Source organism: Erpetoichthys calabaricus, chromosome 16 (genome assembly GCF_900747795.2).
Source record: "Erpetoichthys calabaricus chromosome 16, fErpCal1.3, whole genome shotgun sequence".
In the NCBI taxonomy this organism is placed as follows: domain Eukaryota; kingdom Metazoa; phylum Chordata; class Cladistia; order Polypteriformes; family Polypteridae; genus Erpetoichthys; species Erpetoichthys calabaricus.
Genome location: NC_041409.2, coordinates 73,244,835 through 73,821,550, shown reverse-complemented (window position 1 = coordinate 73,821,550; position 576,716 = coordinate 73,244,835). Strand labels below are relative to the sequence as shown.

Below are 576,716 nucleotides of genomic sequence, written 5' to 3'. Positions count from 1 at the left end.
TTTCAATATCAAGCCTGGTAGAAGAGTACAAATGCTACAAAGCAAGGCTTGAAATAACCCTCACGGAATCCAGGGACCCCTTGGTCAGAGGTGCTGCTCCCACCTTGGTAACAGGGAGGAGGTGGAGGCCAGGAGCAGCAGTGGCACAGGCAAAGGCTGCCCTGAGACATCGGGACATAATGGGACAAGTCCAAAAAAGGAGAGGGGGCCTAGGCCTGTGTACAACACCTAAATGGCAGAAGGCTAACCCGCTAGAACGGGTGATAGAGGAGGTGCGCCACCAGGAGGAAGCGGGCAGATTTGCTAGGGCTGTGTCCCAAGCCAAGCAAGGCTGCTGGACGAAGTGGGAAGTGTGGAGAGGAGAAAGATCACCTGGAGCGAGCTGTGGAACATGGAGTCCAATATGCTGAGCTTTACCATCAGAGCCACATATGATGTCCTGCCCTCTCCAACAAACTTGCATCTTTGGTCTGGAGAGGATCCGGCCTGTCTCCAGTGTGCTGCCCCAGCAACTCTTAAACACATGTTGGTGGGTTGCAAGACGAGCCTTACCCAAGGCAGATACACCTGGTGCCACAACCAAGTTTTGAGGAGCTTGGCAACTGCACTGGAGATTAAGAGGGTAACCACCAACACCATACCCTTGGAGGCTGAGACTGCCTCTCGGCAACAAATATCTTTTGTTTGTGAGGGGGAGAAGCAGCCGGCCAAAAGAGCGTCTCTAGTCTCATGTCCACTGAATGCAGCCCGGGACAGGGAAATGCAAGTGGATCTAAATCAAAGACTCACATTCCCACGTGAAATCACAATAACAAACCTGCGGCCAGACCTGGTCCTTTGGTCTAAATCCTGTCGACACTTGTTCATTGTGGAGCTGACAGTCCCATGGGAGGAAGCCATCAATGAGGCATTCGAAAGGAAAAAGCTGCGATATACAAACTTGGCAGATGAAGCGGAGGACCGGGGCTGGAAAGTGTCTGTGCATCCAGTGGAGGTGGGCTGCAGGGGTTTTATAGTTAGTTCCACCATGAGGCTACTGAAGGAGGTAGGAATCAGTGGGCAGGCTCAGCGGAAGATCATAAAGGAACTGGCAGATACCGCCATAAGAAGCAGCCATTGGTTGTGGCTGAAGCGGAATGAGACCGTATGGGCTGCTCATGGAGCCTCCAGTGTGGCACACACCCAGGTCTGATCAGCCTGTGGTGGGCCATCCTCGGGCAAGAGTGTATTGTGATAAAGGCCGAAACACCCAATGACCCCGGGGTATACAACTGATGATGTGTCGTACTGGAGGCAGTAACACTGTCAGATGAAAATCTATGAGGACATCTCCAGTCCTACCTAAGAAATCAATGCTGTCCTGATTACAAAGGGATTAAAACACCTAGTCCTAGTACACATACATACAGTATGCTTTTTAACAATCAATTAATTTAATTTGTATAACTCTAAAGGCACTTCGTAGACTAGACAGTAGTGTAAATTATTATTTTGTGTGTATTTCATTAAGAAGGCCAGATGTTGGTCATGCAGCTATGGGGTTTAGGGTTTAATTTCAGTGCATTGGTGATTTCTAACGGGTTGCTATCGTACTGGTATACAGTTTGACATATCCTGTCAGATTGGTGGTACTGCACCTGAAGATTCTTGGCTGCATCTCCATTATGATGTCTCCTATTCAGGCCAATGGTGACCTGATGGGGCAGTTGATAGTCATGGGGCATTCTATCTGCATCACTTTATATGGGATGTCCTTAAACTCAAAAGGTAATTTCTCCAACACTTTAATGTCTTCAGCAGATACAAATGATAAAGACTAAGATGAAGATCTTGGGAGCTCTGTTTTTTTTCGTTGAATTTATTTTGGTAGGAGCAAGTTATTAATCATTTAGTTTGCAATCACAATACTGCTTATAGTATACTCCATGAGGAATAACTACATTGCACACCTTTGTTCACCTGCATGAGGAAAATTCATTAAAATGTAAATCAGTTTAATGTTGCACAGTTGATTATTGATTCCAGTTTGAGATGCTGTTGGATTATTTTCCCTATCAATATTATCCGGTACTGAAGTTATGCCTCAACTCAAAGACTCGCCACTCTACTAGATTAAGCTCTCACTCTTCAGGTCCAAGGACTCAAAATGGTCTAAAATTGGGTTGAAATTGTCCAATATCTTTTTAAACAATTGCAGTAACGGCAATACTTCTTTACTCATTTTGAAATTGGATTCCTGTAGATTTCCTACGTTATAAAAATGCCTTGTTCTAAAGTTTTGCCCTCTACACTATTGTTATGCGGTGAAACAAACAGCATGTGAACCAATGGATCAGTTGATCGATCAATTATTATTTTATGCAGATGATTGCACAGATAACATCGTCACCTGTTGATTTTCAAAGCATACAGGAATACAACGTGTGAGGCTGTTGTTTATGGACGTCAGCTCAACCTTCAATATAATTGTCCCCACCAGACTTCTCCCTATGCACATGGATCTTGGGCTTTCTGTCAGCCAGACCTGAAGTAGTCAGGGTGGAAAAACATACCTCCAGCTTCACTACCCTGAACTCTGGCAACCCCCAGGGATGTGTTCTTAGTCCATGATTGTGTAACCAGGTACAGCTGAAATATCATTGTAATGTTTGCTGATGACACAGCTGTGGTAGACCTCATCAGCAACAACAATAAGGAGCCCTACCTAGACAAAGTGTCTGTCCTGTCACTATGGTGGCAGTACAACAGTCTGTTCTTCAATGTCAGCAAAACAAAAGTACTCATAGTGGACTTCAGCAGGGAGAACAAGAAGCAAAAAATTAAGTACATGCCTCTATTCATTCATTAACAGTACTGCTGTAGAGAGGATTGAGTGTTTCAAGTACCTGGGAATGAACATCAGGAGTGATTTAACATGGCCCACACATGCAGACATTCTGGTAAGAAAGACAAGGGAGCACCTTGATTGTTTCAGGCAACTGAAGAAATTCTTACTGTCCAAAAAAGTCCTGAGGCACATCTACAATGCAGCCATTGAAAGCATACTGGCAAGACTCATCACTGCCTGGGATAAAAACGGCTTAAAAGAGATATGCACTCGACTGAGCGTGTCCTGGGGATATCACTACCATCCATCCCTATAGGGCGATATACAAAATGGTATATTACTAAGGTAGCCAGGAACATGATGGGCTTCTCTCACCCTTTCTACAGTCAGTTTAAGTGGTTAAGATTTGGAAGGTGCCTGCGTTACCTCAGATCAAGAACAGAAAGACTGAAATAGAGCTTAATTTCTAGGGGATAAAAATAAGTAACGGTCATCTTGACAGGCATCCCTCAAAATTGTAAAAATAGTCATCTGTTTTTGTATTAACTATTTTTATTATTGATAATTATTTAACAGTTATTAAAACTGTAACAAATGAGTTATTTTAAATCTATACCTTTTAATATTAAATTCTAACGTATACTTTCTAATTTTATTGCAAATACAGGCTGCTCACTGAGTTGTATTTCTCAGTGTACCCCTGTGTGTGTACATGTGACAAATAAAAATCACTTTATTTTCTTTGAAAATGGGTGTTGGCAAACTGGAATAAAAGACAAGCAACATACTTCAAACATCATAGTCCATTGAATCCTGGGCAAGTCACTGTCAATGTTGAGTTTCCACGATCCGCATGTATTTGTGTGAATGTTTTCTTGAGGCACTTCACTTTTTTCTCACCTCCAAAAGACATGCAGATCTTCCAAATCACCAACTATAAAGTCTTTAAGATGTTGCCCTGCATCTTACCCATGGCTGGCTTCTCTCTCATTTTTGATGTGGCACAGGACAGGTTATGCCTATCTGTGACCTTTCATGGACAAGCAATATCAGTCTCCCTCATAGCAGGTCAATTAACCAGTTTTCTGTCAAAAGTTAATATTCACCCCCACATTTCATTATTTCCTGACAGTCATTTCTCAGATGTGCAAGTGGCTAAAATTTCAAAAACTGAGTTTCAAGACTTAAAGAAGGGCAGAGTTGAAACTTGCACAGTGATTTAGCTTTAGCCATTATACTGATTATAATGGTACTTGTCATTTATAAACAAATGCTGAATGGCCATAGCCTTGAATACCTCTGTCATTTCACCATCTTGTCTTTACTAACAAAATTCTATTATTCACTTGCTAGATCCTCTCTGAGCTGCCCTATGATTTATCTTACTGTTCTTTTCAGTGAGAAACTAATGTAATAAGACTTTTTAAATATATTATTCCTTGGTTTCTGATAAGCACAATATTTAACATAACATACTGTAAAATTCCCAGTCTTGATTAATTCACAGTGGGCTGGAGTCTATCCTGGCATGACTGGCTGAAAGGCTGAAAACAGGGTGACGGTCCTTTTGTTAGTACTAGTCGTATGCACACACGCACACACATACACACAAACCCTTACTCACAATAATACAGAGTCCTACTTGTAGTCTCTGGCTAACCTAACAAACACGACTTAGGGGATGTAAGAAGAAAAGCAGAGGATTTAGAGGATAGTATTTAAATTATATGCAGACAATGACTGGCACAGGAGTTAGTCCCAGAAGGATGAGTTGGTGTGGTGACAGTACTCCACTGAGCTACCAAGCATAGCACATGATCCCCCAAATACAGCAGAAAAATTAATCCAATCAAATTTGTAAATGTTTGATTAATAATATCCTCTAAAATCAAAACATCAAGTTAATAAAATACGGAGGGTCTTAGTGAAGCAAATATCGTTTATACAGGAATGACTGGTTCATTTTTACAGTAGATAAGTCTTAGAAGATATTGTCTCTCTATTATGAAAAAAAACTTGGTGGAAGGGAGACCAGGGAGATGAGACGTGATCTTCTCGGAAGACACTTTAAAGACCCATGAGATGAAAGAGATTGGCCACGGAGTGTCTCGTGGGGACCTTAAACATGAGACTTAGTGCCAAGAGATTGCAATTTGACATCCCGCGAGAGACACTTAAACGTCACCTGAGACTGTCTTGTGAGACAACATTTAAAACAAGTTCACGGACATCTAACCAAGCAGTTGTTGGAATGCTTTTGGCAGACAGACATCATGTGCTCCCAGCTCTTAAAACAATGACAAGCGACAAGCAGAACACACAGCTTGCCAGCAGCAGCAGCAGGAAGCCAGCAGATGATCTGACTGCTTCTCCTTAGCATGTGTTTAGCCACCCTTACCCTTCACAACACGAGCGGCAGAGACGCAAAGTGGCAAAAGGACAGCTGCTGCACAGGCTTTTAAATGATCGACTCAAAGCGCAACAAGCAGAACATGCAACTACGCCAGCAGCAACAAGCCAGCAGATGATCTGACTGCAACTCTTTAGTGTGCATTCAGCCCCCCTTCACAACGCGAGCAGCGTTATACTCCTGCGAGAAAGAGATTTAACCATGCCCGGGGCTGGAAATAAAGGACTACAGTATTAATTTACAAAAGTTTTAAAGTAAAAGTGAAAATAATGCATATGTAACAATTCCCATGAAAATAACAATCTCTTTAAATTGTATATCCAGTACACCAAACCCGGGGGTGGGTGAGAGAAGCGAGCAGGGGGCAGAGCCCCCTAGTACATCTATAAATCAATTTTAATCAACAGCTACTTTACATAAATAATGCTTAAAAATTGATATTGCTCTGTCTTTTCTTTAGCTGTTGTAGGATAACAACAACAACAACAACATTTATTTATATAGCACATTTTCATACAAAAAGTAGCTCAAAGTGCTTTACATAATGAAGAGAAGAAAAATAAAAGACAAAATAAGAAATTAAAATAAGACAACATTAGTTAACATAGAAAGGAGTAAGGTCCGATGGCCAGGGTGGACAGAAAAAACAAAAAAAAAACTCCAGAAGGCTGGAGAAAAAAAATAAAATCTGTAGGGGTTCCAGGCCACGAGACCGCCCAGTCCCCTCTGGGCATTCTACCTAACATAAATGAAATAGTCCTCTTTGTAGTTCGGGTGTTTCACGGAGTCACTTGATGCTGATGGTCATACAGACTTCTGGCTTTTAATCCATCCATCATTGTTGGAACATCATGGTGCTTTGGGTAGATGGTGGTGGCGCACGCCACCACCAACAGGACACCGGAAAAGGAAACAGAAGAGAGAGTAGAGGTTAGTACAGATTTTGAATGAATAGTTATTATAATGAATTGGATATACAGAGTATCAGGATTAAATTACAGTGAAGTTATGAGAAGGCCATGTTAAAGTAATGTGTTTTCAGCAGTTTTTTAAAGTGCTCCACTGTATTAGCCTGGCGAATTCCTACTGGCAGGCTATTCCAGATTTTAGGTGCATAACAGCAGAAGGCCGCGTCACCACTTCTTTTAAGTTTTGCTCTTGGAATTCTAAGGAGACACTCAGTTGAGGATCTGAGGTTACGATTTGGAATATAAGGTGTCAGACATTCCGATATATAAGCCGGGGCGAGATTATTTAAAGCTTTATAAACCATAAGCAGAATTTTAAAGTCAATTCTGAATGACACAGGTAACCAGTGTAGTGACATCAAAACTGGAGAAATGTGTTCGGATTTTCTTTTCCTGGTAAGGATTCTAGCAGCTGCATTCTGCACTAATTGCAAACGATTGATGTCTTTTTTGGGTAGTCCTGAGAGGAGTGCGTTACAGTAATCTAGCCGACTGAAAACAAACGCATGAACTAATTTCTCTGCATCTTTCGATGATATAAGAGGTCTAACTTTTGCTATGTTTCTTAGGTGAAAAAATGCTGTCCTAGTGATCTGATTAATATGCGATTTAAAATTCAGATTACAATCAACGGTTACCCCTAAGCTTTTTACCTCCGATTTGACTTTTAATCCTAATGCATCCAGTTTATTTCTAATAGCCTCATTGTATCCATTATTGCCAATCACGAAGATTTCGGTTTTTTCTTTATTTAATTTGAGAACGTTACTATTTATCCATTCTGAGATACAGGTTAGACATTGTGTTAGCGAATCAAGAGATTTGGGGTCATCAGGTGCTATTGATAAATACAGCTGTGTGTCATCAGCATAGCTGTGGTAGCTCACGTTGTGCCCTGAGATAATCTGACCTAATGGAAGCATGTAGATTGAGAAGAGCAGCGGACCCAGGATAGAGCCTTGTGGAACACCATATAGGATATCATGTGTCTTTGAATTATAATTACCACAACTAACAAAGAATTTTCTCCCAGCCAAGTAGGATTCAAACCAATTTAAGACACTGCCAGAGAGGCCCACCCATTGACTAAGGCGATTCTTAAGAATATTATGATCAATGATGGATGGATCAAAGGATGGCATGACTTTTAGAGAGTAACAGGCAAACATGCGATCAGAGTAATGACAGTTAAATATAACACAGGTACAAAAAGAGGTTTATCAGAATATACAGTTTCTTGTACCTTGTCACAGATGTGATACAGCAATTAAAACTGTAGTTGTGGACAAAATGATGGAAATGGAACAATATCACCTAGTTTGATGCTGGATCCTTCTTATCCACACTAGTGAAAAGATTAGAATCTGATGAAAACTCCATGACTCCAGATTTATCATTGCAGGTTTTTTGTGACATACATTGGATTAACTGGTATAAGTAAAGAGACATCTGAAAGGTGCAGACTATCTGAACATCATTACAGAATTTTCAGCTAGATGATTCCAGGAACATGGCACAGAATTCAGCTCCATGCATTGACCGCCACTCTCATTAGATCACATACTATTTGAGTATCTAAGGGATGAGATTAGGCAAGCTGTTAAGAATCGAGACACACAGTCAGCTAATTTTAAAAAATGATAGGATATGCTAAAGATGATATACATTAACATTATACCAAATTTCTATTATGCCATAATAGTAACATCATTAGGTCATCTCTGTACAAGGCAAACAGTACACATAAGATAAAGATAAGCAGTAAGCCACAGGGAATAAAAACATAAACAATATGTAAGGAGTTGTGAGGTAATTTATTCAATTAAAACTTTAATAAAGCTGCAATTAACCAGCACTTAAAGTATGGATGATCTCTAATATTGTATTGTTGCAGTCTGCACTGTAAATGAAATGGACTATTTGAAATTATTATAGCTTAACAAAATCACAAATCATGACACATCTTAAACAAAAGGACACATGTAAAGGTAGAGGAAAGTTGGCAGTTTGTTTCAATACAACTCACCCTAATAAATTTACTTGTATTAGCCATCACATCAAAAATCTGTCTATTACATTACCACTATAGAGGTAATCACCCAGATGTTTAGATCCAATGCGTCCACATTTTTTCATGAAGCAGTATGTGAAAAACTGAAAAAGTCAACAATGTTAATCATCTGTGAGAGAACTTCATTGCATCTGTAGCCATCATCACACCAGATACGATTGAAAAGACATGACTGAACAATGCAGCACTGGTTTGATGTCTGCAGAACTACTATCCGTACTTATACAGAAATCTGAGAATATGGAGTAAAACTGTTGTCTTAATTCTTTTATTAACATTTTGTTTGATAATTATCATAAGGCCTTAATATTTTAAATAGATACCATTCCTTTAAGTGTGTGCAGTAGTTCATGCTGCAGTCTCATGGATTCAGCATCCTCTGGATTCTCTGGTTTTCTTCACATATCCTCAAATTTGCAAGTGTTAGGTGGACTAGAGATTCCAGACTAGGCCTGTGTGACTATGGTTGTGGTTGTGTATGTATCTGGGCCCACAATGGATTGGTGCTCTGTTAAGAACTATAGCATGCCTTATAGGAATAGATAAGGACTTATTGAATTGGATTAAGTAAATTCAAGAATATTATGCTATGTTACTAAACTTTTATGAGCTCCATATGCTTATAAAGATATGGATAGTATGCTCTTCTACAAAGTTTCCATTTACTTTTTAGTACAATACACCATACTAAACCAATTTCATTCTTTTTTTTACATACAGTATATTGTACTCTGTAAAAATAAACTCAATGGAAACGTAAAGGATAAGTGGCTTTCTAAAATTTGAAAAATATAAAAGTTATTGAGTGTCAAGCTGAAAGAGCAATTCCTGCTTGTCCCTTCATTAGACAGCGTTCAAATCCATGCAAAGAAGTTGTTTGAGTACATATTCAGTGGTTTGCTCCAAAACTTTAAATAGGAGTTTGATAGGTTTGTCTGTGATGATAAATTGGCCCGTGTGTGTATGAATTGGGGTCCTACATAGGAGTGCTGCCAGTCTGCAGTATAGTCTCTAGACCCCAGTGAACCTGAACTGGATTAATTGGGTTCATATATTTGATGGGTCAATGAAACTATAAACCCCCTTTAAGTATTTCTTTGTTAGTTAATTTCCTCACATGAGATACAAGTGTTCATATTATTTAAAAGATAGAAAATGGAAACTTACTGCATATGCTGGAATTGGTATTATAGTAAGTATGAGCTTACTCATAGTCAGTCAAGCTTCTGAAAGGCAATTTAGCAACATGGCCTTCTGTAATCCTACAGTTTCAGTAAGTCACCTTGCAAAGTTTTCCTGATGAAATCAGCACAAGGAAGCCTACTCCTGGATTCACAGGAGTGACCAGTTGGCAGTTTTCTGATTTTTGTGCCTTCTTCAGTTCTTTGTTTTTGATAATGTAAGCACACAAGGAAATTAACAAGCTAAGTGAAGTTTTTGTTGCGATATTGGCAAATAATGTTGGTATTCAGCCAGAGTTATGAGTAGAAGAAAACATGCATGGGGAGAGAGCACCCCCTACAGGATGCAGCTAGCTAATGGTCTGTACATTGCTTGAAATGAAAATGAAATTTCAGGTGATACATCCCTAGTAATGCAGTGTTCCTCACCAAGACTTGCCCTTTTCATCCCAAGGCTCCTGCTGGACATGCCCTAACAGATCAAACGTTTTGAGCTCTCTACTTATTAGGATTTAGATTTGGTGACCCTGTTCAGAGAGAAAGACAGAGTGAGGAGTCTGAGTGTTTGGGCTTGCGAGTGTCCTAATAAAAACCAAGATCCAGGCCTTTAATGATCTCTTGGGCATGGCCATCAGCAGTGTGTCTGGCTGCGGAGATAGTGTCGACCTTCTCAAGAGGTTTAATTACCTTGGCAGTGACTTTCATGTCTTTGGTGACTGTTCCTATGAAGTCAGCAGACAGACTGGGAGAGCATGGGGGGGTCATGAGGTCACTGGAAAGGGGTGTGTGGCACTCCCGATATCTATGCAAAAGGACGAAGGCCCAAGTCTTTAAAGTCCTGGTGCTTCCTGTCTTGCTATATGGTTGTGAGACATGGGTACTATCCAGTGACCTGAGACAAAGAATGGACTCCTTTGGTACTTTGTCTCTTTGGAGAATCCTTGGGTACCGCTGGTTTGACTTTGTGTCGAATGAGCGGTGGCTCATGGAGTCCCGAATGAGGCACGTTACCTTCATTGTGAGGGAGCGTCAGTTACGGCACTACGGCCATGTGGCGCAATTCCCTGAGGGTGATCCAGCTTGCAGGATCCTCATTTTTGAGGAATCAAGTGGCTGGACCAGGCCAAGAGGACGCCCACATAACACCTGGCTGTGGCAGATAGATGGTCATTTCTGAAGGGTGGGAATGGACCACGTGTCTGCATGGGGGGTTGTCAACCTGGATCCCAAGCTGTTTCATCATGTGATGGGTGCAGTAATGCACTGTACCAGTGCATGCTCCCCAACCTGACCTGATCTGACCTGTTAAATGGTTTATCTAATTCCATCCTCACTAAACTACAATACAGTTCCTTCTGGTGTCTATACTCCTACTGCATCATTTCCTTGTATGAAAAAGGTTAGTTTAAAATTAAATGAAAAGAGATGTCGTAATGTTCTGTGGAGGCCTCATCACCTTGAGTCCCTTTAATGTATTTTTGAAAGCTTTAGTTTTGGGAGTGTCTATGATTTGAGATTTGGAGAATGCTTTAAAATTTGGATTTTAAGCTTGTAACTCGGAGTTTGTTTCTTTAATATTTTATTCTAATGACTGTCCTTGATGTTACCAGCCATTTTGACGAATTAGCAAATTTTTTTACTTTATTATGTGTTTAATAAATGGTTGTAAAATTACCATTATTTCTAATTCAGTTATTATTATGTAGTGAATTTACTTTATTATGTTATAGGATAAATTCAATATTTTACAATTCAAAGTTATTTCTTCACAAACATAGTATATATGCAATTGCCATGCAAAATTACATTCTAAAGTTAAGTATTTTCTATAAATTGCCCTTACTGGAGCTTTACAATGGAGGCTACTGGGGCATCACGCTAAAAACAAATCCTAAAAACTTAGCGAATACATCCAACACATTTCTCAAGTATTGATCTGCGTCTTGGAATTACACACTGTCATGCATGTACATCGGAAGATAAGTTTATCAGAGGTAAGAGATACCACAATTTCGGTGAGAGGAACTGCTGCTCCTAACATTGTCATCTCCCTATTCACCCTTGACTCCGCCCCTTCCCAGCTGGAGTCCAATAAAAGAGCGGACACTCCAGAGAAAGACGTCTCATTTCGAACCTAAGGTGCCACCAGAACAGAGCTCCCAAGAAAAGACCTGCTCAATCGAGCTGCTGCCTTTAAAAGAAAAGTCACAAAGACAGCTTTTTGTTTCTGTTTAATTGTCATTATCACCATCTGGCGTTACGATTGTCCTTCCACTTGTCCACAACACACCTTGTAAAATAATTTATACACATCATTTTTGAACAAAGGGTGGCACGGTGGCGCAATAAGGAGACCTAGGTTTGCTTCCCGGGTCCTCCCTGCGTGGAGTTTGCATTTTCTCCCTGTGTCTGCGTGGGTGTCCTCCGGGTGTGTGTGTGTGTGCCCTGCGGTGAGCTGGCGTCCTGCCCGGGGTTTGTTTCCTGCCTTGCGCCCTGTGTTGGCTGGAATTAGCTCCAGCAGAACCCTGTGACCCTGTAGATAGGATATAACGGGTTGGATAATGGATGGATGGATTTTTCAACAAATAAACATCAATATTATGAGTTTCAGCCATTTTAAAAGAAGACCAGCTATGCACGAAATCTCAGTGTTTGTCTTCTGCCATATTCTTATACCCCCATTGGCATGGTTTCCTCTCAAAAAACCAAATCACAGTAAATTTTTCATGTTACATGGATGTTTAGTTTTGATTTTCTTCTATATGTGAGAACTCACACAAGCAAATAGAAAAGGCATTCTTTTCATAAGGAAAAGAGTACCTGAAATATGCAATAAAATTATTATTTCCATATCGCTTTTGTTGCCACAAACATGCGTCAAAAACACAGATGGGATGTTTACTTATATTGAAACTTTTGACAGTTCATCGGTAAGCTTTTAGGCTTTTTTTTTTCTAGTGGTGGCTCAATCCCCATTAACGTCCATTGTAAGAAGCCAGTGAGGGCAAGGTCCATCCATCCATTTTCCAACCCGCTGAATCCGAACACAGGGTCACGGGGGTCTGCTGGAGCCAATCCCAGCCAACACAGGGCACAAGGCAGGAAACAATCCTGGGCAGGGTGCCAACCCACCGCAGGACACACACAAACACACCCACACACCAAGCACACACTAGGGCCAATTTAGAATCACCAATCCACCTAACCTGCATGTCTTTGGACCGTGGGAGGAAACCGGAGCGCCCGGAGGAAACCCACGCAGACACGGGGAGAACATGCAAACTCCACACAGGGAGGACCCGGGAATCGAACCCAGGTCCCCAGATGTCCCAACTGCGAGGCAGCAGCGCTACCCACTGCGCCACCGTGCCGCCCTGAGGGCAAGGTATTTTTTCAAATTTAAAGAAAATGCTTATCTTTAGAACAACACTCACATGGCAAGTGCTTGTATAGGCATATTTACTAAGCCTATTGGTAAACCTTGAACAAGGAGAAAAGAAAACAGAGTGAAATCAGAGCTGCTTATCAACATAGACATTACAGGTTCATGAATATTGTAGCTGGTATTGCTAATTATGAAATATGTCTTGCTTTTCCACAATGTCATGAGTATGAGCAACTTTTAGTTTTAGTTACATTTTTAAATCATAGTTTAACTCTTGTGACCTGTAAGGGCGTGCAGCACACCAAAACCAGACACAACCACACAGACACAAGTCCTGAATTCAGATAAAAGGTTTACTACAACCAAGTACCTTACAAAGGCCTCTCAAAAGGTTGCACAGGCACAAATCTTCTTCTACTCTCTCTTTTTCCTTCCTCCACTTCTCTCGGTCATGCTTTGTTTTTTCTCCACTGCCGACTCCAACTTGCCTGGATGAGGCAGAGCACCTCCTTTTATCTGAGACCATGGAGTACTTCCGGTGGCAGGGCACTGCCTGAAGGAAGCACTTCTGTGTCAACCAGAAGTCCCATAATGTAAGGGTTATGAATTCCCACAACACCCCCTGGCAGCTGCTTCATGGAACTACAATTCCTAGCATATCCTGTGGATGTCTGAATGGGCACCGAAGCTCAGGGATGCTCCCTTTTAGCATACAAGGGGTGCAATAAGTCAGAGCAGATTTTCCCCAACCTGTCTCTCCATTATACTGGCCTTCCAGCTGGGTAAGGATCTTTGGTCAATCCCAGCCGGGTGCCAGCATACCCACTTTCACAAAGACATCTTTTGCCTGCCTCCTGGCCAAGGTAGGGTGTTCCTCTAGTCAGTTGGCCTCCCAGCCAGGTAAGGAGACTCAACCTGTCCCAGAAGAGGCACACATATATGCTCTGTACTGTAAGAATAATTTTGTTTGATCCAGTTAACCAATTACTGTTTAGTTAGATAATTAATTTAAACCACTTTTTAATTAATTTTATTTTAAACTTTTTACTTGATAATTTCTTTCTAATAGGATTTACAAACATTGAGAAATTACTACAAACTACTGTACTGTATAAAATGAAACATACTGTTATAAGTGGGATCACTAAGGCTTAGCTTACAGGGAAGTTAGTCAGCCACAAATGGATGAAGCCATAAAAGTGAGGTATCAATGCTGCTCCTGTCCTTCTGAAAGTTTTGTGCAACGTCAGTTATGGAGGGCCATGGTGGTTGCAGGTTGCTCACCCCTGATTTAGGACATTGTTCCAATGCTGACTGTCCCGGATAGAAAAGGGACAGATTTTTAAGAGAGCCCTAGAAAATAAAACATAGTAAATAAATACACTAGGATCACAACAAGAAAACCAGGCCACTCTTTCAGAAGAAACAAAAGTCAAACAGTAAGAGGAAAAAATCAGTAATAAAAAAGGAATAAAAACGCTGAGTAAACATAATTTGGCCTTTGGGAAATATCCACAAACTCAGATAGAAAATTTCAGTCAGAATGATCATTTTAACCACTTTTTGTAATTTCCGTTGGGGTCGTGACCTGTGTAACTATGCCCATAACAACCCAACTAGCATCATAATGATGAAGTCACAAAAAAGAGCATCAAAACAAAAGGTAAATATGAACATTGAAAAATACATTTCACAACATTAAGCTGAAGCCAAAAATATAAAACACCTACTGAATAATAAGCCTGGTAACCTTGAAACCCTTAAATGCCTTTGTAAAAGAGAAAGCATTAATTAATAAGACAAAGAAAAATTGAAGAACCAGGCCAATTCACAACATTTCCTTGGGTTCAGTCCTGAAGAGCTGCAGAGATGAATGTTTTCGTTCCAACCAATTTTTAAACCAGTGGGTTATTTTACTTTTACATGACCACATTGTTTTATTGTCCATCCTCTTGCTCCAACTCTCAGTAGCGAGACATTAACATCTATAACAAATGTAGAAGTATTTGCATTGTTGCCATGATTTCGAATTCTTAACACTCTTTAGTCAATTTGCTTTTAATTCATAATTAACATTTGTGGCTTTGTTTCTACTCTGATCTTAACAATTAACAAGCAGAATAGACACCAGAACAAAGCTGTTGAAAGGCCACCGTTACTTCAATGTCAAACATACTAGTGTGCTCATTAGTAAATAAAGGCTTAAATAACTGGAACACCTGGACAACCAGAGTGAAATGATGATGATGAAAATATTAAATAACATTAAAAATGAATATGTTCTCATGTAATACACATTAGTGCTCATAACATTCACAGTGAAAAATAGCAATTTTATAAGTTCTGGATTGACACCAAAACAACAAACTTTGTAAATAAGTTCACTTCACTGAGCTACAGTACAGTTTAAAACAGGAGATGGTTTGGACGAAACCCCGCAGTCGCAATGGGTCCCAAGACTGATGCCCTAGGACAGGAGTCTTCTAAATAAGTCCTGGAAGACCAGAGTGGCTACAAGTTTTTGCTCCAACCCAGTATCTCAATTAGAAGTCAATTATTGCTGTTGAAGCCCTTATAACTCAACCAACATTTTTATGCTTCATTTTCGTTGTCTGGCTTGTTACGATTCCTCGCCCTTATTTGCTTATTTTACTCTTAAAACAGTTCGTTCACTCTTTTTATTTGCTCCTTATTAGCAATAAGATGCAAATGACAAAGAAACCTACAGGCTACAAATCATTTGGATGACATTTCTGGAAGGGAAAAAAAACCTATGATGTAAGAATGACCTGACATGGCAGAATGAAAACATTAACAGCCATAAAATAAACTAAAATCTGTTATTGGTAATGATTGGTTTCTAATTAAGCAATCGGGTTGGAACAAGAACACATAGCCACTACGACCCTCTAGAACATGGGTGGGCAGATTCAGTCCTGGAGGGCCGCAGTGGTTGCAGGTTTTTGTTCCAACCCAGTTGCTTAATTAAAAACCAATCCTTGCCAATTATTTAATTTCATTGCTTGTTAGTGCTTTAACTCTGCTATATCAGGTAATACCTCATAACCTAGATTTTTTTTTCCTTTCTAAGGATATCATCCAAATGATTTGAAGTCCAAAACAGACAAGTTATTCTCAGTGCTTCACTTTTTTTCTCTTCACTTTCCTTCCAAGTATTTAATTAAACCTAATAGTGCATGATAAATGCACACAGGTGTAAATGGAAACAAGCTAAATGGAGAAATGCTGGTTTCTTTTGTAATTTGCATCTTATTGCTAATAAAGAGCAATTAAAAACCAAGACTACAGCTGTTTAAGACTAAAACAAGCAATAAGGGTTCAAAATCTTAACGAGCGAGACAACTAAAGTGAAGCAGAAGTGTTACTTGAGCAATAAGAGTTTCTTATTAAGCAATTGGGTTGGAGCAAAAACCTGCAGCCACTGCGGCCCTCCAGAACTGAATCTGCCCACCCCTGCTCTAGAACTACCTTTGCAGACCCCGACCTAGGATGAATAGCCACAAGCCAGGTACATTTTATAAGAAGGGTCCATACACATTTTATGAAAGTTGAGAAAATGATCCACAACAGAGAACGAGTCAGACAGAGAGTGAATGCATTTATACAAGAGGGCTGTTTTGAGATAATGGCCGATATAACACTGCCATCCTCGTTACTCTTTTCTAACCACATTTCAAAATGTACAGGGAGACTGAGGACCTCCCAGACTATTCTCAGCCATTGAGTGTGCTTCTATCAAAATACTAAACAGTACTAAAAAACTCATGTTGTGGCTGACTCAATTCCAGTCCACAACCACACCCTCCCTCCCATAACTCCTCAGTTCTTACAGGAATATAGCTACCCAGAAGGCCGAACAGTGTACAACAAGGACTAATGGAAATGATGGTTTTAGATGTGTAACTTTTGTTGCCATAGTAATAATAGATTTGATCATAATAGGAGTTCAAACCAGTGGAGACAAAAGAAAAAGTGTACAGATTTAATAAACCAAAAGGCCAAAAATGTAGTCAAAAAAAGCAAAAGACGAGTTTCACAGTGCAGATAAAAACATGGAATAAACTCACTAGGCTGACGCCAGACACAGGGTAAAAGTCAAAAATCAAACGAGATGAAAGCATTTTAAATCAAAGGCTAAACATGCAATAACTGAGCTGCATAGGGAAGAAAAGCAAAGCTTAAGTAAGGAATCTGGAGCAAACTGCCAAGTCGCATAACTGAAGCAGAATCCTTGACTTTTAAAAAGTGTCTGAATGAAATATTGGCACAACAAGCTATCTGCTAACCGAATGAGCTTGACAGACTGAATTGTCTCCTCCTAATAATCAAAACTCTTATGCTTTCATGTTCTTATACACAACCCTCTCTTCATGTCACAGCCAGGTAAGCAGTCAATTCATAAGAGGGGTAGAGCCAAAGGCAGAATGCGCATGGAGGGCAGAACCAGCTGAAGGCTGCACTTAAAGAAGAAGCCAGAGGCAGAAACAAAGGAGAATCCTGACAAAACTCCTGGGCTCTTTAATTTGGGGAAAAAGCACACTCTTGTTAAGCCTGCAGGCCATGCTCCTCAGTTATTTTGACATTGTGGTGGAGAACAATGGGAATGTCTACAAAATATTGCTTTTACTCATACATTCTACAGTGCCCAAGAAAGTGGCCAGAGCTTCCACTTTGGTGACTTTGGAGTTAAAACTGGTATTCCTAAATTTAATGGTCAAGTAAGATGATCTATGCTTACAGAATTATGTGTTTCTGCTTTTTGGAAGCAGAGGTTTCAGAAGATTGACGGGCTATTTGAAGGTATGCTTTGATCCACCAGTTAAATTGCCGTGTAATGGCCTATCAAATGACACACTGAACTTTGCCTGAGACAGAGTCCCTCGCAAAGGACAAGAGCTAGACAACAGCTGTGGTTTTGTGATATGTCTCATTGTAAAAAGTATATTAATTATTGAATTGTGTGTACAATGTAAAAAAATCTTACATTTATTCATCTGTTGTGAAATCTTTTTAATCTGGTCAGTGTTGCAGGAATTAAATTTCTTTTATTGGAAAAAAAGATTATACATTTGTAATTGTAATGCAGCTGGCCAAAATCAGTCATTAGCACAGCAGCAGTCCTAAGAAGATAATTTGTTTGTTATACAGTTCATTATATTAAAGGTGAGTTTATGCAATATCTGGTGGTAGAGAATAGGTTAGGAATTGGGTATTTATCATTGTGGTATCACTGATCTTGTTTTTTGTCTATTTCAGCTTCAAAGCGAGGTACTGCTGGCAACCTATTCAGGTTTCAGCACAAATCTCCAGTTATCTCACTGCCATCTCAACATGGGTGAGTAAACTGAACCTTCCAAAATCAATATCACTTCTCATTCTTCTTCTTCTTCTTCAAATTTGTCACTTAGCATTGCCCTTGAAGATGTCAACTTTTCACCATAGGTCACAGGTATTCTGCCGTAACTTCAGATGTTTCACTTTCATTCATTGAATATATTTCTTTGATAATCCAATATTGCCATTTCTTTCTTCATAATTTTCAGAGGATTTGATCCTTCCTCACTAATTATGTCACACAACGCCTTGCTCAGGCACTGGCTCTCTGTCAGCTGGACTACAGCAGCTCTCTCTTGGGTGGTTCTTCCCTCAACTGCTATCAGACCTGTTCAGCTCCTTCTGAATGCATCTCTTTGAATGGTGTTCCCTGTTCCTCGTTTCGCTGATATTACACCTTTGCTTCAGTACATCTACTTGACATTTGTTGTTGCAAGGATCCATTTCAAAACTCTCGTCTTGACATATGATTCTCTGAATGGTTCTGCTCCTCAATATATCCAGCCTTTAGTCTCTCTGCATGTCCCTTCATGATGTCTCCGTTCTGCGTTTGCCTGTCTACTGACCACCACTCCTCTTGGCAGACAATGTTTCTCTGGTCTTGCTCAAAAGCTGCGGAATGATCTTCCTTTGCTATTTGAATTACACCCAGTTTACTCATGTTTAGGTGTCTTTTGAAAATGCACATTTCATTAAATATTATGGAAATGCTGAGTTTATCTACGACTGAATAGCTGCTATTAAATTGACAAAGAAATTAGGATACTGATGTTTGTCTTAGTTTAGTTGTGGGTTAGTTTTTATAATAGAAGTAGTATTCCCTCCTACTATTTTTTTTATCTTGGTCTCTGTTAATTTTCATGTGTTCACTTTCTACTCATTCTTGTATGCATAATAATAATAATAACACTGCACAACAAAGTTTTTGCTTCTTGAACACTGTTGGGTGTTTCTTATAGATTTTTGGGTGCTGATCACGAAGAGAAATCTTCAGTTTTGTCATGATTTTTTTCTTATATTTGTATCCAAACATTTTCGCTCTCATAAGTGACTTAACAACAATGGTTTGTGCAGCCTGTCCATGTCCAGGCATGGAATCAGGCCAGGTTGGAAGCTGTTCCGTGGAAGTTGACATATTGTGCATGCATGGGCAGGTCTGAACGAGCTTGATGCTGTCTCAGCATGCTATAAAGGTAGCTTACATACATCGATCCTGCTCATTTGGTTAATATAGATAGTCAGTGTGTATGTATAGTATCAGTATAATAAAGTATAGTATCTGTAGCAATATAACAGTATGTAAGTTTGATGCTATAGATGTTTTGGTGTTGGGCGATATGTCTCGTGAATATCGTAACAGTCGCGATACATTCTGCTATATCTGTGGCGAATATACACTTGCGCCTCAGAGACGTTGGATGACTGCTCTTATGAAGAAAGCTTATCATCTGTATTTCAGCTGCAAAGCTGCTGATCAAGACAAGGAATGGGCACCTCACATTTGCTGTGCAACATGTGGTATCAGTCTGAGAGCCTGGCTCAGAGGCACTCGAAAGACGATGCCATTTGCTGTTCCGATAATATGGCAAGAACAGAAAGACCATGTGACGGATTGTTACTTCTGTTTGATTAATGTGTCTGGTTTCTCTGCCAAAAACAAGAAGTCAATTGAATATCCTAATCTGCCTTCAGCAATGAGACCCACATGCCACATGACAACAGTCTTCCAATTCTGAAACCACCAGAGGATTAGACCTTAGACAAACCAGATGAAGAAACTGCAATGCAGGGTACTGACAGTGACATTGAAACGGATTTTGAACCGTGCTCATCAGACGATCCACATCTGATAACACAGTCCGAATTGAACGATTTGGTCAGAGATTTGGGTCTGTCAAAAGCAAAAGCCAAGCTGCTGGGTCTGAGACTGCAGGAATGGTGTTTGCTGTCACCAGGTATGAAAATTTCTGTGTTTCGAGGCCAACATCATGATATAACCAAATTTTTTGCACAAGTCGACAGTCTTTGTTTCTGTTGTGACATTGAAGGATTGTTCTAGGCCTTGAGTTGTGATCTCAACCTGGAAGAGTGGCATCTCTGCATTGATTTGTCAAAGTTAAGCCTGAAAGCTGTTCTGCTACACAATGGCAACATTTATCCTTCAGTACCCGTTGGCTATGCAGCACACATGAAAGAAACATATGAGAATATGGAACTGTTGCTGAAGAACGTCCAGTATAGCAGGTACAGCTGGAATATCTGTGGAGATCTTAAAGTCGTTGCTCTGTCACTAGAACTGCATCTAAGCTATACAAAGTACTGTTGTTTCATCTGTGAATGGGACAGCCGTGCCAAAGAGCCGCACTATTCTTGACAGAACTGGCCACTCTTTAAAAAGTTAGTTCCAGGACAGAAAAATGTGGCACATGAATCGCTTGTCAACCCGACAAAGATATTTTTGCATCCTCTTCACATAAAACTGGGACTCATGAAGAATTTCGTGAAAGCGCTGAACAAGGAAGGTGAAGGTTTTCGTTATTTAAGACAGATGTTCCCAAAAATAACTGATGCCAAGATCAAAGGGCATTTTTGTTGGCCCCCAGATCAGACATGTTATGAGTGACAAGCAGTTTGAAGATCTGTTAGTTAGGCCGGAAAAAATTTTCTGGAAAGCCTTCAAAGACGTTGTTGACAATTTTCTGGGAAATTACAGAGCCCCAAACTACATTCAGCTGATAGACAAACTTCTCAAAGCATACAAGACAATGAAGTGCAACATGTCACTCAAGATTCATTTCCTCCACTCACACTTGGACTTCTTCCCTGCAATTCTCGGTGCTGTCAGTGACAAACATGGTGAAAGGTTTCACCAGGACATTGCTACGGTGGAGAAGTGATACCAGGGCAACTGGAATCCGTCAATGCTTGCTGACTACTGTTGGACACTACAACGTGATGCACCAGACATTGAATACAAAAGAAAATCTGGAGCAAAGCCCTTTTAATTCTGTTGAATTTAATAGCTTATGTGAAACATAAATGTGACTAAATACGTTATTGTCAGTAAACATATAAATGTCTATTTCCTACGTGATGCAGTAAAACCAAAACTATATTTGTGCATACCCAGTAGGTACCTATCACAATCAGCAAAAACTTTTCAGAAAGCAAGACTTTTCAAAAAAATTGTTGCGCAGTGTAATAATAGTAGTAGTAGTAATGATAGTAAAAATAAATTAACCAATTAGGTAGTGTGGCTTAGTGGTTAGAGAACTGAACTTAAAGGCAAAAGAGCAGCAAGTTTATCATTACTTCAAACTCACTGTGTGGCTCTTAGTAAGTCACCTAACCTGCCTGTGCTCCTAAAGAGTTGTAATTTATCCTGATCCTGTAAATCATCTTGCGTTAATCAATTATATATTAAATAATAATAATAATAACTTGTCAGTCTTTGGATTTTCCTGGGAGATACCCAAACTCTTCGCACTCTGTTGATCTTGCATAAATTAACACTTTAGGCCAGTGTTTCCCAACCTCGGTCCTGGGGGCCACTGTGGCTGCAGGTTTTTGTTCCAACCAGCTTCATAATCAGTGATAACACCTGATAACACTGATCTTATTTAATTAGCTGGTATTATTTTTCTTTTATTCTACATTAACAATTAACAACATTCGTTGTATCTTATTAATGACAATTAAAAATGAGCAGAGCAGACACACTGGCAAACAACACTGAATAATCAAAGGCTGCAACTACTTTAGCATCAGACCCACTAATTAGTAAATAATGGATTAATTAAACAATTAGAACACCTAGAAAAGTAGAATGAAAATAAAAATGAAAATATTGTTAAAAAGAAAAAAATACATTATTCCCATATAACTACATTTTAATATATCCATCCATCCATCATCTGACCCACTATATCCTAACTACAGGGTCACAGGGGTCTGCAGGAAACAAACCCCGGGCAGGGACCGAGCCCACCGCAGGACGCACACACAGACACACACCCACACACCAAGGACAATTTAGAATCGCCAATGCACCTAAACTGCATGTCTTTGGACTGTGGGAGGAAACCAAAGTATCCGGAGGAAACCTACAAAGACACGGGGAGAACATGCCAACTCCACACAGGGAGGAGCTGGGAAGCGAATGCAGGTCTCCTAATTGCAAGGCAGCAGCGCTACCACTGTGCCACCGTGCTGCCCATTTTAATATATATATTTACCAAACTTAGTTTTCTAATTTCTATATTGTTCCCAAAACACAGAACTTGGGAAATAACACATCACTTAATTAGCCCAGGAGTCCAATTAAACACAGAAGCTGGTTGGAACAAACACCTGAAGCCACAGTGTGCCCCCAGGACTGAGGTTGGGAAACACTGCTTTAGACAACCATTTCCCAGTTCTGCTCTTGATGACCGGCCATTGTCCATGCCTGGTTTTAGCTAAAAGAGCTCTCCTAACCGTATACATTTAAATATTATTTGTTAGTTCTCACTGGGAGTTGAAAAGAACGGATTTAGCACCATTCTAGTCAGGTCCAGTTCCAGAAAGGTCATGTAGGTGAGCTAAGTCCTTTATAAATATCATGTCATGCCCTCCATCTGTTACAATGTTATGTTATATTTAATTTTCTCTAGTCTTGCAAGGGGGTATTTTTTGAAGTACATGCACTCATTTTGGATTTTTGATCTTGGAGATGAAGTTTTCTACGTTGTTTTTTGTAATGGTACTTACTGATGATGCTTAAAAAAATTAAGTGCATCCCTTAAGATTTTTGCTTGTTCCTTTGATTTTTGATAATCTATTTTTTCTGATTAGCTGGTTGCGATGTTTTTTCCTGACTGATCCCTTATTTTCTCACTGCTGTCAGATAATTGGTCTGTTGGCTCACTTTGGATTCTATTATTTTTTAGCTTCTTATTTAGAAAAAAAAAACAATTAGGGGTTATGTTTAGGGAACAGAACAGGATTACAAATCTCAAAAAGCAATTCAGTTAAGATTAAGGCAAAGGAGCTTTATTCTACTAGCAGCACTAGTTAGTTACTAATTAAATAAAGAGCTAGAGTGAAAGCCTACCACCACCGAGGCCCTATGCAGGATCCGAGTTGACAATCCTACCCTATCTGGCACAGGTATTCCCTACAAGAACCCTCACTGCATGCCTAGTTGCATGTTAAGGGAATGTTCCATTACATTTTTTCCTTAATTCTTTTTGATATACTTTGTACATCCCCAAGGAGATTTTGTATTTTCACATGACCTATGGGGGTTAGACTGCAGGGTCAGAAAAACTGTATTGGAATGTACAAATAATAAAATACAATAAAGCAAAGCAAAACAGAGAATCCCAGTGCAAAATATCACTTCTGGGGTGGCTTAGTGTGGCCTGCTGAGCAAAACCACTGGACTGCACACCACAAGGCGCCTGAATCAAGTCACCTAACCTGCCTCTGCTATAGCTGCACAAAATACCAAATTCAATTTATTTTTTATCATACCACACTTAATATTGACTCGCTCTGAGTAATGTACACCTTTTAGATAAGAGTTAAGATAAAATAAAAAGTAAATTTAAATAAAAACAGAAAACACCATATAAACATTAACATTTTAAAACACACAGTGCCATAGTGGCTATTCACATCTATCAACATCTAGAGACGTGTTCACTCTTAAATGACTAGAGAAAGTACCATACTGCAAATGCGACTACACTGTAGTAGAACACTGAAACAAGACAAACACCTGGCACCTCACTAAGCCCTCTTGGACTGGCTTGGACCCTCGTCTGTCTGGTGGGTGGCTTGTTTGCTTGTTCATTTTGAAGCACCACTTTTAAGCAGTTCCCTCTTACCCCTTGTTGTCTGTCTCTTCTTCAGGTGACACATGCAGGACAGCACTGTCAACCTGTTCCTTCAGGAAGTTAATGAGCACTCTATGCATGTTGATACAGAGTATGTTCTAAACTTAGAGCACTAACTGTGTCAAATATCAGACCACAATTCACTTGTAGTTTGAGACAAATGTAGGACACGCTAATAAAGCTCACATCAATAAATTCCAGAATACAGCTTTTCTTTACAATTAATAAATAATACATCCATCCATCCATCCATTTTCCAACCCGCTGAATCCGAACACAAGGTCACGGGGGTCTGCTGGAGCCAATCCCAGCCAACACAGGGCACAAGGCAGGAACCAATCCCGGGCAGGGTGCCAACCCACCGCAGATAAATAATACACTTGCCAGAAAATGTGTTTCATTTGTGCTAGTAAAATAACTGACACCAATAATGAGAAGAAGTTGACACTCAGTGAATGAGTAGTTAAAATTCTTTGAAAAGAATAATATACATCAAGAATTGGCAAAGGTTGAGGATACTAAATGAAAATTTATAATTATCATGAAAAAAAAAAAAGAAAAAGTAAAATAAATCTAAACTAGACACCAAGAACTAGAAATCTGAGGCCAGACTAACTTTTCTATCTTAATGCTTAACTAAGATATAAACATTTGGCATATACTGCCATCTATTATACTTCTAGGTTATGACAAACATGTTTGGAGATTTTTAAGGTATAAAAAACAAAGGTTTCAAGGTAAGTATATTATACTCACAAATAATGGTGCCAGAGAGTGAGGACATGTTGCATACTGACTAGCACATAGAATTATGAATTTCACTGCACTTTGTACATATCACAGTAACGGCCTATTGAAACTACTGTATAACCTATAACATAATTTTCATCATTTTCAATTTAATTAAAAAGTTCTTGAGTGTCAAATTCAGACCTTGAGTGAACAACATGTCTTCATTCGGACTCCCCCACCTTCACCCCTTTAGGCTTCACTAACAATGATTCATCATTTCCACGTGCTGGACGGAGTTGTAGACTTTTTTTTATAGTTTCATGACTGTTCTTAAAAGTATTATAGCTATGTGTGTCTTTCAAATATCCAGTTTTATTCTCTATAATCTTCATAATTATTTTGTTTAAATTACTTAAACTGGAGTCATTTTAAATTAATCTCTGCATTTGCTCTCTATATTTTAAACATACATTCTAAAATGTTCTAATATTTCCTTTACACCACTTTATTGGCATTATTACCAATTCCTAATTTAATACAAATTTGTTTTACTTGGCAGTGATATATTCTTTCTGTATTTATAATAAATTGTTATCTCCTATAATGAAGATGATATTTAAACATATCTCAGGCCACTGTAACAAATGCCCTCCTTTCTGATTACTTTCCCACTGGGCTTGCCAATCATTCTGTCTATTCCATTATGCTTTTGACTTCAGTTTTACCTAATGGTATCTCAGTATCCTGCGGGGGTTTTATATAATGTCTGTTTTGCCAACATAATTGCCCAAATCACCACTCAGCTGTTGAGCTGGCCTCTATATCATTCATTGCATTAATCATCCAATGAGGTGTATGCAGGAGAGACCATCTACTTAGGGGATACCTTTACTACAAGACAAGGCTACACTCGGAGCAAGGTAATCCTTGTATTTCTCTAAGTCAGTTTCTCTGTTATCTGCTTAATACTGTAACAGCAAGTGCAAGAGATCGAGGAATGGAATACTGGTGGCAGTTAGCCCTGAAAAGGACCATTGCCAGCCCTGCTACTGCCTTCCTTGGCTGCTCCTCTGTGCCACACAGGTTTTCTGTAGCACCACATGCACCCAGCTGCTTTGTCCCATTGCCCGCACATGCACACTGTCCAGTTCTATCTCACTCACCGGGGGTCTGAGGTAACCAGTATATCACATTTTTCCCTGGCTCTGTGAGCCAACCCAAGGCCACCTGAGTCTCACTGGCAGCTAAACACCCAGGCCATTAAACTACACTAGCAAGGAGACATGCCTCAAGTGGTCTCTCCAAGTGCTTTCTCTATGCCCCCACCCGACATGTGTGGGAGCTGCTTTTATGGCCCCTCTTACCGTTTATGGACACCTGGGGAGTGTGTCCCTCTCAAGTCCGGACACACACAGCGATGTTACAATACCTATAAGTCAATGCTAAAATCCTGTAGTGAGTTCTCCAGACTCACTCAATCCCACCAATGTCTCAAGAGGGTAGCACAGTCCTAAAACAATTAAGGCTCCAGAATGCACTACTTGTATTACTCCTTTATCTCAAGATGGCAACATCCTATCAAAACCTGGCTACTAAACAATTTTTGCCATTTCTAAACTTAAGAAAATTAAACTAATTTTAGGTTACTTTACTTTTAAATTGTATAAACTCACTTGTCATGCTGCCAGAGTGTGAGGACTTTTACATGTTGATTAGAACAAGCAAGTAAGAAAGAATTTCACTGAACTCTGTATAGGCGACAATAATGACCCTATAAACCTGTAAAGTTCTCTATGTAATTTTAGAAGCAGAAAAGAAACATTATTATTATCTTTATGAGGTATTGCATTAATTCCAGAGATTGTTTCTTACATTTAGTACATTCTCACACTAGTGTTCCAGAATGTTCCAAATATGCTTCATTACAAATAGTTCTGAGGAAATCAGTCATTCCCAGGTGTATTCAGCCCTAGGTGGTCTGTCATTGTCTTTTTATAAAATAAAGCCAAGAAATCTGTCCAATCTTGAAACAGATGGATGGAAAAAGACTGACTGAAATTGAAGTTGCTACCCTAAAGTAAATAAAGCAGAAGGCAGGTAGAAACCAGAGAAAATTTCCTTCTGTTTAACTGTGGAGAGGTGGATTATAAAAGTTCCTCAATAATGGGTTGTTTTCTTGCTCAAACTTTTTTTTTTAAAACTCTCTTCGCTTGCTAACCCCCACCCCCCAGTGCCTGTGCTACACGCCAGCCACTCATATATGTGGATTTCACTTTCACCAAACAAATCTTTTAATTGTCACAGATACGCTTCTTATTGGGAAGAAACACTACTTTTCCCTGATGGAAACACGAATTAGACAATCTGCAAGTCTCTGGCTTAAAGTTTAAACCTGAACAATATATTCAATCTCTTTTCACTGTTCCGTTATTTCACCGAGTAATAATTTCTGTTTGTTTATCATTTTTTTGAGACTTTCGAATTTTAGTACTTTCATTACCTCTAACCTGCTCTGCATGTGTATCGCGCAAATGTTTTTGAATTTGAGTAACCCTAATTTACATGTTGCCTAACCTGAAATCAGAGAAATATTCTGTACTATGAAACTTACAGATTACTGTTTCAATTTTACATTGACAGAGGTCACCTCAATATTTTGTATTCAGTAATTTCCACTTTTGCATTTCAGATAGCCTCACTTGTTTAAAAGACAGCAAAGTCGCACATATGCATGTCCATGTCTTATGCTTGAAGGTTTCGCTTGTACAAACAATGGAGTGGCAGTCTAAACAAACCTCCACTGCACAATACATTACCATGACAAAATATTTAATATATAAAACTGTCTTTTTGATGAAGTAAATAAAAAATTAAAAGAGGTTTAACTTTTCATCAATGCATCCATTTTTTAAACCCATTTATGAAGGGCAGGGACGCAAGGAAACACATTGAGCAAAGACAGTAAGAATCACTGGACATGATGACAGTCCATCGCGGGCTAGTCTTACTGAAACTAGACTTATATATGTTTAAAGACAACCATGATTGAATATTGTTTAAAACAGGGTGGAGACAATTAGATGGTTCACTAAGTGTCACATTTCTAATCCAATCCAATGCTTCAAGAATGTGGCGCTCAAAGTAGGGGCAGTGATTTTGAACTTCAAAGATCAGAGGTGCTCTCATTAATCTGGTCCAACAGAGAACAAGCCTGTTTATGATGAACCATCTACAGTCAAAAAGTCTCCTACAAAACCCTATTAGACATATAAATATGGGTTACTTGTGTAGAGAGCTCACCTGTTTTAAAAATAAACATAACCAGATTATACATTGGCTTTTGACAGCATCAATGGATAAATGGTAAACGTGAACGATATGTTGTCACAGGTGCAGTGTGTGCTCTCTGTTGTTCAGCATTATGACAATAATGTAGGAGTCGATGTAAACTTGAGGGAATTGGCAGGTATATTCATGAAAACATGAACTGCAAAATACACATTTGAAGTAAACGGTGTTTCACACTCCATCAAAAAGGCTGCTGTAAAGAGAGATGATAACAAATAGCCACAGAAAGATATTGATTTTGTACTCAAAACACCCAAATCAACAAATCTGCCTAACAACACCAGTAGATGTACAGGTGAGGCTGCATAGCAGTCACCTTCTGACTGCATGTCTTACAAAATAACTGAAGAAAGTTAACATTACTGTCTAATTGGAAATGCAAACATGCCATCATGAAGTTTTAACATGCCGTATATCCATAGACTACAATGCTTATGTAAATTCTATTTGCTGTTGCTATGTCATTTAGTGATGCTGCAGTTAAAATGACAGAAAGATGTTGTAGCTGACTGAGGCACTTCTCAAACGTGTGGCACCCAAGAACTTTGGCTGTCTCAGTGTGTGTGTGTCTGTCTTTCTCCACTGTTGCAGTACTCATTACAACATATAAATTCATTATTCAGCTGTAGTTACCTTGTGCTTCTGAGCCCCTGAATGGATAACAGCATGGTTTTCAGGCTTCACGTGGAACAATTAGATGATGATGGTCATGTGGCCTTCTGGCCTTCAATCCATCAATGTAGGGACTGCACAGTGGTTTGATCAGCTGGTGGTTGTGCAGATCACCACCACAGAAAACCATAAAAAGTAGAGAAAGTAGGGGTTAGTACGGATTTCGGAGCCATGTAAAAATATGATAATTAAATGTGTAGACAGAATATGAGGGTTACACTAAAATGAAGCTATGAGAAAGCCATGTTAAAGTAATGGGTTTTTAGCAGTGTTTTAAAGAGCTCCAGCTCTATTAGCCTGGTGAATTTCTATCAGTAAGCTATTCCAGATTTTAGGAGCATAACAGCACAAGCCTGCCTCACCACTTCTTTTAAGTTTAGCTCTTGGAATTATAAGCAGACACTCATTTGAAGATCTAAGGTTACGATTTGGAGTTGTAAGGTGAGAGGCATTCTGAGATATAGGATGGAGCGAGATTATTTAAAGCTTTGTAACCCATAAGCAGTATTTTAAAGTCAGTCCTAAATGACACAGGTAACCAATGTAGTGACATCAAAATTAGAGACATGTGCTCGGATTTTCTTTTCCTAGTTAAGATTCTGGCAGCTGCATTCTGCACTAGTTTCAATTGATTTATGTCTTTTTTGGGTAGTCCTGAGAGGAGTGCTTTGCAGTAATCTAGTCGACTAAAAACAAAAGCGTGAACTAATTTTTCAGCATCTTACAAAATATAAGGGGTCTAATTTTTGCTATATTTCTTAAGTGAAAAAATGCTTTCGTCATGATGTGATTAAACTGTGATTAAAAATTTAGGTCAGAGTCAACAGTTACCCCTAAATTCTTTATCTCTGTCTTAACTTTTAAGCCCAATGGATCAAGTTTATTTCTAATTCCCTCATTATATACATTTTTGCCAAACACTAAGATTTCCAATTTCTCCTTTTTTAGTTTGATAAAATTACTACTCATCCATTCAGAAACACAAGTAAGACATTGTGTCAGTAAATCAAGAGAGTTGGGGTCATCAGGCGCTATTGATAAGTACAGTTGTGTGTCATCAGCATAGCTGTGGTAGCTCACGTTATGCCCCGAGATAATCTGACCCAATGGAAGCATGGAGATTGAAAGAGCTGCAGACCCAGGATAGATCCTTGTGGAACACCATATAGAATATCATGTGTAGAGAGATTAGGGGCAGGTATTTTAGGAAGAAAGCCCTGTGAATGTAACCTTTGCAGCCCAGGATTTTGCTCCTATTTACTATTTTTAATCAGGTGGTCTCCAGATGTGTATTCTCTTTTGAGAGTCATGTCTGGCCCCACAGGACTAATCATAGGGTGAACACGCATATATCAGGGCCAGATTAGCATCACCAACCCACCTAACCTGCATGTCTTTTCATAACAGTTTAACAAATCCCAGAGCATCTGAATATCACTTCAGGCATATATTTTCTAACTTTTTAAAAAAATAACAATGTGTTTATTTTGCCACAAGTACAATAAACAGACAAAAACTTTATCTGTCATTTCAGTATTTCAGTGGAACTTGTGTAGTGTTTCAGAATTTAAACTAAATATGCCCCCATAAAGCCTAAATGTTAAACTCAGCCCATGGCACCGTCACAGCTTTAACTGCTAGCTGGACTACACTCTGCACTACTGAAGAGGCACCCAAACTTTCACTTACCTTACAATTTTAAACAAAGCGAAAGAAAAAAAAAAACAATGTAGACCACATGTAGAATTCACAGTTGTACAGCAGTCCATCTGCTGCTTCAGCACATATTTGTCAGAATGAAGCGGAGCATGCTTGACTCTTAATGACAAGAATAAATATACAGTATTGTCAAATATTTTTGTTTGAACAAGTTTGACAGGTTTGTTTGGTTTTATGAGGGTTTCAGTGTATTTAGTTGGTATTTTCATCCAAAGAACTTATAAAGCCAGTTGACAGTACCATCCTAAAAGGGAGCACTGGCATGTTAAGTGAGCCACAAAGTACTGTAACCCCTATTTTTATCACTTACTATTTGGCTGAAACCTGTTTTCAAGACAACTTACAACATTTGACATACTATTGGTTACATTTCTTTTTCTTCAATTGGAGTACAGGCAGGAGAGGTAACTTATTCATGGTTGCACAGTGTCAGTAGCCAGAACTGAACCCACAACCTCAGGATTTGAAGTCCAAACCTTAACCATTTCTCCAGACACACACTACACTGCCTTTACTGAAAATTTAATTAAGTTTATAAAACATTGGGAAATACACTTACAAAGAAAGGTGCTTTCAAATTTTAACATAATAGCAATTTTGTAAATTGTAAATTTAGGTATTTTGTCTGTTATCAAAATTCACTTTGCCAGGTGCACAAATGATTGCATCAAATAAAGGTAAAGACCCCTGGATCCTTCTCTGTATTGTCTTAATTCTCTTCAGAGGAATATCAAAAACTGTCCAGATGAGGACACACCAAAGAAGCTCACATGAAATACCCAGTAGGTTGCCAATCCAAATAAAGTTATGAACAGAAAAGGAGTGGCCTCTTCTGGTCAGCTGACTCCAATATCTTATAAAACAAGTTCTTCTTCAAAGCCAGTCAGTTCACATCTGGCACTTAATTGGAGTAGAACTCTACCTTGACTATCTTAAGGACATACAACAAATGGATCCCTCACTCTGACAACTTAGGGACAGGTGTATGTGTGTGGGTTAAAGAAAAAAGTTCTGGACTCTCCACCTTTATTTCATGTAGCACTCTTCGGGGATAAATAATAGTGACAAAAACTCTGAGCAATGCGAGCAGATGTTAGTGCTTGCTTTGCCTTGTGCTTGTACTTATAATGTAATTAAAATTCAGGTGGTGGTTAAGTTCTGTTTTGTTAGTTTTTTTTTATGATTTTTTTTTCTTTCTAGTTTGTCTATGAAGTCATTTGTTGTATAAGTTCAAATTGACTGCAAGCAATTTTATTTTTTTGAAATAAAATTAATAAATTAAGAAAAAAAAATAAGGTAATGAAATGTATTTCTCTATTCTTGAAATGGAAAACTTAATTAAAGCTTTATTGTGCTGGCTGGTGGAGTGCCACCATGAGGCCACACACTGTAAACACATGCTCACTAAGTGAGGCTCTCTGCCATTTATTGATTATTGAATAAACCAGATTGTGTGGTTAAAAGTGAACCTTGACTAGGATTGGTGGTTTCTGAGTTGTGGTTTCCAACAATTTCTGGCCTTTAATAATGTTATTAACTTAATCATAAATCTCTAGTATGCACAAGTGGGTACTAATAAGAAACATCTAATGGTGTTGAAAACTCATGTAAGCAAATGTACTTTGGACAAGTGATAGCCTGCAATGCCAAAGGGAAAACTGGCTGCCAAAAGGAGAATGGTTTCTGGAAAAAATGATCAGGAAAGATGCAGTTTTATATAACAAGACAAAAATGGGCCGAAAGACATTATTGGAAGGCGATATAGCTGGCTACCAACACTAAACTAAATTTGTAGTTGGAAATAATGCTTCCAAAAGTTCAGACCGCTATGAGCAGGAAAGTTCCTAAAATAAAAGAAAATATAAATGAAACAATTTAATGTTCTTTGTATCCCAGTACTAGGATAGCAGGATCTGCACACCAGCATTCTAAAAGAATCGACAATATGTGACGCAGTGAATGACACCAATCACAAGAATGCTGCAAACAACATGTTTTTTTCCATTAAAGAAGTACAAAAGGAGGAATATGTGAAAAAAAATTAAGAAATAAATTATTTAAAAGCTGACAAAAATAAAAAACAGTTATGGACTATAAGACCCCAAGTTTTTTGCACACTTCCTCTATTAACTCCCCCGTGTTCTTAAGTTTGTCAAAGCTTACTGAAAGATTAGCATTATATAAAGTGACACATTTGGCCAAAATTTTTTCCAAAAATATATTTTAAGTGCATAGACAAATAAATAAATAAATAAGATTATTTTGATAATTACAATAAGTGCAGGGCGTGTTTTGGGGGGTGTTATCCCATATTGCATTAGTCATACTCCCTGAAATACTTTCATTTAAGTGCATGTCTAGACAGCTTGAGTTCCCCTTTATATAAATTTAAAAATCATTGAAGAATTGCAATACTGGAAACAATTAGGTTAATATCTAGTCTTTATTTTTTCCAACATCTAAACCTTTTAATCAATACACATGTTCTGTGAGTCATTTGACCCATATGTAATAAATTATATTTCAACATGTTTTTTTAAATGTCCGACAAATTTCTTGACTTGTTGGAACCATTGAAATAAGGTTTTTTCTTTTGTAACTCCATGCCGTACTCTACAGTACTGCTTTAAAGCTATTGGCATTAAGCTGAGGGAAGGACTTGAACAGCTCTTTCTGTGTTCAAATTTCGACTGATTTAGGCAATTTACTCCTGAGTGAATCATTACTCAATTGACAAAAAGTGAACTGGCTGGCCAGGATAATTGGCTGAGCTTTTGACAGTTTCCATGGTAGATAAAAGCACCAGGTGCCTGAATTTCTTCTCTCTGTGATAACACGCTTATCTCATGTGTGTTATTGCAAATAAAGGAAAAGAGGGTCTGTTGATCTGATGTGTTGCAAGCTTGTTTGGAAGTTGTTTTTTTTTTTAAGACGTTATTGACGTGAAAGTTCAAAGAGGAATTGTGTGGACCTGAAATTGAAAATCAAGAATTGAATGCAGCCTGTGTCCTCATTGTAATCATTGATTTCCATATTGTAAATGAACCCCATCGGTGTTCCTTCTTGTGTTGTAGGTTCAGATGGTAAAGTGTCTCATGCAGGAAGTTAAGCTCCAAAGTTCCAAACTCAACACAATACCCGTAGACAAACTCCTTCTTATTACTGCATTAAAGGCTCCATGAAGTTGATTAATCAGGTTATATAATAGCTGGGTAACCTCAAGTGAGATATTTATTTCTGTGGTTTATGGTATAGAGGAAAATGTACTGGCAGTGACAATGTCACTGTAAGCAGGTCACCACAAGGAGGCAGTATACCTTTTAGATATACTGGGTACGCTAGAATGGCAATATACATGGATCATGTACTATATACAGAAAAGAGAAAAAAATGTGGCCCAGGAAGAAAATTATAAGAGTCTAGGTGATGCAGCAGAGCTAGATGTGTCTGATGCTCTCATCTGAAAGTGAGTTAAGATCATAGAAAGCTAGCAACAAGCCAAAAGACCATTTGCCTAATATAGGAGAGTCAAAGGCCACTAGACAAAGGAGCTTGGGCTGAGTTACCCATTCAAAAGGGACCTGGCAGAAAATAGGATGAGGTTTCCCCTTTGCAGGAATGGGATGAGAGGCTGCCTAAAAGGCCTGGTCTTTTCAGAGCTACTGAAGTGTCAGGGTTGCAGGGACACCAGGAGTCGCTAATGGAAGCTCTAGTATAAATCATCATCAAGGGGTAAAAGGCTAAATGATGTGAAAGGTCACCTAGACTGTGTTGCTTGATTTTGTCATCTGCTGGCAGCAAAACTGTAAGACAGATAAAGTCCCACATCTTAAGTCGCTTGAAAGTTCCCATCATATATGGTAAGTACCAAACAGTTCCTAAAATTCTCACTAGGAGGCGAAATCCCATCAAAAAACCTGGCTAGTAACACAGAGGGCCACATAGAATATTTATAAAATAAAAAATCGGGAGTGGTCTCCCCTAGACTTTCTCGTATACTCAGATATGGGGATGAATATTTGAGAAGTACACCACAAAACAATGATTATATTTTTATATTATGTACATTAAAGAACCATCAACAACAAAATCAAATCAAATTAATCATATATTGAACAATTTTTATAAAAGTGAAGTTTAATAAATCAGAAGCTGCTGCTGCTTGAGTAAAAAATATCACTTTCTGTTAGTGGAAATAGCTCAAAAGTTGATAGAAATCTACGTTTTGTACCTAATACTTGTATACAAAATTTGGTTAACCTAAGTGAAAGCGTACACACACACACACACACATGCACACACGCACACACACACGCACACACACGCACACACACACACACACACACACACACACTATTATTCCAAAAATTGTATTTTCAGATTCAGAGAGGTCTAAAACATCGAGATTCATCAAAATCTCAAAATCGAATTTTTGGACAACTACAATACTTTCCCTAATGAGAACATAAATTGGACTCAAGGAGGTTTAAAATGTTAAGGTTCATCAAAATCTACAATATTTTCCCTATATGAAAAAGTAAAAATGCATTCTTAACATAAATACTGTGAAATAATATGAAGGTCTGTGGGGCACAAAAGGGGTTGCTAACAAAAAAAACCCTGGCAAACAAAATCCCAGGTGAAGGCTAAAACAGAGCAGAAGGTCAAAACTCCAGTGATCACAATGAGCAAAGAAAATGACGCAGTAAACACTTACTGACTCCCTGGTGCATTTGAGTGAATTGCCCGGAACTGTGGGAAACCCTTGCCTTTCTAGTGCTCAGGGCAATCCCTGGTGGTGATGGGCAGGTGGTCCCAGCTCTTGAGAAACACACACAAAACACATGGAGCATAACAAAAGATTTACAGATACACAGAAACTAACTAAATTATAATATTAACATAAATAAAGTAATCAAAATTGAACAAAATAAAAAAACATTAAAAAAGAATTTCAACCCCAAACAGGGGATGAATCCTGGCTGAAAAATAACATCACACTCTTCATGCATTCATTTTTCTTTAATATTAAATACAGAGTTTTACATCAAAAGAAACATTAGGCAGAAGATGTTTTGAATTGTTGGTGACTCTGATTCTGCACTGTCAGAAGAAAGTAACAAAGAGAGTACTGCCCTCAAAAGTTATGAAGACTAATATTACCATACAGAGATCATTGTTTGGGAACCCTCTTAGGTGCCAACTTTAAAAAAACACATTGGGCCCTGGTGGGCACTACATGACTATGCCAGCTGATCATTTCTCACAGCTTTGTGTTTTTTTCTGGAGAGTGCTTAAGAACTGATAACGGTGGAGAGAGATACACTGAACATTTTTGATTCTCCCTGTGAGTTATTTACACTTTCCCATTTTATCATTTTCCAGCCACCTATGAAAGCAAGAAGCACAAGCCAGACGTTGTAATCTGTTGCAACAGGCGGATAAAATGGAGTCAGCAGTGCAACAAATATTGCAAAAAAGCATGTATTGCCAGTGCATACAATTAGTTGTTTCGAATGGCATGTACATTTCAAAATGAGCATGTATGATGTTTTGCCTGCAGCAGAGTGATGCATATGTTCTGTTACTAGAGGGAGCAAGTGATGGAATGCGAACCTTAGATAGATAGATAGATAGATAGATAGATAGATAGATAGATAGATAGATAGATAGATAGATAGATAGATAGATAGATAGATAGATAGATAGATAGATAGATAGATAGATAGATAGATAGATAGATAGATAGATAGACTTTATTAATCCCAAGGGGAAATTCACATACTCCAGCAGCAGCATACTGATAAAAAACAATAGTAAATTAAAGAGTGATAAAAATGCAGGAATAACAGACAATAACTTTGTATGATGTTAATGTTTCCCCACTGTGCCTAATTGGAGATAAAGCAAACATCGTTGTGTAATCATGCAGATGAGGTAGTAGATCACGGCAATATATCCATAACAGAAATTGCACCGCACATTCAGAAACTATTAGATCTTTTACAGGCTGGGCTCACTGTTATAGTAGGTTTTGTTATTAACTTTAATGTCACTGTTCTCTGTGCCCACTGTTATGGACTCATTCATACAGGCAGACCAAGTATGGTACACAGGGGCACAGCATCTTCATTTAGAATTGCCGAGCCAAGCACAGGACTAGAGAGCCAAAGACAACTGGAGAATTGAATAGTCAGCCTAAAGACAGACTAGTATATTTCTGTCTTCTGTCAGCACACTTTCCTTGTTGGGAGAATGAGAACTGTATGTTGGCGTTGTGCTATTCCTGTATTTTTGAAGGTGGGATTTGAGTCCTTTCCTGTCCTTGTTTGGATCCAGAGAGGGAGTCTGCACATGGAGCAACCAGAATATAAGGATGGACCTACGGCCAACACTTTGAAGCTGCCAGGCGGAAGATTGTGTCTTCCGTCCAGTGAAAATCCTTTCAGCGTGGCAAACGAAAGATGGCAGACTGCATTGATCAAGACACCCACATGCTTGAGAGTCTGTCATAAGCTTCCCGTTTGTGATATCCGCGTGAAACCGTCAGTAAAGAGCTAGATTATCCTTTATGCTTCTCGTGTAATTGCATGAGGGGTGGGGATAATACCTTTTTTATTTTATAATTATTTAAATTCAGGTTAATTAAAATGACGCAATTCAAAAGAACACATTTCCAGAGAGCTAATGCCTCTTAAGGAAACACTCACTGAAACATTTGTTGCATCTGTCGTCAAAATGTGACTGAATGACCTGACTGGAGCGGGTGATCAGCTTTTATTTAACAGCTCTGATTACATCCAGCAGTGGGGTGCATCATTTGAGGGCACTGACAAACTTACATGTGACAAAAAACGCTCTAGAGTGAGGTGACATCCAGAGCCCCTTTTTTTTTTTTTCACCCTACAACTTCCACTCTAAAACAAACTGATAAAAACAGACTCTTTGAGAAGTGGACCAGTGCAAAAGAAATCACTGGGTGCTGCAACCCTGACAGGAACTCGAAGATCACTGAGAGGATGGTGGAGGTTTTCCATAAGATGGTCAATGGAAATGTGAACTATACAGAACTATGCCAAACCTGTGGAATTTGTTCTGTGTCTGCTTGGTTTTGCTGACGAATGCTGCATGGACAACAGAAAAAAACCCTTTTCAGTGTGTCTACCATGAACACAAAGCTGTTTCCTCGTTATTTTCGAATGGATTGCTTTTCTTCTTATGAGGAGTTGCTGAAGGAGAAAATCACAATGCAATAGAGTGTCTCAATTGAAAAATACGCCTCACAGGAAGCCACAGCTGCAAAGACCCCAATTCCAGCGAATTATATTTAATGGTGTTTTGTTTTTATGTAGACCTTGACCTTGTTTGAAATTATCTGCCTGTTTTTGTTGATGGCCGTGGTTGGCAGATGCGGTAGCGCTCCGTTTTTATTCACCACCAATCTGGAGGGCATACTGGAATTCGAGCCCAGTAATTGGGAGCTGTTCGCCAATGACCATTGTGCCACTTTTCAAGTAAACATTTTATGTAACTATTATTGTACTGTTATTATTAACAATAATAGTGGTGTAGAGGAATGTTCTCACCACCATATGTTGTAAAAAAGAAAACACGATAAATTTACTAAAAGTGATTGTGACCATGTCTCAATGCATGCTCAATAATCCAGGTAAGGACATTCTAGAAAGTTGATTCAGTTCATCTGGACATAGTTTTCTTTTCCAGGGAGATACGTTACATCACTCATCCAAGTGACTTCCTCAGTCTCGGTTGACTGCAGGTTTCTCCAACCTTATAAACAGTACCTTTGCATAATGACCGCAACTAGCATCATTGACTAACAATGGGCTGTGTGATCAATGATATGCAAGTTGTCCATTGATAAATGGCCATGAGTACCATTCACAGAGAGTTGGGGAATGGCTGCAATCACAGAACTGTAAGATGGTGAAAGATGTACCCTTAGGCCCCCTCCTTGGTTCAGAGATGGTTGTTCCCTTTTCCTAAATGGCCTCCTTGACTCCTCGCTCAAACCAGCGTTTCTCCCAGTCCAGGATGTGCACATCTTCTGTGTTGTGCCAAACGCTTCACCAGTGGTTGTTTGGTTTCCCCGATGTATAATTCACTGCAATCCTCTTGGCACTTAACTGCGTAAACTATATTACTCTGTCTGTGCCGGGGCACCCGATCCTTGGGGTGGACCAATATTTGCTGTAGCGTGTTTTGGGGTTTGAAAGCCACTGAGATCTGGTGTTTTGAAAAAATGAGCTGTTCCGATACTCCTGACACATAAGGGATCACCAAAGGTTTTCGCTTAGTCAGCGGTTGTCCTTCCTCTCTCCTGGATTGCTTACAGCTTTCTTTAGGTGTCTTCCATGCTTTGACAAAAGTCCAGCTGGGATAACCACATTTTCTCAGGGCCTTTTTGATATGATGTTCTTCTGCTTCCCTGGCCACTGTGTCTGTGGGTATGGTGTTTGCTCTGTGTTGTAGAGTCCTGATAACACCTATTTTGTGCTCTAGGGGATGGTGAGAGTCAAACCTTAAATACTGATCCGTATGCGTTGGTTTACGGTACACATCAACTTTCAAATGTCCCCAATTGCTGATAGCAATTTCACAATCTAAGAAAGCTAGTCTGTCATGTTTCATGTCCTCCCTGATGACCTGGATGTGTTTGTCCACTGAGTTGATGTAGTCAGTGAATTGTGGTAATTCCTGAGATTTGATTTTCACCCAGGTGTCGTCCACATACCTGAACCAATGGCTCGGTGGTGTTCCAGGATAGGATAATAGTGCCCTCTTTTCCACTTCTTCCATATACAGATTGGCCGCAATAGGTGAAACTGGGGAACCCATGGCGCACCCATGTTTCTGCCTTTGTACTGGCCTTTGTACTGTATATGAAATATGTGGATTGATTGTGACCATTATAATCCGCAGGGTGGCGCCATTTCTTCACATTCTGAATCACTTGACCGTCAGTCCCAGAGCTCTCTTCCTCAGTTCCTGTCGTAGTTGTGCCATACACAGCAATATACACACAACAGATTTCTGGAAACTCCACATTGCCGTCAAAGATTATCTAAATAAATCGCATAAAAGTGGTCTGATATTTTAATCCCGTTGATTCGTAGCTGTTCTTTCCCAATTATCATTGACAAACGCACTCCATCCACACACTTACGTTACGTTTGCTGAGATCTACCTGATGTAAACATATTTACCATAACTTTTTTGTTTGTTTTAAACTTTTGTTGAACAATGTATAACGGACAGTTTTCAAGTTATCGTTATATTTCAGAATGATTTAAGATCAATTAACCTCAGAAATGTAAACCGCCTTTCCTATAATGCATGAATCAAAGAAATAACGTTTCCCTTTTGATTCTCTCTTGAATTGGTGTCTTCTCTCCTTTATCCTTCCTTTTCTCCTCACTGACCACCCGACCCTTAATTCAATAATTTGGTTATTGTTATTCGTTGTTTCCACTTTACTACCATTTGCAAAGCACCTTTTGCACTGGAAGGCGCTATATAAATAAGTGCTGTAATGAAAAAGTTAGCGATTATAACTTTAAACTTTTGTGTGTTGTTAACAGGATGTTCTTATGGGATTAGACTGATTGATGACTTTAAATTGTGCTGGCACGAACGAACGTGCGTACCTCTGAGATTGCCCTGCAACGGTCTAACGTCAAATTAACGCATATACTGGAGTTACAATGTCTCCCTGTTACCCTGTAATGGAAAAATATATAAAAACCGGATTACCTGATGGATGAACTAGTTTAAATAAAGTGTAATTCAGAATGAGATGGCACGATTGTGCATTGCCCTGCGTTGCTGCAACTTAAGGGGTCTGTGTGACACTGTATCTGATTGTTTACCCGGTCTACACTCTTGAAAATGATGTTTTTAATGGCTCTTTACTGGGTTTTATGGTTCTAGAACCTTTTCTTGACAAAGAATCGTTTCATGTAAGCTGTTTGTGTATGAAATTGGTTCTTTGGGCCTTGCGGTTCCTAATAAAACATAAATCTTTAATGTGTAACAAGCTACCTAGCAAGATAATAACAGACTGTGTTAATATATGTAGCGAGTATCCTTTTAGAAATCACGAACTCAATGATATTTCGCAAATCTGTTATTTTCTAGTCATCATTATTAATGGGACCTGCTACCGATCTAAGTAAATAAAGGTTCTTTACGGAACCTTCATGTGGATGATTCTTGTAGGAAGCAAAAATGGTTTCCCTATGGCACTGCTGTGAAAAACTGGTATAGTTCTTATTATGTTTTGGAGTATGAACTTTCCTCGTATCTCTTTGTTGTTTTTTTTTTTTTTTTACCAAATAGTCCTGTTTCATACCGCAACCCTGAGACATTCGGATTGGCCAGGACTGATTGATTGACGACTTTAATTTGTGTCGGCGTGAGAGATGGTGTTTCAGAAATGCCGTTTTCCCTGCAGTGCACAGTCCGTTCAGGACTAATTCAAACTTTGTCCTTAAAGAGGTCCTATAATGCATAGGAGTTAATGACTAAGTCGTGTAATAAATAATTCCGAGATAACAGTTCATCAAGTTCCTTCATGCACCCATTAGTTTCGTAATGAATATATTGGTAACGTGGCATCAGTGTAAAAGTTACCCGGCGTTGAGGCTTGCATCAGGACATAATAAAATAACGGTCCACTTTATTAGCTTATTTCAGAAATCATCAAGCGATTTTTTGCGGATTTTTTCATCATGTTCAGTGTCGAATTACGAGTTTTGAAGAAGTTTTGCCTTTAAAAAGCTCTAGTCGTGCACTCCCGTTAGTCTTCTTCTTCTTCGGCTGCTCCCGTTAGGGGTCGCCACAACGGCTCATCTTCTTCCATATCTTCCTGTCCTCTGTCTCTTGCTCTGTTACACGCACCACCTGCATGTCCTCTCTCACCACATCCATAAACCTTCTCTTAGGTCTTCCTCTTTTCCTCTTACCTGACAGCTCTATCCTTAACACCCTTCTCCCAATATACCCAGCAGCTCTCCTCTGCACATGTCCAAACCAACACAATCTCACCTCTCTGACTTAGTCTCCCAAACGTCCAACCTGAGCTGACCCTCTAATGTACTCATTTCTAATTGCTGCTTTTTGGCTGAATAGTAGATGCCACTGAAAACCGACATTTGAATGGATTTAAAAAATAATAACCAAAGACCCGGGCGGGAAGATGGGGCAATGTATTTGCGGGTGAAGACCACAGCAGAAATGCTTTTAGTTTCTGTCAAAGGGAGGCTACGAGGAGATACTGCAGAGATCGCACATTCGTCAGGAGTAAGCAACTCTACAAACAAGCCTATTAACCAAACTCCATTGAACCCCTCCAAGACTCACACAGGCATAGAGACACAGACTACGAATTGCTAAATAGAGTCATTCCAAATGTTAATGTTACCCATCTGGGGTCGGGTAACAAGGCGCACCATGCAGGTATTTTTAAAAGCATGATAGATAGATAGATAGATAGATAGATAGATAGATAGATAGATAGATAGATAGATAGATAGATAGATAGATAGATAGATAGATAGATAGATAGATAGATAGATAGATAGATTTTTGTATTTTATAGCTTTTCAATACAATGTTTAACTGACAGAAGGATTGGCCCACAGTTGGGTTAATAAACCACCTTCACAGTTTCATATTTTTTTATTGTTGCTTTAAGATACAAAGCCCTGTTCCTAATCTAAAGCTGCATTGAAATTTGCGAGCATCGCTAGTTAAAAACAAATCCTCGCCATTGAGTTTCTCTAATCTAAAAGCGCAGACGTGCGTTAACCAGCAGACGGCGCTGTCAGCCTGCGATTGCTTCCACTTCCGCGGTTAAGCTCGGCTTTCGCTGCGTGGGCTCGCACTGTATCCATTCGCCTCGTAATTGCTCCCACCACACCTTAGCATGTTCTGTGACTCATCTTGTCCATCCTCGCATACCATCTGAGTAACAGTAAGAACAATTCTGCATCACATTATTCTTGGTTGGTCGATTTCATCCTCTGTTCTTTCATTTGCTTTTGCCTTTGCCAGAGGTCACTGATGTAATTGAAACCCTGCCTTTACTTTGTATTGGGTATTTCAATGAATAATTTAAAAGGATGCGAAAATGAAAATGACGTCTATTTTTTAAAACGATCTCTGTATTTTGGCCTATTTCACCTTGTACTACATGAGATAACCGCTTTATCAGAGAGGAAGGGTAAGCGTATGTGAGTAATGAAAAAGAAATGATGGCCTCATGCCCTTACACGGAGTGCTGCATCCATTAGACTTAAAAATGTGAATTCAAGCAGTAAGGCTATGAGAGTTTGGTGGCAATTCACTAATAAGTCAAAATTTATTAGGTGGCTTTGTATTTTTAGTGTACAGAGAACCGAGCCTGGAAAAATTGGAAACATTTAAAAAGGTTTATTCATATCTTCCCTAAACAATTGTCTTATGGCTTTTCATAATAAATTTCTAACCTGCTGTGACTTCTACATGTACCAGTGTGAACTGCAAATGCATTTCTATGTTCCAATAAAAATGAAGCTTTATCTTATCTATGCACAGCTCTTATTTTACCTTTGCTGGAGCTTGAAATGACTAGTTGATGGCAGACAACCCAAAATTAAAAATTAAAGGAATTAAATATTTATCATCTGTCACAAACAGTGAGAGAGAATTCAGTCAATCAGATTAGAAAGCTACTAGGAAAGGGGTCACGCCAAGCTCTAGGTTTTATAGTGTCAGTGAGGATCTTGGAAATGAATGAACAACAAATAAAACCATTTCTAAAGTTTTAAGTGTTCCCAGTAGCATAGTGGCCTTGACAATTGTGAAATGGGAGACATTTGGAACCACTAGGATTCTTCCTAGAGCTGGCCATCCAGCCAAACCAAGTAACTGGGCAAAAATGTCATTGGTCATTGAGGGAACCCAATTGTCACTCTTACAGAGATCAGATGTCCTCTACTGAAAGGAAGAACTTTTCGGATGGTCAACCATCTCAGTAGCACTCCATCAATCAGGCCAGATGGAAGCCACTGTTGAGTAACGGTTTTCTAAATTGCATTTAAAGGACTCTGAAATCATGAAGAAAACAATTGTCTAATCTGATAAGATGAAAACTCAACTCTTCAGGCAGAACTTCAAGCACTATATTTGGAGAAGACCAGGCACTGCTTATCAGCTGCCTAGCACCATCTCAACGGTGACATATGGTGGTAGCAGCATCGTGCTATAGTAGTGATTCTCAATGGCAGGAGCAGGGACACTGGTCAGAACTGAAGAAAGAATGAATGCAGCCAAACACAGAAAGTTCCTTAAAGAAAACCCGCTCAAGAGTGCACACAACCTCAGACTGGGACCAAAGCTCAGCTTTCAGCACGACAATGACCTAAAACATACAGGCAAGACAACACTGGAGTGGCTTCGGGACAAGTCTCTGACCATTCTTGAGTGGCCCAGCCAAAGCCTATAGTCTTAAATCTCATGGAACATCTGTGGAGAGACCTAAGGATTGCAGTTTCAAATTCTTCCCATCCAATCTAATGGAGCTTGAGAGGATCTGCCATCTAGGAAGAATGGAATAAACTCCCCAGTTCTGTGTGTGCAAACCTTGTGGCGATTTACCCAAAACGAACAGAATCTATAATTACTGCCAAATGCACTTGTACGTATTAAATGAAGGATCTGAATACTCACATGGATGAGAGATTTCAGGTTTTGATCCTTAATAAATATTCAAACCTTTTTGAAAACATGTTTTTATTTTGTCATTATGGGATATCGAGTGTAGACCAATGGGCACAATTGGCAAATGTTTACATTTAAAACTAAATCTACAGGAGAAAAAGGGTGCAGAAAGTGAAGGGGCCTGAATACTTGCTCAATCCACATTACTATTTTGACTTTAAAAGGCAAATTAAACAATTAAAAAACAAATTAAACTGTTGAAACTGGTAATTCAGAAGCTCTTAACGAATTAGCCTTAACAGTTTGAAGATATTTATACTGTCCTTTGGTCTTTTCTATATCAAACAGTAATGCAAACATGAGGGGAAAGGGAAGAATGACTTTGGCTGAAGTCTCGACATGAAGATTTAAGGGCTTTGAATTTGGTTAATAATTTGTGTTCAAAGATGAGGTCCTTTGGGGTTGTGGGCTACTGCCTGCAACTGTCCTCACCAAATCCAATTGGAAATCTCTAAAAAGAAAGCAGAACTGGGAGGCCCAGAGTGGGGGTGGAGGTTCCCGATAGACCACGTGTGATGTCATTAAATCCCGACTGTGTTACTTGATTCTGCCCCTTTGATCCTTTTCACTAAATTATGAGATTTTTATTAGGCTGCACCGCAGAGGCTCGCAGTCAGTCTGGCTGCAATACCTTGGAGTTCAGCAGTTGGACTGCTAGGTCAGTGTGTGGGAATTCTGGGGAGTTTTTCAGGCTTATAAATAAGTGTGTGTGTGTGTGTGTGTGTGTGTGTGTCTTCATTTGTACAGCTGTCTTCAGGTTTTGCATAGGCTTATCCAGGTTACCTTTTTATGAGATGTCGTTATAAAGGCTCCTCAGATTCAAAAGAAAGTCTACAGACAGTCTCTTACAGTTCACAAGCGCGTTTCTGTCTTTTGAGAAGTTAATAGCAAGGTGAAAGATTTATTTATTTATATGCAGACTACGTTACTGCTGAAGTTGATCGGGGTCACTCAGAAGTAACAGACACGCAATTAAATGCAAGTTCAGTTTCACGTGCTGGAAACCATGAGAAAACAGTGTTTGATTCACATTAAGTAAAAACAAATGCGTTACTACAAATCAAAAAAAAAATCATGAAATATTAATTGTAATTTATGTAGATGAATGAACCTGACGTCACCAAGCTCAGTAACAGCGTATTCTCGAAGACTTTCTATAGCTCCTCTGGATGGTCCGCTTACTTGAAGAATCTTCATAAAATAGAGTTAGTGGTCGAGGATCGGGCGGTCTGCGACCGTTTGAAGGAAAGACCACTATAAGCTGGGCCAAGACACCGTTTAGCTTTGAGTTGTCCAGATCGTCTGGTCAGCCCCAGGGGGACCGAGATCCGCTTAATCTCCTTAGTAGGAAATCCGTATAGTTGAGGTAAATGTCCATTAGCAATATTCGTATTGTTTTGCATAAGGATTTGACTAAAAACTTACTTACTGCTCATTTCGAAGGGAGCTAGCACGTGAACTTTTTACCTTTTTGGGTGAGTGAAGTAAAATAATTTTATGTTATCGTGTAGGTTGGCAGGAGATCAAAGGGAAATTACGAGCACAATAAAGCAATAAATGTGGAGCGTTTTCTAGTCGGTTTACATAGATCATACTTTAGGATTAATGTGCCAAATCAGCTCTTCGGGCTGTAATACGTGACTAATAAATATAAATAAACAAAGTTAATAATATGTCCAATGAAGTTAAACTATTGCAAATCGAGCAACTAATACTTAAGTATGACTGTAACAAATTACAGCTAAACACCAATAAAGCAATTAAAACCAAAGCAGTAGTGGCAAGTAATTGTATGGAGTAGCAAGGCGGTAGAAGCGGCACTGGTGTGCGGTTTGGATGTTCTCCTCATCCGCGCTGGCTCTTCTCCATGTAGCTTTGTTTCTTCCCATTACATTAAGTCTGGCGTGATAAGCTAATTGTTTGCTCTGAATTGGCCACTTATACGAAGTCATGTACAGTATGTGCCGTGGACACAGGCCTCGTGATGTTCCGTCCAGGGCTCATTCCTGCTAGGAACCGTCGGAGAGAGAGTCTCTCTTCGGGCTCTGAAAATTGATCATGGAAAGTAGGATATGCGAATTGAGCAATTTTTAATATATAAAATAATAACTATGGAAGTTACAATGATACAATTAAAGTATCCACGCTAATGATAATGGAGCAATTGTATTGTACTACCAGTGAACAAATACTGTATTTTAAGAGAATTAGCTGTCCACAATAGAACGAGCGTTATCAGTTCTTATCAGTCCTCTTGCAGGCTCTACCCAATCGACTAATTACTTCAGAGATTCGTTATCAGCGTTTTAAAGACTGATAACAATACATTGTCGTTTTGATTCCCATTTGTAAGGCGGGATACGCATATCCGAACTCGGGTTCAGCCTGAACGCATTTCTCAAATTTCCAGCATCTACAGAAAATGTGCATCAGGGAAAATTACATAAATACACAATCCGTAATCGATTTTTACAAATAGTATATACTGTACTTGAGAAAAACTAATTTCAGTAAAGGTCGCAAGCTCAGATTTCAATGAAGGAAATCTTCTTGCGCCAGATCCCGTCAACGTTGACTCCGCGGCCCTGTAATGGGTTCAAAAAGCTCGACGACTTGTAATTAAATGAATGATTTCCGTAATGACAACCAGTCACACGTGCGCACTGCTCTTAATGTTAAAGCGCATGTGCAGTGATTTTAATTAACCGCTAACAGTGCACTCTTTAAAATAACGTTTCTGGAGTGGTTCTTCTGAGCGATGCCTTATGGCAGATATTCCCAAACTCGATCCTGAAGTTCCAACCAACTTCAATTGGACTCCTAGCCTTATTAAGTTTTACTTTCCACTTTCTGTGTTTTGGGGTCAATGTAGAAATTACAAAACTAAGTTTGGTAATTTTGTACTAAAATGTACTATGAGGATATGTACATCTTAGTTTTCATTCTGCTTTCCTCAGTGTTTTGATTATTTAATGCATTATTCACTAATTAGTGGGTCTGACGCTGACGCAGTTCATCATTCAGTGTTGTTTGCCCGGGTGTCTGCTCTGCTTGTTTTTAATTGTCATTATTAGAATACAATGAAGAAAAAGCACAAAGTAATAGGAAAACAGCAAAAGAGAGTCAAGCATTTAAAGCCAAATATTTGTAAATGTCTTATAATTGTAAAAAATTCATACTGAGGTGCTTTCTGAAGAGAAGAGAAAAAACAGCTAATGAAATGATATCAATCATTATCAGTCAGAGAATCTGGTTTGAACAAAAACCTGCAGCCACAATGAGTCCCCAGGACTGAGTTTGGAAACCACTGTCATAGGGGGACCAGTTTGGCTTTCCAAAAGAACCATCCAAGTGAAGGTTCCAGAAAGAACCTTAGTTTATTTAGATTGTAACCAGCTCCATAAATAACCATGAACAGATGATAACAGATTTGTGAACACACGAATTGGCTTTTTAAAAAGGACTCTTACTGCATAGCACTGACTAAATTCAAGTTTCCCTAATGCCTTTTATCCAGTTATGTAGCCTACAATATACTGACCATTTTAGTTTTATCCCCATATTAGGAACCTTTTCCAAGCCTCAACAATCCATTTTATATTCACAGAACCCTCCTCAGAATGATTTGATTCTTTGTCAAGCAATTGTAATATGAGGAACCACAAAACTTATTAAACTACTATTAAGGGATCCATTGATTAAGATACCGGGATCTGTGCACTGGCTGATAGTGAAATGTCTGAAAAGTGAATTGGCAACAAAGTGATAGGGTGCTCATAAGCATAGGATAACATTCTCAAACTCTTTTATTCAGTTCGGGCTGAAGGATGAAATCAACAACAGTAGTAAAAAATGAAGTCAATATCATGAAAATTTTATAACAAGAGCAAAAATATACTGTATGCCAATTGTCAGTAATCACAATAAAATAATTATTGACCTGAAAGTGATAACTGTGTTGATAAAATTGATGATAACAGCAATAGCAGTAAAAAACACATTCATATTAGGTATTAGAATTCGTGTTTTAGTTTAGTTTTAGCTTTTGAGTGTATAAATAAAATCTTTAAAAAGTTATTTTTTATTGTTAGCAAAGTTTATTGCCAAACAAAAATGAATAGACTTTTTTTTCTGAATCAAACCTGGACAGAAAGCACAACCACCACAGGAAAAATATGTTCTCCTAAACATACTCCCTCACAGCAGACTAGCTTAGAGCTACCACTCAACTCGAATAATTCTGGACAAAAAAAATGTAATTTTAAATATTCAAGTTTAGAGCGTTTGAGAATTGGATACCAGTGCGGAATATTTTAAAGTGCTTTACTTGTACTGTACTTTAGGATTACATGTAGATAATTAAATCGTAGCTTTCAAAATTTTCAGAAGAGAAGAATGAGTGGTGGCCAAGCAACCACTAAACAAAGCAATGCAATGACAGGGAAGTTTTGGGTGCCTGAGAGAGGCTGATGACAGTAATTAATTGCTCGCTTAGGTCGAAGGGTGGAGGCGGGGGGAGCTGCTGATTTGACCAGGTGCTGACTGCATTGTTTGCTTCTCTGTTGACGCTGCAGCTTTTCATTAGGTCTCTTGCATTATTCAACGCTTTCCAGCTTAATAGGTAAAAACATTTCCTACCTGATGAAACACTTTTCACCCGCCTTGGGCAGAACTGCATGCTGAAAACCTCTGCTATCATTTGGATGGCTGTATCTCACTTCCTGGGTCATTATTTAGGTCGTACACTTGTTGGTAAGCATATCATTTCCATGAGGCTGTGATAAGGAAAAGTTTGCAAGGTACAGAATAAAGAATTATCAATAATCCAGAAGTCAGGTCTAACCCTAATTTTAAATCAATGCTGCTTGCATCTCAGACATATATTTTGTCTTCTCGTTTGCCCTCTGGAAATTAATAAAGCAGTAAAAATTTCACAAATAAAATTTCTGTAGACTGGTACTCTTGTAAAAATTCTAATTATTAATATTTCATCTCAATATTTCTGTGTGAGAAGAAGAGAACATGTGAGCATTCCATTGAACATCAATACAAATGACAATAAACTTAAGCAGTTTTCTTCATCCTAAAGAATCAACCTGAAGAAATAAGACAAGAAGCTTTAAGGTTCTGAATGCAAAAATATTTCTTTAGTTTTTTTTCACACACTTAATTGTTCCATATCACAAAGAGACCATTACATTCAGTTTCTAAGCTGTCCCAATATCTCATTCAGTTACCTCTTAAAGGTTATCAAGGTTTCTGATTCAACTGCATGTCTCAGTAGTTCATTCCAGAGTCCTACAACTCTTTATGTGAAGAAGTGCTTCCTGGCTTCAGTTTCAAATGCACTTCCCCATATAATTTTTCCACACAGCACAGATTTAGGGTGAACCTCCCCACCCCCCAAACATGTTGCATTCAAACCCCAAAGCCTTAGAATGTACAAATTCTATGAATTCATGATTTTGCTCTGAGTTGTGTGTTCTCCTTCAGTTTCTCATTATTGCTGTTCAATTGTTGTGCCTTCACTCCCATAGCTGACTTGGATGTTTATCTCTTGCTTAGACATTCCTGATCGAGGTTGAGTGACAAAATATTTCTAGGCTCAGGATACTCTTGAGTATGTTAGATAGATAGATAGATAGATAGATAGATAGATAGATAGATAGATAGATAGATAGATAGATAGATAGATAGATAGATAGATAGATAGATAGATAGATAGATAGATAGATAGATAGATAGATAGATAGATAGATAGATAGATTCATCCCTTCAAGGAAATTCAGGCATCCAGTAGCTCAAACACATGTGAAATATTGTTTAGAAGTTATTATAAAAGCAAGTAGAACAAAAATAAATAAATAGTAAAAGGTACAAATGGGTCAACTGTTATACTGTTGGAAGGCAGAATGGTGACCAAGTCATGAATCACTTGTATTGACAACAGCATTATAAAGTCTCATGGCAGTAGGAACAAATGCTCTTCTAAAGTGTTCTGTTCTACTGCACAGTGAGAGAAGACGACTGCTACGTTTATCTCTCTGATGTTAAGGGGAAGGTGACTGCTATTGTTAAGGAAGTCCTGTACCTTCATCCCCATACACCTTTCTACCAGAATATTTGCATGTTCAGGCAAATTTTTCTTGTCCCTCTAAGAAATATCAATAAAGACTTTCCAAGTGCCAAACAGTGTCCCTGTTGGTAATAATTAATTCAATTAAAATGCATATTTTTTCCAATGTTCCTGTATTTTTGAACATACAATATACTTTATATGACCAATGCCTCTTAAGGACCTTAAATGCAGCTATCCTTATTCATTTAGAGCACTAACTGTCCTTGTCTTAAGAAAAACAGTGCAGTCCCCAATGTCTTTGATGAATGGATGACAGGCTCTGCCACACTTACCGATGTCTTACTGTATAGATAATGCCACAGTTTGAGGCTTCATCTCTCAGTTTTTGCCAACTTGAGTTTTTATGGAAAGAAAGTCTTAGTTATATTAAAAATCCAGTGCATCAAAATTTTATGAGAATTTGGTACCCACACTGGCACCATTTTAAATTTAATGCCAGCTCTGTCCTAAAACACAACATACTGAACGCTGAAACTCTGGCACATGTATGTTACCAGGTCCCTTAGACATATAAATATAAATTGCACTTTCAAATAATTTCAGGCTCTGTGAGAAATACAATTTCCTAAAAAACAAATTATAGATTTTGTCCCTTCCCATATACGTACTTTTCCAAAATGATCTAATTTCACTACTATGGAGATACTGCTTTTAAGTAACCCAAACAGCAATAATTTCCACTTAATCACCACACCAGTTTCACACTTATGCCAATAATGAGCATATTTTATGAAGATGTAATGGAAAATTTCACAACGCCACATTTTTCCCCCAAATGAGATTTTTCACTTGTTCATTTAAAGAAGATCGATGTTCAGAAACCTCTTTTTAATTCTGGAAAAGGATGGCAGTTGTATGGTGCTATATATGCACTGTATGGTGGATGTTTTCTGTATTTTTATGATTTTTTGATAAAAATCTTCACCTTTATTTGTATTGTTTAGAAATGTGGCTGGCAAATTTAAATCTCTCAGCTTTAATTGCTACTGGGAGTGTGGACAAACCCACCTTGCACACATTTTCTGATATTCAAGAACAGTAATAATAGAATCCAGATGGTCTTGTGAAATGTCAGCACTGGAAGCAAATTTTTCTTTAGTTGACCTGACAGTTTTTTTTTAATCTGTCCATCATCCTGTTGTCCTGAACCTCATTTTCTGTGACAGGTCATCCATTTCACATATCAGCCTTTCCTTATTTACCATCTTTGAATTTGCTGACTGAGGGATACACAATGCTCAGGCCGATGTCAATTGACAGACTCCTTAAACAATCACTGCTCATTGCTTAAATCATACAGGCAAGTTCAGGACTGTAATGACATGGAGTCTCAAAGCACGTAGTACCAAAAACACTTCCAAAAATGCTCAATAGATGGAGGGGGTGTACTGTCAAACCCTGGCTGGATAAAAGGGCTGTATCTTTATAAAATAAAAATATTTCTTTTTCAAACATGCTCTTCAATAGCAGTGAAGCTCTGTGGAGCACAAAAAGCAAAGTAATTGACCAAAAACTCAAAAGCAATCCAATGCAAACAAAGTCCTAATACAGTAATCCAAGGCAAGGTCAAAAAACAGAGCAGAAGGTCAAAATCCAGTAACACACAAATCCTTAGAACATTTGAAATGAACTGTCAAGAACAGTGGGAGACCCTCCAGATTTATAGAGCAGAGGGCAGTTGAGTAGCAGTGTTTAGCAGGTGGTCCTGCCTCTTGGGGAACCACCCACAAAACACATTGAACATAATGCTAGCATAAACAACAAAGCAGATAATGAACAAATGTAGCATTGACATAAATAAATGACTGAAAAATGAACAAAAAGAATATAAAACAAGGAACTGAAGAGGTGAAACCCTGGCTGAGGTATAACAAGGACATATGTATTTCCATTTCACATACAACAGTAAAACTAACTTTCAGGAAGTTGACTTACCTACAAGGGCGGCACGGTGGCGCAGTGGGTAGCGCTGCTGCCTCGCAGTTAGGAGACTTGGGTTCGCTTCCCGGGTCCTCCCTGCGTGGAGTTTGCATGTTCTCCCTCCCTCCCTCCTCCGGGTACTCCGGTTTCCTCCCACAGTCCAAAGACATGCAGATTAGATGCATTGGCAAGTCTAAATTGTCCCTAGTGTGTGCTTGGTGTGTTTGTGTGTGTGTCCTGCAGTGGGCCTGCCTGGGGTTTGTTTCCTGCCTTGTGCCCTGTGTTGGCTGGGATTGGCTCCGGCAGACCCCTGTGACCCTGTAGTTAGGATATAGCGGGTTGGATAATGGATGGATGGGATGGACTTACCTACAACAGAGGTTATTCAGAGAAGCTACAGTTTACATGAAAACTTACAGTGCTGCCATCCATTGATTGGATATAAAGGTGAGGTCTTTACGCTTTAGTAAACTCACTGTACTGTCGTGTGTGTGTGTGAGTGTGTGTGTGTGTATGACATATGCACATCAGAGGGTCACCTTCCAGGTTCGTCAGAGGTAAGCACTACCACCCTGGGACAGGAGAGGAAGCAGTTGCAGTTGCTGACAGTATTATGTATTTTTCCACCAACAGCTCTGATAAGACTCCCAATGAGGGCAATTGATTCTGACCCTTCTGGTCCAGAGACTATAAATCCAAGAAGCTTTCATTTTAGGAAAGACCAGACAAAGCTCCAACCTAAAGTTTTATCATCTCACCCTTATTTTGAAGGTACTTCCAGGTACTTGTTTTTTTCTACTGTGTGTCTGTTTATTTTGCATGACCACACCTTTATTAAAAGGGGCAACCTGGTTGGTACCCCAGAATTTATTTTTTGCACTTGTGCAATTACACTATATATATATATGTTTATATGTGTATATATATATATATATATATATATATACTAGGTGGCTTCGCCCCCTGTTTAACCCTGCTCGCCTACCCCCTGGCCTGTGCTACGCGCCAGCCACTTCATGTCTCTTCCGCTCGTGTATGTGGATTTGACTTAAAATTTAAATCCGAACAATATATTCGATCTCTATTCGCTGTTCCGTTATTTCACTGAGTAATAATTTCCGTTTGTTTGCACTAATGTGATCTTTACTATCATTTTTTTTGAGACTTTCGAATTTTAGTACTTCCATTATTTTCTGCTCTGCATGTGTACCGCGCCAACATTTTTGAATTCTTTGCGACGTTCTACTTTGTCATCTGCTCTTTATCTTTTATTTCTGGCCCCAGGCATGGTTGAATCTCTTGGCACAAAGTCTCGTCTCATGGGACATGAAAGTATCTCCCTGAATAAGTCACGTCTCGTCCCAGAATTTATTTATTATAACACATATATATATATATATATATATATATATATATATATATATATATATATATATATATATATATATATATACAGTATGGAAGAGAAGGTCTGTGATACGGTTTGCATATTTGCAGCTGGAGATCCACAAAGGGAGAAAAAATTAATCACGTATCATAAAGTAGTTTTTATTCCTGAGCTTCCTGAGCTTATTTTATTCCTGTGCCAGAGAGCTGGCCGAATCTTGGCTATCAAATGAGAACGCCATCAACAGACACTTGGACATAAATCCAGCATATGCAAACTTAAGAAGAACATGTTCATAATAAATAAACTGTGCACCCAATACCCCCCCCCATCACACTGACTTAGCCCCCCCCCCCCCCCCCCCCACTGAATGTGTTGCTATATATTGCCTTTGATTCTTGGAATTCTAAGCATTATCCTCTGATGAAGACCCCTGGCAGGGGTTGAAAGCTCAGGAATAAAAACTACTTTATGATACGTGATTCATTTTTTCTCCCTTTGTGGATCTCCAGCTGCAAATATATACAGTATATATACTGTATATATACACTGTTTTAGTACAGTATTTCTGTATAGTAGTATAGTATAGTATTTCTACAGTAGTTTTCTGACAAACCATTCCAAGTTTGTACAATCAAATTTGTGATGATGGCATGCACTATTTAGAGAAATGGCAATAATGCTATTTTACTGGTTAACCACACACTTCCATCCTGTCCACTCCCTTAACTGTAAGGCCGTGACAAGAAAAATATTGAAAAGGAAACATCAGATGAACTAAATAAAATTTTACTCAAGTATTTATTAATGAAGAAACAAATGAAATGTCCCGTGCAAAAGTAAAAACAACCCGTGAGTTCATAGATTTTAAATTAGAAGAGTCAGCTATGTTTGAAACCCTGAGTACTTTGAAGGCTAGTAGAACCCATGGAAAGGATGGGATTTGACCAGTTGTATTGTAAGAAATTAAAAGCGTCATTTATAAACTTTTATTAGGCATATTTCAGCAGTCATTTCAGAGAAGAGGAATATCAGATAACTGGAAAACTGAAAGCATGACACCAATATACAAGAAGAGAGACAAAATGCATCCTGGGATTTACAGATCAACAAGTCTTACTTCTATAACATGCAAAATTATGGAAGCCATATAGGACAAAAACTAGAAAATTACCACAAGAAAAGTGCATACTAAATGAGAGTTAGCAAGGATTTATTTATTAGACAAAGGTCCTGCTCAACCAGTCTATTTGATTTTTTTCAGCAGGCTATGGGAATAGATTACAAAAGCAACAAATTTATGGCATCATTTACTTGGACATTAAAAATCTTTGATACAGTCCCACACTAAAAATTAATTCTGAAACTAGAAACTGCTGACATCAGAGGTAAACTAAAAAACTGGATCTGAAGTTGGTTAACCAGGAGGAGACAAAGAGTAGAGATAAGAGGAGAATGCTGCACATGGAGCGAGGTCATCAGTGCAGTGGAGTCCATTGTTGGTTTATCCTTGGGCCGTTACTATTCCTAATTTATATTAAATGCATCAATTTTGGTGTACTTAGTAAACTTGAGAAATTTGCTGATGACAGTAAAAATGGAGGTTATAGCAGACACTGAAGAGGCAGCAAAAAACTGTAAACTTTTGAAAAATACAGCGGTGCAGAGTAACTTAGTAAAGTTTAAAGTGATACTTGAGCACAAAAGGAACATCAATTACAAATACAAAATGGGAGACACTGTCCTACATGAAGCAACCTCTAAAAGGAGTCAGAGCTTTACATTGATAAAACGTTCTCATTATCACGGCAATGTGCAAAAATGATTAAATATATATAATGTACCAGTGAGACCACATCTGGAGTATTGTGTTCAGTTATGGTCACCACGCTACAAAAAAGACATAGCAGCACTTGAAGCTGTGCAAAGGAAAGCAACCAGGTGCTACCAAGGACTTAAGGACATGTCATGCTCAGACATACAGAGAATTAAACCTGTTTAGCCAAGATGAGACTGTTTGGGGACCTAATCCAAGCCTTCAAAATTCTCAAAGGCATAGATAAAGTAGATCCAGCTGAATTCTTTCAACTAAATGGCAATTCAGTGGAAGTTAAGGGGTAGTGCATTTAGGAGTGAAGCAAGGAGACACCACTTTGCTGAGAAAGTTGAGAGAAACTGGAACAAACTACAGAGTCATGCTGCTGAACCAGGAACCTTGACAGCCTTGATGTATCTGGATGAGATACTTGGACAGCTTAGCTATCAGTTAAATAAATGGGTTTGATGGACTAAATGGTCTCCTGTTGTTTGTCATATTTCTTATGTTCTTACTTCTATGTTTTTTTTATTGATTTCTAAGCATTTCTATAAATGGAAAAACTGATCCTACAAGGGCTTCAGTTCCAAAAAATATTTAAAGCCACTCTGTTGACACTCGAGAGCCCCAAAAGCACAGAAGACAGAAAAATACTTTCAACAGTTGTATTCTACAGGGGAATTACTGTCAAAACCCCAACTAGACACAAAAAGGCCCTAGAAGATTTTTTGTAAAATGAAAGATTTATTTTAACAAAGAGCTAAGAGCACAAAAGAATGTGCCCGAGAAGGCATGGCAATCTACAACAAACAAAATCCCAATACAGAATCCTAAGGCAAAGTCAAAAACAGAGCACAAGTTAAAAAAATCCAGGAATTCACAAATGCAAAAAAGTACCCCAAACACAAGTAACACTCCACTCCCTAGCACTTTCTGAATGAACTGCCAGGAACTACGGAAGGCCCTCCAACATACAGGGAGGAGTGCAGTTCCTGGCGGTGAGAACCAGGTTGCCTCGCCTCTTGTAGGGACCACCCACAAAACACATGGGACATAAGTAAGGCATATTCCAAAAAATGAACACAAAGACTAATGTATATAATAAACAAAAGAAACATTAATACAAATAAGTGAGACAATATTAGACAAAACAGACAAGAACAACAACTTTGATCCCCAGCCAGGGATCAAACACACTCTACCTCTACTAGAAACCTGTACTTTGTAGTTGCATAAGATAAAATCAATATCTAATAAACAAATATGTTGCAGGGATAGGTTCTGGTTTCCTGCAACCCTGAATGAGAGTAAGCAATTTCAGAAGTGATGGATTTTAAAATGTCAAAATTTTGATAGCAGATGTACTTTCAGACAAACAGCAACAAAACTGGTATCCGTTTATTAAAAAACAAAAAGTAGTAGATATGTGTTTATCCATCCAATATTAGTTCTGCTGTGTCCAGTTCATGCTTGAGGGAAAAAGAAGAAAAAGTATGAACCATGTTCTAGTAATAAATGCATTTGTGACTTATTTGTGCGTATTTTTGGCCTGAATTCTAAAGCTCACTTTCACACTTCCACTAAGTCAACTGATTTTGACTTAAATGCAGTTGCTGCAGCTTTTCTTTAGAGAGCAGCTCATTTCGATTGGTTAATTACCCAATTCAACTACTGACAAGTCCAGGGGGAGCTCATTTTTTAAAACTGTTTTATTCCTCTCTTTCTTTACCATACCTTGTAGTATGCACTTTCACTTGCTAAGCTGTTCAGTATAGCAGCAGAGCAGCTTTCTTGCTTTAGTGGTCATCTTGTTCAGACTAGCATTTCAGTTCACATCCCTTGATGTCCCAAGGGACTTTGATGACCTAAATGATTTGAAAAACCCACTCTAGTTGGCACTGCACCATTTGTGCCAGATCAAAGCACTGAGACCCATAATTTGAGTGCTTTCATAATCCAACACAAAGAAACGAAAAGGCAGAGCAAGAGTGAGAGTTGCACACCAATGGAGATCAGTCCCTGAGGAAGACTAAATTGAGTGATTCATCAAAGTAAGAATCTTTGCCAAATCTTCTTGCTCCCAGGATAGGAAAATGATATCTCTTTTGTTAATAAAGATAAATAAATCAAAATATTTTAAAGTTGTTCCTTTTTCTCTTGCTTTGTGTGGATGATTTATCTTTGAGACCAGAAAGTGCTTTTAAGAAATACTTGCTCACAATCACAAACATATGGACAACCACCTGCTGTATGTGCTCATAAGGAGTCCTATAGGATTGTATGATACACATGCATGTGCACTCAGTGGCACACACTCAGATATCTATACATTCACAAAGGAGCAAACATATTACATTAGCAGACTTACAGCCTTGTCTCAAGGTCCATCTAATGTTAGACATCTACAGTGTAGCCATACCCAAGAGTCAAGTATGATGCCAACAACTGAGCCCAATGCTGACCAATTGTGGAGTCATCTTCATCTATAGCACCACCGGTGACTGTCAGGACTGATTTTCAGACCATAGATAGCTGACACCATACACCAGCATTTGACCTTCATCCAGCTTTGCTCTTTCAGTAGGATAATAAAAATGGATGGAGACTGAGAGTTTTAACCAGCTATATGAAACATAATTGGCTAATGTTCTTATTAAATGTTAATTGAATGATACAATTTGGAGGTAGTTCAACAGGGTGGTGGGCAGGTAGATGAGTACACAGTAAAAGAAAAGCTAAAATGTGAACACAAAGTCCATGGCCGATAAGGAGGTGGATCATAAAGAAAAGGCTGACCAATAAAGGTTGAAGGCAGTTCCACCAACATAGTAGTATCTGAAGGTAACTGAATGTAGTCTAGAGAAATCAAGAGAATGAGCCCACAGTGCCTTTAAATCAGATTATGAGCAGCACAACAAAAGTATTAGGTGATGGCTGGCCAAATGGTGACATATAAAATGTGAAAGTGTGGCCAAAGGTGTGATAACAAACTTGTCTCGTGGTGTAGCATGGCACTGATGGTGAATGACAATTAAAATGAGGATTCGTCAGGCAGTCCCTGGCATACTGAGACGTGGACTTTAGTAGGCAAGAGTCATGACAAAGAACATGCATAATGTTAGAAAACAAGAGCTGGGCAAATTTAGCATTGAAAAGGCAAGCAAACCTGTTTAATGTATGATAGGAATTAGAATAATGAGGGAACATGAGAAGAGCTGCAACATAATACTAAACGATCACCCATAAGGGAACTATTTCAAACTCTCTTTATCCTGAGTAAGGTCACAGGGAAGCTGGAGCCTATCCCAACAAGCATCTGGTGCAAGGCAGGAACAATCCCTGGCCAGGGCACAAGTCCATCACAGGATGAAAACTCACATTCACCCACACTCTAGGGTCAACTTAGCATGAACTTGTTTAAATATTGTTTTTAAACAGCTAAAGGTCTGAGGAGGATAATAACCAAAAGACACCTACAGCCGTTGTGCATCTCACACTTCACCGTGAGTGTTCTTGCATTTAGACTTAATGGCTTAATGGCATAGGAAAGACATTATGATTTTATGGACATGAATGTTTTAATGGTTGGTCACTTCCTGTTCAGATTAATATTGTGTATTCAATATGTCAAAACTGATACAACATATCCAGTATGTTTGTACATGCTCACTTGTACACATTAATTCACAACCCATAAACGTTAGTGGCATGCACACAAACCCCTTGTCCCTGATCATGTTGAATACACAGACATCGGTGTGCCTCCACTCATCTATCAATCCATTTTCTAAATCCTCTAATTCTTGGTTAGGACTTTCAAAAGTTAGACTCACCCAGCAGTAACTGGCCTATGGCAGGAACCAGACGATGGTGTATCAGTTCATTGCAGGGCACACTCACTGACTTCTTTCCAGTTTATACTTTCAAATCTATGTAACTGTGTATTTTGTCTTGTGAAGAGAAAGCCATCTCCACACGGAAAGCATCCTAGATAGGAACTAGACCAATGTCCAAGCATTTTGAGAGAACTATTTTGTCATGAAGTTGAATCAACAACCTCAACATCTTTTAAAAAGTATTTGCCTGAGATACTACAAGAACTTAGCTATTGGCTAAGCAAATAAACTTAATGGAATGAATGATCTTTAATTTGTCATATCTGTTATGTTTTGTATGTCACAGTACATTTCTAGAAATATATCTGTTCGGATAGATGAGAAGGGTTGGCATCAGGAAAGGCATCTGGTGTAAAAATCACACCAGAATCTCTACTGGAGAAGTCTAAAAAAAAAGTGCCCCTATATGGAAATGGAAATAACTACAGAAGAAAATATGTTGCATTGTCCTCATGTGCCTGCAATGACACACCGAGTTCATGAAGATATTTTAAGACATTACTATGAATCTACTTTATAAATGAAACCATTTACCTTAGAGGTGGACTGTATAATAAACATTTCAGATTGGTTTACTGTATATTACCTAGATTGGGGTCCCCAACTCCGGTCCTGGATGACCACCGTGGCTGCAGGTTTTCATTCTAACCCTTTTTTAATGAGTGCCCTGTTTTTGCTGCTAATTAACTTCTTGTGAATTAATTTTAATTGAATTACTATTTTAAGATTTGTTCCCCTGAATTTCTTCATCATTCCACCGAATTGCTTCTTTTCTTTCCTTAAATGGCTTCTAAACAGAAATGAATTGTGAAGTGAGCGAGCCAACAGAAGAGCAACTAAGTCAGGGCCTCAAACTCCAACCAGCTGCTTAATTAGGGTCTGATTCTTGTCGTTAATTAAACCCGTTCTTTAATTCCATGGCTTGTTGCTGCTCTCATGGTGCATTAGCATACATTTTCAAAATTGTTGATTTTCTAAGAGTACGCTGTTAAAATGTTCTGAGGACCTGAGCAGATCAGAAATCCTGAGTCCTTCATCTTTTTTTATTTTCATATATTGTATGATGGTCACAGATTGATGGTCATGTTTTGGCTCATTTTGTATCTCATTATTGTTTGACTACTAATGAAGGCAAAAGAAACAATTAAGGGGTCTGAGTCTTCAAGAGCAAGTGAAATAAAATTAATTCAAAAGAAGTTAATTAGCAGCAAAAACAGGTCTCTAGTTAAGAAACAGGTTAGAATGAAAACCTGCAGCCCTCCAGGACCGGAGTTGGGGACCCCTGGCCTAGACTGTACTCTAATATGTATGACATTTTAGTCTTTAAATATGTCTGTTTTCTTGACATGTTGTTGTTCTTGATTCACATTCTTTTGGATGTGTCATTTGTATTACAATCATTGATTACTAATTTGGGAAGGCAGTCACCACTATATGAGGCACCATTGACTGGATAGGATGCTGTTGTTGTTGCTCCAATTATTTGGCTTTCCATTTTTTTTAAACAAAAAATGATAAATGATCAGATTCAGAGAGACCAGAATTACAGGATTTGATGACTATATTTAAGTGATGGTGTTTGACAGTTACTTTCTTTTCACACTCTATTTTTTGGATTTATTGGTTTTGGTGGATGTTCACCTTATAGTGTCTTCTTCTGGCTATGTTGGAATGCTGGTAATAGGCAACTTTGTCATTTTCTTACACTTTACTGTATGTATTAGAATTATAATTTGTGTTGTTGTCATAAATGATAATCTATTAGGGAGTGATTGCTGTGTGTGACTCCGGTTGGCAATGTTTAGAAAGAGGATGGCTGGTTTATGTGATTCCACATGGACTATGTTGTAGTTCTAACAGGGAATTTGACTGTTATTTATTCACATTCTGTTCATGGGAGTCATTTTTATGTGATCTCCTGCTGCCAGCTCTCAAGGTAGAGATTGGTTGTCTGGCCCAGCTATTTTCTTGACTGTTTTGGGGGCTTTGAAAGGGTGAATGCTTATTATTGGTGTCTGCTGCTGGCTATGCTGTATTTCTGGTTGTGGACCGTCCTCGTGCCCTGTTTATTAGGTTTACCCTTATAACAGATAATCAGTTAGATCATGACTATTATATGGCTACATTCTGAGAGCCAGAGGTTTGTGCTCTGTGAGTGCCTATCAACGGTGTCCACGCAGCCCTGTCTGTAAAACTACAGCTCTTGAAGCCCAAGAACCACTCTGCTGGTGTGAAGTTCCTCAGAAGCCAGACATGCTGAGAACACCATGTTCTGTCTTTTCAGCAAGTCAAATTGATTTGTTTTTTTCTTCTTCTTTGTTACCCTCCAGTGACTTTTTCTGGATTCACACGACTGAAGCCCAACAAAAGAAGACTGTCACCAAATGCCAAATGATAAGCTAAAAAATGAACTACTGCTTAATCTCGGCTCAAGCCCCTCTAGCACTGAGCTAGTGTGTGTGTGTGAACACAAGAGTTTGAAATTTTATTAAAAATGGAGGTCCTTTGTCCCATTATATATATATATATTTTTTCAGGTAGCTGCCCTAAAAGAGCTGCAAATTTCCTGCTTCTCAATCTGATCTCCATTTTCCCTCCATCATCTCCAGCCTGAAAATAATACGTGTGGATTCCTATGAGCCTTTGTGTTTGCTCGGGGAGATGTTGGCGCAAAAGGATCGCGTTACAACTTTCATTTCCTGAGATGTTTGAGGGAACATCCAGGTTTTATCCATACATCAGGCTGAAGAGTGAGCTCGGGTTTCAGTCTCTGCCATTCAGCTGTCACTAAACAAACGGACCTCTGAGAGCCGGGGCCTGAGAGCGCTACCTGCTATTCATGGCCCCTGAAACAGGTGATCACTCATGGGAAGACTGAGGAGGATTAATTAGGCTGTTCTTGTCCATTCTCTTTATTTCGACTGACTTTGGCCCTGTGGAAAGCCTGTCAGACTCAGCCGTTGCCTGTCCCCACCTTACTCTGGGGTAAGCCTAGCAGGTCACCTCCAAAAACAAATGTGACCCAAAAAAGAAATCACACTACGTCACTTTGTTACTTGTCATCATGCCAGTAATTCATGGTCCAGTTTCTGATCTGTGTAGTGGGGGAGTAGATTACTTTATTTGAAAGGAAGATCTTGCAGACCTCAGTAACAGTACATTTTCACCTCTTTCCTTATGTTTATCACCACCCCCTTCCTCCTTCCACTCTTCCACTGTGCTTATATTTCTCTTTATAAAATGTAAGTCCAAGCATCTGATGCATCCATGCTTAAAAGGAGATGCTGTATATCCTAACAGAAAAAAAAACATAGTGTTAACCACCATGCACTGGAGATGGCAATCGATCACAGAGCACACTCATGCATATGTTCACGCTTCATAATCATCAATTAAACTAACAATATATTTTTAGCATTAATAAAATGTGTAAAAATTATTTAAGTAATTTATTAAGAAATACATCTTATTCACAGCTCCTCATTTTCTGTTTCTTTCCTTGGTAGTAATATTGACCGCTCTTTAGCTTCACACGCTCTTTTACTTCTGGTTCTCACTTTCTGTATTCGTTGAGGATAGGGAACTGCCTCCCTTGAATTTTAGGAAGTATTCCTCTATTCTTCTCATATCAAACAAGAAGTACATCATTTTCTATACCCTTCTTTCTTGTAGTGAACTCTCTTCTCCTCTCTATGACCCCCTCACCTACCTGTGAGGACCCCCTTTGTGACTTTCTATCACCATACTCTGTGAGTCCCTTCACTTTTTATAAATTTCCATCTCACTCTCTTCTTATCTATCCTCTTCACATATTTTCCCTTCCTTTTTGTTATTTCTTTCTCCTTCATCTGTGTTAAGACAAACTGCTCTCTCTTTTCTGAATTCAGTTGACTGATCACATCCACGAAGTCATAAATGGTCAAGTTGTATAAGACAACTGCAGGGATCTAAAGCCAAACATCTAAATACGTGGAGCTCATGCTGCTCAACCTCTTTCAGTTGTGTGCTGCTCCTAAAGGCTGATTTATACTTCTTCATTAAGCCTGCGTCATAGGTACGGCATCACATGCATAGTCTACAGTGTACCTGAGGCATATTCTGATGTATACTTCTCTCAAAAATGCGACTTTGTGTCGCATCAAGATGAATCCTACGCTGAACCCTATGACTCTGATTTGCCAGTTTGGTATCTATATATTTCTTCAAATATATTTCTGTTCATTTTCCAGTTTTGAATTTGATGAATGTATGAATGTAGAGAAAAGCCAAGCAAAATGACACCGTTTATTGGCTAACTAAAAAGATTACAATATGCAAGCTTTCGAGGCAACTCAGCACCCTTCTTCAGGCAAGATGTAATGAGTTTACGGCCTGAGTTGCCTCGAAAGCTTGCATATTGTAATCTTTTTAGTTAGCCAATAAACGGTGTCATTTTGCTTGGCTTTTCTCTACATTCATAATGGCTAACACGGTACAACACCCTAGTACTATGAATGTATGAAAAAGTTGAAAAATATGACTGACAAATATGTTCACCTATAAAAGAAAATCTGTTGCAAGAGAAGCAGTGATTCTGGAGGGCAAAAACTGCCTGCATTGTAATGGATCACTCTCTTTTCTTGCATGCTACAAACACCACCAGCTAGTATTCTGGCATGTGTACCTGTAGCCCAGTGCAACACAATAGTATAAACTGCTTTCAACGGCATAGACTCCACACACAGCTCTGTTAAAGGCGCAATGCAGAAGTATAAATCAGCCATTAAAATCTCTCCTTCTGAACCATCATCCTCTAAAGCACAATGCAATACGTGTTATTGTGTACACCCAAATGCAGATAATCTCATTTTTACATTGTGATTCTGTATTACCTTTGACAATATTTGTATTTGACTTACTGGCACTCTCCTGTCCCCACTTTATTAACTCACAATGCCTGCTGGTTTGTTTTTCAGTTTCATAATTTTAGCCTGTGCCTTCCTGCATTTGATACTTTTGGCTTGTTTTCAGCCTGTAATATTGGACATTACCTATGCTGTGCATTTTACTTCTTTGGAAAAAAAACAAACACTTTTCTTGTCTTTACTTTAAATGTGCATGACTTATTTTGTTGCATTTTTTTCTTTTTTTTGTTCGCTTCTTCTTCTTCTTCTTCTTTCATCTGCTCCCATTATGGTTTGCCACAGCAGATCATCTTTTTCCAAATCTTCCTGTCCTCTGCATCTTGTTCTGTTACAGCCATCACCTGCATGTCCTCTCTCACTACATCCATAAACCTTCTCTTAGACCTTCCTCTTCTCCTCTTATCTGGCAACTCTATCCTTAACATCCTTTTCCCAATATACTCTGCATCTCTCCTCTGCACATGTCCAAACCAACACAATCTTGCCTCTCTGACTCTGTCTCCAAACCGTCCAACCTGAGTTGACCCTCTAATGTACTCATTTCCCAATTAGGGTACGCTTATTCATCTTAATAAAAGGACAAGTGTCCGTGTGTTCACCTGGTTGCTATGTTTCAGTCATTCCAACAGATGGCTAATGACAAATATTTGTAGTAATAAAATGTATTGCATTTGTCATTCCAATAAATGGCACATCACAAACATTAAAACTGGCTTTATGAACTCCATACCAAAATGTGTATAACAGAGACTTCCAACAATTCCAACAATAATTCCAACAATTATTTCACTGCAGTGGGCTGGCGCCCTGCCCGCGGTTTGTTCCTGCTTAGCACCCTGTGCTGGCTGGGATTGACTCCAGCAGACCCCCGTGACCCCTGTGGTAGGATATAGCGGGTTGGACAATGACTGACTGACTGACTGACAATTATTTCAAATGTTTGTGATGTGCCATCTGTTGGAATGACAAATGCAATGCATTTTATTACTACATGTATTACAAAAATACATTCCAATTGATAGTGCACTGAAAACATTAGCACTGAACTCTATATTTATTACTTACAGTTCATTTGAACCCGTCTTAGACAGGTAGCCAGCTAGTTTGCTAATATTCTTTAGCTGATACTTTAAAAATATGGTCTTTCACATTTTAATTGGCAGTCAATTAACAATAATCAAACACAGTTACAAAGACTATCCAGGTTATGAGCAGCAGTTGCTCCTAATTTAGTATCTGATTGAAATAAATGATTTTTGTTGTTTTCATTTTTTATGTTTGTTTTATGTTTTATTTTGTGAGTGGGGGGAGGGGGAGTGCAGCAAACTCAAAGACCACCCTGGATAACAAAACTGTAGCTAGACCACTGTGTGCCGCAGCACCCTCTAAACGTTCTAAATGTAACTGCTCCTCTTTTATCATGCAGATATTCTTTGATTATGACTATATTGCTAATTACTTCATACTGTCACTCGCATTTACTTAAAGCTTTTATGAAAAGATGATTTATGTATTCTTTTTTTTTTAGATCCATCCATTATGTAACATATATATTCAGTTCAGGGTCACTGAGCAATGTCCCAGCAGCACTGGACACACGACAGAAGCCAGGTTTGGACAGGTCACACACATACACACCTCAGGGGATTGTGAGTCAGTAAATAATTTAATCTTCATATTTGTGTGATTTTTGGAAGGAAAATTGCAGTATTTGTAGAAAAACACACAGACAAGGGGAGAACATTCATTCATGCGGGCAGTGACAATGCTTGAATGTGAACCAAAGATTTTAGATCTTGGAAGCAGGAGAGTTAACCAGTTTGTCATCTGTAACTTAAATATAGAAACCAATTACAATTAAAAATCTGCAGCTACAGGTCCACTCCAAAATTATGACTGAAAACCCCTAGCTGTATCAAATATAATTGCCTCTCTTCACACATTCACATAAGGTATCATTGTGGCTGTATCATAATTGCTTCACAATGTAGGTTTCAGCTACTTATCAAAGGCGCTATATATGTTAATATGCTCTAAACACGGACAACGACAAGTGGCCACTAACTGGAATTTGTGAGTTCCTCCTCATCCACTCTTTGAATGTACTCTTCTGTACTCAAAACCATGTGTTGCCTGGTTCCTTGTAAACTGTCATGGTCTATTCTTGATAGCTCTCCCTGAAAGTTCATTTTATAAATTGCATTTTGGTTGTTTGATTTCTATCATAACCCTGTGAGGCACCATCCCTCACCTTCACTTTCACCTTTCACATCTCCATTACTCTAACAGTGTCATCTTTTAGTGATAACTCTGCTCTTCTCTCTCTCTCATCCATCCTTCACTTGCTTGCCAACTGCACCTTGTACTTTGTAGCTGAATATGAGATTCTCAGGTTGCACTTATATGGGTCACACGGGTCACTTACAAAAGCCTTTGGCTCCTAATTTTAAGAAAACTGATTGAAATTAAAAGTAGCAGCTGCAGAATGGTCCCAGAAACGATTCTATTAATGAAATAAAAGTGATTATTACTGATTGAATATTGCTTGTCTCCTCCAGGACTACAAAGGTATTGAAAGCTTCATAAACTACTTAATGAAATGCAGTATGTATTTTCATATTGTCACAAGTAATTGAGTTCAAATTTTGCAAACAATAATAATGGGGAAAAAAAACAAACACAGATAGTCCTCAAAGTTCTGTGATTCCACACCCATACTATGCTAACGGTAAGTAATCTTCTTTGCATGTTGTTTGATTTCACTTAAAATGCATTGCTATTAATTGATTTTCATCTCTCATTTATGGTATAAGCATAAGTACATTATAGATATGACACAAATCTATAAAAATTTTATGCATCCTAGCAGACTCAGAATTCTTTGTCTGTGTGGACTAAGGAACAACAACCATGAATGAACCCCAGGTCTGAGTCGGAGACATTCCCCACATCAACCCCTGGAGTAGCTTGGTCCTTGTTAGAAATCCATTTTTCATACTTGCTCAGGATCATAGATCGCTCACTGCTTAGTTTTGAAACTGTAACTGCTGTTGAACTCTCTTTCAGTGGTTGATGCTCTATAAAGACTTATAATATTGCATTTTCTTCATTCCCTAGGTGGCCCCATCCTTCTTACACTTCCATCTTTTATACTTTTTATATTTTTTTACTTTTAATATTTTATAAGATGAGAGAGAAACAGTATTTCGATTATCCAGTATGTTCTGCACATATAGTGAATTAACAATAAAAGGCTATTTGATTTGATTTGATCTTTCCAAAGGTTCCATTACACTTTCAAGATCATCTCTTATGTGACAACCTGTCCTTGTTCTCCATTATCTAACTCATCTGCCTGAGGCCATGTAAACTCTCCCACCCCCACCTCCTTTTTGCTATTATTGACCATTCACAGCCCGTCTGTGCTTCCAACCCTGTGCAGCCGGGTGAGAGAGCTGAGCACCTGAGGCCTACAAGTGTTTCATACATCAATCCCAATTGCCAGCTTTGTCATCCTGCACTGCTTTATGAGTTAAATTCGGATTTCACAGCTAAGGCTGGTTTAATTTCTGTCCTTTTTTAAAATACAGGCCTACTACTAATGTAATCTGTAAATACTTAATACTGTATTTCAGCCAGCCGCCTATTACTAACATGAATGCATAGCTACAAAGAACAAAGTGTCTGACATTCGAGTAGCTAGTTTGGTTTCATGTACACCTGTGTGTGTCCACCTTAATCCTCAAAGCCTTTACATGTCCATGTGCAGTTTGCATATTCTCTTCATATTGTGACTGCTGCCACAGGGGGACAAACCCACTCTTAAACAGTTTTTAATGGAAAAGAAACACGCTTTTTCAGTACAGCTTTGCGGGAACTCTTTGTGCTCCAGCTTGCTGGCTTGCCGTGCAACGTACTCCTCACGCAGGGCTGTGAACATTTAAAAGATCGAGCCGCAGCCATCCTGAAGTCTCTCACTCTCCTGTCTCTCTGCCCCCAGACTCCCTCCGCTCCGGCCGCTGCTACTGGCCCACTGGATCCCCTTGATGAAGAAGACTTTGTGTTCTTATGAGCAGGAGTCAGGGCCGATGCATCAAGTTTGTTCCCTTGTGAGGCTGGATTGCCTCTGTAAGAAACTTGTGTTTGTAACTGGCAGATCAGCAATAAAGTTTCTACTCCTTGGATAACCTGCTGAACTCTCCTGTGCAACTATGTGACCCAAGCTTCACAATATCTGCAAGGGTTTTGGCTGAAACATGGCAATAGACATGTGAGATTCTAGACTGGTCACTGGTGAGTGCATTTGGAGGCCTTGAGACAGACTTACACCTTGTCCAGGACTGGTTCACATCTTATTCCCATGCTGCCAGGACTACCTTTGACCACCTCCATAACTCTGAAATTTGTGAACCTGATTTGATAAATGATGTTATATACAGTATATTGGCATAGTCTGTGTGGAGTTTGTGCATTGTCTCAATGTCTATGTGGGGTTTACTTTCCTACTTTTTCTAGTTTTCTTCTCACACTTCAAACATGAGTTTGTTAAGTTCATTGGTTGTTATAAACTGGCAAAGTATGGGTGAGATTGGGTATGTGAATGACTGTAGCCTGTTATGGGATGGCACACCACTCAGGATTGACTCCTCCTTCGATAGACCCTAGCAATCTATGAAACTGAACTAATAAGCAGGTTTGAAAACTGAATGTCCATAAGATTCATCCATTATTGAATGAAATTAGTTAAGAAGAGACAGAAACCAGCTTTTACAAGGTTTAAGTATAACATATAAAGAGTATGTATGTATTCATATATTACATGTGTGAGTTTATATAAAGAAAAGGTTAGCTCCAGTGTTTCAAAAACAAGTGTCTGAATTTCTGAAACTGGTGATTGACATTAGGAATTGTCTTCTGACTGATAACCTAGTTGGAACAGAAGCTAGCAGCTAGAGGTGAGTACTGGAGCAACAATGGATCTTACAGTACGTATTAACTCCTCTACATATGTGCAGGCCTTTGCTAATTCCTCCTAAACTTCCATCCATCCATTTTCCAACCCGCTGAATCCGAACACAGGGTCACGGGGGTCTGCTGGAGCCAATCCCAGCCAACACAGGGCACAAGGCAGGAACCAATCCCGGGCAGGGTGCCAACCCACCGCAGGACACACAAACACACCCACACACCAAGCACACACTAGGGCCAATTCAGAATTGCCAATCCACCTAACCAGCATGTCTTTGGACTGTGGGAGGAAACCCATGCAGACACGGGGAGAACATGCAAGCTCCACGCAGGGAGGACCCGGGAAGCGAACCCAGGTCCCCAGGTCTCCCAACTGCGAGGCAGCAGTGCTACCCACTGCGCCACCGTGCCGCCCTCCTCCTAAACTTGAATGTTCATAATAGTTTTACAGCTTAATGACTTAGAGTTCAAAATGGAAGACATTATATAAAATACAGATTCATACAATTCCCCTCCTCCTCTTCCACTTATACTTTATGCCCAGTCTTCATTTCACAGTCAACTCTAGCTCTCTGTGATTCTGTTGCTCTTGTTTCTGTCCTTCACCCATCCTTTCCTCATTTGCCAATTATATGATTTTGTTTGCACCACTCAAACATGAATTCATTTGCACGGGACACAGGAATGTATACAATGACTAAGAATGTTTTGAGATGTATTTAAGCTCATTATGGAATCTTATTTCCACTTCTCAAAAAAATTGTTATTTCACCTTCCTAGCTCTGCCAAGGTAAGTGGTACCACTCTGGGACGAGAGGACGTGCTCACAATGTCTCTCCTTTTCCACCCTGAGCTTCGAGTGAGGGAACTCCTTTCAGTCGGGGCTCTGTAAATCCAGACAGTCAGGGTGGCGTCTGCTATGGGACCTGGAACCCAAACTGGAGCAAGCTCCATCAAGTTGCTATAGCTTCTGTAAGCTTAAAGCAGTTCTCTTTATTTGGCTGAAAATGCCATCTTTTTTGTTGACGTCTTCATGCCTAGTTTTGTTTCATTTGACTTTATTAAACGGGGACACCCTTATGGTGCCTGACATTTTGAAGCAACTCGTTCATGTTTGTCTTCCAGTCAAATATGACATTAATCCTACATATCATGAGGGATAAATTTAATCCATCCAGTTTAGTGTCACAAGGAGCCTGCGATTATCGCTGCAGCACTGGTTATAAGGCAAGAATCAGTCATGGTGGTTGATACACCAGTTCTTTTCAGGCCACAATCATGCATTCAATCAGAAGAGAGTGTGCTGCATGTAATCCAGAAAGAAAAACCTATAAATAAAGTATTAGTTTCATTTTAATTCTGTTATTTTTCTATTGATATTATTTTGATCTGGTGGCACGATAGCTAGTGTTCACACCTTGAATCTTTAGCGGTTCAGGTTGGGGTTGATAGTTATTTTCACCACAGCACTTATAAATGAGAAATATCATTGCACACTACACATGAGCTTAATCTCTCGCTCAACAGCTGTCACTAGACAACTGAAGCACACACGTGCCCAGTGATGCCCACAGTAGCAACCAATATGTTTGTGATATATTTTTTAAATATCCAAAAACTTTTGCATAGTAACACTATTTTTTTTTTTGAGTGGCGAGAATACATTTCTAAAGATGAACATTTATTCGGTAGCTGTAATCAATTTCCAATTTCGTTGACTCCATCATTTATTGCACTTGCATTAAAGCCTTGAAAAAAGGCAGAGACAGGATTTTAGTGAAATGGAAGCCACCACTGATATTAGATTTTTTTTATTCTTGTCTTTAAGCGTATAATATACCATTAAAAAAAGCATTCCGGCATTCATCAGTGGGCGATATATATGGAGCAGCCCAGCTTGTCCCTCCCCACCACTAAGAGTCAGCCAGCAGAGCCCAGACGGCAGTCCGCTCCCTTAATGAGACTGAGAGACTTTTTGTGGCTGAGCCACTCAGCAACCCTCAGGGCAGCTTTTTCAACTGTGAAAGCACATCCTGGGAATGTGAGCCGGGCTTGTGGGGCAAACCCATTGAAAAGGCAGGCGGCTCACTTACCTTTGAGATCTGAGACCGACTGAGTCAGGGGAGACTTGTGATGACAGGAGAGTACACGACAGCCTGTTCTGGCTTTGTTTTCACCCTCCATTACTGAGGCGGTGTAGGGAGCTGTCCTACACCAATACAGGCTTAAGGAACGAGTGTATCAGACAGGCAATTCACGCGGTCTGCCCTTCTGTCACATCTCCTAACCCTGGTATGTGTTGGCAGTCTGAGGACCTTCACAAGAGCACAACCTGATATTCATCATTATGTGAAAAGTCCCTCCTGCAAAACAGAACATTCTGTTTCAAATAAAGATGGAGCTTTGTCCTCCAGTTTAACATATTGAAGAGATCATTTTACAGTGCAGGAAGCTGCACAGTGAAGCTCTGTCATTGTCATTTTCAAGACCTGAAGCTGTGGTCGTGACACTCTAGCTGAGTGTATCCAAATGTTAATCCCAGGGCCTGCAAGTCATCTGTTCCTGCCTTAAACTGAGTCCTCTGTTAAATATGAGGCCTGTTTTCCATGTTTGCAGTCATAAACAAACCCTTGGTGTGGCATAGCAGCTAAGGGAATGTCCTATAAAACCACATGGATGCCAGATCATTTGCTGTGTCGCCCTCACTGTGTGACACTGAGTGAGGTAGCCTTCTTTTGCTCCATCTATAAATATTTATATGTACGTTAATGTAATATAGCTTTATATATTAGTATGGTGTTCACTCCTGAAGGGCACAACATAAAATGAAAAGTATACTTTCACGCATGTGCGTCTGGGGGTCACCTTCCTAGCTCTGTGGAAGTAAACAGTACCATTCCATGACAAGAGGGGGCTCTGTCACTAACATTGTCTTAGTGAGTGCTTATAGCCCCAAAACAGCTCCACCCTTTCTGGTCTGGACACAATCAAAATGGGTGGTCCCCAGAAGATGGCGGTTCATTCTGGAACCAACTGGTGAAGGAGATGGAGTTCCCAATGACAAAGCCTATTGTGTTATCTTAAGTTGGCCTCTTTGGCTGTAGTCATTCTTGATTCTTGTGTGCGCAAAAGCACTGAAATAATTGTTTTGTTTATTTTTCTGTGGCTCAGCGCTGATGATTAAATGGAATAACCTTGCTTGGTGCTCCAGGTCTCCTTGTTGGCTTTCTCACAGTCTGCCCATGGGTCACTATATCTTATAAATATATATTTTTTACATTGTCATCTTTGTTGTAGCTTTTCCTACACTGCAGTCCCAACTGATGTATGCTTATTTAAAGAGTGTGCTACATTTGTTCTAGTTTCACTTAAAGATCAGGCACTGCTTATGAATGCTACAGTAGAGAAGCCTTCTACCTTGCAAATGCTTCAAAGTAAAATAAATCAAAACAAGCTATAATGCATAACATTGTGCTGGTCATTTTTGTATGTTCTCCCCTTGTGCATGTGGGTTCTTGGCAGACACTCGGGTTTCCATCTACAAACTAAAGAAATGCATTTTAGATGTTTTGGCCCGGGGCGGCACAGTGGCGCAGTGGGTAGCGCTGCTGCCTCACAGTTGGGAGACCTGGGTTCGCTTCCTGGGTCCTCCCTGCGTGGAGTTTGCAAAGACATGCAGGTTAGGTGGACTGACAATTGTAAATTGGCCCTAGTGTGTGCTTGGTGTGCGGGTGTGCTTGTGTGTGTCCTGCGGTGGGTTGGCACCCTGCCCAGGATTGGTTCCTGCCTTGTGCTCTGTGTTGGCTGGGATTGGCTCCAGCAGACCCCCGTGACCCTGTGTTTGGATTCAGCGGGTTGGAAAATGGATGGATGGATGTTTTGGCCCTGTTGATAGACTGACATCCAGTCCTGAGCTGCTCCCAGCTTTAATTCCTTTATTGCCAGAATAAGTTTCAGCTCCTTGTCACCCTGTATAGGAAAAGTAATGTTCAGAAAATGGACAGATGGACAACTGAAGAACAGCCTATCAAGCAACCTCAGGAAAACTGTTTCACTCCTGTATGATATGTCTCTGAAAAGTGAGCAAAGTTCTCTGTTTATCAGTTGGCACTGTTAATAAAGAAAAGAGGAAAGGATTCTAATTCAATGGTAAAATGAACTGTTGATTTGGAACTTCATTAGAAAAAAAGACAAAAGAGTTAGTGGTGGACTTCTGCCATGGTAAGGAGTCCTAAGACCAGTCACCACTCAGGGGGAGAGCTACAAGTATTTGGGGTCCATATGAAAACCAAACTGGACTAGTCTGACATCACAATGACACTGTATAAGAAGGGCTAAAGTAAATGGTACGTCCTGAGGAGACTCATATCTTTTGATTTGTGCAGCAAACTTCTGAAAATGCTTTAGAAGTCTGTTGTAGCCAGTGTGTTATTCCATGTGGTTGTCTCCTGAGGAAGCAACTTGAGTTCAGGAGATGCAAAATGCTTGAGCAAACTTATCAGTAAAGTTGCCTCCACCGCAGGACTGACTCTGGCCACTCTGGAAGCTGTTGTGGAACAGGGTACAGTGCTGAAATTGGATGCCATCGTGGACAATACTGTTAATCTCCTGCAGGGGGTGCTTTCTTGGAGTACTTGTAGCCATGGGCTCATTCATCCACAGTGTAATAAGAAACTCTTCTGGGGATCTATTGTGCCTGCTGCCATTAGGCACTTTAGTGCTTCCTCCCAATGTTCCTTCTTTCTCTCCAACCAGCAGCTATGGAAGAACTGCAGAAATTTCAATTTACTATGGTTATTTTTTAGCATAATATTTATTGTATTATGTGTTTTTAGTCTATTGTTTTATATTGTACAATATTTGTGTATGTTATGGTTCCATGATTTTTGTTTTGCTGCAATATGAAATTTCCCCTTGAGGATTGATAAAGTACAAGTATATCTAATCTAACCTAAAAGAACTGTGCAACCACATGTACTCATGATCAAATTTGGAAGTTCGTGCTTTAGTGTACCCACCCAGGCCCCATGATCAAGTCTTCTTCAGTCCACTAATCAAGTGCAATACACTCCATCAGCCACAAGGGCCACAAGTGAGGTAACTTTCATTTCTCCAACTTCAGTTGATTGAGACAAACACACATAGCTGTTAAAACCCACATATGTACACACCGTCACTTTCCAGATTCCATTTTTTTAAGCACAATTTACTTTGCAAAGTCAGAAGGAGACTACGTCACACAAAGAACTAGGCTGGAAACAACAGCAGTTCATCATACTCACGACCAATATAAATAGTTCTAGTGGAACTATTTGGGGAAACAGAAAACACACGTGTGCCCTACAGACACTCAAGAGTTTCTCACTGCAGTAATCAGGGTGTGCTTAGGGGCATTCATTGTTACAACTCCTACGGCTGAGCAGCATGCGGGCTTCAGCCTTACAACTTTATTAGACTAGGCTCAAGTTCTGACCAGGCCACTTTCTTTGTGTCTACTGCATCCCAAAGACATCTACGGTATGTTAGTTTGGCTGCTGCAAGGCCACTTTAAGACTACCATGTGCCCTTGGGTGTCGAAGCTCAAAAGGCACTTCTCACCTCACCTCACTCCACCAAAGACTCTTCAACTGCCTATCAAACATTATGAAAATCCATCCATCCATCCATCGTCCCTGTATTCTAACTAAGGGGTCTGTTGAAGCCAATCCCAGCCAACACAGGGCACAAGGCAGGAAACAAACCCTGGGCAGGGCGCCAGCCCACCGCAGGGCGTGCACACACACACCCACACACCAAGCACACACTAGGGACAATTTAGGATCACCAATGCACCTAACCTGCATGTCTTTGGACTGTGGGAGGAAACTGGAGCACCCGGAGGAAACCCACACAGACACGGGGAGAACATGCAAATTCCACGCAGGGAGGACACGGGAAGCGAACCCAGGTCTCCTTACAACGAGGCAGCAGCGCTACCACTGTGCCAACCATTATGAAAATCACACATGTAAAAAAATATCAGGTGCCTCAATTGACGCAGAAATATCTCCAAAGCTTTATTTAGGGTCAACTTCAACTTCCCTTTTTGTTCATTTCAGTATTGCAATGAATGTAACAAACAAATTGATGAGTGCAGGAAATCAATTTTCTTCTGATAGTGTATTAATGAACATCAATAAAACATTTTTAAAAGACCTGTTTCACTTTGTGGCAGAACGGTGATATGTAACTGAGCATTTTGGGGCCATAAAAAAATAAATCACTGGAAAGGGGATCCTTCATTCAGGTTGGGAGTTGTTTGGTGTGTTTTGTCTGATGTAGTGGTCTTGTTGTCTTCCATTTTGTAGTCCATGTCTATGTTGGCATCCATAGAATTGAACTGCATGTATGCTGAAGCTGCTAGAAGTGGTGATATCAGACCTCTCCTGGCTATCTGTGGGGTTGCTCTCATTAGTCTCAACTGCGATACTTAAGGCATGTTCAAAGTACTTGTTGAAATCTTTATGTATGTATGTATGTATGTATGTATGTATGTATGTATGTATGTATGTATGTATGTATGTATGTATGTATGTATGTATGTATGTATGTTAAGGATAGTGTTCAGCAAAACAACATATTTTGCTTTTAAATCTTTTCAAATTTTTCTCATTGCTGCACTACGGGGCTCTCATTTTGAATGACTATCCATGTGGGATTTTCTCTAACACGTCAAATGTTCAATCCCATAAAAGTGACCTATTAGATACCTGTTCTGATTGCGCACCACAAATATCAACCAACCAGGACTCTTTATTTTTTTAAACTTTTTATTTAGGTCTGGTTGAATATGTTTACAATCATGAGGTATGAAGTGGGGTAGAGGTGTGTGGCAGATGGTGATAATCTCCATGCCTTCAAAAGTCTTAAAGGCATTGATAAAGTAGATACACCTGAATTCTTTCAGCTAAATGGAGAATCAGTGGAAATGAATGGGTGGCACATTTAGAAATGAAGCCATGAAGCATTTCTTTGTTCAAAAAGTTGTGGGAATATGAAACAAGCTACCAAGCCATGTACTTGAAACAGAAACCTTGACAACCTTTATGAAGTGTCTGGATGATATTTTGGGACAGCTTTGCCATGTATTAGCTGAACAAACAATCCTGATGGACTGAATGGCCTCCTCTTGTTTGTCATATTTCTTATGTTCTTGTGTACTGTCGATGTACATTTGGACTTTTCCCATTATTAGGCATTTTTTCTCCCACATATGCGAAGACCCCTTTGTACGCATGACCCCAGCATGTGCACCCAATGGACTTGTGCCTCTAAACTCTTCCTTTATGAGTGAGAGACTGTGTCCTGTGATAAACGGGGATCCCATCCATGGTTGATTCTCACATTGTGCCTGCCAGATGATTCCCTCCAAACTGACCCCATGTTAAAATAAGTGGCAATGAAAGAACAAATTAATTTTCACATCTTAATTGGGGAGCTCAATAGGCCATGACATCTAATATGAAAAGAAATAATGGAATAACTCTACACTGTTTACCTTTCATACCTTTTTCCACAGACTTACTAAAGTGTATATATTTTTTAAAACTGCAGTTCAGAATTTTTCACAGATTAGTAATTTACTGTATATGATGTTTATAAAAGTAAGACTCAGCTGCAACAGGTCCTATGATCAATGTCTGTAAAGTAAGCAGAACATCTGCCTCTGTGTTGCTCCATCCCTTTCACGTTTTTTTCTACCTGATTACTCCTTTAGCTTTACCAGCTTACATTCACAAATTAATGAGAATAAAAGTTTCAAGCCAGTAGCTACTCATTTAAACCTCCTTGTCAATATATAGATAATGCAAAACAGAAGTGGGAGGCATTGGATTTGTTCAGAATGCAGCTCTCTGATGGTCTGCTTTCTCAGTCACAGAAGACAAAGGCCATCAAGGTGTTCGTTCCCAGGCATAGTCTACGATCAGGTTTTAGTTCACACTCATCTCTGTCAAGCTATATGACACGTAGGCCCCGAGTCAGTTCCCTTAGGATGCTTCCTGGGTAAAAACTTCAACAAGTCAACACATTCCCTTTGTTTCAGCTAATCTCTGCCTTGCTGCTAGTCAGGGATAGGATTGCTTTTAAAATTCTGTTTCTCAGCTCCCAAGCTGTCAGTGGCCTTGGGCCTTCTTATCTGCAGGAAGTTCTGTCACTCATCGCTTTCACATGGCTGCCTGCAGGGCGCTCGGGCTGGGCTTATTGCTAGCTAAGCCATTCCAACTGGAACGCTGTCGGCTCTCCAATTACCTTTTCCATAGAGGGACTGCATGAAACTTTCTCATGATTTCTTTACTTGAAGTTGCACAATTAGACAGTCCCTGGGAAGACATTTTCAAAATGCTACATACTGTGTCAATAAACATAGAGAGCTGTACCCTCTAACACCATACTTGTGCGTTATGCCATGTTCTTTTATCCAAAGTGTAAACACTCAGTTGAAGAGTTTACTGAACTGGTTTGTAGACTATAAACGCCATCCATGATTTACAAAACTCATTTGGTCAGATGTTAGCATGGTCATATTTATTTTCATCTGAATACATGGATACAGAATCTGAACTATTTTTACTATTAAGGTGAATAGCTTTAGTCAACTTGTGTATTTTGTGTGCATTTCTTAGTTTATGTACTGTACAGTACTATCATCTGCATTTCTATAATTGTATTATAAAAAGGAAAATTGTATTTAAACATGCTATACATGCACTTGATTATTTGAACTATAATGGAGAAGACTTCGGTGGCCTAAATTTTGTGTATTTTAGGTACATTTCTTTACTCACTCAGTCTGTACTAATGTAGTCCATTATTTATACGTATGTATACAGTAGCTGATTTTCACTATTTTTCCCTATTATATCTCTCTATTACATAAAAAAATCTTGGAATGAGACGAGATTTTTTCAGAGAGAGACGAGACGAGACATTTTCAGAGAGATAATTTCAAGTCCTGCAAGACGAGACTTTGTGCCAAGAGATGAATTGAAAACCTAATAGGTTCAAGTGGGGGCAGAATTTAAAGACAAACAGTAGCAGAAGATAAGACAAAGAGTAGAAGACAAAGTAGAACATCGTAAAGAGGTTCAAAAATGTCGGCACGATACATATGCAGAGCAGGTTAGAGATTATGAAAGTACTAAAATTCGAAAGTCTCAAAAAACTGATAATAAAGATCGCATTAGCACTAACAAACCACTCGGTGAAATAATGGAGAAGCGAAAAGAGATCGAATATATGGACATAGATGATATGACAGAAGTATGTAGATATTGTTTAAGTTGGAGACTTGTAGATCGTCTAATTTGTGTTGCCATCAGGGAAAAGTAGTGTTTCTTCCCAATGAAGAGGCGTATCCATGATAAAGATTTGTTATTTGGTGAAAGTGAAATCCACAAACACTACAGGCAAAATATCAGAATCTATAATAATCTGTTCGCGTTCACATCATTCAATGCTCAAAATGTAGATTTACACAATTCAGGACCATACACTATGAGAATCTGTGGTCCCGCAACAATTAAAGCTACTAAAAGTTTAATTTCAAAGAAATCACAATTCGGTCAGGTTTATATTTATGATCACAGAGAAGCAATGCAACATAGAATCGAAAGAGTAAAACGATCAGACGTATTAGAAATTCTACAGCCAATAATGGATACAAATCCATACGTCCAAAAGTGTCGCACTTTACATGAAATTTATCTGAAAAACACAGACAAAGAAGTTTCTTGGATTTCTATATGAATCCAAAAGATCACGCTCGCATATATAATAAACCAACATGTGACGAATTGTCAGCGATAATAGTTCCAAAAGACAGAGATATCAAAGACAGAGTTGATATTTGTGTATTTCCAAAAGCACAGCATGATTTGTCGCAAGCGGCAGATCCAGGAAATGACGAGTGCGTAGGGCCTGCACAGGGGTTGGTGAGCAAAGTGAGCAGGGGGCAGAGCCCCTAGTAAGTCTAAGATGTTATTTATTCATTTTATTTAGTTGTCCAAATACATTAATGAACTATAAAAGAAAATGATTTTTTAATGCAGTTTATGTACATTTAAGTACTCACTGAGACTATGCATTTGTAAGTTTTTTATTTGGTCAGAGTGTATACTTTAGTCTGAGCCTCCATGTTTCACAAATGGGGAACTTTATTTAGCAGGTTTGTAGCATGTGCTGTAGGTCTGTGTGCTTATACTGTGCTTAAGTCTGTGACACTCTAGAAAGTTCACAAAAATATTTGTCTTAAAGTTATTTTATATATTCTGGATTAGTTTGTCAATAGAAAAGAGCACATGTCCTCGAAGAAAGAAACTAGCATAGTAATGGACCACAGTGAAAAAACATGAGATCTTTGTAGGTAAGTAACCCAGTGCTTGATTAAGCAAAAATAACAATGATCTATAACAATAAACTAGTGATCAGTGATAACGTTTAGGTTGATCCAAAGTTATTATCTGATACAGAAATGGTTGTGTAGAGGGGATGAAAGGGAGTTGAGAAAACCATACCAAAAACGTGGTGAGGCCATTGTAGATGTGGTGGTTTAATCTGCAAATCTTACACCATGGCAAAAGAGAACATAGGAACAAAACACAAAATGGTCATTCAGCATCATCAAGGTCCCCCTCAAGCAAAAAATGGTTGGATAGATGTGCTGTCCGAGCTCTTCTGCAGAAACACAAGTAACAGGCAATGATGAGGACCACAAACACAGTGTCTGTCCATGAAAACTCAGTATGGCCAAAATCAAATTCATCAAACTTACTTCACTTTGAAACTAGAAGATGTCCAGTACTGCTACTAGCTCAGGACTAGCAAAAATCACTGGGACCCTGCTACACCCAAATACAGTTCAGAGAAGTCTTAACAGCTGCAAAAAAAAATTAATTCCTCTAACATGGAAATAAAGCCAAACGACACACCTCTGCATGAAAATGCAGGGACTGATGTGCAGAAAATTGGTACTGGACTGATGAGTCAAAATTTAAATTTTTGCGTATAACAGAAGGCAGTTTGTCTGCCAAAGGGCTGGAGAATGGCACATGGATGAATGTCTGTAAACAACAGTGAAGCACGGAGGAGGTTTTCTGTAGGCCTGGTGGTCACTTCCACAAACTGAGTTAGTGAGTTGATCAAAATTGATAGGCCTTCTCATTGCTGAGGCAGATTTTTTTCCATCATGCAGTATACCATTATGGAGACATCTAATCAATTCCAACTTCATTCTGCAACATGACAATGACCACAAACATACTACCAAATCATGAAAAAAATATCTGCAGCAACAGAGGATCCTGGAACAGACAGTATGGCACCCACAGAACCTCAACATCATCGAGCCAGTCTGGGATTACAAATAAAACAGCCATTTCTTTCATGTTGTTTTTTTTACTGCACTTTCTAGAAGGTTTAATTAATAAATATTATAATAAGTAATATATATATTTATATATATAAAACCAGCTCAATGAAAGGATTATTGTCTGTGTATCTGTATGTCCATCTGTTTTTTATGTATCTGTCATTCCAACAGATGGTGCATCACTAACATTAACACTGCTTTTATAAATCCCATATCAAATGTCATATAACAAAGATGGAAGATTTAATTTCAGATGTTAATTTCAGACATTTTAAGGCCTGGTGATATTTTTATTCACCATCGTTGTGTTTTGATGGGTACCTGATTTGCTTTATCTAATGAAAATATAGACATTTATAATATAGTTGCTCTACACTAGCAATTCAGTTTGTGAGGGCATAAAAACTACCATGTGTCTGTGTATTACCTGCTATGCACACATTTTATCTGAAAAGTTACCAAACAAAATCTCCTAAATCACCCAGGTACATTAGAGTTATAAAGAATAAAGCAATGACAAGGAGCAAAAGTTGGGTGTTGTGTGTGTTATTAAGCTCTTTTACATTCAAATATGAAAGCACTTTATGAATAAAGCCAACTATTATTAGTAGTCCAAGTACTAGGCTTTCACACGGTCAGTTTATACAGCTGCAGGACATTGTTCACCCTGAATATGAAGGATGGGGGTCTGTTTACTCATATTGTACAGGTGCGTCTGGATGTTTCTCTACATGGTTTTTATTTACTTATGCCATGCAGATGTACAGTAGGGCTTAATTTACTCAGAGAAAGCTAAATGATTCTGTTGAAAAATGCACTCTATAATGATGCATTTATTAGTCCCAAAAAAACACAAAGTTTACCAGAAATTTTTTGCTGTGCACAGAGGGTGAGTTTTCCACGCTAAGCACTCTTTTCAGGATCAGTTTGGCCTTCTTATTATTGTTTGTAAACTTGAGGCCTACTGTATATCACTCTGTATCCACATTTGAACTTTAGAATAACAAAATTGACATGGACGAATTTGGTTAAATGAAGGAGTAAAAGTTAAATTCACCTGTTTAAGACAAGATTGTCATTAGCTAAACAAAGTGAAAGAGCTTTGATGCTATTTGAAAAATGAAAAAAAATGCACAGTCTGTCAGATGTGTGCATTTAGGTAGAAGATGTGCAACTAATATTTATAGAACCAAATTGATGCTAAAGAAACTTTTATTCATTTGGGCAACAACTTTGGATTTGCTTTGTCTTGTCTTGATGTCAGTAAATCAATGAAAATGCATGTTTTAATTTTTAGCTTATTTATTATAAAGACATTCGATCTATTCAATGATTTTCCACTCTGATTATGGGATTCAGAGTCATGGGCACACAGAGCCTATTTATTCAGCACTTGGCATGAGGTAGGATGCCACCCTGAATCATAACAAAAACCCAGCAAGACAAATTCATAAGAAACTCTTTTATCACACCCTTGGGGTACATCTCTTGAACATGGTTTCCTCCTGTCTGTAGCTTCCAGTCTGTAGCTACTTGCAGTCAGCTTACTAATTGAAGGAGAGAGTAGTGTTTCTCTGTTCTAAGATTCACAATTTCAAAAATTCACCAATGCTTTCCAAAAAGGAGTTTTCCAAACTCAAGAATGTGCACCGTGTGCTCTGTTCAAACTATCTCAATGAAAATTGAGCTTTCCTAACAGATTTTCTTAATTGGTCCACTGGGATCCAAGTTATTTCATGATAATAGACAGACAGATAGACAGACGAGCCTTTAGTAGGTACTTCCATATTTTATATGAATGCAACTAAATAAAACAAGAGATTGTAGAATGCAGGGGGAATGGAAAGTACAAAATAAATAGAAGCAAAAGAGCCAACCCACCTCTTCTCTAGGCCCACCTTAAATGATTGTCATTCTCTTTCTGATTAGATTAGATTATTTATTTATGAGGGACATTCAAAAAGTTTCCGCACTTTTATATTTTTGTTGGAATATATTTGTTGTGTCTGAGATTGTCATGTGAGATTAGTTCTGTCTGGCAAGCCGGCTGCCCTTGCAGTTTAGTACAAGAGTTTTCACCCTGTGGTGAAGATGGCTGTGAAACATATAAATTGCACCAATGAAGAACAACATTCTGTCATACATTTTATGTGGGCAGAAGGTGTGCCAGGAGCACAAATTCATCTCCGCATGTGTGCTCAGTATGGGGATAAAGTTCTCTCTGATAGCATCATCTATGAGTGGATTGAAATGTTTGAAAATGGCCGCATTAGTGTGAAGGATGCAGAGTGCTCGGGACTTCCAGCTACAGCCACAACCACAAGGAATGAAGAAAGAACCCTGGAAATGATTCGTGAAAACAGAAGAATAACAGTTGAAGAGTTTGCAGGAGAGCTGAATGTGAGTGTTGGTATGACGCTGGGAAAATTGCATCACAAAGAAAGGTGACTATGTAGAAAAGTGATGTCATTTGTTTTTGAAATTCTTAACAAACAGAGTAAAAAAAAAGTGCAGAAACGTTTTGAACGTCCCTCGTATCAAAGCACATTTAAAACTGCAGAAGTTATGCCAAAGTGCTGTACAATGAAGCACTAAAATAAACACAATACAAACAATCATACAGAAGCGGATTCATAAATAATCCAATTAAAAAATCCCCAATAATCCCATCCTACACAGTGAAAGGTGAAAGAAAACAAATAGGTCTTAAACCGACTTTTAAAAACCTTGATAGAGGATGAAGATCTGATATGGAAAGGCAGGTCATTCCAAAGCCTAAGAGCAATAACTGAGAAAGCTCTGTCTCCACTAGACTTCAGCCGAGATCTTGGAATTACAAGGAGTAATTGTCCAGATGACCTCTGCTAGGTGGGGTGACTGCCCCACTTGCCCACTACTCCAATAACACAAGAGCTCTATTCCATAATCCTTGCTTCTCTCTTTTTCTCTCTTTTGTTCTGTCTGCTCTGTTTGGTACCTTCTGACTCTACATTCAATCGGTTTATGGTGATGAGGGAGCCTGTGCCTTCCTAAAGTTACTGAATTCCAAACTCTGCATATTACTTCTGGATTCAGGGCTTGTCCTACTTTTGATACTTTTCTATAAGGGACAGAAATCTAGTGAGTTTTCGTAACAATTCCCGATCTTTCACATCTCTACAGGCAGTCTCTATGCTATCTTCCTCAAAGAGTTAGTTTGCTTCCAATATTTCCAGTCCAGAACCATGTGCTGCCATGTACAGGACTGAGTGTTCCTGATTGGCCTTCTTTCAGTGTTAACACAGACATGGACTCATTCTTCTTGACATATAGCCATGTACACCCAATGTATCCTTAATCACACTCAGAGTTGAGGGTTACACATCCCTCTTGTCAGCTTGGTCTCCTGGTGTAGGATGGCATGCCTCTGCCCAGGTGCCATCTCTCTCCCTGTCTCTCTCTTTCTGTCTCGGTCACATATGTTCGGGCTGGTGTCCCTGCCTATTACAATTCTCTGGAACTGGTAGTTACACAGGACTTTTGTTAATTTATCAGCTCCTGTAGCTAACACATGGGTATGATGTTGTGGCCTCTATTTTCCTTTGCATTTGCCTTTCTGATTCCTATGCCTGTACCAGCCAGCTTCCAGCTGGGCAACCTTTCACATGATCAAATATCAAGACTTTATATTCTATATAGAGCACAGTGTCTTCAATCTCCTAACCAGGGACATTTGAATTATGTTTTGTGTCTACTGCTGCCTCATGTCCTCGACAAAAGAGCAATCAACAGAAGGAAGCTTGTATGAATATATATCTGCAGCCATGTGTGGACTCACTAGATATGCATGTTTTACTTTCTAGTTTGACAGCCATGATAGATCATTAGTTTCCGTTGTATGCCTGAAGGACAGAAACATATTGGAATATCTTAGAATTGAACTTGTGTGAAATTGTTTGGTCTTACAGAGCAGACTAAGGGAAACAGTTTCTGGAGGAAAAGGGCGCTCACCTTGGCATGAACAGAGGGGAGAGATCTTAACAAAAGGGCTTTTTTGTTTCAATATTTTTAATGCATCTACTTGGGTGAAATTCATAAATCATTTTTCTAAGGTGACAGGCAGCCTAACCAGAGGCATTGTTTGGTAATTGAAGAAATGCAATTTGAGAGCGGGAAGCTGCTGGAAAGTTTTTATGGAAAAAGTAATGAACACCTGGGACAATCTGCCAAGGCACGTTTGGGAGGCCCAGTTTCAGCAAGAGACTGGGCTTGTTATTGGGAGTGTCCTGTCCAATGGACCACCATTGGCGTGGGCAGACTAGAGGGCACTGATCTCGCCTCAGGCAGGTTGTACACAAGTCATCAAAATGTTTTTTTCTCTTCTTGTTCCACACAGCTACTCTTCTGTTTCAAATCAAAGCAGAATTTCCATAAATGATTATATTATAAATTCTAAACAGAGGCTAAACATATCTTATTAGCCAATACTCTATAATTTTTTATTAAAAATAGTGAAAGAAAAAGTATTTTTAAACTGTGAAGAGAAAACTTCCCTATCACTGATCCAACTACTTCACATTCGGAAGAAACAAGTACTTCAGTCAATCCCAACGTTGGCATTTGCAAGCCAACATCACTTCTGCTGGGATATCACTCTGACAGAAAGAAGTGCTTACAGGGCAGTGTAACAAGACCCACTCTGGAAATGTCTAGTGACTCCACTCTGCCTTCCTATAATTACCCTTTATATTTTCCAAGAACTCATTTTAATTTTCCTTTTTCTATAACATGCTGACATCTAATTGAGATGCTTCATTCCAGTAGTCCTCAAATGAAATATGTCCTTCTGAAATATTTTAAGTGGAATTATTTCACTTATTACGAGGGAATTTCAAAAACAAATTACATCACTTTTCTACATAGTCACCTTCCTTTGTGATGCAACTTTCCCAGCGTCATACCAACTTTTTCATGCCCAATTACTACTCCTCCCATCTGAACCATTTCCAACGAAAATATGAAAGTGCGGAAACTTTTTGAACGCCCCTCATATATTATATTAACTTCCATTCTTCCAGCATTTTCTGAATCCAGTTTGTACATTTCAGGGTCACGGGGGGCAAGGCCTCTCTCTGTTCAAAAATTCCAAAATATGCCAACAGCACAAGCAGAGCAAAAACACAATGAACTCTACAAACTGCAGAGCGCATTCACAAATAACTGCTAGGAACTGTGAAAGACCCAACGGATTTATAGGGCAGAGGGCAGTTCCTGGTGGTCTTTGGCAGCTGATGGTGTCATGTATTATAAATTTGTGTACCTTGTTATGTGTATGGATGGAACACCAAGAGAACTTTCAAGCAATTAGGCTTTCCGTCGATAAAGTTCAAGTTGCACTGGATATTTCATTCATTGTATCCTAATAACAGCCAGGTAAACAACACTGAATGATGAAAGGCTGCAATAAATTTAGCATCAGACCCACTAATTAGTAAATAATAAATTAAACAATCAGGACACCTGGAAAAGCAGAATGAAAATCAGGCTGAAAATTGTAAAAAAGTTTTAAAAAATCTATCCCCTTTGTCACACATGTGCGAGTAGGAGGCAGCTAAAGGGTCTGAGTAATTGTAATAAAACATCCGACCAGGGGGCGGCGGAGTGCGCTGACTGTCTCAGTTCCTTACAGACCTTTCCTGGGAAATCCTGCAAGGTTCCAGCGCCTCAGAAGACATCACTTCCGGAGCCGGCCCCTTTGCTGACGTCACTTCCAGTCCAGACGACATCACTTCTGGTTCCAGCCCTTTTTAGTGACATCAGTTCCTCTACGGGCCTTTAAAGCCTCCATCTTTGTCTGTTGTAATCAGTTCTGTTTTGGACTCTGTTCTATGCACATCATGCTACTTATTTCAACCTTTTGCATTCGGGAAAAACAATATACGGGTGGCTGCCCCAAACCTTTATGATGTCTTGGACTCTTACTTGTTACACCTTATAAGTGCTTAGTACATTTTAATAAACATTTACCAAACGTAGTTTTGTTATTTCTCCATTGACTTTAAAACATAGAAACTCAGAAATAACAGCTCACATAATTGGTCTAGGAGTCCAATTAGAAACAGAAGTTAGTTGGAACACCAATTTCAAACCTGGACCTAACCATCATGAGGATACTAGTCTATACTACTGTAGTCCAGTCTATTAGTCTTTTACACTCACCCACTTTCTTATAAATTAGCATCTTCAGTCAAACTGACTGGAATGATTTTCAGATGCTGGAGGAAAATTACAGTTCCCAGAAAAAACACACACACAAACAAGTTCAGGAACGCGACTGTGTTAAGGATGACACTGAAATGCAGTGAAAATAAATGCATTAAAGGGTCCATAGCAGTGTGAGATTTCCAAGTAAAAACAGTCTGGTTCAGGCTCTTTGGGTGCAGCGGCTGCTGTGGAGCTGAGTGGCCATGGGGTGTTCAGTGAGGAGGTGAGCTGGTTGCTTAATTAGCTCAGTTGTTTCATGGTGTCACTTCACTGTTTGTAATTATGGTGCCCCACCCACTTGAGTATAAAAGAGTCTGGGGAGAAAACGAGAATGAACAAAATGCGATGGCTATTTAAAACTAAATCATATACATATGCAAAGAAATAAAATATAAACATGATCAGTCAATGTAGTCATGACAGATTCGGCCAAGGATTTAAACTCAGGCCCCTAAGATTTTGAAGTCTACTATGAGACCTACCCACTGTGTCAGTGTACCATACCAGATTCAAAAGTATATGAAATCAGATTTAAATTTAATGGGAATTGTTTTTTCCCCACTTTTACTCGTATAAGGTCTGGTGTGAATATTTACTTTCTTAATTCTGTATGTTATCCAATCAAGCATTTATGCACATGCATAGCCATGAACAAAACTTTCTTTGTTCCAACATATGTTTTCAAGAGGCCTTTTATAAATTTCTGTAGAAGCCTGGTCATTTTGTACTATACTCCTCCAAAAGTGTTAATAAGTTTCTCTATGAAATATGAAGGTTTTCCGTTGTTACCTCATAATTGTCCTCTCAGATTGAGCTCCAATCATGGCCACCACAATATTCTGACGTCGCCTTCTTCTGTTAATCTCCTTCTGTTAATAATGGTTACTGTCATGATACCATGAGAAGATGTCTACTTTACACTATATTTTTAAGCCTGCTTGTAAGCCATTCTTTTCTTCTGATTGCTGAGAACTCCTGTAGCACTATTCAATAGTGGAAACAATTGACAAAAAAGTGAACAACAAGAGAAGAAAAGAAAAGAGAGTCATATACTGTACGTGTAAAAAGATCAAAGGAAATGATTGAGGAAAAAATACTCTGGTGAGGCTGAAACACAAAGTGCAGACTATGGTTGAAAAATCACAAGTGAATGTAGCAAGAAATTGAAAGGACATGGGTGACCCCATGACAGTTTGCCAAATGAGTACAAGGAGACCTTCTCAAATATATTTAGAATCATAGCAGAATGGACCACATGTGAAAGTGGAATAATTGTTGTCCATGATACTCATGTTGGTGTTGTTATTTAGTTATTTGTTATTCTGGCAGTAGAGGTGCCACTCTCCCATTGCAATAGTTTACGTCTTTTATCCATCCACACATACATCATGGTAGCACTGGGCAAAAAGTTGGAATCAATCAACAGTGCTAACTAGTGCAAAGTTTAACCATAACAAGTTTCCAAGTGTGCCCACAGGTTTTTGTTGAACTCAATTTGAGAGTAACAGTCTAGATCTGCTGAACTAATTCACTTCATAATTTAATTTAATTTTCAATACTTCAATCATGTCACCCCTTAATCTCTATTTGCTTAAACTGAATAGATTCTACTCTTTCAAACTTTCTTCATAAGTCATCAGTCCTGGAAACAGCCTAGTCACTCTTCTCTGGACTTTCTCTTTTTATGACCAGAAACCAGCACTGTACACAGTGCATCAGGTTAGACCACACCAGTGTGTTATAAAGCTTAAGCATAGCCTCCCTTGACTTGTACTCCATACATCATGCCATATACTGTAAACTAACATTCTGTTAGCCTTCTTAATGACTTCTGTTCACTGCCTGGATGCTAATAGTGATGGGTCTACTATGACTCCCAGGTTCTCCTCATAAGGGGTATTTTCAAGTTTCAGACCTCTCATTTTGCAATCAAATCTAACATTCTTCTTCCTACATGTAGTACTTTACATTTACATATAATACATTTTATCTGCCACAAATCTGCCCAATCTGGTATGCTGTCCTGTCCAAGTTCTTCTGTAATGATACAAAAGATTCTGGATTATTTGCCAATATCCTTATCTTGGTATCATCTGCAAACTTAAGCAGCATATTGTTTATATTCCTATCCAAGTCATTTGTTTAAATTAAAAATAAGCCAACCTCTCGTGTGGGACGATCGCAGGAAACCCCGACTTTATCATTCTTTGGCCAAGTAGCTCTCCTTAGAGTATTATATTCTTGTGAGTGTTAAGCCTTCCTGTATATTAAACAGAATCTAGTATAATTTTCCTTTGGGGTTATTGGTTTATTATTCTGTTTAGAATCACCGCTGTACCACTAAGGAAAGATATAAGATATATCCTTATATGTATTGTTTGCATTAGTAATGGCTGCAATCTCTAATGAACCTCTTCCCAGGGTGCATGTACCCCCTGCTGGATATAAGGACTTTGCCAAATGCTTTCTGAAAAATAATATAACATGCATGTCTATAGGATGTGGGATGGAAACCCATGGAGACACATACAACTCCAGGACGCTGTACTGTGGTAGCCACAGGCACATTATTAATCAGTGTTCCTTATTCTCATTTAAAATTCCTGTTTCCATTTTTGCTTCTTTTTTCTGAAGGCATCTTAGCTGGGTAGTGTTTTGCTTTGCTGCCTCATAGCTCCAAGTGATTGGGTTGGAATTCTTGCCTGATCATTCTCTATGAGGATTTCTTACATTTGCCATGTGTTTATGTGGGGTTGTCTTCAGTTTTCCTCATATCTCCCAAAGATATGTATTTTGCCCTATATGGAAACTCTAAATTGTCCCTGTAGGAGAGACTGTATGTACCCTGAGATGGACTTGCACCCAGACCAGGTTTGATCCCTGGCCCTCAGTCAGGGGTTAATTTCTGATTTCGGCAAGGGCAGGCTCTTGTTGTCTGTAAACTGGATTAAGCAGGGTCAGTAAATCAATATATTCTTCTTTTTGCCACAAGGAACACACTGTCCAAGTGCATGTGAGTACCTCTTTGGCTCTCTAGGTTGACATTTCCAAGCTGTATTCTGATCCACATGCAAGTGGCCTTTTTTACATAAATAAAATACATTCACCTATGTCCCTTATCTTCATAGAGATAGCACAGGAGTAGCTCGATAACAATAAAGCCTGTGTGTTTCTTCATGTACAAAGGCCAGGTTTCCATTTCCAAAATTCTTTTTCCATAATATTACTCCTTTCTGTAACACTGCTTCCTTTACCTTGTAAATATCAGCAGCATTCCATGTAAGTGGTTTGCTCTTTACTTACATTTTGGCAGCGACACAGCAAGTGGAGGACAACTCCCTGATAGTCTCACCAGGGGAGAACAGCTTCCATCAGCTGAAATCTGAGACCCACAGGCCAACCATAAAATGTCATGCTGTAGAGTCTTTTTGACAAACTGAACAGGTCAAAGGTTATTGACTATTGAACGCCCAGAGCTTTGACCTCCACTTAAAAGATCGCTTGAGTACTGCTGCATCTGCCAGACTTGAAGCTTTTGGTAGTTTGATCCCTTCTAAGTCTTCGGGATGCACTGCTGAGAACAAAGTGGGAAAGAGTAAGTAAACATAACTTAGAAAAATGTTTCCTGCTAAAAAGATTAGGAAAATTTGCCAAAATGGGGGTTTTGAATAAACCTTAACATAATAGTTGATCATCCTAGACAAGGTGCCAGCCAAGACTATGAGAAATCAATAACTGCTTTGTATGCTGCTGTTGGTCCAAGTGAAACTCAAAGTGTCAGTCACTCAGGTCTCCATAATAGACAAAGGCTCCATGAGTACTGCAAGTCCTAAACCTGAATGCTTTGTGAGAGAGGAGCTGGCAGTCAATGAAAGCACACTCAGCCAATCACCATTTCAAATTCTATCTCTGAGCAGTTTACACTTTTATAGATGTCCTAATACATGAAACCCTGTGGAATAACCCTGTGGTTATTACACTGTTGTGATTTTCACATTCTTGGGGTTATTATAGCATAAACGACTCAAAAAATGAAATTTTCAGTGTATGTATCCGTCAATCTGGAAAAGGGATGGCAGCTTATTAGCAGAGTCTGAGTTATAGGTTTGTTGAGATGTTACCTTCAGTTTTACCCAACTGTTCTTTATGGTTTGTATCGTATCCTTCTGGCTGACTGGACCATTGTATGTATCTTATGGACTAACTCATGGGTATCTCATCCTGGTCCCAGAGGACAGTAATGGATGCAAAATTTCAGTGACATCAAGCTCCTAAGTAAAGGCTGAGTCCTGATTTCAATGGAGAACAGATCTAGCATTCAGCTTCTAGTTTTCTATCTGTTCAGGTCAGTCAGGTCAGGTTAGTGAGCCTGCAGTGGTACAATGTGTTGCCGCACCCATCACATGATGAAACAGCTCGAGATCCTGATTGGCAACCCCCCAGGCAGACATACAGTCCAGCCCCAATCTCCAGAAATGACACTCTATCTGCAGCAGCCAGGTGTTAAATGGGCGTCCCCTTAGCCTGGTCCAGCCACTCGTCCTCAACAATGAGAATCCTGCGAGCTGGATCACCCTCGTAGAGTCGTGCGAAATGGCCGTAGTGCCGCAACTGACACTCCCTCACAATGCAGGTAATGTGCCTCATTCAGGAATCCATGAGCAACCGCTCACTCAGACACAAAGACAAACCAGTGGTACCAAAGGATCTTCCAAAGAGACACAGTACCAAAGGAGTCCAGTCCTCATCTCAGGTCACTGGATAGCGTCCATGCCTCGCAACCATATAGCAATGCAGGAAGCACCAGGGGCCTCATGTATAAACGGTGCATACGCACAAAAATGTTGCGTAATAACGTTTCAAATCGTGATGTATAAAACCTAAACTTGGCGTAAAGCCACATACATTTCCATGGTAGCTCATATCCTGTCGTATGCAAGTTCTCCGCTCTGTTTTGCAAACTGGCAGCACCCAGCGTCAAAGCAGTGCTACTGTTCCTGTGTGGTTACCCTTTCTTTTTTAGATCCACATCCCTGATGTGGCTTTATAAATACACTGAAATTAACCACATATTGTTTATTAGTTTAAGGCATCTGATTGTAATTAACCTGTAACAATATAGTGGTCCACAAAATGGTCAAACTATTCCAAATACCACAATTGCTTTAGCGTTGTTACTCTCACTGCACCTTCTTCTTCTTCTTTCAGCTGCTCCCGTTAGGTGTTGCCACAGCGGATCATCTTTTTCCATATTACTCTCACTGCACCACTCAGAGTATTTATATTACTGTATCTGAGTGTGAATCACAGATCTACAGCAGCTGATTGTAAAGAGAATTATCGGTATACAGCATCAAGCACATGCTGCCTCAGCCATGCTGCCTATTTGAACTGCTCTCATCTGACAAACGCTTCAGAGTCTTTCCTTTACTGACTTCACAAACAGTTTCATCCCAAGAACTCTAACCGCACTCAATCAGTCCATCAAGTGCTCCTTGTAGAACTGTTTGTACTTATAAGTACAATTACCTCACTGTAAACTTGCACTACAGTTATAATATTGCACAACCTGAGCCACTTTATAAAGCACATATTTACATATGATGGCGATATCATTTTTAAGATGAAATGCAGCAAAATATGTTTATTATATTATACAGATAAAACTTTAACTTTAAATACATGGTGCCGCAGCGCTAGCGAGGAGCTGGAGCTTCGTTCACGGATTGTTCCTGCCTCGCGCTGTATTCTTGCTGTGGTTGGCGCGACACTGGAAGGACAGATGGATAGAATAATTAAACATTACGAAGATATTTCAATGTTCCTTAAATGTTTTGAAGAATCGGCGTTCTAAGCTTACAGATGGCTTAACATCTATTACAGAGCTGATTGTGTGGCGATTGGGTATTTGGAGAAAGAAAAGTAAGGACAGGAATTGGGGGTTAGTACGTTTGAAAGAGACAGTACTTCTGTAATAAAGTATTTCATCGAAGGTTGCGCATGGCGCAGCAAGCATCTTGCGTGAGATATGAACAATCCCTGTGCCACCGTGTTCCCATGTTTAATAACATGCTTTAACTCCTATCATCATGAAGATTATATCACGTATACTTCCCAGCATTTTAATTTTTCAGAGAGCTGTGATATTACGAATGCAATGGATTCTGTGTCCTGTCGGAGGAAGAGAAAGCCCGGAAGCACGCAGTGATTCTCACACATAGAAGATCAAATACAAAACAAAGCATTTAATGTGCTACTTTAGTTACGATGGGATTTGAGAAACTAGTAAATTAACGACTTTGATATGAGACAACTTCTTTTTTATTTTGGGCACTGTGCGACTTTGTGAACTTGAGCTTTTGAGTTTCTCAGACACACTAGGTCACTCAATCAACTTCCTTTTGTTGTTTATACCACTGTTTAAACCAACAAATAGTAAGTTTTTCCTTGCCTCCACTTGATATTCGCTAAAATTTTTCTATTTTCCCTCGTACTTTTGCCATTGTCTTTTCACAGAAGGCTGAGCTTAAGGGCTATTTATATTGATTTGCATATTCAAAGAGGCGTAATTCTGGGAGGAGTTGGGGCAAGACAGCAGGCGTGTGCACATGCGTTAATTTTCACGCTGACCGGGATTTATGTAGCAGAAGAACATGGAAGTTGTCGTTCGCACAGATTTATTCATCTGGATTTTTTTGTGCATAAGCACATTTCCGCTTTTGTGCTTACACCATGTTATAGTGTGAATTCTACGTATGGCGTTATGCATGAGGCCCCAGGACTCTAAAGATTTGGACCTTGGTCATTTTGCATAGATATCGGGAGAACCACACACCCCTTTCCAGTGACCTCATGACCCCCTATGCTCTCCCAATCCGTCTACTGACTTCATAGGAAGAGTCACCAGAGACATGAATGTCACTTCCGAGGTATGGAAACCTCTCTATCTGCTCAACTTAGATTAATTTTTGCTTTCACAGAAATTTGAACAATATGTACCATTCCCTAAATATTTTTTTTAATTTATTAATGACTGAGAGGGTGGACCAAATAATGGAAACACCTAACAGTAAAAAGAATCAAATAAGGAGTTGGGCTACATTTGCCTATCTGTCCAGCTTCAGCCCTTCCAAGAATGCCGTCATAGAAGTCCTGAATTACTGTATACTGTATGTCATGAGATATTGCTCAATTGCTTAAAAAAAGTCTCCAGTTCTCTGAGGTGTGATGTAGGCAGATGTCTGCTTTACATTCTGTGCTCTTGAACTTCTCATAATGGCTCAATAATGTTTCAGTCTGGTGACTGGACAGTGTAACATATTAAAATTAATCCAGGTGTTGATGAGACCAAGCCTTGAATGTGTTTATCATCCTTGATTATCAAAAGGGAACAGTGTTTGCACCCAGCCCTATAAAATGTCCTTATTTTTCTTGGCCATTCTAAGATCATGCAGAACAATCATCAGACCTATTAACTTCCATAAGGGGGTTGACAGTATTATTGTGGATTTCCCACTGCTTTCAACAGCTGTAAACAGACATTCTTGGCTGAAGGCTTCCTTTGGCATTCTCCAAACACAAACCTGTCTAAATGTGGAAAATAGGGTGAAGAGTGACTCATTAGGCTACACTACTTTTTCCACTGCTCAGTGGTCCAGGTTTTGTGCTCCTTATGCCAGATTGTACTTGTTTGTGTGTTAGTCTTGGATACAAATTGTGTCTAAATGTCAAACTCATGATAATTTCCAGCTTTCCGAAACCTGAAACATACATTTCTTTTGGGGGCTGCAATACAGAGGAACTAATTCGATAATGTGGCCATTTTTAATCCTGAATGTTTGTGGTATTTAGTAATTATTTTGTGTCAGTCTGTCCCCCTCAGTGAGTTTTGACTTGTGACCACTGATTTTTTGCCAATGTAGTTTGTCCATGTTAGGAGTACAGCGTAATAATTTTTGAGACTGTTCCATTTGACACATGAAATTTCTGTTTGAAGTATGCCTACAATTCAGACACTAATTATTTGTCTTTTAGGTGCACCTTTAGTTGCTACATGTTGCATTAAAAACTCAAAGTGCTATTTCTCAGACCTTCTTTACAGTCAAGACAAAATGCTAATGGACAGTCAAATGGGTCCTTCAGCACTTGTTCTATCTTATACTCAGTTTGCAGAAGGTTCTCCAATGTAGGAAATATCCTGTGTAGTTCCAGTGTCAAAAAAGGGCATTAGAGTAATCCCAAGGACTTCAGAAGAGTTGCTCTTACTTCATACATCATGAAGACTTTTGAGAAGCTAGTCCTGAAACAGCTGCAACCACTGGATTCAGAACATCTTGATCCCCTTCAGTTTTCCTGTCAGACACATTTAGTTGTGTAGGATTCTCTGATTTACAGTACATGTTCCACAGAGCGTACTACTACTTGCTCAAAGCCGACACCACAGTCAGGATAAAGTTTTTTTGTTTTTTACACTGCCTTTTACATCTTTCTGCCTCATTGACTGTGGAAAAATCTCAAGGCTTTGTTTGTGAGGCTCTGGGACTGTGTGTCAGCAATGGAGGTGTGAAATACTGGAGCACCTCAGGGAACTGTCCTGTCTCCCTTCCTGCTTACTCTCACCACAACAAACTTCCAGTACAACACCAGAGCTTGCCACGTAGAGAAATTTTCAGATGACTCCTCCATCATTGGCTACATTAATAATGGAGATGAACTGAAGTACAGGAGGCTTGTGGAGGACTTCATCTTGTGGTTCAGAGAGAACCACTGCAGTTCAACATCAGCAAAGCAAAAGAGCTGGTGGTGGACTTCCAGGGTGTTAAACCAGTCACAATTCAGGGGAAGGATGTGGAAGTGGTGGGAGACTCAGGTCTTTTGGTGTATGCAGCTAGAGCAAGCTTCTGGAAGTGTAGCCAGTTTGTTGTTCTACACTGTGGTCTAATGGGGAAGCAACTTGAGCACTTAGGAAGTGAATGCTGGGGGCTGTCAAAAAAACAGGGCCTGTTAAGGCATATGCCAACATTTTTTGTGTGATTTTGGGATATACAAATTGATAAATTGATACTGTTGTTGTTGTTGAGCTCAAAACAAGCTCAATACCCAAATAAACTTATAAGGAAAGCTTGCTCCAACACAGGGATAACCCTGAACACACTGGAGGCTGTTATGGAAAAGCTGATGGTGGTAAAATTGGATGCCATCATGAAAATCCCCTGCATTCCCTCCAAGAGGTGCTGTCTTGGAGCACTTTTAGCCACAGGCTCATTGCTCCATGGTGTGCTAAGAAGCACCTCTGGTGATCTTTCTGCTCACTGCTATCAGGAAATTCAATCCTTCCTCCTGACATCCCAAACTAAATATTGATACTCTTTACATTCAATTTGCAATTTCAGCACAATACACATTTATTTATTTGATTAATTGATTGTATTATTTGCTATATGAATCTGTTTCTTTGTTTTTTATGTTTCTGCTGCTGTATACATCAAAATGTCCACTTGGTATGAATAAAGTTTATCTAATCTAATCTAATCTAATCTAATGAAATAACTTGATGAAACACCTTTGCAATGTTGTATGGCTACTTCAAAATTGAACAGCTTTGTCATCTTGCATTTCCATTATTTTGTGTACTCTCTGTGTATTACATGGAATATGGTTAAGTGGCTGAGATATTAGACTGTAAAAGTAAATTACACACCTAATGTGATGTGTGACTTCATGCAAATCATTTTTCTTATTGAAGCTTCCAGAGAAGAATCACTGAAACAATTGTACTTTGTAGTTGTAGCACGTGTAGCAAGACTTTCTGGCAAACAGGGACAGCTGAATCATTTGCTATATGTAAGATGTTTTGTTCACAAAGCTCTGTTTTATCACATAGATGTTCTCCATCCATTCTTTATCCAGGCAAGATTATCAAAGAAAAAGCATAGAGGGGATAATACAATTAGATGTCTAAAATGTATTAGCACCCATGTAAACACAAAGAGAGAACATGTACTAGAAGGTTGATAGAGTTGGGTGGAAGGGGAATTTTGGATGGATCTCCTAAAATCAACATTAAACACTGTATGATTCTGAGTCATGCAACATGCAACTTTGTGATATGAGAGGCCATCTGAATACTAGGAAAAATACGTACGTACATAGTGTAAGAAGTTGTAGACATGATCACACACAGATACTGACAATGACGCACCACCACTAACAGCTATGACGCTGCTATTCAGTGAAGGAATGTTTTTTTCCAACATATAAAGCAATAATGGATGACTTTCCCAAGCAAATTGATTTAGAATCCTGCAACTCAGGAAAGCAAGTAGTCGAACTGAGCAGGACTTAGTATCTTGTTGCAAGTCTAGATAATAACATTAAAAAGAAAATGGGGAAGAAAATTCTGAAGCTTGTCTCATTGTGTGTTTTCCACAGTTTCTTCAAACACAGCATAACACCTCCTTTAATCATTCGTATGTCGGTGTGGTCTGGCTGACGTATACTGTAACGTAGTGTAATACTGGTCTCCAAGGTGTGCCTAACATTCTCAGAGTACTACCCTGCAACTTGTACTCTTATGATTTTGAAGACAGAATAGCCCTGTTTTTTTATTATTATTTCAATAAGTTATTTCTTCCTTGTCCTCAGCTGCAGTTTATTAAACCTATGTATTCTCTGCATGCCACATTAGAAATTCTTCTTGTGGTGAAGACATAGCTCACAGAGGCCACAGGCAACACAGGAGACTCCCTACTCCTCTGTGGGCATGCACTCCTCTAGATGGACAGGGCGATGCACAAACAGAAAGGTTTACTGACAACAAAACACACTGAGATGATGTATTCTATAGCAAACATTTTGAACTCCTTGTCTGTCAGAGCCATCAACAATGTCTCTCATGATATTTTGCTAAAAGCTGAGGGTTTGTGCAGCATCCTCGCCTGAGGTTCATTTATCATTAGGATTACTGCTTGCACTGGACTTTGTTTATCACTTACTGATTAATTTCCCTAGATTCTAGTCTATCTGATAATTTCCAATTTCATTGTCTCTTTCTCTTGTGTTTTTAATCTCTATTTTATTATGACTTCATTTAAATCTTCCTTATGGATTCATTTTGTGCACTCATTGTATTGCCTCTCCACACCTTTTTAAAGGTGAATTAATCAGCAAGCCCAATTTTTCATTGAATGAGTTTGAGAGTGTGAATGAGTAAGACGGTGTCCCATCCTGGGCTATTTCCTGCCTTACATGTTCTGCATCATTTCTCATTTCAGTATTTTATATGTTCTTTGGTTTCTTCTCATGTTCCTTGTTATCCATTTCAGATCCTATTCTTAAAGCTCCCCAGGCATTGTTCCAAGTATTCAGTCAGGGTTTTTGCAGAGTATAATGAAGGTGGAAAGAGTGCTTTGGTAAAAACCTCATTTATTAGCATTAGAATGGCTTTATGTGCATGGAGAGAACAGCAGATTGGTTAAAATTTAAACCTGTAGGTTAAGTGGCCCAAATGAACCTAATCTGGACAACCCTCACCAAAGTCCTCCACACCCTCAATGCTAATAGTACGTGACCATCTGAGACAATAATATTTGATAGCATTATATCTCTTCCACCCACTAAAATATTTTATTCTGTAGTCAGGTAATGCTTTATTTCCAAATGATTCTGTGAATGAAGAAGCGGGCCCTTCCAAAGGCAAGGTCATCGCTATGTATTTAGGCAAGATAAACTAAACTGTAACCCTCTTTCAACCATAGATTCACGTTACTTTATTAGAATCCCGGGGTTTTTGAATGTTCAGCATGGTTTGAGATGTCATCCTTGAAGCATTTGTAGGATCAACTTCTTCATCTTGTGGGATACCTGACACTTTGCTTTGATAGAGAATGAGTAAACAACAACAAGGCAGTCAGACGACGGAAGAAGATCCTCCTAATGGTGATTGATCTCTGTCACCTGAGCCTACCACAAAGTGCTGTGGAAATGGGAGAGACTAACATGTTCATCTTTGTCATTTGATCACGTGACTTGAGAAACTGATCAAAATTGCATCAGGTTGGAAAAGTGGGCACAGAATGATGATGATGACAAACCAACTACTTAAAAATAATGGACCTATATTTTAATTTCCAGTCACCAATTGTCTTCAGGCATTAGAAGGCAAAAATGGATAGGAATACTATCATTGACCATGGAACCTATCTATCTATCTATCTATCTATCTATCTATCTATCTATCTATCTATCTATCTATCTATCTATCTATCTATCTATCTATCTATCTATCTATCTATCTATCTATCTATCTGTCTATCTATCTATCTATCTATCTATCTATCTATCTATCTATCTATCTATCTATCTAATTCAAAGTTCCTTCCTCAACTTTGTTCTTTGTCACCTTTTTTAAGGTTGCTTTGTCATCTTCTTCTCCTCTTCACTGGACCTCTCAATTTCTGTTCCTTTTAATTACTTACCTCTTTTTCTTTCAGGCTTTGAATTTCATTATACTTCCATTCCTTTTAAGTTTTTTTTCTCAGCCAAAGCCACTGTTAAACCTTAAAAAAATAATGAGTAAAAAGAATAAAAACTTGCATCTTTACAGGGATCTTATCGGTCCCCTAAATTGTCTTTTTACAGTGCAATCTATTAATAAGATTATTCAAACTTAAACAAAGAGCTTTTGCTTGAGTAGAACCCAGCAGTCAGTTTTGCCCTTGGTGGATAAACTCTAAATCATCTTCACTGGGTGACCTCAGAATTCAACCAGAATTTAACATCTGTAGGCCTCCAAACAAATGAGCTGATTTACATGTCAAGCAGAATGATTTGTTTAGCACCATGAACATGGCCTTGAGAATGTAAATGAGACATCTTTAGTTATGTTGCTACATACACCATATTGCTCAGTTAGTGTTTAGATTTTATAGCGCCTTTTCCAATGAGCAACTGTCCAAATTTCAAGAACCTTGTGTCACAACACAAATGAAGAGGAAAAGAAAAAATAAAATGACATAACTATACATTAACTTATTTATTATTATGATTATTGTTACTTACCTGAAGGTATTAATGATTGATGATGGCTTCATGGTGAAATCATATTTTTCTACATTTCTCATTGAGTATTAGATTATATTTTATATTTATGTGCAATTACAGTGAACTAATCCAGCATTGTGGCACAGTGATTAGCTCTGCTACCGTAAAGCTAGAGCAATCTGAGTTCAAACTCCTCACACAGTCACTGTCCCTGTAGAGTTTACATGATATCACAATGTTTTTATTAGCATTCTTCACATCTCACAAAGATGTACGTGTTTGTTTAACAGTGAGTCTAAATTTTTCCTGTGTAAGTATACAAGTAGTTGCAGTCTTCTTAGTGCACTGTTTACTGGTTTGCCACACCAACCAAGTATTTTCCTGACCCCCAATTAATGCCAAGATAGGTTCTTATTTATCATAAACCTGAATTAGGTTTAGCAAGTTTTGAATTGATAGTCCTAATTATAACTTAGTAATAATGAATGATAAATTGATGGACTAAATGTGTAACAAAACATTTTCTCTATCACTATATGAAATTTATTCTTTTCATGGCTTTTTTGGGTAATCCTCCCACTTGCTATATAGATGCATGATAGATGAACTGGTGAATCTAAATCAGTACAATAAGAGTTAGTGTAAGCGTGTTTTATGAACTGGATGAATTCATTAAAGAGTTCCATAGTGACGCAATGGTCAATGCTGCTCCTGACTTTGAATCCTGGCTTTGGTCCTCAATAAACCTAAAATTGATAAAGCAAGTACTGTCTATCTATCTATCTATCTATCTATCTATCTATCTATCTATCTATCTATCTATCTATCTATCTATCTATCTATCTATCTATCTATCTATCTATCTATCTATCTATCTATCTATCTATCTATCTATCTATCTATCCATCTTTAAATTCAGTTTATGTATTTATATATTAAGGGGATAACAGACAGCACAAAATTAATGAAACTTGCATTTGGTCAGATGTACATTTGGATGGCATCAAAACACTTTGCGTGCAGCTTTTTATTGGCATCAATTTCTGCCAAAACTCCGATGAGTGTGAAGAAAATGTCTGTATTGCGTTTACATGTCATTTACTTAACGTTCTGGAGGACCAGACATATCCCATGATTACATCATTTGCTTCAGCAGGCAATCAAAACTCAAAACTGACAGCCAACAGTATTTGAAGAACTTATGTGAAAATCGTTGTCTATCTTAATAGATTACACACACAATGTGAGGTCAGAGGGTGAACCCAGTAGCGGTGGCAATGTTTCCTCTGCCTACATCAATGTATCAGGATTTTTAACACAAGGAGGTCAAGGTTCAGGTCTAATAAAGACAACTGGTCCATATTTTGCAAATCCAATGAAGGATGAACCTCAAATCCCACAATTTAAAAACACTCTGGACTGTCTGATAACTGCCCCCCAAAGGTAAACCCACAAAATCTGAGATTCAGGTTGGCATTTACCAGAGGCAAACAAACGAGAATGTAATGTTACATTGAAGACAATTAAGTGCCACTACAATACACAACTTAAAGGCCTAGGTCACTCAGAGCACATTCATTTAACCAAGATTTGAACACTCGTGTGGCCAGGGCCTAATTTGTAGCTATGATTTGGATGAAAAACTCAAACAAACATAGTACGAAGTTCTCTCTCATATTTCTGGTTTGCAAACTTTTTGTTATCCCTCTGACTTTCATTTCTGATTAGTGATTAGGCTTTGGTGTATTAGGTTTCATCTTCTCAGTTTTGACTTGTTTCTGATTTTGACTACATTTCATCTCCTGGTCCTCTTCCAGCTTTTGGGCTGAATATTGTTTGGCAGGTGTGTACACAATCCAATGAGCCTAGACCTGAAAATATTGAAGGTCTGTCCTTTTATATGGATTTTCTTGTGGTCTACAGCCATTTCTGTGCTTTGTTGGGGCAGCATTTCATTACACAAGCACTAAAGCTGCTGTTTTACAACTGACCACTACTTGGCAGTAGTCTTTCCCTGCCGCAATATTTAAGGTTCCTAAATAGACTCCTGGGAAGTATAGTGTGTGTGAGAGAGTCTCTGTGGGAATGATGATGATCTAGTAGGCTGGAGTGGCACTGGAAACGTTCCTGGGAATAACTTTAAAAGCTCCTCCAACTCATCAGTCAGACAGGCTTGGAGTTAGGAGTGGAGCAAAGATAAAGTCTTGCCAGATGAGGAGAAAAAGGAGGTCAGTGTTTCTAAGAAGATGTACAGAGGGAAATACAAAGGAACAGTATTATTATATTCTCTAAAAGAAAGCCTGGGAATAAGAAGGCCCAGCGGGGCATAGTTTTGCTAATTTGCAATTTGTTTTTGTATTATTTTTCCTTTTGATTTTTTCCTCTTTTTATTATTTTGTTTGTTATTACCACACCAAACCTTAATCTGGTCTTCACTGGTGTCTATTCTTGGTACATGATTAGCTTGATAGCACTGTCATAATATATAAATATATCATGATTTGAATAATTAATGGGTGATATATTCATATGAATGAAGAATCTGGAATGTTTACTAGTGCAATACAAGTATATTTCAGGAATTATTTACCATCTAAGCTAGGCATAGCTATAAACACTAAATAAAGACGTTGAGCTAAAACAACAAGGTTTAACACGAAATCACCTGGTTCCCATGTACAAAACTCACATCCAACGAACGTTCAGTGAAATTAAAGGAAAGTGCTGGTGCTGCTGAGTCATCTATGCAATTGACAGGTGTGCAGACCACAATGCAAAGTGGCTAAATGACTTTATTAATGTCCCAGAAGCAAATACAACAACACAAAGGCTTATGAAAATCAGCAGTCCTTCAGGCAGTAACTTGCTCCTGATTTGTATTGCTTCTGAGAAGCACATTCACAGCTAGTCAAGCAAGTCCACACAGGGAGAGCACTAAACAGCCATTAAAATCGTTGTCATCAGTGTATTTGACCTCCTTCTTAAATTTGTAAACCTTTCTTGTTAGCATTGGAGGAATCTTAACACTATTCCAAGGAAAATTCAGTGATCTGACCATTTTTTGCCAACAATTTTAGACTTCAACATTTAGTTAGTGTTTCTGGTGTGTTCTTACAGCACATTTTTCTTTCACTCTTTAATCACTCATGCCTGTTCTGCCAATCTCTTAATGTGTTCATTACCTGGTTACAACCTTTCCAATCTCATTAAGATCATCACATATGTCTTGCTAAGCTCCACAGAAAACACTACAAGTGGTGCAGGCCATGCCTTGATGGCCTACTCATGAAACAGGTTTTAAAAAGTTAATATGACACATAATTTAAGACTGTGTTATGTTGTTTTAAAATTATAAAAGCAGTGTCCATCTGTTGTTGCAGATTTAATATTGTGTTTATTTTACTCTCTTTTTAAAATATATAAGAGTTATGATGCTCCTGTTAGCCATTGGAGACTCAAAGAAAGAAGAAATTCTGAGATTGGCCATTGTGCAAATAATCAGAGAATGCTGATAACTTGTCCTGACCTTTCATCTTCATGTCTTTCTTGAACAGAAATAGCAATTGTGTTGGGGAAAAGTGAACTTTGTGTTATGTTGTTCCCTGAGCGTTACTGACTTTCATTATCAGTTTTGAATTATATCTTTGTAACCATGATGTTGCCATTGTTTTCATAGACTCCAGCACCTTATTGACAGAAGGTGATTCAGGTTACATGTTGGCTAAACACCTGAAAATATGACATCATGAAACCATGCTTTAGAGTACAAATGGTATTAGCAGTAAGACTTTTTAAGGAGATGATCTGTATTAACCTGGCACTCAGCTAACTACAAAATCTTTGACATTGTTTACTTAAGACTTCCTTTATTTGGTTAGCAATTCAGTTTTAGTGAAAAGACGTTATAATGCTCCTTTTATTAGATCCAAGCATGAAACTTCCAAGAGCAAACTATCAAGTTTTGCACTCTGTCAGTTATTATCATCTATTTGTTTTCCAGTCTTCATAATTATGAAACCAGAATCTGAACAGACATTTGTCTATCACAGTCATTGTTGTGCTCCATAAAATGATGTGGTTAAAACTGTGGTTCCTTAAATACTTCATGAATCCTCTTATGCTTACACATCATAGTTCGTCTGGATTGTCATAGAATTTTCATCAACAACTAATGACTTCAAGATCTACTGTAGCTGCAAGATCTACTGTAGCTGCACATTATTGAAAACCAGAGCTCCTCATTGCCTTCACTATAGGAATGTGTTGAGGGGTTATCACTCCATCTCTGATTGTGCGTTTCAGGACTGTTATTGAAAAGTGTAAATGTAAAAGTAATAAAATTCTACATAAAAGTTACCTTCTCCAATCAATTGTAAAATTTTAAATGTAATCTTTAATGGTTCAGCTAAGAAATATAATCATGCTGATCAGCCATGTAACTGTGATACAATAATCAAATCTGTGAGGTATTGTTCATAAGCAGAACTGACTGTGAGAAGTTCATTTGAAAAATGACCTTAATTAACTAGTGTGTGGGGTAGGATACTCACTCGAATCAGGACTCCCCACTTAGGGCTCTATTTCCGGCTGCTCTGTTCACAACAGCGTGTCGACTAAACAAACAGATGTATCAGGAAGAGTTGCTTTGCACCATCACAAAGAGAACGAAGACCAGCAGGCACATGATCTTCTGTATTTTTTATTAAAAGATCATGCTGCAATAAAATAACAAGTTCAACAGTGTAGTAATCAGTGTCTGGACATTTTATCCTTTCAGTTATACGTATGAAAACACCAACAGTTGTAACTTAGTCATGAACAAATATAACATTTATATTTCTCCTTTAAATATAATATTGAATTGCAAAAACTGAACTTAACTCTGCCATAAAGGAATTAAAAGTAATTCTTCTTTAATATGCAGACCACGGTACCTTTGAGGTCAGTCATGTAATGCCCCAACATCACGAAACGCCCTCAACGTCAGTCACGAAACACTCATTGCATTAGACTATGGTTAACATTAGGACCCCGTTACACTATGGTTAAGATTAGGGTTGTGGGAGGGTTATCTGACTCAAAGGGCGTTTTGTGACTGATGTTGTAGGCATTACCTGACTTATGTCATAAGTATTGCAGGCTGCAGTTAGACTCTTCTCGATGCCACGCCCACTGCATCCACTTCCGCTGTATAAAAATTTGAATGGTTCTGCCTTTCTTACATAGTGCCATAAAGAATGCTTTGATACTCAGCTTAGGTTATAAATAATCAGACTGTGTGCTGATATAGAGTACAGGGAAGACAATTTCAAGTACCAACAAATATAGAGAATCTGTTAGCATCTTAGTGGAAATGAAACTTGCTTTTGTTGTTAAGACTAGTGATGAGCAAAACAGATGAGTTTCCTTTTGCATGCAGTTTTGCAAAATTGATGCTAAGGTTTGGGGGATTATTTGAAAATTAAAGCAAGCACTGTTTTTTCCACAGCTGAATAATGCAGGTAAGCCACTAAAATCAATTATATTTTGTGGCACACATTCATGTCACTACAGATAAACATTGCAAGTGCATTTTAGGTGCCTATAATGTTAGCTGGATGTCCCCAACAGTGATAGATGGTTTTTATCCCTAATCAGACATTATCATTCAATCACCCATTCCTCCACACATGCATCCATTCATACATCCATCCAAACACTCATATGTTTTTCTAACCAGGTATCCAGTTCATGGTCATGGTGAATCTGTGCAACATTTGCAATCAGGCAGGAACCAACTCTGAAAAGGTGAAGGAATTTGCTGGAGAAGACTACACTCAAGAATTTATAGCAAGTGTCGGATGGTTCAACATTCATAGTGTCAAGTGACTGGAGAAGCAATGAGTTTAGATGAAGAAGGAGCTCAAAAGTTTGTTAAAAGTGTGGATGATATAATTACAGAAGAAGGGTATTAACCATAGTAGCTTTTCAATGTGGATGAAACTGTACTATTTTGTAAAAGGATACCAGAATGCACCTACTTTAACAAAGAAGTCAAAAGCATGTCTGGTTTTAAGGCATTTAAAGATGGACTGACTTTGTTCCTTGGTGGGAGCATTGCGGGTTTTAAGCTGAAGCCTTTATTAAATTATCATTCTGAAAACCCGTTGTGGCTGGGTTTGTTGCCCGGCCGGGACGCCCAGGAGGAGCGGAGGAGGGCTTGTGCCTCCTCCAGGACACGAGGGGGCGCCCTCCCTGGTTGCCTTGGGGACCACGGGTACAGAGCTTGGAAGCTCAACCCTGTAGGGGCCCGTGGTCACTGCCAGGGAGCGCCCCAATGCCTTGGGAGCCCTGGACCTCAGTACTTCCGCCACACCCGGAAGTGCTGGGGGGAAGAGTATTGGGGACACCCGGAGGATTTCCGGATATGCCGACAGAGCTTCCGCCACACAGGGGTGTGGCTACAGAAGCCCTCAGGATGCACCTGGATCCTTCCGGGGTGAATAAAAGGGGCCACCTCCCTCCAGTCGTGGGCAAGAGTCGGGTAGAAGAGGACGAAGCTTGGTGGAGAGGAGTGGAGGCGGACCAGAGACTGAGAGAAGGCATTGTGCGTGTGGCCAAGGACTTGAGGTGTGATTGGTGCTGCGGCACTGGGATTGTGCTCACGATAAGTGTAAATAGTAGTTGTGAATAAACGTGTGTGGTTTAAACATCATGTCTACTTGTCTGTGTCTGGGCTGTTCCCCACACCGTGTACATTCAAGAATGAGAACAAGCACACACTGCCCATATCCTTCAGTTCAAGCCGAGAAGCCTGGATGACTCAAGCATTGTTTGAAGACTGGTTCCGAGAGAGGAATTCCTTTCAAACTTTTATTGATCTTAGATAATGTACCTGGCCATGCACCTCATCTAGACAACCTCCATCCAGATGTGAAAGTTGTTTATTTGCTGCAAAACACAGCTCCACTCATTCAGCCTATGGACCAAGGGGCGATTGATGTATGTAAGGCGTACTATCTCCAAACCACTTTCACCCAAGTTATAGCCATAACACACACAGACCCTGAACTACCTTTGCAAGAATTTTGAAACTAGTGCAATTTTTTTAATGTATTAAAAATATCACTACTGCATGGAAGGCTGTAAGAAGGAAATGCATCTTTGGGAATCTGGAAAAAGTGTATTTAGTATTATGTTAATACTTTTGATGAATTTGACAGTGAACATGAACTTGAAATGATTAGGGAAAACATAGTAACACTGGCAAAGGAACTTTCTTTGGAGTGTGAAATAGAAGATGTTGAGGAGCTGCTGGACTACGAAGAGAACTTAAGAATGAAAAACGTATCACTTTGGAAGAAGAAAGCATGAGTGAAGAAGAAAGGATGGAAGAAGAGAAGGAAGACAAGGAGGAACCATAAAGGAAATATACCACTAAGGGGTTATCTGAAGGTTTTTCTCAGCTACATAATGATTTACCTAAACCTATCACTGGTAAAAATAAGAAAAATAAAGCAGTAAAAATATCTAATAAAAACACCTTCACCATGTCTAAAGAAAGTTCATAAAAACATTGTAAAAATAGTCAGTCAGTCAGTTATTGTCCAACCCGCTATATCCTAACAGCACAGGGCGCAAGGCAGGAACAAACCCCAGGCAGGGTGCCAGCCCACCGCAGGGCACACACACACCAGGGACAATTTAGGATCACCAATGCACCTAACCTGCATGTCTTTGGACTGTGGGAGGAAACCCACGCAGACACGGGGAGAACATGCAAACTCCACATAGGGAGGACCCGGGAAGCGAACCCAGGTCTCCTTACTGCGAGGCAACAGCGCTACCACTGCGCCACTGTGCTGCCCTGTAACAATAGTTAACTAAGAAAATTATTGAATATCTATACGATATCTAGAGAAAGATGATAAAATGGGTATAACAAGTACTGTAGTGTAATGAACTATGAAAATGGTAATGAAAAGTTTATACTAAATGTAATTTACCAAAAATGATAGAAACTCTGCACAATGTGCTAAGAATGATGATAAAAAAGAATATAAAGCAAACAATATGACTTAAGAGACTTATTATACATTCCTCTACATATGGTCATATTTGAATAACTATACCGGCCATTCTTACGGATAGATCACCTTATAACCAGTCGGTCAGAACTGAACATGGTTGTAAGTTGATGACTGGCTGTACACTGTTGTTCATCCCTTCATGTGAAGTTCTAAATCTGGCCTGTACTAAACTCCACTCACCCTCCCTGATTCTCTATTTTGAACAATCCTCAACTAACCTACTCATATGCCTCCTCGATACATTGGTTCCCCTTCTATTCAAACGTAACCCATCACGGTGAAACTGGTCCCATCTGTTCCAATCCATGTCCCATTAACCTATGTTCCTCCACCCTACTCCAATATTTGAGCCACATGTTAGGTGTTCTAATCTCCTCAATCTTGGCTGGACTGGTGTGTGCCACAGGCAGAACTTCAGAGTAGACCAACTTGTCAGTTCTGCTCCTCAGCTTGGCACCTAACTCTTTATATTTAAATTACAGAACTGACAGCCTGCCCTTGTATATCTCATTTCTTCCAACATGGACAATGACAACTGGCTCCACCCCCACTCCAGCTAAGAACTTTACCACCCTTCCAGAGAGATCTCCTACCTATGAACCCTAAAGTCAGCACTCTGTATAAGACTCTATGTCCCCGGAGTATACCTGCAATTCAATTCTTCTAACGGTGGTGTTCCTCATTATCACAACCTCTCCCTTTCTTGGGACTGGTCTTGAGGTGACCGGTTGTGGCTCCCCATCCATACGTATCACCTCAGAGTTATTAGAATCACTGTCCAGCTTCTCAGGCTTCTTGGAAACTTCAGACTTTGAGGTTGATGCCCCAAGACAGTGTGCACCTCTTGCCTTGTACTTATGTCCAGCCATGACTCACCTTTGATCTTTGATCTGGTGTCTTCTCTCTCATCACTTTAGGGTTTTACTCTACCTACATTAAGAACATCTGGGCAAGATTTACCAGTTCTTTACTACACAACAGGCTAGCCACATCCTCCTCAAGTTCAGCCAGCACAAACTGCTGGATAAGCTGGTATCTCTCGCAGATGTATGAATTCTGGAAGTAGACTTTGTCAAAGACATTTTCCAAAAACTCTACCATCATATAGGACTTATGTTTCAAATGAGGTTCAAGCTGCAAGCATAACTGTTTGTGCAAATGTGTCTCTACATAGTTAAATTTAGGCATTATGATGTTTCGGTTACTGTAGTGAATTCAGCCCACTCAGTTTAATTATAACTGCTTTCTCTGCTACCTCATGTTGTTTTTTAATAAACTTCTTCATACATAAATCACCTGGCAGATCCGAAGTGCACTGCAGTTGTCTTCAGATGATGAATGAATAATGTTACATTTAATGGCAATTGATGCTGTTCCATTTTTTTTTCACAAATGTAATAAATGTCAGCAATAAATGTCACCTCACACAGACCTGGCACCTTTTAATATTATTGGGTATTAACTGCATTTGTGTCTGACAAAATACAGTAACCAATTTTAAATACAAATGATTGAATAAATGGAGTTTTACAAGTTTTAGGAAAACTGGCTCCTCAAGGGCTGCATATTTTAATTTTAATTAACCTTTAAGGGTTCCTACCTTTTCATAACACATTGTGCAGATGGTTTGTTTGGAATGAGAACACAAAGCAACTGTTAGCCATTAGAGATTTCTGTATACTCTGCCACCTTAGTGGGTTGCTAATATAGTTCCACACAAGCAGAAAACTCTGAGTAGAAAGCTTTACAGAACCTCTAAAAAGGAGTGAACTGCAATTTGCATATGAGGACACAGTGTCATATTCCTTACTGTATTACAGTTCCTTTACAGACAGCAGATCAAATTTTTGATTGAAGAATATGAAACCTGAAAACAATAATGGCAGTTTACCTTGAGGGGGATTTGGGTCACTTTTCTCTGTCTGGAAAGGGAATCGTCTGCTCGCCTTCCTAATCTCATAATTTGAAAGACTCTTTGTTTCAAAATTAGCCGCTGGTTATGAAATGCGTCTATAATGAGTAGACCTGGAAAAACAATACTACCTACATTTCTTCACAACAGAAAGAATACGTGATATGAATTTTGCTATAAAAAGATGATGTATCCTATATCAAAATTGACGCAACCTATCCTTCCCGTCTTTCAGCAGATGGTATCACATCAATCAGAATCGGATTTCAGCAATAAAGGCAACTGGCTTTTTCATTTGAGATGCATATTTATTTCTGAAATTCTTATGCTGAACAAAATGAGGAAAAACATTCACTAAAATTAATTAACTGTGGAACAGACTGTTGTATTGTCCTGGGTCAGGTTCTGAAGTTTCTTTCAGAAAACAAATTTCTGTTTTGAGGAATAAATATTTTAGTGTCTCCAGTGTACCCCTATAACTACTAAACTAAAACTAAACTAAAAAGGTAAAATTGTATATGTCTATTGCTATGGTGTAGTGCTAGAGATTTATGGGTGTGAAAAATGAGTGTGGACTTAAAGAGAGGCTATCCAGTCTGTAAGTCCATAAGGATGGCCTCTGTTGCAGTGATAATGGTATGGAGGTCAGAATGCAAGATAATAACATAAATAATATAAAGACTGTTTAAGTAGAAATCAGGTGCTAATTAAACATTAGCTCTTCAACAATAACATTGGACAACAGTTCAAATGTTGTTAAAGGTAAATGTTGCTGTAATTTTATAAAAGGTTTTCTTCAAACCCTGGACACATAGAACAAGGTACCATGGTAACATGACCAGGAGCAGAGCCAAAAACATTATTCTTAAACTAGCAGAGGTCAAAAGTCAAGATATTTAAGAAAAGCAACATCACCAAACTCCAAAATATCCATCCATCCATCCATTTTCCAACCCGCTGAATCCAAACACAGGGTCACGGGGGTCTGCTGGAGCCAATCCCAGCCAACACAGGGCACAAGGCAGGAACCAATCCTGGGCAGGGTGCCAACCCACCGCAGAACTCCAAAACATTAACCAAAAATCAAAATTAAAGGCAAAAGTAATTTATCCATGAATAAATTTGAATCACTAGCTAACACACCATAATTCCCTCACAGATTCCAAAAACTTGGACGTAGGGTATAGTGAACCATAATCTTAAACATGGTTGGTCTGATGCTGTCACATATTGGTCCTTACATTCTCCATGTGATAGCAACATGGCGCCATGATTAATAACAATGTGGCTACAGCTGTTCAAAAGTGTACCAAAGTTGCAGTGTCCAAAATTCAAAATGATAAACAAAATGGCAACATGGAAATATCACAATAAAAACTATACAAATTAATAACACTCTTAAAATGAACTTAGTAATATAAAACACATGCCAAAATGGATTACTCTCCTGTCAAGACATTTAAATCTTAAGACAATTGTTCTAATGAATCTATCATTCTCCCCTTGAAATTTTAAGAAGCCATTTACTTTACATGAGGACAGATTAAAAATCAATGAGACAGTTCCTGAGGGAGGCAGACATGAAGATGCTGTGCGGGTGTTTGTGAACAGCATACATCAACATGTGTGTGCCTGCAGTTGGACTGTTGTATTCTTCAGCATTCTGTTAAGTGAAAACACCTTGTACATGTCATCATGGAGAATGAAGAAGATGTTCCTGTGAGAGTACAGCAGAGGTGTGGGATTTAATTTTGTGTTAAGTTTGGGAAGAGCAGGAATGAAACTCTTGAAATGTTATGGCAAGTTTATGGTGATGAAACAATTAGCTGTGTTGCTGTGTTTTGTTGGTGGAACCAGTTTAAGGTCGGCAACAAGCGAGTGAAAGATGAAACATATTTGGGGAGGCCTCCACCATGGTTACATATCTCAGCATTGCCAAGGCTATTCAATCCAAAGAGTTATGTGGGCAAAAAACCTAAAGCACAGTAGACCTGTTGCATTTGTTGAAATATCCACAGAGTAAGCAGCATCAAGCTTGTTTATTTTACCACAGCCTAAGAAATTCTTGCCCAATTTTTTAAAACACCTTGGACTGTTCCTTAGAACAAAAATATGATCTTTTCTAATTTTAGTAGAAAATTTGCTCTTTGTCATTTTGTCTCTGAGTTATGGCAGGGGTGATAAAAAAAAACTAGAGAGCTGTGTGGTGTAAGATTATCACAATGAGTTTTTCATGACAAAGAAGTGTCCTCTCTTAGTCTACTCTGAATAATTCTATCTAACACAGGATTTGGAGTAATTGTTAATCCCAAATAGTCAGATAACTAAGATAATATTTTTTTCCAATATGGACTGTCTGTAGGTCATTCTCAGAACATGTGTCCTGTAGAGGTAGTGTATGCATTCAATAACACTGGTTGTAATACTTGGATATATTGTGGATAATCTTAGATAAGACAGATGTGTGGAGTGTGTCCGGTTTAACTGAAATAACAGTATGCTTTGCAAAAATGGATCATTTCTATGGCAAATTCCATTCATTACCTATGATTCCAATTAAAAGATCCCCTCCCCAATGTTGTTTCAGATAACCCACTTTCTGGAAATGCTGCCCATAGCTTCACCACCACTAGATAGAAAAGTTTTAGCAACAGATATTGATAGATGATGACGAATGATAAGTTCCTTATATGCACATAGTAAAAGTGGTGTACTAGTAGTAGATTGTATCTAAACATAACTGATGAAAGGATGAAAATGTCCCTAAAGATCTGGATACTAGATACTTCTATGAATTAAACATTATACGGTTAAGGATAGTTGGAATACATGATTATCCTGCACTGGACAACAATGAAAATAGCCTTTTGACTTTAAAGTATTTCCTACATTGGTTCAGTTTTTTGAGTAAGTATTGTACCACTGGATTACAGGAAAATTGGTAATAATTAGTAAGTGCAGAGGCACAGAGAAAAGCGTCACATGAAGAGCTTGAACGGATCTCCTTACCTTGGATATCAAAGCAGGAACAGTTTCATTACTTTCTGTTTCCTTCCACCATCTTAAAATTCATACTGTATGTTTACAACCCAATAATAAAACTGGAAATTAGGTAGCACCATGTTCCAGGTCTATATGTTTCTAGGTGGCAAAAGCTCCCTGAATACTAGGTTATTTCATAACAGGTCTAAAGCTAATGCAAAACATCCATACATGCCTCAAAATTGCAGAAGGAGGACACAATGTGCTAATGTCAGACATTTTACCTTAATCCTGATTTAATTTGTTAAGTTAGCATATCACACCATTAGACACTAAGAATAAGGTCAGTGTTTTGTCTGTCATTTAGTTTTCTTGGCTCATCTACCATGCCCAAACAACATAAGGTCCAAAGGCTGGATTTTTTGTTTCTTGAAGAAGCAATAGATAGCTTTCATTGGCCCTATTTAATCATTTCATTTAAAATACTGTTTACAGCATCTGTCCAATAAATCACATAATTGCATTTTTTCCCCCTCTTTCCACTCTTGCTTACAGCATTCAGAATACTATGGCAAATTATAGGCCTGCAGCTGTAATTTGTTTCTTTCTCTTTAGGTGTTTACATTTCAAAAGACTTTGTTCTGCTGTTATGGTGTGTACTGGCTAAATTAATATGGAAAGTATGGAAATATTAAGTTACAGTGACATGCTAATTATTGATTATACAGTATTTGCTGTACCTTGCAAAGTTTTAACAAAATGCTCTTTTTTATACATGGTAAATGAAGTAAGGTTATGTTTATAAATATATATATATGTGTGTGTGTGTGTGTGTGTGTGTGTGTGTGTGATTTTCTAACCCACTCAGCCCTGAAAAGGGTCACAGGGGGGCACAGGAGCCTATCCCAGATAGGATAGTGTGTAAGGCAGAAACAAACTGTAGACAGGGTGTCAATCCATCACTGGTTGAACACACACAAACACACATACACACACGCACATTTTCCAAATCTGTTAATCCTGAGCAGAGTCACAGGAGCCAATCCCAGCAAACACTGAGCACAAGGCACCAGCCTATCACAAGGTGAACATACACTTTGGCCAGTTTAGTAACATCAATTCAGCTAACCTGCATGTTTCTGGATTGTCGAAGGAAATCGGGACATCTGGAGGAAACCAACACAGAGATGGGGAGAACATACAAACTTCACATAGGGAGCACCCAGAACATAAGCCCTGCTCTTCTTGTTGTGAGGCAGTAGTGCTACCACCACTGTGGCCCACTTTATTAGGTACACCACTTCAACTGTTTGTTAATGCAAATATCTAATCAGCCAATCATATGGTAGCAACTCAATGCAATGCAACCTGCTGACATTCAAACTGAGCATCAGAATGGTGAAGAAAGGTGATTTAAGTGACTTTGAACATGGCATGGTTGTTGGTGTCAAACGGGCTGGTCTGAGCATTTCAGAAAATGCTGATCTGGGAATTTCATACACAACCATCTCTAGGGTTTACAGAGAATGGTCCGAAAAAGGGAAAATATTCAGTGAGCGGCAGTTCTCTGGGCGAAAATGCCTTGTTGATGCCAGAGGTCAGAGGAGAATGGCCAAACTGGTGTTATCTGATAGGAAGGCAACAGTCAAAAAACCAATCATTACAAATGAGGTATGTGGAAGAGCATCTCTGAATGCACAACATGTCGAACCTTGAAGCAGATGGGTTACAGCAGAAGGAGAACACACCAGGTGCCATGCCTGTCTGCTAACAACAGGCAACAAAGACTACACTTCACATGGGCTCACCAAAATTGGACAATAGAAGATTGGAAAAACATTACCTGGTCTTATGAGTCTCGATTTCTGCTGTGACATTCGGAAGGTAGGGTCAGAATTTATACATATACAGGTATATACATACAAATCAAACAATTCAGACATGATTAAAGTGCACATTGCAAAATGTAAGTTAGGGGTATTTGTATACATTTCGGTCTCACCATGAAGACTTTTTAAACATGGTCCCACAATTTCAGGGCACCATAATGTTTGGGACAATTGGAATCACAGGCGTTTGTGATTGTTCAGGTGTGTTTCATTACTTCATTAGTGCAGGTATAAGATGCCTAGGCTTGCTTCTACCTACAGACTACCTTTGCATCTGTGGTTTCCATTGTTCAATGTGAGGACAAGAGCTGTGCCAATGAAAGCCAAAGGAACCATTATGAGGCCAAAAAACAAGAACAAAACCATTTGAGACATCTGTATAATCTTAGGATTACCTAAATTAACTGTCTGGGAAATCAATAAGAAGAAAAAATGCTCTGGTGAGCTCAGTAATCACAAAGAGACTGGTAGGCCAAGGAAGACCTCTATTGATGAAAATACTGTATTCCATATTTTTCTATGATTTAGAAAAAAACCCAAACAACTGTCTGACAAATCATGAACAGTCTTCAGGAGGCAGATGTGCATGTGTCAGACATGACTATATGCAGAAGACTTGATGAACAGAAATGCAGAGTCCACAATGCAAGAACACTAGTTAGCCATGAAAACAAGATGGCTAGATTACAGTTTGTGAAAAAGTACCGTACTTAAAAGAACCTGCAGCATTCTGGAAAAAGGTCTTGTGGATAGATGAGACAAAGATGAACATGCATCAGAGTGATGGCAAGTATGGAGACAAAAAAGAACTGCCCAAGATCCAAAGCAGACCACCTCATCTGTTAAACTTGGTGCTGGGGGTGTTATGACTTGGGCATTGATTGCTGCAGTGCATTTATCTTCATTGATGATGTATCTGTAAATACTATGTATATACTGTACATTCTATCAGTTTGCAAAAACAAAATAGATGTTATTTTTTACTGTAACTAATTTGAGGCAATCAAAATAAAAATAATTCAGTGTAATCTGATATGCATTAGGAACAGTAGGCTATTACACAAATTAGATCTGATACAATAAACTCAATAGAGTTTGTCTAATAGTTTCAGTATATGTAGCCATAAAAAGCATGTGTCGATTATATAAAACACTATGTCAGTGCTTCTCAACCTGTGGGGTGGGCCCCTCTAGGAGGGCGCAAAGTAACAAAAAGGGGGGTGCAAAGATGTGAAAAAAGAAAACAAGAATCAAAAATATGAAAAATACATGTATTGAAACCAAAACAAATTAACTTAAACTACATTCTGATACTAGAAAAATAAATATAGAGTTAGATAAATGTTGATAAAAGTTAAGTAGGTATAATAAAATATGCATCTATAATATATCATTCATTTAAAAAGAACAAATTGGTATTAGTGGGCTCCTTTCAAAAAAACATTAGGGGGGCGCGATTAAAACTGTTATAAAAACTCAGGTCGCAAATACTTAAAAGTTGAGAAACACTGCACTATGTCATCAACATAAAATATTTTTTCTCACATTCTTGCCAAAATCATTGTTGATAAAGTACATCCTTGTCTACTTCCACATTTTAGAGTAAAATTATCAATGTATATTGTTTTTATGATAGCCAGTACAAAAACCAGCTTGTCAGAAGGTCTAATTGAAGGAAGAATTTGATCAGTAGAATATCCATGTCAAAATTAAATGTAATCTAACACATAAAATACATTGAAATGCAAAGCATATTAATGCAATAATTTCAATTTTGGTACAATTCTTTTGTGTCCTTTTTAAAAAGAATAAAATAAATGATTCATTACTCTTCAATATGGCCACACTATGGAATGCATTTGCATTTCCTTCCACAGCCACATGGTAATTATGCCAAAACTTAATGAAATCAAATGACCTATCAGCATCAAAACATAGGGCAAGGGACAGCAACAGTAGAGGCAAGAAGGCATACTCTTTAGGACTGTGTGTTCTCGATCAGCAACAACAGATACATAAATTTAAATAAGCAAATGTCTGAGATAAACATACTGTACATATACATTGTTTTACTCAAAACTAGTAAAATCCTTCCATTCTTTCAGAGGATTCCCCTAAAGGATTCCCTCCACTGTTGCCATTGGAAATCCCAGAGTTCCTGCTATTTAAAATCGACTGTGGAACATCCTCTGGGCAGCTCTCTTTTAGTACATTAGAACAATCTAGATGAGAACAGGTCATTCAGCTCAACAAAGCTCGCCAGTCCTATCCAAAACTTCAAGACTAGTTTTGAAAGTCCCTAAAGTCCAACTGTCTACTACGCTGCTTGGTAGCTTATTCCAAGATTCTATGGTTCCCTATGTAAAGAAAAACTTCCTAATATTTGTGCAAAATTTACCCTCAACAAGTTTCCAACTGCATCCCCGTGTTCTTGATGAACCCATTTTAAAATAGCAGTCTTGATCCACAGTACTAATTCCCTTCATAATTTTAAACACTTCAATTATGTCATATCTTAATCTTCTTTTACTTAAACTGAAAAGGCTCAGCTCTTTTAATCTTTCTTCATAATTCCTCCCCTTTAGCCCTGGAATCAGCCTAGTCACTCTTCTCTTCTTTTGCAGTCAATTAGGTAGCAGACTCCACCCATCAATGAGTAGTCTCATCATCTGGCTGCTATGCTGTCATCTCTTACCCTGCACTACAACTATATGTAAAAGATAGTCAACTCTTGATAAAATGGGACTACTGACTCCATACTGGCGAACTTATGCTGGCTTCATTTACTGCTGGAATACATTAAGTAAGTCAGCAACGTCACTCGTTTCCAGTTTACTTGTTCATGACCAGCCTCTGTAAAATGTCTGACAAAATGAAGGTGAATAAGAAATAAAAGCTTCATAATATCTGGCTATCACACTGGGGTGAGGATAAGAAAGAAAGGACAAAGCCAAGCTTGCTGATCACATTAACGCTGACAACTGTCTATGTTTGAAAAAAAATTAATTGCACTGATAATTAGCAAAAAACCACATTACACTACTTAACCTAAAAATAAATGCTTCTATGAAGAATTACAGATTCCTTCCCATAATTACACCTCTCACTCTTTTGTTCAGCATCGTCATCTATGGTAGAACATACTGTGTGGATTGTAGAGCCACCTCCAGTTGTTACATTTATACTTATTTCCATGACAGGAGTACCTCAGGACTATTTAGTAGCAGCCTGTGAAACTGCACAAGTGAATTGACCTTCAGCTTTTGAAGCATCTTGGACATGCAGACCTTCGAGGCATATTATCTTCCTGATAATGTTTTCTTAAACTTTAGCTGTACTGTATATGCCACTCAGTGAACTTTGCACTGTTGATATCACCTGAAGTGCAATGTTAAATCAATGACTAAGCTGTTTCTGGGCTGAACCCATCATGAGAAATGAATAAGAGAGGTGACAGGATTTCAATTCAAATTCTCGGTTGTGTTTGAATGGGTTCTGTTTTAGTTCACAAGAGTGTTTTGACATTTATCGAACAGTATAAATGTAAAAACACAAGTGTTTTGAGATGTTGTGACCATATGACTGGATGGTTTGACATGTGGATTATGTGACACGAGTAACAAGAGATTTTTTCATGGACTTTTAAAATTGTTTAGTGTTGGTCACCATAGTTGCCTATGCCTTTTCTGTCAGAAACTTTTATAATCTGTTTCTCGTCCATCACTACAAACTTCAAGAGGCTGAACCATATAAAAGCATTGTTTTTGGGTGGAGTATTTCCTTAAAAGGGGCGGCATGGTGGCACAGCGGTAGCATTGCTGCCTCATAGTAAGGAGACCTGGGTTCACTACCCGGGTCTTCCCTGCGTGGAATTTGCATGTTCTCCCCGTGTCTGCATGGGTTTCCTCCGGGTGCTCTGGTTTCCTCCCACAGACCAAAGACATGCAGGTTAGGTGTTTTGGTTATCCTAATTTATCCCTAGTGTGTGCTTGGTATGTGAGTGCGTGTGTGTGTGTGCCCTGTGGTGGGCTGGCACCCTGCCCATGGTTTGTTTCCTGCTTTGCGCCTTGTGTTGGCTGGAATTGGCTCCAGCAGACCACCGTGACCCTGTAGTTAGCATATAGCGGGTTGGATAATGGATGGATGGTATTTCCTTAAAATAAAACAATTAGAAATATTATTCATTGTATAGTATCAAAAAAAAAAAAAAAGCTCTTACCAAAGTTTACAATTGTTTCTATGAACAATGACTTCTGGAGTTGAGTGCAATAATTTAATCAATGCACATATTTAGGGCCAAAAGACAAATTTTCACAATACAGTGAACAGATACCTAAATTCAACACTATCAAAAGCTTTATGTGCCATTATATATAGGAAAACCTCTGCAGACCTCACACACTGTAGGGGTATACACTAAACAATAGTTAACAGTTTGATAAGAGATGTCTGCCTTTAACAAATGCATTTTGATCTTGTGATGTTATATAAGTGAGCATTGCCTTTGTTTCTTTTAGCTACATCTTTCTCTGGGATCTTTAAATTACTTTTCAGCAGGGAGATTGGCCTGGATGTACACTCTAATAGGTTTTTATTCTTTATTTTAAGAATTTAATGCCCAGCATACTGTTTTTGGTAATATATTATCTTCTCCAACCTTCTTAAACATAATTAGAATTAACTCCACTAAATGAACAGGTAGCTTTTTATAAAGTTCTGCTGGATAGCCATCTGGACCTGTGGTTTTTCCACTTTGTAAGTAATTAATAGCATCTTGGATTTCAGAGAGCCTCAGCAGTTTATTCATCTCCTCTATGTGCATTGTATCAACCCGTGGCATAATCTAACAAATCATCAGCATGCATCTCACTTTTATTTCCACTCTGATTTACATAACATTGTATATATCCTTTAAATAATTTACTTATTACTTTATGTTTGCTAACTTTTGCTCCTACTTCTATTCCATGTAATACTGTTGAGCTAAACCTTTATTAGCTTTTGTTTTTTGTTCATACAAAGAATAGCATAACATTAACATTGATTCTGCTTAAGGAAAAATATTTTTTAGAATACTGTATTCAGCAATCTTTTATAGAAATTACTAATTAGTCTTGACATCCTTCCAGCTTGTAATTTTACAAAACAAATTAAATGATTTTTTGACTCAAAAATGTTTTCTTACAGATATCTATAGTTTTATTTTTATTAAATGAATTTTATACATTTTTTAACAGCTCCCGAATCTTCTGTTGTACATTGTTATCAGTGTAGCTTAAAGATTACAGTTCCAAAATATGAGTATCTTGTACCTGCAAGATTTGAGAGCAACAGTAATTACCAGTACAAAGTTAGTAATGGTGGTGGAGAAACCTTCATGAGTTTGGCAAAGTGAGATCTTTGACAATATTTGAATTTAGTATAGTGGTTTTAGACAGTGTACTTGCAGTTATTGATTATCTAAATGAGGATTTTAAAACACAATTAATATCACCTGCCATGTTAAGTTTGTGACAATTGATACTGGGGATTAATGTGACAGCTTTTACCATTAGTTCTTTATAATCTAAACTTTGAATACAGCATTTCAGAAGGAATTTATTTTTACTCACTTACCTCACAATCATAATAGTGGTTATTTATATGCAGTACATTTGTTAAACTTGCTACTTCTGTTGTTTTATTGGTATTATTTACTTAGCAGTAATGGCGCACTGCACAATAACGGGCAGTGCATACACTTGACTTGAGCATTCCTAGTTTTCTGACTCTTTCTCTGTATGTTTAGCATTCGTTTGCTCAGATGTTTATGCACTTGCTGCTCCTGATCAGCTCTTCTTTTCTCCACCCTAGCAGCCCGCTTCTTCTCTTCTTTCGTCGGCATCTTTTCGCGTTAAAACTGATTAAGTCAGTGTTTGTGTTGCAATTACTTAGTACGTTTTCCTTAATTTTTCATTTAAGCTGGCACTTAAGTCTTCAATCTCCCTCAAGAATGATTTAAGATATGAAGAGGTAGGGGAAGTGATGGCGAAGGTGGTAGGGATGAGAACGGTGCCAGTACGCATGCACCACATGGCCGCCCTGCTGGCAGCTGCCGAGAGTTGATTCTACAATAAAATAAAATAAAAATAGGAATAAAAATCATCACCCCGAAAGCGAATAGTAGACGTCACGTAGTATATGTGTACCAAATTTCAGGTCAATAGGTCAAATGGTTTGCGAACTACAGATGATTTAAAATCCTGGACAGACAAATGAACAGCCGCGGTAGTGTATTATTTATAAAGATTTTCTGCCCAGAGTACCTGTCAAAGACAAATAATTTAAAAATATTTATTATCACTTGCCCTACATGTACTTTAGTGCCTTTTCTCTGTATTCACCTTGTGTCTAAAAGTCTCCATCAATGCTCTTTCTCTCAATCGCGCTCCCATAAAGCCTGCTTTCTCAAACTCTGTTATTATTTTCAAGGCACCTTTCTCACCTCCTGTCTGGTTTTATACTTCCCCGACTCTCAGCGTGCCTCCTACACCTTTATTCCTGCTCATGTGTCTAACACTCACAGTTCCTCTTTCATCTCATCACAAAAAGCCAAACTGACAAATCAGATTGCTCTTAAGGGACTAGACACTCAGATCTTAGTGTTTTCTTAGATAGACAGATTATTATCTATTCCCTTACCTATCATTTATTATTTTTGTATCTATTTATAGTAAAGTATCTTTACCTGTCTTGATTTGTCCTATATGTTTATTTATATGTTGCACTGCAGTCCTGGGTAATGTTACGTTATGCCACTGCATGCTGCATATGGTGTATGGATGATATGACAATGACTTGATTTAACTTAAAAAGTAGCTTTCATTATCCAGTATTATCTTAGTAGCTAAGGACGGACTAACATTGTATGAATCAAAATTCCCTCTTGAAGTTCTTTAAGGAAATGTTGCAACCATGAATTGGAGTAAGTGGGTTAGAAAACTCAAGAAATTCTCCTGATGGATTCTTACAGATAAAGAAAACAGTCCCGTCCATTCATACAAACATATTTTCTCTTATTCGTTTTTTTAGGGTCTTTGAGTAAATTGATCTATTCTATGCATGAGAATCAATATTAAGCATGCCTTCTAGAAATTACTGTTAAAAGGAAAATAAATAGATTTAACTACCTGTTGTAACAAAGTGCTAAAAAATCTGATTTGGGATCTTTTGGAAATAGAAAAATAATATGTTTCTGTATATGACAAATGCCTCATTAAGTAATTGCGTAATAACGTTAAAAATAATGTTGGTTTTGAGAAGTTCAAGCTGCTGGCAATTTTACAGTTACTGATAACTTCTCTACATGTTTATATTTTAACAAAATTCATTTAAATGCAAATTATCTGTCGTTTGTTCTTTTATAGCTAAGATTTCCCGTTTATCTGTCTTATTCAAAATGTCTGTTGCAGAAGACGGAGTGCGTGAAATCAGAACTGATTTCAAACCTTTCCAAGTAATCAGTGTATGTGTAACGTTATAGGTCCATGCCAATCTGTACGCTTCCTGAACTCGCTTTGAGCTTTTGTGAGGTAGCCGAAGGTTATAGCCCATCAGGCAGCATCAGATGCAAAGCAGGAACCAACCCTGATCTGGTCGAGGTACAGTAGAGGTGTTTGAAATATAACAGAAAAATACTTGCAAAAAAAAAAAGAACACGCAAATTACGTGGCCAGGCACAAGGATGATCGAATGCAGTCCGCCTCACGGCGCACTGACGCACACGCTTATTCTTATGTGTACAGAGCACGTTTAGAATTTGGGATAACGAGAAAACACACGGGAAGGCGAAGAGAAGTTTCAGATTTAATGTAATCCAGGCTGTGAGGTAACAGTCTAACCCTTGTGGTATACATTTGGTATGCTATTATCACTAAATATCTTCGTTTTTGCTTGGTCAATGACACGTTTTAATGCAAGAAACATGAAGTGTCAAGACCCCCTTCTCTAATATAGCCAGTCATTTTCAATTTAAAAAATAAATAAATAAATAAATACAGTAAATAAATAATGAAGCAGTGACCTGTATGTTGGGAATGCTACAGAAATAAAAACGGTGTGGTTAATTCAAATTATGATTCCTCATTACCTGTCAGTCCATCCATTATTTTTGGACGAATGAATGGTACTCAGACGCTCACATAATGTACTTCAGTTATTTAAAAGTTGTGTTTATTTCCAGGACAATTTGGACAAATGATAAATCAGTTTAAATCCGTACACCGTCATAATTGCTGCAAAGTTGTTGACTATTAAATCAATATAAATTAAGTTTAATAGGAAAGAAAAAAATCATCAGAATTCAGGAGGATATTTCGTTATAGTGCTGCTCCCTCACTGCTTCAGGGATTTCTCAAAGTCTCCTTTTGTGTTTTCTCTGCACAATCAAGTCCAGCTTTTACTCTAAAATGTCTCGGTCGTTGTTAGTGGGTTTCTGCCCGTGCGCTCTGGCACTCTATGAAGGGTGGTTTCCTCCCTTGCCCCCAATGCTGTGCGGGTTGGTGCCACACTACACTTAAGATCTTATGAATGGGAAGCAATATTCAGAAAAGTAGATAAATGTGGTGTATTTTAGTTTAGGTTCTGGCTGTCAAAGCAGTGAGATGAAACTGTTCTGCGTCCCCAATGTAAATCCATGTATTGGCACGAGAGTTCATAAAATGAATGAATAAATCCATAAACGTTATTTCGCGCTCTTTTCAAAACACATTATTTGGCAATTCTAAATAAATAATACCGGAAACGGAGAAGATAATACTGAGATCCAGTGAACCTCTGAGAATGACTAGCGACAATCCAAAAAACGCTTATAATATAACTGTATGAAAAGTATGTGCACATATAACTAATTTGTGGCAATTAAGTAAAGTCGGGGCATTGGCATAGTGTTGTCAGTTGATTTTGATCATTTCAAGTTTGTCTGGTTATTTCGGCAAATTTTAATTTTGTTAATTAATATATTGTATTTGTATAGCGGCTTTCCTGCGCTCAAAGTGCTTCGTTAGTGACGGAATTGCCTAATAAACTAATGTCATAGCTTAACGGAAGGGCAGTGGATGGATGACAGTTCCAGCCACCGATCCTGTTTATCAGTACGGTGGGCAGACACACGGGGCCAATTTTAAAGGTGCTCGCTAAACTAAGTCTTTAAAATGCTGAAAAATCCAAGCGCTCACGGTGGGATCATGCACACTCGGGTAGTGCCGGGCCGGGATTCGAATCCAAGATTCTGAAGTTGTTATTATACATACAAATAGACTTTCTTAGCCGTTACCCTTGTACTCTCCTATTTGACAGGGCAGCAATCAAACATATTTAGAAAACGAAGCCTGTAATTAAACCCCGCCTTTATCTGTTTATTCTGGATCATGACTGTGAAACAGAAAGTCCACAAGAACCCTCGAGCTGTAAATACTGACAGATTTCTTAATTAAAATCACACTACCATGGAAGTAATGCAAAGAATCGATTAGTGTCTAGCATGTTTACAAGATACTCATTCAGTGATCTTTTTTATAATTCGCAAAACTAAACACCGCCACCTCTCCAAAGTTTTCACTTTTGTTAAGTGATCTCGCACTTGTATATACACCTGTTTTGATTTTACTTTGGATGCCCCGATACGCAGCACCTGTTCGGACTCGACTTAAATCAGCCCCGTTATAATGTAGACACTCGCGCTAAATCCTAGTACAGTATATTAAATTGTAGTGTCTATATAATTCTCGGCTTCTATACAAAAATCTGTGATAAAAATGCATTGATTACGTAGTTCACATCGTGCATCTGTATTATAGTGCTCTCTTTGAAAATCGGTTTTATATTTTCATGTTCTCATAAAGAAACGAAGTATTTATTTCTGACATGCAGACTCGCGTTCTTATAGTAGTATTTAAATGTTTTGTTAACGCTTAAGGATAATAATTGGATTTTAAGCTGTTTTGTAAGCTAATTAACCGCTTAAAAGAGTGAAGGACGTTTTATTCTATGCGGTATTAAAGTATAAGTAATCACACAATAAAAGCAGAATAACACATACGCTGTAATTTTTCCGAAAGGTTACCATTTTCTGGTCATTTAATTAATATAAATCATTTATGACATATATAAAATTAATATTTAATAATTTAAAATAAAATATTTAACACGTATTTATCTAGAATTACGCCTGAATGCAAAACTAAATTATGGTCAAAATAAAAAAAAGTTAAATACATCACCAAAAACGTATGGCTTTTGAGTATCAGAAGTGATTCGTGATTCAGCGCGTTACTATCATTTATTTGTTGCAGACGTTATAGGGTACAAATTTGCAAAGAATTTAGGGGGATATTTTTCAAAAGTCCAAATTATTACTAAATTATATATGCATATGTATTTAAAAAATTAAGATGCTCTATCCCTTCATCCATTTTCTGAATGGGACATTCAGCTGCAGATTTTCGGTTTGCTTGTGTCAGTCCTGGCAACAAAAAGGCCCAAAGTAGAACCCTATCCAGGACGAGATGGCAGTCCATTTTAAACCTCTTCATACTGGGACAACTTGCAGTTGCCGGGTTGCCTAGAGATTAATCTGGGATGTAGAAGTAAAAAACAGACACAGACATGCAAGCTACAAAATGGCAGAAACCAGGCAAAATATGGCCTTCTTTCTTAAGACTGCTGTATACTTAGCTCGGTTTAGTCGACTCGCACATTCATGAAATTTAACATTTAACCCGTTATTTTTGACTTCTCTGTTTATTGTCACTTAAAATCAATAGACAAGTTGACAAATTCTAACATGTATAACTGGAGCCAAGTGCCAGAGCTTTCTTTCTTTCTTTCTTTCTTTCTTTCTTTCTTTCTTTCTTTCTTTCTTTCTTTCTTTCTTTCTTTCTCCAAATTGCAAGTGACCCTAATAAATTTAGAGTTAAAATGGGGGTTCACCTTTTAAAAAAATACGAGTGGTTCTCTTCTCTTTGTAAACGCGTCCTTCCATCCACTTCCTGAACTCGCTCACTCAGATTGGCGCCACTGGGAGCGCGAGTCCGTTCTGGCTTTGGCCGGCCGAAAATTAGGATCAGCACTGGGCTGGGAGCAGATCTGCTCAGGATCAAATTTGGAGCGAATTCGGAATCTGAATTTTTTGGGTAAAATATGTGTAATACAGCGGAGGATTCTAGTTTACTTAACCGTGAACCAGTTTTTTTTTTTAACACGAAATGACAATGTAGCTACAGTATAGCGTTTGGGAAGCAGCGTCATTAATAATATTTGTCACATTGTGAAACCTTGGCTTTAGAACATCTTTTTTTCTGAGCAGATGAGACTATTTAGTTTGATCAAAATGAATAAATGCAGTTGTAAAATTTCCAAAGCAAGACAGTTAAGAAGATCTGAACGTTTCAGATTAAATAGCTAACCCTTTACGGAATTCGTACATCATCGCGCACATAGCAACCTTTGAAGTTGACAAATGAAGAGTTGAGATTTGCTTATTTTTTAAAAATGCCGTTTACACTTCGAAAATACATTTAAACAAGGACATATCATACCGTCCACTTTAATCCATTTTAAGCAAAACCTAATGACTCTTTACCTTCTACAAAGTTTTAAAATCAGGAAGGGGGACAAAAAAAATCAAACATAAGCGTATACTTCGTGGCAGAAAAATAAACAATTACCTTTAGAAAAACGTCACTGTATAAACATCGACGAGGGTATCGAATGTTTCAAGTGCTGCTTCATCAGTTAAAAATGTTAATTTATTCACACCCTCACCCAGTGAGAATTGGCCTTATTAGAAAAATCAACAAGCAAATACATAAAGTCAATTACAACCCCGCTATCTGACACGTCTCAGTAGGCGACATTTCGCAGTTGCTGAATTAAGAAGGAGACCGTACACGGGCTAACTGGTCATACAACAGGCAACATATAAACACTGCTGCTTCTACCCATGACTTAAAATAGAAGAACTCTTGTGGTGAACTGGTTTAAATTATTATTATTTTTACGAAATAAATCAATGCATACATAAAACCCCTTCCGTTTAATGGATTCTAAAATTCAGTTAAAGGGTCAAAGATGCCTAGATGGCCTTATTGAGTGTAGAAGTAGAGTAATCCTCAGATTTTGGCAAGTGAATTTAACTAACAAGTCTAAATAAATTACTTAAAAATAACTAAAACTCTGGGATTGTTTAAGACTGTAAAATATTCTCGACATAATACACTATTCTGAGTAATTTTGCATTACGAATTAGACATTGTGGTAGTTATTAAATATGTACAACCGGAGCTGTTTAAGTACCTACATTTTGAGGTCTTAATAGTTAAAAAATATTTATTAAGTAAATAGAAATTAATTTCTCTAAAAAAATAATTTCCCTGACTGAAAAAACAATTATAATGCACAAAAAAGGGAACGTTTTAATGAAAAAAATTAGATACAACCGAAAAATAAAAAGCAGTTGCTCATAATTATCAATGCCATTTTGTTAGAATTTAAGGAATGTTTGAATTTCGAAAAATAAAGTGTGTTACATGTGTATAATATACTCTATTGCCTCTAAAGGCTTTGTAAAGAGATAAAAATGGCCTAATTAATAAAATTATCTCTTTGATAAAAATTAATTTTAACCACAGCAGTTTTTAATTTGAACCTGAAAGTATCGGCTATTCCAGGTCTTCCTGCTTTTGTCCCCTGAAAAGCTTTAAAATTGTGAAATATTGCTGGCGCAGCACTCGCGTGGACACGTATAAAGCAGGGGCTCGCGATCCAGGCGCACATCTCCTGGCAGTCCTGCAGGTGGTACCATTTCTCTGCGGTCTTCAGACCACAAAGCGAACGGCAGACGGAGCGCAAAAACGTGTCATAAACTGTATGATTATTAATATAAAAGAGTGAGCATTTTAGACACAGTCCTGGTGGGTGATTCGTTAGAGATCTACATGGTTAAAATAAGATGTTTGTTTACATGAAAGGTAAAAATATATACACTTTCGGTAGGTGCTTTCATTGTTTTTAACTACATTGCAGTAAAACGCAACAAAAATGAAGCTATAAGCGTAGTTTATAAATAGCCACTCATATGAAAGTAAGTTTTCAATTTAATTTAATCTTTGTGTTTCCTACCAAAGTGAAAATAATAAGCAGCTTCGTATTCACAACGCTTTTGGAGAAAATCGGTTACACTTAATCGGCAGCAGACAGAACGTTTTTCCTTTCCCATTTCTAGATAAGTCTAATTCTACTGACAATACCACCGTGCAAAATGTCATCTAGCTAGAAGCAAGATTAGGAAACTCTGAGTATAATTCTTTCAGGAAACATTTGCATCGCGCGCCATTTTTTTTTTTTTTTTGGTCACTTAATAAGTTAAGTAATTCCTGTACTAAGACGAGAATGTGCTTCATTTGCACTTGCTGTATTTGCTGGTTTACTGCACTCACTCATTTTCTGATTGCTAGCGGGTCGTTATAGCTACGGCAGGATTACTTATACACACTACAGAGGAACTGATCATTTTTACGAACAGACATATTATTAGTGGTTTTGCTTTAAGGAAAACTAAACGTTTCGCAAAAAAAAAAAAAGTTTAGGTAGGCGATGTTCCGGATGTCACACCTCAAGAAGCTCTTGGTCAACCTAAACTTCATGAAACGACTTTGCGTTTGAATACGGCGTTAACACACTGCACAGCCTCAGATTCCTTTACATTTTTGTCAGTTGTAAGATTAGGGTAATGTGGCATTAACACTTTTAAAACACAAGGATATGTTTCATCAATCTTAATTTGAGGAATGATATTTATAGTTGCCATAACTCTTATTTCATTCGATCCATAGGCCTTCTGGAGTTCTAAACTTGAGAGGTTCTATACACCATACAATATAAACGACATAAATGATAATAAATCCACACACATAAACACTCACCTCTATGTGTTCATATTTTATTGTAAACTATCTGGAACCTTAAACACTAAAACCGAATATGAAAATGTAAACTTCAAGGGGGTTCAAGTGATTATTTGTTTCCATGTTTCCTTTTTAAGGCTGTTTTATATGTTTATCTACCTGGAAAGACCAACATATCATAAATTAAGAAAAAAGAGTAAATTTAAAACCATTTTAATATGACAATGATCTTTTAAATGTAAATTATAGTGACAGTAATAAAGTATCAGCACTGTCTCTCTGGTGAGATGTCTGCATGTACTGTATATGTGAGGTGTATGTGCGCATACATACACATTTACCCTCAAAGAGGATATGCCAGTTTGTGAAGAAGAGCATTAAGGTAATTTATGAGAAGTCTCTCTTTTTTTTTATCCTGGTCTTCATATGAGAGTCATCAAAAGTGTCACTGTCTCTTATTGTACAAAAAGAAACATTTTAGTGGCTCTTTAGGAGCCGAGATCCACCAGACTGGATGTGAGGGGTCCAAGAAGAGAGTCCTGCAGCTGGTGTGGATGTCCTTGAAGGCTGCTCATTGGGTACGTGGAGCCCCCACTGTGATTCATGTTCCCCTGTAGCAGCAGGACCGAGTTCTGATCAGGGCTTTGCGGTGGAGAGAAGTCATCTTCAGAGCTTGACATCAGGGACTTGGCCCCATCCAGAGGGGACAGCTGGTTCTGTTTACTGCCTCCTGAATTATTGTTCTCACTGTTCTCCCTGTGTGTTGTGGAAAGAAAACAGACCGGGGTTGACCCCGGGAAACAGCCGTCAGACTTGGGGATAAGTTCAGCATACACAAAATGACCAGTATGTCTCCTCCGCTGCTAAAATAAGACAGCGAGACACTGGAAGTAAATTTAGCCATAAAGCCTGAAAAATAGGCATTCCCAAATATGATACACCCCAAAATAGACCATATGTGGCCCTGAAAAATGGATTTTTTAACATGTTAAATCATGATAGGATTCACAGATTTATTAGAGATGGTAAACCACATTCTTCCGTAATAACAGTAATATGTATGTGTGTACATGTGTAGAGCACTGATTTGATAAATGCAGTGCATATTATAAATCTAACATTAGTGATACAATTTGTAATTATAGAGTATGTGGCGATTATATAATTTTTCCTGTTAAGTTTCCAGCTGTTTAGACAGCACAATTACCTTGCAATTCTGTTCAATTTTATGCTGAAAGATAATTATATAAAATGCACCTTCCCAGAAGAATGAGTTGATCACAGTAATACAAGTTTTTCACAAGCTGTATATGTTTGACTGTCGCATTTCTAAGACGGTGAAGTGAAGCTGTCAGATGAGCACATTCATAAGACACCAAACCATATCATTGGAAATACAATTATGGCTACTAGAGAAATAACAAAATATAATCTATCATATGCAGTAATTGTAATTTAAAATCTCAAAATAATTAAGTGTAATTTTGATTATTAAAAATACATCTTGCATTTTTGATGCCCTTAGCAGAAGTTTTAACTATAATGAGGATATTTTGTTGTTTTAAACCTTTTATTTTTGTTAGTTGCAACTTGTAATTTAAAATAGGATATTTAAAAATATTACAAAATAATATTGTCACCTTAAATAGTGTTAATAAATTATCTGATTTAACACAAACTATAACCAAAATGTTCATTTTTAGGCTTTTGCCATTTGTCATTTCCTGTAATGTCCATTGCCCTAAAATCACCTTGTTATGATTTCATGTTTGCTAATATGACTTAATATATGATTACTGTTATTATTAATAGTAGTTGTAATGCCTGCATTGATCACCTTATTAATGTTATTAACACTTGCATTTTCTTTTTTGTTATTTTGGATGTTGTCATTAATTGTGATGAACGTATCGTCCTTTATAAATAAACACTTGACATTCATGATAGCACATGACTAGGTAGAGCAGATGTTTTGCTAGCAAATCAAAAATTAAAGGAAAAACAAGATTTTTAACTCTCAAATCGTGCTTATGACGCCAGACTTCTAAAGTTGATTCTACGAGGGCTATTTTTTGCTGCGTGACAGCTGGGGTATCCTGCCTTTCTGTTAAAACATTCTGTTACTTTTTGTAAATTATTTCTTCTCATTTCACGCACACGCTTAGAGAAGACGCCTGATAAACACTTTTATTAGAGTTAGAAAGTAATACGAACATTATTGAAATGTAATGAATTATGAATCGTCGTGAAATGAAGTTTGTTTAACGTGTACTACAGGGCCCTCTGACGGCATGTAAATTTCGCACTTCAACCAAAACATTTGCTTTATCGAGTCAGTTGTATCATTTGCGTGACCGCTATATCAGTGATTTGTTGTTGATGAAATTATTTATGTGCAGACATTTCTAAATGTTCACCAAATACATTACGTATCGCTCACTTCGGGAAACATTCCGTTACGCTTCTTCAGCTAACTTTGAAAACCTTGCGGCTGTTTCACACCATATAGTAAACCGCGCTTTCTTATAAATCCGGACAGCGGTGAAATTATCACGGGCATCCCTTTTGAATGGCATTAGCCTTACCGTTCTTTCGCCTCGGCGGCGCGATCTCGCTGCCTTCTGTTCTTGAACCAGTTGCTGACCTGCGTGGTTGTTAGTCCAGTGGCCTCGGCCAGTTCTCTCTTCTCCCGGGGCGAGGGGTACGGATTGTGGGTGTACCATTCCCTCAGAACCCCCCGGGACTTTTCCTTAAAGCAGTAACTCGTTTCCTCCCCGTCCCAAATGGTCCTGGGCAGCGGGAATTTTCTCCGCACTCTGTACTTGCCCACTGCACCCAAAGGTCTGCCTCGCAACTTTTCCGCCTCCACGTAGTGAGCCTTCAGCCAAAGCTGCTGGAGTTTGGGATGATTGTGCGGCGAAAACTGGTGACTCTCTAATATTTTGTAGAGCTCTCGGAAGTTTCCCCGGTGGAAAGCCACCACTGCCTTAGCTTTGAGAACACTCTCGTTCTTGTGCAGGTGATCGCATGCTGGCAGGGACCATAAAAAGCGACCCAGTCGTTCCAAATTGCCCCCCTGTTGAAGTACCTCACACACGCAGGCCACTTGCTCCTGGGTAAACCCAAACGAGGGAAGCATGGACATGATGTCAATGGGCGAAGCACCTTTAAACGAAAGAAACAGATCAAGAGAGCCAGATAAGAGTACCAAAGTATACCTCTGAAACAGAGGGGGTGCTCGAAAACGGGCCCTCGAATACCTTTCTTCTAAAGTTGTGTCTCGGTTCAATGTGGTGCTGATTAAAAAAAAAAAAAAAAAAAAAAAAAGGAAATCCGATTATTGGGGGAGTATTCCAGTGGCGATAGTCTCCGCGGTGTTAGATGTGATTGTTAGGACAATTTGTTCCTCTTCTGGTTATGTCAGCCTTAAAGAGTGCGCATGGAGACTCTGATTGGCTCGGAGCTCCTCCTATGCCCTCTCTTTGCAGCTCCATTTCCTCCGGAGAGAAACGTCAGGGCCCTGAAACTTGAACCCCTTCTCAAGTGTTACCTGAGGGAGCTGATCGTCTCTATACAAATCAATTATTACAGACCTTTTAAAACCCATTTTCATTGCAACAGACCCACTCATTTTTGGTGAGCTAATATTTAATTACGCTAATTCTAATGATGAATAAATAATGAATTGATCAATAGCCTGGAGGGTTATATATTTTTTTAAGAATACATTATTTATAATCTTGTCCAGTTGACTTGTCCACTTTTAGTGAGTGGTGACGTGAACACATCTATGAAGAAAGAAGTGATAACCTACCAAAAGAAAAGGGATGTCGTCTGATGATGTATCATTTTCCGCTTATCTATCTATCTATCTATCTATCTATCTATCTATCTATCTATCTATCTATCTATCTATCTATCTATCTAATACTTTATTAGTTTCACTTTTACATTTATATTACCACATAATACTTACTGTATTTGCAATAACCATTGCCGTACCCTTCTACACAGCAAAATAACAAGTACTGAGAGGTTTGTGACTTTTGGTGGGCGAAAGTGTAAAGACAGTATTATCACACACACACACACACACACATATGTGTGTGTATATATATATATATATATATATATATATATATATATATATATACACACACTATCACGGGGTTTAACCATTCCATTCCTAATTTTACTTTCACAGTGATATTACGTTTGGACACATTTTGTATGTCTTCACATTTCAAACTGTTTATTATCAGCTAAACCTGTTTCTTTAAATATTACATTGGGCATCTATAAAACACAATTTGCACGCCTGATTATTGACTGTTTCGATCAAGTAATTCACTAGTCATGAACGTATACGAAATAATATATTGTGTATGAACAAGGACAGTTATATTTCAATAAAAATAAGCTTATACACGTATACTATAAGGTGTAAGAATGTAAACAACACAGATGCACTGTTCGCTATCAAACTACATTTGTTTCTGATTATGCATTCCGAATTTGTCAGATTATAAGCACAGACAGGTGTGGCTGTTATGCATCTTTTACCAGGGTGGGTTATGCTGCGTAATTTTAATAAGTATCCGTCCATCCCAGTGTTTGAAAGTTTAGATAATTCTAAGACTCGTTGTGCTATTTTTATTTAAATGAATGGCGATTCGTCCCCAGCGACTGGTTTCGGTGCGCGGTAGCAAACACCTCTACACGTTTAGCTCAGAGGCAGAGAAAGTCCACATCTTGAAATAATCAGTTGCTGAGAGCCGTCCGTCCCCCCGGCTTCTCGGGTTAAAAGGGGAGGTCCGGGGAAATGTGGCAGAGCCATTACAGGAAACCTGATAGCCATTCATCAGGGAGTCCAATTGGCGTTGCATTAGTATTGATTAGAAGGCCTGAGTACCGTAATGATCAGAGCAAAAGGGACTAACATGTGGAAACTTAGAATGAAAAGGCTCGGGCATAGCGTCGATGCATAGAGAATATACAATACAACATTTATGAACTTTTCTGACATTGAAAATTTTAAATGTATAAAATACTGTTCACGGAATTAAATTATTTATTTTCAGGTTTTATGTTAAGTTGAAGCATTGCGGAATTATAAACGTTAGAACACAAATTTTTGTTTTGGCGAATTTACGGAAAGACTACATAAAATCATAACCGGATTATATATATATAATGTTCCTTTCTGAAAAACGAAATAAAAAAGCAAAAAATGTTTTATCTCCTTAATTGAAAACTCAAAAGCTGCAGCATGATCGTTATTAAAAATATTTTTTCTTCTTCCCTTGTTGGTTTAACAAATGCACCTATTTTATTCATAGGAATGCTGAAGTCTGCTCTATTATGTGTCAGAGGCAAGTGGGAACATTAGAGTTTAAGCAAACTCATGCAAATGATGACCTTCGTTTTTCGAAGCTGCAGTTCCAGTTTATTTAATGTCAATTTAGATTGCCGGTCTGCACGTGTCCTAAATGAGTGTCTGGGGTGAAAAAGAAAGAAAAAAAAAACATCGCCCACTGTAGGCGCCCTATGTGATAAGTGTGTGATACTTCAGACTTTCTGTTAGTCGCAAAACCCTTAAACAATCAACGATTTTGAGTTTTCTAAACCCTCTTAAGTGTTCTATTTATACACTGGACGCGCGTTTTAGGTTTGGTTTGACACTTCACTTTGCTTGCTTTGATCTCTTATATGTACTTCATGAGAATGTTCCTGAAATCTAATACGTTACTGAAGAAGTCTTCTATGAGAGCACGTTAGCTAGCGCTGCTGCTGTCTGTGTTGTTCCACGGCTATACCGATACACTCTTTCGTACGTTGGAAAAATAAGTTTTGTGACATTTTGAGCCCCATCAAAAAGACAAATGTCGCACGCCTGTCGAGTCTGATATATTCATACTCTTTAATTTATTTCATCGGCTGCAGGAATGTCTAAGTCTAAATCATCATTATATTATGTTATCAGAAAGAAGAAAGACTTTTTTCGGGATACTCCCTCGTTTTGCCCCCAGAGACGGAGTTCAACTTTGTTTTTCCAGGTGTCCTAAGCACCCACCCACCCTAATTAAAGATCTAGTGCATTCGATGGTCGGAACGACTAGTCATCGCTACAAATGGAGCTGCCATTCGTTATTTATTCACAGCGAGGCGTTCTGAAATTGGAAATAAAATTCTGCAAGTAACGGTTCTTTTGTGCTTTAGTGGAAGAGCAGCCGGGTGCTGAGAGCTCGGTGTCGCCTTGCAGATCTTACTGAAGATAAAGACATGCGATCCGACTCCTTGGAACTGCAGCCAATGGCCAAGTGGTTGAAAAGCACGAGGCTAATTTGCTAATGGACTAATGGACAGGCTTTGTAATTCTCTGTAAAATTATATATATATATATATATATATATATATATATATATATATATATATATATGAATGAATAAATAATAATAATGTACATTTATTATTATCCTTCTATTTACTAAATAGTACCACAGGTCATAAATTGCTAGGGAGAGAAATCGTCAGTGTCAAAATATGTGAAGATGCACTCATTGAGTGCAAAACATGTTTTATTGAATATAATAACTTTTTTATAAACCTGTTTAATATCGTATTAGGATCGCGGGGTGCTGGCCGAAGCCTGTCCTGGCAGCATCAGGTGCGAAGCAGGAATACACCTCCAATTATATCACAATATAACATAATATAATATTGATAAAGTCATAGTTTTTTTTTACAAAATATTACAAATGTTTGCGATAGACTGGCGCCCTGTCGAGGAATTGATCCTGCCTTGTGCCCAATTCTTGCTGCTATAGGCTCCGGCTTCCCGCAGCGTCCCTGCTCAGGATACGCCGGTTTTGAAAATGGATGGATCGATGGATATTTCAAACGTATAAGTGCTTCTACATAATCATCATTCTGTTGCCTTACTGTTTTTTCCCAAAAGTTATAAAACCGTACTATACTAATATATTGTCATATCATAAAAATACTGAATTTACCTCGTTAACACAGAGTATGGTGGAAAAACGTTGCGGCTGGCTGGTTTATGCATTAGCGTGGCCTGGCAAATTAGATAGGCTGTAGCAAGGCTGAAGACCTGCTCAGCATTTGTCCTTTAAGACTGTCGAAACCTTTTTTTGCCTTTTTGAGAAAATGTGTAATTAATTTGCTGGAGAAACATGATAAATCGATTTACTTTAAATCTTAACAAACACAAGATGTTCTTGTTATATATTTTTTGACTTTTTTAGTTTTGTTGCCATGGATACCCTGTTTTCTTAATAATATCATACTTGTGAATTTCTTATCTTAATATAAAAGTTTTATTTAATGTCCTGTTTTATTACAGATTTGATTTGTTTATAAAGAGGTTGTGTATTTTTTTATAGTTAGTTTATTGTGTATACGTCCGTCGGTCTATACTAAACCCGCTTAACTGAAGATTAGGTTTGGAGGGAGATGCGGTGGACATGGGAGGGGGATCTGGGAAGACAATCCCGGCAGTTTCAGGCGTAAGGTAGGAATTAAATCTAAACAGGGCGCCAGCCCACCGCAGGCTAAAAGTTTGATTTTATACAAACACAATAACAGTGAATCATAGATAATGGGCAACATATATCGTATACTACGGGGACATTTATTGTAAACGACTTTATTAAATGTCGACGCAGTCAAAAACATATACTAGGAGAGAGGCGAGAGGAGAGATGCTCCATATAGGCTATCATACATCATGTATCTATGAAACACCCCTTTTCTCTTGTTTAAAATACAGAAAGAAATTAACAGTTTATGTGTCGTTGAATAAAAAAGACTTTTATTCTCCGTTACTTGCATGTGTCTGACATGATATATTTTACATGTAGCACGCTGTACGTTTTTATTAATAATGTCAATAATTCCCGCATGTTCTGCCTTTGCTGCACCTTTTATTTTTGCGATTCACTCCCTCCATGAAATTCTCAATATCAATACATTAAAGAGTGACCCATCCAGTCTAACAGAGTACAGTAAGCCTAACATTATTTATGTGTTGTAATTACAGATAAAAGCCTCCATTCGTTTTGCATCTATAGTATAGGTCCATATACTTTTTTTTTTCAGTGTTCAAATAAATACACTCATGCCTGAAATGTTTCAAAACGGTTAAGCTATAAGGCCATGCAAGTCAACAGGAGATTTTAGATAACTGAATTTGACGAAATTCGAGACACTGTAAACTTATTAATATAATTTCCTGTCTTTTTAAAATTAGATCATGCATTTTGTTGGCGTTCGATCTTGTTCCATTAAAGAAAAAAAAAAGCTTTTAAGCTTTTTTAACATTCATAACTATTGATTGGAATATATCTACTCGCAATATTGTTGCTGAGTGACCGTTTTGAGTTTTTACATTGAAGAGATGTTTATTTCATGCTTCATAATTAAACAGCCCCATTCAGTTTGTTTAAACGTCGGTTTTAATAAATTCTTTATGCAAGTATGAATGAGCGTTATATATTTTTTAAAATGCCATTTGCAAAACTGGTACTTTACTATAAAGTCCATCCTTCCATCCATCCATCTCTCCAGCTATCCATCCAGTGTATGAACCTGCTTTGTATTATAAGTTTGGAAAGCAATACCCCACTGCAACAAACCTGTGGTAGGAACCAATTCTGGAAGGAACGCCAGTCACAGAAAGTCCATCATCTCAAAGAAATATTGCAACGGTTTTCCATTTTGTTCAAAGGGTGTCTCTTATCTTTAATTTATTTTCCCTTGAACCTGTTTATGATCATGTGGCTGTTTATTTATAGAACTGCAACGACTGTGTTCGTAATTGTGGACTTTATGTCAGATATCTGATTAAAATAATTTTGAAAGGGGAAGTTTTCATCTGCTATGTCTATAAAGCCACTAACAAGATTAAAACAGGCCTTCTAAAAATGACAGCGATGATACGCAATTTATTAACGATGACGACGATAATAGGTGCATCCATCACAAAATAATCAGAATATCGTCATCTTCATATTATGATTACTATACATTTTATTACTATTTACTATTACTATCACAAGAACTACAGTATATCGACTATTTAAACAAAACTCAAATTAATAACAATATTTTCTGATGTCATCTTTTCCATTACCGATTTAAAGGGAGTCGGATTTTTAAAATAACATCCATTAAAAAAACCCGCTCCCCTAAAACTGGGTACACATTAGAAAATGATCGGACGGATAACCTTTTAATAAAAACGCGCACCTCCACATACACATCCATTTTGACGACTATTGTTTGTACTGCACGCTTTCTGACGTTTCTATTTGCAAAATGCTCACACATTATTCCTAAAATAATCATTCGCGTTCATTGGATCGTTAGCATTTGTCCATCAAAACAAGAGAAGCGCTCAGAATACCGACACGATTTATTTTATACACGTCTGCAAAAATGCAGTCATTTAAATAAACTTTGTCATGTTTGAAACGATTTTAACGATCGCTTATTTCAGCAATACTTCATGGAACTCGTTGTCTTCAGTTACTAATTAAGTTAAAAAGAAATATTGTTTTGAATAATGCGGAAACGGCACTATTATTCTTCAACTGGTTGTTGCATCCTTCACAATGACAGAGAGAGGGCGCCAAAAACAATAATTTCCTAAAATTGTTTAAAACTAAGTACAGTATTCAGTTTATTTTGTATGAGAATACAAGCAACCTGTCATAAAATGATTTAATAAGAAATGATTGATATAACTTCCATTAGCTCCATTTGCTTATAATTATGATTATGAGGATGATACTCATTATTGATGATGATGATGATGATGATGATTACTACTACTACTACTACTACTATCAAACTGTTTCTCCACGCCTATTCATGCAGCTCTGCATTTGGACCCTTTCAACGCTCTCTTAATGACTTCTCACTTCTCTCTTGCATTTCAATGTACTTGACTGTAACTGTATTCTCCTTCAATTTTCTATAATCATTTTACTAATTCTGATTTTACTGTGTATTTTCTTAGACCATCCTTCATGTCCATAGTATTATTCAGGTGCTGTATATTTGCATACTTGTTTACTTGTATACACTTTTTGTCATTAACTGTAACGTGCTTATGCATACTATTGTATTTACTTTTCATTTTGAATTGTATGTATCTATAAATCTAAATATTAAAATTAAAAATTTGGAGAAAACAAATCAGTTATAATTGCAAATGTTAAAAGAAATCTGTAAGGTGTCAGAATGGCAATTTCTAACTTTTGTTTAGTTTTCTATGGTCCATTATTCTGAGCTTTGGCATTGAAGAAAAATAATCAATCTAACACATCACCCAGTGAAAGAGGTGTATTTCATCATGCCAGCTCTTATTTATGGAAGCTGCAGAATACATTTTTAAATACCACTTCACCCTTAGTGATTGTGAAGCGCTACTGTCTGTTTCTATGTTCACAGTAATACTTTAATAGGTTGTTGTAAAGTTAGCCAATAAAGAAGTGCAGCACCTTATGACAAACTTGTGTTATGGACAGGTGGCTTTTAGCACAAGGAAGAGGGCTGACAAGGTTCAGTGTCCCTAGACAATGAAAATGCAACAATGGCCATTTGAGAGTTTTGCTGGAGTATCGCTTTCTAGTAACAAAGTCAGGTTTAGTTCTGGGAAGTCCCATTTGTCCAGTATGTGATGTGAAGATGGAGAGGTGGTCTCCCAGCTGTCATATTTCTCCCATTACATGCACAGAGCAGCAGCCTGTGAGGCTCCAGGCTATCTTATCAGAGAAAGGCACATAGATAGACTCTACAATATAACTGTGCAGAACTGCTGAATTTTCTGGTCACACTTTATAATCCACGCTAAGCATTACAGAACATATGTTTCATTTTGCAGTTACTGGAGGCGAACCATTAAATTAGATGAGCACTCAGACATAGTTTTGAAACTTGAACACATGTTGAGGCAATTACCTGTGTTTATTTAAAAACCATAGCAGAACAGTTATGGTCCTTCATAACAAGAGTTGAGTTTATTTGTGTTTTCTAAAAGTTATTGTTCAATAGGATTATTAAAAGCTTTTCTTTTGCTAAGTTTTGATGCTATTATATACAGTTATACTGTAAAGTTTAAAAGGAACGTAATAGAAGCAATTGTGATTTTAGTATACCAAAAACAGACTAGCATGGTTGAAGAGTAGTGAGCACTGCTGCTGTACAGCTCCAGGGACCAGTGTTTTATTCCTGTCTCAGAAATGATCTTTTTATGAGTTTGCTCATTCTCCCTGCATTGATGTGGCATCTCCGTTATCGTAGATGTCCTAAAGACAGGAATGATAAGCTAATAGTTCACTGCAGATTAACCCAACATGATGAGTGTGGGTGTCCATAGGGCACAGTTGGTTTCTGCTCTGTTCCTGAAGCTATGGGATATGCAACTCTACACTGGAAAAATTAATTCAGAAAATGATAGAATCAATGCAGATTACAGTACATATTGTGAAGATGTTTGATTGCCAGGCAGTTCAATTATTTGTTTACAAAGTTTTATTTTTTTAACAGAATGCAGTATGTTTCTTAAAATTGTTAGCATTTTAAAACATGTTCATTCTTATTTGTCAAGTAATGTTTTATGACATCTATCAGATAATGCAGTGATAAGAAATTCTGCTTCACAGATCCAGAATCCTGAGATGAAATACTGTGTCCTGGTGTTGTTGCAGTCGAGTCTGCTTGATTTTCCATCAATACGGATTCATGTGGATTTTTCTCGTAGTGCTTCATTTTTCCTACAGATTGTCAAATATGCAATTAGCAACTTTAAACTGGATCACTGTGGGTGTGTGCAAGGGGGTCCTATGATGGAGTGATGACCTGTCTGTCCATCCTGAGTTGTGTCCAATGCACCCTGAATTGTATTAGGTGAGTTTGGGAATGTTGCAAGACTTATAAGGCTGTATTAAATTATTTGTGATGCTTCAGTCATGTGAAAATCAAAGAGGAAAAAGAAACAATAGAGAGAGTATAGGTAATTTTGCTTGTTTTTATAATATTGCATGCCTTATATGAGATCTTGAAGTAATCTGAAATAAAAAAGTAAAAGATAGAAAAGTAAATGGCAAATAAATTAATTCATGGTTTTATTAATGGAGATGTAATATAAACATTGAATAGTTTGGCTACTGTTGATACTCAAAATGTGTACATCAAGGAATATATAAATAATCTTACAATAAACATACATAAGTAATAGATACATCCACACAAGTGCCCATATATCAAGCAGTAAAGAAAGATTTTATAGATAACCCATTAGATCTTTTAAAGTTTCATTTTTAGCATTAAAAACTAAAAATGAAAGGAGCAAAAGCTGTTTTTAACAGATTGCATTATTTTATGAAAAGAACTACATGGAGCTACTGGTAGGTCCTTTGAACCTCTGAAAATCCAATGCCCTTTCACCCCTCATTAGAGATGGCAGGATTGTGGCTGCTGTGTATGGCTGAGGTCATATTACATATGGCAGTCTGTTACAACACATTCAGTGGCAGCTTTGAAATTTAAAAAGGCTGGAGGTTGCCTCTTTAAATAAGCTTTGTTCACTGGACGCCTGTCACTTGATTGTGCACTTTCTATTTAATAGTGAGTTCTCTTAATAGTGAGTTTCATTCATAACACTATCTTTATAAATGATACATGTGGTATATGAGTAAAGATATACACATACAGTATATATAAAAAATTGTTACAGTCTTGTTACATAAGACTAAATGAGTAATATTTGCATTTTTGCAGAACCTAAACTAAAGTGTTACTAATAGTTTTTGTTAAAATAAATCAATACTAATACTTTCAGTAGTTGCTTTACAAAACATGTATATGTCACTCATCATCAAGAAAGCCTATAGAAAATGATGAACCCTTTAAAACTTGCATTTGTGTGCCACAAATATAAGCTGTGTCCTAAGGGGAAAAATAAAATTATAGTAGAGGTCTCAAATGAGTTATAGGTTGATGTTCATGACACGTAGATACTTTGGTAGAGTATGGGTACATATGCTGCTGTGCCTGCAACTGCTCATTTCCTAGGTAGGGATTTTCCCAACTTTTGCAGAACAAAATATTTGCAAAGATTGGCTCACTTCAATCCCATAAAAGCAGCTTCAGAAAAATAAATGCATGATCCTCATCTACAGTATATGTCAACACATAAGGAAAGAAATATTAATTTTGCTTGACTGAATAAGCTATTTGCATTTCATCATCAAAGGTCCTTAAGTATAAGGAAGTCCTGAGATTAAACTCCAACTGAGTCCTTTCCTCTGTATTATATTGATGGGAGAAATGACCCTGAATTTGCTTGTAGGCTGCAAACTGTTAATGTAAATGGGAAAAGCTGCAAGTATAATGATGGCTTGAGCTTTTCTCTATCTTCTATTCTGAGAAAAGTTGTAATTATTAGCAGTCACTCTGGCTAAAGCAAAGTTCCTTTCAGTTCAGTTTTGTAAGCTACTAAATTTTTGTCAACAAAGAGCTGCGCATTGAATCCTTGCCAAGGCCCTATAGCTATGATACAGAAGGAGTTTGAGGAAAGGCTCTGTCAGCATACTGCATTTTTAAATAGGATAACAATAATGCAACACAGAAAAAGAATGGCACAATGCTTCAGCTGATCACACTATGTCAGGTGTGTTTAAAGGTACATCTATCTATCTATCTATCTATCTATCTATCTATCTATCTATCTATCTATCTATCTATCTATCTATCTATCTATCTATCTATCTATCTATCTATCTATCTATCTATCTATCTATCTATCTATCTATCTATCTATCTATGTCTGATGTGGTCCCAGAGACTATTATATACCACTTGCCATTTCCAGGAGGAAAATAAGTAGCTTTGTCTTTCACACTAAACTAAGGAAAATATTTGAATTAAAATAAACAGAATATGTGAACTCCTAAGGATCATGTGTATTATCAAGTAAGTGTACCAAGGAATAAGCAGGACTGATATGGAAGGAACTGCAGCGCAGCAATTTGTCTGAACTTACGTAGTTGAGATGTACCCTATGAGGTCTAGAATGTCTAAATTGTGAATTTCCCCTTGGCATTAATAAAGTATCTATCTATCTATCTATCTATCTATCTATCTATCTATCTATCTATCTATCTATCTATCTATCTATCTATCTATCTATCTATCTATCTATCTATCTAGTAATTATACAGTGTCTATCTATCTATCTATCTATCTATCTATCTATCTATCTATCTATCTATCTATCTATCTATCTATCTATCTATCTATCTATCTAGTAATTATACAGTGTCTATCTATCTATCTATCTATCTATCTATCTATCTATCTATCTATCTATCTATCTATCTATCTATCTATCTATCTATCTATCTATCTATCTATCTATCTATCTATCTATCTATCTATCTATCTATCTATCTATGTCTGATGTGGTCCCAGAGACTATTATATACCACTTGCCATTTCCAGGAGGAAAATCAGTAGCTTTGTCTTTCACACTAAACTAAGGAAAATATTTGAATTAAAATAAACAGAATATGTGAACTCCTAAGGATCATGTGTATTATCAAGTAAGTGTACCAAGGAATAAGCAGGACTGATATGGAAGGAACTGCAGCGCAGCCATTTGTCTGAACTTAACGTAGTTGAGATGTACCCTATGAGGTCTAGAATGCCTAAATTGTGAATTTCCCCTTGGGATTAATAAAGTATCTATCTATCTATCTATCTATCTATCTATCTATCTATCTATCTATCTATCTATCTATCTATCTATCTATCTATCTATCTATCTATCTATCTATCTATCTATCTATCTATTAATTATAGAGTGCCTATCTATCTATCTATCTATCTATCTATCTATCTATCTATCTATCTATCTATCTATCTATCTATCTATCTATCTATTTATCTATCTATCTATCTAGTAATTATACAGTGTCTATCTATCTATCTATCTATCTATCTATCTATCTATCTATCTATCTATCTATCTATCTATCTATCTATCTATCTATCTATCTATTAATTATAGAGTGCCTATCTATCTATCTATCTATCTATCTATCTATCTATCTATCTATCTATCTATCTATCTATCTATCTATCTATCTATCTATCTATCTAGTAATTATACAGTGTCTATCTATCTATCTATCTATCTATCTATCTATCTATCTATCTATCTATCTATCTATCTATCTATCTATCTATCTATTAATTATAGAGTGCCTATCTATCTATCTATCTATCTATCTATCTATCTATCTATCTATCTATCTATCTATCTATCTATCTATCTATCTATCTATCTATCTATCTAGTAATTATACAGTGTCTATCTATCTATCTATCTATCTATCTATCTATCTATCTATCTATCTATCTATCTATCTATCTATCTAGTAATTATACAGTGTCTATCTATCTATCTATCTATCTATCTATCTATCTATCTATCTATCTATCTATCTATCTATCTATCTATCTATCTATCTATCTATCTATCTATCTATCTATCTATCTATCTATATGCAAAAGCAAATACTAAGAAAAAGTCCCTCAAGTCTTTTTAAAACTTTATTGGTATTCTAAAAAATATAACCGAACAAAGTGTTTAGTTTTGTTAATTACTTTTCTATCGCTGCAGTAAATAAAACTATAAACACTACAGGTCTGCTTCAAAAAGCAGGTCAGTTGACAGCTGGTTTCATGCTTTGCTGTGTAAAATGGATTAGAGAAGAGAAAACCTAAACTGGAATGTTCCTTTTGCTTTCCCAGAATGTTTTTCCATCAAGATTCAAATGCTGTCATGCAGCTGAACAAATGTATTTAAAGGGATCTCCATTAGTGGTGTCTTGTTGAATGATGTGCACATCAGTCAAGTGCCAATAACCTGGTCTTCTGTTCTTGACTTAGAAATGTGAATTGTTTTCAGTAGTTGGTTGGGGGGATTGTGGTTGGGGGCGGGGGTCTGGGGGTACCTATCATCAAGTGCTGGGATTCTAAGTCATTATAATAGGTTTTGGAAAACTATGGTTCTTTAAAAAATATTTTTTATTTGATTATTTCAAGTTGCCAGTTAATATGATTGTGTGATTAGGGAAAACTGGAAACACTAGGGAAAAAAAGCATCTTGACAACTTCATAGAGACGGCGACAGGCGTCACGCTATGAACCACCATGCATTTTATAAAACAAAAAAGATAGACAATTGGTGAAGTCAGATGAAATCCTGATCAGAAAGTGGAATTAGCCATAGAATCATGAAAAGTGTTTAAAAAAGTCAGCTTTTTAAATACTCCGGATTTTGAAAAGGAACTCATATCTCATGTGGGAAAGTCCAACATATATGTTGGACCAGTAAGCAAAAAAGAAGTAGGTGTTAATGAAGAAACCAACAGGCATCATATGGAAGTGTCTGTCTGGTTTAAAACAAAGAGAGGAATTAAACTTCACCCACGGGTGGAAGTAGAGTTTCAGAAATGAGACACAGGGTCAAAAGGTGAATGTTCACTTTTACATGGTAGAGTCATCTGCTGGTGAAGATAGGAGTCCTAACCTGTGCATCTTGAAGAAAAGAACTGCACCTGATATTTGTACAGTATTCTATTAAATTTAAGAAGATGAATCACAAACACCCACAATGCCACTGTCTCCTAATATTTGGTGCATTGGCAAGTGGTATGATTCTCTTAGGGACAAACCAAACAGACTAAATCAGTAGCCATGGGTTTTACAGTATAACACTGCAACCATCCGTTACACTGTTAACAATAAAGGTGCCAGAGTGGGTCTTCAGAGCACTGCCATAGGGGAACCATCTTTGGTTCATAAAAAAGAACCATCCACATAAAAGGGCATTTGTTTTTTTAGATCCATAACAGGATCCATGAGTAGACAGTAACACATTTGTGAAATACCAGTAGGTTCCTGATTTTAAATGGGCTCTTGTTGCATAAAATAACACAGGCTAAGTTCAGGTTTACTTGATGTGTCATTATCCAGCTAGGATACAGTAAAGATTTCTGTTCTGTCAGGATTTTAGGAAGCATTTCATAGCCCTAAGAAACAATGTTATATGTAAAGAACCCTGACCAGATTGAAATGGTTCTTTGTCAAGCAATGGCTCTATGAGGAGCTGCATAACTCAGTAAAGTCCCATTTTAGAATAATTATTTTCAAGAGCCATACTGCAGCTTTATAAGTGGAAATCACTAAAAAGTTAAGCTTAATGAAAACGTTCAGTACAATAAGTGTTGGCTTTCCATACCAATTGAAAAACATGTTTCAAAATTCTCATCTCAAGAGTTCTCTGTGAATTGGAAAAATAGCTAAGTGAGTATTCTCACTTCAGTTTATTATCATTTAATCTTACAGTGCAACTGAAAATTTTGTATTTTTTGTATTTGTGTAGAGCATCCAGCAACAGTACAGTATAGTATTAGGTCACAACAAAACCACAAAAACAAATTACTAAACAACGCAATAACTAAATAAAACCGTCTCCTTTAGTGTGTTCATAAAGAATTACTTATGAATGCTTTGAAACCCCCACATATGATATACCATTTGATGCGTGTTGATGTCCAGTTATGCACAATGTCAAACGTTTTGGGCTTCATCCCTATATTTTTTTGTCTTCTAGAAGTGGAAAACCTTCCTTCCTTTATGGCGATATTTGGGTCACATTTTGTCCAGGAAATTACACCCTTATGTTAAAGATTAAAATAATAGGTGTATTCAACCTCTAATGGGATATGAGGTTTTCAGATTTACTTTTTGTCGCAAAAATTCAAAAAATCTTACTGGCGATCAGTAGTATATACTATTTCAAGATTGCTGATCATGAATGTGATAGCATTTTTGATAGTTGATTCATTGCTGGTGGTCCCAGCCCTCTAAGTGCAACTCCCATAAGGTTAAAAATGAGAAATTTCAAATATAAGCTTGAGGATTATCACTTTAGATTATTTCAAGGTGAATGATTACAAACATGATGCTATTTTTGATTTTTGATCTTTTACAAGGGATCTAGCCTTCTATAAAAGGGTTAAAAATGACACATTTCTATTACAATTGAGAACATTTAGACTTTAAACATAATTAAGTAAATCATTACATTTCTTATTAACACTCCAAATTAGGTCATCTTGTGCTAAATCAAATTTTTCAATTTATTTGCGTAGTAAATTTTATAGTGTGTCTGGAACGGTGGACATGATTTGGGCCATAGCCAAAAACTTGCAGTACTTCATGATGATGGCTGAATGCAACAGGCAGGCCTAATGCTCCAAATCATTCTATAGGTTTAGCCTTCTCAGCATCATAGTTACCTTATGTGTGGAAATTTGTGTACATGTGGAATTGTTTTCTTAGACAAAACACCTGTTGATAAAAATTTAGGAAGAACTGATGTAAAATGTGTTTCCTATTGCTTTACTTTGATATATTTTATGTTCTGTTTTGATAATGACTTTTTCTCATTCTGCAGTTCCATTGGCTAAAACTGCTATAACATGAGCGGGAAAAGAAGGATGGCAAAACAGGTGAGGACAGTAAAGTGTAAAATAACTGAGTAAACCTTAAAACTCAGACGTTATCTTCAATAATCAAGTACTTTCTGCTGGTTTTCCATTTTGTCATTACAAGACAAGTCTAGTTCCAGCCCTGTGTCCCATATGTTGCTGGCACTCTGCTGTACAGGACTGCATTAAAGTGGTTTAGTTAAATAATGAAAGGATTACATTTTATAAGGTTTTTTTTTTTGTTTTTTTTTTTTTAAAAAGGATGGTTTGACCCAAAAACCAAACGGTCCTCAGATACTTTTCTGGAAATCCCCTGTGGCTCTAGGTTTCTTTGCAGCCAAGATTTATTTCAGAAGATATTTCCTGCCCAAATTCCTTATTTAGTAAACTTGTTCAGCTCTTATATTCAGTCAAAGATGTGTCATCATGTGTGATTTATATTTCTGAGGATTAAGTAATATGTAATACTGAGAGGCAGCATAGTAACACAGAATAAAACTTAGTGCCCTCTCAGCCTTTTGACCCTAGTTTGATTCGTGCTCTTCAGTTTGTAGTTCCTCTCATATTGAACTGGCTTTGGTCAATGGTATTCAAAACAAAGGCTGATTGGAGAATGATTGGCAAGTTTTAATTGCTTGTGTGTGCAGTCGAGTTTACGTTGTGGTTGTGTAGTTCCCCCCTCCAGGATTGTCCTGTGTGAGCTGCTGATGAAAAGACTGCATTCCTTTAATGTATTTACTGGGGGCTGGGCTTCATTTAGGAAATGTGTGTATGTGTGTTTGGGTGTGGTTTCTGGGTGAGTTTTTGATTGGTGTTTTTTATTTTTTTTTATTTTCAAATTCTCTTTCTTGAGGCCTAGATACACTTCGGTCGTCCTAACATTTTGGTAGTGTAATGAGCATAACCTTTAAAGGACCTGTGTATATTGCACCAACCACTTTGACCACTTATTCATTCTACACATTTTGTTATTTCACATTTTAGAGACTAATTTCACTAAGTTCACCCTTATCCCCTTAAGCGCCTCGGTTCAGAAAGTGAAGCACTTCTACACTTATGATTTTATTTCCCTTTCAAAGTGTGAGGCAGAAATGCAGACTTCTTCCAAATATTGTGAAAATGAAAATCAAATTCCATCCCTTTGATTCCGACATTAAACCAAAAAAGTGCATTCAGAATATGATTTGTAGTCATCTGGCCCCATTAGAAGGAGCAGTAGACAAGGCTAAAGCCCTGAATCAATTTTTAATAGATGTTCCCTTTTATTGCCTCCTTCTTCCAATGACCAGTCCCCCACACCATCCTTGCTACACCAATAATGCCTACTACTTCAACTTGAATGGCCAGTGATGAGTCCACCTCTAAGTATAGGTTGTCCACAACTGATAACCAAGTGAGGAGACAGCTTCAAACAGGAAAAGCTGAAGGAACAGATTTAGTCAATCTTCAAGTTCTTAATGCCTATGCTGAACAACCTTGTGGTATCCTCTGTCACCTGTTTAGTCTGTCATCATGACTGCAAAAAGTGCAGCTGGTGTGGAAGATATCCTGCATTGTCCCAAAGAAGACACCCATCTCTTCACCTAATAACTATAGACCAGTGGCACTTTCATCTCACATCATGAAGACCTTTGCAAGGTGGGTCCTAGATTACATGCTTCCTCTTCGGAGAGACCACCTGAACCCACTGCAGTTTGTCAATCAGACAAATATGGAGAGGAGGATGCATGTATCTATCTGCTCCACAAGGGTTATTCTCACCTGGACATAGCTGGCAGCACTGTGAGGATAATGTTTTTTGGTTTCTCCAGCACCTTCAATACCATCCAGCTGTCCCTGTTAAGTGCTAAGCTCAGAGATATGCAGGTGGATGAGCCTGTGGTGTCCTTCATAATGGAGTATCTGTCATGCCGACCGCAGTTTGTGAGATTCAAGGACTATGTCTTTGATACGAATGTGAGCATCACTGGAGCACCACAAGGATCAGTCCTGTCTCCTTTTCTTCTGTACACTTCAGACTATAAATTTAACACCAGGTTAGGTCACTTGCCAAAATTTTCTAATGATTCTGCACCTATAGTAATTGATAATGAGAATGAGACCAAGTATAGGAGTCAGGGAGAGAACTTTGTTTTTTGGTGCAGAAAGAATTAACTGCAACTTAACATCAGCAAAACGGAGGAACTGGTTATTGACTTTCACCACACCAAAGAGCCTCAATCCCTGGTCACTATTCAGGTTGTGGATATTGAGGTGTTGCATTGCTGCAAGTACTTGGGGGTCCACATCAATGACAGGGTGGACTGGTCAAGTAACACAAAGGAACTATATAAGAAAGGGGAGAGCAGACTCTTTTTTGTAGGAGCCTGCATTCCTGCAATGTGGGTAGTGACATCCATCACGTCTTCTACAACTCTGTGATGGCCAGTGTGATGTTCTATGCTGTGGTGTGCTGGGCCAGTAACATCATTTCAAGAGAGTCCCACTGAATCACCAAGAGGGCAGGCTCAATTTTGGAACACACTCTTGACCCCCTGGAGGTCGAAGCAAAGGAGAGAATTAAAACAAAGCTGAGTGCCATTTTGAACAATGCAGCACTTCTTCTCTCTGACACCCTAGCATTGAGGACTTTCAGCTGACAAATTATTCAATGTCAATGTTATTTATAGAGCACATTTAAAACAACATTAGTAATACTGTAGCCAAAGTGCTCTACAATAAAAACATACAATATACATAAATAAAATAAACAGAATAAAATACAATACAAAATAAAACACAATACAACCAACAGTAAATTTAAACAAATGACTAAGAGGAGGGATACAATCAGTAACATTAAAGGTCACAGAAACCTAGAGAATAGAAATGAGTCTTCAATCTAGTTTGAAAGAGTTCAATTGATGGTAACTCCTTAATGTAATTAAGTAAAGAATTCCACAGATAAGGTGCAGCAGCTGCAAAAAAACCCTGTCTCCCTTAATTTTGCACTTAGTACAAGGGATAACAAGAGAGAAGTGAGCAGTAGATCTAAGCCCTCTGGATGGCTAGTGTATAACATGCAATTCAGATAAATAAGCAGGAGCATACCCATGTAGTGAATTAAAGCCCAGCAGCAAAATTTTAAAATCAGTTCTAAAACTAACTGGCATCCAGTGTAAAAAGGCTAAAATTGGAGATACAGAGGCAAACTTTTTTGCCACAACTAAAAAACGAGCAGCAGAATTCTGAACCAACTGCAGCCTGCATATTAGGGATTTACTGATCCCAGAAAACAATGAGTTACAGTAATCATGCTGAGTAAAGATAAAGGCATGAGTAAGTTTCTCAAGATCACTAGGAGATAAAAAAAGGCTTAACCTTGGCTAAAAGATGAAGCTGGAAAAAGCAAATCTTGAATACATAATTAATCTGTTTCTCAAAAGAAAGGTTACTGTCAAAAATAACCCCAAGATTCTGAACTTGAGGTTTGCAGAACCCCATGAAAGAGCCAAGACGTTCAACAAAAGTGTGTAAAGAAACGTTACTGGGGCTACTTTATACAAATAGCATTATGCCTGCATAATGCCTCACTGTGACCGTGATTACCAAATAAGAAGTTTATTTATTTTTAGTTTTCTTTATTTTTAGTCATTCTGGTGCTTATATGTATATTTATTTATTTACTGAGTATCTGTAAAAAGCTAAAGATATCAGACTTATCAGTCTTTAATTAGACTATATGCAGGTGCCTCTTTCTATACAAAGGATGCAAGACAGGAATCAACTTTGGAAGGAACACCAGTCTACCCCAGATCAAGCTCATGAACACAAACCCTGGTTTTTCAGAATGGGCCAATTTTCTGCCTACAATTACTTGTAGCATACATGATGCAGGAAGAAACTAAAGTTCCTCCAAGAAAACACAGGTGGACTGGCAACTGAACCCAAACATTTAAAGATAAACACTAAGTGTTTGCCTTGCTTCATTAATCTCATCTTCTCTGGAGGGCTGACGCCACCATTAAGGCGAATTAGGTTTTCACCTAGGGTGCACATCATAAGGGTGGGTAAAACCCAGACACACAGGTTAGCAACCAGTTGGTTGGTGCACTACTAAGCTTGGCCTAGGGCACAAAATAACCTAGCACTGCTTCTCTGTCATATATCCTACACACTTTGTAGAGTAACAGTGAAATATTATTGTTCATTGGTAATTTTTGAAATTGTGAACAGAGACAAGATAAGTAAAAAGAAATGACAATTTGTTTACAAAGCCACAATTACTGTATATCATGATTATGTGAAATTGATATTAATGAAATAAGCTCCAGCAAAGAGTCTCTGGGACCACATCAGACATACAGTAGATAGATAGATAGATAGATAGATAGATAGATAGATAGATAGATAGATAGATAGATAGATACTTTATTAATCCCAAGGGGATTTCCCAAAAGGAAATTCACAATTTAGGCATTCTAGACCTCATAGGGTACATCTCAACTACATAAGCTCAGACAAATTGCTGCGCTGCAGTTCCTTCCATATCAGTCCTGCTTATTCCTTGGTACACTTATTTGATAATACACATGATCCTTAGGAGTTCACATATTCTGTTTCTTTTAATTCAAATATTTTCCTTAGTTTAGTGTGAAAGACAAAGCTACTTATTTTCCTCCTGGAAATGGCAAGTGGTATATAAGCTGACCTAATGGCAAGATGAGATGTGGATGGAACAAAGCAGGGCTGCTACCATGGTATGAGCAAAGCCGTGTTCAAGGTGAGAAAGGATAAGAAATGTTTATCAGAAAGCATAGACATAGGCAAAGAACAACGCTGCTGTGCCCTTCAAATGAAATTGCATGGGCTTGACTCCTCATGAAAGGCACTGTTCAAGAACAATTTGAACATTGACCTTGAAATTCCTGCGGGCTTTGCGGGAGTAAGAGCTTTTACGAGAATGCATTACTACTCGCCGTTACACACTCATCAGGGCTATTGTTCACAAGCATCCTTAGACTACATGGAGAGAATACGGCATAAATTGGTTTTGGGTGTCAAATGAAGTAAGAGCAAGTCAAAAAATATATATATAAAAAAAAGCATGACAGAGAGACAAGGAAAGATGGGAAAGAATAAGAATGTTCATTTTTAAATTTGGTCCTAAGGTTTTCATAAGCCTACTGGGTTTCATTCCAACCAATTTATTATTTAAAAGCTGAATGCTGCTATTAGCTAACAGGTCATTAGGTTAAACATGTTGTTGCTGATGTCAGCCTCCAGCTCCAGAAAAAAGTCTACATTGAGAATTTTGTTTCAATTAAGGTGCTTGTGCTTATCATAGAAAAGAGTTGATAGGCTACCCTTGTTGTTTTCACTTATTTTTAAAAATATTTTGAAAATCCTAAAGACGTGTAAGGTATTAATGTTGAAGTATTAGCTGTGTTGGTCTGTGAATGATTGTGCCATAAAATAGACAGGAAGCACCTCCAGGGCTGGTTCCAGCCTTGTGCTCAAACCTGCCAGAGGTAGACATGGCCTCCCAACCACCTTGTAATTGTTAAAGCAGTTTGGTAACTAGACAACTTGATTTTTATTTTAAATATTTTAATAAGGATGTGCTAGCTCTTTCCTTATGAAGAAAATCCGATTTAAAAGCTCCCGAATAATCATCATTGCCTGTGATAGTGTACTCATAATTGACCACTGACTTAAAAAAGAGAGTGAAAAAAATTAAGAATACTTTGCAATTGAACAAAAAGCATACTTGTTTTCAGGAAAGTAGAACTCAGTACTACTAGAACTTTTTTAAACTGTAACTATCCACATATATATATCTTTAATTATAAAAAAAAATTCATGACTTACAATCTGCATGGAAAAACAGCAGTCACAGATAAACCAAGAATCATTTAGTAAGGCAGTTGAAGAAATGAGAGAGAAAGAGCAAGGAGCACTGAGGCCAGAGAGTTACAAGAGGAAAAGATGAAAAATGAAAGAAAGGATCAAAAGCAAACGAAAGTCAAAAATGGAGGCTACACTTGGATGGGAAAGTGTAATGTCTTAAAGAGTGAAAAAGGAAAAGCAAGCATTACTAAATGAAACAGAATAATGGAAGACAAAAAACAAATACTGGGTAAGGGGAGGAAAAAAAACTGAGAAACATGGAGTGAATAAAGAAAAATAGTGAAAGGAAGAACTGAGTTTTGAAATCCCTTGCATACTAGATAAAAATCTTAGAAGGAGTTAAATCAGCAATCACACTAAATAAAGAAAAACAAAAAAGAAAACATCATTATAAACAACACTTCAATTAATAAAGTAAATGCAATAAAAGCAGGTGGGTTGCTATGAAAGGGTTAACCATATAAATGTATTTGTTCATTCATTTTCTGATTGGGTTTTTTTCCAGTTTGGAATGGGATGGATGGCTTAAGCTTATTCTGATGGTATTAATTGCAAGTGTAGGAATAAACCCTTCATGAGATGCCAGTCTATTGCAGAATGTCTTCACTCATAGTGTAAAACCATACAAAATGAAAAAGACACAGACCTTTTTCCTAAATGCTCCACATTATCTTTAATGTTATATAGAAAAAAGTGATAAAGGAATCGAGAGAAGGGGAAATAGGACAGCTGGGGAAAATGAGAGTGAAAAGGTGAGAAGAAAGAATAGGGACAAAGGAAAATGAGTAGAAGACATCATTGTCATCACGGTCACACGTACAGGGTACAGTGAACTTGTTACTTGCATGTACTAATCAACATGAAACATCTCGCCAGTCTCTGGTGCTGTGACAAGTGATTGTAACTACCCACATCTTGAAAAACTTCTGTCCACCTTTTCTGAAATAACTGCCTTACCTTGAAACTTCAAACAGGGATAGAAAGAGTTGTACCTATTAACATTCATTTGAGAATTTGCAATTACTGCTCATGTTACTCTTTAAATATTCAGTCTTTTTTTTTTTGCTGAAGGTAGAGTCATGAACTGTAACATTCACTATTTTGACAGACCTTTTGGGTCCTTTGTAGTTTCTCAGAGCATTTCATTCGGATTCTGTTGCAGATTTGTTGAGATGCCTAATCTAGGGAAGACTGGTGAATGTTTTGAATGTTCTCCAGTTCTAAAACAGAACGTTGTTCCTCAAATAGTTTGGACAGAATTTGTACATCTTCCCAGCCTAATTAGCAGAAATAATTATATCTGATGTCACTCCAGATGTCTTTTATCATGTGGCATGGTGGCACAGTGTTAGTGCTGCTGCCAAGGTTCACATCCCAGGTCTTCCTCGTGCCCACATGGGTTTCCTCCCAAAGACATGCAGGTGAGGTGGAATGGGGGGAGGGGGGGGGTAAAATTGCCCCCTGTTGTGTGTGTTAGCTGTGCAGTGGGATGGCACCCTGTTCCAGAACTGCTTCTACCTTGATGTGATTTGGCCTGAATGTTCCAGATCATACTACAATTTTATTAGGGTGCCAGAATTTTATAATGATCACCTGGCTCAACCTGTCTTCTAAACCGATGAGGAAGCAGTAAAATCAGACAATCTGTAAACCGACTCCTTTTTGTTGACTTGATAATTAGACATTTAAACCCATTTTTAATGGTCAACTGAGGCCACATTTATCCAGTTTTAGGTGAACTACATGATTGTTACCTTTTTCTCAATACATAAACCATATAAATAATAGAGGATATACTTACTTTATCCCTTCTCTTTTCTGGCTTAAACACCTAACTTTTTGTGTAAGATGTAGGGAAGAATGCAACCAATTCAGCAATCATGCGATACGTATAAATATAAAGTTTTATTGAGTATAGTGTTTAGAAAAATAAGTTCACAACATTTCAGAATACAAACAAAAAAAAAAACTATCATTTCACTCATAAAATCTATTACAGTACATAACAAACAAATCTGTAGGAAACGGATCTTTGGTTTAACAGTTGAGCATGTGAAACTTTGCCTGACATACTCATTGTACCATCACCAAATAGTGCAGCATGATACTTGGGTTTCTACAAAAGTGGTCAAATGTATCACTTCATTTGTAAAGAGACATAAGGCACGTTAACTGGAGTACAGATGCATGAGTTGTTAAATTCAGGTAACCATGCACATAATAATAAAAAAAAAAAAAGAAACTACGCACTAAATGCAAAAAAAAAAAAAAAGATATTGAGAATATTAAAAAAAGAGGGATCAGTGCTCAACTAAAAAGGGTGGGATGGGGGAAGAGGATGTTGGGTGCAGATATCACTGAAGCTTTAGTGTTTACTTTCATCTTGTTTGCCCTGAAATCTTGCCGACAAGACTCTTTCCAAAGTGACATTTGCATGATGGGTAGAGCATACTGGTCAATTAACAAGCGAGGTGGGTATTGAAAAGTCAAATAAATAAGAGCCCCACTCCCCCCCCCCCCCCCCCCACTAGTTGCATATTATTGAGCTTTTTAAAGCGGTTTAAAGGCTAAGCATTAAAGAGGATGCACTATTACTGCCTCTGAAAGAGAGACCTTTAATGGCCAGTTCTGTCAATAATGTGATGTGTAAAAGGATATACGAAAATTGTCTTCACAGCCGTTAGAAGGTCAGCGCTATTACATTCTGCTGCATTAAAGCAGCTCTCCGAGTGCAAAGTTTGGATGTAGAGAAAGGCACCTACACAGGTTACACATAAAAATAAATAAATAAAAAGGGAATCCACTATGTACCCATCCTAACAATGCAGAATAACAATCCTTCAGCAGGTAAGAATATTCAAATTTTTTGTTTCACATTTCCCAATGTAAAAATAAACCCAGACAAAAATGCAAAACAAGAGTGCATTGGCGAGTCTCAGCAGCTAAAAGGGCTGCATGTGCGGTCTTATTATTTTTTTTTTTTCCAAGTTGTATTGCCATCCCAATGCACATGGATCACCAACTGTCTCTGCCAACAATTCCCATTCCTAATTCTTGCAGATGGAGAGTTTTATCTGTGGGCACCTTTCTATGTTGCCTCCCTACTCTTCCAAGTAAAAGACTGCCACTATACTCCCAGGTTTGTGAACTTAAATAAATAAAATCATGAATAATAATAAATATAAAAACAGTTCAAAAGAAAAGCAGCCCATAAAAAAAGTTAAAAAAAAAACTGTCCTCATGGTCGAAAAAAGCTAACTCATGTCTAAAGGATCCCTGGCACCAGAGCTAAGGAGAAGATGCTCCAGAAGGAGATGGTGCTGTAAGAAGCCTTTCAGTTTCCTTTATTCTCTCCCCACATTCTGCGACACTGGCACACTGTTAATGTGGATCCACCCTCCCTCCCTCCCTCCCTTTTTCCTTGTCCTGCTGATATATCAGGTTTTTTTTCTGTATGTTCTTTTTGTTTAAATATAATTAATGAACATCAAAGTCATCAAGGTTTTTTTAAGAATTGACAAAAAAAGAAATGCTCTTGGAAGCCATTCTTATTGCATTGGAAGACCCAAGGCTGTGGCTTGACCATTGCAGTCTGACTCGAAGTGTTTCCTCATGAATAATTTAGCATTTTCTAATGAAGGTTGATGTTCTACTCAATCCCCCCACCCCTCCCCATAAGTGTTATTATATCTCGCTAATGTCTTCTTCCATCTGCACATTCTGAAGTTTGGCCAGCTGCTTGTCCTCATTTTCCATTTGTCCACAGATGACCCTCACCATTTCACTAACTGCACATTTGGACTTGGACTCCAGAATTATCATGTCTTCACTGGACCTGCCCTCTGATATGGACAAGAAGTTCCCCTTCAAAGCTGGCAGTAGCTGTTGGATGGTGCTCTGCTGGTGGCTGTAGTCATGAGGAAGGTGCTGGTTTGTTCTGTCATCATCAGTTCCTCTTCCACTTTCTCTAGCCAATCCCTGCTGGGTGGAGAACACGGTAAACGTCCCCTGGCCAGCTGTGGTTGTCAATGGAGTGTCATGCAGAGCTGCATAACCATTGCTGTTGCCTGCTGCCTCGCTGGAGGGGCTGCTGTCTGCTGGAGACGTAGGCTGGCTACTTTGAGTAGAACACATGCTGCCTGAGCTGCTTGAGTTCAAAGAGCCAGACGAACCAAGTCCAGGAGTGGAGATGACCGAGAAGCTGGGACTCAGTGTGTCTATCGCCATCCCGGAAACATTCACAGAGGATGTGCTCACACTAATTTGGCCATTTTGGTCAACAGGCATTAGATGAGAGAAGGTGAAACCTCCCTCGGGTGGCTCCTGCTTAATGGATGCCACCATCTGTTGCATACTGGGCGGAGAGTACAGCACTGGGCTGGGCTGCAGAGGACTGAGGAGTAATTTTCCGTGCTGTAAATTTGGAGTGGATGACTGTCCGCTGGAGAAGGCCTCTGTCTGCTCAGGGTGTGTGGAGTTCATTAAAGGGTTACCTGAAAGACAAACAGTGACACAATTTACTGATCGGCTTCTTCCCTTCACATCCTACTATTGTGGATGGAGATAGATACTCAGACAAGTGAAAGCTTTAAATCAGAGAGGTTATGAGAGGAAGCAGAACTATGCAGACTGCATAAATTAATTAAATCACTCTGAACAAGTTAATTAACAAATTATATTAAACAAGTCAACAAGTTAGTGTATTTATATAATTACTGAGTCCACTTTCTTTATTACAGGTCCATGGGTAGTGACTCCCCTACAGACACCAAGAGAATGTAAAAACTCCACATGGACAGTACAAAGCACACTGAATCAAGATCTTCAGTTCTGTGAGGCAGCAGTCCTAACAACTTCACCACCATACCTCTCTTGTCCCATAGTGACACTGGCCTTAGAAATAATAATAATAATAATAATAATAATAATTAAATAAAATTCAATCATCATTTATTTCAAGGTTAACTGCAGTGGACATCACCAATGCTTCCACCCTTCCCCCATACAGGCCCAAACGTCACTTGCTACCAGTCAGAACAACAACTAGCACCTTCTCATCTGTTAGACTTTCTGTAGATGCTCGGCTTGAACGAGCTCACCTTGAAATGGTGCACTGCAGCAAGCTGCATAGGGTCTGCATCACAATGCACCGAACAGCCAAGCCTGGAGCAGAGAGACCATGCAGGAGCTGCTCAGTGATGGCATGGTGCCAGGATCAGCCAACACATATACGCATGCAATAAGGAGTCTGCATAGATATGCCATCTGTAATCTCACTTTTCTTCATAAGTCATTTAAAGTGGTCGGAGTAAACAGTTAGTATATTTTCCAAAGTATAAATTACCTGCATTGCTTTTCCTACAAGAAAAAGGTATGTCAGTTTTCCCTTACCAATATCTTAACCTTTAATGTATACTCAGGAAGGCAGGGGTTCAAATGCCACCTGTGAGTATCTATAAAAAACACTGTTCTTTTATATTTTTGAACATATCTTATTTCACAACTGCAGACTTTCCTTAATGTAAAAGAACAAAGCTTTCATAAATAATACAGGTATAAAAAATAAAATAAAGTATTTCAAAAAAGTGCATCATCTACCACTGACAAACTGAATAAAACATCTGCAGAATCAGTTCTTTTACACAAACATTGTAGATGAATACATGCAAATTAACACAAGGATACAAACATGAATTCTGTAACAATGAACAGTATGCAAAGGTCCAAGTCTGTTATTTGTAGCCATTTACATCTAACTTTTCCATTTTGAGAAACACAGAGCTGATCCTGGTAGTAACTAGGACAAGATATAAACCAACCCTGGATGGGAGGCCAGTCCAGCACAAGTCACACATAAGCACTCACACTCTCACTGTCATTGTCACTTGTTCCAGGCCAATTTGAATTCGCCAATTAAAGTTATGCACGCAGCATGTAAAAAATATAGAACTCTGGGAAAAGTCCTATGGATAAGATGAACACATGAAGAGGCCCCACTGCCAGTAACCAGACTGTGATTCAAGCCCACAGCAATGCAGCTATGAGATAGCAGAACCAAACACTTTGCCACCATACCTTCCCAATCTATTATACATATTAACAAATACATCATGTTATTAATACTGCAAAGACAAAACCTTTACAATATTATTAACGCACAAATCAAAACGGTTTTCTTAAATGTTTCTCCACATTTCACAATCTGGTAGAACACCAATCTGTTGGATGGGCCACTCACATACCCCTTGACACTAGGCCAATTTGGATTTCCTGAATGACTTGAAGAATTTTGTCTCTCTTGAAAGGCCAATAGTTAAAAACAGACATGAACACTAAGAGAAAATGCAAACTCCACACCGTATGGTTTGCAGCCCAGAATATAACAAGGGCCCAGAAAACTGAGATGGCAATGAAACCTTTTGAAGCCTTGTGCCACCTCTGTCATTTCTACATAAACAATGTTAAAGCAAGCTTTGCAGTTAAAAATAAAACAGACATTCAGGTAAAAATTAATAAACAGATTTAGTATTATCAAAAATGACTCCTGCAGAGGTACAGCCTAGTGCTTAAGGCTCTGGGTTGGATGCTGATTGAAGTCCCAGCTACTCATTGTGTTAACCTGCCAGAGAAACATAAAATCAAGTGCACTGTAGTAGGCAAGAGAAGAGCCTTCAGGTGGGGTGTACTGAAGAAAGGACTTCTACAAAATAAAGGTTTTGTATGTATGTTACACATATACAGTCTTGAGGAGACAGACGGAGAGATACACAAAGAGATGGTACAAAGCCAATAAAACAGATGATTTTGATGGTGTATAAGTGTTTTTTTTTATATAAACATGGTAGTCTTGTGTTCCCGTCCACTTAAACCTAAATTGCTCTTCAATTACCACTTGTGATTTAATGTAGAACTTGACTTGTACATAATGGAAGTGAAAGTAACAACGGCCAAGGTTGAATTAGGGCAAAACTGGAAATGTTGGAGACTTTGTTGAAATAATGAAGAGACCTAGGTGTCCTGTACTCCTATTTTTTTCCTTATTTTTGGATATTGTGAATAAGAACGCAAACACATAATAGTAAATGTGAGAATGCCACTGAGTACAATCATAAGGCTGACATTCTAATAGAACTAAATTCTGACAGGAAGAAATGAACCCATAGCTGCTTACAAAGATCAAGGCTAAACAGAACCTGGCTATCACAATCACAAGGCCTAGTGGAACGTTACACATTTGACAAACACCAATAAATAAATCAATAAATCCTCTCCCTTTGAAAGTATTGACTCTTAATACTCATAAAATGAAAAGTGACAAGGCAGCAGCATCCTGATTAAAGCTTCTCCAGTCCTCACATTGCAAAGAGTCAATGAAAGCAAGAATGCACAAATTGAAAGTCTGGCAGCGACTCAGGAAGAATCCAGGAAGCTGGAGGTTTAGAAAGCATGCAGCATTACCAAGTCCGGTAAAACAAGACCAGAGCATCACATGACTGCCCGCCCAGGGCTTGCGAGAACAAACAAGATATACCGGGTCACCAAAAAAGCGAAAATGAGGGAGGACACTCTGTGATTTATAGTGCACCGTGGAGGTACGGAGCAGACCCTTAGATAATTGTATCTCTTTATAATTTAGCTTATAATGTTATCTGTTCCAATGAACAGATTAAGGGATATCATTAAAACATATTTTACATGGCTAAAATGTGATCACTGCAGGATCATACTGGACGTTAGTGGCAGGAATTGAGTAAGAAACATTGTGGCTTTCAGTCCTTGTGCCTTAGCCACCAGGCTGTACTGCACTGCCAAGACAAAGATAAATATAGATTTACCTTTTGCAGCTCAAACTGTAAGGTTTGGTTAAATCTCTGGGAAGAATCACATTTGGCTATCCACAGTCATTGTTCTTTTTAAGGAATGAGGTTTGGACAAAACTGTGCGAGTATGACTGGGTGCATATGTGAGTGAGTTCTGTAATTAACTGCCTCCATGTTTAGAGCTGGTTCTTGCCTATTGCTGCGATAGGCTCCTGCCTCCATAATCTGGCTTGGGGAATGTAAATTCATACTGTGGAGTTTGTGTGCTCTCCTCTTGTCCACTTGGGTTATCTTGTATTCCACTTTCCAGCCACACCTCAGTGACATACACAGAAAATCTAAATAGGTCTGATGTTGTATACGAGTACAATTGTTGGGGTGAGTGTGTCTACCTAGTCATGGACTGGTGTGTCAATCAGAACACTAAATACAATTCCCTCTCATCATGGTCTTGTCATTAAAAAGCAAGTTGAAAAATTGGGAGGATGATTTTTTTTTTCCTTTTGTCAAATATTCTGATACAATCTGGTGCCTCTAAATGAATTTCTTTTTCTTTAAAATTCAAGTAGTTAAACAGTATTTGTGTTTCTGTAAACATCTGCTTCAGTGTTGAGGGGCCTAATTATCTTCAGTACTTTGCCTCATTCATTGGCAACTTGCTCTGATTCGAGCATAACCCATCCATGCAGTATATTACAGAACTGAATACACACAAGAAAAACACGCTAGTCATTTAGGCCTGGGCTGTTACATGGATATCTTCAAGTCACCAGAAGAGCCGTAATGGAGGACATGGCCATAACAGATATGTCAAAAGTTGGATGAACATATCCACTAATCTAGTCACAGTAACTGGGGGAGAATGGTAAGAGCAACCTGTATCTTCACCACCCTCACTACCATTTCTCCCATCTCTATTCTGTTTCTGAGTCTTTGATTTGGAAAATATTTTTTTAGGGAAATTAAGCTACTATACCTTGTGGAGGTGCTGTTGTGATAGATGGCATAAGAAAAGAAGGAAGTCCATTAACTTGCTGCCCATTTGTGTCACAGGTAGGAAGCTGCACCACACTGTACTGATTGACTTGAAGAGGCCCATTACATGTTGTAAAAGTAAGCACTGACGCCCCATCCTGAGATGATACAGTTTGTGTGCTTCCGATTTTAATCTCACTGGAGCTAACACTCACTGGAAAGGGGGCACCTGGCAAACTGACGTTGTAAGACATGATCGAATTCGGCCCGTGAATTTTCATGTCTTTGTCTTGTAGCACCAGCTCACCATTCTCTGCCCTGCTGTTTACAATTGGGTTGCTGTTTCTAAGGGGGTTTAGTGCCACAGCTTGTGTCCCTCCCATGTTCAGTCCATTGAAGAGAACATTCCCGGGGGTCTGAATATAAGAGCTGCCATTAAGGAATACAGTGGGTGTACTAGCCGTCACCAGACCCCCATTGAACATTGCACCAGGGGAGGTGGATGGCAGTTTTGCATCCCCAAGCTGTTGGATGATCAGGCCCTCCGAGTCACTTGATAGTTGGATGCTACTGTGACTGGCTAGCCCATCAGAAGAGCTAGACAAGGGCCGAGGAGAAGGATCATCTTGCCCCTTACTGGACTCATCTTCAGTGCTGTGGTTGCCATCAGATTCACTGAAATAAATAAAACAAAAAACAAGTAAATAAATACGTAGATAAGAATTTGAAAGAAAAGATGTCTAATTCTTTATATAGTGTCTTCCATAACAAATATTTTTATAACATTGTCTTATGATGTGATACAATTTGCAAGAAAAAGAAGGAAAGACTAAACACTAACCAAGGAGGATACCCAAAGGACAGCAAACAACAGCAGCATTGTACTGGCATGTACAACGTCAAGATACAAATGCAGAGTAAGCATTTCTATGGTCTCTGCAACTCATTACAGCACAAGCCTGCTCAAATCCACCGCAGCTTGTTCTTTAAGCTCCAGAACAAAGTCGACATAGCTTATTTAATACATGTTCCAGCTGGCAAACCAGCCTTTCCTGGCTAACAATTTTACCTATTTTTTTTTTGTTTTCCAAAGCCCCTGTCCAGGACCACAACACAGAGTCATCTTTACTAATATGACAATATAACATTGTTGATATCAGGCATATATTTATTGAACTAGATCCAAAGCAGCCTACAAAGAAAGTGAAGTTGTTGAGGTACCTCTGCAGCTGGAGCCTCTTGACGGTGAAGTGACTTGCTGAGTTTTCACAATAAGATAGGGCTGAGGTCTAATAGTCACACCATATACAAAGTGAAAACACTGAAACTAATGCTTTCCATCAATCAAATAATTGATATCTTCTTGGAGATATAAAACAAAAATGGAGGAGAGACTTTTGCATATGTCTACCAGATATAGCACCTGAAGTACTGCATTGTGTCGGCAGTATTGATACTGTACCTTTAAACCCACAAAATAGAGAAAAGGTAAATAAATAGGTCAAATAGCAAAAAAAAAAAAAATATCATCCAATTCCTATATTTAACACTGTCCAGTTGATTGTTTCTGGCATACAGTTAGGTATGCAATTTAATACAGAACCGGATTTCTTCTCTCACATTTTAACATTATTGTTAATATTGTGTAAGGCATATAGAGCATTTTTAGTTTAAGTTACTCCTGTCAGTGCAGATGTGTTATGTACATCTAGATACAGGCAATAGAGAGTGGTAAGACACCAATTAAATACCCCATCCTTGTCATATTGTGACCTAAAACTGGTAGAAAAAAAAAAAACACACAAACTACATGCTTCTTACTTTACAGAGCCACAAATTTTAAATCTGAATGCTTTCCAAAAAATGTATATAGTAATTTATACTTCCATTAGTAGTGCCTTAGTATAGCAATAACAAAAGTATATAAAGAAAAAAAAAAGAATTGGCTATTCAAGATTCTTATGTTATAACTGGAATGTCAAAATTAATTTTGATTTTTGAAGGATAGGGGAAATCGGTTTAAAGAATTTCAGCACATGTTGCCATTTTTACTGAAATTAAAAGAAATCTTAAACCGCACTTTGAGAAAAAATAAATACAGTATACACACTATATATATAGTGTATGTGTATTATATATATATATATATATATATATATATAAAATGTATGTGTGTGTATATATATATATATTTTTTTTTTTATTTAAGAGTAAATATCAGTGAAACAGGGTGGCATCCTGTTAAGTCACACATACAGATACCATGATGCCATGTCTGGGTGATACAGCAATGCTAGGTCGTTTTGGTTTTATTAAAAAAAAAAAAAAAGTTTTCAGATGCTCTTTTGTTTTGTTTAAAGTAATATTTTAATTAATCTCCAAATACATTACCCATGAAAAATCTCAAACTTTATTCTTGAAATACTTTAATGATAATGGGTTATTCCTACAATTGAGCTTAATACCTCCAATTGATATGTAATACTTTTTTACAATCTCAAAAAATAAAAAGACACTTTAAATATACACTGACATTAAATATATAGGCTCTGCAGAATTTTCGAAACTGTGTCCGATTACTCACTTAATTTGACTCATTTCTGGTAAGTAAATGAGTGCTTAGACAGAGTGAAAATCAGGAGACCAGAGGGGCACTCCAGGCAGTAAGTTTAAGACCCCTGCTTGGTATGATGAGATAATAAGTCATGCCCAGTGGAGGTAACGGGGGTGGGGTCTGAGTGCTTCGGAAATTAATTTTATACTCTTTATTTTACTGTGTCAAAATGACACCTTCTGCAATTTATAACTTAAGGACTTGTAACTTTTGTAGTATTTGTTTGTTTTTCTTTTGTTGGAATAGCAGAACTATTTGACAAAGAACAGTCAAATAATCCAAGTGATTAAAAAGTGAGTGTTCAATTTACTTCCCTCTGATTATTTTATATAAACTGTACTTGGACCAAATGCCTTTGCACCGCAGATGTGACTACATTCCTTAGTAATTATTAATAATGTAAACGCAAGCTCGCCTCACCTAGCGCCTAAATCCCAAGCTATACAAAAATGCATCCATATAACAAATAAAAAAAAAGTTCAAGTCGTGAGGCTTCAGCGAAGAGGGGGGCTACTTTAACGGGATTTTAAAAGGCAATAAATCTTTTTTTTTCTGCGACCATTTGGCGTAATAAAGAATTCCGCAGCAAATGGCACATCTGCGCCAAGTCACAAATGGTCGCCGACAATAGCCTCTCTGCGCAGTGTATTTCACTCATTTTAAAATTGGACATGGAATCTGTGAATCGTGCACAAAGTTCGGTGGTACAGTTCGTCATTACCCAGAGCAATCTGAAAGCGCAGACCCTTTACAATAATATGGGTGAAATAACAAAGTGTGCGCTTAGGATTTAAAGACGTTAAATTTAAAATACGTCTAATTGAACACATCATAAAAAAATTGTTAGCAAACAAATACAGCTAAATTCTCAACTAAAGACAAACACATGAACTGCAGACTTAGAAATGCCTATGAAAAGTGAAAAATCAGATGCATTGTACGCAATATTGTAATAAATTAGTTTTTTTAACTAAAGTGTTCTTAAAACATCCTTAACCAAATTTCAGTCTAAGACTATTCCTTTTTACCTTTACTAAAGGCAAACTGGTACAAATTGTAATATTACCTAATTTTATTTTTTAAAAATTACCTGAAATTATAATTATTGTGCATGCAACTATAAGAATGTCTTTTGAAGAGGTCTTTTGTACAGTGTAAAAGAATTGGACAAGGACACGGCCATTTGCTGCAGGGAGTGGAGCAGATGCGTTTCTAGTTCTACTGGAGAATAAAAACCAAAATATACAAAGAGATCTATTGAGGGGCTGGTAAAGTAGTTCAACAAACGGATACCCACCCCCAATTACACTTTTAAGTATGCCTGCAAAAGTTCTCTGCCCCCCACCACACACGAGAGCGCTCAATTATGGACTCCCAAATTTTACCGCTAATAACAAAATAAGTGACGGGAGCATATTGTGCTCAAACACACACACACACACGGGAGATTCACTTTAGGTTTCATTAAAGGGGAATTTTTGACTTTCCCATTCGTGAAGAGTTACGGGTGGCTACAAAAGCGTCCTCTTTACCCAAGAGGCCGGAGGCGATTTATGACATCAGCTTCGAAAAGAAAATGGATTCGGTCCCGCAGCAGAGGTCACCTCCACCAGGTGCTTGGTGACTGTGTGTGTGTGTTTTTTTTTTTTTTTTTGGAAGAGCAAATGAACCCAGGAATCGCACAATGGCGGGCGTTCTTTTAAGTAACCCTCGCCCCAGGACAGGGGCATTACGGACAACTTTACATGGGAAGAGAGAATATTCTGCGTCTCTTGTAACTGAAGTAAACAAAACTTTGTGGCTACGATGATTGCAGCCAAGTAGCCTACTTTTAGAATTAAGCTCCGTCTAGAGAATGGAAGAGGTATCTAAGCAATGAATCGACCGCTTCTTTACTTTCTGAAACAAACCCCGTTTTGCGCTTGTGGAATTTCAGTTTTATTGTCAAGAGGCAATCTTTAAATTGTATTTGACAGAGTAAAAGTTATCCTGTTGCCTGCTATCCCACTCACAAAAGTATTTTCGATGTTGCCATTTATCTAGGCGGGCACGAAGTAAGACGCTATTGCCGAATTCATTAATAACCAAATAGGTTCTTTTTATTTATGAAATTATAATTCCCATCAGCTGATTGGTTTTTTAAAATTTCAAACTGCACTGTAATCGTACGATAATTGTTAAAATGATAATAATGATAGTTATTAAACTTAATACTGCTCCTACGTAGCTCTGATAGCATAAAGCGGTTCAGTAAAGCCTGTTGCCTTCATCTATCCAGATTTATACTGAAATCCGATCTGAATGGGAACAGAATCAGGTTTCAAAACATAGCAGTGTCGTGGCTGCCATGCTTCTCCAGGGGTACATATTCGTAATCAATGATTAACTCTGTCAAAAAGTCCTACTGTTAACAAAAAGACAAAGTTTTGACCACCACTATGTCACGCCGAAACCGTAAATACGTACAGGGCACTGGATCTTTTTGATCCCTAACATGCATGGTATACTTATCCAGCTGTTTTTAATTTTAGTGACTACATGTGCTTCAACCCCCAGCTTACCTTTTGGACTGCGCTTCGGATGGGTTCCGGTCCCTCTGTCGCCTGTTCTTGAACCAGTTACTGACCTGGGTAAGAGACAGCCCCGTGATTTTGGCTAGGTTTCTCTTCTCGGCTGGGGACGGGTAACGGTTCTGTTTATACAGTTCCTTTAAAGCGTTTCTGGACCTCTCTTTAAAACAGTAGACAGTTTCCTCCCCGTCCCAGATCGTCCGGGGCAGCGGGTATTTTCTCCTCAGTCTGTACTTGTCCACGGCTCCAAGTGGTCTACCACGCGCTTTCTCCGCCTCTGTGTAACGAGCCTTGTACCACAGATCCTGAAGACATGAGTGGTTGCACGGGCTAAAGTTGTGGGTCTCCAAAATGCTGTAAAGCTCCGGGTACCGTCCCTGGTGAAAGGCAACTAAGGCTTGTGCCTTCAGGATGCTTTCATTGCCACGTAGGAGGTCGCTCTGGGGCAATGACCACAGAAACCTGGCCAAGCGGTCCAGGTTACCCCCCTGCTGCAGAGCTTCACACACACACGCCACTTGCTCAGGGGAAAAAGCCAAGGCGGAGGAAGCAGAGAGCAGGAGTTCAGTGTGCACCTGGTCGGCATGCTCCATAGGCAGCAGCGCAGAATTCAGCGCTAGCAGCTCCGGCTCCTCTCCCGAGGACACATTCTCTTTCTTGATTTCGCCTGCACTTCTGACTTCGTTTGAGGAAGAAGACATTTTTTCAATGCTTCCTGCTAGTCACTCCTCCTGGTTTCGACAGGCTTTAGCCGATCAGGTTTCCGTTCGCCATGCGAAAAAAAACACGCACATTCACCACTATCAGATGTCTTGTTGTTGCTGTAAAAGGATAGCGCTCTCCGCTGCTCCTCTGACTCAACGTGACTTCTACTTAGCAAACTGTAGCGGTGGGTGGTAGGCGGGCCCTGTTTCGGCTCGCGGATTCCTGATTAGTTCAAACAGGCAAGAGGGGCGGGGTGAAGGGATTGGAACGCGGGCAGATTCGCAGCAATCTGTCAATCACTCGTCGTTGAACAATGCCCCTACCTGCGCAAGGTGATAGCAGCTCGAAACTACCTGCGTGTCTTTACGTTGCTACTACAAGGAAGCATCTGCGCAGGCATTGTCGTTTGATCAACGAACCGCGAAGCGACAGTAAGCAAATCCAAAAAAAAAGAAAAAACCTGCATTACATACACACCAGGTGTATTCTGACTTTGTTATTCTTATCACAGCATTTACATCAGTATTAAAGCTTTCTTTTCGTGTACATATATATTTTCCAGGCTTGTAGCGATAGTTGGTTTATTCAGAATAACCCACGGCATTGTGTCAGTGCTCAGTTCGGAAAGTGCGACATAAAAATACAAATTGTTATTAGTTATAAATCCATACTCTAGAATTCCAGCAAAGAGCATGACGCCGGACTACCACAGGGCAAATTCACACGTACATACCCTGTGCCATTTTAATGTCTCCATCGGACTTCACTGTAAACAACATATCGTGGACTTATTTTGTGTTTATAGTACGTTTAATAATAATAAATATTTATTTTGTAAATCACCAGCAACAAAGTGACTACTTTCAAAGGTGTTATATAACACGAGGATCTCCATTCAATCATCCATCCATTTTTTGGTCCCTCCTTCTACAGCACACTGTTGCGGAGCAGATGCCTAACCCATCTGAGTCAAGCAGGATGCATTGTCCATGTTTAGATTGGATACCAAACCAGTATTGGTCACACAAATAGCTATACTTGGACAATTGACTGTTGCCAGTCAGCCTAGAAACATGGTTTTGCACTTTCAAACATTTCTAATTTTTTTCTAATATTTTCTGTGACCGTATTGTTTAATCACCATGATACACTATTTTGTGATGTGCCTTGTACAGTGCTAATACGAAAATGCAGACGTCTTTACTATTATAATAGAACATAGACATTACACTCAACATATTGTCTGCACTTAAAGTTCACTTGAGACTATACAGTATACACTGCAGGTTTTATGGGCTGAACAGTGACAGAGTGGTTACAGCCGCTGATTCACAGTTTCAGATTTTGATCCTGCGACACTCACTGTCTATGTTAGATTTACATATTTCTCCCATGCACTGCTGCTGCTGCTAGGTCAAGCTTATTAATGTGCCAGCCGACCGTTTGGTAGCTGACCCCTGTGGCTGGGTTTCTCCTGCTTATGATATGCGCCCTAGATGAATGCCTAATTCGCCTTAATGGTGGCGCCTGCCCCTATGTATGTTTAAGGTTTTCCCAGGCAATCAATTTTTTTTCTCACATCCTACAGAAGGGCAAGTATGGCTCATTGGCAACTCTAAATTGGCCTTGTACATGTGAGTGTAGGTGACTGAGGAGGCCTGCAGACTGACTTAGACATCCTCTGGCTCAGAAATAAAGAATGTTGTAAATGTCATTTAATCATGATATGCATTTGTTTGTGTCACCCTTTAATAAAGTACCATATTATATAAAAATTATTTGAAAATATTACTTAATGTAAATGAAACAGATTTGCTTTGATTAAATATTTTTCAAAATTACCAAAGGTGTGTATATTACAATTAAATACAGTGTCTTTAATTTTGCTTTTTGACCACGTTTAAGAAGGTGTTATATAAAATAAAAATTATTCAGTAATATACCCTAATGTAAATCAATCAATGCGACTTGATTAAATATATTGAAAAACTCCAATGCGTTTATTAAAATGAAGTATATGTCTCTAATTCTGCTACTATACGATTTGTGTACTGTATATGAAAAAGTATCTTTACAAAAAAGTACATTAAAAGAGTTTCATTGGAAAACTCAGCAGGCAGCCATTATTAAATTCACATAATCCACTTCAAGGCCATGGTGCTGAAGCCTATCCCAGCAACATCGAGTTCAAGGTAGGAAACACACACTTTTAAAAATCCTGGTTCTTCAATGGCAGTTTATGGTTCTTTACTGAGTTGCGTGGTTCCTCATTGAACTATTGCTTGACTAAGCACCATTTCATTCTGAGAAGAGTTCTGTGCATATGAAGTTGTTTGTTTTTGTCCTCTGTCCTAATATGTAGAAAGAAGCTAAAACCTTTAATGCAAGGAAGGCTACATAGCAGGACACAAACAGTTTAAGAAAACCTGGACTTAGATTGTGTTATTGTATGTAGGAAGCATCCTTTTTAAATTATAAGCCATTGGTATTTCACAAATCTATCACTACCTATCTACTGTGTGAAGCCTGTTACAAATCCAAATACATAAATGATTCTTTCTTAAACCTTCAAGTGGATGAAAATGGTTCCCCTGTGTCATCACTCTGAAGAACCATTCTGGCACCTTCATTTTTAAGTGTATACTCCTAAAAATCCTGTTTCTTTAATGGCACTTTATGGCTCTTTACAACCCTAACCCTTGGCCAACCACCATTTCATTCTGGGAAGTGTTCTTTGAATATGAAGATGGTTCTTTGTGCTTTGATTTACTCTGCAAGATGTAGAAAAAAAAGGAAATTTGTAATGTATTGTAGGCTACCTAACAGGACACTAACAAACTAAGAAAACCTGGACTTACAGTTTGTTATTCTATGCAGCAAGAGTCTTTTCAAATTCAGGACCCATTGGTATTTCACAAATCTGCTACCATCTATTCATAACAATGGAGCCTGCAGATCTACAGATCTTTGCTGTCTATGGTAGGTTTACATGTTTCTCCCATGTTCTTTTAAGGTTTCTGTGAGCAATTGAGCTGTCCTTTCCTTTCCTAAATAAATAAATAGTACTTTCTGGAACCTTCACGTGGATGAGTCTTTTGGAATCCAAATGTAGATCCCTTATGACCTCGCTCTGGAGAGCCATTCTAGCACGTTCATTTTTAAGAATGTAGCCTTGGAGAAGACAGTGGTCAAAACACAGTGCGTGCTCCTGCACACGCCACCACTCCTACAAGCCACTAATTAAAATAACACACAAGTCTTTGGGATTTGTGCAGAAATTCAGCATGCCTGGAGCAAAATTCATGCAGATGTAGCAAAACATATAAACTCCACAAGGACACTACACAGGTCAGTACTCAAACGCTGGATACTGTAGTTTTAAGTCAACAGTGCTAACCACTACATGCTACTTATTTTGAAAGCAATTATAAAATATTGTTTACAAGAAACACATTAATAAAATGCCTGAAAGGCAGCAACATTCTTCTTCATGTGCCTGCTTATCCAGTTCATAACTGCTGGAACTTGTGAGCCTAAAACAGTAGTTGGATTAAGGATATCAGCACATTGATGTTCACACAAAATAAATTAAATAGCATGTTTGCTGATTACTGAGATATAGAGAAAACTAGCATAGGCATATGGCAATGGGAGCAACGTAGGAGGAAAATTTATTAAATAATGTATTTCCTATGGGATAACCATAACTTAAACTAAAAATCATAAATGTTCCTGGTTTAGTCAACATAATTGATTCTGTGTCTAACTCTAGGCAAATCGTGATTGTCCTTCACTTGCAGAAAGAATGTGTATGTGTAACACTCTTTGGCATCCACATCCATCCATTTTTTTAACTCTTTTTTTCCATTACAGCTTTGGATTAAGATGGAGTCTTCTGGCTGAAAAACAGCAACCAACATTGGAAGAGACCTGAATCCCTTCCAGGACAAACTTCCATACACGTATATCAGTAATAACAGGAACATTTAAAATTCATCTATTAAACTTAACATGAACTGTATGTTTTTTGGGATGTGGGAATAAACAAAAATTCCTGGGAAAAGTCTTGCAGACACATGGTGAAACCCCAAATATTCAGTGACTGGAGCATGAATCGAACGCATGTTCTCAGAATTACAAAAAGTGCTAACCAAGTGATGTTTCATGGAAGGAACAATTAATTAACACAAGCTAGAAGCTATACATTCAAAAATATCAAAGCAGTAATGTACTGTTGCTGCTCCTGTATTTACCCAGCTTCTATCCTATTCTGTCCCTTAAACACAACACAAAATAATAAAAGGTGAAAAAATGTTTTGTTTACTCAGTGTATTGAACTCCCCAAACCATATACAGTTCATCAAACAATAGGATATCCTCTGTTCAGTATTGCCCTTCATGTACTTTTTTTCTTCAAAGGATCAACATCATATCTTTCCAAAGCAGGCCTAAAAGATGATTTACATTGGATGAATGCTGACCTCACCCCCCACCCTGTCATCTTCTTCCTCCTCCTCCTCTGATTGCATGCTCACAACTATTTCTTGCCACAAAATACCTTAATCTTCTATTTTGCCTGAACTAGCAATAAAAGGCCATTGTCTGTAGTGTTCACTCAGTGAAACACTAGTGATTAAGGTATACACTGCCCTATTCTCTCTAGATATAAGAACACATTTGTCATTGTAGTTCTTCCCACAAAGATACATTCATACACATCTGGAAGAAGCCCTTATAAAAAGTAGTTTCTAGTACTTGTATTGATGTTAATTCAGGGTGGGATTCTATATTCAGTTTATTTTTAATAAGACTCAATATGATGATTAAAACATAGAAATCTGAATTCAAAAAGAGTTCATCCACACTGACAGATCCAAAATAGATGTCTATAAAACAGGTAGTTTTTATGGCTGTTTACTTTATACAGTATATACTATTTTGGTGAACTATTTTTCATATACCATCGAAATTCATCATATTAGATTATAACATCTTAGAAATCTATAGCAATCGTGTATTATATCAAGATTTACATTTAGTGTGTGAATAGTTAAATTCACGTACTGAGTAATAGAAAAGAAGTATGCATCCAGGTGTTTAAACTCTTATTAACTCTGGTTCTTCTATTATGCACTTTTTTTTAGAACTGAGGCGGTGCATTTACATATGAAAGGAGCTGCTGCCTATCAATTTAGTGCCCGAGTTTCAGATCTCAGTCTAGGCACCATCTTTGAGGAGTTTCTAAGCTTTTCCGTTTCAGTAATTCCTGAATCTTCACGTTAGACCACTGGGTGACTGTAAATCTGCACTGTATGTGGTAGCACGTATTGCGATGTCCCAGTGCCTCAACTCATTGTTGTATTCCCTTTGCCCTTGTATGGTGCTGGGACAGGTATAGGTTGTGCAGGAAATTAATAAGCACTTTAGAAGGAGGGTGAATATGATATACATTATATATATATATATATATATATATATATATATATATATATATATATATATATATATATATATATGTCTAGTATGAGAGTGAGTGTGCCCCATATGAGGTCTGACTCCTGCTTAACATTACACGTGTACAGTACCTGTATACAGAAATGGTATTATCAACGGTAGTAATGGCACTATGTTGAATGGTTCAGTTGTTTGCCGCGTGGCTAAATAAGATTCCACATGTTTCAGTATTAATTATTACTGTCTGACGTTTATGCATTATAAACTATGTGAAGAGTGCTACTGTGACGCTCCGAGAGCACAGTTAAAAAACTACTGTACAGACAGGGCATCCACCCATCCATTTTTCTGAATTCCCTAATCCAAATTTGATGAGTGCGACAGAAATCAAAATGTACTTCATTTGCAAAGCACATTTCATGTGCTTTTTATTTCACATAGTATGCCATTGGCTCCTTCTTACCAACACCGTATCGATTTGCTTAAATTCACCATTTTTTTGCAGCCGCTTCGTTCAGTTTAGTATTGCGGAGAGGAGAAGACTGGCAACAGCACCGTATGCAAATCTGGAATCTGTCGTGTCTCTGAAATGTAAGAGAAGAACTGTACCACTTAAGACGAGATATTTAAAAAAAAATCAAAAACTGTGGGGACGCTCCATTAACCAAAGCGTCACTGCTCCGCCACGCAAACATAAGTACCTTGTAAAACAACTGAAAAGATGAAAAGTACAACTCGTTAAAAGGTTGTATTCCTAATCTACTTTTGAATTCATTCAGCGTAGAAGTAACATTTACTTTTTGCCATTTGTAGGTGTACGCTGAGGTACCCTGGCTAGCAATTCTTTGGCTGAATACGTGAATGCGTCTCATCCAATGCAGGCTTTAATCTTGTAATGAATCCACCCATGATAGACTGAGAGTCCCCTTGGAATAACCAATGAATGGACAGATTACAAAATTAATAAAATAAATGATAAAAAATCCACATAAAATGGACACAGTGGTTCATACAGTTGCCAGAATTAGCACGATACATTTTTACAGATCTTTACCCCTTCAAAAAAAAACAAAACTGAACGATACTGCTACTGAACCTTATTTTCGTGACTACTCCGGACACTTTCGTGTTCTGCTCATTTGTTGTTGCATCGGATCCATTTGAAGGTGACACGGTGTTATAAGTTTGGTTTGCCAAAGCGATTCTTTGGTGATTTATTAATACTCACGACCAAATACTAATTTGCACCATTCCAGAATGGACGAACAGAGCTGTCCTCGTTGCAAAACAACAAAATATAGAAACCCTTTCTTAAAGTTGATGGTAAATGTTTGTGGGCATACACTGTAAGTTGTCTTTATTAACGTTATATTTTGCAGTTTTATTGTGAACTATTTTATTGTGGATATGAAGTAAGTAATGCGGTAATAAAATATGCAGTACGGTTATTGTGCTATTTATATCTCTCTGGCGATAGATTTTTAAGCAAATGGTTTTATGTTGTTGTATAAAGGTTTTTATCAGTTCGTATGGGTTAAGAATGTATTTTTTTTTATCTCTTTTGTCCTAAGACGGTGTATGGTACACACTTGTTTATCTTTATGATTTCAGCAGCGGCCCTATAGGTTGTTTTTCGAGAACTGACATACAGCAGATAATCTTGATTGAGCCCACAGAACATATCCGTTAAAGCTGATGTTTAAATAAGCGCATCTTTTCTTGACGTTCATTCATTATAATAACGTGTGATAAAGTAATGATGCAGTCAGGCTTTATAAGGGTCTCTTACACCAGACACAATTCAAAGGCGTATCGTACATCCATGTTTGTCCAGGAGTAGTTTCGGCCAGGTTAAGCTACTGAGCCTGCAGTGGCAGTTGAGTTTTCAGTCTTGTGCTTACCAACGAACAGTTTTAGCCACATGGTTGAACGGCATCAGTAATTTATATGCTCTGCTGCAAATGCATTATAAAAGACTTGAATTGTTTCCAGAGTTGGGCAAGGTGTCTCAGAATGGGGCTTTGGACAAGCACTGCTGAGTCTCGGGGTTTGGACGTTTCAAATGGCTGTTGATTAGAAGGCTGGTTTCACTGGACTTTAATGGATTATATATATAAAACTATCCTCCAAAGCCCCAGACATATGCTGGGTAGCCTTTAGGTTTCCAAAACACATTCTTTGCCGTTATTGTTCTTAGTGTTGTTAAATTTTAATCCAAACTGAATCTTATGAAATTTGAAATTCTGTCATCTGGCTGTCACTTAGACCTACCCTCAAGTTGTGCTGAATTGCTGGCACTGATGCTTCCATCTATTTCTGGATTCCGGTTATTTCAAATTAGTACTGTAGACAGGAGTGGGAACAAGAAAGGAAGAAGTCCTGCATAGTTTACTAGCCAATTTCAAGGCACAAATACACACACTTGCACTTACTCATATCAGGCCAATTTATAGTCGCCTGTTAAATCTATTCTTCTTTGAATGTTGGGAGAGAAATAAAAAATACATGCAGACATGGGAAGAACATGTAGACTCCACACAGATAGCATCCAGGTTTAGATTCGGATCCAGTCTCTTTTTTCTGTGAGGTAGCGGCAGCAACATTCAAGAAAAATAAAAGTCCCATATAACAGCTCTAGTGGTCAAAGGCTTAAAGAGGACACAAAAGACACATTAATTAACTGCAGTTTCTTGACCACACCTGCAGAGATTGTCCACCCCTGATCTTATCTACTCACCTGTTGAAGAAGAGCAGTATTTAATTTACTCCAGAGCACCATGATGTTAAATGAACTCTTTTGTGTTGGCAGTTTTCTGTCCTTCCTTAACTGTTGAGGTAGTTAAAGAAACTGACAACCTAAATTTATGTTTAAAAACTGTATTTTAATAATGTAGTAGTGTTTGGGATACCTATAGCTTATTATAAGTTTACACTTTTGGCTTTTTGACATTTGAAGTTGTCATTTGTTTTTAATTATATCCCTAACATGGTCCCAGTACAAACACCCACCAAATCAATGAGTATGTATTCAATTTTAGAATTGAGTGAAGATATGAATTCAAAATTGGTATAGCTCAATCAGATCTACTCTTGTTTGCTTCTGTCACAATTCCCTTGTAGACGGATGTATTTCAGTTACAGTTTTAGAAGACTGAAGATCTCTTTGCAGTGAAAGTCTGTTCCAGTGGTGTATAAATTGCTGGACATGTGGTGCCCTATTTATGTTTGTGCCATTTCTCTGATTGTCACAAGTTGATGCTCTATTGTCATCTCATCAATTCTTTTATTTTCTTTATGTTGGGTGACCACTATGGGCCTGATCAGCAGTGTCTGTGTTGCCTACCCAACATCTGACACTGCTGGTGCCTATACAGAGATCTCTGTTAAGTGTGCTTAGTTTGCGTAAAACTGCATGTTTTTGTAAAATATTTCCTTGGCTGCCTTTGTCTTACATTGATGTCACTTTTCATTCAGATGTGAGGTGATAGATGAAGCTACATGTTACAGTACCACACATGCATTCTCAGAAATTTTTGAAAATTCCATTACATATATCATAATGTCCTTTTGAAATGTATCCAGTATTATTTAATAAAAAAAATAATTTTTAGATTTAAGTTTAGCGTACATCAGTGAAAACCATAGGTGCTGTGTGTTCCACTTTTTATTTTGGTGGGCATAACTCTTAACTGCAGACTAATCAAAATGGGCAAAGCAGATTTTTTACTTAAGAAACCTCCAATGGATGACTGTTTCCCAGAACAAAGCCTTTCGTGCTGGTCTGTTCTTATTCTGGGTGTTATATGCAAATTCTGCAATGCAGGGATTAAGGTGTTTTTTTTAATTCTACTTAAAATCGTAGTTGCTATTTCAGATAACGTGTTTTAGAAGGTTATGATGAAGTTAATATTTTATGGGGATTAACACTGCTACAAATGACTTAACCTGCTGTGGTCTGCCAGGTTTAGAGTTCCCTTCACTTGCTTAGTTATTTAGATAGATAGATACTTTATTAATCCCAAGGCGAAATTCACATTTAGTCTGATTAAACTGTTGAGAGGTGTTTGGATTTGGAAATCAAATGTTTTTAGAACTTGCATTTGATATTTCTGGTATAATATGCCAAACTGGCTCTAACTAATGTTTTATAATTAATATATTTTGTCCATTTCTGTCAGACAGAATATGGGTAATGTTATTGAATGTTAGCAATATGTAGAATCCCCAAATATTGCTTTGTTCAAAAACAACATTCCAGAGTTACTTATATACCTATGAGCACTTGTGCAGTGTCCTACTGTCTAATTATTAAATAATTGAAAGACCAATTTAATCTTAGCCTTGGGAGCTTACTTGAAAGCCTTTGTGAGGATGTATGTGATGAATCATTAGGGGGGCTTTATTAGGTGGTAAAGCAGAAGTGCTATTCTTTAGTTTGACAACCAAAAATATTTATAAATCACAAGCTTGAGATCATACTGTGAGTACTGAGTACAGCAGAAAGTTTTGCGACTTTGTTGTGGTTTGTCCTGAATCTAGATAAGGTTGGCAGCCCAGCTAGTTTTCCTTATTAAAAAATACAACTCCAATTCCAAAAAAGTTGGAGCGCTGTGTAAAATATAAATCAAAACTGAATGCAATGATTTGCAAATCACATAAAACCATATTTTATTCACAATAGAACAAAGGAAACATATCTAATGTTTCAACTGAGAAAATGTACCATTTTAAGAAAAGAATAAGGTCATTTTAAATTTGATTTGCAACACGTCTCAAAAAAGTTGGGACAGGGGCATATTTAACACTGTGTAGCATTCCCTCTTCTTTTAACAGCAGTCTGTAAACAACTAAGAACTGAGGAGACCAGTTCTGGACGTTTGTTAGGGGAATGTTGCCCCATTCTTGTCTGATACAGGATTCTAGCTGCTCAATAGTCCTGGGTCATCTTTGTCATATTTTTCGTTTCACGATGCAACAAATGTTTTCAGTTGGTGTAAGGTCTGGACTACAGGCAGGCCAGTTCAGCACCTGGACTCTTCTACAACGAAGCCATGCTATTGTAATAGATGTAGTAGGAAGTTTAACATTGTCTTGCTGCAATATGCAAGGCCTTCCCTGAAAAATATGTTGTCTGGGTGGGAGCATATGTTACTCTAAAACCTGTATGTACCTCTCAGCATTGATGGTTCCTTTCCAGATGTGCAAGCTACTAGTTTCATAGGCACTAATGCACCCCGATACCATCAGAGATGCAGACTTTTGAACTGAGCACTGATAACAAGCCAGATGGTCCCTGTCCTCTTTAGCACAGAAGACGTGGTATCCATGTTTTCCAAAAAAGAATTTCAAACTTTGATTTGTCTGACCACGGAACAGAACTGTGCCTCAGTCCATTTTGTAATGAGCTTTGGACCTGAGAAGACGGTGGTGTTTCTTTATCACTTTCACATATAGTTTCTTCTTTGCATGTTAGAGCTTAAACCTGTATTTGTAGATATCAATGATTTCTGGAAGTGTTCCTGAGCCCATGCAATTAATTCTATGACAGAATCATCCCTGTTTACAGGGTGGGCCATTTATATGGATACACCTTAATAAAATGGGAATGGTTGGTGATATTAACTTCCTGTTTGTGGCACATTAGTATATGTGAGGGGGAAAACTTTTCAAGATGGGTGGTGACCATGGTGGCCATTTTGAAGTCGGCCATTTTGGATCCAACTTTTGTTTTTTCAATAGGAAGAGGGTCATGTGACACATCAAACTTATTGGGAATTTCACAAGAAAAACAATGGTGTGCTTGGTTTTAACGTAACTTTATTCTTTCATGAGTTATTTACAAGTTTCTCTTTGTGTACAGCCATTGACATGTCGCAGAGGTTAACACGTGAGGAGCGGATAGAAATTGTGTTGATGTCTGGTGAACACAGTAACCGGGTCATTGCAGCAGATTTCAATGCAAGACACCCTACGAGACCACCCATCTCCCATGCTACAGTTAGCAAACTGCTTGCTAAGTTTTGTGAAACTGGTTCAGTGTTGGATTTGCCAAAATGTGGACGCATGAAAACTGTCACTAATGAAGAAACATCAGTGGCTGTCCTAGCTTCATTCAGCAAGAGCCCACAGCGTAGCACTCGCTGCATGTCACTGGAGAGTGGCATTAGTCGAACATCCCTTGGGCGGATATTAGCTACTCACAAATGGCACCCTTACAAACTCCAGCTACTGCAGCATCTCAACGAGGATGACCCAGATTGGCGCACTGAATTTGCAGAATGGGCAAAACAAAAATTGGAACAGGACCCTCAGTTTTTGCAGAAGATTTTGTTCAGTGATGAGGCAAACTTTTATGTGAATGGTGAAGTTAACAAACAAAACCACCGCTATTGGTCTGACACTAACCCACATTGGATAGATCCCTCCAAGACTGTTGGAACAAAAAAATTGATGGTATGGTGTGGTATATGGGGTACAAAGATAGTGGGGCCATTCTTCATCAATGGAAACCTCAAGGTCACTGGATATGCGAAATTGCTACATGATGATGTGTTTCCCTCTTTATGCACTGAAGCTGGCACGTTCCCTGAGTTTTTCCAGCAAGATGGTGCACCACCACATTATGGGTGTCAGGTCCGAGCATTCCTAGATGAACAGTTTCCTGGAAAGTGGATTGGTCGTCGTGGGCCAGTTGAATGGCCCCCAAGGTCTCCCGATCTGACCCCCTTAGACTTTTATCTTTGGGGTCATCTGAAGGCAATTGTCTATGCTGTGAAGATACGAGATGTGCAGCACCTGAAACTACGGATACTGGAAGCCTGTGCTAGCATTTCTCCTGCGGTGTTGCTATCAGTGTGTGAAGAGTGGGAGAAGAGGGTTGCATTGACAATCCAACACAATGGGCAGCACATTGAACACATTTTGTAAGTGGTCAGAAACTTGTAAATAACTCATGAAAGAATAAAGTTACGTTAAAACCAAGCACACCATTGTTTTTCTTGTGAAATTCCCAATAAGTTTGATGTGTCACATGACCCTCTTCCTATTGAAAAAACAAAAGTTGGATCCAAAATGGCCGACTTCAAAATGGCCACCATGGTCACCACCCATCTTGAAAAGTTTTCCCCCTCACATATACTAATGTGCCACAAACAGGAAGTTAATATCACCAACCATTCCCATTTTATTAAGGTGTATCCATGTATAATGCAGTGCCGTCTGAGGGCTTGAAAATCACGGGCATCCAATACTGATTTTTGGCCTTGTCCCTTGTGAGCAGAGATTTTGTCACATTTTTAGAATTTTTTGATATTTACTGTAGATGATAAGATATTCAAAGCCTTCGCAATCTTATATTGAGGAACATTATTTTGAAATTGTTGGATGTACATAACAATGGATTTGGATGGCTATTCCAATGTAAAGAACTCCACAGCACTGGGTGTTTTGTTTCAGTTGTAAAAATATCTTGGCCCCAAACCATTATATAGAACACACATAGTTTGGTAAGTTCAATGCCAGTTATAACAAATGTATTCTTTCATTTATTTAAAGTTTCTCAAAATATTTTAAGATGACCATGCCCTCTTCCACAGACCATTTGTTGTTTTACAGTGCTCTAAACGGATTCTACAACAAAAGTAAATTGATTTGATATTAATAATAAATATAATATGGAAGCAATCTGTTGGCTGTGGAAAATGGGAGTTTATTGTATTTGAAATAAGAATTGAATAGACGAGTTGTATTAGTGGCATGATTACAAAAATTTATAAAAGTTCATAAAGTAGAATATTTTATTATTCACAATAGGATTATTTATCTTTTTTGACTGAAGAATGCAGAGCATCTTGTCAAACCTCAGTTTGGAAATTATGAATGTGTACTGGGTTTGAGATTTTATTGATATTTTTTATTATATACTTATTTTACATAAATTTATGATAGTGATAAATTGGACATGCAGCCACATTTTCCTTTTAAAAACATAAGTCAAGCATTTTATTTTGTACACAAAATAATTTGTATCTTTTGGATGGTGCAATGACCTCTTGTTAGGAAAATTGCCTAAATTATGCTAAACATTTGTAGTGTGAGCTAGTTGGTTTGGTTAGTAGCCAACTGAGAAATCAAAAATTATTTGCAGTAACTCTTTTGTGCAAGGATTCTAAACAGATTTAAGAACTTGATTATTTCTTGTTGTTCATTGGGATTCTGAAAATGATCAAGGTAATATTTAATTTTCCTGTATTGTAAATGTGAGCCAAATATAATGCAGAAGACTTACTTGTAATTGTAATGCTTACTTGTAATTTTATAATGTTATTATATAGCCAAATATTTGTAATATGAAGCCTAAAAGTAATATTAATAAAACCTCTCAAATGAAATCAAGTGGCTAATAAGCTCCGTAGGATTCTCTTAATGTGCTACCAATAAATGTAGCAAATTACTGTTGAAATTCTTGAAGTGGGAGATTTAAAATCAGACCTGGGCATTGTACTCTGGATGCTGGTTTATGTTTCAGCAGATTTCTAAAATTCATTTGTCTTTAACCCTTATATAAGGAGACCGTTCCATCAACAATACTGTGTGTACAAGTGTGTGGTTTACTTTCTATGTTTGCTTAAACTCTGCAGGTCTTTTACATAGACTAGTGGATTATTTCTTTAGAATTAGCATTTTTTTTTCCTGTTAATCCTGATAGTCATGCATATCTGTTGTATGCTAAATGTGTTTGATATAAGAAAATTGTTAAAATAAATAAAAAAAACATACTTCTTCACTCCCATAATTGCTATCTCTTGTCCTACTGGCCTTTATTTTTTGTGTTTATTAATAACTGCAATAAAATGTGGAAATGTTCAGAGCAGAGTAAATTAATATGAATGTGGTTTGCTCTCTGGAGCATACATTATATAAAAGGAGCAGATCTATGCCATTAGGATCATTTAATAATACATAAGGGCATATGTTTTATTGTTTTTATGTTATTTGTTACTGTGATTCTTTAGGATATGAGTACTGGAGTTTATTCTAGAAATAAACTTTACTACAAACCAACATATATATCGGAACAAAAACAATAATTGAAATTGCTCAGCCTTTAGAAAATAGAACTCCACCTTTCATACTGATATTTTTTTGCAGTTGATGAAATTCTGAGCAGGTCCAAACTGTTAAGTATTTCTTTATCCCAGATATTTTTCCCCTCAATTTTTTTTTCTTTTTGGTGTAATTTTTTTCCTTCGTTTTGGATATCTCATTTGATTTCAAACTTTTTCTGAAGACATTGAAATTTAAAGCTTAGTGGCATATGTGCTTTAGTAGCTGTGAACAGAAAACCATTTTTTACCACTGAGCTGCATCTCTGCAGTTCCATAAAGATGCGTAAAGATACTTTGTCTTGTTCAGTAAACAGAAGAATGGTTTATAATTCTAAACTTAGATTTTTCTTGTTGTAGGGTATCTGCTTAAAATAAAATTTTACTACCAGCCAGTAATTTTCTTGCCTTCTTTATGGTTATTGAACCAAAGGCAAATGAGCGCAACCTTCAGCAAAACCGTTAGCCACGTAAACTGACAGTTGATGTGTTTCTTGAATTCATGCCCAGCTGGAAGGGAAAATGGAATGGCCATGTTCTAAAATTAAACTTGCAGTCCATTTCTTTTCACATTTATAGCTACATAGTTATTTATCACCATTATGTGAACATGCAAGGAGATGTCCTTTGCCATTTAATTTTATGGGATATAGATAATCAAAATGGCAATTTGTTTATCATTATTAGTATTATTAATAATATTATTATTATAAGACTCTAAAGGGATTTACTTACAGTTCAACCAAATGTCTTTTGATTGTTTACACATTTATAGTTTAATTACTCTAGGGTTGTGTACAGCAAAATCCGTCTTGAATTCTGCCCATATTCATAAACATCAAGTTTTTCCCTCATTTGGCTAAACTTTTATGATCATATTGTTTTTTTGTTTCATGGGTTTTAAGTACTTTATTATTTTTAGTAAAACGTTTGTGCAGGATTCCAGTGGTTTAAACAATATTCATATGGGCAAGCATAGGTTTAAAAAAGTTAGAATTTAGAAAAGTGCATTTCATGTTCACATTTTCATTGTTTTGTGACAAAGCTATTGTGCATGCCATCCCCTTTGTTATTTTTCAGACTAAATAGACTAACTCTGGTGATTATTAAAGGTGAACTAAGTATTTTTTGTAAATATTCAGAAATTTTGTATTAATATGATTAATATCTTTATCTAGTTTTGAGCGATATGGCAAAATTTCCATCTCACAGTATAATTAATAAACATTCTGATGGTTTTTGATGTATTAATATGTTTTTCAACCTCAAATTAACCTCTTGTCTGTCAAAATATTTTTAAACAGCCTCCTACTCAAAGGAATGTGATAGCAGGTGTTCACCTCTCTGGCTTGAACCAATAAAAGTGCAGCTTCTTTTTCACTTACTGGTACATGCACTGCTGACATGCAAATACAGTACAAAACAAGGCTTTTTCCTGCCCTTCCTCCCCGATTCAAATTGCTGTGATTTTAAAAATACAAACAATTCCACATAATCTAATTCCGAGTGCAGGGGGAGCGGAAGCAGGATCGACTCACCAATCAGGTGGTTGTTCTTAAATAGTATGCTCACTTACTAGATACGTTTAGAAACAAGTCTATGTTCAGTAACATTACCTTGAAGATGCTAATGCCCCAGAGAGCATGTTTTATGTTTAAACATGTTGCAAGATTTCTACAAATTTCTACCCTACCAGTAAAATATTTTTAGAAATCTGTACTGACAGAAAAATTGCATCTGATATATTAGATCAAACAACATATCACTCACTCCTACTTTATACATGTTTTGTTTGGTTTGCCAAGTCTTCTATCAGTGATGAACTTCCACTTTCATGTGTCAGGCTTTTCAAATGTGGCACAGTATGATTTGATTGGAAAGAGCATTAAGTTAAAATGCCCCATTATATAAAAAAAATGTTAAGTATATTGACATGTGCAGTGTCCGCTGATATCTTAGGCATGCAATTGGATTTTCTGTTTTTGTTAATCTTAATTGACAGGAGACTACATTTGTAGTGGAAATATAAAACATTTCCAAGACAGTTTGTTGTTTCTTACAATTAAAGTATTAGACACTATAGTTTCACTTTAATGTGAGTGTGATGTAAAAAAGTTTGGTGATTTGAAAAATTCTCTATAAAATATACAGAATATGTATTTTTTTTTCTCTGTTAGGTTAGGTCTGCCTGCTTTGTTTAGAAATCACTAGGATCATTTTCGGTGGGGTAGGGAAAATACCTGTACACACTCATATGAATCCCAAGAGAAGATGTTGGTTCACTCATCCCCAGTGTTCGCCTTAGAAATTATGATCAATTTTTGGTTATGCTCATTGTTCCAGGAACCTTGTTTTCCTTGGGTGGCTGAAGATAATAAATAGCGGTGTCGTCTGCAGCAGGGAAAAAATGGCTCCAGGATGCTCAACATAATACGCTCTTCTAGTCATCTACTGTCCAATGTCTGTGTTCTTTTGCATACTTTAATCTTTTTTTTTATTTGCCAGTTTCAGATATAGCTTTTTTTCTTTGAAACTCTGACTGTTAGGCCAACATCCCAGAGTTGTGTTTTCAATGTTGCAGATGACACTGGTATTTGCAATGTATTTAAAATTTATGTCATTTAAGGACCTGTAAGGCAGTTGTTTCTCAAACTTCAGACTCAGATATACAATGTCCTCCATAATGTTTGGGACAAAGACACATTTCCTTGGTTTACCCCTCTGCTCCACAGTTTAAGATTACAAGTCTTACATTTAGTTGTGATTACAGTGCAGATTGCACACTATTTGCATACATTTCAGTCACAACATGTAGAAACTACAACGCTTTTTATTCATGGTCCCCCCATTTCAGGGCACCATAATGTTTGAGACAATTGACGTTGCAGGTTTGTTATTACTCAGGTGTGTTTCATTACTGCATTAGTTCAGGGATAAGATACCATACCTAGGTATAATGACCCAAACATTATGGAGGGCACTGTACTTATCCTCGTATGTTGTTGTGCATCTAGTTCTTCCATTCATTTTTTCCATCCAGATTAGATCCAGTTTGCCCTTTTCTTGGCAGTCTGTCACATTGAGTAACCATGATTCTCTTTATAATATATATAAAAAAAAAAAAAGCTGAAATTTTTTTGGGAGAAAGCTGCTTCATTTTGTCCATTTTTGAACCAAGAACTAGGTTGAGCATTCACTATCTTGATTAACATTTGTTTTTAAAAAATATACATATTTAAGTAGATATACAGTAATATATATGCATACAGACACATGGGGCTGAAGTGAGCAGGGGGCGGAGCCTACTAGTCTTGATTAATAAAAGGTATCAATGTCTATCAAAAACATGAAAATGTCTGGGATGTCTTAACTTTTGACTGGTAGTGCATGCATGCATGCATGCATGCGTGTGTGTGTGTATGTATATGTATAATACCCTTCTTTTTCATCTCATTTAAATAAGGGATTGCTTTTTTTCATCTTCAAAATACTCTATATCTAGACTTTGTCCAGTTTTGAGAAAACATAGTACTGAAGTTTTTACCACACGTATAGGCTACTGTAATGTCATGTGTATCTGGCGTCGCTAAAAAACAAAATTCTACTTCCAAGATAATCACTTGTTCTAACTCCACTGAACATATTACACCTGTTCTTTTCCAACTTCATTGGCTCCCTGTCTACTACCGTATACAATATAAAATACCGCTCTTAATACTTAAAGCTCTCCATAGTCTTACTCGTCTGTATATTTGTGGTCTTTTACAGACTTATACCCCTTCCCGCACTCTCAGATCCTCATCTTTACTTTCTGTGCCACACGTTAAAACTTTGTTCTATGGGAGCCAGAGCTTTCTCTTTCAATGCTCCGCAACTCTGGAATTCTCTCCCTGCTCATATTCATCAGCTAGATTCAATTACAAAATTTAAAACTATTCTTAAGACACACTTCTTCATACTGGCATATCAAATATGATTTTATTATTTGTCAATTAATTTGTTGTTGAAGTTTACCTTTTTCTTGCTGTATTGCTGATAATTTTATTTTTATGTGGTTCCTGTTTATATTGTTTAATTCTTTGTAAGGTGACCTTGTGTGTTTAGAAAGGCACCCAATAAATAAAATGTATTATTATTTTTAACGTAATGTGGCGAGTATTTTTTTTTAGGGAAGAAGTTTATGACTATTAGTGTGTTTCCTTGGTTTAGTTTAGATACACACTTTCATAAAAATAAAGGATATATTTTTTTTTGTGATTTAACAAATACATATATGAATCACAGACAGTAATTAAAACTTTAGTGCTGAAATCAATATCTATTATCATATGTTCATTCGGTTACTGGAATACTTCAAAAATATGCGGTTTGCTTTGAGGGAGACTAAAAACAACCCAGCGAGTTCAATAAGAATATGAACCAGTGTGAATATTTGTTAAAAGATGAAAGCAAAAACCAAACTCTCATAAAACAAAGAGTCCAGTTAATCAAGAGATTTATTTTCAGATATAAATAAGCTTCTGCTCATGAGATATAATCATGGCCGTAACAAAAACCCTGCTAAACCTGCAGGATCGAGTTTCCCCACTTCTACATTAATAGCGTGTGAACATTTCTACAGTAGGTAACAATCAACAATGTTTTACATTATTGTTTACTGCTTCTTAGTATGCAGCTTGATGGAGGTCTTGTATGTCACCTGTAGTCTTTTTACTCACTTTCATTCTATGTGATTCACTTTCCATAGTTCTTGTAAAAATGTGTACATAAATATACGTAAATGTGTTATTGTTTAAAAACTGTTATGATTTTGATTTCCAAAAATGGCAAGGCCTCCAAAATGCTCCACAAAGTGCAGGCTAGAACCTTCACCAGCCAACGCAGAAAAGGCTCACCTCAGACCAGCTTGCTCCAAAAACCTACCAGGCAGGTTACAGCCTAAGCAGGCCCCAGAATGGTCAGCTGGCTTTTAAAGTTAAAAAAAAAAAAAAACAACTTTGTCTCAAAACATACAAAAATATCTTATAAGGGAGATTAGACTGTGAAAACTTTGGCTTGTAAAGTAAATCTCAGACTGCAGTTTTTATACATTGAGGTTTTATTTATAAAAACAGGAGAAGTAAGAAAAATGTTACACAGCATTGATGAAACACAGAGAAGAGAAATAATAAAATAGCTTTCCATCAGAAAATCTTTTGTTAGTTGGAGAATGCTTGTGTGCATTGATTGTCACAAATTGCACAAATGGTGCAGTTTAAGTCAGCTTGGTTCTGTCTTCACCCTTATATAAGAATACTAGCAAAATACCCGCGCTTCGCAGCGGAGAAGTAGTGTGTAAAAGAGGGAATGAAAAAAAAAGGAAACATTTTAAAAATAACGTAACATGATTGTCAATGTAATTGTGTTGTCATTGTTATGAGTGTTGCTGTGTTTTATATATATATAAAATACACACACACATATAAACATATATATACATATACATATACACATATATATATACATATCTACATATATATATATACATATACACATCCACATATCAACATATATATATATACACATATATACACACACACGCTTTATGGGTGATGATTGTTTTACTCTTTTTATCTTTATTTTATTTTATTGTAGAATCAACTCCTATCTGCGCACAGCAGGGCAGCCGTGGGCAGATGCGTATGGTGTATTCACTCCATGTTATCGTGCATTGCGCTGTCAGTGTTATTTTGATAAAAGAATTTGAACAACATATAAGAAGCGTATAAATTATTAAACAGTAAAACATTAACATTTAAGAAGTAAAGTTACATGAAGTACTACTGCAGTGCCTTTGGGTATACCTCATTTTTTGTTTGCCCATTACATGCTTAAATGTATACATTTTTTGGTGCACCTACCCGAGAACACGCGACATATAACCGAGCGTGGGAGAAGCATGGATTTTAAACACGCGTTGAGTTCATCTGCTGGTCTCCCTCGTGGAATAACTGGTAATGTTTGACTAAAATCTACAGCGAGTAAAACGACATTACCTCCTATTTTTTTTTTTACGATCTCTGAGATCTTGCTTTTTTTCAGTTCAAGGCTTCATAAGCTCTTTTATGTTGTATGGTGTACTTATCCCAAACCATCATCTTTGAATGTTGCAAGACTTTCGCCTTGTATGAAGATCGGGGTAATTACATTCATTGCATTCCTAGTCTGAATCACAATCTGATTGTATGGGTGGTTACCTGGCACTGTAGGGTTGCCACCCGTCCTTTAAAATACGGAATCGTGCCGCGTTTGAGAATGAAATTGCGCGTCCCGTTTTGAATCAATACTGGACGGGATTTATCCCGTATTTTTTTTATCATTTTTTTTTTAAAGCAGCGTCTCATGCAAATCATCCCACACGCATTTTATGAAGATGCCTCCTTTCCTACTTTGGATTGGGTAATACTTGATGTCATCGTTAGTTTGATTGGTGTTTTTAACTGTCCAGTGAGGAGGGCGTGTCTTTTAAGTATAGTCTGCAAAGTGTTGGCACTGAGATGTGGCGTCAGCGCCATAGTTGAAGCCCCTAACGTTGCGGTCAGCAAGTCGGCTAACATCCGCCATGTGCCATCTTTCAGTTGCGAGAAGCAGATCATAGAATGGTTGAAATTGTTGCCCCTAACGTTGCGCCATGGCGTGTGGTTAGTTTATACCTCGTGTCTTCTCATTAAACTTTTATCTCGCGAATATGTTATTGCAATCCGCAGCGGGAGCGTTTCTATAAACTTAATTGAAACTTACGTTTTACACCGTGCTTTGTTTCCCTTATGAACATGCTTGTATGCTTAACTCGCTCCGTTCTCAATTGTTTAATTAATTTTTTGCTCTTCGCTGTTTGCGGCTGTTCCTCCATTTCCCCCTACTTCGTTCTTTTATCTCGCGAATATGTTATTGCAATCCTTAACGGGAGCGTTTCAATAAACTGATTGGTTGAAACTGTTGCCCCTAACGTTGCGCCACGGCGTGTGGTTAGTTTATACCTCGTGTCTTCTCATTAAACTTTTATCTCGCGAATATGTTATTGCAATCCGCAGCGGGAGCGTTTCTATAAACTTAATTGAAACTTACGTTTTACACCGTGCTTTGTTTCCCTTATGAACATGCTTGTATGCTTAACTCGCTCCGTTCTCAATTGTTTAATTAATTTTTTGCTCTTCGCTGTTTGCGGCTGTTCCTCCATTTCCCCCTACTTCGTTCTTTTATCTCGCGAATATGTTATTGCAATCCTTAACGGGAGCGTTTCAATAAACTGATTGAAAATAGTTTTGCATTTACCTTTTTAGTAAAAGGCGAGCTTTTAAGCCTGAGAAATCACCCCGTAAATGCACACGTTTAATTGGACATGTGTTAATATGTATGGTTACACAGTATTAAAAGACAGTGAACAACGTCAGTTACCTTTCTTCCCGCGTTTGATAAAAGGTGAGCTTTTAAGCCTGAGAAATCACCCCGTAAATGCACACGTTTAATTGCACATGTGTTAATATGTATGCTTACACAGTATTAAAAGACAGTCAAAAATTAACGTCATTTACCTTTGTTCCCGCGTGTGACTCGTGCTGTAAATGTCTTCCTTGTTTTTAGTTCACGTGATTATGTAGGAGGCGTGATGACGCGATACGTGACTCCGCCTCCTCCATTACAGTGTATGGACAAAAAATATGTTCTAGTTATGACCATTACGCTTTGAATTTCGAAATGAAACCTGCCTAACTTTTGTAAGTAAGCTGTAAGGAATGAGCCTGCCAAATTTCAGCCTTCCACCTACACGGGAAGTTGGAGAATTAGTGATGAGTGAGTCAGTGAGTGAGTGAGTCAGTCAGTGAGGGCTTTGCCTTTTATTATTATAGATTCTTGTAATACAGTAGCACATAAATTTAGCTTTTTTATTATCATGGTGACAAATAAAACAATTTGTATTAACTTCTTAAAGACAAATTAGCCCTTTTCAAAATTTTGCATCCCCCCCACCCCCAAGAATGACCCACTAGTTACATTAGATAGATGGATAGATAGATAGATAGGTAGATACTTTATTAATCCCAAGGGGAAATTCACATACTCCAGCAGCAGCATACTGATAAAGAACAACATTAAATTAAAGAGTGATAAAAATGCAGGTATAACAGTCAGACAATAACTTTGTATAATTTTAACGTTTACCCCCCAGGTGGAATTGAAGAGTCGCATAGTGTGGGGGAGGAACGATCTCCACAGTCTGTCAGTGGAGCAGGACAGTGACAGCAGTCTGTCGCTGAAACTGCTCCTCTGTTTGGAGATGATACTGTTCAGTGGATGAAGTGGATTCTCCATTATTGACAGGAGCCTGCTCAGTGCCCGTCGCTCTGTCACGGATGTCAAACTGTCCAGCTCCTTGCCTACAATAGAGCCTGCCTTCCTCACCGGTTTGTCCAGGCGTGAGGTGTCCCTCTTCTTTATGCTGCCTCCCCAGCACACCACTGCGTAGAAGAGGGCGCTCGCCACAACCGTCTGATAGAACATCTGCAGCATCTTATTGCAGATGTTGAAGGATGCCAGCCTTCTAAGGAAGTATAGTCGGCTCTGTCCTTTCTTACACAGAGCATCAGTATTGGCAGTCCAGTCCAATTTATCATCCAGCTGCACTCCCAGGTATTTATAGGTCTGCACCCTCTGCACACAGTCACCTCTGATGATCATGGGGTCCATGAGGGGCCTGGTCCTCCTAAAATGCACCACCAGCTCCTTGGTTTTGCTGGTGTTCAGTTGTAGGTGGTTTGAGTCGCACCATTTAACAAAGTCCTTGATTAGGTTCCTATACTCCTCTTCCTGCCCACTCCTGATGCAGCCCACGATAGCAGTGTCGTCAGCGAACTTTTGCACGTGGCAGGACTCCGAGTTGTATTGGAAGTCCAATGTATAGAGGCTGAACAGGAACGGAGAAAGTACAGTCCCCTGCGGCGCTCCTGTGTTGCTGACCACAATGTTAGACCTGCAGTTCCTGAGACGCACATACTGAGGTCTGTCTGTAAGATAGTCCACTATTCATGCTACTAGGTATGAATCTACTCCCATCTCTGTCAGCTTGTCCCTAAGGAGCAGAGGTTGGATGGTGTTGAAGGCACTAGAGAAGTCCGAAAACATAATTCTTACAGCACCACTACTTCTGTCCAAGTGGGAGAGGGAATGGTGTAGCATATAGATGATGGCATCCTCTGCTCCCACCTTCTCCTGGTATGCGAACTGCAGAGGGTTGAGGGCGTGATGGACCTGTGGCCTTAGGTGGTGAAACAGCAGCCGCTCCATGGTCTTCATCGCATGTGATGTCAGAGCGACAGGCCGGAAGTTGTTCAGCTCACTAGGACGTGATACCTTTGGGACTGGGGTAATGCAAGATGTTTTCCAAAGCCTCGGGACTCTCCCCTGTTCCAGGCTCAGGTTGAAGATGTGCTGTAGAGGACTCCCCAGCTCCAATGCACAAGCATTCAGCAGTCATGGCGATACTCCATCTGGACCCACTGCTTTGCTGGCACAAAGTCTCCTCAGCTCTCTGCTTACATGGACTGCTATAATTGTGGGTTGGGGGAAACTCTCTCCTATGCTGGTATCAGCAGAAGGATGGGTGAAGGGTGCAGTACTCTGAGGTGAGAGTGAGAGTGGGTTAGGGTGGTCAAACCTGTTTAAGAAGTTGTTCATCTGGTTTGCTCTTTCCACGTCTCTCTCGATGGTGGCACCCCGTTTTGAGCTGCAGCCAGTGATGATCTTCATCCCATCCCACACTTCCTTCATGCTGTTATTCTGCAACTTCTGCTCCAGCTTTCTCCTGTTCTTCTCCTTTGCTGCCCTGAGCTGGACTCGGAGTTCCTTCTGCACACGCTTGAACTCATGCTGATCACCGCCTTTAAAAGCGCTTTTCTTCTGGTTCAGAAGGCCTTTGATTGCATTTCCCTGCCACATTAATTGTACGTATTGAGGTTCAGTCTAACTTTGCCACAAGAAAAACTACCTTCAGTTTGATTTGTCTGCTGTACATGTGCCACTAATGTTTGATTTAGTTTATGAACTGATCTAAGGGCAGCTTGTTCCCAACTTTGAGCTTCTCAAATCCTTTTTCACATTGTTATATTTTGAAGCACAGCACTTAATCTGTTCCAGTTTGTTTAATGTACATACACTTACCTCTGTCTGAATATTTTTTGTCACTTCATTGTTTTATGGAGGAAACATACAGTATAATTCTTAAACAATATCTCATTTTAGTGGTCTTCAGTGACAAGCAGTTGAATTGCAAAATGAATGCTAAATTAACAGTGAAAATATGTAAATCATTTTTTAAATATAACTGATCTCCTACCAAATATTTTATTTTTGTGTTGAATTTCAAACCATTTTTTTACTTTATTATTAATTTATGGTTTGAAGAAAACAATGGAGAAACACCATCTAGAAGTCTGGGCATGGATCTCCTAAAAAAGGCAGGAAATGTTTGCATCTTTAACAATTTTCCTTAATAAAAAGGGTTTAAGAATGGTTCGGTACCTAGACACACACAGGGAGTCCATAAACATTCTGTTACCCCACAGGTATTTTTTTAACAAACCAATTAACACTTCTAACACTTTCTGTCTTATGTAACTCATCTCTTGTCCTACTTTTTACTTTTAAATTATTCACAGTTGTATGTTCCATATGGCAGTTATTTTAGGTCCCCACTGTATTTAAGTTATTAGTGTCAGTCAGTCACTCTCAGTTGAAAAATGTAAAAGAATTGGTGTCTGGAATGTCTTGATCATTCAGTGATTCTTACAGTGTGGAAAACCAGACAGCTGTCCACATTTGCTGTTTGTTTTTTTGTAAGAAGAAAAGTGGAGTTGATGTTTACTAGAACTGATATTATAAGCTTCTTAATAGTTTGACAAATGTTTCTTTGAAATTTTGTGTATGTGTGTGTATATGTATGTATGTATGTATGTGTGTATATATATATTTATATTAATATAATATATACACACCAAGTGTGTATACTGTACTATAATTTATCAACAAGTGGTACTGCTTCAACGATGTTGCTCTACAAAGTGACAATGCAATGGGGACAACGTGACTCGCATTTGAATGAAAGTCCTATCGCATTACGAAGACTAAGAAGAGGCCAACAGAATAGAGCGTACTGCATGAACCCAAAGATGCTACTTGCTCATGTACTTCTCTGTATCTCTCCCTTTTTTGCTTCTCACAATGCAACAATTACCCTCGCAACCACAATGCCTGGCACCCACACTCGAAGTTTATAGTTTGTCGACAAACTTTCATCTTTCCACTTAGCTTGTGCTAACATCTTTCATTTGTATAAAACTGTAGCCCCATTTCTCAGTGTAATTCATTCTTAGCGCTGAGTTGAAAAAAAGGATAGGATAACGTGCCTAAGGATAGCCCACTTACTACAGTATTATTACTGACAAAATGTCAGTTCATTTTCTTTTTTTCTGCAACGACACCAAATTTCAATCAAATCAAAGTATTTTTGAGATTTTAGGGTATTTAGTTTTTATATCGGGGGGGGGCGGATTTTAATCCTAAATACTGATATGTCAAACTGTTCTAGCTTAGCAGATAACCTCTTGCTCTAGATGTACCATACTGCCAAATTTCAGCTTTTTAATTAACCAAGAAATAGTGTTTTTGTTGATAAGTGAGTGAGTCAACTTCATATTATATACAGTGAATCCTCGTTTATCACGGTTAATCCGTTCCAGACTCTACCGTGATAAATGAATTTTCTCGAAGTAGGATTCTTTATTTATAAATCGAATATTTTCACAGTTAGAGTATAGAAAACCTGTTTACGACCTTCTAAATATGTTTTTTAACATTATTAGAGCCCTCTAGACATGAAATAACACCCTTTAGTCACCATTACACTCGTATTACCCAATATATTAGACAAAATAAGAGAAAATAAGACATATTAGACGTTACAAATATCATTATTACTAGGCTCACCCGCCTTTTAAGGCAACCGACTTTTATCCTCAATTTGTGTGTGCTCCATGTGTACATCAGGCATGCAAGTGTGGGGAATGAGAACATCAAAGTGCACATTCATAACATCTTTCGAAAACCTAAGTTTTTTTTATCCCCTCGAGTGCCTGTCCAAAGTCGTACAGTGTCAGCCCGAATCTGTAAAGCTAAAGACGGAGTTTCATGCACTAAATAAGCTATAGATGAGAATAAGCAAGCACCATCTCCCCTGATATTTACTACGCGGTGAGGCATTTGTACTCCAACATTAATTATTTCCAGAGACATAATATTGTCTATTTTTCCAGCGCATCGCTCACAAAAGCAAGGGAAGAATGGGAGCACCAGAACTCTGCTCACATAGCGTCGCTTCGTACCACAAGCCGCAAGTAGTATGTCTGTGATAAGCGGAATACCGCAACGCTTTGCACTCACGGGACGGAAGGACAATCCCGACCGCTTTTATATAGTAGATTATTGTACTGTACATTTAATTACACACACACACACAGTTCTTACACACAACCACTAACCTATGAAGGCACGACCTCAGTAGGAGAGTCTTCAGGTGGTGCAGTATCTTCAGCAGGTGCGTCGTTGTCTTCTTCCGCTGAAGGAGTACTAGGAGTAGGCAGTGGGTGTCTCGGTGCGCGGCTGAAGAACATCTTGATAGGCAGTTGCTGGCGCTGTCTTTTCATATGCGTGAGGATGCTTTTGTAGGGTATTGCCATCTTTGATCATATCCAAGAGTTTCACCTTCTCCTGGATAGCAAGCATCTTCCTCCGGCGCTTAGTTTTATTGTTAGAAGGCTTAGAAAAAGCAGCACGTTTAGGAGCCATCGTGGGGCTTAGATAAAAGTTCTCAGAAAGCGCATGCGTAGTGACATAAGCGTGTATGAGAAAAAATCGTGATAGAGTGAAGCCGCGAAAGTCGAAGCGTGATATAGCGAGGGATCACTGTATACACATACAGTACATGCAGTTATGCAAAGAACTGGGTTGTCCCTTTGGAGGTTAAACTGTAATATGCTACTGTGCTTTTGATTCAAAAAGCAGAACATCAAATCCTGGATGGCAACAAAAGCCAGTAGAGATGGCATGCTTTGATTAGTTTAAACACTTGAGCAGCTTAGTAAAGAGGTCCCCCCCATAGACACAACATACAAGGGGGTGGGCATTCATGGTGTTCTTTCTTTTCACCTGTTATTTTCTGTACAATGCCTAAAATTGAAGAGAGGCATTTAATAGGCAAGGAACTTAAAGTTTGTTTGATGGCAATCCTGACTTTTTAAAGAATTGTGATAGTCAAGTTTTCAGCTTTTATGTGTTCAATTCATTACATGGGCCAATAAATTTGTAGTCTGTAAATGTCAATGGTGTATGAAATAAGTTCAAATAAATACACTATTCAGCGCAGAGTAACTTCTTTTGATGTAAGCTCTCCAGAACTTTGTAACATTACAAAATTGCATGTGAATGTGATCAAAACACCACATTCAAATCTGATTAAAGCTAACAATTTTACAAGATATGGTACAAAAGAAGTTGTATTTATACCAAAATTGACATTTTTCTTCCTAATTCCCAGTTTGAAAAAAAAACAAACAAATAAAGTTTCATGTGAAATTGTGTTTTCCAATGACTGCCAACAATAGCCATGGTCAGTCACAAGGAAAAGCGAGAATCCAGGAATATTTTACTCGTGGGCAATTGTTTGTCACATGTTCAGGAGTAATGAGTGAAGATGCTAATGATGGTGGTCAGTAAGAAGGGAGAACTTTGATACCTAACAAAAGCACTGCAGAAATAGAAATCTTGCACAAGAAAATAGTCTGGTCAAAAATGAAAGTCACAGATGTTTTCCACTTATGTTTTAAATGGGTAATAACTTGGAATGTCAAGCGCACTCTTTTTTTTTTTTTTTTTTTTTTTAAATATTGTTTAATTCTGTCAAGTGCATTTTGAAAACTAATACTTTGACATGTTAAACAGATCGGACATCTATCCATGTATGTTCTTTATTAGCTTTATTACTGTTGGCCTTACAGGAGTAGGCCCCTATCCTGGCAGCAATATGTACAAGACAGAAGCTGTCACTTGAATGGGCTTTAGACTGTACAGATTAATTGGTCCTGTGAGTATGCTGTTACAGTGGTTCAATGTCTTCTATTGATGATAAATGCAAGAATACATAAGGTCCATGAAAAACTGAAGTATGATAGTGTTTAGGAGGTCTCAACAAAAGTTCAGTCATTCATATTTGCATCTAAAAATTTAGTATTTTTTTAACTAGACTATATTTGTAATTAGTGTGTGCTGTTTTGAATTTATAGGTGAAAGGGTGCTATAGAAGAATAAAATTAATTGCACTGAATGTGTTTTGGTACACTTCGTTAAACATAAAGTTCACACATAGCTTTGTGGAGCCCATGCCTTCCACAACACAGCACTTAAAACATAGAGTTCAAAAATAGATTTCATAAAGTTTATCTTATTCTGTTTTTAAGTGATTCTGATTGCAGAAGCAATTTTTGGTAAATAAGCCCAAGAAGATACTGACAGTGAAACTTGACCTTTCCTAATTTTACTGTCCAACTCCTCTTTTTCAGATGTGAAAACTGTGTGGAAATGCTATTTGTTCGAGGCTCTGGAAACTGTCAGGAATGTGACACACCGCTCAGAAAAAGCAATTTTCGAATTCAACTTTTTGAAGATCCTACAATAGACAAAGAGGTTGAAATTCGGAAGAAGATTTTAAAAATGTAAGATTCAGTGGTATAAATAAAATATATAGTCTTATTCAGAGATCAATTATTATTTGTACTTCTTTTTATTTAAAGCAGTTTAAATACAGATGATCAGAGAAGAAAACTAAGAACACTGTAAGAACCCTCTCTCTTATCATAAAACAGCTTTTCCTTGAAAGATAAAAATAAACAAAAGACCAAATGTTCCTTTGATGTGACTGAAGAATGAATCACTTTCAGGCAAAGTAAATTACACTTTTTTTTAACATTTTTGTTCAGTTTTCATCAAATGGGGGTATGCATTTGCACTGATCACTTTTGTTATTCTGAAGAAATGCTGGCATGTAGTGAGTAGATTCTGACTGACAAATACTTACATGGAATAGCGTTATATCTCATACTTAACTCAAGACATTCATGAACAATGAATAATTTCTCATTGAAGATTTCATATGTTATGTATTGATATTTTATGATTCACTGTGGTCCAGAATAACATTAAAAGGTTAAAACAAAAAATTGACATTATAAAACAATGGAAAACCTTCAGTATGGTATGGACTAGGTAGACACAAGATGGAAAACAGCTGAATATATCTGCAGCTGTTAAACATGGCAGTGTAGTAGATATATAGTCTAATGTCCTTTAGGCATGTTTAATGGTTTTCATACATGAGCTTGTTATTGATAATGTCACATAGGACTGTCTAGATTATATTTAATATTTTGCCTTTGTATGTGTAAGACTTTACATTTATGTTAAATTTCATTGAGCAAGGCCCTTAACCAGCAATTGCTTCGTCCTGGGTATGACGTTAATTTGCATCCAGCCCTACCAGCAGGTCCTCCAACTTGCAAGGAAAACCAAGGGGTTGGTGGCAGGATTGGCACTCCAGCAACTGTTAAAAAAAAAAAAAAAAAAAAAAAAAATCTCACACTCTTCAGTGTGGTGTTGAGGTGTCACCTGTTGCACAGGTGTACTCGGATCTCAATCTGGGTGGTTTGTCGTGTGGTGGGTGATTGAATTAATTAAAGATCAATATTTGGCTAAATTACTTAAATTAAACTTAAGTTAAATGTAATGTTTTAAGTATTTAATTTAATATAAAGTACTGATAAACAATTTTATTTTATTTTTTTTGTTCTTTATTTCGCCTTATACAATTTCTTGTATTAGGAATTTGTTAGTTTTCGCATACACCTTGGGGTCAGAGCTCAGGGTCAGCCATTGTACAGCACCCCTGGAGCAATTACAGATTAAGGGTCTTGCTCAAGGGCCCAGCAGAGTAGGATCTCCTTTGGCAGTGACGGGGATTCGAACCAGCAACCTTCTGGACACCAGCACAGATCCTTAGCCTCAGAGCCACCACTCCGCCCCAATTACAATGTTCTTTTATTTATAGAGCCATTCATTAAAATATAGAAAAGTGTTTAGTGTTAGAATTTTATATTTTAGGAATATAATTTAAGAAAAACTAAATTAAGTGGATCAAGAATTTTAGAGAAAATGTATATAATACAATATACAATATATGTTAAAATATATAAGCAAAAACACTCCATAAAAGTAAATATGCAGTACATGCATGCATTTGTGTTAAATCATTTTTGTTTAACCATTATTTGTACTAGTTTTTTTTACTGTTAAAATATATAGTATTTTTAATTTAATACATTTCTACTTTTTTTTTCCTTCAGAGAACTAAATAGTCAATCCTCACACACGAGGTGGAATTATAAATGTGAATTATTTTAACTATGCAGTGCTTGTTTCTTTCCAGTCTCATGCAGTATGATACACATAGAGAAATAAAATACACAATATGCACCCTTTTTATTCCTTTTGGACAAAACTGCCCACTACTTTGTCAAAGCATATATTTTGAAGCTTTTTTGTTTGCTAAAATCTCAGAGCTTGTTAAATGTGTGTAAGTTACAATGAAACGTAAGTAGTTTTTGATTCTTTTACTGTGACTGCGCTGAACGACCCTTCACCAGTTGCATTTGATATAGGTAATGGACTGTCTCATGTGTTTTTATACTAAAAGATTAAGGGTTTAGCTTTTGAAGCTGCTTTTTGAAATTTGCTCATCAGTTGCTTAAAAACACTCGATTTGTTATGTACTCATCTCTTCTTAATTCGTTTTTCACTTTACAATGAACATTAATATTTCATGTTACATTTTTTCTGATGAATGTTTTAAGAAGAGTTAATGGGCTTTCTTAGCAGTGTACTGAATTGCAAACAGTCGAAAGTTTACTGACAGAACAGTACATTTGTATTCCTGAATCACCATGCGCTGAGCTGGGATTTAACTTTTCTACTGTGAACACCGTGTACATCTGCACAGTAATTACATGCAAGTGTGTAAGCTTAAAATCTGTTTCAGAATCACAGACAGTACAGGCCTAAAAGGTACATAAACAGCACTTTTTTTTTGGTAATTTTTAAGTTTGGAGAAGGTGATCTCTGTTCCGCGTGGACCCTACTTTTGGGCTTAATAGGAGTATTTAAAAATCTGCCTCTGCCCGAACAGCAGGAGAAGTGAGAAGGTACTACAGAGATTTGTGTGTTTCTCTCTTTCTCGTGGCTTTTAACTGATTTGTCTTGTAGATCATTATTGCTGCCTGGAGCAGCTGTCAGACGAGCAAAAGAGGGAAATATATAAAATGAAGTAACCTATCTCAAGATAAAGTTGAAACAGCAAACTAGTCTGTAATTAAAGTTGCACAGAATTTTCCTATGCTTTTAAAGAGGAGTTTGACAAATCCTAAATGCTTTTCAGTCTGAAAATCTGAAATTTCAAATGTTTGTACAGTGTGCTTTAATCGAGATACAGTATCTCAACGAAAATTGAACATTCTCCTGTGAATTTCCATGAAGAAGTGTGCCAGATTTCTCTAAAATCAGTCCCCTGGGAGTGGAGTTGTTTCACATGGATGGATTGATGAACAGACAGAAGGGACAACAACAGTAGGTGCTTATCGCATTATATGCAAATGCACCTAAAAAATGTAGCAGAAAAGATGAAATTATGTCATGTCTTTTTTTGTTCTTTTTTTTGTATGTTCAATGTTTCTCAATTCATGCATTCAAAAAATACAAGTAAATGTTGGTTTTCTGCTACACATTAACCCACATATAATTGTCCTTGAGGAAAGTATGTGTTCCTCAAGTCTGTTGCTGATGAATTTAATGTTTGACCCTAACCTTGCTTTATCCATCCATTATCCAACCCGCTGAATCCGAACACAGGGTCACAGGGGTCTGCTGGAGCCAATCCCAGCCAACACAGGGCACAAGGCAGGGACCAATCCTGGGCAGGGTGCCAACCCACCGCAGACCTTGCTTTATGTAATTTTTAAAACTTAATTTAATTAGGATTTACAGTCTTTTAAACTTGAAACTGAAACCAGTTGATATGAATTTGGCAATGTCTCACTTGTGTGATCCCACAGGATTTCCTTTTGGATTAGTAATTTTGCCAATCTTAATAGTCCGAAAGGCTACTAAAATATTCCATTGTAACATCTGTCAACAAATGTTCTGTGAAAATCTCAGCACTATAATTAAATATAGGCCCATTATGGTATTCTCTTTAAGAGTGTGAATCAATTTGATTGGTGGCAAGACAAAAGCATTCAAAAAAGGAGATAAGGCTTGTGATTTGGTTGTGCAGGCATGCCTAAAAATGTGATTCCAGATCTTTTTGGCAGTTATTTTTTCTCTTAATTTTTTTTTGTGTCTTCAGATTCATTTGTGAGCCCTGTTCCTCTTTTATAAATGCTGGCATTTTTAACTGTTTTTTCAGCAAGCTAATGAAGATTTTTCTTTTAAAAAAAAGTTATGGTGGCAATACTGTAATGTAGTCGTGAAAGTTTTTGGGAAGTTGACTTTTCATCTTCAAGCTATAGGTAAATAAAATGTAATTACTGTAATAAGTCCCTGAAAAATGTTTAAACATGGTCTTCACTGTTATTCATTTCATCTGTTGAGTTAAACAGTATTTGAATCGGCTTTCTGTTTTAGTGCTAGCATATTTGCTTGCAACTATGATACTTAACTGTTTCTCTTGTATGATGCTTGCATCTTTGAATATTTTTGCTTTCCCATGGACCATACAAGATGTATGCAGAAAAGAGACAGTGATTTTATTGTTAATTCTAAGCTGTGCAACAATATGTGTGTTTCTAAATACAAAATACAATTTTCGTTCACCTATCCTTAAGCTTGTGTTGAGTTTTTACGTTCCCCCTGTGTTTTTTTCACAGTTAATCTAGTTTTCACCATGCATTCCAGAGAATATGCACAATCTGTTAATTAGCAACTTTTCATTGGTGTGTTTTGTCTGCAGCAGACTGATTTCTTTTTCCAGATCTGATGCCCAAACTACAGCATATTCAGCAAAGATAGGCAGTGGCTGCCCATGAGCCTGAACTGGCTAATAAAGTTAGAAAGTGGAAGGATGAGTTGATATTTGTTTGATATTGTTGCATGTCAGCCAGGGAGTGTTTGGCCTTTTTAATATCTTCCTGGTCTATTTATAATTACTTTTAATATGTTAATTTTAATTATGCAATTTATATTAATAGTGTTCTATTTATTTATGTATTTATTACTTAATATCTATGTATAATGTGGTGTTTCCTAACGTCCATTGTGTTTTGTTGGGTGGTACCCTAAGAAGTGCAGCCACCTTGACATTTCCATTGTCGAAACTTACCCCTGGCTATTTAAGCCCAGGAAAAAAGGGAGCTCAGGAGTGGTGCATTGCATTTGAAACGAGTCTTTATAAGTGTTGCATTTTGTTGGGAATTCCAGGCTTTTCTGGCTATTTTTTGCTCTGTTTATTGGATTCTGCCTCAGGAGTGTGCTTTTGGAACTTAGTTGCTTTGGGTTGCCCTTTAAGCAAATCCTTGTGCTCTTTTCGAACATTTCTTGTTACTTTGTCTATTTTGTTTAATAAATCCTTTATTTATATAGATTTGGGTGACACTTGTCTTTATACAAGCCAGAGGTTTTCTTGCTTCTCAGTTTTAAGAACTTTGAGCTCTAAAGCCAGTTTTCCCCTTTTGAGGCTTAATCAGGCTGGAACTGTTAAGTAGTTGCTTGGGCAAGCTGGATTGGAGTGAGCCTTTCCTGGGCAGGTCAGGTAAGATCCTGGCATGCTTTTTGTGGTACTTATTGGAGGCCTCATGCCATTTTGACATCTTGGAGACTTTTTTCCACAACAGATATGTTTTAGAGATAGGACTGAACAGATTTGCCACAGTTAGTAATTTTTTTATGTAGCTATTCCTTCCTGCTGCCAGAAATTTGTTAAATTCTAGACCAGCAATGAGTATGATTAAAGTTTTGTTTGTTTAAAATACATATATCTCACTAAACAAAGTTACTTAAGTAAAATAAGTATAGAGAGTATTAGTCTTGTTCTATTATATAATAGTGAGACATTTAAATATTATATACTGTACATACAATATAATAGATTATGAACTTTTTATTTCAGCAACCCTGGAACATCCAAAGAGTTCAAAAATTCTTTTGGATATTGAATGGTCTATTTGTCACTTCCTGTTACAATATCGATTTAAATACATTCTCTTGAAACCTTTGGAAATTTTTTCCAGATTAGTTTAAATTGGTTATTTTATTAGGTGCATCTGTGTTTTAATGGGAATAGCCTTTTCCTCTAAAAGGCAGATCATGTGGCTATAATTTAGGTTATGCAGAATGTTAACATCTCTTCCTAAGGGTTAAATATTGGAACTGTTACTGTTGATCTCAAGAAATTTTAATATATTTAATCTTTAATTACAAATTCTGTAGATGAAATGGGTTAAACCATTCCTAACTTTGTAGCTTACATGTAGGATTTTGAATTGCAAGTATATATGTGATTTACACTCGGCAAAGAGTGTGAAGAAGAACCAGTGAACTGTAATTGTATAACAAATTCACATTCAAGATGAATTTATTCTTCTAAACATTCATCCACTTATATTTTGAACCCACCTTTTACATTTCAGCAGTACCTCTGAGTTATTTCTTATGTTTGTTCTCTTAGTATCAAATATAAGAGAAAATAAATATGAAAATCAACTTGCTGCCAACCTATACACATTGTTAGAAGCAACAAGAAACAAAGGAAAAGTATCTTACTGTGCAACCACACTTAAGTTAATAATAAGTTGTGAGTAAGTTTGACGTTTTAATTTCTGGTCTTTACTGAATATCAGTGAGCTTTACCTGTTCATGTCACTTACTGTTGTGGAAAGAAACTCTGAACCTTGTTCTGCAAGCCTTAATGTTGTGGTATAGTGTGAGAGTGACAACAGTTCTGTGATTTTTAAAGCAGGTATCACTGTCTTCTGGTAGCTTTTCAGTCTTACGTGATTGTGTTAATATTACACATACTATTGACACAGCCTATATACAGTACTTTAAACAAATTCAGTAGTATCTATTTTCTTTTCTTGCATTTCTTCATGGCTGTCAAAAGCAAAGCTTCTAAGCCATTTTCAATGTGAAGTGAATGTATGTCTATCCATTTTCTTGAAGATCTGTTCTCCATATTCATGTTATGGTTGTGGCTAATGCATTTTGGTTTAGCAAGTCTATGAGGGGAAGAGCCTAAATTTCAGCTGAACACACATTGTATCTGGAAAGGATTTGCACAACACCAGTGTGGCCAGGTAGGTAGGACGTTATTACCTGACAAAGAGGGCAATTTCGTGAGTTGTATAGTTTGTTATCCCCTCTGATTCTTAGTAGTGTAATTTGATATTTTCCGGCGATAAGATTACCAACTACAGTTATCAAGTTTGATATCCTCTTGACTAGATGTATAATGTGACTCCAGCTTAAGGGATTTTTTTAAGCAATTTTTTTTTTTTTTTTTAAAGAAGGTACTAAAATGCTTTAATAAAAATAGTAATAGTAGAGTGCAGTGAAATTCTTACTTGCATATCCGACTAGCAGGCAAAATGTTGTTAATCTGTAACACTGTTATAAACAAAAATGTTTCAAAATACATAACTTCATTTTAAAATTTAATTTTCCCAAAAGAAAAAGATCAATGAGCTTCTAGTATATCAATACTATGTGGAGAGATATTACATTACTAAACCATATAGATTTGTTCCTTCCACCTCAAATATGGAGTACATATTGTAGCGGATGGCTGGCGCACTTACCTGGTTGGGACGCCTATATATTGGAAGGATCGGGGGAGAGAGTGTGTACAGAGCGTTATCTTCCCGGAATGCTTAATATTAGCCTCCTTGGATAGCTGCAGTGCCATGGATTCCCTCAGGGCTTCATGGGACATGGCATCCTGCTATTAAGCCTTGTTAGATCCCATTGGTTAGGAGGCCTTCTTTGTTGGGCCGCCACCTCACCCAGAAGTGCTTCTGGACCACATAACAGGCCACTGGAAGTACTCCCAGGTGTTACATAAAAGGATCCTGCTGCCACAGTTCCAGGAGCCAGAGTTGTGAGGAAGGAGATGAAGCTTGCTGGAAGAAATGGAGGCAGAGAGGAAGAAAGATAAAGAAAAAGAAAAAAGGCTTTTATTGTGTTATTTGCTATACTGTGCTTTGGTGGTGGGAAACACTTAGGGAAGAGTTTCCCACAGGCAAAATAAAAGCCTGTGTGTGTCTGTGTTGGGGTTGGGGGGAGAGAGAGAGAGAGAGAATACTATTGAAATCATAAATATCATGCTTTGTCAAAGTAGTTCACTTTGTTGTTAAAATCTTTCTCTCTACTTCCTGAATCCGCCAATTCCATTGTAGAACTGAAATTCTGGATGACACTCCTAATCCATTTACATGAAACAATCATTAATATCTGTTCAGTGTAGAATCACCAGTTCAGCTAAAATTTAAATCTTTGGGAGCAAACTATAGTGCACTAAAAAATCTACTTCTGTGCAGTGAAAATGTTTAAGTGCCTCACAGTCCGTGTCTAGGCTGAAATTCAAACCTAGGTGTCTGCTTCTGTGAGACAACACAAATTGTACTGCATCACTAATTATTTTTTTTGTAAAGCAAATTGTAATAATGCATTAAACACACTTACTATGTGCTCCTATTTTAAGGTAGTACTTTAGTCCTCAGAATACTTTATAATCAGTGATGTATTTCTTTTTATGTAGTGCTGCACACTGGTTCGATGGCAATGTTTAAAGCAGGTCTTACAGTGACATTAAAAAGAATGAATTTAGCCAGCTTTTGTGTAAAAAAATATCTCCTATTCAAAAGAAAATAATTGACACAAACATATTTTTGTTTAAATCTCCATACTTCAGAATGCTACAAATGGTTTGAGCAAAATGCAGTTATAGATGCAGCTTTTTGTTTGAACAAATATTTTTCTTCCTGTTGCTCCCACCATAACAAAATGTATTTTGTATATATTGAATATATTGATCTTCTCAGTAGATTTTGAGGGTAAGAGTTAATGCCCATTTTGTAAAAATATTAGAAAAACCATTAAACCTGTTTTAACTTTTTTCCATTTAGAATTTCCAAAAGAATTAATCTAATAAGCACAATATTAGGTTTGACAGTTTTATCATGTTTAATATTGCTCTATATTGTAAATACTTATACCAATATTAAATTATATAATATTGTACACAGTTATAATTTCAGGATTATTTTGTGAATTTTTAGTTTAAGTATAAATGTATTTTTCATGGATTTGTCTATAACTGTAAAGTATAAAAATAAGATTGGAATGTTTTAATTAAATGTATTTACTTTTACTTAGATGTGAGTACATGAAGGATTCCATATACTTGTAAAATGCAGTTTTGTGCCGCTGAGTACTATTAATCAATATAGACTGGTAAAACAATTCCAAATGTTTACTTGCTGCACTCTAATTGAAAATAATATTTGTTATGATTAAATTATAGTGAGCATCTGGAAAATCAATTTGCTTTTGTTTTTAAAAGTGATCCCTTTATTTCACGCTTGTCTTAAAACTGTTCCTAAATTATTTATTTTTTTGATAAACTGTAGGTGCAATACATAATTTTGTAACTGTAGAAGAATAAGCTTCTAATTTCCAGGTTAGCTAAAAACATGTATTTATGTTTCTTTTTTGTATGAAGATATAATAAAAGAGAGCATGACTTCTCAAGTCTCAATGAGTACAACAATTATTTGGAGCAGATAGAAGAGATTGGTGAGTACCAGTTTTCGTCCTGTGTGATATAATGTTGATTTTAATATTGGTAAATGAAGGGTACGAATGCCATCTCCTTAAATGTGAGATGCCTTTGTACCTAAGTTCTCATTTTAACTTCTAAATACAAAACAGTAATGGAATAGGATAGAAAGAGTTAAGGTACCAAAGACAGAGGCAGGAATGTTTTAAGCCACAAACTAATAACAAATGTTGCTTCGAAATTGCACAAATAGAAACTTTTGAGTTTCTTTTTATTTTATTGAGTTTCAAGGAAAGCTCTTATGCTTTATCAAATCACTTTCTCAGATGAGCACAATCAGGCTGATCAAGATCAATAATAATATCCACATCCATCAGTATTTTAGATGACCTTTGCAAATTATCCAAGAAAGAGAGTCTCAGAAGCACCTTTACATAGTGGGTTCAGAATTCAGAGCAGGCAGGCTGATTAATTGGGTGGTTTTTGTTTAGTAGTTTAATTTTTTGGTATTTCTTTCTTTCTCTCTCTCTTTCTCTGTTTGGAGGAAGTCTAGGGGCGAGTAACACCAAGGTTGGTTAAAACTGCAGCCATTTGTCATGTCTAGTCTAGAAGATATGGAAAGGAGCTCTCGGGCAGAGTTTATTGGTGAGAGATAAAAAGACAATTAAATGGGAACTAGAAGGATACTTGAGAGAGAACAAAAGCTATGCTAACTCTAAGATACAAGGGGTATCCACTAGCATTTATATTATTAGGTATGCATAGTGCTCACATTTGCTTTAACATTGTATTTTTGTTTTGCTGCCTTGTTAATGTTTTTGCTAGCATGTTTACAAAATAGCTGCCTTCAGAAAGGCCTACCAGTATAAAGTGGAGGATTAAGTTATTTATTCCCTTTGCAGTTATTTCACTCACAGAAAGACATCTTTATTCTGTGAGTGTTTGGTGTTTTTATGATTAGTCATGCTTTTCTTAAGGGTTCCAAACCAATAATATTAAAGAGCATTGCTTCTTTGGTGGAGTCTAACTTATGAGCTTACAGATGTATCATTAATTGGGCTGTCTCTTGGCATATTTCAGTCTTATATGCAAGTCCCTAGTGACTTCCTGTAGACTTCACCATTTCTGTTTGCACATTGGCTTCTTTCCAGACATGTCAGTGCTTGAACCCTGAATACAATAATACGCCTTTTCCCGGTTTTAGCAGCAGGAAATATAATCAGGTAAAGTTTGCAGGTCCCAGTGTACATTTTATTTCAGTTTTTGTTCTATTATCTGCGCGAGTACTGGAGAGAAGTCATATTGTATTCATTGGAACAAAATAAATTGTTTGTGGAGCTGGATGTTTGTACAGGTTCCTTCAAGTTGATACATGAAGGATTTGTGGAGCAATGTCGCGTTGCAAATGCTCCTCTAAAACACACAATTCTGCATTTGGCACAAAGGTGACATACAGCTGGTTGTTTAAGCAATGCACTGAAGCCAATAAACCCTTCTATCCATGCTCAAGATGTTATTGGAGACATTGTGGATTGTATTAAATAAAAATCTAAAGTCCATGCAACTATTATGACAAAAGTTTCAGTAGTGATAAAGGCTAAGTTAATGTGTACTCCATGATTTGCAGGCTAATATTTTGTTCACCACCAGGTAGTTGCCTCGTGTTCAGCAAAGAATGCTCTGCCGTGAGATTGCATTGATGCCTTATCACTTATATAGCATCCTTGCAACATTTAGATGAGTTGCTTTTGTTTTTCAGTCTTCAATTTAACAAACAACTTTGATGTGGAGAAGACAAAGCAGATGATGGAGCAGTATCAGAAGGAGAACAAAGATCTCATTCAGAGGAACAAAATAAAACTGGTCAGTGTCTCTGTATTGTGTTTTGTATACTAATGAGAAATTTAGCTTGCTCTTCCACATTCCTCAAATATTTACTTTTTCACTGCAAACTGTAGAGGTAATAAATTGTATGTTATATGGTATTAGTCCTACAGTGAGCTTATTTGTTTGTTTTCCAATGTTCATTATATTAAATAATTTTTGATTATGACATTGAAAAACTCAATGTGAGCATTTTGTTTTTGTCTATAAATATTTACATGTATATGTACTGTATCTATATACAGTATAGTGTGAGTGTGTGGAAGTACTGGCTGTAGATTGCACAATAATTTGTCTTTCACATACAAATCACTATTTCTGAACAGCTTTTTATTGACCATAAGGTACTTACTACCTGTCTTATGAGAAATAGTTGTATACTATAGGCCAGAGGTTTCTAAACATTTTATTCTGAGAGCCCAAAAAGGATAATTGATACCATATGGGGACCCATAGCCTAGTTTTCATTTAACAGTTTAATGAACTGCATACAAAAGGTTGAGTCATGTAGTTAAATTATCCCTAAAAATATGTACAGTAATCCCTCGCTGTATCGCGCTTCGACTTTCGCGGCTTCTCTCTATCGCGGATTTTATATGTAAGCATATCTAAATATAGAACGCGGGTTTCTGTGGACAATGGGTCTTTTTACTTCTGGTACATGCTTCCTCAGTTGGTTTGCCCAGTTGATTTCTTACAAGGGACACTATTGGGGGATGGCTGAGAAGCTACCCAATCAGAGCACGCAGTTAAGTTCCTGTGTGCTGATTGGCTCGGCGACGGAGCGCCGAATTTGATTCCGCTGCAGTAACCAGGAAGTCTCGTCTCGCTCATTCAGCATCAACATGTTTCGCTGTGTAAAGAGTTAACTTTTGTGCTCTTTTTTTGTTTATCTTTGTGCATAGTCAAGCCCTTCGTTATGGCTCCAAAACGATCTGCTCCTGCTACTGCTTCAGGGGCCGTGCCCAAGCGCAAACAGAAGATGCTAACGATTGCCGAAAAGGTAAAAGTTTTGGATATGTTGAAGGCAGGGAACAGCTACACCGCTGTAGAACGCCATTACGGCATCAATGAGTCTACGATTCTTTTTATTTAAAAAGGAGGAAAAGCATATAAGATCTACGGCAGCAGTGTCCTTTAACCAGGGTTCAAAACGAGTTGTAAGTGGATGTAGTAAAGCAGTAATCCGGATGGAATCTGCTTTAGGGATTTGGATTGAAGACTGCCGGAAGAAGAACAACGGCGGTGCTACACAATCGCCTGAAGAGGCTCCTTTAGAAGAGCTGTAACGCTCTCCTTTGTTGTGCAGTAAAATGAAACTCATCGTTATCGGACAAGTCGTTGTGTCATTGTTGGTGAGTAACCATAATTAATTTTGTACATACAGTACTTATTACATGTACATAGTTTAGTGTCACTGTACACACATTTTACTGTATACAATTTTTCTTGCATTGTACGTATTTTTTGCTGGTAGTCTGTCTGTCGTAATGGCTGTAACATATATGATATCGGAGACGCTCGATATCTTTAAAATAATATTTAGGTTTTACTGTATATAAACAGTGTGTAGCGAATATTACCTAATATCTAAGAGAATACAAAGGGTTTATGCTGTGTAATTGTATGGGAAATGTTTATAATAGTGTGGGAGAGTTTGTAAGGGCTTAAAATATATAAAAATAACTATATGATCATATGGTTTTTTACTTCACGGATTTCCACCGATTGAGGAGGGATTACTGTACACTATTTGTGTTTTATATTGGTGACAGGATAAATCTTGATGAAGAGTTTAATGAGCAGTCCAGTTTGAAGTAATACTGTCAACTAACATGAGATTGAAGTATTTAATACTGTTGACTAACGTGCTGATTACAGAAGTCTGGTCTACAGTCTGACTCACCCGTTTGATATTTTCTGGTATTCTTACAAAGCATTTTCTGGTGTTCTTTCAGTTCTCAGTGGTCCAGCAACCACATCCTTCACATTACCAGTAGATGAAAGTTTATCAAACCACTTTTAAATAGTGTTAAAAGAAGGAATTGGTCTTCGATGATGTATGTTAATCTTAATATAAAGTGTTCTTTGCACATCTGTTACAGGTTTGTGTTCATTGTGTACTATAACGGCAAATGTGGTGAAACACTGAACAGTTGTATGTTTTAACAAAATACTGCCATGTTATTGTATAAAACCCCATCATACTGACAGCACCATGAATATAGTCACATCCTTGTGCCACACCAGTTATTCTAGACATTTCATGCTAGCACCTCTGTCCATCCCACACTCGTCTGTCATTTCTTTCTCTTTCCCCCTTTTTATTTGTGTCATTGCTTGTCAGTCATTTCAGTTTGACTCTTTCATGAGTTGATGTTGTGGGGAATTTTTAATAACATGCAATTCCTATAGAAATGAAAGTTCTTTGTGATACTACCAAAAATGCCATTGATGTATGTGACTTGCATCACACACTACTGTAATAATTAGTATGCTAAATAGAGGTTGGTATTTCACTCGCCCCTGTGCTCGGGCAAACTTGGCAAATTTTATAATACAATCATGTGGCAGCCCATCAGAAACAATACCCATAGTTTAAGACCAGCTAGATCATATTGTCCCTATAAAAATACTATGGTGGTGATTACATAATGCTATGGGAATGTAATCCACCAGTTAGAACAGGCAATGAAAATGAATAGGGCACAATATAAGGAAATATTGGATAAAATGAAATGCTTCTTTATCAGAAACTTGAAATTAGAGGATACATTTTTTGATTCCTTTGGAAAGGAAGCAAAAACAGAGCAACAATGCATTGTCCTAAAATGAAGAAAATGTTTGATTTTGGGTGGTCCAGTGAAAGCTTTGACCTAGTCTTATTAAAAATTGAAGATAAGATTTCCTTGCCTAAGTTAATACATGTAGAGGAATTTTGTAGAAACAATTCAAATACTGCTCTACCAGAATGTGCAAAATTAATGGAGAGTACCCAAAAAGATGTTCCGCTTATAAGTACAGTTTGGCTGTGTTCTGTATAATTACATTTATAAGTGTCTAAGGCAAGAAAAAAAATGGATGAGAGCCAAGTACTTTTTCCAAAGCATTGTATGTATGTCTTAAGCCTATCATATATTACATAGCAACTTAATGCATAGTTCATTACATTTCTTCCAAAGCCCCATTTTAGCACCTTTGCACCTTTACAGAAGATGATAGTTTTATGAATAACACTTTAAGCACTTTGTTGTATTTTAAAAAGAAGCCAGAGTATTTTGGTATCCTGCACTGCCATAAGAGATGCAGTAAGTACTCCAATTTCCATCACACAAATGTTGTGACTTGAATAGGTGTGTTACAGGTCATAAATCTTAATCATAATTGTAGAGGGACATGGTATTCTCTATTAGTGCCACCAGAATCTGGACTAAGGGGGTCAGTCATCTTTTCACATCTGCAGGGTTATCTACGGGTATGAATTTGTAAACCTTCAGTTTGTAATTTTGGTTTGAAACGTTTTAAAGTTAGCCATGATAATAATAAACTTTGTTCTTCTTATGTAACTTTTAATGAAGAATGTTGAAACAGAGAAGCAGAAAGCTGTTCTGAACAAAAGTTTCATTTAAAATTGCATGTAATTTGTGAATAAAACATTGGTTATGGGAACCTTGTTCGGCAAGTTTGGTTATTATTGAGGCTCGTCCTTTCTGAAATGCTGCCTTTGTAGTAAATGATGAACAGTTTATCGTTTAATGAGTTTTCTTGACATGATTATGCAATACATGGGAGAAAAAAAAAAAATGGTTTAAAGTACATTCTTAAAAATAAAGGTGTCAATGTTGTTTTTCATAGCAGTGCCATAGGAAGAAACATCCACATGAAGGTTCCAGGAAAAATCTTTATTTATATCTCCAGCAGGCTCCATATATAATGATTAATTGATAAAAGATTTGTGAAATATCAACACATTTATGGCTTTGAAAAGAGCAACAATATGGGCTAAGTTTGGGATTTCTTTAGTATCCTGCTATGGCCTACTATACAGCTGAAGTCAGAGGTTTCCACACATTTAGAGTGAATTTTTTAAAACTCGCTTTATATTCCCCCACAGATTTTACACTATGAAGCTATAAATTTGACATATCATTTAAGACTTTTATTTTGTGCAGGGCAACAGTAAATTTTCCAACAATGTTCACAGACAGATTATTTCACTTTTTGTTGACTATATCAAAATTCAGTTGGTCACAAGTTTAAATACACTTTAATATTTGGTAGCATTGCCTTTAAGTTGTTTAACTTGTGGCAAACTTTTTGCGTTGCCTTTCACAAGCTTTTTACAATGAGTTGCTGGAATCTTGGCCCATTCCTCCAGATGGAACTGATGTAACTGGGACAGGATCATAGGCCTCCTTGCTTGCACATTTTTTTTAGTTCTGCACACAAACTTTCGATTGGATGGAGGTTATCATTGAAGTGATTTTGCCACAACTTTTGAGGTATTCTTAGGTTAGTGTCCATTTGGAAGACTCACTTGCAACTAAGCTTCAACATCCTTGCTTAGGTCTTGAGACATTGCTTCCGTATATCTACATCGCTTTCCTTCCTCATAATGCCACTATTTTGTGAAGTGTACTAATCCCTCCTGCAGCAAAGCTGCCCCACAACATGATGCTCCAACCCCCATGCTTAACGTTTAGGATGGTGTTCTTTGGTTTGCAAGCCTCACCCTTTTACTTTAAAAATAGTGGTTATTATGGCCAAAAAGTGTGATCTTGGATTCATCAGACCAGAGGGCATTTCTCCAGAAGGTAAGATCTTTGTCCCCATGTGCCATTGCAAACCGCAGTCTGCCTTTTTTATGGCAGCTTTGGAGCAGTGGCTTCTTTCTTGCTGAGTAGCCTTTCAGGTTATGTCGCTATAGGACTTGTTTTACTGTGGATATAGATATTTGCCTACCCGTTTCCTCCAGCATCATTAATAAGGTCCTTTGTTATTGTTCTGGGATTGATTTGCACTTTTCATGCCAAAACATGTTTTTATCTAGGAGACAGAATGCATCTCCTTTCTGAGCAGTATGACTGCTGTGTGATCCCATGGTGTTTATACTTGTATATTATTGTTTGAACAGATAAACATGGAACCTTCAGGTGTTTGGAAATTGTTCCCAAGGATGAACCAGAGTTGTGGGGGTCCACAATTGACTGCTTAATTTTGATTTTCCCATTATGTCAAGCAAAGGCAGTGCGTTTGATTGTTGGCCTTAATGTGCAGCCACATGTTTACTCCAGTTAAGCTATTTGGCTATCAGTAGCTAATGGTCTTAATTTCGTAAAGGCTTGCCATCATTTTTGGAATTTTCCAAGCTTTCTAAAGGCACAGCTAACAAAATATATGTAAACATGGGACTCACTGGTATTGTGGTATAGTTAGTAAAAAAGTGAAATACAAAGGGTTTTAAAGAATTTGCTCTCGGTGTGTGTAAACCTCTGACTTCAACTGTATAGTAGGCTATAGCAGGATACTAAAGAATTCCTGAACTTAGCCTGTATTATTGTCCTTTTAAAAGCCATGAACCCATTGCTATTTCACAGATCATTTAGATTTTTTCACCCGAAGTTAATGTAAACTTCTGACTTTAACTATATATTAAAGATTTCCATTTCCGCTTATTCTGACCCTTTTTCTAAAAGAACCAATTTCATATGCAAAGTACCCCTGCTGGAACTTAACAGTTGTTTTTCAGGTAATGGCTCTACAAGGAACTACACAACCCAGTAAAGAAGACATTACAAAACATTTGCTCTTTTTAAAATAAAATAAAAAAAAAAAAACTCTTAAATGCTGTGATTATATTGTCATGGAAAACCCTTTTAGGGATACCTCTCCTCAAAATCCTATACCTTCTCTTGCCTTTGCAAATTATTTCTAATGTGGTCCCACAGTATCGTGCCTCTTTTCAAATCTTTTTTACACTGACCTTTAACAGCGCATTAGAGATATATATATATGCTCAGCAGTTTATTCTATATCATGGTACAGTAATCCCTCCTCCATCGTGGGGGTTGCGTGCCAGAACCCCCCGCGAAAGGTGAAAATCCGCGAAATAGAAACCATTAGTTTATATGGTTATTTTTATATTGTCATGCTTGAGTCACAGATTTGCACAGAAACACAGGAGGTTGTAGAGAGACAGGAACTTTATTCAAACACAGCAAACAAACATTTGTCTCTTTTTCAAAAGTTTAAACTGTGCTCCATGACAAGACAGAGATGACAGTTCCGGCTCACAATTAAAAGAATGCAAACATATCTTCCTCTTTAAAGGAGTGCGCGTCAGGAGCAGAGAATGTCAGAAAGAGAGAGAAAAACAAACAAATCAATAAGGCTGTTTGGCTTTTAAGTATGCGAAGCACCGCGGCACAAAGCTGTTGAAGGCGGCAGCTCACACCCCCTCCGTCAGGAGCAGAGAAAGAGAGAGAGAGAGAGAGAGAGAGACAGAGAAAAACAAACAATCAAAAATCAATACGTGCCCTTCGAGCTTTTAAGTATGCAAAGCACCGTGCAGCATGTCGCTTCACGAAGCAGCTGCACAGAAGGGAGCAACGTGAGGATAATCTTTCAGCATTTTTAGACGAGCCTCCGTATCGTCTAGGTGTGCGAACAGCCCCCCTGCTCAATCCCCCTACGTCAGGATCAGAGAATGTCAGCGCGAGAGAAAGAGAAAAGTAAGTTGGGTAGCTTCTCAGTCATCTGCCAATAGCGTCCCTTGTATGAAATCAACTGGGCAAACCAACTGAGGAAGCATGTACCAGAAATTAAAAGATCCATTGTCCGCAGAATTCCGTGAACCAGCAAAAAATCCGCGATATATGTTTAAATATGCTTACATATAAAATTCGCGATAGAGTGAAGCCGCGAAAGGCGAAGCGCGATATAGCGAGGGATTACTGTACTATATTAGTTTTAGACAGTCTGCACTTTATTCTGTATCAAGCTACTGTATTAATTCTATTGGATAGTCATTCTCACCTGCTGACCTAACTAATGCACTTTGTCCTCAGAAGCAGAGTGAATAGAAATGCAGTTCTCTTTTATGCTGACCTTTAAGAGCATTTAGGGTATAGGGCCCATATTTTATTCTGTATAATGCTAACATATCAATGCTATACAGCCCACACTATGTTTTCTATATCGTGCCATTGTATAGAACTCTATTGGGAGTGTCCTCTTACTCTCTTGCTGATTTAACTAATGCATTTAGTCAACGGAGGTAGAGTAACTAAAGATGCAAACCAGTGAAGCAGGAAGTTAATTCAGTTTGTTTATTATAAATATTTTGATTATTATAATGTTAATCTCATATATACACAGAAAGCAAAGAAAGATGTGGCAGTCCACACCATGCAACCTGATATTGCTAGATGTTTAATCTCTTGGGTGGCACTGTTCTTGCGCTGTAGCTGTGTCTTAAGCTCTTTTGCTTCAGTTTTTACTTCAGTCATGATGGTGATGAAGGACCCTTGAACAGCTTTTTACTAATCTTATTAAGACAATGTAAATACAGTGTGGTCCTTCTGCCCTGAATGACTCATAAATGATACCCTTACCTCCCTTATCTTCAGGGGACTCATAATGTTTGACATTTCCTTGTTTCTTGAGATTCAGTAGCTTATAAAACTAACTTTACGCTTCTCATGTCTGACATGAATTAGTAAAGTGTGCTTGTGTTGCTTTTCACTCAGAAGCAGTTCTTGTGAAACTGTGTCAGAAGCAGAGGCTTCACAACCAGAAGGCAGATGGTTGTAGTGAAACACTCTTTTAAAATCATAAACAAGATGTTATCTCTAACTAGCGCACAGCCAAACAACATTTCACATAGCAGCATTCCTAAAACTGTAGACTTACAATGCCGCATAATCCTTGATGCTTTTCACTTAAAATATTTATCATAATATTTAGACAGTTCTTATCTGAATAAAAAAAGCAAAGATAAGCTTGGTACATTTTGCCTATGCCTATAACAGTCTGTTTTAACATAGCAAAGTAAAGTATTTTTTGTGAATTCCTTAAGTTACATTTTAAGTGACTTCAAGAACATTTCTGCTCCAATTATTATAGTGCAGTATTTCCACTATATCAGTCCTTAAGTGATCATTTAATTTTTTTTTTTTTTTTGTCATCTTTCGACACTTTTGTCACTGTAAGTAACTGTAATTATAAAATAATAGCACTGACTGGTTACTAAATTAAGGGCATATTTTCATGTTCTAAAGAGACTGAAGTGATCTAAAATTAGACTGATAGCTAGTTCCTGCATTGAATGTTTAGGTCATGTGTGTCAAACTCATTTTCTGGATGATCATAGTAGCTGCAAGTTTTTTTTTAAGTAAACTAGGGGGCTCTGCCCCCTGCTCGCTTCACTTTCCAACCCCTGGGTTTGATTGACCGCATATACAATTTAAAGAGATTGTTATTTTCATGGGAATTGTTACATATGCATTATTTTCACTTTTACTTCAAAACTTTAGTTAAAACAATATTTGGAATTAACTTTTCTTCAAGATCGCATTGAATTTTGATTCCGTGTTTGGACTTACAGCGTGACAACGCAACATATAATTGCCCGCGAGTGAATATCATTTCTATCTCTCTAATAAATAAACCAACTTTTTCGAATGTTTGTCCCTGTGATTTTTTGTCATAGCAAAAGCTATTCTCACGGGATACTGTAAATGTTTTAATACGAATGGCATATCAAGATCTCCTTGTTAATCCTGGTTTGCTTTCGGATATACGTGAATATCAACTCTGTCTTTGATATTTCCGTCTTTCGAAACTATTATCTCTGACAATTTGTCACATGTTGGTTTATTATAAATGTGACTGTGATCTTTCAGATTCATATAGAAATCCAAGAAAATTTCTTTGTCTGTGTTTTGCAGATAAATTTAGTGTAAAGTGCGATACCTTTTTGACTTATGGATTTATATCCATTATTGGGTGTATAATTTCAAATACATCAAGTCATTTAACTCTTTTGATTCTATGTTGCATCGCTTCTCCGTGATCATAAATATATACATGACCGAATTGTGGTTTCTTCGAAATTAAACTTGTCGTAGCTTTAATAGTTGTGGGACCACAGATTCTCATAGTGTATGGTCCATTATTGTGTAAATATACGTTTTGATCATTGAATGATGTGAATGCGAACAGATTATTTTAGATTCGGATATTTTGCCTGTAGTGTTTGTGGATTTCACTTTCACCAAACAACAAATCTTTTAATTCTCGTGGATTCGATTCATCATTGAGAAGAAACACTACTTTTCCCTGATGGCAACATGAATTAGACGATCTACAAGTCTCCGACTTAAACTTTAAAGCCTCAATATCAACATACTTTCTGACATATCACCTATGTTTCTATATTCAACCTCTTTTTGCTGTTCCGTTATTTCACGGAATTATTATTTCCATTTGTTAGCGCAAATGCGATCTTTACTATCAGTTTTTTGATGCTTTTGAATTTTACTAATTTCATAATCTGTAACTTGCTCTGCATGTGTATTGCGGCAAGTTTTTTTTTTTTTTGAGACTCTTGAATTCCACTGCTTTCATAATCTAACCTGCTCTGCATGTGTTTCGCGCCAATGTTTTTGAACCTCTTTACGACGTTCTACTTTGTCTTCTACCCTTTGTCTTTTATTTCTGACCCCGCTTGGACCTGCTAGGTTTTCAATTCCACCTGGTCTGGAATGATTATTACTTTCCCTTATTTCACCGAGTAATAATTTCCATTTTTTATCGCTAATGTGATCTTTACTATCTTTTTTTGATACTTTCGAATTTTACTACTTTTATAATCTTTAACTTGCTCTGAATGTGTATCACGCCAATGTTTTTGAACGTCTTTATGAAGTTCTCCTTTGTTTTTTACTCTTTGTCTTTTATTTCTGACCCCGATTGGACCTGCAAGGTTTTCAATTCCACTTGGTCCGGGCTGATTATTACTTTCCTCATTTTCAGAATTTGCACATAGTTTATTATTGTTCTTTTTTGCATTCTTTTCTCTCCAAAGCTTTTGGGTCTCTTTTTGATGTGCTGCTCTTTCTTCTTCGCTTAGTCGTTGACGTGTCATCTAGAACGTATATGATTGTTGTCCTGATAAAATTTATAAGAGCTGAGAGCGTGAGAGTGCAGGAAGTGTGTTTGCCAAAAGAATTCACATGATTGAGAGGTTAGATCATCATGGTCTTGTTTGAAAATGGTTGTAAGTAGGGCGTGACTTGAAAGAATCTCATGTTAAAAGTCACTGTCTTGCGTTACGTGCTTCCAAAGGTTGTAAGTATGGCATGACTTGAAAGAATCTCATGTTAAAAGTCTCCATCTTGTGGGACTTCATTCCAAAAAGTCACTTCAAAAAGTCATGTCTCGTCCCAAGATTTTTTTTATTATAATAGAGAGGCTTCTTTATTAGATACCCCTTTTGCCTTTAATGTAATATACTGTTTAGTCATATAATTTGTGTTTCTACTTTTTTTTTCAGTATCAGTAATTTCTTGTTTTGTATGAGGGGTGATTAAAATATTTTTGCCCTGAATCTGAGATGTTTTATGGTGCTGATTTTGTGAGTTGGCAAATATTCGCTCCTGTGTGATTTTTATAGTATGCGTTATAAGTTTCCAGCATTTATGGTTTATAGTATGTGTTTCTTGTTTTAGAACCACGTCAAGATGGATCCCGAAAACCACAAGATCAAGTATCTTGCTTTTCATTGAGTTTCTAACACTAAAAAATTCATATGCTTTCAGAGATTCATTCTCTTGTGGTTCTGTCTCAGGAAAACATCCCTTTTATATGCCACAGTTGAGAGATTGACTTCAGAATTCTATCATTACAGGACATCTGTTGAAATTTACCCAAGGTTTGACAGGCCTTTGACATTGTTGGGTTAAGAAAATGTTGCCACCATGGACTGAATTGTAATGAAGACTGAAAGAGTGATGGTGCATAAGATAGCAGGCTGTAGGACTTAGTTATAGTTCACTTGAATCCATACTACAAGAATACTTAAACATGAGCAAGGCCAGTGCACATTGGTTGCTAGAATATTATCTCTTGAAATGAAGTAATACATAATCCAATATTCTATTAAGAATCTTTAGCCAATAAATTCATACTGTGGAAAATTTTAAGAAGCATTTTAAAATTGAGGAAAAAATCTTCATTTAATCACAATGACCTAGAGAAAAAAAAAAATCAAACACCAAGCCCAGTGATGGGACAATGTTGTGTACAAGTTGTAATGATAGTGAGGATGTACAGTAATCAGTATTGGTTATATGTCTTCAAAGGGCCACATAACTGGTGAACAATTATTCATAGTTTCTTTAGCCGTTACAGTAGTCAGTCAGAGAAAAGCATCATGGAAAGCTATTAACCATTCTACATTTGTTTTTCTGTGCTCGCGATGATCATGTTATATACAATCTACTCTGTGAACAGCAGTAGTACAGTATGTACCATTCTACTGCTGTAGGCAGTACATTATCTAAATTTTGTAATGCTACGGCACTTCCATTTTAAACAGTTGTTAAGTATAATGTAGGCGGCCAGTTTTAACCTTGAAAGATTTCTCGGACTTTAATGATGGATTATTACATGTCTTGCACAAATGTAAATACCTTGATAATGCACCATCTTGTTTTCCAATGTTCTATAACATGTCTTGTTCTATGGAAATTGTAGCCAGTCCAGTAAGCCTGTCCTGTGTTGTTATACTAATAGGAATGTTCACAGTTTCTTTACTTTGTAGCATTAGCTGCTGGTCTGTTTTTGTATGAGAAGAGTCAAACTGCAGCCCATTTAATACTATATTGATTCTGTTGTTGCTGTCCTTGGCAGAAGAACCTTTATGCCCACTGTTGGTTATAGTGAAGGAAAGTTTATGCTGGAATCAGTCGCTTAATAATAGCAAATTACCACCATCGCTGATTCTGAGGCAATATGCAGTCATCCTTCAATGTATTTCTGAAAAACTCCTCGTAAGGTGAACTCTTATGATTTCAAAAACTAAATTGCCATCATATTTAATTGCAAAATATGTGTTTCTCAGTCACAAAACAGACACCTGTTTTTCCCAAAATAACACCAAATCACTTTGAAAGTAAACATTCATGTTGTTTTTACCAAAACACTTTTGATTATGGATGTATTTTAACAAAAATTACAGATAAGAATACTAATTGATTTAATCATTTAACAGTAGAATTTACTATATTTCTCCGCATACTCCTGCTAATGGTAATTCAGTTTTAGCACTATTGATGACTACCCATCAATCCATCTTTCTCTATTTGCAATTCTCAAAATTTAACAGCTAGAAATCAAACCCTCCTTTTTTGAATCATGTAAATGGAGAGGGTTGGCATCAGGAATGGCACCTGGCCATAAAAACCTTGCCAAAACCTGTAAAACATTGACCCCATGTGGAAGTGGGAGAGGTGAAGGAGAAGAAGAAGACCACCAGCTATAAATCAAAGATAATATTCAATAGTGTGTCCTTCACCATGCAGATAAATAGAATAAGATTTACAAAGCATGTATTTAACAATGGAAAGGTAAACAAAATCATTAGTGGTGCAAGGACCTTTAGATTTGATGCTTTTATGTGTTTTCAGAATAAGTTTCAGTTCTGTTGAAAAATAAGTCACCAGTAAGTCAGTCACTAATGGATGATTCTGGAAATTCTGACTCGCTATTTTTTTTTTAACATTTCATAACCACAGCATTCTACTTTTGCACAAAAATCTTTCCATCTATGAATATCACTTTTTGCATATCATTTTCATTAGGAAAAGAGGCAAATCCCTACAGTTCCAACTCTAAAATCAAGAATCCTTTTATAGTAAAACACATGAATAGACATCATCAGCTTTCTGATAAACACCTTAGCCTCTTTTTTTTTATCTTCTCTAAAAACAAAAACATGGCCGCTAACATAAACACTAGTTTTTATATTTTGAATTTTAAAATTTAGAACAACTATACAAAGAGTGGGCAATTTAGCTTAATAGAGCTTGTCAGTCCTGTTCACCTAATTTCCCCAAAATGACATCAAGTGAAGTCTTGAAAGTCCCTAAAGTCTTATCTACTACATCGCTTGGTAAGTTATTCCATGTGTCTACAGTTGACCATGTAAAGAAGACGTTTGTAACTTCTGTGTAAAATTTCCATTTGTGTCCCCATGTTCTTGTTTAAGGATATTGTAAAATAACTCTGATCCACTTTGCTAATTTCCTTCAGAATTTTAAACATTTCAATAATACCACCTCCTAAACTTTTTTTGCTTAGGGCTAAAAAAGGTTCAACTTCTTAAGCCTTTTCCTTCTGCTTCTTACCTTGCAGTCCTTGAATCACCTTGAACTGCTTTTTAAATAAGCAAGTATACTTCTCGAAAATGCTCCAATGTCATTAAAATCCACAAAAAAAAAGATTAAACATCCTCTGGGAAATCAAAAACAAACATGGTGCCTGTCTCCCAACGTTACTTAGTTACATTACTTACAGGAAACGTAGCTAAATATATTTTATACAGTAGTCACTTATTATAAAATGTAATGCATTACAAATAGTGCATTACTTTTTTTTTTCTTTTGTATGTAAAACTCCACTTTTGACTGGCCAACATTTGTTATTAAATCCTAAGCCCATATATGAACTTTGATGTAAGTGAACAAATGCACAGCCAAATATGATCATTTTCTTGTGTTTTATAAATACGGTTAGTCGTTCATGTGCTGTGAAATAAATAACATCCACTCCCTTATTAGATCTTGAGACCCCACAGATTCGATGTATGGATGATGGCTGCTGCGTCACCTGTTCGCACTGTTCCAACATGTTGGTAGCAAATACTGTAGCTTGGTTAAAACTAAACTGACACTTTATTTATATATTTGTTTTGCTGGATTGCACTCGCACACTCTTTTCTGCTTGGTTGTTTGATTAAGTGCTGCAAGGGAGCGGCATAACTATATGTGTGCTTCTTGCTTTACAGCCAGTACTGCTGGGTTAATAATAACACAGGCATTTTTAATGCAGTAAAATAAGCATTGCATTAAGTTATTTGTTACTTTAAAAGGTAATCTGACTACATAATACATGTTGCTTTTAATGTGTTACCCACAACACTGCTCCCAAAATTATGCTGCTGAACTGAGCACTGTACATATGGCTTGTCCACATAAATTTTGCGATTTTTCTGAAATATTGAGACATATTATTTTAACCAGGAGAAGGTGTAATGTGATCACCTGGGCATTTGCCTAAGAAAATGTAATCTTTATGGCTGCTGGATGTGTGTGCGCAAAGCAAAGACTGGTGGCCTCAGACATGAGCAGACTGTAAAATCCTTAACTGCAACCTGGTTAAGGGTTTACAAGGCCGAATAACCAGGCTACTCATGGACAAATCTACTTGTTTTAACCTGGTTCCTCAGAGACCGATATCCTGGTTTCTCTAACCAGAATACAGATATATGTGGCATTTTAAAATCCTGGTTTCAGTGAATAACAGGGTTATTAACATGCATGCATGTAAACACAATGAGTGTGCCTTAATTCCTCCTCCTTTTAATTTGATCCCAAACCTTTCATGTGAAACCTTATCAGAAGCCTTCTGAAAATCTAGATTGATAATATAATATGCACCTCTAAAACCATATGTGTCTCCAGTTTTATCCTAGAATTCCTGTATATTAGTATTCTTGATGAAGCAGAATGGCCACATTTCAAAATTGCTTTCAATTTTCTGTTTTCTTATTTGTATGTTACTACATGTCTTTGCAGGAATATAATTCTGTTCTCAACTGACTGCTGCCTTATTAGCAAATGAACATAAACAATATAGTCATCCATGGAGGGTACAGTATTTTCATCTGTATCAGTAATCAAAATATGCGTACAAAATATTGAAGAAAACACAGATGAGAATCAAGGGAGTACTAATGTAATTAGGCCATGAGAATATTTATAATTTTTTTTCTAAGAAGTGTAAAATCTGCATATGTTGAAATTCTTGCAACTGACCTCTCAATGAAGAAAATGAAAAATTTAAAATAGGTGTGAGCAACAAAGTGTCTCATTGAAGATTTTTTCCAACTGTTTTTACAGAAACTTGTCATTTTTAACTTCTCCACAATTGGGAGGAGTGAAATTCAGACAATGCAGTGTTTTATTTGTTAAATAACAAAAATGACATACTCTGCATATATCCTGTATTTTCTTTAAATGGACTGAATTCATTCCAATTATTTTTGCTTGTGCAGTTTCTGCTTTCTTCAACTTATTTTCTTAAGTGTGCTGATGTCTTGTCTCCTGGTTTGCATGATAAATTGTTTTCTTGTCTATTTTAAGAGAGTGGATAATTGCCCCCTGAAAAAAATAGGGTGAACCTTCATTGTCATAAACAGGACTTTCCTATTTATTTCAGCATTTTTGATGGTGGGAACAAATGATTATGAAAATGTGATAATGGCTTTAGGTACACATTTTTCAGTGCAGATATTTTAAATTAAAATCTTTTCCTCCAGTTTTGTACTTTCTTTCACCACCTCCGCAATATTTTCCCAATAGTTTTTTTTTTAATTTTAAGCAGACATTTCCTGTCAATTATATATTACAATCTATGAGATATAACAATTTATGTCATAGCTCTTTCATAATTATACTGTATCTAATTCTTTCAGACACGAGAACAAGAGGAGCTGGAGGAGATCTTGGCAATAGAACAAAAGGAGGCAGAGGAGAGGAGGCTGCTGTTGCTAAAGGAGGAACAGAGGCAACTTATGGCAAAGAAGAAAAATAAACAAGCTCTACTAGATGAGCTGGTGTGTATTTTTTGTGTTTTTTTTTTTTTTTTAACAAATATTAAATAACTATTTTTATTGAAGGAGTCAACACAAAATAAAACATTACTCGAATCTTACTTTGAAATGGTGAGTGGTAGTCACTTTTGAAAAATATTATGATAGGGAGAAAGAACCCCTGTTTTTTGATTTTTGTAAATGGCTGTTGAAGTTGACAGAGATTATGTAGAAAAAAGTAGCAGAGTGCAGCAAATGCATCTAGTTAGTTTATGCAGATGTTCAAATGTTTTCCATATTACATTTCTAGCAATAAAAAAGTTTACCTGTATATAATGTGTGTGTATATAGTATGTACTGTAAGAGTGTTTATATTGGATTATGTATGTTTGTTATTTCTGTCCTTTCAAGATAACAATTTTTTGTGTCTCACAGTAGGGAATGCATTGGGTTAAGTAAGCTCAGGTAGAACAATATCCTTAGTGGATATGCTGAAGTGGGCTGTATGTTGTATAGTTGACTCATTGATGATGATAAGAATACCCATAAAATCAAAAAACAGTGGTTCTGCCATTTGGTGTATTTCTTAGTTCAGTAGTTCTCATTAAACTGAAATATGTTTTTCACTTTGCCACACTTTATCCAAAGGGATGTTCATGCCCATATTCATTTCTGTGGACCCCTGAAGTAGCGATCACAGCTAAGTAAATCCCTTGTGTTAATCGTTATTGTAAGCAATTTCTCTAGCTATTGACTTGGCTAAATACTTGTTAAAATATTCTCAAGTTCCATATTTATATTTTACTTTTTTATAGTATTTTAGGTCATTGTAAGTAAACTTGCTTGAAAAGACACACAAGAATCAGTTAGGCTTTAGTAATACCGTTTTATGAGTTTCTTTGAAGTTTACTAGTATATTACAAAGTGATGGCGTACAAAATGTAATAACTGTAACAAATAAAGGTGCACTAAACTGTTTACATATATCACAGATTATCCTTAAATTGGGATATATATCTGAGACGTCCTTTATCAGTTTTTTATTTTTATTTATTTTTTCATAATCTTGTAACTACTATAGAGATTTGTTTGTCATGCAGGCACACAGTGTTTTTGGGCAGATGGGGATTTATAGCAGTTGAAAGTTAGTGAACATACTGTTGTGTACAGTGTTATTCCCTACTTTAGCACAAACCAGATACATAAGTATGCACCAATAGTTCATTCTGAGGACATTTATAAAAATCCATAACAAGTAATAAACACATGAATGTCCATTTCCTTATCATGTACTCTAGCAGTGCAAAACCTTTAGTATATTTTGTTGGCATCTTTTGATTCATGATAGAAAGCTACCACTGTCATAAACCTATGTATGGAATGCTATAAATTTCTTACATGTGTTCAGACAATTAGAAATCATTTGTATATCATTTATATATCAGACCAGCAAAGAGTCAGTGTGGATAAAGGGAATTTCCATCATCGTGATCAGGGCCGTGGAGTCAGAAGCAATTATTGGGTTACTGGGGTTGGAGTCGGTAAAAATGCACCGACTTCAGACTCTAACTAAATGTAAATTGTTGTATAATGTGTTAAAATTCACAATTTCACACATACTGATTTGATTAATCTATTTTTTTTCTTCCAGACTTTTGATAAAAATATAGCTTCTTTTTTATTTTGTAAGTTTAGTGTAGTCTTTTAATGTTACTCAGTGTTTATAAGGCACAACAATGTTGTTACAGCCTTTAAACTTGAACTATAATGCTAAAAAGCAGCTTGATAATTCACCCTGGCAGTGAATGAAATACCTTGTATCTTGCATGTTGTGTGCTTTTATTCAACATAAAAAATATATTAATCGAATTACAAATAGAGGAGTTGGAGCTGATGGTACCAGAAACTGAGGAGTTGAAGTTAGAGTTGAAGGTTTTATGTACCGACTCCACAGCCCTGATCATGATGTGTACTAGAGTAACAAATCAACTCTGTATATTTCCCATTTCACAAACTAGCTTACACCTGTTTTTATTAATGTGTGAAAACATATCCAGTCAATATTGACCAGCTGTCATTCAGGCATAATTTGAACACTTCTATGCAATTATTCCTTCCATCTACGTATTTAGGCCAAGAATTTATGTTAATGAAAACTGTTCCAGTCACTTCATTATACCACTTTAATCAAATAAATTCAATAGTAAATTGTCTAACATTTATTCAATAAGTTATACGTTTGCATTTTTTATTAAGACATTCCAGATATACTGGTGAAGACTTAACTTTAAAACATGATAAAAAAGTTTCCTTTTTGCAGAATAACAAATTTTGACAGCTTGTTTTTCAACTCAAAAGGAGTTAAGTGTCAGATTATGTGCATTATGATGAAATTTATATAAAAAGAGCATTATCACATAATTGAAAATACATTTATTTGGATCATGTGTATCATGTAACCTTTTAACCTGTGCTAGTAAGTCATTAATTTTTCGTCAGGCCTCATGGCTCATTTTTTGACTTGTGACTTTCTGTTTTTGTATTAGTTTTTGTAACATTTTCTCCATTCATCTCAGTAACTTACTCCCATGTTTTTTCCCCTCACTTTTAAGCAATGAGTTAAGTTTTTTTTTAGACCATGTAGAAGTCCTGTGTCTTCAGACTTTTTTTAGTGAAAAAACACCATGATATCTGCCTTCTATCCACAAATAAAAATTGGAAGGATATAATAATAAGGGTCACTTTTTGCCTGCACTGACTGAAATCCAGGGGCATTTATAAACAAAACAGTGTATTTTGAAAAATACCTATAATAATGTTTTTTTACCTTATCAAAATAATAAAATTGGTAATTTAGTGTTATCAATAGCAAAAAAGATACAAGTAAGGAGTATGTAGTTTGTGACAATTTCCTTTTTACTGGGAAAAAATAAAACCTCACTAATGAGCAATATTTGGTCAATTCAACAAGAAAAAAAACATGTTTCATTAGCCAATAGTAGTACAAGTGTTTCAGGCCAAGAACCAACAGAAAAAAGAAGATTTTTTTTTATAGTCACTTGTTGATGTAGTTCTACATTTAAAATTAACACATTTATTTTAATAGAGATATTTTTTTGAAAAATACTCAAATTCCAATTTGGTGTTGCTGGATTTGCATTTCAAAGACCAGGATTTCAGCCAGTTATCTTCAATAAATGTTTAGCCATGAAAGTAGCATAATGATGAGCAGCCAGACCACACTGAAGCAGCAGAAGCCACATGTATCACTGGCCAAATGAAATTAAAGTATTGCAGTGGTCAGAGGTGTGGTCTTTCCAAGTTGATACCAAAGTGAATTTAAAAGAGATAGGTGGAACTGGAGAGATCAGGTTTAAAGATGTGTAGAGTGAGAGGTTGGTAACAATAAGCAAATGGAAGCTGAGTAGGAAGGAATGACATTACAGTGAAAGGTGTGCTGTATGGTAGTACTTTTAGACCCATTCATCACTGATCTAAGCTCATTTTATAGTGCAGATGTCAGTCAGGATTCTGGCTGTTCATACAGTGTTCTCCACATTATAAACTTTAAGGGTATTTTCATACATTTCAGTCACACCATGTAGAAATGACAACTTTTTTTCTACATGGTACCCCCATTTCAGGGCACCATAATGTTTGGGCCATAGCAATGACAGGTCTGTTAAAGCCGTTGCATTTAGTACTTTGTTGCATATACCTTGCATGCAATCACTGCTCAAAATCTATGATTCATAGACATTACCAGGTGCTGAGGATCTTCTTTGGTGATGCTCTGCCAAGTCTCTAATGCATTCATCTTCAGCTTCTGCTTGTTTTGAGGGCTTGTAACCCTAAATTTTAGCTTTGAAAAACTCCTGTGTTGCTTTCAAAATGGGTTTGGGATCATTATCTTTTTGTAGAATAAAGTGCCGTCTAATGAGTTTGGAAGAATTTTCTGGAAATTGAGCATATCAGATGTTTCTATACACCTCAGAATTAATTGTGCAGCTGCCATCAGCAGTTCCATCATCAATGAAGATAAGCGTGCCAGTACCTGTAGCAGCCATACTGTACATGCCATAACACCTCCTCCACCATGTTTAATGGATGAGGTGGCATGCTTTGGATCTTGGGCAGTTCCTCTATATCTCCACACTTTGATCTTGCCATCACTCTAATACAGGTTCATCTTTGTCTCGTCTGACCACAAGACCTTTTTCCAGTATTCTGCAGGCTCTTTTAAATACTTCTTTTGCAGACTGTAATCTGGCCATCCTGTTTTGTGGGTAGTGGTTTGCATCTTACAGTGTGACCTCTGTATTTCTGTTCATGAAGTCTTCTGCATTTAGTCGTTTCTGACACATACATATCTTCCTATTGAAGAATGTTTCTGATTTGTCGGACGGGAGTATGAGGCTTTTTCTTTACCATAGTGAGGAATCTTCTGTCATCAACAGTGGAGGTTTTACTTGGCCTACCAGTCCCTTTGCAGTTAGTGAGGTTACTAGTGTGTTTTTTTTTTTTTCCTTCTTAATGATATTCCAGACAGTTGATTTAGGTAATCCTAAGGTTATACTGATGTCTCTAATGGGTTTTATTCTTGTTTTTCAGACTCATAATGACTTATTTGACTTTCATTGGCATAGCTCCTTTCTTCCTGTTGAATAAGGAAAACTTCAGGCTTCAAAGGTAGTCTATATGTAGAAGCAAGACTAGTTATCTTATGCCTGCACTCATAAACACATGTGAAGGCAATTGTCCCAAATATTATGGTGCCATAAAATGGGACTGGGAGTTCATGTATAAAAAATGTCAATTCTACCTGGTGTGACCAAAATGTATGCAAATACCCGTAAATTAAAGTCTGCAATGTACTCTTTGTTACTAATATTATGTGGAGGTATTTTTTTTGCCCCTGGCCTTGTGTTTTAAGGGACAAAATGATTTAATTAGATTTCATCTATGCCCCTAATTATTTTCGAGGTTGATCTTATGCAACACACTGCAATACAGCAGAAAAGAAAATAAGTCACTCAGAAAATGAGCATGAGTAAAATTTCCAATCTAATTGCAAGTAAATTTGCTAATGTGCCCTTGAATTTGAGTTAAGTATAAAAAATATATCTGGTGAGGACTTAAATTTCCTTTTGGTTATGCAGTATATTTTGAAAATATAGTTCTTAGTAATTTTGATAAAATATAACATAAAGAAAAAGGGCAACATGTCCCAATAAAACTATTGTGCCACCATACATGCTGATTTCCCCTCACTTGATCGTTTTACATGTATCTCTTTTGCAAATCAAAGACATGCCTGAGATGTAAAATGTATAGCATGTTAAAGCAACATGTAAGTATCTCGTAATAGATACCATGGTATTGCATGTTAAAGTTTGGAAGAAATCTAAAACTCCTGAAACAAAATTATGTCCCTAGGCCATCAACTGAAATTACAAGTAAATATGATGATTTTTCTATTTTTATTTTATTGTTTAGTTGGTTCTAACTATACAAATGAAATCTGAAACTTTGATAAATAATCTGAATGATAAATACATTTTATGTAGTAATTGTCATGTCATGTCCTAAAACATTGGACATGAATCCTTAATAATGAAAAAAATGAAAGAGAAAACTATTAATTATTATGACTTGTGTTGTGTTGTTGAAGCTACTGCTTTTTCTCTATTCCACCGTTTTTAAATACACAAATAAATAAATGACTCAATGATATCCAGGGAGTTTTGGCGATTAAAAAAAGATAGAGACATAAATGGTAAACTGCCACCAAATGGTAAACTGCTTTAGTGTCAAGTCTGGTTTCTAAAAATGTTGTTCCTTGCATTTTTTAATAACTTTCCTGTAGTTAATGCTTTTGATCATCTCTCAAATTTTTGATTTATTCAGTTCAGTTATGTCTTCATTGTTGAATATAATTCATATGTGGTATTGCTCTGTGCTGTGTATGACTACATCTAATCCATTTGTTTTTGTTTATAATACGCAGCCAGCGTTTTGTGTTCTTTTATAAGAGAACTAAAAATAGATTTTAAGCATTGACTCTCCCAAGAAGGCCACCCATAACTGTATCCAAACAGTGTTATGATTATTGCCTGATGTAACATAAACTTGTTCTAGTAAGGTATCATGTCAATGCAGTAGAAGATGAATTAAGTTTCTTCTTTTTAATTTTTATTACGAGTGTGTTGTTTTTTTTTATTTCTTTTTGTAGTGAGTTCACTGCGTCATGGAAGACCTGCAGTTCTTCAGAGCTTCGAGGCTTAGACTGTATTATGGGATTCACTAGTATACTAACAGAATTAAAGACACAATCAGATCAAATATGACATTAACTCAGTTGATCCAGTCTTCATTTTTTTTTTTTGTTTCTAACTGTAGGTTTTCCATTATGCTGTTGAATTTCATGTTAGTTTTGTCTTATGAAGGTTTAAACATATGTTGGAATGTGGTTCTTTTCCCTCTGCACATTGTTTGACATCCTTTGGAGTACTGGGAATATTTCATCTATTTATTCTGTACTGTTTTGGTTAACTACAACATTGTTGCATTTGTATGTTCTTCCAGTGTGTGTGAGCTTCCCTCCAGGTACTCAGGTTTTCTATGCACTTCTGCAGGCATGTGCAGTTTGGATTATTTAGTGTGTGTGTGTGTGTGTGTGTGTATATGTATATAATTGAATTGGCCCTGTGATGAACTGTCAAGGATTGTTCCCTGGTTTGTGACTGTTGTTGCCGGGATAGGCTATGACCCTGAATTGGAACAAGAAGGCTTGTTACATATGGTTCATCTAAGAGTTACTTTAATAATCATTAATTATGTTTGTCTTTTTCAGATTTATTCCTGCTTAATTCATGGAAGTGTTTTGTCTACACTAGCAGTTTAAGACAGTCCTGTTATAATAGTTCTAAAAAAAAATTAGGGGATGTTTGAGCTGAAGAAAAAGCCATTTTATATTATTGTAATGTTCATAGGATGTGCATGTTTTATAACATTTTTGTAGATTAATGATATTTGCAAAATGTCAAAATTATATACTGTTTTTTTAAATTTTCACCCATGAAATCTTTCCCTTGATGTATGGTGCCAAACAACTATTAGAAGTATACAAAAAATGTATTGTTCTATCCTTTCTTTTGACCTTTAGTAACAGTTAAGTCATTGAAGAACTCAATTTGTGAATAAAGAAAGATGAGAAAATATCATGACAGTATAAAGGCAGAATATGATTAGACACATCAGCTTAATGCTGCAATTGAGCTGTGCCTGAAACAAAATGGGCTCCTCCATAAGCAATGGGTTTTTTGTTTGGACCCATTATAATGTATGTTGTTTCTAACACATGGTGTTCTGCATGTGATAAGTAATTGCATTAGAATGTAGCTATGTTATGTGAGGAGAAATATATATAATATGTGTGTTTAAAAATGTCTGTCTGTCTGTCCGCTTTTCATTAGAGAACTACTTAATGGATTTATATCAGGTTTTATCTATAATTTGCTTGAACATTCCGGCTGATTTTGTGAGTTCTCTCATCTTGTTAAGTATCATAGTTCACTTGCGGTACTGATTTATTTGCATGAATCTGAGAAAGATGCTGCGGGCCGAACGGAGGGGGCGGAGCCCTTCTCACTCACGTGCCAGCCTCCGTTTGAGCCGGTCTGCCTCTTGACACATGTTGGAGCGTACCTTGCCTCTGCTTACCTAGCGATACCTGTTTGTTCAACAGACATTATTATCTACTGTACAGATTTTTATGGAGTAACATTTGATATTTTTGAGAGAGAGAGAGAGATCAGAGCTAAGTGTGTTTTAGAGTGTAGCTGCTGATTGCCAGAGATATCATGATCAGTGATCGTGAGTCCTTTCTTCTGACGGCGAACAATCTGCGCACTGTCCTCTCTAATGCTAAAAACATGAAATCAACAGCAGAAACACGAAACGCAGTTTATAGCATTCCATGCAGTTCTTGCCTAGCAGTATACATAGGACAAACTTCAAAAAGAATCGCAACACGAATACATGAACATCGCAATGCCATCAGAAGAAAGGACTCATGATCACTGATCTACACGCATACTAAATCAACAGGCATGTGGAAGATTTTGCTGTGAACAGACAACCTGCGGTCAAAGGAGCTCTCCATGCAGGTGAAAGAAGCCATCTGCGAAAACAGAAAAAACCCATCCGAGAAATTGCTACAATATTACGAGTGGCAAAATCTACAGTTTGGTACATCCTGAGAAAAAAAGCAAGCACTGGTGAGCTCAGCAATGCAAAAAGACCTGGACGTCCTCGGAAGACAACAGTGGTGGATGATCGCAGAATCATTTCCATGGTGCGAGGGAGACCCCTTCACAACAGCCAACCAAGTGAACAACACTCTACAGGGGGTAGGCATATCGATATCCAAGTCTACCATAAAGAGAAAACTGCATGAAAGTAAATACAGAGTGTGCACTGCAAGGTGCAAGCCACTCATAAGCCTCAAGAATAGAAAAGCTAGATTGGACTTTGCTAAAGAACATCTAAAAAAGCCAGCACAGTTCTGGAAAAACATTCTTTGGACAGATGAAACCAAGATCAACCTCTACCAGAATGATGGCAAGAAAAAAGTATGGAGAAGGCGTGGAACAGCTCATTATCCAAAGCATACCACATCATCTGTAAAACACGGTGGAGGCAGTGTGATGGCTTGGGCGTACATGGCTGCCAGTGGCACTGGGACACTAGTGTTTATTGATGATGTGACACAGGACAGAAGCAGCCGAATGAATTCTGAGGTGTTCAGAGACATACTATCTGCTCAAATCCAGCTAAATGCAGTCAAATTGATTGGGTGGCGTTTCATGATACAAATGGACAATGACCCAAAACATACAGCCAAAGCAACCCAGGAGTTTATTAAAGCAAAGAAGTGGAAAATTCTTGAATGGCCAAGTCAGTCACCTGATCTTCACCCAATTGAGCATGCATTTCTCTTGTTGGAAGACTAAACTTCAGACAGAAAGGCCCACAAACAAACAGCAACTGAAAGCCGCTGCAGTAAAGGCCTGGCAGAGCATTAAAAAGGAGGAAACCCAGCATCTGGTGATGTCCATGAGTTCAAGACTTCAGGCTGTCATTGCCAGCACAGGGTTTTCAACTAAGTATTAGAAATTGACATTTTATTTCCAGTTATTTAATTTGTCCAATTACTTTTGAGCCCCTGAAATGAAGTGATTTTGTTAAAAAAAATGCTTTAGTTGCCTCACACTTTTATGCAATCGTTTTGTTCACCCCACTGAATTAAAGCTGAAAGTCTGCACTTCAACTGCATCTGAGTTGTTTCATTTAAAATTCATTGTGGTAATGTACAGAATCAAAATTAGAAAAAAGTTGTCTCTGTCCAAATATTTATGGACTTAACTGTGTATATATAGATATACATATATCTATATCTATATCTGTCTATATGTATAGATATAGATATAGATATGTATAGAGATATATACTGATACTGTATTTGGTCAGTTTTTGATGCCTTTTTATAAGTTAACTTAATATTTAGTCTTATGAAACATATTTTAAAAATACCACATAAAAATGTCTTATATGTGTTTATAGCTGCGTTTATCTAAAATTACAAGTTCTGCAGCTTTTAGTTCACTTCATAGGATGATTCAAGCACCAGTGTGACATGTTCAAATAGTTCCACATACCTAAAATCTTAGTTTTAAAGTTTTAGTAAAATTTCAAAGACAAACAGTTCACACAAAAAGAGAGAAAAAACTGATATTAAAGTTCTATTTAAGGCTTATATATCTTGTTTCATTTCACTAAGTTTGGTCATACAGTCATGGTTGCGGCACACTAAGCATATAAGCATGTTAAACACGGTCAGAAAACTGTATGCCATCTCATGTTTACAAACATATCTAATAGTCCATGCTCTATGAGTAAGACTATTTTCTAACTGGCTTAATTAGCACTCTGTTCCACAGGTGGTAAAAAGCAATACTGTACCATATTCTAGGTAGCTTATAGGCAGCTATATTCTATTACTGAAATTAAGCAAACACTATATGAATTTAACATCAAGCATTAATTTTGTAAGAATGGCTCACACTGTCTGAATCTGTGGAGCAACAAAATGTAATATGGGCTTTATTCACAGGCTTTTGAGGAATGTTTCCTACCTTATGTCCAATGCTGACAAGATACTCATTGACTTAGTCTCACCCTGAATTATTTACACTGGGTTGTAAATGGTTAGTTGGATGGAATGGCATCAGAAAGGTCTAATAATGTTTTTGTCAAAAAACCAATTCGTTTAGTTTTGTGCTGTAAATAGCAATTTAATATTATTTTTTTCCATCATTTTTTCAGCTATTTCATGGATCTTAAATCAGCTCAAATGTCCCAATGAACCATGGATTCCATCAGAGATTCATTCAGTGCAGATTAAATCTTGACAGGGTACATTTATACATGGTTAATTAGTAATCCATTAACATAATCGGCACATCTTTGGCAATGTGAGTTGAACACCAATGCAGACACAGTTTTCTTACAGTATGTAAGAGAAAAACACCTTTATTTAAATTCAAATTAATTTTTTTGTTTCATAGTCACTTGTTTAGAATGTTCTTTGAGGGGAAACTGACTTGGGGATGATGTTTATAGTTTGCTTTTGTTGATTTGTGTATTTTGACTTTTACTTTATTCCAGGTTTTAGATATTATGTATTTTATAATTCACTAGAGTTTCAGCTTTGTTGTTTCTTAATCTATTTTTAATTCTTGTATATTATAGGAAAACTCCAAGCTTCCAGCTGCTGTGTTGCTGGCTCAACACAAAGATCGTGCTGCTCAATTGGAGACTCAGATTGAAAAACAGAGCCAAGTATTGCAGCCTTCTAAATTTTCTACTGGAATCATAATGGCAAGTTTTGTGTTTTATGACCTCTTTTCCTTTGTTGTGTTCAAAGAATTCTTTTTAAGTGTGACTTGCTCATTATCTGGCTTACCTTATTTTGAAGTTTTAGTCATGAAGCATCTAATAATGTGATTTTTATACTAATTTCTATAATTAAATAATTAGTACTGTGTTGTAATGGATCATGATTCCAATGTTTGAATCCCACATCTGTCAGTCTGAGGTGCTCTTTCTCTGCAGCTGTTTCCTGGCTTGTGTCTAGTGCTGCTGGGTAGGCTTTTGCCCTTCACAACACTGAACTGGATATGAAAATGTTACATTAAATTTTAATATATAAATTCATTAATGCCTCAATATGTAGTGATTTTCTAACTCCAATGTGGGGGCTTCGATTCTCTTCAGAGTTTTTAGCATGTTTCAGTGGACCTAAACCTGAGTTGTACAATTTTTTTTTTATTTAAACTGACTTCTACAAAGCCCCATATGGTCAGCTTTTTATAGAATCCAAGAGATCCTTGTACAAAAAGTAATAATATCTAGTGCAACTTAATTGATACAATTTTTTAAAAAGTTGATGTTTCTAAAATATCCAACTTTCAAGCTATGATGAAAGACATTGACACTAAGTTGCCAATGCACTCCAGGAGCAACAAGATGAACAGTTATATGATATCTGATGTTTTTCGGAGGGAATTCAGTAGACATCTGAGTAAAGTATTGGTCATTAAGTACAATATTATATTCTTGGTGTATTTCAATACATTAATATTTTGTATTATACAGGTGTGCATTGGACACTTGTATATTGTATGCCTGATGGTACTGATAATTAGGATTATAGTAAAGCATTCTGCTTTAAATATCAGGAAACTTCTAGACAAGTTAAATGTTACTTGCATATTTTCAGTTTGTTTCCAGTAGTAGATCTGTGGTGATTAATGGAAATATGTTTGTACACTTGATAAAAAATCCTTTTTGAATATTCTGCATTTAATATGTTGTGATGAGGGATCTGGTTGGGACTTGTCACTCAGGGCAAGGGTTAGGTCATAATAAGACATCCTGACAAACATTCCTCTGGCACTGATTACATTGTTGGCCTTAATAATGGTTAAAAGGTGTTATCTCTTGGGTGAAGGTATGTCCCATAATTATGCAAGATGTCACACACTGTGTGGTATTTTTCACTTAACTTAATATTTAACATGATTGCCTGACCCTCTATTAGTGTGTTGTGTGTCATCAGAGGGAGGTTGTAGTAGATGGTTCCAGGCTAAGTTAGATGGAATGATTCAGGAGGATATAGTCATATTGGCCTGGAGCTCCCTCAACCCAATAAGTACAAGCAGGGTGCCACTGTATGATGTTCAAGACACCCTGCTACCTTTTGGATAGATTTTGCTTGGTCCTTTAATGGAGCTGCAGTGTTTAGAAGTTAAGGGACACCGGGAGTACCTATATGGACTTTAATAAAGCTATAATGGAGACCCCAGGAGAATTCTTGACCTCCAGAAGTTATCCCTGGCACATGCCAGGAAGTGAATCGTGACTAGTATTAATATAAGATAAGGGTTGAACTGGTGGTACGAAGAGAAGACAGAGGTAGGTGATGAGGTGTAAAATATGAGCAGGAGGAAACATGTTAAGTTGCCATTTCATTGTCCAAGTTGACTAGCATCTCTTCCTGACAGGTAGGCAACACCCTACGTTAGCAAGGCTCAATGCAGCTGTAGGTTTATTCTGCTATTTTGAAATTATTCTGTGCTGTTATTCCTACAACACCCAGTACACATATGTCATTATTATTTTTGTTATGATAATAAAAAAATTTATAATATGATTTCCTTAGCATTTTTTTTTGGTTTGATGCTGTTTCAGAAGCACATATTATTATCCTCAATGTATATTTTTTAATGATTCTGTTACTGTTCATCAAGAAGTGAAAATAAAAAAAAAAGCAAAGCTGCCACAATATCAAACAATTTGTGACTTCAAACTATTTGAGAAGCGGGAACACTTGTTCTATTATTTATTTTTTATCTCTAGAAACTAAATCAGTTTTGATACTTAAGACAAACTCTTCCAATTCCTGGTATGATTGTTTTCATACTGGAGGTTGTAGTTTCTTAAGAATAACTAATAAAGGTTACTGCCATAAAGGTCACATCTAGAGTATGTAATGCTTAAATGTCAATGGTTATCATAAGTAAAATGTATCTAAATGCAAAGCTGTAAAATCTTACATTGAACATACTTGAAAGAATAGAAATAGTGCTTGAAGCTTAATAAAAGGTTCACCTGTGTTTTACATACCCCATTCATCGCACAGAAATTGAGAACAGATATTTGGAAAGGGAATGGAGACATTTTAGTTTTGTTGTGATATGGTTCTCTTTTTTTCTGCTGTTTCCAGGACCCTTTCTTGGTAGATGTGTATTTTGTTTGGCATATTGGATGATGTAGAACCCAAATCTAATATTTAATTTTACTTTCAAAGTGTTTCTCGAGACGTTAAACTTAACTGGCATGCTTACAACAACAACATTTATTTATATAGCACATTTTCATACAATTAATGTAGCTCAAAGTGCTTTACATGATGAAGAAAGAGAAAAAAGACAGAGTAAGAATTAAAATAAGAGAACACTAATTAACATAGAATAAAAGAATGGTCCAATGGTCAGGGAGGACAGAAAAAACAAAAAAAAAAAAAAACTCCAGACGGCTGGAGAAAAAAATAAAATCTGCAGGGGTTCCAGGCCATGAGACCACCCAGCCCCCACTAGGCATTCTACCTAACATAAATGATCAGTCCTCATTGTATTCAGGGTTTTCATGGAAGGACTTGATGATGACGGTCACATGGACTTCTGGCCTTTAATCCATCAATATGGGGACATCATGGTGCTTTGATTAGGTGGTGGTGGCGGCGCAGGTCGCCACCACAGAAAACCGGAAAAAGAACAGAAGAGAAAGTAAGGGTTAGTACGGATTTTGGAGCTACCATGAATAGTAATGTAATTAATTGAATATGCAGAGCATCAGGATTAAATTAAAATGAAGTTATGAGAAAGCCATGTTAAAGTAATGTGTTTTTAGCAGTTTTTCCTGCAACACTATTATTGTTTTCTTATGTGTGCTGTGACATCGCCCACACAATGTATGAAGGTCAGTACTGGGCACTTCTGGTTATGCAACATTGCATAAATACACATACACTTGGTATGTGTATTTAGTGTTTCCTTGTTGTGTATTGATTCTCAGCTTTGTTAAGACCTGTGAACTTGGTTATCATTTTTTGTTTAAGTAAACCTTCAGTCGGTTAATTACAATTTTATTTTTCTGTAGTTTTTGCCAGTTTCTTATCCTGTGATCTCTTTTCAATATTACCTGTCCTTCTAACACATCAGGCAGAATACAAAATTTGTCTACTCAGAGGGACAAGTATCATAAAGAGGACTGTCTTTGATACTAGACAAGACTGCAGAACAGTGTCTCATAAAGATGAGATACTGTATGTGTGATGGTGTGTTGATCATTTGACTACAAACCCCAAAGGCATAGTGGTAATACACTGTCTGTCCAAAAAAAAAGTCACCACCAAAAAAAAAGGTCACACACTCTTAATATTTCGTTGGACCGCCTTTAGCTTTGATTACAGCACGCATTCGCTGTGGCATTGTTTCGATAAGCTTCTGCAATGTCACAAGATTTAGTTCCATCCAGTGTTGCATTCATTTTTCACCAAGATCTTGCATGATGGGTACATCACTTCTTCTGCCTCTCTTCTTACCCTGATGCGCCCATCACTCTGGAACAGGGTAAATCTAGACTCATCAGACCACATGACGTTCTTCCATTGCTTACGGCTATACAGCTGTTCAGTCCCAATCCCTTGAGTTCCTTTCGCATGGTGTGTGTAGAAATGCTCTTACTTTCACTATTAAACATAGACCTGAGTTCTACTGTTGTTTTTCTTCGATTTGATTTCACCAAACGTTTAAGTGATCGCCGATCACGATCATTCAGGATTTTTTTTCCGGCCACATTTCTTCCTCGAAGATGATGGGTCCCCACTATCCTTCCAGTTTTTAATAATGCATTGGACAGTTCTTAACCCAATTTTAGTAGTTTCTGCAATCTCCTTAGATGTTTTCTCTGCTTGATGCATGCCAATGATTTGACCCTTCTCAAACAGACTAACATCTTTTCCACGACCACGAGATGTGTCTTTCGACATGATTGTTTAAGAAATGAGAAGCAACTCATTGCACCAGTTGGGGTTAAATAACTTGTTGCCAGCTGAAAGATAATCGCCCATGCAGTAATTATCCAATAGGAGGCTCGTACCTATTTGCTTAGTTAAATCCAGGTGGCGACTTTTTTTTTTGGCCAGGCAGTGTAGAAAGGTACAGTATATGCCAACATCAGAACACAGGGCTGAAAAGTGAAGGCTATTTATTAAGACGATGAGGATGTAAAGATTGAAGGTAAAGGATTAAAACGTGCCATCAAAATAGATTGTCAAATGAGAAACTTAGCATGGCAGTTCTTTCTATTAATGACATCCAGACAGTGGACTTCAACAAATTAGTAGACATATTTGCTAAAGGTCAAAATAACAGAATATTAATCTTGATACAGTTGTATGATGGTTTTAAATGATACCCTTATGGCATTCTTTAAAATACGGTGCAAGTGTTACCATAGAAAATGGTGTTCATTGGGGATAATAGTGTTCCATAATATTATATACATTCTGTATGCAAGTTAAAACACATGCAGCAAAATTTTAATGCAATTTAGAAACACCTTCACTTACAGAGCATTTTGTTTCTGTTTGGGTGGAATATCAAGTTGGCACTTGTTATTTATATTACATTCAAGCATGATTATGTTCTATTCAGTGCAAGTGAAAAGTTTCTAGTTGTTCCATCCATTGCAAGAAAAGCTTATTAGAATTCATTCGTACACATTGGACTTTATTCTCTACAATGCAGACAAGAAGGCAGGGGTTAGTTGTGTTTGATGTAAACAAGCAATGCTTCCAAGATTCTTCTGTTCTAAGCAACTGGGCAAACATGGTTTTAATTCAATTTCTATCTGCTTCAGAATCCAGACAACTTGAAGAATTGTATCTGTCCATGGGGATAACCTAGAGATACTCATTATTAAGAAGTAACCGTGATAGATGCACTAAAAATTAAAGCAAATGAACAAAGAGATAGACCTGTCTTTAAAGTGTGTCGTGTTTATTGTAAAGGTTTCTGTTGCTATTTGTCAATGTGTCTGTTGCACAGTATATGGTTTACAATTCTATGAAGAAAGGAACTTAGCTAGTACAGGGATTAAGAGTAAAAAAAATAACCTTGGTTATATAGAATGTTTCATTATGAATTATGTTTTTAGCATGTATTATGTACCTGGTTATTTATTTATTTTTTTTGGTCTTCATGTTCCCTAGTAGCTAGATACTGTGCCTATATCGTGCCCTGGAAAGAAAAGAAAACTTGTGCCATTACTGTGGTTGGGGCATATTCTTAGGCATGATGGGCTACTAAGAGATATCATTGAACGGAGATTAGAAAGGTAAAGGTTTTGAGGAAGTCTGAAAATGTTTCAGCTGGATAATATTAAAGAGAATGCAACATGTGTGAAGAGGACAGTGCAAGACAGAAAAAGTTAGAATTGGCATTACATGACAAGGGCCTGTCTACAGACAGAACACTAATAAATGAATAGGCTGTTTACAATGTGTAATTACTTTGTCAATGCTGTAGTTTAATTGCTGTCTTATAAAGCAAATCAGCAATGTTAGCTGAGCAAGACACAGTCATTGGCTTTGGTAATTGAATGGCTGTTGTTTTAAGAGACAATTTTTTTTAATTTTTGTTTTTTGCTTGAAATCATTTTTATACAGGGTTACACAATAACTCATTGGTTTGCAGCACATTTACCTGTTAACTCTAGGGACCTGATTTTTATTCTCTGTACAGTTTATGTATCATATTAAGGGTTTACCAGGTATTTTAACCATATCTGCATGGATTTGACCAGTTTCTATCTATATCTCAGATTTGTGCATTTGAGGTTAATTGGAGACTATAACTTGACTTGAAACGAACGGTAGAGAGAATTTTTGTACCAGCAATTGGTATTTCCTACTTTGCTCTCAATGCTGCCAGCACTTCACGATAAATCCTGGAAAATGCAGGCTTGGCAAATGGACTGATAGGGGTTTATGGTGTTTTTTTTTGTATTGCTGTTTCTCTTTCTGAAAGGCACCTTGATAGGAAACATTTTGTATAAAATAAGCTCTGTGAATAATATGTCTCTTCTTCAGGATGTTGCTCTGTTAGTGTTCATGTTGTAGTACTAGGGTGTTGTACCGTGTTAGCCAATAAAAGGTGTCATTTTGCTTGACTTCTCACTACATTCATAATGGCTAACTAAAAGGATTACAATATGCAAGCTTTCGAGGCAACACAGGCCCCTTATTCAGGTAAGATGTAATACAGAAACTGGAGTTCCCTGTGTTTATATAGACACCAGGATAGATACAACATTGGAAAACCTTTAAGTGAGTTGAAACACATAATTTTAAATAAAATCTATTATTTGCATTGTTAATACAAACTGATTTATGTCAGCCTATTTACCGTAGATACTCGCGTATAAGTCGAAAAATTTATGCCTTAAAATTCATTCAAAAAAACAAAATCGACTTATCCGCGGGGCAACACAATTGTCCATAGAATTTGGGTACACTCAATTGTACACTCAATGCTTCACGGTGTTAAGTCACCGGTCATCTGCCGTTTCCCATGGTCTTTGAAATAATTATAAGCCAGCAATACTATTGCTAATTAGCTAGTTTTTTTCTAATTTCATTAAATAATTCTTTAAACTGTGAAATACTTGACTTTGAGCATTAGCTTTTGCAGGTTTTGGATAACAAACATACCATTAGCTGACACGTGCAACCAGATTTGGAATCAAAAGAACCAAGGCAATGCACGCTATAAATGCGATGCAAGTGCAGCCCGTGATTCAAAAAATTTCTCTGCCTACCTGTTTGTCTCGTCTGACAGTAGCTGAAAAGCACCATCAGGAGAGAGCAGCCTGAAGTAGTCCAGCAGTGTGTGATCTGTCGTGTCCAACAGTAAGCCATGCTGTCTTGTGAAGTCCGGTAGCCAGTTCGGCTCCCATGGATCAATGTTTGGGTATTCCTCACACGCGAACCTTGCCGTAGCTGCATCGGCTGCACAAATGTGTTCAGCTGGCATCCAATCAGCTGGCGCGGCATCGGCTGGTGTCCAATCAGCTGATGCCGGCTTCTCACTCTCTTGCTCGATTCCTGATCATTGTCAATAAAATCCGATTCTGAAAAATCAGTCTGACTCAGCAATAATGTGCAAAACATCGTCTGCCGAGTATTTTCTTTTCTGCACTCGCTTCGCTCCCTTGTGACATATCGACGCCATCTTGCCTTTGTTTACATTTCGCAACTCACGCACATGCAAGGGTTAGTTGCTGAGTCAACGAGTCTAGCATTCCTCCAAGCACAGAGGGAATGCCTGTGACGTGACAGTGAGTTTTGTCGCCATTAACAGCTGATTGTCGCCCTCTATCTCTGATAGCTGTCAAGTTTTACCCTCGACTTATACGCGGGTCATAACAAATTTTGTAATTTTCGGCTTAAACAATACACTCGACTAATCTGCGAGATTGACTAATACGCGAGTATCTACGGTAATACCTATCAAGAGACAACAGAAGAAGTGTTGAGATCGTATTTACTGTTAATATTGTGTATATGTTTTGAAGCAAGTTTATAAAGTCTTTTTTTTCCATGGTATTTGACTGCTTTTGTTTTGCTGACTGTATGTGACTAAGGTTGGTTTCTACAAAGGAAGAACAATTAATTTAATAAGTATTGTGAGAATTATAACTAACTTTAACTGGAATTGTAGGATCTACTCTAGTTTTCTCTTTGAGAAAGAATCCAACTTTCCCTTTTGCCGTTTGTTTTTTTTGTGCAATTGTCCATTTAGAAAACGTGTGAGTTTCTAGGTCTTGTTTGTGTACCACCAGTGCATTTTCTTCACTTACATGAAGATTGGCTGTTGAAAAAAACCTGACAGCTCCAAGCATTGAATTGTGAATTTCAATAAAGTATGAATCCAAGTTGCTTGTGCAGAAAATAAACCTACACAATATATTGCAACCTGAGATCAGAAGTTGTGTATTTTAAGCATTACTGGTAATAAGATATGCAACAAAGAATTCCAATGTACTTGTAATAAATAGTAATAAAATTTTGTGCTTTTATGTAGGTTATATGTTGATCTGGGGAATATTATGGTTTTTAAAGTATTGCACATATCATTATTGGGAAGTATTACAAGTAAAGCTATTTTTTTGTTTTTGAATGTTAATGTCACAGCAATGTGCATGTCAATATAATGAAAAAAGTAATTCAAAAAGAGGTTTAAAATTATTTTATCCTACATGTTTTCTGTTTTATCATAACCATAAATTCTGTTTATTGTCTATACAATAACATCCACAGTTCTTCATTTTCAAGTGTTGGTTGAATGATTTCAAATCCTGCCCGCCCTTAGTTATGAAAACAAAACCTTGCAGGAAATGGATTAGTGCAGTAATACTTTCTTGGCCTAGCAAAGTTAGTTTATATTTTCCATACGTCTGATACATGAATCATCAAGAGGATCGCTTTTTTATGTAAAATTCTTTTCTGTTGCTGCCAGGGATTTAGCATTTTCTTTTGCTGTCTCAGACTCAACTTTTTTTTTTTTCTGCAGAATGGAGTTATGAGGCATAATGGCTGGGATTTAGTTTGGCCTAGTATGTCTAGTGATATAAAAGAAGAAAAATAATCATATTAGGACAGCTGTTTTAAGTTTGCAGGTGTTTATGAAATAGAGAAACACTCTGCTTCTCCGAATAGCTGTTTCTCTAAAGAAAGATGATAGTTTAATAGCACCATGACAATAAGTGTTTTATAATAAATGAATTCATTGCAAATTTATTAAAAGGAAGGAAAAAAAACATCAAAAGACTGTTTTTTGGACTGTCCCTTAAAAGCACTGTGAAGCTCCTTAGAACTGTTATTTGACTAATTATTACAGAATGTGTAAACCCATAATTAACTTGCAGTTGATGGGACAGTTCAAATTGTAAACAAACTCAAACAACAAGATTATTAGTGGTATTGCTTATCATGTTATAAAAAATTTTTTTTCTTTTTAATTTCTTTCTGTGATTAGTATTCAGGTTTGTTTAACTTCAACCAATAACAGCATTTTTATATGTAAAAATGTTTACTATATGTTTTAATAATAATAATAATACATTTTATTTAATAGGTGTCTTTCTTAGTACTCAAGGTCACCTTACAATAAAATTAAACAACATTAGTAAAATAAAAAGAAGAGAATGATAAATCAAAAAGCAATAATTAGCAAACAAAGATAACATGCAGTAACAGTGCAAAATTCACAATTGGTATGCCAGTTTGAAAAGATAGGTTTTGAGGGTAGTTTTAAACTGTGCTATTGAATCGAGCTGACGTATATGAGAGGGAAGAGAATTCCAGAGTTGAGGAGCACTATGAGAGACGCTTGAGCTCCCATAGAACTGAGTTTGATGTGTGGTACAGAAAGTAGAGTTGCAGATGAGGATCTGAGTGAGCGAGAGGAGTGTAAGTCTGTAGGAGATCAGTGAGGTAGGGGGGAGCAAGGTTGTGGAGAGCTTTAAATGTTAATAGCAATATTTTCTATTGTATTCTGTAGTTAACAGGGAGCCAGTGAAGTTGAGAGAGAATAGGTGCAATATGTTCAGTGGATTTAGAACAGGTTATTATCCTGGCAGCAGAATTTTGAAGAAGTTGTAAGCAATGGATAAGTTTTTGTGGGATGCCAGATAGAATAGCATTACAGTAATCTATACGTGAGGTGACTAGAGCATTAACCAATACTTCAGTACTGTGTTGGGTAAGAATGTTTCGGAGATGGAAGAAGGCAGTCCGAGAAATGTTACTTACAGTGCATCCAGAAAGTATTCACAGCGCATCACTTTTACCACATTTTGTTATGTTACAGCCTTATTCCAAAATGGATTAAATTCATTTTTTTCCTCAGAATTCTACACACAACACCCCATAATGACAACGTGAAAAAAGTTTACTTGAGGTTTTTGCAAATTTATTAAAAATAAAAAAACTGAGAAAGCACATGTACATAAGTATTCACAGCCTTTGCCATGAAGCTCAAAATTGAGCTCAGGAGCATCCTGTTTCCCCTGATCATCCTTGAGATGTTTCTGCAGCTTAATTGGAGTCCACCTGTGGTACATTCAGTTGATTGGACATGATTTGGAAAGGCACACACCTGTCTATATAAGGTCCCACAGTTGACAGTTCATGTCAGAGCACAAACCAAACATGAAGTCAAAGGAATTGTCTGAAGACCTCCGAAACAGGATTGTCTCGAGGCATAAATCTGGGGAAAGGTTACAGAAACATTTCTGCTGCTTTGAAGGTCCCAATGAGCACAGTGGCCTCCATCATCTGTAAGTGGAAGAAGTTCGAAACCACCAGGACTCTTCCTAGAGCTGGACGGCCATCTAAACTGAGCGATCGGGGGAGGAGGGCCTTAGTCAGGGAGGTGACCAAGAACCCGATGGTCACTCTGTCAGAGCTCCAGAGGTCCTCTGTGGAGAGAGGAGAACCTTCCAGAAGGACAACCATCTCTGCAGCAATCCACCAATCAGGCCTGTATGGTAGAGTGGCCAGATGGAAGCCACTCCTTAGTAAAAGGCACATGGCAGCCCGCCTGGAGTTTGCCAAAAGGCACCTGAAGGACTCTCAGACCATGAGAAAGAAAATTCTCTGGTCTGATGAGACAAAGATTGAACTCTTTGATGTGAATGCCAGGCGTCACGTTTGGAGGAAACCAGGCACCGCTCATCACCCGGCCAATACCTTCCCTACAGTGAAGCATGGTGGTGGCAGCATCATGCTGTGGGGATGTTTTTCAGCTGCAGGGACTGGGAGACTAGTCAGGATAAAGGGAAAGATGACTGCAGCAATGTACAGAGACATCCTGGATGAAAATCTGCTCCAGAGCGCTCTTGACCTCAGACTGGGGCGACGGTTCATCTTTCAGCAGGACAACGACCCTCAGCACACAGCCAAGATATCAAAGGAGTGGCTTCAGGACAACTCTGTGAATGTCCTTGAGTGGTCCAGCCAGAGCCCAGACTTGAATCTGATTGAACATCTCTGGAGAGATCTTAAAATGGCTGTGCACCGACGCTTCCTATCCAACCTGATGGAGCTTGAGAGGTGCTGCAAAGAGGAATGGGCGAAACTGGCCAAGGATAGTGAATAGGCTGTGAATACTTACGTATATGTGATTTCTCAGTTTTTTTATTTTTAATAAATTTGCAAAAGCCTCAAGTAAACCTTTCTCACGTTGTCATTATGGGGTGTTGTGTGTAGAATTCTGAGGAAAAAAATGAATTTAATCCATTTTGGAATAAGGCTGTAACATAACAAAATGTGGTAAAAGTGATGCGTTGTGAATACTTTCCGGATGCACTGTATATGGGAGGAAAAAGAGAGAGTACTGTCTAGAATGATGCCCAGGCTCTTAACTTGGGAAGAGATATTTGTGTTAATATTGTTAATTAAAATAGAAGAATGGTTACCCTTCGCAAATGTAGATTTAGAGCCAAAGAGGAGCACCTCAGTTTTATTGCTATTTAGTTCGAGAAAATTGTGAGTCATCCATGTCTTTGTCTTTTAAACATGCTGTAAGAGTATCTGTAAGGAAAACAGAAGTGGATTTAGTGGATAGATATAGCTGCGTGTCATCAGCGTAACAATGAAATTTAATACCATGGTGCCAGAAGATATTACCTATTGGGAACATATAAATGAGAAAAAGAAGCGGCCCCAAAACAGAATGCTGAGGAACTCCCTGAGTAAAAACTGCATTCTCAGATTTAAAGCCTTTTATTTGAACAAATTGTTTCCTATCAGTGAGGTAGGAAGAAAACCACTGGAGGACAAGGTCACTGACTCCAAACTAGCTAGACGTTACAAAAGTATCTGATGGGATATGATGTCAAATGTGGAGCTGTGGTCAAGAAGCACAAGAATTGATAAAAGTCTCATATCAGCTGCCGGGAGAAGATCATTTGTGATTTTGACCAGGGCAGTTTCTGTGCTGTGTTTAGGACGAAACCCAGATTGAAACTGTTCAAAAGGGTTATTTTTGAAAGATGGGACTAGAGTTGGGAAGCAACTATCTTTTCGAGAACTTTAGATATAAATGGAACATTTGAGATAGGCCGATAATTGTTAGGGATATTTGGGTCTAAACAAGTTTTTTTCAGAATTGGAATATTTGAGACTGTTTTTAGTGAGAGGGGGACCGTACCTGTAGTAACGGAAGAGTTAACTATAGCAGTTATCATGAGGGAAATATGTGACAGGACTTAACAAAGCTTGTAGGTATTGGATCTAATTGGCATGTGGAAGAATTAGATTTTGTTATACAGTAAGCTCAGAGATATTATTTTCAGCTGGTAAACTGATATCTGAGAATACGGTAGTTGGTTAAGGGAATATGGGTGATAGTAGAGAGTATGTCATTTTCTGCAGAAATAGAGGAAGCAAGTTGCAGCTGGATTTTTTCAATTTTTTGAGTTGAAGAAATCCAAAAAAGTGCAGCAGTATTTAACATAGAGGCTATGGTAAGCGACATTTTCTGGTGGAGTAATTAGCCTTTTCATTGTAGAAAAAAGAGCTCTAGTATTATTCCCTCCTGTATTGATAATGTTAGAATAGTATACAGTTTTGGCAGCAGAGAGAGCATTTTTGTATTTTAACATATGATTTGAGTACATTTCCTTGTGTACAACAAGACCCGTCTTTTTAGCTAGGCGCTCCAACTGTCAGCCCATGGCTTTGAGCTGATGGAGTTCAGATGTAAACCAGGGAGCAGTGCGAATAAATGAAACAGTCCGTGTTTTTAAGGGGAGCTTGTGTATCAAAGGCAGAAGACAGAGTAGCATTGTAATAGTCTACTAATTCTGATGGTGTGGTAGTGAAAGGAGAAACAGGCTGGGATTGCAATAAATCTATAAGGGTCTCTGGGTTTACATGCTTGACATTACGAAATGAAATTACACGCTGAACCTTTGCTTTACTGAGAGGTAAGCTAACATCAAATATGATCATTTTGTGATCTGAGATAGGTAATTCAGTAGGAATAACTTTGTGAGGTTTGATACCAGAGCAGCAAACTAAGTCAAAAATATGGCCTTCATTATGAGTTGAAAAGTTGGCATATTGAATTAAATTAAAACAGTCAAGGATTTCATTAAAATCATTTGTCAGTGCACGTCAACGTGTATTTTAAAATCACCCATGAGGATGGCATTAGTAGACATTGCACACACAGTTGTTAAAATAGTAAAAAGATCTATAATAAAAACACTTGATAGTTTAGGAGCTCTCTATAAAACAGAAATTATAATAGGTGAAGGTCCGCAGAGTTTGCCAGCTAACACAGTTCAAAGCATGGATACGGTGGAAGAGGTATCGTTGATTATTTTAGGTGTTTGTGGTGTATTATTGAGAGACCGCCTCCCCTCCTCGAAGAAGTTTTAGAATTAGATATTCATTTTAAATGTGAAGCTGTGTGTTTTGCATTTTATGTATTCATCAGTAAGTCTTCTATAGTTATGACTTTAGTAAGACTTGGTCACCATACATCTTATAGCCCATGACTCCCACACAGAATAGTTGTAGGCTGAATTACTGTTCTACTCTGACAAGTACCAGAGTGCCTGTGGATGAAAAAAAATCCCCCTTTAATGCAGATTCAAAATGTTAAATGGTGTAAGAAAATGTATGTTTTCTATGGGTGCTACAAGGCCTGCTTTTCTTTTTGTTGCACTGTAGTAAATACTGGCAAAGCCTAAGTTTAAATTATGTAGTGTTCAATTCTGAAACATTCTGCAGTTTGGAAATGTCTCTTTTCAATGAGGCTGCTAACACGTTCATTCAAATGGGAGGAGGGCAGTGTCTTGCTGGCACATAATTTTAAAACTTTAACATGCATTTTATTTTAATATTAAACTACCCAAGTATTAAAACCTTCTTTGGACATTGGCCATCTTACAAGATATATATCATTTTATTTTCCTTTTTATAATTTTTTTTTTTTAGCAGTCGCTCACATTTTCTTTCTGAATTGTTCACATTAACAAAAAGAAAAACACTTTCAGGCTCAGTAGCTCAGTCAATGTTCTGTAGATTATAATATAAACGTTTGCTTAAATTTAACTAAAGTTGATATTTATAATCTGACAATTTCATTTCATCCATACATTCATCTATATTTTAGCCTGCTTACTGAAGTACAAATTTGCAGGGCAAAGGAAATGTACTGTGGCAGCCTGAGTGGTAAGCCTGGATGAGACCCCAGCCTTTCACTGAGCAGGCTTTCTCATACCAGTTGCCAGTTAACATATCTTCCTTGTCTTTGAGAGGTAGGATGAAACTAGAGAGTCATGACAGAGAAACTGAAAATATTTGCAAACACAACACCAACAGTGGCAGAATCAGGAATCTGACTTTCATTTCTGCAGCTTTAATGCAGTGGTAATATCTACAACTTTGCTTTCTCATTTTAATTCACTATAAATAACAATTTAATCATAAAGTGATTCCTTCTCCAAGCTATGCATGGTGTACTCTTGGAGTTAGGAATTTTCAAGGATATGTGCCAGAAGTAATATACTGTACATGATGAAACTACCAAGAAATGCTTGACAGTACTGAAATACACAAGATTGTAACTAAAATTCCATATATTATATCACTGTAAATACAAAAGTACTCTACTTTATGTATTCTTAGCTACAGTATGTGTGAGAAAATGGCTGACAAAGATGTATTGATTTCACAATGTAAGGTGATTGACTTTCTTGTGGTACAGGGAACTTACCTTGTTGAGATCTGCAAAGATTAAATTTAAGACCTCATCACAGAGAATCAGTGTGGGACAATTGGAGAATGGTAGTATAGACTGGAATGGAGCACTATGCATTCCATTAGAGGATTGTAAGATTGGGATGGTGGCAATTTGCATTGATTGGAATGAGAATTTTGTAGAAAATTTAATCAAGGTAAGCAAAATTGCTTGCCATCAAGTAATTTCTTATTAATATTTTTACTGAATTATCAAGTTGTTTTTCTCATTTTTTGTACAACTCTTATATGCGGATGTGTATATGTTCTTGCTGTCAACATGTCAGCAGTTCTCTCCAGCTCTCCTGAGACCCTTGCCTTCCTGGAGGGACAATGCATAACTGCCTGTATCACCAATTAAGGGACATTTTACACAATATAAAAAAAACTAAAGTATACTGTATGTTGCCTCAATATGAACTAATTTCTTAATTCTTTATCAATACATGTTTTTGCTCTGGCAAACTGATTTTCAGTTCCTGAAATAAATTTGCTCTTTCTTTTGTTACAAACTCTATATGGTATAAACAATGAGTTGAAAAATATACCTCACTATGTTTCGTAAGACTTTTTGGAATCATATTAAACATGTTTGTTTCAGACATTTCAGAAAGTAAAAAAAGAAATTGGTAGTTCCTACCGATTTATACCAGGACCTGTCATCTGACTCACAATTGAACATTACAAAATTGAAAGTTTAGACAATGAAATAGTTAAATGCAATCAAATTAATTTTCAAAATTAATTATTTCTGTTGCCTTCAAAACAGTTTAAACTTTCACTGGTCTTTTAATTTACTTGCACATTATAATTAATCTCTGAAGACTACTTTCTTTATTTTGTGTAAAGTACCATTATTTCACTTTCTCTTTTCCTGTTTTCAGCTAATTTTTTTTCTGTCTTTTTTCTGTGCACTTACTATGTTTAGAAAGTCCATGGAAAATGATTTTCAGATGGCAGTGAGCCTTATACCAAAGTTTATTTTACACCTTGATTTTCAATGTGACCACTTGCATCTGTCCAACAACTTTCCCTTAAACTATTTCAGATTTCTGTGCATTTTATTTTTCTTAACCTGTCAGACAAGAAATGTTTCTTCAGGGATTATGTTATTTCTCTTTTGGTTGATTGGCTTCATGGAGGAACCAAACAATCACTGTCCTGTATACTAGCTAATCTCTTATTTTTAAAATTCAATCACTGTAAAATCTCATAATTTTTGTTTTAGAGTTATATTTCTAAGATTCAAAGATTAATAGAAGAATGGTTATTAAAAAAACAGATCTTCTTTCAGACAGGTTTTAGGCAGCTTTGGTGAAATCATACAGTAGGTGTATTAAATATATTGGCTAAACATTCTTGAAGTTTGGATTTGTAAATTCAGCATTGAAAGTGAACTTTCTGAAATGAACATTAAGATTCATATGGGTACATAATTCAAAAGTTACTGGGAAATAAACAGTATACATGAATGACTGAAGATAAAGTTATTTTAGAAGTAGTGTTATGATTCCAGCTGATATAACGAAAACATTCATATGTATGTACTTGCAAGATGTGGGCTTTTATTCATTGAACCATGATGAAATATATCACAGTCAGTCTTTACGTGCAACCTCAGCTTTCTGGTTTTGAAGTGTGTTTTTTGATATATGAATGGCTCTCTTTCTTCTGTGTTTTGTTTAATTTGTATGGCTGTTGTCCAGTAAAGCATCACTTCCAAGATTAACCCACTGGAACATTGTCTTAATCAATTTGACATCTACTTGTGTAAACAAACTGGGCAAGGAATCCTGGGGCAAAAAGTTAGCAAGGTGGGGTTTGTCTAATAAAAAAGTAAAAAAAGCAGACCTGCTTAAACACATAAAATACTTTCACAGATTTAAATTATGTCCCTTCATTTGAGGGGAGGGGGTAATGTGCAAAAATTGCTTTGGTTACCACTTGCTGGACAGGTTTTACTGGCTAGTAGACCAGATTTATCTTGATAATCACTAGAACAACACAAGTTTTGAATACAAATAAAATTACAGCCATTGTCTTAATGACTTGCATTATCTGGAAGGAATTCTTTAGCTTTCTGCCAGTACCTCACTGCTGCCTTAGAAACCAGACGTCTCTGGTGACAACAGTAATGGGCAGTAAACAAATAAGAAACAAGCCTCTGATACTCTTTGCTGCAATGAATCAATGTATCTCGCAAATTAGAATTTTCTTTCAAGCCTCCCAGTGCAAGACTCTCTTTAAGGGTTATTAGAGCAAAATGTGATGGGTCAGGGAAGTTGATGCTTACATAGTTGTAGTTCAATGTTTTAAAAAATAAGCAGTAACATGAACAGGATGTTTTTGAGCTAATGGAAGTATAATCTTTAAAAATTATCCTAAATTATTTGGTACATTTCCTCAAATTGAGCAACAATAGAGGTACCGGAGAGTCAAACCACAAACTTTGCTATTTCTCATAGAATCGTTAATTGAGAATGTTAATGATTATCAGTAAAGAAATTATTACATAAAGCTATAATTTCATAAATTTGTAGGTAATACTCTTAGATTCAAAACTAAACTGTTATTATTTTGAATAAAATAAATGCAGAGCACCATTACAAGCCATCAGAGGTGTTCTTGGCCAGGTGAAAGAAATTCAGTAAAAACCAAACTGGTGTGTGTTTTTCCTTGTACACAAGATAATAGTTACTATGGATTTTTTCCTTAAGCACCTCTTTTAGTTACAGCTTATAGTAAATAGACTGTTGTTTCAAATCGTATTGTTGCTTTGCTTTCGAACTGTACCTTTTTATGTGTTTACACTGCATGGCATTAGCCCAGCCTATGCTTAAATGTATTTTGGCTATTATTGTTTAAGTATTTGCATGCAGCTGCATTTTTATGCTTGTAGCTATGTTATCTTTTAAAGAATATGTCCACCTTTTGTTCCACCATTTCATCACCTGCTTAAATAACGCATCCTTTTGTTATTGCATGGCTTATACATATTTTCATAGACATTTGCTAAAGTTGCTTTCATTGACAAGTGATTAGATGTCTCATTTTTATATCTAAGAGCAAGGAAGTGCATGACCTATACACTAGAAAGGATTTGATTAACTTCCATTTCTATGTGTACTTGTGATTTTTACTCACTTTTATAAAAGAGCTTTAAATTATTGAAAAAATGACCTGAGAATGATATCATTTACAGTATATAATTGCTTTTATAAAAGTTCTACTTAAGCAATAAAACTTGGCTCAGAATATCTGAAGGAGTTCATAGATAAACTGGCAGATGTTTATTTTTAGAATTAATCTGTCCAACCTTGCACACCTATACTGTACAACTTTTACCTGACTGCTTACACCTTTCCTTAAGAAGGTGCCTCAGCTGCCTCGAAAGCTTGCATGTTGTAATCTACTTAGTTAGCCACAAAAAGGTGTCATTTTGCTTCACTTTTGATTGTACATCACTCTACTACTATATACCTAAAACCAGTTTTTGATTTCATGTAACCCCAGAATTACCAATAAATAAATAAAAACAGCACTGTTCTTTTTGATCATGGTTTTGGAGCCTCAGTGGATGTTATTTGATTGGGGGAGAAAGGTATTGCTGTAATTTATGAAGCAACACCTTTTTATTGAAAAAAGTTAAATCGGTCTAAAGCTAAGGTTCCCAACAGAGGCGGTACCGGCCACCGGTGGGCGCTGAAGAAATCTAAGGGGGCATTTCTGGTTCAAGACATATTAAGGGGGCATTGAGGACTAGCCACCGCCCCCTTGGGCAATACTCACAAGAATGCACTGAAAAGTTTGATTACGGTAATACTAAAAATCATCGAACGCATGTTTCAACCAATTATTCTAAATATCCATTAAGAAAGACCCGTCCGTATTAAATAGTAGGCATTGGTACATTATATTTACAAGTTTGCACAAGTCATGCATTCTCAGATCATGCAAGTCCTTACAAGATTAACGCACGTGCAGAGGACCGAATCTATGCATGTTTTGACAGGTTCATTAAACATCTATATATATAATTCACTAAGCCAGAAGACAAGTAGCCAACCATGGAAAGCACGCCGGAAGGGGTGTGGATTCACTAAGCCGCCGACAAGTAAGACACCCATGGCGCACGCAGGAAGGAGCCACGCCCACCAACTCTAAGACCATTGGATGCGACGACAACTCGCAGAGCCACGCCCACCAACTCGGACGCGACGACACAGAAAAAACGGCGTCATTTATATTCGTCTGTCGTAGAGGCCACATGTACCTCCGAGCCACGTTGACTGTTCATAGAGGCATGTTTCTTGCGGATGTGAATCGCCATATGCAGCGTGTAAAACGGTTTGCGAGGGGTATCCCACGGGATCCTTAAAATAATCCTTTACAACTGAGGTTAAAACACAATGAAGTAAGCAGTCTTTAAAAACCAATACGCCCTGTGCCTCTGTTTCATTAGCGTCGGCTGTCCTCCAATTGTAAGTCACGGACAATTGTATGTTTTCCTCTCAAAACACAATGAAGGAAGCAGTCTTTAAAAATCAATAAGCCCTGTGCCTCTGTTTCATTAGCGTCTCACCTGCTTCATCCAATGGTCTTAAAGTTGGTGGCCAGGGCTCCGTGAGTTTCTCTTGCGAGCGGGCACATGACCAGGGGGTGTGTAAGCTTAGAGAACGAGGGTGGAGGGGGGAGGACCAGGTAAGAAGAGGCATGTTTGTCGCGGAACCGAATCGCTGAATGACCGTGTGACGACGGTCGGCTGGCAAAAACTGGCCGACAAAAGCGTGTGCATTATACTTACTGAAAGGAGCGTTACGGATTTTGCAAATGTTCATTTTTTTCCCTCCTTTTAGACAACTGTGTCTTTCCGGAAGTGTTCAGCAATCAATATATTATTTTTGCGGCGTTTGCCTGCAGGACCACGTGCAGCGAGCAAGAGAGAGAGCGACAGCGCACGTGGGAGAGAGAGCGAGCTGGACACATAGGAATAATAATACTTCGTTACATTGATATACCGATACTGATTCTCAGTATTCAAAGCACTATCCACACAGGAAGGAACCGGGAAGCGAACACACAATCTTCCAGAGTCTCCGTACTGCAAACCAACAACACTACTACAGCCCCACAAGGCAGTTAAAAAATACACCTGGCTTGAATTTGTTTTCACTTCTGTGCATAGCATGTTACTTTTCTTGGTGGCTTATTACATTACGGATGTTTCACATGTACATTGTTTCCCCTGTGCTTAAAAGACATTAAAAAAGTGTTTCTCAACTACGCCATGGTCTTAATGTTGGTGGGCGGGTCTCCGTGACTTGCTCTTGCAAGCGGACACATGACCAGGGGGTGTGTAAGCTTAGAGAACGAAGGTGGACGGGGGAGGACCAGGTAAGAAGAGGCATGTTTGTCTCGGAACTGAATCGCTGAATGAAATTAAACGTGTGTGCATTGTACTTACTGAAAGCACCGTTACGGATTTTGCAAATGTTCATTTTTTTCTCTCCTTTTAGACAACTGTGTCTTTCCAGAAGTGTTCAGCTATCAATATATTATTTTTGTGGCGTTTGCCTACAGGACCACATGCAGCGAGAGAGCGACAGCGTGTGACACACACACATACATACAGATGCGCGCACGCGACAGAGCGCGCTGGACACATAGGAATAATAATACTTCGTTACATTGATATAGCGGTGTTCTCAGTATTCAAAGCACTGTCCACACAGGAAGGAACCGGGAAGCGAACACACAATCTTCCAGAGTCTTCTTACTGCAAAGCAGCAACACTACTACAGCCCCACAAGGCAGTTAAAAAATACATGGGGCTCGAATTTGTTTTCACTTTTGTAGATAGCATTGTTGCAATTTTACTTTTCTTGGTGGCTTATTACATTACAGATGTTTCACATGTTCATTGTTTCCCCTGTGCTTAAAAGACATTAAAAAAGTGTTTCTCAACTGTGACTACAAGTACTGACAACTGTGTCGTTCAGGAAGTGGTCACCCATCAATACATAATTATGCGGCGTATGCTACGCCGCGGGTTGGCTAGTTACTATAAATACATGAGAAGTTTTTTATCAATACTAGATTGTTTTGGAATTCCTTCAGAGCAAGTGTAAACCTAAAATTACAGTGTAATACCTACAGATCACATTCAAAGGAAAACTTACGTGGATCTACTTATTAAAAACTAGGAGGCTTTGCCCCCTGCTCACTTCGCTCGCCAATCCCCCGGCCTGTGGTACGCGCCAGCCACTTCGTATCTCTGCCACTCGCATATGTGGATTTCATTTTCACCAAACAACAAATCTCGCGGATACGCCTCTTCATTAGGAAGAAACACTACTTTTCTCTGATGGCAACACGAATTAGACCATCCACAAGTCTCCCATCATCATATTTAGCCGAAAGGATTTAGCATGGTCAACAATCTATTAACAAAGAAAAGAAACAGATTGCCAATAGTGGAATGCGGCCATTTAAGATTGTTGATGACAATAATGGCACCAAACATCGAAAACACCAAATTCAGCCCTCTCACTAATAATATATTCATCTTTTTAATAATATATATTTTTTAATCATACTTTGAGCAATACACCAATATTGTTAATATCTTCTAATAAAAATCTGTGCTTGTTTTTCAATATATAGTATAGTGTAGTTCATCCAAGGGGGGTGCTATCGAATCACTCTTTGAAAAAGTGGGCTCTAACCCAAAAAAGGTTGGGAACCTATGGTCTAAAGTATTGTAACTGTGTTTCCACATTATAATTTTTAGTATTTTTAGTGTACAGGTATTCCTTTTTAATAACCATGGGTAACACATTTACTTCATTGCACCTTTATTTTTTAATTAGAAATACTTTTTTTTTTTTTTTTTTTTTTTTTTTAAAAGAGATAAGTCAAACTCTTACATGTAGGCATTAATTGTATGGGGGTTATTTGTGGCCCTATAAGACTAAGGTGAATGAACTGATGACCAATATCTGACCTGTATACAGTATCTTTTCTTTGACTTTGTTTTATTTCAGGTTGTACTGCTAGGATTGTGTTTTTTTTTTTTAATTCAATTCCATATACAGCTAATCTTGTAATGTTTTTATTAGCATGCTTTTTTTGACAAAACTGTTTTTAATAAAAAAAATGTTAATTTTTTTAAAATAAATTAGCATGTATTATACAGTATATCTGAATTTCTGTTACTTCTTTTGGTTCAGTCATTCCTTTGGTTAAATTTTTGTGAATATATTCATGAGTGAGCGCAGAGGATCAGTTAACTTAGTTTACAAAACTTGCATTATTGGTTTATGTAGATTTGTGACTTTGAATTAGTTAAGAATAGGGAATCCATTCCCGGGCTCCGGGATTCCTGGACATTTTTCATTCCCACATTCCCAGGAATGAAACTGCTGGAATTCCCGGGTGAACGGGAATGGCCAAGCTCGCATATATAGCATGTAAAAATCGATCAAGAAATAACTGAGTTATAGTTGAAAATAATTAAGGTGGTGCCATTGCATCAGCTTGCACTTCATCGGACAACAGCTTTGTACAGCAACTTGAAATTGCAATGCGTCAGTCTGTTGCATCCGCATTATCTGTGCCAAGAAACTTGCCATCACAGAATGATGACAAGAAACTGGATACATCAGTAAAAGCTGAAATGGTGTTGTTTAGAACAAGTATATCAGTATCTGATGACTGTGCCGCCTACTTCAGTGGAGGCAGAGCGTGCTTTCTCAGCTGCTGGCGTACTCTGCATGAAGGTGCGCTCTCGCCTGGACGACCGCATGCTGGACACGTGCTTTCTCTGCTCTTATTACTGCAACTAACTAGATACATGTACTTATATGACAGCATGAACTGCTTGTAGATAAGGTTAGTCTTTTATTGGTGTCAACATATTGCAGTAGTTTTATTAAAAATAAGTGGCGGTTGTTCTAAAACTGTTCACATGTGAGATGCCCGTGCACTGTGTCATCCCTGGGAGCCCAGGATTCCCGGGAATGACATGTGGGATTCCCGAATTCCCGGGAATGGATTCCCTAGTTAAGAATGTTATTTGTATTGCCATGTAGTGACTAGCACTGCTTTTACTACTGTGTTAGAATTCTAACCTGATCATTGTCTATGTGTGGAATCTCTCTCTCGCCATCCCTCCCAACCTCCCACCACCATGACCCTAAACTGTATTTAGCAGGTTTGAAAATCTTTATGTTTGACTGCATCCCAAAGAATGTATGGTTGATTGGCAGCTGTAAATTACCCTGGTGTGAGTACATTCAAATATGTGCCTGAATATGTCCAGTCTTGACAATGAATTGAGTTAAGTTGGTTTTAAAAATTGGTGTATAGATTTTGAAAAAGAGAGACAAAAGGGTATGGTCCAGTCACACTCATCCTACTCCTTGAAAAAGCCTTTTCTGACATATTGGAACAGGAACTCCGTCTGTTACATCTCAGATTCACAAAGTACAATGTAAATTTTGTCCTGGCTAAGTCTTTGTTCTTTCATGCATATCCCAGGGATCATCTGAGTTTGCCAATCCTATGTTTATTTGCTTTGTTAACTTAGAAAATTTTTTTGACTGTGAACCCAGGTGTATCTTATGTGTGGAACAAGAGTTGAGTTTATATAATTAGCACTGGGTGAAGTCCTTTCAGCATGACTGTTGGACACTGCTGAATGTGTGTTTTCTATCTCCTTTCCTGCTTAAAGTTTTCACAAATTAGATATTAGGTTCTCAAACTGAATAACCTCCCAAGAGTCAAATACACCCTAAGTGTTGAATCTTTGTTGTTTGCAGATGATAGTGTTCTCTTGGCCTTATCAAACTGTGGTGTTCAGTAGGCACAGTAACAGAATGCAGCTGAGTATGATGTGACTATGATGCGAATAACACTTTCAGATCTTAGGTTATAGTCCTCTCTCAGAAATCAGTGGCTTGTTCTCTGCAAATAAGGGATGAACAGCTGCCCCAGGTGGAGGAGATCGGGCATGTCAGGCTTCTAGTTCATTAGTGAGGGTAGAGGCTATAGTTAAAGTGACCAGCAAATCATTGCAGTATGCCAGACCACAGTGGTAAAACAAGCTAAGTCTGTAGATGAAGCTGTTTATTTATCAGTCAGTCTACACCTACATCCCTAGCCAATTATAATGAGCTCTTGGTAGTGAGTGGATGAGTGAGATCATAAACACAAGGGGCTGAAATGAGGTTCCCGTTCAGGGTTGCTGAGATCCATATACACGACAGTTTGAAGAACACAGCAATATGAGCAAAATTCAGCGTAGAACCCATGTTTCTCTAGATCAAGAGGAGTGAATTGATGTGGTTTTATCATAAAATTAGGATACCCCCGGAGTATTTTATTATAGCATGTTACTATCATAATACTCACCAGGGAAAATAGAATAAAAAGGATGATGAATATGTAGATGGTGATTGTTAGACAGTCAAAATTTTAGTCTCTGCATAATATTAGTGTGTTTTTGGTGAAGTTCATGCCTGGTGTACCATGTAAGATTCTAATCCACAGGATCATCTTTTGGGAAAATGCAACTACTTCTTGGTCATTAATGAGTTCTCTTTGCAGTCAGTTGTTCTCTTATCACCTCTGCTGTTTTAGTTGAAGATTTGCCAAAGTTTACATAATTGTGCCATTTTAATTGATACCAAAACTGTTTTTTCCTTGAGGCTTAGATAGATATATGCTAATGACACGAATATTATTCAGTGAAAAATACTTAGTGACATTTATGGCTCGTAGACTGCTCAGTTTGCCCTAGTTGTGATGAAATTGTTCTAAAAGTTTGGCTCAAGATAATATTTAAGTTTTATCCGTCACCCTTGTTCTTATTTCAGGTGTGCACAAGCCAGTGGTGTTACTTGAACTTGCATCCTGTTCCTATCTGTGAGAAGACTTGTTAAAACTGATGCACTTCTGCTGGTGGTTTTAAGTTCCCATTCATTCTAAACTTGAAAAAAAAAATGTACCACTTAGTTTAGGTTTTTCAGACAGACTTTTACCATCTGAAATGGGGGTGGGGGGAATTTATGCCTCGTCCACAGCTATTGCTGATGTCTATCTGAAGCCTGTTCAGCGATGGGGGCATAGTGCCAAACAGAACAGGTTCAACTTGTCTGTTAGGATTTATGCTGCACAGAAATGCACGGCTGCCTCTGTGGAGGTCACCGTAGAGGTCAACAGAACAGAAATATTACATGCGGCATGAAATAACATGTGGCAGCAATAGCCAAAGATTGTGCACTGGTGGATGAATAATTGTACAAGTATAGAGTGGAAAATCATTACTATCTTTAAGTGTCATTAGTCGTTATGGGCTTTTCTTTAATGCTTTATTAAAATAATTGATGTTTAGAAGCAATCCAAGAAGTAGTTGCTGTAAATGTAATAAAGTAGTTAGTTTGTAATCTCTTTTCTTTTTAATAGTGCTAAAAGATGTACTGGTATCAAAAATATAATGGATGAGTTAATTAAAAACTAATATAAAGCTGTAAGTGCAAACAATCGGAACACAAAATTATACATTTTGTTAGTTATGATGAAGCCTAACCAGTTCTGACACATAATATCTTAGAATAACTCCATTCCAAGTCTGTTCTAAATCCTAGCATGTTTTTGTTTCCATTTTATTAATATGCCTCTTATTTGAGTAAAAATGAGAATTGGGTGGAGCGATTTTTCTGACTGATGCCTAGAATGGATTTCATGGTGGTTTTCCCTGCTGAACGAGTGCTGACATAGTGGTTTTTCTCTCCTTCAAGTTTTGCATGCCTGAAGCACAGTGCTCTGTGTCTTCCTGAAGTAAGCATGCAGGCATTTGTGACTCAGATCTTCCAAAGATTAGATTTATGGATTTTTTTTTTGTCCTGCTAATATACTGTGCTTCATAGTGTTTCATAATCCTAAACCAGTAGCTTTAATCTTTATTTTATTATACTTTTCATAAAACAGTTGCACCATGTGCTTTTAGGGTTAGTTATTGTGCTTTACTCCTCTCGTCATTATGAAAAAAGAGAAACCGAACTTTGACCTTTTTGGCACCAGAAGGCTGAATGGCTGAGAGTATCTGCCTCTTTAAATAAAAAGTGATGAGCAGGGTGAAGCAGCAGAGAGCCATCTGCAATGGTGCGGTGAGAGGAGATTAACAGGGCGGCAGGCAAATGGTGCTGATTGGCATTAGCAAGTGTGCTGGCAGTTGTGTGGCTGCCACCTCCACGGGGAGGCGGAAAAGAGAGTCGTCAGCTTTATTGGCTTTTCAAATAGAGCAGCTGAGGCTCGTTCCTGAACCTCCTGAAGAACTAAATTTAACTCTGCTAGCATGACCGCATGTAATGGGCAGCGAGTGTTGGCAGCAATACCTGAAGTTTTCCTTTAATATTATATGTAGTTCTAATATGTCTTATTGAGGAACTGCATTCATCTGCTACAGAGACACCAACACGCGGTTATTTTATAGTTATGGCGATGAAGGGATGGGAAACAAGGTGGTACATATAGATGCTTCTTTTGCTAAAAAAAACCCCACATAATTGTTATATTTTTGCACATCCAATTTTTTGGTTCTTGTGTACTTTCTTAGATTATGCATAATTTAGAGAACAAGTATTTAAAGAAGATTTTAATATGAAGTTTATTGATATCAACCTTTACTTAATGCAAGAACACCATCATATACCATGGTGCTTTTCAATTAGTATATACAGATGTCTAGCATGCTCAAATGTACAAGTTTGATTTATTGCCCATAGTATGTATACTTACAAAGAATGTTTACTAAGTAGTGCAAAGTGTTCCTAATGAAACTGCAATTGTGGTAAATAAGAGAAAAAAGTCTCCCTGTAATGTTTTATACATCCCAGATATAAGCTACAGTATTATATCTTTAGAACACTGAAGATATTGATTTCTGAAATGGAAGTAGACACAACATTTTTGTAGTTATTAACTTTGTGGTGACAAATACAATGATGCTTTAGTTTAGACTGAGATTACTGAAGCAGAGGCAATCCTAGAGTGCATATATCATTTACCGCATTAAATAGATTTACATTTTACTTAGTAATGCAGATTGAGTTCACTTCATCTGTATTGCATGAGGTCTAAAATGGAGCTTTGGCAAAAAATGTTAATTTTAAGGATATTTAAGCTTTTGTGTCCACAAATTGGCTAAAATAATAAACTGATTTTAAGGTTTACAGATACTATACTTCATTATGTAGATATCCCAGTTTATCGGATCAGCAGCTGAAATGAGTTGGATATTGAAGGAATTGTTCTTTGAGTATATGTCATGAAGTGCCTGGTAATACACAAAAAAGACGTCACTGCAGCCAGTAGTTGTTAAGTGTTTCATGGTGACCTTTTGTTGCTTGAAGTATAAAAAATGTACAGTGGTAGTTCATGGTAATTTCTAGGTGTCAGAAACATCATGCATAGCAGATAGTATCTGCATAGCTGAAATTTTCATTTCTGCCAAATATTTGTTGAGGGTTCTGTGCAAATCAATAGGCACTATCTAACCTCTTTTCTAAAGTTTCAATCAATTACAACCACTTTCAAAGCTTAGCTTTCACTTTCTCTGATACATTGTGTCACTGACACATACTGTCACTCTTTTTTCAATTGCTAAAATTCATAAATTGTGAGGGGAATTTTGCAAGCATAAACCAGTCATAACCTTTTTCACACTTGTGTACTGTGGGATAACTCTAAGTTGGCTTGACTATTACTCTATTCCAAGGTAATCTTCAAATGTGTCTTTTCTGCTTGGTGTTATGTATTAGATTTACTGTTTTGTGTGACATTTGATTATTTGTTCCTTTGTTTCCTATTTTATTTTGTAAAATGATAATTTAAACATACCGTATTACAATTTATGAAGCTTATATAAATCAATTTTTCTGTATGAATAAGAACTTAAACTGAATATAAAACAAAAACTGTTGTCTTTTGAGGATATGATGTAATGGTGGAGATTAAAATATAGAATACATGAAATGTGCTTATGTGAGTCTCCAGGAATAATGAAGATTAATAAGTGCCAGCTGATGAATCGTTTACTGTAGTGAATGTTCAGATTTTTTTTTAATGTTCATTTTTCATCTATGTGCTATAGAATAGTGATGAGTTTCATGTTGTTTGGGCATAGAAGCAAGAATCTGACTGTGCTGTATACACTTGACACCACTACTACTACCACCAAATAATAATCAGTCAACAGATAAGGAGTTCCTACTATGTAATCTTCTCAGCAACCAGCAGAAGATGAAGACATACACACACCAGGGCAGTTTAGTAGCATCAAGTAACTCAACTGCATACTGGAAAAGTTAAGTTTGTACATGAAACTCATGTTGCATCAAGTTTGACTTATTGTCCACTGATAACTTCTTATTTTCATTTTTTATTTTAACTTTGAAAAATTTGGCAGAATTGAGTTACAATATTTTAACAATGCTAATTACAAATAATAGTTACTGAATTCATGCCAAAAAATGGTTAATGACTGAAAGTGGCTTAATTTACTGCAAATTCTTTCAAATGTGAAGTATGCACCTATATACTTGATTGATCTTAGGCTAGCATAACACCACGTGACTGAGTTGGAGATCATGTCACACTTAATAACTGCAGTTGCTGACTCTTGTCAATTTAAGGGTGTCAGATTAAGTCACCTACACACTACATGGCCTTTCCAGTGATTTTCATTGACATAATCAGCTGGGGCAGTTGTGTGACTTACACCAACAAAATCAAACAGTCACCCTCTTCAAATATTCAGTCGTGTAATCTAACATCTTAAAGATGGGAGAATCTACAGTTCAGTCATTACGTTTGACATTGTATGTGCCTAGAAGTTGTATAATGTGCTGGTTGCTTATGACTTGGAATCACTGGAAATGTTGGATTACACTAATGCCTCTTCAGCACTGTTTCATATTTCAAATGTATTGTGAGCTTGCTCGTTTTCACAGATAACTGATGTGCTGCCTGGCTTGAGTATCAATGTTGGCCTGTCTTTTTTCTTTTTCCATTCTGTCATGGTATGACAAACACAAGACATTGCACAGATAAGCCTCTTACTTATTTGTGTGACCCAAAACACACACCTCCCCTTTTTCCTTGTGACGGCATTTTATGAATTATACTTCTGACTTGACTGATCATTGGCTGTCAGCTCTTACATGCACGTGATCATTCCTCTGCAACTTTTATTTTTGTTTGTGTTTTGGTTGCATTGGCTCTTAAGGGAAAACACATAGTAATGCTGGATTTTGACTAACAATTTAGTGGTTATTCAAATAAATGTATCACATAAAAGAAATTAGCTTTAAACCCTTTTTTTTCAGCAGGGTTTTAACTAGGGATACTTCAATTAGGTTTTTTAAGGACTGCTACTGATCACCGATGTCATGTTACTAGAATTGGCCAAAACCAATTCTGGTTTTGTTTTCTTTATCCTTTTAATTTTTTTCCACTAAACTTCCTGCATAACCAGTGTCAAAGAACGACAAAAGAGACACAAAAAGGTTTGGGTCAGCCTCCTGTATACTTGAACCCGGCTGCAAAAAGTTGATAAATGGATTGTACAGATGTGTACAGACTGGAGTCCAAAAGTGACATCATTGGGCCTGGGATGGGAAGTGATGTCGTTGTGAGCAGAAGTGATGTCATCAGGGCCAGATGGAATTTCCTGTAACTTGTCTGCAGTGGAAAGAGAGAAAGGATTCCCGCAATCCTCCGCCCCCTGATCTGGAGTGGAATTACCCTCATTTCAGCCCTTTAGCTACCTCCCATGCGCATGTGTGTGACACCAGGCATGTAGAAGCTGAATGTTGTATATTAAAATGATATTTTTATAATTACTAGGGGGCTTCACCCCCTGCTCGCTTCACTCACCAACCCCCATTTTTGTTTTTCTGGATACACACGTTTAAGATTTTTTTTTTCTTTGAATTGTTGCTATTTCATTAGTTTCACTTTTATTTCTGAACTTCTGTAAAAACAATATTTGGAATCTTTCGAGTCCCAACGTGCTGAATGTTTTTAATGAGGTCCGTGAGGTGTGTTTAATGACTCTGTACCATAATTCAGGATAGGTTTCTCTGTTTGGAATTTCAGCACAGACAAAACGATCCACATCATCAGCAGTTAATAATTTTTTTTGCAATGTAACCAATAAATGCATGTGAGGTAAACTCCGTTTTTGAAATTCTCTTGACTTAAACTTCAAAGCCTTACAATATTTACATAGTTCTGACATATCACCTATGTCCATATATGTGATCTCTATTTGCCTTTTCATTATTTCTCTGAGTAATAATTTCTCTTTCTTTGCGCTATTGCGATGTTTACTTTCTTTGTTCTGACACTGTTGTTTTTTTCTGCTTTCATATTCTGTATCTTGCTCTGCACGTGTTTTGCGCCTACGTTTTTTTTGAGGCTTTTGAATTCCAGTTTTCATTATCTCTAACCTGCTCTGCATGTGTTTGGTCCCCTTGTTTTTTAACCTCTTTATGACGTTTTACTTTGTTTTCTACTCTGTCTTTTACTTCTGACCTCGCTTTATCTTGCTTTTCTTTCAATGACACCTGGTCTGTAGTGAGTATTTTCCCTTTTTCGAGTAATAATTTCCATTTGTTTTCGCTACTGCAATCTTAACTTTCTTTTTTTTATACTTTATAATTTTCCTACTTTCATATTCTTTAACTTTCTCCACATGTGTATCGCGCCAATGTTTTTTTTTTTTTTGAGCCTTTCGAATTCCAGAGGTAGCTCTAACCTGCTGTGCATGTGTATAGCGCCAACATCCGGATTGGACGTGCTTTTTTTTACAATTCCACTTGTTCTGAGCTGATAATTACTTTCCTTATTTTCTGAATTTGCACCTAGATTATTCTTTTTCTTTTTTGTCTCTCCAATGCTTTTGAGTCTCTTTTCTTCATGCTGCTTTCTTCTTCGCTTAGTCGTCTACATTTCATCTATAACGTATTGTCCTTATACACTTTATATGTGCTCAGAGCCCTGGATCTGTGTGTGCTCAAAGCCAAAACATGACGGAGAATTTTGGTGAACGTGCTCTTATTTGGTTGTAAGTAGGGTGTGTCTTGCAAGAATCTCATGTTCTATGTCATCGCGAGATGGTTCTGGGTCAATCTCTTGGCACAAAGTCTCATGTTTAAGGTCCCTGCGAGACGCTCCGTGGCCAGTCTCTTTAGTCTTGCAGGTCTTTTAAGTGTCTTCCGTGATCTTAACGTAAAGATCACGTCTCAACGCCCTACTGTTACTCTGCAGGATTTTTTTTTTATAATAGAGAGAAATGGCAGACCACATTTTTTATTACTAAAGTTAAATTCTGTAGGCTTATTGTTTTTAAACTAATAAAAGCATGTACAAAAATATTTACTCATAATACACATATAAAAGAAAATTAAAATTCTTGTCATAAATGCAAGCAACAACTCTATTGAAATGCTGTTGTAAGTTGTTTGCAAAGTATACAGCATACATTTGCAATTAAAAATAGAAATAAAAGAAGTAAGCATAAATGTGTATTAAATGTTTTTGGATTAAGTTTTCTTTATTATATAATATCTGGAATGTTTAAATTATTTTAGCAAACTTATGTTGTTTTTTTTAAAAACTTGAGTTTTTTATGTTTGCCCTTCAGAACCAGAAGATCTCACTACAGCCTGTGGCCAAGGTCGAAGAGGTTCTCTATGTTTATCAGCCTCTACACATTGAGTCTTATGGACCTCCAGTTCCAGACCTTGAAAATCTGGGACGGTTAGGGTAAGTTAAGACGTTTTTAACCGTTACTGTATATTAGCTGGAATTTCAGTGCTTTGCATGGGAAATTGTATGACAAATAGTTTTACAGATATGCTACAGTGCCAGCCAGTTTGGTATTTTACTATAGTGACATAGCCTGCAGATTGCTCATGTGTTCAAAGCTGACTATCATATAAAAATTGCCCTTAAGCACTGATAAAAATTAAAGACACCTGAAAGGTTGTTAAATCTGTGAGCATATGTAGGTTATCAGGAAATACATTTTAATGTGGTACTTTCTAGTAAACTAGTTTTTTGTTAAGTTTACAGATGAATAGTTCATTTGTCTACCTCACGCATACTACGTAAAACTGGCAGTATCAGAAGAATCTCAACTTAGTTTTTTTCAACCTTTGTCAAACGCTGACTGTGAACCTAATAATAGCAATAAATCACAGGAAACAAGTGATACTGAACTCGAGATTGGTAATTAGTTCTGTTGATGGAATTCTGGGGATATTTCAACCTTGTAACTTTGATTATTCCTGTATTAATGTTTAAAGAAAAATAGAAATACAAACAGTAAATCTAGTTGAGAACTCATGGAGTAATCTTTTCACAGCAAAGGTTAAACGATTAGCACCCTCCACCATTGGTTGTACCCTGAATGACTCCACTTAACTAACTAATCACCTAATAGCCACATTGCCTTTATGTTGCAAATATTTTATGTCTCTCTTTCTGTTTCATGATGAGAGATAAAAATATAGCCCATCTCCTATAAAAGCCCCTTCATTCTGAATAACATCTATCCAGCAGTAAGTAAGACTTAATTAATGGATAAAATATTAATGATTAAGGCAGATGTGTCGTACTCAGATCTTGTACGGCCCCAGAGACTGCAAGTTTTCATTCCGGACTCTTTCTTGATTAGTAACCAGTTACTTTAGCTAAGTAAGCATACATAATTGACATGCTTTTTTTCCCTTAACTGGTAGCCAAATAATAAAGAGATGCAGAGCAAGCCAAATGACCAACTAGCATAGGGATGTCAAGCAATCCAGTTTAGCTGTTAATGAACCATTACATGCTATGACTTGTTAGTGATGTCATTCTGCCACACCAGTCATTTCCAAAACTAATTTACTTTTTACCTTGTGGACTACAGCAGATAAATATTTCTCAGATTTTTAATTTTTTCTTTTCAGACATTTTATTGAGATTGATTTTATATGAAAGACAAAGGTGCAAATGAGATCTGCATCAGTCTGTTCTTCAGTTAGCATGGTTTACATCTCATTATTTTTGCTTGTTAAAGAAGTAATGAAACAGCTAAACTGCAAGTCAATTAAAATCAGGGCAACATTGTATGTGCCATTAACACTAGTGAATCAATAATGGAGAAAACGGCTGGAATGAAATCCTTCAAGCCACTACAGCCTTTTAGGATCAGAGTTTGACACCTCTGGATTAAAATATTGAGATGGCTATCTTAAATATTGCTTATAAACTCAAACAAAATGGATGTTCTCCTAGAAACACACTTTGTACTCTTATTTGTTTGTGTTGAAACTTGAACTCTTCGTGTACATTCTCTTACAGAAGCATTAGAGGATGTTGTTAAGGTTTTCTTACTCATTTCTTCCATTTTTCCTTATTCTCTCTTTAAGTAATAACAAGTCAAATTTTTCAATTGAATCTCTTATTCTTGTTTATTCAGAGTGCATTTGTTTTTAAAATCACTCAGCCATGAATGAAATGAGCTTGCCTACAATATTTCTGATGTGAGAAAGTGCCAATGAATGCATATATTTTTCATGGTAAGCATTACAGCAGAAAGTTAGGTTATTTAGAGAAAAGAGGTTCAGTTTTATTAATACCTAAAACAAGTAGTAAAACAAATTGTCAGTTGCAACTTCAGATTGCAGCTTAAACCTTTCAGGCTGATTTAATTTACAGCTGTGAAGATCATTAATACATGAATAATTCTGTATTTTAATTTGCCGGTTTACCAGCTGCTAAATATAAAGTATAATTCTTATCTGTAACTGTTACATGATTGCATTGTGACATGCCTTTGGATATATTTTTCCCCCCTGTATTTCCTTTACAGTATATAATTAGGGACATTAATTCAAAAATTGAAAATTTCAGTTTGAGCTTTTTTATGATTCATGCTTTGTTGCTTGTTTTGGTTCACAAAGAGAAAAGAATAACTGAATACCAGAATTATTTAAAACTTTGATGTAATTGAACCAAAAAAAACTCACTTATTCAAATTTGATTGTATTTATATTTACAGTATCTAGAAAGAAGTAAAGAAACAACACATTTTACAATACAATACAATAGCATTTATTTTTGTATAACCCAATGTCACACAAGGAGTGCTGCAATGGGCTTTAACAATCCCTGTTTTTTGACAGCCCCACAGCCTTGACTCTCTAAGAAGACAAAAAAAAAATCCCAAAAAACCCTTGTAGGGGAAAAAAATGGAAGAAATCTTAGGAAAGGCAATTCACAGAGAGACCCCTTTCCAGTTAGGCTGGGTGTGCAGTGGGTGTCAAAAACTGGGGTCAATACAATACATAGAATAGAATACAGGTATTCCTCAGTACAATTCACTAGTACAATAGTAATAGTACAAGTACAGATCAAAATGCAAGAGTAGATTATATCATATATGACGATTCCAATTTGTTCCAAGTCCTGAAGACCTTGGCCATCAAGCTACTTCCCCTCCTACTGGCCATTCCACAGCGGAGTCAGTGTTGGGTTGGCCAATCTGATGATGGGACCCTTGTACCCATTGATTCCAGTGCTCCTCCATCAGTGATGACTTTTCTTTAGGCAGGCAAACATCTTGGCATTAGGGTAGTGGCACCAAGTGCCACATTTGTGTACCAAGAAGAGAAACAGAATAGATAGTAACAAATTATAAATATCATATTAATTATTTTTTATTGCTAATGACTAACAACAGAGATGCAGTATGCATAGTTAATCAGCAGCTCTAGTCTGGGTATGCTAAACTGAAGTAGTGAGTCTTAAGTCAGGATTTGAAAGCTGAGACTAAAGCATCTCTTACAGTAGCAGGCAGACCATTCCTCAGCTTTGGGGCCATGTAACTAAAAGCTCAACCTCCCACTGTTATTTTATTAATCCTTAGAATCATAAGCAGACTGCCATCTTGAGATCTTACTGCATGCTCTGGTTTGTAGGTAATGATAAGTTCAGATAAGTAAGCAGGACTTTGGCCATTTAAGACTTTACAGTGGTGTGAAAAACTATTTGCCCCCTTCCTGATTTCTTATTCTTTTGCATGTTTGTCACACAAAATGTTTCTGATCATCAAACACATTTAACCATTAGTCAAATATAACACAAGTAAACACAAAATGCAGTTTGTAAATGGTGGTTTTTATTATTTAGGGAGAAAAAAAAATCCAAACCTACATGGCCCTGTGTGAAAAAGTAATTGCCCCCTGAACCTAATAACTGGTTGGGCCACCCTTAGCAGCAATAACTGCAATCAAGCGTTTGCGATAACTTGCAATGAGTCTTTTACAGCGCTCTGAAGGAATTTTGGCCCACTCATCTTTGCAAAATTGTTGTAATTCAGCTTTATTTGAGGGTTTTCTAGCATGAACCGCCTTTTTAAGGTCATGCCATAGCATCTCAATTGGATTCAGGTCAGGACTTTGACTAGGCCACTCCAAAGTCTTCATTTTGTTTTTCTTCAGCCATTCAGAGGTGGATTTGCTGGTGTGTTTTGGGTCATTGTCCTGTTGCAGCACCCAAGATCGCTTCAGCTTGAGTTGACGAACAGATGGCCGGACTTTCTCCTTCAGGATTTTTTGGTAGACAGTAGAATTCATGGTTCCATCTATCACAGCAAGCCTTCCAGGTCCTGAAGCAGCAAAACAACCCCAGACCATCACACTACCACTACCATATTTTACTGTTGGTATGATGTTCTTTTTCTGAAATGCTGTGTTCCTTTTACGCCAGATGTAACGGGACATTTGCCTTCCAAAAAGTTCAACTTTTGACTCATCAGTCCACAAGGTATTTTCCCAAAAGTCTTGGCAATCATTGAGATGTTTCTTAGCAAAATTGAGACGAGCCCTAATGTTCTTTTTGCTTAACAGTGGTTTGCGTCTTGGAAATCTGCCATGCAGGCCGTTTTTGCCCAGTCTCTTTCTTATGGTGGAGTCGTGAACACTGACCTTAATTGAGGCAAGTGAGGCCTGCAGTTCTTTAGACGTTGTCCTGGGGTCTTTTGTGACCTCTCTGATGAGTCGTCTCTGCGCTCTTGGGGTAATTTTGGTCGGCCGGCCACTCCTGGGAAGGTTCACCACTGTTCCATGTTTTTGCCATTTGTGGATAATGGCTCTCACTGTGGTTCGCTGGAGTCCCAAAGCTTTAGAAATGGCTTTATAACCTTTACCAGACTGATAGATCTCAATTACTTCTGTTCTCATTTGTTCCTGAATTTCTTTGGATCTTGGCATGATGTCTAGCTTTTGAGGTGCTTTTGGTCTACTTCTCTGTGTCAGGCAGCTCCTATTTAAGTGATTTCTTGATTGAAACAGGTGTGGCAGTAATCAGGCCTGGGGGTGGCTACGGAAATTGAACTCAGGTGTGATACACCACAGTTAGATTATTTTTTAACAAGGGGGCAATTACTTTTTCACACAGGGCCATGTAGGTTTGGATTTTTTTTCTCCCTAAATAATAAACACCATTATTTAAAAACTGCATTTTGTGTTTACTTGTGTTATATTTGACTAATGGTTAAATGTGTTTGATGATCAGAAACATTTTGTGTGACAAACATGCAAAAGAATAAGAAATCAGGAAGGGGGCAAATAGTTTTTCACACCACTGTATATGTTAAAGTATGATTTTGAAATGTGCCCTAAACTTAACCGGGAGCCAGTGTAAGGACTGAAGGGCTGGAGTTACAGTATGTGTTCATATTTTCTTGTTCTTGCAATAATTCTTGCGGAAGCATTTTGGATTAACTGGAAGCTGTATGAAGAACAGTTTGAACATCCAGTGAACACAGCATTACCGCAGTCCATCCTACTAGAAATAAATGCGTGAATTAATTTCTCAGTATCCTGCATACTTAGAAAACTTCTTAATTTCCAAACATTGTTAAGATGGAAGAAACATGTTTTGGAAAATTTTATAATGTGCACTTGAAGGGACATGCTAGAGTCAAAGATAATACCTAGATTGTGGGTTCATTTAGTAAGGTTAACGGAGTTAAATAATGTCAAAATATTATAGTATTGTAAAGACAAGTAGTTCTCATCCATCCACTACTTTAATTCACTAACATATCTAATTAAAGACATTGGAGAAACTTCATTTGGACTAAAAGAAAGGTATAACTGGGTGGCATTTACATACAAGAGAAAATTAACATTGTTTACTAATGATAGATCCCAGTGGAAGCTTGTAAAATGAAAACAGTAAAGGTCCCAGTACTGAGCCTTGCGGGACACCATATCTCACTTCTATAGGTAGATTGACTGCGCTGATTTTAGTCCTAAACAAAAGACTAGGCCAGAATTTTGAGTTCCTTTACTAATTTTAAACAGTCTTCTATTATAATTGTATCGCTTAGCTGTACCCTCTCCTGTACTTCATCAGCAATTCTAACTCAAAAGATTTCTTCTAGCTTGGTATACCCCTTGAAGCCATCTTCACCTCTCCTTCATAAACTTCCATTTTGCATGCGTTTCTCAATTATATAAAAGCATTATGGTTGACTTAGGTGGTTTAGGGTATTTAGAACTGCTGAATAATTATTATTGGGCACAGAGTATACCGATTGTATTATCACATGACTACCAAAGTGGAGATATTACCAGGAAATATGAACCCTGCCTCTTTTGTTTGAGTCTAGTGATCATCTTCTTTCTTTTTAATTCATGTGTACAAGATCAATAGTACACTGTTTTGTTCTGTCACCTGTGAAAGAAAACAGCCAAAAAAAGAATCAACAGACTTGTGCTGGTGAAATGTTTTGGAGATATAATGATGAATTTAAGTATATGTTTAATCTCATGCTGAGATACCTGGGACTCTTTAAAAGTGAGCATTTTTGAGGAAATTTGTACATTTTTCAAAATTGACAAAACAGATACACTAAAGTTGCTTTATATCAGCAGAAACTCTAGTAAGTATAATAAATTAATGTACCAAAGACTATGTAACATGTAGAATAACTAGAACCTGAGTACCTCATTGACATCTCACAATCTTTCGGCAGATGAATAGTCTTAATTGATACTTTAATAATTTGTAAGACCAAAGGCTGCATTTCTTTCCCTTGAGGAAAAAATACAGAACAGAGAATATTATTTAAAGGGTGCAAGTCCCATCTTGTATGATAGCTGTTTCTTGCATGCTTTAGCATTTTCAGAAATGCTGATAAAAGTTATGATGTCCTGTGGCTATAATAAGCAATAACTATGAAGGATGAAAATTAGGGTTCTCAAAAAGATAATACTCCAGAGCTTACAGTATTCATTTTTTTGAAGTGAGAGTTGGTGTGGTTACTGAAAGGAGTTCAGTTTTCAGTTACTTTAGTCTGATTTAGCAATACATCTTGTTAAACACTTACACATTTCTCTCTTAGGAAAACTTATTATGTACTGCCTTGACTGTGCATAATTGCCATGCTGTGGAATTGGGTTGCATTGTTTTTGCAATTTCTTTTGCTTTATACCATAAAATATTTTCGTACTTTACTATAAATTTTGATTTGAAGGGGAAAATATTGAATTAACCATGGAATCTAATATGAATCGGATAGCAATTTATTTCTCTCTTTTTGCTTTTCTCTCTGTCTCAAGATGAAAATTCTTGGCAATGATTCAATGTCTGGTGTGTTTTTTTTTTGGATGAGAAATCAAAATAAATAAAAAATCAAAATCCTGTTACAGATCTACAACAATGTATTTCATTGTTGTCTTCAGCTGGTTTTTACTGTAAATGTGAAATGGAAATGCAGATCTGGAAATTCACTGACTATGCTTTCTTTTCATGTCCTCCTTCAATCTTCCACCGCTAAAAGCAAGCACAGTATATTTCTTACAATCGATATCAAGTAGCAAGTCTAATTTTACATAGTACCCAGAGAATCATAAATGTCCTCAATTTGTGAAAGACCTTTGATATTTGCCTAATGTGTTTTCCAGATGCAGTACTGGTGAAGAGATGATTTAGTCACTTGCTACTATTTTAAAATATTAGTCATCATTTAATGCAAGATGTGCCATGAAGAAGAGGTATAAAGTAATGCCTAAAACTATTATTTTGTGAGAGAACACACTCTTTCTAGGTTATAATATTCCTACACCAGTTTTTAATAGACATGATGGCTCAGTAGTTATCGATGTTGCCTAATAACACCAGAAGTTTGGATTTCACATTCTATTAAAAGTTTGCACATTTACACAATGCTTGTAACTGGGTTTTTCACTAGATACTCCTGTTTTTCTCCAACTTCTCTAAGACATGCATCTTAGTTTGATTAGCAGCCGTACCTTGGCCTGTATGAGTGTTAATGCATGTGAAAGTGTGTATTGCTGTTGATTTGTGTTCTTTTAAGGATTGTTCCTGCTAAGATCAGCTCAGTTTCTATGTGATAGTGTGACAATTAATTGAATTAAGTGGGTGCCTAGAATTAGCAAATACAGTAAGTGGACTTAATTTAAAAAAAAAAAAAAAAAATCTCAAGGTGATGTTAGAGAAAAATGCCACTGCTGGTCCATGTCATTTTGAATGAACCCCTCTGAGTGTGCTTCACTTTGAGTTCTACTAAATCAGGGAAATGTTTGTGAACTTCTCCAAACTTGGCACAGTGTATTGAAGTCAAGGGGAAAGAGGAACTGAACCGGTTTTGAGTGGATTATGATGGTGCAATGTTTTTTTAAGGACTAGAGAAGCTCCGCCAACTATTCTGAACTGATTGTTGTGGTCAAAAATGTGACCTAGCAGTGAGGTAAAAGTGCTAACCATTTCTTCACCATGTCTCAAACAACAAAGTAAGAAGAAAAAAGAAAAGAATAAATCATTAATCTGACAGAGCTCAAACCTTCAGTGCGCTGATTGGCTATGTTGTGTCATGAAGCAGTGGCATGAGACTGGCTTATTCCATTTGTTGAAGTCGCATCTTCATGCAAAGCAGATCAGGCAGCGATATAAAATGTGAGGTGAAAGTTCTGCACATGGCTGCTACAGCTTTATATTAGAATTAGAAAATATTATTACTATATTAGAAAATATGCTCATCTGCTGTAAGTCATCTGCATGGTGAATTTCCAGGAAAATATTCAGCGAACACAGCATATTTGTAGCAAACTTAGGTGAATTTCGCCAATCAAGACTAGTCATAATGTAGGGTTAATGCTGATCAGCTATCTCAACTAAATTTAATGTAAATGTTTTGAAGCTAATAGTTATGATCCCCACTTCCCTTTTATTTGCTACTTGTAATTAATCTTAAATCTTAAGTACAAGATAACTGAGAAGATCTTAAGAATTTTAGTGCTTAATATTTTGGTAAATTTCAGGTTTGCTAAAATTATTTTTTTGTTTGAATATATGGAAGCTTTCAATGTTTTTATCCAAGTTAAACTAGTTGTTTTACATATTTGACTGTGATGTTATATGCCTGTTTCCACTAGTTAAAATAAATCTTTCATTGGAAGAAAAAATAAGTCTTACATGCTACACTGTTTAACTTCTACCTGTTCAGTAAGTGGCATTTTATATACTATATATTTTGTGGTTTTCATGTTATTTTCTACCAGCAGTTTGTAACATAAAATATTTTAATATTGATATATTAATATTAATATAGAACATGTTTGGGGTGTAGTAGGAAAACCTGTGCAATCTCAATATAGTCAGTGACCACATCAGACCTTGCTTCTTCACTGGTTCACCCACACATACAGTATAATTTAATACATACTATGCTTATTGGGTTAGCTTAATACTCTGCTCAAAAATTATTTTTTTTAGATGTTACATGCCCTGTGTGTTTTGTAGTGATGGATGAGAAAAAAAATGCTGAATGGAGAGAAAGATGTTGATGTCATAACAGAAACTCAATGGTGTCCAGTGTTGTACAGTGGCAAATGATGTGAAAAATGGGAGGTTGTGTCACTTTTTGAATTGAAGACTCATCTCTCCCCAACATTTGTTGGGTAAGAGTCCTGTCGGCCACTCCAATAAGGCTTTAGATTTCCTGTTTATGGGTGTGCTAATAATTCAGGAAGTAGCTTTGTAAAAATATTTTTGTTAAAAAAACATTAGATTTTCACATTTTGAGTATGACTAGAAAACAAACATGTTAATTGCACTAAAGGAGCAACAACAGATTTTTTTTTTTTTTTTTTTATTTATTTTTTTTTTTAACATAATTTGCCATTGTACAAAACCAATGAGTTCTGCTATGACTTCTTTCTCTCCATTCTACATGAAAACATGAGATTAAAAAATTTTTTGGCCATCACTACAAAGTACATCGGGTAAGTAACATATAGAATGAAATGTAATTTTTCCATGGAGTATTCCTTTAAGGAGTGGAGCAGGAGAGTGTTAGGTTTTCTATAGTATTTTGGCAAAACTAAACATTACATTGATTGACAAGATGATGCCATAATAAAAAGTTGTTAATATCTCTTTACAGATTCATGGAATTGCGTTTGATTCTTACTAATTTTCCCTTACTGCTCTGATTTCATTTGTACATCACAAATACTTTACTGCATCTAATATGTTGGGAAAATGCACTTTGCCACACTCTAATGGGATTGCAGGTTTAGAAACTGGGCTGGTGAAAGTATTACTTAACGTATTTAATTCATTCATTGCTGTCACTGTTCTTTAATCCATTACCAAATAAAATTCTAATTTTAGCAGATGTTCCTTAGCAAAAGGTCAGTTAATATTTTTTTTTTAATTTTTAAACTTACACTTATGGATGAGCATATTTATTATTTGCTGTGCCTTACAATTTTTTTTCTCCCTTCCAGTTTTAGATTTGTCATCTCATTTGTTCACTTCTATTTTGTATGGGCAGAAAGCCAGAGCTAAAGGAAGGCTTCAGCTAAATTTCATTGCCATGCATATTCCAAGGTCATTCATAATGAATCGCTTGCTTACCTGTTTTTCACTGTAAAGTCATTTGGCAGGATAACTCCATTCTATGCTTCTAAAGCATGAAGTCAAAGTCAAAATTTCAGGCAAAACTGAAGAAGGTGTTGCATTCATTTTAATTTGTCGTAAACCTGGGTCAATAGGAATTTGAAAACTGTCTAAGTAAAGAAAAAAAATACTGTTTGAAGAATTATATTGCTTAAACTGTAATTGAGTAACACTGCGTTATAGGAGTAGTTTGCCTTACTCAGCATGAACTGGGGCACTACTCATTAATTAGTTTTAATAAACTTGTAAAGAATTCTATAGAAGTTTCTCAAAAAACTTTGAGACTTGTACACAAGTGTTCATACTTAGAGCAGTGTTTTAGAAAGTTTTTTGGACCAAGAACCACTTTTTCAGAGAGATATGAAGGACCACACATGGCCAAGAGACACTTATTAACTTAGGTTCCGCATTACAATTACCACATTCTTTTTCTACATGTATTCATGTGAGCAATACTGTAACAACCCAAGATGGAAAGAAGAAGAGTTGGCACACAGACACATAGTGAATTAGCAGGCCTGAACATGGTTGTTTATTGGAAAGCACCTTTATGTAAGTGCCTGTGCTACTCCCACTGTTATGCCTTAGGAAGGTGCCCTACTAAAGTCAACAAAAACATAGCACATATAAAGCTCTGTCAAGCCAGCACTGCATCTCAGTCTCATTCTTTGTTGCAACCTAATTCTCATACTTCTACTCAGTAAGTGGCCATGATAGCTTGTTTTTATTAATTATACATGCTTGTCCCTTCCTCTCGCCCATTGTTTTCTCTCAGGTCTGAGTGGCATACAGTTCCCCAATTTAAGTTTGTTGATTACCAGGTGCTTGAACCTGCCCACCTGTAAGAAGAGTCTGCATTAGTAGACTAACATTCAGACTTTGCTGAATTTACATTTCAGAGTCCCAGATTTTAGCCAATGATCCACGATAAAGTCTTGAATACGTTGATATAAACTTTGAAAATGAATATATCAGAAGCAGTGTGCATCAGCATCCACATGAAATTAAGGGATTACTGTTGCCATCAGTTGGCTCATTAGGTGGATGTCATTGTGGATTTAAATAAGAATCCCACATAGTAAAGGAGTTAGGTTGAATGGGTGAGAGGCTACAAGTTTTAAGAAGTTATGAAAGAGAGACAGAGAGGGAGCAATCACTACAACAATACAGGATTAGAGTGGGAAGAAGTAGTACAGAAGTAAAAGACATTATGATATGGTCAGATATTTCAGATATGGTGCTCCATGGTCTCTGTCTTAGAGCCTTGTCAACAAGAAAGTTCCTTTAAGAAAGACAACTTGGTTGTGCCAAGGACCTCCTGGCATATATTCATGGACCACACTTTCAGAGCCACTGATTTAGACAGCTTACTCAAATTTTAGAATAAAATGTGTGGTTGAGGGAAGGCTGCAGATGGCTCTTAAAGACAAAATCATATTATCTAAGCAGTAAATGTCACATACATTCCAGATTTAGAAAAATGGTCATAATTTCTGCAGAGATAATTTAGTCAATAATACAACTGTACAATTAATATAGTCATTGTGCTCCAAAAATACATTTATGGAGTTCCTACTGTTGTGGTTTCTTTTATACAGTATATTAAACTAGCATGGAAGATTTGGCAATAACCTGGCATTTTTATTTCATAAGAGCATTAATGAATTCATCTTAAATTCAGAAACATTCCTACAGAGAAAATTATTATTTATTTTATATATACTTTAAGGTATTTATGATACAACATTTTCCCTTTGAGTTATGAAAGATGGGTTAGGATTCTTCAGGTTGAGCTAGATACGTTTTCAAAAAGCAATAAAGTATTGATAGCACAATAGATTTTTTTCATTGCATAATGTTATCCTGTCCGATTTTATTGTGAATATTTCTGTATGTAGAACAATCCCAAAACAAATGACCTAGTAAGACAAATACTTGATGACATTTTTCATAATTTGGATCTTTTTGCAGATACATTTTGACAATTTTATCTTCAATTATTGCATGCTTTGCACAGATTAAAGATTAATGCATTTTATGGATGGCAGGGAGATTACATTAACATTTCCTGGAAGATTATACTCAGGACATATCAGCTCATAGAATGCATGCACATTATCTGTATAGAGGGATCCCAAAAGAACTGCATACCTTGAAATTTACATAAACTGAAAACTGTATAGATTAAAGAAGTCTAGAATATATAGTCATCCTATGGGGAGGGCAACTGATAGCAGACATCCCTGCCCTAAATAATGACCTGCAGGAGTACCAAATCATAAGTGAGTAGTGATCCACTGGGTTGCTGGTAAATTAATAAGTAGTGTTAACCGAAACAGAGAATAGAGCATACATAGAGGATTTTGAGCAAGATTTCTTTACTGTGACTAAGCAAATAAGTGTAATTTTGTTGACTTCTTCCTCCTTTCAGTATTTCAATGAATGAATATGTGACGCTCCGTAACAGAGCACAAAGTTATAGTAGGTAGTTCCTATTGCCTTCTTTCTGTAGAGGTATATATTTTTAATGTGGCTTCATTTTAAATTATCCTAAACAAATAGATGAAGTACCTTACAAATTTCACTATTGGAATATCCCTTCATTTATCTGATTCTTTTAATCTAAACCAGGGTGACAGTGAATGGTGTATATCTTAGGAAAATGGTGTTTATAGAAGGATGCAACAGGTTCCAAACTTGTTCTTTGGGTTTAGTTACTCATAGTGTGTTTATATTAGGGGTAATAGAACAGACAAAGGGTAATACAAAAGTATGATTCTCAATAAATGTAAATGAGTATGTGCGCATAGCAAAGATACATGGGCCCACATTTGGAGCCAGACCTCCAAGTGGAGTTTGCCATCTATCACCTAATCAGACTTCTTGATGTGGAAAGTTTCTCATACTTGAGAGTTTCCCTAAAGAGGAAGCCTGGCTACAACATTGTCTCAGCCCAAAATTTGAGTTAACAGAAATAAATGTTCTGACAATTGTCCTTGCTATTCAGAGTATTTGGTCTTTGTAGAACCTGTGCAATAATTACTACAAAGGTACTACCTATTGAAAGATGCAGCATTCACTTGGAGAATGATTTAAATACCTAAATGAAAGTGATTGGGAAGAGCAGCATGCCTGAGTGAAGAATTGGTATTGGATTTCCAGAATATTTCCAAATTTCCCATACCAAGCACCATGATCAAAAATTAAGTTGCTCTTGGGTGTACGTGTTACCAGAGTATCTCTTAGTTCAAAGTATAGGAAGACATTGAACACATTATGGAGAGTCCCATACAGTTTCAAAGAGGTTTTGTCAAACCATTTCATGACTCAGTAAGGTGAGGGGAGACTTGGCCCAAGGATGGGTATTAACCTTAAATGGTGTTGGGAGCGGTTATGCCATACATCCAAAACCTTCTAAGCCCCAAAACCTGATCCACATCCACTCAGTGGCAAACTTAGAAGAGCCTAACTACACCTGACATACTGCTGTTAAGAAAAGAAGAGAGAGAGGAAAAGAAGGAAAGCATCAAAAACAAGCTGGGAAGCTGCCTCACCAGCCCTCTTCACTGTCACTGCTTTTGCCTTCAGTAATAGTCTTAAATATAACCCTTCAAGAAGAAACAAGAACTATAAACAAACCAAAAACTAAGTGTAAACAGCAGAGGGAGGTAAGTTATATACAGCACCTGGAAGACCAAAGTGAGGCATGGAACAATGAGAGGCACCTAAGGAGCACATAGTGCTTAGTTACATTAAATAGACATTACACCAAAATTATAAACTATTAAAGGAACACACAGCAAATAGTTACATTCAACAGGAAATGTACCATACAATTATACTTTGAATACGTGAATGGGCACTAAGCTTAAAAACTTGAGGATTACTGAACTGGTTCAAAAAGAGCAGACCATTCATACTATAAGTCCAGTACACATAATACAACTGTAAGGTCATAACAGTCTGAGGAGGCTACGAAAGTGAGAAAGCACATGTTGTGATAAAATTGTTCACAGAGACAAGCTACCTAATAAACACACATAAAACCTTTGTTGAAGTATGGAAGGTTCAAAAACCATTTTAACCATATTTGAGAAAGGAAAATATTCTTGTTGAGGCCCTCCTTAAGACCCACCAGTCTTTGATTGTCCCCACAGTCCTCTTGATCCACTAGTTTCACTTTGAGGAACGTGACTTCACTGTGAAGAGATGTTTTTTTGCTGTTGTGCCAAGCCACTATAGATTGCAAAGTCGAAGTATTTAATCAACCACAGTGGCTGTAAAATTACTCTTGAACCTTAAGCAACATAACATGCAAAGCTGTATTGAGAGTAGTCGTATTCTCAAAAAGCAGATTCCTCCGTGTGTCTTGGTAAGACTACACAACCATCACCAGAATCTGGGGGAGCATGATGAGACTTCCAGGGGAACTGAAAACAATGGAATGAGATCATCTGCTCTTCGGAGGAATCTCAAAGGAAGCAGGTAACAGTCTTCTTTTAAAGGCAATCAAGTAAAATAGATTTGGAGCAAAGTACCAGAGGAAAGGAGCTCTGATTTGAATTTGGAGATGGAGTCCAAGCTCTAGCCAGCTGACACCTTAGAGTGCCACATGACTTCTTCAGTCAGTTTCTTTTTTTTAATACTTTTATAGCATTGTTTAGTGTCATTTTAAATAGTTCCCAGCCTTGCTCTGCAGAGCGAATATTTCTCAGATAACCTGAAAATTTTCTAGGTGGTGCTGAAGGTTATTGGTTGCAATAGGGATGTCTGCAATACTCAATTCAGACTTTTAACGGTATAAGCCTTACCAAAGTGTGCAGATAAAAACAAAACTGGGTATTATCACAGATGAAGAAAACTTGAAATATGAACTTGAATTATGGTAACTATTGTTGAATCTCAGAATTCTTAAAAATGTCACTTTTCACATTCAGAAGCTTAATATGATCATTCTTGCCAAAGATGCATGCAAACCTTTTGACTTTAACCAAGTGTAATATGTTAGCTAAATTTGCAAAGTATGGTTTACCTAGAGATAGCTTCATACCCTTGGCTTTGAACTGAAAATTGAATTTGCTACCTGTGCTTCAAGAATATTATTTTTTATGCTGATTGGTCATTTTTATATTTAGTTTTGGCATGTTTAATGTCTGGTCTTGAATTGAGATTCAATATACTTGGAGTAGCTACTAAGCAAAATGCCATACGTTTGCTTTTTTTATACTTATGACACACAATCTATGGCTATGAATTAAAATGCAATATGCTTTTGTGTTGCATTTTAAACTGCCATAAAACTTAGTTGCCAAAGTGAAAATTGATCATTATGGCTAATGTTTTTAGTTACAATACGATTAAACCATGCCAAAATTAAATGCACCATATGCATTACATTGCAATGTAGTTAACCTGTTGCATTTAAATTAAGCAGGAGTAATCTTCTGTAATCCTCAACATTTCACAGCTGAAGTCTTAAACAGAAATCAAAATTGCTGCGATCAAGACAATTAATTGTACAGCTTTCAAAAGTCTGAGGCATTTGTGTAAACACTTAACAATAATTTATTGTTTTTCCCTTTTTGAGTGTATCACAATGCCTAAATGCATTGCTAACGACAGTTTTTTTTTTCTTCCATCAGAAATTAGCTCTTCTGTGGTTTATCCTTTAGGCACATTTTGTGCCAGTTCTGCACTTTTAAATTGTCATTTACAATTTCCTAATCATACTAAGAAGTATTACAGGTCCGGCAAAGTTTCATTTGTTTTTGTGGTTTCTGGAATTTTTTTTTAAATGTGCAGATGGGGTCCAGTACTTGTGTTTCTGCTGTTTCTGAAATATGGGTATTACAACATATTTCCATACTTGGAAGAGAAAATAATTTATTTTATTATTCATGAGAAGGGTCTCTGTCTGTCTGACAGCTGAAATTAGTGTCTTTGAAGTAGACACCTGGGTAGACCTGGTGTCTGCTCTGAAAATGGCAGTTGGGAGAGCTGTTTCCTTACAAAAATAGATTGCAGACAGGTACTACACTTTCTTTTTTTTTTTGGTATATGCTAATAAACGGTTTATAATGTGACCACCTGTGTATTGGTGTTGGTAATTTTTCTTTGTGTATCATTTATTCTGCTTTATAGTTGAATGTTTTGTTGGCTGTGCATTTATATTTGATTATTCACATTTAATTCAGCTATGATATACCACAGTTACTAGTCATTGCTGATTATTTTGATAGTTGAAAGTGCAGCTATTTATACTTAGTTCATTAACCATAGTACAAAATTAACAGTAGATCCAAACTGAACATAGGTTCTGTCTTGTTGGATGCAGGAACAAGAATTGACTCTTAAGCATTGCTTTATTTGTTTATTATTGTATTTTGTTCTGGTTATTTTATAAAGCATACATAGATTGACTGAAGCTTTTGCATACTTTTCAGAGCCTGTGTCCCAATGTTTTAACATTCCTTTGAATCAAGAAAACCCTTCAACCCTGTTATATTAAAACACTCATAAGTCCTATCTTTCTCACAATTTTGGACACACCACATTGCTGTAAAAGTTATTTTTCTCTAAAATAATTTTGCTTAAAAGGTCAATGAAATGACTAATACTACATTTAGTATTGTTAGAAAATGTTTTATTTTGGATGAATTTTGAATCTTTTCAAGTTTCTATGGTTTATGTTCTTAGTTGTAAATACAGAACAAAAGTAATAAACGTTTTTTCAGTTAACGGGGTAGTTACGTTAGGAAGAAAAATAAATACACTTATGTTTGAGGTGAAACAATCTTTTAACCCACATTTTCGAGTAAAGAGTCACAGATACTAGGAGCCTATCATGGCAGTATCTGGTTCAAGGCATACATCAAACATTAACAGGAGGGGCACCCTCACACCAGATCATTTAGAGATGCCAGTCAAACTACCGTACAGGGTTTTGGAATATGGATTTTTTTTTTCAAATAGCTCCTCATTTAACTTTAAAAAAAAATTAATTAATTAATTAATTAATTAAAATTCACTAGTATAAGTATTTGGTTTGTAGTATGCAGGATGATGAAGAATACTTTTTGACAGTTTTGGCTGCTTTTCATTTTACAAATTGATATGGTCTCCTATATTGATAGATTCATACTGGCACACTCACTCCTTTTGTACCCTGTAGATACATTTTCCTCTGAGGCTCCTTCCTGGTTGCCATACTCTGAAGAAATGTAAAAGTAAAATTGTTTTTAATAAAATAATTTGATACCTCCTTCTTCACTCCTGAGCTAGCAACTATCTCTGTGGAAGAATTTTTTTCATTTCATCTCCCACATTAAACCAGAGAGAGAGAAAGAAAGAGAGATTTTCCTAATATTATTGATCTGAAGTTCGTACTTATGATAAATTTATCCTGACAAATTACCAGGTATTGCTGTTATCAATACAAAATACGTAATGGGAATCTTGATGCTTTCAGTTTGTCAGTGCTCAAAAAAAATCTAGTAAATTTTAAAGATTCTGTTAAAATGTGTGCTTGCAGGAAATTCTTTTTGGTCCCCCGCTATTTTTTGTTTAATCATAATATCTAAATGATTGTTTCTTTCCACCCTGTTATTGTGTTGTTCTGCAGGTGGTAGTCTCTTCTTTCAAAAATAAGCATGTGGCATATTAGCAGAGGATGCATTTGTTCTGTCTAACAGGATTGGTATATTAAAATGATTGCAAACAGCTGTAATAGCAATTTACATTTTCAGCTTGGTAGTCAAAACTTTCTTTTTGCAGAAGAAAACTATGGTTGAAGAGGAGGAAGGCATGTCCCTTTCACCGATTACACCTCTTTTACTAGGAACCTATTTTATAGCAGTTGTGTGTATTTGCTACAGTATGAGCAGACAGCTTTTTAGCCATGAAGGCTTTTCCTTGGGGTAAAAAAAAAATTGGCAGTCCATAAAATTGTACAAAAACCTCAAGTGCTGACAATAAAAGCAGAAAAGCATAGTTGTTTTTGTTGGCTTAGGTTGCTGAAATTATTTCATCTCACTGACAGGAATTGCTCAATGCTAAATGCCAATCTGGATAATATTTTGAGCATTTTTTTTCAGTGATGGAAAAAGTGAGGTTTTTGTTCGAAGCAGTTGTCAAACGTTTTTCTTTCATCAACAATCAGACGCAAGGCAGCTGAGCAAGGCTGTTTAGTCTAGCATGTGCACTCGAGAGAATAGGACAGAGCAGCCTAGGAAATGCAATTAGAGGGGCACTCAGTTTCTGCCTCCCCCTCTAGAAGAGACATTTTCATACTTGAAATGTTATATGGAGTGAAGAGGGAAATGAGATGCATTTATAACTCTAAAAAAATATTACAAAATGACTTGTTTTCAGAAATCTATAACTACAGTACACAAATTCCTTTTATTGGTACCATCTTATGTTTTTCACTTATGTATGCAGTGTGGCAAACAAGAAACAAAAAACCAATTGATGTGAAACTCCAGAGTAGTAGGTTCAAATCACAGCCATACTAGCTGATCATGGTGCCATACTTTGGTGACGTGTTACCTGTTGATTAGCACATGCAAGTAAGAATTTCACTGTACTCCGTATATGTGACAGTAATAATCCTATAAGCCTATAGACTTAAGCTTTATTACAAGATCCATTCTTTTAGTTAAATTTTATGTAAATTGGAATCCTCCTCAATTTATAGCCCTTTATATCAGGTATAAAGTGTTGGCAGTGTAAGTCAAAACCAATGAATTGATGGCCAAGACTCCTTAAGTGCTTTTTTAGAAAATGTAGAGATTTCTCTGCAACATTTGCCTTATTTAGTATCTATTTTATGTTGTCTCAACCTCCATTGTTAGTTTTCAGTAAAAACGTGATAGTGAATTTCTCCTTAGGTACTGAATTTTACCGTTTTACTTTTTTTTGCATGCTATGGTAATTTTTTTAATTCTAAATTGTTTCTGACTTGACAGTTGTCCTTCCTGGGAGGACCCTGTCTTGTGTTTGATGCTGTCAGAATTGCTTCTGGCTTTCTCTGAACTTAGAATAAATTTTAGTACGTTCAATGAATCGATGGATAGACCAACAAAACAAGTACTTTGCTTGGACACTCTTGCAACACTTCAGAGGCAGAAAATGCCTCTTATTGTACTGTATAGAGTAAGTTTTGGCAAGCTGAGAGTGATTAATGCTAATCCACAATCAATACTGGGTATTCTAATTGTACAGTTTGCCAATGTTAAACCAGGTTAATATATGGTAAGGTCTGCAACCTTTTTGAGGAGCTATAGTGTTGAATAGTAGTCTCAAGTGACCATTCCAGTCATTCATGTAGTATTTTGGGCATTGTAAAATCGGTATGCTATCACGTTTTTGTGTGTACACTTTAATTTCCATTCCAGTAGATTATTTCAAATTAAGACTAAAATAAGACTAAAGCTCAACATTTGTATTTAAAGTGAACCTATTTTTGTGAATGAAGGTATTGCCCAATTTTAATAGGGCTGATATTTTTTCATTTTATTTAACATATTAATCAAGGGGAACTGTGTAATTTTATCTTTTAGTCTATACCTGTGAGAGAGACTGCCTTTATTTTCTAGATTCAAGGTTTGTAGTCTTTGTATGTGCATACATATTTAAAGTATTTATTGCCTTTATTAATTTGAATAAGGCATGTTGAAATATGTTACTGGCTTTAATTGTAATGCATTAGAATTATTATTTTTTTAAATTTGGGAGCAATCATTTTATTGAAAATGACATTCTTTGTAAGCTGACTTGGAAATCATGAATGAGATATCTGACCATTCTTGTTTAAGGCTGTTGGTTAGGTTAGTTTGAGTGAAGTTTTTTTTTCACATTTTTCAGGTTTATTATATAGAAAAGAAAAGAAAAACAATAAACTGAGATAAATCCTAATTCTTAAGCAAAGGGAAAAATTAGGAAATCAATTAGGGTTTTACCAAAGGCTAATACTGGCAGGCAGTATCATACAATGGTTAAGGACCTAGGACTTCAAACCCTGAGAGTGCAGGTCCAAGTCCTGCTACTGACACTGTGTGACCATGAGCAGGTCACTTCACTTGTCTGTGTTCCAACTGGAAAAACAAATGAAATGTAACTAATTGCATGTCAAATGTTGTACGTCGCCTTGGATATACTGTAGGTGTCAGTCAAACGTTAAGTAATAATAATATTATTTGGTCAGTGGAGCTGCTTACTGCTGCTGTATACAGTTACCTATGCATAAATCATTCCTGTATTAGATCAATTTTCTGCTTTTTGTAGTGACTTGGCTTTTGTTGATGGTCATTGCAAAACAAACTATTACATGAAAGTATATTCTTTTGATTTGAAATGGGTAATCAGAAGGAATATTTTGAAATTTTAGTATATATTATCATTATTTGATGTTTACAATTTTCATTTGTCTACATTGTTCACTCATCAGTTGTATGTTCAAACTTGTGTTTTCTCCCATACACAAAGTTCTAACACATCCTATTTTACATTCACTTATTAAAAACAGCAAAGACATTTACAGGCTTCACATTTAGATGGTACATGTAATGAATTGAATGTTTTTATTTTTGGGGTTGTTTTCTGTTGTGCTTGAAGTAGAAAAAAGTAACTGCAAGTACTGTATTTTGGAGGCTTCTTGAATGATTGGATTCCCCCATTTAAAGTGCGCATATGGAAATTATATGCAATGAAATTTGGAGCGCAGTGTGGTGGCGCATCCCTGTTCAAAGTAGGAATATGTGTATGTAAATAATTTGAGAGGAGGGGCTTAACCCCTATATATTGATCTATTGAAATGTCTTTTCTTAGCAGATACCTACTGGCCTAGATGTATAATCCTGCTAACTTTGAGCTTAACTAAACAGGAAATGGTATTTTTGTTGATAAATGAGTGAGCTAATGAGTAAGTCAAATTTGCTATATATGTACTACGCGCTAGCCTCTTTGCAGTTCTGCCGCTTGCGTATGGGGATGCGGATGTACAATTTTAAACAGATTTTTATATTCATGGGAATTGTTACATATGCATAATAGAACTAACTATTTTACATTACAGTGAGTAATTAACTATATTAAAAAATCGTAAAACATAATAATTTGAAAGTAAATTATGTTTCATGTTGCGTTAAGAGTTATTCATTGCATAATACAATTTTGTTCTGTTTGGCTTTGAAATTAACACGAAAATACTTTTTAAACTTACACTTGTACTGTAAATCTTCAGTAAAAACAATTTTTTGAATTAAATTTTCATCAGTATTGCATTGAATTTTGATTCTGTGTTTGGACTTTCATTGTGACAATGCAACATATAACTGCCCGTGATTGAATTGCATTTCTTTCTCTCAATTAAATGACTTTTTTGAATGTTTGGCTCCGAGATTTGTTAATTGTCTTTGCAAAAGCTATTCTAACAGGAAACTGTTAACGTTTTAATGCCAATGGCATATCAAGATCTCCTTTATTGTCTAATGTTATCCGCAAAAGATTTACTACATTACCTTTCTCGGATACATCCTTCTTTCTACAGTAATTCATGTGGTGGAAGACCAGATAATGTTAACGGTTATATATATATTCTTCGGGATATTGAAAGTTAATGTTTTCATGTTCCGCACGATTACCGCCAACTGTTTTAGCATAGTCTATTGATATGCATTTAACCAATTTGCCGTGTAACCGATCAACATTTTTGCCGTTAATTCATTTGACTTGATTGTTTCTCGGTGCTAGGATTGCCCGTGTGCTCATTGTTTCTGTTGATAACCCTTCGTGATGAAATTCTTCAATAAGATTTGGACATAATATGTTTTCTTTAATTGGGAACTTAAAGTGAGGAAAACGTTAAAATTTATAAGAGCTGAGAGAGCAGGAACTGTGTCTGTCAAAAGCATTCACACAAATGAGAGGTGAGAGTACCGTGTGCGTGGTTGAATATGGTTGAGAGTTGGGCGTGACTTTAAAAAATCTAATGGCCAAAGTCTTGTCTTGCGGGACTTGAAAAAGTCTCTTGAAAAATGTGTTGTCTTGTCCCAGGATTTATATCTATCTATTATAAAAAGAAATCCTGTCCTGGAAAGCAAAAAACAAGTCTACGATACGTGATCTTCTCGGGAGACATTTTAAAGACCCGTGAGACCAAAGACACACCCTACTTACAATCTATCAAATAGGACAATAGGCAGCAAAACATTCAGTCTTGTGAAGGATTTGAGCACACACAGATCCAGGGCTCTCAGCGCATATAAAGCGTATAAGGACAGTACATTATAAATTAAATGTCGACATATAAGCGAATAAGAAAGCAGCGCAGAGAAAAGAGACTCAAATGCGTTGGACAGAAAAAAGAGCAAAAAAGAATAATCGAGGTGCAAATTCAGAAAATAAGGAAAGTAATTATCAGCCCGGAACAAGTGGAATTGAAAAAAAAAACACGTCCAATCCAGCTCAGAATTAAATGACAGTGAGTAAAAGACAAAGTAGAACTTCATAAAGATGTTTACAAATGTTGGCGCTAAACACATGCAGAGCAGGTTAGAGACTATGGAACCAGGGAAATTAGAAAGGCTCAAAAAAAAAATAAAAAAACGTTGGCGCTATACACATGTGGAGAAAGTTAAAGGATATGAAAGTAGGAAAATTAGAAACTATAAAAAAGTAAAGGTCGCAGTAGCGCAAACAAACTGCCTCATTTAACTATGCACCAGTTTAACTTTGGTTTTGCACAATAATTACTACACTATTGCACCTTAACACTTAATTCTACTTTATTCACATAATTTTACTTATTTATTATGTTCTACTATACTCTTATCTTTCAATCTATGACTTTTTGTTAATCTAACTGATATTCTTCTAACTTGGCATAGTTTTTGATAAGCGGATCAGGATACATTTCACTGCGTGTTGTCCTGTATAACTATGCATGTGACAAATAAAGAATCTTAAGAATTTCAAAAACGGAGTTTACCGCACATGCATTTATTGGTTACTTTGTTAATGTATATATATTTATCTGTCTGCTTATTTAAAAACCTAAATTTACCCCAGGAGTCAAAAACGTTCTGTCTAGCCCTTGTGCAAAAACCTAGACAAAAGTTGGGGTATCACCTTGGTAACCCCATGTACTTTTGGAACTGTGAGAGGAAAATAGCATGACTTTACAGACAGGAGTCCAATGCAGAACTCTACTTACTTTTTTACTTTGTAAAAAAAAAAAAAAAAATTATTAACTGCTGATGATGTAGATCGTTTTGTCTATGCTGAAATTCCAAACAGAGAAACCTATCCTGACCTCATTAAAAAGATTCAGCATATTAGGACTCGCAAGATTACAAATATTGTTTTTACAGAAGTTCTGAAATAAAAGTGAAACTAATGAAATAGCAACAATTCAAAGAAAAAAAAAATCTTAAAAATGTGTATCCGGAAAACCAAATACGGGGGTTGGCGAGCGAAGTGAGCAGGGAGCAAAGCCCCCTAGTATGTATATATGTATATATATATATATATATATATATATATATATATATATAAAATATATTTGTTGTTGCATTAAAACATTTTGTAATAATTTTTCATTTTCATGTGGTTTTATTAATTAATGATTTGTATGTCTATCTTCCAAATATGTTTATGGTGTTTTAAATGTCTGTGATACAATGATCCCTAAAACAATAGTTTCCCTACCTTTTGCCTGCTGTTTGAAATCTAAGTTATGATATTGTCACGCTTGGGTCACAGATTTGCACAGAGACGCAGGAGGTTGTAGAAAAAAGGAACTTTATTCAAAGCACTGCAAACAAACATTTGTCTCTTTTCAAAAGTTTAAACGTGCTCCATGACAAGTCAGAGATGACAGTTCCGACAGGAGCAGAGAATGTCTGAGAGAGAGAGAGAGAAGGAGTAGCAAACAACCAATTTAACAAACTGAAAGAAGCCCGTACAGGCTTTTTAAGAAGGCGGAGCACCACGCGAGAGGCATATTACGCGACAGAGCCGGTCAGAAGGAAAGGTAGTCTGTCAATGTGTTTTACGGGTTTTCCCAGGGGTGTCTGTATTCTCTGGAGGTGCAATCCGCTCCGCAGCTCACAATATTACAACATAACAAGTCATGTGGCTCATTGAGAAAAGCAGCATTAGGTAGTTGATACCCAAATATCCCAAACCATCTCAAAGGTATACAGGGCCTATTATGTTTACTTAAGGACAATGTTATTAAATTCTTTCCAAATTCTAAAGAAGGATTGGTAGTTCCTTTGATGGAAAATTGTATTGTATTCTAATTGTATATAGAATAAGACAATCTTTTCCCTCTGTGTTATAGGGAGTGGATATTTTCATTTTCTATTTTATTTATTTTATTGCCCTGAGAGAGAATTTTGTTTTGTCAACAGAATTTACAGAGAGACCTCAACATATCATTTAAAACACATCAACAAAAAGCAAAACATAAACTTTGTACATGTACAAATAAATAAAAATATAACTGAACATAATACTAATGGTATAACATTAGATCATACATGTTATTCATAAAAATTAAACCAGCATTAAGACTTGACTAATGATCAATGCAAATGTTAACTATTTGTCTCATATTTTAAGTCCATGGAAATGTGTTAAAGTTAAACATATTTAGAAAATTAATAGCAGTTGGGCTGAATCTGGTATGCTTTTTATCCTTCAAACCTTAAACCTGTGATTTAATACCAATAACTGGATACCTAATAACAGACACCTGATAGCATCACTTGCAATTAAGGGTCCTCACCTTGGTACAATTTAGATAACCATATTTGAGATAAATGTTGGTGATGTATAATGTTTAGCTGAATCATATGATGCTTTGCACAGATTGATGATGAGTGTCTTTTGTCAGTCTCCAATTTCCGTTATTTATCTGATATTCTGATTGAAAATTCCTTTTTCCAACACTTCCTTCTGTTTGCATCTTATATATTAATGTTTTGAAGTAGTAGAATGTAGAAATATGTAGAAATACTTAATATATCTATATTATTTACAATATTTTTTTTGATAAACGTTAAGTAGCACAGCTTAACGCACCCAGTATGGAGGAGCCAGATAGGCCTCTCTTAGGTCCTCTGAGATTCAAGCCACAATTTCCCTATTCATCCATCAAGATGGGAAAGATAAAAGAACACACAATTCAAATGAGAGAATAATGTGTTGGTCTGCATAAATCAGGGAATGACTGTTTATTTATATATATATATATATATATATATATATATATATATATATATATATTTATATTTATATATATTTATATTTTTATATATATATATATATATATATATATATATATAATATATATATATATATATATATATATATTTATATATATATATATATATATATTTATATATATATATATATATATTTATATATATATATATATATTTATATTTATATATATATATATATTTATATTTATATATATATATATATATTTATATATATATATATATATATTTATATTTATATATATATATATATATATATATATATATATAGTATATAAAAAACTACTCTCCTGAAGATGCCCATATCTACAGTTAGGGAAATAATTAAAATGTTTCAAATCAACTTGAACTTCTACCAGCTTGCCTGGAAGATGAATCAAGTTTTTTTTGCCCCTATGCACATGGTTAGAGAAAGAAAAAAAAAAAGGCAAGGATCATTATTGGAAAAATACGGAAAATAGTAGCATCTTGGGATCACCAAGTCTCAAAAGCTACGTTTAGACACCACCTCCATGCCAACAGATTATTTGCAAGGTATGCCAGAAAAAAGCCTTTCCTCTCATTTAACCACAAATGTGAGAGCCTCGAGTTTGATGAATACAACTGGAACTTCGATTGTAATCATGTTCTATAGTCAGACAAAACAAGAAATTTTGCATTTTGGCAACAAACACTCAAGGCAGGTTTGGTGTAAAAAGAAGACTGGCAATACAGAAAAGAACCTGATCCCCACTGTCAAGTATGGTGAACAGTCTGTGATGTTGTGGGGCTGTTTTCCCTCCAAAGGCCCTTTTTAGGGTACATGGACTCAATGAAAAATCTTGAGTTTTAAATATTTATATCTGGCTGTCCCTGTCAAGAAACTAAAACTTGGTTGTGTTTGGATCTTTAAGTATGACCATGATCCAAAACAACATAAATATTGATATGTGGCCATATCAATCCCTGGACTTAAACCTGTGGGATTGGCTGAAGAGGAGAGTGCATAAGAGAGGACCAAGCACTCTGGATGATCTGAAGAGACTCTGTAAAGAAGAATGATCTCAGATTCCCTGCTCCATATTCTCCAACCTTATAAGATGCTATAGGAAAAAAGTCAGTGCTCAATGCATATTTATGACAGTCCAGTGAAACAGAAAATTATGGATTACTGCTTGAAAGTTTCAACAAAATCTGACCAACGCAAAAAAGTCCAATATAAATGGGGTGAAAAATGCTTCAGTCTTCAGTTACACTTTGTTCATAAGAATTTCAAGGGATCCCAATCATTGTGGCACATGTGGTTTTGTTAAAATAACTGTTTCTTGATTCTTAGTAAATTTACTTCAATTAAAAATGGGAGTTTTTATATTTTCAGTGCATGGTTAAGGTAATACGCCAAAAGATGATATTTTTTTTTTTACAACAATTTTTACTCATCTTTACCAGGGGCACCAGTAATTTTGGAGTAATTTCATAGAGTTCACTTGCACCATTTTTTGATTTTGATTAGTGCTTCCTAACACTCTCACAATACTGTAGTTCATGTATGGAGAAATTGCAATAAAAAAGGCCTGTTTACTTTTTGTAGTCTGCTGGAAATTGCAAATCTCTTAACCTTACATTAGCTGAGAGAATTGATATTACCAAAAAGAAAAATTGCATCAAATGGTTTGATAAAAAATTCTTTTGGAATGTGTTACAGGCCTGAAATGCAGGAATGGTTGTATATTACCAAATGCATGAAGTTGACCAGAGAAAATATGAAATATCTTGGGTTCGTACTGTCTGAAATGAAATAAAAGTCAAGGTAAATTTAAGAATCAGTGATTTTTTTTTTATTTGCATTTCCATACCATCCCAATTTTTTCTGATTTGGAGTTGTATTAATATATAGGAATACTCCAAAAATTACATAATACTTTTTTAGAGTTTTCCTTTTGGCAATATCAATTTTCTCAACTAATGTAAGGTTAAGAGATTTGCAATTTCCAACGGACTACAAAAATTAAACAGGACTTTTTTATTGCAATTTCTCCATACATGAACTATTGTGAAAAAATCAATAGTACAAAGATCTAAAGCAGAGGGGAACATGGTACTGCCTAATTTTCAGTTATACTACTATGTCATGAGTATACTTATTCTAAGACATTGAAGTGAAGCAGAGAGGAATGTAAATGAACCGGCTTGTTTAGTTATGGAAAGGAAATTCTGTCCAGTTCCTCGTTTGTATGCTTGGCTTTGTGCTCCTACTACTTCAAACTACTGTCAGTTATGCAGCACTCTGGTGGTTTGACGCTGGTTCAGAATATGGTAATACTATAGAAGACACTTCAAGTCTAAGATGCCTGTCAGTTGCTCCAGTGTAAGACCCTTTAGCTCAAAACAAAATATTGGCTCAATCTATAATGAACCACCACCCAAAAAAACAACAGTCAGTGGCAGTCTTGTTAGCAATAAACATTTGACATGACACCAGAATTACAGAACACCCGTTACCAAAAGCCATATTAGAACTTAGAAATTTCATACATTGTCTTAATTATGTCAGCTTATTTTAAGAAGTATATCATTATTCTTCAAAATAATGCCTGTTTTGTTTGCTGATATCAGTTCAGTTTTATGGTTAGTTTCCAGGATAATCTGGGTTGACTATTTTATCCCAAATTCCTCATCTTCATTGACTTCTATCATGTGTATCAACAGCTGAAAGCTGCATTTTCTTCAAATTTCTTGTCGCCTCATCAATCCAGTGTTCCTTTGGCCTACCTCTAGGCCTCATGCCATCCTTCAATAGACTGAGACTTTGCTTCACCCAGTTGTCTTCACCCATTCACATTCAAATGACCATATCATCAAAGGCACCACCAGTTCCTGGGAGCTCAGATCATAATAGGATTCAGCATTTTTCAGGCTGTGAGCTACAGGCTAGCAAAAGCTAAAAAAGTAGAAATTAAAAGCTGGTCTGCCAAAGAAATTTAGACACATTAGTAACAGGGAATATTAATGGGTCTGTGACAGCCATGATGGCATATAGATTTCTACAGGAATTAAGTTTATTTCAAATAAAGAGGGAGAAAAAATACCAAACAATAAACCCTTGGTCATCCAGGAACAGCAATAACCCATGGAATTCAGGCAGCCAAAAAGACAAACTAGAAGTGTATATCAATAATGATACTTAAAAAAAACTGTTGAAAGTGAACTTCAGTTTACAAATAGCATTAGTAATTTACAGTTAGGTCCATAAATATTTGGACAGAGACAACTTTTTTCTAATTTTGGTTCTGTACATTACCACAGTAAATTTTAAATGAAACAACTCAGATGAAGTGCAGACTTTCAACTTTAATTCAGTGGGGTGAACAAAACGATTGCATTTTAACATAATCCCTTCATTTCAGGGGCTCAAAAGTAACTGGACAAATTAAATAACTGGAAATAAAATGTTTATTTCTAATACTTGGTTGAAAACCTTTTGCTGGCAATGACAGCCTGAAGTTTTGAACTCATGGACATCACCAGATGCTGGGTTTCCTCCTTTTTAATGCTCTACCAGGCCTTACTGCAGCGGCTTTCAGTTGCTGTTTGTTTGTGGGCCTTTCTGTCTGAAGTTTAGTCTTCAACAAGTGAAATGCACGCTCAATTGGGTTAAAATCAAGTGATTGACTTGGCCGTTCAAGAATTTTCCACTTCATTGCTTTAATAAACTCCTGGGTTGCTTTGGCTGTATGTTTTGGGTCATTGTCCATCTGTATCATGAAACGCCGCCCAATCAATTTGACTGCATTTAGCTGGATCTGAGCAGACAGTATGTCTCTGAACACCTCAGAATTCATTCGGCTGCTTCTGTCCTGTGTCACATCATCAATAAACACTAGTGTCCCAGTGCCACTGGCAGCCACGCATGCCCAAGCCATCACACTGCCTCCAACGTGTTTTACAGATGATGTGGTATGCTTTGGATAATGAGCTGTTCCATGCCTTCTCCATACTTTTTTCTTGCCATCATTCTGGTAGAGATTGATCTTGGTTTCATCTGTCCAAAGAATGTTTTTCCAGAACTGTGCTGGCTTTTTTAGATGTTCTTTAGCAAAGTCCAATCTAGCCTTTCTATTCCTGAGGCTTTTGAGTGGCTTGCACCTTGCAGTGCACCCTCTGTATTTACTTTCATGCAGTCTTCTCTTTATGGTAGACTTGGATATTAATATGCCTACACCCTGGAGAGTGTTGTTCACTTGGTTGGCTGTTGTGAAGGGGTTTCTCTTCACCATGGAAATGATTCTGCGATCATCCACCACTGTTGTCTTCCGTGGACGTCCAGGTCTTTTTGCGTTGCTGAGTTCACCAGTGCTTGCTTTCTTTCTCAGGATGTACCAAACTGTAGATTTTGCTACTCGTAATATTGTAGCAATTTCTCGGATGGGTTTTTTCTGTTTTCGCAGGTTAAGGATGGCTTCTTTCACCTGCACGGAGAGCTCCTATGACCGCATGTTGTCTGTTCACAGCAAAATCTTCCACATGCAAGCATCACACCTCAAATCAACTCCGGGCCTTTTATCTGCTTAATTGATAATGACATAACAACGGACTTGCCCACACCTGCCCATGAAATAGCCTTTGAGTCAATTGTCCAATTACTTTTGAGCCCCTGAAATGAAGGGATTGTGTTAAAAAAACGCTTTCGTTGCCTCACATTTTTATGCAATCGTTTTTTCACCCCATTGAATTAAAGCTGAAAGTCGGCACTTCAACTGCATCCGAGTTGTTTCATTTAAAATTCATTGTGGTAATGTACAGAACCAAAATTAGAAAAAAGTTGTCTATTTCCAAATATTTATGGACCTAACTGTATATTGCAGGTTAATAACAATGATTTTATTTAAGAACAGCTAATGGATGTTAACAAAATGCTGTAGAACATATTTAAATAACTGTTATACCTTCAGAATTTCACAAGGTAAGCACATATTACAAGGCAACACTCATGGCCCAGACCAACCCATATCCAGAAATATTTTAACAGTGAAAACTCCTGTTAAATGGTGGTCTTAGAACTCCTTTTACACCAAGAACAAAGTTTTTTTTGTGAACAGACAATTTCGCCTTATAATATGAAATTCGCCTAATTTGCAAAGTCTGTCCCACCTACCATTCATATCTTAACTACAGCATGTGAATTTTCTTCCACATATTACCATGCTGCATCTTGGAAATGTCAGATATTGAAGGACGTCTTTTTTTGTATTTGGGTTAGTAGTAAGAGCAAATGTTCACAGACCCCTGCTGGCATCTTAACTGGTTGGTTTCCCACCCCCTACTATGCGCATGGTTAAGACAAGTTTAAAGCCTGACAGGGGTTTATGATTATTAGGCACACGTGAAGTTAAAATATACTAAATAAGATTGTGACTTTAACTTCTTCACAGAACTGAATCCAAGATATCTTGCTTGGTTCTGTAAAAAGCCATTTGTCTTGGACTTTTTCTTTTAAAAGTTTTCAATTTCATGTATTGTATTTCTTTCTAGCAGTACATTTCAAAGGATTTTCAAAAAGTCTTTATCATTTTTATTACCTGGTAGATTACATAACACTCTTCATTATTTATTATTTATGCAAAATGATTTTTCACTTCATATCATTTTGCAAAATTCTTCACTATCAGTAGAATCCCATCCCTTTACTGCCCTCTGTGTTACATGATCATGTGGTTCTTGTATTATTGATGTAAAGCTAACTTGAAACACTGCTGTCCAGGACAACCTTAATCTACAACAAAGATATTCATGCATCTGGCTGTACCCTAAAACATTTGACCATTAAAATCTTTCTCGATTTGTGTTTTCTTCATTTTATTAGTGTTTTAATAACAAGTGTGTCATTAAATTAACCTGTAATGGGGAATTTTATTAAACTAACCGAGATGTTGGTTAACATATACATAAATATTTAAATTATGTAGCATGTTACATTAAATTTAATCACTATAGATGGATAGATAGATAGATACTTTATTAATCTCAACTGTGCATTTGTGTGTTTTAATCATTATACTGTTTTTGTTCTGTTGTTTTTATAAGTAACTCTTGACCAGGTCAAATGCATATTATTTTAAGTTTAAAGCAATGCATTTAAAGCAATAATTGTCAATATTTAATACAAAATAATCTCCACCCTGATTTTTGCTCTTCATTGTTCATTGGTTGGCCATTCATGGCTCAACAGCACACATTTTGTTTCTCTCTTTTTAACACAGAAAATTCTTCATGTGTTTTCATTTACATAGGCATACTAATGAAGCCTTCCTCATATTATCTGTATTTCTGTCTTCAAGATCACTTAATAATTGGTTGGTTAATTGTAGCATAATTGCCAGCAGGCAGTTTAGTTGGTGTACATACAGTACTGGTCAATGGAGACTCTTATGCAGTAATCTCTCTATTGGTTTGTCAGCCAACAGGATTATCAGTGTGTCAATAAGAAGCCTGATTAAATATGTAGAGTTGTTAGATTTCTGTTAATAAAAGTTTTGTGTGTTTTTAAATTACAATCAAATTGTATTTAAGTGAAAGTGTGTTTTTCCATTTTTACAGTAGTGTGAGCAGTTGGTTAGTAAGAATGTGGCCTTAGATAGACTGTAGCATGAACCCTTGTGGTTTATTTTAGTGTAAATGGTAAACTATTAGCAGTCAGAATATGCTGCTTTAAAGAAAAAGCTCATGCATATGTCTTAGAAGTTTCTTTTTTTTTTCTTAATTGGAAACAATAAAATAAAAATTCCGAACTTATTAAAGACAAACATATTTTGGAAATGCCACTGTTTCCAGCCAAGCAGGTCACAGTGATTTTTTTTCTTCTAGTTTAGAAATTAGTTTTTACATTGCAACCCCTAATCCCCTGTTGTAATTTGACCCCTGTCTTCAAGAATGCATGTTTTGAATGTAATGACTTGTGAGGATCAAATATAGCACTTAAAATCCCCTTAAAAATAAATATGTTCTCCAGTCCCAAGAAGTCCAGGGTTAGAAACTCTATTGGGATTTGGGTTTTTTCTGAGAAATTAATTTTCATTTTCCTTACTCTCACTGTTTTAAGTTTTATAACTTGAGTTTTTGAATCAAGCCCAGACCAACTATGCTGAGTTTTGAGGCTTGTGAAAAGCTACAAATAAAGGTTTGTTTATGCAGCCTGAGGCTAGTTCCTGAAGCATATACTGTTGGAATTTACCACAAAAAATACTGCTGGTATTTCAGAAGTGGGGGGGGGGGTGTCTTTTGTGCTTTTTTTTTTTTTTTTTTTTTTAAGGCCCTGAAGGGTTTGCAAATAATTTATCTGTGTGTTGTGTGTGTATGTCAGGGTATGTGGAGTAATGGTATTAGTGTTAAAAGATGCTGAATTGTTATAGGACAGCAGTTAATGTACCTGAAAGTGTATGTCTTCACTTTTTTGTTTTAATCAATCTTTATTTTATTTATCACCTTTCATGATGAACACTATCCAGTAACACTTAATATAAACATACACATTGTAGCAAAAAGATGTGTTTTTTGTGCACAGACAGGTTTAAATGACTTGTTCTGGGTCACAAAATGAGTCACCTGTGGTACATAAATACATGGCCTTGTAGACTCTGATCCTTCTACGTACTAGGCTATAATGTATTACATTCATGGGTATTCTAGATGTGCTCCATGTATCCATTTTTCAGAGGTAAAGAAACCCTACATTTGGGGCCAAGAGCTGAGCTCCATGAACTAAACATGGGAATTCCTGATGATTTTACCTGATATATCAAGGTTACCCGTAACATCAGTATAACACTCATTTTTTCTTCTGTAGCTAGTTAGGATATTACAATGCCACTTTGCTCTGATTTTTGTATAACATTTCCAAACATTAATTTAAAAATAATTGCTTTCCATATTTCCTGGTATCTTGCTTTGCATTTATTAACAGTTGTGCATATTCAGTCCGATTTGTTAAAATCTGGATGATAAATAACCCAGCATTATAAAAGTGCTTCAGTAAATCAATCAATAAGAGTAGCTATATAATGTATCAATTATATAAGTATTCATATTTTGTTTTATAACAGTTTTTAAATTATTACTTTCTTTTTGCAAAGTAATTTCCCTATCGTTTCAGTACTTGGTTCCGGTACCTTTAGCTAATGATAATAGTCTTTCACAGCACTGTAGAACTTATAGAACTGCAGACACATAGGAAGGTTTGCTGGCTCAACTGCTCATTTCACATCCTCGCACAACATTTTTTTTTCTTTCTTTTTTTAAACATTTTATTGAATTTATTGAAAGCCAGTAAACATTCATTACAAGCAAGTCAAACTTAACAAAACTAAGTTCAACTCAACCCCCACCCATGAGAAAGAGACGTTTCTACTGTTCCAGTCAGGATTTTGTTTAGCTCCCTCTAAAGCTTTTTCATTTTGTTTCTCCTGAGCCAAACATTTGTAGATTTGCTTTTGTGTTTGGGGTAATTCATCATGATGCATAACCCAGTTATGCTTCATCTTCATGTCACAGACAGATGACATTGTGTTTTAGCTTTATACTTAACATACTGGAACCTGTGTCATCTGAAGAGTTTCACTTTTTAATTGTATGTCTGTAGTGTATTATTTCAGCAGGCATGGCAATCACCTGGTTGCTTCTTTGCAATTGTGAGTCAAGAACTGATGTTACTTCCATGAACCCCATTTTTGTTTAGTTTCTTGTCATGCAGTCATGATCACTAAACTTAGCTGGGGCTAGAGAGGACAGCAGTTGGTTGAGTATTTTTCTGGGATCATCTGTGACTTACTGAATGAGGAGTACTTGTTGTATCTTTGGGGTAATTTTAGCAGGCAGGAAATTCATGGGCAGATTCAGCTCTGTTCCAAATGTTACTCATTTGGATAAAATGGCTGTCACCATGGTATATTGTAGTCCCAGAAACTTAGAAATGTCCTTGTAGCCCTTTTCAGTAACTTTTTTTTCTCATCTCTTCTGGAATTTAGTTTGAGTGAAGCATAATGTTCTTTTACAAACCTTGTGGCCACTAGTTCATTCTCATGGTAGGCGTCAATATATAGTGTGGTTTTGATGCAACAATGCTGGCCACAGTCAAGTCTGTTTGTGTTCAGTCAACTGCTTTGAATTGTGAATTAACTTTGGTCAGTTGTTTGAGTAATTATCTTTTCACACAAGCAATACATGTATTGGATACCTTCATTACTTCAGTATATTAAATAGCAACTTAGAACTGTTTAAATGTTCTGATTATCAAAGATCTGAAGCCGTTCATTATTACAAATATACAAAAATAGGATATCAGGAAGGGACAAATACTGTTTCACAGCACTTTATCTTCAAAAATTGCAATGAAAAAATGAAATGCAAGCTTCATTTCCCTTTCTACCTCAGTGCAGAAAACATCTTAATCCCTGGTGTTCAGAAGTTGGGCTATGATGATCTAATAGCATATTTGTTAGTAAGGAGTGTTCATCAGATACAATGCATATTTTAGTATATTATAGTATAGTGTTCAACATGCAGATTTAGATCAAAAAAATACAAAAACTTTGAATATTTGGTCATATGTCTGCTATTTATTACTGTTCAAATTGTGTAGAGAAGAAAATGCATTTTTAATTATGGACAGTTTTACACAACTAAGCCATTGAACTTTGTGGATCTTTTCTAACTGCATTTGGTTGCATTGTGGAATACCTGTGCAGTTTACTCCTTAACTAACTGCAGAGTCAGGAGGGACAGCTTGACCTTCTCTGCCAAATAGTCAGCATTACTGTCCTTTTCTTGGGATAATTTGCCTTTGCATTTTAAACACAGTTTTTCTCCTGTGTTTCCTTTTTTCATCCTAAACCTTAAATTGTTTGGAATGATTTTTGCTTTTAGATTATTGTAGCTTGAAATTGCAATAGCGTTCCTTGATCCGGTATAGACAAGTAGTGCATTTTCTTTCTGAAATTTTTGAATCAGTATTATTAGACAAAAATCAGAATAATGAAATGATATTGTAACATGTCAAGGTAATTGTAATGTTTAACCTAACATTAAGACATTGTTTATAATCTATGAAATTGAAGAAGTGAGGAACATACTGTAGCAGTGCTGATGTTTAAGGCTGTTGCTCCACAGTTCAGGAAACATGAGGTAATTTGTGTCCTAGTCACTATATTTGCAGTCTTTGTACATTCTCTGTCCCATTCTGTGTTGATTTCTCTGTAATGGGAAAATCTTAAAGCTATTTATAGAAACTATAAAGCTGGTTTTTATATTTTAGCACTAAAGTATATGTCAGGTATTCAGTAGCCTGATGCATCCAAATAAGGAGGAGTATGCTCTTCAGATGACCTCAACACCAGACTAGGCAGGGACTAGAAGTATTTTAGAGGAATTACATGGATAGGACTGGTGAACTTTGTTGTGCTGAATGGCCTATTCCCATCTAGATTGTTCTAATGTTCTAAACATTTTTTCTCCATTAAATTACTGTCATGAGCAACCTATATTACAAATTAATTTATTGTGTATATCCCATGAAAAACCAAACATTAAAGAAATGTACAATATTGCAGTTTCAGGAAAAAAAGGCATATATTTCTATATGTGTCTTTATTTGGGTTAAAATTTGATTTTGCAAGCAGTATACAAAAGGAATGGCAGCAAACTAAAGGATTTTGGCTAATAACACAGATTTAAATGAAATGAACAATGTAAACAAGTACTTCTGGTGAGTGACAGTTTCTGTTCAAACTTCATAATGTATGTCAGTTATGTAAGAAGATATTTTAAGCAGTTTTTCTGTCCACTCATATTCTGATGCAATTAATTTGGTCAAGCCTATACCATCAGTAGGATGAGATGGTATTGCATTGGGGGGTCTGATTGTGCACATAATTGTACTTTATAGAGCTGATATTTAACACAGTGTATTTGTTTTTGGGATTTGGAGCACACATTGAAGTTCAGAGGAAAACGCATACAGACAAAGGTCAGATTGGGATGTGAACCTGTTCTCCTCCTTACTGCTTTAGCAGGGATAACCACTGTACCTCCATGTGACTGTAGTCTTAAGTAATTTAGTTGAAAGAATAGGAAGACATAACAAAATACCACTGTGTCCACAAAGAAGGAATGAATAGACACAGATGTTTTTTAGATTAAGAAAAAGTATTTTCTTAATAGCAGTCAAGTGCAGTACAATGCTATGGACATTATCAAGGTGATCTTGCATTTTGTTATATAAATTAATGTAAGTAATTAATGTTAAAATTGCTGAAGTATTTTAATTTTACCAGTGTTTTGTTTCCTCTGATAGTGGTATTTGCATTTATTCAAGTATTCGAATCAATAATAATAGCAGGGTTTTCTTTACTAATCAGATGCTGTTCATCACTATTCTTCAATGTAGTTTTCACCTCCTTTAACCACAGCCTGATGGTTTCATACTAGTAAATCAAATTAACTTTACTGATGCATTAGTTGTTTTTGCTTAGGGGTTTTCAGTAGTGGTCTCAAGCTAATCTTCCAAGTAATGTGTTTTAAATGGGATGTCTATCTTAAGTAAGCATGCTAATTTTTATTTAGGAATGTATCTGTAAATTTATTTTTTATATGTGGGGAAAATTGTATTTAAATGTCTTGTTCAAGGTAATTTCTTGCTAAAGAGCACACAATTTGCTCTTTATTTCAGCATTCATTGTCTTTTACACCAGTTATCTGATATGATTTTTGTTAATAGTCATTATGTTGATACCATAAGTGAGCATGTCAATTCAAAGTACAAAGGTAAAATATATAATGAGTTTTAAACTATTGGAAAAACAGATGTTTTTAAAACTTTTTTTTAATATATAAACAAAATGGTAAATCATACACTGTAATATTCTTAACAGTAAGATAACATTAAAATAATGCTGGCTCTTTAAACAGGGAATTTAGTTAAAAACCAGAAATGATTCCCTGGTTGGAATGAACAACCGTAATCACAGCAGTACCCTATTACTGACCTTGGAAGCCACCATTCTCTTCTCAAGTTATGTACTGTATATTACTCAGAAATAAAGTAAACACATCACCGATTATTAAAGGAAATAAAGTCCTTTCTTGTAGCAGAGACTCATATGTTGGTCTGATGTAATGTTGTTAGAAGGAACAAACTGTTAAATCAATATTTAATTTGACATCTGCAAAGCTGTGAATAGTTGAAATGGTTTGAAAGGAAGAAAAACACTGCTTTTTATAAAAAGCATCCATGCTATTATTTGATACCGTCTTCTTTAACTGTCATTTCTGTGCTTTTCAGTTAGAGGCAATGTTTGATTTTTTTTTTTTTTAAGTTTATGTTATATCCTTAGGTGCTGAGATTCCTATGCAGTTCAGCTGGGAGGCAGTATTTTTCTTTTTTCCCCTCATGCCTGCTGTTGAAGGCTTTGGTGGTTTGATAATACAACTGTTGAAAAATATATAATACATTATGTGATACTAGATCATAATCTTTGTATGATTATGATGAGTGTGCAGGTTTCCTTCATATTAAATGTATTTTCACATGGTCCCTTTAGTTTTTTTTTATATAATGATACTGCAGAAGTCTAATGCATTTCTTAGAATAGCATTGCCATTATATCCTGATTTGAAGTTTTATATTGAAGGCTATTTTGATTTTTCAGTTGATTTACATTCAAATTATAGAATGTTAAGTGCCCCCTTTTTAAAAGTACTAATCCCTTATTTACTTGCGTTTTGAGTTTTGTTTGCATTTACCTCAACGGGAATGGTTACTTGCTCTTCTTTTATACCTTAAAATGATTTAGTAAAATTTTGTCTGTAGTTAAGTAGGTGGTCTTCACCAGTCACCTGGCCAGATATTCCTATATTTTAAAATTTTTACAAATATTGTAGCCCTTTTTCAGGATTTTTATCAGTTCAAAATGATTTGAATGCCTGTGGCAGTGAAGGGATAGATAGTCACTCTATAATTAATAGATAGATAGATACTTTATTAATCCCAAGGGGAAATTCACAATTTGGAATTTAAGTCAATATTTTCCAGCTAGAGAGCATGTTTGTAAATTGTATTCAGTTAAAGAATCTAGAGTCTTAAGTTGAAAATTTTGAATAACTTAACATGTCTGTGTACCTTTATGTTCACTATTGAAACATTGATTATATCCTTGATCTGCTATGACTGGGTCTTGAATGATTAAGTATGGACATTGCCATCTATTTCATCTCCTATATTTTTCAGCTATTTAATTTATTTCTCACTATGACCCTGTCCACACTATTACGTTTTTTACATAAAGGTATAACGTAATAGTTATATATAAGATGCAGATATCAACATCTGTTTTCACCTTTCATCCACTGTACCACAGCATTTTCAACAAAGACCTTTTTAAACACTCTCCAGAACTGTGTACAGCCTCAGTTTTCCATGATGCTTTTGTGTTGCTTACCTATGCATCTAAATTGTGTTTTGTACGGTGATACATACATGCGCAAAAGGCAAATCATTTACTTGATGCTACAGTTCTGTGGTAAAGCGAACAGCCTTACCATTCCTTCAAGGATTTTGCCACTGATACATGCACAACTAATGTAGGTGAATGTTTACGTCATTTGCATTTTTGATTGTTTTAATGTGGACGGAGATACTTTCATAAACAATGTGAAAATACTAGTATGGACAAAGATCATTTTGATTTATAAATGCTGTTTTTAAACAAAACATAGTAGTGTGGATGGACACAGCCTATAGGTAGGATGCCAATATTGCATCTCACAAGCCCATATCTATATATTTTTTTTATTTCATGCTGAACTTTCTGGTCATTTTTTTTTGTATTACCTCAATGCAGACCTTGTAGATCGCATGCAGATATTTTCAGTAAGCGTTATTACTCTTTATCGATAATTAGCAATAAATGGCATAGTTCTATCAAAGAGCCCCCATTCGTCAGTTGTATTTGAGCCTGTGGATTTTAAAGAATGAAAATTCATATACAGTAACAACAGGTTTAAAACAGATATAGTGTTTATTTTTGTTGTTCTGTAGTGGTATAAAATGTTTATTTTTGCAACTGTTTTATAGCACTTAATAAATAGTAAGTCATAAAAGAGAAGGATGCCCCTTGTTCTGTTTCTTTAGTCAGGATTAGCTACATTCTCTGGGACCTGGAACAAATACTACTGCATTAAATGCTAATGAATCATTTAAGCTGTGTTTCTGTTATAGCCTGATGTGCCCCCACCATTATAAAACTCAATACTTTTCCTTATGAATTACTATAAAGCAGAGCAGTGATCATGTGAAAAAGTTTACCTAAACAAATTTAGCGTAGCCTGTTCAGAAGCTTATTTTGGACTCTGTACGAGTTCCTAATGCTGACGATTAACTCAGCATGTCTAGTGTCTTTTAAAATTTTACTCAAGGTGCTCAACTGTGTCATGATCTCCAGAGACTATAAATAATATGGGAATAGGTTGTATGTGACAGATTTGGAGAAGAGTGAATAGCTTCTAACAAACAAGAAATATGCCACAAAGGTATGAGGAACAGTGTTGCTCTTTGAATAGAAATAGTTTTTCTTTAATTCTTTTTTTTTAATTTTTAGCATGAGGCGTGCATGCTTTGGGTAGAACGTTTACACTGTCATCTGTAATGTACCATATCTCAGTGATTCAGAATGATAAATAGTACCTTGTAAGAATGATTATTCTCATTGAAATACACTGTACTAATATATAGCTGAAATGCTATCAGCAGCATTTTATAACGGGTCAGATTTTATATTGTAAATGTCCCTAATTGTCATTTGTCTTACACTGTTTAAAAGAAAAGCCAGAAGGAAAACTAATTTTCTTTTCTCTTTCATTCACTGTTTCTTCTTAATAAAATGACTTCTGTTAACCACTTCTTAAATTACCTTTGTTTGTAATATTGCAATTATAAATGCATACATGTGCAAAAAATACATTTTTTTTCTTAAAAGCACCCTTTTCAATTGAATAATTTACTGTATTTATTTGTGGCTAATTTTATGTACAAGCAGTCGTGGTAAAAGTTTTATTTATTCACTATCGATTCAAGATTTAATGACTAACATGAAAGGTCTTTTCCCTTAATGATTATTTAAAGCAAGGGCCATTTTGATGTACCTTTTTCAGTGTTTTGGGTTTTGTATTGTAGAGTAGTTTCTTCTAGTGGGAGTAGTTTTCTTGGTCTTGGCTTCATGTTGGGGGTAATTATCAGGTATTGTGTCAAAGAACCTCCTGCTTTGGCCCACTCTTGCTTATTTAAACACAGAGTTGGAGATTGTTATCTCAACCAATTATGAAAAACAGATTGGCCAAGTTATCCTTTTGTTGGGTGCTGCATTGTATAAAAGGATTAAAACTGTCAAAATGGGTCATTTTTAGGGCTAAGGATGATAAAAACAGGCTCCTGTCATTTGCCGTAGTACTTAAATTAGTATACCAACTTGTGAAGTGATAATTATGTCAGTGTTTAGACAGGCTTCCAATTGTGATTTGTTTAGCCTAAGTCCCTGTGAACTATTTGTCCTATAATTGAATTCTTCTTGATCTAGATCACTGAGAAATGAGCAGCCCTCCATTTATTCTGTATTGTTTAACAAACAGCTAAGACTTCACAGACTAGTTTCAAATTTTATTCTTGGCTGACTCTCAGGTTTCAAGTGACGAACAAAATTGTGATTCATTTAACATGTCCTATTTTGTTGTCTCTGCCCCATATCCTTAACTTTAAATAATTCTGATATCTCAGAGTAATTTTAAGCTGTTGAAGCAGTTTCTCTTTAACTAAAACTTGTAGAGCTTGTCAAACAGCCTGTAAAATGGGGCTTTTACCACCACAATATTTCATTACCATCAGTAACATCATATAAATTCATATTCTGCCCATTCCTTTTTTCAGTCTGTCCATCCATTCACTTGTTCATTTATTTCATGTATCTTCTTATGCAGTTTGGGGTCACATGGGCTACTACTCATTAGTTCTATAATTTATGGGTAACTGCGTACCCTGCTAGAACCTCCAAACAAGGTTGAAATTTCTTTACCTATGCCAGTGTAGTTTCATAATGTAATGATAGAGTTGTGGATCTCGTAGAGTATGCTGAGGAACTTGCCTCCAAGAAAAAGTGAGCCTTGACATTTGTAACTGTGCACAGCCATTGGTCAGCATGCTCCATCTGATCTGGGCTGTATCCCATATGCATAGATGGGTTACTCCTGAGGATTTTGATTTTCTCCCACAGATTAAATCCTTACTGTGGTATTAATTGGGATTTCTAGATTGTCTTACTTATTTAGTTATGTCAAGTTTTGTTTATGCCCAGTCTAGGGCAGATTCTTGCCAAGCTCCCACTGGTGCTGGAACTTACACCAGATCCCTATGACATTGACTATATTAATAGTGTTTTGAATAATGGAGAATGTAATTAAAGATTTATAAAACTGTACTTGGGAAAAACTCTTTTCAGTATGTGAGAATAACATCTGAATAACCTTTTTATAAATCTCTATTCCTCATGTTATAAAATTACTTGACAAAAGCGCCGAAATATATGACACAAAGCACTTAACCCCTGCTGATGTATTTTATTGCAGTGAAATATGTGAGGGGTCCACACCTGTAACATTATTCTTGAACCTTTTTGTTGACCTTCAGCTTTGTAATAAAATAAAATGTGGTTTGTGATGTGTGTAAAAAAAATAGTTTGTCAGTTCTGTGTAAATTTCATGATTCTTAGTCCAAGTCAAGTGAGCTTTTATTGCCATGTATAAGTGCACAGTGAGGCAAAATAGTGTGCCTTTCGGACTATAAGGGCATAAACTACACAATAATGTATTAGGAGGAAATCTGCAGGAGAAAAAATACAGTTATGCGTTACAATGGGAATGCAGAAAAAGTGAACTCTGTTAAATGTGTAAATTTTACACAGACAGAATTACTAATACAGTAGATGGTTTTGCATTCTATAAGTTTCATAGAGATACATTTAAACAACAGAAATACATTATTGCTGAGGTATAGATTGTATGTTAATAGTTTAACACAGAGATAATGAAATCAGTGTTAACTTGCTGCTATTTGTGGCCTACTGAGCCACACATACTTTCAGCTTTATTTTTTTTACTAGAAAATAAAGAATAAATGTAATTTATGACATAAGGAGTTTTAAGTTAGGATCTTAAAAACAACAGCAAAGTATGTGTCATAGAAGATGATATACAGTGGCCTTTCTGAATACACAGAGTCCTTGCTGACTGTTTTGGAAATGGCGATGAGTGACAGTGGAATGTTAATCACAGTTATAGCTGTATTTAAGTTTCAGATATGAAATAGCTATTTGGAAATATGTAATGGATTGATTTTTTTCGGGGCCATTGCAAAATTCATAAAGAAACCATCACACACACAGAATGAAAACTGAAGGTAGTGCTGAATAGGGGCATAGTCATTGTGGCTGAACCATTAAGTGCTTTAAATGTTAGTCATCAGGAAAAAATAATCAATAAAATAAATGTGTTTGTCTGCATAGTGTTGCTGAAAGATGTGTGATTAATATGTCCCACTTGCCTACTAAATTAGTACCTTCTGCTCTCTCTAGTAAAACAGAAGTAGCATTTTTAAAGTTCTTTTATATTTTGGCTTGTGATTGTAGTTACAATTGAAATTGTGAATTTGTAAGCCTTAAAGGCCATATTTAGCTTTTGAATGCAATATGCAGTCAATTTATATTTTTAATGGTGTCTTTGTTGAGCAAGGTGACTCGATTCCAAATTTTAAAAAATCATAATAATGAGCTAATAATAGAACTGGGCTTTTAAAGAAAGGACTTGTTAATAAATACTAAGAAAAAAAGACCTCATATTAAAAAAACAACTTTACAAAGACCAAAAGCAGAAGGTGGTATGGTTTTGCTAGACTTCTAGCTATACTAGTAGGTAGTAAACATTCGTCATTTGACACAATGGAAACAGGAAGACAATGCTAAACATGCACCAGCGTGTCTAAAAAGCCAATCTTGTAAGAAGTCCTATCAGCATGCTATGCTCTGTGCTCCAGTCATTAGTCACTTTCACCAATACACTTGTAGCCAGATCATTATTTGCTCACTCAAAATATGCAACAAACGTAGAAAACACTTTAGCAAAAAGACAACGTCTCTTGTTTCAATACGTGATAATTCTGCAATCAAGTCCTTCCATAGCTATAAAGCATTTAAGTTTTGGAAGATGTTAGGCATTCCAACCCTTCAAGATCTTTATAATGCTAGCATGTTTGCCCGTTTTGATCAGCTTTGTAGTAAATATGGAATTTCTTCAACACACTTTTTATTTTTCTATCTACACATTAGGAAATTAGGTAATAGGTAGTAAGGAGAAAAATATTGCCAGAATTTCCAGACTTATCAAATATTGTCACAAAGTTTGCCCCTAGGCTACCTTCAGCAATGCTGGCAAAAAGATTTCTCTATCACTGTCTCAGTCAAATAGTGAAAATTGATAATTTGCAACATTCATTCCTCATTTTGTGCATAGCGAGCTGTATTCCAGCTAACAATATTTTGTCATCAATGCAAGGTATCTCCAGCCTTGGTTCAGTATGTTTTTTGGGACTATCAAAACTTATAGCCATTCTGGGAAAATATTTTTTCCTTTTCTTTGAGTAGGATGTACAATCATTGAAAATTTTTTTTCTACACAACATTGTTTCTGTATCAACTAATTCTCCTTTTCTGGATGAATCCTAATGTACTCTCCATACCTCAATGTGAAAATATATTATCTGAAACTAGAAAAATCTAATTTTCTTTACATGGAACTATGCAGAGCTTCTTTAAAATTTGGCAAACTTATATTAATGTTATTTTAAATTAACTTTGTGAAGCTCTTGCTTGTGTGTCTGCTAAACTCCCATCATTTTAATTATTAAAACGCTGTATGACAAAGTGTGAGTTAGTTTTAGTATGAATCATGATTATGTATTTTAATTGTTTCTGTGATATGCAGGATCAGTTACAGTTCTGAGTGAACAGATTTTTAAGTCTTATAATTTTGTTTTAGTAAAACTTGCATGTCATAATATTTATCTTCTTCTGTAATGTATTTTATCTGGAACAAATAAAGATTAATTTAGCCAAAATAAAACAATGAAAGAACAGGATCTCTAGGTAGTGTAGTGGGTAGTGTTGTAACTTCATGGATTCGGCATGCTGGATTTAACTCTCTCCCTGATTGCTGTCCATGAGGGTTTTGCACAATCTTTTTCTGTGACTGTGTGGGTTTTCCTCCAGATGCTGTTTCTTTTTTCTTTCTCAGACATCCTTAAAGATGTTCTTGTCAGGTTAGCTGGTCAGTATAAGTTGGCCTTGTTTGAGGGTGGGTGTGTTAATGAGCTGACCCCATGATAAACTGGTGTTCCATCCAGGTTTATTATCTGCTTTGTGCCCAGTGTTGCTGGAATAAGCTCTTGCCGTCCACAACCCTGAATGAGATAAAATGGTTTAAAGTATGATATGTTGTAATAAAACAATCGCACAAAACCTCTTGAATAATTCCCCACTTCAGCTCTGTTTGCTACAATGTATCATTTGAGAACATTTCTGCAGAAGTGCAATCCCATTATTTTAATTTCCCTAACTTTGAAACCTTTGTGATACTCTACAGAAAAAATAAATAGTAAATGATAGAGTATACTTGTTTCATCAGAACTGAATTTTAGTAAAATTACTGAGAGTAATCCAAAAGAAAAGAAAAAAAAAGATTTTAGAAAGCAGATTTTTGTTTCCATCATTTATTTTTAAGCTATTATTTAGGGGAAAAAAACTGTGGAGTTCATTCTTCAAGGTTAAGTGCATATCATTTTGCTAGGTGAAACTGAGCCAAAGGCTCTGTAGTCAATGACTTTTAATGTAGCTGCAGTGTAATCTACACCGTACAGCAGGAGTGCTTAGCTGGTTTTTGAGGATGACTGCAGTGTCCTTGCCCACGTGACGAGGTGGTACAAATATACTGATATCCTTACCAGATCACGCTTCACTTCCAAGTGATTGATTTTCTGTAAGTAGTGCTTTAGCCTGGAGGGGAGGGGAGGCTTATGTGGGAATTTAAGAAGCAGTAGGAATGTAGTTGGAGGCGGACGGGAACTGGATGACAGCTGAACACTGACCCCAGGAGAAATGACAGATGACAAAGCAGGTGCCTGGCTGATCCCAGAATTCGTCCTTTTGATTGGTCGCTCATAAGGATGAACAGCTCAAGCATCTGTGTACTAAAGGAAGACTTCCTGCAGCAAAAGATCTATAAGCTTCGAGAAGAATCATCTTCTCTTTGCTGCGAGGGGGGTGGGGTGGTGGGGGTAAACTAACAAAACCTTCTGTCATTTACTTTAATAGACAGAATAACACATACTTCATCAAAAGAGACTTCTGAAAATCTGTAAATCAATTCTTGATTTGTAATGCCTACCATTTATGTTTTTCCTTCAGAAGCTAGCTCTGGCAATACTTAACGAGTAGTAGTTGCCTAAGTTCACAGATGGGGTAATAATTGTTGGCAACATGGAAAAAGTAAACTTGTTTCTAAGCTATAAGGTATAGCATAGACCACGAAGTAATCTTTTTTAATAATAATAATTGTATTTATATAGCATCTTTCCCAATACTCATTTTCTGTAAAGAAAAACAGGTTTTGCTGTTTCTATGTAGTGCTCATTTTGGATATTTGTAGTTTTTGAAAATATTTTATCTGCCCTGCAGACCTATAAATAACTTGGTTGCAAGGGTAAGCTTGGTGAATCCCGAAGTCTTACTTTTCTCACTTTTAAAGACCTTCTGTTTAGAATTTAACAAATAGAAAACCTCCTTTTGTCTACTTTTCAGATCATTTTCATTCATGATGTGATTGTAGCAAGCTAATGCCAATAGCTGTAAATACTATGTGTACAATTTAGTGGAATATCACTTCTTTGTAGAGCATAAATTGAGGAAATTTGGTATCTTACATAGAAAAGACCAGCTTCAAACAGCTGAGGAAATGTGTCACCATTGAAGAAGACGCATGCATATATTGGTAGCTGTAAGCAGTCAACACAGTGGATTATCTAATTTTGAAATAAAAGAATTTAAAGGTCAATGCATTAACCTGTATTCAGACAATTTGGAAGTATGCAAAATTGGCACGTTTTTAAAATGTAGATATTGAACATTAATCAAACTTTTATTGATACTTTTCCCTTTAAATCATATTTTCTTCAGCATACAGGTGTTGTGAAGCTATGGCAGTTTCTTGATGTAAGGATAGTTTCTTGATTTATGTTTAGAAGAATTAACTGCTTAACTGTAGTGCTCTGCATTCAGCTGTTCCAGTTATTCTGTTATTGTTGTACTTGGTCTCCTAAGTGGTCCTGTAGTGATGCTTAGTGTCATTGTCAACCTGAAACATGTTAGCCCTTCTGGTTACAGAAGAGGACTTACATTTACATTTACATTTATTTGCACGGCAGAAGCTTTTATCCAAAGTGACTTGCAAAAATGGTAAACATAATCAAGTAACATTAAGTTAGGGCCTGTTTGTTCAGCAAGTGTAGTATGACAGGTAACAAATAGTTGACTGCCACAAGTGGTAAAGATGAAGTAACTAATAATATACGATCATGGATTGAAATCAATAAAATAATTGAACTTAGTCTAACAACAAATTAAGCAACAATATAAAATATCACAGAGGAAAGTTTTTTTTTCTGTCAAATAGACTTCAGAGTATCAGTTGTCTTCAGAGTGAATGGGAAATATTACAGTCATCAGGGTCAGACCTTTGTAATATCCCACCAAAATCATGGTGTCTAGTCTCTCGTGGAGCATATTTTTGTCGAATTAAGTTTTGTTTTAATTGTGCTTATTTTAATGCACTTTATTGAATCATTTATTTATCATCTCAATTCAGTGTTGCAGCATTAATCACAATGTAGGAACCAACCCTGGACACCACACACGCTTAACAATTTGAATAGGGCGCATACCAAACAATGCCATGTTAGTCTCTGGCCCTCACAACCATGAATGGAATTAAGTGAGTTTGAGATTGTCATGTTATTTATTTTAATTTTAATTTTCCTATCAAATCTGGTCACCAGGTTTCTAGACTTGGGACTTAGTACCACTCTCTGCCACTAAATTCTGGAATTATAACTGATAGATCAAACCTCAGGATGTTTGGATTGGCAGCATCACTTTCTTCACAGTGATTCTTATCATACACTCCCCACAGAGTAGTGTGCTGAGATCTCTGCTGTACTCATTGTTGATTTAGAAATGTGTGATCAGTTGCAGCTTCAGCTTTACCATTACATTTTCTAAATACACCACCATCATAGGCCTAATCACCAATAAAAAAAGGTCTTTAGGGAAATGGTTTGATTTCTGACAAAGTGGTACCAGGACAATAACGCCACACTTAATATCAGAAGAACCAGAAAGCTTATTATAGACTTAAAGAAGCACGAGGCAACCCACACTCGGGTACTGTGGGGAGGGTCAGCAGCTTTGAATTCTTTTAGTCATTATCTCTGATGACATAGCATGGGAATAACATGTCTCTACCAGTGACTTTATTTCTTCAGCAATATCTGTCCAGCTGCCAGTATATCATCCGGATGTGTTACTTGTTCAGCTCAGGGCCACAAACACTGTAGAAAGTGGCAAAGTTTGTTCAAAGTATTATTGGCATACAGGGTCTATTCTCTCCAGGTCACACATAACACACTTCCTTCAAAAGGCAAGGAGTATTATTATAGACCTTGGCCATTCTACACAAAAACTTTTTCCCTCTTTAGTTTTGGTATAGGATGATTAGCACCTGCACAACTAGTTTTAGCTTTGGTTCAGTCAGCTATTTAACAACATGCATAAGTAGACTTATTGTGGGTATACACATTTGTTTGTGTTTATGACAAACTTTAAGATGTACTTCCAAATTTAAACCCTCTCTGTGTAAGCATATAACGTAAAAGAGTATACCCTTGTTCATTTGTTCTCCGATCTAATGAGACAAAAGGCAATCTTTTTGGATCAGGTTGTGCCCAGAATATGTTGCGTTGCAAAGGTGAAAAATACAGTGAGAAGTTTGTGGTTCCCAGAGTAAAGCACAGCATTGGTAGTTATTATATGACTGCCTGGTGTGGGAGAACTGTACTTCATCAATGGTGTCATGAAAGATGATTTTTATCCCCAACTGTATTAAATATGCAAGTAGAATTTCCTGAAAAAAACCTTTAAACCAACAATTTAAATTTGCAAAGTTAATATTACTTTAATGTGTAAGCAGTGTGGTTTAAAATTAAAACACACTTAATTCTTTAAACAGATTGAAATGGCCAGAATGCAAATACAGAAATTATTGCATTAATGCATGTTCTCCTCTATCTGTTTGGTCTGGTATGATGTTTTTGCTATACGCATTATTTTAAGAGCTAGACAGACTGACTTGAGCCAAAATGATTGTTTTAAAATTTTTGTAGCAGATTGATTTGATATATGTGTTTGAATAATAATATTTCATAAGCTGGAGATGGACAACTGCAATTCTAGAAGCCCAACAATGGCTGTGGGATTTGGTTTCAATCAACCTTTTAAACATACCTCTTAATTAACACTTAATTTATCATGTTTTCTTGAAGAAGAGATGCTTGTCTTTGCTATTTCTGCTTGTCTCTTTGTAAGCAATACATCTGGATCAGATGAACCAATTTTAGCCATTCATTCTGTGTTGAAACTTGGTTGAAGTCTAATTTTAGACAATATTTGTAAACAAAAGAAACCACTATGATTTCCAATAAATTTAAGTGGAGATACCTTACTTCTCAGTGATTTGGTATGCCCAGTTTTGACCAAAGATGAATCAATAAACAAAGAACTAAGATCCACCTTTGTGGTGTTATATACAGTAATCCCTCCTCCATCGCGGGGGTTGCGTTCCAGAGCCACCCGCGAAATAAGAAAATCCGTGAAGTAGAAACCATATGTTTATATGGTTATTTTTATATTGTCATGCTTGGGTCACAGATTTGCGCAGAAACACAGGAGGTTGTAGAGAGACAGGAATGTTATTCAAACACTGCAAACAAACATTTGTCTCTTTTTCAAAAGTTTAAACTGTGCTCCATGACAAGACAGAGATGACAGTTCCATCTCACAATTAAAAGAATGCAAACATATCTTCCTCTTCAAAGGAGTGTGTGTCAGGAGCACAGAATGTCACATAGATAGAGAAAACAATCTCTAGCAAACAAATCAATAGGGCTGTTTGGCTTTTAAGTATGCGAAGCACCGCGGCACAAAGCTGTTGAAGGCGGCAGCTCACACCCCCTCCGTCAGGAGCAGGGAGAGAGAGAGAGAGAGAGAGAGACACAGAGTTTGTTTTTCAGTCAAAAATCAATACGTGCCCTTCGAGCTTTTAAGTATGCGAAGCACTGTGCAGCATGTCGTTTCAGGAAGCAGCTGCACAAAAGATAGCAACGTGAAGATAATCTTTGAGCATTTTTAGACGAGCGTCCGTATCGTCTAGGTGTGCGAACAGCCCCCCTGCTCAATCCCCATACGTCAGGATCACAGATAGTCAGCGCAAGAGAGAGAGAAAAGTAAGCAATCTAGCTTCTCAGCCATCTGCCAATAGCGTCCCTTGTATGAAATCAACTGGGCAAACCAACTGAGGAAGCATGTACCAGAAATTAAAAGACCCATTGTCTGCAGAAATCCGTGAACCAGCAAAAAATCCGCGATATATATTTAAATATGCTTACATATAAAATCCGCAAAAGGCGAAGCGCGATATAGCGAGGGATCACTGTACTGCTCAAAAAAATTAAAGGAACACTTTTTAATCAGAGTATACCATCAAGTCAGTGAAACTTCTGGAATATTGATCCAGTCAGTTAAGTAGCAGAGGGGGTTGTTAATCAGTTTCAGCTGCACTAGAGGGGCAACAATGAGACAACCCCCAAAACAGGAATGGTTTAACAGGTGGAGGCCACTGACATTTTTTCCTCCTCATCTTTTCTGACTGTTTTTTCACTAGTTTTGCATTTGGCTATGGTGACTACTGGTAGCATGAGGCGATACTTGGACCATACAGAGGTTGCACAGGTAGTCCAACTTCTCCAGGATGGCACATCAGTACATGCCATTGCCAAAAGGTTTGCTGTGTCACCCAGCACAATCTCAACGGCATGGAGGAGATTCCAATAGACAGGCAGTTATTCTAGGAGAGCTGGACAGGTTCGTAGAAGGTCCTTAACCAATCAGCAGGACCAGTATCTGCTCCTTTGGGCAAGGAGGAACAGGATGAACTCTGCCAGAGCCCTACAAAATGACCTCCAGCAGGCGACTGGTGTGAATATCTCTGACCAAACAATCAGAATCAGACTTCATGAGTGTGGCCTGAGGGCCCGACGTCCTCTACTAGGCCCTGCGCTCACTGTCTGGCGCCGTGGAGTTCGATTGGCATTTGCCATAGAATACCAGAATTGGCAGGTCCATCACTGGCACCCTGTGCTCTTCACAGATGAGAGCAAGTTCACGCTGACCACATGTGACAGACGTGAAAGGGTCTGGAGAAGCCGTGGAGAACATTATTCTGCCTGTAACATTGTTCAGCATGACCAGTTTGGTGGTGGATCAGTGATGGTCTGGGGTGGCACATCCATGGAGGGATGCACAGACCTCTACAGGCTAGACAACGGCACCTTGACTGCCATTAGGTATCAGGATGAAATCCTTGGACTCGTTGTCAGACCCTATGATGGTGCAGTGGGTCCTGGGTTCCTCCTGGTACATGACAATGCCCGGTCTCATGTGGCGAGAGTATGCAGGCAGTTCCTGGAAGATGAAGGTATTGATACCATTGACTGGCCCCCATGCTCGCTTGACCTAAATTCTATAGTACACCTCTGGGACATTGTTTGGTCCATCCGACGCCACCAGGTTGCACCTCAGACTGTCCAGGAGCTCAGTGATGCCCTGGTCCAGATCTGGTAGCAGATCCCCTAGGACACCATCCGTCGTCTCATTAGGAGCATGCTCCAGTGTTGTCAGGCATGCAAACAAGTACATGGGGGCGATACAGACTACTGAGTACGATTGAGTTGCTGCAATGAAATTTCCGCAAAACGGACTAGCCTGCCGCATCATTTTTTCACTTTGAATTCAGCCCTCTGTAGGTTGATAATTTTCATTTCCATCAAACAATGTGGCATCCTTTCGTTCCTAACACATTACCCAGTCCATATCAGTATAGATATCCAGCATGATTTTGTTTCCCATTGATATCTGATGTGTTTTCAAAGTGTTCATTTAATTTTTTTGAGCAGTTTATTATCCCACTGCTTCTCTGGTTGGGCCAAAGGCCTATGAATTAACACAGATACTGTAAGCACACCTCCTCTGTGTTGTGTTTTTGGCTATCAGTAGCTTTGGTTTCTTGCTAACACAATAGTGGGCACATGTTTTTTTTTTTTACATGTACAGTAACTAATGATCATGAGCTCTGATTTCTTTCTAATTTGCTTCACTAAAGAAAGGCATGCAATCTTTAATTATTCTACAGGTGCTGGTCATAAAATTAGAATATCATGACAAAGTTGATTCAGTAATTCCATTCAAAAAGTGAAACTTGTATATTAGATTCATTCATTACACACAGACTGATGTATTTCAAATGTTTATTTCTTTTAATGTTGATGATTATAACTGACAACTAATGAAAGTCCCAAATTCAGTATCTCAGAAAATTAGAATATTGTGAAAAGGTTCAATATTGAAGACACCTGGTGCCACACTCTAATCAGCTAATTAACTCAAAAGCCTTTAAATGGTCTCTCAGTCTAGTTGTGTAGGCTACACAATCATGGGGAAGACTGCTGACTTGACAGTTGTCCAAAAGACGACCATTGACACCTTGCACAAGGGAGGGCAAGACACAAAAGGTCACTGCTAAAGAGGCTGGCTGTTCACAGAGCTCTGTGTCCAAGCACATTAATAGAGAGGCGAAGGGAAGGAAAAGATGTGGTAGAAAAAAATGTACAAGCAATAGGGATAACCGCACCCTGGAGAGGATTGTGAAACAAAACCCATTCAAAAATGTGGGGGAAATTCACAAAGAGTGGACTGCAGCTGGAGTCAGTGCTTCAAGAACCACCACGCACAGACGTATGCAAGACATGGGTTTCAGCTACCGCATTCCTTGTGTCAAGCCACTCTTGAACAAGAGACAGCGTCAGAAGTGTCTCGCCTTTGGACTGCTGCTGAGTGGTCCAAAGTTATGTTCTCTGATGAAAGTAAATTTTGCATTTCCTTTGGAAATCAAGGTCCCAGAGTCTGGAGGAAGAGAGGAGAGGCACAGAATCCACGTTGCGTGAGGTCCAGGGTAAAATTTCCACAGTCAGTGATGGTTTGGTGTGCCATGTCATCTGCTGGTGTTGGTCCATTGTGTTTTCTGAGGTCCAAGGTCAACGCAGCCGTCTACCAGGAAGTGTTGGAGCACTTCATGCTTCCTGCTGCTGACGAACTTTATGGAGATGCAGATTTCATTTTCCAACAGGACCTGGCACCTGCACACAGTGCCAAAGCTACCAGTACCTGGTTTAAGGACCATGGTATCCCTGTTCTTGATTGGCCAGCAAACTCGCCTGACCTTAACCCCATAGAAAGTCTATGGGGTATTGTGAAGAGGAAGATGCAATACGCCAGACCCAACAATCCATATTACTAACCGAGAATGCTAAACCGGATGATGGACGCAGGCACATCCGGCCATGGGCCGTAGCTGCAAAAAGACGTACTGCGCAGGCGCAAGAAAGGGCGGACGGGATACACACCAAGAGGGGGATTTAACAAGCCCCTGGAACACAAAAAAAAAGAACACAAAACCACCCCACACACCCTACAAGCAACGGACGGGACACACACAAAGAGGGGGATTCAACAAGCCCCTGGAACACAAAACGAAAGAAGACGCTCGCTCATCAACAATCCTCACCCACACCCCCCCCCCCAAATCAATAAGAAGTGACACCCAAAGCCACATATCTAAAGGAAACGTCCATATTAAACATACGTCATCTCAAAACCTTCACACTAGGCAGCATAGGTGGATCTCATTAAAATAAAGCACTATTAACCGTTGAACTGGAGAAAAGGCTCCATATTAACAGTGAGTGCGATCCTCCTTAATTAGATGCATACAGCGCGCGTCTCAAAGTGCTGCATCAAAACAAGCACGATTTCAAAAGAAAGAGCTTGCGTCTCAGACATACAAAAAAGGGAGCAAAGCAACGCGCATATGACCGGCCAGAAAACAAGCAAGCGGGACTCAAAAAGCAGAAAGCTCAACTGACCGACATACAAAAACGGACAAGGCACGATACAAACAATGCACGACGTAGAGTGAAACGGACTTTGCGCAAACCGGAGGCGGATCAATTAAAAATCAAAAATAGCACGTCACAAATAATGGACATGCAACAACGCGGCACTCAAACACCACAAGCAAAACATGCCCGTCGCAGACATCAACACCAGACGTCTGCTAAACGCTTACGCCAGTTGGCTGACAACGCTTTCAATAATGAGTCCACTATTGAGGAAAATTCATTGGGATTAATGAATGTCATTTGCAATCATTGTCATTCACTTAACTTCACAGAAGAAACAACTGGCAATACAAATAATGAATTTACACGTTGTTGTCAAAAGGGGCAGATTAGACTGCCTCCTTTACATTCATATCCTGAATATCTACAGAAGCTTCTAACTAAGGATGTGCCTGAAAGTAAAAACTTTATGAACTGCATTAGATCCTACAATAGTTCATTTGCTTTTGCATCTACCGGAGTACATATCAGGCCACCAAAAGGCAATGGCCCATACTGCTTTCGCATATGTGGTTAACACAACGCACTATATTATGTCCAGAAAATATTAATGTTAATCACATTATTAACCAGGTCATTTCATTACTTCCTGGAGAGACACGGCTCTTTCTAAGCTCTGACAAAGTTGACTCTGATGACGACAATGAACATCTGAATTTCCCATTAGAATATTTGAACACTATTAACCCGGACGAATGACCACAACACAACCTTACCCTTAAAAACGGAACAATAATCATGCTATTAAGAAACCTTAACACTAAACAGGGTTTATGCAATGGCACACGGTTAGTCGTCAACACCATAACACACGATGTTATTCAAGCAACAGTTCTTTCAGATTCACATGCTAACAATACTGTTCTCATTCTTGGAATTGACCTTACGAGTTCTGACCTAGAATTACCTTTTACATTGAAACACCGACAGTTCCCCATTAAACCTACATTTGCCATGACCAGCAACAAATCACAAGGACAAACCATGGACAAGGTTAGCATCTACCTCTCTGAACCCGTTTTTGGACATGGACAACTTTATTTTGCCTTCTCATGTGTTCGACGTTCATCTCACATTAAAGTTAAAATTAAAAATGATCCATGCCAAGGAAGACTCATTCAAAGACAAGACACCATCTTTACTACTAATGTTGTATACAGAGAAATATTCCAATAAAACATTACTCTATGCCAAACACTCTATTTTGTATTTATATAGGCATCATCCAAACCTGCACACTATTCTATATCTAATTCATACATCTCACTCTTTGTCATGCCCCAACGCCAGGGGTTGGTGAGCGAAGCGAGCAGGGGGCGGAGCCCCCTAGTTCAGAAGAGCTGAAGGCCACTATCAGAGCAACATGGGCTCTCATAACACCTGAGCAGTGCCACAGACTGATCGACTCCATGCCACACCGCATTGCTCCAGTAATCCAGGCCAAAGGAGCCCCAACTAAATATTGAGTGCTGTACATGCTCATACTTTTCATGTTCATACCTTTCAGTTGGCCAACATTTCTAAAAATCCTTTTTTTGCATTGGTCTTAATTGATATTTTAATTTTCCAAGAAACTGAATTTGGGACTTTCATTAGTTGTCAGTTATAATCATCAACATTAAAAGAAATAAACATTTGAAATACATCAGTCTGTGTGTAATGAATGAATCTATTATACAAGTTTCACTTTTTGAATGGAATTACTGAAATAAATCAACTTTGTCATGATATTCTAATTTTATGACCAGCACCTGTATATCAAAGTAAATTAACAAAATCTTCACTGTAGGTGTGTTAAATGTTCACGTTTGTTTACTGTGAAGAAGTATATGCTGTATATTCGCATCAGGCTCTTGTGGTAGCATAATCATTTGATTTAATTTGTTACAAATGTAGTTTAAAAGGTTTACTGAATTTTGCAACAGCATAGCCTGGAAACTCACAGTATTTTCTGTTTTTGCTCTCAATTTAAAAAATTGAAAGTATTCACAGCGCATCAGGAAAGTATTCACAGCGCATCAGTTTTTCCACATTTTGTTATGTTACAGCCTTATTCCAAAATGGATTAAATTCATTTTTTTCCTCAGAATTCTACACACAACACCCCATAAAGACAACGTGAAAAAAGTTTACTTGAGATTTTTGCAAATTTATTAAAAATAAAAAAATTGAGAAAGCACATGTACATAGGTATTCACAGCCTTTGCCATGAAGCTCAAAATTGCGCTCAGGTGCATCCTGTTTCCCCTGATCAACCTTGAGATGCTTCTGCAGCTTAATTGGAGTCCACCTGTGGTAAATTCAGTTGATTGGACATGATTTGGAAAGGCACACACCTGTCTATATAAGGTCCCACAGTTGACAGTTCATGTCAGAGCACAAACCAAGCATGAAGTCAAAGGAATTGTCTGTAGACCTCCGAGACAGGATTGTCTCGAGGCATAAATCTGGGGAAGGTTACAGAAAAATTTCTGCTGCTTTGAAGGTCCCAATGAGCACAGTGGCCTCCATCATCCATAAGTGGAAGAAGTTCGAAACCACCAGGACTCTTCCTAGAGCTGGCCGGCCATCTAAACTGAGTGATTGGGGGAGAATGGCCTTAGTCAAGGAGGTGACCAAGAACCCAATGGTCACTTTGTCAGAGCTCCAGAGGTCCTCTGTGGAGAGAGGAGAACCTTCCAGAAGGACAACCATCTCTGCAGCAATCCACCAATCAGGCCTGTATGGTAGAGTGGCCAGATGGAAGCCACTCCTTAGTAAAAGGCACATGGCAACCCGCCTGGAATTTGCCAAAAGGCACCTGAAGGACTCTCAGGCCATGAGAAAGAAAATTCTCTGGTCTGATGAGACAAAGATTGAACTCTTTGGTGTGAATGTGAGGCATCACGTTTGGAGGAAACCAGGCACCGCTCATCACCAGGCCAATACCATCCCTACAGTGAAGCATGGTGGTGGCAGCATCATGCTGTGGGGATGTTTTTCAGCGGCAGGGACTGGGAGACTAGTCAGGATAAAGGGAAAGATGACTGCAGCAATGTACAGAGACATCCTGGATGAAAACCTGCTCCAGAGCGCTCTTGACCTCAGACTGGGGCGACGGTTCATCTTTCAGCAGGACAACGACCCTAAGCACACAGCCAAGATATCAAAGGAGTAGCTTCAGGACAACTCTGTGAATGTCCTTGAGTGGCCCAGCCAGAGCCCAGACTTGAATCTGATTGAACATCTCTGGAGAGATCTTAAAATGGTTGTGCACCAACGTTTCCCATCCAACCTGATGGAGCTTGAGAGGTGCTGCGAATGGGCGAAACTGGCCAAGGATAGGTGTGCCAAGCTTGTGGCATCATATTCAAAAAGACTTGAGGCTGTAATTGCTGCCAAAGGTGCATCGACAAAGTATTGAGCAAAGGCTGTGAATATCATCTCAAGGTTGATCAGGGGAAACAGGATGCACCTGAGTGCAATTTTGAGCTTCATGGCAAAGGCTGTGAATACTTATGTACATGTGATTTCTCAGTTTTTTTTTATTTTTAATAAATTTGCAAAAACCTCAAGTAAACATTTTTCACGTTGTCATTATGGGGTGTTGTGTGTAGAATTCTGAGGAAAAAAATGAATTTAATCCATTTTGGTATAAGGCTGTAACATAACAAAATATGGAAAAAGTGATGCGCTGTGAATATCTTCTGGATGCACGGTACATAAATAAAATGATACACTATATTTCTACAGAGTTATCAGAACTTTAAACATCCATCCATCCATCCATTTTCCAACCCGCTGAATCCGAACACAGGGTCACGGGGGGTCTGCTGGAGCCAATCCCAGCCAACACAGGGCACAAGGCAGGAGCCAATCCCGGGCAGGGTGCCAACCCACCGCAGGACACACACAAACACACCCACACACCAAGCACACACTAGGGCCAATTTAGAATCGCCAATCCACCTAACCTGCATGTCTTTGGACTGTGGGAGGAAACCGGAGCGCCCGGAGGAAACCCACGTAGACACGGGGAGAACATGCAAACTCCATGAACTTTAAACATTAGATCAGTAAACATTCAGTGAACAAATGACACTTAATTGTCGAATGTATTTAGTTAATTTCTTAAGAAAGGTTATACTGTATAACACCAAATGCCCTGTATAAAATCACATTGCCACCTTGGACAAGTGGTCACTTGGGTATATTTAAATGTGTATTTGTATGTTTGAAATCATTTTTTTCCTGTATAATCCACCTGTACTCTTGATACAGAACAGAATTCATATTACCTTCTTTGATAGTTTTAATACTGAAAAAATTCTACAAACCTTGGTGTTAATGTCAACCAGCCTAAGCACTGGTATGTGTTTCACATTGTAGAGTATAATGTTGGCTTTTGTCTAGACAAATTAAAAAGGGACAGTGTCAAACAAAATGTTCAACTTTTTAATTTTTCTGTATGGCAAACTTAAAAGTTCATATTACTGGGGCAGATTTTGTGCCATGCCATTCTTCCATTAATTGCATTTTTACCTATCGGCTTTCTGATTGTGAAGTTACAAAGACTTGCAGTTCCAGTTGTTTTTCACTTCACATAAAATTTTATGCCAGGCTCCTAAAAAGATTTTGCAGTAAAGTCTGACTACTATTACAAACATTTGGATAGTTTGGGCATATATAGGGTTTACTGGATCCCCAGAGTATTAAAATTGGTTTGGTTTGTAAGGCTTTTCAGATTTATATTAGTCAGAATTGACCTAAATCATTTCTAACCAAAATATTAAACCACCTGAACCTAATTATCCTTTCCATTTTATTCAGTTCTCTAGGGATGTTGATAAATTAATATGTAATAATTACATGCTTGATTAACTTATACAACCAGCAAATTAAAGAATCGCCAGAGTTTGATAACTTTTTAATTCTTTCAAATTCCTTCAGTTACACTGGATTGTAGCTTTTAGCACTCTTACATAGAAATTGCATTATATAGCAGAATGAAGGTAACTTGATGTAGAAGCACTGGCAATATAAAATGCCTCCTTTTAAATGTAGAGGAATGTAGACTTTAATAAGAAGTCATTTGCATTAATAACTTTCTTATTGCAAAGTTTAAAGTTATCTTAAACTAATTAAGTTGGTCTTTGCATAAAGAACTCGTTCCTGGTCTAGGTATAACTTATTTCTTTCCTTATTACACAGCACTGGGGTTGAAACACTGCTGTGTTCAAGTTACAGTGTACAGGATAAATGAGTACTCCCCCTATGAACATAAATATATATTTGTATGTCTAAATTGTGACCATTAGTATTCCTGGAAAGGTAACAGATTTTTAGTTTATTAAACTTATATTTAACAACAACATAGAAAAATATGGCATCAATAACTGGAAAATAGTTAAATTAGGCAACATTCATTGAATTCAGGATGGTAAAAATGAGTACATTCTTGGTTAAATTGTACAGAAAAGGGAATATTCTATTTTTTAGTACTGCACTGATCTTTCTAGGCATTGAGTGTACAAGTTCATGGCACATTGTCACGTATGTTGTGTTCCAGTCCTGGAGGATGACTTCCTTAAATGCCCTGACATTTGATGCAGAGTGCTGCACAATGTATGTCTTCAAAATTCCTCACAGGTATTCAACAGGGTTGAGGCCAGGTGACATACTTGGCTAATCCAGTATTTTCAGTTTGTTGTGACTTAAGAATGCAGCAGTGTCCTTAGAATAATGTGTGGGGTCATTGTCATGTTGAAAAATTTCCTTACAACTCTGTGTGTGAAGAGAAGGTATAGCATCTTGTTCTGCAAAATTTTGAAAGAAATCTGTGAATTCATAATGCCATGGGGCCTCGATATTTACCTGTTCTAAGTAGCCTTCATGACAGAAAAAGACAGTCCCCAGACATATTGACAAATGGGCAAACTTTTGTATTTGTGATATACCCAAACCATATCTGTAAAGGACGCTCCTAATAAAAAATCCAATCAAAGTCGATTTCTAAACTTTTGGAAGGTGTTTGAAAATTTCTGGACATACTTTTTAAAAAAACTATATATTTATTTTTATATTTTTTAAGCACTTATGATAATTTTGCTTGATTCAGTCTTTTTCAGTACTTTGTGACTGTCTCATATTTGGAACTATTTAGTTAGCAGCAAGTGTTAAGTTTTTAATGGTGAGATTGAGACTGTAAATGTGCTGTTAAAGAGTATTGTGTTTTTTATTGAAAAGTTTAAAATATGAGTGAATATAACCATAGAGTTATGAAATACTAGGAAACATTATACCCCTGTGTGAATGTACATTTAAGGAAAAAAAGTGAATTAATCCAGAAGCATGTTTATAAATTTGAGTTAACCACAGATTTTAAAGCTTGGTAATTAAGAAAGCCCGCCACCTTCCAGAATCAAACTCAGTCATTCTTCCCTTATATACTGTAACAGTATTATTGCACATTTAAGACTTGCTATTAAGTGAAATATCTAAATTAAATTGTTGCCTGTAAATGCTTGCATATTTTATATTTAAGCATTTTTATATTTTAAGCATTTTGCGTTTTCATTGGCCACCCTGTTATCACAAGGTATTATTGTAGATTTACAGTAAGTTTTTCATGTTATAGCAAACTATATAGCTCTGTGATCAAGCCTGTTTGATTTTTTTTTTGGCTTTTCACTGTATATTTAGACAAAATTATTTATATTTATTTAAAATGCATCAACCTTCATCTTCCCTCAGCTTAGGAAAATGTCCCACATGCCCAATTAATTGAGTCATAGAGTATGTGAAGTGTCATAAGTTCTACAATTAATGAAACATGAGTTTTTTTTAATAGCTGAAATACAGTGATGGCTTAAAAAAAAGCACATGCATACTACAAGAATTTTTGTAAGATTTGCCTGCTGAGTTGTTGGTGTTGTAGTATATTATCTAAATATGTATATTGTATGATTATCATGAAAAAGATGTTTATTATAGCCCGTGGGAAAGTGTTGTGGGATACAACAAAAAATATATTTTGAGGTGAGCAAGTGGCTGTCACCTGACTGGACAGAGGCATCTCTGCATCTCTCTGACTAGACGCTATAATGGAAGATTATAGAAATTCATTGTTTTATGTTGATTTTGTGTTTTTGTTTCACCATCTGTGAACCCCACCTTATTAGAGCATTTATGAAATTCATTAATGTTGTATATTTTAAAGGGTTGAAAATTAAATGTGATTTAATGAATCCAGACTAGGCATAAATGAATAAAAATGTTACATTCCAATGTTACACTACAAAATACATGCTATAGATAGATACTTTATTAATCCCAAGGGGAAATTCACATATATAGACTGATAATTGATAAACCCGAGAAATAACTTCTAAACAATATTGATGAATCTAGCTATTTGTGTGCATGCATTTTATAATTTGTATCTTGGTTACCATTGGGTATTTCAGCCAGAATGGGTCAATAAAATGTATGTATGTATGTATTTATTTGTATGTTTTATATATTAGCAGAAACATGTGATTCTTTACAGCCTGGGCTGAAACTGAGCTTTACATTTAACTACACAAATGAACTTTGTAGCAATAGCATTTAAACATATGGCTGACAATATTTCTTTCAGTAAGAAACCCCGATGAAAGGAATAAAGCATTTTTTCATTAAAATGAACTAAAGTAATATAGAGTGTTGATTTTAATCTTAGTAGTTTTGTTAGCACAATAAAACTTGTTTGCTTTCATCTTTATGAGCAGCAGGATTGTGTAGGCAGCCTTTCCTTTTTCCCTTAATATCTGTATACTTAAGCCTTTAAGGTAAATCAAGATAAATTACAAATCTGTGTTTGTATGATTTCAAATCTAGGGCCCTAAATTCTCATGCAATTCTAGCATCGTCCTCTTTCAAACCTCATGTTTATTATCAGTCTACATGGCTTTGAGACCTGGCTTAAATTTAAATGAGACAAGCAGTACCACGTACAACAGGTCTCTTCTGAAGTCCCACTTTTATGTAAACAGTAAACTGAAACCCAAGTTGGAGTTCATCAGTGTGGCGGTGAAATCCAAGCTGGAGGAATGTTAGGAGGACAAGAATTAACTCCTTCAGCCTGCAACAAAATAGTCACCTATGACACTGACTGTCCATCTCTAGACTTCTTCAGTATTATAAAGAAAGTCTTTAATATACACAGGGAATGCTAGGGGTCATTTCATTTTTTATAATGTTAAGAAATGGAGAAAGTTTGTTAGCACTTTTTCATGTATATTTTATACATTGTAAGTTTTATTTATTATTTTTACATAAATTTTGGCAGATAGACAAATAAATACACATTTTTCAAAACTGTATCAGCTAAACAATTTTAAAAAACATCCATGACAAAACCACCAACAGCCTTGTCAATCCTACCTTGAAATACGCAGGAGCTGAAGTGGCCATTATTAGGATTAGTGTGTTTGATTTGTTTTAAAATGTTGGAGAAACTCCTAGCAGCTGTTTTTTGTTAAATGGAGTAATTTAGGTTGCTGGCTTATGGTGACTATAAAAGAAAAACAATGGAGTGCTTATTCCTGCTGGCTTCTACGTCAGGGTGAGGAATTCACACTGCAGCCTGGCTCCTGAGCAGCTGGGCCTGATAGGAAGGGTTGGATATCCCATATAAATCGGTCGTTTTAAACCTGAACCTAATTGGTCATTCTGTGAGGGCTCCCCTCGCATTCTTTGTAAGGACCCCACACACACAAACCAGTGCTGGCTCATTCCAGAGATATGTGAAGAGCAGTGTCCCCCATTAAAAAAGGGAGCGATGTGGGTTTAGAGTTACATGGAAATCTCGATTTTCTTGGAAGAAATAACCACATCAGCTGCACAGGGATTAAATTAGCGGAAAGGACACTGTTAGTGAGGCTTAAAATAGTCTCTCAATTTAAAGCTAAATAATCGATGGAAGCCTATGTCATCCTGAAGCTTATAAGGAAACAGACTGTGCTGACAGCATGCAGATATGAAACTTGTATTGTTTATTTTTATTTGGAGATTCATCATGGAGTATAATAATTCAGTTTTAGAACAGTGTTTGATTTGGTTAAGCAGTAAATATTTTATGGCAGTTAACTTGTGTTTAGTTTACCTATACTATAGTCGCAAATGTAAGTTTTCCCAGCACATTTTATTATGATCTGTATTCTTTCATTTGTATGTAATAATAATTTAAATGATATTTTTGAGAGGTTTTATTAATTGTCATGTAATCACACCATATAAGTTATATGAGAGAATGTTTGGAGTCGCTTTCTGTATTTTATTTAGAAACAAGTTAAACAGCTAGTTCAGACAGATCTGAAAGATTTTATAAACTGTTAAGGTTTTTTTTTTTTTCTTTAAAGATAAGTGTTTGTTTCTGCTTTGTTAGCAAGTGACAGCGTCTTATCAATTAAAAATCATTGCATGAGCTGTCGGTTTTTTTCAGAGTTAGCTCTCGGTCAAGGCAGGTTTTTTCTTGCCACAAGGCATGTAATGAATAAAGTGCTGACTGATGGTATAATTATATAATTTCAGAGTTTCAGTCAGTCATTTGGTTCATTCATTTATGTTTTTGTTTTGTTTATTTTTTTTACATAGTCCAATTTTATTTATGATATATAAATAATTATATTTAAGAATAAATATTATATTGTTTGTTAATTATGCAGGAATCACAAAAATATGTAGGAATACTTTGGGAAAAAATTGAATTAAAAAAAACAAATACTGTTATATTATAGCAATAAATAGCGTTATATTAATAAAATCACAATGATATTTGGGCATTGTTTGTTTATTTATTGGTTTCTCTGTTTAGTTTTTTTTTTCTAAAATATTCCACCATGCCAAAATAAATTTTAATTCCATATCATCAGAAATCTATATAAATTCAATGCCTAGTAAACCATGAAATGACAGGATAAAGAATAAAAGCCTAAAATGCAGACAGCGTAGAAGGGAGAGAACTTTTTGCCGAAACCGTCAGCTTTCCAAACAGTGATTGACTCATATTGGCAATCATATTTCCACTGTAAAACTGTGTTCTTGAAAAAACAAAAAATCTAATGTAAGAGAGATGGATGAATGGATTAAGAGTCAGTTAGAGAAAGACAATGCTTTGAGAAATCACAGTGGTAGAATTATTCCCAGTATTCTGGAGTCGGACAGCTGACTTGAGGCTTTACTGAGTAATACTTTAACTGCTATGTTGCACCTTCTAAATCCATGTGTACACTATGTGTGTGTTTGTTATACAAAATATCTGTGTGTAGTTATTACATATAATCATTAATGTGATTGGTTTACTTTTTGTGCAGCAGAACTAAAAATCTTAATAAAGCACATATTGTAATAAAACATTATGACTTATATGAATATTATCAACAAATAAATATCCAGTAAGTACCTAGTAATTCAGTCACTAATGGGAAGTGTCACCTTTATGTGTATGGTGTGCACCCACCCACCTCATAAAATAACATTTATTCCATAACATATGCTTTTAGATGCATCACCAAGTCAACCCATTATGCTATCAGCCCGTTACAAGCAGTGCTGTTACTGTCAGTTAATATCACTCAATAAAGCACTCATCTCAAGGGTTGTTTCGGTGTTATGGCTTGGTAAATTCAGTCTGTTTAACAGAATTGGCTTGTATGCTCAGTGCTTTTCTATAAATTGTTATCCTGTTGTATCTTTTTTGTTATAGAAAAAATACCACCTTTATCGTAGTCTGAACCAGGATTGTTTTATCCACTACTTTATAAATTGTGATTTTTTTATTTTTGTGTCAGGCTTATAGTAAACTAACTGAAGTACCCGACGTTGTCCTGGTATACATGTATAATTTGTTAAGTAAATAAGCAAATGTTTGTGGTTTTTAAAAATAGTGATCCTTTTGTCATTTTTGGCTGAAATGCTAGTGTCCCAGTTGTCTTCTACACTACATCTCTGATAACACTTAGTCTCTCTCCTATTATGAGTCAAACATTTTTTCTTTTTGTGTAGGATTGGATTCCATACAGTAATTGCAGTAACATCTTGCTGGATTGGAACCATGGTTGCTACTTCTTTGTATTTCCTGGTTTAGTGTGGTTTCATGAGTTGATATTTAATCACACATTAATAAACTGGGTAGCATGTTGAATAATTGAATTATTTATACAGCATGTCAGATGAGCAAAACTACTGTTTGTTGTGTTTTTCCCCTGTATTAAACCCCCTATTCATGATGATAGTTTTGAAACTCCATAAACTCTATATGTTAAGTTAGGTTAAATATAAAATGCATGCAAAATTTCATGAACATCCTTTTGGCTGTTATGGAGTAATTAATGTGTGTTTTTATTGTGCTTGCCCTTCTGTTACAACCAGTGAAATTCTTAAAACTCCATGAAGCCTGTATTTTAAATTGCATTAACAGTATTGTAAATACAAAATTTAATTACAGTTAACATAGCCATTTTTGAGTGATACACGATTTTTGTATTGGTCCCCATCACACATCCCCACATCACAGCTGTTGCTTCCATTGTATCTTTGACATGGAATGTTGCTTTCATATTTTTCAAGTTGGACCAACAGTAGCCTTGTGGGCCCAGACGTGCACCTCAAACAAGAATACACATCTGTGGACAACTTATTAAAAAGTTAAGAGTGAATAGTGGCGAAATCCACCACTGCTAATGGTATGCCCACAAGACTTTTTCTTAAAATACCTGGTCTCAGTTCCTCCAGACCGTGCAGTTAAAACCACCGGGGTTTCAGGGAGAGAGCAAAAGAAACAGAACAAAAGACTTGACGTTGAGAGAAAATATAATGCTAAAATTACTTGTCAATTCAGGAGTTCAGTAGCACAAGGTAACTGAGGCTTAATGATACAATTTGAAACATGAGTTAGTGCTGTGATAGAGCAGACAGACAAACACATAGACCACTGCAGCTACTTGGGTCCACGTGTCTTAAGACGTGCTTCTGTCTGCTGTGATGTCTTTCTGTCATTTTGACAATTTATCACTCTGTGGCATAACAACAACAAGGCAAATTTAAATAAGCATTGTGGTCTATGGATATACTATGTGTTAAAACGGCAGCTGTATTCTGGCATGGCTTGTTTGCATATCCAATTAGACAGTAATGTTAACTTCATTTAGTTCAATTAGACATGTAGTCAGAATGTGGATGTTGTGCAGCCTCGTCATGCTTCTACTGGTGTCATTAGGCAGATTTGTTGATTTGGGTGTTTTGAGTACTGAAATCTCCCGTGACTCTTCATTATCAGTTCTATTAATGGCAGTCCTTTTGACAAGGTCAGGTAATTAGGTCAGGTCAGCTGACTCCATGAATTCTTTTAAAAAACAACTCAAAACTCATCTGTTCAGGAAGGCTTTTAGCTCTACTTGACTTTATTACCCTTCTCTCAGTTTACTTCTCTGTCAAGATGCTAATGTAACCTGTATGTGTGTGTGCTAGACCATCAATTATGTTGTCTGTTAGGCTTTTTCTTCTCTGAATTCATGTCGTAATCTTCTTTATTTATTTATCTGGTTTGTACAATGCTATATACTGTATACCCTGCCGTTCTTTCTTATATTCTGTAATTGCCTTGAGCATGGGAAATGCTCTATATAAATGTATTACAAGGTGTGACACATTGGTTACCTCATATTTTCATGAGCATAGCTGCCAGTTCTTTCAGGCTTACATTGATTCCTGCATTATTGTCGTAACACTCTACAACAGAGAGTACATACAGCAAATGCGACAACATTCACATTTACCACTCATCCATTGATACTGTCGAATGCCAATGTATGATCTGATTATCCAGAAAGATTTTTTGCTTGCAACAGGTTATGTTTATTTTTAACATGTGCAATGTGCTCTCTGCACACGCAACACATTTATATGTTTAATAGTAGTCTTTTTAGAAGACTTTTTGTCTGTAGACAGCTTATCGTAATCTGAAGTTTGCTCTTTGTCATATTAGGTTAACGAGTACACCATTGTCACACAAAATCATCGCCCCTACTTTGAGTGCTACCTTCATGAGGCATTGGATTGGTTTAGAAATGTGACAGTCAGTGAGCAGTCTAATTGTTGCCACCCAGTTTTAAGCAAAATGCACTTATGGTTGTCTCCAGCCATATACAGTGCATCCGTAAAGTTTTCACAGCGCATCTCTTTTTCCAGATTTTGTTATGTTACAGCCTTATTCCAAAATGGATTAAATTAATTTTTTTCCTTAGAATTGTACACACAACACCCCATAATGACAACTTGAAAAAAGTTTACTTGAGGTTTTTGCAAATTTATTAAAAATAAAAAAACTGAGAAATCACATGTACATAAGTATTCACAGCCTTTGCTCAATATTTTGTCGATGCACCTTTGGCAGCAATTACAGCCTCAAGTTTTTTTGAATATGATGCCACAAGCTTGGCACACCTATCCTTGGCCAGTTTCGCCCATTCCTCTTTGCAGCACCTGTCAAGCTCCATCAGGTTGGATGGGAAGCGTCGGAGCACAGCCATTTTAAGATCTCTCCAGAGATGTTCAATCGGATTCAAGTCTGGGCTCTGGCTGGACCACTCAAGGACATTCACAGAGTTGTCCTGAAGCTACTCCTTTGATATCTTGGCTGTGTGCTTAGGGTCGTTGTCCTGCTGAAAGATGAACTGTCGCCCCAGTCTGAGGTCAAAAGCACTCTAAAGCAGATTTCCATCCAGGATGTCTCTGTACATTGCTGCAGTCATCTTTCCCTTTATCCTGACTAGTCTCCCAGTCCCTGCCGCTGAAAAACATCCCCACAGCATGATGCTGCCACCACCATGCTTCACTGTAGGGATGGTATTGGCCTGGTGATGAGCGGTGCCTGGTTTCCTCCAAACGTGACGCCTGGCATTCACACCAAAGAGTTCAATCTTTGTCTCATCATACCAGAGAATTTTCTTTCTCATGGTTTAAGAGTCCTTCAGGTGCCTTTTGGCAAACTCCAGGCGGGCTGCCATGTGCCTTTTACTAAGGAGTGGCTTCTGTCTGACCACTCTACCATACAGGCCTGATTGGTGGATTGTTGCAGAGATGGTTGTCCTTCTGTAAGGTTCTCCTCTCTCCACAGAGGACCTCTGGAGCTCTGACAGAGTGACCATTGGGTTCTTGGTCACCTCCCTGACTAAGGCCCTTCTCCCCCGATTGCTCAGTTTAGATGGCCGACCAGCTCTAGGAAGAGTCCAGGTGGTTTTCGAACTTCTTCCACTTACGGATGATGGAGGCCACTGTGCTCATTGGGACCCTCAAAGCAGCAGAAATTTTTATGTAACCTTCCCCAGATTTGTGCCTCGAGAAATCCTGTCTCGGAGGTTTACAGACAATTCCTTTGACTTCATGCTTGATTTGTGCTCTGACATGAACTGTCAACTGTGGGACCTTATATAGACAGGTGTGTGCCTTTCCAAATCATGTCCAATCAACTGAATTTACCACAGGTGGACTCCAATTAAGCTGCAGAAACATCTCAAGGATGATCAGGGGAAACAGGATGCACCTGAGCTCAATTTTGAGCTTCATGGCAAAGGCTGTGAATACTTATGTGCATGTGCTTTCTCAATTTTTTTATTTTTAATAAATTTGCAAAAATCTCAAGTAAACTTTTTTCACATTGTCATTATGGGGTGTTGTGTGTAGAATTCTGAGGAAAAAAATGAATTTAATCCATTTTGGAATACGGCTGTAACATAACAAAATGTGGAAAAAGTGATGCGCTGTGAATACTTTCCGGATGCACTGTATATTACCAGTAACGACACACTGCATGATAACGTGCAGTGAATACATTAGACTTGAGCATTCATAGTTTTCATACTCTTTCTATGTACGTTTAGCATTCGTTTGCTCAGAGGTTGATGTGCTTGCTGCTTCCTAAGCAGCTCTTCTTTTCTCTAGCCTAACAGACCACTTCTTCTCTTCTTTTGTCGGCATTTTTTCGCGTTAAAACTGATTAAGTCAGTGTTTGTGTTGCAGTTACTTAGTACGTTTTCCTTCATTTTTCACTTAAGCTGGCACTTAAGTCTTCAATCTGCCTCAAGAATGATTTGAAATATGAAGAGGTAGGGGAAGTGATGGCGAAGGTGGAAGGGATGAGAACAGCACCTATATGCATGCGCCACACGGCCGCTCCCGAGAGTTGATTCTACAATAAAATAAAAAGAGGAATAACCTTGGAGGCCAATCATCACCCCGAAAGCAGATAGTAGACGTCACGTAGTATATGCGTACCAAATTTCAGGTCAATAGTTCAAAATGTTTGTGAGCTACAGACAAAATTTGATTTACAGGTTAAAATGTTATCCATACTAATGTGCAAAACAGAAAAATAACATCAAATAAAGCTCAAAATTCCAAAGACATATGGAAAGTATTATTTTATATATACAGGTGTATACCATACCTATACTATAGTGTTCAGAATCCATTAAGAAGGCAAACAGAATGTTAGGTTATATAGCACGATGTTTGGAGTACAAGTCCAAGGAGGTTATGCTCAACCTTTATAATGCACTGGTGAGGCCTCATCTGGAGTACTGTGTGCAGTTTTGGTCTCCAGGCTACAAAAAGGAAAGGAGCGCTAGAAAAGGTCCAGAGAAGAGCGACTAGGCTAATTCCAAGGCTACATGGGATGAATTATAAAGAAAGATTAAAATAGCAGAGCATTTGCAATTTGAACAAAAGTTAAATAAGAGGAGACATGATTAAAGTGTTTAAAATAATGAAGGAAATTAGAATCAGTGGATTGAGACTGTTATTTTAAAATGAGTTCATCAAGAACACGGGATGCAGTTCGAAACTTGTTAAGAGTAAATTTCACACAAACATTACGAAGTTTTTCTTTACACAGAGAACCATAGAAACTTGGAATATGCTACAAAGTAGCGTGGTGGACAGTAAGACTTTAGGGACTTTCAAAACTAACCTTGATGTTATTTAGAAGAATTAAGTGGATAGGATTGACAAGCTTTGTTGGGATGAATGGCCTGTTCTCATCTAGATTGTTCTGATGTTTAATATTCTATACTGTTAGATATGGTTGTTCCCCAAATCCCGGCACATGACTATTTCCTCTTATTGCGTTATAAGTCACAGGCGCATTTATCTTTACAGTTAATTAAATGCAAACCCATACATACCTAGTACTGTATATTGTGATGTATACTCAGAGAAACACACATTTCAATGTAGAATATAGCCATACTATATTTAAACCTAATGTTTTCATTTTTGTCTCATGCATTAGGAAATAATTTATATAGCTTAGGAAACATTTTTATAACACTATCATCCTAAGGTACTTTACAGAGTATATAGTATAGATATGTTTGGTATTTTTTTAGGAGGTTTTTCTTTTACATTTGGGTAAAGTGGCTTGCTCAGGGTCTCAAAACAGAGATTGAACCAGCAGCTTTCTTACTTATATTCCTGCTCCTTAACCAATACACTGTCTGTCTAATGGTAATTAGTTGGTGTTGAGATCTATGGAACAGTTACAGTATCTTGAGATTTAACTCTGCCACTGTCGTCTTCTCCTTCTCCTCTTCATCGCCCTGGGGCTGTGTTTGCTTCCTCTAGCAATTAGTTTCACAAACAAAACCTTTGTACCTGTGTATTCGTCACTGCTTTCATAATTGCAAATGTACAGATGGTATTAGGTCAGAGGTCACAGGATTTGCTCTCTTGACTTAAATGAATGTCTAAGTTTTGTCACGTAAATAGGAGGCAAACCAAACAGAAATGTGACTTTAAATCAAGTTCATTGCTGCCATTTTTTGTGGAGAAGCTCCAGGCATTATTTTTGTTGTGTGATGGATGATTTTCAGTCTTTTTTCTGTTGGGAGTGTGTATGCTCTCCCAATGTCTGCATGGATTTCTTTCCACATTCACAAAAATGTGCTCATTTGATTCATTGACGATTCCCAATTTTCAGTGTATGTGTGTGAATTTCTGAGTGGACCCTGTCATAGACTATCACCCCATTCAAGGCTTTTTTCAGCCCTTGGCCTCTGTGCTGCCAGGACAGGCACTGGCCCAGTGTGAATTGGATTAAGCAGGTTTGAGGAGATTATGTTGTTGTTTATCATTGTCATCATCATCATCTTACTATTGTTACTATTAAACGTCTACAGCTTAAAGTGCTTTGAATAAAAAAGCAAAAGATAAATGACAGATAATGCATATTATAGTAAGAATTTAAACAGCAGAACAGTAGTATGTGTTGCCTTACTGTAGGTAAGAAGAAAGATCACCAGATGCAATTTTTCTTTATTTGTAACAGAATATAACACACTGCCCTAATGTGAGTATTGCAAACATAAATTGAAAGTGAAAATGTCATGGAAGCTTTTTCAATTTTCATTAAGGGTTTTGCCTTTTAAATATGGTGATGTAATAGGAAGATGCTAATAGAATCTGTAGGAAGACTCAAGGGGAAAGGCAGCATAGAGAGTGTGTTTTTGTTTTTTTAGTTGCACATGTTGGGGGTGGAGTTGATAGCAAAGAAATTTAAAAGTGGAAAGGGATTTTGGCAACTCTTGTTTCCCTTCAAGAAGTCAAGGGGGCCTGTTTAGCCCGTAAAACTGAACTTGACTCCTATGAAATCAGCATCATTTGATAAAGTAGAGAGCTCCCCCTGCAGAGCTCCCTTCCTCATTTATCACCAGATGCAATGGAACAGTTTAAAGACTATGAAGTGTGTGAGGATGTCAGTGTCTGACAGGATCAGACTAAAAGCTGACAGATTTTGTTTTCATTAAAAATATATTTTTGAAACCTTATTGTCCAGTAACTGTGTGCTTTTTTGGTGTCTTTTGTAAGGCAAGACTCAAGTCTTATAGTTGCTTATGTATATTATGAATATACCAAATATCCATTACCCTGTGCACTCTCCCTAGTCTATATTATAAACCTCTTTTTATTTTTCAAAATCACACACACACCAGCAGCTCACAGCAGACAGTTTCAGACATAGGTGTGGTGTATTTTTTCTGTAAAACTTAATGCAGGCAGGTACTTGGAGACAAAACTTTCATTGAGTCCATGAAGAAGTTCACTTTTGTTGCACAATCCTGAATAACTGAAGTGTCTTAACCTTTAAATGCGAAATGAGTGCAGAAGAAAGGTAAAAAATAAACAAAAAGGTTACAACCTTGGAAACATCCCAAGCAAGGGCTGCTTCAATGCAAGGAACATCTGCAAGTGTTTAAAACAGACGTATCAAATACAATAATAAGCACAGCATGTTGAAATCTCTGAGCCAGCAGAAGATGCGGGCTGCAGCACCTCTAAAACCACAATGATGGAAAGATCTTTGGCAAAACCATGCTTTGTTCAGGACGTGCACATCAGACTGGACTGACCGCTGCCAGAAAACCCCAGGAATTCATTTCTTAGGCAGTCTTAACTAAACATCCGCAAGGGGCCCAAATACTACTCCATATGTTGGCAATTCTTGTGGAATCCTTGTTTCTATCCATGAAGAACTTTGAAGCCTCTTAATATATGCATAATCCAAACAGAAAAATTTACAATAGATTTGAGCTACAAGACTGGAGAATTTAAGGCAGACTTGAGTGGATTTCAGAGTACGGCTTACTATTCTGAGTGAAATCACAAGGCTGTAGTGTCATTTGCTGCCACTGAGCAAAGTACAGAATGGTCTTCATGGAACCTCATCTTTTAAAAAAAAAAAAATGCTGCAGTGGATAACATTAGTACTGACTCAAGTACTCCACCACATTCCCTTTTCTTAATCTGCTAAAATGAAATAATCATCATCACAGCATCTACTTTGATTTCTGAGTTCTGAACAGACAAGTTTATTCTCACTAGTCTAAGAGGTACATAATAAAAATGTGTATCTAGTAAGTGCTGAGGAGTCTGGCAGGGCAATGCTGTGCATAGTAAGGCCTTAACTCGTATCCGTAGCTACTTTATGCACCAAGTTTTGACCGGATTCCTTAAATCCTTTAATATATTATGAACTATAGAGGGTGAAATACCAAAAATCCTACTGATTTGTCTTTGGGTAATGTTGTTCTCAAAGTGCTGGAGTATTTGCTGATGTGTCTGTTGGCAAATGGTCAACACTCAAGCCACCCTAGGTCCTTTTTGGAGGTTGCTTATATACCAGAAGTCCATTGGCTTACCTGTTTGTCAGCCTTTGATTTCAACTTGCCACGTCATTATTAGTCCTAAAGTGCCCTGTCACAACTTTTTTGGAATCGCATTGCTGGCATCAATTTCAGGATAAACGTGCATCTTCAAAAAGCAATGCAGTTGATTAGATAAAACACGTCGTGTTGTTTTTATTTTAGTACAAGTACTTTACAAATCACTTATGTTTTTGGTGGAATTTTCCATACGGCCCCAATGTTTTTGGAATTGGAGTTGTACAAAAGGAGGCCTGGTTTCAGGTCATGATGCTGCAGAAATATCCCGTGGTGTTCTGTGACACTGCTGTTGGGGGAAAAAAAAGCAGAGGCTGAAAAAAGATGGGTTTGTTATGACTGTAAGAACATTTAGATGGTCCATGAAATGGACATCCACCATTCTTGTTTTTTTTTTTTTAATTAGTGCCTTGTTTGTATTTATTTATTTGTACTGGACTGACAAATTCTGTGAACACATTAATGCATCCATTGCTATTTTGAATTAATTCTCCTGTATCTTGTAAAGTGGGTTGTATCATGAGGAAAAAATGAGTCTGGGGTTCAAGTCTTGGGTGCTCCTTGGTTCTATGTGGGTTTCCTGTAGTTTCTCTGGTTTTTACACAGTACAAAGACATGCAGGTTAGTGGACTGTTGATCTTTAATTGCCCCTGATGTGTATGTGTGAGGGTGTTCACCCTACCATGGACTGGCCTCCTGTCCAGGGATTGGTCCTACTTTGCACTGGTTGCTTGCATCCCTGCTCTGAATAAGCGAGTTTGGAAATTTGAAGGATGCATCTTGTAAAGTACCTTCTCATAGACTGTTTTGTGGAAGGTGCCTTATGAAATAAAATTACATTTTTATTCTCAAAGTAAACAGCTAGGAAGAATCGAAATAGATTTGTAATCACTCAGCATGTGCAGTGGGAATGGAGAGGTAGCATAGTGTCTGTGTGTCTGTTTTTTCATATATGTAGAATATACTGCATTCATATATACTGGTTTCATTTATGACTAATGTTTCTTAAGTGAGTGTTTCACGTCAGGTATTTGCAGGATGATTAGTTTCATCAAAATGCATGGCCCTGAGTCAAAGTTGCTTGCAGTTTACTATTTTGTATTGCATTTAAACACGTTTATATAGTTTGGTACAGTACAATATATATCATTACAGTAGCTTTTCCTACTTTAAATCATGGCACTGGAGGGCATTGCCTTGTTGATAGCAGATGCGAGTGACAATTTCACTGTAGTCTGTACATATAATAATAGTGACTCTATGATCCTATACAGTTTTTTTTAATTTATTTTTTTATTGTTACCAATAGCAGATACTAGAAAGAATTTGTGTGAGTATGAACTCCGTTGCTACCTTGTGTTATTGTTTAAAAATGTATTCTATTTGCAGAGCCCAAATGTTACACTTTTTAGCATTTACTGTAGTGCTTGCCTTTTTTCTTAGAGAGGTCTCCTTTAAATAAAATATGAGCTATTTTCATTATCACCATGAAGCTTTGGAATTGGGTATGAGTTTTTTTGTAATGATCTCCTTAGTTTTCAGCTTATTTTTGTATTTACCAAATGTTTTACACAAAGATGGGCCCTTTCTTAGCTGCATTCACAGAAATCTGTCCCAAGTATTCAAATACACACACCTATCAAAGTTTTAAAATAAAAACTGCAAATGAAATATCTTGAATTTCTTAAAAACCATGAGCTATGAAAAAGGATTAAATGTGCTGAAAACTATCAAAATGAATACATCACGGTTTAAGTAAATTCACTTCTGAATAATTTACAAACTTGTCTGCTATTGATCTATGCATTAAAAGCTTTTCAGAGCAATGGACAAACTGTAACTGATCAGTATTTAATTGCTATTTGTCTGTAATGTGCATTCCTGGGTGTACAAGCATTTTATTATTATTTTTTGCATCTTGCTGCCAATGGCAGGCCTACTTGCCAGTGGTCCCATGTTCTCTGTGCCAGGGGTGCAGCTGTTTGAGGCCTATTAGTGGTGCTTTATCTGCATTTCAGCCTGATTTGCCAAATCTGTGGTAAACTGACCTTCCTCTGGCAGCTGCCCTAGCAGGAGCTAATGGGCCAGAAAATTAAAGTTCTGTGTTACATAAACACTTCACACAATCCAGAAGGAAAGTGAGAAAACAGCAGTGAACTTTATAAAGGAAGTGCTGGTTTAACAGATAAAAAATTTTTCAAAATCTGAGTATACTATAGATTTCAAGGCTGTTATATTTATTTTCAGTTTCAGAAGTTCCCATTTGTGGCCCTGTGATCAACTGGTGCCATGTTCAGAGCTGTTCTCTGCCGTGCACTTTCAGGATAGGCTGAAACCCCTCATGAACCCTGCAATAGGGTTTCAGAATGAGTTGAGAATAATGCCCATAAAGGGAAACAGGCTTACGGATGGCTTTTTTCACTTCCCATTTCACGTGAAGCGTGGCAGACTGACTCAGCGGTTGTTCAGATAACTTGTTAATGTTCCTTGTATTTGTTTCTCATATTTAAGGACAGAACAGATAGAGTACTTAAACATAATTTAAAGGCAGTTGATTTTTGATTTACATTTTACTTCTTACTTTCCTGTCCAATATGCTGTTGGAGAGATTTATTAGTGTAGGTTTTTAGGGCCTTGAGGCTGAACTATAAGAGATGGTGTGAAAAAGTGGTTATTCAAAAAGGCAGGCTGTCTGCCTGCAACCTGTTTTTTTATGCCATCAACTTCACTTTGCAATAAGTTGCTTTTTCACTAAACGGCATAATTGTGTTCATTAAAATTTACTTTTGAATGCTTTGAAATCACATTTTTTGTTCAACACTTCTTGACTCACTGGTACAAGAAAACCCCCAACATACACCACTGGTGAAAAGTTTTAGAACACCTCAGTTTTTCCAGTTTTTCATCAAATTTAATCAATTGAAATGCAATGAATGACCAAAAATTGTGAAAAGATAAATAATAAATAAATAATTTTTGCATTTATATAGCGCTTTTCTCACTACTCAAAGCGCTCAGCAATTGCAGGTTAAGGGCCTTGCTGAAGGGCCCAACAGAGCAGAGTCCCTATTGGCATTTACGGGATTTGAACCGGCAACCTTCCGATTGCCAGTGCAGATCCCCAGCCTCAGAGCCACCGCTCTCCCTAGATAAGATAAGCAGTAAACTGTCAGAGGTTTAAATTTAGAGCTTAGGTTGGCAAAAACTGAAATATCACAACCTACAGATATTTTGTAGTAATTCAAATAAATTGAATCTTGCAAGTTGATATAAACAGTTTGCACAGGTGTCCCAGCTTCTGATGATTACTTAAAACCCTCTGACTGTCTTACAGCAGAGTTGGAACAGACTGTGTTACTACACCCTCTGAGGTACTACTTGGACAATATTCTAGTTGCAAGAAAAAGTGTCAGTGAGTCCAGTGGTGTCCTACACAATCCAAAGGCAATTGGAGGCTGGAAGAAACTCTGATAGGAAGACATCTGGCAGACCCAAAATCACGGCCCAATCAGAAGACAAGTGTCTGAGGGTCACCAGCTTGTGTAATAAGTTGTTAATCAGAAATATGATATTTTTGGTATGTTTTTTATTGGTGGTCCTAGCAGAAGGTTAAAACAGGAAATTTCAAATATAAGCATGTGGTATATCATTTTAGATTATTTTAAGGTTGGTGATTATGAACACAATGTCATTTTTGATTCTTTACTAGGGATCTAGCCCTCACTTGACCTTTGTCAGAGGGTGAAAAAATGGCATATTTCTACTACAATTGCAAATATTTAAATTGAAGCACACATTTTAATATTTCAAACATGTAACACAACTATTCTTGTTTCTTATGTACTTCTACCTCGTGGAGTCGTTCATTATATTTCTTACATGATGGAGGAGGTGGTGGGGCTGGGGGCTGCTTTTTTTGTTAATCAGCTTCTTTAATAAAGAATTTGCCCTTTTTCCAGATACCTCAATCATGTACGAGCGACATCCCCTCAGGACCTCGCAGGAGGCTACACATCCAGCCTTGCCTGTCATCGTGCTATACAGGATGCGTTCACTGGATTATTTTCTCACTAGTTGGCTTTACCACTTCAACAGCAAATTTGAATTGTAAGTCAATAACTGTTGTGAGGCCATGGGACAGGACTTGTAAATCTATTCTCTGTGCTGTTTTCATATTGTATTACTGTACACTTTAGCTGACATTTGAAAGGAAAAAGTATACATTAAATGTATTTTTATAAAGAATAAATTGACCTTGACATTTGCTTCTTTTTTTGTACCAGCACAAACACACAAGTATATCCTTGTAACTTAAACCTAGCATTTTTACTGAATCACCCATCAGTGTTTAGAATATCACTGCATCCTTGATATACAGTGGACTCCAAAAGTATTCAGACCCATTCACTTTCTGCACACTTTATTGTGTTTCAGATTTCATTTTAGATGGATAAATTTACCATTTTTAGGTCAATCTACACTCAGAAAATCGTAATAGCAAAGTGAATACCTGTTTTCAGAAACGTTTGCACATTTAATAAAAATCCTGTTTGCCTCCTGTTTGCTTTAATGATCTTTTAGATTTGTGTAGACCTTGATTGGCATCCAACTGTGGCAAACTGAACTGACTGGACATGGTTTAGAAAGGGCAGGGCAAGGGGGTAAAACTGTTTATAAAGCTTTGTCTTCCTAAGAGCACAGTATTCTTAATAATTGTGAAATAGAAGAAGTTTTGAAACACCAGGACTTTTCCCAGAATTGGCATTCCAGCCAATCTGAGTAACCTTGCAAGATGGGCTTTGGTTTTGTGACCAAGAACCCAATGATCACTTCAGGAGCCCTCTGTTGATATGGGAGAACCTGTCAGAAGAATGACCATCTTGGCAGAACTCCTCAATAAGGTGTTTATAGAAGACTTCCTAAAAGGAAGCCACACTTGAGTTAAAGGCATGTGACAGCCCTCCTGAAATTCACCAAACGTTATTTAAAGGATTCTGAGGAGGAGGAAATTAGACTCTCTGGTTTGATAAGACAAAAATTGAACTCTTTGGGCAGAACTCCAGTCACTATGTCTGCTGAAGACTAGACACTGCTTATCACCTACTTAATACCATCCCTACGGTGAAGCATGGTGGTGGCAGCATCATGGTATGGGAGTGCTTCTCCACAGCAAGGACAGGAAGACTGCCTAGAACTGAGGGAAGGATGAATGCAGGCAAATACATGAGAGGTCATTAGGGTAATCTTATCCCTAACCCCTGCTCCAGAGTGCACATAACCTCAGACTGGAGCAACGGTTCGCCTTTCAGAATAACAATGACCCAAAGTATAAAGCCAAGACAATTTTTTTTTTTCTGGCAATAAATGTCTGGAGTAATTAATAGAAATCTTTAAGACATTCTTGGTGGTTGGACTCCCAAAACTTGAATCCTTACCGACTTGTGCACTGTGTGTAATTATACCTCTGGAATCAATGTAGGCTTTACGGAATCTACCATTAATCTTAAAAGTAAGTTTTGCCATTTAGTACTGTTAGAACAGTAGGCTCAGAGGTGTGGACTGATTTTCCTGTCTGCCTTAAAAAGAAAATGAGCTGGAGCAGCAGGGTAGAAATGAGTTAGTGCCTGCTCAACCTTTGTACATATTGGAATCAAGTACCTCTTTTAGAAATCCCTCTTTCCAAGAACGTATTGGAAGCAAGCTAAACTTCTTACATTTAACATTTTAATTTTTTCTTTTTTCAACAGAAAAAGGATGGAAGAAAATCTAATTCAGTGAAGATCAAAAAATCCACCAACACTGTGGCTGTTTTGCCAGGGCACATATAGAATGCTCCTGGTTTACTTTTTCTCACTTGTATAGTGCTGTGGAAAGGTATTTAGCACCTTGCTAATATCCTTTATTCCTGGTTGCAGCATCTTTAGCAGCAATCACAAGTAAACAGTTCCTGCAATTTGACAACAGTCTTTCAAATCACTGCCCCATTGATCTCTGCAGAACTGCTTTAATTCAGACATATTGGTAGGTTTGCGAGTGTGAACTGCTCATTTCTGATCCTGCCACAGCATCTTTATTGGGTTCATGTCAGGAATTTGACTTGGCCACTCCACAACTTTCATTTTGTTTCTACTGAGCCATTAATTTTGCTTTTGTGTTTTGAGTCATTGTCCTGCTGCATAACTCAATTCTGCTTCAGCTTCAGGTCATGGACAGATGACTGGACGTTCACCTTAAGAATATTCTAGTCAAGTGCAGAATTCATGGTTCTTTCAACAATGACAAGTCCTCCAGGTCCTAAGTTAGCAAAGCAGACCCACATTTTATTACAGGTATGATGTTCTTACTGTTGAACACTTTAAACTTTAAGCCAGACATAATGGCACCTGTGTCACCCAAAGAGTTCTACTTTTGACTCCTCTGTCCACAAAACATGATTTTAAAAGACTTGTTGATCAGCCAGATATTTCTTTGCAAATGCAAGATAAGCAGTAATGTGCTCTTGGATAACAGAGGCAACCATCTTGCTACTTGAATACTGACCTTCTCGGCCTAGAAATATCTACAGTTCGTCAGATGATGATGATGATGATGAGAGATTTTCTGTGAATTCTTAATTGAGTTGTCACTGTTCCCCTGGGGTAATTTTGGCGGGCCATCCTTTCCGGAAAAGATTCACCTCTGTTCTAAATGTTTTCCATTTTGGAGATAATGGCGCTCACTGGCTGCAGTGGAGCCCTACACCCTTTGATATGATTTTATAACTCTTTCCTGACCAGCAAGTTTCCACTTTTTTTTTCCTTGTCTGATCTGGAATTTTTTATGAACATAGCATAATGTTCTTCTAGAAACCTTGTGGGAACTCCTTCACTCTCCATAAGGGTCGATGTATGGCAAGGTTTAGATTTAACGGGGCTAGCTAGAATCGGCTCTGTCTGTGTTCAGTCACAATACGCAACTTGCAGTCATTGGGTACGTCAGACCTGCTGACTGCAGTTGCTGAACTCGTGGCCATGCCGATCAAGCTCAGGTGTGTCTAGTCTTATTTGACCCAGTACAATGTAAATGTGGTTTGCTGGTTGATTCAGCAACTAAAGGGGAAGTTACTTTGTCACTTGGGTAATATAGGTGTTGATGATTTTTGTTCCTTCAATAAATCAGATGATCTTTTAAAAACCTCTGTCTTAAGTTTACTCAGGTTATCTTTTGTGTTATACTACATTTGTGTGGAGATCAGAAACAATTAAGTGCTGTGAATAAGTAAATATACAGGAAATCAGAAAGGGGGCAAATACTTTTTGACAACACTGTGTATGGGCAAAGGAAAAATGGCAGAGATACAGCTTTTGAAAGTGAAAATATCTAACAGTGACTCTCCAAGATTTTTATGATGCCTTCCAGTAAGTTCAAATACCTTTTTAGTTTTACATTTTTATTTACAATATTCTGTCAAGTCCATATATTTCAATTATATTTGGGAGGAATCATTGTAAAAGCACAGTTTAGTTAGTCTAAGAGACGCCCTGGTCTTCACTCACAGTGTTGCTAGTCTTGAGACGTTTTGACTTTGGTTCCTCCAATACATCTGTTAAAAAATTACAAAAAAAAATTGAATTATTGATACTTTCATGATATAAAATTAAATTGTTTTCCATTTGCACACAAAAACCACAGCTATGGACATGTCAAATATACCCTGTTCCCGCAGAGTCAGTAGTCAGTTTATTAGGGAACCCTTTTGTCTCCATAACTGTATGTACAGTAATCCCTCCTCGATCGCGGGGGTTGTGTTCCAGAACCCCCCGCGAAAGGTGAAAATCCGTGAAGTAGAAACCATATGTTTATATGGTTATTTTTATATTGTCATGCTTGGGTCACAGATTTGCACAGAAACACAGGAGGTTGTAGAGAGACAGGAACTTTATTCAAACATTGCAAACAAACATTTGTCTCTTTCACAATTAAAAGAATGCAAACATATCTTCCTCTTCAAAGGAGTGCGCGTCAGGAGCAGAGAATGTCAGAGAGAGAGATAAAAGCAAACAATCAAAAATCAATAGGGCTGTTTGGCTTTTAAGTATACAAAGCACCGCCGGACAAAGCAGCTGCAAGGAAGAGAGCAATGTGAAGGTAGTCTTTCAGCATTTTTTAGAGGAGCATCCGTATCCTCTAGGCCAGTGTGCGAACAGCCCCTCTGCTCACACCCCCTCCGTCAGGAGCAGAGAATGTCAAAGAGAGAGAGACAGAGAAAAACAATCAAAAATCAATACGTGCCGTTCGAGCTTTTAAGTATGCGAAGCACCGTGCAAGAAGCATGTCGCTTGGCAAAGCAGCTGCACGGAAGGGAGTAATGTGAAGATAATCTTTCAGCATCTTTAGACGAGCATCCGTATCGTCTAGGGGTGCGAACAGCCCCCCTGCTCACACCCCCTCCGTCAGGAGCAGAGAATGTCAGAGAGAGAAAAGCAAACAATCAAATCAATACGTGCTGTTTGATCTTTTAAGTATGCGAAGCACCGTGCGGGAAGCATATCGCTTGACAAAGCAGCCACATGTAAGCCCAGCAAGGAAGGGAGCACTGTGAAGGTAATCTTTCAGCGTTTTTTGAGGAGCGGCCGTATCCTCTAAGGGTGCGAACAGCCCCTGTGCTCACAATATATTTGAGGAGTTTTATTTAATACGTAATACACGCTCTGGTTGGGTAGCTTCTCAGCCATCTGCCAATTGCGTCCCTTGTATGAAATCAACTGGGCAAACCAACTGAGGAAGCATGTACCAGAAATTAAAAGACCCATTGTCCGCAGAAATCCGTGAACCAGCAAAAAATCTGCAATATATATTTAAATATGCTTACATATAAAATCCGCGATAGAGTGAAGCCACGAAAGTTGAAGCGCGATATAGCGAGGGATTACTATTACTATTCTTAAAAGCATGGATTTAAACAACCCTTAAGAATTTTTTCCATGCCAACTCAACAGCATCATCCAATTCCTTTGAATATTTCTGCCACGCATTCACTACTGGACTAAGTTCTTGGAACTGTGCTGACCACTGGAGTCAAGTTTGTGACATGGTGCAGTATCCACTTGAAAAGAGGTACAACTGTGGCCATACAGTAACGCACACGGTCGGCAACAACACTTGGGTACAGCGTGGCACTCAGATGACACTCAGCTGATATAATAATAATAATAATAATACATTTTACTTATATAGCGCCTTTCCCATGCTCAAGGCACTTACAGAATAAATAAAGAACGGCAGAATATAAAGTGTTGTTTACAGGGAGGAGCGGCAACAACATGCGTGCGCCAGCGTCCCCTCACCTAAGAGACTTGGTGTGTCAGGAAGACATTCCCTAGGCCATTATCCTACCATCACCAACCTATGAGATTGAAACAAGGCAGTGTGGATGATTGGATTGGTGTTGTTTATGCCACATTCCAACATTACCATTTGTAAGTCGCATATACTTGCACACCTAGACATTCACATACCACTTAAGTGTCAGGGACAGAGTTTCTCCAAGCTGCACTGTGAACACGAATATCGCACAGCCCTTTCAGACGTAACTCACACTCCACCAATTTAGAGTTTCCAATTAACCCAACCTTCACATCTTTGGAAATGCTCCCCTTCTCAGCCTCCATTGTCAATGAGACAGAAATGCTGTGATGTGAGCTCCATTGAGCTGATCTGTAATGGACTTCCTATGCAGTAGCCAAGTATCTCTCTCTCAGCTTTGCGCAACGCCAGCTTCATGGAGGAAAACGCATAATGTGTGGAGTGAACATGTAAAGTCCACATAGATGATTGGGTGCAGGTTCTAATGCAGGATGCTGGACTGTGAGATTGATGCACTAACTACTGTGCCACCCTTATGTAAATGAATTTTGCTTGAATAATCAAGAACCAGGATATGAAACTCCAAAATTTCAAGGTCAAATATTCAGAATACACCTCCGACCTAATCATGACTGATCATATGTCTCAATTTGATTGTACAATAAATGACCAAATGCCAGTTAAGTATGCCATGAGATGCAAACAGTAATCTCATCTGGTAACAAAATGCAATTGCTTGAACATTTTCTTGAGCTGTGATCTTTCTGGGTTAAAAACTTAAGTACAACTTACCTTTGCTTGCTTTCTGCTTTTGGAAAATCACCTCTCCTGGAATTTGGAAGGTAATGCACACCATCTCTTTGTTGGGGGCGACATTCCTCACTAAGTGGACTGAACAATGCCTACGCAGTTCACAGTTTAGGACATCTTCAGCTTGCTTCATCACGTCCTCTGCAGGATCATCTTGTTTTGAAAAACTGTAGCAGTGAATGTGTGGTAAAACAGCTTGGGAAGTGTCTGGCTCTTCTAGCAAGTTTTTGAAAGCATCCAGAAATTGTACTGCTAGAGCAGGAAGGTTCATGATAATATGGATGCCACAATTCTGCTCTGTTCCTGTGTTTAACAGTTTTGTAAGCTGGCCTTTAACAATGTTGGTGATGAAGTCTCTACCATCTAAATTGAAGAGATTAACTCTTTGGTCTACTTTGTTCAATTTGCAGTTGTGCTGCAGCCATTTATGAGACTCTGGGTTGAGATCATTTGCAAAAACAATGCATTTTTTCTTTGCTGCAGGTATCGCAAAAGGCCCAACCCCTGCAAAGACATCAAATACCAAATCTCCTGACTTCAAAAGTTGGACGATCCGCTCATGCTCTGTGCTGAGCCTGGGGTTCCAATACACTTTGGAAAAGTCAAACTCATATGTGACGTTATTTTCTCTGACCTAGGAATAATAAATACAACACCATTAGCTTCCCAAATGTTTTGTGTGTTTCATAATAAACATCACTCTTTCTGCTTCTGGTGAAAAAGTTTATAAATGTGGCTAAAGCTTAACCTGGTAGCATTGGGTAGAATTTTTCCTGGAAAGGGCAACAGTTCTTCACTTGCATTGGGCCAGTTTAAAGTGTCCAATTAACCTAACATGTAAAACACAAGTTGATAAAGTACAGGAAACAATAACCAGGCCAAGATTTGAACCCTGTTCTCCTAGAGCTTTGATGCTGGTGTGCTAACTACTGTCTTTCCATGTATGAATAGACTAGCAGCTGAAAATAAATGCTTGGATACTTAGTTTATGCGTCACTTCTCTGGGAGTGGGCTTTACAAAAATGAAAAAATGTACCTCAGGAGGAATCTTGTTTCATGAAAGAACTAACCTGTCCTAATAAACAGTTCTCTACAGTGAACCAATACATGCTAATAAGTGAGTAAATAAAATGGTATCAGATAATACATTGTTTTATTAAAAGATGTTATTAACTGTAGCAGCGGGGATTAAAGGTCATTCGACAAAGTAACCTGATCAGAATAGGTCAAGCTTACCTATTTAGGAAGTGGAGATAAATGTAAACAATGAGATAATATTCATCAAAGCTACACAACTAAACAGCAAGGCAAGTCGAGATAAATAAACAACTGTACATTCTACACAGAATTGTTTATAGGAGGTCATTTGCACACATGGATAAATGTGGTAAAAATGTTAAAATCTGCTGGTATGGTACAGTACTATTACAGAATGAGAACATACAATATATGCTTACACAAAGGACAATTAACAGGACAAACATAACATGAACTTGAACTTGTATTTCAGCCAGGGTTCCTCCCCTGGCTGAGGTTCAAATCCTTATTTTATGTCGTTTTTATTAATGTTTGAGACATTTATTTATGTTAATGTTACTTTTGTTAGTTATTTGCTTTATTCCTGATACATGTATTACGCTCAAGTTTTGTGGGAGGTTCCCCAAGACGTGGGGCCACATCTCCATCACAGTAATGGACTGCCCTCAGCCCTATAACGTTCCTTGTGGTTCTTTTCAAATGCGCTTGGGAGAGGGTGAGTGTTTCTTTGTGATTAGTTCCGTGCTTTTGTGATGGACTGGATTTTTGACATATTTACTATTTTCTTGACCAGTCTTTGGATTTCGCATTAAGACTTTGTTCACTTTGGATTGCCTTTGCTGGCAACATTTTTTTTTTAAGCCCCGGGCACTTATGTTTTGTTCAGAGCATTTTTTGAAGAACAGATATTTTAAAGATTCTGCATTTGCTCTTGTTAATAACCAGGTTTGACGGTTTCTCCCCTCTAGTAGGGATTTTTGGGATAATTGTGGAATTTGTGCTTAGGAACTCTCACGTTTCATAACGATATTGTGGAAAGAAACCCCTCTTATACAAGTCTGCAGCAGGCAGTGTGGTGTAGAGGTTAAGGCTTTGGACTTCAAACCCTGAGGTTGTGGGTTCAAATCCTGCTACTTGACACTGTGTGACCCTGAGCCAGTCATATGACCTGCCTGTGCTCCAACTGGAAAACCAAAAAAACAAATGTAACCAATTGTATCATAAATGTTGTAAGTTACCTTGGATAAAGGTGTCAGACAAAGAAGTAAATGTAAATCCATAAATGATATTCTTATATGCAAACTATTTAGCAAGTCAATAAATGTCAGATCTTCTGACCTTTCATTTCTGATTTATGTTACTGTTTTGCATATTCAAGCTACGTTGGTGGACACTGGCGGTGAAGGATGCCGTCAAGCTGAAGAAGGAGTCCTACAGGACCCTTTTGTCCTGTGGGACCCTGGAGGGAGCTGATAGGTACCGGCAGGCCAAGCGGAATGCGGCTTTGGTGGTTGCTGAGGCAAAAACTCGGGCGTGGGAGGAGTTTGGGGAGGCCATGGAGAACGACTTTCGGACGGCTTCGAGGAGATTCTGGTCCACCATCCGGCGTCTCAGGAAGGGGAAGCAGTGCAGTGTCAACACTGTATATGGTGGGGATGGTGCGCTGCTGACCTCGACTCGGGACGTTGTGGGTCGGTGGGGGGAGTACTTCGAAGACCTCCTCAATCCCATTAACATGCCTTCCAATGAGGAAGCAGAGCCTGGGGACTCAGAGGTGGGCTCCCCCATCTCTGGGACTGAGGTCACCGAGGTGGTCAAAAAACTCCTTGGTGGCAGGGCCCCGGGGGTGGATGAGATACGCCCGGAGTTCCTCAAGGCTCTGGATGTTGTAGGACTGTCTTGGTTGACACGTCTCTGCAACATCGCATGGACATCAGGGACAGTGCCTCTGGATTGGCAGACTGGGGTGGTGGTCCCCCTCTTTAAGAAGGGGGATCGCACTCCTCAGCCTCCCTGGAAAAGTCTATTCAGGGGTCCTGGAGAGGAGGGTCCGTCGGATAGTCGAGCCTCGGATTCAGGAGGAACAGTGTGGTTTTCGTCCTGGTCGCGGAACAGTGGACCAGCTCTATACCCTTAGCAGGGTCCTGGAGGGTGCATGGGAGTTTGCCGAACCAGTTTACATGTGTTTTGTGGACTTGGAAAAGGCATTCGACCGTGTCCCTTGGGGAATCCTGTGGGGGGTACTCCGAGAGTATGGGGTACCGGCCCCCCTGATAAGGGCTGTTCGGTCCCTGTATGATCGTTGCCAGAGCTTGGTCCGCATTGCCGGCAGTAAGTCGAACCCGTTTCCAGTGAGAGTTGGACTCCGCCAGGGCTGCCCTTTGTCACCGATTCTGTTCATAACTTTTATGGACAGAATTTCTAGGCGCAGCCAGGGCGTTGAGGGGGTCCGGTTTGGTGGGCTCAGGATTGGGTCACTGCTTTTTGCAGATGATGTTGTCCTGTTTGCTTCATCAGGCCGTGATCTTCAGCTCTCTCTGGATCGGTTCGCAGCCGAGTGTGAAGCGGCTGGGATGAGAATCAGCACCTCCAAATCCGAGACCATGGTCCTCAGCCGGAAAAGAGTGGAGTGCCCTCTCAGGGTTGGTAGCGAGATCCTGCCCCAAGTGGAGGAGTTCAAGTATCTCGGGGTCTTGTTCACGAGTGAGGGAAGAATGGAGCGCGAGATCGACCGGCAGATCGGTGCGGCATCCGCAGTAATGCGGGCTCTGCATCGGTCTGTCGTGGTGAAAAGGCAGCTCAGCTCTCAATTTACCAGTCGATCTATGTTCCTACCCTCACCTATGGTCATGAACTATGGGTAGTGACCGAAAGAACGAGATCGCGAATACAAGCGGCTGAAATGAGTTTCCTCCGCAGGGTGTCTGGGCTTTCCCTTAAAGATAGGGTGAGAAGCTCAGTCATCCGGGAGGGGCTCAGAGTAGAGCCGCTGCTCCTCCACATCGAGAGGAGTCAGATGAGGTGGCTCGGGCATCTGATCAGGATGCCTCCTGGACGCCTCCCTGGTGAGGTGTTCCGGGCACGTCCAACCGGGAGGAGGCCCCGGGGAAGACCCAGGACACGCTGGAGGGACTATGTCTCTCGACTGGCCTGGGAACGCCTTGGGATTCTCCCGGAAGAGCTAGAAGAAGTGGCCGGGGAGAGGGAAGTCTGGGCATCTCTGCTCAAGCTGCTGCCCCCACGACCCGACCTCGGATAAGCGGGAGACAATGGATGGATGGATGGAAGTTACTTTTGCTGTTCTATAAGTACTATAATTTTATGCAGGCTTAGTTTGTTATCAGGAATTCAGTCTACTTTGAATCTCTTGGCATTATATTAATTTTGTTTGTTTTTTTTAATAATAGCACACAATTTAAAAAAAGATAGATGCAGCAAGTTTTTTCTGGTATAATGCATGCTGACTCAGAAACACTAATATTTTAGATTGGATTCCCTTCACCCAATTTAGCTTTTTTATATGTTCTTTTGACACACTTGGGCTTTCCAGTTCTATATAGGCAGCATCTCTGAATCATCTGTAATTATAAAACTTTCTCTTACCTTGGCAACCATGTCTTCTAATCCTGCCAACACTTCCATCTGAAAGTTGCGATATGTGGAATCAATAGTATTCGTCTTGTTGACCACTGAGGTCACACCTGGATTCTTGTCAATTATCACATCTCCTATAAAATAAAAGGAATACTTTGTTGTGACAGCTTTACTCTCCAAATTAATATGATCTGCCGCTTGTCATTTTTCCACAGGATATGAAAAAAGGGTATGTTAAGCAAATTCAGAAAATTTACAGATGGAATAAAGCTGTAACACTCAATATTTATGCAAGTAACCCATTTTAGTAGCAAACAGCATAAGTTTAGAATTGCAACACTTAAAACACCGTTTAAGTACTAGTTTGATGCAAGCTTATTTGGTTATGTCTTGTGATCCCGTTTGAAGCCAGGAAAGGTTAAAGGGGGCAATTAACATCCTAGTAATAGGACAGTACGATATACTCCCATCTCATTCATTACGTACAAACTGTTGATACCATCATATTCTCAACGTAAGATTCCTAAATGGTACTCCTGACTGAGTAATGTTGTTAAGCGAAATTCGCCAAATGTTTTGCCACAAACATGCTGTGTTCACAGGTTCACCTTGTTTGCCAAATATTTTCCTGGAAATGTGAACTGTGCAGATGGCTTACATATCCATTTTTTCATAGCTCCCCATAATGCCTTGCAAAGGCCATCGTGACATCACAGAGCAGAGGCAGCCATGCACAGAACATTCATGTGTTGCATACTGCAAGTGTACTCCTCTTCGCATTTTATGTCTCTGCCCGGTCTGCTTTGCGCATCTGTGATGTCACTGCCTGATCTATACTCCAACCAGATGTGTACCCCTCACGTGTTTTAAAAAAATAACAATAAACTTGTACCACCTTCAATTGTGGAATGCATTAGCTGACCATAATAAGAATATTATGGGTACTGCCATTGAAAATAACTATATACACAGTGGGTATAGATAAGAATCACCCCCTTTGAAATATTCCCATTTTTTTTGCTTTACACCCTTAAATGAAAACACACAAACCAATATTTTTTCCAGCTTTACTTACTCAATGCAATCTATAACATCCAGGTGAAAGATATCACAGCTACAGTTCAGAAGAATTTTAAAAAATAAAAAACAAGAAATACTGAGATTAATAAAGGATCACCCCCCTCCTAAACAATATTTGTAAACTCAAACAGGTGTAAGTAACCACCATTTCCATTGCAGACCATGGTTACTGGCTTCCTTCCACCTGTGATCAGTGTGATTAGTGAAGCTGTTCCTGGAGCAACGCTTGGTAGTGCAACGGACAGCAAACAACTGACTATGGGTGGCAAACCACTTTCAAAACGTCTCGGGGATAGAGTTGTGGACAGACCTAAGGCAGGAGATGGATACAAAAAAATCTCAAAGGCTTTACCAATCCCAAGGATCACAGTAAAGTCTATAATAAAGAAGTGGCGTGTGTTTGGTACTACTAGGACCCTCCCTGGATCTGGCCGTCCCTCCAAACTGGATGGAACAGCAAGGAGGAAACTCGTAAGAGAGTCTACCAAGAGGCCAATGGCCACTTTGAAGGAGTTACAGGATTTTATGGCAAAAAGTGGTCATTGTGTGCACGTGACAACAATTTCACAAGTGCTCCACAATTGTGGCTTGTTCGAGAGGGTCACAAGGAAAAGCCACTTCTCAAGAAAGGCCACATTAAGGCTCATTTGAGCTTTGCCAGAATGCACCTTAAAGATTCTGATGCCAAGTGAAAAAAGGTCTTATGGTCAGAGATGACCAAAATCTAACTATTTGGCCTCAATACCATATGGTACACCTGGCAAAAATCCAATACTGCTCACCATCTACAACACACCATACCTACAGTAAAGCATGGAGGTGGCAGCATCCTGTTGTTGGGGGTGTTTCTTTGCCGTAGGGCCTGGGGCTCTCGTTAGGGTAGAAGGAAAAAGGATGGGGCAAAATACCGTCAAATTCTTGAGGAAAACCTGCTACCCTCTGCCAGAAAGTTGAAGATGGGCAGAATGTTCACCTTTCATCACAACAACAACCCAAAGCACAGAGCAAAAATTGACCACAAGGTGGCTGAAGGAGAAAAAAGTGAATGTCCTCATGTGGCACAGTCAAAGCCCAGACCTAAATCCCCACTGAAAATCTGTGGAAAGATTTGAAGATAGCAGTCCACCAACGCTCACCATCTAATTTGACCGCATTTGGAACAGTTCTGTAAAGAAGAGTTGGAAAATATTGCTCAATCTAGATGTGCAAAGCTGACAGAGAAGTATCCCAACAGATTCAAGGCTGTCATTAAAGCAAAAGGTGGTTCAACAAAATATTGACATTAGGGGGTGATCCTTTATTAATCTCAGTATTTGTTTTTGATTGTTTTTATAATTTTTCAGAACTGTAACTGTGATATTTTTTGTGTATGTTTTCATTTAAGGCTGTAAAGCAAAAAAAGGGAATATTTCGAAGGGGGTGATTCTTTTCTATACCCACTATATATAATAGATAGATATAGATCTTTTTGCTAATTTGTGGCCATTTGTTGTCTTTTGATTGTGACTATAATTCTATCAGTGTTTTCTGCTGTTTGAGGCACAGGGGTTAGTACACATCTGCCTCATGACTGAGATCACATTTTTAGCCACGTTAATCAGTCCAGGATAGTTGAAAGATGCTTCTCTAGCTCTCAGTGACACTTTGAAGACCACTGCACCATTATAATCCACTCAAAACTAGTTCAGTTCCTCCTTCCACATTCATGTGACTTTAGCGCAATTTGCACATTTTAGGGAATTTCCCAAAGATGTCTGTAGTTTCACCAAACTCATGGCAAAGCAAATTGAGGGTGAAGTTGTGCGTGCGGTTTGCTCATCACAACTTCTGAGCTACAAAGACACAGCACAAAAATGGTAAATAAAATCCTACTGCTTGCTGTAATCAGACCTGATGTACAGACCACATATAAACCACAAAGCACACTTTATTTTTTGGGTGAGGAGGTAAGGTAGAAGTTAGGAAACTGAACTTAAAACGACTAGGTTATATTTTTAGATCCTATAGCTTGCTCAATGATTAAACTATGCCCAGGTAAAAGTCAAATATTTATTTTAAGAAGGTATGTGTAAATTAAGTTTAGGACAGTGACATGAGGACCAACACATAAAGATGTATTCATATACACCCACAACTTTGGGATGTTGAAAATGACAATTCTGACTCGAAAGAAAATTCCCACATAAGGAGATCAGACTTGGACCAAAGCTGTTTATTTTCTATCACTAAAATGGTTATATGTTTTAATGTGGTTTTATTTATCAACAATACATTTAGGATGCACTCACTCATAAAAAGACAACTTAGAATGACAAATGCAACTAATGTGCAGGATTCTACACTTGTGCCGTAACTGGCCTGTGAAATATACCCATACTCCTGTGCCTCTGAAGCTGTGCTTATCACTGTCCCACCAAGCCATGATCAAATTTCATACTATGTTACAAACACCTAAATGTGATTTCTTACCAATTAGGTGCTTGTATGGCAGCTGGTGCTCACGTAAATTCATATGGGCAATATGACCGACTCTACTGAATCCTGAGGTCACATCCTGTCCTTCTGGTAGCACAGCACGCAGGATTTCCTCACATTTGAAATTCTCGTACGTCATCTCCAAGTTGTATTTGTGTATTTCTGCACTAACATTGTGCTCTTTCAAAACATTTTTTTCTGGTTCACCAAAGGACACCCCAGTGGAAATTTTATATGGATCCAAAAGCACTAGTTTGTGGTTTTCGTCGTTAGGGTCCTCCACAACTCTCTTAACACCTGGCCGCTGAAGTGCAACACTCTTTAAAGATTTCATAAGTTTGTTTATAATTTCCTTCTTCACTCGTAATGCAGGTACAGAGACGCTTTTCTTAAAAGCTTCTCTATTTAGCTTGGTCATTCCACGGACAAATGCCGGTGGCGCATACAAATCCACATTTTCGTACTTTGCATCTGCTGTTGGCAACATTCCTGCAAATCTGTTTCTGGTGAGAACTGAGGAAAGTTTTCTTATAGCAGGATTTGCAAGAAGATTTGTCGTAAAACTTAGAAGCAAAGTGTTTACTGTTCCTTGGTTAGTCTTCACAGAAGAACAAAACCTACAAAACAATTTGAAAATTAACGTAATTATTTATGTTAGCACACGCATACACAGACCAATTTCAGCATCACTAATCCACCTAGCCTGCATGTCGTTGGACTATGGGAGGAATACACAGCACCCAGAGTCACCGTGTCCCTGGTTGTTCCTGCCTTGCACCCTTTGCCTGGTGGGACAAAATCCAGCTTCCCCTCAGGATAAAGTGGGTTTGGCAAATGAATGGATGTTCACTTACTGCAAATGGTATTGTGTCCCGTCGTGGGTTTACATCTGCCTTAAGCACACTGTTGAGAGGAAACGCTACTTCTTCCAACATCTCCAAACTGGACAGGTGAGCTTTGAATGTAGATGGGTAGTTCATAGAGTATCTCATACCAAATAGAAAATTACACACATGCAGACATTGTGATTTAACCTCAGGGATAACTTTGAGTATGGACAAACTGATAGTAACAACATGAGTGAATATACCAAGACTATTTCATCCATCCTCTTCCGCATTTCCTAAACTAAAAATATACGCCACTTCATCTTATACCCAAATTGTACTGTGTGCGTTTGTAACATAGAAGATGTAGTTAGTATATGCAGGTCTTTTAACTGGGTACTGTCTTTAGCAGAATGGCAATATGACGTCTGAATGATCGATACAACATGCAGCCTTTAATATAAATATTATTTTTGCGAGGTTCTCTGTATGAATTGTAATTGCGGTGTATGAAACCTGAATGAAGTCAGTCCAGTCTTTACACGTGGACCTTTTTATTAAAGTATCTGGTCACATGCAAGCTCATTTATTAAACACACATGTATTAAAATTGATTGCAGCTGTGCATCAAATTAACACTGGCATTTGTATTTTTAAATAAGTACAGACACTTATATGTTCAGTCTTTTAAATATAGTACTGCAGCCTCGCAAACCTTACCTCCACATCCCTTCCTTCGCCTTCCGACTTTCAGGCGTATTCCTTTTACGTCATCAGCAGGCGACGCAAACCGTTTATTCGCGCATGGGAATAAGGGCGGGTCTTCGACCGTCTCGTGAGTTGTCACGTGTTGTAAATAGGCGCTGCAGCTGAGGTGGCCGGTAGAGACACGGCAAAGAAGCTGCAATATTCTGTAATTGCGATGACTGAGCCCCTTCTTAGCGAGTCTATCAACGCAAAGTATGCAGCACCGCACCAACAAGATTATCATTCAAGTGTATCGACGCCGGATGGCAACAATTCGGATTCAGCGCCTCTTCTGGAAGTAAGTGCGATCACTATCTGCAGAAGTTACTTGTAAACCAACGTGATTAGGCGGAATTCATCGCGATCACAGAAAAGTGAAGGTGCTGCTAAAATAAAATAAGCGAAGAGACAACCGCTCAGAATAATGTGTGGGTGTCTGTCAAATCTGTACTTAAGTGACCAGAAGCATTAGTATTAACCACAAAGTCTTGGTTTCGAGTGTACCCTATGACATCCCGAGCATTCACGTTTTGGTTACTTTTTTCGACATGTATGGTGGTACCTCAATTTCTTCTCTTTGTAGGGTGACCAGGCATTCCGGTTTCAGACCATGCTACCTGTTATATTTCAGCTATTTCTCAAGACAACACTATGGCCCAGCTTTAACAGGTTTCCTATTCATCTAAAAGAAGTTTTATTGTGCAACAAACTTAAGTCAACCGCCACAGACATCAAGCAACACCCGCCAAGCGCCGCACACCTGTCAGTCAAAAATGTCTAGTGATGTGACGCAGAAGCAGGTCTTTAAGTGATCCAATGAGCACCGGTACGACGTCCCGGCATATTTCAGTTAAAGCGGCATACCCGAGCCCTTCTTTTTTGGTATAATTTGTGTATATCAGCGGGCACGAAACTCTAAATAAGACCACACTCTGTACCCATCGGTTGATCAGAAAGTTGCGTTAACTTTATATCGCATCGCGAGGAAGACCAAGAAGTACACAAAAACCGGCAATTATGCGTTCCCACTTGAGGCATCGTGTAGCAGCCATATGTGATTATTTGTAAAAATGTTTTTCTTCCCATGCATTGATCCCTGATGATGAGACAAAGTAGGCATTAAACAAATGAGGATTGTCATTATGTGTGGAGTTAACCTACATACAGTACATAGTATACAGTACAACTGAAAATCTGGTTACCCCTACTTCTGTGTCTACATGGAAGTTTTAGTGGTTATTGAATGAAATGCTGTTGACTGATTTATCATTATACAAATCTTTATCCAAACACGTACATTACATCCGTGGAAAAGGATACAGAGTGGTTCAGTAACTAGAAAAACTTTAAAACCTTTACTATGTCTGTATGACTTGTATCACTGCTACAAATATGAGTGTTGAGAGAAATAATGTCCAAGTCAGTGTCAGGCCTATCAAATTCCACATGTGGCATTTAAATGAATCACATCCCAATTTCATACCCAGCCACCCATCTGTTTTGACACTTATCACAATGAATTGAATTAGGTGGGATTCTGGCACTGTGGGGGTTTGGGTTCTTTTTGGGGGCCATGGTCTATTTCGGCAGCATCATGGACAGGGCAGCAGCCTGTCACATGTGGCATGTACACCTTCCCACTTGCTGTGTCACAATTTTAAGTGACAAGTCAATCTATATGCACATATTTGGCACCTGAAAATTAAGAGTTCCAATGAGAAAAAACAGAATGAGCAGAGACTTACGAAGTCTAATTTAAATTATTATCGAGGTCCCTGGCAGTTAAAGTCTTTCCCACTCCAAACATGATAAGTACTCGGGTATTCAATCTCCATTTTTACATTGGTACCTAAAACAAAATACTTTCTATTATGAAATGCCAAGCATTATTAACCAATTTTTCCATTTATGGTGCAGTTTTCACAACAAATAACAACACTGCTTACACTTCAGTAAAAGTTTAGTAAAAGTGCAGTTGATCAAAAAAAAAAAAACCTTTTTAAAACTTAAAATGCTGAAAAAGACTGTTGTGTGTAGACCAGAATTCACACAGAAAGTAAGCATCTAAAGGTCTCCTTCTCATCATCCATGGTGTATTCTTTGATGAAACCATCTGACATTTACAAAATTCCTCTTGAGATGGGCAGGCTTTACCAGGGGGTGCACAGTGCCCTTTATAATGTTTGGGACAAAGACACATTTTTCTTTGATTTCTCCCTCTGCTCCACAGTTTATAGTTACAAATCAAAAAATTCAGATATTATGATTAAAGTGCACATTGCAGGCTTTCCTTTTAAGGCTTTTGCATGAACAAATAACACTTTTCAAACATGTCACATTTCAGAGCACCATAATGTTTGGCACACGGCAATGGCAGATCTATTAAAGCCATCATATTTTGGAATTTTGTCGCATTTCCCTTCTTGAAATATTCGATTCATAGACATCACCAGGTGCCGAGGATCTTCTCTGGTGATGTCTTGTCAAGCCTCTAATGCAGCCATCTTCAGCTCCAGCTTGGTTTGGGGACTTGTCCCTCTAAGTTTTCTCTTTAGCATATGGAAGGCATGCTCAATTGGATTTAAATCCGGTGACTGGCTTAGCTATTCAAGAATTTTTTATTTTTTAACTTTGAAAAACTCTTGTGTTCCCTTAGCAATATATGAGTAAGAACTTGGAATAATACAAAGCATGCAAGAACTAAAAACATTATAATGGACAGCATTTGGAATGGCTAAGTATGGCTGGTTGCCCCCTCAGTTTCTGTTCCCCACTTTTTGGGCCTCCTTTGGAGTATTCTTCTCAAGTCATTGGCTACCCTGTCCATCCACATAATTTTCATTCATCCCCTTGGACTCTTCACGTCCACTTCCTCTACAGTGTCTTGGATGCATCAGCACGGTTAAGAGATTACATGCAAGATGAGCAGATCTAAAATAGAAGGAGAAATGAGATTTGTTTTTAGCATTAGCTGAACATTATACTACCAGTCAAATGTTCTAGAATACCTCCGTTTTTCTAGTTTTTCTTCACATTTAATCAGTTGAAATGCAATGAATGACCTAAAATGGTGAAAAGGTAAGCAGTAAACTGCCAGAGGTTTAAATTTAAAGTTTACTTTAGCAAAAACTGAAAAATAAGAAATTTTAGAATATTTCTAATGGGCCTTCTTCAGGGAACAACTAATAGGTTACAACTTACAGATGTTCTGTGGCAATAAAAGTAAAGTAAGCCTTGTAAATTGAAGCAAACAATCTGCACAGGTGTCCAAACTTCTGCTGATTACTTAAAATCCCTCTGTCTATCTTAAAGCAGAGTTGGAACAGACTGTTAATGCACCCTCTGTGGTACTACTTGAATGATATTCCAGTGATAATGGCAAGAAAACGGCAATTTACATATGAAACGAGACAGAGCATTGTTACCCTTAGAAGTGTAGGCCTTTCATGCAGAGAAACTACAAAAAAAATCCAAGTGTCAGTGAGTCCGGTGGTGTCCTCCTCAATACAAAGGCAAATTGGAAACAGGAAGGAACTCCAATAGGAAGAGAGCTGGTAGACCCAAAGTGACAACTCAATGAGAAGACATGTTTCTGAGGGTCACCAGCTTGTGGGATCACAGGCGCCTTGCAACACAACAGCTTCAAGAAAGGCTTAGTAGTCCAGGTCGAAAAAAGCAAGTGTCAGTTTCTATTGTAAAGAGGGGACTTTGTGCTGCAGGTTTGACAGGACAAGTAGCAGTAAGAAAGCCAGTCCTTAAAGGAAAAAACAGGGCCTTGAAATACCAGCTGTTGACTACTGTAGACTGGACAGTCTTATGGACCAATGAATCGAAATTTGAAATCTTTAGTTCCTCAAACAGGGTGTTTGTACGTTGTTGAGTTGTTGAAAGGATGATCCCTCAGTGTGTGACACCAACTGTCAAACATGGAGAATGAAGTCTGATGGTCTCGGGTTCTTTTGCTGGAGACAGAGGTGGTGACTTACACAGAGTGACTGGCATTCTGAAACACAAAAATTAACACAGTTTGGCTGTTAGATCAGCAAAAGGGGGCTACTTTGATGAATCAAAAATTTGTCTTAAAGTTTGCACACTTAATGATTTCTTGACTTAGTTTTTATTTGCCATTGTTTATTTGTTCCATACCTTGATTTCATGAAACGTTGAGTGCATTTCCATAAAAACTGAAAACACAGAGGTGTTCTATCTTTTGACCGGCAGTGTACATCTTGGAGAACATCATGAACCAGTCTGGTGAAATATCAAAGACTACATAGGTGCTCTCTGTTCATTTTCTGTTCTTACTTATCCAGTTGATTATTTTGGAGGGCTGTACTGATAAAATGTAATATGAAATGTTTCTGCTTGGTGTCTGTTTTAGTCCACTGTGGTTGTTCTCAGAGTCACCGTGTAAGGCACATTGTATGTGTACCATCTCATCTGATATTCAGAGGCAAACATCATTGAAGAATGTATAAACCCATTTGATTTAATGTTTAATAACATGGGAGGACTTTTCTCTGACACTGCAAATATAACTTGGGGATACACCAGTATCCCTAGCAGCTGATAACTGGTGTGTTTAACTTGTAATACTTATAATATTGTCCTGAGAAAATCATTTAGATTCGATTAGATAAACTTTATTAATCCCATGGGGAAATTTAGAAATTCATGTCTGAATTTCTCATATGTTAAGAAGACCACATCCAGATGGGGCCTTGATAGTTTGCTATAGCATATCGTTAATCCCTCTTTTTTAATTGGGATTTGTAAACTGGGAATTTGAGAATACTGAAGGAGTCGATGGTGGTGCAGCTTCTCCATGTCTGTGGTTTCATCCTTATTGTTTCTTATAGACTGGATCATTGGTAATAAATAGCAATGACAAATTTCATGGAAGTGAGATGAGAGAAGAGCTGCTAGTGGTGTTACTTTAAAGAGGATTGTATTTAATTTTGTGAGATGTGCATTAAAGGGTAGCAAAAGAAAACAAGTAAACCCGTTAGTTAATAAACATGACAAAGGTGAAGATGTAGATGATAAATTAATGCAAGGCTGAGTTAGAAAGTGGGCAAACCCTATAAAAGTAAAGTCCAAATTTTGATTAAAAAAACTGAAGAGACTCCGAGCTTTAGAGAGTCCATGATAGAGTAAGGAATGAGAGTCAAGAACAAATGGGCGAATAATACAGACGAGTTTAAATGAGCTTCATGTGCCTGCCAAGTAATTGCTGCAACATGGCAACTCTAAATTAGAGGCTTAGGCAGAGCATCAATCAAAGCTTCATCTAGAATGTGTGATCAAAAGCTTGGCAATTTGTAAACATCTTCCCAAGTCTGCTGTTAGTCATGGTGCAGGCCTCCTCTCAAGGTGTGCCTATTACACAGGTCACCTCCGGGGTAGCGCACTAAAGAAAAGAAAAGGAGAATTGACGGAATTAGTCTGCACCAGGCAAGAGTGAACAATCCAGGAGCATTTCTCTCTTCAAAACTCAAGTCAGGGCTGTCGGGGAAATCCCAGGAGTGGTGACAGAGTGCACAGCTGTACAGTGGATCGAGATTGTGACTTTAAGCAAAAGGAGATTAAGAGGAGACATGACTGAAGTGTTTAAAATTATAAAAAGAATTAGTCCAGTGGATTGAGACTGTTAGTTTAAAATGAGTCCATCAAGAACACAGGGACACAGTTGGAAATTTGTTAAGGGTAAATTTCAGACAAACATTAAGAAATTTTTATTCACAAAGAGAACCACAGACATTTGGAATAAGTGACAAAGTAGCATGGTAGACAGTAAAACTTTAGGGACTTTCAAAACTTGACTTGATGTCTTTTTAGAAGTAGAGCTGAAGAAGGTGACACAAACCCTGCCATTCTGTTACATTGCAGTGTGTTGACATCTTCATGCTCCATTTGTCATCTTAGTATTTGCGACACCCAGGCTGATCCCTTGTAGGTACCATGGAGATGAAAACATGAAAATACAAAAGGAAGGTGACCGTCAGTAGTGACATCATTTAGGGAAAGATTGTGTTGTCACTTGAGTGGCCAAACAGTATAGCATGTTATTCATGTGCAACATTCAGATGAGTTTGGGAACTTAGTTAACTGATTTGAAAGTTAGCTACCTTGTTAAATAGTCAACACATTTTTCTTTATTAAATATTTTTGTATGAATGAGTCATATTCAAAAATAATAGCAAAAATAGAAAGCAGTTCCATGCATCGGTAGACTACTTATTTTTAAACAGTACTTTACAAAAGCATGTAGTTAAAAATGTAAACCTAACAGGCTTATGGTGGCCTAACAGCCTTCATAGACCACAGACTCCAATTCAAAGGATTGATGTGCTGGCATTAGCTGTTGATTCCGAAGGGGCTGTGACTAATTATAGTTCATATTTATTAAACATAATCTTTTTGTAAGAAGTACCTGATTGAGAGTTAAAAGATCTTTTTCAGTTTCAAGATATAATTATTGGATGCTTCGGGCCATGATGGAGAGCAGATCTGTACCTTTATAGTGTCAGAGAAATCATCGCAATTTGCGGATAATCAGCCGGGAGGTTGTTTTTAGTGTTGAGTTTATATTTGTTCACTCTCTGCATACAGGGTAATGCTCACATAAATCCTTTCACCTTATATTAATTTCTAGATAAGTCAATTAATTTTAGCAGGGGTCCGGCTCGTGTGCACACGCCTCTCCCCATCTCTCTCAATTTAAATTTGACACCAGAGCTGGTCAATCCAGTAGGCGAAATACAGTAGACATCTGCCGAGGGTGACATTTATGAAAGTTAAGGGGCGCTCGATCTGGACACAGAGTGGACCCTCAAACCCCAACCGGTTGCCAAACTCTGATGATACTGAGTAGCCGCTGTTATCCATTGGGCACCATTTATGAAAGTAAAAGTGGCCTTGTTCTGAACCCCAAGGGGTTTGTGCTCCTTAAAGTCTGTGGTGCCCTTTTATGGGCCTGGGACTGGGGAGGCAGAGTCAGTATCTCTCACTGGGTGGGTTCTCAGCACTCTGAAGGAAAAAAAAAGACAGGACAGTTAGCAGAAGGGCACTCCCTCTTGGCTTGGGGTGGTGACACATACCTGGGAAAAACTGGGAGGGGACCCTCTGGCACCCATGCGCGACACTGGCTACATAAAGTGCGGATATGTAAAGAGATTATCCAAGTTAGATCTTATGGTGGAATTGTAAGCAGGTATTGAGTGTAATCTGGGATACAGGAGAGAGTAAAGGGAGATCAGAACTGCATGTGTGAATGATCAGGTTGGCTATAAATGTAGCCACAGGTCATGGCGATTACTTAGTAAAGAATAGTTAAAAAAGCGATTTCCGTTTTGGCTTCCGCTGTATACGCATGTTTGGAGGGGCTACTATAGGGTATTTGGTTAGTGCGAAACAGGTTTGCATTTGTCAGACTGCTAAACTTGATTTAAAAAAGCAAATGAGAGACACAGGTGTGGTAACAAGGAAAGGTTTTCATGATGTCAGTTTGACAATAAGCACACCTGCCTGCTTTGTTCGTCAAACAGTGGACATTTAGACCTTAATCTGCTGTGTGCCTCCATTTTCAAGTACTGGGTGTCAGAGAGTCCTCTCCACGGCCTCTATTCATTAATTGCTGGTTATTTTCATAAACAGCACGCAGCTCTGCTTTCCTCTAAAAAGAAGTTGGACAATAAAGTGTGCTTGAAAAGCTGAATAATGTCTTCAAAATGACAAATGTGTGCAACAGCAATGGTGTGTTTTTAAACAGTGATTTGCATTTATTAGCAAAAAACATCACATTAGCTTGTCAGGCCAGACATTATCAAAAAGGTTCAGAGTTTCTCTTACTTCTGCCTAATTTCAGTATGTGCACAGATAATGAGAAATGATGAGAATTATCTAGTGGTAGAGGAAGTGGTGTTGTCATGTGAACGCAGTGAACTTCTTACTTACCTGCTCGACCAGCATGCAGCACGGTGCCATGATAAACAAGAACACTAGCTTCATTTTATTTAAGAGAAAAGACAAATCAGCTTACCTTACTATGTAATAACATATAAAATAAGTACTAACTGAATAAATTACCTGTGGTGGGTTGGCACCCTGCCTGGGATTGGTTCCTGCCTTGTGCCCTGTGTTGGCTGGGATTGGCTCCGGCAGACCCCCGTGACCCTGTGTTCGGATTCAGCGGGTTGGAAAATGGATGGATGGATGAATAAATTACAAAATAAGTGGCAAAATATTAACATAATAAAATTAAACTAGCTGTGCTACCCATGTAAAACAGGTTGAAATCTAAGTAATCAATGCAGACTTCAGCGTTAACATCTGCAGCACACAATGTTTCTGTTATATGCCGTTTGATGTGGGATTTGTAAAAGCAGTGTTAAAATGTTTGTGATGCGCCATCTGTTGGAATGATGAATGCAATGCATATGTCCCTATTATATGCCATTTGATACCGGATTTGTAAAAGCAGTGTTAATGTTTGTGCTGCACCATCTGTTGGAATGACAAATGCAATGCATACTGTATGTCTGTGTTATATGCCATTTGAAATTGTATTCATAAAAGTGTTAATGTTCGTATTGTGCCATCAGTTGGAGTGACAAATGTAATGCATATGTCCCTATTATATGCCATTTGATACTGGATTTGTAAAAGCAGTGTTAATGTTTGTGCTGCATCATCTGTTGGAATGACAAATGCAATGCATACTGTATGTCTGTGTTATATGCCATTTGAAATTGTATTCATAAAAGTGTTAATGTTCGTATTGTGCCATCAGTTGGAGTGACAAATGTAATTCATATGTCCCTATTATATGCCATTTGATACTGGATTTGTAAAAGCAGTGTTAATGTTTGTGCTGCACCATCTGTTGGAATGACAAATGCAATGCATACTGTATGTCTGTGTTATATGCCATTTGAAATTGTATTCATAAAAAGTGTTAATGTTCATATTGTGCCATCAGTTGGAGTGACAAATGTAATGCATATGTCCCTATTATATGCCATTTGATACTGGATTTGTAAAAGCAGTGTTAATATTTGTGCTGCACCATCTGTTGGAATGACAAATGCAATACATACTGTATGTCTGTGTTATATGCCATTTGAAAGTGTATTCATAAAAGTGTTAATGTTCGTATTGTGCCATCAGTTGGAGTGACAAATGTAATGCATATGTCCCTGTTATATGCCATTTGATACTGGATTATTAAAAGCAGTGTTAATGTTTGTGCTGTGCCATCTGTTGGAATGACAAATGCAATGCATGTCTCTGTTATATGCCATTTGATATTAGAAATGTAAAAGCAGTGTTAATGTTTGTGACAAAGACATAGCAAGCAGATGAACATACAGATAGTTGACCTTTTATTAAGGTAGATAAAAACAGTATTAACAGTATTAAAAAGGTTAAAGTTTCAGGCTTTACATTCTTTTGCGATTTACAAAGCTCATATTCGTATGTGTTTGTGTGTTTATATCTGGAAAAACATGCATAATAAGTAGCAACTGAATAAATAACAAATACTGTATATGAGGAAAATAAAACTAATGCAAGCATTGCCAATATTATTAGAAGATAGTTTCCTTAAATAAACAATTTGTCAAGTATTTTATCATTTGAAATTCTTTTCAATATTTATTTCCAAAGTCCTTATATATAAATTTCATTCTAAAAGAAAAGAGCTATAAAACTGTTTTTCCATTTTATCCATTTACATCTGTATATTAAATATCTTCCAAATACATGTACAGTATAATCAAAAATTGGTTACAGTACAAAATTTGAGTTGCTGGGTCACTGCAAGCTGTTATTTCTCTGTTCTTCAGTGGAAGATCGTTTTGATGCCAGAGTGCTACGTGAACTTCAGCACAGATGTCCCAATAGACCTTCACCTGAATGTTGTTGTAGGTAGTCAGGTCTTCCCAAGAGCCTTTGTCTCCTCTCTCTGACTTTGTAAGATCTTCTACTGACACAGCATGTTTCTTGTGTACCCAAGGGTAGGGACCACTTGCACCTTCCTACAGGTTTGCTTGTAGTGTCCTCAGTCCTTTTATTTTTAAACAGACTAGCAGCCCCATCTATGCTTCTGAGCCTTTTAGTCCTCCTGCTCGCTGTCATTTTTTTTTTCTTTTAATTGATGCCTACTCTCTTTCTGCTTCTTGGACTTGGACTAATTGCTTGATTACTGCTGTCCTTCAGCACTCAGCACAAAGCAGGAGGATTTCTGGACGAGATAAAAGTGAGATATTCTAGGAAATCAGAGGAAGCCTGCAAAGCCTAACATAAACTCCAAACAAACAATGAGCAAGCCGTGATTCAAATCAAGGCCTCCTGTCTGTGCGGCCACATTACCAACACCTGCACAGCTCTGAAATGCCATTTCACACATCTCATTTTCATAAATACACTGTACAGTAAATATGACTTGAGTCAAATATTTCAATGATGATCAGCTTGAATTTTACTTGTATGTCTTCATTTTCTTACAGAGCCACCCGGGTCGGACTTCTTCAGGGGCGTCTTTTGGTTCCTCTGTGTTTAATCTGATGAATGCCATTATGGGAAGTGGAATTCTGGGGCTGGCCTATGCCATGGCATGCACAGGCATTCTGGGATTTTGGTGAGCACCAAGCACTTTCATTTCTTTATCCTTGAACATCTTTATGAGCAGTCAGTCACCGACCAGCTGAGCTTGATTTACTCTCTGAAGCTGTGTTTAGGTGTTCAAAAGTGTAATACTGTAGAACCTCACAAATCTAATTTGTTTTAATTAAAGAAGGACATTCAAAAATGTTTGTGTGATCCACAGAAACTGTCTGCTAAGTCTGTAACAACATTGCGGTCCTCTCAGGTCCACCTGTGTTGCTTATCTTACAATTATAGTACAAACCTGAAAGCCTGGAATGGCTGCTGGTTTACCTTTAATCCCAAATAAACCATTCATCAGAGGCATAGGGATTTCTTTAATTAAAATCCCTACATTAATTATGTTTCCAATTTACATACACAGTGCACAATGATAGAACTGGCTGCTTCACAACAAGGAGTACAGGGTTCAAGTCCCATGTTCTCCCATGTGTGAAGTTTGCTTGTTTTCCCCGTGTCTGTGTGGGTTTCCTCCCACAGTCCATAGGCAGGCAGGTTACGTGATGCTTATTTGGTCCCTGATATGTGGCGTTGTGGTTAAGGCTTTGGACGTCAAACCCTGAGGTCGTTGGTTCAAATCTTGCGACTAACACAGTGTGACACTGAGTAAGTCACTTCACATACCTGCACTCCACCTGAAAAAAAAACAAACGAAAAGCAACCAAGTGTATCTGAAATGTTGTAAGTCAGTTTGGATAAAGGTGTCAAGATAAATAACACTAAAGAAATTGTGTGTGTGTGTTCACCCTTTGATAGCCTGGCATCTGATCCAGGGGTTGTTCCTGCCTTGCACCTAGTGCTTGCTGGGATAGGCTCCAGCTTCCCCTATAATAAAGTTATTATTATTGTTAAAGTTAAATTACAAAAGGGTTTATAGATCAAGCTATAATTCTTCAAATAATGGTAGTCTATCCATCTGTTCTTTTTCCAGCTTGCTTATTCAATTCCATGTCTCAGAAACAAATGTAACCATTAAAAAAAAAACTTAATAAAAATAATATATACAGTAAACTTAAATACCTTCTCACTTTTAACATGAAATGTGTGTACAACAATATTTACACAGAGTAAATTTTAAAAACGTTTCCACATTCATTACCATGAAGTGTGAATGCACAGCAAAGTCAGGTCCCTGAAAAAGTATATCCTCATTTTGGAGAAAAGCGGCCATTAAATAAGTGAAAAGATTAAAATTGAAATGAAGCAGCACTTGTAACCTTTGTCTGGCTTTCACGGCGGACGTTGTTTTGCATCAGTGTGTACAATAAGTGCATATATACAGTAGATATTTTTTAGTTATTGAAGCTACTCCATAAAAGGCTTTTGTTTCATTTTTTTTCAACACACAGAAAAATATCTGAACATCTGAAAATAGCGATTAAAGGAAATGAATATGTGGGAATGTCTTTGAATATAAGATTAAAATTGTTACCTGGTGTTGCAATGTGTTGTGCTTGTTTTTAATTCCATAATACCAAAGATAGAGAAAGTCCATGTGTTCATGTTGTGAGCCCATTTAAACCAAATGTAGGGAAGTGGGGAACGCTAGCCTGTCTCAGTAACATTAAATGCGAAGCAGAAACTGAAGACGCCATGACCACAGGTTGACTCGGTTATGCAGGGCCAGATGATCTAACACACATCTTAGGGTGGTGGGGGGACCTCAAGTACTCAGAGAAAATGAAACATACACACACACAGAGAACTCCAAACAGATGGTGACCTATGCCTGGATTCAGATTCAGTCTTTTGGAGTTATGGGAAAGCCACACCAAACACCACATCAGTGAGATGCAAGCTATAAAAATTAAGTGAGACCAAAGTAAGAGGCATCAAATATAAACTGTATGTCCTGGTCACTCAAAGTTATAAACTTGCAGTATGTTGGCATAGTAAGTTTAAGCTTACAAGAACCCATTCTTTTCTTAAAGAAGGAGCTAAAGCGCCTTACCTTGATATTCAGTTCAGCCTTGCAATTTCAGCAATCCAGCAATACATGGCTGTGGTAAGTCGCACTGCAGCTGCCTAAATGTGAACATCTCGGGATCAGCTGTGGCTTTACATAGAGAGATGTGACTGGAGGATTGATTTCTTGTTCAATTTTATTGCTTTTAGACTTAATTTTACTTTATGCAGACTATTATTTTATTTAATTTTTTAAATGATTAGACTTTAAGAAAGTTGATAAGTATTCTTTCATTTTTCCACTTTAATAAAAGGAAAAGTTTCCAGGCAGGAAAACACATAACTAATGTCTTGAGTTAAACCAAGAGATATGTGCAAAACAATCAAAAATAAAATGAAGCAACCAAAACCCAGATGAGAGGCAAGAATCACAGTCAAAATTGTGTCAAAAGTCAAAAACCATGAGGGCCCAAAAATAAATAATAAATCATAAAAGAGAATACAATAAAAGTTTAGAAAGTTTAGATCAGTGCAGACTCAGACCTTTTATCCTGTCTGCTGATGAATTTGAGGTCACAACCCTGTAAACCACGCCTCTAGAAACGCAGGACACAACCCTAACAATGGTACGCAAATAATAGGAAAGGGCTATAAGATACAAAAAAAAAACATACATCAACCCTGGTCATAACAATAAGTGCCAGTGTGCCTATCTGTGTGTCTGTCCAGTTACTATGCCTCTGTTATTCCAGTAGATGACGCATCATAAACATTTGTAATAATAAAATGCATTGGATTTGCCATTCCCATAGATGGTGCATCACACACATTAAGACTGCTTTTACGAATCCCATCATTCCCACAGATGGTGCATCACACACATTAAGACTGCTTTTACGAATCCCATTCCAAATGGCATATAACAGAGACATGGTGCACTGCAAACATGAATGCTGAGGTCTACATTGGTTACTTAGATTTCAGCCTGACTGGTAGCACAGCTAGTTAAGTCATATTGCTTCAGGTGAGAGTTTTCTGTTCAGTTGCCATTATAAAGCAGTTGTAAGTTTTTATTATGAAAAACAGCTTTGAGTGCAAAATGTGTTCCTTGTTAGCTGTATGTGTTCACTTTGTATTGGTTTGCAATGAAAGATAACTTTAAAGAAGGTCAAATGGGCTAACAAAATAGATCATTCTCTTATTCCTGTCATATTCCGCATAATTCAATTAAATGTGTTTAATGTGATCTTATAATGTGCCACCATTCAAGCGTCCAGAGCACTATACACATTTACAAGTATTGTATAGAAAAACATAAACCATGGAACAATACAAACGACCACTATGAAGGAGTACTGTATAAAAGTGCATACATATTCTAAATATCTAGAAGCCAGTATAGCATGTAGCTACCATGAGCATGGCTGTCCCACAGATTCAGAGTCCTGGATTCAAATCCCAGTCTGGGCACTGCCTGTGTGAGGTTCATACTGTATGTGTCTATGTGCAGGGGGTACTTCTGCTTCCCACCATACATCACAGACACATTTATGTCAGATTTATCAGCCACTTAAACAGACCCGTTATGAGTACAAGAAAAAGTTGACCAGAATTTCTGCTCAAAGGGGTTAATTTAGTTCAAGAAGCTCTGAATTCATCGTCAGGAGTCTGCATCTGAAGTGTCTGCCATAAATGTGGGAATCAATGATTGAAGATTTACGACCACTCTGCTGATGATGCGCCAATCAAAATGCGGTACTCGCTAGAGCCCAGCCTGTCAGTTTTGATGAGTAAAATTGACAGGCCTGAATTTTTTTCATCATATAAGGGACACAAAGTCAGCCACGTGGAGTGTGGCTTCAGCATATGTGACACCCACTCATGGTTCTATTGTCCTTATTACAACTGATTTTTAAGGTCATCACAGAAGTGCGGCCAAAGTTAATGAGATAACCAAGAGAAGTTTTGGTTAACAAGAAAGGCATTGTTACCAAAATTGTAACAAAGAGAACATCAGACCTGAAATGTAACCCAAAAACCTTAATTGAAAAGGGTAAGGCAGAAGTCAGTTACCAAGGAGTCTTTTGAAGGCATTAATGAAAGAAAACACAGCACTTTTAATTAGAATCTGCCAAACTAGGACAATTACGGCTCCTTCTTTATACCATCATGCCACTGATGCAGTTTATGTAACTACCAGGGACACTCTTCATGCCAACCACAGATGTGAAGTGGTTATCATGAAACACAATGACTGTGACCGTAAATAAATAAAAATAACAACAATCAATTTCAAAATACAGAATATGCTTATGTAAAAAGGGATGAACACAAAGAAAAACGGGAGGAATTCAAGACAGTGATACTGTGACCTGGATTTAACAGATGGTGGGCACATGAGAGCAATTCACCTTCTTGTAATGGGCACAAATTAAATGAGCCTACTATAAAAAATAGCATTTACAGTCAAGAACCCAAAAAGTCAGCTTTGCTAAAGTTGGGGAAATAATGTTTTTATTTTTGTTCTTTGAAAGATAATACTTGATCTCCTTTCTGTAGGGGAACAGAGTCAATCAGTCAGTCACTTCCAAGAGAGCGTCAAGATCTCAGATTTGGAGATGCTCATTGTTTTCTCAAGTGCATGTTACTCAACTGTGAACCATGCAGAAAGCACGATTTAGGCCAAGATCATCCAAACGCAGCAGGCATGATATTCACAAAGCCTGTGTATCTTGATGGCCTGTCCATAAAAATCACAAACAGGAGAGTAGATTTTCACTATACCACTCAGTCTACATACCCATTTCCATTTATAGTCGAGTTATAGGTGGGTGTCTCAAAGAATGAGTTCACAAGCTCAAGTAGTCAAAATGAGGTTCTCATACATTATAGGGAAGGTTAAGGACTGCAGCTATCTGGACCTCAAAGTAAAACTGCTGCCTCTCTGGATCAAGATCCAGTTGAGGTGATTTGGTCAAGCATTTAGGATAACCGCACCCCCATCCCCGGGTACATCCCACCGAGGGAAGACTCAAAAGCAGACCAGAATAAACTGTTGGGATTGTGTCTTTCAAGTGCCCGTGGGCAGCTGGGAATTTCCTAAGAGGAGCACATAAAGGTTGCTGAGGATAAGGTGGGCTGGTCTGTCAATAAGCCAATGTGACCTTCGCCAGGTAAAGCAAATTAAATTAAAAGAAAAAGATTAAAAGAAAAAAAATACGTTTTTGGAGAGACTGAAGATTAATATAGTAAAGGTTTTTAAACAGTCTTTAAACAGTGCTATAATTTTCAGATAACACTATTTTAATGATTGAGAGCTTACCAGCCATGACCTCTACAAAGAATTCATGAGATTTTCGTAGTCTTGGCAGTGAAATGAGCTTTTTTTTGCTTAGTAGGCATGTGAGCTCAAGCACTGGAAGAAAAAAAACACGGAGTATTAGCATTCATAACTGTGTACAGAAATCGAAAATCATACCCTTAGCAAAACTGAACAAAAGGACACCTGATATGCTTCAATATCGAGGAGCGGTTAGTGCACAGGCCGTGAAAAGCTTTCAGTGTGGATTCAATTAAGTTTCTTGTGACAATGACATCACCCAGCTAAGGTTGCAGGATCATCAACACCCTGTACTGTTTAGCAGTGGTGCAGTGGTATGGATTTCAAAATAAAAGCTTAGAGGCATTTTCTTTACTTGCTGCCCTAAATTTGGCAAGATAAGAAAAGAATATAGAAATAATTAAACTTGGCCTTACAGATCTTTTGTTAATCATTGTGCCAAGGAAGCTGCACAGGCTTGAATTAATGTTCTGAAATGCGTATATGCTTACAGGAAATAATTTGCCCAAGCATTACTGGATTTTTTTTTTTGCAAAGTACCCCAGGAATTTAAATAAAGGGCTTAAATGGTATTTTTTAAAATATTGATGCTTTTTTGCAAAAAAAGTTCTAGGACTTTACCATTCAAGCTGTTCATGTAATCTTTTAAACACTGATGCTTTGCAATTCTCAACAATATTCATTTCAATTTTTTAAATAAAGAGCTGTGTAATAAATATTCTATGATACATATAATGTGAGTCTTCATTTTTTGTTTCTTTTTCTCTTATAGTTTTTTACTCCTTATAGTTGCAAGTCTTGCTTCTTACTCCATTCATCTACTCCTCAAAATGTGCGACCAAACTGGTAAGTTGAATCTGACAAACTGTTTAACATCAACTTTATACCGATTGTCAGAATTAAGTCATTGAGTTTTTCTTTATTTTTGCTATTAGAACTGTCTTTACTCCAAAGCATTGAGCTTCAATGAATAGAAACTATATGTTAATGCATCTTTTTTACTAGTTCAGAAGCATCAGTGTATATATATTTCATGCGGTCTCCTAGTACATATATCTATTTTAGTATACAGTGTAAATGCATATAATAAAATAATACAAAATGTGCCACCTCTGTATATCTGAGCCTTCTTGTTTTTAAAGAGTACTGCTATTCACACTATTCACCAGGCACCCTGGTCAAATTATCAGTTTTCAATAAACATTTAAGTGAAATAAACTTAACACAATGTCTGTGTGGTGAAAGTTTTTAAACAGAATATTTTAATGCACTGTTTATATTCTGAATTTTCACGTTCCATAATGCCACAATAAATAAAAAGATGATGATGGTTAGAACATTAGAACAATCTAGGTGAGACCAGGCCATTCAGCATAACATACATGAGTATGTTTCTTTTGCAGTACAAGGAGGAGTATATGAAGTATTTATACTGGAAGCTTCCCTATTGCAGATACTCTTTTAGAGTACCTCATCAGCATCACTAGCTACTAAAATAGCTGCATATGTAAGATGACATTTTGTTAAATCTCCAGGATCAATGTGTTATTTACAATTTCCAGCAGTGCTTAACTGTGTTTTCATCACTATTAATCTGATCCAAGTGATAAGTAAAGGCAGCATCAGGACTTGCACAGTTTGGCTGCCAACTTTCATTGGTCTGAAAGGATTAGCAGCTGTTTGATTGCCTTTTCGCATTGGGATCTTTCTCTCTTTATCTTTTTCTCTTATTTTTTTGCTCTTGGCAGTCTCCCATTGTTTCTCACGAGTGAAGAAGGCAGTGACATTGTGACATCACAGTGTGGGTGTGGCCATGTGCCCCTGAGCATGACATTAACGCAGCCATTTCCCCCTATTAAAGGAGGCTTGGGGAGACGGTGAGCTCTTTTGGCGTTTTTGGAATCACAAAACTCAGTTTTTTAACACATTTTTGAAGTACTTTTCCCATCTCTGGTTATGTATTTTGTACACACCTTATTTTGTTTGTGTTTTTTAATGTTATTTTTGTTGCTCCTTATAGTTTATTTTCCTTTTTTCTTTTTTCAGCTGTGTGAAGTTTCTATTTTCTTTTTAGCAGCTAGTTAATTTTGGTAGTCACTTACAATTGTCATGTAGAGTCAGTTGAGCAAAGCAAGCCTTTGTAGCTTGACAGTAAAGCCTAAATAATTTTAGATCCTCCTTCTCTGGTTAAGTGTCACTTAATGCTACAAATTTTAACATGACATGCTGTTTGCTTTGCTCCATCTGCCTTTTGGTGATATAATCCAGGAACTCATCTTTAAGTTTGAATATCTTTTTTTTTCTTTTGATTTTCATTCCACCTAACCTTGTCAGAATGCACTAACTGCCATGAAGCTGAGCACAAAGGCAAAGATGCTAAAAAAGATGCTACATGCTTCAAGACTTTTGATATTCTGTTTAGAATGCAAAGAAGAGTCTATTCTTTAACAACTGGTTTTTTGATAATTGAACTTGAATTTAAAAATGTGAACTTTTATTAGCCTCCTTAGCATTAGTCCCAAGTGTCACTTGGGCAACAATATATGCATGCATAAGACACGAGGATTACTCGGGCTGTAAAAGTGCCAACAGGGTCAGTGCTGAGCGTTACTCGGGCAATGATATAGGTGTGTTTTGCGTAAGCATCAGGCCGAGCGTTACCTGGCCAATGATGTAGAAACACCTTTTCCTAGCCTCATAATGGCATCTCGTAAGAAGAGCCTAATATCAGTAGTGATGACAAGGTGAATCTGTCTTCAGGCAGTGAAACTGAAATGGACAGTGAAAGCAAAAGTGATTCTTGTGAATCCAAAAATGATGCTCCTTTCACTCGCACATGTGCAGTGTAATGTTCAGAATATTATTATTATTAGATAGATAGATAGATAGATAGATAGATAGATAGATAGATAGATAGATAGATAGATAGATAGATAGATACTTTATTAATCCCAAGGGGAAATTCACATACTCCAGCAGCAGCATACTGATAAAGAACAATATTAAATTAAAGAGTGATAAAAATGCCGATAACAATGCAGGTATACAGACAGACAATAACTTTGTATAATTTTAACGTTTACCCCCCGTTATTATTAATTATTATACGTTTGGTGTCCAGCAGACCCCCGTGACCCTGTAGTTAGGATATAGCGGGTTGGATAATGGATGGATAGATGGATGTTTTGCACATTTTACAGTAGAAAGATGTGATTTAATAAAAATAATTTTTCAAGCCAAAAATTGCATTTTTTTTTTTTTTTTAGAAAAAATGTAGCGCTAAGGAGGTTAAGGAAATAACATTTCACATGTAGGAGTAGCTTAATGAAAATGTCTGTGTTGATTCATATCAGTTTTCCAGTAGAGTGCATGACAAAAAAGTTAACAGTTTAAAAATATCTCATGTTTAAATGCAAACAAATGCCAGTCTAGAACAGATTTTCAAGTTGCAGATATGTCATTTCTGAAAATAAAGGCAAAAACTATCATTGCGTGGAGTTTTATGGACACAGTGTTTCAGCCATTATAAGTGCTTGCAGTTGTTCAGTATTTTACATTCAGTGCCAGGACTGATAAAATGTTTCTAATATCCAGCAGACGTCCATACATTGAGATTTTGTAATTCATTGCACATCTTGTGCATGAAAACATCACATTTTAGATTATTACCACTCAGATAAGACATGAAATGAGCTATCCATGCATTCACAAATTTACTAAACTTATTTAATTTAATGTTACAGTTACAGGGAACCAAAACCTATCAGAACAGGGTCAGAGGTGAGGCAAGAATCAACCCTGGACAAAGCACAAGGTCATTGCTGCCTTCACAACAGCAAAGTTTAGGGACATAAGTTAATGTTGTATTCAGGTTTTCTGGATGTGGAGCACAACTGATATGTTTGGAGTAAAGTTACTGCCGACTAAAGGGCAATGTGCGCACTTCATACAGTTAGTGATGGGCCCAGGAATCAGACTTATTCTTCTGGAGCTGTGAGACAACACTACTAGCCACCATGCCATCTTTAGGGGAACTATAATAAAAAATATGGCTCTTGCTAACAAACCGGTAGTTTTTGATAATGTGATTGTGTACACACCTGGGGCCTCATGTATAATGGCGTGCGTAGAACTCACACTATAACATGGCGTAAGCACAAAAGCGGGAATGTGCGTACGCACAGAAAAATCCAGATGCAAGAATCTGTACGTACGCAAACTTTCACATTCTTCCACTACATAAATCCCGATCAGCGTGAAAAGTAACGCACGTGCACGCGCCTTCTGTCCCGCCCCAACTCCTCCCAGAATTACGCCTCTTTGAATATGCAAATCGATATAAATAGCCTTCTGTGAAAAGACAATGGGAAAAGCACGGGAGAAAATATAAGAATTTCAACGAATACCAAGTGGAGGCAAAGGAAAAACGTACTATTTGTTGGTTTAAACAGTGGTATAATCAACAAAAGGAAGTTGATCGAGTGACCGAGTGTCGGAGAAACTCAAAGGCTCAAGTTCACAAAGTCGCACAATGCCTGAAATAAAAAAGAAATCACATATCAAAGTCGCAGTGAAAAAGCGAGTCGTAGCCCACCGTCTGAGTGTCATATGAAAGCTTATTAGGGTACAGACAAAAAAAAAGGCACACAGTGGGGAAAAAAGCACGAAATGTCAACTTTAATCTCGAAATTTCCACTTTAATCACGTAGTCTTTTTGCCATTAAAGTAGAACATCATAAACTTCATCTTAAAATCGTTTAATTTACTAGTTTCTCAAATCCCATTGTAACTAAAGTGGCATGTTAAATGCTTTGTTCTGTATTTGATCTTCTATGTGCTCTATGTGTGTGAATCACTACCTGCTTTTTAAACGGGCTTTCTTTTTCTCCGACAGGACACATAATCCATTACATTCGTGAAATTTCAGCTCTCTGAATAATTAAAATACTGAGATGTATACGTGATATCTTTTTCATGATGATAGGAATGAAAGCATGTTATTAAACATGGGAACACGGTGGCGCAGTGATTGTCCATGTCTCACGCAAGAGGCTTGCTGCGCCAGGCGCGACCTTCAATGAAATAATTTATCACAGCAGTACTGTCTCTTTCAAACGTACTAACCTCCAATTCCTGTCCTTACTTTTCTTTCTCCAAATACCCAATCGCTACACAATCAGCTCTGTAATAGACGTGAAGCCATCTGTAAGCTTAGAACGCCGATTCTTCAAAACTTTTAAGGAACATTGAAATATCTTCGTAGTACGTGTTTAATTATTATATCCGTCTATCTTTCCAGTGTCGCGTCAGCACCAGCAAGAATACAATGCAATGCAGGAACAATTACTGAACTAGGTAGCGCTGCGGCACCGTGTCCTCACATGTTTAATTATTAACAATACAGATTATTTAAATGAAGTTAGTTTTATCTGTATAATATAATCAACATATTTTGCTGCATTTCATCTTAAAAATGAATACCGTCATCATATGTAAATACGCGCTTTATAAAGTGGCGCAGGTTGTGCAATATTATAACTGTATCCCAAGTTTACAGTGAGGTGATTGTAATTATAAGTACAAACAGTTCTACAAGGAGCACTTGATGGACTGATTGAGTACATTTATAGTTCTTGGGATGAAACTGTTTCTAAACCGCGAAGTTTGTACTGGGAAGTCTCTAAAGCGTTTTGCTGTGGCTCAGGCAGCATCTGCTTCATGCTGTATACCGATAATTCTCTTTCCAATCAGCTGCTGCTGTGATTTCCCAGTCAGATACAGTGATATAAATACTCCGACTGGTGCAGTGAGAGTAATATGGAAAAAGATGATCTGCTGTTACAACCCTTAACGGGAGCAGCTGAAAGAAGAAGAAGATGCAGTGAGAGTTACAACGCTAAAGCAGTTATGGTATTTGGAATACTATGGCTATTCCCTGGATCATTATATTGCTACAGGTTAATTACAATCAGATGCATTACACTAATAAACAATATGCAGTTAATTTTAGTGTATTTATAAAGCCACGCCAGGAATGTGGATCTAAGAAAGAAAGGGTGATCACACAGGAACAGTAGCACTGCTTTGACGCTGGGTACCGCCAGTCTGCAAAACCGGGCGGATAAATTGCGTACGCCAAGGTATGAGTTACCGTGGAAATGTGCATGGCTTTACGCCAAGTTTAGGTTTTATACATCGCGATTTGAGCGTGGAAACATTCGTACGCAACATTTCTGTGTGTACGCACCGTTTATACATGAGGCCCCAGCTGATTAAAACAGAAATTTTGTTCTCGTATTTAATTGCTTATCCCCAATGATTGTGAGTACCTAAGTGTATAAAAGATATGAGAAGATCCCAGTACACAGTACAGCCATTTTGGATACCACACAGCTCTGTAGTGTCACTAGTTGTCTCCAGCCACACTTTGATTTTATAATAAAACTAATTTGGCATCATTTTGCTCTCCATAACTCTCATTGTTACACACGTGCTTTCATGTCTGGATTTGGATGAATCGTCTCCTCACTTGGGTTTTTCTTTTATTCAATAGGCATCACATCATATGAAGATCTTGGACTTCGTGCTTTTGGAAAACTAGGAAAGGTAATAATAATAAAAATAATAAATTGATTAATATTTATATTCATTTATATTGAGCTTTTCTAACCTACTGAAACCACTTTATACAGACAGTGGGGGGCCACTTCAGCCACCACCAACATGTAGCAACTACCTGGATGATGCGACAGCAGCTGTTCTTGTGCCAGTGCACTTGCCACTTGAAATGTATGACTTAGCCCTCCTTTTAGTAAATCTGAGTTAAGAAAATAAATATTTGTACTCGAATTTTGTAGTCATGGATTAATAACTTTAGAAAGGCCTCTTCATTGGAAAGAAACACTACTTTTCCCTGTTGGCAACACGAATTAGATGATCTACAAGTCTCCGACTTAAAGTTTAAAACCAAACAATATCTACATCATTCTGTCATATCACCTATGTCCACATATTCAATCTCTTTTCACTTTTAACTTTTCATCAGTATCACATTGAATTTTGATTCCGTGTTTGGAATTGCATCATGACAACGCAACATATAACTGCCCGTGAGTAAATATTGTTTCTTTCTCTCTACATGAACTGTGTCTGACAATAGAATTCACACAAATGAGAAATGGTTGAACCATGTGCGTGGTTGTAAATGTTTTAGATGTGGGCAGGACTTTTCCAAATCTCCTTGCATAAAGTCTTGTCTCACGGGGCTTGAAATTTTCTCTTGCGGGATTTCACTTTTACCAAACAACAAATCTTTTAATTCTGGCGAATATGCCTCTTCATTGGGAAGAAACACTACTTTTCCCTGATGGCAACACGAATTAGACGATCTACATGTCTCCGACTTAAAGTTTAAATCCGAACAATATAGTCGATCTCTTTTTGCTGTTCTGTTATTCACCGAGTAATAATTTCCATTTGTTTGCGCTAATGCGATCTTTACTATAATTTTTTGAGACTTTCGAATTTTCATACTTCCATTATCTCTAACCTGCTCAGCATGTGTATCACACCAATGTTTTTGAATTCTTTACGACATTTTACTTTGTCATCTACTCTTTGTCTTTTATTTCCGGCCCCGGGAGTGCTTAAATCTCTTGGCACAAAGTATCGTCTCGTGGGACATGAAAGTGTCTGTCTGAGAAAGTCACATCTCGTCTCTCTTCCCAAGATTTTTTTTATTATAATAGAGAGATGTCTAGAACACTATAAGAAAAAGAAAATCGGGAGTGGTCTCCTCTAGACTTTCTGAAATACAAATATAGGGATGGATATTTGAGGAGTAAACCATAAGACAAAGATTATATTTTTATATTATGTACATTAAAGAACCATCAACAGCAAATTAATAAAATATTGATCAATTATTATAAACATAAATTTGAATACATTGGACTCTGCAGCTTATGAATGAAAGGTAAAGTACCACTTCTGGTTAGCAGAAATAGCCCAAAAGTTGATAGAAATCTACATTTTGTACCTAATACTTGTATGCAAAATTTGGTTGACCTAAGTGAAAGCGTACTCAAGTTATTGTGTTTACATACACACACACAGACATAATTCCAAAAATTGTATTTTCAGACTCAGGGAGGTCTAAAACATCGAGATGCATCAAAATCTCAAAATGCCATTTTTGGAGGATTCCAATACTTTCTCTACACTTTGTATACAAGAAAGTCAGGGAGGTCTAAAACATCGAGATTCATCAAAATTTCGACATCGAATCTTTGGACGATTACAATGCTTTCCCTATACTTCATATATGAGAAAGCAATGAAATGTATTGTATCTGAAGTCTGAGAAGGAGAGAACTTTGTGGCTTTGCCTTGCTCATGTTTATCAACTATACCAGTTAGTGTAATCAGTTTTACATGCTGTATATGACATGCACAGGGTGGTGCAAACTGAAGCTTATCCTGGCAGCACTAGGCACAAGGAATCAACCCTGGAAGAAATACCAGTCCATCACAGAGCCCACTCCTGCCTACGGCTTAGAATTTCAAGTTGACCTGAGACGCACATTTTTGGGGATGCTAGAATAAGACCTGAGGGCCCAGGAGAAAATTTGTGCAGACACTAGAGAATGTGCAGACCCCACACAGACAAAGAGTGGGTTCCCAGTTCAAACTCAGGATACTATATCCGTGTGGCTGCAGCGCTACCCATTGAACCACTGACGCTTGGGTAGGAGACATAGTCATTCATAGCTGGAGGTTGGACAAAGAGAATTAACTGCATTAAGTGATAAGAAAAACATGTGTAACTGACTTAATCTATAATAATAAAAGGCAAAGCCCTCACTGACTGACTCACTCACTCACTCACTGACTGACTCACTCATCACTAATTCTCCAACTTCCCGTGTAGGTGGAAGGCTGAAATTTGGCAGGCTCATTCCTTACAGCTTACTTACAAAAGTTAGGCAGGTTTCATTTCGAAATTCAAAGCGTAATGGTCATAACTGGAACATATTTTTTGTCCATACACTGTAATGGAGGAGGCGGAGTCACGTATCGCGTCATCACGCCTCCTACGTAATCACGTGAACTAAAAACAAGGAAGACATTTACAGCACGAGTCACACGCGGGAACGAAGGTAAATGACGTTAATTTTTGACTGTCTTTTAATACTGTGTAAGCATACGTATTAACACATGTGCAATTAAACGTGTGCATTTACGGGGTGATTTCTCAGGCTTAAAAGCTCACCTTTTATCAAACGCGGGAAGAAAGGTAACTGACGTTGTTCACTGTCTTTTAATACTGTGTAACCATACATATTAACACATGTCCAATTAAACGTGTGCATTTACGGGGTGATTTCTCAGGCTTAAAAGCTCGCCTTTTACTAAAAAGGTAAATGCAAAACTATTTTCAATCAGTTTATTGAAACGCTCCCGTTAAGGATTGCAATAACATATTCGCGAGATAAAAGAACGAAGTAGGGGGAAATGGAGGAACAGCCGCAAACAGCGAAGAGCAAAAAATTAATTAAACAATTGAGAACGGAGCGAGTTAAGCATACAAGCATGTTCATAAGGGAAACAAAGCACGGTGTAAAACGTAAGTTTAAATTAAGTTTATAGAAACGCTCCTGCTGCGGATTGCAATAACATATTCGCGAGATAAAAGTTTAATGAGAAGACACGAGGTATAAACGAACCACACGCCGTGGCGCAACGTTAGGGGCAACAGTTTCAACTATTCTATGATCTGCTTCTCGCAACTGAAAGACGGCACATGGCGGATGTTAGCCGACTTGCTGACCGCAACGTTAGGGGCTTCAACTATGGCGCTGACGCCACATCTCAGTGCCAACACTTTGCAGACTGTACTTAAAAGACACGCCCTCCTCACTGGACAGTTAAAAACACCAATCAAACTAACGATGACATCAAGTATTACCCAATCAAAAGTAGGAAAGGAGGCATCTTCATAAAATGCGTGTGGGATGATTTGCATGAGACGCTGCTTTAAAAAAAAAAATGCAATGAATGTAATTACCCCGATCTACATACAAGGCGAAAGTCTTCCAACATTCAAAGATGATGGTTTGGGATAAGTACACCATGGAACATAAAAGAGCTTATGAAGCCTTGAATCGAAAAAAGCAAGATCTCAGAGATCGTAAAAAAAAAAAAAAAAAAGGAGGTAATGTCATTTTACTCGCTGTAGATTTTAGTCAAACATTACCAGTTATTCCACGAGGGAGACCAGCAGATGAACTCAACGCGTGTTTAAAATCCATGCTTCTCCCACGGTCGGTTATATGTCGCGTGTTCTCGGGTAGGTACACCAAAAATGTATACATTTAAGCATGTAATGGGCAAAGAAAAAATGAGGTATACCCGAAGGCACTGCAGTAGTACTCAATGTAACTTTACTTCTTAAATGTTAATGTTTTACTGTTTAATAATTTATACGCTTCTTATATGTTGTTCAAATTCTTTTATCAAAATACCAGTGACAGCACAATGCACGATAACATGGAGTGAATACACCATACGCATCCGCCCACGGCCGCCCTGATGTGCGCAGATAGGAGTTGATTCTACAATAAAATAAAATAAACATAAAAAGAGTAATACAATCATCACCCATAAAGCGGATAGCAGACGTGACGTACTATATGTGTACCAGATTTCAAGTCAATAGGTGAAACGGTTTGCGAGCTACAGGTGATTTAAAATCCTGGACAGACAAACGAATAGCCACGGTAGCAAATTATAGAAGAAGATTTTACTGTTTAATAATTTATATTTATATGAAATGTGCTTCTTATATATTACTTCATATTCTCATATGATAATGATGTTAATGTTGTTTATATTGATTTCTATGTTATTGTAAGTGCATGTATGTGTGTATATGTATGTATGTATGTATATGTATATATATATATATATATATATATATATATATATATATATATATATATAAAATATATGTGTACCTGTATATGTATATATAATATATGTATGTATATATAATATATCTGTATATGTGTGTGTATATATATATATATATATATATATGTGTGTATGTATATATATATGTGTATATATATATATATATATATATATATATATATATATATATATATATATATATATATATATGACAGCAACACTCATAACAATGACAACACAATTACATTGACAATCATGTTACGTTATTTTTAAAATGTTTCCTTTACTTTTTCATAACCTCTTTAACACACTACTTCTCCGCTGCGAAGCGCGGGTATTTTGCTAGTTTACTATATTTTACCACTTCTGTAGCTGTTGCATGGACTCAAATGTGCATCTTCTTTGGAGTGTTTCCGATAGCAGTAATGTGAGATGTCTGATCATTTTCCATTGTTTCATTCATTCATTTATAATGTGCTGATCTGTTGCCTGTCCCAGTGACAGCTTGTCTAATGTACCGCACTCTGTTTTATACTTGTCAGATTTTGAGTAGTCAACCATTGGAATACATACTGTAGATCTTTGAGATGTAGTTGGGAAAACTGACTTGCCTAGAGAAAAACAAAATGTATGCTCCACACAGGCAGAACCCAAATTTCCAAGTTTTGTTGCTGGTTATAAATGTGGGCAACACCATTTGCTCTTTCACCCACTCATTTCAGTATAGAGTCATGGAGATCCAAATGCTATCTTGGCATCATCAGGTACAAGATAGAAAGTGATGAAATGACAGACCATTCACCACCAACCACACACTGGGCCTACCAAGTCTTCCATCAGCACAGTGATAATGTCTTTGGGAGGTGGATGCTAATTACTGTAGCCTGAGCACAACCATGCAAACAACATGCAAACTCCAGACTGCCACCCAGAGGTGTAATGCAGCACCTCTAGCAGCTATGCCACTATGATGTCCTTTCATTCTGTGTTTCAGTGGATTCTTTTTATGCTTCTCTGGTTTCATTTTGATTTGAGTAATTAAAGGTATGTGCGATTGGATTTGCTTTTGTGTGCCCCAGGACAGCCAGTTTGGTGTCACATCCTGAGAGGCATTCTTGTCTTATATCACTAGCTGCATAAAAAATAGAAATGAATGTAAAGACAACGTGAAATGATTTAGTTGTATAAATGTAATTGTGAAAAATAGTGATAGATGTAGAAAGTTATTTAATTTAGAATTAATTACATGTAATACTCATTTCTTTAAAGGCTACTGTTGCTGCTACCATACTGATTCAGAATATTGGAGGTAAGAACCTTAGAATTAACTTTATTTTGTAGAGTGTTGTTAAATTTAATTTTTATATTTGTAAAATATATCCACACAGTATTGCTATGTTCCGTTATTCTTATTTTTTAAGTTAAAAGCAAATTTTTGTATAAAGAAAAAATATATTTATGCTTTTATGAGGTTTCTTTGGGTTCACCTCCATGCTAGACCTTGGCATAGGGTGATTTCTGCTTAAAATCATTGTCAAACTAGGCAAACTGAACACTTTGGGAAATACAAGAACGTCGTTACATACTGTTGCTGTAGATGTACTGTAGATAGCACCACTTATTTATTCAAAACATGTTTTTATTAAAACCCCTATTCAGACGTAACTGTCTCATAATTTGAAGCTCCTTTTGTGTTAAATTCAGCATTTTTCATAAATGCATCCAAGTTCACCCAGCATAGCTTTACTTGAAAGCTCTCACTTAAGAAAAAGGGCTCATAGGTTAAACATTTCAATAAATACAATTGCAAGGGAATCAGGAGTTTGTTGGCTGCTGCTGGTTTCACTCAAAGGATGAAAGAGAAGCCGCCTGGAGAAATTCCTGGTTGGCCTATCAGAGTTCCAATCAGCAAGTCTACTCTGCTGAAACACATGGCTTCTCCCTGCATTGATGCCGGATTGGGAAGACAGCAAGCTTTTTTCTTTCAAGGAATTAGCCTTTCAACTATGGCTTAATTAGGATGTGTTGTGTAAATAGTTATTTGCTTAGCAGAAAATTGATAAGCTCATTGAATTCAATTACAGTTTACCCTGAAGACTAAATTAGGGCACGTTGACAATGGGCTTGTGTCTAACCAGCCTAAAATGCCGTGAAAACAAAAAAAAAGGCCCAGAAAACGGCTGGCCTAAAGTGCAAACAGGCCACTTCTTTCTTTAAATGCCTAGGAGCAGAAAATGTTGACTCAGTGCCTTTACTGTTTCTTAGCCATTTTCATGGAGTTACTGGTGCTGAACTAGCACAGAAAGGCTATATTTTCTTAAGTAGTTAAAAAAAAAACGAGATTATTCAGAATTATTGAATTGTTGTTTTCTTGTGTGTATATTCCAGTTGAACTCTGTAAGGTAAGTATAATTTGCTGTACTTGTCTGGTTCTGATTTTAAAGCATGGTGGCATTTTTTTTTTGTGACCTGGTGTCTGATGCTTTTGGGATTGGCTCTGACTACTCACAACTCTTTAATATAAAAGATGGACTCCCCAGACAGACAACTTTTCTCTGGGGGAAATTCGGCTTTTTACAGAAGCTTCTTTTTCTTCCTTTTCATGTTTTCCCACTTCTTTGTTGGGTCAATGTGCTTGATTCACCTTCTCAAAACAGCTTGGTCCTGCACCACCTCCCCAGTTAAACCCTTTTCCTTCAGATCTTCTTTTATTTTATCGTTCCACCTACGCTTTGGCCTCCCTTGCTTCCTCTTCCCCTGTACTTCTATTCCAATCCCTCTTTTGCCTACATATTGTGTCTCCTCATCATATGTCTATACCATTTGAACCTACTTTCCTGTACTTTCTCAGATATCTCTCCCATTTTTGTTGTGCCTCTGATTGTCTCATTTATCATTCTGTCTTTTTCTGTATACCTCCACACATCCATCTCAACATTCCCATTTCTGCTACATTCAATGTCTTCTCCTGCACATTCTCTGCTACCCATCTCTCACCTTCATACATCATTGCTGGCCTTACAACTGTCCTAAAAGCCTTACCTTTACCATTCACCTTAATTCTTCAATCCCACCATACTCCTGGTACCTTCTTCTAGTTGTTTCTTCAATACTGCACTCTATGGGCTGATTTCTGTAAGTGGTTTTCCATCTAGGCTACCACTAACTTCTGAATCCTGATTTAAAGGAGACCTTTAAAAAAATTAATACATAGATAAATAAATATATATACACACACTGTATAGTCTGAACACACACCATAATAACTAAAAAGGAAGAAAATTAAGAAAAAAAAACTTCTGACTTGGTAGTCCCAGTGAGGCATTATGCAGACGTATTGCTGTTGATATAAAGGAGCCCCCGTAGCATTTCCTAACACATTTCTGCTGAATGATTCATTGGCTGAAAGTGCTCACCGTTAGTGTCTCAGAGAGAGGATGTGCAGCATTGTTTATAATCAAACTCAGTTTTAATTTACTCCTTCGCTACGACCTCCAGGGGATCCAGTGTGCATCCCATAACTAGCTTGCATGGTTCCATTAACTAAAGGGTAAAAGCAAGCTTCATTTTAGTAATGACTTGTCACAAGAATTAATCCTTAAAAGTAAAATCCCAATGGAATGCATGCAGCAGAATTTCAGGTGGCACAACTAAAGTGATCATTGAGAAGAGATGTAAATTAGAAGACAGTTGTCACCTGCATTTCCATCTACTCAACTCAGTTTGTGAACATGAAGGACATGCTCTTTCTGATAGCTACCACACCTCATATTTAAGCACTTATGATGGTACATAGTGTGATCAGTTGTTTTTCTAATATACTTTTCAATATAACAATGGTGGTTAGTGCTCTGATTTGAATATTTCTACTATAGCTGCTTTTAAGGCTTAAGAGTTTGAAGAGTACAGGATGTTGCACAATTTGTAAATCTCTTAGTAGAGTTTACTCACTTTTATCTAGAGAAAAGCCAAGCAAAATGACACCTTTTATTGGCTAACTAAAAAGATTACAATATGCAAGCTTTCGAGGCAACTCAGGCCCCTTCTTCAGGCAGGATCTACTCACTTTTATCTACATAGATTTCTATGAAAATTTCAGTAAATGTGTTATTTTAGCCTGTGCTTTTTAGTGATGTTTCTGCTAACTCACTACCTTATGTTGCACCCTGAATGAAAACAGCCCTTTGCTTTAAAATCAGACAACACTAAAGACTGAGACATGCAAATTAATTGCATTTACTTCTGTTCCAAGCATTGTTAATTTAAAGAAATTAAAAATTTGATAATGGTAAGACATTTATGTGATTGCCAATAATAATGCTTGTCATAGTACTAATCACCCTTCACTTGAAAATTGTTTATTAAAATTATTTTCTTAATTTCTTAAACCAACCAAAAGCAATTGCATGGGCCATCCATCCATATTTGTACTCTGGAAACATAGCATGCTGTTTAAATAGGATTTTGTTTTTCATTCCAAGCATCTTTGCTTAATTTGTCCAGAGAATTTATTGAAGGTGGCATTTTTCCTGTTTTTCCTTGTCTTGACTACATTTTGCATGGCTGTGTCATGGCTTTACAGACCTAAGTTTAATTCCCGGCTTGGTTAATTTGTTTATGAAATTTGCATGGTCTGCCCCTGTCCACAAGGATCTTCATTGGTTACCTTCAACATTCCAGTGTTGTACAATTTAAGTTACTTGGCTTTTTAAAAATTAGAATAGTGCAAAAAGTGTTGTGTATTTTGTGTGGTGGGCTAATGCCCCATCCAGTTTTGATTCCCGCCTTTCCCCCAGTGCTGAACAGATACAGTAGATGTTGTAGCGGCTTTCCATGCTGGTTTAGTTGGCTGATTTCTGACTTTTGACCATTGCTGTTAAGATGGGTTTTGGTTTCAGAAAATGAATGGACAAAACCCGTAAAAGGTTACCAGTCCTTCTCATATCCATCAGAAGTCTAGCATTTATTTGTCTAGTGAAGTCACTGAGTCGGGGCTGCACTGGAGGTTTAAGTCTCGACTCAGGAAACGAGAGTGTAACTGTTGGTCTTGGCCACACCTCAAGAGATTTAAATCTTGTTGAACTAATGTTTGTAAGGCCAGGATAATCAAGTAGAGAATGCAGAAATTGGAATTTGAATTATGTAGGTATTGCCTGCTACGATAGCCACATGACTTAAAGTGGACTATTAAAACAATGTTTTTTAGCTTAATGTATTTTGCACCATAAAATGTATTTATGTATGTTTAGCCAGTCTGACCTGCCCTTCTAAACTTTTGTCTTGCCGTAAAGTGCTCTTTTAAAATGATATGTTGTGCCTTTAACCTTTCACCAGAAATCAAGTAAGATCTTCACTTCACTTACAATCTTGGGAAGCAATGAATCTTGACAAACATAAATAAAGCTTAAAGCTAACCAACTAGCAGTACAATCATTGGGTGAAGGATGGAGAGCAAGAACGGGTGTTCTTTGGAAGACTTTCGTTGTGTCACGACTCTCAGCTGGGGGTGACACTCATTTAAATACCACAGCTCTGCGTTTCATTTCACACTTCTTTATTTTGAAAGTTGGTTAGCTGAGCTTTGTTGATAAAGCAAAATAACCTGAGGCAAAGGCTAATAATGGCTCTTAAGTTGGAAGAATAAATAAACAAAAGAACGGAAAAAGAATATTAGACCCTTGCTGTCACTGTGATATATGTATGTAATGCATTTTATATGTAAGGTACGGTCTGTTATAGGGTGTTTTGTTATTAGGATTCAGTTTTTGAACTTTAAATTTCACTTTGGCTTGTTTTGACAAAGTTGTATTTTTGTCTCCTTTTTCATTGTTTATGCAGCGCGTTCTGGTTGTGTCACATGACCACGGTCACACAGGTGACGTCACAGGAGTGACACTATAAATATGGTGGCAGTTTCATTATTCATTATAATCGATGGATAACAAATATCTTAAGATTCTTTAGTACAGTTAGGTTAACTTCCAAGTAGGCCCCAATGTTAGGTTTTGTTTTAGTTTCTCTCTTCTTCCCTCCAACTTTCGATTCTTATATTTGGACTTTTTGACTCCAGGTGGTCTCGTATTATTTTTGTCTTCCTGATTCTAACCCCATGCTCATTTTGACTATGTTTAAGTCTGCATATATCACCCCCTGGTCTTTATTCTAATTTTCACAATAATCATAAGTGTCTCTTAACAGTTACCACATTTTCAAAAGGTCTTTCTTCTCTGTGCTGCTAATAATTGTATTTTGATTAACTTGAAAGTAGCAAATAATTAATAATTTAATAAGACACCATCCATCTATTTTCTTATCCCTTTATTCAGTTCAGGATCACAGAGCAACCAGTACTTACCAGGAGGCAGGAAGTGCCAGTCTGTTGCAGGGCTTACACACACTCAAACCTAATACACATTTCTTTAAACTGAGGGAGATGAACTAAAAAACCCTGATAAAAACCCAAGCAGACACAAAAAGTAAATCAACTCCACACAGATGATGGTTAGGCTGTGATTTAAACCCTGCACTCTGGGGCTATGAGGCTTCTGTAACATCATGCCTCTCATTAAAGCGCTCAATAAATGTAAATGAAAATCAGCTTATACATTATATGGATGTTTAATGTTTGTACTCTGTGGCTTAACATGTTGCGGCGTCACCTCCACACACCCTCATCACCCCAGTATCACCCCAGGTTTACTCATTTGACTAGATGGGTTCATCCTTTTGTAACTCGGGCTGGAGTGGCAGGGTGAAATGGGATAAAGTCTCATGGTCAGCTCATAAACAGCATCCTTTTCATTTTGATATTAATTTTGTCAAACATAAGATGGCAGGCTGTTCACATGTATATTTTATTGTGTGTTAATGTTTGTGTATGTAAGTGAGATGACTGTGCTAATAGTTATTATATAACATGGAATAATAGAGTTTTACCAGATATTTTTGGTAGTTCATTTCAAGATAAATGGGATGATGATGACATTTCAGCATATTTTTCTTGTGGCCGTCAGCTTTGGGGTGAGTTGTGTGAAGTAAAGAAAACAAACATTATGGCCTTAGAGGGGATTTTAAGCAAACACAAAATGAAGCCTGCAGGCACCAGTCACATTGAGACAAGGGCTGAAAAACAGCTGCATAATCCCACTTAGGAAATGCAGGGACTTTAAGTACAAAGAAGTGAATATTTCCTCATTTACTGACCCGGCAAGTGTTTTTAATTTAGCTGTGCTGTAGGTAGGAAGCAGGTCACATGAATGTATTGTGCCCATCTTTTGCTTGGACAGGATGCATTGATTTCCATTCCCTCTTCTTGAATGTGTAATGCACAGAATGGAAATAAAAGGACCCATTTGAGAAAGATGGATCAAATTACAGAGCTTTACTAATCATTATTCGTGTTACCATAGTAAGAAATACCAGGATTACCTGAAAGTTAAAGGTTTCAAGCAGTGAATGTAAATGATTAAATTAAGCGACTATACAGTATGGTAAATCTTTGTACTTTACTGAGTGATGTCAGTTTTCTTTTTACTTTAGTAATTAAAGTATTATGCATTGAAGGTCAACATGTAAAAACACTAATACATGCTTTGAAATTAATTATTTTCCTTTGTTCTTCAAATTATTTTCAGCAATGTCGTCATACCTCTTTATCATTAAATCTGAACTCCCCGTGGCTATCAGTGGCTTCCTTGCTGATCACCAAAGCAGGTAAATTATTAATTTGATTATATTAAGAGATCACAGTGCCTGGTTTGACTGAATCTATAATTGGCAACCTAAGAACAGTTTTCTATTTGGCTCTTTAAATATTTAATCTCAAGCGTTACTGCTCGAGGAGACTGATTGGAATCCCAGCCTGGTCACAGACCATGTAGTGTCATGTCAGGTGTTTTTGGTTTCCCCCACACATCTCAGAGATGTTCAGGTAAGGCTAATTGATTAATTTAGTTCAGCACAGAGTGAGTGAGCGTGTGTATGTGTGTCCTATGGTGAGCTTCTAACTTATCAAATAAAGTATCTATCTATCTATCTATCTATCTATCTATCTATCTATCTATCTATCTATCTATCTATCTATCTATCTATCTATCTATCTATCTATCTATCTATCTATCTAGACGGACGGACGGACGCAGGATACAAGTTCAGCACACACATTTTTTTTATTTTTCTGTGGGAAACGCTTCCCAAATAATTTCCTATCTGCTCAGCACAGTTAAAAGCACAAAACTTTTCTCTCCTTCTGCCTCCACTCCACCCGGTAAGCTTTGTCTTCTTCCTCCTGACTCTGGCTCCTTTTGTAGAGCACCTGGGAGTGCTCCAGGTGTCCCATAATCTGCTTCTGGCAGCACTTCTGGGTGCGTCAAAAGTGCTGCAACAAAATGTTCAGCCATTCCTGCAGCATCCCCTGGCAGTACCCAAGGAATCCAACAGGGCTGTGCCAAACTCCAACGCCCATGTTGCCCTGTGGGAGTCTGAGGCCCTGCCACAACCGAGGGGGCTGCCATCTATCACCCCGGTGGAAATAATTCCCTGTGCGTGTTCTGTCCCCTGATCCTTCCATTATATAGTCTGCCACACTGTCCATCCATCCATCTATCCAGGGTTGATTTTTGACTTGCTCTGTGCTGTCTGGATCCTGAAGTGGACTAAGTGACCCTGGAAGATTGGATGGGTGAATGGATATTAATTAACCAGTCGACGAGTGTGGAGTGTGAAAAAAGATATTTATACAGTACATCGGTTACAGTGAAGAATCCTTCAAGTTAGAACTGATTTACCAGACAGGTGTTCTATATTCATTTTTTTTAATTATACTTTTTAAAACCCATTATTCAGTATTTTATATAAGTGTATTCAATTGCATGCTAAATATAATTTTTTATGCATGTTACTACAATATGGCATATGATATTTTTTAAGTCCACAGATTATTGTTGTGATATTTACAGTTCTAAAGAATCTTTAGTATTTTAAAATTATTTTCGTTATTTTGCATTTTTTCTCACCACTCATGCTATTAATTGCACTCTGTTAGAACAAGTAATCTTTTTCAAACATCCCTAATCCAGTTCAGGCCTCATCCAGCAGCATTTGTTCCAAGCGAGAAGCCAATTCTGGATGCCTGGTACTAGAGCAAATTAGGTCAAAGGTTACTGGTTGACATTGTTTAAACTAAGTATTAATCGTCTGGAAAATGGAGTAGACAGAAGTACTCCTTACGCAGTATTGAGATATCTCAGACTACTGCATTGTTGGCTGGAAATACCTGGGAGAGACTCAATAAGCGTGTGATGGTATGTTGCTGTATAGCAGAGTCTTAACGTGGAATGATTTTCATCTCCTGGAAAACCTCTTCCTCCATTTGTGTGACGGGAGAGATGTGATTGCTTTCAACATGTCATTAGAAGAGGCAGCTGCAAGGAGTGTTTGGGAACTGGTGCTTATCATGGCAACAGCCTTAGGACCCGTCGGCAAGCTCGAGTGATGAGAGAAGCTGTCAAGCTGAAGAAAAAGGATTCCACATAATATTATTGGTAGGGTCTCTAAATTTGAATGATGGGTACCAGAATTGCAAAAGGACAGAAGATGTGCAAGTGTTCATTATGCAGTCCAGGCCATAGAGAATGACTGTGGCAGCCTGAAACATGCTCTCAGATATAAGAGGACTTTAGCCAGGTTGTTTTCGGTGAAAGTGAGCAAACATTGACAATATTGTGAGAACCTGAAAGATACATTATGCAGAAATATTTGTTAGAGTTGGTGCCATTTCAGAGGCTGAGGTTTTCAAGACTGGCTGTGGGAAAGTTGTGAAGACAAGTAATATTTAGGTGAATAAATTGTAAGTGCAGGATATTACTGGGTTTTGTTGGTTAATTCATCTCTTTGTTGATGCCTGGAAGGAGAGGATAACACCCTTAGAACTGCCAACTGGAAAAGGGATGATGTGTTTCTTTTAGCAAGAGACCTCGTTCCTTGAAGGAGGCTTAGACCTATAGAACCTCAAGTGCATGAGCAGTAGTATATATTCTATCCTAGTAATGAAATAGTAGACCAGCTCTTTGTCAGTGCTTGGATATTTGAGAGGTCATGGGAGTTTTCCAGTCTCATTCCCTTGAGCAAATATAGATCTCACAAGTATGCCACAGAAGGTAGCAGTCCTATGAGAATAAGCGGTTCTCTGTATTTTTGTTTTTTTGTGTGAGCCTTTTCCACAGTTTGTGCAGCAAGATTTATATCCACATATTTGCCATTGAGTAGATTCTGTTGAAGACAGGCATGGGACTCGGTCATTATTGTTTCAGGGGGAAGTCAAGGTCCTGCTCCAAAAATAAGAGGACTAACTTGATCAAAGAGTCAGTGATACCTGGCACCATTGCTGGACACTGGGAACACAAAGGAAGTGGAAAGATTAGGTCACTGCCAGTCACAGTAATTGCTGGATTTATCAAAAAGCAGTATGAACAACCTCACCAGCATTGTAAAGAAAATTCTGCAATTTGGCATTAGAAATATTATTAGGCAATTCTTTTTGGAGTTTTATTTGTTCTGGGAATCCTAAAATAGACATGCATTTTGTGATCATAGTGCATACTCAGGAGAGCAGGCATTAGTAAATTCTACAACGTAAAGGAAGTAGTAAGTTGTTTACAACTTTTATATGTCAAAAAGAGAGTTTTGAAATTGACTATAACCTTGAATACAACATCAATTGTAATTATGGTCCCTGCTGCGGATTTGTGCATTATGGGAGAGCAGAATGAGCAGAAAAGCCATTCAAGTAGATGTAGCTCTGTTATAATCTGGTCAGTTTTAATTCACATTTATATTCAAGTTTTCTCCTAGTTTTGTTAAAACCTGGTGGTGCTCAATGATCCCTTGGTGTCCTAAAACATTTGCTTATTTTGCTTAATGGTTAATACAGGGCTACCTTATTATTATCATCATAGACTGTAAGACGTCAAGCAAAATGACACCTTTTATTGGCTAACTAAAAAGATTACAATATGCAAGCTCTTGAGGCAACTCAGGACCCTTCTTCAAACAGTTTGCTTGACTTCTCACTTCTCATTGCATCCACAATGGCTAACGTGGTACAACACCCAACCACTACAATCGTAGACTGTGGAAAGAATGTGCATGCAGACATGAAATCACATCACACATTTATTTTTCAGCATAACTGTCATTGGTTTTGCAGTACTTTATTTGTTAATTTTTCGCATCTCTGCATTATTTTACATGCTCATTAGTTTTGTAACATGAGCATTCTACAGAAAGTGCATTGATAACGTGGTAACTGTACAAATTTAAACCAATCCCTTCAAAAATTGATAGTTTTAAGTTTTGAAAAGGACATTTGTAATGTTGTTTCATCGTTTTACACAGCAAATGAAATATAATGTAACAGCCCAAGGTACAGCGGAGGAAGGACTGAAGCAAAGACTCAATCAGCCGTTTATTGTCCACTTAAGAAAGCAGCCCGATCGACTCCACTTTTTGGCTCAGAAGATGCTCCTCTTCAAACCTCAAGGGCGATCTACTTTAAGTGCAGACTGTCCAACCTGCCATGCACCTCCTTTTAAGCTCCTTCAGAGTGCATGGCTTTGCCTTTTCCTTGCAGAGACTTACCTGCTCCTTCTCTTACAGGTCGGGTCGCTACAATAACAACACAAAGAAGTAGCTGGAGCCCTACTTCCATCTGATTCTTTGGTCCATGATTATAAATGCAATCTCTGAAACAAATACAGTTTTAGTACATGTTGGCTATAAGCTACTGCATTTCCTGTAAACCTTCACATGTGGCTATAACAAGATGAAGCCTGTGTGGACTTTCAGTTGTACCGGCCTTTGCTGCGCTGTGTCAGAAGGATCTGTAACCAAGGTGGCTTCCTGATATGCTCAAATATGGTATAAATGATACATTAATATTTCTAAGCGTGTATCGCGCACCGCTGGTTTCAACTGTCACATGCAGGTCTCTGTTATGACTGTCCCATGCTCTTTAACACCTTTGCCTCTGATAATCCCAGGTGAACTATGTATCCCATTGCGTGCACTAACTTTTGATCAGAATTCTGGGCACATTGCTTGTCTTGCAGAAAGTGTCTGGGCTGCAATTATTTACATACCTCTTTCATGTGCATACTATAGTGCCGTAGCAGGTGCAGTGACAACATTCTGATAAAAAGACAGCAGAAAACAGGCGCTTTTGTTTAAAGTGACATGTGACCAAAGTGAACACTTTAAGCATGTGTCATAATGTCAGCATCTCCTGCACAAATATATCTGCTGGCAGTTTTTCAATAAGGAAAATGTTATTTGGCATTCTAGACATCTGACATTGGCCTGTAGGTTTGGCAAAATTAAGCTGTTTGCATGTGAATTACATAATTGTAATGGTTTGAGAGTAAGCTTATAATTTATAACACATGATGAGCTGTCTCACTGCATTTAGGAATGAAATTAAGACAAAATTTAAAACAGTCTGCTTTTAGTTAAGAGTCTGAAGCATGAACATCTGAATTCCATCCCATTTGTCACACAGCTAAAGAGCTTTAATATCTATTATATGGTACCACCAGTCCTGCAGTTGTATGTACCATACAGCCATGATATTAAAGTAACGGACCAGCACAAGCACTGCAAGGATCCAGTTACAGATGCTTGGAAAATGACTGCTGCCTGGGCATCCTGCCCATAAAATGTTTTTAACAGTTTATTTTCATTTAACTGACATGATGGCATTTTTTTTCTTATTAATTTTGATCTGCTTTGAAAGCAATGCAGGAAGCATTTCAGAAAATTGGTCCTTTTTAAAAAGCCGTGCTCTTGATGTTAAAGAGCAATATATGTGCCTGCATCTTTTTATTAATTACTTGAATACATCTTCACTCCTTTCTGTTTTATTTATACTGTTTTTTATAAAAGAATATAGTTGGAACTGTGTGAAAGTTTTAATTGTTGAATACACCACAAATACTTTAAGCCTTCTTATGTAATCTTTTAGCCATTTATTTGATGTTTTTGGCAGTTCTTGTGGTAAACATTATTCTAAAGGACTGCATTAAAATAAATAAATCCAAAATGCTTTACTACCGCTGCTTTATTTTATTTTATTTTTTTTCCAAATTTAACAAATTGGATATTTCATTATCTTTATTATTACAGTAATAATTAAGCCTGGGCAACATGGTGATCTTTTTCTTTTTTTTGTATTCCGGTTTTACTTTCCACGTCTGCGTGGTGTTTTTCTTCACATACTCCAGTTTTACTTGTACATCGCAAATACACACATAATAGTTTAATTGTCACCTGAACATTTGCTAACGTAAGTGTGACAATGAGTGGGTACGTGAGTGGCCCCTACTGTGGACTTCCTACCTTGTACTTAAGGCTGCTGAGATCAGCTGAGGGTGCTGCACTTTCTTCTGCCTGCCGCAGGCTTGGCTGTCATGAAGTGAGCTGATTGTTGGCACTCCTGCTCACAGTGCCATCTCTTATCCGCTCTAATTTTTAGTATATTGTACTTAATGTACATAATCCATCTTTAACTACGGTATCTATAATGCAATATCACAGTAAATTACATTGTTTAAACATAATAAAGATTCAGCATGTATTTCAATAATCCATATGGATAACGAGGACTGAAATCTTCTTTTGATGACTGTCCTTGAGGAGTTCAGAATTGCTTATGAATTTTTTCCCTATTCACTTACTTTACAAACTAGAATTTATATCAAAATACATTAGCTGCAAACTATTTTTATTCCAGCTTTTTTGAAATATATACTGTAAGTGGTGCCATTGTATCAAGGAAAGGAAGAAATCTTAAAAAATAAATAAATAAAAACACATCTGTTGGAGTGCTGCACATAAGGACTGACCAAAAATTAGCAACACTTTCTATACTTCAGTCACAATTAGCTGGGAATGTCTGCACATTATCCTTTGGTTATGTCTGAAATGTTTCCTAGTATGTGTGCAGTGGACCCACACAAATGTGTTGTTAAGTGATGAAAGTTTTAAACAAATGGCTGTTAGTGAATTTCCTGTGGCCATATAGGAATCAGTGACGGATATTCACAGGTGGTATAAAAACTGTTGATAAAAGCACTGATGATTGTTGCACTTCATAAATTATGAGATTTGAGAAAGACCAGGCCTAGTACACTGGTCAACCAAAAACTGCAGCCACTCCAGCATGGCTTCAATGTCCTAATGAATTCGTCTGAAAGGACTACAAGATTCTCACTGGAAGGCTTGTGTCTGAGCTCTCAGTGCCCATGAAAATATGAACAACATGTTGCTATTCAAGTGTGTGCATGTTGGGTCTGTCATCACATCTCTGTGTGGAAAAAGATATGCAAAGGTTTGCTCTCCTGGTATGAGACTGTGGGTGAAAGCTGTTTGTCATTGATGGTCACCTGGATTAAAACATGGATCCATCACTTTGAACTAAAGATCAAAATATAGCCGTCAGAAGGCGTCATCCAGCTTCTTATAGGGTGCCATTTTAAGGTTACTTCTTCAACAGGAAAAGTGATGGCAACTGTTTATGACGTAGAAGAGGTGATTTCAGTAGACATTATGGCATTTGGTCAAACCGTGAAGTTGGATCTGTACATTCAAACACTTTAAAGGACCCAAAAGCATTTAAGGAGGGTTTAACTTAATAAGGCTGTTAAAATAAGAACTGAGAAGACTGAGAAATCTTGTGTATGTATCTAGATACACTCTTAAAAATGAAGGAGCCATAGTGGTCCTTCAGAGGGATGCAATAGGAAAACCATTTTTGGTTCCCAAAAGACCCATCCTCATGAAGGTTCCAGAAAGAAGTTTTATTTATTTAGATCCAAAACAAGCTCCATAACCATGAATATATGGTAACAGATGTGGAAATACCAACAGCTCATTACTTTTAAAGGACTCTGCTGCACATTATAACACAAGCAGGTTTTCTTACTCTGTTAATGTCCTGCTAGGTTTTGTACCAAATAAGATTTCAGTTTTTTTCTACATATTAGGAGGTTTTATAAAGCAGGCCCATTCCTTTACAAACATCATTCTGGAAAGGGTACTTTGCATATGAAGTTGGTTCTTTGGACTTTGTAAAGGTTTGTAATATGGGGACAAAGCAGAAAGCTTTAATAGATAGGAGGTTACCTAGCAGGATGCTGACATGAAAACCTGAACTCCGCCTGTGTTCTTGTATGAAGGAAGAGTCAGTTTAAAAACAGGAGGCGTTTGATATTTTACAAATCTGTTATCACATCTGTTTATGGCTATTCATAGAGTCTGTTACTGATCTAAATAAGGTTCTGTCTGGAACGTTCATCAGATGGTTCTTTTGAGAACCAAAAATGTTTCCCATATGGCATTGCTCTGAAGAACCTCTCTGGCACCTTCATTTTTAAGAGTGTAGATGGAAACCACAAGTGGAAAGTAAAATTAATGTGTATAATTTTTGCATTGGAAAAAGTATTATAGGAGCCAGTGGACTTAAGAAAGGTCACATCTCAAACTTTACAGCTTCAAGGCATGTGGTTGAGGAAACACTTATATTTTAGAAGACATTGAGAAGTTGTTCCACACTGACATATTTAATTATGGAAATGTTTTTTTTACAAAGGCAAATGATGGGCCAACCCCAAAAGAAAACAAAGAACTGAAGAGTTTATAGTTATAGTAAGTCCATAAAAGAGCAAAGAGTGTTTGTCTTAATTTCTTCTTTACATTCCCTTTTTTATGTACTGTAAGTAATATAAACGAAGCCAAAAAAAAAACGTAAATCCCGCAGTCTGTCAGGATCAGACTTAATGCTTATATTGCTAGCTACACCCTGTTCAATTTGGTTTACCGTCTTGGTCCCAATGAACCAACACTTTAAGCTGCACTGTTTTAAAACTTGATGGATTTCTTTTAGCACTGGTTTATACTTAATAGTTTTTAGTTCACCCAACTGGGATATCAAACAAAGCTAATGCCTTTGGGTTTTGTTAGGGGCCTTTGATGTTTTCCAGTTGGTATGCTCCTGTAATGGGAAGCTGGGTGGCGTGGTGGTTAATGCTGTTGCCTCTTGGCCTTTTTGCTTCTGGATTCCAGTTATCCTGTAGGGAAAATAATTGGGCTTTGAAAATGGATAGTTGGATAAATATTCCTTAAATTTATATAGATTGTCATGAACAGTGCAATATCCATATTTCTCTGTTTCTTCTTCCTTTTCTAACTTTTGAGATTTTTCATTTTAGGTCCCAGTGGTATCTCGACGGACAAATCTTGCTTGTTATTACAGCTGTATGTATTGTTTTGCCTCTTGCCTTGCTGACAAAAATAGGTAAGCTCATTTAAAAAGTTATTCTGAAAATTGTTTACCCATATATTATATTTTTTAACATAAAAATATCTGTTTAATATTATAAAAAGATCTTGCTGAATAAATCTAATGTTTTTTGCCATTATAATGAATGCCAGACATTGTGAATGTAAATTGAGTGATTTTCTTTGCACGTGTTATGCTTTTGTATTATTAATAATATATTTGTGATTTCTTTTCCACTGCTTCTTATTACTAAATTGTATGGAAGGGCTCATATATCCCAGAGATATCCTTTGTCCCAGCCAGCCACTGCCAAAAATGCCTTTCCACAAAATGCTTTTCCAGCAACTGACTCTCCTGACCTGAAAGTGGCAGCAATGCCAGCATTCCAAACCCTAAACCAGTGTGACCAGTCCGCTCTAAATTAAAAGCACAGGGGGCCTTCCAGACGAGCAGCTGGGGAGCCCACAGAGACTGTAAATGTAGTTATCAGGAATCGATAATGTTGCAAAAAATTTATTATTGGATTATGGTTTATTCCTGCTATTGAGTTTCCTAATCATTTATTTCATATGTGCATTATGTTACCATAGTACTGACACTCTATTTTTAAATATACAGAATTTATTTTCTTTAACAATGTAGTCGTTGCCATGTGTAGTATAAACACAAAAATAGCACTGAATACATATGGTTTATATAATATAAGTTTAGATGTCTTATTTTGAAAAAGCGCCATTTTTCCAAGTCAAGTAGAAAAAGATAAAAGCTATCACTTGGAAAATAAACTCAAAAGAAGAATGCACATCAAAGTTACCGAAGGGGGCCCACCGTAGGTGAAATAAAGAGAAGGAGTTCAGTGTTGGTTAAAGGCATTTAGCCGGAGCGTTGCCTACATTTTATTTGATGATGTTTTATTATGGGCCCTGCGATGTGCCAGGACTGTTTCCTGCCTTGCATCCCTTGTTGCTAGGATAGGTGCCAGCCTTTCACAACCCTGAACTGATTAAGTAGGTTTGCTTCTGTTATTTTACATTTTTGTTATTGAACATGTAGCGGTTCCACATATTATTATTTTATATTGCAGCATAATTAATATTAAAAAATGTATCCATCTATTTATTTGTTAAACCCACATCTGAATTTGTCCAACATGGAGTAAAGTTAACAGTATTAGCAATGATGGTGTTAAAGCAACTACATTAAAAGTCGATTTGTGAAGCAGTTTATTAAATAGCTTTTCATGCTGTCAGTTTATTTGCAGTCTAACGCTTTTCTTAGTAGACAAGCTAAGACTGCTGTACACATCAATTTCATTCATTTTTTTTATTCTGCTCTGAAGTGCAGCACTGGATTTCTTCATTATCATGTATTTAGAACTTTGTTGATTGTAGTAGAAAGTAGGAGAGAACTTTTCTCATTGACTTCATTTTGTTTGGATAAAAATGAGCATATGGATTTGAAAACAGGCAGGGGCTATTTAAACACAGCATATTGGACCCTGTAGTACTGTTTTACTTTACAGACACGTGTATTTTTATTGGAAGGTAAATGCAAACTGCTGTGTATTTAATAAGCTGCTGCTTTTAATGTGGTCTCAAGTATCATATCCAAACATTTTAATAAACAACAGTGTTCTGGAGTTTCTTTCTTTGACCCGTGATCACGTCTGTTCTCAGGGCAAATCGCCTGTTGAATATTTTGATCTCTGAACACCAGCTGTTCAGGAAACAAGTGTGCAGGTTTTGTCAGGGACAGTCGTCCCAAGAGACCAGGAAAGCACCGCTGCCTCTGCATGGTGCTGACACTTCTTCATATCACTTCAGGATCTTGCATATTTGCTGACATATAGGGAAATAATTTTCCCGTTTAATGTTCAGTTGAGGGTGGAATGGGTGGAATATTTCTTTTCTCAGTTGGATTCCTGCGGTTTGCCTATTTGCCTCTTTCAGAACTGTTCATTCACTCCCATGGTTCATTCCATACTTTCAGTTTACTTCCCTCTGTAAACTGGAACTTCGGTTATACAATTTATATATAGAGATAGCAGGAACTGTATTGTTCAGTCTAATTGGAAACCTGCTTGCAATGTAAGCTTCCCCCTGGCATTGAACAGCACCAACTTCAATTATTATCAGATACCATATTATACTGGTTGATGGGTCATTAAAAACTGCATGATAGTTTCTTCCAGCACATCAGAACAAAACCTGTGATTCTTTGATTTTGCATTAATATAAGTTATCATTAGCAGTCACATAGTCCTGTGATTTTCATATCACTCAAGCTTTAAGATTCCTAATATATATATATATATATAGTGATGGACGGCCAGCGTTTCAGTCGGGCCGGGACTCCCTTAACAGAAGAAAGCAGCCTTTTCAGGGCACTACATTCCCCAGGATGCTAGATGGCAACTCTCCTGGATAGAAATGGCTCCCCAGATTTCCGCAGGGCAGCATGGAACATGGAGTCCGTCTCTTCAGCCCTGTTGGGTACCATGGGTGCCGCCAGGGGGAGCTCACCAAGAACCCAGGGACTATTACTGTTATGCTAACCCGGAAGTACTTGGGGGTCACGAGGACGGAAGCCTGCAGTACTTCCGGGACATTTGAGGAAGGATGATGTGGCGTTTGACCCGGAAGAAGAGGAGTAACATTTCCGGTCATGGACTATAACAGGACTGTGGGAAACCCAGCAGAGTGAGCCGGAGTTGGGTGGTAGAGGGACAAAGCTGCTGGGTGGAGAGGAGGATTATTATTATTGTTATTGTTATTAATTATTGCTTTATTATTGGAGAATTGTGGAGTGTGTGGTGCTTTGGGCACTTTATTGAAGAAAAATATTTAAGAATGTTCTTGGTGCTCTTAACGTGTCCTGGACATCTGTCTGGTGGGTTCAACGGGGCAACAGCGACCCCTAGCGTCCACAATATATACAGTATATATATATATATATATATATATATATATATATATATATATATATATTTATACACTGTGTGTGTATATATATGTGTATATATATATATATATATATATATATATATATATATATATATATATATATATATATATATATATATAAATTACAATATCATGCAAAAGGTAAACTTTTATATTAGACATATATAAACAAAAGACCTGTGTGTGTATGGAGCAGTCCACTCTGCTCACGCTCAACCACTAGATGGCGCATGCCTGCACGTTTAAATTTTTTCGGCACTTGCATGCACCTCAGTTCTCACTACAAAACACCTGTCTGCAGCAAATGCCGTCACGCATCAATAATGTAGGGCTAATGACAATGATGAAGACACACAACATCAAAACATAGCAAATGCTGCGGCTGAACAACATGCACTGTGGTGAATAGTGAATCACTTCAGCAATGGAGGGCAAGGCTTGAAGTTTTCACTAAAACATTGTCTATCTGGAGGTATTTTCTCAAAACAAAGATTAATTGGACTCATATGCCAGTAATACAGCTATGATATGGTGTTTTCTTACGAAAACCAGTGGGCCAGCAAGCACAAAGCGGGCCCACATTCTGTGCACTGGGTAATTCTTAAGAGTTAGCTGACGTCTGTCCAAGTTCATGAATATAATCAAACTGGTGGGGAATCTTCGGGTGTTTTTTTCGTCCTGAAGACCATACGCAGCTAGTATGCTATATTCAATACATGTAAAGGGAAATATTTCAAGCATTTTTTTGTTTTAAAGTTGATGATTATGGCTTATAGCTCATGGAAATCAGAAATCCAGTATCTCAAATTATTAGAGTATTTCATTTTAATGTTGAGTAAATTGCTGTTCAAACAGTATAAATACTGTGTATGTCTAGGTCTAGGTGAGTACATGCAAGCACAATCATGGGGAAGACTGCTGACTTGATGGTTGTCCAGAAAATGATCAGCGACACCCTCCTCAAGGAGGGTAAGCTACAGAAGGTAATTGCTGCAAAGGCTAGCTGTTCGCAGAGTGCTGTATTGAATCATAATAGTGGAAAGTTGACTGGAAGGGAAAAGTGTGTTAGGAAAAGATGCACAAGCAACGGGGATGACCACAGCCTTGAGAGGATTCTCAAGTCATTTCAAGAATTTGGGAGAGCTTCACAAGTAGTGGACTGAGGCTGCTGTCAGTGCATCAAGAACCACCACGCACTGACACTTCAGGAAAGGGGCTACAACTGTCACATTCCTAATATCAAGCCATTCCTGAACCAGAGACAACGTCAGAAGCATCTTACCTGGGGTAATGAAAAAAGGAACTGGTCTGTTGCTCAGTGGTCCACAGTCCTCCTTTCAGATCTAAGTAAATGTTGAATTTCATTTGGTAATCAAAGTCCTAGAGTCTAGAGGAAGAGTGGAGAGGCGCAGAATACAAAGTGTTTGAGGTCCAGTGTGAAGTTTCCACAGCCTGTGATGATTTGGGGCATCATGTCATCTGCTGGTGTTGGTCCACTGTGTTTTATGAAGTCCAAAGTTAGCACAGCCTTCTACCAAGAGATTTTAGAACACTTTGTGCTTCCATCTGCTGACAAACTTTATGGCGGTGATGACTTCCATATCCAGCAAGACTTAGCCCCTCCCCACAGTGCCAAAACTACTACCAAATGGTTTGTTGACCACAGTGTTATTGTACTTGATTACCCAGCAAACTCACTTGACCTGAACTCCATAGAGAATCTATGAGGTATTGTCAAGAGGAAGATGAGACACCCCTGGCCCAAAAATTCAGACAAGCTGAAGGCCATTATCAGAGCAACCTGGGCTTCAATAACATCTCAGCAGTGCTACAAGCTGATCACCTCCATGCCACGCCGCATTGATATTCAGTAATTCATGGCAAAGGATCCCCATCCAAGTATTGACTGTATAAATGAACATACTTTTCAGAAGTTGGACAATTTTATATTGTGAATCCTTCTTTGATCGATTGTAGGTAATATTCTAATAATCTGAGACACTGGATTTCTGATTTTCATGAGCTATCTACCATAATCATCAACATTAAAACAAAAAAGGCTTGAAATATTTCACATTAAATGCAATGAATATAGCATATGTGAAGGTTTACCTTTTTTGAAATAAATTCCGACAACAAATGACCTTATTTCACGATATTCTAATATTTTGAGATGCACCTGTATGTTGGTCTGGTAATTGCATTAAAAGCTTTAAAGATCCTGGTACGCTTTGTATCAAATGTACTTTAATGTTTAGTGATGATGATTTTACCTTTCTTGATGATTTGTTAGGTTTTCTTGGTTATACAAGTGGCTTATCATTCCTGTTCATGTTGTATTTCACTGTTGTGGTAAGTAGACCCCACTACTTGGGCTCCTTAATGTGTTGTGTTTGTGTGGGCCTTTAACTCTGATGAGAGTCTGCTTGAGTGAATGTCTGTAGCTCAAATGGGTGCAGTGCAGTAGAGTTAGCGTTTAAATTAATGGCACATATAGCCATAAATATGTGTTTTAGGATAACTGGTGTTCAGGTTTTCAAAATATATTGCAGCTTCATAGATAACTGGTTGTTTTCAATTAGACACTGCCTTGGCCTTGTGTTTTTGTGTTAGGTTATACAGCACATATATTATTGAGAAAAAAGTCCCTTGATCTATGTAAGTAATGTATGTAAACGTTGCTACGCATTGCCCAAACTCCCATTAGTTAGCATTTGCCACCATTGTGCTTAGAACTACTCCCATTATTTGACTGTCCTTCACACTCCTCCTCACTTACATAACAGAGACATATATAATTTAAAAAAAATGAATGGATGGTTGGATAGTACTGTATGTTTCTCAGGTGTTGCTGGAGTAGGCGCCTTTTACCAATCAACCTATTTTTGCAAAAATTGCATATGTACAACACCAATGTATGCAATTTATATACCGCTGCACCTCAAAACTAGATCTGGATACATGATTAGGTTAATCACATGGTAGTGTGACCTACCAGAAGAGCACAGAATGTTTCACCAGCAGTGGTAACGGTAGCAAATGTGAGCTAAAACCGTGTCATCAGTAAGAATGTAAAACTAAACACCAATTACACTGTCACTCCACTATACGCATTTGATGAGCAGTTGCAAAAGCAAGCCTGGTTTTGCCTTTGTCAGTGAAGTGCAAAATATGTGTTTCTACTACAAATGACTGTTTAAAAGCAGTGGTGTTAATAGGATGGGCATAGGGGAATAGAAGTTAGCATTTCATTTTTACAGATTTTTTTTTCTTTGGGTGGATAGATGACTCTGTTCGGTTAGGGCACTGCCAACCCCTTCCAGCTCCTAGCCCCGTCCCTGCTTGAAATGTTTAAATATATAGTTACTTGACACTGTTACCATACATCTCCAAGGGTCCAGGTTTGAATCTTGGGTTGGCCACAGTTTGTGTTTATTCTGCATACTTTCTGCATGTCCAAATAGGTCTTCTTTCAGGTTGTTTTTTGTCCCACACTTTATTGTTTTAATGTCAGGACTGTGAATTGATTCCTGAATCAGGGATATTGTTGTATGCCTATGCATTTACTAAGATTCATTAGTGTCATTGGCATTCCTGCATTATGCTGATTGCTGCAGTGCTAGAAAATGAATGACTGGATGGATGTTTTAATGTCTGTCACCAAATTGTGTTGCAAGTATTTTACCATAGTGCTCTTTTTATTAGTAATTATTTATACTTAATAGCTGTATGTTCAGTTCAGACCATATTAAGCAATTTGAATAACCTTCCTCCATTTTCTGTCTGGTTTTCAGCTGGAATATCAAAAATGTTCTTCTTTAACACTTTTGTCTTCATTGGATACATTGAGTAACTGTATTATGTTTAACATTTTCTGTTTTTAAATCATTTGGTCTTTTCTATATTTTCCAGATTGTTGTAAAGAAATGGGCTATTCCTTGTCCTTTGCCCCAGAATGGCAGCATGAGCAATGATCAGGTAACATATGAATGGTGGTGCATCTAATGGACGTTTTATTGTTGAAACATGAAGAGTCTGTTCAGTCAGTCAAGCTCATTTGGTTGGCTGATATCTACTGTGTATCAATATCTCTTTCACCTTGTTTTTAAAACATGTCATGCCTGCTGTCAGCTACGTGACTCAGGTGTTTGTTCCAGATTGTCTCAACCCTCTATGTGAAGATGTGTCTACTGGGTTACATTTGCCCTTAAATTTGAGAAGTCTCTTTAAATATGTATTTCTGTTAAATCACCGTATCATGCTTGTGATTGAGAGCTATTAAATTCTCAAGTTGTTGGAGAAAAAAAAAAAAAAAAATTTGATATAAATGGAGACCGTGTAGGGCTATGTCAGCATGCATCTACAAAGGAAAAAAAGTTGAAAGGGTATTTCCATGCTGAAAACGAAAAACGGTTAAAGACATAACATTTCAGCTGTATAGCATTCATCTGTTGTTTTTTCATTCATTCATACATATATATAATATACACACACATATATGGATATTTATATATGTGTACATTTATATATTGTAACCATTTAAGGGGTGTTTCAGCACCTCAAACTCCAGACACAACCTCACAAACATAAGTCCTTAGTGTAAATGCACATCTTATCAATGCAAATACCTCTAACATGCTTCTCCAAATTTTGCACAAGTACAAAAAGTCTTCTTCCTTCCCTGTCTCTTCTGCTCCATATGTCCCAGGTGACTTTTGTCCAACCTCCACACCCAACTCTAACTCACCTGGATGAGTTTGAGCAGCTTCCTTTATGCCAGACCTGGGAGTACTTCCAGTGTTACCTCACTACAGGTTAGAATTACTTCTGGGTCAGGTAGAGGTTCTTTAAAGTGGGGACAGTTTGTCCCTGTGGCTCCCCCTGGTGGCACCCATGGACCACAGGAGAGCTGTCTAACGGGACTGCAGTTCCCAGCCTGCCCTGTGGGTAGCCATGCAGGCACCGTAGCCTGCCACCTATTGTATCAGGGAAGCAAAATAGTCTCCCCCTGTCCTTCCGTTAAACTGGTCTCCTGGCCAGAATGCCAGCCCACGTCTGGTGTCCATGAGAATATTTTATATGTATGTAAAATACACACAGTGAACTGCAGGAGTAATTTAAATGCACACAGTATCAAAGGAGGTATTTTTCCTTTCTCTTAAAATGATCTGACTTAATTTTTGCCATAGACAACATATTACAATTTTTACGTTTCATCGTCATTTCTGATCCTTGCAGATTTTTCTTTCAAGATTCTTTTTCTGTGCAATCTGAAGAGAATGAGATTTTATTCTGATATATTGTCTTGTAAAATTAAGGACGTTTTGCATAGTTGTATTTCTTCCTTTGTAGCCCATTTGAAAACAGCTGAAAGCTCTCTTAGATTTTCTTTTCTGTCTTGCTTCTTTTGACAGTGAGGGCACACATCCAGAGAGACTTGAACCCAGATATGGGGGAGCACTGCTGCAGGAGTGTTAAAGGCCACAGCTATGCTCTTCTGGAGGCCAGGTTTAGTGGCTCATTAACGTCCACAAAGCAGAGGAGTGTAGCAGATTTAAATGTTTCCCTTCTGATAACACAAGGCCTATACTTGCCAATCTGAAGTATTTGTAGAAGGAGAACATCCTTCTAATCCTCCAACAGGATCTGACCTCTGAACTTTAGGTCAGAGGTTTGCATGCATCCTTCTTCAGCCTCAAGAAATTTTGTGATTGTTTCAAGATTGCCCAAATCCCCTGAGAAGCTGCTTCAGTTACTTAGATAGCATCAAAGTTTTGCTGTTGAGTGATACCTTCTTGCTTCTTATGTGGGTTTTTCCCTCACTATGCCTTTGTTTTCATACAAAAAATAAAATAAGTCTTTGGTTATTCAATATGTTTGCATTTTTAAGTTACTTCTACAGGTGGCAAAGATGATTCAAACTGAACTTAGATACAAAAAAAATAAAATAAAATCACTGTAAATTTTAAAGTTAGCATAATGTAGTAGGAACTAACAAAAGGTGTAATTTTATTAATGGTTTTGAAAATGTATTTTGTTTTTTAAAATTAAAACATATAAGCGGCATGGTGGCACTACTATGGTCAGCACAGCCGTGTCACGGCTGCAGGAACCTGGGTTCAAATCTGGTTGACTGTCACTGTGGAATCTACATATTGTCCTCTGTAACTATGTTGGCCTTTCTCTGGACGCTTTGGCTTTCTTCTTATATACAATAAATATCCGTTAATTGACAGTCGAGTATGTAAGTGTGTCCTTCAATAGTCTGCCTGTCCAGGTTTTTATTCCCTGCCTTATGTTGGATGAGAACAAAAAAGGCTCCAACTCCCCTCAACCCTAAAATATGATTTAGCATTCCAGGAAATTAGTCATCATTGAAAAAGATAAAAATGTTGATCTCATGTGTAGTCAAATTAATTAATTTCTGTTTGTTTTTGTATTTTTAGAGCACTGTGCAGTTTGTTTTTGTATTTTTAGAGCACTGTGCAGGTTGTAAAGATAGTTGAGGAGGTTTGAGGTCCCTCAAAGAATAATCCCCATTTATTGTTGAAGCTGAGATAGTGATGTAGGTGCATGACGACACTGTGGGTGAGGACTTTTCCAAGTAGCAAGATGATAAGCAGTTCTCTGATTCCATCTGGTCAAAGCTTATCTCTGGAATGATAAATAGGAGTTTTTGAAGGATTGGAGAGTATGGCAGTAGGAGAGGGTGGACAGAGTAAGGTTAACTTTGTTGTTCTTCATCTGAGTCAGTGACTTCTGGATTGTGGAGGAAACAGACAGTCATGTGACTTCACAGGCTTCTATTAAAACCTCTTTTCTGTGCTTCCATTAATGAAATTGTGTTATATAAATAAGTATGGTTGTTGTTGTTACCATAAACTCAGATGAATGAACTGCCAAATAACATTTAAGAATATTACAAAGCATCTTGCAGCAAAAAGCAAAAAATGCTTGTGCTCTCATTCTCACCCACAGTAATAATATATTAGGATAAGACTAGTTGTCAAGGAAGGAGATGGAAAGAATTTTTTTTACAGATTCCTGAAGAAAAAGTAGAAATTTCACCATCTTAAAACTGAATTTACTGAAAGTACGCATCTATAATTCCCAGCTATGAGTTATTCTGCATTATTCATTCTGTTGACCATCAATCTATTTTCATTTCTTCTTATCCAATTAAGGGTCATGGGGAGCCATGACCCATCCTGGCAGCATTGGATTCAATGTGCAGCCCTAGACAGGACGGAAGTCCATCTAAATGTCAATTCTAAGATACCTTTATACATTCAGCAGCGATAACTTGATCAAAATAGCCAAAAAGAGCTTGGAGACCACAGAAAAGACTTATGAACACCTGATCAGATGGATTCCTACAGTTGTTTAAAGACAAAATCAACAGCTCACCAACATCTTTAATAGAAAAAAGCAAATGAATTGAATTTCTAATGATAAAAATGTTTACACAATTGGTAAATGTTACCTTTCGTACAAATATTTCATTTTGTTCTTTTTTCTTCCCCAATCCTTATAGTTCTCTAATTTAAGTGAATGTGAACCCAGACTTCTCACCATTTCCTTTCAGGCAAGTAAAATCAAACATTTTTTTTCCAACCTTGCTTTTCTACATTTTAAGTTGCATTGTGTCTAGGAGGTGTAGAACAAAAGATGTTTCGGGAGATACCTGATCATTAGACCACAAAGTCAGGTTCATGAGTTCAGCTCCCCGCTCATCATAAACGTGAATCACTCTTTTAGGGGAATCTTTTCTGTTGGTCTACACCACTGGCAGTGTCCTCTGAAGTGTGATAATTTAGAAATGCACAATACATAATTCTAAATGTGTACTGTAGTTTTAACATTTTATTCTTTTGCAGCATTTAATCCCAATTGATTTAATTTGTCATTTTTTGACAGTGGCCAACAAAAGACTATTAAATGTCAGAGCAAAAACAGATCTCTGTAAAGTGTGTTAAATTAATTATAACCCACAAAGCAACTGATTGCATAAGTATTCACTCCCTTCAAGTCAATATTTCAGAGATGCACATTTGGAGCCATGACTGCCTTGAATCTGTTCGCAAAGGTTTTTTGTCTATCAGCTTTGCGCAACTGGACTTGGCCATTTTTTCTTCATTCTTTTTTTCCAAACCTGCTCAAACTCTGTCCAGGTGTCATAGAAATTGAGTGCACAGCCTTTTTTCAAGTCCAGCCACAAATTCTAATTGGATTGAGATGTGGACTGTGACTCTGCCACTCCTGGACATTATCATTGTTGTTTTTAAGCCATTCCTTTGTAGCTTTGACTTTATGTCTGTGATGGTTGTCTTGCTGGAAAACAAATCTTCTACCAGGACACAAGTATTTTGCAGACTGCATTAGATTTTCCTCTGTATTTTACTGCATTTGTTGTATCCTCTACTCTCACAAGCCTTCCAGGCCCAGCTGCACAGAAGCATCCTTACAGCATGATGGCTGCCTCTGCCATGTGCAACAGTGGGGATTGTTTGTTTTTGATAATGTGCACTGTTTGGCTTACACAAAACATGCCATATACTCCAATGGTTAAAAAGCTCAATTTTGGTCTCATCAGAACATAGAACCTTCTTCCAGCTGACTTCAGAGTCTCCCCTGTGCCTCCTGGCAAATGCCAAGATGCTGCACAGGTGGCACAGTGGTAGCGCTTCTGCTTTGCAGTAAGGAGATTGTGGGTTCATTTCCCGTATCCTCCCTGCGAGTAGAGCGCTTTGAGTAGTGAGAAAAGTGACATATAAAGAATTATTATTAATGTGCTTTTTTTTTTTTTAAAGAGTGACATTCTTTTTGTCACTCTTCCATAAAGCTGAGACTGGTGAAGCACCCAAGCAGTAGTTATTGTCTGCAAAGTCAATCAAATCCTCTACTGTAACGTGACTTTTTCTTGGGTCTCTTGGTGACCTCCCTCACTTGTCTTCTTTTTACACCATCACTCTGTTTTGTATTGGCCTGCTCTAGGCAGATTTACACCGCACTCTTTCCATTTGTTCATAATTGCTTCAACTGGACTCCAAAGGGGATAGTCAGTGACTTGGAGATTTTCATGTCTCCATCCCCGGGGTTGTGCTTTTCAATCACCTTTTCACAGAGTTGCTTGCAGTGCTGTTTTGTCTTCCTTGTGTATGTTAGGCCACAATACTGACTCCTCACACATTGGACCTTCCACTTAAGGTGCCTTAGATTATGAACAATTGAGGCCCCTTGACCACAGACAGGTGATCTCCATTGAACTAATCATGTGACTACTTAAACCAATCGGCTGCATAATTGATGATTTAAGTGTTTCACATTAAAGGAGTGAATACTTATGTGATCAGTTATTTTTTGTTTTATATTTACAATCATTTTAGACCACTTGGTAGAGATTTGTGTTCACTTTGACATTAAATAATCTTTTTATGTTGATTGGTGTTAAAAAAAAAAAAAAGCCAAATTAAATCTGTTGTGATTCAATGGTATGTAACAGTAAAAAGTGAAAAGTTCAAGGGATTGGATTATTATACTACTATTCCTTCTGTGAACATGAGATTTATTAATAATCTGAAGCAAAAAAACAGTTTCACAACAAAAAAAATGACTTAAAGTAAATCTTACAACCATGCTTCTTTTAGTTGTATGAGGCAAGTAGTTTACTGTGCATTTACCTTTTTGTCTTTTGCGTTAATTTATTTTTTCAGAGTGCATTTGCAATCCCTACTATGGCTTTCTCATTCTTGTGTCATACGTCAGTCCTGCCAATTTATTGTGAGCTTCGAAGGTAAAAGTTCCTTGATTCCCCCTTTTTTCACCTACGACACTGCGTGGCCTCAGTTTACACATGTCAGTGTTGTGTCAAAAATGTCAGGTTGTGGTCGGTGTATTGAGTGACGGTAAGATTATTTTTTTTGAGAGAAATTGTTTGAAACACTAAAGATGCATAACATTCTCCCCCCTTCTTAATCAAGCTCATGGTCATGGATAATAGTTTTTATCTATCTGGTTTTTGGCATTAACTTGTTATAATTTTGTTCTTGACTCCTATTAACAGTTTTGGAAAAAAAAGATTCTGCAGTAACATGTGGATAATGCTACTACCTCACTATTCCCACTCCCAAAGTTCAGTTCATCTGCCTTTGTGCCGTTTACATGTTCTCCTTGGAAGCATTTTTTGAATTCCCTAGGTGGTTTGATTTTTTTCTCACATTCCAAGAAATGTGCATGTTAGGTGATCTGGAAACAGTAAACTGGACCCATGTGGGTGCTTGTGGGTGTCTGTGTTAGTGGGCCCTGTGACAGACCGGCGCCCCTGCCTTATGCCTAATGGTGCCAGGAAAGGCCTAAGCCCCTGCTATCCTGTACAGGTTTAAACTGGCAAGATGATGGTGAAGTGGTACTGTGTTTTAAGTTCATTTTTGTTTGTGTATTTCCTAATATTCTATACATGCTTCTCTCCATTTCAATGTTTCTATTTAGACCTTCAAAAAGCAGAATGCAAAATGTTGTCAACACTGGAATCACCTTAAGCTTTATAATCTACCTCCTCTCTGCTTTGTTTGGATACCTCACATTCTTTGGTAAGATGGTTCTCTTACTAACATTTTCACCTGTAATTGCAGAACATTTTTTTCTTGATGTAAAAATAGAGATACAAGAAATTTAATGTACACCTAAACTACCAGTGAAAAGTTTTTTAACACCTCAGTTTTTATAGAAATGCACACAGTTTAATGTCTTAATATTTCATGAAATCAATACATAGAACAAATAAACAGTGGTAAATAAAAAAAAAACAAGTTAAGGAATCATTAAGTGTGCAAACCTTTATTCCAATTTTTGATTCATCAAAGTAGCCCCCTTTTACTGATCTAACAGCAACAAACTGTAGTAACTCTTGTGATTCAGAATGCCAGTCACTCTGTGCAAGTCACCAACTCTGCCTCCAACTAAAGAACCTGAGACCACCAGACTTCCACTTCCATGTTTGACACTGGAGGACCATCCTTTCACCAACTCATTGACATACAAAAACCTTGTGTGATGAACCTTAGATTTCAATTTTGATTTATTTGTTCGTAAGACTTTGTTCAGTCTGCAGCAGTCCACAGCTGGTACTTCAAGGCCCTATTTTGTCCTTTAAGGAATGGCTTTCCTACTTCCACTCAACCTATCAAACCTGCAGCATCAAGTCTCCTCTTCACAATAGAAACTTGACTTACTTCTTACAACCTGCACTGTTGTGCTGTGCTTGAAGCTGTTGTGCTGTGAGGCGCCTGTGATCACACAAGCTGGTGACCCTCAGAAACTTGTCTTCTCATTGAGTTGTCAGTTTGGCTGTGCCAGCTCTCTTCCTATCAGAGTTTCTTCCAGTTTCCAATTACCTTTGGATTGTGGATGACACCACTGGACTCATTGATTTTTTTTTTTCTCTAAATGAAAGGCCTAAACTTCTAAGGGTAATAATGCTCTATCTCATCCATCCATCCATTTTCCAACCCGCTGAATCCGAACACAGGGTCACGGGGGTCTGCTGGAGCCAATCCCAGCCAACACAGGGCACAAGGCAGGAACCAATCCCAGGCAGGGTGCCAACCCACCACAGGACACACACAAACACACCCACACACCAAGCACACACTAAGGCCAATTTAGAATCGCCAATCCACCTAACCTGCATGTCTTTGGACTGTGGGAAGAAACCGGAGCGCCCGGAGGAAACCCACGCAGACACGGGGAGAACATGCAAACTCCAAGCAGGGAGGACCCGGGAAGCGAACTCAGGTCCCCAGGTCTCCCAACTGCGAGGCAGCAGCGCTACCCACTACGCCACCGTGCCGCCCGCTCTATCTCATTTCATTTGTTAATTGCTGTTTTCTTGCCATTATCATTGGAATTTTGTCCAAGTAGTACCTCAGAGGGTGTAATAACACTGCTCTTCCAACTCTGTTGTAAGACAGACAGATGGTTTTACGTAATCAACAGAAGTTGGGACACCTCTGCAAATTGTTTACTTTAACTTGCAAGGCTTCATTCACTTTAATTGCTGCAGAACATCTGTAGGTTATAACCTATTAGTTGTTCCCTCAAGAAGGTCCATTTGTAATATTCTGAAATTTATTTGTTTCAGTTTTTGCTAACCCAAACTTTACATTTAAACCTCTGGCAGTTTACTGCTCATCTCTTCACCATTTTAGGTCATCCGTTGCATTTCAACTGATTAAATTTGAAGAAGAACTGGAAAAACTGAGGTGTCTTGAAACTTTTGACCTGTAGTGTAAACATCATTCACAGTTGACAAGTTTAGACAAGATGAGAGGGAAACAAATAACCTGAAGAAAGCTATGCAGACAGAAGGAGAACATGCAAACTCACATTTATTATTACCATTGATCAAATATTAATAAACAACTTAGCCAAATAAGTACAAAATAAAGTACATTAAAGGCAAAATGTTTAATTGGAGATAAATGGGCATCTGAGGGAGATCAGAAAGAATGAAACTAAAATACTGAAACTGATAAAGCACACTAAAACATGTTGTAGGACACAGTTTACTGACATTAGATTCTGATCACTTGTAGTGGAGTCAGAGTAGAAATTGAGAGCATGTATATTTCTTTCATGTAGTGTGTCTATGTGTTTAATTGGTCTTTTTATTAGTGTTTTTATCAAGCTAATATTTTTATTGTTGAATATATCATACATCATTGGACTGGTATACTGCTCACAGCTGATATCTGCTTTACACTCTATGCTGTACTGGACAAATTTGTATTTAGACAACAGATAAAATACATGTGATATTGTATTATACCTCCTTTTGACTAAAGTTTTCAGAAGTAAGTATAGCCACCACTTGTTTTTGGGTTCTTTTAACAAACAGTATTGCCTTTATGACTGCAAAGCAGAATGTCAGGACAAAGCTGCAGGAACTTAAAGACTATTTATTGCATAGCATTGGGTACAATAGTGCCCTCTCATAGTTGCACCTGCACTCACACCGGATCAAACCAAAGTCACACATCAACATAATCTGCACATATCTGGGAAGCTGGAGGAAGCCTGAGTGTCCAAACAGATGTGCTTTGGGCTTGACTTGAATTCAAGTCTCTGTAACTACAGTCACTGCTAAGTGCTGTGCCACTGTGCTGCAACATATAATTCAGTTTTTTTTACAAGCACAGTACAGTGAAATTCCAAATCTCATTACTTCTGATTGTAACAGTCACAGAACCAATTTTACAGTCAAACAGTATACTAAAGAAATGCAGAAAGCTTATACAGCATATTGAAGCATGTAACAGTGTGCTATATGTGGTGCACAAGTATGACATTTGACACTCTCTGTGTTATAAGCTGAAAGTCAGAGTGATTTGCCTCCTTCTAATACCACTCTATATAACACTTAGAGATGAGAACGTTTTTTTTGGACTTGCTGAAAGAGGCTTTAATGTGGTGGTATCTGTATAGGGCGGAGTGGTGGTTCTGAGGCTAGAGATCTGCACTGGCAATCGGAAGGTTGCCGGTTCGAATCCCGTCAATGCCAATAGGGACTCTGCTCTGTTGGGCCCTTAAGCAAGGCCCTTAACCTACAATTGCTGAGCGCTTTGAGTAGTGAGAAAAGCGCTATATAAATGCAAAAAATTATTAAATTATTATTATTAAGCAGTTGCTTCCTGGGATGGTTCAAATGCTATAAAATGGTACAGGCTTTATCATGACACAGACCTGCATAAGTGATGTCAGGCCCAGTTAATTTTTTGAAAATATGTACAAGCATTTTAAATCCACATGCTGATTGTACTAGGCAGATCAAATCTTGAGCTGTAGTAATACAAATCGTACTAGAATTCACTTTACAGTTGTGCTTGAAAGTTTGTGAACCCTTTATAATTTTCTATATTTCTGCATAAATATGACCTAAAACATAATCAGATTTTCACTCAAGTCCCAAAAGTAGATAAAGAGAAACCAGTTAAACAAATGAGACAAAAATATTATACTTGGTCATTTATTGAGGAAAATGATCAAATATTACATATTTGTGAGTGGCAAAAGTATGTGAACCTCTAGGGTTAACAGTTAGTTTGAAGATGAAATTCGAGTCAGGTGTTTTCAATCAATGGGATGACAATCAGGTGTGAGTGGGCACCCTGTGTTATTTAAAGAACAGGGATCTATCAAAGTCTGCTCTTCACAACACATGTTTGTGGAAGTGTATCATGGCACAAACAAAGGAGATTTCTGAGGACCTCAGAAAAAGAGTTGTTGGTGCTTGTTACAAAACCATCTCTAAAGAGTTTGGACTCCACCAATCCACAGTCTGACAGACTGTGTACAAATGGAGGAAATTCAAGACCATTGTTACCCTCCCCAGGAGTGTTCGACCAACAAAGATTACTCCAAGAGCAAGGCGTGTAATAGTCAGCGAGGTCACAAAGGACTCCAGGGTAACTTCTAAGCAACTGAAGGCCTCTCTCACATTGGCTAATGTTCATGTTGAGTCCACCATCAGGAGAACACTGAACAACAATGGTGTGCATGGCAGGGTTGCAAGGAGAAAGCCACTGCTCTCCAAAAAAAACATTGCTGCTCGTCTACAGTTTGCTAAAGATCACGTGGACAAACCAGAAGGCTATTGGAAGAATGTTTTGTGGATGGATGAGACCAAAATAAAGCTTTTTGGTTTAAATGAAAAGCGTTATGTTTGGAGAAAGGAAAACATTGTATTCCAGCATAAGAACCTTATCCCATCTGTGAAACATGCTGGTGGTAGTATCATGGTTTGAGCCTGTTTTGCTCCATCTGGGCCAGGACGGCTTGCCTTCATTGATGGAACAATGAATTCTGAATTATATCAGTGAATTCTAAAGGAAAATGTGAGGACATCTGTCCATGAACTGAATCGCAAGAGAAGGTGGATCATGCAGCAAGACAACGACCCTAAGCACACAAGTCGTTCTACCAAACAATGGTTAAAGAAGAATAAAGTTAATGTTTTGGAATGGCCAAGTCAAAGTCCTGACCTTAATCCAATCGAAATGTTGTGGAAGGACCTGAAGCGAGCAGTTAATGTGAGGAAACCCACCAACATTCCAGAGTTGAAGCTGTTCTGAACGGAGGAATGGGCTAAAATTCCTCCAAGCCAGTGTGCAGGACTGATCAACAGTTACCGGAAACGTTTAGTTGCAGTTATTGCTGCAAAGGGGGGTCACACCAGATACTGAAAGCAAAGGTTCACATACTTTTGCCACTCACAAATATGTAATATTCGATCATTTTCCTTAATAAATAAATGACCAAGTATAATATTTTGGTCTCATTTGTTTAACTGGTTTCTCTTTATCTACTTTTAGGACTTGAGTGAAAATCTGATGATGTTTTAGGTCATATTTATGCAGAAATATAGAAAACTAGCCAGCCCACGGCGTACCATACGCCGCATAATTATGTATTGATGGGTGAACACTTCCTGAACGACACAGTTGTCAAAATGGCGTGGGTTTGAGGATACGACTGTGAGTGAATGAAAAGATAGACCTCTGGAGAGAGCAACATATAATTGTCCGTGACTGAAAGCGGGATCGTCTGTGACGAAGAAGGCCACGCTGGTGAAAGTTACTTCGTCGGTAGGGATAAGTGTCAGTACTTGTAGATTAAGGTGTAGTGAGTCTTCGTGGTTGACGCTTAATATAGCTTGCGTACTGAGATGTTCCGGAGTCACAGTTGAGAAACACTTTTTTAATGTCTTTTAAGCACAGGGGAAAAAATGAACATGTGTAACATCCGTAATGTAAAATGCCACCAAGAAAGTAACATTGCAACAATGCTATCTATGACCCGATCGCTGTAAACAGAAGTGAAAACAAAATCGAGCCCGGTGCATTCTTTAACGGCCTTGTGGCAGTGTAGTAGTGCTGCTGCTTTGCAGTAAGGAGACTGTGGAAGATTGTGGGTTCGCTTCCCGGTTCCTCCGTGTGGATAGCGCTTTGAATACTGAGAACACCGCTATATCAATGTAAAGAAGTATTATTATTCTTATGTGTCCAGCGCTCTCTCTCTCTCTCTCTCTATCGCGGGCGCCTGTATGTATGTGTGTGTGTATGTGTGTGTGTCGCTCGCTCGCTGCACGTGTTCCTGCAGGCATACGCCGCATAATTATTTATTGATGGCTGAACACTTCCGGAAAGACACAGTTGTCTAAAAGAGGTGGGTTTGACGATACAACAGTAAGTGAATGAAAAGATGGAACTCTGGAGAGAGCAGCATACAACTGTCCGTGACTGAAAACTGGTTTTGGCAGATACATACATATCTTTTTGAAAGTTTGGCCCTGTGCCTTGTTAATTGTAAACGCAAAGGCCAATCTAACAGGAAATTGTCTTCGTGTAATAATAAAAGGCAAATTATCCGTGACAAACAAACTGTTTTACATGCTGCATACCAACCCGCGGCGTAGTATACGCCGCATAATCACGCCGCTTTTTAAATGTTTTTTAAGCAGAGGGAAAAAAATGAACATTTTCAAAATCCGTAACGCTGCTTTCAGTAAGTACAATGCACACGTGTTTAATTTGCCGGCCACTTTTTGCCAGCCGTCTTTTCTGGTTTGGGCTGTTTTTGCAGTGTTAACGCTTGTGCATATTAAATCTTGAAATCCTTCGAGTAACTAATTAACTAACACCCACCCACCCAGCTTGTGTGAAAAAAATGCGCCCGTTCTTTCATCATTTTGTTGCAGCCTATCAAAGACTTGCTGATCATGTTTTCTGGACTCAATATACATTGGCTTTTCACTCAGCACGGGGGCACGCATTCATCTCGGATTATTACATCCTGCTAGACTAATCTGCTGCGTTTGAAAAACCGACTTATCCCGGAGGAGTTTCACCGGCATTAATGATTAGGAATCTGGTTGGAACAAAACCCTGCATCCACAGGGGTTCACCAGGACTGAGTTTGGGAAACACTGCTGAACACAGACGAAACCGACTCAGGTGAGGAGTTGGGGCGGGCAAAGTAGTTGCAGCTATTGATTATTCAGAGTTGTTTGCCTGGGTGTCTGATCTGATTTCGACGGGATCAGAAATAAAAGGAAAATGATGTGAAGACAATGTCACAGGTGATCCTGTGGTATAGCGGGTCCACAGCTCCCCTTCAAAATGCCATTTTTAAATAAATAATCATCGCACTCACAGCGTAGCGAGGGGCGTGGAAGTATGGCTCAAACGGTTTCCGGGTGGAGTCGTGCTGCGGGCATTTCTCCCCTGTGCAGTGTGCGAGCGAGTGAGGAGAGAGAGAAAGCCAGAACATTAGAGTGACCGAGAGCAGGCTCGAAGGCAATGTGTTCCTGTGGTATAGCGGGTCCATAGCTCCCCTTCAAAAGGCCATTTTTAATCAGGCGACTGACAGTAGTGGAGTCAGCTGCTGGGAGAGCGTCTCGACTGTTACAGGGCCTGCATCGGTGAAGCTGGTGAGATGCTAATGAAAAAGAGGCACAGGGCCTATTGGTTTTTAAAGACTGCTTCCTTCATTGTGTTTTAACCTCAGTTTTAAAGGATTGTTTTAAGGATCCCATGGGATACCCATCGCAAACTGTTTTACATGCTGCATACAGCCATTCACATCCGCGAGAAACATGCCTCTATGAACAGTCAACGTGGCTCAGAGGTGCATGTTGACTGTAGCACAGATGAACAGAAATGACGGCGTGTTTTCCGAGGCGTCACGTCCAAGTTGGTGGGCGTGGCTCTGCGAGTTGTCGTCGTATCCAATGGTCTTAGAGTTGGTGGGCGTGGCTGTCTTGCGTGCTTTCCATGGGTGTCTACTTGTCGGCGGCTTAGTGAATTATATATATAGATTCTAAAGGGTTCACAAACTTTCAAGCACAACTGTACTCTTTTCTTTGGCTCATACTGGTATTTGTTATGAGTTTTCTCTTGCTAGTTGAACTTATTTTGGTCTTACTGGAATCCTTACATTTACTTTTATCATCTTGATGTTGTTTTTCTCCATTGTAAATAAAACTTTGCTTTCTTTTCCAAGAGATTTTATATGTCTACTTGGATGCACACTGGCACTTTTTTTTTTTTTTTGTTTACTTCTTTAGACAAAGTGGACTCTGAACTTCTTCAAAGTTACAAGAAATACCTCCCACAAGATTTGGTTATCATGACAGTGAGAATTAGCATTCTGCTGGCTGTGCTGTTGACGGTTCCTCTTATACACTTCCCAGTGAGTAATGCCAAATCCTATGCATTCCAACAAAACCACACTTGTCTCCTGTGATCACAGTTATTTACCAAATGATTTGACTTTTCTTATTTGACCGAGTCATTGTTCCTCCTGCTTCAGGGAGGGGAAGCTTCTGACAGACTGGCCTCCTTGTCTAGTTGTTTTGTTTCTCATATCCTGTGCATAAATAAATTAGAGATGGGAATGCAGTATTTGCTGGCAAACCTTTGATTGGAGATGGTTTAGGGTTTATCTGTTAACAAAGCATACTGAACATCACTTGCAACTGAGACTGACATCTCTACTTTTTAGAGTGTCCCCTGATTATAGAATCTAGAGTGGAGGTCTGTATGGTCTTCTGGTGAATGGAGGTGCTAAGGGAATGGGTGTAGTAGAATAATCCTGTTTATGTTTCATTGATCTATACTATACTGTTTATGTTGTTCCTTCACAAATGTGACCAGCAACCAATACTTTTAATTGTACTGGAAATAATAATGAAAAAATTAATTGAACTTACCAGAATGAAATCCGCTTGATAAAACAATCCTTCTCACTGTTTCACAGGCAACCATTCTGTCCTCCCATTACCAGAAATTTGAGAGCCATATTTTTGTTCCTGCAGAGATATTTTATAAAAGTGGGGAGTTTTCACATTTTCTGATTTCCAGGAAAAAAGTCTTGTTTTGTTTCCTCCTGTGGCAGTAAGGAAAAGGACAGCAAGATAGTTGAAGAACATTCTGCATTAAGATCCTCTTTAATTGCCATCTTGACATTTTATGTTATGCACACGCTAGCTTTTTTTTCCACAGTGCTTCAGCTCATGCACCTGCCATATGAAGGCATTATTGCTTTTGATAAGGTTATAGAAGTAAAGCTTACCTTCACATACAGTGTTTGAAATTTTATTTGTGGTTTTTAGTTTGCTTTTGATTGTGCATCTGTTAAAAAGCAATTGTCAAACTTTTCTTAGGCAAGGAAAGCTGTCATGATGCTGCTTTTCCATAGTCGACCATTTTCTTGGATTACTCACATTCTCGTCACTGTGGCTCTGGTGACAACTGTTGTTCTGCTGGCTGCATATGTGCCAAACATCAGGAATGTATTTGGGGTAATTGGTAAGTATTACTTGGCAAGTTTCAGAGGGTTGGTTTACCTCCTAGTATTGATTAGAATGCTGTATACTTTTAGAAAGGCCTAGATAGCAATCACTTGATGCCACTTTTTAGTGAAACAAAATGTTTTACCCATTGCAAAGTAGGGCTTAAACTGGCCTAATGAAACCTTCATACCCCAAAATTATGGTAGACATTTAGACAATTCATTCAAAGACAAATAAAATAATCCCTTCCTGCTATATCAGGGTCATTGAACAGCTGAACAACTTGAACAACTCCAGAATTTTTTTTTGAAATGCTGCAAGATAAATTATGGTAACACTTTTAGGTACTGCAAAAATACATCTGTTACTATGTACATTTATGTAACAAGACACTGACAAACAATTGTTCAGAATACTTACAAAGCATCACTAAAGTGTTTATTCATCTCTGCAGTGTGACCTACCAACAAAACTTCACTTTGCAGTGGTCTGAAGAGAAACATATTTCTCATGTTATTACATGCAGTATTTAGTGTAAGACACATGAATCCTTCATATTCACAAATCATCATGTCAATATGCCAAACTCCAAAGAGTTGAATAATCACTCTACTGACATTTTATAAGTGTTATGAAGACCAAAAAAAGCTTTTGTTAAAGCCTTGTTACATAAGAGTAAATGAGTAGTAGATGCACTTATGAAGTACCTAAACTAAAGCGATTCCTAAATTAGAAAGTAGGTTTATGTGAAGATGTTTACCGTATTAAAATTGGAAGCTCCTTTTGTTTAGCTGTCAGACTATATGGCACTTCCCATAATCTTCTCATAGGTCTTTATTTGTGTTCTACCATAGGTGCCACCACATCAACATGCTTACTGTTTGTATATCCTGGACTTTTCTACATCAAAATTAACAGTGAGAATTTCACGTCACTTCAGAAATTATCGGTAAGTATCCTGAGACAGAAACTAACAGGCTGCATTTTCCAGCTTATGACACAAAGCTATTTTATCAACGCTCATTCTGTTTTGTGTGCTTGCTCCGCACACCACATGAACACCTGCCTGTTTCTTGAGTTGACACACTTTTTTTCCTGCTAGGACAATTAGAATTCTTTAGACTTGTATATTTTAGGAGCTCATCATACTGATCATACATAGTGGTTAGCGCTGCTGCCTCAGGTGTCCACCATCCTTGGTTTAATTCCAGCACCAGGTTAAAACAACAAGCAATAGAAGATCTTTTTTTTCAGTGTGTATTCTTCTTTTTTGGCTGCTCAGCTTTCCATATCTTGTAACAGAATTTCATCTTACAGCATGAAAACAACAAACGAGGAGGAGTCATGTCATAAGATGGTGACATGAAGACAATAAAGGAACTAGAGAAGAAACCTGTCACCTAAAATTAACTAAAAATATAAAAGAGCTATAAGGGGCTGTAAAGAGCTTTTAATTGACAAAGCTTTGTTTTGAACTTGCTCAACAGCCTCATACCTTGAAACATTGATTTAGAATGTGGGCAAAACAACCTTGGAAAAAAACACCAGGGTACTAAAAGCAAAAACCAGCTGAAAAGTGTGATGAAGAGTCTTAGGGAAGAAAGAGTGAAGTAAAAATACCATGATAAGTCAGCAGAAAGCAATCAAGGCACTGATTGAGACTATCCATGTAAGATCAAAACAATTATTTTGTAAAGATACACAGTTCAATTAGAGTGACTAGTGGTCTTTCTTGCTCTCACGGGTATCCATAAAAGAGTGAGACTATGCAAATCATGAACATGAAACTTACAGTAAACATTTTTTCTCTAAAGATTATGTTGAAAATCTCACATGATGTCAAAAAGTATGTTATGAGAATATGAATAGCAACATGTAAAGGATCTTTGTGATAGAAATATAAAAGGGAGCCTTTGATGGAGGCGCTGTTTTCTCCTTGCATTAGTACAAGTAAAAATTTCACTTTACACCATACACGTCACCTGCCACTACAAGTACAACTACTTCTTACATGTCTTCACAATAACACAAAAACATCTCACTAATAAATCTGCTATCACATAAGAGGTCACATGTAGTCAGCAGAGCTCAGATATAAAAGATGCTATACCCTGTGATAGCCTGTCTTCATTGAAATTAAGAGCTTCTGCCAGATACCAAGATGCCATCTACCAGTTCCTATTATAGGGTTGTTTTTTTTTTTTATAAAGAAACATAAAGGAACTTACTCAAGACAATTCTAAAGATCCATCCACCTTTCTGGGAACATTATCCTGGCAGAACTGAGCACAAGACAGGAATTAAAGCTGAATGTGGCCTTTGTCCATCACATCTACACATACTGACACTGGTCCAGCTATGAGTCTAGCATGGTTATATTTGGCATTTGTTAGGAAAAGCAGAGTATGTGGATAAAGAACTCATGGGGAGAATGTGTAGGTTCTACACTTCAGCAATTGTTGTTTTCAGTCAAACAAATTCTGCAAGTGTCTGCAGGATTTTTCCCAGTCAGAATTCCCTGTGCTGCTGACCTTATAGTAATACCGGACATGGTGAAAGAACCAAGTATCTCTACACTAAGGCTGTGGAACATACACTAGATATGAGGACTCCAGCAGAATGAATATCTGCACCATTGAGAAGGAACACTGAGAACAAGCTTGGCAGGGCCATCAGCTCATATGCAGTAGAGGCTCTGGGTAGTGGTGTTTATGTCTGTGGTGGTGCTTAACTTCTAAGCAATACAGAAAGAGTCCTCTGAAATACTATAAAGGTCTGAATGTAAATTGTTAGTTTAGAAAATATGGATTTTGATCACCCTTAGATGAAATAAACCATTTTTAAGCATTTAAATTCAGACATACTTTCTCCTGAAATGTGACTACACTTACTAAGCACTTCCCAGGCACAAAAACAAAAAACATTACATTTGACAGCTTAAATTGACATTGTAAATTTCAAGTTTCTCTGTCAAGCAATAGTAGCTTAGCTTCCTATAATTACTAAGCAACAAAAGTAGTATAGAAAAAAATCATTCTGGTTGTTACAAATCAACATGTAATCCTGAAGCAGTACAGAATAATCAATAAGCTAAACAGTGCTTAGTCCAGGCCCATTAGATCTGAACGTAAAAAGTACATACCACTTGTGCAACAATTGTAAGAAGTCTGGTGACATTTGAAAGTTCAATACTTATCATATTTCTTGTATAGATATAATAATAAAAAGGAATGAAGATGCACGATATTTCAGTGTCTTTGATTTTACTAGGGGATATTCAGTGGTGCTACTTATGGCAGAGGTAATATAACACAACATGTTCAAACCTTCTTAATCCAATTCAGGGCCACAGTGGACTGGAATCTATCCCAGTAGCATTGGGCACAAGGTGATAAGCAGCCCTGGACAGAGTGCCGGTCCATTTCACAACCTACTCACACCCACTTAAACTCACATGGTGAATTTGGAAATGATAGTCAATCCAACCTGCACACCTTTCAAGGAGGTTGAAGGAAAATAAGGAAAACATGTTTGGAGGGAAACCCACAGAAAACATAGAGTCATCGTGCAGATTCCAGGCAGGCAACATCTAGGTGCAGGATTTGACATTTGATCCATGAGGTAGCAAAACTACCCATTGTGCCACCATGTGGCCCCATGGCCGAGGTGTGAGAAAAGTAAATTTTAAATCTTGGATGGTTCATGAGTGTGATACTTTTGGATTAATTGAATCTTAAACGTTTACTCAGTATTTACCCTACTCTAAACCAAGCCATGTCCTGAGCTCCCTCTTTTGATGTCCCGATGTCACAAAGCAGCCACTAAACGAATGAGGATGGGCTTAATACCTGGTCATACTTGCTACTCGTGTCCTTTTTTGAGACTTTGAAAACTTGGTCACTCTGTAGTTTACCACCAGACTGCCACATTCACCTGATATCCAACAGTCAATCGCTGTAATAAAGTGTGCGTTTTCCTTGTGTTATTTGCTAAAAATTGTCAAAACTGAATAGCTGTGCAAGTCCCACCTCATGAAAATGATAATGACCAGACATGTTCAAGACAAGAAGGAATTACTTAATTAGATATGGTGTTTTAAAGTTATGTTAATTGCCAGTTGCAAATGATCTGTGTGTGGGTGTGTGTGTGTTGGGGCATGGGTTATAGTGATATTGTTAGTGGCCCCTGTGATTTACTAGAGTCCTGGCCAGGCCTGTTTTTTTCAGCCTTTTGCCCAAACATGATTAGTCAGTCTTTGGACCCAAACCATCAAATGGATTGAGAACGTTCTAAAACTAACCTTCTGACATCAGGCCATTGAGAGCTACAGTGCCTGCACACCCCTTGAATGCACCTGAATGTTATACCATACCTACATTTTCTAACTTGTTTTTTTCTCTAAACAAAACATACCACTATGAAGAACAACGTACTGTGGAAGCCTCAAAAGAGGCTCTAGAAATCCTCCAATGTGATGATTTAGATGCTGGCTTCATTACATAAATGTAGATGCAGATAAATAAAATGCATATACCCACACTTCCGAGGAAGTGGCTTCCATTTCAGCCTTTCATGTTTTAAGTTGTAAGCCATCTTGGCTCTTGGAGCAGTAATGCCGATTCATTGTTCTATATCCATTTGTTTTCCTCAATGGATGAGGCCTGCCTTACAGGGATCCGCAAAGGTAAACTGTCATTTTCAAACAAACATTCTTATTTCACTTAATCACTTTACATATTTCCTGGAATAGCTAAATCTCAGAATGTAAAAACTATAAATTTGAAGTCACTTGACAGGAACATCGAGTCACATGATTGAGTCATATAAAAGGAATCTGAAAATATAAATACATGTCCCTCATTGTTTCTACCATTGAAACAGAACTAATATCTTTAGTCTGTAAGAAGAATAGCTTCACGACAAATAAGACAAAGAATCACCGATTCTTTTTTCCATAGAAACGCAGGGCAGTAATCAAAGAGCAAAAGAAAGCTTTAAAGAACTCGAATATTTACATAAAAAGAAGAGCCTAAAAAGAGTCATAAAAGGGACACAGTAGAGCCTGAAATAGCAAAGTCATGCAGAGAGCTTGCTCATACTACTCACACTTTATTCCATTCTCAAGTGTTTTGTCCCAGAATCTGTATGTCAATAACACGTATTATGTTTGTGCCATTTGGCAATATTAACATTTCCGAGAATACACAAAGGGGATTAACCTAATGTTAAAAAAACAATACTTACAACAGAACTGAACAAAAGGTATGCTGTACTTTGTATGTACTGTTACATAATACTGTATATGAAAGTCATTTTAGGTCAATAGTTGATTATACAATCGACATTGCGATGATCAGTGGTGATTCTCAGGGGTGACGAGCTGGGTCTCAAATTCACTGAGAAGAGCAAGGTTGGGTCTCAAGAAAAAAAAATTTAAGAAATCCTGATGCATATAATTCAATTGTTTACTGTTTACAGTATGTAAAATAGAATGTATTTTCTCTAGTGTATAAAATGTACAGTTGATGATTTTTCAATTATGTACTGTAATAATTAATTTTGGCTATGAATATCTTGTTTTTAAGTTGGACAGCTCTGAATTGTGTGACCACTGGGGGTTGTCTTGGACCCCAAAGTGCACTAAATACAGACCTGCATTCAAAAGACCCTTTGTTTACAAGTTCTCTACCACAATCAACCCAATCCATTCCAAGTTTTGTCCACCTCCTCCTGACTCTGACTCCCGTTGAGGTGAGGGGCTTCTTTTATACTGGAGCTGGGGTTACATCCGGTGCCACAATATTGCACTCCAGAGCACTTCTGGGTCAGGCTGAAACTCCATGAAGCAAGGGAGTCCACTTCCAGCAGCACTCTCCGGAAGCACCCAGGGACCTCAACAAGGCTGACCTTCTGAGCTATGAGCCTCATGCAGCCCTGCGGGGTTCCAGTCTGCGGTTGTGCCAGATGTGCACTGTCACCAATCATATTCAGAGATGAGTTGTTCCTGGTAGGCAGTCTCCCCAAAGTCCATAAATAATATATGTTCTTCTCTATTGGGAAAGGAAATAGAAACCATCCTGGCTGGGGTATTTACATCCATTCTCACCATCCTTGAATAATGGCCTCCCAGCTGGGTTCAAAACCACCCCACTCGGAATGCCAGTACATCCATTACATCTATCACAGTTGCAGTGAAAAGTACCACTGAATCAAAGCTGAATGAAACCGTGTTTCAGATCCAGCGCCAGGCTACTTCCTATGTGGAGTTTACACATTCTTCTTTTACCTGCAAAGCTTTTCTCCAGGAACTTTGATTTCTGGCCACCTTCCCAAATGGTGCTGGTTAGGTTTTCTAGTGTTGCCAAAACAGTCTGGTGTAGGCATTTTGAGCAACTGACTGGCATTTTGTCTACTATAGTATTGCTCCCCACCTTGTGTATAAATTCACAAAGATGGGTTTTAGCACCTAGTGACTCAGGAAATAGCCAGGTAGGGTCAGAAAACAAACAGAAGTGATTATCCGTCACTCTTGAGATGAAAAAATTCACAGATCATTCCTTCAAGGTTCAGACTTGCTATAAGCAAAGTGTTATCATGAATAGTTCAGGTGCTGAAGACTACAAGGTCCACAGTACAAGTAACATGGATGATGAATGAGTTTTCGATCACATATTTTCCAGCTTTCAGTGTTGCTTTGTGAACCATCGGTGTTTTCTTGTATAGCAGTATGTCCTGCTGCCATAGATTGGTGCTGGATTTCTGCTTTATGATTATTTTGATTTTAAAGGACCGAGTAGCTGTACACTCTCTTTAGTGCAATCAGCCGATCAGTCAATAATAGAATTTGCCTTGATGAGTGCCTGCTGTCATTTTCCAGAATCTGTTTTACAAGAAAACAAAGACTTAAGAAGATTAAGACTGCTAATGACATGTGTTTCTGATTTGCTGATTTCCCCCATTTATGTCCTACTAATCGTTTTTTTTTTTCTTTTTCTGTCTCTGCAGGCTCTCACCCTGCTGGTATTTGGCATTTGCGTCGGAGTGCTCAGTTTATCACTGATTGTTTCAAACTGGGTTGTACATCAATAGCCTTGTGCCGACCATTGAAAGGTCTATGCAGGCGGCCAAGGCTGCCATTATCAAATAGCTTTTCTGAGTTAATGTTTAGCAATTACAAATGTGACTCTACTTATGCAAACCAATGGTGCCAAATATCAAGAAAATGGTGCTTCTTGTGTCACACTGTTTTCTTGTCTTGTACAGATGCACTTTTTACTTTTGTAATCTAAGAAAGTACTGGATCAACTGAACCCAACTGTCCTCTCACTGTCACATTATGACCTTGCACTGCTAAAATCACATGAGTGATTCAGAGAAACAGATCAACCATAAAATAAAAAAAAGATGAGTCCTTCTTACTCCGGGATCACTTGAAACAATATCTGGTACTGCCATGTTGGCTTAGTTTCACCATCTCTGGAGCTTTGGTAATGGATCATGTATGCAAATATGAACACCTTTTGTTTAGTTTTCAAAGGGGTCCGTGCCTTGTCTTTTGTAGTTTTAGGTCTTTATTTGGCTGGGAGAGAAGCTTACCTGTAGCATTGGTGCACAGATTTCCAAAGTCATTAGGCTCACTGAAGACACTGCCTTTGATTGAGCTTGATCATCTGTCGACTTCCTGGAGGGGCTGCCTAATATCAGCACAATTAGCTTTTGATTCCTTTTTGAGGTTTCCAATAAGTGGAAACCTTTAGGTTTACTTTAATAAATGATTGTAGTCTTATTTTTTATGCATACAAAATTCATGGAGTGAACATTTGTCTTTAGAAATGTTATATTGTATTATTTTAATTACATTTAGAATATTTGAATTGTGCTAACCATGGTATATTTTGTATTCTTTGAATAATATAATTTAAGACTATGTTTTCTCCAACAAACTTGAAGAAATGCACATTTTCATGTGTTTAAGGGAAACGGAAGACTAGGTTTTCAATGGCTGCTACATATTAAGATGCTACGGTTATGTCTGTTTCATGTACCGGCTAAATGTGAGATTTCCTGAACTACCCTCAGTGACTTTCATTTTGTAGCAAGGCAGGTGTTGATGATGTGTGGTTCACCTGCTGGTCAAGACACGATACTGCAACCGTTTGGTAAATGGGCAGTTTACAGTCTACTTTTGAAGTAATTCATGTCATTTTGTTCTTTTAAAATTAAACACAATGTTTATTTATGTCAAGATGACTTACTTTTTTTTCAATTTTAAAGTTATAAAGGTCATGGTGCACTTTTTTATTAACCTGTATTTGATTTTTACCATTAGAGTCCTCATTTTTTTTGCTGTACTTGGCAATTTGTCTCTAGAATCCTTAATTTTGCATTTGCCTGCTTGCTTTTTTTTCCCTCTCATCTGGCTTAGCCGGCAACTAGCAATTGCTGATAACAAATGTGGATTCTGTGAAACATCAGGCAGCACTCAGCCCACCTTAAAAGAAAATGAAGAAGCACCAGGTACATGTTTGTTGTCTTGAGACTTTGTTTTATTTTGCCATTTATGAAACATACCATATTAAACAAAGACAGTTTAGCAGACTTGAGACAAATCAACATTTTTTGCTGTTCTGTAAAAGACTTTGGTTTCGGTTAATATAAGAGTGCATCTCTATATTAAACATATATCTCAGGATGTTTTTTTTTTTTTAATTGAAAAAGTATAAACTTGGTGATTATTCTCAGAAAGTCTTCTCCACCAGGTACAACTAGTGATCTTCTGTGACACAATTTTCTGTGAACATTTCAAAACATTCATCTGCTTTTGCATGGACATCTTTGTTTATTCCCTGTAGTACTGTTGTTTCTAAATAATGACAATAAGTTTGATTTTGCCCACTTAGCAACGTCTTGGCATCCCTCTGCTGAAGCTCTCCACCATCTGTAATTTCTCCCTGTTCATGAGGGGTACAGCAGCCAGGAGACGCCAAACAGCTCTCGGCACCTGGTTTAAATTTAAAGCTTGTCTTTACATGATGTCACAGTCTTGTTGTCAGCACTCAAAAGGTCAAGTCAGTTTTTATTATGGGATGGCAGCTTTGACATTTCTGGAATGTTTCCAGCCATTGCAGGGAATTCTGTGATGTTGACTAATTTAGTACCATTTGAGCAATTGGGGCAGTGTAAAATTAGAAAGAAAAAAATAAAACTTCTAAATAAATAACAGACACCATGACGTATTTTGAGCTTGAAACAGCACCAAACAGGTCATCAAGAATATGGCTCATTGTAAAGGGAATGGCAGGTCAGCAGTCAAGATCTTTTAGACAAAGTACGAGTAGTTATTTCACATGGCTGGGACTGCTCCTTGTGTGCTCACCTTCCTTTTCTTTTTACAGTTTATAGAGACTGCCAGTAGTTCCTAGTGCCAGAGTATTCAGATCTGTAGTGACATATGAAGTCCCAAAGCTAGCACCACTGCCAGATGGTGACTTTATTGTTAGCACTGGGTATGGGGGCAGGGATGTTACTCTCACCAAAATATTTTATCACATATTTGCAGCAGTAGGAAATACAGTTCTTAGATTTATATGGTTATGGTTTAACTGGTCCTTGCAACCACATATCCTTTAAAAATTGCACAACTTTGTCTTTGAGTTTTCCCAGTTTTGTAGATATTGATTATCTCACCATCTTACTAACTTGCTGTGAGGATTGGGACTGTGATATTTGTGATCTTAGCCTTAGCTGGAAAGTATGGAGAAGGAATGGAGCGAGAGCAAATTATTCTGTGTCCACTTTGCTGTTCTGAGTTTTTCATTATTTTTGTTGTTTATAAAAAAATGCCCAGCAACATGTATGGTATGGGTGTCCAAAGTTGTTATTTGTAGGGCTATCTCTCTATTATAAAAAAAAAAATCCTGTGGGAGGGAATGACTAGGAGACGATATGTGATCTTCATGTTAAGATCACAGAAGACAAATAAAAGACCTGCGAGACGAAAGAGAATGCCATGGAGCATCTCGCGGGGATATAGAACATGAGATCCTCAGCACATATAAAGCGTATAAGGACAATACGTTAAGCAAAGAAGAAAGAGCAGTGTGGAGAAAAGAGACCCAAAAGCGTTGGAGAGAAAAAAAGACAGATAAGGGATTATGAAGGCAGTGGAATTCGAAAGGCTCAAACAAACGGCGCGATACACATGCAGAGAAAGGTAAAGAATATGAAAACAGTAAAATTCGAAAGTACTGTAGCGTCCCAGCCAGGTCGAAGCCTTTTTTGTTTTAAGTGACTGTTAGGTCCAATTGAGGGAGGGTGAAGTACAGCACGGAAAACTGATAGCAGCGCGACAGCAGCATGACAGCAGATGATCCAACAGCACCTCCTTAGCATGCATTCGGAGCCCTCTAGTTATGTAAAATACAAAAACATTTTAATCTGGATTGTTCATTAAATTTGTTAACTGGAATGTCAGCGGTCTCAATCATGACCTTAAGAGAAGAAACGTGCTTTGCATGTCTTTATCCTGTGGGGTAAGAGATTTTATTTTTGCAGACCTACTTCAATTGTAAAGATTAGTCCGAGTGAAAAGAGATTGGGTTTGTCAGAACTTTCACCCTGACTACTTTAAAAGGTCCAGTGGAGTAGCAATTTTAATTCTTATAGCAAATCCGTTTGTAGCCATTGGTATAATATTAGACCCTGAAGGATGGTATATTATGGTGGTGAGTATCCATTAGATTCTAAGATGACTCTGGTTAATATATATGCACTAAATACCAATGAAAAATAATTATGGCAAAGGTTTTTGCAGGTTCATATTTACTTTTCATTTCAATTGTGTAATGAATCCTGCACTAGGTAGAACTCTTCCAACTCCGTCCACAATACCTAAAACTGTAATTATTATCTCACAGTGTATCAAGCATCATAAACTGTCTGACCCATGGCGATTATTATACCCAAATACTAGACAATATTCTTTTTTTACTTATAAATCTATTTCTATTTTTGAGGATCAACTATTTTTTATTAAAAATAGTTTACTCCTTTAACCTGAATCCTGTGAATACAATAATAATGTTGTGTTTTAGTCCACACTCCTGCTATTCTAAAGCTCAAATCATTATGTTCTATTTCTATAATCCTTCAGAAGACTTAATCCATGATTATAAGCTTCATTGCCTCACAAAATGATCTGTTCTTAGAGATAAATATGTCCCGAGAGATGTCTGCAGGAACACTTTGGGAGACACCCAAGGCATATCTAAGGGCACAAATCATTTCATATGTTTCACATAAAGTTAAACTACAGATTATAAGGATGTCAGAGATTTCTTTGGTCAAATATGCAAGATTGCCAAATGATGCACTCTGCAAAGCAGGTTGTCACTACAAGTAGAATTTATCCTTCTGACTACCTGAGGAACCAAGCAACTTATTTACATGTCCCCGTATCTTTACTGTGAACATGGAGAAAGTCCATTAAGATTTTAGCAGAGCAAGTACATTAAAAAATAAATAATAGAAATTAACATTACAGTTGGAATGTCAATCAGGGAGCATTAAGAAATCATTAATCTCTTTAAGGTATACTATCATTCTTTATGTATGTCAGAGTATAAAGAAGATGAAACTGAAGTTACAGTAACTAGTTTTTGATAAATTACAAATACCACACTTGGATACAATCAGTGCAACGACGATGGACAAACTCATAACTCTTTCTGAATTACAAAATGCTATAAATTCATTGCGGGGTGGAAAAGTCACAACACCAGATGGTTATCCCAACAGAACTATATGAAACATTTTCTTTTGAATTAGTACCTTTGATTCTGGAAATGTTTATTGAAGCTAGAAAACAAACTGTTCTACCAAAAACACCCACATCAGAAGTCGGTAATAGTTTGTTTTCAATCTTTCTTTTGAATATTGCTGTTAAGATCCTGGCAAAAGTTTTATTTAAAATAGTGGAGAAAGAGTTCCCATCTGGAATATTTTATGATTAAACCAAATTCATAAAAGGTAGTCATTTAGCTTTAAAATTTCATTGATTGTTTAATGTAATATACTCCCTTATAGTATCTGCAGAGATTTAGTGATTTTTACATGAAGTAATAATGGTCAGTTTTAAGGAAAATACAGGTAGGCTGTCTAGGTGTAGTCAACAAATTTTAAGACATTAACCCCTAGAAAATATCAAGGGATGATGGGAAACGTATCTTTCTGTTCGAATTTCAGCTAAGGACTAGAACTCAGCCTGTTCTGAAAATATATTCTTCTTCATTTAGTGCAAAGTATATTATAGTTCAGTTACAAATTATAGAGTGGGTGCATACCACATATCGGATTTAAAACTGTCTATAATGTATCCCAGACAAGGTCCAAATTGTGAATGCTGTAAACAGGTGCCCACATCATTTGGTCATGTATTTTGGGAGTACTCTAAACTCACACCATTTTGGGCAAACTTTTTGCACATCTCTCAGATTGCTTCTGATTTTATAACACCCCTAAGCCCTTAGCATCAGTCTTTGGAGTGACACCACATGGGATTAGCCCTTACTTGAGGAAAAATCCATTGTGGTGACCTATACTACATTGCTTGGAATTAAAAGTAATCTTTTCCACTTGGATGGATCTAAGTTCTACTTTTCAGATGTCAATGGGAAAGTCATATCTTATATTTAATTGGAAAAAATTAAAATTTTCTCACCAAGGGTCTTGATAAGGATTCACTAATTCTATCATAAAATAGCTTGCCAGCACTTTGCATGAGCTTAGCTGCTGCTTTAATCCAGTATATGTGAGAAATTACTTTGACATGTCTTTGTCATACTATATCTCTCTGATGTGGGACTGGAGGAAGTTGTGTGTTTTCTTTTCAGTTTCATATATTTCTTGCATGCTTTTTTACAGTGCTCATGTCTTTGATAGAATTGTGTGGTACTGTATATCCCTTGTTCTCCTAAATAAAATTTAAAAACATAACAATCAGGCATATTTGGACTAAAACAACATTGAGGATGCAGGAGGAAGACCTTTATAATCATGAGGGAATGTGCATACTCCGCATAGATGGTGAGAGGGCTTAAAATTTGCTATTTAGACCATGCACCCATGAGATAACAGTGCTACCAGTCTGCCTCCAACTTTAACACTATACAATAAAATTGGCAAGCTCATAAACTCAGCTCTTTACCTTTACTCGCAGATTGTATTAGATGCCTTGCTATAGTTTCATTGAGTTTGTTTTCATTTAGTTGTCAGACTCACCCAGCAATTGCAAGTACCCACTCATGCTTTAATTGTGTTACCAGTTCGATACTGCATTATAGACAATTCACAGAGTGGTGGCTCTGAGGCTAGGGATCTGCACTGGCAATCGGAATGTTGCCTGTTCAAATCCCGTAAATGCCAATAGGGACTCTGCTCTGTTGGGCCCTTGAGCAAGGCCCTTAACCTGCAATTGCTTAGCGCTTTCAGTAGTGAGAAAAGCGCTATATAAATGCAAAGAATTATTTTATTATTATTATTACAAAATCTTAAAACCCAAACAGAAGTAACACCTGGACATGAATCTTTGTTCATGTGGAGTTCATGTGTTGTCTGATTCTCTTAGGTTTCTGACTTCTGGCTATCATGCCGATTCCCAAATTACAAACAGCAGAGCATATAGAAGTGCTGGTGTTACAGAGCTGCCTGCTGTTAGGAAAGCAGAGAACAGATTCTTCACACATCCATCCTTCTGTGCTTTGTGTGTGACAATCAATTATTTGTTTTTTGGGAGGTCCCAAAGTTCTCAATGTCATGATGATGTGGGACTACTGAGAGAGATCAATTTCACCCTCAAGGCAGCAATCAGATGATCTTCCTTCACTGCAAAGACATGTCTTATTTCACTGGTTGTGTGTTACAAATCGATTATAATGAAGGAAACGATCCAAGTCATACAGTGGGTTGTGCTGCTTCCTAAAAGAGTTTTTTATGAGACCTGGAAGATGATGCTTCAGTGGTTTTAGGTCATAGAGGCCAAGAGCAACGCACCACTACTTTGGGGAGTTTTGTCTCAGACTGAGTATTTCTGAGTTAAGAGGACATGGTTTTCTGTGGTAAGTAAAACAACTTACAGAAGGAGGAACTGCTGCCCACTTTGTGTCCCTTATAATGTTACCATAAAGGCCACCAATGTGTACATAACTGGCATTCTTAGCTTAAAGAATAAGTAAAACAAAATGCAGGAGAGTTTTCTGTTTTTTCTGTAACAAAGATAGATCAGGGAATTTGTGCATAAAGAGTCACCTTGGTTAGGCCTGTTCATACAAATTACAAATTAGCATGATATGCCTGTAGGGGACGTCTCACAGGCCCAAACCCATCCATCCATCCATTTTACAACCCACTGAATCCGAACACAGGGTCATGGGGGTCTGCTGGAGCCAATCCCAGCCAACACAGGGCACAAGGCAGGAACCAATCCCGGGCAGGGTGCCAACCCACCGCAGGACACACACAAACCCTTGACGCAATTTTACAAACACATTTCCGGTGCAAACAAAATGTTTTATTTCACAAATACCTTACACCGGTCTCTTCAACAGTTCAAGTATAACACAGTTGTCTTTTCCTCCTCCATTCCTCCGAGGTGAGCTCCTCTCTCGACACTGATTCCTTGAGTGGATGGAGGCGGCCCTCTTTTATGCCAGATTTAGGAGTACTTCAGGTGTTAATGATGAAGCACTCCCAGGTCAGAGTGGAGCACCCAGAAAGGAGGGGCAGTCCTTCCTTGCAGCTCACCCTGTTGGCACTCTCAGGGCTGTTCCTTAGGACTGCAACTCCCATCATGCCCTGCAGGTGCATGAGCGGGCATACTGGCCCAGGAATGCTGCCCTCCCGTGTGTGCTGTTGGGGGCTCTCTTCCCCTGTCCAGCACTGGCTTCCCTGCCAGGTTAAGGGTATGGGGGGGTTTATCCCAGCCTGGCTGTCAGTCCGCCTGTGACACCCATCACACATGTCATTTACCAATCATCTTCGTTCCTTTACAAATTGTAGTACTAAGGAAAAGTAGATCTTTGTCCAAAGTTTATTTTAATAAATTAGTGTGAATTTCTCAACAAAATACAAAATAAAAGGAAAACTTGTTGGACTTTCCTGAAGTACCCAGTGCCCACAACCCCCCCATGTTTTTTTTCCACTTTCTGCCTCATTAGGTGTATTTATTTTTGCCTCAAAAACCTATTTATTCATAGAAGCATAAGTTATAAAATTCCATTTAAACCCTTATTCCAGTTAGAGAAACCTGGTTAATTAACTGCAGTAGATTTCTCCACAAATTACCTGATTATGAGGCCATGTAAACTCTTAACCAGTTAAGGATACTGCACTCTGTACATGTCTTTGCTTTTCATGTGCTTCCAGCAGCCATGAGTAGAAACATCAAGATAAAATTTCCAGAGGTTAATGTCCAGGTGACCACATTATTCCTTCTCCTGGCAGAAATTATCTGTCTCAATATTTCAGAAATCGGTAAATTTACGTTGATGAACTGAACGTACAGTGCTAAACTCAGCAACACAGTCCTGAGAGCAGCAGGGTGACGTGTTAAAAGTAACATGCGTTATGTGGTCTGATTACTTTTTAAAGCAGCGAGTAACTTAAACCAATACTTATTGAAGTAAAAATACCTACGCTGTTATTATTTCAGCAGCACTGCGTGTAAGAAGCACATTACTGAGTCGGTCCTTTGCAGGGCTCAATCACAGAGCCAAGCAGAAAAGAGTGAGCTAAGTGCAATCAGATAACAGAAGCCTATAAAGTGTCAATTTGACTAAACATATTTTAAAAAACAAGAAAATAATCATAGGCGACATGCTTATTTTCAGGTTCACAGTACTTGATGATGACATTTATCAATTTTTGTGCAGTTTAATGTCATCGGAGCAATTTGACAAAGGAGAACTTCAGAAGATTACTTGCCCACGTAAATGTGGATTTTTAAGGAGGCAGGTTTTTGCCTTAACCTTGTTATGTGTGTCCATGTAAACGCAATAATTGATGGTTGTGACATCCATTGTGGACTTGCCAATTTAGGTCTCAGTTTTAGTCTTTTTAGGCCAGGTGGGTACTATGTGTGTGTGTGTGTGTGTGTGTGTATGTGTGTGTGTGTGTGTGTGTGTGTGTGTAGGCTTGTTATTCAAGAAATTTCAGAAATGAGTGGAGACCATTCTGCTCATTGAGCTTGTTTAATTAGCTCATATCTACATTATCCCAATATCTGACTGAGAGTTTTTTTTCCCATTTAATGTCTCCTCAATTATCTTGTTTGTTCCACAGTCTTTGTGTAAAGAAGTGTCTTCTGGCATCCATCTTTGTTTCTGCTAGGTGACCTTGTGTACATGATTTCACTAACTGAAAAATGCCCCTGGATGGATTTTATGATAGCCTTAGAGAATTCTAAAGATTTGTATTAGGTCTTCGTGCAGCCGCCTTTGCTCAAGCCTAAAGACATTTAGTTCCTTTGATTGTCCGATTGTTTGTATGAAAGATTATCCAATAAGTTTCTAGAGTCAAGAAAGTCAGTCCCCAAACTTTGGTTTCTTCCCCAAACTTTGGTTTCTTTCTTGAGATACTGCAGGTAGCACTGCATGCTGCAGGACACTAGAAACAAACACAGGGAAGCCAGAAGGAACAAATGTGTGGCTTGGCAATTAGTCACAGGTGAGGGGAGTGGCTCCCAGATCTGCTCACCGAGGGTTAATCCATCCTCTAAAATTGCAGAGGAGGTTGACATTCCCGGACCGGAGAATCCGGCGTGGGAGAGTGAACTCAAAACAATAAAGGTGTTTAAATAACTATGATTAAGTCAAATCTGCGAAAAACTATGCAATAATCTGATAATGACGGAAAGCCTGATTTGATTTGATTTTTTTTTTCCTTTTTCCTTTATTTATGTTGTTATTGCAGCCCTAGTCAAGTTCTTACGAGGAACAATGGCCAAGGCATGTCCCATAGTCATTAATAACAACAACCATTGTTTATTGATGCGGTGGACAAGTCTGTCATTAGGCAGGATTGAGCAATGTGCAAAATTTCTATTGGCCACAGCTCTATAAAGCCTGCCACTCGCATTGAAGACAAAGTTAACAGCCTTCAGCGTCTTTGCTGATTATTTTTTTCCTCACTTTTAATTTGTGTGACCTGCTTGTATGCAATTAAGCAGGCCTAAGAATATTATGTTAATTCTTTTTTGTTATGCCATAGAACTGCACTTGGTAGTTTTAGAATTGCAAAATGAAAAACTAAATAAATCTGAAACATCATTGCGTGTTTCTGTGAGTATTAAAAATCTTTACCTGGCAGGCGTGGGATTAGCGTGAGTGATGCGTAGGGCGGCGAATGGGCTTGCATTGCTGTTTCTCAGGACGCTGGTGCTCATGCTGGCCCGCTGTACACGTTTGTTAAACTCCTGACCTCTTCTTGTGTTTGCTTTCACACACATCCAATTGCCTACATTTCTGCATTGGTTTTCCACCACCTCTTTGTGTTGGACATTAATTACATCATTTTTATGTTTCTTACTGAATTATCTTTTTTAATTTCTTTCTGCATAATGCTGACTTACGGAGCCCCATAGGTGTCAGGCAAAAACACATTATTTTTATTTTGTTCTTATTTCAGTAGCTGTTAATTTTTCCTGGTATGCAGTTTAGTGAACTGGAACCGGAAGAGTATAGCCAGCCAATAGTTTCAGACTATTCTACGTTGTTCAGTGCCATTATCAACTAGATTTTGTACTGACTTTTTTTCTATTAACATTCCCACCAATGACTCTGGAAAATGACGTACTCTGAGAAAATTCCATAAATCCATTCTCGTAACTTCTCTCCATTTGAAACTCATTTTAGGACTCCTCAAAAGAACTGTTTCAACTGCTGGGGTCTTCCAACTAGTTCCTCTTCCAGTACAGTGATTTTAATACAAACCTTACAGTTCACTTATTAGAACAATCTAGACGAGAACAGGCCATTCAGCCCAACAAAGCTTGCCAGGCCTATCCACTTAGTCGAGTTTTGAAAGTCCCTAAAGTCTTACCGTCTACCACACTACTTGGTAGCTTATTCAAGTGTCTATAGTTCTTTGTGTAAAGAAAAACTTCCTAATGTTTGTGCAAAATTTATCCTTGACAAGTTTCCAACTGTGTCCCTGTGTTCTTGATGAACTCATTTTAGAATAACAGTCTCGATCCACTAGACTAATTCCCTTCATAATTTTAAACACTTCAGTCATGTCTTCTCTTAATCTTATTTTGCTTAAACTGTATAGGCTCTGCTGTTTTAATTTTTCCTCATAATTCAATCCCTGTAGCTTTGGAATCAGCCTAGTCGCTCTTCCCTGGACCTTTATGGCTCATTGAACTGCATGCCAGGACAAGCGTATAGAGTGCCGTAATAAGAACAGGACTGCAAGGTGGAAAAATAATAATGTGTTTGAACGAATTAATACGGATCGGTGAATGAGGTAATAATTCATAATTTATTTATTTATTTTGCCTGACACCTACGTGGTCCGGACTGACCAATAACAACCTGTTCTCTCCATCTCTTTGAGTTGGCATGTTCAGTTATTGTCCAAGTTGGGTGAGCATTGTGTTTTCTTGGTAAATTTCCCTTTATTTTTGTGTAGTGCTGTTCTTTGAATACAGGAACCGAATGCTTACATATATTTTCAGCTAATGTGTATATTTATAAACCGTACAACTTTAGTATAGATGAGCTCTCAAACTGTGTTTAAAACACAGTAAAACAGTTATTTCAGCCAGGTTAACATAAACATATCGTGACAGTTTATAACTGAGATAAGACAAACTGACGACAGAGGAGAGGAAAACAAAAACTCTAATCAACAAAATTCCTGGAGAAAATAAATAAATGCCCGCAGCTGGTTATTAAATTCAAACAAAGTCGCCATTTATATCACCAAGGCCTGCTGGCCACCCACCAGGGCACTCTGTAAGATCTTAGTAGTACAGTGTAAAAAGAAGATTAAATCCTCATCGTTGTCAGTCTATTCAGTTCAGTTTCTTCACCAAGTGCTGTGACAATTCTCTGTTAAAATGCAAATGCAAACCTCCCAAATTGCTAATTGTAAAAATAAGTGCTAGTAATGAGCAAATGACCCAAGTTCTGCAAAAAAAACACCAAAATGTTCGCAAATTTCTGCCTAATTCATTGAAGTCAGTGGGGCAAGAGAGGCTTAACTATATTTGAGAGGTCTATCATGATGTCGTGGTCTTTTAAGTGTCCCTGAAGACTAGAAAAGCCGAAGTGATTATTTTGGCAGAAAATGTGACCTCAATTGCGAGGTGGTAATACTTGACCACTGTGCCTTCCTGAAATAAAATTATACCCCGAATCCTTTAGCTCTATCTGCATCTCCCCAGCTCCCATCACTGCGACTAACTGACACCACACAGCTGGTGATACTGAGGGGCGCTGTCCCTGTCAGTAAAAAGTCTGCGCTGCACAGCAAACAGCATAACAAGATTAATCCTGCCGTGAAGACGCAAGATACAATGAGTCTGTGCAGAACAGTGACATCATGCATGCATGTGTATACCGTAAACTGTTCTTACATGCATGAAGTGTGTTGGGCAGTCAGAGGTCGAGTACATTTTTTTACAGTACACAAAGTGCAAAACGAATCGGGCAGCTAGCACAGATCAGGTAGTGACATCCCCATCCAACACGGGGTGCTACAGCATGCGATGCATCATTCTTGGAGAAAAAAAGTTTTCCTAAGCCAGTCGCATTAAGTTTTGGCCAACAAGGTCCTTGGTGAACTTTGTGAATTCACTGCGAAAGATCAGCACTGATGAGTACACACAAAGACATAGAGAGGTTTAACTCTTTCAGGGCTGATGTTAACTTTTGCCAAAAGGAGGAGTTGATGATGGTAATCAACTGTAAACTGTGACAAAACCAACTGTTATGTTTTAGTTGAACTCTCGTTGTCTGAAGGAACGTTAGATTCATTGGTTTGACCAAGATTTGTTGCGCTCGCGTGAGTAGCAAGGCGCAAGCAATGGCAAAAATGGGACTGACATCTGGTGAGAGATCAAAACAAATGTGTAAAGCAAAATACTCCGCAGACGACATTCTGCCTATTATCTTATGACTTGTCGGACTCCGATTTTGATACAAATGATTGAAAACGAATGTGAGGTTCCAGCTTCAGCTGATTGGTCCCCAGCTAATCGTGGTACTGACAATGTTCACCAGGTAGAACTGCCACTTAACAATGACAAGAGGTAGAAACCACATTGCAATGCACTGCAACCGTGAGGCCTGCTGCTGCTGCCGCCCCAGACATGCGAAGACAGCCCGACAGCAAACCTGCTACACATTCTTGGCAAACTGGCAGCCACAGCATGCAGCAACAGACGTTTTATGTTGATTTCTGTGTGAAACCATTGCTTTTCACAGACTGTTTTTTGGAAAAAATATTCAGCCCTCAAAGAGTTAAAATTGGTTAGCATAAATGGGCAAATCTGCCTATGAATTAGTTGTTGAATTCTGGCCAGCTAACATGGACCTAAGGTCCCAATATCCCTGATGCGAGTTTGCAGGTTCTTCCTGTATTTGTGTCTAAGGACTTGCTGTTCTGTTTGTTAGCAGATTGTAATTTCCCCCACATTTCTGTGTTTTTTCCAAGTAGTGTCCAAAATTGATTGCCCCCACATCAGACACCGAGTCTCGTGACCTTGTGCTGGATAAAGCCATTTCAAAAAGTGGTTGGCTTGGTGAATGAAGCGTGAGCTCCCTGCCTTCTTCCTCTATTGTCTAGCTGACTGGACATCTGTGCTCAAATGATGGCGCCCATTTTACTAAGAAACAACCTCCTCCAATATCACATTAGAAAGAGTCTCCATAAAACCTTTTAACTGCTTTCTTTGAGTTTTCCTTAATGCATATTTAATTTCATTTTATCCAGTTCACCATCCACTTGATGAACAATGAAATCATTCATATCAGGTGCCCTCAGCAGATTTTGAGTTGCCCTTTCACCCCTGTTGCTTTAATCCACCGTGCAGACCACCATATGGACAGTGAAGGCACAAACTAGAATGCCCCCTAGTGACAGCACACAGTGATCTCACTTGCCGATCGTGATTTCTAATCAGTCCCTTTGGCTTGTGAGAACTCCTCTTGCTTTTGATTTGAGGATTACAGCAGGCGCTCATTTCTGTTGCCAAACACGCTGTTCCCCCAAAGAGCAGAGCAGCTCTGTTATTGTATCGGAAATTGAAATGGAACGGAGGAAATTGGTGTAGCTTATTAGCTGCCCTCTGCATGTGTAACAACTCCCCTCCATCACTAGAAAATCTTCCTGTCAGAGAGCCCACCACATCCTCCATGTACACTTGAGGATTTTTGCTTATTAGCGGATAAGCAGTTTCCATATGTTTCTCCACTGCTTGAGAAAGAGCAGACCTTCCTGCCGAAGATAAAGGCTGACCCTCCTGCATGAACAGGTGAGCTTACTGGAATGGCTGGCTAGATAGGCAGCTTTTAAAGGACATGATCTTAAAAGCTCTTCTCTTCAATTGATTAGCAGGTAGACCCGTGTCGGATAACTTAGCATGAGGAATAAATCAGTGGACTCAGAATTTGGCCAATGTTGCCTGGTAGGCAGGTTTCATGCATTGTCACTGATCTCAGCTTTGCTCTTCAATTTCTGCCTTTTTTTTAAAGTCCAGACTGGCTAAGTATGTTCATTTCTGTGTGTCTTACAGAACTTTGTAAACTTCAAAGCCCGGGTCTCGGTCGTATCTATACGGAGTCAATGTATTCTCCAAGGGTGACAACTTTTTTTGGACATCTCCCATAGTTCAAGGAAATGTGGCAGCTGGGACAACTGGACTTTTTTTGCCATTTCAGGTTAAGATGTAATGAGAGCTGTTGTTTTTCAAAGGATTTCAAGTAAGCAGTTGTTAATGTGGTGCCTTTCTCAAACTACTTTAAAAGAAAAAAAATCATGAAAAATGTTAGCTTAAATAACTTCAGCTCAGAGTAGGCCATCATGTGCATGAATCAAAAATGGAGGAAAAGGAAAACATTAACAATTTGAGGCAAATCCATCTCATTTGTTTAGCTAGCTTGTAAATAATTGATCCACATGTTTACTATCGTCCTTCCATTTTTCTTTATCTCCTTAACATAAACCTGTACCTGGGCATGGAAAATAGGGGTTATTCTGGCAGCTAAGGGTATAAGGCATGAACCGACCTTGAACAGGATGCCAGTTCATTACTGTCTCTCGCCCATTTATTTAGCCAGATCTCTTAAGCAAAGGGACATAAAAATATCCAATAATGTCAGTCAGTCATTTTCTAACCTACTTAGTCCTGAACAGGGACATTGGGGTACTGGAGCCAATTGCAGCCAGCACAGGGTGCAAGGCAGAAACCAACCCTGGGCGAGGCGCTAGTCCATGGCAGAGCAAAGACACACACATCCCAACCACACAGTAGGGCCAGTTTAACATCGCCAATCCACCTAACCTGCATGTCTTTGGACTGTGGGAGAAAACCCACACAGATACAGAGAGAACATGCAAACTCAGACCTCAGACATGAATCCAGGTGTCCCTACCACTGCACCACCCTGCTGCCCTATCCAGGTCCCATAATTCTACATTTGGATTTCAGAGTGGGTCAGGGGTTTAGTCATTGTTGTGATTTGATGACACAAACAAGACAAAAGGGGCGAAAGTCTCTAAAAGGACCCACAAACCCATCCAGGTCCTTCACTGACCTAAAGAGATAGGCCTCACCCAAGGCAGTTTGGCCCCAAACTCAACAGGCCCAAATAGGGGCACTGGCTTTAAACAGTTTATAAATCTCCTTTAAATGTCCCAGATATACATAACACACTAAATGCCCATCAAGGGAGAGGAAAACTAGCAAACCTCTGGCTTGAGACACATAGCCAGCATGCAAATCTTTATTTTAATTAAGAAATAGAAAGCACAAAAAATGTTTGCCTAGAAAGACAACCCAAGGCTAACAAGTCCAAAAACAAAATCCTATACAGTGAATCCAAGATAAAGCAAAAAATAATCAAATAAAATCCTAAACCTACCTTTTCACAATCAATCAGTCAAAGAACCTCTAGTGGGATCAAGTCCTACACCTGAATATAAAGATAGAGGGCAATCCCAGCAGTAGTGACTCCAGGGTGGTCACAAATCACAAGGAACAAACCTAAGTATACAATACATAAGCACTAACTAATTGATTAAAAACTTGGACAAAATTGATATAAATACAATAAGCCCATGAAAAATAATAACACAAAATACAATGAAAAACCTTCCAAAATCATGGGGACAAATGCAGGCTGAGACATGACAGTCAGGGTCACGTTACACTCCATTAATGCAGACTGAACTGACATTGTTGTAGCTGTGGTGGGGGGTCACGTTCAGAACAGGGGCTGCTGCTTGGAGAAGGTGGGCACACGACAAGGGCAGACATTGGAAATGGCAATGTTCCTTATTATTATTTATTTATTTAGCAGACACCTTTATCCAAGGTGACTTACAAAGCAAGTTATAATACATTAGAAGATGCAAACATCAAAACAACAGAGAACAAGATAGAAACTGAGCAAGAGGGAGCAGTGCTACTGTATACTGTAATTACACCTGTAACTATACTAGGACTGACATCAGTATGTTACTCTCTTTGTCCGTACAACAGCAGCTATCCTGTAGAAGAGAAACCTTAGCTCCTCTGCGGTGGCCATGCATCCTTTTAGTGTGCAGAGTGGCACAGAAGAACAACAAACAGGAACTCTAATAGGAGTGTGTGTGCGAGAGAGAGTAATCTCAAGGAGGGAACACCAGAGGTGGCAAGAGGGGTGCAATCATACGTCAGAAATTTTGAGACCATGCTGTCCTTTAAAGAGAGAGTGAAGTGCAGAGGCTACCTGGGAGATTTGGTACTTTGAGGCTTAGGAAAGGCTCAGTGGCATCAAGGTAATGGCGGCTGCTGGAGGAAGCTGTAGTCTGCTGCCCCGGTGCAGTTAAGAAGCCACCCCTAAACCCAATCGTTATTTCATTACAAGACCACTGAGGGGTTTAAAGCCATCCTAAACCAAGGAGTGTGCAATCAGGAGGATAGCTGCTGGCAAGAACTTGACTGCTGAGGGGTGTTGGAGAAATGAGTTTGAAGATGAAGAGAGGATTATGCACTGCTATCATTTAAAGAGGACAAACCACCCTACGTGGCAGAGAGGAACTTGCACTCTTGATGGCCCAGGAGGACAGTAAGACTTGCTGTTCCTTTTCTTTGTTGCTTCATTGTTTCTCCTTTTATTATTTCTTTGATGTTTTTGTTAATCAGACATGTAAGTTAGATTTTCACCGTGCTTTGTACCAGTGACAAAAGGCTTGAACGTGAACTTGTTTCGATCAGTTTACAGTATTCGCTTTCACTTTATTCCTGGTTTGGGAATGCTGCAAGAGCGCCCTCTTTTGGTTTCATGGTTTACAGCTCAACACTTCACACACAAAGCCAAACTGCCTGTCAGCACCCGGCCTCCTTGAGCCCTCTGTGTAATAAGATGGCTTTCTGCTTACTGTCTCGTGTGATGTTCTGCTCGGCTCCTTTCTCAGACCACAGACATTGCTGTATTTATAGATATAAGTGTAATGGTGCTCTTCACTTGGGCGCTCTGCTTCACTGCTTCAGCTCATTTTCATTTTCCTAAAAAACTCTGCAATGGCAGAGTCCAGCCTTACACTTTGGAAGTTTTGTAAATATCACTGCTGTCTCCAGTTATAAAAACATTCATGTGCAGTGATCTGAAATTAAAATATGAGGTATCAGTGACCAGGGAACTAAAAAACACAAGAAATAAAAGGCGGTCATATGTGGGTTTTATAGTTCAATTTTCAAATTGAAGTGCATTTTTCAAGATAATATAAACTTCTTGACATGGGTGTCTAATGGTACGCTCACTTGAATATCAATTATTGTATTTGCCACATGTAATAAAAATAATAATAATTCATTACATTTATACAGTGCTTTTCTACCTACTCAAAGCACTTTACTTAGACAAAGAAGAGCCACTCCAGTCACCACCAACCTGGATGATGTGATGGCAGCCATTCATACACCACAAATCTCACCACACATTAGCTGTTAGGTGGTGGAGGGGTCAGAGAAAGCCAGTTAGAGACCAGGGATGATTAGGGGGCCAGAATGGACAAGGTCATGGTGGGCAATTTAGCCAGGATATCACAGAACATCCCACACTGTAAAAACAAAAGTCTAGCAATAGTACATTACATTAACCATATACTGTATCTTCACAGTTAAAAAAACTGTAAACAGAAAAAACAATAATGATTGTTAAATAGGGAAATACATGAAAATTTACAGTTAAGCGGTGCTTTAGCTGTCAATATCAATTAATTACTTCAATGTGCAAAACAATTTATGAATACTTGTACTATTGTTGTGATAAAAAGACAATTTCCCCTTGGGGATTAATAAAGTATATAAAAAAAAAATTCACAATAGTCTAGAATTCTAAATTTGCATAAAGTTAGTATATTTGCATAAAGGAGTGCCCCCTGTGCAATAAAGGTGCAAATTTTCCTAATAACCCCCATATCTTTGCACTGTGAGAAGCAAAAACTTCATGATGGCTAGCAAAATTATTTTTCATTGTGTTCTCAATGTTTTTTATAGATAGATAGATAGATAGATAGATAGATAGATAGATAGATAGATAGATAGATAGATAGATAGATAGATAGATAGATAGATAGATAGATAGATAGATAGATAGATAGATAGATAGATTGAAGCTTATTTATGCCAAGTTATTTTCGATATACTGGAGAAACTGTAGCACACACACTATCAGAAAAATACTGTTTCATTTCTAACTTTAATTATATTCTGTAAATGTTGCATCATGCCCAATGACATAGTAACTATCTGTTGTTATTTTTTCAATATCTTAATACAATTAGGTGGTTTCATTAGTCACATATGACTAAAAGATGTGTTTATTGTAGGTATAAGTTTAAAGTTTTATTATTAAACTATTTAGCTTGAGTTACTTTGATTCAGTGTAATTAATAATAATAATTCTTTCCATTTATATAGTGCTTTTCTCACTACTCAAAGCACTTAGCAATTGCAGGTTAAGGGCCTTGCTCAAGGGCCCAGCAGAGCAGAGTCCCTTTTTTGGCATTTTTTTATGGGATTCGAACCGGCAACCTTCCAATTGCCAGTGCAGATCCCTAGCCTCAAAGCCACCACTCCGCCTCATTGTCATTTAAAGACAGAATGAACCAGTTCAATTTAATATTAATGATGATAGAATTATAATTGTTGACTGCATTAATTTTACTAAAACAAACCGTCCACTGGTTTACTGTTTGTCCTGACAGGTTTTTGACGGTTAGATAATTGCCAGCTCGGCTGCCAGTCATTTAATCGTTAAACTTCAGCCATGTTTTTTACAGTGTGCCCTTTTTGATAGACCCACAGAGAGTCAGGACCTCGGTTTTACGTCTCATCCGAAGGACGATTCATCTGTCAATTTTCTTTACCTGCTAACTCCAACATAATGCAAGACCTGCAGCCTATCCCATAAGCACTGGGTAGGAATCAGTCCTGGCCAGGCAGGAGAGTAGTCACAGAGACCCCATTACTTCTTCACATTGAGCCATTTTTGAGAGGTCTTGATGGAACGTACAGGTTTCCACACAAACAGTGGCTTGACTGAGAATTAAATGCGACTGTAAAGCGGCAGCACAAACTGCAGCTCGACCTCATACAGAGCCTAAAAAAGTATTCAACCCCTCGGAAGTTTTCATAGGTTTTCATAGTCCCAGCTTTACGGGGGATTGGCAAAGAGAAAGCTCCTTTTAAAAAAAAAACACCCACAAGCTTCTTGGCCAGTAGACTTAACACCATGTTTGAACACTACACATTATCAAAAACAGCCCATCTCCACCATGAAGCACGGTGGGTGCAGCATCAGGTAGTGGGGATGCTTGTGTGCAGCTTGCTCTGAAAGACTTTTGAGGGTTAAATGAATGCAGCAAAATCCTGGGAAATGCTGGAGGAAAAACTCATGCAGTCTGCAAGAAACCTGCGACATGGGAGAAGATTTGCTTTCCAGCAGGACAACAAGCTCAAGCTAAAAGCCAAAGCTACTCCGGCATGGCTTCACGACAACAGTGTGAAGGTCCTGGAGTGGCTAAGACAGAGTCCAGATCTCAGTCCAAGTGAGAATTTGTGCCTGGGCTTGACCAACGCTCTTCACTCACCATCTCCGTGATACATGACAGAGTTTGAGCAGTTTAGCAAAGAAGAATGGAAGAAATGTCAAATATGATAGAGAGAGACCTGCACACTCTGACTCAAGCTTGTCATGGCCGCCCAAGGTGCATCTACTAAACACTGACTTGAATACATGTGCAATCCATTATGTTGTGTTTTATATCGGTAATTAATTTGGACCACTTTGCAAAGATCTGTTTTCACTTTGACATTAAAGAGTCTAAAAAGCCAAATTAAACCCACTCTGATTCAACATTGTAAAACAATAAAATGTAACACCTTCCAAGGAGGTGAATACACTTTATAGGCGCTGTATATAACTAGTCATTCATCCATCTCCTGAATCAACTCACTCCAGCATTGGGGCATGGTGTGGTGGCATGGCTGCTCCTTATCAGAGCCACATTTGACACAAGCAAGGGAATCAGACAGGCTGCCAGTCCAAGGCCAACGTTTGGGATGTGAGACAAAATCTGGCAATATCCACACAGAAGTGGAAGGACTGTGGAAAATCTGTGCAGGCGGTGAATGTGGTGCTCCTCTGGAGCCGTAAGGCAGCATGTGTAGCTTTATATAACTAATGCTTTTTTGCTTTTCTTCTTGCATTAATAAAACAGAACATTCTAATGATATAATGCAGAGTGTGCCAGACAACAAGCACTCAACATCAAGTGTGCAGTCGAGAGCACATTAGAGTGGTGGCTCTTCTCTAATGTGTTGAGATGGTTCTGCATGGAATAATGGCAGCTGCCCACCAGCCTAGGACTCCTGCAGCAGGATGTCCATGGCACTATGGATATAATTGACTATGGAAGAGAGTTAAAGTACAAAGATTCTTCTTAACTTTACATTTCCCATTGGCTAAGGTGCATTTCATGACACACTTGTAGGACAGACGAATGGCTCTTTGTCCTAAACGCTGGAGCTATGGTCCATATGTACAATGTCTCAATGGCCATGCCTGCTTCTCCCTACATCTTGTAATGTTTGCCAGCCCCAGCAAGAGCACCAGTTTGTGGTGGGCCTGCTGCTGCGCTCTTATTTGAGGTTTAGGGTCCCAGCTATCGTGTCACATGGCTGCAGGAGCCAAGGGTGCTATTTAGCCTTTTGAACTTTGCTGTGTGGGATGACACCCAGGGTGATTTTTTCTTTCTTTCTCTGTTTAATTACACCTGGTGGCTAACAATGAAAGACTGGAAGGTGTACACCTGCCAATAATTTCTATTGCTGCAAAATGCTGAGCAAATTTTCTAAAGGGTGGATTAGCCAGATTTAATAAGGATGGTGCAGAAGGGGTGGTGGATCTCGGACAAGTGAATAATTGAATTTTCTCCGGCTGAGCAGTCATTTGGTCACGTGCGCACTGGCTGCTGCCTGAGGCTGGAGACCACCTGTGCAGCATCTACCAAAAATGCTTTAGCTTAATTACAAATGGAGACTCCACCCACGGCTCGGTTTTCAAACCTGCCTCTTGGCTCACCTGACAATGGGTTGCTTTCAGTTATTTGGTTCCCTTCTCGGAGATCTACAGCATTGATCCATGTCCACATTAGACCCATGCAGGTATGCTGTCTGACAGTAAGGATTTATACTGCAGTAGCAGATGAAGTTTCGGTGCATCAGCGCTGACAGAATGAGAGGGCAATGTGACAACACACTATAGCTAAAGACTTGCTGTGTCGTTTAGTTCTAACTCTCTGTTCTGGACATTTGAACCAATATGAGTCCAGCTAAACCTACGCTCAACAGGATCAGTTATCTCCAAAAGTTGTCTGCTCATAAAGGTAACACTGCTGCAAATGTTTAGCAGGATTTCTCCACACTCACTCCTCAGAAGTCTTCTGGTCTCAAAATTCCCCAAAGTTAAGCTGCTGACCTGCAGTCTGTCCGTGAGGCACATTCCATCGCATCCTAATTTGAAGTCAAGACAGCTTATCCCGATTAACACAATGCGCCTCTCATTCAAGGAACAAACCCACTCTGTATTCCTGTGAAGAAGATACTGAATTTATACAGTATAGCACAGTACGCTAACCACACTTTAGTTATTAGGTGGTAAAGGGGTAAGAGAGACCGCCAATTAGAGATGGCAGATGATTTGGGTGCCAAAATGATTAGGCCATGGTGGGCAATTTAGTCAGAACATTGGGGTACATCCTACTTTTTACGAAAGATGACCAGGGAACTCTTATAACTACAGAGAGTCTGGACCTCAATTTTATGTTTTAGCTGAAGGCCGGCACCATTTTTACAGCACAGTGTCCCCATCATTGCACTGCAGCATTGGGATCCACACTTACACCACAGGGTAAGCGCCCCCTGCTCTCCTCACTAACAACTCTACCAGCAGCAAGTTTTTCCTGGTTGGTCTCCCATCCAAGTACTGGCCAGGCCTGAACAGGCTTAGCTTCACAAAGTGCCTGTATTATGGCTGCTGGCTGAAGAGGTACCTCATGTCTCAATTCATCTACGGTATCATCACGTGTTCCAATGTCACCTCCTAACTCAGTCTTTCAATCTCCCATACGTTCCAGAGACATGCACCAAATTGCAGCCTAACACTGTTGTTGACCCTTTGTGAGCCCCAGTGTCAAGTGTCACATTTAATGTAAACCCTCAAATCCTGGAGTGGCCCTAACCTCAAGTCATTTCAACTCCCTGCTGAAGAATGAACTCCCTGTAGCACCCCCTTCTTGCTCTTTAGATGCCAAGTCTGATTGTAACCCAACCTGTTAAGTAGCATCTGGGGGTCTTCTTGTGAGCTTCTGGAGAGGCCAGTCACTTTGTGTCCCAGTTTAGATGGTGATTTCCTATTTGTTTCTGTGCCCCTCACCTCCCAACTTAGCTCACCCTTCTTGACTAGTTGGCCATATTTCCCCAGTTCAGACCACCTCACCACCTGGCTCAGCTATATTCTCTCTGTGTGACTTCAGTTTTGGTCACCACGCCTCCCAGCCTAACCATCGACTTGAAATGAACTTCTAAATGAGTTCACCATACCTAACAGCTTAACTCTGTCTTTGTGTGTCCCCAGTACAGGTCACCATACACCCAGCTCTGCCACGAGCTTCCTGCATGAACTCTCTCAGCTCATGTTACCTTCCACCTTAGGTATTCCCAGGTCAGGTCACCCCATTTCTATTCCAATGTGATGTTCTACCTCAATCACAGATTTCCTGAGAGTCCCAGTTGAGGCCATTCCACCTCTCAAATGTGCCAGCAGCTCTATGTTTTTCCTCCGTAGTGGTCACCTCACTCCATCTTTGTCCATGGTTCGGTTCACACTCACCTCTCACCTCTGCCAATGGCTCTTTTGTGTCCTGAATTTGGGTTCTGTCCCTGCTCCCTTTGTACCCCCAATTCAAGTCACCTCGCCTCCCAGCACAGCCACTGATTCCATGTGTGTCCAAGTGAGGTCACCAAGCGTCTTGTCTACCACTGTTTGAATTCTTTCATTCAAAAGAACAGAAGAATCCCCCTTGTTTTATAAACTTGAGTCTCGAGTGTTTGTACATTGATAGTAAGGCTGTCACTGGCAGGAAGATTTAATTCCAACATATGTACGTCTGCTTTCATTCACAGAGTAATTGGACATTGTGTTTTGGCTCCTAAGTTGGATTTCCGTAAGGCTGATGCCTGTCAGTCTGCAGAATTTATTATTTCATGATGACAATATTTTTAAATATCTCATCGTAAAGGTAAATATATAAATAATATGGGAGATGTCAGCAGAGCCAGGTGTGGGTCGCCCCTGCTGTGTAATGAAAGCATGTCAGGAATATGTGTGGGTTTCCTTGTGGAGCGGATCGATTTCACACTGTGCTGGGAACGCGCCGATGCTGTCAAGAGGCAAGCTTAGGTCTCTGTTAGTCAGACTGTGGAAAGCCCCTTATATCATCTGACGGGATCCATTAAACGCTGGGGGTGGCGCTGGGGGAGTTCAACATCCCCACTAGTTAAAATGCAAATAACGGTGTGTGGCTCCCAAGAGCGAACCTGACTGTAAAGTGAGCTCCGAATGAAGAAAATAAATCAAGTGTTTTTATAATGTGTGTAGGAGAGTGCAACCCTTTGATCGTCCCATTAACCCCTTGGCAGCAGAGAGGTTTAAGAATTGAAGTTTTCTGGTATTGGATCCCCATAAAACTAATAAAAGGCATTCTAGGGGCTTAATAAGGCATGCAGCTTGTGCTGGGTGGGATTCAGGTACCAAGCACAATTAGAGCAGATACACGTGTTTCTTGGCCCGAAGTGTGAGCATCTAGTCCTCCCATGGCATTTTGGCCTAATGAGTTTTAATGTGTCTGTCTGTCTGTCTTTGTTCATGACTACCTAGATCTCCTTTCTGCTTTTCTTTTTTTGCTCTTCTAATTACAACATGGCAGTCAGAGGCTTCTCTCAGCATCTGTACGAGTGAGAAGTCAACTCTGCAGTGAGAGAGAAGGGCCTCCTGTGTTCAAAGGCATTAGTAAACTAGCGTAAAGTATTATTCTTACTAATCATGGCTGCAGGGTGTGATGATGTATAGTAAGTTGATTAGCATGTGCAGGCATGAATTTCATTCTCCTCTGCACATGTGACCTAATATCCTCCTTAATAAAAAGGATATGTGTCTGCGTGTCTGTCTGAGTCCGTCCAGTTGCTATGTCTCTGTTATTCCAAAAGATGGCGCATTACCAACATTTTTAGTTATAAAATGCATTGCAATTTGTCATTCCTACAGATGGCACATCAGAAACATTAGCACTGCTTTTAAAACTCCCATACCAGGACCTAAAAGAAGGTTTATGGATGTGGTGAGAGAGGACATGCAGGTGATGGGGTGTGACAGAGCAAGATGTAGAGGACAGGAAGATATGGAAGAAGATTATCCACTGTGGTGACTCCTAACGGGAGCAGCTGAAGGAAGAAGAAGAATACCAAATGGCATATAACAGAGACATGGTGCACTGCAAACAGTAAGGCTGAGGTCTACATTTTGTGGAAACCAGGGTGCGTACAGCCGTCCTAACCCGACACAGACAGGCAGAGACACAAGTGTAGCACACAACACACTTTTATTCAGAGCTGAGGAGTCCTTTTACCTCTCTCCCCAGAGGATAGGACAGTACACTTCTCACAGTCCTTTTCTTCTCTTCGCCTCTCTCTCAGTTCTTCCACCTCCACTCCCTCTCTGGTAAGCTTCGTCTTCCTCCTCCCGACTCTGCTTCCCGGTGTAATGCCTGCTGGCTCCAGGTGCTCATTGACTTCCTTCCGGGTGTGGTGCAAGTGCTGCATCTAAGGGCTCAACAGTTCTCCAGGCACCTCCAGGCAGTGACCATGAGCCCCAGCAGGGTTGAGCTTCCATGCTTTATTGCCGTGGCACTGCTGCACACCAGGGGGGCTGCCCTCTAGCACTCTGGAGGAGGTAATGGTCTGGATAGGCTCTCTCCTCTGGTCCTAGCATTATAGGGGCGTCCCGGCCGGGCAAGGACCCTGGCCATCCACAACAATTTAATGCTTAGATTTCAACCTCTCTGAGTCAGGTAGCAGAGGCAGTAAACCTATAAAAGTATTTTTTTTTTAGCAGTAACCCAATACCACTGCCATTCCGAAACTGAGATCAACAACAACAACAACAACATTTATTTATATAGCACATTTTCATACAAAAAGTAGCTCAAAGTGCTTTACATAATGAAGAGAAGAAAAATAAAAGACAAAATAAGAAATTAAAATAAGACAACATTAATTAACATAGAAAGGAGTAAGGTCCGATGGCCAGGGTGGACAGAAAAAACAAAAAAAAACTCCAGAAAGCTGGAGAAAAAAATAAAATCTGTAGGGGTTCCAGGCCACGAGACCGCCCAGTCCCCTCTGGGCATTCTACCTAACATAAATGAAATAGTCCTCTTTGTAGTTCGGGTTTTCCACGGAGTCACTTGATGCTGATGGCCATACAGACTTCTGGCTTTTAATCCATCCATCATTGTTGGAACATCATGGTGCTTTGGGTAGATGGTGGTGGCGCACGCCACCACCAACAGGACACCGGAAAAGGAAACAGAAGAGAGAGTAGGGGTTAGTACAGATTTTGAATGAATAGTTATTATAATGAATTAGATATACAGAGTATCAGGATTAAATTACAGTGAAGTTATGAGAAGGCCATGTTAAAATAATGTGTTTTCAGTAGTTTTTTAAAGTGCTCCACTGTATTAGCCTGGCCTGGAGATCCATCACCCTAAACAGCTTTTGTGTCCGTAGGGTGGCCGGGGTGTAAATGTGCAAGTTCCTAGGGTGGCCTGGACCCTCATCAGCCTTGCTGTGATTGTGCATCTTCCTGGGGTAGCTCACTGGTTAAATCATTGGACTAAAAAGCTCCAGTCCACTACCATGACCCTGAGTCATCCAAAGGTACTAGGATGCAGGTAAAGCCCCACTACTGATTCTCTAGGAAATCTCAGTTGAGACTCTTAACCTGCTAGTGCTCCAGCTGCGAAAATATAGAAACCATTGTGATTTGTAGTTATGAGAGAAGCTATTTGTGCAAAGCTGAATTCACAGTGAAACTCTGTTTCTTTTACAAAAAAAAAAAAAATTGCAAAATAAATTGCATTTCACTTCCAGTAAAATTCATGACATTCACATGAGAAGAAAGTCATTTCGTTCTTGTCCAAATGTCTTTCCACATGCATCTCCCTGTTATTTGTTTATAAATAAAGATCTGTATTAATTCAAAAAAAAAAATCGCCAGAAATGTGCATATCCTCAACTAGGATAAGGTAGTCACTAGGAAATGGCGAGGGGCGACTGTCCTATACTGAGTTTTCCAGGGGAGAAAACCCAGTAATGTTCACGATTGTGCAATTTGGGGCACCTTTGTGTGGGAAATACGCAGCATGGCACATTTTTTCAAAAACACCCAGCACTTGTTCGCAGCGACATGAACAAAATGCATAAACAGAAGGTGTGGTGTGGAATACATGCCTTACGCCGCTTCAGAAAGGAGCACAGGTATACACCCCCAAAAACCCTCTAATAGAGTCTAGTGTGTCACAACTGCAAAATCGCCTGTGAAATGAACTTTAGTGTCTTATCACTTGTGATTTGTAAGTCCCTTTGATTAAAAATAGTGGCTAAAGAAGACATTTCATTTATAATTGAGACTGACCACACATCGGCTGACACAATGGAGCACAAAGCACAGGTTTCAACTCCCACTGCTGGGTCGCTCTGTGACACTGAGGAAATCGGGTAACCTGCCTGGGTCCACGTTGTAAAAATATTGTGACATAACAAGTCATGGCTCATCAAAGTGTTGGCTACTTGGGAAAATGTTTAAAGTTCAATGATTCCTTTTTTCATGTTTCAATAGTGCAGTGTAAGGTTGTGAGGCAAGAACTGTACATGGTGTTTATTTCAAGCTCATTATTGGAATGTGTCCTCCTTGTACAGCTAACCCAGTCTGGTCCAAAGGCTAAAGTTTCATATTCCTTGATGTAGGGAAGCCAGTTCTTTTCTCATCACCAGCTCGCCTTATGACCCTGAGGTTTTCACTGTTCCATTTTATAACAAAAATAAATGGAGTCTGTAATTTGAAAGTCAGTTCTTTTTGATGTCATCACCTTTGTTACTGACCACACTTGTATTGTCAGCGTGGTCTGGTGGTTTAACTTTTGGAGTACTGTATATGGTACCAGCATGCCAAATCAGTCTTCACCGCTTATTCACTGAGCAACCCCAAGTGGACCTTGCAACCTGCCAGTGCTCCACTTGAAGATGTAGGAAACTTCACGATTTGTGACGAGATCTGGATAGGAGTATTGGATCCCAGACACATTTTAACATCAAACTTGGAACTTCTCAGACCTGTAGGGAAAGAGTAGCCTTGTGATTAATGTGTCAGTCTCTAAAACACAAAAGTGCCACTTCAGTCCTATCTATCTATCTATCTATCTATCTATCTATCTATCTATCTATCTATCTATCTATCTATCTATCTATCTATCTATCTATCTATCTATCTATCTATCTAATTACTGGTTTTGTGTCACTGTGCAACTTGCTTGCCCACCTTTGCTCCACTCAGAGACTGCTTTGAAGGTCGCTTTGGATAGACCGTTAGTTGAATGAGTGCATTTTCATGTCATAAGTAGCACCCACCACATTTGTGCAGGCAGAGGCCACTGGCTTAATGGTCAAGGCTTTGAACCTTTTAATCCCAGGATGCTTGTTAAATCCCAACCACGGGGCTACCCTCGACAACTCCCTCAACCTCACAAGTTCTCACACTGTAGAAATATGGAAACAACTTTGATTTACAAGTCATTTCAATGAAAATGTCAGCCAGATGAGTAAATGTAACATAATGCTCTGACTCTACTGTTTAGCAAGTGCACTTCATAGCCATGATTGCCAAAGCTCTGTTAGCACCGAGTGGGCCGACAGGAAAAATGGATGGAAAATATGAGCATTTGTTTCAAATTAAAGTAAGCAGAGGGTTTGTAGGATTTACACTGAACAGAACAGGCCGTTTGTAGTCTTTTTAAATTGTCTTGATTGTCTGTGATTTGCATTAGCATTACGAAATTGTGAATCAGAAGTAAAATCTGGAGAAGCCATGAGGAAATATACTTAGAAACTCACAGTAGCATCTCCTAAATGCTGAAACATCTGCTGAGCAAAGCAAAGGCCACAAAGTTGACGTGAGTGGAACTGTTGGCTCCCCCTGGCTGGATTACAGTCTCGTCACCTTGTCTCTCTTGCCCTCTTGGTTTGCCTTCACTTTCTGATCCTCGTGGTATTTCAGGCGCAGTGTAGCGACTTAACTCTCTTGTCAGCCGACGAGGACCTCTGCATGTGTGCACTTGTGCCGGCTGCTCCAGATCTGCTGCCTCACACATCCAGCGGCCGCCTTTTCTGTCCACCTCTGCAGCTGTTGGCTTCATGTCCTCAAGTATAGTCAGTCCCAACAATTAAAATGAAGTTGCTAGAAATGGAATGAAATAAACCTGAACGGGATGCGGCCCCGGGGCACAGTGGTGTTTTTTATTTCGGCCACCTGGTTTTTAGTTTATTTTTTTTAATTGCTGTTTTACAGCCCCTGCTGGAGTGCGCTGTTGGGTTTGTGTGGCACACCTCCAGCTTAATAAATCTGACAAGGGGCCTTCTACTACCTTCTCCTGCTCCCTGTCTTTTTCCAATTTGCTCCAAGGGAATGGCCAGATTGCACAGAGACACTTGCTCCAGCGTTTTTTAAATCCTGCCAAACATCTGCCCCTCACTGTCAAACAACTTGCCTTAAAACCTTTCACTAAGTCAGTGCTGTAATTGTATTCCATTGTGGGAGTCCATTAAGATAAAGTGAGGCTTCCTGGTCCCAATTTAGGTAAGTCCTGGAAGAGTTGGGATAGCAGACAGGGAAAGGTGTTGAACGCCCAGGGCTGGAGATTTTCATGTAACTTTCATGTTTGTCAAAAGGGTTATTCCTATTGTAGCACCCTGCGAGGGAAGAAAACACACCAAACAACGTTTTCTCAATGTCGACAAAATGTGCTGACCACTATTATTGAATGTGCTTAAACTATATACTGTACATAACTGTTGCCTCTCCACTCATCACCCCGTGTCCTCCCACACTGCAGTGTGCGTGAATTGTGTCCTTACACAGGCACAGTGCCTCCTGCCGCTACACTAACACCTGGTCTGAAATGTGGGGAACCACAAGATGCCAGCAGGCTCATTGAATAGAAGATGGTTATTTAAAGGGTCTTTGGAATGGTATTCAGCCAGGCAGCAGACGGCGATTCATAACCTCTGGACATGAATGAATAAGTGGATCGTTCATCCAGTGACGTTGGTAGTTAGAGAAACTTACTATGCCTGTCGTAGGCCCTGATGTGCTGTGCTTCTCTTTCAGTAAGCTGCAGTTCCATGAATTGTCATGAAAAAAGTAAGTCCCAAAAGCACTTCCAAAAAAGCCCACTAGAGGGGGAAAAACTGTGACTAGACACCAAAGAGCGTCTTTATACTGTAAAATAACAGGGTTATTCTACACAAAAAAAGTTGTCTAATCACAATGAAGCTCCGTGGAGCAAAAAGGCAAAATCGAATTGCCTGCAACAAGATGGCAATCCAAATCAAACAAGTCCCGATACGGATTCCAATAGCAAGGTCACAACACAGAGCAGAAAGTGGAAAATCCAGAAATACAATAAATCGCAGAAGAACAATAAACACAAGTGAACTCACCAATTCCTACTAGCGCATTTGCAATGAACCGCCTGAAACTGTGGGAGACCCTCTGGATTTATTTGGCGTTGATTGGCAGGTGGCAGTGCCTCTTGGGGTACCACCCAAAAAACTCATGGAACATAACATAAAGACCATAACGTCAAGAATACCATAACTCATAAACAAAAGAAATAGCAACAGATACAAATAAATCACAAATGTACAATAAAGACACAAAGCAAGCATTTGACCCTGGCTGAGATGTCCAATAGTACGAATGTGGCGAGACCTTAGATGAGCATTGAACGTGGACAGAGACTCCTGGGGGCTTATGGTTACATAGTTAGAAAGAAGCCCATGCTCCACAGGTTGATGTTTAGCTGGACCAGGAGGCTAAGGTAACAGAATAAATTGTGAGAACTGGAAAGAAGTGTTTGGCAACAGATATTTAGGAGTTACTAGAAACTGATGAAAGGGAATCATTAGGTAACTAGACAGAAGGCTCACAGACCTGTCTGAAACTGCTTGTGTCACTGGCAAATTTCTGTGTATTTCCTGATTGAGTGTAAACCTGGCACAGCTAAGCACTGTAGGAGATGGATGAGCATCACAGACGGGAAAAGGGATGGTTTACTATTAGGAGAGGAGGCCAAGACAGAACAAATGTTGAATTGGCAAATGGGACAGAAAGAAGCCTCAGAGACCAGCCGGTATCAAATAATGGAGGGACCATCGGATACCAGAGTTGGTTTGGATGAGGAACCCATAATGTGGAAGGACAGAGGAGAATAGTAATTCCTACCTATTGTCTCCACCCGTATGCTAGATGGCAGCAACCCTGGATATCAGTACCCATTCGGACAATGGCAGGGAATGCCAGGGATTGTAGTCTGGTAGTGCAGCCCTGCCAGGGCCTGGAGGTGACCAGGGGAAGCCGCAGGAAGTTAGTATTTGCGGCTTCTGTTTGACCCGGAAGTGCTTCCAACAGACAAAGCCCTGGCACCGAAAGTATTCTCACATCTTACATAAAAAGAACCGCGCTGCCTCATCTAGGTACGGGCAACACTCGACTGGAGGAGTAGCAGTGCAGTGGAGAGAGTGAGAGAGACAAGGAAGAAGAAACACTGTATAGTTGTTTAGACAAAGTATTTTGTAATAAACACCCCTTTGAATTAAACCTGGGACGGTGTTTGTGTGTCCGTGCTTGGGGTTTGGGGCTCACTGGTGCCCCCTAGTCTTCACAGCACCTTTTGGTAGTAAAATACCCCGAGTTTTGTACTGTAGATTGTGAGCACTGATGGCCATGCTGCTTTTAATAATAATAATAATAAGTTTTATTTATGTAGCGCCTTTCATACACTCAAGGACACTTTACAATTCAAAAAACACATTAACAAGACAGTAGAAATTACATACAAGAAAATGAATAATACTCATTGAAAAGATGTGTTTTAAACAGGAGTTTGAAATTAATAATAGATTTTTCCTCGTGAAGGCTGAGAGGGAGAGAATTTCAAATTTTAGGGGCTATCGCACTGAAATCTCTGCTGCCTGTTAAATGTCCTGATTTACATTGTGGTTATCGAGAGCCACGCCCTGCTCATTAGTAAAATGCCCCGTGGTTTGTGATTTGAATTACCATGTGGCCACGCCCCTTTTGTACGCCACGTCTATCTAGCATCTGTGGACCGCCGCTGGTGTGGATCCTGATCTCTGCTGTCCACATTGTTTTTGTCCATCATGTTTCATGATTTAGACTATCACTGCCAGCAGCCCCCACCTCTTTTGATTGTAAAATGGCCTTATCTCCATTGTGATTGTGATTATTGTTTGTATGTTTCATGATTTCAGTTGTGATCAGCTGATGAGCACATCCCTTATGTGAACTGTGTTTAGTAATTTAGTATGCAGTCACTGACAACGCTGGCACCGGTTTGTGTAAAGCCGCCCTTGTTTTCTGATTTGGACCGTGTGGCACATCACCCTTGTCCATCAAATGTCCCACTTTTCATGATTCAGACTGCAATCACTGCCACTTTCAGCTCTGAAATGTCCTGATTTCCATGATTGTTGCCGACAACTGTAATCTGATGATTTTGTGCCAAATGCCAATGTGTTTCGTGATTAGGATTTGTGACAGTTGGCAGCCCCACCCAGTGCTTAATTTGTAAATAATGAGGTGTCTGCCTGGGGGCTCCATTGGGGTGCGCAGACAGAGGTGATCTGGGTACTGGCGCGCATTGCTGTTAACGCTGAATGACGTCACAGGCCTAAGAAATACAGGAAGTCAGCACCGTTTACACATTCTGCACATTGGCAGGAAGAAATTGGTGTTTCACTTGGAAATCATTCCGTCGTAAATTGTTGTGCTGTCCACACCCATATATGAGCTTTTCCTCTCCTCAGCTTTTTCTCACTACACTGACCTGATTATTTCATTTTGTGGGGCCTGCAGTGTTTTTGACACCCTTGTTCCTTTTTCACATCACCTAATCAATAAACAGATAGGTGTAACATTAACTAGGCTACTTTTATAAAGATTAAATCAAGTCTGTTTAATGAGCTGTGTTTATTTAAACATTATAAAAAATCTAAAAACAAAATACTTGCCTTTGATTTTGGAGGTCTCACAGCACAGAGGGCTCAGAGTCAGGGGTACTGGAGATGACCTCCAGTCAGCTGTGACTCAAGTCAAGTGCTGGGTCTGCCACTTTTGGTTGTAAAATGTCCCGGTTTGCATTGCAGTTGTGGACAGCCATGCTCAATTCTTTGTTTCGTGATTTAGATTATAGTCAGTGACGGCACGGTGGCGCAGTGGGTAGCGCTGCTGCCTCGCAGTTGGGAGATCTGGGGACCTGGGTTCGCTTCCCGGGTCCTCCCTGCGTGGAGTTTGCATGTTCTCCCCGTGTCTGCGTGGGTTTCCTCCGGGCGCTCCGGTTTCCTCCCACAGTCCAAAGACATGCTGGTTAGGTGGATTGGCGATTCTAAATTGGCCCTAGTGTGTGCTTGGTGTGTGGGTGTGTTTGTGTGTGTCCTGCGGTGGGTTGGCACCCTGCCCGGGATTGGTTCCTGCCTTGTGCCCTGTGTTGGCTGGGATTGGCTCCAGCAGACCCCCGTGACCCTGTGTTCGGATTCAGCGGGTTGGAAAATGGATGGATGGATGGATGGTCAGTGACGGCCATGCCTCTTTTACTCATAACATACGCCATGTTTTATCATTTAGGTGATATTTACTGATAGCCAGACCCCTTTTACTCATAACATGTCATTTTCTAACCCACTTAGTCCTGAACAGGGTCATGGAGGGTGCTGGAGCCTATCCCAGCTAGCACAGGGCGCCAGTCCATCACTGGACACACACACCACACACATGGTGCCAGTTTAGTGTCACCAGCTCACCTAACCTGCATGTCTTTGGACTGTGGGAGGAAACCCACAGAGACACGGAGGGGGAACACGAGCACTGGTCTCCTCAGTGCTACCACTGTGCCACCATGTGCCACCACCTCCTAGCATACGCCATGTTTTATATATGTCACCATGCCGCCGCACCTCCTAGCATACGCCATGTTTTATATTTTAGATTATAGAAACTGACAGCCGTGCCCCCTTTTGTCCATAAAATGGCCAGTGTTCTGGATTTTAGACTGCGATCACTGACAGGCGCACACCATTTGGCTCTAAATTAGCTGTTGCTTCGTAATTTAGTCTGTGATCACTGTCATTCACACCTCTTTTTCTTAAATTCCTTGTGTTTCATACTTTAGTCAGTGATTGCTGACAGCCGTGCCCTTCTCGCTGTAAATTGCCCCCAGTTTTGTGGTTTTGTGTACGACTGCAGGCAGTCATGCCTCTTCTGGCAGTGAAGTGGTTCATGTGTTGTGGATTACTCTGTAACTGCCAACATTCACACCATGAAGTATTGAAACGAAAGACCCATCCCATCTTACACGGGTGGGTGAGGCGCCCATGAGCTCATTAGCATTTTGGGGCCTGGGTGATGAAAGATAAAAATGACGGCATGGACAAGAGTGAGAAGGGTGGCTGTTCTTCATTTTAGTCTTGTGATAGGCGGGTTATGTTTTCTTATTTGTGTATTTTATGTTTATTTGAGCAAACTGTAAGCGATGATGGTTTTGTGTTGGGTATGTGCCACACTGTGATACAGTCTTCTGTAAAGAGTGACTTATATCTGTGACGGTGGCACAGTGGCACAGGAATGTGCTATGCTCTGATGCAGCCTTCTGTGACAAGTGACATACAATAAAATGAACTGCAGATAACTGTGAAAGTGGCACGGTGGTACAGATACTGTATGTGCCACACCATCATAGTCTTCTGTGATGAGTGATATACAGTACAGTAAAATGAACTGCAGATATCTATGTGGGTGGCACAGGTATGTGCCACACTCTGATGCAGTTTTCAGTGATAAGTGACGTACAATAAAATTAATTACAAAAATCTGTGATGGTGGCACAGTGCCACACTCTGATGCAGTCTTCTGTGACAAGTGACATACAATAGAACAAATTTCAGATATCTATGAGGATGGCACAGTGGTTGGCACTTCTGCCTGACAGTTTCAGGGTGCTGCCTGGAATGCTTCTTGTGTGGGCTTTGCCTGGGCTCACATGGGTTTTCTTTGGGTACCAAAGGTGAGTGTGTGTGTAGCTTGTTGATGTCTCCAGCTTGCCCAGGTGTATGTGTGTGCTGTGAGATGGACTGGCATCAGTTTCTGTTTCAGTCCATGCTGCCCGAAAAGTCTTTGGCTTACTGCAGCCCCTTAGTATGAAAAGCCATTTCAGCCGATGGATGCATAGGCAGATGTTGGCATTAAAGGTCACAGTCTTTTTATTTTTGTCCATAATGCCTTAATTCCTCCAAAAGGTCACCGATATATTAAAAATGACTTTATATCCAACAGATGCACGCCGAGATCTCTCAACATGATAAAAAAAAAAAGCGCAAAGCCCCATTTATGTTTTCTTCAATTCTCCCTCCTGAACGCCAGCTTCTTTTTTGTTTGTGTTTCTCCCCTCCTGCTTGTGTTTCTGAACTCCCTTAAGTACCTGACAACCACGATATTGAAACGTGAAAAGCCATAGGCATATAATTTAGTGTCATAAAAGTTGATTTGGTGCGAAGTGTCAATTTTCGCAAGAACGCATTTCACACTGAGGCCTGTGCCGGGAGTGAAATCTGAAACTTAGCAGTGGGGCCGGCAGGGGTTTGTTGCGTCCCCCCCCCCCCAACCCTAGACTGGCCAGACTGAATAAAAAGAAAAATAAAGCAGTAACGAGTTTTTAATGAAGCCGGCCGAGAAGCCTCACATGTAATAACACTTGAAGGGACTATTAAATATTCCTTTTGACGCCAGTTTTTCTTTGGATTTTTAAAAGTAAACGTTTAAGTCAAGAAGTGTTCCTCTTTTAAAATACAGGACTATACTTTACTGGTGGCAGCTCATAAAAATTCTTAAGGAAATTTACGCTTGTCTGCTCAGCGTTTTTCTTTTTGTTTTTGTCAGCTAAAAAAAAAATAATATAGAAGGATGAGGAAGAAAAAGAAAGAAAGACGAAAGTCTTAGGCGAGGCGCTGGAGAAAGCGGCCGCACGTGACCCCATTGTGCCGAGGGCCTGGGTACAGCCCGTTTGCTATTTTCCATCCCAACTGATTCAAACCAGATGCGAGGAACCTCCGCGCCAGCGAGGCGTCACTGCAGTGTTCAGGAATCTTTTGAATGTCCTACTAAAGGGATATAATTCCTCCGTCGCCTGTCGGACCTGGCTGCCTCTCAGCCGGTAGCTTCTGTACAAACTGCTAATCTACCGTGATGACCCATCGGAGAGCCAGGGCTTCTCTAGACGAAGTGGTCATTGGAGTCAGCAGGTGACATGAGGAAGAAAACCAAGGGGCTGGCCTGATGGCGTGCAGACGCACAAATTGTTAGACCCGCGGTTTTAGAAGAACACATTTGTCCCGATTAGCCGAGGCCTGAAAGCCACGGGAGGAGTGGAAAAAGTCCTCGGGCTGTTTGGTGAAGGGAGGTGGGACTCCATCTGACCATCGAAATGTGAAGAAATCAAAAAGGTCAACCTCATCATAAAAATAAGCAGGTTTCATGGCTGTGTATTTACATAGTTAAATGTAACCAGTCACACGTGTATAAAGTAATCAGTGTTGTGTACCCCCCACTATAAAGCCACCCAGGGGGGATTTATATGACTTGCCCAATCACCGAATTATTGTATTGGTTATACGCATAGCCGCATAATTAAACAGAGAAGGACACATGTTTTAGATCTGAAGACTTTGTAAACACTGTAACATTTCACAGATTCCTGACCCATCCATTCACCCGTCCATTGTCAAACTCACTTCATCTGTTTGTGTGCATGTGCGTAACGTATTACACGAGTATATTTGTATAAGACGTTCATCATTCACAACGTAATCATCTAACACTAACAAGAGTGATGATTGGCATGCTGGCTTCCTGGCAGAGTGATTGGGCCATCTGAGGACCTCACTGTCTCCACGTTCTTCTCAGTTTCAAGCGAGTTTTCTTCTCACAGCAAGAGAGAGTGGGTTTGGTTTTATTCAATGAGTCTGACATGCCACGTGACATGAATGACATTGACTATCTCGTAACAACAGCACATGTCAAGGTCAGGGACATACTGTATTAGACGATACGCTGACTTTAGGTACTCGTAGTTGGCGTGTTCAGTGCATGGCCTCCTCATCATGCGTCAAAAAATTTGTGAAACTGCAAGGCTTGTGTTGTACTCATGGTCAGCTGTGCTGGGTTCCTACTGACAATGGTCTGAGCAGGGATAAAGAAGGAGCCACCAACAGCGTGTTAGGCTACCAAAACTCATCAACATGAGAGGTCGATGAAGGCTGTCCCATCAGGTGCAAACCAACAAAAGGCCTACCATGGCTCAAATCGCAGATCATTTAAGGACAGTTATGGGAATAAAGTGTCACAACACACAGTGTGTCGAACTCTGCTGCGTATGGGACTGCGTAGCCCCAAGCAGGTCAGAGTGTCTATGCTAACTCCTGTCCACCATGGAAAGCATCACCAATAGACACACCAGCAACAGAACTGGAACTTGGATCGATGGAAGATGGCTGCCTGGTCTGATGAATCCTGATGTCTGCTGCATCTTGTGGATGATTGGGTATGTGTGCATCATTTACTTGGGGAAGTAGGCAAGCCGGTGAAGGTATTGTGATGCTTCAGGCGCCCTTCTAATGGGAGACTCTGGGTCTGAGCATTCGTGTGGATGTTACTTTGATGCATACCATCTATCTAAACATCATTGTAGAGCAGACTCGCCCCTCATGGCATGATAATGACATTGAAGAAGCAGAGTGGTTGGCACTCCTGTCTGCCAGCTAAAGGGGCTGTCAAAGCCTGAAGAATTTCAGATGATGGTATTTTCTGTATTACGGTTGTCACACACATGTACTTAGGAGACAGTTCAGAGGCTCAAAAGTAAATGTTTCTCAGCCAAGCCAGGGGGATGGCACTGTCCAGTAGTACTCTCTACTCTTTTGCTTCAACAGAACCCGCCTCCTAATGACATCACTACCACCAACCAAGCTCCCGCCCCCTGATGACATCACTTCCATTTACACAAGCTCCTTCCTTTTCCTGTATCCAGCATATATATCTGCCATCGTACCTACGAGTAGCAGTTCCATTTTGAACTCCCTGTCTGTAAAGACATTTTTTTAGTTTTGCATATTTTCTAGTATACGAGGTACAAAATCCCCAAACCTTTATACTTGGTCCTGACTCTTATTACACAGTAAATATCAGATGGAAGGATTTCCTCTGCATTGTATATTCCACTGGCCAAGTTAGAATAAATTAAAAATGTTTGATATCTCTTGCCCCGTGTGTACCTCCAGCACCTTCCCTCGGTATCATTGTGTGTTTGAACTTCTCTTGACCAGCACTTCCTCCATCGAGCACCTTCACTCCTGTCCACTTTCACACCTCCCATCGTTGAAGGCGACTCTCAGCGTGCCCCCCCTAAGCCTTTGCTCCTCCTCTCATGTCTCTGCCTTCCTCTTTCAGTTGCATCACCAAAGCCAAACTGACCAGTCAGATTTCTCCGAGGGACTGGACACACACACACACACACAGACCTGCCGCTTTATTACATAGCAGATCATTGTAATTGTGTATAAAAAGCACTGTGGTGCTACTTCACAGCTCTGAGGTCTTGGGTTCACGTCTCATCCCAGGTAGTGACTGACTGGGTGAAGCTTACCTGTCCCCTTCCATGCACATGTGGGTTTTCTCCTCGTAGATGCATGTGCGTTGGTTTGCTTTTCTTTAATAAAATGTACATAAGTGGCACTGTGGCACAGTCTTCAGTTCAGTCAACGCCAGTGGTCTGCTTGTGTTACGTTTTCATGCTTTTCCAACAATAATTTGGGTTCGTCTGTTTGATTGCACTCAGTGAAATGTACAAAGCTTTGCAGTGCAGTCGTTAGTGTGACTGTCATCTGGATTAATTTTCCCAACTTGGCCACTCCCTGGCTATGTGGAGTTTGCATGTTCTCCCCATGCTCCTGGTGGCTGCAGAGTCCATGATTTGATTATTTTCAGTGAAGTTCATATAGAGTAGGCAGACATGAGGTACCATGTTTCATCCCTACTGCCTCGCAATTCCAGTCACTTCCAACCCAGTCGATCACCCTTTGCGTGGTGGATTTGGCATGTTCTCCACATCCCTATGTTAGCTCCAGGGTTTCGCATCTTAGATAGATAGATACTTTATGAATCCACATCTCCATGTTAGCTCTGGGGTTTAATCATATCCAGTGGAATTGCAATGAGCATCACTGTGGTTAATGCTGCTGCCTCACAACTCCACAATTTCCATCCCATCCTAGTCGGTGTCCAAATGCTGTCTACACTTTCAGTATTCTTGCTGGTCTTCGTGTTTTGAGACTTCTTTGCACATCCCTAATTTGGCCCAGCATGGATCATTTCCCAAATGTACCCCATGATGGACTGTCATCCTCTACAGGTTACTTGATTGACCCTGCATGAATGAGCATTGAAGTGTGTTGGTGTCCTGTCCAGGAGTTTGGCCCACTTTGATCCCAATGCTGCTGTCATACTCACATAATCTCTTGGAAGAAAAAAAGCGTTTCAAAAACAGGATGGATGTATGGACATTTTCATAAGCTGTTATACTTTTGATTTAACGTAGTAGGCTGTAGAGAGTTGAGTTTTTGAAAACACCCCAGTGGCCATTAAGTGGTCATTAAGTCTGCTTGGACTACCCGTGATAAACTTCTTCTAGTAAGTTGTCAGCCATTCTGTAAGATATTGGCACAAAGGGACAGATTTTTTTTTTCTAAAAGCAGCCAACCTTTTTTTTACCTTCTAAATTTTGCAGATAAGGTCAGCGGCGAAGGGGCCGCTAATACATTTGTACGACTACAGATGGGCTGCAGCAATAAATTCAACAGGCAAATAAAAAGGCATCAGACAGATTGGAAAATAATTCTGCGCCCCGAGCAGAAAGTGAGCCTTTCAGTCACTGGCAGTTCAAACGGCGAGGGGCCAACATGTTGTCTCCTCCCACCAGCGTCTGCTGTGTCTGATTGAGAGAACTTGTCTGTCGTCGGGTGTGAAAGTTCACATCTGTTTTCCCCATATCCTCCACTAATGCTTAATAGATGGCGGGGTCGCTGTTTCAGACCCCTAAGCCACACATTATTGAGGTATCTTTGCCGGCTTTCACTAAGGCGCGAGCTTTAAGGTAAGGGCATTGTAGATAACAGCAAAAGCACGGGTGGCAAGGTGTCTGGTTATTATCTGCAGAGGGAGTTTACAACAAGGGTCAAGTCCTGCAGGATATGTGGACTAAATGAGGGGCTAATCTGTGGTCTTGAGAAGGTCACCAGACTGAGAAAGGACTGTTGCTCTCTGAAACTGCTGGATGCTGACAAAATTCCCCCGTTTAACAAATTAAATTGGTTTCTCAGGTGTAGCCATCTACCTGGTAATCATGCATAGTAATCTCATCATAGTGACAATCCATGGCTATGAACAAAATCCATAGTGGCCCAAGGGGGCGCTCCAGCTCCCCAAACTTGACACAGAGGGACACAGGCACAAGTCCAGCAACACAAAGGTTTTTAATTTTGTGGGAAACTCTTCCCTAAGCTTTTCCCACCAGTGCAGCACAGTACAAAGTAAGCTCCAAAGCACAACCCAACTCTAGCTTCTTCTGTGTCTTTTCTGTCTCCTCCTTCCTCCAGTAAGCTTTGTCCCTTTTTCTCTCGACTCAGGCTCTTGGAATGAAGTGATGCTACTCCTTTGAAGCGGAACTTGGGAGTGCTTCCAGTAGCCCACTAGTATGGTCCAGAAGCACTTCCGGTTGAGTTGGGAGCCAAATGAATTAGGGCTCAGGAGTCCCAACAGCACCCCTTGGTGGTGTCCATAGGACCCAACATGGCTGAGTAACAGAACTCCATCTCCCATGAAGTCCTGTGGGAATCCGTGGCACTGTAGTGATCCAGGGGACTGCCATCTAGTGATCCGGGGGAGATAATACTCTGTGCACACTCTCTCCCCAAGTCCTTCCTCTACAAAAGGCATCCCAGCCAGGTACGGGTGCCAACTGACCGCAACACCATCATGTATGGAAGGCAATTCCGCAGCCAGACCAGATTGTTGATGTTGATGTGCTTTGGGATGGACTACTGTACCTTCTAGACGTGAGTCCATTTATAATGAGACGGCTCCTGTTAATGTAGTGAGAGATCCTCGGATCAACCGATGAAGATGGATTCAGCCCAGTCCCATGCCCTAACTGTATACTCAATCCAGAAAAGGTGCTGTGGCTGACTCAGATGCAAACAGATTCATCACGATATCCTCATTGTGGTCGCAGCCTCAATCTGATACAAAATAGCCGATGTTAGGAGGATCTTTGGAGGCCATTACAGGAGCAGCGCCAAAACACTGTATTTTAAGGAAATGTTCTTCTGGGCACTGTCTGCTATGACTGGACCTACTGGCCCCCATCTGCCATGAGGAGTTGTTCTGTTATCACTTTTGATCTCTTTTGAGAGAGACCTCTTTCTCTCTCTCACTGCATTCCTTGATAAGTTCATCCACTGTTCTGTATGGTTTTGATGGTGTCTATGCTTCTGGGAATCCCTCACTAATTGGTCAAATCTATACTATCGATGGATGGATGGGTGGATGGATGGGTGGGTGAATGGAGTCATGCACGTGAGGAAAGTGAGTGTCTCACAGGCTTTAGTAAAGGAAAACACAGAGGAAAGAGTAAGAGGGTTGCAAAGCTGATACTGCAGTCCACTTCTGTCCATAGAGTGGAGGAGAAGCCCCAAGAAGGAGCCTAGCATCACTTCCACCTCAATGGTGTCAACCTTGCTCCTTCCGGTCCCATAGATATATAAACCAAGCCAACTCTGGAAGTCACTGCATATTGTGAAACCATCTTCTGCTAGTGTCAGAGCTCCAATACAAAATGCTTAAGACCCAACTCTTCAGACCGCCCTGGCATTTCCTTGTTTTTTGCCTTTAGACATTAAATGGGGTTCTTGTAGAGTGCCTGCCTTTTTTCGGTTTCTTGATGTTTTATTCACAGTGGTATAGTTGGCAGGGTTCCTTGAGAAACTACAGACTAGGCAGACCTATGTGCGATTGTACAATGGCTGACAGAACAGGTACAACAGTCAGAGGTTGAATTCATGAAATAGGTACGACAGTTCAAGTTGTGAACCAACAAACCATCTTCCCAGAGGCAGAAACCTTGCGAGCAAAGGAATGACTATCAACTTGAGACCCTCCCTGGTACTTGTACTACTCCGTAGGCCAAGTGACATCAAAGATTATTTATTGGTAAAGACACTGGTGGCCCCAAGCTAAATGGGCACACATTGTGGCACCATTCTTATGAGAGTGGCACAGAAAGTGTTCTACGACTTCAACGCTTCTGGCAGGGCACAGGGTGACCTCCGATGTATGAGCTAGAAAATGCCCAGTATGTTCACAGGCCTTCAGTCTTTGGGCGTAAATGGCATACTTAGGTGCATCTGGACGAAAACTTGAATGAGAGAGTTGTAGAGATTGCCTTGTGGGATTTCATAAATTAAACCCTTCCAGAGTCTTCTGCCAGGCTTGTCCAATGTCTAACATGGAAAAACATGGAATGATTGGTTCTGTTATGAAGAAGCATTAGGCCAACATAGACTGGAACAAACCAAATGAGAAAAGGTGGCCTTGACAGACAAAACCAGTCCATCTTAAGCTACCATGGAAAAAGTGGAGTCGGGAGAGGAGAGGAGTGGAGGAGGAAAAGAATATCATTGTTGAGTCAGGAAGCCTGAATTGAAGGTAGTCTGTCAAATAAAAGAGTTTATCTGAAGCCAGGACTTGTGTCCTTGTGGTTGTGTCTGCGGTCTGGGGGTCTGAGATGACCCCACAGTGGTCACAGTTGATGCTAGTTAAAAATCCTCCAGTGAAAGAAGAGGACACAACTTTTTTCAAGATAAAAGGAAATTTCGTTCAAACTTTAGAAAACATTTACAGACACACACAGAGAGAATTTCAGATGAGTGAAAACAGTTCCCAGAAAATACATGGAAACTTCAGACCCTTTAACACTTGACTCAGAGGTGTATTGGACACAGAAGGTGAATGGGGATTGTCCATCAGTGTCCATTTTCTACACCTTCTTCTTCTTTTTCATAGTGAGTGGCCTGAATCCTTGACAATTCTTAGAAAGGTGTCAGCCTTGTGATAGATTGATGTCCAATCCAAGCTTCAGCAAAGTTTTCCATAAAAATAAAAGGTTAAGCTGTGTTGGAACATTAGAACACTCTAGACGAGAACAGGCCATTCAGCCCAACAAAGCTCACCAGTCCTATCCACTTATTTCTTCCAAAAACATATCAAGTCGAGTTTTGAAAGTCCCCAACGTCTTACTGTCTACCACACTACTTGGTAGCTTATTCCAAGTGTCTATAGTTCTTTGCGTAAAGAAAAACTTCCTAATGTTTGTGCGAAATTTACCCTTAACAAGTTTCCAACTGTGCCCCCGTGTTCTTGATGAACTCGTTTTAAAATAACAGTCTCGATCCACTGGACTAATTCCCTTCATAATTTTAAACACTTCAATCATGTCACCTCTTAAACTTCTTTTGCTTAAACTGTAAAGGCTCAGCTCTTTTAATCTTTTCTCATAATTTATCCCCTGTAGCCCTGGAATCAGCCTAGTCGCTCTTCTCTGGACCTTTTCTAGCGATGTTACGTCCTTTTTGTAGCCTGGAGACCAAAACTGCACACAGTACTCCAGATGAGGCCTCACCAGTACATTATAAAGGTTGAGCAGAACCTCCATGGACTTGTACTCCACACATCGTGTTATATAAACTAACATTCTGTTAGCCTTCTTAATGGCTTCTGAACACTGTCGGGAAGTCGATAGCTTAGATCTAGTCCACTATGACTCCTAAATCCTTCTCATAAGGTGTACTCTCGATTTTCAAACCTAACATTTTTACTTCCTATGTGTAATACTTCACATTTACTGACATTAAATTTCATCTGCCACAAATCTGCCCAAGCCTGTATGCTAACCAAGTCCTACTGTAATGATATAACGGATTTCAAATTATCTGCTAATCCACCTATCTTGGTATCATCTGCAAACTTAACTAGTTTGTTACTTATATTCCTATCTAAATCATTTATATATATTAAAAATAGCAACGGCCCTAGCACTGACCCCTGTGGAACACCACTCTTAACATCGGCCACTTCTGAAGAGGTTCCTCGCACCATCACCCTCTGCTTCCTGTGTCTGAGCCAATTCTGCACCCATCTAAAATCATCACCCTGAACTCCCACTTCTTTTAATTTGATGCCCAACCTCTCATGTGGCACCTTATCAAATGCTTTCTGAAAGTCAAGATAAATAATATCATAAGCTCCACTCTGCTCATATCCTTTTGTTGCCTTCTCATAGAATTCCAGCATGTTAGTAAAACACGACCTCCCTCTTCTGAACCCATGCTGACTGTTCAACCAGTGTTCACAGTGGTTTGGGGTGCCGATGGGCCACATTTCGGTAATGGAAGAGCAGCCTGCAGAGACATCCATCAATGTTGATCAGCCGAAGTTCAAATTTGCCTCAAGTGGAGGTTATCTTTCTGTTGCTGCACTCGATTTCACAAACATCAGAGACAGCCGAACCTCTGACAGTCACTTGAGGCGCCTCCCCCTTAGGTTCAAACCAAAGGTCAAAGCCTCCCAGCTCCCCAGACAAATATCTTTATCTGTAGTCTGTGATCGGCTCCCCTGTGGCCTTACCACGCTGGAGTCAATCATTTGGCAGATTAGAGACCCGCAGGGTAGATCAGGTTAGTGGGTGGCAGGGTCTCCACTGGCAGTAATCCCCTACTTGTGTTAGCCCTCGCAGCACTCCACCCCACCCCTCCCATCAGGGGCCGGGCTAAAAAGCTGAGGTCCCGCTGATGTCTGGGGAAGTAAGGAGCTGCAGATCCTCCAACTCACTCGAATTTCAGGTTGCTGCACTCTTTTATACCCCCTCTTTGGGGGGCAGGGGGTTACCCAAGGTAGTCATTGCACACATAGCCGTTTAAATAGAAGAACATGACTGCAGTTGCCTGCTACTTAAGACCTGTTCTTCTGTGTGAGCAGCAGAGGATTCAGTTTGCACCCAAAGTCTCACCGCCTGCAGCTCCTCTTTGAAGAGTAACCTGTTTAGAAATGTTGTCTCCCTTTGAAATTAAAGGGTCTTTCTTGAACACAAACCAACACCCCCACCACTAAAAGGTCAATTTTTGTGGCCTACAGCAGGAGATCTTCAACCTGCAGGAGAAGGCAGAGACAGTAATCAGGCCATAAGCGGAATCTGGCTGCCCAAGAGGCCACTCTAAGTTAGCCCTGCAGCAGGCTGCCCCCTCATCATGGCAGGAAGAGAAATAAAGTGGGTGCATACCAATGTGATCCATTATTTTGACTTTTCCACTTCTTACTCATTCAGACCACTTTGCCGAGATCTGGTTTCATGTTAACATTTAAGAGGCTTTTTCTGCTAGTCTGTCAAAAAAGCCAAATTCAGTCTATTTTGTTTTAATATTGTATTATCATAAAAAAATTAAGACCTTTGAAAGGGTGAATACTTTCATAGGCACTGCGTTCATCTTCACTCGTCCAAGGTAGATGCACCAGTGCCACCTTGATTTGAGGGATTGTGAATGGTTGGGTAGAGTAAAGGGGTCTTTAGGGTCAGTCAGAACCCCACACCCCTCTTTGCCACTCTTAGTCCTTCTGCTCCTCCACCACGAGCTCTGGTGCCAATGATGTCTGGGTAGAAATGCCAGGGTTTGCATCTAATGCCGTTAATGTTAGTCCCTCCATAGGTTCATGACGTGAGTTTTTTTCTTTTGTCTTCCCTAGCGTCCCAGTTATTTTTATTTATTTATTTATTTTATTCTTGTTTTTTTTTTTTTTTTTAATACGAACCTGTGTCGAATCATCAAGTGGCCCGTCCTGCTCATTCCTCATCGCCAGGCATTTTTCCTTAAATCAACTCACAGCCCCCAAGGAACCCCCCGCGTGGGTAAACTTTGACCGTTTTGCGGACCACCTGCAGAGGGTCGCATGCAACTTCATATTACGTCCAAGAGCACAATCTAACAGTTTAGCTTCAACGAGAGCTCTCGGGGTGAAGCGCGCTGGCAAAATTCTTCGACTCGGCGCTGCCGGCAAATGCAGCCCCATCCTGTACGTCAGTCCGTTTAAAGGGGTCATCCACCGGACCCCCAAGGAGAGCAGCTGCCTCTGAAACACAATCAGACCACCTTCGGCTCCCGCTCCTGCTCTGTTAGCCTCCCTCGCTGGTGATAAAAAACATGCAAACTGTGTTCACTCTGCCCTCTTCTGGAGGACTCGGGAAGTGCTTACATTAGAAATAACTTGCTGTAATAAAATGCGTTCATTTTTACATTCTTTGTCGTTTCAGACCGTATTCGTTTAGAATAGATAGATGGAGGAGAGCTGTCAGTGTGGAGAGTGCATGTTCTGCCCAGGGTTTTGTTTATTTCAGAAACACTCTTAAAAATAAAGGCGGTTCTTCAGGGAGATGCCATTAGGGAAACATCCATGGCTTCCAAACGACCCATCCATATGAAGCTTTCATAAGGAATGTTCATTTATTTATTTAGATATGTAACAGGCTCCATAAATTGATAACTGGCTTGTGTGACACCAATAAGTTCCAGATTGTAGGAGGACGCTCATTGCACACAATAACACAGCTATGTCCAGGTTTTTTTGATCGCTTAGCGTCCTGGTAGGTCGCCTTCTATACATTAAACATTTCTATTTTTTTCTACATATTAGGGACCTTTTCAACGCCCAAAGAACCAACTTCATGTGCAAAGATCCCCAGTGCAGGATTTACGTATAAGCTACACAAGCTATAGTTTAGGGCCCCCGCCTTCTTGGGGGCCCCCAAAACAAATTGTCAGAGTGAGCAATTGTCATATATACTTAAATATACTACAGCATTATTTGTCCCAATCAGGCCCGGCCTTAGGCATAGGCGAAGTAGGCGACCGCCTAGGGCTCCGGCGTCCGGGCGGCCCCGGATCGACTCCTTGGTCAGGGGGGCTCTGCTCCCCTCAGGGGGCCCCTGGACCCCCCTTTCGCCTAGGGCCCCATAATACCTAAGACCGGGCCTGAAGATCCCGTCCCAGTGTCTAAAGGTTCTTTGTCAAGCGATGGAACAACGAGAAACCACACAAGCCATAGTGCGCCGTTGTAGAGCCGCTATTTTAAGGTATTATAATTATTTGTTTATTATAAGTAAGATATTTATCATAAGTAAGATATGTGTTTATACATTTGGAATTTTTATGTTTTACCATTTTTGCTTTTAATCACTTGTTTGTGTCCATTTTTTTCAAACATTTATTACACTTGTATTTGAAGTTTGTTGCGCCATGATTGATGTTGTATATTGTTACATTGCCTCTTGGTAATCCGCCTCACTATTTAAGAAAGTCCGGTCGCCCGGCGACAAAACGGCACCACTCTTTGTACCTTCAACTCTATGAGATAAAGGCAGATATGGAAATACAATGAATATGCATGGTTGGATGTGACATCTCGTAACGAGACCGAGTGACCGAGTGACCGTGATCGCCACACTCGCACTCCTCTGAGCACCGGCTGAACAGACTGCCGCTGTATGTCACACGAGGCCACATACTCGATCTATTAATGTATCAAGGCGACACTGGGCACAACCCCTAAAGGGGACCAGTCCATTGCAGGGCACCTTCACTTCGACCCAAGAGGGCACAATCTGAAAGGACCACTCTTAAAAATAAAAGTGCCAGAGGGGGTCTTCAGAGTGATGCCATTGGGCAGTGATTCTTAACCTTTTTTGGGTCACGGAATCTGATGAAAACCATGGGTCCCCTTCCCCAGAAATATTCACATAAACACAACTTTGCATGCAAAGAATATAATGTTCTTTATTTATAGAGGTTTGATTGTCTCATACATATATGACATACACAAAGTATTATTAAACTTTAAAGTGAACAATCTAAAAAAACACTCCTTTTTTATGCAAAAAGTAGCGGCCACTCATTATCCATCCATCCATTTTCCAACCCGCTGAATCCGAACACAGGGTCACGGGGGTCTGCTGGAGCCAATCCCAGCCAACACAGGGCACAAGGCAGGAACCAATCCCGGGCAGGGTGCCAACCCACCGCAGGACACACACAAACACACCCACACACCAAGCACACACTAGGGCCAATTTAGAATCACCAATCCACCTAACTGGCATGTCTTTGGACTGCGGGAGGAAACTGGAGCGCCCGGAGGAAACCCACGCAGACACGGGGAGAACATGCAAACTCCACGCAGGGAGGACCCGGGAATCGAACCCAGGTCCCCAGATCTCCCAACTGCGAGGCAGCAATGCTACCCACTGCGCCACCGTGCCGCCCGCCACTCTTTATAATTATGAAATACAATCCTCTTGTGCAAATTAAAACAGATCTACTACTACTACTACGTTTTCTACTACCATTACTACTACTACTACTACTACATCTACTCTAAATCAACAGTACCAGGCTGTATAACGAATATAAATATTAATTTTTATTTGACCCTCACTGACCCCCTGAAACCCATCCATGGACCCCCTAGAGGTCCACTGACTTCAGGTTAAGAACCCCTGCCATAGGGGAACTGTTTTTGGTTCCCAAAAGGATCATCAATATGAAGGGTCTGTTCCACAAAGAGAGATTCGTGAACACCATCTTTTAATGGACGCTCGCTGCATACAGTACTGTTCAGTAACACAGGCTCAGCTCAGGTTTTCTTGATTTGTTGTATCCTGTGTGGGATAAGAACGGGCATCCTGGCCAGGGCGGTGTGCAGGGTTTATTACCTGGATGGCAGGCCCAAAAGGAACAACGGATGAATTGGCTGGCTTGACGAAAGGTGTAAAATAACAGATGGACCAAAAGAAGCCAGAAATTGGGAGTGGTTCCATCACCCATGCAGTAGGTGGCGGTGGTCCTTACTTGAAAACCCAGTCAGGACACCCACAGGGGTGCTTGGGTTATGGAGTCTGGAAGTACAGTCCTGTTGGGGTCCCTACGTTCCAATAGAAGGTGCTGTCGGGGGAGGACGTCCCTACTTTCATTATGGCCTGGAAGTGCTTCCCGGAAGTTGTGGCGTGGCACAAGAAGCATTCCCAGGTCCAGCATAAAAGGAAGCCTGCTGCCACACGGAAACGTGTCAGAGTTGGGAGGCAGCAAGCAACACTCAACTTGGGGACAGAAGGAGCAGGAATTGGCGCTTTATTGTATTGATGTGTTGTATAGTTGTGGCACATCGCTGGAAGGAAGTCTGTAAAGGCCCTTGGTGGAATCCATATCCTTTATTCTATTAACATGCGGTGCGGTGCCATGGCTGTGGTTTGGGGCTCTCTGGTGCCCTTTTGTGGTCACACCTGCCAAAGATTCCTGGTTTTTCCACATCCTAATCAAAGTCCAAAGAACAAACTTCATATGCAAATAAACCACCCCAGAATGAAATGGTGCTTGTGAAACAAGGGGTCTACAAGGAACCACATACCCCAGAGAGTGTGAACATACAATAAATATACTGGCACTTTAAGGTCCTTTACTGGCTTGTGTGGTTCCTTATTGAACTATTGCTCGACCAAGAACCATTTCATACTGGGAAGGGTTCTTTGCATATGAAGTTGGTTCTTTGAAAAACTTACTAATATACAGAAAAAAAATCTTTAATATATGGTAGGCTACCGGGCAGGACAACGACAGATTAAGACAACCCGGACTTAGGGTGCGTTACTGTGTGTAGCATGAATCCTTTTAAAATCAGGAACCCATCAGTCTGTCACCATCTATTCATAGTTATTCACTGTATGGAGCCTGTTACAAATCTAAATAAATAAATAAAGGGTCTTCCCAAACCTTCATGTGGACGGGTCTTTTGGGAACCAAAAATGGTTCACCTGTGGCGTCACTCTGAAGGACCCCTCTGGCACCTTCATTTCTAAGAGTGCAGTGCTTAGGGCTTTGAACTTTAAATCCTGAGGTTATGGGGACATCTGGGGGGCATTTGACACGGTGTGACCACGAGCAAGTCACTTCTGAAATGTCACCAGTTGTATGTTAATTAAATGATGCCAGCCTCCTTGGATGAAGGTGCCAGCCCAATAAAGTCAAACACCATTAGTGAACCACTCATTTTGGGAGTGTGGGTCACTCTGCCAGGTTCTGTCATTGCTTATCTTTAAATTCTGATGAAAAGCTCACTTTTTCTTTCGTTCTTGTATCTAATTTTCTTTACTTCACTCCCTATTTAACGGATCTGCCCTACTTCCGACTCCGTAGTGTGCAGTCATATCACGGATGTGCTCCAGATCATTGTACACGTGCGGTTCCTTTAAAGTCGATTTTCTTGTAATTTATTCCACATTGAATTATATTGTGTTTTTATTTCATGCTATATTCTTATTTGCTTGGTAAAGTTCTATTCAAGGGTGTCCAGCTCCGATCCTGGAGGGCCGCAGTGGCTGCAGGTTTTCATTCTAACCCTTATATTAATTACTTGCTAATTTACTCTTTTGTATTAATTTTAACTGACTTGCTATTTAAGAAGCAGACCCCTTAATTGCTGTTTAAGGATAAAGAAACAATCAAGTAGTAAAGAAACACAAAACGAGCCAACACAGCCAACTCGTGTCCATCATACAATATCTGAGAATAAGGGAAGGTGAAGGTCTGAGTAAAGTTGATCTTCTCAGGGCCACAAAACATTGCGATGGTGCTGTTAGAAAAAAGAAAATCAACAGTTTTGGAAAAGTCTGCTGTGGCAGAATGAGCAGCAACAGGCCATGAAATAAAGAACAGCTTTAATTAGCAAGAATCGACATCTCATTAGGGTGGCGCAGTGGTAGCGCTGCTGCCTCGCAGTTAGGAGATCCGGGTTCGCTTCCCGGGTCCTCCTTGCGTGGAGTTTGCATGTTCTCCCCGTGTCTGCCTGGGTTTCCTCCGGGCGCTCCGGTTTCCTCCCACAGTCCAAAGACATGCAGGTTAGGTGGATTGGTGATTCTAAATTGGCCCTAGGGTGTGCTTGGTGTGTGGATGTGTTTGTGTGTGTCCTGCGGTGGGTTGGCACCCTGCCCGGGATTGGTTCCGTGCCCTGTGTTGGCTGGGATTGGCTCCAGCAGACCCCCGTGACCCTGTGTTCGGATTCAGCGGGTTGGAAAATGAATGGATGGATGGACTTCTCATTAAGAAACTGCTTGGAGTTTGAGGCCGCGACGTAGTTGGTCATCTGTTGGCTTTCTCCGCGTCTCATTTTTGTTGTGGTGCCATGTAAAGAATAGTGAAACAATTCCGAGGCCGGAGTTCTAAAACAATTGCGTAATTAAAGGAAAAATAAGTTGATTAAAAGCAGAAACTGGTCACCGATGAAGAATGCGGGAGGAAGGAAAAACTGCAGCTTTGAGCCCATCTGCTCTGGTAAGCATTACAAGAAAGGCGCTATATGTACCCGGTTCTGGGGATCCGTGAACGTCTGCTGCCGCGCGGAGATGAAACTGACTGAGGAGGAAAAGCGGGCAGAGCCACTCGTGCCGTTCATTCAAAAAAGAGTCGTGTGGAGCAATTTTCGGCAGTTTTGTTGTGTTTAAAACAGGAGTTTGTCGAATGGGATGTACATTAAATAAAGAAGCTCCCACGTGTTTGCCTTCTTTATAGTCTGAGTAGCCGAGAGTCGTTTTAATGTTCGCCTTCCTCGGAGCGATCGCACCTGTTTACAGATTTAAAATGAATTATAATCGAGAAAGTGAGAGCAAAATAAATGAAGACCCGGGCCCTTCGCAGTGATTAATGAGCCCGAGTCTTGATGAAACTTTAGAAACGCGTTGCAGTGTAAATGGCCGTCGTTGTAGTCCATAAAACAAATCCTCCTTTAGCAAAAGGCTAATAATGTCCAGTATGCGCTTTGTCATTTTTCCATTATGAAGATGAAGTCCTTGACTTCGCTAATCCTTACCTTGAAAGGTAAATTGCTGAAGCCAGGACTCATTAAGTTAGACAAGAAAATAATAACTGCTGGTGATTGTTACAAACAACATTATAAAAGCTTACCAGAGCGCGAGAGACACAAAGAGCGTCAGACGATGTCGACGTGCGGGGCGCTCAGAGCCGCCGGGTGTCCAAAGAATGGCAGCGGCAGGAGCGCTCGCCAGGCTGCAGGTCCGAGTTCCGTGCTGTCCGTCCCGACTTACCAGGTTCCTTCCTCCTTCATTTGAATCCCGTGCCTGGCTGTTGTCCGTGCGGTCTTTCCAGGTGCTCCCCATGTCCTTACCGTTTTCTTCCAGGTGCTCATATTTCTCCCCACAGATGCATAGACACGCTGGTCGGAGTAATTCGCCATTGAAAACCGGTATGTGTGTGAGTGGGCCCAAGGATGGGCAGACATGAGATCAATGCTGCTGGGATCGGCTCCAGCGCCAACGGCCACTGATGTATTTAATTATGTCTTGTACTGTGATACGCTTTAGACTTAAATCCAAAGTTAAAGGACATTATTTTTCATTGGACACCCTTATAGCTAAGAGGCCCCTCATAGAAATGTGTCAAGAAATGGCAACTTGTTGTGGAATCAGCTGGCTCAAATGGGAGAGACATAAGGGAAAGCACCTTTATTTTTAATTCTTATTTAATTGCACTTTTTATGATACTAGTAGGCACTTTATGGATCTTTACTGGGTTGTGTGCTTCCTTGTTGAACCTTTGCTTGATAAAGCACCATTTCATTCTCTGGAGGTTTTTTTGAATATGAAGTTGTTTTTTTTTGGGGGGGGCTTTGAAAAACAAGACTAAAATATATTTTTTTACATATTAATGTATGGTAGGCTACCTGGCAGTGGACTTGGCCTGTGTGATTGTATGCAGCGAGAGTCCTTTTAGAGTCCTGACCCATTGGTGTTTCACGTGCTTATTTACTGTAAGGAGCCCGTCACAGATCTAAATAAATAAATTCTTTCTGGAACCTTCATATGGACGGGTCTGTTAGGGGCCAAAAATGGCATCGCTTTGAAGATCCACTCTGGCATCTTTAATTATAAGAGTGTGGGAGAGATCTTGAAAAGTATTTAATAAACATTAAATGACAGTAAAACTTCAATTTTCTTATAAAATCCAGAAATATAATTAAAATGAGTTGTTTTGTTTTTTTTTTTTCTCGCTGGTGGTACAGTTCCAGATCCAATGCCTGTCCTTTCACATTCTTTCCCTGGCTGGGTGCAGAGTCATGTCTGCGTTAGGTTAGCTGAGGTGGGTTGTTGATTCTGACCCCATGTTCATGTGTTTGTGCCCTGCAGTGGACTGGCACCCAGTTCAGAGCTGACTCCCACCTTGTGTCTGATGCTGCAGCCCCACACAAGGCCAGCCCTGAATAGGACTAAACACATTTCAGAATGTTATGTATGGCGTATTTTCAAAATAAAAAGCCCAGAAATTCGTACTCCAATCAGGATGAAAATCAAGCTTATAGGAGGTTTTTGAACTTTAGTAGGTGAGATGAAAATAAAGGTTTATGGAGTCATTATCTTCATAGCATTGCACACTAATGTGCTGCACATTTCTACAATAAAGGAATAAAAGACGTGTCCACCACCAGGGGGGCTGCCAGAGTATCGTACAGTAGCTCACTGCTCTGTGGTTTCCTTTGCCTTTCTTTATGTCAGGACAGACTTGGGCTTCGCTGTACACCAACAGATCACCCAAGAAATAAAAAACGTGCAACTTTTGAGAAATCAAATCTTATTAAAGAAAAGACATTTTTGTAATGGGGAGAAAAGGCAAGAGAATGGTCGTCTTGCCCTGGTGAGAAGTAGACATCCACCCATTAAAAAGTTTAGAGGCTTCACCCTAAGGAAGTAAGTCATTTAAAAAGAGAGAAGCTTTACCCACAGCCTACCTCATGCGGAATAAACGGGAATGATATTGTCTTAGCGTGTGTCAGCTAGGTCTGGGGTAGACTAGCAGCACTAAATGGTGGAGTACCAACACTTCCCAATCTGAAAAGGGGGCTATCAGCATGTGCAAAAGAAAAAGGGCCCCACCCAAGTCTTTGGCAGAATGTAGGTATATTTATATGATCATAAGTCTCAAAACCCTCCTGCTACGTCATTTCTGTGACCACATTTCAAACATCTCTCGTTAACGCAGGTTCACTCTGCATAACGGCCACAAAATCCAACCTTACCTAACCGAGTATGCAGCTCAAACCCTGGTCCAGCCTTTGGTCTCGTCTTATCTGGATTACTGCAACTCTGTATCTGCAGGAGGAACCACATGTGCCATCAAGCCACTTCACATGGTCCAAAATGCCACCACCTGTCTTGTATTCAACCAGCCAAAATGGGCACATCTCACAGCTCTCCTCAGGCCACCACTGTAGCAGTGCACATTAAGTTCAAATCCTTGATGCTTGCCTACAGAGTAGTCAGTGGGTCAGCACCCATGTGTATGGAGACACTTCTGAGGTCCTCTGCTCCTTCTCGCCCACACAGGTCTGCCAGTGAATAGCGTCTGGTGATGCCATCTCTGGGTGGTGTCAAATCTCAATCCAGATTCCTCACATGTAGCTCCTAGCTGGTGGAACATGCTGCCCACCTCCATCTGAAGTGCTGACTCCCTCAGTGTGTTTAAGAAGCGTCTGAAGACACTCTAGTGTGGAGAATTTCTGTCAAAAATGTTTGTTTTTGCTTTGTGGATATCTACCATATTGTTAACATTTTTTTGTTAGGCTAGCTTTATAACTCTTCAGCTGTGGTGATCAACTTTGTACCCCGTCCTGTAACACTTAATCCCAAACCGTCACCCAGACTGATGTTACTTGATTATGTTGATTTCCTTTGTAAGTCACTTTGGATAAGTGTTTGCTTAACAAATAAATGTAAAGGCCACCCGACCCCCTCTTCAAAGCAATCTGTATATTACTAGGTTTTATTAGTGTGACTGAAACTCCAGGGGGGCGCCTGCTCTGGGACGTTACACACCTAATGTATATACTCCACATCACAGGTCAACAACAAATTATTTAGTTCCTCTTCAAGCACTGGTGATAAATATGAACTATCAAGAGTGACTGCAGAGTCAGTGAGTTGGTTGTCATCATCTACTAAGTGTCAATTTGCTATGGCACTTTGGGTTATTCAGGGCCTTAGGTTTGCCAGGTGCTGTCAGATACCGAGTATCCAGAAGAAGGGTAGCGTAAATGACCTATGGCTTGAAGGAGGGTCCAGTATATGCCAAATGGCCCCAAGATCCTTGCAGGGCAAAACTCATAAAAAGGAGAAAAAAGGATCCTCTTATAGGCACCCCCAAATGTAATGAGCTGTCCGCTGTACATCGTGGTGGTGTGCCCGTGTCCCAGTGGCTTCTCAGACCTGGGATTGCTTGTTTCTGTTTCGGCCAACTTCATTATCAGTTGGCCAATTCCTATCATTAACTGGACACCATGTTGGTAGAGTTGAACATACAGTTAGGACTGGGATGGCATTTTCTACTCCATTGACTGTGCAAAAAACACACAGTGATAAACCACTAATCAAATGTTTATTTAAAAACTAACCAGCAGGTATATAGTGAAAATTCTGCTAAAGAGGCAGCAATTACAAAATCATTTTCATCACTTTGGAGAAAGAGAGGTTATTGGTGTGGTCTTCTGACACCCACCAGCACCCTACTGCCTCAAGGTATGGATTTGTTGCAGGTGATTGAAGATACCAAAGCTGAGCGACAAGACGAGAAGAGAAATGGCTGGCCCAGCAGCCCCCACACCCTATTGTTTCAGCTGTTGGTAAAAGTGAACAGTTGTCTGTGTCTCCCATTTATTTGTTTTATTCTCTTCTTTGCCAGTATTTATTCTTCCATTCACTTTCTCAAATGGCTTTTTCTATTAGGCCATGTTTGGACAGAGAAAAATGTGCAGTCACTGACAGAGCGTGCCAGGGATGGAATTTAACTTGGGTCCTAGTGAGACGGCAGAGGCCCACTTCACCTACCTATACCTGATAAATATGGTGTCACATACGTGAGCTTGGGCGAAGACTTCAGGCTTCCACTCTGAGCCAAGGAGGGGGGCCTATGACTTAATGCCTTTTCTCCTTTTACCTCTGCAGAATGGATGATTGATGGACTTAACATAAATGACGTCACTTCTACTTACCAAACTCCTGTACCTGCCTCTTCCTCACTGTGGACCTGAAAACTGTCTCCTAAGCCATCTTGGAGTAAGTAGATGATGGACTTGTGCCTGAAGAAGATGTCACTGCATTTACTGCATATTTTCTTTTTCAATGTATTTTTCATACAAAGAGTACCTTTGTGTGCCCCAGCCCTTCATATTCTCTTGTGTTTATTCATTGCACAACAAGTAGACCCCTGTACAAATAATGAGATAGCAACTGTAATGAGGACCATGTAGCCTTGAAGCACAAGGCCAGATGAGCCTAAAGAATGAGTACCATTAGTGATTTCAGGTTTAAATACGGAGATGAAACATTAAGCCTCATACCAACATGAAATTAAAAATGTAATTGGGGAGAACTCCTACTGTGCTTCACCTTCATAAGACCTGTCTGGGGAAAGCTACAAGGAACTCTAAATTGAGATCTCCCATCGTGGGGGGAAATCTCAAAACAGTTTAGGAACAACTTATGGGGACAAGGATTAAACCTCCAGAGCACATGTGAGGAACAAGGAGACCTGGACGATGGGATCTAAAGCAAAGAGCAAACCCTCCCTTCCCTTCAAAACTCTTTCATTTTTTTTTTAAATAATTGATTAGGGCCATAGTTGTGAAGGGGTTAAACATCATCTCTATAACATTTTCAGAACAATGTCAGGACACATCTCCATAAGGTTGGGCGCAAGCCACATCGGTGGGTGGTGTTTACATGCCCTCCAGGTACCAAGTAGGTAGGCAAAGCTCAACCACATGCAACATGAAGAGGAAAAGCATTTGAATCCATTCTTGAAAATTAAAGAGGTTTATCTAAACCAGCTGGCCCGAGAGGAGGAGGTCAGAGGTCATGGTTAACAGCACTTTGAAGCTGACGTGTTACAGATTGCATGTGCTCCAGTACATGCTGGACTTCTCGGCACCCATTAATACTCTCAGTTTTTTACAAGCTTGCAGAGCTTCTCTTTGAAAAAGAGTATGGGAAGGAGGAAAAAAGGAGGTTTATGTGGTAGAACCACTTAACATAAATCATGGTCGCCTCCTAAGTTGTGCATCTACTGTTTTTAACTCCTGATTCGTTGAAACAGCCTCCACACCCTGGTCAGCTTCCTAATGATGTTTAACTTTATCATACCTCTCATTTCAAACGTGGTTTTGGTGATGCCTCTTTGTAGGGTTCAGTGGCTGGTCAGCTCTGTAATATGTCCTACCAGATGAAAGTTGCAGCTCCTCATGAGTGAGAAGTCTTGTCTCTCTATATCTATGTAAAGGTTTCAGAGAAGATGTCTCTAAAGGTGGGAGACTGGATAAGCATGACCAATGTTAGGAAGAGTGAGAAGGAAGAAACTTCTTGCAATTCACTCCCAGGAGGGTGAGCAGTACAGTTAGACATCAAATGCACTCTTGCAGTGAGACACTCGATGCCTTTGGTTTGTATAATAGAGAAACTGTCCATGAGATAATGATATCCCTGGAGACTCATTGGCCCAAATCATTTCTTGTTAGACCAGTCCTCTCCATGTCCCTGCTATGCTAGGTCTGCCCCACACCTAACCCTCTACTGGGTGTGTGTGTAGCTGGGGCGCTCATGGGCATTAAGGACTAAAGTGGCTGGCAAAGTTATTAGACACTGGATTCATAAAAATGAATGTCAGAGCGGAGGATGATAATGCATGGTTAAAAGCAAATTAAGAGCTCAATAAACCACTCGTTTTATGTTCTTCTTACCCAGTTATATGATTTGATAATCATGTGTTCACAAGGTGTCATGAACTAGGAGTCTCGTAACACGTATGTCCTAAAAGCACTTCCAAAACTGCAAACTTTGTCCCATTAAAAATTCTACCTAGATACAATATGCCTGTATCAAATCTTTAAAAAATAATGTTTTGTTTCCACAGACTTCCCGGAAACACAAAACAAATGTCTATGAAGTACAAAAGGTAAAATGGATTTGCCTGTAACACAAAAGCAATCCACAGTCTGATTAAAACCAAGTCCTGAACAGATTCCAATAGCAAGGTCAAAACACTGAGCAGAGGATTAGAAATTAAAAAACAGGATTTTACAAAAAGAACAAAGCACCACCACAGACACACAAACTCACCAATGAACTGCCAGGAAGTTTGGGAGACCCTCCAGGTTTGTAAGCGGAGGGCAGATCCTGGTGGTGAATGGCTGGTAGCCCCCTCTCTTGAGGGACTAATCATAACATGGAACATCACAGAGGCATTCAAACATAAACACAATCAATAGCAACATAAATAAAATTAATTAAAATGAACTAAGATGGCATAAAACATGAACTTGAAGCCCCAGTCATGGGAGGAAATCTGGCTGAGCACAAGGTAGATTAAGACCTCTTTCTCTCTCTCTCTCTCTCACATCTCGTTCTCGGTGGAGCATAGGGTGACCCAGCTATGCCATACTGCTCAATCTGCAGCCATCATCTGAGCGTTTTCCCATGATGTTTCCAACAACTTCAAATCACTGTTTATTGTTTCCAATTTTTTCACTTTCACTTCAAATTTCTGACCGGCGCCCAGCTCATTACTTGCTTGGCTATTCATTGTTCATCCAACCAGAACAAGTGTCCAAGCCATCTCAACCATCTTTGCTGGATCTTGTTTTCCAATGTTCTTGATTTTAGTCTTGTCATATTTCAATGTAAGGCCTGTCACTGTAGCTTCCTCCTGTACCCGAGTTGTTATCTTTGCCTTCCCAGAGACCGATGTGTCAAATATCAAATCAAGATCTATGAGTCTGTTGCCATTTATCCGGTCTATTCCACAGGTGATACCATCTGTTGCTGTTTTCCAATCAATTAGTACAGCAAACAAGACCGGTGATAAAACACGTCCTTGACGTACTCCTGTTTCGATGATGAACCACTCTCCTACTACACCATCCACCTGGACTTCACCTCTGCTGTCATTGTAGAGGTTGACTATAAGATTATCTTTATTGGTAAGCCATAGCCAGCCAGAATTTGACACATGCTGGTCTATGTATACTGTCAATAGCCTTTTTGAAATATAGAAAATTTATAATAACTGGTTTATTGAACACATTAGTTTTTCCTACTATTTGTCGAAATATGTATATCTAGTCACAACACGATTGGCCGGCTCTGAAGCCAGCTTGCTCTTCACTCAGTAGTTTATCTACTGCATCCTTCATTCAGTTCAAAATAACACTTGCCATGACCTTGCCTGCACCAATTGTTGCATTCGCTGAGATCACTTTTCTTAGGTAATGGTATAATGACTCCACTTTTCCAGTCATTTGGTATGCCCTCACTTTCCCATACATTGTTGAAAATTACTGTTAATATTTTATTGACTGCAGGCCGCCATATTTCAGCTGTGATTTCATCGATTCCTGGTGACTTTCCATTTTTGAGATAATTTACTGCCTGCCATACGTCCTGTTTGGTTATTGGTCTAGTTAATATGTCTAGGCCTGTCTGACTACTACTGACATTGGACATCATTATGCTTGGTTCAGGGCAGTTTAGTACTTCCATGAAGTGTTCTCTCCATCTTTCTGCCTCTTGTTGTTGCATCGTCAGTGTCTTTCCTTACTTATCCTTGACTGGCAATTTCTGTGTTTTTATTCCTGACAGCTCTTTAACAATTTTGTAACACTTTTCTGGAGCTGTTGTAGCTTGCTACTATTTTCTCCTCTGCTGTTTTAACCTCAATCCACTGTCTTTTGTCTCGCCTGCAGTTCCTTCTGACTTCTTTGTCTATCTATTTCTCAATGGCTTTGTCATTATACTGCCCTTTACTGTATGCTTCCTCTTTTCTTGCCTTCAGGCTCCTTTGTTCATCAAGGAGCTTCTATGTGTCGTTTGATATCCACTGCTCCTTATGTCTACCTCTTCTGTAGCCTAATGTATCTCTAGCTTTTTTTGTGACTATGCCTCTCCATTCGTTCCAATGCTTTCCAACTGTTGGCTTGTGTTCCTCTTCAGTAAATTCAGCTGCAGTCTTCTCTAGTGTCTGGAAGCGATTTGTCAGTTCTAGTGTGAATTCCTTTTTCATATTATCCTGTAATAGTTTTTCTACTGCTAGCTTTGTGAATTTCCTTGTTCCTTGGATTTTCTTTAGTTTCAGTTTCATCTAAGCTATTACCAAAAAGTGATTAGATGCTATGTAACCTCCTCGGTATGTTCTGACATCTCTTAATGTAGATGTCCACCTTTTGGAGAAACAGATGTGGTTAATCTGGCTTGTGACTGTGCCATTAGGCGACCTCCATGTAAGTTTGTGTATCTTCTGCTTGAACAGGCTGCCATCAATTTTCAAGCTGTTTGTACTGCTTAAGCTTAGGAGTCGTTCACCATTGTCTGAAATACAACCTTCTGCATATGCTCCAATTATGTCTTCCCATCCCCTTCGATTAGCATTGAAGTCTCCCAATACAATGCATGCACCCTGGGGAGGTACCTCCACTAGGATTCCTTGTAGAGTTTCATAGAATGCGTCTTTGTCTTCATCCGCTGCTGTGTTAGTGGGTGCATGGACCTGTACCAGTGTTACTTTAATATATTTTGTCTGACGCCGTGCTCTTATTATTCTGTCATTTATCAGTTCCCATGTGATTAGTGAGTTTGCCGTTTCTTTGTAAAGTAATAATCCAACTCCCTTTTCGTACTGGCTTCCACCTGAGTATAGAACTATTTCCTCCCAAGATCATCTTTCCAAAGTTGGTCCACTGCATTTCACTTACCCCTAGAATATGGAGCTTGTACTTCTTCATTTGTTTTACCACTTGGGCTAATCTTCCAGAACCAGCAAGTGTTTTTACATTCCAGGTGGCAATTTTTGTTTTTTTCTTTGCAGAGAGGATCTGACTCCTCATAGCTCTGACTTTCTTGCAGCTTTCCTCAGAGCTCATCATAAATGATCCATCCTTTTCTCATCTCACATCATTGGAATCACCAGGAACTTGTGTTCTAAAGTTTTGGCTTTGTGGAATCATTTCTATAGCAATAATAGATCCGCTGAATGGGTTGCTTTTTCTGTTCTGTTTGATTCATTAATTCAGTCATGACAGATAAGCAGATGTTAATTTTTTGCCCCTCAGGCTCCTCTCTGTTAGAGGACAGATAGGTCTGTTTCATCTTCTATTCCAGCAGTCTTACGTAAATCCACATCATTTCAGTTGATCCATAGGATCTATGAACAAATATCATACTGTCCACTTCAGATTCCATAGGTACAGAAATTTAAGTTGAACCCAATTCATTTTGCAAATCCTTTCTATACTCTTCTGCTTTTCCATATGTTGTATCATGTAAAATAACGAAATAAGACGAGACATCAAGAGAATTGTGGGTCCTAGGTGGGAAATCCTAGATTCATTTATGTAGGCAAAAAGGTAGTAAACTTCTGAATATGTTGGAGAACCCTCCTTTATGGATATACTGGTGTGTCACTCAGTGTTGGTCCATCAAATGATATCCACTTCCTACAGTGGTGTTCCTTTACAGTTTATTGGAGGAGAAGCCTGGGGATAGGTGTAAGTGATGGAATTAGCTCCGTTCTAAGGGTCAGAATTCAAAAACAGGTCAAAAACTGAGCAATGTACCCATTCTTTCCAAGAACACCATAAAATGAGTTCTGGTAGGAAACACAATTCACTCCCATATTTGGCACATTGTAGAAGGGCATCCATCTCTTTTGTACTTTACAGGAGCTTGGGTAAGAGATTGATCCACTGTTAATATATCACCGGTAAGCTTGCTATGTGGTGTCCATCTGTCTCCTGTTCCGTTGTCTCATACCACACAGCAGGCCACTGGCAGACAGACCTCTTCTCAGTCCTCTTTTTCCATGGGTCTCATCTGTACATGGGCCAATGTGTACAGCAGCTGGAGACAGGCTTTTGACTCGATACCTTCGTTCTTTTGGTGGGTTGGACGATCCTTTAAGCCACAAGTACACTTAAACCTTTCAGTTCTGAAGATCAGCAGAATATGTGAATCTCACAGTAACGCTGTTTTATTATTACTTTTATCAGTTGACTCAGAGATAGTTTTATCCACAGGTCACAATGCTACTCAATGATCGCACATACTGGTAATTGCAAATATATGTCTTGTTTATACATCTGGTGTTGTTCCACTGTTATTAGTATATGGGAAATAATGCATAATAAGAATTTCATTGCATTATATAGATAGATAGATAGATAGATAGATAGATAGATAGATAGATAGATAGATAGATAGATAGATAGATAGATAGATAGATAGATAGATAGATAGATACTTTATTATATATATTATACAGTATACACGTGGCAATAATAGTTGAACTTGAATTAGGACTTTTAAAGCCCCTGGGTATGCATTTCTAAATACAGGCTTTTACATTTCTAGAATGAAATAAATACCAGAACAGGGACTACTAATGAGAACTTCTGTCTCAGTTTTCATTAACTTGAATGCCTTAGAAAGAGCACCACCTGCTGTCAAGCCTTGTAACAGCCGGGAGGGCGAAGCACTGAAGGTGTACAGTTAGTGGGTTTTAGAAGCATGTGGTGTTATTGTTAATGCCATTATTATTATTATTATTATTTTTATTAGCAACAACAATAATAATCATAATCATAATTTGTCTGACACTTTTATCCACAGCCACTGAGAAAGCAGCAAAAAGAAATTCAAAAAGACCTGGACAAGTTTAGAACTGGATGAACACTTGAGAAATGCAGTTTAATTTGGAAAAGTGCTACACAAGGGTAACGGGGGCATCAGTTACAAATATAAGATGGGAGACACCGTCATACGGGAAGCAACCCCTGAAAAGAATTTAAGGGTTTATGCTGACCCAAAGTATTTTATTGTCTAAGAAATGCTTTAATTGCTATGGAGAGCAATTAAAAAGGCTAATAAAATGTTAGGTTATATTGTAAAAACTATGGAATATAAATCAAGGAATGCTATGGTCAGACTATACGATGCACTAGTAAGACCACATTTTGGAGTATAGTGTGTTGTTTTGGTCACCATGCTACAAAAAAGACATAACAGCACTGCAGATGAGACCAACCAAATGCATCCCAGGAATTAAGAACGTGTCGTACTGTGACTGACTCTGAGAATTAAACCTGTTTAGTCTCAAGCCGATGAGACTACATGGGGACCTCATCCAGGTCTTTAAAATCTTCAAAGGTACTGATAAAGTAGATCCAACAGAATTCTTTCAGCTTAAGAGTGAATGACGTACTCAAGGAAACCAGTGGAAATTAAGGGGATGTGCAATTAAGACTGAAGCCAGGAAGTCCTTTGTTAAGCAAAAGTCTGTGGGAATCTGAAACAACCTACCAAGTTATGGAGTTGAAGCAGAAACCTGTAAGAAAATCTGGATGATATACTGGGACAGCTTAGCTATTACCTTCACAAATAAGCATAATGGACTGAGTGGTCTCCTCTCATTTGTCAGATTTCTTATGTTGTCAGCTTGCCAGGAATTAGCTTCTCCTTATCTTTTTTTATTGTTTCATTGATTTTATTTGAAGAAAACAACATTCCATACAGTCATGTTAAACTTAACAAACCAGAATTCAACACCCGCCGGACAGAAAGAGTGGAGAGACTACAACCAGAGCAAAGCTTTAAAAATAACAACGAAAGGAAAATATCCTTTTCCTCAATATAAATGCTTATTCTAAGATTTGATTAATTAGATCTGCCCATATTTTAAAAACTTTTTGAACAGATTCTCTAAGTGAGAATTTAATTTATTCCAATTTCAAATAATGCAGAACATCATTTACCCCCTGACTTATAACAGGTGGGCTGGGATTCTTCCAGTTGAGTAAGTCTACATGCTGGAAGTGGGGTTAAAACAATTTGCCCTTCTCCATTTTAAGCCCATCCAGGAGTCCACCAAACCCAGCTGCTGATGGGTTACGAGGGATTGTGATGTCTGATAGGCATTCAAAGATTTTTGTCCAGAATGTTGTTAATTTGGTGCACACCACAAACATGTGGCCCAGTGAGGCTGGAGCTCGACTGCGACGGTCACAGGTTGAATCTTGCCCTGGATACACTTTGGACAATTTTAAATGAGATAAATGTGCTCAATTAAAGATTTTAAGTTGAATGATTGAATGCTGTGCACATATAGAGCTGGAGTGTATTCTGTGTATGGCTGCCTTCCACTCCTTTTCTGAGATGATAAGTGAAACATCCCTTGTCCATCATACACTGGGATCTTTGAAAGGATGAGACTTTAAAATACTTTTATATATTGTTGAGATGCTGTCTGAGTCTTCAAAACTGATTAGTATTGCCTCTGGAACAGAAATGGTTGGGAGGTGAAGAAAATTGGGCTGGTTCCTTTTAGTAAAGTTTCTGAGCACCTTCCTTATCTTGTACATGTATGGACCAGCCATCCCTAACTCTTTCTCCATCTAAGGATTCCAGTTGGCCCAGCTAATGATTACTACCTGGTGCTTCAGTTTCTTTATGTGTATCTTTCTAACGTTGATGAGGCTGGTGTGCTTTGACAGAAACTTTACTTTGTTGCTCAACTCATTTTTGACGTGTTTCTATTGCTTGCATTTGCTTCTGCTTTTTCCCATGAATCTTTTTAATGTGTGATGAGAAGCTTTTATGCCAATACAGGCAAGTCAGTCGCTGAGTATAGGCGAGTTATTTCAAGATAGGCTTGAATCCTGATCATGATTTTGAGTTTGTGTGGCACTGACACCCCCAATTGTTGCCTTGTGAAAAGCTCCTTGCCAAGGATTGTTGATGTGTAGACAAAAGGTCCATGCAATGGCTAGAAAGTTATTAACAACGTATGCTTGAGAATAAGGCGAAAACAAACACAGGATATACTCAGAGTAATATACGGATGGAGGAAAAATAACTGGCACACTCTGTGAAACGTCTTGACTGGGAAACACTCCAGTCTTGCTGTCTTTTTTTATTATTTTAATCACACACACAGTTTACACACACATGTGCGCCACCGTGCATCAAAATCACGTGACTATTAAACAAGGAAACATGTCTTGCAATTGATAGCCTTTTACAGTATGTCACAAAAAGACTCCAGACAGTCAAAAAGGTTTGGGGCAGCCACACGTATATTATGACCTTTGCTGCAAAAGGTTGAAAAATGATTGAGTAGTTTACAAGACTGACTCCAAAACAGAACTGAATACATGGAGGTAAGATGGGCTGGTGGAGGAAATAATGTCATCCATGCCAGAACTGGAAGTGACATCATCAGAGGCGCCAGACCTGGAAGTGACGTCATCAGAGGCGCCAGACCTGGAAGTGACGTCATCAGAGGCACCAGAACTGGAAGTGACGTCTTCAGAGGCGCCGGGACCTGGAAGTGACGTCATCAGAGGCACCGGGACCTGGAAGTGACGTCATCAGAGGCGCCAGACCTGGAAGTGACGTCAGAGGCGCTGGGACATGGTGGGATTTCCCGGAAATGGTCTGCATGGAACTGAGAGAGACAGTCAGCACACTCCGCCACCCCCTGGTCTGATGTAGCATTACACTTACTCAAGCCCTTTAGCTGCCTCCTAATCACACATGTGTGACAAGTCATATGTTAACATTCCCATTTCCTCTCACACTGCTATGCATTCCTATTACAACAGTCTTCCAGATCTTCCATGATAATAAAACAGACTTCTCAATTGACATGCCAAATATAAATCCTTTGAACTTTTGCAACGTCATCTTTGTTACAGGTTTTGTCATAATGTCCGCAACCATTTCTACTGTTGGACAGTACTTCAGAGTAATTTTTCCATCATTTGACATTGCTTTGATAAGGTGCTACCTATTGTCCACATGTTTACACCTCTGTCCGCTTACGGGGTTATTTTCTTGAGCAAGTGAACCTTGATTATCTTCATAAATTTCCACTGGTTCATAGTGAATTTTGCCATCTATTCTACGTAACAGCTGGATGAGATACATACTCTCCTGTACTGTGGCAGTAAGTGTCATATATCAGCTTCACGTGTAGATAATGCCACAATGGACTGCTCTTTTGTTTTCCATGAAATCAAATCCCCCATTTCACATAAACTACAGTATTCAATCATGCTGCGTCTAACATCTGCACCTGCTGCCCAATCTGCATCACTATAGGGAAGTAGTTTTAATTGATCTTTTCATTTTCTATAATATATAGCACATTCAGCAGTTCCTTTCAAATATCGTAACACATTTTGCCATCACACACTGTTGAGCGCGTGGTTTGCACAAGTACTGTGACAGGTAATGGATGACAAAACCTAAGTCTGATTTAGTACATGGCATTACATACATCAAACTGCCAACTAGTTGTATAGCTGACTTAATATTCTCCAAGTTGCAATCTAACTTCTGCTCACAAGGTGTCACTCTTGTTTTACATTCTGTCAGATCAAACCTGTCCAAACTTTTCTTAATACTGTATACCTTTTTGGTCCATTTTTTACAAAAATCATCTCCTTCCACAAAATGTATTCCTAAGAAATGTTTCAATTGTCCCAGTTCTTTCATTCTAAACTTCTCTGTTAGCATTCCTTTTACATTTTTCATTATCTCACTTGCAGCTAGTATCAAATCGTGTTACTTTGTCACATCCTTTTTTTTTTAATCAGTATGCTGCTGCTGGAGAATGTGAATTTCCCCTTGGGATTAATAAAGTATCTATCTATCTATCTATCTATCTATCTATCTATCTATCTATCTATCTATCTATCTATCTATCTATCTATCTATCTATCTATCTATCTATCTATCTATCTATCTATCTATCTATCTATCTATCTATCTACATCCAGTTTCTTTGGTATACTCACAATGGTGGTCAGCTGGATTTGGTATGAGTCCATTTCTAAACAAGTGATCATGTAACATTTTGTGCAAATTCCTGCCCGATTGTTTTAACCCTCATAATGACTTCTCCAATTTGCATACCAACTTTTCTCCTTTCTCAGATTCAACCTCAGATCCTTCTGGCTGTTCATTATACACCTCACAGTCTGCCAGCACACGTAAGTATTCAGTTTTTACATCCTTTGGGTGTAACAACATACCAATCTGTGCAGTTATTAGAATCAAAACTCTTATGCTTGTCGTATTTGTGGTTGGAGAAAAAGTCTCTTTATAATTTCCTCCTGCCGCCTGACTGTATCCTTTAGCTACATGCCTCACGTTATATCTGTCAGAACTATCAGGATTGTTTCCCTGTATTTTTTCCCCTATGTAAGGTGGTTAACGTGAAAGTCTTGTTTTCTTTCAATGAGGACATTTCTTCCTTCATTGCATTTGATTGATTAGAATGTATGGCTTCTGTGAATGTTTGTGGCACATTACTCATAATCCTGTAACAATACTCAATATTAACTATTGTTTGGTTGTTGTCGTCTACATCAAATACAAAGTCATTCAAGTACGCTGCCTTCCTACACTCTCTACTAGGATAGCGTGTACCAAGATTGTCTTGAAAATTCTTGTGGTTATCTGCCCAAGTTTGATTTCCATGAACCTGTGCCGGCTCAGCAATGTCAGAATCACAAATAATTCTACTAATCGACCGAGTGTTACCACTCCTCTGGTCATAATCATCACTGTCGTCAATCTGTACCTATTCAGTCGGAGTGCTCTGCTCTATTCTACTTTTCTCAACAAACTTATCTAGTCTGTGCTGTAGGACCCTGACAATATCTGGATAGCAGACTATGTAGGCTGGGCTATATTTGACATTGCCAAAAGAGATACCTTTCTCACAGATAGTGTCTAACTTCTTTTTGTCTTGTTTGTATGTTAGCACACTGACACAAACTTTGCATCCCAGAAACATTAGGCTTTTTTCCTGTCAACAGAAAGTATGGTGTCTCTTTGATGCGACTGCAGCAGCACCTGTTCCTGATTACTGCTGCTGTTGGTACCACATACGTCCATAGCTTTTTGGGGAGGTCATCTCAATAGTTAGGCGCCTGGCCATCTCAAACGGCGTTCTCCACTGTCGTTCTGCAGTACCATTCTGGTGAGGTGAGTAAGGTGCACAAGTCACATGACTGAATCGCGGGGTAGAGGGGTCCTTTCATTGGATTGGCTGGCCCAGTGCTGTTCAGCTGTGAAATGGCCAAATGGAGGAGGCAGCTTGATGGCCGAGGTCTCCAGGACTCTAAACAAATCCAAATCATATTATGGGATATCATATACTGTTAAATTCTGTTCCGTACTTGTAAAATTTTTATTTTTAGATTGTATTGAGGATTTGTTTTGTTCTGTGTATTGTATTGTATTGACCCCCTTCTTCTGACACCCACTGCACGCCAAACCTGCCTGGTAAGGGGTCTCTCTTTGAACTGCCTTTCCCAAGGTTTCTTCCATTTTTTCCCTACAAGGGATTTTTTGGGAGTTTGTCCTTGTCTTCTTAGAGAGTCAAGGCTGGGGGGCTGTCAAGAAGCGAGGCCTATTAAAGCCCATTGCGGCACTTCTTGTGTGATTTTGGGCTATACAAAAATAAACTGTATTGTATTGTATGTCTGCGGTGGGCTGGCGCCCTGCCCGGGGTTTGTTTCCTGCCTTGCGCCCGATGTTGGCTGGGATTGGCTCCAGCAGACCCCCATGACCCTGTAGTTAGGATATAGCGGGTTGGATAATGGATGGATGGGTTGATGTATTGTATCTATTGTATTGATACCATTTTTGGTCAGCAGTGATTTAACGCTTTCACGTATAAATTCTATACCATTACCTGACTGCACACATTTGATTTTCCAATAAGAGGCACTGTCAGCAATAAACTTCTCCAAAGCTACCACCGAGCCCCTTTTATCCTTCAAAAAATAGATAAATATTACACTAGAAGAGTCATCACTGAATATCATCAAATACTGTATTTATAGTCCCCTTTTGATACTGGGCCTATTGGCCTGCTAAATATGTGTGCATTAATTCAAAAACTTCTTTTGCTCTTTTCTAGTCTGGGTAAATTTTCCCTGAATGCAGTCTTCGCAGAAAAGTCTGACTTATCAACTTCACCCTTGATTTTCAACCGATCAACATGTTGTAGCTTCAATATGTCATCATAATTGCAATGGCCAAGAATTTCATGTCACATCTGCAAATCCTGACAACTCTTACAATTGTCATCATTTTCATCACATTCTATGTTCAAGACATACAGTCTGTTATACTCTTTAATGTCTTATGGATTACCATCTTCTAGCTGAACTACACTTCTGTCGTGCTGGAAGATCACACTAGCTCCACTAGCCGTCACTGCTTTCATTGAGAAAATGTCCTGCAGGTACGAGGGAATATACAGAGTGCCTCTAAGTGTCCCTGTGCACTGTCGTCCTCTGCTGGCAATCAGCTCCACCTCCCCATCTCCTCTCTGTTGCGTGACTCCTCTGGTTTTGGTTCCATTAGCCAACTCCATGGTGTGCCTCTCTGACAGGAACTTGTCGTCAAATGTCTTAAACCTTTTGATGTCCGTAATGATGTGTGATGTTGCTCCTGTGTCGACCATCAAGCCCTTCAGCCTTACCCTTGGCTGGCTTGAGTTTTCACTTGTCTTGAAAGCATATGTGTGTTGGGTGCCCTCCTCAGCCATCTGCTTTGCATTGTCTTTGTCATGCCGTCTCCTTTGGCATGTCACATGTCGCATCTCTGTGTGTCTTACTTTTGAACCAGCTGCACTATTGGGTCTGTCCGGAACGCTTGATCGGATGTGCTCTGGCTATATGTCCTTCCTGACCACAACTGCAGCACACAATACCCACACTGCTTTGCACTGGAGCACTGGACTTTTCTTGTAGGCTACCTGTTGTGGAAATATATCCAAAAAAAGAAGAAACTCCACAAATATAACGCTTTGGGGACCATCCCTGTATATTGTCCTACGGCATAATAAAGCAAAACATTTGAAATAAATGATCAAAAGTACTGTTAGGTAACATCTGACAACGTTTATGGCACAAAATGGTGTTTAAATACAGAAATGAATTATGGGAACAGGAAATGATTGGCAGGAAGTGACGCTGAATGCAGGAGTCGGAAACAGTGTCATTTTGGTGGAACTGGAAGTGAAGTCAGTCGTGATGGTCGGATGTGATGTCATATCGAGTCGAAGTGACGTCATGGAGGCCAACGTGGCTCAGAGGTGCATGTTGACTGTAGCAGAGATGAAAGCGACTGAGGCGGTGTTTGGTGAGGTGCTGCATGCCTCGAGAGCGAGGGTGGAATCAGGAGGAAGGTTAGAGTTGGCGGGCGGGGCTCTGTGAGTTGGCGGGCCTGGCTCTGTCTTGCGTGCATCTTGCTTGCCATGGACTTGCATACGTCTTGCTTACCATGGTCTGGTCTCTGTCTTGCGTGCCATGGTCGGCTTCTTAGTGAATTGTTGGTGGGCGGGGCTCTGTCTTGCGTGTGTCTTGCTTGCCATGGTCTTAGTGAATTATATATATAGATAGATAGAAGATTATACCATAGAATGCACAGCGTAATAGTAAACTAAATGTAAAAACATTGAATAACACTGAGAAAACCTTGAACAACAGAGAAAACTAACACTGCAAGAGTATAGCGCTATGAACCGCTCACTAAAAACACTTTTTTAATGAGTTTTAAGTACAGGGAAAAAAATGAACATTTGAAAAATCTGTAATTTAATAAACCACCAAGAAAAGTAACATTGCAACAATGCACGCTACGAACCGATCGCTGTAAACAGAAGTGAAAACAAAATCAAGCCCAGTGCATTCTTTAACTGCCTTCTCTGCCTTTTGCGTCCAGCCCCCTCTTTCTCACGCGTGTGTCTCTCTCTCGCGCGCCTGTGTGTGTCGTTCTCTCTCTCTCTCTGGCTCGCTCGCTCACTGCAAAGGGATTGCACAGGGAGAGACTGAACATGTGCGGAAATCATTGGCGCACACGGCTGCTTAGTGAATTGTTGGTGGACGGGGCTCTGTGAGTTGGCAGGCGTGGCTCTGTCTTGCGTCTTGCCTGCCATGGTTGGCTGCCTTAGTGAATTATATATATAGATATTAGATATATATATAGGGAGAGGAATGAGACACTGAAAAGTACAGCTTTATGATCTGTGAGGCCCAAATCACTGCTATAAGTGTTGCCAACAGATAAGCCAGATGTACAGATCAGGTCCAATATATGATCACCTGAGTGAGAAGGAAAATCAACATGTTGCACCAAGTCACAACAGTCCAGTAAGGACAGGAATTCATTCCTCAGTTTACGTGTCGGAGGGTCAATATAGATGTTGAAGTCGCCGAGAATGGTAAATGGCTTAAATGTTTCTGGAAGCCCCTTCAAAATCATTGCTATCAGGAGATCGTCACTTAGCATTTCCCATGCACTTCTTAGCACTGTAGTCACATATTTTCCATAAGTCTTCTGCAATGAGGTCAACTCAGTGTACAAACTAATTATTTGTGGCTTCCCCTTCCCAGCATAATAATCTCTTAAGATTTTTAACACTTTTCTGTCATCATCTGCAGCGTCTCGCATAACAAGGGAGACACTCTTATCATCAAGAAACAGTATTAATTCAGCATAGGCCTCATCATTTCTTTTGCCATCTTCCTCTCTGTCTTTATCTCCTGTCAGCGTGTGCAGTATCACCTCTTTCAGCCCTTGTAACTGCAGATGGCCCAAAAATTTTGTTTCCCACAGTTCATAGTTCTTCTCATCTCCATCGAACACTAACCTATAGTACTTCATCAGTTACCCTGTTCTCTCTTCTTGATTCCAGCAGCCCTGTGCGACAGCCGTACCCGCCATGCCATTTACATGAAATTACTTGCTATGCTAATTAACTCACATGTGTCCTGGGCCCACAACCTGTTGATACATAGACTAAATGTCCATGCAATGTCAAGAAAGTTATTAATAACGTATGCTTGAGAATAAGGCAAAAATATATACAGGATATATGCAGAGTAATATACTGACAGGCGGCACGGTGGTGCAGTGGTAGCGCTGCTGCCTCGCAGTTAGGAGACCCGGGTTCGCTTCCCGGGTCCACCCTGCGTGGAGTTTGCATGTTCTCCCCGTGTCTGCGTGGGTTTCCTCCGGGCGCTCCGGTTTCCTCCCACAGTCCAAAAACATGCAGGTTAGGTGGATTGGCGATTCTAAATTGGCCCTAGTGTGTGCTTGGTGTGTGGGTGTGTTTGTGTGTGTCCTGCGGTGGGTTGGCACCCTGCCCGGGATTGTTTCCTGCCTTGTGCCCTGTGTTGGCTGGGATTGGCTCCAGCAGACCCCCGTGACCCTGTGTTCGGATTCAGCGGGTTAGACGATGGATGGTTGGATGGATATACTGACATAGGAAAAACGACTGCAACACTCTGAAATTTCTCAACTTCTCGACCGCAGCACACACTGGTTTGCTTTCTTTTTTATCGTTTTAATTACACACAGTTTACACACACATGTGCACCACCATACATCGAAAACATGTGGCTATTAAAACAAGGACACATACTGTATCTCGCAATTGAGAGCATTTTACAGTCAAATGTTAACATGAATTTCATGAACTCACCTTACTGAATAGAGCTGCTTTGCTTAAGCACTACATGTTATGTTTGGCAGAACATCGTAAACTAGGGATATTAGAAATATTAGAAGTTTAAAGAAATGCACTTTGTTGACATGTCAGGGACAGAACCGCAGTCTAGTCTGGGCTGTCAGCACCCGGCCGTAGTGCCACCAATGAGTGCTGCTAGAAGCCTCACTGGCATTTACCACAGGTGCCGAGCCAAAACAAGCCAAGCACAGGGGCGCTGGAATGAACGTTACAATACAGATGAAGTAAGCATTATTTTAGATCCACAACAAATATCTGAGAGAGTGCATCGTCATGTCCAACGCAATGCCACAGGTTTGCAATGAAACTAAACAAAATGTCTCAAATGTAAAGTGGGGCTGACAGACCAAAGCACACTGCACAAAGGCAATCAATGCTTTTTTCAGTATGTACAGTAAGGAAACTCCCCCTTAACAATTTAGCAATTTCCAATTCAATATGTATAAATATAATTTCAAATCTAAACTATATACAGTAATATCCAGGACTGTCTTACCAGCTGTCTTACCCCGGGTGCCCGGGGCAAAGTAGTGTGCTCGGGCCCCTATTTTAATAGAAAAACAGAAACATACATAGGCACCAGAAACATTGTGGACCCCTATGCTCTCATTAAGACAGCCCTGAATATATCCGGAGTAAAGATTTTTCTACTGAACAATTTATCACAAAGACATTTGAAAGAATAATAAGGTGCAGCACAAAACATATAACAAGAATAAAAATACCATTCTAGCAAAGCAGAAGAAACACAAGGCCATGTAAATAATAAAGCAAGATATGGCGTCAATCAGTGGCACAAGTAACCGTTTTGAGGAAGTAACATTTTTCAGCCTTCATTTTATAAGGGAAAACATTCACAGGAGTCAAAGACTTGACAAAGTCGTCATCAACTTGGGAGTGGTTCTGCAAAATGAAGGCTACAAAACAGGCAAAACTCCAAAAAACAGAATGTGATGGGACATCACCCAGAGGACCTTCAGTTTGTTTCCTACCGTTTTGAATTTTTCTTTTTTTGTGTGTTGTACTAGTGGCTCATTTGGAGAAGTTTCCTTTGTACCTAGCGGTGTCGTTCCTGGGTAACTGGCTGTCGGCTGGTGTGCAACACAGCACTCCATCCTTTGGTGGGATGCCATCATCAGGTGGGAGCTGCGGTTGGACTGGTTGTTTGACTGTTGATTTGTAGGGTGATGTGTGTGGTGTGCAGGGGCGGAACATGGGAAGATTTCTTGGTGAGTGCACCCTTTCAAATCCTAGGGTTATCCTAACCCTAATCCTAACCCTACCCCTCCCTAACTTTAAAAATAGTAAAATAAGGTCCCTGAGGTTAACTTTTCTCTTTATAGATCATCCTACCCCAACCTACAATCCTAATCTTAAAAATAGTATAAATAGGTCCCTGATGTTAAGTTTTCCCTTTAATATATACGTAAAAAAGACTTCCTAACCCTACCTCAGATCTTAATCTTAAAAATTGTATAAACTCATTCCTAATTTTAATATTTTGAATAGTAGAACTAATCTTAAGTCTATTTATAACCCTATACAGATCCCACATCTATATATATAAAATCCCTATGTGCGTCCAGGTGTCCGTGTGTGGGTGTCTTCTGGTAAAGTGCGCATGCGCGGGGCACGGTGCTATGCGCGATATTACTATCAGAGAAAGTTAGAGGCGTTTTACGGAAATACAAACCAGTATTACTGCGAGAGGAAATTAAAGGTACACAATACAGTGACGCATATTACAGCCACATACAAGCCAGTATTACTGTCAGAGGAGATTAAAGGCATATTACCGACGCGCACGCCTATATTACTGCCAGAGAAAATTAAAGATATATTACGGACGTACAGACGTATATTATGGACGTACAAGCCAGCGGACGTACAAGACGGTATCCTTCAATAAGGGCGTGCACAGGCATCCTTCAATAAGGGCGTGCACAAAAAGGCGAGCCTCAAAAGCACGACCTCAATTGGGCGCAGCGAATAAAGGCGCGCGTAAATAAAGATCTGCACCTGTTGCTCTTCACATATTCCAGAGCCATTTGAACTAAATTATCTGCGTGCCCTTATTGAATAGAACCGTACAAGACAGTATTACTGTCACAGAAAATTAAAGACACACAATACACGGCGGCAGCCCACGAAGAACGGTCAGCTCAGCAAGTAAACATCAACAAAAGAAAGGCTGAAAGAAAGAAAAATACGACCAACAAAAAGAATGAGGTCAAAGTCCCTTGCCATTTAATATAGACTGTTCCTACTAATGTTTATGCACTACTGTCCTAGCGCCCGTTATTGTAACGGGCTAAATGACTAGTTAAATATGATTTTATTCCTTAGTATAAGATATGTTTTTAAATAATATTTTTTAAAATACCTATTTAATATTAATTTTTAAAGATATTGTACAGTAGACATCCTTATGGAGTCACTAGTATTTATAGATTATTAAATTTATTATAGGTTTATGATAAATATTTTTTGGAAACTTATATATGAGTTAAAGATTAGATAATTGAACGGTTGCATTTACAATTCTCTATATTATGTTTAATGACTTAAACTAGTGTGCCTGTGCCTAGCCCAATTGGGTTTAATCTCCACTACCCTAACCTAACCCTCATAAATAAATGCACATGCTTTTGGTAAGTCCGTAAAAACACAGCCCCTCCCCATATGGTATAACGTTGTTTTCATGTGCAAATATCGTAGTTAGTAGGCTGTGTGTTGTCTGTTAAGAAAGGGAAAATGTTTGATGAATTTGCAATGCAAGTATTAAGCCATTAAAACACTTCCTGCTATAAATGCCCAGGGAGAACAAAGTGCTGTGTGTGTGTTTGTGTCAGTTTTGCTTCCACTAGCAGACACGAAGAGTCAGTCCAGTGATGCTGATGAGGTAGGAGCAGGGAGTCGTAAGAAAGGACATCGCCGGTTATGTGCAACATTGTGGTGCTGTGGTGAAAGGATGAAAGTTATTTTCAGCATTGCAAAAATATTTTTCAGTATTACAAATATTATATAAGCAGCATGAAATATTAATATAAATGCTGAATATAAAGAAATTATCTATATAAAGATATGCAATAATATATTATAGTTACGTAGACATCATATATTATGTATTACAAAGTTATAATTAGTCATGGCGCATAGTAATACACACTGCCTAGTAGTAGTCCTATTAATTATTTAATTTGTTTGGTATTAAAGATGAGGCTGGTCCAGTGGGGATGGAGGAAGTTAGTTCAACTGCAGCATCCATGCCAGAGACAAAAGAGAGTAGTACTTCTGGGTACAGAACAGAAGTAAAAACAGCTCAGTTACATAAAGAAAGAGAAACTCCAGCAGATTAAAAGAATGTAACACTTTGATTACTGTGAATGTCCCCAATCCAGAAATCTTGATCTGTTTCTCTGATATCACCTCCAGCAATCCCTTGAGACAGAGCGTGTTGTGGATGTGATAAAAGTGATTGGAAAGTGTAGCCTTAAATAGCACGGGAACAAAGCTAACTCTACGTATACCGTACTCTACAAGACCATACTCTTGGTCATGGCAATTGTTGCTCCTCAGTAAATATGACTTGCTTGCACTAACATCTAGTGTACACGTGTACACTAAAAACAGTCCGATAGCTTATTTAGGCTGGCAGTTACCATGGCAGTCTGGTATTAATGCAGCCCCATCCAAACACTCCCAAGTCAGGTTGGCTTAGTCTGTATCATGTTAGGTTTAGGTTTAGGTTTAAGTTTATTTGTCATATATAGGTTAACACAGGTCAACATACAATGAAATGTGTATGACGAGAAAAACAAGTCACTCAGCCTAGATCCAATAAAGCTAAAAAATAATTAAAAAAAAAAAATTACAAGTTAAAAATAGACAAGCCATATAAAATAAAATGTGTACGTTTTAAAAGAAGTTATAGAGAAATATGAGTTGAATGAGCAGCAAGTACAAATGACAGTTATTGCACAGATACTGTTTTATAAGTACAGATGCATATTCCATAAAGTGCAGATGCATGTTCCAGTCAGTATTCAGAGTGTGTGCAGGTACAGTTTGTGTGTGAGTAATGCAATGTAGGTGTAATGTAAGTGTATGCTAAGTGTTCAGGTGTTGCTGTTGAGGAGTCGAATGGCCTGGTGGTAAAAACTGTTCTTAAGTCTTGTAGTCCGAGTAGCCAGACTCCTGTATCGTCTGCCAGACGGTAACAAGGAGAACAGCTGGCATGCTGGATGACTGTGGTCCTTTATGATGCTGCTTGTCTTACGCAAGCACCGATGGAGGTAAATGTCTTCAATGGCAGAGAGACTCTTGCCTGTGATGTGCTCTGCTGCCTTCACCACTCTCTGTAGTGATTTCCGGCTGCTGGCAGAGCAGCTCCCATTCCAGACGGTAATGCAGCCCGTCAGCAGACTCTTGACCACACTCCTGTAAAAGTTTGAGGTGATGTTGGCGTTCATGCCAAACTTCCTCAGCCTCCTCAGGAAGTAGAGCCGCTGGCGAGCTTTCTTAACCACAGTGTCTATGTGAAGGGTCCACGAAAGATCCTCGGTGATGTTTACTCCGAGGAACTTGAAGCTGTTAACCCTTTCAACTTCTATGCCGCTGATGTAGATGGCCTGGTGTTCTCTGCCTTGTTGTTTCCGATAGTCCACGATCATCTCCTTGGTTTTGCTGATGTTAAGAGACAAGTTCTTATCCAGGCACCAATTACTCAATGCCAGCACCTCCTCTCTGTAGGCCGTCTCATTGTTGTCAGTGATAAGGCCTATGATGGTTGTGTCGTCTGCAAACTTGATGATGGTGTTTGTGCCGTGTTTTGCAACACAGTCGTGGGTGAACAAGGAATACAAGAGGGGACTAAGCACACAGCCCTGCGGCGCTCCTGTGTTTAAAATGAGTGATGAGGACGTGTGTTTGCCGACTCTCACCACCTGGGGCCTGTTTGTGAGGAAAGAGAAAATCCATCTGCAGATGGTCGTCCCCAACCCAAGGTCATCAAGCTTCAAGACGAGTTTTGAGGGGATGATGGTGTTGAATGCCGAGCTGTAATCTATGAACAGCATTCTTACATATGTATTTCCTCTCTCCAGGTGGGTGAGGACAGTGCTTATTGTTAGCGCAATGGCATCCTCTGTAGATCTGTTTGCTCTGTAAGCAAATTGGAGAGGATCCAGCGTGTCGGGGATTGAGGAGCAGATGTAACCTTTGACCAGTTGCTCGAAGCACTTCATAATGACCGATGTCAGTGCAATCGGGCGATAGTCATTCAGACAGGAGACCACCGGTTTCTTTGGGACAGGAATGATGGTGGATGCCTTGAAGGAAGTGGGGACCACTGACTGCCTCAGGGAGAGTCACTCCTGGGCTGAAAGACAGTCGCACTCCACCCCTGGGTGTTGTGTGTGTCGTTGCCAAACACTGGTTGGAATATTGCTGTGTTCCATTTGAACTGGGAATTCAGAATTTCTGCATTTCCGGTACAAGGTGTCAACTGGAACACTCTCGCACGTCAGATTTCCCACTTGAACAATTGGGAGAGCCTCACCAACCCTGACCTTAAAATCCAACAGAAGTGAAAGCTGTAATATTATACTGCGTTATACTGTTTATTAACTCTCCTGTCTGTTTGTGTGTCATTTAATCAGTCGTACACACAGTACTGTCCAACTTCTATCTGTGGATATGTTGCTATGGTACCTGGATGCACAGAATACAGTACCACAAAAAGTTTGGTTCAGTAGTTATGTGTATTTCAAAACAGCAAACACAACAAACCTTTTCCCGGAGGCGTCTGTACTGGTTTTCCCAAAGTCTTATTGGAACGTCGTCCACTCGGGTGTGATGTTATTCTCAACTCCGACATCAAACTTCCATGGTAAGTGGAACACAGCATAAGGACTGGAATGCTGGAGTTCATTGCAGCATCAGCTGATGTGCCAGAAAACATTTTACAACTTTAAAAAACTTTTTTAAAAGGCGAGCACATGTTTGAGGGGAGGTCAGTTTGTGAAGTGAACTGCCAGGTGCCAGTGTACTGTGGTGGCGGAAAAAGTCTTTTTGAACCCTCTGAAAAGTTACAAAAAGGGAAAGAGCTGCAGAGGTAAGAATTCAGTGCTAATGGTATGACTGGACATCTTAAAGGATTCACCCTTTTATTTTCTTTGAACGATTCTTCTTTGTTTTATGCTATTGATTGCAGGTGTGTGCAATATTGAATTTGAGTAACATAGCTTTTTTATCCATTGTGCACGTTTTTAAAGGGTACCATGTCACCATTTTAATAATATTTATTATTTCACTTACTGTATATATTGAATCTGAACACTTAAAACTGTTTTAAATTATGGATTGCACAAATAAAAGCATACATTTTTGCATCGGCACCTCTTTTGCCAGCCTCCCTTATTGTCCTGCTGGTTCTTGGTTATTACCATAAGCTCTTAGATCCTGAAATGTCTCCATTAGAACACCTTGACAACTACGATAACAACAATCATAATTATCAAACTGTAGCATAGGAGACACATCCATCCATTATCCGACCTGCTATATCCTAACTACAGGGTCACAGGGGGTCTGCTGGAGCCAATCCCAGCCAACACAGGGTGCAAGGCAGGAACAAACCCCAGGCAGGGCGCCAGCCTACTGCAGGGCACACACCCCCACACCAAGCACACACTAGGGACAAATTAGAATCGCCAATGCTCCTAACCTGCATGTCTTTGGACTGTGGGAGGAAACCTACGCAGACACGGGCAGAATATGCAAAATCCATGCAGGGAGGACCCGGGAAGTGAGCCCACTGCACCACCGTGCCGCCATAGGAGACACAAAGATGGCAAAATAAAGTTAAATGATCAGTACAGCTTTACTTAAGGCAGATTTAATTCAAGGTATGAGAATCACTCAAATGGTCTTACACTAAAACCTGCTTTAATGCTCCACAGAATATCGTCCTGCATTGTTCATCACCATGTATGGCTTGACTGATTGCACTCTTTGCTCCTGGCATGTTAAAAAAACATCTTCATAGCTGGTCTCTCACTCGGAAAAAACAATGTCGTGATCGGATGCTGATGTTTACTAAATCAAAAACTTTGAGGAAGATCAGTAAGCAGGAATAATGGGAAAATGTTTAAAGATACTTTGGAATTTTTTGAATATATTAGTGTAGTAACTTTATTTCAGAAACCTTAATCTAATATATTTTTGACTTATGGATTTGCTTGATTAAAAAAAATAACTATAAAGTACTATTGAGGCTGGTAGTTTAAATGAAGCACTTCTTCTTGTGTATGTTGTGCTTCTTCTTCATTAGTTGTCTATTGTAGGACAGGTCTTTGGATCAGCAGTTTCTCCATCGTATTCTGTATTGTACTCCTCATTTCTTGGTATGATTTACCATCTTTCAGATAACACTGGACAACATTTTTTGTTTCAAAAGTTTTGCTTCCTGAAAAAATGTTTGGTGATTATAATTGACAGCTTCAAGCTGAACACAAATATAATTTCAAACTGACTATATCATGGAGGAATTTGGAGAAACGTAAAATAAACATTTACTGAATTTAACGCGTTTAATCACTTAATAATGCTGATACATTGCATTAGTTCAATTGACTAAAAATGTTTTGCTGCTGATTTTGGTTTGTACTCTGCATTAGATGCATTTCATTTCAATGTCCAACAATATTCACATAGCACTGATGGATTCCACTTGCCCTGACACCACTTTTCCATCATTGCAGTGACTTGGTGAGACTTCTTTCCATGTTCATCACTGACTGCACCAGGATTAGCAGGAATGAAGTCCAAGAGTGAATGCAGAAGATAAATACTGTATTTACTGACCTGTTGCACTTTGCGGTTTTGTTTGATTAAAGCTTGTTGTCGATCAGCTAAACATAGTACAGAGCGGTATGTGCTCTGTTGATGCCATGAAAATTCTCAGAAACATCCTTGAATGTCTTTTCCTCCAGTCCTACTGATGACATGTCTGATTTGTGGACCAAACAAAAATAGTTTCCTTAATCTTGGCATCAGTTATTTGTGGAAACATCTCTCTCAAGTATTAAAATTCTTTATCTTCCTTACGCATTGCTTTTATAATAAAATTGTTCATCAGTCCAAGTTTTGTATGAACATGGAATATTGACAAGTGGTTTATGTGGAACACTTTTCTTCCCTGAAACCAAATGCTTATGGAGTGGTATGTTCTTTTTAATGTAATGAAACTCTTTAGCATGATTGCCCAATTTGCAGTGCTTGGTATATCTGAGCTGCATTACTAGTAACAGTACCACTACTTTTAGATCACCATAGATATCTAAATTGTGGTTTTTGAACTGTAAATGTATACATCTAATATGAAAGGAAATCACACAAATAAGAGCGTGCAATAAAATGGTATGTGATAGAAAAATTGAAACGTGATATTTTGTGAACAGCAGTCCAAAATCCATAAGATACACCCAAAAGTGTTCAGGAAGCAAAATATTTATTGTCCAATATAACATTCCCTGCCTTGGCCTTCCTCTTGATTTCTTTTCTTCCAGTTTACCTTCCAGACAGGGCATGCTCAAAGGTACAGGGCACCACTAAGCGGTTTTGGGTGCAAGTGCCCATGACATCTGTCCCCTTGGAGAACAGTGAACTCATGACCACATGTAAAATTAACAAGTGGAAAGGGAAATGTTCCTGGGAGATCGTGGGGGGATAGGGCAGTTGGATGGGCTTTGATGCCCCCTAAGTCATGGCAATCCATGCTGGTGCTTACTCAGCCTATGCCCAGAGCTGGCCCTGCTTCCAGCACTATTTCCAAAAGGCCATCTCTTTTTAGTACATATCCCATCCAGTTTTGTTGCCTTCTTCTCACTGTTTCCAGCTTGCTTGTTTCTTCACCAATCATTTCCAACACGTTTTCATTAGATAATTTATCTATCCAACTGATCTTTTCCATCCTTCTCCATAGTCACGGTTCAAATGCTTTCAATCTAAATGTTTCTCCTTTTGTCATTATCCGTATCTCTGTCCCATACAATGCAGTACTCAAGATCATAGTTTTTATTGTATTTTTCTTCATTGTATGCATTCTGTTTATCAATTTTTATTTCAAAGGCTTTTTTCCCCATTGCTATATATGTTTGTACCGTATTTCTTTTTCATGTCTTCTATCCCTTGACCTCATACTTCCCAAATTTTGAAGCAGACCACTTCTCCAATTTTTATTAGTACCAGTTTCCTTGTTCTTTACTCTGTTATGCACATTATTTTTGTTTTCTTTATATTGATTTTCATTCCATACTTCTTACATGTGTAATCTATTTTATTCATTAGTTTCTGAGTATTTCTTCACTGCTTGATGTTGTTGCTTTATCGTCTGTATTAGAGTTAATTTGTTTCTGTTAAATGTGATTTTCACTATTTGAGTATTGATTATATTGAATTGTTTGTATTCTTGTTTATGGTTAGTTTTTTCATTTAGCTCTCTTGGAACGCATTTTAATTAAAGCCTATTGATCTGAGACCCAGTCCTGCTGCTACATTTGCACAAGGTATTAAAGCATTGATAAGTGAACCAGTAAAATCTAGTGTATCAGAATTCTGACTCCATGGGTCTGTTTATAAGTAACTTGCAAGGACATGAAAAATTAAACTAATCATGTACTTCTGTAATTAACAGTGTATTTAAGACGTGTAATCAACAGCTGTAATTCAGTCATTTCCTTCTTGGTACTGAAACCTTATCTGGTTCACCCCGACTTATTCTTTGTCAGTGCTTCTTGTATTATTCTTGCTACTTAGCTGTTAAACAGGATTGGTGATAGTCGCCATCCCTGTCTATTACCTCTTCCTATTTGACATGTCTTTTGTTAGTCCATGTATAATTTTTTACCTTTGCTGACTGGTTCATTTATAGATTCCTAATAAGTCTTCTGTCCCTCCAATCTACACCTAAACCTTTCAATATTCCTATAAGTTTTACCCTGTTTACTCAGCCAAATGCTTTGTCCAGGTCCACAAAACAAAAATGTAGTTCTTTATTATACTCTAGACTTTTTCACTCAGTATCCTCAGCACTCCAATACTATCTCCATCCATCCATCCATCCATTTTCCAACCCGCTGAATCCGAACACAGGGTCACGGGGGGTCTGCTGGAGCCAATCCCAGCCAACACAGGGCACAAGGCAAGAACCAATCCTGGGCAGGGTGCCAACCCGCCACAGAATACTATCTCTCTTTCCTGAATCCAAATTGATCTTCCGCCATATGGCTTTCTGTCTTTGTTTCTAATCTTATTGCTATCAATTTGGCCACTACCTTAGACGCATCAGATAATAAGCTTACTGTTCTACAGTCTTCACAATTGGTTTCATTTTTCTTTTTTCAGTATTGGTATTAACACCGCTTCTTTTAAGTCATCTGGCCATTCTGCTTCATACATTTTTTGCAGTATTTTTACATCTTGTTTACTTTTTTCACCAAGATTTTGAATCATTTCTGTTGACACGTTCTATCCTTGTCATTTTACCATTTTTCAGTTCTTTTATTAAGTTTGATTTCTTCCTGCATCAATTTTGGTCCAGTTTCATGTATAACTTCTGTGGCTTCCAGCTCCATCTCTTTATTTATTGGTTTACTGTTAGAATTATACAATTCATCTACATATTCTTTCCATCTTTCCTTCATATTTTCTTGATCTATTTATGGTTCTTGATTTTTTTTGTCTGTTTTTTTATTGTGTGTCATTGGTAAATTGAGCACTAGCCATAGTAAAATTCAGGTAATAATCACTTGTGGTGCATCTCTGTTTTTGTTTATGTGGTGCAGATACATGGCAGACATAACAGAAGTGGAACAGAAAGCCAAAGGTAAGGCAGCAGACATGATGAAACACATAGCTGGAGCTTTGCTGAGAAAAAATGGTTTTCCACATCCCCCATTAATAAACCTACAGCTTTCCAAACACTACAACATCTGAAAAAAGTGAAATGATGTATGGAATTATACAACATTAAAATCAGAAGAAAGGAAAGGCCTGGAACAACTGGAAACTCCTCAGGGAAAATCCTAGAAGAAAAACAAGAAGCAATATGGATTAAAGAAGTATCCAGAACCGAACCCAAAAATGCTTGGCCAGTGGTTAACAATAAAGTACTACCCAACAGATGAAATGACCCACAACATCCTGGACACTAAAGCTGCACTGAGTTCAAAGGAAGCTCATTTGGAATGAGAAATGCCCAAGATCCAACTGCAACGGGATTGAAGACGCTGGGCATGTGATGTGAGGATTTAAATACAATCAGCACTGTGAAATGAGGCACCTAAACTCTTGTCAAACAGGACACAGATCAACAAAGAAACAGTTCTGCAGGTCATTGCCAAACCATAATAACAAAAAAAGAAAGAAATTCATACTGGTCGAGCAGACTGTGAACCATTTAGGAGAAAAGTAAGTCACTTCTTAGTATTTTACAGATCACAGAGAAACTGACAAATAATCGTCATATAAACCAAGACACTATTAAAATGCCCTTTTTCTGAAAAAGTTTTTATAGTTTTTAAACTAAAAAACTTTTGTTCATTCTAATCTCCCTTATGTTAATATACACAAAGAAAAGAGGACACCCAAAGAAATAATCTAAGGTTTTAGATTCATATTTTTATTTAATGAAGTGAATTAAAATAGAATTAGAATAAAAACAACTGTGACACAAATTTATGTTTTCAGAGAAGTGTGAAAAAGAAGAAAAAGAGAAAGCCTGCCAAAATAGCCTAATTGCTGTGCATTTCTGCAATATCACATCTTTATTGTTAGGATGGTAGAGTCGCCACAGCACCAACTTGCTTGGTTTTATCTTTAGTTGCCACTGTGTTGTGAAGTTTTAATGTGTCCGTAGCCATATTGTTTATAGTGAAGGTATGAAGTATTCAGATGTTGTCAAAACATTTCACACCATCAACACTCTGTTTGTAACCTCTGGCCCTTGTTACTCTCAGCCCAGCTCACCTTGTGACTCAAAACTCCTCGATCCATGGCTAACATGGTGTGTAATCACTTCAAGGGTTCGGGGAGGTCTGCCAACCTGTAGTGCCCTCTTGGTGGCCCCAGTGTCATATGTATGTCTGCACTATGCCATATTTTGAAAAAAGCAGAGCTAATTGGCCTCTTATTCTTTTAAAAGAGCAACACCGCCACAAGTCTTCCAATCAGAATTGGAGTACTGTGAAGAAGATGGTAATAAGATGGAGGTTAGGGGCAAGCAGTCCACATTGAATGAGAGATACCTGAACTTCTGATTGAAGGAGTGAAAGAGAGAGTTGGTAAGAGTCTCTTTCACTCCCTCTGTCTGTCTCTGTTCAGGTCGAGGTTCAGGTATCTCTCATTTAATGTGGACTGCTTGCCCCTAACCTCCTTCTTATTACCATCTTCTTTACAGGATGACGTTCTCTTTTTCTTGTGCCCTCACTCAAATTGATTGCCACCTCCTGTTCATGCCCTTTGACCTTATATGTTACCTTATTATCCCCACTGTCAGTATGGGATTTCTTCTCCCTTATATAATCTTAATGTGCCCTGTTGCTCTCCTGATCCTTCGTTTATTCCTTGGCAGTCTCTTGCCAACTGGACAACCCATCGCAGTGCATTGACAAATAAGTAAAAAAGTGCCATGCAAGGGTTTTGTGCACAGCATGAACCCAGTCTACTGGAAGGATGATGCTGTTGTTAGCCCCAGACATTCATATGATCCTTTTATTCTCTTTTTTACAGGATTGTTTGTTTAAAGCCTGCCTGGGCCACATGTGCTGTCTTGGGAAGGCAATTCCTATCTTCTCACGTTCATTCAAGTGCTTCTCCCTGGATTTTAGTTTGACAGCCTGTCAATGTTCCCAGCATGAAAGTCGTACACCTCCTCAAAGTCTCCAGGCTTCATGCTGACAGCCTCATTTCATCCAGCAATACATCAAGTGGCATTTAAGACGCTCACCGCACACTTACTTCCTCATTAACACTTTCTCATTAACATGCCTTCCCTAAACAGAAAATTCCTCCCGTTTTTAACTAATGTGTAGAAAACAAGAATAAGTCTCGCACTGTCAGTCCACAGCCTAAACAGAAAGGATTATTTGGATCAGATCCCCTCTGGATGGAGGTCTGGAGGTGGCAGAGCCGGCCAGACTGTCGCCAACTATAAGAGCTTCACTGGCATATTGGAGTGCTGGTACAATATATGGTATTAAGTGACTCAGGCTCAAAAAACAGCCCAAAGACATACATTGTTGGTTAATTAGTGACTCCATGCCCCTACACTGGTTAGATGGATAATGCATTACGAAACTGAAACAGGTCACCTGCACAGTCGCAGTGCTATAATCGGTGTGTTATGGTCAGGTTCAAAACATTCCAGTAAAAACAGAAATGATAGACAAAATTACAAATGATGCCATTCACATTGTGGTCACTTCTTCTATTCTGGTATTCATTCTATACCCAGAAAAGTCTGCCTTTTGTACAGTTGTACCCCAGTCGATTTAATCACTGCTCCATCTCTTACTCCCTTGACTAGAATGCCCTTTTCTTGTGATGTTACGTGTATTGAGCACTTTCCCGACAAACAGATAAACAGGCAGAATAGTAAGGACTGGGACACATTCATCATTTTTTTCCTCCGGCCTTTTCAGCATATACTTGCACAGCGGAAGGGTAGAATTTGGATAGCTTTCAGTTGCTATGGTGATGGTCGTAATCGTTGCCTGCTTGCTGTTTCCTTTTCGGTGCTTCAGGAATAATATGATGAATCCAAAGAGATTCTGAAAGGAAGTTAAAGTAGAGACTAATTAGGAGATGAGGGGCACAGGTGACGCAGTGCTTAGTGCTACTGCAGCCTCACAGTTCCAGGGGACTGGGTTTAAACCCTGGCCTGGTGTGGGGTTTGGATGTCCCATCACCCCCTACCACCATGTTTATGCAGTGAATTTCAAAGTCAGGCTGATTAGGTTAATTGATCCAATGTGAGGGCATCATGGGTTGGTTCTTGCCTTCTTCTCAAAGATGTTTGTCACCCCTACAATCCTGAATTGGGAAAGTGATAAGTCCTGTTGTATATTGGGGAGGACACAGCTGGTCTTCCATGTTGAAGCAGAGCTAAAGCTCAGGAGACTGTCCTCTGGGCAACCAGAGGACATTCTTGACCTCAAAAGTGGCTGCAGTGGTAGCCCTAGTAGTATACAGTAAAGCTATCTCATCTGCACTAACTTTTTTGAGTATGGTGTGAGAAGGTGAGTGATAAAAACATAAGTAATTTGGTAGACAAGCAGCACCCATTTACTCCATCAAGGTAGTTTTGTTAACTACAAAAGAACAACATAAAAATACATAGATGAAGAAAGATTTATGGATGGCTGGCCCATATGTGTATAAGATACGGAAGGAGCTAATTCCTCGTAGGCTGTGAACATAAGAAATCTGACAAATGAGAGGAAACTATTCAGTCCATTGGGCATATTTGTTAAGCTAATAGTTAAGCTGTCCTAGTAAATCATCCAGATACTTCTTAAAAGTTTCTGCTTCAACCCCATGCCTCGGTAGTTTGTTTCAGATTCCAACAGATCTTTGCTTAACAGAATGCTTCCTGGCTTCAATCTTAACTGCACGTCTCCTTAATTTCCACCAGTGTACCCTGAGTACGTGATTCACCATTAAGCTGAAAGAATTCCTCTGGACCTGCTTTATCAATCCCATGGTGACTAACATCAACAAAGCTAAGAGCTAAGTTGTTCCAATTTCTCATCCACAATAGTTTTTAATAGATGTCCGGGTTTCTTCTTCAAGTACATGAGTAGTTTGTTTCAGATTTGCAGCAACTCTTTTTGTGAAGAGATGTTTCTTGTTTTCCATCTTGACTGCACTTCCCCTTTACTTATTCCAGTGTTCTTCAGTACACGCTTCACTATTTAATTGAAGAAGTGCTGCTCTCTGAACTCTATCAATATCTTTAAGAATTTTAAAGACCTTATTTAGGGTACAATCCAGCCTTCTCGGCTCAGGACAAACATGGTTTTTTAATTCTCTGAGTCAGTCAGAGCAGGGCATGTTGGGGCAATGGCTTCACTGACAGGAAGGCTAGAGTGGCTTACAGACAGTACAGAAACAGAGCAAATGGAATATTTCTGGCGGTACAACCAGGTATGGTGTTTCCTTCCCCTTTTCGTTTGTACTGTCCTTAGAGTTAGTTGATGAAAGGTTTTATATTAAGCACTGGGAGAAAAAGTTGTGGTCAATTACCAAAAATAAAATAGGTCTATCATCAGCCCCTAATATTATCTGAAAATCAAATTCTAGAAACAAAACTGAGAGATTAAATAACCCAAAAAAACACCAAAACAAAATGAATCCACCGTAAGGTTCTTTAAATCTAGGTCTGTATGTGACGGTTAAGGTAACCATCCCGCTGATGATGTCAGAGGCCGGGCACTTCTGTCAGATCACGGGAATGTTGCCATAGCAATGGGTCACAATGACACTAATAAGAAAATGGTGTTGCATAATAACAGAAAAAGTAATCAAGTTTTAAATAGAGAGAGATAACAAAATAAAACAGCATCAAAAATGAATTTTCCAATTTAGAAAACCCCAAAATGGATGTAAGCTTTGTCCAGAAACAGTCCATCGTGTCACTGGGGTCTATGTTCTATATAATAAGCTCCCATTTTTCTGGGCCTTTTATCTGCATTTTGCTTCAGCTTTGCCAACCTAACTTGAGACACGTGCCATACATCTCATCCCTCAGACCTGCCATGCTATAACACCTTTTATGAGTGGGTTGCTCTCCTCCTGCACACCAGTTTATGTAACACGTACTGAGTGGGGGATTTAGCAGTGGGGATCATCATTTGAATCTCGGTATGAGCGACATTCTCCTCTAAAGTGCCTGCCGCCCACCTCTGATCACAAAGCTATACAGGATTAGATGCAGGCAGGCCTGCCAGGGATTCAGAGACATACACACATTTATATTTTGTGAAGCTTTCCGGCTACTCAGCTCACATGTCACCTGGCAAAAATACAACTTGTGAGGGCTCAAGTGTCATTCTTTTATCTTCTGAAGCCACCGCAGGTCTGGTAAAGAGTACTCAATGAGACTGAAAGCAGACTACTAGGATTTCACAGGATGAGATCAGTAAACATTTTTGGTTCTTGCTTCCGTTTCCTAAGATGCAAAATTATTTTTAGAAGTCCATTTCAGGCATCTAAGCATACACAACACTTACAGTAAGTGGAACAGTCCCTTCTGTGATGAGTCAGCTTTCACGCGTGGGAAATGCTGCTCTTATCACCTGGATGGTGTGAGTCACAAAATCCTCACTATGCCCACACCAATTACAGGGAGAAAGAAAATCTGGGCCTTGTGGTGCAGACAACACCCCATTTGGCTTTTTTAATGTTTGATGGAGTCACAAGATGACACCCAACTGGTATCTTCACTTCCAGGTTGCACTGGAATAATAATGTCCAAAAATGAAATTAGTCAAAGGTCACTTTTCCATTTGTGTTTTAATTTGATACAACTGAGACAGACAGGGGGTTTGACTAGATGGCATTAACTGCATTTATTATAAAATTGTAGATGGTAGGGCAAGCATTTGAACCCAGAACAGCATCTATGAAGCCAAATTTACACAAAACGTAGACAGTGAACCTTCTGCCCAAATTATCCTGCCAACTCCAGAATGATTGTGCCTCTGGACTGAATTGTGTTTAAATCCCAGCCAGGGGTCTAACTGCAGAATTACTGCTGGAAACAAGGCAGCCAGCCTTCTTTGACTACAGAGATGCCAGGTTAGAATGTTCCTTAGTAGTCCCTGATGTTTCTGCCCTTATAGGACTCTGTATCACCATTAAAGGACTGCATTGGTGTATTTTAATGGAAAAGCACACTCCCACTCATTCCATTTATAGTGGTCAGATTGATACTCTCCCTGACAGGTATTCAAGTCCTCATTTTTAAAGGAGCCACATGGCCACACTTTCCTGGTCAAGGACCCTGTGCACTGTGCAGCCCCTAGTCAGCCAGAAAGTCTTGTGGTTTCTTTCATTGCCCCTCTCTGTTTGTTTCCATTTACATGATCGGCCACCCCCAGAGTCTGCTCAATTCTCTTCCTTACTAGTGTCCTGGGACTTAATTGTCCTTCCCAGGGTTTCTCTGTTTCTGTCTTCCTTTGGGGATGCTGGTTTCACTGCCAGTGCACCACTGTGGTATCTTCCTTCCCATATTCTCTCTTGCCTGAAAGTTTCAATATGACTACCCACTGTCTCACGTTGCAGTGTGGACGGGGAAACAGAGCCTTTTGAAAACATTAACAGAGCAGCTGATCACATCAATTATGAGTTCAGTTTGTTCTGGTAGTTCCCTTTGTGATGTTATCTGTACTGTGCAGCTTGCCTTTTTTATTAAACTTTGTTAAATCAGCTGACAGGCACTGTACTTTGAAACATCTCTCTATTATATATAAAAATCCTGGGACGAGACATGACTATTTCAGAGAGATACTTTCAAGTCCCACGAGACGACACCGGTCACCGGATCTGCCACCACCAGACTTCTTCCTTTGGGGTATGCTTAAAGGAAGAGTCTATCGGAACAAGCCTTGCACTGTGGAAGATTTGAAGGAAAATATCCAATGTGAAATTGCTGCTATTCCCCCCCAAGACGCTTGCCAATACATTGAGGAACATGGAGCGCCGTGTCGAAATGTGTCTGGCAGAAAACGGAAACCACTTCCAGCATTGCATGTAATGCAATCGATTACACATGCGTCAAGGTATATAGCGTATTTTTTTGGTTCAGATTGCTTCATCCTAACAGGAGTTGCAACAGAATATTGGGGGCCTCTTTCAAGTGAATCTCCCTGTATATAAATAAATATATATATATATATATATATATATATGAATGGAAGAGAAGGTCTGTGATACGGTTTGCATATTTGCAGTTGGAGATCCACAAAGGGAGAAAAAACGAATCACGTATCATAAAATAGTTTTATTCCTGAGCTTTCAACCCCTATCAGGGGTCTTCATCAGAGGATAATGCTTAGACTTACAAGAATCAAAGGCAACATATAGCAACACATTCAGGGGGGGGGGGGTGGGTGGAGGTGACTAAGTCCGTATGATCAAAAGGGGGGGGGGGGGGTTATCATTAAATTAAAGTGCATATGTCCTTCTTAAGTTGACATATGCTGGGTTTATGTCCAAGTGTCTGTTGATGGCATTTTCATCTGATAGCCAAGACTCGGCCAACTCTCTGGCGCTTTTTGTACTGGCCTTAAATTTTACTTTCACATTGTCCCAGTTGAATGTGTGTCCTGTCGATTTAGTATGTGCATATATCAAAGATAGTGCGTCCTTTCTTCTGACAGCGTTGCGATGTTCCTGTACACGTGTTGAAATTCTTTTTGACGTTTGTCCTATGTATACAGCTGAGCAAGAATTGCATGGAATACTATAAACTGCGTTTCTTATATACAGTATATATAAATTTTTTATGGTTTTAAAATCAACTTTGAAACCTGGTTGAATACATAATTTTATAACTTGTTTGTTTTATATATCATAATAAACACTACTTCAAGTGGAACCAAATTACTGGTCGTATACTTTATGACTACTTTGAGATTCAAACAAAGAGCTGGAGTGGGGAGGTCCCCCTTGAAGCTTCTACTGCCTGGATACGTCATCGAAGAGTGTGGAGATGTCCCCCATGAAAGTGGCCGGGACTTACTCAGAATAAAAATTTGATCAAACAAAGAAACAACAAGCAAGGAACAATCTCTGGATAGACTGCCAGTCCATAATTTAGCTTGCTCACTCACATACACTGGGCCTGCTTAGAGCCGCTAATGAATCTAACTTGTTACCTTTGGGTTTTGAGAGGAAATCAATGTACCTTGAGAAACTCCCCAGAGATTGAGCTGGGATTTATACCCAGTGTAACAGTAGGGGGTGCTAGTGCTCCCTTGAACCCTCAGGTACCACACCAAATACCAGGTAAAAGTCCAAGACTCTTTATTTTTATAATAATTACGTGCACAAAGCACCCTCCACTCCACACTACTCATATAATCAAATAAACAATCAATAATCACAATTCCTCCACTCCCAGACACTTAGCCACCCTTCCTCCCAGTTCAGCTCAGCGTCTGGGCTTTCCCAGAGTCCTTTTATATCCCCTGACCCGAAAGTGGTTCCAGCCCAACAATCCATAAGTCCTCATCACTTCTGGGTCAGATTAAAAGTCTTTTTCTTCAACCCGGAAGCACGTCATTCCTTCCGGTCATGTGATCATGACGCACTTCCGGGTTATAGGGCACATATAAGTCTTTGAGCCTCCCTGCAGCGTCCTCTGATGGGCCCCACGGTGTCCAGCAGGGTCGGGAATAAAAACTCCATTGTCCATGATTCCCTGCTGGTCTTCGGGGCACTCCCATGCTACAGGGAGGGCTCCATCTAGCGGCCTGGGGGTATTGGCCGGGATGAACAGCCGGCCATCTCCCACACCAGTTACGTGTGACATGCGAGGTAGAAGTTCTCTCCATTGCACCACATATTTTCCATCTCAGCTGTCTCTGCCCACCCAGATGACAGAAGAACACTAATCCTTTGGACAGCCCTATGTGCATTTTTGTTATGGAGTATCTCATTTAGCTTTAGTTTATTGGAGATATCTTAAGACTGCCTAGATCATATTCTAAAAATGCGATTAATGAACATGAAAATGCTCAGCAAGATGTTCTTTACTGCATAGAATAAATGTGATGGCCAGTAAATTCCTGACCCCTCACCATGCAGTAAGAAGAATACTTTACAGGAGAATTCATCCACTTAGGCTACCCAAATTATTAGTGTCAGTTTGCACTGAGCCATGGCTGAGCTTCTTTCATACATGGATGCATCTTGTCTATTACAAGACTTCTTGTTGTAGCTAAACAGCCTTAGGTGTTGTACAAAGGGGTCTGACAGGAGATGCTGACTGAACACCTCCTCCAGGGCAATGGCATCTTTTTATAATGAGAAAGCCTAAGAGTTATACACACCCTATAAATGACTACTCTAGCCTCATAGAATAACAAGGACTAGACTAAGGCCACATTGCTACTACTGTAATGATCATAACAGGGTTACCACTGGTAATTTATGAATGTCACCTAAATTATTTCTGCTTCTCTGATCTCTTTTTAATCAAGTGAAGTATCATCTGGCCTAGAGGGTTCAATAGCCTTGGTAAAGTAGCGGCAAGTGACCTATTAAACGGTAATTTCGGTAGTTTTCAAGTCGAAGTTATTATTTCCAAATCATTGTGTATATTAATTTACCACATGAAGTTGTGCTCTTAAGTAAAGCATTTTTTCTAAATTAAAAAAAATATATTCAGATTGTTCTTTTGTTTAAAATTGGGTTTGAGGGACTCAACTCCAAACATGAAAAGAAAAGGTTTTAAAGTTTACCAAATACGTTGTGAAAGAAACGAAGCTTTGGGGCAGCCACCCGTATAGTTTCCCAGGCTGCAACAGACTTTAAAGTAACATACAATGTGTACAGGTTAGAGTCCAAAACAGAACAGATTAAGTATGGAGGATGAGGGGTTTTTATAGGTGGTTCACAGGAAGTGATGTCCTCGTGTTTGGTCTGCAGATTGAAAAGAGAGAGGTTTAGTGCACCCCACCACCCCCTGGCCTGGCGTGGAATTGTCGTTTCCTGGTCCCTTTGGTTGACTCCCAAGCGCATGTGTGTGACAACGTGTGTTTTGACAAGCAAAGCCATGTGTACTATCAGGCATTGATCTGTGTCTTCCACACATACCGTGAAACAGCAAATCAATGTCGTTCCAGGAAGAAAAAAAGAAAAACATGTTTTTATTTGATTCAGCCATTTTAAAAGAAAACATGTTGGGTGGTTATCCTCACTGCTCTTTTCCCTCTGTGGCAACATTTCACCCCCATGCCATGGTTTCTTCTGGTATATAGTTTTTCACCTCGAAAAATCACCTCTAAGAGCTGTTACTAACATTATTGAATGATCAAGCCCAGTTGTAAATTGCTGTCTGTAGAAAATAATCACTGAAGAAATGTCATCCTTAGGGACAAATAAAGTATAAATCTATCTATCTATCTATCTATCTATCTATCTATCTATCTATCTATCTATCTATCTATCTATCTATCTATCTATCTATCTATCTATCTATCTATCTATCTATCTATCTATCTATCTATCTATCTATCTGTCTATCTATCTATCTGTCTATCTATCTATCTGTCCAAAACTGTAATCCCAATGTTAATTTTCCTGACCTGTCTATAAAACCTCCATTGTCTTTGTGCTGTCCTATTAGACTCACTTTTTTCTGTTTTGTTTTTTTCCCGATGGGGGTGCACACGTCCTGAAAATGTGTCTTTTGCGTATGGCAGCATTATTGAAATCAAAAAATCCCTACAGCCTTGGTGGTCTCAATAGAAATATTAACACGAATAAAGTATAGCACAAGAGAAGCACACAGTGTCATAGTGGAGTCTTTGATAGTTTTCTGTATCCTTTGGAGGGGAATGGTAGGCATATTTTTCCCAATCGCACAAAGTGGGAATATCACATTTCCTTTTTTTTATAATTTTGTGAAAATTATTAATTTGAAAAGGCAAACATTAGTAAGAACATCGTTTTTTTTGAAGCTGATTTAACACAAGTCTATTGTCTCTCTATTGGGTACCAGTAGTTGGGGGTCAGCCTGGCCTCTCATGTATCCACAGCCCTCATTGCACATTTTCCAGAAAAAACACACCAACAACTCAGCTTGTAAGAAAACTTCACTGTATAGTTTCATTTTTTTATCCATTTTTCTTATGTACTTATCCAGTTATTTAGCAGTCCTGGGTGCAGGACCACCGTAGACTTCACATAAAAATGTTATTTTTACCAGAAAAGGGAAGGGAAACCACTACAAAATGTTTAAGTATTACTAGATACTCAGCAAAGCAAGGTCAAAAATTCTAATATACTGAACCCAATGCCAAAAAAAATCCCAAAACAAACAAAAAAAATTAAATAGTTGCAAAAATGCAAAAACACTAATTATTTAAACTATAAAAAAACAGAATGTATAATAAGAAAAAAATGAAAAAGTAATGAAAATGGCAAAACAAAATCAAAAAGAAACTAAAAGATTTACATAAACAGACAACAATTCAAATTTTCAAAAAATCAAAGATAAGAATAAAAGGAGTCCAGAAACATTCAAATATAATACAATTAGAAATACACAACTAACAGAAACTTACAAAATAATCATAATTAATGTTACTATCAAAAGCCATATCTAAACTACAAAATACAAAAACCTGAAAGAGCCCAAAACTGAGCAGTTAAAACAATGGAGAGCAAAAGGGCACCCAATCCCAACTAATGCGACTGCATTGAGGCTTTGGCTGTAAGAATATTTTATTAAAACTACACAAACCCACACTTACTGTACACTGGGCCAATTTAGAGCCACTAAGCCAACAAACAAATCTTTAAGTCATGGCAGGAAAACTGGAGTTCTTGAAAAACGAATTGGAGCCGACAGTGAAACTCCTTCATTTTGTGTTTTTTGAGAAGCAGTATACGAAGAGCTGAACAATCTACCTTAGTTGACACACCAAAGTAACAGAACAGAGTTATCTGTGGCAAAACGAATGCACATTCTTAGCTAGGCAGGATGGTGTAGTCATTTTTAAATCTTTAGAAGAAGATATAAGAAATAATGAAGCTAGTAACTGAGTTTAAGCAAAGGCTTCCTTTAAAAGAGTCGATTAACCACCTACAATGAAAACCAGTAGCCACTGAAGCCCTTACGAAACTAGGCAATGGCTGCCTTCATTCTGCTCAATATTGGCCTGGTGATGTGATTGCAACACACAATAAACCTGACATTTGATATCTGTTTTAGCACTAACAGGCTAGCAATTTTCTTCAATCAGGCCCTTCTTTTTCAACCCAATCACTTGCGCAACTCAATCAGTCTATCTCCATTCTGTCATGGCAAGACAGAGGAAAGAGGTTGATTAGATATATTTGCTGCCTCTAAAGTTGCACAAGCCTTTTCTCTGTTTACTCAATTTAGAGCACCTATCTTCCTTTGTTTCTTGAGGTTGTCATTGTTGTCTGTCCTAATAAATATTGTAAACCTGATTGGGCTGTAGTTTTTGGACATTGTACGCATTGAACGTCTGCTTGAGTGATCATTGGCTATCAAATCTCAAACACAGGAGTCCATTCCGAAGATTTATGACAAAATCAGTTTTGTGGCGACTAGTCACAGGGCCTATGACTGAGTTGTTAGGAATGTCTAACACCATGACTTGCAGTGACAGATGTGCACCTTGGCTTTATTATGTAAATGAAGACAACTGGAGAAGTATGATGCAGGCTTGAATCAGGTCTTTGGGATTTGGGAGGAAAATCAGAGTACCCAAACAGTATTCTTTTAACCTCTCATCAGTGTGAAATTTGACCAACAATAACAAATCAACATGGGAGCTAAGACTTCATTTTCATTGATACATTTATTCTTATAACATATAATGGAGGAATGATCACTGGGAGAACACCAAGTGTGAAAGAAAATAGCAGTCAAACAAACCCATTTTTCCCTCTGGTTCTGCTTTTTCTCTGTCTGATGTAGTGGCTTCCTCCAACACCCTGACACATCTCACAAGTGATCTCGTCCCTCACATTCCTTCTCCTCTGTCTCTTTCTCTGTCTGTATAGTTGCTTGTGATTCTTTGCTCAACACCATTTCCCATCTTCAATACAAGTACCTTCTGGCTCAGGGTGATCTCTAAAACCTTTCACAGGGTGGTACCCTAAATCTCTGAGGCTTCCAGATCAGTGTGCCCCCATGTTGGCCTTTGTGTCCCATTATCCCTGAGTCCCAAGCTGCCCTTGAAGGTGTCAAGTCTCTGAGGTCATTTTACATTTCTGGGCAGCACCTGTCCCATATGGGATCTCTCAGCTGCCACTTATTGAGTCTGAAAAGTTCAACTGAATTCTAATTATTTTGCAGTGACCTTGGAAATCCGGTGTACACATTGGAGTCTACTGCCCCCTGGTGTCACCTGTCTTCTCAAATTAGTATTCAGATGTGCATACCAGTGCGGGTTTCCTCTTTCTCACTCTGGCCTGCACTGGGTCCTTCCCCCCCATCCCCTGCCACTCCACTTATTGTATTTACCTATTTGTATCCCTTCCCTCTCCACATACATCATATATTGTTAAATTCTATTTGGACTGTTTGCTTTATTTTATTTCAATTTGATGATCAGGATTTATGATCTGAATTCAGTTATGGTGAATACTGTTTTAATTGAAGCCCTGATCCTCTAAAATAAATAACTAGATGACGCTGAAGAGACTTCAGGAGGTTCCCCACTCATATGTGTTATCTGACGAGCAGAGGGGCTCTTGATTATTAGAGTAGAAAATTGCCATGCATGCTCGCATATTTTATAGAAGCCTGGTATGTCACAAGAGGCCAGTCAGCATCCTCCTCTGCTCACTCAGCGTGTTTCTGGCTGCCATGGACTCTGGATGGTGCTGAAACAAACAGCACAGCTGTGTGGAGGCCTCTGGGAGTTTTGTGGAACTGCAAACACTGATTTTAGCCCTCAGACATTTCGCTAAATCCTCTAGCTGAACTGTTCTTTTAAATAGGTGACCTGTGACTCCTGATATCTGCTGTTGTTTGACTGCCTTCACTGTTAAGGAATGAAAATGATACATTTATAAGGATGTGCAGAATAGTGGGATAGACCAGAAGGTGATTAATTACAGCAGAATCATGCCCAGTAAGTGATTTTCGAGTCAGTATGGCTCCTTCACCAATATCAGATACATCTACTTCTTGTGTTCAAGCAGAGTAGGATCTTCATGTTTTAGTAATGGCACAAAGTAACAATCTGAATTTTATGAAATGCTGAGTCAAATGACTGAATGGAAGTTTAAAACACACTTTGATCATTAAAATATAAGGGGGAGCCAAGCTAAAGACAGAAAATTGGATTTATTAGAAAATGGAACGAACCTTAACAAAACTGATGCTGTCATTTCTCATTGTAGTCTCCACTCTTCTCAATGCACTTGCGCCACCTGTCTGGAAGGGCTTGGATTCCAGCAGAATAACAGGTTTTTTTTTTGTCTTCACAGCCACTCGTACACCTCTTTCTTCACGTCATCGCAAATCTTGAATCAATGACTTGAGTTTTGAATCAATGACCAGCCAGGTGTTTTTTTAGCAGTCCAAAAAGGTGGAAATCACCTAGTACCAAATCTGGCAAATACCTCAAACTTCAGTTTCTCCAGACAAGCCTTGGTGTTCTTAGCAGTGTGTCATTGTCTTGCAGCAAAAGGACTCCTTGAGACAGCAGTCCCTGCTGTTTGGATCGAATAGCAGGATTCACATTTGTCTCCAGCAAGTCACGGTAACTTGCACTAGTGACTGTAGTACTCCTCAACATGTAGTGTTCGACAATAACTCAGGTGCACGAGTGGTTGCAAGGACAATGTTGCATACAATGCGAGAGCGTAAAGGTGCAGTTTGTCTCAGAAAGTGTTATTACCACTTAATTTGTATCTGTTACCGGTTCATCTGAAGAGATTTAATTCCTCAAACAGAATTTTGATAAGTCACATTATTCTAGTTTTGCAAAATTTCTTCTCAGATGTGAAATGCCTCATTAACATGTTTATTAATGTATTTTCTTAAAAGTATGTAATTCATATAAATGAGAATGGAGATGTGCATTAAATATATGAATATGCCATCAATAACTGAAATGTAACAAGTGCATTAGTTAGTCCATAAGACTTGACCTTGCATTCACAATGTCCCATTTAAAGTTGTTACTTTAACTTATAAGCGCTTCTCAGGTATATAAAGGACATGCCTTACGTTATGAACATGTGAATTATATGATATAATTGAGATATTCTTATGAGATTACTTCAAGCTAAACACAATAACAGTGTATACTTTGGTATACATCTCTGTTAAATACCCCATCTCTCCACTAATGTGTCTGGCAACCATTCCAAAAGTCTGGCGAACTCCCTGTGGTAGACCTTCTGTCCAGCAGTCTGTAAACAGTGATGCACTGCTGCCTGGAGATTCTTCATTGTCTTGAGTTTTATGCAGTGACACTGATGAGAGTTTTCATTTTTGTCATTTTATACTTAACCCTGATATAAGTATAATTTGATATTCTGTAATTTTTTGTTATTCTTTAAATATTAGTATTGTGTATATTATCATTGATTATATGTTTGTCTTTTATATATTGTGCTTTGAAATTTTTCTTGTTTTTTTATTATTTTTTATATATGTGCTGTTTATTTTTGTAATACAGTATTTAGTTATGTGTTCTGTCCCCTTATTACAGAGTTTTAAGGGAAGAGGCCACCATGACGTTTCAGCTGGAGGGCTGCCCATTACTTATATATTTCCAAACAAAAGGTCAGGTTCTCCAGAACGGCTTTACGTTTTGGTATTGTAGTCATTGGTTTTAAGTATTGGATTTTTGTGGTTTTCTCTATCTTTTTTTCTTGTTTTGTGATTTATGAATTGGGTATATGAACTGGTTTTGTTTGTTCATTTTTTTTTGTGTGTTTTGTTTTTTTAATAAAATTAATAGTTTCAAAATCCCCTGCTGAATTATCATTAGACAAAGGTTTCCTTTTTGAATTTTACTCAAGGATTACTACAGGTTGTTTTTAGTTGGGGTTTCTTTTTTTGGATACTAGACCTTCAAATAACCTGAGACTCAATTTTGGAGGAAAGGACTCATTCGGGCATTTTGAGTTTGGAGCCTGCAGAAAGGAAAGTCTTAGGGTCCATTTCAGAGTTTGAGGCCTCTCTTTGCATTTAGCAGATTTCTGAACCGGAAAATGTCCACATTTTTTTTATTTTGTTGCTCATGGGAGAGGCGGTTTGTGAGTTATCACTATGGGGCTGACATAAAGTGGTTATTCTAATGTGCTTATTACTTTGTTAAAACTGTCATAGTTTTTTCTATACTTGCTTGAGAAATGGAGAGTAAGTGGTAACAGTTAAGTGGTTCTTGGTAGTACCGTTTCTGCAGGCTGTATAGTTCATGCAGACTTGGTTCCATATTTTTTTCTGCAAAGACGTATCTGACTTTTTATTAAGAGGATGAAGAAACTATGAAGTCATTGTTGAGGATTACGACTGTCTTCTTTCGGCTGCTCCCAGGGGTTGCCACAGCGGATTATCTTCTGCCATATCTTTCTGTCCTCGTCATCTTGCTCTGTCACATCCATCACCTGCATGTCCTCTCTCACTACATCCATAAACCTGCTGGGGGGAAGAGGAACAGAGACACCCGGAGTGCTTCCGGGGATACAGCTGGGGCGTGTGGGTGGAAGATTGCCGGGGACACACCTGGAGCACATCCAAGTGCTTATTTAAAGGGGCCGCCTCCCTTCAGTGGATGACTTGAGTCGGGTAGAAGAAGGACAAGGTCTCTGGAGGAGAGAAGGAGGTGGTCTGAAGAAGAGAGAAAAAAGGCATTGTTGATTGGCCTGGACTGTGGGGTATTGGGGTCTGTGTGAGTAATCATTGTGTAATGGAGTACCTCAATAAACGTGTGTGGGGTAATTTAAACGTGTCTGCCTGTCTGTGTCCGGGTCAAGTTCCACTATATATATATATATATATATATATATATATATATATATATATATATATATATATATATATATATATATATATATATATATATATATATATATATAATAAAAACTGCGGTGGGTTGGCACCCTGCCCAGGATTGGTTCCTGCCTTGTGCCCTGTGTTGGCTGGGATTGGCTCCAGCAGACCCCCGTGACCCTGTGTTCGGATTCAGCGGGTTGGAAAATGGATGGATATATAATAAAAAAAATCTTGAGAGGGAGACGAGACGTGATCTTCTCAGAAGACACTTTGGCGTCATGTGAGACATGGCAGTGAGACAATAGGACAGCTGCTGTGCTGGCTTTTAATTGATCAATGCGCAGCACGACAAGCAGAACATGCACCTCGCCTGCAGCAGCAGCAAGACAGCAGCTGATCTGACCACATCTCCTTAGCATGCGTTCAGCCCCTCCCATCACAACGCGAGCAGCGTTATACGTCCCGCAAGAAAGAGATTTAACCACGCCCGGGGCCAGAAATAAAGGACAAAGAGTAGATGACAAAGTAGAATGTCGTAAAGAATTCAAAAATGTTGGCACAATACACATGCAGAGCAGGTTAGAGATAATGGAAGTCCAAAAATTCAAAAGTCTCAAAAAAAGGATAGGAAAGATCACATTAGTGCAAACAAACTGAAATTATTACTCAGTAAAATAATGGAACAATGAAAAGATATTGAGTATATTGTTCGGATTTAAACTTTTTCAGGGACTTGTAGATTGTCTAATTAAAAGATTCCAAAAACGTTGTTGCGGTATGAAGTCCCGTGAGACGGAGACTTTTAACATGGGAATCTTTCAAGTCACGCCCTACTTACAACTATTTTCAAACAAGACCACGGTCATCTAACCTCAGTCATGTGAATGCCTTTGTCAGACACACTTCCTGCACTCTCAGCTCTTATAAATTTTATCAGGACAATAATTTTATATGTTCTAGAAGAAGAAAGAGCATGGACAAACATTCAAGAAAGTCATTTTATTTATTAGAGAGAAAGAAACGATATTAACTCGCAGGCAGATATACGTTGCGTTGTCATGATGTATGTCCAAACACGGAATCAAAATTCAATGTGATCTTGAAGAAAAGTTAATTCCAAATATTGTTTTTACAAAAGTTTTAAAGTAAAAGTGAAAATAATGCATATGTAACAATTTCCATGAAAATAACAATCTCTTTAAATTGTATATCCAGTAAACCAAACCCGGGGGTGGGCGAGCGAAGTGAGCAAGCTGGCAGAGCCCCCTACTATATATATATATATATATATATATATATATATATATATATATATATATATATATTTGAAATTAAAAAGCCTTTGCTCCATTTTTGAGCCCATTTGAGTTTGGGCTTAGGATGCCTTTAGGTGGTAAACCTGGGTGAAGTGCTGGTTTGGCTTGTGGTTTTATGAGGCCTGTTACCCTTTTTGGTATTTTTGTGTGATAGGATCACAACACAGTATCCTTTGTACTGTATATACTTTTTTATCAATATTTTAACTTTTTTCCTCACAGTGAGTCTTTAATGCATGGAGTGCTTATGACTCATGTGACGATCTTTAAATAACACATGAGAAAGCTTCAACTTTCAAACAAATGTGATAATTCGAAGTATAGCCCTTCACAAAAATGGAATTGAGTTTGAGTACAAAATGAAGTGATCAGAGTAAAAGAATAACCATAGGTGTTCTGCTAATCCATGTAAGAAACACCAACAAAATTTGCATGTGATTGCTTAAAACACATTCTATGCAGTCACTAATCTGTTAAAAAATGCAACTGTTGGACAACAGATAAATCATGTTGGACCTGACCGTAACTTAGAAAGCCACTCAAGTGCAAAGGACGGGTGCAGGCATTCAAGTAATGACATTCAAGACTAAACTGTTTGTCCTTATCCCCTTAATAGCTGAAGCAAAATGTAATAATCGTGAATAATCTTGTTCATTACCCCTTATTATATTAAGTATTGTGTGTCAAAGTCAGCAGCCAAGTAAGTCACAGACTAAGTTAACTAAAATGTGCATTGTCAACATTGAAAAGTCTTTTTGAAAAGGTGATGTTATGATAACAAAAAGAAAACCAGAAGAGTAGCAGTTATTCTTTGGCATTTTTAATGGGAAATGGAAGCCACCTTTTGGTTGCTGTGATAGATTCTTAATAGTCCAGGTATAAAATATCAGTAAATCGGACATCTTGGGAGCAAGAGTGACTCTCCAGATTCTTTTAGATCCAAAAGTAAAGCAGCAGGGCTAAGAAAATCTGTCCCAAAATGTTGTGAATGGGGTGTGTTGAGGAGACAGAAGGCTGTCTGTTTTCCTAAATGCTACATAAGCTGATGAAAAACATGAACAGGCTGACCCAGGAATTGATGTGTAAAAAGAGATCTGTAAAATGCAGCAGTATCTTACATAGCACGTTGTCAGTAATATGATGTGAAAATCAATGCAAAGATAAACAAATAACTGTTTGCGGACATTTGAATGTCAGCTTTTGCATTTCAATAAGATTTTTTTGGAAAACATCCAAGTTGTATTCAAAGAGTGACATACAATCTGACCACTTTACTGAGGATGTCCAAGATGTATTTCTCCATTTTGTCTGGTTTCAGGTGCTGTCAGATCATGAAGATGACCTTTAGGTAGAATAAACCCAGTCAAAACACAATCGGGCTATCATATTCCTTATAGTTTATTGGCTTGTACTACCAGGACTGGCCTGGAGCAGGTTTAACACCTTTTGTATACAAGTTGTGATCACTAGAGGGTGCCTCTGAACAAACCTGAAACACAAAACACACACAAGAGGCCAAGGAGACAAACAGAAACAGCTTATAAAAAACATACAAAAGGTTACAGGGTAAGTGGAGACAAAAGGAGCCATACTGGGAATACGCATTGCAGATTCTCTGCCCTGTCTGTCTGGTAGAGTGGCTTGTCCACATGCTCATCTCAATACACCTTGTAGGTCTACTTCTGCTTATTTTTCCATATTTTTCTCTTTCATCTGGCCCTCTTCTGCCTCCTCCCTGCCTATAAATATTCTTCAAGCTGCAGACACCAAGAGGAACAGTACAGACATGACATCCCTGTGATTACGTCTAGAGTTAGAAATGACCTCTAGGACCAATGGCCTCCTAGCACTCTTCTTAGCAGCCATGGGTGTCCCTATGATTCTAAGCCCCAGCTCTCAGGTAAAAAGCCAGGCAGACTTATGGTAACCGGATGGTTGATGGTTCCTGCATCTCTAAAACAGTTGTTTTCCTGGTATTTCCACTCATAGCACTCTTTGGAATTTACTCCAAAGGATACAATAAATAAATAAAATGGGTGTTAATGAGAGTGGTCAGAACAGAATGCTCAGACACTTTCAATCTTACAGAAAAGGTACAAACAGTCAAACAGCAGTGGTTTAGAACAGTGATGTGCAAGTGGATTGGCTACAGCAACAGAATGTCATTTTGAGCTCCACTCCTGTCAGAACAGGAAGACTAAAGTGGGATGAATGAAAATTGGAAAAATATCTGGTATGGCAAATCTTAATTTCTGCTACAACATACACATTGTTATGAGGAATATATTTATAATGCACATTAGGCCTCTTTACACCATTTGAGCATCAGGTGATAGACAAAGCTTTGCATCCCTTGATGACTACTGCCAGCACTCTATTGCTCATTGCCCTACTGTGAAGTGTCAATGACACAAAGCCATAATTATCTCAGATTGATTCCACAAACTTGACAACACTGTCACTTTACTCCAAAGGCCTGCACAGTCCAATATCTAAATCTAGAGCATCTAGGATGAGGCAGAACAGCATGAACAACAAAAAATCTGCTGGAGGTCAGCATAGATATTCAGTCAGCATAGATCAGAATCCCTAAGGAATGCTTCCCATGCCTGGTTAAATCCATACCTCAATGAAATCTGTTCTGGAGACAGAAGGTAATATGATTCTTACCACATGAAAGTCACAAAAGGAGTGCAGGCCTTTAAAAACCCTACAAAAGATAGAGCAGCACTTCACCCAGCTCTGTCTTTCCAGAATAGGTCTCATCCCAGGCAGCCTAGCCCCAAACTCAAATGTCAGGGTCTGAACCTGTACAAGCTCAAAACTGGGGCTAAACTTGTAAATGTCAAAAGTCTCAACATTTTCAGAAAGGAGAAGAAGGAACCATGAGCCTCTGGTCTGAGCATTAACAGAAATAAATATATATTCTTATATTTAAGAATTTGTTATAAAAAGAATTTTAAAAAGTATAAAAAGGCAAGGCGGGACAAAATAACCAAAAGTTCAGTTTTGCCTAAGAGGTTGCTGTGGTGCAGCCGGGGTTGCTGCTCTGACAAGCTTATTTCTTGTTCATTTAGTTTTGTGTTGTTATTAAGGTATAATTTTAAGAACTGTGGTTTTGTTGTGTATTTGTATTTTGGTAATTGTATTCATTTCTTTGTTATTTCTACCTACAGGCCACCTAATTATGTAGCTAGCATACTGGCCCAGCAATACTTAAGTCGCAGCTTTAAAACATTTTTCGGTGTAATTGTAGTGTTTGTGATTTGTACTTGATTTTTGCTTTGTATACTTGTTTAAGATTTTCTAGTTTTGAACCCTGGCTTGTGGATAAGTTGCAGTTTCTGGATTTTGTGTTGGATTTCTTTGCCTTAGGCTTTAACATTTTACACAAGACAGTGGTCTTTCATCAGCAGCTTTGTCTTTTACAAATCTGGGGCAGTTCCCTTGTTGTATCATCAGGTGGCCCCACCTCTCTGGGCTCCACATAGAGGAGACATGGCAGATAACCGTAAACACTACAAATATTCGTAAAATAACATACAATAGCAAAATACTTAATAAACACAATTTCAAAGAAAATAATAATATTAAAAAGAGAAAAAATAAAAGCAAAAGCAGAATTCATGACCCAATATACATTATTTTAAAAAGAAGCCAAAAGATTAATAAACAAAAAATAAACTTAAGCCAAGGCAACAACCCAGACAGAAACATAACACAAGGATGTCCTCCACTGTACTTGGTGCCTCTCTGATTGTGGACCACATTAATACATTAGTTACATGCCAGCTGGGCCAGTCAGCACACCGGCTCAGCAGGCTAAGCCCCTCGGCCGGAGGTTCCACACCTGGGCTCAGAGATGCTTTGCCTCAGATTTTAGTCCAGGAGAGCTGTGTTTGTGCTGTGTGCCTGTTAGAAGCCGATTATTTCAGACATGTTTCATTGTGCCACATCCTTTAGAGCAGGTTCAGAAGGTGGTGCTAACTGTATGCAGCATTTCCCAATGAAGAATTTACTTGTAACTGGTGGTCCTAATACTGTGCGGTAGTATAGCTTGACAATTTCACAACTCGCGCCCAGTGCGGTTAAGTCACCCGCTGTGGGTCACACTGAAATCATTGGCTGGCACTGACGGGGTGAGCTTGTTATAAGTTACTGATCACTTACTAGATAGTGAGAGCACTTATTTTGTTCACTTCCCCTTCCCCTTTGGAAATCTGCTCCTGTTACCATCTGCCTTAAACAAAAAAAAAGTAATTTGCAATCAGCCCAATATGAACAGTGACTTGTGGAGAATTGTTGACACAGAACTACACCTTGGAATAATCCATAAATGGATATGCCTTGGCAAGAAGTGTCTTTTTTCCAAAAACATCTCTTCATCCATATGAGAAGCTAAGCAGAAAATGTCAGGGTCTTCATATTTTAGTGAAAACTTTGCTTTACAGGCCTATTCTTCAGGCATTTGCTGCTGATGTTTCCTGGCCTGTCTGTGATGAGACGAGGGAGCCACAGAGTAATTAAAGGGAAGCTGTGACATGACGGCTGAATAACAGGTGATGAGTTGTCTCCTGCTGTGCTGTAATTGTTGAAATCACACATTCGGGAAGGTGTCCTGTATGTCTCTTGTGTTGGTTCTTACTGAGGAGCTGCTCTTCTTCTGTGCCAAAGTAATGTTGATTTGTTCCATTGGCAGGATCAGTGTAGTGAGATTTTTAATATCACCTCCAATTAAAACATTCCACCATATCAGTAAACATTAATAAATGATTACTGTATATTCTGACACCCCTGTAAGTCATACTACTGATATGTTTAACCTACATCAGTGTCACCAAAATCAAAAAATGGACCCAGGCAGACATGCAGACTCTTCATTGGGTTGTTTCATAGCCAATATACCAGTTGAGGAAGTTTCTCTTTTAGGAAAGCAGGTGGCCACCCTAAAGAAACTTGGGCAAGAGGCGAGGAAATGCAAATTGAAAAAAGAATAAAGGATAAAACCAGAACATTTTATGGCATCTCAGCAACAGTCAAGCACAAAAAGTGAACAAGATTTGCAGATTAGGTCATTTTAGTGGAGGGATGGCAGAGTTGTTTGGTGCTGTTGTCCTCCAGCTCTGGAGTCCTTCCACTGTATCCAATTTTCCTCCCACATGCCAAGAGCTTGTGTGTAGGTTGAGTTGTGACTTTAAGATCACCTGGTATGTGTGATTGTGCCCTTTGATGGACTGGCATCCACCTCCAGGATTTGTCTTGCATTATTCCCTGTGCAGCCAGGATGGACCCGGGCAGTCTAAACAACTGAACATTTAAATAATTTTATGAAACTCTAATCAGCATGTGAATTTGAATGCATTATGTTCAAGTACTTTAATGAAGAGATTAGAATTAAAAACAGTTAACATCATTCCAGACCCCACAGGGGGCCTTCACTTCCCACACAGCTCATTTTGTGTCAAAGCACCCTGGGTTAGAAAAGAACTTGGTTAAGTCCATTGTGTGTGGGCGTGCTATGATCCTCAAGACATTTTTACAGACCTTGGTGACCAGTTATTTCTAGAATTATGCCAATGGCAGATAGCAAACTTGGCAAACAGTGCACCAAGGTACTATTATTCTTTTTAACTCTGATATTGTGTAGACTTTCACAGCCGCTTAGCTAAATTACTCTGATGATTTTATACTTGAAACACTGGTGTTGGTGGCACTGCTAAACATAAGATAATACATGTAGGTGTTGACCCTTCACATCTATCCATCCATTATCCAACCCGCTATATCACGGGGGTCTGCTGGAGCCAATCCCAGCCAACACAGGGTGCAAGGCAGGAAACAAACCCCGGGCAGGGCGCCAGCCCACCACAGACCCTCCACACACTAAAGTTTAAAAAATGATGGTGTCTTCTCCATGACTGATTTCTTCCCAGCACCCACTACAGTATTGCCATTTGTCACATGCAAATGAATCACTCAGGGTGACACTCTCTGTCTCCTGTGTTGTTCTTCCTGAGATAGCAGAGGTGAGACACGAACCTGGGTAACTGGAATCTGAGGCACCATTTCTGCTGCTCAGCTAAAGGAAATCTCCATTAGTCAGTTGCAGATGTGGCCATCTTAGCTTGTGGCACAGTTTTCTTGCACAGCAGCGCTCTGTACAGCCTGGCAGCATGCGATACCAGTTACCCCAGCATATGCTCCAGCCCTGTGACTATGTCCAAGATAATCATATCATACCATTTTATAAGCGTGCTTTGTTCATTATTATGTGTGTGAAATAATTACGGCCATGCAGTGTGGTGTCCAGAGTTCATGACCAGGGCACTACTTCACTGGCATTTAAATATCTATATTACTAAACGACAGTTTAATTTATGCACGGGCAGCGGACGCACCGAGGCGTATGCGCACTGCGCCGCGGACGGCGGACGCACCGAAGTGCATGCGCACTGCGCCGCAGCGCCCCAGAGTCTAACCCAGCGGCTTCCCAGAGTCAGTAGGTGGCGCCCAAACAACACAACCTGTAAACTACACTTGCTCTAATCCACTGTGCCAGCAGTCAGTGTGGCATATTTGAATGGTAATTCAGTATTAAATGTGAGTTGGATTATGCTTCCTAACAGTAAATGACTTCTACCTAACGACACAGCCACAGAACAACAAAGACGAGACAGCATGGATGAAAACAATACACGGAGGCTCCTACAACGCGCTTCGGAAACACCATAACCAAAGATGTCACGGCTCCACAATGGAAGAGCTCAACTAACGGAAATACAAAACGAGCCCGTATGGATAAACACAATGAACGAACGCACCCACAACGCGCTTCTGACAGCTCCAAAAAGAAACCGCTTTAGTACACATATGTTTATTTAATTGAATGACATTACCCAGGACGCACCCACCCTCCATGATATTTCATCCCTCCAAATATCGGATGGAACAGTAAGTGACTGCCATTCTTGGATTTGCGATTCTTTCGAGAATCGCGGGGTTGCTGGTTTTATAAGAAAAGCAGGCTGAGGAAACGAGATGGATGGATTATGAAATCTGGCCCTGTTTTAGAATTGCACAGTGGTTAGTGCTACTGTCTCCCAGTTCCACAGCCCTGGTTACCCGTGTAGAGTTTGTACGTTATGCACTGATCTTTTTCCTCGTACCTCAGTTTTCCTGCCAAAAACATGCAACTCTAACTGGATCAGTGAGAATGTATGTGCCATCTGATGGTCTGGCAATGGGTCCTCCCTTGTGCCTGATGTGGTCAGGTCATGCTCCTGGGACCCTAATTCAGATTACGTGGGTTCAGTGAGCATCTTTCAGCTCATCCAGTCATTCGCTTATTCTGTCCATCACAGTTTTTCATCTGTCTGCACACAGAGTCTGTTTTACCTCTTTTCACATTTCTAACATTAATTCTTTAGTCCCCATTTTTATTGGATTATTTGTGATGCTGATTTCATAGCTACTCCATCAAGAGTACTTCTTGATGAACTAGTCTTGCATTTTTCTTTCTTTTTGACTAATTGTTCTTACAGATATGGCAAGTAATTTTAGAACATGGAATCAGAGATACATTAGTAGGGAACACATTCATTTGGCAAAAAATGGAAGTGGAAGAAACGGAGTGTTACAACAGTGGCAGTGAAAGGGTTTGAAGGGCAGATTGCCTGAAGCACAAATCAAAATGAAAGACTGTCCCACATTTACAAATTGCTGTCGTAAGAGGCTATAGTGACTCTCTGATAGTGACGGGTGACACGTGAATGATTCATTGTTTTTGAACAACTCTTTCCACTGAATCATACACATCGATACACAAGCATGAACAAATTGATTCAATGGAGCTCAATGGGAATGCAAAGCGCATGTATGTTCTATGTAAAGTCCTTAGCGTCCTTCATTTCTCTAAACACTGGTAGATATTTAAAGCACATGTACAGGAACCGCCTGAATCATTGGCCTCAACTCACATCACTTGTGATTCTTTTGAGTCTGAACAATAACAATGTTAACGAATGAGAAGTCTGTCACTGACAATTCTCTCTTTAATCAAGCAAGTACAATGCAGTAACAACACATTTATAATAGAATGTATTTATTGGAGCAGCATGGTGGTGCTGGTGCCTCGCAGTTAGGAGACCCAGGTTAGCTTCCCGGGTCCTCCCTGAGTGGAGTTTGCATGTTCTCCCCGTATCTGCGTGGGTTTCCTCCGGGCGCTCCGGTTTCCTCCCACAGTCCAAAGACATGCAGGTTAGGTGCACTGGCGATCCCAAATTCTCCCTAGTTTGTGTGTTTGTGCGCGCCCTGCGGTGGGCTGGCACCCTGCCCGGGGTTTGTTTCCTGTGTTGGCTGGGATTGGCTCCAGCAGACCCCCTTGACCCTGTAGTTAGGATATAGCGGGTTGGATAATGGAATTTAATGTTTTTTGTACAATTCTTTGCTGGAATTGTTTAAAATGGACTACATAAGCAATACTACAACTAACATGTTTATGTCCCACTGTACATTTAACAAATTAGTCACATATAACTAAACCTTAAATAATAGCATTCTAATCGTTTTTTTTTTATTTTACTGATTTTAATTAGGCGGCACGGTGGCACAGTGGGTAGCGCTGCTGCCTTGCAGTTGGGAGACCTGGGGATCCGGGTTCACTTCCCGGGTCCTCCCTGCGTGGAGTTTGCATGTTCTCCCCGTGTCTGCGTGGGTTTCCTCCGGGCGCTCCGGTTTCCTCCCACAGTCCAAAGACATGCAGGTTAGGTGCATTGGCGATCCTAAATTGGCCCTAGTGTGTGCTTGGTGTGTTTGTGTGTGTCCTGCGGTGGGTTGGCACCCTGCCCGGGATTGGTTCCTGCCTTGTGCCCTGTGTTGGCTGGGATTGGCTCCAGCAGACCCCCGTGACCCTGTGTTCAGATTCAGCGGGTTGGAAAATGGATGGATGGATGATTTTAATTAAAAGCAAATAACAATTGATACAATCAAATCAAACTTAAGAAAGCTAAAAACATTAGCATTCTAATTTCTAAATGTTATTTGCTTTCAGCTTTACTTAAGCATGCTTTTTCTTTTACAGCTCATTAAATGTACTGACTGTGTATCATTATCTGATTCTTTTGAGTTCCAGCTGAATCATTACCCAAGAATGAGGCATGCAAACAGTTCTTTACCTGAGAGCCAGTTTTATGATTTGCATTAATTTGATTTGTGAAAGAATCATTACCTCAAGACAAGTTGTACCATTCTTGTTAATTTGATTTGTGAGTAAATCATTACCCAAGAACCAGTTGCTGAATTCTCATTCATCTGATTTGTAAATGAGGGGTGCTACTAGAGATTTTGGGTCCAATGAAAGGATATCTTGTCCTTGACAAAATCAGCCCTATGCAATGGCTGTGTCACCACAGCAGCCCTCCAACCAAATCAAAGCCTTGGATAACTTTACCAACGCAGGCTGGTATGTCTCTAAGTGTGTCCCATACTTACTAGGACAGTCAAAAAAGTAGGTTTGAATATTCAAATTTAAAATTAAAGATTTGAAAATATCTAAAATTAGGTTAATGATTCTAGACGTTACTTGTTTGTACGCGCTTTTTTATACATTTTTTTATTATTATTATTATTTTTAGATTTTATTGATTTTAATAACAAATAACATTCCATACAAATCAAGTTTTACTTGACTTGCTTCAAAACAAATCCACCCCCACCTATGAGAAAGAGAGCATGGCCAGCCGAGTAAAACTTTAAGCTAGTAAAAATAAGTAAATTGATAAATTAATAAATGAATAAAAATAGAGTAAAAAAAGAAAAAAAGAGGGTAGAGAACCTGCTTCCTCAATTTAAATGCTTATTCTAAAATGTTATTGATTAGTTCCTGCCATGTTTTGAAAAAAGGTTTGTACAGATCCTCTAAGAGAGAATTAGATTTTTCCAGTTTCAAATACAGTAATCCCTCCTCCATCGCGGGGGTTGCGTTCCAGAGCCACCCGCGAAATAGGAAAATCCGCGAAGTAGAAACCATATGTTTATATGGTTATTTTTAGAATGCCATGCTTGGGTCACAGATTTGCGCAGAAACACAGGAGGTTGTAGAGAGACAGGAACGTTATTCAAACACTGCAAACAAACATTTGTCTCTTTTTCAAAAGTTTAAACTGTGCTCCATGACAAGACAGAGATGACAGTTCTGTCTCACAATTAAAAGAATGCAAACATATCTTCCTTTTCAAAGGAGTGCAAAGCAAGCAGTCAAAAAAAAAATCAATACGGCTTTTAAGTATGCGAAGCACCGCCGGTACAAAGCTGTCGAAGGCGGCAGCTCACACCCCCTCCGTCAGGATCAGAGAGAGAGAGAGAGAGAAACAAACAGTCAAAAATCAATACGTGCCCTTTGAGCTTTTAAGTATGCGAAGCTCCGTGCAGCCTGTCCTTCAGGAAGCAGCTGCACACAGCCCCCCTGCTCACACCCCCCTACGTCAGCGCAAGAGAGAGAGAGAGAGAGAGAGAGAGAGAGAGCTGGATAGCTTCTCAGCCATCTGCCAATAGCGTTCCTTGTATGAAATCAACTGGGCAAACCAACTGAGGAAGCATGTACCAGAAATTAAAAGACCCATTGTCCGCAGAAACCCGCGAAGCAGCGAAAAATCCGCGATATACATTTAAATATGCTTACATATAAAATCCGCGATGGAGTGAAGCCGCGAAAGGCGAAGCGCGATATAGCGAGGGATCACTGTAGTATAAAACATCAGTTACCCACTGACTTAAAAGAGGAGAGTTAGGAGTGTTCCAGTTGAGCAAGATAAGTCTGCGTGCCAATAGTGTAGTAAAGGCAATCACAGTTTGTTTGTCCTTCTCCACTTTAAGCCCATCTGGAAGAACACCAAACACAGCTGTTAGTGGATTAGGAGGGATTGTGACACCAAGGCTGTCTGAGAGGCACTTAAACAATTTTGTCCACAATGATGTTAATTTGGTGCAGGCCCAAAACATGTGACGCAGTGAGGCTGGAACTTGATTGCAGCATTCGCAGGTTGGATCTTGCTCTGGAAACATTTTGGACAATTTTAAACGAGACAGATGTGCTCGATATATAATTTTAAGTTGAATAATTGTATATTTTGCGCATATGGAGCTCGAGTGAATTCTGTGCATTGCTACCTTCCACTCTTTTTCTGATATGTTGAGTGAGAGATCCTTTTCCCATTGTACTCTTGGATCTTTGAAAGGGAGGGACTGTAAAATGGTTTTATATATTACGGAAATGCTGTCTGAGTCCTCAAGACTGATCAATATTTTTTCTTTCATAGAGGTAGGTGGGAGGTGAGGAAAATTGGGCAGGTTTTGTTGAACAAAGTTTCTAATTTGAAGGCAGTGAAAGAAATGTGTTGCTGAAAGATTAAATTTGGAATGTAATTGTTCATAGGACGCAAAGACGTTGTCTATGTACAGATCTCTAAGTGATTTAATCCCAAATGTTTTCCAGACATTAAAAACTGCGTACATTTGAGAGGGTGGAAAAAGGTGGTTCTCCTGCAAAGGTGTCACAGATAAGTTTCTCCGTCTTAAAATACTTCCTACATTGGTTCCATATTCTGAGTGAATGACGCACAATTGGGTTGTTAGTATATTGGCAATGACTTGTACTTATTGGGATACAAAGCAATGAATATAAAGAAGTACAGCAGGATTTTATTTCTATTGCAGACCAAGCCTGAGTATCTTCATCTATTTGTGTTCATGTTTTGATAGTTTGTATATTTGCTTCCCAGAAATAAAATTGAAAGGTAGGTAGAGCCATGCCGCCTTCTGCCTTAGGTCTTTGTAGGGTCGCTCTTTGGATACATGGATGTTTTGAATTCCAAATAAATGAGGTAATGGTTGAATCTAATTTCTTAAAAAATGATTTATTGATGTATATTGGAATGTTTTAAATAAAAAGGATCTTAGGAAAGATATTCATCTTAACAACGTTAATTCTTCCAGCTAAAGTGAGATGAAGGGTAGACCATGAAAGTGTTGCTTAATTTTTTCCATACAGAAAATTTTGTTGATAAAGAGCTTTATGTTTACTTGTGATGTTTACCCCTAGGTATTTAAACTGATCTGCGATGATAAAAAGGAAGGTGTTCAATCTAATATTGTATGCTTGAGAATTCACAGGAAAGAGCACACTTTTATTCAAATTAATTCTGAAACCAGAAATCTTTTGAATTCTGTTAGTGCTGTTAGGACTGCAGGCACAATATTTTGTGCATCTGATATATACAGTAGCATATCATCTGCATATAGAGAAATTTTCTGTTCCAGTCCTTCTCTGATAATCCCCTTTATCTCATAAGCATTTCGACAGTAAACTGCCAGTGGCTGAATGGCAATTGCAAACAGCAGTGGTGACAAGGGGCATCTTTGTCTGGTACCGCGTTCTAGCTTACAGTAGTCTGAGCAAATGTTGTTAATACAAACTGAATCTTCTGGACTGTGCGTCTTGTCTAGAACTGATGACTGGGTGGGCATTAAGAACTTGTCAGGAGAGTGAGACAAAAAATCAGCCACAGAAAGGATCATAAATCCTTACAAGCCATACATGCTTTGTTATTAATAATCCTTTTAATTGCAGTATGTTTACAGAGCATGAAGTGCTTATGACAATGTTGCATTGATACTACAGCCTTCAAATGTAAGGGGCGCTTAAAAACTAATGTGCGTTCTAAGTAGTGTGGAAAGAAATATCTACCTACGGTATGTGCATTGGTGCCTGTAGTGCACACATGAAGCCCAGACAAAATTAACTAGGATTGCTTAAACAAACTAAATACTGTCATTTTACCTGAGATAAGTAGCTTTTTGATCCTTTAGGCCATAAAACAATCTCTTTTGTATAGTTAATGGCACTGTGAGTCAATTGAATAAGATGCCTGTGTTTGTGTCACACAATTTAAGTAACTGAATATACAGAATGTTGCATTGTAATAATCAGTAAATGGTTTGTCCTCATCACAAGTTTCATTAAGTAGACGTATTCAGAGCAACTTAAATTTTATAAAATAACTCTGAGTGTTTACCAGGAAAGTAAAAAGTTAACAAATGTTAAAAAGTTGTCTAGAATCAAAGTCATTAGCAACAGAAAAGTGTAATTTTCTATTTACTGTGATAGAGCAAATCTCTTGTGGATTACTTGTTAATAAGCATATGCCTGCATGGCTTTTTCAAACTGGCTTCTAATTAGATTTGTTTGATTGTTTGGTTTTTAGGTTAGATTGAATGACCCTGTAAACTGGTCCATGTGCACCATGTATGGTGAATGGACTAAATATAATAAACTGACCTCCCTTTGAGAAAAATTGGGTGACTAAATGTTGCCCTCTCTTCTCTCATTTGTTTTTCTTGCTTTTTCTTGCCTTTCTTTTCTGGAGTCTGGAATGTGGGTTTGACATTTCAATTTAAGCAAAATAAAACTCATCTAACATTGGTTAGCAAGAGTGTGGATTTGACTGCTCTATGAATTCAAGTTTGTGAGGACTGGGATGAACCATTCTGGCTAAAAGAGAGGGAAGAAATACAATGCAGAGACTGCCTGGACTGTTACTTTCAGCAAAAATCACTAGTTTCCAAATTGTAAGTAAATGATTATTGTAAATGTACTTTCAATAACTGTCTAATAAAAACTGTTAAATTATATTCTATTATATTTTTAAGTCATGGGCCATTGTCAGTCATGGGTCATTGGAATCTCCCTAACATTCCCTCATTATGGCACCCCTGTCATGATTGAACCATTAACGGAGAACTAGTTACAAGATTCTAATTCATTGGATGCATGAAGAAATCATTAACTGTGAGCCAGTTGTAAAGTTCTTGTTCATTTGATTCGTGACCTGAATTGTTAACCACAAAGGAGTCACATGATTCTCATTTACTTGTAATTCTTTAATGCAAGAATCAAAAGAATTAATTTACTTAAACAAGTAATAATAATAATAATAATAATAATTCTTTACATTCATATAGCGCTTTTCTCACTACTCAGAGTGCTTTACACAGTCAGTGAGGAGCAACTTCAACCACCAATGTGCAGCATCCACCTGGATAATGTGACAATAGCAATTTCTGCACCAGTATGATTACCTTACATGAGCTATTAGGTGGTGAAGTGGTGAGAGAAATAGTCTGCCAGTTACAGACAGGGGATTATTAGGGGGCCAGAATGACTAGGCTGAGGTGGGCAATTTAGCCACACTCTTCTCTTTACGAAGGATGCCCAGGGATCTTTTATGATCACAGAGAGTCAAGACCTCAGTTTTATGTCTCATGCGAAGGACGGCACCATTTTTACAGCACAGTGTCCCTATCACTGAACTGGGGTATTATTATCCACATTCAAACCACAGGGTAGGCACCCCCTGCTGGCCTCACCAACACCTTTTTCCTGGTTGGTTTCCCATCCAAGTACTGGCTGGGCCTGAACATGTGTAGCTTTAGGTGGATGACCTGTCCTGAAGTACATGTGGAATGGCTGCTGGAAGTTCAAAAGTAAAAAAATTAGTAAAAAAAATAAAACTAAGGACAAATCTGCATCCTGCTGACATCCTGGTCCAATCTACGCAGGTCTTAAACTGCTGTTTGTTAGTGGGGTAGCTTATCCACTTATCTACCCCTAATGTACCACATGATACTACTGTATTGTCTCTTTGTTTTGTGCTTTGTTTTATTTCACTCTGCTGCCATGTTTGTTCATGTTTTCATGTATTGTAATGTTTAGAGTTTTGCGCCCGTTCATTTTTCCACTAATTGGCAGTTAAACCCTTGAGGTGTAACATAAAGAAGAACCCAAGATATGCCACCTGATTGGCTCTTGGCTGAGTTATTAGGCAATTTCTGCTCTTGTTGTTTGACCCCTTTGTGATTTTTACTTTTTTCTAAGTTTGCTGGAATTTTTAACATTCATGTTTTGAAATTTTTGGTCTTTTTTCTGTTTGTTTTTGAATAGCAAATTGGTTTCAATCTTTATTTCAATTGCTTGTTCTCATTGTACTTTTCTTTTATATTTTGGTTCTCTTTTGTATATTTTTTGTGTTTAGTTTAGATTGTGAGATTTTGTGGGTTTTTGAAGTTATTTTGCAATTCTTTTTGTTTTATTGTATTTTATTCATTTAATTTAGTAAATTATATATCTCTATTATAAAATAAAATCTTGGACCGAGATGTGATTTTCTTGGACACACTTTAACGTCCCGTGAGACAAGGCATTGAGACAAAAGGACAGCTGCTGTACAGGCTTTTAAATGTTCGAAGCGCTGCGCGACATGCAGATCACACAGCACGGCACAAGCAGCAGCAAGCCAGCTGATCGAGCATAAAGGAGGTAAAAAAAAAATTCATTTGTTTCTTATTGTATCACCATTTAAGAGGGGGTTTCGGAGAGCGACCGCATCTCCTTAGTGTGCGTTCAGCCCCCCTCTTCACAACGCAAGAGGCAGAGATGCAAAGTTGCTGGCTCATAGCACACCACGGGGACATGAGCAAAACAAGCAGGGGGCAAAGCCCCCTAGTAGTATGATAAATATTGCTTATTTGTGCCAGGGATTTTGGCAGTTTGCCTCTCCTTTTTTGGGGCTTTAGGCTATTTAGGCCTTTTTTAGATTGCGTAGGCCTCAAGCCTTTGCTAGAGTTTGTAGGACTCAGGTATTTAGTGTTTGTTAGGTCTTACAATCAGAACACCACCATACCTCCAAGCACTGTTTTTCTTTCACCACTGCCACCCCACCTCCTTCATTATAATCCCAACCCCTTTTGCCACAGCTCCATCCTCGGTGCTCTGTCCTGGTGTAACTTTAAGCTGCTCTGGGCAGCCCTACTTATGCTTTTGAGAAGCCAGACTAGAACTCCCTATTTTGAATCGTTTTGTACCTGTCCCACTTGAACCTTTAGCAGCCTCCAAGTGGGATACTGGATTTAACAAGACAATGTTGCCCCACTCTTTGTAATCACAGATAATGTCCTGTCACCTACTGGCTAGTATGTCTTATTGCCTCTTGCCACCCCTTTGTGGTCTCACTGTCTATCCGTATATTGGTCTAGTCATAAATGGCACACCCTGGGTCATCTGTGCTCTAAAGTCCTGGAGTGCCCTTTTGGAGCACCATGTATGCAGACACTTATTCAATCCAGTTCCTGTTATCCTGCCTCTTTCTCTTTTGTGGTGGATCCCCCCAACCCTTGCCATGTGCCACCCTTGCCAGTCTGGCACCCTGTCATACTAGGCTTAATTAAGGGCTTATGTCCACTTGAATCTTAAATAAATAAGAAATTCTTCCTCTTGGGGTTTTTCAGAAACTTATGATTTCCGGCCACATTTTTAGAATTTTGTAGAGGCTTTTGTGGGTGGAGACCCCGGTGAGTTTTTCAACTTTCATATTTTCTATATCATTATGAGCTCCATTCTAATAGCAGTAAAATGGCTCTCATTTGCCCTCGCAGCAGCCTGAGTTTATTTGGGAATGGATCTAACCAAGTGTTGAATGTTCAGTCATGTTGACTTAAACATGTCCCATAGATGTTGCAGGATAGCTGCTGGTGGAGCACTACTACGGATTTCTTGTCCATTCTCATCCCACAGATCCTCGATGTGAGATTGTGACTTTAGAGTCATACTTGTTGCATCATTCATTTGTTGCTACTGAGACAAAGTGTATCTGATTGATGATGATGTTCCAACTTCTGTTATAGTTGAGCCAGGGGTCCTCCTCTGGCTGAGGTTCAAATCCATGTGTTGTGTTCGTTTGTATATCATTGATACTGTACATTTGTTTATGTTAATGTTGCTTTTGTGTATTTTCTGCTGTATATTTGTTGCCTATGCTATGTTCCATGTACTTTGTAGGAAGTCCCCCAAGAAGTGAAGCTACCTGTCAATCACCGCCAGGACCTGCCCTCTGTCCTGTAAATTCAGGGGATCTCCCACAGTTCCTTGTGGTTCATTTTGAATTTGCTTTGGGATTACTAGTTCATGACAACATCCTGCAGCCATCAAACATCACTCTACTCCAATCCAAACCTCCAATGGGCCCCACATTATTACACCACCTGCATTGTTGACACCCAGCTGGTTAGTGCATTGATGCCACAGATCCCACCATATCATGGCTCTACCATCAGCATGATTAGCAGTAGCTGGGATTTTTCAGGGAATGTAGTGGTTTTCTACTCTTCTGATATCAAGTGACTGTTAGCTCACTGGACAAGTGGGATTTGGGTAGTTTGCTGCCAATTTAGGGTAATATCCATGATAGGAACCAACCACAGATGGAGCGGCAGATCATAGCTAATGACACCCACCCCCACTTGTTACAGATTGATGGGTTTCATGTCAAATTATCTGAGTTGTGAAGGGACTGCTTAGCTGTTATTACTCTTATGCATTTGGCTGACACCTTTATTCAGGGCAACTTATGAGATCAGTATTCTTTACATTTCTTTGCGAATTTTATTTTTTTACCATTGGGAATCAGATTTGCTCAACATCACACAGTGAGTCAGAAGTGAAGATTAAACCAGTGGCCATGACGTTTGAAGCCCAGTGCCTTATAGCCCTACACCATAGTGCCTGCTTTAACCGCCATGCATTCTGTCACTGATGGAAGCTGGTGGACCTTCCAGAATGACCACTTGGTGGGTGTATACAATTTTCTATGTATTTTTTTTTTTTGTTCTTTATTTCGTCTTATACATCCATCCATCATCCAACCCGCTATATCCTAACTTACAGGGTCACGGGGGTCTGCTGGAGCCAATCCCAGCCAACACAGGGTGCAAGGCAGGAAACAAACCCCGTGCAGGGTGCCAGCCCACCGCAGGGCAGCACACACACACCAAGCACAATTTAGGATTGCCAATGCACCTAACCAGCATGCCTTTGGACTGTGGGAAGAGCACCCGGAGGAAACCCATGCAGACACAGGGAGAATATGCAAACTCCACACAGGGAGGACCCAGGAAGCGAACCCGGGTCCTCTAACTGCGAGGCAGCAGCGCTAGCACTGTGCCACCGTGCCACCCTCACCTTATACAATTTCTTGTATTAGGAATTTGATAGTTTTTGCATACCCCTTGGGGTCAGAGCGCAGGGTCAGCCATTGTACAGCGCCCCTGGAGCAATAACAGCTTAAGGGTCTTGCTCAAGGGCCCAGCAGAGTAGGATCTCTTTTGGCAGTGACGGGGATTCAAACCAGCAACCTTCTGGATACCAGCGCAGATCCTTAGCCTCAGAGCTGGTGGACCTTCCAGAATGACCACTTGCTGGGTGTGTACAATTGTCTATCTATTTTGTCCTTATGAAAAGCAATGATGTCCAAAAACAATTAATCTGAAGTGTAGATTCAGATGTATATATTTTAAAAAAGTATTTCTGAAATGTTATTTTTGACCATTATAAAACAAGTGTTAAAAATGGCTTAGGGCAGTCCAGATATGATGAAGCCGTGGAGCATCAGTAAAATAGGTCATCACGAGGCCCAGAGACGCCTTCACTCGCACTCTGGTCTCTCAATAGCTCTGACTGCTCAAAGCCTGCGCTGCTATAGCAACTTGCTTTCCAAAAAGAGAAGAAAAGGCAAAAGGAAGAAGAGGCTGATCTGTAGGAAATTCAATGGTAAGCTGATCTCAGAATAGCTGCTTTGATTATTTTTTTCCAGAAGCCACCAAAAGTGTAAAATACTTTGGCCCCAAATTCTTCTAATGACCTTAGCATGGCTTTACTATTACTAAAGCAATATCCTTGTGTGTTTAGAGGCCACTGCAGCTCTGTCTGTTCATGCCATGCCTTTGAGTGTTGGATGAGCTGACTTGTAGGATGATTCACTTGATACCCCATGTCTGCCCTTCTCATTTTCATTTTGATTGTTTCCTCTCTTAAGTTGTAGGAATTGAAATTTCTTCTCAATATTTTAAGATAAGGAGTTTGTCACCAAGCAGCCATAATTTACCATTATCCATCCATCTATCTTCCTAACCTGTTTATCCATGGCAGGAAGGAGCCTATCCCGCCAATCATTGGGAAAAAGGCAGAAACAGCACCTGGGCAGGACGCCAGTCCAAATGTATTTTTGTGCTTTATAAAATGTTCTTTTTGATGATGGCAAAATGAATAGGTTTGGCAATGAACCTTGCCAATGAGGACTTCCTTGATTGCTCTCTTAAATGCACTTCACAAATCTCGAGAACTGTGTATTAGCTTAACTTGTAATTCTCAACTTGCCCACAGTGGCTGTGCTCTGGGAGAGACTGGCACCACATCCAAGGTGTGGCTCAGCCCTGTGCCCAGTGCTGCCCTAATAGGCGCTGGATCCTCTAATGTTAAAAGTGACATCAAAAATGGGTGAGTGGATGGCCACATGCAATTATTTCTTGATTGCTCCATCATCTGTGCTCTAGGTGATGTCATTCTTGATCCATTTGCACATTACATTTCTAAGTTAGGTGGATTGGCGATTCTAAATTGGCCCTAGTGTGTGCTTGGTGTGTGGGTGTGTTTGTGTGTGTCCTGCGGTGGGTTGGCACCCTGCCCGGGATTGGTTCCTGCCTTGTGCCCTGTGTTGGCTGGGATTGGCTCCAGCAGACCCCCGTGACCCTGTGTTTGGATTCAGTGGGTTGGAAAATGGATGGATGGATTTCTGGACTCTGATTCGCATTTTCTTAGTGTTTCCTCTATATTTTCTAAATTGTTAAACTTTACTAATATATTCTGAATACTTGGTTCTCAATTTCTTACTATTCCTTTATCCTTTATTATACACCCATAGAAGACATACAAGAGAATAGTTATGACTGCAAGAATATTGGTCTTTAAGCTATTGTGTGACATAAATTATGACAAAATCGTAAAGCTTCAGATGAAGCAGTAAGTTGCCATCTCTTAAGCAACTTTATTCTCACTTTGATATCGAGTAAAGAAAAACGTCCACAAGCCCAAGACTGGAAGTGCGATGCAGTGCTTACCAACTGGCTCAAGGAGATGAAGCATTGCCCCCTTTGATTCATTAGGAAGACATGAATGTACTCCGTACTCCAAAGGTCTTTTCTAGTCTGAGTATGTGGGTGGTGATGTGGGTGCGTCTCTGATGAATGGAGAGGGAAAGCAGGAGCCCACAGGCAGACGAGGATGGGAAGCGAGGATGAGATGGTGGGTGGACAGACTGGTTGGTTGTAGGTTGGATTTGTTGTAGTGTCACTGGAGAGGCGGTGTGGGAGTGTGTGCTGTATTGTCTATACGTTTAGAATTCAATGATTTATGTTCATCTTCCTCCTTCTTCTTTCATATTTGGTATGCTTTTGCATTTCGGATACAAAACACATTCATTTTTTGACGCAGGCCAAAATTATATAAGTTTACTTCCAAAAATAGATCTTCAATACTGCTGTACACATCCGATTATAGTGAAGTTTCATTCCCATTAAGTCTATTTTATTATTCCACTGAATAATTGACAGAAACACAAAGCATGCATGAACAAAAATCTTTACTGAGAGAGCAATCTGTTAAAATTATTTCTTCAGAGAAGTGACCAAAACCTTCTGGCCAGTCTGAAACTTCAATAGGGAGGGTGATTCTTTTAAAATGCTATTAAACAGCTACATTTGCAAATGCTCAGATGGTTAGTGCTGCTGCCTCGCAGCTCCAGATTCCTGCCTTCAAATCCTGGTCCCGTCCCTGTCTCTGTACATTTTACATGTTCTTCCTGTGTCTGCATACAGTTTCTTCCTTGGTCTTGCGATTTTTCTCGTACATTCCAAAGAAGGAGGGTGGCTCTAACTTGGCCCCATGGGAGTGTTTGTGTGTGAGTGGGTCTTCGGTGGGCTGGCACTTCATGAAGTGGTCAATCCTGGCTTTTGCCTGATGATAAAGCCATGATAATTTCCAATCCTTAGTATCCTAGAGCTTTGAGAAAGTCATCCAAGTCCTAGGAATAAAAATATAAGTACATGAATACAATATAGTATAACTATAGATAAAACAAATATTCAACAAAATAGAATTTGAAGCTGCTGCAGCAAAGTCTCCAAGGACACCAACTTGAGTCACTTTCTGTCACAGCCTTTCCCCTAAGGCGTTGTCAAAGCTATGTTTGCAGTTTACGTTTATACTGTGTATACAATAAGAGGCAAAAGGCATTAAAATGTTGAGATACCAGAAGTAACCCTGCTTATTAGCCTCCAGTAGGTGGAGATGCCATAATGGATGAACAGGCATCTCAACTGGGGTGAAGAATAATATCTTACCCGGATGGGAGGCCATAATGGAAAGACAGTATGGATGGAGGTGCATTCTGGACAAAATGATGTCTAATAATCATAGACAATGTCTAATGGATGATTCATCTACCACAGACAATTCATCCTCCAGTATGACTGGTGGCAATGCTTCTCCAGAGGTTGGACACCCGCAGGATTGCATGGGACCTGTAGTTGTGAAGAGCAGCCCTGTTGGGGTCCCTGGGCACCACCAGAGGGCACTGCCGGCAGAAGACCTCCCTGTTTTGAGGAGTATCCACATGACCCAGAAGTGCTTCTGCCCTGCAATGCTATGGCACCAGAAGTAACTGCGGGTTCAACATAAAAGAAGCTGCCTCACTTTGATCAGGGAGTCAGTGATGGGTGGCAGAGGACAAAACTCATTGGAGGAGTGGAAGGGGAGGGAAGGAACTTTACTTCTGTGTTTGCAGTACTTTGCCTGTGCTTACCTGTTTAGTAAGATACTGTGATTAATGAAAGGGACAATATTTAACCCCATGACTGTGTTGGGAGTGATTGTGTCTGAGGTATTGGGGCTCAATGGCTCCCCCTACTAGTTACAAGGCTGACAGGTATGATGCTGTTAAGAAATATTAAGCATCCATGGATTAACAACCCAGCGCTCTATTCTGCTGATCTAAGAAGTGAAACTTAGTTAAGGCCATGTCACATATGCAACTTCTCCAGCAATTTTCAGTCATGGCCTTCATTTATGGAATCTTAACCAGTCGGAGGCATTTGGAGGCACATTCCATGAAGGCCATTCCCATAATGTGACAAACCCTGTCTGTCCAGCAGGGGGCATATGCTCTGTGGAAAAATGCTTGTTAGAGATTGCAGCTTTACTAAACCAATTACTGTATTATGAAATAAAATGTCATACCCTTCTCTAGGGATATGGCAGTAATTCTAAGATAAAGAAAGAAAGAAAAATTAACACTAAAAAAGGATACGCTTAGCTGCTTTTAATACTTACACTCCAATAAGTAACAAGTTGAGAGAGCATGATGAAGTAGCGGGGTTCCTGGAAATTGACAGTGGAGGAGACATGGTCCTAGGCACGGAAAGCAGAAATGTCTTCCATCTGTCTGTAGGTGAACGTAAGCTTTCAGTTGCATTTGCCAGGGCTTTTATACTTTTTTCAGCCTTTGGTTTTCAAAATAAGAACATGCAATTGCTGAACATGGGATGCAACCTTTGCTAACACAACTCAATTTTAAAATGCAGATAGTAACTGCTGACCATAAATTGACCATCACCAGCACTCTTTTAGTGGCCTTCTTGAGCTGTCCCAGTTGTCTCTGCTTATCTCGGTTTCACCCTCTTCCTTTCAGCTCACTTACATTGCCAAATGATTCAGCTGTGTGTATTCATGGCCTCAAGTACCCATCTTAAGGTAAAATAATGTTATGTGGATTTAAACTTGCATATTACGATGGCACACTTAAAACCTTTGGCTACATCTAGCGGCTAAGTCTAAACTAGTCCACAACTTGTTTCAGGTTTGATTTTCTGTTTAGTTGTAATTTCAGGCTCTGTGTGTATGAAGGCTGACAACCAATGAATGCTCACCCTAAAGTACAATTCACATAATGCAGTGACGAGGAATAAGGAACATACATGTTTTTGACCTTACAAACAAAAGAGAAACTTGTCTGTCTGATGTCTCATGTTTTTCATACCATAACAGAATGGAAAAAGAAGAAAAAGGACGAAATTGTGGCCAAACTTGCTGTACTTGTTAATCCTTCATGGAGCGCCGGCTCCATCAGGCAGCACGCTATTGGCTAGAAAGTCGTCACACAGTCTCTAAACTTGACTTGCCCAGTGATTTTTCATTCATTTAATTTCATATGGTCCAGCAACAAGATCAGCAACTGCAGTCAGCAAATAGCGCAATGTAGTATTGGCTTTACTGTGGCTGGTCAGAGAGGCAGAGAGTCGGGGCTAAAGGCAGAGTCACGAGTGGGTTCTTCTTCTGGGTCACTTTCTGCCTGGCTGTGGGTGGGAAACGTAAGCAGCTGTGTAACTTCCAAACCCTTCCTCAAAGTACCCCCATAACAGACATAGCATACCTGCGCATTGAACAAGAGAAAAAAACAGAGAAATGCTGTTTTCTGGAATTTATTACGGAATATTAGAATTCAGTGTTCAAATCAATTTTACTTTTTGATGTCCTTATAAATTTGAAAGATGACATGAAATTTCCACATATTGGTGTGCATATTAGTTTAAAAGGAATTCTTTTTGCATCTTAATGTTCTGTTTCTGATATCAGAACTTATTGAATGGGCTTATTTCGGGTCTTTTATTCAATTCAATGTGTATTCTGACAAATGAGGGCCAACAAATTTGTTTGGATCCAAGCCCAAACAACAGATGACCCTGAAAGTAGATATCTTAGGAATGGAGAACCTTCATGCTGGTAGAGCAGGTCAGCCATTCTCCAGCAGGATTACAGATGTCCCGCCAAAGGCTTCTGTATTCATCCAAAGAGACCACAATGGGTTAAACTAGCAGCATTGACCCCTACTGCTGTTTAATTGCCCTCCTATGTGAAATGCAGTTATGTAGCTTGATATATCATCGAGATATGTCAAGCTACATAAAAGATCAATAGTGATGATTAAGCTTTATGAAGTTGTGGGCATGATAGCAGCATTATTAACCTTTTCATTCAGAGCTCAGGTAGGAAAGAAAGTTAATAATAAAGCCTTATGAAACAACAACCACCAGTCACCAGGACCCCCAGAAACTGGTCCACTCACTATTTAGGCAACCCAAATCCAACCACATCAAAACCAAAAGACTGTCAAATTTCTGAAATTGTGGGTTCAGTTTTTGGATTAGGTTGTCCATGACACCCCCTAATTCAAATCAGTATGTTTTGACTTAGGACCATGTTTTATTCAGGACAAAGCACCCTGCACAGCCAGGCACATCACTTTCTTTTCTTTTATGTGACATTTTTTGGTATATTTGTGTTTGATTCTGAAGAGGCAGAGACAATTTGTTTCAAACCCCTTTTTTAATTCGAGTTATTTCATTTCTCAGGCTCTTTGTAATATCTGTTTCCATAGCAGCCAGTACTTCTTAATGTTTAGTTGGATAAAGGCTTTTAAGAACTGGCACTGCCCGCTCCCACTATTGCACCTGGCCTATATGCTGTGCCCACTGAATTAGCAGAAATTTTCTTATTGTAGTTGTGGTCCTGATAGATGTTTTCAGTTGAGGATATCTCACCTACCATTTTGGGGTGGGGTTGACTTCTGTGGTGTTTGCACAGCTTTAATGTTTACTTCATGGTGCACATCATATAAGCCCATTTTCTCCCAAAAGTGTCCATATCCTTTTTTCTAAGTGAACTTGCCACTGATGGCATTTGATGTTTTTCAGAAAGTGGGAATGCGGATTGACTCCATCCATCTCTCCATTTTCTGCTGCCTATAAGGGTTTGGGTTGTGGGGACAGCAATCTAAGCAATAATATCCAGACATCCCCTTTCCTCTCCAGCTCTGGCCAGCCCAAAGATATAATCTCTCCAGTGTGTGTGTCTTACATCTATAACAAGGTCTACTCCCTTTACGACACGCCTAAACCACCTTCCCAGGGAGGTCCTCCAGGAGGCATCCTGATCAGATAACCCGGACCACTTCAACTGGCCCCTTAAGGTGTGGCGTAGCCGCGGCTCTAGTTGGAGCTCCTTCCAAATGTCTGCGCTTCTCTCCCTCTCAAACACTGAGCCCAAACTCCTTGTGAAGGAAACTCATTTCTCTCACTTGTATACGTGATCTAGTTCTTCCGGACACTACCCACAGCTCATGAACACAGGTGAGGTTAGAGATGTAGATCAACCAATAAATCAAGAACTTCTCATTTTGGGTCAGCTCCCTCTTCACCATGACTGACTGATACAACTTTCCATAACTGCAGACACTGCGCTGATCCCCTTGGCAATCTCCCGCTCTCTTCTTCCCTCACTGGTAAACAATATACTTAAATTCCTCCGCTTGATGCAGCACCTCATCACCAACTCAGTGCACTCCACCCTTTTTCCAGCTGAGACCTTGGACTTAGAGGCGCTGATCGTCATCATGGCTGCTTCATACTCAGCTGCAAACCACCCCACAGTGCGTGTCAATGGTCACAGCTCAATGAAGCCAACAGGACCATATCATCTGCAATCCTGAGGTCACCAAAATGGACCCCACCACTCCTTTGCTGTACCTAGAAATTCCATTCATAAACATTATGAACAAAATCGGTGACAAAGGGCAGTGGGAAGGAGTCTGACTTATTTCCGGCAATGTGAACCAAGCTTTCACTCCAATTGAACAGGACTGAATAGCCCACAACAGCAGGCACGTTACACCATACTCCCAAAGCACCCCCACAGTACACACTGAGGGACATGATTGTATGCCTTTTCTAATTCCACAAAACACAGGTAGACTGGTTGCACACATTGTTCCTCCCGAGTCTGAGGTTCGACCAACAGCCAGATCCTCCTTTCTAGAACTCTAGCCTAGGCCTTTGCAGGGAAGCTGAAGAGTGTGACCCCCTGAAGCTGGAATACACCCACCGGCCCCCTTTCTTAAAGATTGGGACTACCACCACATCTTGCCAATCCAGAGGGACTGCCACTGACCTCCATGTAATTTTGAAGAGTGTTGTCAGCCAAGACTCCTCATGGACATATCACTACACCCTCCAACCACACCCATTCACTGTGGTCAAAATAAAACAACGTCTGTCACAGTTCATGAGCACCACAGGCTTCCTTTACCCATTGACAGCCTTACCCAGTAAAAGATCCTACATTGCTTAAAACTTGGCAGATGCCTTCACTCCAAGTCACCTAAGATCAGTCAGTGTATGTTACAAATATTGCCTTGGGGTTGTACAGTTGGAGCCCAAGCAGGGTCATGCAAGGAGTGAGAGGTAAGGACTGAACTGAGAGCCTGGTCCTGGGTCCAAAGCTTGGAGCCAAGACTACCACACAAATGGCATATTTTTGATACGACCAGTTTCTTAACTGGAAGCCAATATCAGGCAGCTGCTACTAAAAATAGCTAGACTGCTTCTTCCATCAGTCTGCTTCATCAGAAATTCCACCCAGTGTGTGTTTTAGTTATCTGTTCATGACACCAAAGTTGTTTTTTTGGACTGAGTGGAATCATGCCTCTGAGTCATAACCTATTCTTGTCTAATTTCATTCTAAATATTAATATTTGAAGAACACACATTACTAAGAGGAGAGACCCTTATGGTGTCTCTCCATTAGGCCAAAAGTATAAAAGCATACATAAGAGCGAAATAAAAAAGCACAACTAAACAAAAAGCAGCTGCGACTCTGAGCCTGCCTGCTTGGGTGTTGAACCCCAGTCTATTCACTTTCCCTCTTCTTAAGTAGCACCAAAGCACAGCCCTTTTCCACCTGCAAATTCTGATGGCTGCACCGCTTCTCAGTGAAACTCACTCTGCTTTACACTTCTTTTCAGCATCACTTGCTGTCAAGTTTTGGAATCAACTCAGTGGCCCCATGCAGCCCCTCTTTTGATAATAGCTAGTAGCTGCAAGTTTCCTAAACCTTTGGGCAGTCATCAGCTGTTAAAGGGCCAGTGTCTCCAAGGAGGCTCATCAACTGCCTGTTCTTTACCGCTGGGTACGGAGAAACTAGCAGCAAGAATTGGAAAGGCTCAGTTATTTAAACAAGCCAAAATGATCTTCTGTCAAACCCTAAATGTGAACCAAAAATGAAAGTCAAGAAGACTTGCCAAAAATTCAATAACCAAAGAACCAAAAAATGAAATTCTTTGGAAATGCTCAAGTGTTAGCAGTTATAAGCAGTCTTAGATAAGATGACCATTTATCCCGTTGCTCCAGTGACATCACATGCTGCACAATTCCAGGTCATTTCCTAGGAAACATATAGACAAATGGAAGCAACCGTAATATAACAAATAATATAACATGTAATGTTATTTTAATAATGCCAAAGAGACATCAAAACAAGAAACTAACACTATAATCGAAATCTCCATGATTTAAAAACCCACACAAGGTGAGAAAAGCTAAGATAATAAGAAGTGCTGTAATGACAGTGTGGTGTAGTGGTTAAGATAGATAGATAGATAGATAGATAGATAGATAGATAGATAGATAGATAGATAGATAGATAGATAGATAGATAGATAGATAGATAGATAGATAGATAGATAGATAGATAGATAGATAGATAGATACTTTATTAATCCCAAGGGGAAATTCACATACTCCAGCAGCAGCATACTGATAAAAACAAATTAAATTAAAGAGTAATAAAAATGCAGGTATAACAGACAATAACTTTATATAATGTTAACATTTACCGCCCCTTGTGGAACTGAAGAGTCGCATAGTTTGGGGGAGGAACGATCTTCTCAGTCTGTCAGTGGAGCAGGACGGTGACAGCAGTCTGTCGCTGAAGCTGCTCCTCTGTCTGGAGAGGATACTGTTTAGCGGATGTAGTGAATTCTCCATAATTGATAGGAGCCTGCTGAGTGCCCGTTGCTCTGCAACAGATGTCAAGCTGTCCAGCTCCATGCCAACAATAGAGCCTGCCTTCCTCACCAGTTTGTCCAGGCGTGAGGCGTCCTTCTTCTTTATGCTGCCTCCCCAGCACACCACCGCGTAGAAGAGGGCATTCGCCACAACTGTCTGATAGAACATCTGCAGCATCTTATTGCAGATGTTGAAGGACACCAGCCTTCTAAGGAAGTATAATCGGCTCTGTCCTTTCTTACACAGAGCATCAGTATTGGCAGTCCAGTCTAATTTATCATCCAGCTGCACTCCCTGGTATTTATAGGTCTGCACCATCTGCACACAGATGTTTAAAGCTAGGACTTCAAATCCGGAGGTTGTGGGTTCAAATCCTGCTACTGATACTGTGTGACCGTCACTTGATCTGCCTGGGCTCCAGTTGGAAAACCAAAAGAAATGTAATTAAATGCTGTAAGTTGCCTTGGATAAAGGTGTCAGCCAAACAATTAAATGTAACTAACATATTCCTCTGTCAATCTGCCCTGGCCTCAGCCACAGCTCTTTTAGCAAAGGCTTGGGTGTTCCCACAAGTCAGCCAGGTGCCCTCATATCTGCTGGGTCTTCTGCCGTCTTGTATCTTGTCGAATATTGCTCACTTCCTCTCAGCCTGTTACTCCCTACATTTGGTGCTCCTACCCATGATTCTTTCAGGGCAGTATGACTGACCACATTTACCACCCTCTTGTAGAACTTGCCTACTTTCACCAGCTTATACAGGACTGAAGCCAGCAAGCACCTCTTTGTGCAAAGAGTTGTAGGAGTCTGGAACAAACTTCCAAGCCATGTACTGTAGATGAAGCCAACACCTAGATATCCTTTAAAAAGTATAGGGATGAAATACCTGCACATATTAGCTGTTGGGTAGATTAACAAACTTTATGGACTGAATGGTCTCCTCTCATTTTATCAAATGACAGTGTAGTATTCTCTGTCTTTACAATGCCTTTCATGACCTTTTATCTTTTTACCATTCTGGTGGTACATTTTCCCAGCAACCTCTTGCCAGCAGGACAACCCTTCACAACACATATAGCTGCCAGCCTTTTGCCATATGGACACCCCTTCACAATACACCAATGCCAATGGTGCCAAGTTCATTTCTTTACGTTTTGCTACCTTTTCATGTGCACCTCATGTTGATTGACAGGTGGTTAGTAGAAGCACTTTCAAAATTACCAGACACAAATGAAGAACACAGTCCAAAAGTGTGTCAATTAGCTCAAGTGCTGTTTCACAATAGTGAGCACCTTTATGAGTTCCCACGAGGAGTAAACCTGCACCACTGCTAAGTTCCTAGACTGCAAGGCGAGCTCTGGGCTAAGCTGTCTAATGAAGTGACACATTTTATTAACACAGAGACAAGTGACATTGATTGGAGTGAAAGTGTGCAGCCACCGCGCCTCTACAGAGCTGAGCCCGAGAGCCCTGATGTCGCCTGTCATGCCTCTCTGTTTGGTTTCCATCTACTTTTGGATTCTGCTCCTAAAGAAAGCAGCCTGCATGTTTCTGTCAGGATAATGTGATGCCGGAGCCTCCAGCTGTCATGTTTCCATGGGAACTGCTGTGAGGTACTTAGACCGGACTGTTGGAAAGAAAAAAAAATAAGGAGAAAATTAAGGAAAGCAGAACAAGCCAATAAGAAGAGCTGCTTGGCACATATCCCCAGCTGACCCAGCTTTATTCTTTGTTAATTAATACAAAGCTTGTGCTTGTCATTACTATGGGCACTTCTCTGTGCCAACCTAACCAGAGCATAATTGATCAAAATTTGTAAAAATAGAAAGGGATCATTACAGGCTTTGGTACAAACCCACAGAAAAAAGCCTTATGAGACTTATTGGGTCTGCCATGTCCTGGGATTCTCCCTTTACTCTCTGAGCACCCTGGCCAACATCAAAGGTGCCTCCCCACAATTCGTGCACTTCTTCACACTTTTACCCTGAGAGACCCAGCCTGAAATCTACTTGGCCATTAGACATTTTTAAAAGGACATATCAATAGGATGCCCTCTGATGGCATCTGTTTGCAACACCTCCCTGAGCCTGGTGTTGTATTTAGAAATCTGGCACCTTGGGCATTTTAACGAGTGTCTGCTGTATGCTGTTTTAATAGTAGTTGGGAGTTCTGTGAAATTCTTAAACGAGCCATATTGGTGCATGTCCAACGAAAATGTACAGTTACACCTATCCTTCAGCACCATGGTAAACAAGATAAATATTAATAACTTGAGTTTAATTGTTCTGGACTTCTCTAGCACCTTCAACACCATCCAACCTCTGCTTCTTAGGGACAAGCTGACAGAGATGGAAGTAGATTCATACCTGGTGGCATGGATCGTGGACTATCTTACAGACAGACCTTAGTATGTGCGTCTTGGGAACTGCACGTCTGACATTGTGGTCAGCAGCACAGGAGTGCCGCAGGGGACTGTACTTTCTCCAGTCCTGTTCAGCTTATATACATTGGACTTCCAATACAACTCGGAGTCCTGCCACATGCAAAAGTTCGCTGATGACACTGCTATCATGGGCTGCATCAGGAGTGGGCAGGAGGAGGAGCATAGGGACCTAATCAAGGACTTTGTTAAATGGTGCGACTCAAACCACCTACACCTGAACACCAGCAAAACCAAGGAGCTGGTGGTGGATTTTAGGAGACCCAGGCCCCTCATGGACCCCGTGATCATCAGAGGTGACTGTGTGCAGATGGTGCAGACCTATAAACACCTGGGAGTGCAACTGGATGATAAATTAGACTGGACTGCCAATACTGATGCTCTGTGCAAGAGAGGACAGAGCCGGTTATACTTCCTTAGAAGGCTGGCGTCCTTCAACATCTGCAATAAGATGCTGCAGATGTTCTATCAGACGGTTGTCGTGAGCGCCCTCTTCTATGAGGTGGTGTGCTGGGGAGGCAGCATAAAGAAGAGGGACGCCTCACGCCTGGACAAACTGGTGAGGAAGGCAGGCTCTATTGTAGGCATGGAGCTGGACAGTTTGACATCTGTGGCAGAGCGACGGGCGCTGAGCAGGCTCCTGTCAATAATGGAGAATCCATTGCATCCACTAAACAGTGTCATCTCCAGACAGAGGAGCAGCTTCAGCGACAGACTGCTGTCACTGTCCTGCTCCACTGACAGACTGAGGAGATCGTTCCTCCCCCACACTATGCAACTCTTTAATTCCACCCGGGGGGTGGGGTAAACGTTAGCATTATACAAAGTTATTGTCTGTTATACCTGCATTGTTATCAATCTTTAATTTAATATTGTTCTTTATCAGTATGCTGCTGCTGGAGTATGTGAATTTCCCCTTGGGATTAATAAAGTATCTATCTATCTATCTATCTATCTATCTATCTATCTATCTATCTATCTATCTATCTATCTATCTATCTATCTATCTATCTATCTATCTATCTATCTATCTATCTATCTATCTATCTATCTATCTATCTATCTATCTATCTATCTAATTAACAAAAAACACAAATCTTCTTAAGTCATGTACTACTTACTTTTGTTTATTTATGTTTCTCATTACCTGAATCCTTGAGGACAGAAATGCCACTGCAGTTGGTGACTGCATATACTTTCGTAACTTGTTGGAGCTGTTGAAAGAGTATGGGACTCTGGGGCCCCTTCATGCTATTCATACCCTGTATTTGAAGAGCAAGGATCGTGTCTGCCTTGTTGGTGTTGAGTTGAATCCAAATGATGTGGTCTGAAGACTCTGTGAAGGTTGTACCTTCTATCATCTTTAGGAATTTCCTGACTAAGATATGGAAGGTGCAGCAGAGTCTAAGAGACTACCAAGAGTATGGATCTGTGGGTCAGGCATGAGGTGTGTGAAGGTAATCTCATTCTAGCCTATTCTGATTTGTCTTCCTGTAAGCAGCAGGACCTCAACAGCCCATACTTAACTGACTTAAAGTAGCCAAGGTTCTTACAGTAATACCTTGGATTACTTACTAAGATAAACAGGCAATGGTTTATAGTGAACACCATCCCAAGGTGTGAGCCTTGATACAAATCTACAGTCAAATCGACTACTTATGATTTTTTTTGTTAAGTTGGAGTACATTCAGAGGAAGTGACCATCTTTGGGACACACTATGAATCAGAGGCAGGAATTAGACTGGTGACCTGGTGGTTCCAAGTCCATTAGGCCAAAGTGCTGTCCCCATCATTGTTCTCCTGTCCACACTGGCCTCTTCTCACCAGCGTGGGTCAGTTTACCATGCTGCCTCCCTTTGCTTTATTTCCAGTCTATTCTTCCCCCTGGTGACACTTTAGCAGATGGAAAACAGGCCCCGGCATATGACAAGAAATTATGGAAGTGTCTTGACAGAGAAAAAGAAATTGAAGGTTAAAAACCAAAATTGAGATGATGGCTACCTGAATATAGTGCTCATTAAAGGCATTCACCGTCCTTAGAAGTTTTCACAATTTGTTGTTAATCAAAATTGAATCACAGAAGATTTGATTTGGTGTTCTTGTCAAAGTGAAACAGATCTCTATAAAATGTTCTTAATTAATTACAAATATAAAACACTATATTCAACCACTTTAACATGACTTACCTAAATCATCAGTGGAGCAGGCCATTGTTTTTAGAAGTTGCATCATTAGCTCAATGAAGGTCATCTTGTCTGATTAGAGTTTCAGTTGATTGCAGTTTAAATGATCTTTGAATCTAGAATGTCCAACTTATGGGTAGTCGGTATGCAGGCCTAACATACACAATGAAAACAAAAAGAACACTTTAAACAACAAAGGTGCTTCATCAGTCGCAGCTTTATGGGAAAGTGGCAAAGAGAAAGCTAATGTTAAAAGAAAACTTGGAGTATTTGCTAGAAGCGACGTGGGAGACCATGAAGTGGGCTGCAAGAAGGTTCTGTGGTCTGATGAGACCAAAATTAGGCATTTTGACCATTAGACTAAACTCCATATTCAAACACTGCACATTATCAAAGATACACTCTTGACACTATGAAGCATAGCTGTACATCATGATGTTGTGGGGATGGCTCACTGCAGCAGGCTGTGGAAATGGGAGAGGATGAAATGAATGCAGCAAAATACAAGGATACCCTGAAAAAAAACCTGAGGCAGTCAGCGAGAAATCTATGCCTTAGGAGAAGATTTGTTTTCCAGCAAGACAATGACCTCAAGCATAAAGCCAAAGCTACACTTGAATTGCTTGAAAACAACAGTGGGAATGTCCTGGAGTGGCAGAGTAAGAGACCAGATCTCAATCCAAGTGAGAATTTTGGCCTGGACTTGACAGAGGCTGTTCACTTGCAATCCCCATGATACCTAACAGAGCTTGAGCAGTGTTGTAAATACAAATGTAGAAAAATGTCAGTGTCCAGATGTGCAAAGCTGATAAAGACGTACGCATGCAGACTGACAGCTGTCAAGGCTGACAAGGTTCATCTACAAAACACTGACCAGCAGGGGCTGAATACTCATGCAGTCTGTCACTTTGTGTTTGCAGTTAATTTAGACCACCTTTCCAAGACTGGTTTTCACTTTGACATTGAAGAGTCTTTGTCTGTTAATCAGTGTCAAAAAGATCAAATTAAATCCACTGTGATGCAATATTGTAAAACAATAAAATCTGAAAACTTCCAGGGGAGGTGAAAACTTTCTCTAGGCACTGTAATTCCAGGTGCCAATCCAAGCCTTCTTTTTCAGTTTAGCTTGTCATATGTCCATTCTGCAGGACAGCAGGACCATTACACTCATGAGTTGTTTTCCCTAAAACTGCCTGAGCATTTCTTTGCTCCTTGTTATTTTCATGGTTACTAAAACTGAGCAAGCACAGTGTTTCTCAACCTTTAAGTATTTGCGACCTGAGTGTTCATAACAGTTTTAATCGCGCCCCCCTAACGTTTTTTTGAAAACCTAATAAAATTTATTCCTATATTTTTTGCTGCTGATACACCGCTACAAGTTTAAAATTTTCCTACGAATAGCGAAATTACGCTACATATGGCTACATTTGCACCCTCTTTTTTGTAGGGGGGCACGCCCCACAGTTTGAGAACCACTGAGCTAGCAGGTCTGGACATAACAATTCATATGAAGACCAAGCTTGGGAAAAATGGAAGACAGCCTGCCCTACTGTACATTAACACATGATCTTACTTGATGTGAAACTATCAATCGTTCATTCATCCTTTCATTCCATCCATTTAATCCAGTGGTCCTCAATCACAGTCCTGGAGGGCCACAGTGGCTGCAGGTTTTTGGTCCAACCCAATTGCTTAATATGAAGCACTTACTGCTCAAGTAACACTTCTGTTTCACTTTTGTTGTCTCGCGTGTTAAGATTTTGAGCCCTTATTGCTTATTTTGTCTTAAACAGCTTGGTTTTTAATTGCTCCTAATTAGCAATAACAAGCAAATGACAAAAGAGAGACCAGCATTTCTCCATTTAGCTTGTTACCATTTACACCTGTGTGCATTTATCATGCACTATTGGGTTTAATACTTGGAAGGAAAGTGAATTTAAAAAAGTGAAGGACTGAGAATTACTCATCCATTTTAGCCTTCAAATCGTTTGGATGATATCCTTAGAAAGGGGAAGAAAATCTACGATATGAGAATTACCTGACATAGCAGAGGTAAAGCACTAATAAGCCATGAAATTAAATTATTGGCAAGAATTGCTTTCTAATTAAGCAACCGGGATAGAACAAAAACCTGCAGCCACTGCGGCCCTCCAGGACTGTGATTGAGGACCCCTGGTTTAATCCTATTTTAGGGGCACAGGATGCTGGAACCTGTCCTCACAGCATCAGCTAGAGGGGGTGCCAATCCCTCCCACCTTGAGGCCATTTTATAGTTGGGTGAGGGAGAAGAGTCCACAGAGACAGAAGTGTGAAGCCTATCCTGGCAGCACTGGGAGAAAGTCAGGAACTATCCCCAGACAAAATGTCCAACCATTCATCCACCTTCATGTTTGCTTACTCCTATTTAGGACCACAGGACCAGAGAGTATCCTAGCAACATCAGATCAAGGCAGGAGCCCACCCTAGACAGGCGCCTATGCTACAAAATATATGAAATTGTATAAGCGTTCTTCGGATGATCAATAACTCTTTGAATTTTAGTAAATGTTCCAGGCTAAAACTAATGAAGAAATCTGTCCATTTCTCTGTAGTAGAATGTAGATTGGTTAGCTAGGCGCCGCCGAGAGTGGCAGCCTTTTCAGCAGCTCCGTGTACGACTTTATTTTTCTACCTTTTATTTTTTCTCTTTTTTATTATTTTTTATTGATCACTCCTATCACTTTCTTTTAATATTGTTTCTTTATCAGTATGCTGCTGCTGGAGTATGTGAATTTCCTCTTGGGATTAATAAAGTATCTATCTATCTATCTATCTATCTATCTATCTATCTATCTATCTATCTATCTATCTATCTATCTATCTATCATGTCTACTCAATGCAACACCAGGAAATTAGTAAAAGGAATGTGAGCAAAATAAGAAATGGTTTGAACATTTTGCTGCGGTGGGTTGGCACCCTGCCCAGGATTGGTTCCTGCCTTGTGCCCTGTGTTGGCTGGGATTGGCTCCAGCAGACCCCCGTGACACTGTGTTCGGATTCAGCGGGTTGGAAAATGGATGGATGGATGGATTGAACATTTTGAAGAAAGTCTTGTTTTAGAGTACAATGGCTCAGTTGTTTGAGTTTCACTCTCAGCCTGTCTGTTTGGAGGTGACAAGCTCCCCCCATGGGCTTCAGGATTTTTCCTCAGGTTTTCCAGACATTCCAAAGATGTGTGTGTGTGTGTGTGTGTTAGGCTAACTGGCATCTCCAATCTGAATGTGTCTTTTGATTGACTGAGTTCCCTGTTTTGCACAGATGGGCAATCAAGTAATTAAGTGGGTTTGATAAATGGATTGATTTTTTTGAATTCATTTCATTCATGAATTCAATATGAACAGATGAGGTGGGACACATCAAACTCAAATGTTTTCTGAAAGTGGCCAAGAACTTCACCTCCCCAGTTTGCCTTGATGAGCTGCCACACTGGCTGCTTTCCAGTTTGTCTGCTAGGCTTATGTCACTGTTGGAGATCCACTGCCACTAATTGTCTAAATGACCCTATTAGGTGTATGGCTAGACTTCTGATGACTAGGGCTGATGTGGCGCTGACTTAGGAGAAACAGCACGTGGGAGGGAATCCCAGAGGGATTAGTCTGTGTGGTTCCCCCAGAATCATTCTGCACAGTTGAGTGACTGAGAAATCCTGGTACTACGACAAAGTGGGGGCTGTCCAATGGCCTTTAAATGAGAACTCATCGAGTGCCTGTGACCTGCTAATGCTAAGAATGAGGGGGCTTCTGATGAGAGGTGGAGGTGAGATCACTGAGAAACATCCCTCACAGGTGGAATTATGGTGATGAACGCCTCTTTTCCTTCACATTTTGGCTAGATGGCCTCATGCCTAAAGTCCTTAAGCGTTTACTACTAATGTATGATTCCTCACTAATCTCTCGGATGCAAGCCTTCTTCGGATGCTTCTGCCTCAAACATTTAAAAAAAAAAAGGAAAAACAGAGCTTATTGTTAGTGAGTGACTAATCTGTGCCGTGGGCTGATAGCGTCAGAGAGCTAACAAGCTGCCCCCTCAACACTGAGAGGAAGCAAGCCATTGTTAGAAAATTTTCAGCATCCAATAAGCTTGAAGATATTAGGGAGGCAGGAGCTTGTATACACAACCACAGCTCCAACGTCACTTCAGAGGTCCATAGGGGGGTCACCTTCCTGTGCACTGGAATGAAGTTAGACCTCCACTCCTCTCACCTGTGACTAGGCGCACCAGCCGTTGGGTATGGGCATTAGACACTAGTCTGAACATCTTGCATGACACAGTAGCAATTCATCATCACCTTTCATGTTTTTAGGGACATAGCAGGTCCTCTCATGTGACATCAGATAACTGAATACCTACACCAGCACTATTCACATGACAGGGGACATGATTATGTTTTTAACATGTATATATACGTCTGTGTCTTGAACCGTGTCACAGGTCAGAAGTATACGAGATAGCACAATGCTCCAATTTTAACCTGTCACACATTTACCAAGACCTGTCATAGGACATGAAATGGATGTAACTTTACCCCAGCACTTCTCATGTGAGTCGGGACTAATGAATTCCTACACCTGTCCTGCCTGTGAGACGTACAATCACTGTTAGTCACATCTCACCGTGGACAGTACGTTCCTGTCCTCTTTGTGCCCACCTGTCACACCCAAATCTCCACCACATGCCTCTCACGTGACCTCTGATCACCTCCAGATCCCTTATGGCAGGAGTGTCGAACTCCAGGCCTGGAGGGCCACAGTGGTTGCAGGTTTTCATTCTAACCCTTTTCCTAATCAGTGACCAGTTTTCACTGCTAATTAACTCATTTGCCCTTTGTTTTAATAGCCCTATTTCTAAGGATTCAGTGCTCTGACTTTATTAATTTCTTCATTAAATGACAGCCAAACAGAAATGAGATGTGAAACGAGCCAACAGATGACCAGCTAAATTGGGGCTTCAAACTCCAACCAATATCATTCCAACCAGTTTCTTAATGAGAAGCCGATTCTTGCTGTTAATTAAACTCGTTCTTTAATTCCATGGCTTGTTGCTGCTCTCATTCTGCCACAGCAGACATTTCCAAAATTGTTGATTTTCTGTTTTTTCTAAGAACACCATCAAAATGTTTTGGTGATCTGAGAGATCAGTCTTACTGAGACCTTCACCTTTCTTTATTTTCAGATATTGTGGATAGCTGGTCATGTGGGCAGCTCGTTTTGTGTCTCATTATTGTTTTGCTGCTAATTAATGAAAAAGAAACAATGAAGGGGCTAAGTCAAGTTAATTAAAATTAAGGCAAAAGAAGTTAATTAGCAGCAAAAAGCTGGTCACTAATGAAGAAGATGGTTAGAATGAAAACCTGCAGCCACTGTGGCCCTCCAGGACCGGAGTTCGACACCTGTGCCTTATGGAAACAAACACCTACACTGGACATGTGAGTTAGATCATGTCAACCGCTACGCCTCGACTTTCCGTAAGACCTGAGATTGCTACATAGGGTTATTATTGTCACATGTACAGAGTACATTGAAATTCTTACTTGCATGTGCTGTGCTCACAGTTGACACACCTGTATATTTAAATGACCTGAGGTCAGCGTGTGCCACACTTGCACATCTCACATGATGGTGGACGTCTGAATTTGTAAATGAATGAGGTACGGGCTGGGACACCTGCTCCTCCCAGAGCCTCAGATGTGACCTGAGGTGTCTACAACCTTGCCATCTCACTGACACGTACACTTGTCATATATGCCAAGGCACGTCTGTGGCTCTCGTATGACTTTTGAATTGTGTTTTAACAAACTGTAAATGAAGGATGTCCAAAACAATAGCCTAAGGGTTGACTGATAAACGAAACCAGCAAAGCCAAAACCAAAACCCCAAGCCAAAAAAAAAAACAAAAAATACTGAGCAATAGCTTATTTCAATTGTAAATACTCTTAGTATTTTTAAAGGTGATATACAGTAGCTCAAAAACTAACACACTGTCTTTCTATTATTAGATATCCGAAGTTCAGATATCAGTCTGTGAATGCCACCATCTTTTGTAATTTCAGCATGATTGTCATCATCTTCTTGACACCTATCTGGACTCGCAGTTTATACAATTAAACTTTGGAGATCATTTGCTTCTGACCCCCAGTAAGTGCTTTTCCATTGGTGGTCTGGCTAATCATCCTAACTGTCATCTCTGCTTGTTGAAGACCCCAGGTACCCTTCTACATATATAGGATTGCACATCTGTATCTGCCTTCTGACTATCTAAAGTTGCCTTTCTATTCTCCATTTTATCTGTTAAATTTAATTTTCCACTGAAATTCTTCTTCTCCCAGACCTCTCTTCTCACCAGCCAGTGCTGGTTGAAGCCCATTTGGAGCTCTAAGCAGGGTGGACGCACATGGCCTTTCATTGTCCAAAGTGGGCAGTCGGTGTTTTCGACAACCATTCCCCCTCAGTTTCCATCTAGCACACTGGTGGAACATTTATCTCTCTCTATCCATCCATTACCCCTTTCTCCAGACTAAGGCAGGGAACAGCACCCATCCTGTTTGGGATGCTCCTTCATCCAATTGTTTCGTCCATTATAATAGCCTTCTGGCTGGGTAAGGAATACAATCCATCCCAGTCAGGACACCAGGTCATCCATGACAATATATATATATTCACTCTAAGAAACTGCTAGGGCAAAGTTGCCACCAGAAGAGAAATAGAGAGAGACACACACACTGGCTGAGACCAAATTAATGCTGACTGTATTTGTTTTATTTTTTTATGTTTTTATTATTTCTCTTGTGATGTCTAAATGTCCCTCGTTTTTGTGCATTTGTTTTTCATTTGTGTTTCCATTTTGAAGTCTGTGGTGGTCACTGTGATGCTGCACGTCACTAGACAGGTGGCCCACACATTTTGTTAAGCTCCTGGCGTTTAGAATCTTCTGGTAGCCAGTCTAGTTTGGTTGACATGTTTGAATTTAGTGATCCCCCTAAAGCTTTAATAAAACAATTTCTAAGGGTTTGTGGCTTTGGCAGCATCCCACTTCCCTTCAATAATGTCTCTAAAATGTCACCCACATGGTCACCTAAATCAGTCCCTCTGGATTTGAATTGAAAGTTCTGTTAAGATTCCCATATTGGCACTCACAATTGTTACGAGACAAAGGTGACCAGGAGATTAAATGAGACGCTGAAACTGTAGTCAGGAATGTGCCAAGATCATAACCATAAAAGTCACAAATGGACTAAATGGACAAACCAAAGGGCAAGAGTGAATTTGTAAGACATGATCAATCAAAGCTGGCATGAAAACAAATGAAGAATCCTTATGCTAGGGCTACTTGAATTTAAAGCTAACTACCACTAAGAAGAAACAGTAAAAAGAAGATCCACCAACAGGTACTAGACCACCTGCCACACACTGCCATGCTTATACCAGCAGACCCTGGTGACATCACTGCCATAAGAATGTGAATGAAACTGTGACACCACACAGCCAACATGGCATCGAGTAAATAAACAAGCAAAATGGTCACAAAAACAACAGTCTTAAAATGAAAATGGGAAAAATAAAATTAGAAATGAAATCCCCACATATCAAAATCCCAAAAAAGAGAAAATCAAAAGCATGAAAGTGGTTCAGCTCTGCAAGTTCCTGGTGGACACGACAAACTCTGCATGCCACTCAGGAAATACAGGTGCCACCAGGGTTTACGATCCTTGTCTGTGGTACGATGACAACACCGGAGTAAATTTTTTAAAGGCAAGAGAGAAAAATTGAGGCCATAGAGGTTGGACAGACGGCCAGGACAACAAAACTGCAGGCTTACATGTGGCAGCAGAGAGATCCTACTTGGGATAAGTGGAGCCTACCTGTGTAAAACAGAGCCTGAGAGTTTAGGTTCATCATGATGTCTGACCAAGTCATTTGAGACCTCTTATGGACACTCCACCAGCCAACACACAAGTTCTTTCACTAGATTTCCAATCTCCAAAAACTAAGATGCTTTTCATAGTAAAATTGAACACCTAACTGGACAGATTTTCAAGCAGAACGTTATGCCAGTTGTCTGGTTTGGTCTCATTAATTATTTTAAATAACAAACTACAATCCCCATAAGGCTCTGACCCATTGTTTTTTTTTCTTGTCTTCAGGACATGGACCTTTTTGGTCATGACGCCTATGGCTGGTATGGCAGAATTCCTCCTTGTTCAGTTATTGGAATTGAGCTGTCAGTGGCTGGAGTCTGTCATGTGTCGTGTGTCGCACTTGATCTTACTGGGCTGGGCCAGGCCTTCACACCTTCTGGATCCTTTCATTTAATGCTTCCAGTCCTAGCCTGAAGAGAGTGCCAGAGCATGCTCAGTATGCCATTTGGAGTTCCTCGTCTGTTCCCTCTTGGTTTTCCCCTATGCTCCTGACTTGGTCTTCATGTGAAGGTGGAGTGAACTGTGACAGATCTTTTAGCTGCCAAGTACCTTCCTAACATCAGACTGATGATCCAATAACCCATTGAACTTGATGTTCAGAGGTGAGTTGATCAAAGGGTAATAAAAGTAGAAACAGCCAGGATGTCAGAGAAAAGAATGGGAAGCCAAGAATGGAGCATCTTGGTGGGAAATTGCAGATGGTGAAGGGCAACTAACCAGTTGGAGGGTCTCCGTGGGGCAGCAGGATTGGTTTGGATTTGTTTGCTGTTTCAATTATAGTTTTGTATTCTCCCTGTGATAATTTTTTCATCCTGTTTTTGATCCATTAGACAATTTATTTTTGTACTAGCTATACTACCCATCAAGATGGGTTAAAATCTAAGTAATCAATGTAGACCTCAGCGTATTCTACATTACCTTTTGCAGTGCACCATCTATTGGAATGTATTTTGTAATGTGTGTAGTAATAAAATGCTTTGCATTCGTCATCTCATCAGATGGCGCATCACAAACATGCATTTTATTTCTACAAATGTTTGCGATACGCCATCTGTTGAAGTGACAAATGCAATGCATATGTCTCTGTTGTATGCCATTTAGCATGGGATTTGTAAAAGCAGTGTTAATGTTGGTAATGTGTTATTTTTTGGAATGCATTTTATTACTCATATGTTTGTATTGCACCATCTGTTGGAATGAAAGGGACATAGCAAACAGGCAGACACACTGATACACAGACACCCTGACACTTTTATTGAGGTGGATTGTTGGCAGTATTTGGCATTATATGACAAAACACCTGACATCCAGCACCTGTGCCCGGGAGTAATGTTTTCCGGCATTCACAAATGGGCTGTGATGTCCAATGAACAGAAGCAACAAAACGCATCAAGAAAAAGGGACCTAAGAGCTAGCAC

General features: G+C 38.5%; 5 protein-coding genes across 5 annotated transcripts; 2 read left to right on the top strand and 3 right to left on the bottom strand.

Moving 5' to 3' along the window:
• Window positions 1-129,042: 129,042 nt before the first annotated feature.
• Window positions 129,043-132,256, bottom strand: LOC114666955 (homeobox protein six1b). Its single transcript, XM_028822010.2, has 2 exons — window positions 131,431-132,256; window positions 129,043-129,601 (listed from the first exon to the last, which is right to left on the bottom strand). Exons 1-2 carry the CDS (start codon window positions 131,988-131,990, stop codon window positions 129,334-129,336), a joined length of 828 nt encoding a protein of 275 aa, XP_028677843.1. The 5' UTR covers window positions 131,991-132,256; the 3' UTR covers window positions 129,043-129,333.
• Window positions 132,257-155,207: 22,951 nt separating this feature from the next.
• six4a (SIX homeobox 4a) lies at window positions 155,208-168,157 on the bottom strand. The gene is made up of 3 exons (XM_028821360.2): window positions 167,292-168,157; window positions 162,118-162,791; window positions 155,208-157,814 (listed from the first exon to the last, which is right to left on the bottom strand). Exons 1-3 carry the CDS (start codon window positions 167,999-168,001, stop codon window positions 157,006-157,008), a joined length of 2,193 nt encoding a protein of 730 aa, XP_028677193.1. The 5' UTR covers window positions 168,002-168,157; the 3' UTR covers window positions 155,208-157,005.
• Window positions 168,158-174,587: 6,430 nt separating this feature from the next.
• Window positions 174,588-344,576, top strand: mnat1 (MNAT1 component of CDK activating kinase). Its single transcript, XM_028822074.2, has 8 exons — window positions 174,588-174,805; window positions 197,212-197,364; window positions 206,469-206,542; window positions 208,285-208,388; window positions 224,167-224,307; window positions 235,096-235,224; window positions 266,994-267,115; window positions 344,277-344,576. Exons 1-8 carry the CDS (start codon window positions 174,717-174,719, stop codon window positions 344,389-344,391), a joined length of 927 nt encoding a protein of 308 aa, XP_028677907.1. The 5' UTR covers window positions 174,588-174,716; the 3' UTR covers window positions 344,392-344,576.
• Window positions 344,577-347,683: 3,107 nt separating this feature from the next.
• Window positions 347,684-360,293, bottom strand: trmt5 (tRNA methyltransferase 5). The gene is made up of 5 exons (XM_028822072.2): window positions 360,207-360,293; window positions 358,654-359,276; window positions 355,114-355,238; window positions 350,455-351,106; window positions 347,684-347,899 (listed from the first exon to the last, which is right to left on the bottom strand). Exons 1-5 carry the CDS (start codon window positions 360,212-360,214, stop codon window positions 347,826-347,828), a joined length of 1,482 nt encoding a protein of 493 aa, XP_028677905.1. The 5' UTR covers window positions 360,215-360,293; the 3' UTR covers window positions 347,684-347,825.
• A 31-nt stretch (window positions 360,294-360,324) lies between these two features.
• slc38a6 (solute carrier family 38 member 6) lies at window positions 360,325-433,947 on the top strand. Its single transcript, XM_028822073.2, has 16 exons — window positions 360,325-360,531; window positions 370,742-370,872; window positions 376,916-376,989; window positions 382,697-382,749; window positions 388,383-388,422; window positions 394,748-394,826; window positions 403,373-403,458; window positions 408,700-408,758; window positions 410,319-410,384; window positions 413,941-413,991; window positions 416,120-416,199; window positions 416,895-416,995; window positions 424,528-424,652; window positions 425,626-425,770; window positions 426,609-426,703; window positions 432,760-433,947. The coding sequence occupies exons 1-16, from the start codon at window positions 360,409-360,411 to the stop codon at window positions 432,841-432,843; spliced, it is 1,392 nt and encodes a 463-aa protein (XP_028677906.1). The 5' UTR covers window positions 360,325-360,408; the 3' UTR covers window positions 432,844-433,947.
• The last annotated feature ends 142,769 nt before the right edge of the window (window positions 433,948-576,716 follow it).

Bases quoted from the DNA above. Each gene is read 5' to 3' on its own strand.
- LOC114666955 (XM_028822010.2), bottom strand. From the start codon at position 131,990: ATGTCCATGCTTCCCTCGTTTGGGTTTACCCAGGAGCAAGTGGCCTGC. The intron at 129,602-131,430 runs GTAAGGCTAATG...CACAACACACAG, and splicing joins GCCGCCGAGGCGAAAGAACG to GGAGAACAGTGAGAACAATA.
- six4a (XM_028821360.2), bottom strand. From the start codon at position 168,001: ATGTCTTCTTCCTCAAACGAAGTCAGAAGTGCAGGCGAAATCAAGAAA. The intron at 162,792-167,291 runs GTAAGCTGGGGG...TATTTATTTCAG, and splicing joins TCCGAAGCGCAGTCCAAAAG to TGAATCTGATGGCAACCACA. The intron at 157,815-162,117 runs GTATAGTAGCTT...TTTGTCTTTCAG, and splicing joins CACAACAGCACCTCCACAAG to GTAACCCTTTAATGAACTCC.
- mnat1 (XM_028822074.2), top strand. From the start codon at position 174,717: ATGGACGAACAGAGCTGTCCTCGTTGCAAAACAACAAAATATAGAAAC. The intron at 206,543-208,284 runs GTGAGTACCAGT...TTTGTTTTTCAG, and splicing joins GGAGCAGATAGAAGAGATTG to TCTTCAATTTAACAAACAAC. The intron at 267,116-344,276 runs GTAAGTTAAGAC...CCCTTTTTCCAG, and splicing joins GAAAATCTGGGACGGTTAGG to ATACCTCAATCATGTACGAG.
- trmt5 (XM_028822072.2), bottom strand. The intron at 355,239-358,653 runs GTAAGAAATCAC...TTTATTTTATAG, and splicing joins GCCATACAAGCACCTAATTG to GAGATGTGATAATTGACAAG. The intron at 351,107-355,113 runs GTAAGAGAAAGT...TATTATTCCTAG, and splicing joins TAGAAGACATGGTTGCCAAG to GTCAGAGAAAATAACGTCAC.
- slc38a6 (XM_028822073.2), top strand. From the start codon at position 360,409: ATGACTGAGCCCCTTCTTAGCGAGTCTATCAACGCAAAGTATGCAGCA. The intron at 403,459-408,699 runs GTAAGCTCATTT...ATGATTTGTTAG, and splicing joins TGCCTTGCTGACAAAAATAG to GTTTTCTTGGTTATACAAGT. The intron at 416,200-416,894 runs GTAAAAGTTCCT...GTTTCTATTTAG, and splicing joins ATTTATTGTGAGCTTCGAAG to ACCTTCAAAAAGCAGAATGC.